The sequence below is a fragment of the Scaptodrosophila lebanonensis genome, unplaced genomic scaffold, assembly GCF_003285725.1.
Source record: "Scaptodrosophila lebanonensis strain 11010-0011.00,11010-0021.00 unplaced genomic scaffold, SlebRS2 tig00000053-arrow-pilon, whole genome shotgun sequence".
NCBI classification, from domain to species: Eukaryota; Metazoa; Arthropoda; class Insecta; order Diptera; family Drosophilidae; genus Scaptodrosophila; species Scaptodrosophila lebanonensis.
Genome location: NW_022060548.1, coordinates 1104836 through 1624425, shown reverse-complemented (window position 1 = coordinate 1624425; position 519590 = coordinate 1104836). Strand labels below are relative to the sequence as shown.

At 36.4% G+C, this 519590-nt stretch overlaps 11 protein-coding genes and 1 pseudogene across 16 annotated transcripts; 7 read left to right on the top strand and 5 right to left on the bottom strand.

The window, feature by feature from the left end:
* Nucleotides 1-51782: 51782 nt before the first annotated feature.
* LOC115624190 (pair-rule protein odd-paired) lies at nucleotides 51783-81022 on the top strand. Its single transcript, XM_030518788.1, has 4 exons — nucleotides 51783-52006; nucleotides 52124-52941; nucleotides 79186-79355; nucleotides 80243-81022. Exons 1-4 carry the CDS (start codon nucleotides 51783-51785, stop codon nucleotides 81020-81022), a joined length of 1992 nt encoding a protein of 663 aa, XP_030374648.1.
* Nucleotides 81023-93331: 12309 nt separating this feature from the next.
* Nucleotides 93332-97732, bottom strand: LOC115623644. Its single transcript, XM_030518089.1, has 2 exons — nucleotides 97667-97732; nucleotides 93332-97604 (listed from the first exon to the last, which is right to left on the bottom strand). Exons 1-2 carry the CDS (start codon nucleotides 97667-97669, stop codon nucleotides 93438-93440), a joined length of 4170 nt encoding a protein of 1389 aa, XP_030373949.1. The 5' UTR covers nucleotides 97670-97732; the 3' UTR covers nucleotides 93332-93437.
* A 39817-nt stretch (nucleotides 97733-137549) lies between these two features.
* On the top strand, nucleotides 137550-141241 carry LOC115624084 (replication factor C subunit 1). Its single transcript, XM_030518673.1, has 4 exons — nucleotides 137550-137684; nucleotides 137741-139146; nucleotides 139219-140076; nucleotides 140272-141241. The coding sequence occupies exons 1-4, from the start codon at nucleotides 137676-137678 to the stop codon at nucleotides 141062-141064; spliced, it is 3066 nt and encodes a 1021-aa protein (XP_030374533.1). The 5' UTR covers nucleotides 137550-137675; the 3' UTR covers nucleotides 141065-141241.
* A 255-nt stretch (nucleotides 141242-141496) lies between these two features.
* Nucleotides 141497-191122, top strand: LOC115624297 (FERM, ARHGEF and pleckstrin domain-containing protein 1). Of its 2 annotated transcripts, XM_030518920.1 has the most exons (13): nucleotides 141497-141635; nucleotides 153517-154717; nucleotides 168903-169135; nucleotides 169499-169720; nucleotides 169782-170025; nucleotides 170118-170278; nucleotides 170382-170456; nucleotides 172746-172852; nucleotides 173061-173176; nucleotides 173240-173498; nucleotides 187899-189143; nucleotides 189780-190254; nucleotides 190311-191122. In XM_030518920.1, exons 2-13 carry the CDS (start codon nucleotides 154445-154447, stop codon nucleotides 190381-190383), a joined length of 3483 nt encoding a protein of 1160 aa, XP_030374780.1. In that variant the 5' UTR covers nucleotides 141497-141635; nucleotides 153517-154444; the 3' UTR covers nucleotides 190384-191122. The 2 variants fall into 2 exon arrangements, with proteins under 2 accessions (XP_030374780.1, XP_030374782.1); XM_030518922.1 differs by lacking the exons at nucleotides 187899-189143; nucleotides 189780-190254; nucleotides 190311-191122 and adding exons at nucleotides 173787-174876; nucleotides 174988-185541.
* A 4172-nt stretch (nucleotides 191123-195294) lies between these two features.
* LOC115623371 (ubiquitin-conjugating enzyme E2-17 kDa) lies at nucleotides 195295-199823 on the bottom strand. The gene is made up of 3 exons (XM_030517662.1): nucleotides 199666-199823; nucleotides 196358-196643; nucleotides 195295-195954 (listed from the first exon to the last, which is right to left on the bottom strand). The coding sequence occupies exons 1-3, from the start codon at nucleotides 199707-199709 to the stop codon at nucleotides 195829-195831; spliced, it is 456 nt and encodes a 151-aa protein (XP_030373522.1). The 5' UTR covers nucleotides 199710-199823; the 3' UTR covers nucleotides 195295-195828.
* A 562-nt stretch (nucleotides 199824-200385) lies between these two features.
* On the top strand, nucleotides 200386-201042 carry LOC115624258 (annotated as a pseudogene).
* Nucleotides 201043-201131: 89 nt separating this feature from the next.
* On the bottom strand, nucleotides 201132-203760 carry LOC115623654 (protein takeout). Its single transcript, XM_030518109.1, has 3 exons — nucleotides 203595-203760; nucleotides 202014-202109; nucleotides 201132-201933 (listed from the first exon to the last, which is right to left on the bottom strand). Exons 2-3 carry the CDS (start codon nucleotides 202078-202080, stop codon nucleotides 201260-201262), a joined length of 741 nt encoding a protein of 246 aa, XP_030373969.1. The 5' UTR covers nucleotides 202081-202109; nucleotides 203595-203760; the 3' UTR covers nucleotides 201132-201259.
* Nucleotides 203761-206532: 2772 nt separating this feature from the next.
* On the bottom strand, nucleotides 206533-213449 carry LOC115624095 (protein takeout). The gene is made up of 7 exons (XM_030518684.1): nucleotides 213321-213449; nucleotides 212886-212977; nucleotides 210732-210850; nucleotides 210521-210642; nucleotides 207072-207205; nucleotides 206846-206998; nucleotides 206533-206775 (listed from the first exon to the last, which is right to left on the bottom strand). The coding sequence occupies exons 2-7, from the start codon at nucleotides 212953-212955 to the stop codon at nucleotides 206621-206623; spliced, it is 753 nt and encodes a 250-aa protein (XP_030374544.1). The 5' UTR covers nucleotides 212956-212977; nucleotides 213321-213449; the 3' UTR covers nucleotides 206533-206620.
* Nucleotides 213450-221548: 8099 nt separating this feature from the next.
* On the top strand, nucleotides 221549-226339 carry LOC115623940. The gene is made up of 4 exons (XM_030518502.1): nucleotides 221549-221780; nucleotides 224192-224301; nucleotides 225577-225997; nucleotides 226073-226339. Exons 1-4 carry the CDS (start codon nucleotides 221717-221719, stop codon nucleotides 226222-226224), a joined length of 747 nt encoding a protein of 248 aa, XP_030374362.1. The 5' UTR covers nucleotides 221549-221716; the 3' UTR covers nucleotides 226225-226339.
* Nucleotides 226340-228307: 1968 nt separating this feature from the next.
* LOC115624234 (maternal protein pumilio) lies at nucleotides 228308-421102 on the bottom strand. 3 transcript variants are annotated; one of them, XM_030518851.1, is made up of 7 exons: nucleotides 420331-421102; nucleotides 290201-290242; nucleotides 254093-254503; nucleotides 253077-253293; nucleotides 234804-236075; nucleotides 233793-233961; nucleotides 228308-233717 (listed from the first exon to the last, which is right to left on the bottom strand). In XM_030518851.1, exons 1-7 carry the CDS (start codon nucleotides 420472-420474, stop codon nucleotides 233180-233182), a joined length of 2793 nt encoding a protein of 930 aa, XP_030374711.1. In that variant the 5' UTR covers nucleotides 420475-421102; the 3' UTR covers nucleotides 228308-233179. The 3 variants fall into 3 exon arrangements, with proteins under 3 accessions (XP_030374711.1, XP_030374713.1, XP_030374712.1); XM_030518853.1 differs by lacking the exon at nucleotides 290201-290242 and adding an exon at nucleotides 388011-388022 and having other exon boundaries at nucleotides 420331-421101; XM_030518852.1 differs by lacking the exon at nucleotides 290201-290242 and having other exon boundaries at nucleotides 420331-421101.
* Nucleotides 349221-350032, top strand: LOC115624235. 3 transcript variants are annotated; one of them, XM_030518856.1, is made up of 4 exons: nucleotides 349221-349378; nucleotides 349434-349516; nucleotides 349582-349664; nucleotides 349734-350032. In XM_030518856.1, exons 1-4 carry the CDS (start codon nucleotides 349261-349263, stop codon nucleotides 349834-349836), a joined length of 387 nt encoding a protein of 128 aa, XP_030374716.1. In that variant the 5' UTR covers nucleotides 349221-349260; the 3' UTR covers nucleotides 349837-350032. The 3 variants fall into 3 exon arrangements, with proteins under 3 accessions (XP_030374716.1, XP_030374714.1, XP_030374715.1); XM_030518854.1 differs by having other exon boundaries at nucleotides 349574-349664; XM_030518855.1 differs by having other exon boundaries at nucleotides 349574-349664; nucleotides 349715-350032.
* A 38456-nt stretch (nucleotides 421103-459558) lies between the features above and the next one.
* On the top strand, nucleotides 459559-462376 carry LOC115623766. The gene is made up of 3 exons (XM_030518302.1): nucleotides 459559-459659; nucleotides 460924-461302; nucleotides 461519-462376. The coding sequence occupies exons 1-3, from the start codon at nucleotides 459559-459561 to the stop codon at nucleotides 462374-462376; spliced, it is 1338 nt and encodes a 445-aa protein (XP_030374162.1).
* Nucleotides 462377-519590: the final 57214 nt, after the last annotated feature.

Below are 519590 nucleotides of genomic sequence, written 5' to 3'. Positions count from 1 at the left end.
AATCAATTTTAAGTTAACTTAACTAGATAATTAGAATGTGTTAATAATAATGAAAATAATAAAAATTAAACAGAAATTGAAAGTCAGACTTTGTAAACCATTTTTTTTTGTTAACTGTTGATTAATGTTTTACGTTTAATTCACTTACAAAAAACGTCTTCAGTGTAATTAATAGTTTTCTAAAAATATTCTTCTTGAAAACGGGCTTCGCCTAATAATTGAAGAGCCATTAAAACAGTAGTAATAGTAGTTTGATGTGCAGTCCAGTCCATAAAGTACAAGTATATTGAAATAAAATACACTCGGTACGCGGCTACTGTGTGCAGCCGTAGGACTCGTAACATCCGAAATCATAGATAGCAGCACATCAAGATCAAGTTTATTATGGCAAAATAATTGCTAAAGCGCGCTGTGCGATGAGCATGCGGTGCAGAATTTACGATCCCAAATGGCTCCGAAAAGAGGAATATGATGGCAACAACCACAGCAGTTTGCGGCGGCGGCGCATGCGCAACCACAGCCCATCGGCTAGAGACAGCCAGGGAATCAGAGGCAGAGGCAGAGTCAGAGTCAGAGCCACAACCGCACGCTTTTTGCCACCCCCTAGGGGATCTGTTGGCTTCGACCGCTCGCTGTCGCCGCTGTGACAGAAGTGTTTTTTGGCATGTCAAATGGCCGTTGTGGCTGCGCACGCTTTTGTTGCTCAGCCGCCTACTGGCTGCTGCCTCCAACCTCCTCCCCGCTCCGATCACCTATCCAACCGTCTTTAATAACATTATGAAAACGCGTGTTTTACAGCTCATCAGCGGGTTGTACTCACCGTCGTTGTTGCGTTTTTTTTATTTTCCCCTTTTCTTGTTGTTGTTGCACATCGCTTGCATTTCCTCGTGCACTCTTGTCGCTTTCTATACCCTACACTCCGAGGGCGTTTTGCGTCAAGGTGTCGAATTGAATGTTCAGCTACTTTTTTTGATTTATTTATTATATTTTAATATATTTTTATGCCAACAAACAATGATGTTTAATTTTATAAAAAATGTCCTTGTTTTTCTGGTTTGCAAACCGTGTTTTTGATCATAATTTGATAAACAATTTTGGTTTTTTTAACAGTCTTCGAAGTCCGTTTCATTTTTCCAAAACCATAAAATAAAACTTGAGTTTACATTTCAGCTTCCTAACTTTTTCCACGGGAAAACTCCATTAATTCCGGCCTCAAGAAAAAATCGGGCATGCAGTTTATTTTGTAATCTTTTTGAGAATTTTGAGAAACCAAGTTTTAATTTAACGAAAAATGCAAATTCGTGCTAACATTCTGTGGTGTCCGTTCGATTTTTTAAAAACCATAAAATAAAATTAGAGTTTGCATTTCTAAATAGCTTTTTATGCTCCAATTTTTTCTTGGGAAAATATCTATAACTAAGGCTTAGAGAGAAAAACGGGAATTGCGAGAAACCAAGTTTGAAGGTAATTTAAAAGAAAATGCAAATTTTTTCAAACAAACTTTGGAAACCATTTCCTCTTCACAATTATAAAGTACAAGTATATCATATCTCTTTATTTATTTATTTTTATTATTTCTATATCTTTTTGGTGTTGGAATTTTCCAAAAATCTTGAAGGGAGTTCAATTTTAATAATACTTGTATATATGGATAATTATTGGTAATAAAAATACGAATTTTTTAGAAACTATTAAAGGAGAAAAAATAAATAAAATATAGGGATCAATGTTAAAGGGTATATCACAATTCAGCAGACTAGTTGGAATAGTTTTTCTGTTCTTTTTTTTTCTTTTGTGGTTCTGCCAGTTACAAGTCCAGTCCTCAGGTCCTCAAGTCCTCATGGCACGCCATCCTCAGCCGCAGTCGCAGCCGCAGTCGCAGTTGCAGCAACAGCCACAGTTAGAGGCTCGGTCGCTGCCCGGCTGGAGGTCGCTTGGGGGTCGTCGTCAGTGCGCCCTCCCATTGCGGCACCACGCAGCACGCGCGTCGCCTTCTGCGCAACCGCAACGTGAACAAAAGCCAGAAGCCAGTCAGCCAGTCAGGCAGTCAGCCAAGTTAGCCAGCGCGGTAGGCAGATGACTCTCAGAGCTACGTATATAATTTTCCAATATGCAAATGTGTTTGGTTTCAACAAAATGGCGCACTCTGAGTCGCACGTGGGCCGAGTCGCACAGACCAATCAAGTTGCGCCTCATTAAGGATCAGCCAAGTGCGAGACAATTATGGGCCCTGGCATTGCATGGATTTGCGAGCTAGCGAGCGAGCGAAGGACTAAACAAATTATTTGCACTAAATTAAATTTTAACTCGTGCTGGGCGCACTTTGAACGGCACACTCACACTCTCTAACCGCATTGTGGCCACAATGGGCCACCGCTTCACTCTGTGACATGTGGCATGGGGAAGGCTTTGGCATTGCCTTTGCGAGTAGAAGTGGGTATGGGCGGCCAGGCAGAGACTTTGATTTTGCAGCTGCCCAGGAGGTTCAGCCAAGGACGCGTGCTGAAACAAAAGCGCTTAAGAGCCTTTGACAAACAAGCAGAGCCTTCAAAGTTGTAGAGAAAGCAAATCAAACTTTTGGAGTCAACTGTACTCAAAGTTTTCAGCTAAGAAAGAAATAAAATTCGTTTTGCCTTTAAAGTGCTTTATAAGGAATTCAAATTCAAATTTTAATTTTTTCAAATTAAAATTTAACAAGCAGCCTTTCAAAAACACTTAAATAAAGTCGAAGAAATTTCTGGTAAATTTCTATTAATTGTGAGATCTTGTTGTGTAATGTTTGGTGGGATTGAGATTTCTGGAATCCATTTTAAAGGAGAGTTTTTCATATTATTGTAGGCAAACAAAGCAGTTGAACTTACCTTTGAATAATTCCGAAATATGCTTGAGTTAAAAGCAAAAACAAAACGAAACAGTTTCAAACAAAATCGAACTAGTGCGTGTCTTCAAAAGATGTTTTGGAGCCATCATGAGTCAAAGCTTGTTGTTGGCTAAAATTAAAGAGTTTAGGAGTGTGCATGTTTTTCCATACAACTTACCTTTTAGGAATTTTGAATGCAGATGCAGTGTCTACCATTCTATTTCTTTTCGGATTCCATACTGGGTATGTGGAAAATTAAGAGCAAAAACAAAACGAAAATTTTCCAACAAATTGGAACTAGTGTGCGACCTTTACAGATGTTATAGGCCCATAAGGAATCACAGTTCTTCCTTTGCTTGCACGCTGGAATGAAAGAGGGTTAGGAATAGGCCAGTTTTCCCATACAACTTACCTGTTAAGAATTTCTAATCAGGTCCAAGGGTCACCATTCCAACTCTTTTCGGGAAAACAAACTTTTAAGGGATCTTAAGTATCTGTTGATAAGTGAATGCTTTTAATGATCACAAAATAACTTACTAATACTTGTATTCAATTAGTTTATAACACGATGACAACGAAACAAAAAAGTTCTTCTTCCTTACAAGAGGCCAAGTAGAACGATATTTGGATTATCGTGAGTCATCAGACGAGTCACTGGCCCATTTATATCGAGAGCGTAATCGCAATCATCAAGTTGTGGTGAATCCCCACGCTTGGCCACTTTGAATGCGTCCTTTGGCTTCTTAATGCCAGTCTGCTTTCCATTCTTGACTGGTTTCACGGTTGCAGGCATTTTATTTTATAGTTTTTCAAAAGTTTTTAACAACATTTATTTTTTATTTTTAAAGATTTTGAGTTTCTGATATATACAAATTTTTGTTATATAATGTATAGCCTATTTGGTAGAATTTCAGGGATCCTAATTATTTTCAGACAGTAAATAAACATTTGATAAAAAATGAAAAAACTAAGATATTTAAAATAACAAATATGACTTATTTGTCAATACAGTTTACTAATTTTAAGTTATAATTTAAACTTTAACAAAATAAAGGAGCCGCAATAATAACTATACAGTAATGCCTATTAATGCCTCCGACACGTTGGGGGAGTTTTTCTTGCCATTTGGCCAGCTATGCCCCGATTCACAGCCATACAAGAACATTATAGACCTAATAGGCTAAACAAAAATAGTAAGTAGAAAAGGAAAAGTAATTCTACTTAACAGCTAATTAAGCATAAAGAGAAAGCGTAAAAGGAGTAAAAGGGAAATCTCCAACCCGGTGGGGGAAAATTTGAAAGTTATGCCCCGATTCACAGCCATATGTTGTCAGAGACATTATAGACCTACACCACTAAAAAAATAGATAGTAGAGGAGAAAAATTAATGTTACTTAGGAGCTAGCTAGTTGAAGTAAGGCAGAAAGAGAAAAGGAAACAAAAAGAGAAAAAGGAAAAATAAGGGGGGAAAAATTTGATTGCCAGTCCGGTAGACAATATACTTGTAGAAGCTATTGCCCTTAGTTATGAACTTTAGTTGCTGTTTTAAAATAGTAGAATAATTTAACATTCAATGCGAAGTCAGATTTTATGAGCCAGTAGTTGGAGTTGGTCTCAGACCAAGCCTTAATGGTTCAGTTGTTTTGGCTGCTTTTTTACCCACGGCCAGTCAGTCCATTAAAAACTTCATTATCCAAAAACGATTTACTTCACACACACAAACACACATACAAATATAGAAAAACATATACAAGTATGCAGAGGTACTTATATGCTCTATAAAAGCCATACTGGTGGGCCCCCTTTGAGAGCTGAAATGGCGCATGTTCTGTCCGACCAGAGAAACGTTCCATCATTCATCCAACATCAGCAGACATTGGACAAAGTGTTGATGATGGAAAGTGTCCCACTGTGCGCGGCCAGAAACAACAACAACAAAAAACAAAACAAAACATAACAGAACAGCACAGAGCAGAGCTCGAGAAAGGAAACCAACAACTTCTTTCTACAATAGACACCGCACGTAATCCATAAGAGGGGGCAGCTATTGTCCGACCAACAACAACACCAACACCAACAACAACAACAATAAACGCTAATAATGCTTTATCAATGTTACACTTTACAATCAAAAAATTGGAAATAAAAGAAATAAATATGGGAAAATAAAGAGCAGCAGGCACTGGAGGTTGTTTTGTGTGGTGCATGCCCCAAGAATTGAAGAAAACCTACATATATTCGATCTTCATTTGCGCCATGATTTATGATTGTTTCATTACCAGACCCATCTCCTTCTCTCTCTCTCTCTCTCTCTCGCTCTCGCTCTCGCACTTCACACCTGCAAAAAGCACAAAACAAAATGCAATCGATTGTATAGAAAATGTTGTAATCGATTTGAATGCGGAGTGAACAATTCGTTAAACAATTACAAAACAATGAGCGGAATTTGTTGCGTACAAATTTATTGCGCATTTCAATAATCATTTTTCTTTCGAATGGGATTACACATTTCTTATTCCTCTCCTATCGTTTAAAAATCATTATAAACACTTTGGAAGTTCATTAATTTGTTTGTATGAGCTTCATTAGCTGCGAAAGGAAAGGGCTTTCATTCAACATTCAACTCTAATCGAAGCGAGGAAGAACAGAGAGAAGGAGAAGAAGAAGGAAGAAGGGAGCGTTTCTTTACTTTAAAAACTAAGCTAAGAATGGGAGAAACTTTTTGAACGGGAACATTTCATTACTTTATAACCTGTCCTTAATTATTATAATTAAAAAGAAAGATTGTATAAAAAGAGAGATTATTATAATTACAAGAAAGTATTGCTTATAAATTAACTGCAAATTATGAAAGGGCATTGAATATACAATTATGTTCTATTAAAACATTAAGGATTAATCTAAGCGAAAAGAAAAGGAGGAAGGAGAATCTGAATAAAATAAGTTAGTTGAGGAGATAGTGGTCCAATTTGTTTATAAAAAAGTAGAAGAATGAGAGAAAACTGAATGAGATAAACTTTTTAAAAGGAAACATTTCATTACTTTATAAACTGTCCTTAATTATTATAATTAAAAAGAAAGATTGTATAATAAGAGAGATTATTAAAGCTACAAGAAAGTAAGAAAGATTGTATAATAAGAGAGATTATTATAATTACAAGAATGTATTGTTTATAAATTAACTGAAAATTATGAAAGGGCATTGAATATACCATTATGTTCTATGAAAACAAAGCAAAAACAAAAGAGAAAGAAGGAGAATCTGAATAAAATAAAATAAATAAGTTGAAGAGAAGAAAAGAAACTATTACAAACAAGCAAAACATTACTAAGGAGAAAGAAGAATGAGAGAAAACTGAATGAGATAAACTTTTTGAAATGCAACGTTTCATTACTTAATGAACTATCCTTAATTAATATAATTAAAAAGAAACATAGCCGTTGAATTTGTTTATAAATTAATTAATGAAAGGACATTAAAAATTCCATTATGTTCTATGAAAATATTTTAGTTAAATCAAAGCTAAAAGAAGAGAAAGACGGAGAATCTGAATAAAATAAAATAAATAAGTTGAGGAGAAGGAAAGAAACTATGCTCCATTATTTGTTATTAAAATAAAAGATAGTGGCTCAGCTCAAAAAGATAGCAGTTGAATTTTGTTATCAATTAATTACAAATACTCTATGAAAATATTTAGGTTAAATCGAAGTAAAGAGAAGAGAAGGAAGGAAAATCTGAAAAAAAACTAAATGAGTTGAGGAGAAGAAATAAAACCATGGTCCATTTTCGAAAGGCAGCTTATTTAGGCAGGCAGTTACTTTAGAAACTTTCCTTAATTATTATAATTAAAAAAAGATAGCAGTTGAATTTTGTTATAAATTAATTACAAATATTCTATGAAAATATTTAGGTTAAATCGAAGTAAAGAGAAGAGAAAGAAGGAAAATCTGAAAAAAAACTAAATGAGTTGAGGAGAAGAAATAAAACCATGGTCCGTTTTCGAAAGGCAGCTTATTTAGGCAGGCAGTTACTTTAGAAACTTTCCTTAATTATTATAATTAAAAAAAGATAGCAGTTGAATTTTGTTATAAATTAATAACACATATTCTATGAAAACATTTAGGTTAAATCGAAGTAAAGCGAAGAGAAAGAAGGAGAATCGGAAAAAAAAACTAAATGAGTTGAGGAAAAGAAGTGAAACAAAGCAGAAGAATGAGAGAAAACTAAATAAGAGAAAATTTCAATGCCAGCGTTTCATTACTTAATAAACTATTCATTATTAATATAATTAAAACGAAAATTACTACAAATAATGACAAGGGTTTTTTATAATTTGATGATATATGAAAACATTTTATCGAATCGAAGGTGAGAGAATAAGAAGAGAATCAGAGAAAAATTTAGTTATTTCTCTTTTAATAAATAAAACATTTTTTTTTTTTTAATAGCAGAGTGTATTTTATTTAAAACTGTCCATCATGGACAATCATTAAATTGGATAAAGATAAACTTCACAGTTTATTATTTCATTTAGTATGTGGCTGTAGTATCCGGCTAGTCCCTGGGGAGGTCCAGAGGATGGGTCCTGAGCAGCCTCCTGGTCCGTTCGCTGTTGTCCATCGAAGATAGTTGGCATAATTTTTTACACATTTTTTTTGTTATAAAAATACTACTTATGTAATGTTAAACTATAGTTTAAACTATATTATGACCTACAACTGACCCACAATGGCTAAAACTTATCCATTAGTTGAATCAAGTGGTTGTTATCTGCCATGATGGAGTTTTTCTTTAATAAATCATAGCGCAACTAACTGCAAAACTTTTGCCACATTTTGGCAAGAAGACTGAGAAAAGTGCCAAAACAAATTTTATGAAGAGATGGAACGACAAACACAGCAGCTGCTGCAGTGGCCATTTGGCCATTACTCAAGTCGAGGGCAACCAATAAAAATGCTGGAGAAATGGCCATAAAGGCGCAGCCAGGAGCTGGAGCTGGAGCTGGAGTTGGAGTTGAAGCCGGAGCCGGAGCCAAGGAAGCGGCAACGACTAATAAAACTTATGGGGGGAAAATTGATTTTGCGGTAGCCCCGAACAGTGCGACTCAGAGGGCAATAAATGTTTGTTCAAAATGCTAAATACAACTGAACGGGAACAGGAACGAACAGGAGTACGAACCAGGGAGAGGAGGGTGGGTTGTGGGGATTGGGGGGAGGAGGGAATTGCATGTTGAGAATGAGTTGGAGCGGTTATTGGAGTTGTGGTCCTGCGCAGTGGTCAGTTTGTTTGACAAAGTGAGAAATATGCACAGCAAACAGCAACAGCAACAGCAACAACAACAGGAGCACAGGCAACGCCCCAAAGAACAACAACAAGAATAACAGCAGAAACAATAAAGGAAAAACGCAACTGCAATGAGAGAGTAAAGGAAATATGATGACATATCGCGTCATAGTTCAAACGGCAGGGATTCCACTGATCAATTTTGTACACAGCAAGGCGCCATCTTTTTTCGGACCTTGCGTGGTTCTGGCCATCGATGAGACGATGACTATGCTCCTTTGGCTGCGACTGCACTCAGAAAAAAAGGGCAGCACTCAGCAATTTTTTCGGATGTCAAAGAATTCAATTCAATTATTTAATTATTATTTTTTTTATTATTTAAATGTAATTATTTAATTATCCAATTTCATAAACATTTGGAAAAACAGAAAAAAAGGGCAGCACTCAACAATTATTTCGGACGTCAAAGAATTCAATGCAATTATTTAATTATTATTTTATTAATTTTTAAATGTAATTATTTAATTATCCAATTTCATAAACATTTGGAAAAACAGAAAAAAAGGGCAGCACTCAGCAATTTTTTCGGATGTCAAAGAATTCAATTCAATTATTTAATTATTATTTTTATTATTATTTAAATGTAATTATTTAATTATCCAATTTCATAAACATTTGGAAAAACAGGAAAAAATGGCAGCACTCAACAATTTTTTCGGATGTCAAAGAATTCAATTCAATTATTTAATTATTATTTTTATTATTATTTAAATGTAATTATTTAATTATCCAATTTCATAAACATTTGGAAAAACAGAAAAAAGGGCAGCACTCAACAATTATTTCGGATGTCAAAGAATTCAATTCAATTATTTAATTATTATTTTTTTTTATTATTTAAATGTAATTATTTAATTATCTAATTTAATAAATATTGGGCGCGTTCAGCAGGTCGTAGCGATTTGTGATTTGTGATTTACGTTTGCCAATTGTGGATTCTGATGACCGCTTGTGACGATTGTTTTGTAAAAATATTGTGATTTTAGTGTTTTCTGACAAAAAGTCACAGTTACAGGTAAAAATGCAGCTTCAATGTGCTTTAAATAATTGGTCACATTAATCATGGACAACGGTTAATAAAGCGTAATCTTCTATAAAAACCAATAATTTCAGCTGATGAAAGCAAATATTATTATATATTTATTTATTTATTTATAGTTAACAAAGAACTGCTAACTTTGCAAGAAAAGAACAATATAAATATAAAATAATAAGAAAAAAAAAAGTTGATAAATATACAAAAGAATTCAAAATATTAAATAGTATAACTTAAAATGATATTCAACAAGTGAAACAAGTAGTAGAGTAAGAGATTAAGAATGTTAGAATATTAGTGATGACTCAGCCGAGGAATTACAATCATACAATCAAACATGAATTAATGAACCATTTAGGCAAGAAAAATGTTTATAAAATTTTATCATACTTGCAAGACATGACATTATTTATCTAATCTGATTGCAAAGCTTGATTCTGAAGATATTTTGAAAATAAAAACGTTTGTCGCTCAAAATGAACTCTAAAATCTCCACTTGCTTGAGAGCTGGCCTCACAGGTGGAACATTTGTTTGAACCCGACTATGTGGTCTGTTCGAGAGGAAATGTGCATTTTTTTTTAGAATTTTGAATATTTTTGAAAAGTATTTATTTATTTTTCAATATCCATTTTGTCCCCTTCAAAGTAATCTCCCTCAGATATAATGGCTTATGGCTCCCTGCGACTTTTTCCTATTCCCAAAACTGAAGATATCAATAAAAGTAAATTCTGCTTCAACCTGAAGAGAGGACAAGCACCCGCAGGAGAAGCAGGAGGCAAGGTCCTTGGAGAACACGCTAGACAGTAGACGCCTATCAAAGCCGCTGTTTTAGACTGTACTTCCCCTGCGATGCAAGCGCATTATTGCAGATACGGAGTCCAGATTTTGGGAGTGGTTTCAGAATAAAGTATTATCGCTTATCATCTCCAGATCAATCGCCTCAAGTGTAGATACAGCGATCCAGTGATAGTCCACAAAAACTGGTTGGCTAGGGCATTAAAAAGAAGGCAAATGTTTGACCTTCTACCCTAAAGATGCCATTTACATCACTCTCTTTAGAATAGTTTATCGTCTTTATATCATGATGTAACTCCGTTATTATTTTATATTCTTTCTTTTAAGAATTAAAAATAAAATTGTTGAATTAAAAATAATTCTTTTGAGAGTGTTATTCCCAAAAAATAGCAATATTTTAATATAGTTTAGTGTAGTTATTAATCCCTTTTTATACCCTGTACCCGTAGGGTAAAAAGGGTATATTAGGTTTGTGCAAAGTATGTAACATACAGAAGGAAGCATCTCCGACCCCATAAAGTATATATATTCTTGATCAGCATGACGAGAGAAATCGATCTAGACATGTCCGTCCGTCTGTCCGTCCGTCTGTCCGTCCGTTTGGATGAACGCGAGGATCTCAGAAACTATAAAAGCTAGAATAACCAAAGTTGGCATCCAGATTCTCCTAGGTCCGAGTAAGGACGAGTTTATTTTATTTTTTGTTTAGTGACTAGTGCATTAATTTATAGGAATTTTTCTCGTCTCAGTGGAAAATAATAAATAAGTAAATTTTAAAAAATGTAAAGTTTTCAAAAAAAGAGAAAAATTTATTTTCTACAAATAATTTTTATCTATCAGTATAAGACTGAATCGCCAACGTTTGGTTAAAACAAATCAGTGGAGGGTTCGCTTTGAGGTCCTTTTTGGCATTCTGTTTGTTTGTTTTTCTGGGTATTTACTTGAAGTTGAAGAACAAACCAAATAAAGTGAAATGAAAAATGAAATTTGAATTTTCTTTGGAAATGTATGACTAGAATTGTTCTCAGTGTGCCCATTTGCCTTTGCGTTGTGGTCAGTGGCGCATTTTTCTCGAGTGCGCCAAATCGTGGCTATAATTTTTTATTATTATGCATCCCAGTCAGTGAGCCGCCGCCCTGGGCTGCATTTGTGGCTTCTGTGTTGTTGGTGGCAGTCATCGTTTTATTTTCGAGAGAGGGCCCTGGCCTTTTGAGTAGCCATAAAAATAATTAATTGGCTTTTATGTGGCAGGAGCCGTTGAAATTTCACTGCGCGTTTATTTTTTTTCCAATGCAATTTCGCATTTTCTGCAAAAAATGGCGACCAGCTTTTGGTACGTTTAATTAGCATTATCAATTATTGCTCTATATGTGTGCTAATGTGTGTGTGTGTGTGTGTGTGTTTGTCTGCCATTATATCACTGTTTTGTGGTTGGTATGCAAAACTCATTTCCGTTTGCGGTGGCCATTTTAATTCTCTTGTGCTCTGCGCTTAGATGTGGCTATTTGTGTACACTTGAGCGCATGGGTTAATTAATTTTGTGGTCATTGTTATTGGAGGTAATCCAGCTAAGCTCCATAATTAGTTTGTGGGAGTGGGTGCGTTGCTCTTTCCACAAGCTTTCAGCGGCTTTTGTTCAGAACTCAAATCCGTTTATTTGAAAGCCTATTTAGACATTTGTGGCTCATTTATAGATTTTGAAAAGGATAGTGAGTCACAATCATCATTTCTGGAAAATAGACAAAATGGTAATAAATACGACAGAATCTACAAACAACAAAAAAATGTTTCCAAGTCGTTTATGTCTAATTATTGGCTCAAGTCTTTAAACGCTGCTGTGCTATAGTTTGCAAACTAATTAGGCAGATTCTGTTTTAAATTAATCTTAATCTAACCTCAAAATGTCATAAACTCATCAAGAAACTATTCTCTTATTCCAACATGTGTTGGAAAAACATTAAATATATCATTACCTCTAATTACTTGATCATTAGTTGGACTGTTTAGAAAACTTCCACTCATTCAAGTGAATAAACTACAAATATTACTGAAAGGTATGAATGGGGAATACTTTATTGGAAGCTTATACAAACTTTATTGTTTATGGATAATTTATGAGGTGATGGTTTCTTCAACCATTTAATTGTGATTTTTATGGTTAGAAAGGTTTCTTGCAGCATTTTCTTAAAAAATCACTTTTGTGCCACTCTTGGTTTTGGTATTTTTTCTCATTATTTATTATTTATCGTTTTCAACGTGCGCGCTTTTTTATACTGCGGCCATTATTAATATTTTTTCACTTATTATAACTCATTAATTTTGCGCTCATTTCTGCGGCTTCGCTCAGCACACTCATTTATTTTCTATTTCATTTCCATATAATTTTCTACACAGTTTATGGCATGAAATTTCTAGCCCGACAACAACGAGAAATGTTTCTGTAAAAGTTTCACACTGTGCTGCACTTTTCTGCGCATAAATTAATGGGAAAAATGGTAGAGTTAAGGAAGGAAGGTTGGAGCAACGTGCCACATGCCAGCCGGAGAAAGGGTTTCCGGCACGTTGGTGAAATGATTAAACATTAGGCAACATGGAATGAACAAACAAAACAAAAAAAAAAAACACAATTATAATGAAAGCCGAGGCGAAATTTCGTTGAGAAGAAGACCTCGAATGAGGAATGTTGGTGTTAAAATGAATTCTGGAGTGTCCGGGGAGCGTGCTTAAATGGAGGCAGTACCTGAATTAGAACTACTAATTAGAGCTGGAAACGATACGATTTAAAATGCACTTAATCAACTCTTTTTTATAAGGTGAAGAAACAATACATCGTTTTACAGAGTCGATGTTTTGTGGAACAAATTGTAGCCTTAGAAGTTAAGACTGTCGTCATTTTCTAAGCAGAAGGGATATTGATATCAGTTAGATTATTATTTATTTTTTTAAGATATATGAAGAGTTAATACACATATATAAATACATATAAAGCTTTGCTTCGATAAGCAATCGGAAACACTACAATATGCTTAATTTATAGCTCATAATTGACGATCAAACCAATTGGCATCGAATAATCAAAAAAAAAAAAAAAAAAAAAAAAAAAAAAAAAAAAAAAGAGATAAATAATGAAAAATAATTGAAAATAAAAAGTTAGGAAAAAGGAACATTTAATCTGGACACGGCTAATTACGGCTTAATTGTAGGCATTTAGTTTATTGACAAAAATACAGCAAATAAACTTGTTATATTCGATAAATCGACTACTTGTATATTGAATGTTAATCGTTTGTATTCTCGTTTTATACAAAATAGAACTCCCATCTCACGAAAGAATCTAAGACTAACCCTTTGATGGACACTTCTCTATCAGAGCCAACGGATCCCACATATTCACAAACCTCAAATGGTTTATAGGCGTTTTATAAATGATAGTTCTTAATTTTTTCCAATACATATGTATATTATAGATTGGACTAGGATTGGACTTCGTCAAGATCCGACTTAGTTAAGAAAAAAAAATGAAATGCCAGCCATTGCTTGAATAGTTTAGATCATATAATAGTTAGACTTCAAGATAATTCAAATACTTAAATAATCCAACTCTATTAAAGACCAACTCTATTAAAGACCAGTATACAAAAATCTCCTATAAAGCTGAATAAGAGTTTAAACTGAGCTGCTCCAGTATATCTCCTAATGCTTCCATTCTGAAGATCCATAAGTAAGTCGTTAGAAGACCAGAAGAGTCGAATTGGCAGAAATGAAAGAATCCAACGCCATTGTCGATGTTGAAGACTATCTATAATATCTAGACAGACTATCTATCTAGGACACGAGTTGGTATTGAGCTGGCGTTTTTCTATTCTAACGATACATGAAAGAATCCAAATTTTTGAAGAAGACCAACGACTAAAATCTTTATTTAAACAGAGTTCTCCTTTGGAATGAGAAACTGTGTTGCTTTATTTCCTAAAGCTTCTATTCTGAATATCAGACCGCAAATAATCCAGCTCGTTTGTTAACTTCGAAGACCATGCATATCTTAAAGGCCACAAGGACCTCCTGTGGAACAAGGATACGAGCTTGAATTGCGCTGCTCTATTTCCTATATTATCGCTTTCTAACATTTGACATTTGGCATTGATACTGGCAAGCAGTCGACTGAAACTAATGTCATCGCATTATACACAAAAACATCGACACAAGCATGCCTATATTTGTATTTATTGTTGTTTTTGTTTGGCTTCAAATGAAATCGCAGCGACAAGGCTTTTGTTTTTTCGCACTCAGACTTGGGACACAAAGATTTTGAGGGGGAACCACAAACAAACAAAAGCGCAGCAGCCCGCTGCACCACCGGTGGCTAGGCATTTTGTTTATTGAAATGTCATGCGTGAGGAACACAATGAGACCAATACTACTGTAGTATGTACATATGTACAACAACAACTACAACTCGTACTATTCGTACAACTAAAATGTTCAACTCGACGACGCGACGCCACATTTGTCGTTAAAAGTCTGCCTGCCTTTCGCTCTCGTTCTCTCTCTGGCGGACCTATAAGTGAACAATTGGCTTGCCTGTGGCTTTTTTGATTTGCATTTCCGCTTCATTAAATGCCACGTACAATTGTGCATTAAATATGTGTGTACATACATATGTATATAATACATTCGTACTTGGATTATTTGGTCTATACTTGTAGTTCTATTAAATTTGCGTCGGCTGGTTGCCATTTTTGGCGCGCTTTTTTCTCCCTTTATGCCCTAAAAGGGGCGTTGGTTTTGTTTTTCTTGTTGTTGTTATTGTTGTTGCTGTTAACTGCGCAGTTACGTTCCGTTAAATAGAGCATAGGGTGTTCGACTTCCATTCATAAATTTCAGCCTAACTCTAACGGCTGAACTTTTGTACATTTGGACGCCCGCTTACATATTTCCATTTCCAATCTCTGCGCGAGCGACATAAACTCATTAGAGTTCATTTTTTAATTTGTTTGAAAAGTAATTTACGATTGTGGCATTTGAAATTTCATTTCTAACAGCCGCAACTCATCTGCAAAAAAGAAATTAAATAAATGAGGCGCGGGCATGAGTTAAACATTGCTTTCTTATTTCTGGTGATTTCTAATTTAATTTATTTTAGGGAAATTGCTTTGAATTTTTAAGAGAATTTTTAAGTAGCTACGATTTTATATGCTAAGAATTACTCTCATTTTGGGGTTTGCTTTAACTATTTAGATATAAAACATTCCAAATTAGTAACTAAAATATTGATATAATTATAAATATGATTTATTAAAAATATCACGCATTGAAGTGATCGGAAAATTTAAGTTGTTTTTTTTTCTTGTAAAACGAATGACAATTAAAAAGAAATGACAACAGAAGACAACATTTAAGAACTGATTCAATTAAATAGTCTATAACTTTAACAACTAATATAACGAATGATAATTAAAAAGGAATGACAACAGAAGACAACATTTAAGAACTGATTCAATTAAATAGTAGTCTTTATAATTTTAATAATTTAAATTCGAACAAATATTTAATTGTTTTTGGCTGAAATTATATTAATATTTTATTTAATTTATAATTACTTTTATCGTTTTTTTATTTATATTACCTTGTGGCGCTTTATACCGATTTTCAAATGATAAATAAATATATTTATTTAAAACTCGATTTAATTCGATAAACTTAGAAAGCCAAGTTCAATCCGAAGAAGTCGGAAAAGGCCTTTGTATTTATTATACCGAATAAAGTACAAATTAAAAGGAATAACAAATTGTTAATCAAGCTGAAAAATATCAATAAATAAAGGAAATATATATTTATTTATAAAAATATCGAACTCGAAAAAATAAAAATGTGCTTTATAAAAAACATATAACTTAATTGGAAACATGTAAAAGTAGCATGTAAGGCAAAGAACTATAGGTTCATTAATTACATATATTAGAGATACACTGTGTCGGATTATAAACAATCCTTTTTATTGAGTAGATTTAGCTGAATTGTTCACAATCTCCTCAAATCGTTTTAACTCAATACCTAATTACTAATTGGTACAAATAATTTACAGTTTATTAATTTGATGCCAGTTGATTGTAGTAAAGAATTGTAGCCGATACTCAATTATTGTTACGTCATTCAAAAGCTCTTTAACCATCAATTTTTTTTCTGTCTGTCTCACTGACTGTTTGTCAGTATGAACACCAGTCTCTCAAGCTATAAAATAAAGTGCTTGTTTATGTTTTTATGCATAAAATTTCTCATTCCTCTCTAAAGTAAATAGAAATATACTTTTTAAATAATATGTTTTTGCTAAAGATACTTTGTAATTTTATAAAATTTGATTTGTATTTGTGACATATTTGAATTCTAGTTGCTAGGATTTGATATTTATTATTTTATTAGCATATAGGAAAGCATTTAAATGGTATATTTGAACTTTTTTCCCCAGGTTTGTTTCTCAGAAAGATTTCACAATTTCTTAAAACGATTCATCCTCAGTAAGTTCTTAGCTTGTGGCTTAAAACAAATGCGCTTCAGATACATTTGGAGTTTTTTAATTGTTTATTTGTGTATTTGTTCTGGCTACCCGCCTGCTTTTCAGCTCATTTCTCTTCATTATAAGCTGTAATAATTTTAATTAAATGCTGAACAAACAAAGGGCAAACAAAGAGATGTGTAAATGGAATACAAAATGAGTTGCAAACAAATTGCGCCTCAGAATTCAGCTCCAGCCGTGACAAATTACAAGGGAGCAACAACAACAACAACAACAACAACAACAATGTCAGCGATGAGCAATGATGACAGGCATCGGTGAACATTTTAAATGGGTACAACGATAATATCACAAAGAGTTACAAGGGACGAAAGCTGCAAAAATTTGCTGGCATTAGAACACACGCTGTGTCCCACTGTGCAATATGAATAAATGGGCGTGGGTGTCTCTTTCTCTCCAACTCTCTCCCTCTCTCCCTCTCCCACCTTTTTGGCGCGCTGTCTGCTTTGATTTCGTGGAACTTTTATTGCATAATTGTGAATGGGCAGGCCGGCTGAAATGTGCAGCCGCAAAGAAACAGCTGCCGTCTTGGCCAGGAACCACGAACCAGTGTTCCTGGACACTTCCGCACTTCCTCTTCGCACCTTAAAACAATGTAGCACGCGCGCTGCTGCTTTTTGGGACCACTTTAAAGCCCATCCAACTGTTTCACTTCCGTCCCTGCACTCCCAGTTTATTCGCACATGCGTGTACATATATGAACAGACAAATAATATATGTATGTATAAATAGCCTCTGTTGCTGTCACACAAACATGTCTATTAGTCTCGTCCTTAGCTCTAATATGTATGTACTTGACCTATACGGTCTCTTGTTGCTGCCCCCGCTGTCTTCTGTGCCTCATGCCGCGCTTTTCATTTCCGCCTCATCCTTGTCCACAACGGCAGCCCTTGAAGTTGAATCTCTGGTTATTGGGTTTTACGCCCGGATTTACATCTGTGCGCATTTCGTCTGGCCCTTCGACATTTGAGGCACAATTTAGGCGATTTGTTTTTCGTCCTTCTTCATTATTATTGTTATTCTGACTGACTGCTGGGTTTTGTTTTTCCCAGTATCGGTTTATTATGGGTTTGCCAAAGTCATTTTGCTGTGTTAACTGCATTAGCAGATGGATTTTTGTAACTGAATTGGCATGAGGTCATCAGATAATTTGCAAAAGGTAATTAATTAGTCACAGATAATGTTAGAGTCTCTCAAATGTTCAGCAATAATAATAGTGTGTTTTCAAAAATATTGTTCAATAATTGGTTCCAAGCTATTGAAGTCTCGAGGAAAAGTGATGAAGAGAGATTTGGCAAAAAAAAACAAACTGTCCTTTTCTTTGATTAAAAGGGTAAAGAAAAGACGTGATTTAAAAACATACAATTAAATAAAAGGAATGAATAACAGGTAGCAGTTGACAAAATAATAATTCGAAAACTAAGCAATGGATCTAGAATGTATAATAATGGATGAAGAAACTGAAATGAAGAATATTTCCCGCACTGCAGTTTTAAACAAAACAGAAAGGTACAGCGATGAATCTGCTTTAATATAATTGGCCAGAAGGTTCCCATCTGGCAGGATATTTGCTTCTGCAGTCTAACATTTAGCTGTTTTTTTATAAATCGCAGAGATTTACATTTAAAAGTGCCTAAAAAGTCGGCTTTTTAAAATTGCACAAGAACGTGAATAGGAAAACAATATTTCAGCCCGACTTAGCAACTGCTCGATCCTCTCTAGCTTTGTTCAAAGCTGATAATGTTAATGTTATTTTGCTAAGGAGATTTCCGACTTTCGAACAGCTAAACTTTAGAGATGAAGGACAATTATCTGAAACTATAACAAAAGAATGTGTGCAGAACTTAATAAAGACAGTTAAACAAAAAAATCTTATCTGAAACCATAACAAACTTAATAAAGACAGTTAAAGAAAAAAAGCTTTAAAAAAATGAGAATGATTTTTAGTAAATAGCAAATTAATATTGTAGAAAATATTTTTATGAAACAAAAGTTAACAACCAATATGTTTCTTTACGTTGCAGTCCTAAATAGTGATTTGAAGATTTTGGAATTAAAATAGTGTGCGGAAGAAACATGATGTGCTTTCGTTATTACAGCTCATTCGTATAATTTTATTTTATATTTTTAATCAACGAAATACTTAAATAGAGAGTTTATTGTTAGTAATCGAACTATCAATATTTATGTACATTTATTTGTAGCTATATTTATTTAAGTTTACTTTTAAACTAAAGATGGTGAAGTATAATTGTAAAGGTTGCGTTGGATAGATCCACCAGATTTTGTATGCTTCCTTAAGGCCTTAATACACTTTCTAACCAATACTATATAATGGTGGATTTGACTTATTTCATTCTACATCCTCCGCAACACTTTAAATATTATAAAAACATTTTTCGCATTTTTTGTATCAATTAATGATATTGATATAGAACAACATACTGAACATAAAAAGTCGGTTAAATTATAGTAAATTCTAATGTTATTCATAAACAAAAAATAATATTATTCATTTGACAAAAAGGTAAAATTTTGTATAAATAGTTATTTTTTCCTAAGGCAAGCACGACTTTATAAATTAAAGGAAATCCTAAGCTGCAACTTTTTCTTGCAGTTTTTATTCATGATTATTCGTATTTAAAATAGAATAACTATGAGCACAACATTTTTCACTCTATTACGTCTTCAATAGATGGCACATAAGCATTTACCCCCAAGCCAAGCCGAATCGTTGTGCCTCTTCAAAGACAAGTCAAGCATATAAGCACGGCCTACAAAAACCACTCGAAAAAACTCATTTTTGGGCATTAGAAAGGGGAAATTTTCACAGCAGTTCTACATATACGTAATATATTGACTCTCGACTCTGATAAAGCATGACTTTGCTTTGAAAACACAAATACTATGCTAAGTATACCATAGTGTGTAACGGCAAATGCCGACAATGGTTGCTCAAACATTCAAGTACACGCACTTCTAAACGCAATTATGATGAATACTTTTTTATAAGTCGAGTCAAGGAGACAGGGACAGGGGCAGGGGCAGGGACTGGATGTGAATGAAAAGAAAAGGTAATGGGCCCGTTATACAAAAGCAACACTTTTGTGTTTAGGGCGCACTTTTCACGCGCCCCAGGTGAAAAATGCATGACGACACAACAAGAATGCGGCTGCTCTCGCTCACACTTGCACACTCCCCTCTGACTGCATGTATAGCCGGCTCGCTCACTCCCACATACGCACGCAGCGGTTGCTTTTCAGCAAACGCCATTGGGGGTTTGACATTGTGCGTGTTGTGCCTGTGTGTGTGAGTGTGTGTGTGTGTGTGGCTTTCTATGCATTTTCCCTTTTAGCGCGCGATTTACCGACTTTATTAGTTTGTCTAATTGCTTTTGGCAACTATTATTACTGTGGTTGTTGTTGTTGTTGTCGTTGTTGGTTTGTTACCACCGTATAGTAAAAAGTATCACAGATGTCAGCTCTGTTTGCTTGGCGACCAAACAAGCAGCCAGCGAACAAACCAATGAACCAACCGACCGACCGACCAACTGGCTGACTGACCGACCCCTGGGGTTCTTCATTCGGGCTTGATTTGACTCTGTACTCTGTACTCTCTGACTTCTCAGTTCTGGGTGTGCGCGTTGCGACGCTACTATGTTTTACTTTTTAATAAATTCTGTTAAAGAAGGCGTGAAATTTCGCTGCGTCAGCGTTTCCCGTTACCCGCTGCGATTGCGCAACACAACCGCTTCCCCATACATGCATAGCATTTATTTTCATTTTATTAAATTTTAAATACATATTATTCAATTTATTTGCCAACAGCTGTAGCTTTGTGGCCTTCATAGGCCAAACGGTCGTCTGCAATTCTGCACTTTCGATAAAATGTTGCATACTTAAGAGCGTCGCTAATGCGTTCAAGTGCCCACAGCTTAGTATCTCCCATAGCTTTGCAGCTTTGTTTAATTTTGAGAATAGTTGCAAAATGTTTTAGTTTCTCTTTTTATGATTACGACATTAGATGTTGTTCTATTAATAAATACTTAACTTAAATCGGAGGATAATGATTCCATTCATTCGAAATATGTTCAGGAAAATGCTTGTATTTGTATTTGAATTCGGGCCTATTAATTTAAGGGAGGTTTCGAGAATTTGTGTCGTTTCCCATCATAATGGTAGCTTAAAAGCTGGTTGAACTTTCCTTATCAGTTAAGGAAAAATTGGATAAGGCATCTATTAATTCGTCGTCGAGAAATAAGGATACTATGATTTGAGTTTCTTAGTTCATTGTTTCTGTTGTTAAATTGAATAACAGATTCAATAAGATAGTTCTTTTATATTCAAAACCGATTATAAATTTATCTGGACTAGAGTTTGAACTTAAATTCTTTTTTGTGTTAAAAAAGTCATGCATAATAATGGAAGTTTAAGAAAGATTTAATCTTTTTCAGAATGTATAGTAGGCTGTCTAAATTTCTGAGTGATGATAAAATCAATTAATTTAGATAACTAAACAAATTGTCGATTTTATAATTAAACATGTTTAACCTTATAGAAGCTTTCTACAAATTAAATTTTAAAAAATACATTAAAACAAAAAATAAATAAAAGGAGATTAGTAAACAAAACAATGAATAAATCAATTAATTAAAATAATGAAACCGCTACTTCCACCATTGCTTCAAGGACCTCTATGACTTTTTTTTTGCTTTGTAAAGATTTTATTAATTATTATTATTACTTTGTTTTTGAATTACTGAAGTACTAATATTATGATTGCAAATTATTTAATTTTAGCTTCTATTTGCGACAGTAGAGATTAACATTTTGTAACTAGCGTAACTTTGTTTATTATTTTCATTCCTTTGATTATTCTTTGGTTTATCTAAATTCCATGCTATGATGAAAAAGTTGTAGTTTTTTCTTTTCCATTCTCCCACACATATTCGACCACATCTTTGGGGGTTTTTACGAGCACATTGTTCACATTTATGGCGTTCCATTTTAGTTTTCTTTTTTACCATTTACCTTTTAGTGCCTTGTACGTTATTTTGCGTTACGTTATTTATCATTTGGCTGTGTAATTTTTCATATGAGAACTTTCAGTGCCCATTTGTTGTGCCCTGGCGCTGTAAACACGCACGGAGTTCCCAGTACGAGTTGAGGCTTCGGCTTCAGCTTCAGCTTTAGTGTCTGCAGAAATATTTTGCTTTGGTTTTTGACATTTATTTCACGTACGATAGTATGCAGAGAGTGGGGAAAACAATAAAACCAAAGAAAAAGACGTGCGATATTATTAATTTTGCTTTATTTCTGGCGCATTCCATTCCTGACCAGACCCATTTCAGAGCCAATGCCAACAGCACGCAGGCTCAGACCCAGATACGGACCCAGAGCCAGTCGTTTGGGCTACGGTTTGGCCCACCTTTGCGTGCTTATTGGTTATAATTCAAAGCGCATTGCTCGCTCCGACCGGCGCACGTTGAAATAAATATAAATGTCAAAACTGAGTGGAGTTTTGCAGGCGAGTAAAACGTTGCACTTGGCCGGTCAAAAAAATATCGTAAATGAATCACTTTTCGACGATGATGTGCGTGCCCTTTTTTATGCGTGAGAGCGAAGCGGCTGTGCCGACGATATATGGAATGAGTGGGTGATTTCATCTCAGGATACTAGCTTGCATAATCTGGGCTAAAACACTGCTGGAAACTGCGACTCATTTTAATGGAATTATTACTTAAATTATTATCCAAAAGCTATTGCCGGAGATAGACTTGTATAATTAAAGTGATTAGGCCATTTCTTGGAAAAAAGGGGATAAGTCCATATTAATAGTGTTTAGTCTTAACTTAACTGCAACAACTTCATGGCATGTTGTAATGCTGCTCTCTAATCCAATACAAACCACTCCAATTCAATCAATCAATCAATCAGTGAATTCCAGCATTACACCTCTAAGTAGACATTTAAACATGACCTAAACATTTAAGCTGAATTTGGCTTTTCTTGAGTTCGGCGCTATACGGCGCCTGCTGCTTGGTAACAAAAAGTTCAATACAATCATAAATAATATAAACACCCGGTCCACAAAAACAACCGAAACCTCCTCTTTTTATTAATGACACAAAAGATTTAAGCGCAATGCACAACGGGTCACTTTTTATATGACCAAAACAAATTTTTTTCTTTTCGACTTGTATTAATGCAAGAAAAAGTAATCATGACGAAAACAGGAAAGAATCTTATTTTCAGCTCTGATGAATGCCAAATACCCTGCAGGATAGGTTTTCATACTTTTCAAACATTGTTTATGCACGCATGTATCAGATACATAATAAGCTTGCTATTTGAATATTATAATATTTTTAAAATATTTCTTAAAGCATTTTTGATTATAAAAGAAGTTTATTCCCAATATTCAGATAAATTGGAGAGTATCAGATACCTTACAAGCCCACTATTTGAATATAATAATATTTTTAATATATTTTTTAAAGCATTTTTGATTAAAAAAGAAGTTTGGAAATATTTTGTGTCTTATTTTGAATGACTGCCGAGTTTGTGAGGCGATAAACATTTTTTCTTATGGTTTTTCTATATAAAGAACTTAGAGTTTAAGCTCATGGTATTGCAAATATTTCAGAAATGTTTTTAACTTTCGTCAGGCGTTATTTGGATTTAACGATAACCTGTCAATGTTCGTTACTAAATCGCACATACACATACTATACTTACTACAATTTTTGATATGTCCAGTTCGATAAATTATTTGGTTCATATAGTTTTTAAAAACTTACTAACTAACTTTACAAAATCTATATTGAGAATATCATATATAATTTGCTATATGGCGAATAAAATTGATAATTGAATTGATAATACTTGGTTAAAACGAAATACCACCTGTGTAGGGTATAGAAACGCATTTATTCATTCATAAGAGGCTGGAGTAAAAACTGAACTAGCAGGCGGGCTAACCAAACGCACTTGATCGGTTTGAAGAGCTTCAAACGTCGATCGTGGATCGTCGATGGTCGATGGTCGATCGCAGAATGTGCAGCATCTTCGATCTTTATCGTTTTGGCCTGAGATGTTTGTCGTTGGCTTGTTGGTTGGATGGTCGCTCATACGATCGTTCCAGAGATGTTGAAAATTTTAAGCGCCATCATTTATTATGTAGGGCTGGTTGCTGTTACTGTTGTTGTTGTTGTTATTATTATTGTTGTTGCATTTATGCACAAATTTATGTGATTTTTATGCGTAGACATAATTATAAAAGCCGCGCGACGTTTCAGGTCTGGTAACTGACCCATCGGGCCAACTTCATTTGCTGTCCCATTCTTCGGACAGTGCTCCAATGCGCCGGCGCTCCAGCTACACCTCACAATGTCATAAATTATAAAATTTTATGCGTAAATTAATGACAACGTTTCGTATCTCTTGGCTCGTTCGTTTATTTGTTCGAGCGCCCTTTTTTTAATCATAACTTTTTGTCCCCCTCCCCCCTTCATTTTTGTTGTCGTCTTTCTCCCAGATTTTGTCGTGTCTTCAGACATTTGGAGTGTTATGGTAAGCTGGATTAGTTGCATTTTGAATTGGACAACTTAAGCCAGCCCTCTATTTTTTCGGTTTTCTTAATGATTGTCTCTTTCAGATTTGTTGTTATACATTTTTGTATATGCTAAATGAATTTCAAATCAGTCGTTTATATGCTTTGACATTATTAATGAAGTAGCTGGCTGGTTGTCATTAGTTACGTGCATAGATCTCTAATATCAAGATAAAAAGCTGTTGAGTTTATTAATAGTAACAGAAATTTTTTAGCTATGCTTGCAAATATTTCATACAAACATTTCACATATCATTCATTCACTCATTCATTCATTCAACCACGACAATAACCGCAAATCTGACAAAACACAAAACAGAAAGCCCGCAACAATTGCAATCAACAATCAACATGTGAAATGAAAACTTGAAATGAACAATTGCTTTTGATTAAACAAAAGAGGCAATGAGAGCAATATACATACTACTTACTATATGGTATATATGTTTGTACAACAAAATCAAATAAATTAGTCAAAATGAGGGTGGCCTTTTCATTATTTCTTTCTGTTGTTATTGTTGCAATTTGTTTCCTTGGTACTATTAGTGGCAACCATAAATATGCAAACTTTTCAAGTTGTGTTGAAAGTTAAGACGACTATCTAATACGCTAAACAAATTGCAAGCCAGTACAATACAAACATTTTATATCAATATTGAATTGGATTCATATACTCGTATATAGTATTTCCAACAAATGAATTTCTCAATTATTTCGATTTTGATTATTAGACACCGTGGTATTTTAGCAATAAATTCACAAACTTTAGCGACAGCAGCAGATGTAATTCAATCTTCAACAATCTCTGATACAACACTGATAGAAGCTTAAATCAATTCTAAACTCTTCTGTCCTCTTTTAACTTTTCTTTTCTTGTAGACCAACAATAAACTATTTTCCACTTATCTTGTCTAATATGAAACCTTTTTAAAGCGTATTTAAATGTGAGAAGTTTTCACAACAAATTTAGCGAGTAAGAGAGCCGCTGCCTCAAAAAATAACTATTTAAATCAAACAATATCAAAATAAATTAAGCATTTTTCTGTAAGAAATTCTGATTTACAAAAAATGTATACACGTTTGAAAAGTTTTTTGAAGGCACTATTCGCATGCTTTTCAGATCATATATATATATTTTTAATTTGAAATTATAACGATATATCATTAAATAGATAGATCATCTAACATCTAATCTATCATTAAATAAATTTATTCTATTTTATAATATTAACATTTAATATAAATCATAGTTGTCAAATATGTATGCACAGTAATGTTTGTTGATTTATTACATAAAATAAAATAAAATATTCTTTAACCTAGTTGGAGAAAATTTAATATCCAGTCGGAGAAGAGTGGTCAGAGATTTCCGCAGAGATATGTTGTATACAAGTATATATGTATATTTAATCTCCCTTTATATTCCTCTCTCTCTTCTAGTTTTATTAAAATTTAAATATTTTTCTCATAAGCTAAGTTGGAGAAAATTTAATATCCAGTCGGAGAAGAGTGGTCAGAGATTTCCGCAGAGATATGTTATATATATATTTAATCTCTTTCTTTCTCTTCCGCTATATCTTCTAGTTGTAATAATATTTACTTGTAAATATTTTTCTCATAAGTTCAGCATCTCTATTGAGTTTTCTTGTTTTGTAGAGCATTTCTATGCAGTTTGGAGTGCAAGAAATTGCAAGAATTTCGTATTCATAACGATATGAATAATTTGCTCATTATTGGGTTAAGTGGCATAATGTTGCTGGAGTTCAAGTGGTCTGTGCGAGCAATTTAAAAACAACAAACAGCAGCAACAACAACAACAACAACCAATAAGAAGAACTGCTTGCCACTTGGTTTACAAAAGCTGTGCCGCACAATTTGTCATCAGCTTTGGCCACCCAAGCCACTTAATCACACAAGTCGCCCTTGTCCGGAGTGGAAGGGAACGAAACGGAACGTCTATGGGATTCGCTATGCTGCATAAGTCTTGCTTTTTACCAACCCGTGTAGGAAAGGAATCGCAGAGTCTGGCCGCATCTATCAAGCGCGTGTCTATGCTTATGAGAGCATTTACATAAATATGTCTACAGTGTGTCTGTGTGTGTGAGTGTGTGCTTGCCTTCGCATGCTGTCCTATAATACGTCAATGACGACGGGTTGTCTCTGGATCGTTCTTTATTATTGTTATTATTATTATTGATTTTTTGTTCCTTTTTTGTTTCAAACATGACGTGCGAAGTTATACTCGTATTTGATGAATTAAAGCAATTTTCTCTATGGCTTAAATAAATACTATATTCGCTATTAATTTATTGTGCTGTTGTGGTTTATTTATGTTCACAGTGACGGCCCATTTGAGTGGCAGAGTTGCACAAAAATATAAAAAAACTTGCAATCAATTAAATTGAACCGCCATCGATATTCTTCTCTATATTTTAATTGTGTTTATTTCGAAATGTGGAATAATAGTATATGAATATAATTCTTGTGTTTGTTGAATAACTAGTTACTTTCTTAGTAACCTTTTTGTAACTTCTTGTGTTTGTATAATAATTAGTTATTTTCAAATAAAATATTGTAGTCATTCTTCAATTAAAGCATTCATTTCAATACAATTCCATTAAGCTTGAAATTATATTGCATTATGGACGTGATTAATATTGTATTTTCACAATAGAGATTTGATTTTGATATAAACGATATAATTTTCTTCCAAAATATTATTCAGAAAGATCCGAAGTCAGTTTTTTTTTGTTTCCCAATATACTTTTGCGTTTGCTTCAATATCAATTTTCCAACTTTTTAAAGACTTCAAAGCGATTTCGGCAAAGGTTGCAGGTGTACAGAAGATAACCCATTAATTCGATGTATCTTCTGTGTGAGAGGGATCATCCATATTTTGCGGTTGGTTTTCCGAAAGTCTTAACCTATTTTTTGGAAGAAACCGACTATCATTTGCTTGGAAGTGCTTTAACCGCGCATAATTGTCGATTATTCTGGTTCGTCTCGTAATATCTATACGGCGGATCTATATGGGATTCAAGTGTTGTCACATTCTGCATTGTATAAACGTTTTTTTTTTTAATTAATCGAAAGAAGCATTTTTTTAAACTATGTTCAACTTATCACATCCTCTTCATGCCTTGAAGTTCATGTATTGTTGCTCAAGGCTGCCCCTATCTCACGATATATCGTCGTCATAAGTCGATCTTGCAACATACCTTTGTGTATTCTACACTTAAAATATCCGCTTAGTAGAGACTGCGCGTTTTAGCAATAAGTTTTTTGAATGTTATTAACTACAATAAATATTTTCCATATATGGGCATATTTTTTATGGAACGGGCACTGTATATGGCCTGCAACTACATGGTCTGCAAGTTGTTATTGTTTTATTTGTTGTTGGAGTTGGCCTTCTTTTCAAGTTGGGCTATAAATTTTCACACGAAGGTGTCGCATTACAGACAAGCGTACAAGAAGCGACAAAGACGACGAACCGGGTTCTGGATGATGGGGCAGGCACACACGTTGCACACATACACACACACACATACACAGGCTTGTAGACCATGAAATGCTCAGGTAAGAGTAATTTGTCGCTCGTACAGACGTAGCGCCTGTGCTGTCCCTTATCTTGTCAGCATTTAGTTTTTAATGAGCCGAACTTGAGTTTTGTCACCCGTTCCTGGGCCATAAAAATTGGCTGGCAGCGGGTCTGGGAAATGTGGGCAGCACGGTAGTGGCAGCAATTAGATAAGAGAGTTGTAATTGATAGCTTAAGTGGCAGATAAATTGGCCGACAAGCGTGGCTTAATAAAGCTACTACTAAACGGCTGCAACTTAAACGGCCTGTCCGCCCCCCTTTAACGCTTCCAATTATAGCCACGAGGCAGAGGCAATAGCTGCCCGCCTCTTGTTTGTTCTTCTTTTGGCAACGAGCCTCCGCAACGAGCCTCCGCAACAATCATCCAACGAGTCTCCGCTTCAACATCAATCATGCAACACTGCTCCTTGCTTCTTGGTTCATTGCCTAAGGGCGTAGCAGCCTCGCGCTTGATTAATTAAGTTTAAAATATTGCCTACAATTTAACAGAGACAAGATGGAAAAAAATGGAAGGCATTCGACAAAAGGGCAAGCAAGCCTATAGACATCGATCCGTGGTCTTTTGCAGACTTCTCCGATCCCTTTTGGCCTTTTGGCCAAATTAATTAACAGGCATCACTTGTCTCGACTCTCTTGAGTGTTTGCCTTGCAGCTTGCTAGCATTTGAAAAATGTTTGTTTTTGTTTGCTGGCCAACAAATTTATCAAGAATTGTGTGAATTGAGAAACACCTGTTTCTTCTCTCCCCTTCAACCTTTCTTCTAATGCTCAACGCTTCGCTGGAGTTGTCTCTTATCCTCTTTATTGGGTAGGCGTTGCGCTTGTAATTCTGTTGTAATTGTTTTGCGCTGATAGAAATCAATTTTAAACAATACAAGTAATGTACAACAATAATATACTCGTACATACATACGTGTATTTTGAAAGACCGCTCATATTTGTAATCGTTAGCACTGGCTATTGTAAGAGATAGGCACTTCACAGAAAAGAATAAAAGCTGTAGAAGACAGCGACGTGTATTTTATTTTATTTCCATATCTAAAATCCAAATTAGGATTGGCTTGCAGACTGTAGATAGGAATATCTGCGTGTTGCTAGTGCTATTTAAACTAAAAATTGAGCAGGCTCGTCAAATGAAATTCATACTAAATGATTTTTTAAACGTTCAAAATGTTTGGGCCCTTTTGCAAGGAGGAAATTATACATTTTCAAACCCCCGATCTTGAATTTAAAAATGAATAGCTAGTACTAAATAGTGGAAGGACTTAAAACTTTTTAAATATAACAACAACATGAGATTGATAGAAGTTTAAGTATTCCTTTTATTAAATAAACCCTCGAGTTTCAATTTAAAAATTAATAGCTAGTACTAAATAGTGAAAGTACTTAAAACTTGTTAAATATAACAACAACTTCAGCTTGATATAATTCCTCAAATATTTAATTCATTCTTTTATTGAATAAGCCCTCGAGTCTCAATTTAACAATTAATAATAAAAATTCACTAAATAGTGAAAGGACTTACAACTTTTTAAATATAACAACAACTTCAGCTTGATATAATTACTCAAATATTTAATTATTTTTCTATTAAATGAATTTAAAATAGTACAAGACTACTATATAATAATTCTGATAAAAAAATATCAGCACTTCACTAATCAATCACTAACTAATCAATTTTGAAAATATTTGTTTTATTTCTCTTCCTTTTGTATTTTGGGACCGTTTTCTTATTTTTAGTATTTGTTATGCATAGTTTAAAGAATTTGTATACCCTCTTCTTAAAGGCTAAAAGAGGCTTTCAGTTTAGAGAAGAGAAACTTGGTGTGCCATGGTGATTATTCTTGCGATAAACTGAGTGAGTATAGGGTATATAATCCTATGCCGGACTTATATCATTTAATTTCAGCCTCAACACTTAGAATTGTAATTAAAGTTCGGTATACGGTTGATACGAAACCCAAATGCCTTTGAAGAAAGAATACCTCTTTAAAAAAATAATTTAGCTGCATTTATCCACATTTTAAAAAGTTCACTTTCTCGGATTGCGCCGACCTTATTTTCAAATTAACATTCAAAGTGTTTGGGATTGGAATTATTGTTTTCAATTTTATTTGAAATAGTTAATGATTTGTAAACTAGTAGTAACTAGTCAGTGAATGATCGTTAATCAAATGGCATAATACTTCGAGGGAGTTCTGGTACATTATCTTTCCCATATGGTGAGAGGTCTATTTGTCAAATAAATTATATTTTTATATTATTCTATTCTATTAAATAAAATCCTTCCCTAGCCAGTTAGAATATTTTCTCTAGGATATATAAATAATAGCAACTTTATATAATTTAATAATCATAATGCCTTTCTCTCTCACACAATTTAATTGCCTCGACCACAGTATCAAACGAGCTGTAAACCCCAAAATGTCGAACAATAAGGGGGAGGAAATTCTATTAGGATAGCATATGGCATTCAATGATTTTTATTATACTCACCCATTAGAGACGTATGCTGACTGTCTGACTACTAGAGAGAGGGGGGAACTCAGTCAATAAACGCCCCAAAAACAAGTCAACAAGTAAGGGCCAAATACCAAGTCGAAAACACCGACCGAGTCGTGGATAAACCCCAAATGCTTCGGAGCAGAGGCACAGAATCCGGCACTTATCGCGCACAATTCATACAAAAAGGCCACCCACTTAAGTGTGAACAACAACAAGAACAACATTGCAGACAAACAACAACAATTTACACCAATATACCATATAGCATATATATGTGTATATAAATCCACCCTCAATGGAAATTCCATGCCATGCAATGAATTGAAATTGATACACCCCCAAAATTTTAACGCAGCATTGAGAGAATCCACAGGGGAGCCACAGCAAACATATTCGCATGTCGTGTGGTTTGTTTAGTTGTTGTTGTTGTTGTTTGTTGCTGCCACTGTCACTGGCGAGGCCATGCCCCCCAACCATATGTTTGCGTAGGCAGCGACAACGCAATTGGTTGTCCTGAGCAACGCGTTGGCCTTTTAGCCGCCACCAAAGCACAGTGGGTTCTCCACTTAAAGCAAGTGTTAAAAAAAAGTTTCGCTCTCTACTACACAAAAACAATAAAAATTGTGAAAAGCCATATTGTAAGATTAGGTTTTAGAAAAATATCACTCTTAGAGATCTGCTCACTTATATTAAACATCAATTCGACCAAGTTCGTCACATAGACATCTGCACTTAGCAGTGCCTAAAATATAGTTTGATTCTAACTGAGGGTGATTTTGCTTTTCCTTGTCATTTTAGCAGTTTCTGTTGAAATAAATTTAACAAATTTTCGGTGTGCGTTCGTGTCTGGCAAGTTATAGGAGTCAAGAAAAGACGTTGAAGATCCAGATAGCATATTCTATCATTCATTTTATCATTGATGCGAATGATACCGTAAAGGATTTTTTTTTTGAAAGCTAAAAAAATACCAAAAAAAAAGTCAAAAAAATATTCAAAGGAATTAGTGTCTTGTTCTAAAAATTTAGTTTATAACTTAAGTTTAAAATTTAAATATTTAAGCGGAAATCCCAAATCCAATGTTCGTTGGAGTCAAGAAAATACGTTAAAGATCCAGATCGTATAGCAAAGGGATAAAAAGGAATTTTTTGGTAAAAATAAAAAAAATAAAAATTAAAAAAAAAATACAAAGGAACTATCGTTTTGTTCTAAAAATTTACTTTATTACTTAAATTTAAAGTTTATATTTAAGCGGAAATCCCCAATCAAATGTGCGTGTCTTTGTAGGCTTGATATTGGTTGATATTGTAGGGCGTACATTGGAAAAATTATGGAAAAACCCACAATCCTTATAATTTCTTTATAAAACTTGTAATTAAGAAATTAAGTAAGCAAATGTGAATTAATTTGATCATTTCAATAATGCACAAATATAAAAATGGACGTTTTTGATATTTTAAATGAAAATCACTGAGAGTATCTGCATTAATCACTACACTTTAATCAGCATTTAATTTTAAATTTTATGCTTTTCATTCTATTTGAAAGTTTCCATGTATAGTTAATTGCCTGTTAGAAACTCGTATTGGCCCCACTGTGCGCCAACGCCCCCAATACCGTCGCACAGAAGCGTCAAGCGACAAACGAATTACAGTGCAATGCAAACACGAATAAAAGTGGGCGGGGGCGAGCTTGTTCTTTTTCTTGTTGTTGTTGCTGCTGTTGCCAACGAAAAGGACTCCCTGCCTGGCCGACAATGTCGGCGCATCGTCATCATTGGTGGCGGCATATTTAAGCCGGCATCTTCGTCAGCTTAATTCAATCAAATTCATTTGGCGTTGGACCATGGGCCTCACGCCTTGATGCGAATGCGTCATCCGGCCGTATGCTCTACGGGAAATTTAATTACCTCACTCGCTTCCAGTCGATGTGGGCCGAAGGCGTGTTGCCGTGACGGCTGCCTTTTTAAAATCCAATAAAGTGTCGCACAATTAAGTGACACGGATATCCTGCGGGGGAGTTGGCGATGGTTTCGGCTTCGCTCATCTGTCGTTTGTTTTTCAGCTTAAACATTTTTCATTGACATCTCCGGCGAGTTGTGCTCAATTAGTTGTAATGCTGTTTTAATCAGAGGAAATTTAACTGACTGAGGGGGTTGGGTCCAGAAAAAATTAGTTAAGTTTCAGATGATAGCCGAGGGGGATGTTCTTGATATCGAACACAAGAGGGTTTTAATCGACACTACGTAGTTAGAGATTCTTTTTTTTACCTCATACCAAACAAGTATTGGTATGAGGTTTATTTCAATCGGATTGTTTTCTTTTAAATCATCAACTAATCAATTAATCTAGAGACAAATTTTTATTGGAATAACACAGTAGTTTGCTAAGAGCGAGCTCTTAAGTCGCATAAAAGTGTTTATACTTTAAACAATAAAGTTTTAGAAAATATAAATTATTTGTATAAAAATAGGAGATAAAAAGAGAGAGGTTTTATTATTTATTGTATAGTTCGGATGTAAAATTAAAAAAATTATCTGAACCAATCTTTTTTTTTTTGAAGTGAAAGTTCTTACTTCAGGGTTTTGTCGGCTCGAACGAACATAAAGATGAAACTTTAAACGTTTTGCTACTTTTTTGTTTCGTTATTTTCATTCATTTGGCTGTAAAAATTTATTTTCATCGTCCCCAGAGCTGCAAAATAGTTGATGTTGGCTGACGATCCTTTTCGATTTATTTTGCGATTTTCCCAAAACTAAAATCGAATAATCGTAAGGCAGAAGATAAGATTTTATATTATCAGCTGCAATTTCACGTAATACTTGTAGTTTGTAAATTTAGGTATGCATTTGACTTTATACGATTAATCGACACTCTAAAAATAAATCAATGTTTAACATCGATTAAATCGACTTCGAACCACAAAGTTTCATTTCAATCGCGTGTCTCCCTGACACATATTTTTTTAAAAAGCATTTTAAGGTTTGAAGAAAGTTTCTCTTCTGTAAGAATAGGAAAGTAAAACGCCTTAAATGTTTGTTTGTTTTCCCTAAGAGTTATGATAACACTTTATTTAAATAGAAGAGCAAACTATTTATTAGGATTATTAAAATGTTGCAATAGAACATTCAACTTATTAATAAAATAACTTTTTAATTTGATGCACCAATAAACCCCTTTAATTGCAAATTCCATTACAGAAAATCGTTTGTAAGTTCTCATTTAAAAGCTTACTCTTCGGCACGTTAACACCTTAAAGACCCTAGTATTTGTAGTTACTCTTCAAATAGGGCAAACGGGACCCTCGTTTACAATTTTTACTTCATTGCATAAATATTTATGCGCTTTTGAATGTGCTTCAAGTTTCGAAAATATTTTACAAAATACAATGGAAAATGCGGCAAAATGTGTCAATGGCGAGGCGAATTCAAAAGCCGTAACCCTCATTAGAGCAAAAATTGAGCAAGGAACGAGAACAGTGCTCGATTGAAGAGAGGATAACAATGGGTTCTTATCCTGGAACCGCCCCACTGCCCTCCGCCCCTTGCCCAGAGGTGCCCTTAGTGACAGGGCGTTTCGACTGACTGAACAATAACGGGCAAGACGGCAAGAGAGGTTGTTGGTGGTGCCGGTGCCGGTGGTGGTGGTGCTGGTGGTGCTGAGGGGTATACATAGTTCTAAGGTCCACAAGTCAAAGGTACATGAAGACGTTGATGCTGACATTTACTTTTGACTTTAATGCGCGAAATCTGATACTGAATGCCGGAAGTTGGACAATTGGCTGCAAGCGCTTAAATGGGGGCCCGCATCTTAGAATGAGACTCCTATTTTGAAGGCAGCGCGCAATTTGTACGTTAGGTGTGTAATTATTGTGGTGGTACCTCAAGGTACCTTTTGACTTTAGAAAAGCGCGCCAAGAACAACAGCAACAGCAACAGCCCTTGAATCGAAAATTTCAAAACGTTGCCGAAACTTTCTCACGCTTGACTTCTCTTTTGCATGTCCTGCTCGTTTACCTTTTGCCAACTTCCTGCTGCATGCTTCCTTCCTTATGCTGTAGCCTCGGGCCTTGCCGTTATGTTTTTAGTCAATAATTATAGGCTTTAGTCGAGCAAACAAAAACGATTGCCAAATCCAGCATCCAAGCCAAGGATTGTGCAGCTTTTCAGTCGCAAATGCGCAATTTGGCGCGTTCGTTGCACATTTTTATTTCTTATCGAGTGCTCTGCATAATTTTCATTGAAAAGTGTTCAAGTGGAAGTCGTTGGGCTTTTCTGCACAACTCTTGACGGCCTTGCCTCAAGGATTCGACTTTTAACACTTTCGTTGAAGTGTTTCAGTGAATGGAACTCATAGTAGTTGCACTATTCAAGCTATACTCGAGGACTCGAGACAGGCAGAGAGTAGCTCGCAACGAATTAGCCATTTATTTAGTGACATTTAGCTCTTTGAAGACAAACGAAAGCTTAAATGCTAAGCATGAAACGTGTTTTTATTACAAATGCTTGCATTTTGAAGGCAGATTCTATTAGAAATAATATCAATAGATGGGTTTTTAGAGAAGAAATATGTACTCCCTGATTGATGCAAAGTCTACCATCTTCCTCGCAATGCTAGGATTCATGTTGGGCCTATTTTAGAATTTTACTTCTTATTAACCAATAAAAAGTTCAAAACTAAATTTTCAACTTGTTTAAAGACGCCAATTTCGTATGTATTGTGAAGACGCAGCTAGCTAAGAGCGTCTATTCTGTTCAAGGTTCTTCAACAAGTTAGCATTGTGTTGATATGGAATTGATATACAACTTGCAAGATTTTTTAAAGACAAAAATTTAATTGAAAATACTGTTCAGTACTGACGATTTGTGTAGCTATGAATTTTTTTTTCTAATCTGCAATAAAGGTGCTTAGATGAAACACTTAGATTAAAGTAATAGATCACTAATCAAAAGCTTATTAAACAGATCGTAGCTGATTGTCTTAGCATTATCAGTAGAAGAATTGTGGATATTAATATTCATGATCATGAAACATCATTTTTATATTTTTAACTAAATAACTGATTAATATAGTATTCATAAACAACTAGAAAGTTTGCGTTTTAATGAGTCTTTTTTTCTGATCTGCAATAAAGGTGCTTAGATGAAATACTAAGATTGAAGTAATAGGCCTCTAATCAACAGGTTACTATAGTCTTAGCATTATCACCAGAAGAATTGTGTGTTTTATGATCATGAAACATCATTTCGATCTTTTTAACTAAATAACTGATTATTATAGTATTCATAAACAACTAGAGAGCTTGTATTTTAGATGAAAGTTTCTTTAAAAGTTTTTGTTTTAGAAAATTCACCCCCTAAAGTGGGTAATACTTTCAATATCTTTGCTTATCACACGAAAGTCGTTTTCGTACAAAAAGCTTTTATCTTTCGAAGAGTGACTGGAATGTAAAAGCAATTAAAGGTACTTCACCCAATTCTGTTTTTAAATCGTAGATTGGTTCCAGAAAAAGTCGTGCAAAAAAACATGTAATTTTGAATCGTGCAAAATGGAATAAAGTCGAGCAACCATATATACAATTATTAAGTTTCAAGCCGTGTTATATCGAAACCGTGTAAAAACAGTATTGGGTGTATTAGCATACCCAAGTCGTTTGCAACTGTTCCTGAATATTGAATCTTCTGTTCATGCAATGACCAACCGTCCAAAACATTATCCTAACGGTGAAGGACCTTTTCAAGTGATTCGTTTTATGGAATATTTCAATCTAAACATACACACACTATCGGACAACAGTCATCATTCATTCCAAGGCGAAAACAAAAACTGCTGAGCTCATCACACCTACAATTGCTGAACTGTAGAAACTATAGAAATAATATGCGTACCTGCTGCTGGCATTCTCCGTAGTTCGAGCTCGTGGTGTGCCCTGAAGTAGCGAGAAATCAATTTAATCCTATTTTAAAATCAAACACCGACTGTTTTTGCACACGCCCATGGAAAACAAAGGCTCAAAGAAGACTCAAAGGCTGGCAAATCCACAAAACTGTGTGTGCCTTCCTCTCATATGGATAAGTCAGCGCATTTAGCAAGTGCCGTTAAAACTTAATTAGTTGGATTTTCGAGAGACAGTGAGGCAGGCAGGAAGGCCAAGGCTAGCCTGTTGCCTGCCACCTACTGAGAGTGCCGCAGGATAAACGAGTGTGCCGAGACCTTTTCAGTTGCTGATAAGGCTGCTTGACCTGCGGCTGTCCAACGCTATTGTTGTTGCTGTTGTTGTTGTTGTCGTGATCTTTGTCAACAATTCCACGTGTTTACACTTGCCGCTGTTTTGTGGTTCCGGACCATGCATGTCTGTTGTTATTGTTGTTTTGTTTTTTCATCGCATATCAGCTATCTGGATAGTCTTGGATGCGGCATCAATGCGCTTTTCTTTATCTCAAAGCGCATATCTCTTGAAGATGCAGACACACGCCTCGGCCTCGACCACGGCCAGTTTAATTTCATTTTATTGATTACAAATTATGTCTGTGGATGGGAATATACAAAATATCAATGCGCTTGTCCGCCATATCAACATCAGTTATCTGTCTAACAATTTTATTAGCCAAATGTCCAGACGACTGCAGTTACCGGAGCGCCAGACCAAATGAATGACGCCGCCAACTCGCTTGGGCTTTTGAGGAACCCTTTTCGAACAACCCCTTCCAACTCGTTTCTGTTTTGTGTTCTGTTTCTGCATGTACACTGAGCGAAAACACGTCATCCTACTAGAAGAGTTGTGGATTCAAATGTGTCATTTTATGTTATTTCTATTAAATTAGAATTATTTATTGGTTCAACCAAGCATAGAGCGACTATATACATAATATCCCTTTAGTTCGTGCAGGCTGACTAACACTTATACAGTTAATAAATAAGATAGGTAGTTTATGGGCTTTGAGAAATATAAAACAATACTACTCGTCGATTTGTCGAAATCTTCCTCATCTATATATGTATGTATATCAAATAAAATAGAGCATATATCGACCTAAAGACATACAGTCTGATTAAAAGGTGTTGCCTGAAATATATTTAGCGAAATTATAAAGAATTAAAATCACTCATTATTTATTAATTAATCAATTGGCATAATGACGTTGATGCAATGCTGACATATATATTCAAATACAATACAAGCAAAGTTTCGTTAGACATCAAGGAAAATACGAGTTCGAGTCTCACACCAGTGATAATGATATTAGTTGCTTGTGTATAATTTAAAGTATTTAGGAAAACATACATTCCTTGAAAGTATTCCCTAGAATTCTTTGAAATAGCAATATTTTAGTTTTTTCATTCATTAGATTCAAGTTTAGTATAAATTGTAAATAAATAAAAATAATTAATACAATAACATTTTACATTCGCAGATATTCAGAATCTCATTTCAAGCAATAATTTACTTTCAGTTCCATTATCTAGCTTTAAGTACAGTACAATTTTACAATTTTATTTTCAAAACAGTTTTTCGAATATCATTCTTCTTTTCCAGCTTCAAATTTAGTGTACATTTTAAATAAATATTAATTTATTATCTTGTTCCAAATCATATTTTAAGCAATAAATAACTTAGAATTCCATTTTCTGCCATACAATTTGAGAATTTGAAATTATATCAAATTTTAGCGCCAATAATATTTAGTCGGTTCCATAATTTTTGAGTCCAAGCTGTTCGAAATCTTATTTTAAGTCCTAAATCACTTTCAGTTCCATATACTAACAAAAAATGTCATATTCATTTAAAATAAATATACAAATTTTAGTTTCAGTGATAGTTTTTTTCATATCCAAGTTCCAACTCTTTCTCAAATCTACTTTCAGCCCAAAAATTATTTCCAGTTCAATGTTGTAGATCCATAATTAGCATAGATTTCAGAAGAGCTTTATAAATAACACTCTCTTCGTTATTTCTCCCAAATAAAGGCTTTAAATGTTTTCTCTCAGTGTACCTTCGTGCAGTCTATTATGAAAAATTATCTGTCTGTTCTTTGTCGCGCTCACTTCGCTCGGACGCACTTCATAAGAGAACCTTTATGGGCCGTGGCTTGAATCTCGATCTTTATCTTCTGGCTTAGTTAACAATTATTAATTGATCATAACATTTATCATGTCGTCTATGCCTTTTGGCTGAACTGTGTTTAATACTACGAGTATAAGTATGTAAATTTTAGTGTCATGTTCTATGACATTTTCTTGTTTTTGTTTCATTAGTCCTCTTCCTCCGCTTTTTCGTGGGCTGGTCCAACGCCTTTTTCTTCCCCCATTCCCATCTTTCATATTTTTTAATGGCTCCCCACACCATTCCCATACTCGTATATGAGCTGAGATTTTGAGAGATAACTTTGTGTGTGGAGCCGCCAGATCAGAAACATGTTGTGTAATTTGAGAGAAAGCATAAAAAATAAATGAAACGTTTTCCGTGCGGAAATGAAAACCAACGTCTATTGTTAGAGATGAAAAAAAAGCTACGAATCAATATCCGCCTCATTCCAACTAAAAAATCAATTGTGCTTTCAGCACAGACTCCACCTTTCAATCCAACCTGCTGTCTGTCATAAATGTAATGCACACTGGCAGCAACGACTACAAGGATACACAGGACCGACTGTCAAGTCAAGAGCACGCGCTGACATGACGAACTAAAAACGAAATACAAAAAATGTCAAAGGTGCGCTGCAAACAGCTTCGAGCTGGCCACATAAATTGGCAATGAGCGTAGTGTACATTTTATTTGTATTGTTTTGTCCTTTTTTTTTGGCACGGACCGGTACCTTCGGTCCTTCGTGTCCTTTTGGGTCACTGAACACACCCGCAGCGAGCATGCAATTTGCCTTCAAGCCGAACAGCTGGTGGTCCCAGCGTTCTATTCGAAAAACTCACAGTCGTTCAGGTTGCTGTCCATATCTATGCCCGTGCCCGTGTCCATGACCATGTCCGTGTCAGTGTCCGAGTCCAGGTTCGTGTTGATGTCCTTGTAGGTGTTCAACTCAAATTAGTGGCTTATGCATTGTTTGCACTTCTCTGGCGTGAATCAAATAGTTTTGGTTTTGTCATTGAGGTCTTTGAATTGCAGCTGCACTGCTCTGCCACCATTCCCTTCCCCCTCTCCAAATACTGCAGAGTCGCGCTCATTAGTTATGATTTAGTGTGCGCATAAACAAAGTTATTAAATTTCCCCCATCTACGCTTCGCTAAACTACTAAATTGTCTGCCAGTCGCCGCTGCTGCTGTCTTCCCCAACTCCAACTACAACTGCAACTTCAACTGGAACTCCAACTCCAGCTCCAGCTCGAGCTCAAACCAGCGGCAAAAGTTGTTGCCATAAAAATTAAAACCATAAATTAAATGAGTATTTATTTACTACGTCGCTGCAATTTTTGCTCCAGACTAGCGTCGACAGCGACAGCGACGTCGGCAGCGACTGCGACAGCAAAAGCATGCAGAAATTTAATTAACGCTTCTGGGTCCATGTATCAGGACACAGCTGGGTGGCAGCCAGCCTGGCAGCCTGGCAGGATGGCAGGATGGAGTTGTCGCGGAGTCGGGGCATTTGTTGTATGGCCATAATTAACGATTAATTAAAAGCGCGGAAAGTTGCAACGTCCGTTGCCGGGGAAAATGAATTACGAAACAAATTTCAGAAATTTAGGCAAAAAGTTTCAAAAAACATTCAACCACATACTAGTACGATTTATTATAACTTTCCAAATCTTTATTTAGACATTAAAATAAATTCAAGTTTTAATATACATATACATATATTTGATAATGGCGGATATTCAGAGTATGAAGTGTGCTCTAATCAATGCAGTATAATTTGGGACCATAAATAACAAAATTTCGATATTTTTTACAAATTTTGATTTTACACACCTACTTGTATTATTCTGCCCAGCCGAAAATTAACGCTAAGTTATTTTTAATGGTTGGCAAAGCCGTTTATTATTGGTTTTGTCGCTGAAGTATTTTTATTTTGAAAACTAATTGATTTTTTGAGAATAATTAGAATACTTGAATATATGTGAGGCAAGCTTTTTTTGCAAAAAAAAAAAAATGTTCTGTCCAGCTGTGTAAATAAATCTTAATTAGTATAAGTAAAGCTCGATTTAACGACTGACTAGTGCTTTAACATATACACCTAATTCTGTTTTTACACGGTAGATTGGTTCCAGAAACAACCGTGTAAAAAAAGACATTGATCATATGCAATAAAAGGTGATTGGTTCCTTATCTCTTAAGAAATATACAGTCGACTCTCGTTAATTCGAAACTCGGGGGACTCTTAAAATATTACGAATTATCGAGAGCTTGAAATATCAAATGGTTCGAAATTTAGGAGAGAAAATAAATAAAACTTCGAATTATTAAGTGTTGATCAATTATTATTTATTAACTGATATTCTATAACAATGTCCAAAGAGTAATAGTAACTGAATGATAACTAAACAAACCAATTTGTGTGAAGTGTGTGTCAAATAGCCAAACTAATCTTAAAAAAAAAACAGTTACCGGGACGGATCTCGAGCGGTGATCATTAGATACGCAGAAGTCGATTTTTGGGTCTGCTTGGCGGTTTGAAGTGCGGCGCGATGGGCGGAGCTAGCACCTGCACGTTGATACAAGTTTGAACTTGTCGAAAAATGTACTTACATACAATCTTTCCGCCTCTTTCTCTATGCAACTTCGAATTGTCGAGTGCTGGACGCCGATGAGTTCGAATTAACGCGCCCTTCTGTTATATAGCAATGATTTTTTCTTTCGAATTACCAAGAATTGATTTAGTTCGAAATATATAGAGATTTTGTAGGGAATTCGTGATTCGTGAACTTTGAATTCTAGAGATGTTAGAATTATCGCAGGTTTAAATTAACGAGAGTCGACAGTATATGAAATTTTTAATATTCAAACCGTGTTACATCAAAATCGTGTAAAAAAGATCGTTTAAAAACAGAATTATGTGTACATAAGAAGCTCTGCTTGTTGCACTAGGAACTAATAACTAATAAATAAATAAATAAATAAGTAAATAAACAAATAATACATTTCAGTTGCAATGTACATACATATGTCAAATCTTTTTCTAATTCTCGAAGTGGTCCGAAAAATCATTTTCGGGAATGGCTTTTCTTCGAGTCGAAGTAAAAGAAGAGCCAGAAGTAAAAGCAGGCTAAAACTGTGCTTGTGATGCGTTTTGTTTTTGGCGAAATGGTTTCAAAGCACGAGAGCAGGTTTTTTGTTTTAATATTTATGTTGCGAATCGGCCTGCAGATTAGGCCACAACACCACAGTTGAAATTCATTTTTTTTTATATATATGAGACCACACAAGATTTTTTTTAAAATCATGTTTTAGGCGTTGATGTTAGCGCCCTGATTCGAACCGAGTCATACTCAGGAGCGAACTCACACTGTAGGATTCCTGTTAGTCGTGTTTTTGGAGCCCATTGAGATTTGTCTTGTACGAGGCAGAAAAGTTCTCTAAATATGGTGCTGACTGATCGATTAGAAATGACAACAGGATCAGTGCTGTGTCTAGTTGTCAAACGACAACGACTATTTTGGAGCTCCATTCTTTAATTTCTCTATCAAATCGTTCATCAGTTTCAGACAATTTTATGCCATTCATTCCTTCTGCAAAAATAAAAAGATTTGTCCCCGCTCCATTTAAGTATAATATTTGTACACAGTTTGTATTCAGAGGCTTCTTAGCTTTTAAGCTGAAATATAGGATATGCTTAAACAGTATGTCATTTAAAAATAAACGAATAACACACCATTTCCTCGAAAGATGCACCAAATATTTGTGCATTTCATATCCATTTATTGCCAGTTATTTAGACTGACCTTGCTCGAAAAATTCAAATTTCCCTTACAAAACAAAGGGAAACATGAAAAAAAGATGTAAAAATCATTGCTCAAGCCTTTACCAGAACTCTTGTAAAAAGCCAAGCCCCGGTTAAGTGAACGATGTAGGAGTATTTGAGTATTTACCGAGAAGTGGTCGACATAATTGGCCAAAAACACGCTGACAAAGAGTTAAGGGATGACCGAAAAGGCGCAACTACTACTAACCTAAGAGGCTGAGCATCGTTTCTGGGCAGGTAGGACAACGCCCACAAAACAACTTGACTTGCCACACAGCATTGAGGTGAATTAGTTAGTTGTTCCTGCGTCCTGCGTCCTGCGAGCTGCAAATAATTTACAAGCCGAGAACAACGAGCCAAAAACTGTTGTAAAAATGCCACAGTCCCAGACGATTCGAATGAAAAACTCCAGCATTCTGGGCTAACAGCTCATAAATCAGCAAACACACACACACACACACACACACACACTTATACAGCAACAACACACAGGACTAGCAGCGAAGGCAAAAGTGAAATAGGCCCGAGGACCAAGTTAACATTTTAGCGTAAGTCAAAATGCTGGACTCGAAGTCTTGACTTTGCTGCCGGAATCGCACAGGTAGATAGGATTTCTAGCAACAATTGTCCTAAAATTTCAAGGTTCTTAGTTAGCGAGGCAGGCATTCAATGGAAATGCTTTGCGGAAAAGGATGTGCGCACATTTTCCGCATCATTCTGCAGGACCTGACCCTCGCCTTCACCCTCGTCCTCACCTTGATGTTTATGGCATGTAAATATTTATGATTGACATGACCTTGTCACATGCACGACGTTTGGCTCTCACTCCCATCCAGCATCTAGCATCCTGCCTTCCCACTCTTCCATGCTGCTACTCGTGTCCTGTCACACTTTTTTATGATTCATTTGAAAAAAAAAGAGCGCAGAACCGTTTGGCCATTTACAGGAAAATCGCAGCCAATTTTATGGCGCGTAATTTCCAAATGTTTTTCCTGTCCTCCGAGCAAACGCTGTGCTGTCCTTTGGCCCGCCTAGAAAGTGGTTCCGGTTGCGGGGCCATAAAAAAATTGACTTTATAAGCGATGTTTGCTCACAGCCCACGTATTTTCATCGCGCCCCGATCACGCCCGCTCCTTTACAACCAGCTTAGTGGATATTGCGCATATTCACGCATAATATATCTTTGCGGGTTTCGCAATTGTTGCGAATTTCTGCAATTACAGGACCTTGCCGTACCTGCTGCCCAGATTGTGCAAGTTAAGGACAAGTCGAGTGGCATGAAGCGAGCCTTAAAGGCTCTAGTAGGTCCAATGAAAATAAACATGCAGTCGGCCCTATCAGATTTAAGTATGTATCTTAAAAAATTTTTTTAAATACAAGACCCCATTCGAGGCACGTGCTTTTCATCTGCAAAAATCCGGCCATCCAATAATAATAATCTGTGAAAAAAGTCTGCCAATCAAAACCGTAAATCCAGAAAAACTACAAATCTTTTTTCTTTTTTTATTTTTAATTATTAAATGTAAAACTTTAATTATACTGTTATTGTTTACAATAACTTAAATTAAACTTATTAATTATTTATACTTTATATAAATCTATTGGAAACTACAAGTCCGCACTTGGATTGTACTTTTCTAAAGATACCATTACTGTCTTACAAAACTGCATTGTTTTAAAATTAGAGCTTCCCCTTGCTGAGCATTAACTGGTTAAAAACTAAACGATATTAAATTTTAAACAAATTATAAAAAAATTAAAATTAACACAACATAAGCAGAACATTTCGAAATCTTCAACACATTTTCATTTACGTGTACTTTTTAAGCAAATGTATTCAAAAATAAATTAAAGGCAAATTTTTTTATGATTTGTTAAAGTTTTTAAAAACCCTAGAGATTCAAAGTGGGGCCCTTTTAAAAAAGCTTGTAGATTATTATCAACAGCTTTGGTGATTAAGAAATCTAAATTAATGTGGTTAATGGGCAGGTAATTAGATGAGCGATTAATGATTGCCGATTAAATGGTTATGATTACTGATTGGTAAAAAATATCACTACTGGCAGGTAAAAAAGAAATCGCAATTGAATTGAATCACAAACTTAATATGTAGACCATCCTTAATCTTCAGGCGACATGAGTTTATTTGATTATTTTTGAGTTTTCCCTTATCCCCACGCTATAGAATTTTTAATGTACATATTAGTGTATATAGAGAACTTAGTGATCCTGTGTGCTTCGCTACACCTAACACTTTCTTCACATTTTAAAATATAATATTCTTCTTGTGGACAAATCATCCTATTTTCTATTTAATAGTGCTGCCATAATATTCGACGCATTTTCTTTATAATCGAATGGGTGCAACCGATTTACCTTCAGCCTTCAGTAGTTTCGAAGGAGTAGATAGTAAATTAGTATTTTATCAGCCTTTTTAAAATTAAAATTTAATATCTTTTATTACCGGCAAACCCGAACACATTCGTTCAACACTTTAGAAACTAACTAACTCGACGCTCTTTCATTCTGAATTTTTTGATAGCCTTACTTTTAACATACATATCCACAACACATTGATGAAAGAACAATAACAAATTTCTGAAAAATACTAAGTACGCGATTAAAGTATTCAAACGTTGAATAATTGAGATACAAACTATCCTATCTTTTAAGTTAAGCCAAATACATGTGAAATTTGACTTAAATCGGTTCAGCAGTTTCGAAGTCTATTGAGAACAAACAGCGTGACACGAGATATTACATTATAGAGCGATTATTTATTTATTTATTATATTTGTCAACAAAAATTTACTGTCGACACTGGACAAATATATATAAAGATTACAAAAAAACCCTATAAACTAGGAAAGCCTAAGGAGAATTCTAAACAAATTACAATAGAAGTAGTAATAAACGTCTGTTTTAAAATTCATCCAAATCGGTAAGTTCTAAGAAAATTTATTAGTGAACCAGTTACATTCCACTAATACGCTTAGAAATTTCGGAAGTGGGTTCGCCCGCCTTCTTCTTCTTTTCCTTATGACATATTACTCTGAGTCGGAAGTTTGTTTGGTTATAGGGTACTTCACTCTCGGGTTATTCGACTGTCGCATTCTCTTTTGTTCCCAATTTATAATTATAATCCCATATAATAATAATTACTGCATTCCCCACATGAATCAGTAATCATTAGTGATTAACTAATCAAAACTAACTGGTGAATGCACCCAATACTTCAAAAGTAGAAGGAAAAAAATGCATTTTCTTTGTTTTTTATGTTTTACAGTTTCTAGTAAACAATATCGCTTTTGAAGTCACGTGCAAATTAGTTCGAAATTCGACACATTGTTGATGGAAATACTCCCACGCTTTCACACACACACACACAGTCGCTGGCACTCTCTTGCCCAGAGCGACACTTAAATCGAACCCCAGGCGCAAAGCCAAACCAAACCCAAGCCCAGACTTTTCCACATCCAGAGCTAACTAAGGACCGCCGGAGCACTGCTGTGCCGTCGCTGCTGTGATCGCGGCATGTGCCAAAGGCAATCCACCGACCAAACGACCAAACGACCAACCGACCAAACGACCAACCAACAGAGCGAGCCAACGCTTGTGTTCACTCATTCGTTTAGTAGTCAATGGCTTTGAGGGACACGCCCACCTTGTGGCATGCAAAACAGCAAGCGCCTAATAACTGTAAATTGGCAGAGAGTGCGCATTTGAAAATGGGGCCGCGAAAAGGGAAAATACTTGTACTTGTGAAGTGTGAGCTTTCTCTCTCCTGACAATCAAAGGCTATATTGCTGAGAAACTAAGAAGAAGAAAAACATAATTTATTTATTTCATCAACGAAAAAAACAGACGATGTAAAATAAAAATTCATAAAAAAGAAAAATTAAACTAAATAAAACGATAGAAACTATAGAGTTCCCTACAGTAAGAAAAACTTAATTTATTTATTTCATCAACAAAAAAAAGCAGACGATGTAAAATAAAAATTCATAAAAATGAAAATTTAAACTAAATAAAACTATAGAAACTATAGAGTTCCCTACAGTAAGAAAAACTTAATTTATTTATTTCATCAACAAAAAAAAGCAGACGGTGTAAGATAAAAATTCATAAAAAAGAAAAATTAAACTAAATAAAACTATAGAAACTATAGAAACTATAGAGTTCTCTAGAGTAAGAAAAACTTAATTTATTTATTTCATCAACAAAAAAAAGCAGACGATGTAAAATAAAAATTCATTAAAAAGAAAATTTTAACTAAATAAAACTATAGAAACTATAAAAATAAATAAAAATAAAAACTAAACTTTAAGCGAACTTAAGTTGGAAGCTCAGTAGAAAATGAATTGTGTTTTAAAGCGATTGTTATTTTTCTAAACATTTTCTCTTAACTGGAAAAATAAAGTATTTTTTTGTTTTTTTCTACGCCGAAAAACAAATGAAAATGCTTTTTAAAGAATCTCGACTTTGGAAGCTCAGAAGAAAACGAATTTTGATTAAAAACTCTAACAATTTATAACCTTCAGAAAATAAACTGTTTGCTTATTTACATTTTTTTATAGCTCTTATTTTCACAATCAAGTAATATTTCCAGACCCAGCTAGCCTGAAAATAAATATGCCCAAAAAAATTTAATTACCGTGGAGGGTAAGTCCGTGTTCCTATTTTAGATCATGTTTTAAAGAATACTTCTTTCCATTCAGGAATATATAAACATATTTTGGACCCAAGTTAGTAGTTACAATTTAATGCAAAATTGAATTATCCTGGGAAGTAAATTAGAAGATATTTTCTGTAGCCAAGAAAGCATCATCTCTGTCATAAAGTTCATAGGCACTGTTTCGAGTAAATCTTAGAAAGTTATTATACATAATTGTCAATATAGTTGCCAGTTTGTTAGAATTTAAAAAAAATAATCATCTCATAAATGTAATTTTTAGAGCCAATTTATGGCAAAGCATCATCTCTGCCATAAATTTTATAGTAAATCTTAGAAAGTTATTATAAATAATTATCAATATATTTGCCAGTTTGTTAGAATTTAAAAAAAATAATCATCTCATAAATGTAATTTTTAGAGCCAATTTAGGGGACATTTTTATCATATTTGCAAACGCTTCAGATTTAAGAAAGACGTTTAGTTTTCTATAAACTGTGCGTAGCTATTAATCTATAGTTGATGCTGTATTTAGTTATGATTACAATTGCTGGCTATTAATTTATTGTAGTAAAACTTTCGAGTAAATTGGAAGGTATCAAGAAACTTGTTTAGGGCACTTCTTCTGCAACCATACTCTGCCATCTTTCAATGCTGTCGGCATCCATTTTCACAATCCGAAACGTCGAGTGATCGTTGACTGAGAAACTCGCAGCTGGCTGTTCTTTCTTGTTGATGCTGCTGCTGCTGCTGTTGTTGTTGTTGTTGGTTTTGTCATTGCCCCCCATTTCCCAGTAGTATTGTTTGCGTGTATTTGTATCTGTGCGGTTGAGTATCTGCAAGTGCTTGCGGCTTTGCAACCTGCTGCGTCAAAGTAGCGCAATCTTTTCCCTTTGTTTATTTACGTTTTTACATTTCTAATTTGTTGTTTGCTGATGCTAGTGTGTGTTGTTGTTGTTGTTGCTGTTGTTGTTATTTTTTAAGGAAAATTCCCCAACAAGTTTATTGCAGTTTTGAGTTTTCAATTTTCAAGTGCTCGCCTCTCGACTACAAGTGCATTATTTATGGGCCTTGCCACAGACGAAAGCTCCTTCATACATATGTGCTATAAATTTCTGCTCGTTGCTCGCCAAAACTAGGCAGCGGGACGACTAGAACAAACGGACGGACAAACAAATGGACTAACAGATAGATAGACAGACAGACTGACGGACGGAAAGACAGCCGGAGAGGCAACTCATCAACCAACAGGGGCCCGTCATCATGCGGCGAAAGCTGTCCATTTGAAATGCCAGCGCACAGAACTTAGGGCTGTGCAAGCTCAAGTGGTAGTTCTTCAATGGAACTAGTTCTCTGGTGCTGCTCAGTATCAATTGCTGTTAAAAAAAATGGTTGGAAGATTTCTGGATTATTATGTAAATAAATATATTACTCAGTGCTGTCTGTTTGATTTTAAGGATCACGAAAAATATAAAAGCTAGAATAACACTTCTTGGAATTTATATTCTCCTAAACATTAAGCATTTCAAGCTTGTGTTTTCTTCCCCGTTGCACTACTCTATTTACATGCTATTAGTATTTCAGAAACTCCGAAATTTTTCAAAATTCGGTCTCAAATAATTGACAATACTTTCGGTAAGTGCTTATGTGATCTTAAAATTAAAATTTTGATTAAATAATGCACGATGCATTTAAAAAATAATAATAAAATTAAGGAAAAAAACTTCAACAAATCCAACTCAGATCCATTTTAAGGCGAAATAATGCGTCATAATAATGAACGTGTAGTCGACTTTATATGGCAACATTTTAATTTTCTAACCGTGTTAAATTAAAAATTAGGTGTATATGAATATAATTCAAAACTAGTACACATTTTTATGTAAAACTTAGAGTTCTCCTGCAAATAAATGGATATTCTGATCAATTTTATCCATTTCGGAATTGCTTTTTCTATACTCAGGAATTCGAAATGACTTTGAAATGAAGAAAATCTTCAAAATGTGTTTCAAAACGAGTTTTTCTGAAAATTTTAAAATAGATCCTTAAAATAGAAAGTTGATTTCTTCACTTATTTATATATTTTGCAAGAATTAAAGCGCGAGAATTAAAGACTAGAACGTCGGAACTTGTTCATTGAACTGGTTCCACACAGGTCAGTCGACTCTCGGCCCCTCCTCCGGCACTCATCACACATGCAATGTGGAGCAACGACTTCATTTCAAATGTCATTTGCTGCTTTGGCAAAAATATAAAAAAGTCCATTGCCTGGGAGGAGGGATTGAGGGGCACTTGTGTCGCAATGTTTTGTTTTTATGGTCGCGCCTCACAGTTGCCGCTGCACAGAATTCTATGCTTTCCAAAAATGGCACTGGCATTGGCGGCTTTTTAGTTCGTCCTGCTGCGGCGTTGTTTTGACATTTTAATAGCTTAACTGTTGGCTGTCATTTGTTGTTGCTGTTGTTGTTGTTGTTGGCAAACAAGTTGCGGTTTGATGGCCGCTCTTGACGTTTTATGTCACAATTTGCGCGATTTTTAATTGCAATTGAAGCTCTCTGAAATACTAAGCGAACGTTGACTGCTTAAAGCTTAAATTGTTAGTGAGAATGTGGCTTTGTTAAGCCGACAAAACCAGACAACTATGCTAGACTTGTACAGAAATGAGAATAAGGTGTCATTTTATTTTAAGACACATCTATTAATTAGCTTAGTACTATTATTTAACCAATGAATTTATTTCAAAACTAATACGGAGACTGATCGCTCAAATATCTAGCCCTGAGCTCATAGGAATCTTTTTAATATGCCAAATTTTTTGAGAATTATTTCTGAAAACATAACAATTTTCTAAATTTTAAAACGTTTTTACCCCAAAAGGTAGAAAAATATTATCGCTTTATTGAAAATAATACATATTATGCTAACTATTTATTGATTAATTATTAAAACAATTGCTTGTATAGAGTTTTTTTCCTATAATAGAGTTAATTTGTTATTTTGAACAATTTCTTCATATTCTCACAAAGTTTGTTTATTTAGTATTTCTTTATAATTTAAGAGAAAGCACCTTCTAAGTGATGTTTTTATAGGATACCAATATCATAATTTTTCCCCCACATCTACAAGTTGTTCTTTAATTAGTTACCCTGCCGGCAGCCTTCATCAAGTCAATGGATATTCATTTGATTAGCGGCAATTGATTGCAATTTAGCCGCACGAGCTTATGCTGCTCTACTTGTAGAGCATACATAATTGACTAGGCTCATTAATTGTCTGCTAAATATTTGCTTATTTAAAATGCCATAAATTAATAGCGCCAATCAACGGGCGCAACAGACAAAAAACAAACGAACCCATTCACTGCTAATGAAAATTTATGTCTTCATTGGCGAAACAAAGCGGTTTTTCATTTTTACTTAAATAAACAACGCATTGAGGAACGTGGCTAAAATCATTAAAATCAATAAAATAAACAACAAACGTAATTTGATAAAACTGACAGGTGCTAAATATTGGCCTAGCTGCGCAAAATAAACACCGATCCGTGTTGATTAAAACAAGATGGCGACGAGCAGCGACGCGCCAAGTGACAGTGATAAATTTTAAAATGATAAAAGCAAATAAGGCATGTAAACTTTTCTCTATGATGAACGATGGCGTTGAAAAATGTTTGTTTATTTTCGAAAGTTTTTGCTTCAAATGGCAAAAGTGCGCGCATGCAATGCAATTGGCTGTTGTCCCGAGCGCCAATGACAGCTTGAAGTGTGTTTGCGCAAGCGTGTAAGCCCAGTGAACAACAAAAACAAAATAACTACAACAACAACACCCACCCAGCTGCGAAACTCCAAACGCCAACGCCACCAGAGTGGGTGTTAAATATTGGACAGACAAACCAGTTTGTGTGTTTGCAGGCAACGTTTGCTAGAGTGCGATGGTCATATGAGCTGTCAGTGCGTTATAAATTCCAATTAGATTGTGCCTAGCATGCTGTACTGCTCTTACCTGGGCTAGTTAAATTGATGAGCAGCCATTTTCTATGCGCTATTTCGCTTACGCACACAACATTGCCACATCCAATTAAAACCTCGTTGGCTGAAGTTGAAATACACCACAGCTGTGCCGAACTCACCACACAGTCACTGCAGCCATCTCTCTTGCACGCATGCTGAGTGCGCACTGACGTTTCATTTTCCGTTTTGTCTCATCGCCATCTTTCACACACCAGCACACATTTGGTGGCCAGCGATCGTCACACACACACACACGTATACACATATAGACGCGAATGCACAGCGACGACCATCGCGCGCACACCACGACGTCGCAACCGCCGACCGAGCGTCAGCAGCATGCGAGTTAGAATTTCAGGAGTCCGCATTTCAGTCCTGCTGCGCATCTTGCAACGTCAAGTCTTGGTGTGCATGCTGTTCCGTCACTTAGCACGCGAGGTGCCCAACGCGTTCCCAAAATAAAAACATATAACTAATTGAAACCCAAACAATATTATAATAACTAAAATACAAGAGATACACAAATCTGTTGGTATTACGTGGGGCTTGAAAATTCTCTCTCTCTCTTAGGCTTAAACAATACTACGCGCGCGTCTAAAACACATAGTTAACATTAATAATAACAAAGTGCTAGTTCTAAGCTCAACAAGAGCTCCCTGCCCCCCCACAAAAATAAATGTGTACATATGTATGAAGTGCTGTGTGTTCCGCCATATCGATAAGATAATGGGCCAAAGCAACTAAAACATAGTGCCCCATTGAGTGTAAAGTTCTAAAGTACTGATACTGATACAGATACTAGTAGTTTCGAAACGAAATACGTTTAATTAAGAGTCAAAGAAGGAGGAGGAAAACCCAACCGGCAATATGATGATGAACGCCTTTATAGAGCCAACGCCTACGCAACATCATTTGGCCAGCTATGGATTGCGGATGTCGCCCAATACGACAACGGCGGCGACAACGACGGCCAATGGCCAACAGAATGATATGACTGGACAACAACAACAACAGCAACAACAGCAGCAGCAGCAACAGCAACAACAGCAGCAGCAACAGCAACAACAACAGCAGCAGCAGCAGCAACAACAGCAGCAGCAACAGCAACAACAACAGCATCTGGATGCCTCCGCCTTAATGTCGCTGAGCGGCAGCAGCGCCGTCGGCAGCGTCGGCATTAGCACCGATATGTCCTCGCCGAACGCCAGCGCCAGTGTGGCCGCTGCCGCCTATCAAAATTCCGGCTATGGACACTTTAACAGCTATGCCTCCAGAGATTTTCTGCTGGGACGACGCGGCGATGCGGCCACGGACTATGCCTCCAGCTCCAGCCAGCTGATGACCGGCTCAGGTGCCGATTCCATGCTCTTTTCCGGCTTTCCCGCTGCCCAAGCGGAGCTGAGCACCACCTTTGGCCAACATCCGTTCCATAGTCATCATCATGCGGCGGCGGCAGTGCATCATCAGCACCAGATGCGCATGGCCGACTATGCCACACACCCGTATGCCCAGCACCACACCAATTTTCCGTCGGCAGTGCACGCCCATCACCATGCCGCGGCAGCCCACCACCACACCCATCATGCGATGTCGGCGGCTGCAATGCATCCGGCAGGTGCGGGCGCCTTCCTGCGCTATATGCGCCATCAGCCGACGACAGCGGCGTCGAGCATCAAGCAGGAGATGCAGTGCCTCTGGATAGATCCCGATCAGCCGGGTCTGGTGGGCATGGGTGGTGGTGTTGGCGGGTCCAATGGTCGCAAGACATGCAACAAGATCTTCCATTCGATGCACGAAATAGTCACCCATCTGACGGTGGAGCATGTCGGTGGGCCGGAGTGTACCACACATGCCTGTTTCTGGATCGGCTGCTCTCGCAATGGCCGACCCTTCAAGGCCAAATATAAGTTGGTCAATCACATACGCGTCCATACGGGCGAGAAACCCTTTGCCTGCCCACATCCCGGCTGTGGAAAAGTCTTTGCCCGCAGCGAGAATCTCAAGATACACAAACGCACGCATACCGGTAAGTTACACTCCCGGAATACCTCTGGTATTCTAAAACTTTTACTCCAATCCATTGACCGAAAAAGAAGAAGAGCAAAGTTCTTCTTTTTGGAAAAGAACTCCACAATTCTCTCTACGGAGGAATGGTTTCCCAAGCTGTAATGTCAATTTAGGTTGGATTCGAAATATGCGAATTTTAAGACTGGTCCGGATTACTTTTCAAAGTATACGAATTCGTTGGTGATTTGAATGCTTAGATTTTGAAAGGCTTTCTAAATAAATCCCAAATAGTTCAAGGTTTTTAAATGAACGAGGAGTTCGAAAACAGACAGCTAAGACATTTAATCGCTGATTAAAGATTTATAATATTTACTAGAAGTTAGTGGACACTATGTATTAATATTCTATTAAGCAGTGTTCTTGTTTATGAAAATATAGAAGGAGTCTGAACGGTATTCGTTGAAATCGAAACAAATATTTAGAATGTGGAAAACAAAAACGTACTCGACTTTTTCTTTAAGTAATTTATAAATATTCGAATAAAAGAAAACTATTTTTTCTTGCTGTTGAAATTGAATTTCAATTCCATTTTTAATTTCACTAACGAATTGCTTTTAAGCTAGAAGTTTTAATTAAAGTAATTAAAGTATTTGATTGCTCTTTTCTTTTGTTTAACAAAATAAAGAGACATGGTTTTCTAAGCTGAACATTTAATTTCAAGTCAAGACATTTTAGAATCGCGTATTAAGAAGTTAGAAGGTTGAATTCCATAACTGATTCTGTTTAGAAATCACTTTTGAAAGCAATAAAAATAAATTTCAAATTTCATTTTGACGAAAATTAAATAATCTTTGAAATGTAAAAAAAGAACGTATGGCTTTCTAAGCTGAACATTAAGAAATTAGAAGGTTGAATTCCATAACTGATTCTGTTTAGAAATCGCTTTTGAAAGCAACAAAAATAAATTTCAAATCTATTCAAAAACAACACAAACAATTAAATAATCTTTGAAATGTAAAATAATTTCAAATGAATTCTTTTTGAGAGATGTTTACATTTCCAAACAAATTTGATAAGAATTATAGAGAACACACATTTCAAGAGCTGCACATTTTTTCTCTGCGTGTAGAGCCGTCATTGGCATCGTCCTCGAACATGCTTTTCAAACATTAGTGCGGGTTTAACCCGTTCCCCTAAATCCTGTGTGTGGGCGTGCGCCGTCGGCAATCCATAGCCGTCTGTGTATCTGCAGTCAGTGCACGCCTCTGGCTTTACCTGGCTTAGTGAGTTTTTCCCCGATAGTCGGTCTGTTTATGACACCAACACCAACACCAACAGCAACACCACCACCTGTATATTTTGTAAAGCCTTTGGGAGAAATCCTTTAAGCTGCACGGTGCGCAACAAATGATATTGTATTTGTCTGCAGAGATCAGAGAACAGCAGCTTGACTTCGACTTTTGCAGATTGAGATCTGAGCTCAAGTAGCTGACGAAATGAGCTGTTGACTTCAGAGCTGCAGATACAATCAGCTGGAAAAATAGATCCATTCGGTTGACTCTTATTTAAAGCAGACAATAATGCTTGACTCTATTATCTTTAATCTAGTATGTAGATGTATGATGTGCTTTGCTCATCTCATCTCACGTCCCATGTCCAGATCCATAAATTATTTATTTTCGTATTTTGCGGCACAATATCAACACGTTTGCATAAACTAAATCAAAAGTTAAATGTACCATGGCTGCCAGACAGCCATTCGGGCTAACGAGTGCCCAAAATATTTGCCAAACAACGCGCACACACACATTGGGAATGGGAATTGAAAACCACCCGGAATCAGAATCCTAGTCGCAGATTTTTACGATTTACCCCAATTTCGATTTCGTTTCGAGTGTTGCGCACGGAGCGAGCCATTTGGAAGTGGGCAGAAGTATTTCCGTACGATTACAAACGGAAGTTTTGACACGTGTCAACACACCATACACTCACACACACACACACACACACATGCACACATGTGCCCTAAATGTGTTTGTGTCAATGTAATAAAAACAAAAACAAAAGCAAACACCAGCCGAACAGTCAACGCTGATTGAATTTTGATTTATATGCGGCGTCGAGTGTTTGGGATCAAGTCAAGTGGTTTCTGGGGCGGGGAAAGGGCAGCCAGACAGACTGCTGGGCTACTTAGAGCTGAAGACAGACTGGAAACTCCTCTAGGAGGTTAAAGGCCCCGACTCTCTACACCCTCAACTCTGTTTAATCTTACATGCCTGGAGTGTGTGGAGAATGAGGCAGCGGGTTGAGAACTTAAAGAAAAATTTAAAAAATAGAATAAAAACTCGGGTGGAAAATTCCCGATTCACTCAACAATGAAAAAGATATATCTCCAAAACTTAGGCAATTAGTGCACTGCACATTGAAAACTGGAAATTCTTGAAATCAAATATGTGTAATATTTATTTATTTATTTATTTATTTATTTATTTATTTATTTATTTATTTAATGGGCTAACTTGAAACCTCTAGGAGGTTAAGGGCCCCGACTCTTTAGTGCACTGGACATTGAGAAAGTATTCTTGAAATCCAATATTTTAAATATTTATTTATTTATTTAATGAGCTAGCTTAAAGTTTGAAACTATAAGTTAACAGTGGCTTATAGCCTGGCTACCAGGGCCTTCAGCTATATTTGTTTGCATTTTACTTAAAATCATAGTATTTATATAATATATTAACAATTATTAACTATTATTACATTTATATTATTGACAGACGTTTATATGCATTTGCCTTAAATTTTGTTGCATAGTTTAGTTTTTTTTTAGGAAATTTATTATTCTTCTTAGGCTTTTTGCTGTAGGATATGAAAGGATTTGGATGGGATTATTTTCGGTTTAGTATTTTGTTCGCTGTTAGTGTGTAAGTGTTCAATGTATATCTGTTTGTTTGGTAAATATTTAACAATTTTTTTTATTAGAATCTGCATTACATTCTCCTTTAGTTGTGTAGATTTTTGTTTCCTTTTGGCTACCGTTTTATGACTCCTCTCGCATGAATGTCTTCTTTAAAATTAAAGCACTGTTCTATTACTTGGAAAACCGGCAACAATTTTCAAATCAAAATGAGAGTTATATTACAAATCATATGAAATTAATACCGATTTATCTATTGCTACAAAATCCTCTTCAAAAAACTATTGTATTTCTGCCAAAAAGGCGACAGAACTTCCATTCCGAATTGCAAATAATATACAAGTATATTTTTTGTAATGATCGTTGCTCAAAAGTCTCATTTCTCTCCCTGCTATTAATTTATTGTGCCCCCATCCTATGAAGGTCTTCCATCTTTCTAAATCACAATTGCATTGCAACAATTTTTGTTTTCTCCCAAAACTCATATTCGAAGTTGTAAAGCATTAAATTTATGCTTCAAGTAATACTTGATGCTCCAAAATCGTGTTCTTTTTCGTTGAAGCACCGATTTCTCACACACCACACACTCACATGGAATTACGAACAACTTTTAATAAAGTTGTGTAGCGGTTACTTCAAAAAAATATGCGTTGAAGAAAAGAAATCACTACAAGATAATTGTAATTTGTAGCCAATTTGAAACAACAACAACACAAAACCAAAAATCGACCAATCATAGCCCGAAAAAATTATGCCTCGTAATGTTTTGAACTCTTAGAAAAAGAATCAAAGAAGCCAAATTAGTCAAAGAGTGAGGCCAGCCTCTACATGAAGACGAAGCGGACAATATATACCCATTCCTAGATACATTATTGTTTCGATTTGTGCAACATGGCCGCCAACTTCAAATACGAATCAAACATTTTAATTACTTTTCAATGAATATGCAAAAAACAACACATCTTGTACGCTCTTTTGTGAGTATTTCAGTTATAAATTTCAAGCTCATTATATTTTTGGAATTTTTGCTTTTGATTTTTTCTTTATTTTCTTATTTTTTGTTCACCAATATGTTACCGGTTTTGAGCAGCGCGTGGAGCCACAATTTGTTCAAGCCTGACTTAAATCTATGGACAGTCTGCTGGTTTCTGCTCAGATTAGTTTTGATTCAGATTCAGATTATTCTGCACTATTTTTCACATTAGAAGCCAAACTTCTGCCACAAGAAAATTAATTCCAATATATATTGTACATGTTGTTGTTTTTTTTTTTGTTGTTTCTGATTTATATGGCCTTTCTTTTCTCTTTAGCGATATAGTGTATAGTACGTATAAATCAATGCCAGATCTGAGCTTAGCATCAACACTTCGGATAAACATTTATTTATTTATTTTATACAAACGTTTGTTTTTACGAGCTCAATTTTATTGCCCAAACGTTTCAGTTGGCGCTTTTTTCTGGACTTTTCAATAATATTTATTTGTGTCATATAATTTTTCGATTTGTTTGATTTGCTGCTTCGCGCATTTTATGTTTTTTCTGCTGCTAACTGTGAGATATTATATCGTACGGGTCTCGGTCAGACTAAGCTTTATAAATAGCCCGCTCTTACGAATGCTTCATAAAAGTTACTACATTTGGTAACTGATGGCCATGAAGGGCATAAACAGACCACAGTTATGGTGGGGTTAATAAAAACATTGAACAGCTGCTAGTTGGTTGTGATTATGGTGTGAAAGATTTGTTTGTTGTTGTGAATCCTTTCTAAATGAAAAGGCTAACATTTTCTACGATTCCCAACTTTGTCAGATTAGTTGTCAATTAAAAGTCTTTTTGTAGATAACTTCAATGAAATGTTGAAACAATGTAGAGTTTTGTTCTACATTTCTAAAAGTTATTATGAACTAGTTCAAGAGTATATTAAAGTGGTAATAGCTGGTACTTGAGATGGTGTGGCAGATTAGTAAGGCTATGGCTGTTAATGGATGAATCATGAATACTTTATAAATGAAAAGGAAAAAGCTTTTCTTTAACTTCCAATTTTGTCAGCTTAGTTGATAATTAAAAGTTATTTTGTAGACGACTTAAAAGAACCACAAAACAGTTGACAGCCATAAACAAGAGTGGACGAGTGGAGAGGTTTTCTTATTCGAAGCTGAACGAGATGGCCTAAAGCCGCCAGATGAGAGCCATAAACAGACATGGAATTTGTCAACTATATTATCATATCATATTTTTGCTCATTTCTCAAAGTTGTTGATCGAGTTACAAAGTTAATTTGATCATTGCTTTAAAATAAATGCTGGTCGTTTCAAAATCAAGCTTTAAAGCAATTTTTTTCTTTTTATTTCAAATTTGTTGTCAGACTTTTGTGTGAAAACTAACTAACTAGCCTTTTCCACAATTTTGAGCGCTCTTTTTAAATAATACTAACACAATTAAAATCAATTAAAATATCAGCAAAAACGCAAACAATTAAACCCATAAACAAACATCAAATGCAAAAACGAAACCAAATTCAAAGACAGCAACAAAAATGGCGCAAAAAACGCGCATTAGTTGGCAGAGTGCGAAAAAAAAGAAATAACAAAATAATAACATCGGCAGCTGCCAACATCGAGTCCCAGCCCCAGCCCCAGCCCCATCCACACCCACTATATAGTGTAGAGGGGGGGCCCGACTTTTGTCGGCCGAGAGGAGAGCACACCAATAATTGCTTTAAAATTGCGCCACTCGTTTTAATAAAGCAAACAAAAGCCAACACCAGCAACAACAAAAGAAAGCATAATGAAAATGTGAAAAACAACAGCGCCAGCAATAATAGCAACAACAACAACAACAAGAGCAACTCAATGCCAGGCGCCATTGACGCCAAAATGAAAGCCAAACCAAAAGCGTTGCAGGCAGGGCGTGGCGAGCATTATCCTTGCGTCTGTTTATTAAAAACTCTGAGGGCAGCAACAACAGCAACGCATAGACAGACAGAGCAACAACAGCAACAACAACAACAACAGCACTCACGCAATACAATCCACAAAATGGCGTTTATATTGCTGCTGTTGTTGTTGTTGCTTTTGTTGTTGCTGCTGTTGGGCATATTTTACGCATTTTGTTTGCTTTAATTTTAGCTTTTCACATTCACATTTTTTTGTACGCCTCGATTTTCTGTGTGGGCTTTAAAAAGTTTTGTATCTCTTTTTGCGGGGATTTGTGTGTTGGCCATAAAAATGTTTGCTAAATTGAATTAAAATATAGGTACACGCATATATATTTTTTGGACTGGCATCAAATAAAAAATAATGTTTATGTTTATTAAAAAGCAGCAGCGTATGGCGAAAAGTTGCCAAAAAATAATGTTGCTTTGCGGAAATTGTTTTAATTTATTTAAGATTTAATATTTCCAGAAGATCTAATGATAGCAAAATCTAGGTAGGGTATAAATTTGTTTTTTGTATGGTAAGGAAAGCTTTATTTAGATGGGCCACTTTTAGTTTTAACTTTATTTTGACTTACTTCATAAAATATTCGACGATTTTGTGTGAATAATATCTGACCAAAGTTTTTCTTTAGAGTTTTCTATATTTCCAACTATGAACGAATGAATGTTTATAGTTAATAGTTGATAATGGTTGCAAATTATTTTCTGGTCCAATCATAGCATAATTAAGAATACTATTTGCTATTGAATCATATTTCCCTTTATTTAGATGGGCCACTTTTAGTTTAAAATTTATTTTATATAACTCACAAAATATTCGATTGTGTGAGCATTATTTGCCTGTCTGAGCAAAGTTTTTCTTTAGAGTTTTCTATATTTCCAAATATGAACGAATGAATGTTTATAGTTAATAGTTCATAAAGGTTGCAATTATATTATGAGGTTACAATACTATTTAAATCATATTTCCTAAAGTATTCTTCTGAGCTTCAATTTTCAACAGTTCAACAACTCTTTTCACTACTATTTGTACTTTTATTTGATTATTCAAATAACTAAATACTATAAATAAAATTACAATTCCCACCAATGATTTATTAAGACTCTCCACCACATTCCTGGAATCTCAGATTATGTCCTTATGGCTCTGTCTGTCCCCTATAACCCCCTTTTTGGTTCTACACTTGTCACCCCACCTGCCTTTCCACAATCATTCCGAATGAATGCCAGAGTCCGGCGTCCAACCCACAAGATCAGCCACAGGCAGTGACGACGCTTGTCTGCCTTGTTGTTGTTGTTGTTGCAGATGGCCAGCCAGCCAGCCAGCCAGCCAGCCAGTCCAGGCATTTGGCTGCAACTCTTAACCCTGCAACGGCATTCAGAGTTGACACCTCCTGCGCAGCTTTTTGTTGAATGGCGTTTATCATTGTGTGCGGTTTTTACAACACCTTTTTCAACGTCTCCTTTTTCTGTTTTCTGTGGAGCTGGTCGGTTTCTCTGTGTGGCTTATACCACAAACAACTTTATTCATTAACACCTACAACATCCAATGTCCGCAGCATCAACTTGCCCCGCTCATTGTTGTTGTAGTTACAGTTGTTGTTGGTTGTTTGGTTGAAAAACTTTGCGGTTAGTTTGGCTGCTTTAGCTGGAGCTGGAGCTGGTTGTTAGTTTCAAATGCTGCGAAGCTCATTATGTTTATGCTGCTCACTTCATAATATTTTCTACTTTTTTCCCGCAGCTGCTCCTTCGGCGCACTTCCTGCTGCTAGGAGAGACGGGCAAGTGCAGCACTTTATTGTTGCTGCTCTTATAGTTGTTGTTGTGCAATTATGCTGGCACAAAGTTCAGGCACTCAACAGGGCGACCCTTGTAACCGTTGATTAGCTTGCTTTCATTTTAATAGTTGCCCCTCCCTCCCTCCCTCTCTCCATCCTCTCTTCTATTCTCTTCTCTTCTCTTCTCTTGACTTCACTTCATTTAATTGACTGCAAGCATTTAATGAGCATTTTATGAAGCTGTAATGAGCCTTTTGCTTGTTTAAGAACATTATTTCATAACAGCTTTATGCGCTTTAGCCACGTTTTGAAGCCAACAGTAGTGTTTTAATTGCCAGTTAATTGGCTGTTTTACATTGCAGCTTGGAAGGCATTTTTCCAGTGCTTCAGAAATCAGCTAAAATGTTCTGACTTCACTGATGCAATTTTTTAAAAAGTAACTCCTCTGTGAATTTTTAAAATAACGTTCTGCTTTTTTTGAAAAACATTATTAAAATATTGTGTGTATAACTAATATGTTTTATGTGTACATTGAAAACTGTTATCCGTTTCAATTTCAGTTTTAATTTGCAAAAATTTAAAACGATAGTTGTGTACTTTTTTGCAGCTTCTCAAGAATTGCCTTTCATTCTTTTCCATCTGGAGTAGCTCAAAGACTTAAACATTTCATATATAATTGACCGATAAATTGGATTTTACATGGTATTTTTCTTTAGTGGTTATAAAATAATACTACGTGTATGTTTACAAAAAACGTATTCTTAATTCCAATACTGTTCCATTTTCACTCAGCTTGTAAATGCTATAGAATCGATGTCATCGATGTTACTTGAAAAATATTTGTTTCTTTATTTTATCGATAATAGTTTTCATAACTTGCCCATCACTATTACATGCCCATAGAAATGGCGCTATTTCTGTTTAGGCGTATAATTATTTACATTTAAAACAACTACATACAATGTATGGAATATACGCAAAACAAGAATCAATAATTGTATTTATATACGCCGGAAGACTTACTTATATATGTATAATCTCTTTTATAAAGCTGATCAAAATAAATACTGCTTTTGGTACTCATGTTTTGACAATAATTTTGTTGACCATTCCTTGAAAGAAATGAGAAATGTGTTTTACTTAAAAAAAGAGAAAACTATAAAGCGGAAATGGGTCACTAAGTTATTGAATTGGAACATCCCAGAGTACATGTACGCATGCTTTAGAGTATGAAATCATTAAAGTAAGCTAAGATGAAGCCTTACTTGCCAAATAAATTATAAAAGGGATGTCATAATTGAGTCTTTATTTAAGCGAGAAAAAATTCTTGTTATTATTTTTGCTATTATTTTAATATTTATGTTTTCTACAAGGTTTAAATTTTAACATAATCTAAAAAAGTTAGAATAAAGCCTTTACTTGCTGAAGAATCTTTTATTTTGTTCATTTTACTCATTCCTTGTCGTACACTTTTATTTTGAGCAGCATTTAAAAAACATTCAAATAATAATGTTGATGAAATAATGATTATTCAAATTTGCTTTGCCAAAAGGGCGCCAACGAATCATTTTTCAATATGTATGTACGACTATATAGGAGTATATATATTTTTTACACATACTACATACGTTCGCACACATCACAAATCAAATGCTGCAAATGTCAATGATTGATGACTTTATTGCGGGTTCAACGATTTTCAAACAAACAACAATAAATATTTTTTTCCTGTTTCATTTTGTTTTTGGTCTCGTCTCCTGTCCCGAATATAAAATGTTGACTGTTGAAGTTGTTTACTTCTCAGAATTTGTTTTGCGCTTTGAAGAACAATGCAAAACAAAAACCTGCGATCTGTTCAAACTGATTACCTACACACACACACACACACACGAGTATTTGTTTGTACTTCACACACACACACACACACAGATACATACATATATAGCGTGTATCTACCTGCAGGAAGAACATGCAGGACCTTGTCGAAAGCATCGCTCTGGCTGTCATGCTGACTTTTTGCACCCTCGCTCTCTCGCTCGCTCCAGCTCTCTCCCCCTCTCTCTCGCTGCTATCCCTCCTGTCCTGTTACTGTTAACTGAAAATCAATTAGCTACGCTCGTTCGTGTAGGCATGAGGTCTGAATTTCCACAATAACAACAACAACAAGAGCACATTATGACAAATGCATTTTTAGCCGGAAAGTGCGAACCAGGCTTTTGGCATCATTCTTCACTTCTCCTTCAATTAGCTGACGAGTTCGGGTCCTCTCCGCCTCTCGTTTGCTCATGTTCGCATTCGATGCGCCTAATTAAACGTGCCGGAGTGACAATCTCTTAAACACAGCGTGTCCTGATGCCTGAAATGCGATTTCACGAGCGCACGATCATCATCACAAAGACTTGACAGCCAGTGGGTGGCTGCGACAAAGTTGCTTCATAATTCAAATTCCTCGGACATTGCAGCGCCAACAAGCCCATCAGATTTATGGCAAAAGTTTACACATATATAAAAATTTTATGTGCTGATGGTCAGGAAAGTTGAAATTTATTTCACTGACTGGCTGACCAAAACGCATTCAAAAGTAGGTTGCTATTTAAGGGCCAATAAAGTGCTGCATTGAAATGATAAATTAGTGAGCTGTAACTGTGTGGAAAATATGTGATAAGACATATTTATGGGAATACGTTTATTGTTACCACATGCCTAAAAGCTACTACTACTAATCGATGTTAATCGCAAGAATGTTTCAATAGCTTGAAATAGATTGAATTAGTAGAAGTTGCTGCCTTTATTCCGATAGCTAAATATATTTTTCTTAGTAATACACGCTGCCTGATTACAATTTTATTTTAAGTTTCATTCCTTGATTGGCTAGATTTCAGTATTTACTATAACTATATATACTTTTTTTTTAAGAGAGATGTTAAGTCTCTTCTTTTAATCGTATTTCTTTGTTTACAAAACTGATTTTCTGCATAATTGAATTTAGTTTTTTCCAAACGATCTTTCATCGTAATTTTCCCCCATTTATGGGTTGAATTTTTCAATGAAACGACTTAGAACAAACTATTTTATTTACATAGATGCAGAGAGAGAGAGAGATAGAGCGAGAGAGAACAAAATTAAGTCGCTTTCTTCTTAACTTTCAAAAATATTGAAGGAACAAATTTGTTTCCATAAAGAAGACTAAGCCCATGTTTTTTCAAACTTCTTCCCGAGAGCATAACACTGCTACTTCAGAAATGTTTCTTAAAGAGCACATTGTGTCAAAATTATAATTCATAATAATAAATATAAAGTTAATTTCTGGAGTGTCATTCACTAACTACCAACATTACTTTTCCTGCACTTCGTATACTCCTCGTTTACTTTCTCGCTCCAGCCATCCAAAGTGCTGTCCCTCATATGCATATTCATGAACAATCTACAAAACGCACCCATTATAATTAGTGCCACCCTTGAAAAGACTGAAATGCAAACAGCTTGCGCCATTGTCCAGATCCTGGATCTATAAAACGACCCTAGGGCTGTACGTTACGCTCACTCAAGCCCAAATTTGCCGCGCTTTCCACAGACACACAACTTTTAAGGGGCTGTACTCGGAGCAACAATAACAAGAACAGCAACAACAACAATGCAACACACTTTTTCAAACTATGCTACGCATTTTTTGAAAATGTCAAAACAATTGGCATTTGTGTTGGTGTATAAGTGTGTGTGTGTGTGTATGTGTGAGGCATTATAATTTCATTTACGGCATCAGAACCGGCAGGGGTTAGTTTTTTGGGTTAAAGGGTTGCTTTTTGTTGGCTATTAGCTAAGTAGCCATTTTGTTTAATAGATACAACATGCATATGAGTTGTTGTAAATGCATAATGATGAGCCAACTACAGTGGTAATCGATTAAAGATAAATGGGTAATATATATTACATCTCTCTATAGTCTCTTATATAAGACATATTTACCCAAAGTGAAGACTATTGCTGGTAGGGTCTAAGAATTGACACTCATTGCTGCTTCAAATGTGTGAGAAAGTTATTTATTTTGGTACGAATGTGATTGAAACAGTTTTAAATGTGGAAATCAAAATAGGTTTTGTTCCTCTTCCATTCAACTTATAGTTGGCATGGAAAACGTAAGCAATCATTTGAAACTGTTTAATTATTTATAACAATTATTATTTATTATTAGTGCACATTAATGTGAAGCCACTCAACGATTTGTTAAGATAAAAATTTGTTTTTAATTCCAATTGTTTTGCTGTACCTTGAAATTACATTTCCATGTTTCTATTTTGTTCTAATTCCAACGAAACATATGAAGTACTGTAAAAATGTTTGGCAATGAAATAAAATGTTTGAAGTTGCTGGGAATGTTGTGTTCGTTTGTCGTTTTCCATGTTGTCAGCTCGAAAATGAGGGAACATTTCTTTTAAGCAATTACCACTGTATGTACTTATAGAGCAAGCTGTTTCGAATGTCTCTCTCTCTGGTCTAACCCTTAATGCTTGCTTTTATTAGCTGTTGATGATTTCGCGCTGGTTGGTTGCCCAAAAATTGTTCGACGTTGCGTGGCCCTAAGCAGCTTATTGTGATGGACTCTCGTGTCGAGGGCAAGTTTTTGGCACGAAGGGTGCATCACGACTAGTTAATAAATGAGGCTTACGGCCATTGTTGCCACGGTTGCTTGTGGCGGTTATCTACAAAATATGAACATTTGATGAGTGTTAGCAGCTACCTTCTAATCGCACTTTTCCTCATAACCGAGCGCTTGGACACGCCCATTTGTTAGCTGTCAAAAGGCCGCACTAAATTAATTGAATTCCTGGCCAAAAATAGCTGCCAACCAACAAAAATAAATGGCAAAACAGGCAATATATATGCTAAGCGTAGCCACACGTAGCAAATTCCAAAGATTGCCTCAGATTCCAGGCTCCGCCAGAGAATCGTATAAAATAAAAAATTCAAAAAAAAAAAAAAAAAAAAAAAACACGCGAAATTTCAACGCATAAAGAACTGATCAGCAGCAGACAAACCATAAAATTAAACTGTCATCTTGCATATTTTTTATATGCACACATACGAGTATACGGACACACATCTTTATATAAAAAATAAAGAACTACGAGCCGCAGTCAGTTGAAGGCGAAACGTAAAAGGCAAAGGCAATGTTGCTGCTTTTCAAGAATTATGAAAGCAAGCCTGACTAATCCTCTAAATCGCAGCCTCCAGAATCCCAGAAACCCATGCCCCACTTGTATAAATTAGCTTATGGGAAAAACGAAATCATTATTCATATGGCAAAAATGTTAAACAGGCACCTACAAAATACAACAAATTCTGATGTGGAGGAATAGGTGGCCGGCCAGTCCGGTCAGTCCGGCAAACGAGTTCTTGTTCTCCGTTGGTCCGATCGTACAAAAATTCTTATAAAATATAATAATAAAAACATATCTGCAGCAACAACAAATTGTTGGTACATGCGTGTATGTGTGTGTGCTTGTCAAATCAGCTTAGGTTTTGCATTTGTTGCACACACAACAACAGCAACAACAACAACAGCAGCAACAACAATAACAGCAACAGTTTTTGACATTTGAACAACGGCGCGACTTAAAACGCGCGCAAAACGCGCGGCAAAGGCGACAACAAACGGGGTTCGTTGACAAATTTTTAACACACCAACGCCTTTGGCGAAAATGTTTCGTACAAAAAAACATATTTCAACGTATATTTTCATGTTGCTCTCAAGCTTATTTAAGCATAAAATTTGCTTGCTTAACCCAAATAGTCACAACAGGGCCGACGTGGACGCCGACGACAACGAGGAAGTTGGTGGCAATTTATTGTAAAAACATTGTCAAAGTAATTAGACATGCGCCTAAAACGCACAAAAAGTAACACACAACAAAGTTTGTATGACATGTGGCTGTCAAATGATTGGACTTGGGCAGGGAGCTAATATTACAGAAACGCCAACGCAATGGCTATGACTAATAGACGAAGAGACGGGCACAGTGGGTGAAACACTCAAAAATGCGGGCACAAATATAAACAAATTTGCATTTCACTTACGCACTAAATCAGTCATTTTATTTAGCCATTTATTTTCTATTTTCTTTCAAAGAAGATTCAATTCCATTTTCTACAAAACATTTGCAATTAAACATAAAGTGAAAATAAAAATTTTTTTTGAATGTAGGGAATTCATTTTAAAGTCATTTTCAAATAAACCAAATGCTATACACTGAATAAAAGAATAAATAAATAAATAAGTTGAGTATTTAGTAAAGCAATAAGATAATTGTTTTAAGACATTCATTTAAGAACAAATGGTTTTCACACAATTACAGATGAGACGATTATGGTATTAGAAATATTCTGGTTAGCAATACTATGCATATCTAAAGACATAAACGATTCACAAAGCTAGATATTATATACAAAATCTTAATTTTCAACAAACTTGTTATACATATTAATAACTAGAGCTTACAAGCCAAGTATCAGTTATCTAGTTTTGCTGGTGTAACATATTTTGAGGTTCATACAGACAGATAGTGATTTTAACCCATCACGTCCCCATTCTTTGCCTATTTCTTACATATGGAAGCACTTTTCCCAGCCAAAGCAAAATTTTAAATTTAATATTTTTTATTGCTTACTATCTAGAAATACCCGAAATATCAAATCGACAGCTTAAAATTGTTTCCATCCACTGTACTGAGGCGGCTGCTGTGCCGACGGCTTTTCGGAATCGGTAGCCCATAAGTCGCTGCTGAATAATATCTTGTGGTTTCCTTCTTCTCTTTTTTTATCTGTTTGTCGTTGCCAATCGCGTTTTTGGTGCTGCCCCGTTTTCTCAGCCTGCTCGAATTTCAAGCAATTTGCTCGCCTTTTTTGCACAACACTCGACGCACTCAACTGTTAAGTGCCCTCTTTTCTAAAGCAGCCTAGTACTGCTATGTTTCTGGAGAGGTGTTCGAGGTATTCGGAGAGGGCGTACGTTCGAGGCGTGTTAGTCGGCGAGATGTGATACTTTTTGGCTTTCGATGCTGCCGGGAGTAATGTGTTAGTTAGGAAACGGTTTGATTTCGTTGCAACATTAATGCAATTTTAGTTTGTGTTTTGATGTGTTCATTAAACAATTTTTGCGAAGCAGCACATGAATTAAGTTGCAAAAAAAATCCAAAAATAAAGAACAGACTCGAATTTCCAAGCAACAAATAAAGAACCACTTAGGAATTTACGCCTTCTGTTGTTTGGATAGATAGATAGCAATTCTTTTTAATTCTTTGTAATTTAAAATCTAAAATCTCTCAATAACTAGATAATTATAATGATTAATTTAAATGATATATTTAAAGTATGAATCCGATATTTTGTAGCTACTTGTATTTAAAATTCAGTTTCTTCAACAAATTCAACTCTAATGTAGGAAAGCCTTCGCTCTCTTCTGCCGAAAATATCTCGAATTCCATTCCTAAATATGGTTTATCGGCACAGCAAATCTTGTTAAAATTGACAACATTTAAACTTGAACAAGCTGGTTAAGATAAGATACAAACAATCGGCCCAAATGTCACATCAAATAAGCAACAACGACAATCTTGATGACATTTTAATTTCTCGCACACAACACACACACACACACACACAGATGTGTATGCTATAGAGGGGGATTTTCTACTTGAGGAAACACAAATATGCCAAAAAGGCATAACAAATAAACAGAAAGACAACAAGAGCTCCAGATAAGAGGGCTCAGATTAAGATCTTAAAGAGCGCTAAAAAGCAGAATCAGGCAGAACACATGAATAACCCACAGACTATATACATACTTGTATAGTATATTGAAGATATCTATCGAAGTCTACAAAGCAACACCTCCTCTTTGAGAAGCGTGGTTGTCGCCGTCAAAGTATCATCCTTTGTCGTTGCAGAGCCGCTCTACAAGATGTGTAACAACACTTTGTTTTTGTTTTTGTTTGCTTTGCTTTTTGCAAAATTCATTCATGAAGTACGAGTAAGAGTATCCCACATATCAGCTGCTGCTTTGCGAGCTCCTTTCCTGGGCTACCTGATCGATTTGTACGTACTTTCTGCCTAATCCTGCACAGTTACATTTTGTCTCTCCATACATACAAACGCCTTGTTTTGGACACAAACACACACACACACACACACACATACACACATGGGTACAGACAATAGGCTTAGTGTTACTTTTGCACGCTTATTGTCTCCGCTTCGTTTGTCATTTGAGTGCATTGTTTGTTTTCCATGTCTTGCGACGAGTCTTTAGTTTAGCAGCAATATTTAAGCAAATAAACTAAACACTGCGGAGCTACTCAATGAGAGACTTTCTCCGATTTAAAACGTCACTCGAACTATAGAAAATGTACAAGTATGATTGAAAGCAACTCAATTAACACAACAAAGTGTTTAAAATGTTTTGAAAACGTTGGAAACAACGATAAACTGCTTAGCTGTCAACATAAAGCTATACTATATTTTATCTATTAGGGATGATGACATTTTTAAATATCAGGACAAAGAATTTGTTTATTTGGACATTTTTCTAATGATTGGTTGAACATTTTGTTAAAGTGCGCTTCTTTGTTTTGGCGAATGATTGCATTTTATAAATAATAATTTTAATAAACAATAAATAATTTCATTTAATACACTAGAAAGTATTATAATAAAGTTTATAGAAAATATTTGTTATTTAATGCTGTAAAAGTTTTTGCTTATCAAAATTTTAAAAGAATAAAATCCATAAATATCTAGGCATATGTTTTTTGCTTTATTTTTGCCAGAAGGCCTAATTATTTATTGTTATAAGTCTACTAATATAACCAGCTATATTTTGTTATACAAAATAGGTGTATAGCTGCGAAATGCGAATCAATGGTTCCGACGCTTCTCTGCATATAAACAGCTGCTTTTATTATTTATTTTTATAAATTTGTTCTTATGTACCATTTTTCTTATATATTTGCTTTATTTGTAAAGCTTAGAGTTCTTTCTTCCTTGCTTAGCTTAGTAAATCTTTCAATAACAATTGATTTCTAAAGTAACTTCTTTGTACTGCATACAACAGCGGTTATCTAAATTGAATTTAAACCAATTTCTTGGCAATATTTTTGTATAAAAGAATCAAGTAAATCTTCGAAATAAAGTTGTTCACACTCCTAAAACTCTTCTTTTTTAATAACTTGTTATTTTGAGCTTAGAATCTTGTAATTGTATTAAACACATCACAATTCTGCCCACTCTGTTAGCTCAACTGTTAACTAACATCGCTTTAACAGTGCTGTTTTGCATATTAACGAAATGCGAATTTGTTCAACAAATTGGCTAATGCAGTTTGTCTAGCATACATTTTTAATGTTAAAACGCTAGTTAGTTAAGCACACACACCCATACACACACACGAACTCTAACATGGCAAGCTGTGGTGTTGAATTTTGTAGTCATCGTCGTCGACATCGTTGTCTGCCAAACTTTTGGCCCGAGAACTACTTGCATGTCATTTGAATGCATGCATAATGCAGCAGACAGAGAAACACGCATACATGTGCGTTATATATATGTGTTTGTAACTGCACACCTCGTATATACTTGTATATGTGTTTATGTACGATATGTTAAACTTGTCGAAAATTTGTACAAGAAGCTTGAAAAAAATATGTGTAGAAAGAAAAACTGGCAACCAGACAAACTAAACTTGTCGGTTATGTTTTCAGTTATTTATCTTGTTTTCTTGTGTGTTTGTGTCTGTGTGTGTGTGGCAATTGTACAGCGTTTGGCTGTTGCCTGTCATTGTTTTACTAATAGCTGCTCTTGTTGTTGTTGTTTAAATGTCCAACGCATTGTGTATACGCAATGGTGTGCTCGCCAATTGTGGGTTGGCAGCTTAAAGTAGAAAAACTGTTGTTGAGTTCTTTCTGGAATTAAAGACGCCAATCTGTAATTGAAGGGCCGCTCATTAGCATTAATGGAAAATTATTAGAGTAACCCCATAGCTGCAGTCAACTGTAAAATTCCTTTTGTTTCTGCCACGAATATAAACCGCAGTCGTCCGCACTCTGAGTGATGACTGACAGACAAACTGACCCCAATGTCAATTATTAACGTATCACTTGAGCTACCCAGATCAGAGCCCAAGAAGTTGGTGCAAACAAATAGCGTAAATTATGTGAGGCAACTACAACAACAACAACAATAGTGACAATAATAGCAACAACATTGCGAACTCCGAGGGTTGCGCTGGCTGAGAGGGGATTTTCGAGCAGGCAGGCATGCAAAAATCATAAATCATACGACAAACGATGCGCAATTCACTCAACGGCTTTCAAAACACACAAAACAAAACAAAGGACCCACAAAACTTGGGCTATCCTGTAGGTAACTTCATTTTAGGGGTGCAGCGCCCGCTCTCTCTCTCTCTCACTCTCTCTGCATCTGTATCTGTATCTGGTGTTGGTGATGATGAGGATTTAGTGTGATTGTGTTGCTGACAAGCGGCATTCATTACATTTAAATTATTATTTTATTATTATTATTATCGTGAGCGAGCCATTCCCATTTCCATTCTCGTCGCCGTCGTCGTCGTCGTCGTCGCTGTCGCATTCGGTTGCGTGTGCTATAAATATGGTCTATCAAATGCAGGCAAAAATGTTATAAATATTCAGGGCATTTGTGCATGTGTGGGAAATTGTAAAATTGGGTCGCAGACATCGTTGGAAATGTGAGAAGAGTCTGGCAGCCTCATAGAATGCAAATGCAACTGTCAGTTCCGTTTTCGACCATAGATGGTTCAAGGGTCTGTAACACAAAGGCATCTTAAAAATATTTAATTATTTCAGAGCATTAGCGTGGAGTTTTTAACAATAAACCTCAGCTTTTTTATCTATCTACTAAAAATCATAAACATTTTCAAATTATTTCAACTTTTTACAATTGTAATTCCTCAAAACATTCTTAAAACGTTGCGATGGAATACACCAACATTTTTCAGCACTCTTAATATAGATAGTATTTTGAGTCTAGACTTACAAGTTAGAGCTTTCAGATTCTAATTCAGCAAAACTTGTTTTTTTTTTTTCTTTTAAAGGCCTCAGTCCGCATCCTTGAATATTGAAGTATTTGTATTTTTTGAAGCCTCTAACCAACCTTTAAATTGCAAAGCACATTATATCTAAAAGAAAATGCACTAATATTATTACATAACTCAAGCCCCAAGATTTATAAATACATACAATTGATTTATATATATATAAGTGCATTGGATTATAGTCATATGGATTAATTAAAAAACTTTTATTCAGATAGTAATAAATTACTTTCAGAATTTTTTCACTTTGAAATTATTACGATAACCACCGAAAAGTTTTCAGAATGCATCTAAAATATAAAAAATATTAGTCCTGAGTTATCATCAACAGTGTTAGAATGCTCAAACCCTTACCTTAATTGAGTTATGCCTCCGAAATAAACGAACCCAATTAAAAGAGCTCAAGCTCGGCTCATGAAAATTCAATAAACCACGCGTGCCACTCATGTTTTTATCATTCACACATCCCTACACCTGCATCTGCATCTGCCCTGCAATCCCAAACAACAAACTCTGACTGAAAACTGCTTTGAATCAACAGACAGACCGAAAACACCTTCAACTATCCCTAAAAAAAAACAACAGCAACAAAATGTCAGCCCTTGGTGGCATTTGCAAAATTGCTCATTGCTAGGGGAAAATTGTCCATTGAAATGTAAACCGCCAGGAAATCGGGGTTTGGCTTTTTCCGGCTTTACCTTTCGCCGAAGAACAAAGCATGAAGCACTGGAAGAAGAAGCGGCAAAAAAATAAAATAGATACAATAGACAGAGGTTTGAAAATCCGACGAGTGTCAACAACCGTACAACGGCACGGCAGAGGAAGAGAGAGCGAGAGCGAGGGATAGGGAGAGAGGGATTAGGATGGGAGAGCCAGAGCCAGAGACAGTCAGTGAGTCAGTGTGTTTGGTTGTCAGGCAGAAAGAAGCTGCTGCTGTTTGTTATTGTATTGTTAGATAATAATAATCATATCGCATTGCATGTTGTTGACACATGAGTGATGATGATGCCGGCATTCTCTATACCTCCCTCCCTCTTCCTCTCGTTTCCTCTCTCATCTTCTCCCATCTCCCTCTTACTCACTTTACAATTTCTGGTCGTTATATAAGAAGTGCGCTTTGTTTGTACTTTAGGGGCGCACGGTTCGCAGCCTTAAGCAGCAATAAATATTTAGCAGGGCAATTATTTAGCAGCAATTAAAGCGCTCAACCGTATGCGCACCATGTTAACGCTAACAGTGCACTGTTAGGTGCAACGGAGTGCTGTTATCGCTAACACGGCTGCCAGCGTTGTCTGCTTGTGGCATTGTTAATTAATTGCCGTTTCGGCCATTTGTTCATTTGCATTTAATGTGCACATGCGTGAGCGGGCCACGTTATGCATTTATTTATTTTTAAAATTGAACACATTTCTTTGCTGTCCTTTTAGTTTGTTTGTTGTTTATTTATTTGCTGACTCAGCTCAATTAATCAGGCGAGTGACAATAATTTTTAATTTACTCGAAATGGTTGTAAAAGAGCTTCCTTTAAGAGGCGTTTCCAAACGATATTTACGAGTTTAACAGAATTCTTTTCAAATCCACTTAATTTATGCATGACGGAAAAAGTTGTTGCTTGAGATCAGTTATTTTTAGTTATTTTAGTAATCCCAACATTTTCCAATTCTGAATTCTTTACGCTCTAAATTGGAGCGCATTTTTGTTAGTAAAAATGTTTGATTGATTTTGTAACAGATTTTGTTATTCATTCACAAAATGTATTTTTTAAGTCGTAGTTTTCTTTTGTTTCTTTTGTTTTTTAGATTCCGCAACAGTGGAATTTCCTCGTTGAAGAACATATACAAACATTTTTATGTTTCATTTAAATTGCAATGAAGTTTTTTCAATCAATGCATGGTTTTTAAAAAAATTTGACTTCTGTTTAGTTCCCTAACTTTTCTCCAAAAAACATATTGTAGTTATAATCGCCTATTTACATTCACATTACGATTGCACGCGCATACTAGAAGGCATTTGGCAATCTGGGTTCGGTTTGCTCTACAATCAAGGCGCAAAATCACAGCAAAAACAACGCCCCAAAAACAACGCCCACATCAAATACACTCCAACCCCCTCCTAGTCCCATTCCCATTCCTCCTCCTCCTCCAAAACATACATACATCCAGAGAGTCATGTGTACATTACACATTTGCCATGTTTTGCCATCGAGTCGTGCCCAGCTCTCAGATCCAACCCAGATATCCAAGCTGCCTGTGCCCGCCGTTCCAAATATTTTTTGAGGCTATGCCGTTCGTAGTGTTGTTGTTGTTGTAGTTGGCGTTGTAGTCGTCGTCGTCGTCGTCGGCTTTTGCCCTTGTGCCTTGTGTTTTGGGGTTTTGTGCGGGCCGATTGTGTCTGCAAATGACAGCAGCTTTACGTTTTACAGTTACATAAAAGCAAAAACATGTGATACGTTATTGTATATGTAGGTATTTACGTATGTATGTCTGTTTGTATACACACAACTGAGTTCATTTCTATATACTATACTTGTATGTATTCAATGTTATATACAAGCAGTTTCTTGGCACGCAACCCACGCACCGACGCACAATGAAGAAGCAAAAACATTAACAGCAACCACCAAAATGGTTCCCCATACCCAATACTATGAAGGGTGGCTACACCAACAAACAAACACATCACCACCACAACCACCACCAGCACTAGAACCACTACCACCCAATAGAGCAACAACAGCCAAAATCCTTGCAGCTTTAACCGTTGTCGTCATAGATGTGTGTGTGTGTGTGTGCGTGTGCCTTGTTGTCTGTTCCATTCCACGCATTCCTCTTCTCATTCACAGCCACCTTAACATTACATTTCGTTTTTTGGCAACTCTGTGCCAAGAAGTATAGCGCGTAGGCTCCAGAAAATATGCAAAATTCAAACATTTACGGCCCATTTGAAAAGTTTGGGCTGGCACACAGTCTCTGCTATTTATAAACTGCCTGCTGCCGCCTTGCCGTTGCCATTGGATTTACTTTATTGAAATATTTAAATAAGTTTGTCGATTTGAACAGCCTAAATGGGATTACCAGAAACGTCGTTCCCATGCATACAAATATACTTATGTATGTATGTGTATGTGCCCACAGCTTAAGCGTTGCCTGCCTTATGGCGCAGTGCCCAAAAAAGGGTGCGTTTGTATGTGTGTCTCCGGTTGTGTGTGTGTGTTTGTTGGGGCGTTGGCGTTGACTGAAATTGACATTTTATAAATGGATTTTTTTCTTGCGATTTTCGTTACTTTCCTTTTGGCTTGGAAGCAGTGGTTGGTGGGGTAGGGGGGTTGCTGATTTTATTTTTATTTAAAATTTAAAGCAGCAACGCATTTTAAAAAGGCAATGAAAACAACAAAATGGCGCGCACATTTAAATGCTTATTTTTATTTTAATGTGCAGCTCTCGCGCTCTAAAATGTGAAAATTATGCGCTAACAGTGCGTTTTTTAGTGTGGACTGAAACCCCTTTCGGTTCTACTTCTCCATCTTATTATTTTTTTGTTGTTGTCACACGTGCCTACCTTTGGAAAAACACTCGCACTGTGTACTGTGTGCCGCGTCCTGCCCCCCTGCTGCGGTTAGACCACAAGGGCGGCGCAGAGAGCGCCACAGGAGACAATTCTGTGACTTCAGGCAGGCGGCAGGAAGGCAGGCAGGCAACCAAGAGAGATCATAAAATAAAAGGCATGCGATGCAGTCGCATTGATAAGAGTGATAGGCGTGCGAGCATTTAATATAAATAGTAGTGACAAAAAGCAGCTGCTGCCAAAATTTGACTAATTAGCGTTTAAGGTTTATATGGATTCGACACAAAAGTTTACAGTCCTCTCCAGACACTAAATTGTGCGGTGTAGATAATAACCAATACTTGATGGTATTAAATAATTAAGCAGAAATTCTAAGAGAAAGACTACAAATTGTCAGTTACATTTGTAGACAAATTTAATAGTTCTAGTTCAAGCTATGTGCTTGTGGCACTGTTAGTTAACAGTCAACTGTTAAAACATATGATCTGTTATTAATTATTAGGTTTCTGTTAATACAGTTTTTTTAAGTTTACTTTAATATTTGGATCATACAAGAGTGTATTTATATTTATTTAAAAAAAATGTTATATGTTTATATATAAAATATATAAACATGAAAGCGTATAAATGTACAGAATAAAATGATAAAATATAATATATATAAAATAATACAATAAAATGAAATATCTTATATAAAAAGTTTTTTAGAATAAATATAATATAGAAGAACTGAATAAAATACGTTAATAATGAAAATAAAATATTAATAATACCAAAATTTATAGCTAATACTTCTGTCCTACTTTCTGTCCTACTTTTGTCTTTTGTTAGTAAGAGACTAACAATATTTATTTGTTATTTATTAAATTGTATATAATTTGGACCATTTTACTTACTTACTAGGATATTTTATTTATTTATTAATTTTTTGTTTCATTTTATTTAGTATTTATTTAATCTTATGTAAGTTGAACTTACATAATTTCCATAACAAGTTTGCTTCTGTCGAATATCTGAGGCCGAATTTCCCAACACCAACAACTAAATTCAACCCCGTTTTCAATTTTAACGAACTGACCTTTCTCTCTCACTCTGGCGCCTGGTGTTATGCTTATTATATAAAAATTACAAACAAACAAAAGCATAACTGTGCGAGTATGTACAAATAAGCCGACACTTGACATTTAACCAAACTTTTGGAGTCCCAGATCGGTTACACTCTCATAATCGAGCGCATCCAAATGCATTCGTTCCGCTTGTTTGTCATTCAAAACTTATTCACGTGCACGGCGGCTTGTCAAAATAATTGAAGCGCGCGCACAATTTCATTGTAGTTGGCCCAAAACACCTAATATGTAGATTTCTATATTGTGTGGCTGTTAAATTTTGACAAATTAATAGAAAAAGCTGACCAGATAGTAAGTAAATCAAATAAAGCGACAGGCCACCACTCAAGACTTATTGTGCGCCTCAAATGAGGAAGGGGGAAGGGGGGAGGGGAAGGAGAGGGAGAGGGAGAGGTGAGTTATAAAGTTAATGCAAATGTGGACAGCTAATAAAGCACATAAATTAGTATTAAATTACAACTGGCAAAAGAAATCATTATAAAGCAAAAATAAAATGAAGAAAAGAAGAAACTGAAACTTGTTGAGCGCCAAACAGACACAACTCATAACTAAGTGTGTGTGTGTGTGGGTTTGTATATGAGTGTGTGTGTGTGCACTGCTGGACGCCTTTTACAGCGCACAAAGCCCATGACAGATAACAGCTTTTCAGCATTGCCTGCCCCTCCTGACAACTGCCTTCTGTCCACTGCCAACCATTTTTAAGCTCAAGGTGTGAAAATTTTCGATTATTGTCAAAACGACGCGACTTTTGCCTGAATACTCGTAATCCGGACAGTCGGCTGGAGTGGCACACACACACACACACACACATACATACATGCACATGTGTGGGTTGCCGTTGCCCCAACGAGGCAGCTTAGGCTGCAATTGTCATAAAGCGGACGCATAATGGCCGCTTAGCTTGTGCGTAAATGCCATGCTAAATGGATTTTCTCAAGTGTTTGATATATGTATGTATGTATGTTTCGAGAAAAAAAAAAACAGAAAAAAGAGCAACTGCATTCGTTGTTTGTGCATCTCAATGAAGTTTTATGTTCCGGTTATTGAAACTGATGGTCGATTTGGTTTGGTTTGGTTTGTTCAACACAATTGTGTAGGCGATTTGTTGATGGTCTCTCAAAGAGGTACCACATATGGAGGCCTTACAATAGCAGTTGACATTGCAGAGGAAGAACAACTATTTTATGGTGCAATAAGTGGTTTGCATTGCAATGTCATTCATTAGTTCTTCATCGTCAGAACAGAACATAAAATTGTCACACTATGAAAATACTCATAGTTTCTGAGTCTGATTTTTTACCGATTGATATGCCACTTTATTTTCAATACAATCGATAACTTTGCAGATTATTTATCGTTTGCAACCATAACTTTGCAAACATTTAAAGCTACTTTGTGGATATTAAATTATTAATTATTAAAGCAGTAACGTGCCTTTTAGCAGCAACCATACTGTACTACTATACGGTTTGTGCCTTTACTTAATGCACGCTAATGATCGATTGCAGGGCAGCTCAGTTATCGATTGCAGCCCTCGCCCTTAAGCTTTGTAGGGATCTCTCGTGAAATGTTGGCAAAATTAAATGTATTCCATAATACCTATGTACCATATATTACATTATTACATGTAAAGAGTTCGCTTCCAAGAACACGCTTCTTTCATTATTGCATTACTGATTCTTCTTTATACTTCTTATCGATAGGGCCCTGCAGCATTTCACTTCTGATTACATACTATAAGGTTAAATAAAAAATTACAGCTATAAATCATAAACACATTCACATTCTTCGAATTCATATTAATTGCTCCTGATTTAACTTATAATTATGGTTGTTGGTATTTCGTATTAAAGTCCAACCTAATCTAAGCCCTTCGGATTAGGTCAACTCTTTATCTCTCTCTTACGCTCAACAGATATCAGAATTGGTTCCCCACTCGCTCACTCGCCTATCGGTCAGTCTAGTTATGGTTAACAATCGAACAAATAATTTTCTAATAAGCCATAAAATATCACTTCTATCCCTTGCTGACTGCTCCAAACATATAACCTTTGCTGTTCGACCATCGAACCATAGGTGTTACACACTTCGCCCAATAATAGCTGTTAAGCATTTGACCTTTTTCCTCTTCTTCGCCAGCAGTTTACCCTTGCCTTGTGTACCTTTTTTGTGCCGAACTCGTCCGACAAAGGACAACGCACAGGTGAATTCTTTGTTGGGTGTCCAACACTCGATTGGCCAGCGACAGGGACAGGGAGAGCGCGAGCGTGCGAGAGAGAGAGGGAAAGGCTCGCCCCTCGGCGCTGTTGATTTCAAACAATGCAACTTGATCCCGCATAATTTATATGATTTTTCTCTATAAAAAAGTCGGACAGACACATGAGTTTTCCCACCTTTATTAAATTGTATTGACTGCTCGGTCTTGGGCTCCGTCTCTGGCTCGGGCTCGGGAGAAGGGGGATAACGAGCGAGTCTATAAAAATGTGCGGCAATAAATAGGCACCTTTTATTTTTGTTGTTATTGTTGTTGCTGTTGCATTATTATTTTTGGTTGGCGTATATTATTTATTTTATGTCAGGCACATAAATAATGTCATTTATTGCTCGGCCCGCTAAGAAGAACCAGCACTGACATTTTCTTTGCCAGTTTTTCTTTTATTTTCTTTTCCAGCTACCTCAACACAATGGAGTGTGAGAGTGTGTGTGTGTGTCTATGTGTGTGACACTCTTTACATTTCCACAACACCTTTAAGACACAATTCTTGAGTTGTCTTTGGCTCCACTAACTAACTTTTATTGTTGCTTTGCATATTTACAGGCGAGAAGCCCTTCAAGTGTGAGCACGAGGGCTGCGACAGACGCTTTGCCAACTCGTCGGACCGCAAAAAACATTCGCATGTGCACACCTCGGACAAGCCCTACAATTGTCGGATCAATGGCTGTGATAAGTCCTACACGCATCCCTCGTCTCTGCGCAAGCACATGAAGGTAAGTTGAGGTCTAAAAGGACGATGCTGATACTATTCATATTTATTCACCGATATAGGTAGGAAAGAAAGAAACGTTTTTTTCATTTTCAAAGTTTTTTATGCAACAATTGGAAATATAGTTAGCTAGTTATTGGTTGTTTTTCCTTTTTTGTAAGTAGACCAAAGTTGCCTTATCTAAAAAGTTGCAATTAAAAGTTCATTATTTTTAAATCTAATTAAGTATATCAATCGAAATATTTGCTTTAACTTAATTATTTAATCTTAAATAGTTAATATGTAATTATTTGTAAATGATTAGTTTCCGAATATGACGTAGTTTCCATCGTCAGCTGCTCTGTTTGTTCTCCACATTTCAATTCCATTTCATTCCTTATAATTTTGAGAGATCAAAAACCTTCGTAAACGGAACGATAAATTATCGATCGCTTTAATAGGTTAATGATAGTTAAATAAAAAGTTAGATTTCAATACTAATAAGTATTGAAATTATTCTCTGAGTGCAAAGATAAAAGGATATGCTAGTTTTCTGAGAGGAATGACGTATGTACATATAATAAACCAATATAATATAATAGTGAAAAAAACATATCTTAAATAAATCCATTAGAATTCGTTCCAATTTTTAATGCAAAAATACTTCAATACTTCAATCTGAGTGTAGAACATATTAAGCTTTATTAGAAGAGAGCAGCGCAACACTTTCCTGCCCATCTGTATTTATAAAATATATCACAAATATTTGAAAAATCCTTTAATCATAACAGCATTTAGCTATTTCTTATTTAGTCTATTTACAAGATATTAATTAGATATATGTTCTATATCTTCAAACTCACACACTAATGACGTCCCTGCTACTTGCCTTCTTCTTCTTCTTTTGAATAGGTGCATGGCAACATTGATGAAAAGTCACCATCGCATGGCTACGATAGTGAGGGCGAGGAGAGCTCCAGCTCCAGCATAGTGACTGGCGGAGCACAGACTCCGCCCTCGGCGCGTCTCACCGTAGATGGTTCGTTGTCCGGCGGCAGCGCGGGCAGCAGCAGCGGCGTCAGCAGCCTGAGCGGCGGCAGCGGCATCAAATCCTCACCACACTCGATCAAGTCGGAGCCAAATCCCATGCATAGCGTCCATCTGGGTGCGTCGAGCAGCGGCAGCAGCAGCACAGCGAGCAGCACATCGCATCTGCTGCAGCAGCATGGCGGTGGACAGCACGGACAGCAGCATCAGCAGCTGCATGCGAGCGGCATCTCAGGCAGTGTCGGCAGTGGCAGCAGCAATGCTCATCTCTCCTCGAAATCCTCACCCGCTTTGCAGTTAATGGCCTCCTCCGCGTATTTGCCGCCGCCCTTGGGACCTCCGCCCTCGCACCACCACCACCATCATCATCACGCTCAGGTGGCAGGTGCGGGCACAGCCGCAGTGGCGGCGGCGGCAGCCACAACGGGCAGCAATGCGGCAGCGGCCTCCATGCTGGCGGTCACTGCTGGCCATCACAATCATCACTTGCTCTATCATCCGGCCGCGCAGCATCATCCGCCCAGCGATTGGTATCATACAGCCGCCCCAGCCTCTGGTGCGGATGCGATGAATCCGCTGAACCATTTCGGACACCACCACCATCACCATCATTTGATGCATCCGGGCGCGGCGACTGCGTATTGAGATTGGGAGAACTGGTGGTCGGATGAGTTGGCTGCGCCGCCACCACCACCACCACCACCGCCGCCGCCCCCTCCTCCGTCGGCGCCTGTTGCGACTGCCGTAGGCTTCGGAGCCCCCAGCGAGGAGTCCACATCTATCGACTGGATCTGCTGCAATCGATTGCAGAATCTGGCGCTTGCCGCACATTGTGAAAACCAAATATTTCTGAAAGTTGAAGAAAACACTTTGAACTTTTTACCTGATAATTGAAAAATTGCTGTTATTAACTAAATATGAGAATAATATTGTATGTAAACCTTAAATCTACAAAACTATAACTTGCAACTTCAAATCGCAGCGAACAAGAGTTGAAAATACTTTAAAACAAATACTATTTAAACCTAAATTAGATATATATGTATGTACATATATGTACTACAAAATTGCCTAATTTTTTTCGCGCTATTTAAATGTTGCGTTAACTTAAATGTAGTTGTAGTTGCTTTTGTTTCAGCGGTGCAGATTGAATATAATTATTGTAAATTATGAAAACAAAATACTTTATACACACACCACACATAAATCTATATGTATATTTAATTATTAACTTTACTTGCATTAGTTCTAAGTATATTGACTATTTAACTTAAGATTTAGCGAATTTTTCCAGCTGCTTTTCATAGTACGAGAATTATGCGTAAAAAACAAAACAAACGATTTGATTAACAAAAGAAGAAAAAAAAAACACATTTTTAAAAAAATGAACTCACAAGCTTTCTAGTACAAAAGTTAAAAATACTAAAAAAAAACTATTGAAAACAAATTTGCGTCTATAAAGTAATACAAGAAAGGAAGAAGAAGAAACAGTTGGTTGAGCAATGTAACATAACAACCAGAAAGATGGAAGCTATATACGTACATACATTTTCGGCCTTAGATTTCTCAAGCTTAAGTACACGAAATAAAAAACGAAACAAAAACAAAACCACAAACACGAAGAATAAATTTATAAAACTATGCAAAAAACACAGTGGAAATTATTATACCTTTTTATTTGGAGGGAAATCGGAGCTGGCTTGGGACTGTTACAGAGTGCGAAAGAATGGCGAACCTTATCGCATTATCTCTTGCGCATAATAAAATGGTTCGGATCCTTATCTCTCACGTAATGTCATCATTTATGGAGAGCTTGTCGCACCACTTATGGCAGAAGAAATTTTACGACTTGATCGAAATTATACAAAAACCTTCTTAAAAATTAAAGATACAGTTTGCAAATTAACTCTACTTTAGATTCCATTGCTAATTCCTAAAAAGTATTCATTTCCATAAATATTCTTGTATTTTAAAATATTTCAACTTTTGTCTAATTTGTTATAAATATTCATCGCATTCTTTCTACAAGATGGTGAATGAAAAGAATATAATTATGAGAAAACTTAATTAAAACCAATGAATTCTAAATTCAATAATAAAATAAAATTTATATAAACAATATCCATACAAATTGGAATCACTCCTCTGTTAATATTTATATGTATATGAGATCCTCTTAGATTTCTTTATATATTATATATATATTTTTTTGTTTTGTTTTGCTTTTGTACTTATTTAAAAATATTGAGAAACTTGTGGTTCCACACTCTTTATATTTTTATTCGCTTCACTTATTCTTTAGTAGAAAAATATTTTCTTTTTTTTTGTTTCCTATCAACTTATTTGCAAGCTTAAATTTTTTTGAACAAACTATGGTAATAATTTTTAGAAAGCAATGAACAAAATCTGTTACATTTTTAAAAAATTGTGTTTTTTTTCGTCAACTAACCATAAAAAAATTCTAATGGGAAAATGTTCATTTGCGCTGTTTAGGAAACATTAATTTAAATTTATAAACTTTTTCTTTTAAATTTTGGATACCAATTAAATGTGTATATTTGATTTATTTTTGGTTCCATTTCATTTTGAACGAAATGAGTGCAATTTAACTTTAACATCTGTTGGCAAATATAGAAATAATAGGTCTTATTGATATTGGATTCAAAATTCTTAATCGATATACTTATACTAACGATGTCGAAGTTTTTGTGGAACGGGTGCGGAAAGTGTGCAAAATGTTTTTTCTGTCGCCAATTTCGGATGCAGTTTTTGGGTCGTATAGCCGAAAAAATGTTATCACGTTAGTTTTAATCAGAACTGGACTCATCCCTAAATTATGTGAGAGTATGGAAGTATACGCATAGTGTCTTCATTTCAATCATACATATTTATAAAACATTATAACAACAGAACAGGCTCGATCATGTGGGAGCCTCGTGCATTTTTCAACAATTGTAATATATATTTAAATTTTGGTGCGCATTTATAGGAAATCAGACTCGCTTAGCATTTAAAATACATAAGAGGTCGTTCATTATTAAGTCGATACCTATACCTTCTATAGAAATCAAGAGTAGTTCGTCCTTGGCTTCTTTGCTCATTCACTTTATACACCCACGTATTATTATGTTAGTTTTATAAGAGGCGATAAATTGATGTGAAGTGATAAATTTAAATGCAAATTAAATTGCAACTTTGATTTGTTAATTATGCGCTTTTATTCTTGAGCCACTTGACGAGCTCCGACATGAATATTTATGTCTGCGTATTTTGAAACTCTGTTAATTTGTTTTGATTGAACTTTTATGTGTCCAGCAGTGCGGGATTTATGCCTCGGAAATGTCTCAACCGCCACTGGCACGATGTTGGGGAGCAAGGCCGTTAAATTTTAATGGCAACTATTACAGGCTAAGCTGTTAATTAACATTTGCATAACAGGGGCTGTTAAAGCGCAGCTTTGTTTCATTTCAAAAGTGAAATTCCCAAAATATTTGTGCATTAACAAAAAACTTTAATTGGCAAACATTTTTTTGCGAAGTTGCGATTAAGTCAGTCGCCAATGGAAAAAATAGTATCGTACCTACAATTTTATCAACTTGCACGGTTGTTAGCTCTCCAATCTTGTGGCCTCACTGTGGTTGTTGTAAGCGAAAAAATTAAACGATTTATGTTTTTTTAATTAACCCAACAATTTGTTACGTGCGTCACACACACACACACGCACACTTACACGAAAAAAGCGGCAGCGATTCCAGCCCGGCAGGCAACCCACCAAAAGGCACCCGTCGCACAGTGGTTCGATAGTCGCACGAATTGTTTGAAATAAAAAAATCCTGTTTCTAATAATTGCATGACTATTGAGTATACTTTACCAGAATAAGATACGAATTTATGGATTGCTGCTTTAATGCACATAATATTTGTGTATGAAGTATAGTAACAAAGAATTATAAATATAAAACCAACACATTACAGGCCACGAAAAAATCTTTCTTAAAGCTTCATTAATTTGGTTGTCACCAACCCGTCCAAACCGATCCATTTCGATTTCATTAGTTATTAGGCTATAGTTTATTTTAGTTCAGTTGCACAAAAACGATCATTCAGTTGCTAAAATAATTTATTCAATTAATGCAATTTTTTTGTTTTTAATTTATGCAGAAACATAAAGATATCAATATTTAAAGTAGGGTGTTAAGACAGTGCCATCATATATTCTAAAATTATAAGTTATAGTCAAAATATTATTAATTTTAAATACAAATGATGGCCGAACCACTGTGCATTGCCAGCATCGACATCGTCGTCATCGCTCTTAGTGAAAAGGTAGCTCCCGCTCTATGGTTAGCTGTTAGGTGCGCTGTATGGGCATAACGAATTCATATTTTGATTTATTGAATAGAAATCGATTGGATTAATCTAAAGAAATTATTGTGGCTGGCTGCTGGCTCATAGAGCGACGCATAGCGGCTGTCTGAAATTTGCTGTGCCTGTTGGTTTGATGAACCCCCAGAGCCAAAGTCAAACTTGGTTGCCAGAGTGCGACTGCGACTGCGATTGCGAGTGTGTTGAATTGAAATTAAAGAAACAGGCAGAAAACAGTTGTGGCGTGCAATTAAATTCTTTTTTCTTCCTTTTTTTTGGTCAACTGATCAACCAAGACACGCAAGTGAGTTTGAAATGGAACAGGTTTTTGTTATCATGGCTCTTAATGGCTGAGTTTTTTCCTTCAGAAAGTGTGGGGGAAGAAGAGCTGAAGCTAGTTAGAGTAAGTTGTTGTTGCAAGCAGTTTTCCAAACTAATTTGTATGATTTTCAATTTCTCTTCAATAGATGATGTCTAGCCTCAAAAATGCAGAGTTTAAAAAAAATAATAAAATGAACAGTATATGCAAAGTAGTTTTATTTAGAAGAAAACTATTATATGGTGAAGCATGCAAATTGGTTAGAATTGAAACGACATTATTGACTATATCTTAACATTTTGTCGGAATCATGAGAAGTTTTCGGTTTTATCATGGTCTTGTACAAAAAATGTTCATCTTCTTTAGAGTTCTATTCCAAATCTTATCTGATGATCATTTATGAACATAAGTCTTTAAATTAAAATATTATTGTAATTTGATTAAATTTTTTAATAATATCCCTAGTGCTTCTATATAAAGCTAGTCATGAACTGTGTGTTTTTGTGGGTTGAGTCCATTTCTATTTGTTGAAGGAAGCGAAAGAGCTTATGGCCCAGCGTTGAAGATTTGTACTGGAATGATTTGATTTATATATTTTTGAATAAAAAATACGGATCGGACCCATCTCTGGTACAAAATTTGAAAAAAGCGAATTCAATCGTTAAAGTTACAGAACTTTTGAGATTGTAGGAGCAGCCAAGCTTGAGATTTCACACACAGTTTTTGAATGTCTTTAATACTTTAATAAACAATTCAAATTATCTTTTTTTTTTAAATTTATTTACAAGCTTGATTAAAATAGTATATATATCTAGTTCTATATATATTAGTTCTATATATATTAGCTTCTAGCTGTTCAATCTAGACTTATTCCTATAACTTGGGCTCTATTTATGCTAGTCATTAGCATAGATTGCTTTTATATTTTAATCCATGACTAAGGGCCATTAATCGAGCGCTACATAATTGTAAAATGCTGTTAATTTGCGTTGCAAAATTCAAACAAAGCTTCGATTTTTTCCCATGCCAGAGCAAACATAAAATAAAATTGGGGGAAAAAAACAAACTAAAATCACGCCACGACCACACAGCTATCAACAACAACAATAACAACAACTGCAAACGTCAACAACTGACAACAGTTGCGAATAATAACAACAACAACAAAATGGCCAAAACGAAATGTGGCAAGCAAAACTTGTTGACACAAGCCCCTCACACAACCTCACACAACCTCACACCCTCACACCCACGGTCGAATGCTCGGCCACTATTCTAGCGCGCTCTCGCTCGCTCCCACACAGCAACCACATTCACTTGGGTCGGCGGCACAATTTGAGCTTCAATGAGCGACTATTTGTTGCAATTTAAACTGAACGCGTTTATAAATTGACGACGGAAACTGCCGTCTAGTCGGGAGTCAGAGTCGCATTCGCATTCGCAGTCAGAGTCCGAGTCGAGAGTCGAGAGTGGTGGCCACTGGCGAGGCGACACGACGCGACGTCGACGTCGACGTCGATGTGGATGTGGACGCCGGCAGTGGCGTTTAAATTGAACACATCATGCGGCAACATTTTGCATTTGTTGTTGGACATTTGTTGCAGCGGTTTTTTAGTTGGCCATAAGTTAAATATGGCTTGGCGTTCAAATCAAATAAATTAATTTATGCTACTCTATTGGTTTATTTTAGTTTTGCGGTTCAATGTTTGTTTGCGGCTTCTGTGGTCAACAAATTTTCTGGTCGGTCGTTTTTAATTAACTTTGCGTAATTACGAATTGGTTGCCGGCACTAAATTTAAACATTTTCCCCAAATTAATACCAAACGCTATATTTGCGCAAGTTTTTATTTTTCTATTAACCGAAATTAGCATGGATTTTATCTTAATATATTATATTAAATTACCTTGGTTTTTCTTATCACCATCGATATATTGGTTGGGGTAGGGGTTTCCCTTTCTTGTTTTAAGACTGTATTATATTATTAATAGTAATATTAACAGTTTTAAATTTAAAACACAGTTACCAAATAATATCATCATCAATTATTTGGTTGGGGTAGGGGTTTTCTTGTCTAGTTTTAAGGCAGTATTATATTATTAACAGTAATATTAACAGGTTTAAGTTTAAAACATAGATATAAAATAATATCATCATCGATATATTAGTTGTATAGGGGTAATAGCCGTATTATATTATTAATAGTAATATTAATAGTTTTTAATAAAAAACAAAGATATAAAACAATATCACCATCGATATATTAGTTGTATATGGGTTTTCTTTTCTTGTTTTAAGGCAATATTATATTATTAATAGTAATCTTAACAGTTTTAAATGTAAAACATAGATATTAAATAATCGATATATTAGTTGTATAGGGGTAATAGCCGTATTATATTATTAAAAATAACATAAACAGTTTTAAATAAAAAACATGATATAAATTTTTTTATATTAATTAAAAAGTATTATAACGAATCAGAGCGCATACAAGTCGATCCCACGATTTCTCCCTTACATCTTGCCGCTGAACCCTTGCGCATCAATAAACAAATTGTTACCAGCTTCGATCCGCACAACAAGTCCACTTCAAATCTATAATAGCATCCTCGAAGAACTTAAAAAAAAAACAGAAAGTGCGGATGAAATTAAAAAACCACGCATCTTAACACTTCATTTGTTAAAGGGCCCACAAACAATGCAATTGACAGACAACCCGCACATGTGGCCCGATCTGCTCAGATCCGATCGACTCTACGCGCCCCGGCTCACCAGACCCATTGGCACCTCAGTCGACCTCAGACGCTGACGAACTCGCGCTTCACGCCAACACATCAACGCGAAATACTCTTAATGATTGCTTTTACACTTGGCTAATAGTTTTTTGATACAACATTTTATGGTTTGGCCAAATTACAATAGAGAGAACATTTTTTTTTGGTTGTGTTTTGTTTTGTTTTGTGTTCTTTTGGGCCACACGCACCACACCTTAATTACTTTTCGAAACTACAGCTAAATGATAAATTGATAAACCACCAGTCGCATGGCAGTCTACAAATCAATGGAGGGGCAGCAGGAGGAGGATGTGGCGGACGAGGGAAGGCGAAATTCAAAGACGCTTCCAAGATGTCTGGTGCGGCATATTGAGTTACGATGTCAGCGCAAGATCATTAAAATTACAGAACCACCACCTCCACCTCCACCACCACCATCGGCACCACCAGCACGACTATCTCAAGCAAATGCTGGCATTTTCCCAAGAAACCACAGATGGCGGGGCAGGCAGCCAAGGCGGGCTGTGGGGCATGCCTCGGCATGCGTACAAAACTTTGTAATTTTTCAATAAGACGGAGGGCCAAACTAAATTAGCTCAGCGAGCTGAGGCCTAAAAGCTGGAACGAGCGAGCGATCATGCAAATTTCACAGGAATGGCAATGCCAACAAAAACGATATTCATATGCAACAAATAATAATAATAAAATAAAAAGGTTCCACAGACAACAACAACAGTAACTACGCTTTTGCAGACCATACCCCAAAAGCAAGGCAAACGCCAAGCCAAAATAATCTGCTAATGCAAAGGCTGGTAGACTATTTAATGCTCTGCAATGGAAATAGAAAGAATAGAGAATAGTAGTTCTAAGTTTTAACTTTATTTAATAATATATTTGAACTTTCAGGAGGGAGTATCACAGACTCACATCCAGACAACATAGTATTATTTATTTATTTTCTGGAAAGGAATTGGAGTTTTTTATCAATTCTAACAATTTGTCATTTCATTTTTAGTATGTGAACAAAAATGTATAAGTTTTTTAACTCTATAGGAAAAAAGCTTGCCTGTTATAATATCGATCGATGGCAAGTTTCCAGAATTGAAATGCCAATAAAATTGTTTTTAATTAAGTGATCAGAGAAGGTAAAAGAATTAAGCCCAACAAATATTATTAATATTATAATTGGATTTGCGTAGAAATTTAAAAAATGTAAGAAAGAAAAAAATGTAAAGTCAATCGAATAATAAATAACACATTTGCCACACTAAAGTGACAGCTCTTCTTATCCCCCTTTTAAAGATCAACTTTGCATAAATTGAACCAAATTTTAGGCTTTACAGTTTACTATTTTATAGTTCAAAGGTTTAGTTTTGCAAAACTAATCAATAATAATCATGAATTAAACAATTATTTATTGAATAAATATTAAAATATTTTCCGCACAAATATTCCAGCTGTTCTTCCTCATTTGGAGTACAAAATTTACCCAAATTACAGTTTCTTAGCTCTAAATGTTTGAGCTGTGCCTCAATCAGTCTTTCAGAACTTACATAAATGAATGTAAAATATAATAAATGAATATAAAATTTGGATAGCTTTATTTTATTGCTCTAATCTATTTCTATATACGTGACATTCTTTACATCATAAGTATATGGTTATAACACAGTTGAATTGAATGATCATAAATATGCTTATAAAATGAAAGTAACTAACGTCTTGAAATAGTTATAATGCCCTTGATCGAGGGTGCTAGAGACCCAAAAGTTGCCTTGCCAGCAGCGTGTGACTTATGGCTGGTCCTGGTCTCTCAGACTTGGATTGCGACCGAGACACAGACTGAGAGACTGAGAGACTGAGACTTGGACGGCGTTTCGACTCCAACTCCGAAGACGACGACGACTGGTACTGGCATTGGCATTGGCGTTCGTGTGTCTCGTTTCGTTTGGTGGAGCCCGGGCCATGTGCAGACAGTTGTGAAATTATATTTGCGCCGCGTCATGAGTTCAGTTAAAGAATAAGAAAGAAAGAAATAAAAATGAAGACGACGACGAGGACGACGACGGCGACGGCGAAGAAGACTCTGCCGACACGCCATACGCCATTGTATTGCTCCGACGCAATGTATAGCCGATTTGTCAGAGCAGACGAATAGCTTAACTGCTGCCATGGAAGGGGGCGAGTGAGTGGAGCAGGTTGGTTGCAGGTTGCAAGCTGCCAGTTCACAGTTCCCTGTTGCCAGTTGCCAGTTGCAGGTTGCAGTTGTCCATTTTTGCTATTTTCGTAGTTCACTTTCATTCCGGGACCAAAGACCAGTCAGCGTCGTCATCGTGCTATTCAAACAAATGATTTACAAAATGTTAAATGAATTATGAATTTCGCATATGCGCGTTTGCAGTTTTCTGCAATTTTTCATATCGAGTCGTCGAGGAACTGCCAACTGGCAACTGAGCAACCTGCCTCGGACTCTGACTCTGACTCCGAGTTGGACTTGGACTTGGTGTTGGTGTTGGCTTTAATAAATTGGCGTGGGGTGCGCCTGCAGCCATAGCTGTTGTAGTTGTTAGCTATTTCTTTTTTATTGTACACCATATACTATACTATAGGTATCTATCTCCCTTTCCGTTTAGCTCTTTCTAGCTGATCGCCCATAGGCAGACAATGTCAAGTTGGCGTGCTGCTTAAGCAAATATAGCGCTGGGGTCCAAGCAAATATAATCAAGTCATATAAATTGAGTGCATTTTTCATAATAAATGAAGGGAATTGTCTAAATTATGCCGCGTGGTCAAATGGTCAGTGGGATGAAGCATATAGTAGAATTATACAAATATACCTATCTCTGCAACTCAGTACTCATAGGTGTGTCTGTGTGTGGGAAAATTCCTTGGCTGAGGATGTTTGTAGGTTGACATGCAAATTATTTGCACATAAATTTGAAAAGGTTTCAATTAAATCACCAAGAAAGTTCTTCAACTGTTCTTTGTTTCAATTTTAAGTACTTACTTAAAATTTTTTAAGCAAAATTTGCAATAGCTTTAAAGCTTTTAAATAAATTCTATGTATAAAATTCGAAAGCTGCATTATTGCTAAAGCCAATGAAAAGACATTGTTGCAGTTTTACTTTTGATCCTTTTTTGAGTGATCTTTGCGATAGTTTCAATACTTTTAATGTTATGTTATGTCTTTAAAAATTTGAAAATGTTTTAATCAACGGAATTTTCGCAGTAGTTTTATTTTAATTCTTATAAATATTCAATACACTTTTTGAGTACAGTAAGCAATAGTTTTAAGGGGAAACAGCGTATTACAAACCCATCAAAAACTTGCCCTGAATCCAATCAGCAACACGTTTCCACTGCAGATATCGTAAATTATAAACATATCTCTTCTCACTTCATTATAAAAACTAAAAAAAGTGGGCATACATTCAATGCAATTGGCAAAGCGCCCACTCTATAATACACACATAAGCATACATACTTGGGTGTAGCCAGCAACTGATTTAAAAGGGGTTATGAGAACTTAAATAAAAACTTTATTCAAAAAATGTTTGAAAAGTGAGAGGAATTAGTTAATTCAAAGTTGTAGAAAGCGAATTTTTTTATTTTTTTTATTTTTTTTATAAATGTAAAACTTTAATTATACTGTTATTATTTACAAACACTTAAATTAAACTTATAAAAAAATACAAATACAACTTAAACTAGGAGTTTGTAGAAAGCAAATAGATGGGCTTCTTTAGACATCTTCAATGCTTTAATGGCCAAAAAGTTATCGTATTTAGAGAGCCAGCATTTATATCTAGAAATGCTTCAGAGCTCTCACTAATTCTTAAAGGTTTATCTCTGTAGCAGACAGTTTGGTTTTTTTCTAAAATTTGCAGCAACTGTACTTTAGCCATAAGTCTAATCTGATCCAACGACTTCGGGTAGCCTAAATGGGGAGCCCGACAGAAACTTATCCAATGGTCTACTATACAGTGAAAACTCCCTTAACGGACACCTCTTTTATGCGGACACTCTCTTCGGCGGTCACTTTTTCTTAAATATTTGATCTGTGTATAAAGTATTTAAGAATCCCCTTAAGCGGACACTCCCCTTGGGAGGACAAAAGTTGGCTGACCATGAGTGTCTGGCCAACAGAGTTTTCACTGTACTTAATTTTGAGATAATAAAAGGTACCATGAAGCATTCTGAAAGGCCAGTAGTGGGCATCTAGTTGCATTGAAGGTAGAATGAAGTTTAACTTGTATCCATATTGTAACTTTATTTCAAGAACAAAAAACTACAAGGAGGGAATACTTATCAAACAAGACTATACAATTAATAGAGTGATAATTCAATTCTGTCCCCCGTTTCGCTGCGCCTATGCATATGTGTGCATCACTCGTGGTGTAAGATATGTTGATGTGCCTTAAAACAATATTTTCGCTCACTCTGCTCACAATTAGAAATGTTTAGTTAACAATTAAGTAGCATCGGGGAGGCAGCAAAATAAAATGCAACAACGAAAATGCACTTCAAGCTGCTTCTGGAAGGAGCGCAACATAATTTGTGGGCTTATGCTAAAGATGTTGCTACTGGATGCTATTGTTGTTCTTGTTGTTGTAGTTGTTGTTGCTGCTGCTGTTTGTAAACATGCTGCATATTTAGTATGTGTGAGGAAAATGAATGTGCAACACGGGCAGCCATTGTGGCAGCAACGCGCGTTGACGCCTGAAACACTAAAAAAAAATGTTAGAATTTTTGTTTTTGAATTACAAATTTTTTGTGCTGGCGAATTTCTCATTTTTTGTCGCTTACTGTTCATTACTTTTAATTAAATTTTGGATTTTTTAAGCTAACTGCAAGTAGCATTCATGCTTAAGAGTTTGCAGTTTCTAGGATTCTTAACTAAAAGCTAGAACACATTTTTGAGGAGTGCAGCATGTCTCTGGCACAGTAGCTGTGGCCAGCTAATTATTCTGGATAGGGCTTGGCTGCAATTTTGTCGAACCACTTGAGCGTACGCCTTCAACAAGACACTTAGACAGCAACACACACACCACATCGAACTCGCATACACTACACCTAGTTGCTGTTATTGTTGTTGTTGTTGTTGTAGGTACACTGTGCAGCTAGACACTAAAATTGATTTATGCATTGCGCATGGCCAGACTTGAAGGCGCTGCTCTGATGCCGCTGAAAGTTTCAAGTAGTTTCGGTTTCGACCATGCAACAGCAACAAAAATAAGAAGACGCACAACAACAACAACAACAAAGACAGCATCAATGCTGTTGCAGGCACCTTGCGACCTCATTCGTTGCGCTTTTAAATCATGTGGGGCTCGAACATAAATTCAAGCTGCATGGCAGCGGAGAGCAAACGCTTTTTGCAATTGACTTTTCTTTTCTTCTCTTTTTGTTGCTGTTGTTGTTGTTATTGTTGTTGTTGTGCCCATTGTCTTCTCGTCCTGTTGGGAAATCGTGTGCAATAAACAAATTATTATTAGTATGTGGCTGATGTTTATATATATATTTTGTTGTTGTTTTTGTTTTCGATCTTTGTAGTTGGTGAGCTGTATTCGTAATTGGTGAAGAATTTCAAGGCATGTCGTGTCACTTTCCAATCGATTGCAGTCCCTCCTGAAAGTCATGATTCAATTGTTTTAGCTGCTTGTTTAATTTCTGGCCAAACACCTTGGCTTCTTCATTGCGATCGCTTTCGGATTTTGGATTAGTCGGCCACTGGCAGCTATACGGTGGCGATTCCCGAAACCTCGATTCCCGTCTCAGCTCATCGTGCTTGTTAGTGTAGACTTTGACGCAAGCCCGCAAAGTACGCTCCGCCAACTGGTACACATATTCCCTATAATTGGTGGGCTCGGTCTCGTCGATTGGGTCGTCGGTGCCATCGCAGAGCAGCAGTTCGGATCGGTTCACCTCAGTGCGTCTATAGAATATTTCTAGAGGCACATAAGTCCGGCTTTTCAGTGGCTCCTCTTCGGATGGCACATATTTATATTTGGACACGTTCCGGGTCACCTTCGTTCCGTTTTTCTTGCCGGTTGTTAGGGCAGCAGCTGTCAGCTTGGCTTTTATCTGCTCCTCATCGTCGGATATGCTCAGGTCTAGCATGTCAGCATCAGAGTCTAGCATGACGGCGTAACCCTGGAAGTCCTCGGGTATATCCAATAGCGCCTCATCAGCATTAATGATGTTAAGACCCAATGCGTTTTTCGGCACAGTTTTCTCTTCTTTCGCTTGTTTGAGTGTTTCAACTGCTTCTGTTGTTTGAAACTCTTTCTTCGACAAGCTGCCAACTATTGGATCATTTGATGAAATTATCTTTTCTTCTGTAATAGCGAACAACTTGTTTACTTTCTTCTCAATTTCACAGTCCTTCTCCTCACAAGTGGGGTTTGCTTGATTCTTAGTTGATGCCAATTGGCTTCCACGCTTCTTGCCAGCTATAGAAGAAGCTGGAGTGATCTTGGCTTGTGTTGAGTCTTCGTCGTTTGAGTGATAATAATTGTCCTCATCAGAGTCTAGCTTCTCATTATAGCCCTGGTAGTCTTCATCTGCTCCTATAACTGCCTCTTCCGTATCATAGATGTCCTCATTTTTTGTTATCGTTTCTAAACGATCCTTCTTACTGGAAGCTTTTCTTACTTCCTTTGAAGACATTTGCATTCCTCTAGTAGAGTCTAAAACTGAACTTTTTAATTCAGAATCCATCTCACTCTCACTCCTCTTGGAACTAGAAAGTGCACAGCAAGAACAATTTCTTCGGTTCTTGGTTGTAGTTTGAATCCACTTCGGTCCACGTTTCTTTCCTTGAGAGTCGGAATCTAGCATGACAGTAAAACTCTGTAGCTCACTAAGTAGTTCCCTATCTGCATACAAGTTATAATCTTTTGCTGACATTGTTGGAGCCTTTTCCTTCTTTCCCTTTAGGGACTTTTCTTCAGCTTTCATACTCAACTCAGTCATTTTCTCATTGTGGGTCGAAGGCATTTTGTCATAGCTAGAGAAATTCGATCTGTTTGTTCCGCCTATACGGCGACACTTCTCGCAGAGTTTCTCGCTTCTTGAAGATCTTTCATGATATTGCATTGATTCCTTATCGTCTGAAAAACTCATGTCTAGTGAATCAGCATCAGCACCTAGTTTGAAAATCTGACCATGGTCTTGGTTCGTATTTTTCATCTTATCATTGGTGACATATTGATTTGCTGACAATCTTCCTGTCATTTCTTCTATATACACTTTATCGTTTAGTCTCTTCTCTAGCTCACTACCGTCATCATTGGCATTGGCTACCCTTTTTAAATTACACGCACAGATCTTTCGACTCTCAGCTATACTTTTATAATTCATGTCAACCCACTTGTCCCTGAGTTTCTTGGGTCTTGGCGAAGAAGAAGTTCCAGTAGAATTGTTTTTGCTTTTCTGAATTTTACTCTCAACTGCATCATAAAGGTTGTTATCTTGTGATGGGGTTTCAAAACGATCTTTCAAATTGTATCTCTCAAGCTCTTCTGTTTTGTGAGAATCTTTCTTTTCAGCCCTTTCTTTATATTCTTCTTTCTTCACTTTTGCAGGAGAGCCTTTTAATTTTATCTGTGGCTCATTTTCTCCCCCAATGAAACTGGTGGGCAATTTTTTAGAGCAAGAGCACCTTCTTTCGTGCTTCTTTGATTCTTTAGAAGACGATATACCAAGATCTGGAAGATTAGTTTCAGCATCTTGCATTACAGACCCTTTTGATTTATAACTCTGTAACTCGCTTTCTCCGTCAATAGAATGGCTGAGCACATCTCTCGAGCACGACGAATTTGATTGATCTTCGTTTGTAAATCTATGGGCTGGCTCTGAGCCTCGCTTTTTGCAAATTTTTAACGATGCAGAAGTCGAAAGATCAGTCTTTTGTATACAAGAACCCTGGTGGACGTCGGGTGTTTCCATTGTCGCCTCATCTTGAGAAGCTTTCTTCTCTAATCTGCCAACCTTATTTTTATTTGATGATAAGCGATTCGCTTCTCCCCACGCTTTTCTTCCATCTTTCAACTCTAAGGGAGACCTTTTCGTGTTCATCTCTTGCTCATTATTCTTACTGGACCTGTGACTATCAGTATAGTTGGATATTACTCCGTTTATTGTAGAGTTTGAGCACTTCTCGGTATTCCTGGCTCTTGAAGATGCTTTTAGAATATTCATCTGGTGCATCCGCTTTATGTTAATGGGGCTATTAGCGCTATCTTTATACGTTCTATGATGAATACACGAGCTATGGTGGCGAAAATATGTACCTTCGGGTGTGAAATGTGTGGAGTTGGACACATTCTTGCTCTCAGTAGAGCTGTAGCCGGTGCTGCTCGACCTCAGTTTATACCCAGAGCTGCTATCATACTTCTTATTGGGTTGGAACCCATCACTACCTGAAGCTGAAGCAGCTGTTTCTGAAAAATCACACGATTTCTCTTGATTTCGGGAAGCCTGGATGATCTTTTTGAATTCGGTAATAAAATTTGATTTCTTACATCTATGTCTGGGACACCTTTGAAATAATTTCTCCACATTTTTGGGTTTTTCTTCATTTGACTGTTCACGATCTTGGGCATCCGCAACCAAATCCTCCTTACAATCACACATTTGGGACTGGCTGCGACAATTTTGTAGGAATCTCTCCTTGATCAAGAGTTTTCCAGCTTCTTTCAAAGCGCGCTTCATTGCCATTTGGATTTTATGGCCTGATATTCCGTTGGAATCTTCCATTATGCATTCAGAGTCTTTAGCCATTAGTGCCAGCTGTTCCTGTATAATTGTATTATAGTTGACAATATTTTTAGTGGGCGATCTGGCTGCGCTCTCCGAAGTGTCTCCACGTTCATATTCCCCGGTATTTATACTACCACGAGGCCCCTTGATGTCCTCAGATTGGACTCCGCTGTTCAGATTCTCATTGGCATCCGGTTCTCCAAACTGACTGACCCAGCGTTCGGTACGTTTGGTACGCTTGTTGGCCTCGGAATCAGTTTTTAAGTTGGTCCTATATTGCATCGTGTTGGCATCCTCCAATGTCTTGTATTGATTCAGAAAGTTCTCGCAAATTTCTCTATATTTAAATACATCGGACGTCTTTTGGGCCGATGTGGGCGGGACTGTGCTTTGTGGGATCTTCTCAGTTAGTTGTTCCTTCGTTATGGGTCTGTTGGCATACTTTGCTTTTTCAGAGTTGCCCGAGGAAACACAACTGACACGCTTTCCATGATCCACGATGCTGTAGCAACGACTTTGCGCCTCTGCATTGTGAAAAAAGTTGCGCTTGGACACCTTTTCCTTGAGCTGCTTCGACGATTCTTTATTTTGCTCGGCAGCCTCATCCTGGGCCTTCAGAAATTGTGTGACACTCAAATCGGCACGCTTCCAGCAACTGCTGAGGCTCTTTTCATCAGAAGCAGTTGGATGAAGTGCGAGCGAGGAGCTGTTCTTTGAGGGACTAGTGTCCTGGAATTTATTTAATGGCTGCCTCTTTCGTTCACGCTCGTATGCAATGCGATCCCATTCCACGTACTCGCTGCCCGAATTGAAACCGAGTTCATCATCATCTGTGGTGATCTGCTCAGGACTTTCAGAAGGGTCGCTGTCGGTTCTAATTGTGGCCGACGGCTGTGCACTGAGACTGTTGCTACTTCCACTGGTGGGCCGACAGTCGACCAAATCCTTCGCCATGCCGCTATAAATAGTTCGATTCAACAGCGGCGGCACATCGCGACTCATGTGCTATGTTTGAAGACATTATAAATCGGTTAGTCTATTATAACTTACATTTAACATTAACTTACCATTCTCCTGAAATGCTTGATTCTTTTTTTTTTGTGTTTTTTTCCTACCAATTACCTATTTTGTATTGTATATGCTTTCTTGTATTATGAATTGAATAATATATGTATATATACATATGTCTGTATTTGGCTGCCTTAAAGCTATGACAACATCTTCATTGTAACTCTGTTGTCAAACATTTTCGGTTTTCCCCTATACCCAAACACTACCACCAAAACACTCTTGCCACATAAATTGAATCAGAATAATGACCTTTGCTTTCATCGGACTTATCAATCGCAGCCACATCAGCAACCATAAGTACTTGGCAGCCAAATGGGAGCCATGTGCATGGTCCAATTCAATTAGTTCGACCAAAAACGTAAAGCTGGTCCACAAGAACTTCAATTGCCCACACAACACGCCAGAAAGTGCAGTGCAGTGCAGTGCCAGTCCAGACCAGACCAGACCAGAAAAACCCCGAGGCCCATTAGTGTCACTTAGCAGCTAATTATGCTGCGCATAGAATTACTTTTTAATTTGTTGCAGCGCACGTACCAAAATAAATAAAAGTCGAAGAACAACGGCAACAAGAACACGAACACGAAAGCGAACGCATCTACAAAACTCTCAAGTGGCAGACAGAGTTTGGCAGCCAGCCTGGCATCTCAAAACTTAGATATGCCCGGGCTCCTTCTGTTCTTCCTCTGGTCTTCTGGTCTTCTGGTCTTTTGGCGCGTGCTAGGGGCGTTCACTTTAATTTTTGTTGCCTTCTGGACGGACCTCAGATTGGTGGCGAAATGGGCGTGAGTTCAAATGTAGTTGCATGCCCGGAGGGCGCTCTCGAAAATTATGTTGTAGCCAGCAGTCGGAGCTGGGTCAGACGCTTTCCAGTTGGCTTTAAGGTATAAAGCATTTATTTATATTGCAGGTGTTAAATCTGTACTGAAAACAAGCGTTAAAATGTCACTTTATATAAAAAAAACTAATAAAATCTGAATGTTGTTGAAACTGAACTTGGTACACCTAATTCTGTTTTTACACGATTTTTTTTCATTTTTTTTATTTATTTTTAAAAAATAAAAAGTTGCATATACAAGTATATTTCTTTAGGAGGAACTAATCACCTAATTCTTTTTTTACACGGTTGTTTCTGGAACCAATCTACCGTGTAAAAACAGAATTTCGTGTAGTTATTAAGTATATTAAGTTTGTACTATAGTATATAGTACTTTATTTCAACTCGAAAATTACTATAGCAAATATACTTGTTCAAGTTTTGCTTTAAATGTACTTTTTTTAATTCTATACTCGAAGGTGTAGGGGCTATTCTAGAAAAAATAAACGCAAAATATAATATTAGACAGAAGGAGACGTGGCAGATGCAACATGTACTTGTAGGTATAAAGGTATATATGATATACGAATCAATCTGTCATTTCATTTGTTGGTTCGAGAAATTTTTGCACCTTAGCAGCTAGGGGCCTCCAACTTCGTATATAGACTATTCTTATTCAAACGCATGAAAAGTTTATTACAAACCATATATATCCCTATTATTTTATATAGCTTTTTATGGATCGATATCTTAGGCTAATCGGATATTTATTTGTTTTCTATACTACCTAAGAATGTCAAATTCTGATATTTCATTAATTTAGGCTCACTTTATTATAGTACATTATTGGTGAAATAAGGTTTATAACCCGAAACAATTTGGCTTATGAAGATATCTTCGGGAAGTTTATTATTTTTGAGTTTTGTATAGAAAGTCTCCAAATTAGAGCTAGCCGAAGGGCAAATAATATTCCCCCACCGGGTCGGAGGCGTTAATTAGATATTATTATAATGTGATTAGATTTCTCCTTCTTAGGCTTTTCTAGCTTATAAGATGCTTTTTATAATTTTTATGAACTATTTCCTATGTCGACAGTCAATGTTTGTTGACATAAATAAATAAATAAAAAAAAAATAAAATAGAGTCTCATCAAAATCGGAGATAGCTTACAGATCATACAGCTGTTATAGAAATATACGTTTATTTGAGTAAAGGGTATTCAAAAGTCAAAATGAAACGACCCTAACGTTGCAATCGATGCAATTGGTTTTCTATCTATATATTTTTTATTTAAAATTGAAATCTAATTTTATGTATTTAATGAATTTATTCGTTCAAGACATTATTCTGTCCACTCAAGTCTTCGTATTTTTAGGAACCCCAACAAAAACAGCTTTAAAAGTGTTATTTATTGTTTTTTGTTTATTTATTTACAAAATTAAAAGGCATTTATAAATTACATTCAACTATGAGTGCAAGTATCTTAGTAACTATAGTACTCAGGTCTGGAGGTCACATTTTTCTATAAATATTAGAACAGTATTCGTACTATGTTAAGTGTACAAGTATAAGTACATGTTTAGTCTAGGATTTAGTAATCAGTTATCGGTGCGATAATACTTATAATACGATAATGTTTTGTATAGAGAATTCTGGTATTCTATTGTTATTTAAATAGGCGAAGGTGAGATACGGCTTGAGTTCCCTCAAAAGCTAGCTTCAATTTAAACATTTGCTTCGAGTTAATCGAACTTTATAGAAGGGTGCTTAAAATAGAGTTCAATTTTACTCTTCTCCTCACTTTTCCCAGCTTAGACGCCTAATCACAGCCCAATACATTGTAGCACCCAATACTTTTGATGTTGACGCCTTTGTGGCACGCTTCCGAACCATTGGCCGCCACTCCGCGGCAGTATCCATGTGTCAAGTGTTAATTAGACCGAACTAATTAAATATTTTACGCACATACTCGTACACACACACACATACAGTGGCACACAGCAACAGGCGACAGCCTATGGACAGTGGGACAGAAACTGGCAGCTCCAATCAAGCGACTCCAAAAGGGGCAAACACATTTATTAAAGTCGCTCAAAAGTTGAGCGCATAAATCGTTGAATGACATGCGACAAACGCAAGTTACATTCTGCGGTACGATTGATACGACATCGATGGATGATGGGTAATTAAAAATTGATCACGTTTAACAAAATGCTACCGAAACAATATATCACAAGAGTGTGTGGACGGTGTCCGGACAGGTTCGCTGACTACCCTGACTACACTGACTGACTGACTAACTGACTAACTGAGCGACATAATGTTGACAAAGTCACCAAATGTTGGCCAAAGTCAGGCGCTCCTGCAATCAATCGATTGATCACTGGAACATTGCTTGCCACATTAAGTCGAATGTGCCACAAAGTGAGTTACTTGGCGAGTTCCTCGCGCTCTCCTTCGGGGATCTCTTTGGCTCTTTGGCTCTGTCGGCGGCACAATGCTACGCTTTTTGCCTCACTCACTTCACTTCATCAATAATTCATTGCGGTTGGCGCGCTTGAGTGATCTATTCAAAGGCACTACAAGCCAATACCATCCATCCATCCATCCATCCATCCATCGATCGATCGTTCGTTCGATCGTACGATTGAGTGCGCGAGAAAAAAGATATTCCGCTTGTCAGCTCCAGCCAGCAGGCGCAAGTGTTTTTGCGCCAAAAATGTGTGCCATAAATATAATGATAAATTTATATGCTGCGGCTAGCTATACTACAAACACAATAACAACAATTACAATAATAACAATAACAACAATGCAACGCCAGATCATTCAATGCACATTTTGCTCTTCATCATTAGCCACAAAGTCGAGCTCTGAAACCGAGAGTGGCACAATTTTGTACCCTTACCTGAACAATGTTTCACGTTTTTGCGACAAAATGCTCAACAAAATAAGAATTTTGTACTTAGAAAAGTAATTACTGCGATTGGTTTTTAAATTATAGAAAAATTTATTCATTTAATTATAACATATAATTATAACATTAACATAAATATTGTAAAAACATATATTTTAAACATTAATATATAAAGTCATTTCAAAAACTATTTACCTAGTACATCAAACGGGTTGGCTGATTGTCTGACTAACTGATTGGTGATTGAAGCTATAAGTTTCAGACAAATTTATTTTAAAGCAATAACATCTCAACTCCAAATGACGAAAAACGTAAGTAAATTTTTAATATTTTCAGCGTTTATTGAAAACATTCTTGGGGGCTGATTTAATGGGTTTTGTTGTAAAAAGTTTCAAATTGTATTTCCTCTACACAAATACTATTTTTAACTAAAACTAATGAAATCAATAAGTTTCAAAATTTTAGAATATATTTTATTTTCTAAAAAATAAAATAGACCTAAATATACTAAAAGATTTTTCATATTCAACAAAAATATTATTACAAAACAGACCAACGAAAAAACATATTTGTAAAGCAAAATTGTCTAAAATTAAATACCTTAATAAATTACATTAAAAGCATATAAATTATATTTATAAAATATATAACAATTTTATTATATTGCTCTTATAAAAACATGTAGTTTTGTAAAGATAATTTTTAAAAGAATTATTTTCAATGCAAGTGAAATACTTTACTTTTATACACGTAAGCTCTAAATTGTCATTCAGGTATACTTATCTTGCTTTTAATAATTACTAGTGTTTTAACTATAAAAAGCTATACTACTTGTATATGTGTCTCAAAAGCAATTTTAAAGAGCATCCAATTATCGATGCAGTCCGCATACAAGATGTGCTCTCTTCTTGTTCTTTCTTCTTTGTATTTTTTGCACAATAAGTATATCAAGCACTCAATATGAAAGGGCCACTTGAGTTGTGCAGCACAAAGGCATTGGAGGGGTTTGTATTTAACTGATTGTTGTTCAGTTTTGATTGAAAACTGCCGCTAATTTTGACAAGACAGCAAAAATGTTATTAATGCTGGCAATGCGGTAGGTTGCTTGCCCATCTTCATGGGAAATGCACCGACTATGGGGGATGGGAAGGGGGGCAGTTGGGGGACTACCTGGTAGGACGGGCTCTGATTAAATTGCGGGGCTGGCAAAAGGGCAAACGCTTTTCCATCTGTTAAAGTTTTCTCTGTTAATGTTAAAGGTGTTGACAAACATAAAGTTCGTGTGAATACCAACACGCTGTGACAATTGTTTGACAACAGCAGCAACCATAGTACCAGCAACAGCAACAATAACAACAACAACAGCTATGGAAAGGTTGGCTTCAGTCTGCACGTCTCTATGTAATAATCCAAAAGCAAATGCGACCTGGCGCAATCATCGATAACACTTTGTAGTAGTTGTTGTTGCTGTTGTTGTTGTACTCGTAAAACGTGCACGCCGCGCGCGAATATTCAAAATATGCAAAATACCAAGCCAAAGGGGCAACAACAACAACAACAATAACAACAAAATAACATTCAACAACAGCAGCCGCTTCACAATCATCGCCTGGCATCGTCATCGCGGTTTTTTTTCCACCTCTTTGGCTTCACAGCCGCCTTATCGCCGATATTCAAAATGTTTGTTGCATATTTTTTCGAAATTCCTCGAATTTGCTTGGCCCATAGACACACACACACACACACACACATACACACAAAATTATGCCAAACAGCAATGCAGAAAAAATAACTAAATTCGCGCGATTTACGAATCATATTGACAGGCGCGACAAATCTTTTGACACGCAACAAGAAACAAACGCCGTTTCAATTGACAGAGATTTTTTTTCACAAATTTTAAATGTAAATTGTTGGCGGATTAGTCGACAATTGGGACCAGAGGCTAAGGAAATAAATGTGGGTCAAAAAAGGTAACATAAGTCTATTTTTTAATGGGTTTATTAAGCAGCGACGCGTTGTCAAATGCCAACTCAATATCAAGGCTGTCCCACCAATAAGATGTGAGGTAATGCCAGCATCTTGTAAACCAATTTCGTGAGTGTTTTTGTTTGCATTTAAATCAATTCTTTCAACTGGTAGAAAACACCTGGGAACAAACTGGTCCATCAAGGAACGCACCGCACCATTCCCCATAACTATTCCAGGGACTTTGGCGATTGCTTACACATTATGTTTCTCATTAATCCCATTATATATAATTTTAATTAGAATTGACTTTCTTTTTTTTTGGCAAAAAGTGTGCACGAAAATTTTGTTTAAAGTTTCATTAAATTAACAGTTAAAGAAACATTTTCAATTATTGAATAATTGGCACTTTATTGAAATGGGAACTTCCTCCGAAAGGTCCACAACGACCACAAAATTCAAAGTTCTTAATCTTACTTTGTTTTATCATATTTTTATAAGTAGTAAAAACTATAGTATTTCCAGTGTAGGGACTTTGGCGATTGCTAAGCATTCCGTTTCTCATCAATCACATTATATATAATTATATAATTAGAATGGACTTTCTTAGCAATCAATTATTATCTTTAGCAAAAAATGTGCACGAAAATGTTGTTTAAAGTTTCATTTCAATTAAAAGTTCTTAATCGTACTTTCCTTTATCATATTTTTATAGTAAATAATAGAAACAAAAATATAATATTTTGTTGGAAAAAATAATCATATGATCAACAGAAAAACTTCAACAATTCGGTTCCATTTTAAGGTAAAATAGTGCGCCATAATAATGAATGTGAAAACCACTTCTGAATGTGTCCTGTGCGAATACCTAAATAAGACTGAACTCCTAGTTTAAGCTGTATTTGTATTTTTCTATAAGTTTAATTTAGGTTGTTGTAAATAATAACAGTACAATTAAAGTTTTACATTTAAGAAAAAATGAAAGAACAACTTGTTTTTTTTTTGCAATTATCTTGGACATAAGAAATTTCCCAAAATAAAACTGAGCACCAATTCTAGGGCTAGTTAAGAATTAAGGCCCATGAACAAAAAAAATCATTTTCATTCGACTTTCTTTTCGCTTTAAATGTATACGACTGTTCCGTGCGACATCATAAAAATGTTCAAATGTTAAACAAAAATGTATTTTTCCATTATAAATAAGGTTTTCCTTGTCCTTTTTTTCTTTAATTAAATTTAATTTAATAATATATTTAAGCTACTCTATACACTTGCATAATGTTCATATCTCAGATGAAAAGATATTGTTCTAAACTATGTTGTTTATATTAAATTTGCTTTGGTCTTTTATTTTATTACTTTTATAAGGCAAAGTAAATAAATAAATATAAATTTGTAAATATAGGATTGTTTCCTGCCACAAGCGAGTCTCTGATCAGTTTATTTGCAGGCAACTTTGTTAAATAAGGAGCACCGTAGCTTTGTAGAGCACTAAACTGTTCCAAATGGTGTACGCCTCAATTGCAATGTTTGGCATTTTGCCCCACCAGCTGGCCAACTAGCTATTCAACACTCCCTCGCCAGTTAACAACTTCCAATTGCAGCATCGACTCTACTTACTTGCTGGTTTTGTGAAAATGTTTCGGGGCTTGCTCCCTTTCTGTACGGAATTGTGAGACTTGTTGTTGCAGTTGTTGTTCGAGAGAACAGCAAAGCATATTGATATCGTGCATATTGATCTTGTTTAGCGATAAGTCTGTCTATATATAAAAATATTTTCTTCTTTTGGCTTAAACCACTTCCATGGAAGTTGCTCACATAAAAAGCAAAAACAAAGGCCACTTCTGGCATTAGAGCGACGACCAACGAGCCAAGCTGCCAAACAGCCAACCAACCAGACATCCAGCCCGAAAGGTTGACCCTTGTGCCAGGCAAGCACAGGCTTGAAGGCTCCAGCCCGGCAAGTGGGGCAACAGTTTGGGGCACATGTGCCCGGCATTCTCACACGACGATGACGCTGCCGCTGCCGCTGCTGCTGCCACAGTCGAATGGTCGACCGGCCGGCCAAATGTCTGGCTGGTTGACTGGCCAGCTGTGGTCTAGGAAAACCGCAACTATAAATTTTATAATGGCACAAAGGGGTAAACAGTTTGGCTGACTGACTGCTAGTGATGACAAAAGCACTGATATTTGAAAGCGACAGTGACTTTTCATAGCCAGTTAAGTTCATTAAGCGGCTATAAGAGCATTTTTTATATCTTTGGTATTGAGTTTTCAAAAGCTATATATTTGGCGAACCGCATATTGTTCATTTCCCTTCCATCTGGGAATCTAGATGGGGAAAAATCAAAATTTTTGAAATCTTTTTACACCAAACTAGCCCCTGGTATCCAGTGAAGTAAATGTGTACTTTGTTGTCCACATATAAGTTCTGTGGAGAAGCGATAACATTCTAAGAACAAATACATACATTAGCTCGACAATGACAAGGAAGACAAAATAAATAGTATACTGAGATTATTTTCTATTTAAAAGCAAACTTAATTTGAAAACCAACCAGTCGGAACCAGCTATTTTATATTCTTATTGTAGAGTATATGGATGTTTCAACAATAAGTAAGGAACAAATAAGTTGCCAAATTAAGGGAAAAAACAAATAGCAACGAAATAATCAGCATTTTTCAAAAACATAGATCTTTATAATTAAATATTTTTGGTTGTATTTGTAAATTGGTTAAATTGTTCAGCATTAAATGATGGAGTAAGCAAAATTTATATTCCATAAAAAGTTAATTTTAATTAATACACTTGAATTTATCCATTTTCTTTGCAGCTTTCTATAGCTATGCAGTTATTAATATTATTGCCAAATATCAATTTCTTGGTAATATTTAAACAACGAGAGTGTATTTATGTATGCTGGTTAGATTGATTGAAAAAAAGCTTTACAAGTTCAACCTAAACATAGGAAGGCCACAAATATGAAGAATGTGGATAAGTTACTAACAAAAACCGTGATTTTAAATAAAGTACCTCTAATTCTAAACATAGGAAGACAACAAATATGAAGGATGTGGATATTATACCAACAGAAAAAGTGATTTTAAATAAAGTGCTTCTAATTCCAAACATTTAAGACAATATTTTAATTTAATCACATCTATTATTAGTGTCTCAAACGATTCAATTTAAATTTGTTTTAATTTCTTCTATAGAAAACCTTAATTAAAAATTAATTAATTCATAAAAGTTTCTTTCACATCGATTGGATTAAGATGATAAAGACATCGTTTTTGAACCATCTTCTCTGACTTGGTAAAGTTTAAACAAACATTGCTATTGCTTGTGACAATTTAACAAATATACTTACAATGCTCATGTGAATATTGCTCATCACTAATAGTTGTCTGCTTTTTGCCGATCGATTGAAGGTCTTTGTAGTTCTACGAATTAATATTCGTGTGATTTTTTATCGTTATTTGATTTCTGCTAAATATTCTTAGCCATGCTGCACATGTACTCGTACTCGAATTTATGCGACAATTTGTGGTTTGCGGAACTGAAATTTGTATCAAAAGTGCTAATAATTGTCGGGGCTTAGCATAAAGTTGGCCACTTTATGTGCCCAACTCGCAGATGGTGTGAGTCTCAACCTTTAACCCCTTTAATGAACATCATCAAAAATTCACACACACACACACACACTGTTGGGTCCCATAAAATTTGTTCCCATACTATACATAAGTACGGGTATATGTATACATACATAGTATGTGTATTTGCAGAATTAGCAAGAGTCGTAAAAAGGCAACACATAAAACGGCAAACAAGAGCTGCGTGTAATTATGCAAAACAAACATTTCAATATGCAGAGCGGGGCGGTAAAAATTAACTTATTAATTCTACATGGTGGAAGAATTTAAATTTCTGCGATTGGCTCCTCAATGAATTCATCCTCTCCTTTTCCTTTTCCTTTTCCCTTTCTATCTTGTTTTTGTTGCGACGTTTAGTTATTAATTTCATTCGTTCGTCGCACACACGGCGTATGTGGAATGTGGAGTGCTTTAATGACAGTTAGAAGGAGATGGCAGGAGTGGGAGTGGGTGTGGGAGAGAGCAGTATGGAGGAGCCAAGCCAAGCCACAGACCACAAACAGCAGCGCGTAATTTAATATTTCGTGGCGCCAGCAGCACCATAAAAAAACAGCCAACCTGGCAGCCTGGCAGCCTGGTCCGGTCCAGTCCAGTCCGGTCCGGTCCGGTCCTTCGACAAAACATCGAAAATGAAATGACTTAAGCTGCACCATTCATTATGACAACACGACGCATCGTTCGCTCCTTGGCTGTGTCCAGCCAGACGGAACGCGGGCGGGTCTCGGGCCTGGCTTGCATTTGATCCGCTGCTGGAACTTCAGCTTCTGCTGATGCCGATGCCGATGCTGCTCCTGCTCCTGCTTCATCTTCATCATCGACGGCAGCACATTTTGTGGCATCTCGCGGTGGCGATTCAAGCGAGCAGTAAAAATGTCTGCGCCAAACACAAATTTTGTGTTGAGATTGCGATCATTTCACTGATATCATCGCGTCGCATTCAGGCGTGTGCGCAAGCGCAACCAATGCCAGCAGCAGCAACAACAACAGCAAATCGTTGGCACAACGCGTGACGCAAAAATACCAATACTATACAACATTTGACTGCTGCCCACAAGTGACCCTTTCATGTCACAGGACACTGTCAGAAATGGCAAACGAAATTGCAATGAACTGCATCCCTTCTTTGCGCTTCACAAACTTATTTATTTAATTTTATTTATTTTATTACAGGTCTCTTCCTGCACTTCTCTCTGTGGCATTATTCGTTTTTTCTTTTTATTTAATTTATTAAATACTTTTTGTAGTATTTTTTAGTTAATTGTGAGCAATTACTTTTTGCAGCTGTCTTTCTTTTATTTAATGAATCGGCTTTCGTATTCACAAACTTATTAAAATAAATATTATTTATTTATTTATTTTATTTTATTTATTTATTTTATTTCAAGCTTCTCTCTGCACTTCTCCCTGCGGCATTATTTGTTTTTTCTTTTGATTTCATTTATTAAAAACATTTTGTAATATTTTTAGTTGATTGTAAGGAATTACTTTTTGCAACTATTTTCTTTTATTTAGTATTTTGGTTGAATAATGAATCGGCTTTCGAATTCACAAACTTATTAAAATAATAAATATTATTTATTTATTTTATTTCGGGTCTCTCTCTGCACTTCTACCAGTGGCATTTTTCGTTTTTTCTTTTTATTTAATTTATTAAAAGTTTGTTGTATTTTTAGTTGATTGTAAGGAATAACTTTTTGCAACTGTCTTTCTTTTATTTAACATTATTTTGGTTGAATAAGGCCCCAATGAGTCGGCTTTCGTATTCACAAACTTATTAAAATAAAAGTTTTTTTTATTTATTTATTTTATTTCGATTTTTCTTTTGATTTCATTTATTAAAAGTTTGTTGTAATTTTTGGTTGATTGTGAGAAATTACTTTTTGCAATTCTTTTCTTTTATTTAATATTACACGGTTTTTAGACGGTTTTGATTTAACACGGTTTGAAAATTAAAAATTTTATATATAATATAATAACATATAATCAACTTCTTTTTTTACACGGCAAACCAATCTACCGTGTAAAAACAGAATTAGGTGTATTTTGGTTGAATAATTTTTATACTTTATTTTACCATTTTTTTCTTTACATGAGCAAAATTTCTTTGAAATAGCATTAAATAGCATCCTTAAAAAATTCTAGCAGTGCATCATCAACATTCGCGTCCACAGATCAGCTGCATCAGTCTCTGGCATTATGTTCAATGAATGATATTTTATGCTTTATGCCTTACTTGCAAATCTGTGGGTCGTTTGTTTTTACTCAACTCCCCTCTTCTTTTTTTTTTGGTTTTTTTTTTTTTTTTTTTGTTACTACCGCAGTCATTGCTACCTTCCTTCTATAACGTAATGTGTACAAAATTGTGAACATGTGGGAACTTTTTGATTTTGTGCTTTATTATTATTTTATTTGTATTATTTATGTTGTTGCTCGTGGCCGACTTATGTGCCTGTGTAGAGTATAGTATATGCTGGTGGCAAAAAGTGCTGCAACCGACAACATCGACGACTGTATCGTTGTCTTGGAGTCAGAGCCTGGCACTCTGTGTTCTCTGTTCTCTGTTCTGTGCCTGTCTCTGTGCCTGTCTCTGTCTCTGTCTCTGTCCCTGTCCGTGTCCCTGTCCTGGCTTTTGGTGTTGTTATGTCGTACTCATTTCATTTTTGATTTATGCAGCGTACCCTTTCTAAATAATAAATAAAATATGAAATATGTCGTCGTTTCATTTCTTTTCCTTTTTCGTATTCGTATTTTCCTGTGTGTGGTTGAGTTCAACAAGCAACAGTTCCTCTGCCTGTTCAAGAACCGATATTTCAGGCTACAGTTCTGTTCACCTGAACGTCGAAAATTGTTGTTGAGGACGGACAAGTTACGGGGAAGCAGACACTTTGGTGTCGTTTTGTTAAATGTCCATCAAAATCATTTTTGTGTCTCAACAAAGTTCAAAATGTATACATCAAATGTTCGGTCCCGGGGCCAACTCATAAATTATATTTAGCAAAAAGACTGAGTCTGAGACTGGGACTGAGACTGAGACAGTCTTTTTGAAATTGAAAGTTCTCTGCTTCGAGATTGACAAGCAGACAACAGACTCTCTGCCTCGGTCCTTTGTGGGGGACTTGGGTCGCATTGGCGCTACTGAGCTGTCAAATTAGTCCTGCTTCATGGGGCACGATGAGGCAGTTGAGTCATCGACCTGCACTAAGCCTTATAAATAATTGAACTTGTGGAAGGGTGAGAACAAGTCACGATGAGAAGAAACCTGGGAGAAATCTTCACATTACTTCGAAGTAATAGGAAGTGCAAAGTGAGAGTTTTTGAAGAAAGGATCAACACTAAACCTATTTTAGGATGCTTTATAGAAGATTTTAATGTATGCATAAATTTTCAATATAAATACGGTTTATGATAAGAAGCTATCTCTATGAGCTTCTCTCAGTAAGTACTTTGAAACCTCCTTCTATTACCGGGCATGCCAATATTGCCATAACCATTAGAGACATCGACTATGTGGCTTCAGCAAGGCCGAAGGCTTTGTCTTTGATGGCCGGTAACTTGAGTCAGACTGCAGGCCCACATATTCCGCGTTCCAGCAGCAACTTGTTATAGCTTTCGGGGTTTATCGGGGACATGTGCTAATGACAACAAAATTACAGGCTACTCAAAGCGCAAAGTAACGCCCACATGGTTGTGACAGCGACATTGACAGTGATGGGAAGCGAGTAAGGAACTGAACTCTAAACCCAACGAGGGTTGCGAGACATGCAAAATCGGCGAAGCTAATCATAGAATGAAGCTGTCCGTATACTACGAGTAGCAGAGGAGAGACAGAAAAGAAAGAAAAAACTTTACGCACAATAAATTTTTCATTCGTTGTCATTAAATCATTTCAGTTCAGTGCAGAAAACGAAGTGGAAAAAATGGGAAAGAAAAACATAATGACAAGCAACACGCTGCAAATGTCAGGGCAGACAGGAAAACGGAAACGTATTGGCGCAGTCTTTGGCGCAATGGCGGCCAAAACGAAGGAGCCCAGCACGGCAAGAAAGTGTGGGGGAATGGCAAGAGATGGCAACAGAGCTGGAAAGATGGTACGTAAGAGACTTTCGTATGCTTTCTTTTTTTTTGGCTGCCAAGGCTATTATTTTACGGGCTCTGCTGTAAAAGTGACACATGCCTCTCTGCAACGGAAACGGATGTGGGTGTGGGTCCTGCGCCCTATCAAGTGTGTATGTGTGTGTGTGTGAATAAGCTTGGGAAGTTCAAGGAAGCTCGCAAATAGAGGAACTTGCCTTGGCTTGGCTTTATTAAAATGAGTCTGCATGTGAAGTCTGCGCTTAATGGGAAAAAAAATAGAAAATTAAAAAAAAAAAATAATAAGAATAGTAAATGAAAAATTGAATCTGTTGCCGAAAATAACTTACTCGTAAATTATGCATAACAGCATTTCATTAAAACTCATTTACCGCAACATGATAAATGTCAGGGGGAACATTCATATCAGAGCAAGGACCTCAAATCACTTGCAGCCGACTAGAGAGCTACAAATGTAATAATGGAAAATCCCAGACGCATGCTAGCATCGAGAGAGAGCACGCCCAGAACTCAAATGCAGGCCGCTCGGTGTAGAAAGTGACAGTCTTGGGCTGCACATTGTGTGTCCTGCACGTGTCCTGCAAACGCCGCCACACTTCATAAATTTTTCCTTGCCAAAGTCGGAATTGAAACGGCAACAACAGTTATGATTGCCAAAGTCAACGACAAGCGCCACCCACCCGGAAGCTAAGCCCCGCAAGAAACCGCAGCAGCATAGCTGAACTGAAGTAGCGGAAGATTTTCCACAAAAGGCAACTTGCCTGCCATCCTTCCTGTCCGTCCGCCCGCCCTCCCGCTCGCCTGCCTGCCTGCCTTCAATCTAACCATCCTGCCTACCCGAATGTTTGCTAAAAGCCTCAAACAAACAAACAAAGCGAGCCAAAGCAATGCACAGTGGTCTGGAAACGAAAAAATTCTGTTCAAATAATTCTTGCAATATATTTTTAAAATACTTATTACTTATACGATTAGAAATGTTACCACGTATTTATTTGAAGGTAACAACAAACAAACTTTCTGTTTATTATTTCCCTCACCTTTTATTTAAAATAGGAATCTACAAATGCAATACAAGGGCCCGTGGTTACGACATTGGGGCATTCCTGAGAGATGTTAATCTTCCCGTCGTATTCGGATATCGATTAAAAGCGTGAAGTACGTGTATATCTCGTACGAAACTGCAATTAAGATTTAAAACCATTAGATAGATGTGAGGAAAGTTTTGACAATCATCTACAACTAACAATAACAAAGCAGTGTTTAGACCGCACAACTTTTTCAGGCTGAATCTACTCTGAAGAAGGCAAAACGGTTCCATCGATTAGAAATGTTATAACCACGATTTGTTGGGGTTTCAAGAAATTATTATACTAATTATACTACAGTGAGTTGGACGGATTAGAAGAGAAATAAAAGGAGACTGGGTCGCTTTTGGCTAAGAAAAGACTGATCCCAAGAAATTCATCAGATCTGGAACCCAGGTTTTTTTTGCTATTCCCTAACTTGAAAACTTAGTCTAAAAGACAAGATAAACTAACTTTAAAATTGCTGTCAATTTCAAAATCCCAAAGACTACTACAATCTTTATTAAATAGCAGCAGCTCTGCCAACTAATGGAACATTTTTATTTTATCACCGTAATATAGAAATCGCACCACTATGCAAAATTTGCCACCCTTGGTTCGAGTGCTGAAATAGACACATTGTAGCTGTGTTGCTTCCTCAGATGGCTGGCTGGCTGGTTGGTTGAAAGTCTGAACGTCTGACTGTCTGGCTGGTTGTCTGGCTGGTTGTATGGCTGTCTGACTGTCTGGTTGGTTGTGCGGAGACGAGCGAAGCTGCCGTGTGCCACGCATGCCGCAATCAAATCATCTGCCAAGTTTATGATTTATTTAACTTTTTTAATTGACTTTTTCCGAGGCAGCCAACGGCAGCAGCAACCAGCACCGGCGCAGGACGAACAGCAACCAACCCCAATGGGTAGGAAGGATGTCAGCTCAGCTCACTCCTCGACAGAGGCTGCTGCGTGTGAAAGGATAATGGTAGGTCTTCAAACAAACAAACTTCACTTGCAGTCTTGGCAAACCGACTGACTGCCTAGCTCTGAAGTTTGTTTCTTCTTTACATTTTTTTATTTTTTTATAAACATATAAGTACTATATGTATGAACGTATTTATTTATTTAGCTTGCTCCGTGTAAGGAAATGCGTCATATGAACGGATATGAATGGTTGTGTGTGTGTTGCGGGTGTGTGCGCCGGCTTTTGTTGCAAATCCGGTTTAGTCTATTTATTTGAATGCCTATTTTTATGTTTATCCGGCCGTTGGCATTTTCATTTTCACCGCGTTCTTTTCCTCCTCTTTTCCTTCTGGGCTTAAAAATGCTTTTGATTTATGCCGCGGTAATTGCAGCGCAGCCCCATTGTGGATTTTGGGAGAGCCATCCATGGACGGGGGCAGAACGATATTGTCTCGTTAGCTGAGCACTTAGTAGAGTTACTTGAAAATGTCAGTATTTAGGAAACTGTGTGTGGATTAAAGGAGGCTTATTAAAGGACGCCATAAACTTTAAAGCAGCAAGCAGTAAGCCAGTAGAGGAACTCAAGCCAATCGACAACTAAAGTGGCAATTGGAAGAAGAAAAACTAACTAAACTGTAGCTGAATTACTGGAAATTGGATAATTGAAAAATTAATATATGAAGATATTTCAACAGGCTATTTGAAGGCTATGAAATGTGTAATTAAAGCAAAGGATGGCATTTCCAAATTACAAATTAATTACAAATAGAAATTAGAAAACAATACAAGTTTACTAACTAATTTAAGAAATATCCTTTGGCCGAATTATTTGAAAACATTGAACATGCTGGAAAGAAGCACAATTATTTTAAAAATTTTATGTTAATTATAATTATGTGCGAAATGAAGTCTCTAAGCTGAATGTTTCAATAACGTTAAATGTGATGTTTTTATTTATACTTTTTAACCACAAATCAGACCCCCAAGTATATCAAATATTCTTGATAAGTATAACAAATCGAATCGATATAGCCATGACCGCTCGTCTGTCTGTACGAACACAAGCGTTTTGAAAAGCAAAATAACTACAATAACCAAACTTTATATGCAGGTTCTCCTAGGACCGAGAAAGTACAAGTTTTTATGGCATAGAGTTGAGAGGAAAAATGTGAATCATATTTCAGCCAGAGCATAATTATTCTAATTTAAGCAACTGATAAAATCGAGCTTCAATTCCAAACTCTTACCATTTCGGAAATTCGTTAATTTTGTGAATTGGCTGTCAACTGTTCAAAAGTCTGGTTTAAGTTTTGTTCAATTTGTTATCAGAAAATATGGATTGAAAATAAACATTTAAAAAACGAATGAATTCTTTGAAAATCCTTACAACTCACAAAGAATATTCCAATAATTTTTAAGCTCAATGAACATCTCAAATGTTCCTTTCTCGTTTCAGTTTATTTGTAATCTTTACTAAAACAATTGCGCCACTAGCACTTTACAGCGCCTATGGAACCAATACAGTTGACAAAATGTCTTGACATTTAAACTGTAACTCCATTTACTCCAGAATGCAACACCATTGATAATCTTTGCAATCTAGTGATTTAAATGTGTAGCGCGGATTGTATTTAAGGCAGTCGTTGTTAGATTCATAGCAGAATCCCATTTTATTGCATCCTAAAAGTTATTTATTTTTTAATAAATTATGTTGGTTTCCCAAAATGGCTTTTGGCTTACTTTGTCCTAAAACGCCAATGAAGCAAGCGATGGAAACTAACAAAATAAACAAAAGTTGCAGTTTTGTGGCCATTTCGAACAACTCGTAGAACTGAAATCCAGCTGCAATTAAAAAAGTTTCGTTATAGAAAACTTCATCTAGCGTAGATAAACTGATATTAAAGTGTTCGATTATCTAAAACTCATGCTTATTTATTTACACAAAAACAAGAAATGAATGCTAAAGTCGAGGGAGTTCAACACTTAAATACCCTTCACCTCCCATAAAAAATAATTGTATTTTTTTTTATTTTAAATAAAATATAACATATTCAGTAAATACCTTTTCGGAAAATATATTTAAAGCCCTTGTTAAAATATTCAAATGATGAACCCAGTGTGACTAACTTTCCTCATACAATATTATGTATGCTGTTTTCTAAAAAACATTAATTGTTATACATTGTTTTGCAAGCCAGACAACCGGAATACTACAATTTATTACCAGGTGGGGAGTGTACATGAAAAATTAGTCTTACTTCATCAAAATTAGCTACACATTGTTAAGCTTTGACACTTATGTATAAAGCCAATTCTGTGCAACTATAATAAAGCTTTTTTATTATTTAAAAAAGTTTAAGTCAGCCATCAATGGCGCACAAATCAATTGAAAATCGCCTAAAATACGCAAAATTAAAAATCAAACCGTCCCTTGTAATTTAACCAAGCGTGAAACTTTCCAGGCTCGGCCACACACAAATTTAATATACTTCAATTTGGATACACAAATCTAAAAAATAAACACTATAGTTCTCCCGTAAACCCGTCAACAGCAAAGCTCCAAAAATAATTTTCACCATTTTCTCATTCCTTTCCACCCACCGATCCCATATCCCAGCCAACTCAGATCCCATCTCCCTAAAGTTACTTAAAAAAAATACAATTAATTGTAAAGTTTGCAAGAAAAATTTGCTAAAATTATTATTATTTAAAGTAAGCATTTAGTAGTCTAAACTCTACGACAACATTATATTGTAAATCTATAATCTTTTTATTTAAGATCTATTCTAGGTAAGACAATTATTAGATTTTATGATAATAATAATTATTATCTTTATATAGAATGCCAGGTATGTACTTGTATATTAAATACATCATTGAAGGCAAATCCATTTCCTAATCGAAATGATAAACAGAATAAATTGTCTAAAGCAAGTACAGGAGAATTCGTTGACAACTTTTTGAAGAAATATTCGATAATATATTATGAACACATTAAACACATTAAAACCGAAAAGTGAAATGAAAAGTATTTGAAAAGGTAAAAAAGAGTAACATATTTTTGAGTGAAGGTACTATAACTAACAAGTTCACATAGAGGTGTGCTTTCAAATAAGCAGCACTTTTTTGAAATGAAGGAGGAGGAATAGTAGTAGGCATTATTTCATTTTCCTTTTTATTTTAAATCCATTGGGCTTGATTGAAATGAGATTTCAGTCCAGAATTGAAGGATTTCATACATGGAATTTTTTTCTCATTATTATTATACAGATAAATAAACCTATATATTAGAAGAGTTGCCAAAAATGAATAAATTATAAGGAAATAAGCTTAAAGATCATTCAACGCAGATGTGGCAAATATTTAAAAAACATTAAATGAAATAAATTGTTCGAATTTAATGGCCTCTGGCCTGCCAATTGCCGGCACTGCCTTGTCAATATTGTCGGACAATTCATGCGCAGTACGTAAACATCCGTTGAAACTTTATTTTATGGCCGCCATTTTACGAACGCTTGTGTAAATACATTTCCGGCCAAAGGCAGCCAGAGGCAGCTGAAACGCAGCTTCAACGGACACTCGAGGAAGCGCAAAAAAAAAATGGCGACGTCAGGCGGACAGAGGGACGTAGAACGGCAGCAAGAAGTGGCAACAGCGAGGCATGAATTAAGTATGCACTGCAGAAATACAACAACGAATAAAAATTGGTAAAAATAAGAACTTTTAAAATAATAATGAAAATTGTGTACGCAATCAAAAGCATGAAATAAATGACAAAAGTTCTTTTTCAGATTTCTTTTTTCCTTCCTTCTTGGTTGCTGCAGAAAGGCAGCAATTTAAGCATTGTGCGGAAAGATGAATAAAGAGGGGCATAAGGACAGAGAGATGCTGAACATTTTAATGAAAAATCTTTGGCGACTTGCCTCATATACTCGTACTTACTATAATACACAAATAAATCGCAGACTGGGGCTGCGGTGCGTTTTTTTGACAAGCATGTGACCCAATTATGTGTACATATGTATGTATATATACATAAATATGTATAAATGAGGATGTACAAGTATATGCAATCAACATCAGAGAGGCAGCAGCGCACAAAGAGCTTCTAACACAAACAGCTTTTGTATCTTATGGATACAAAAATATAGCACAAAGCAAATGTCACTTCCACAATACTTGTACACGCGCAACAGTCGTTTTGATGGAAAATAAGTCATCGCATCGTCCTCGTCGTCATTCAGACATTCATTTTCTTATATTTTTTTCCCTCCCGTATTCCTTGGAAGCAACAATTTCAATTTCAATGCGCCTGACAGCAAACTCCCCCCGCACTAGTATCTTCGTGTAGTTGTGTAGTTTCGTTGGTAGCCAGGAGATACAAATCAGCGCCAAACGAGCGCTGATGTTGCCAACACCAACACCAACAACAACAACAACGATGGTGATGATGACGACGACAATCAAGGCAAACAAATGAGTTAATGTGCAGACAAAATTTGCCATTCATTGTCCTGCTACGCTTTTGTCTAACTTGCGTTCCTCCAGAGTCCTGTGCAAGTGGCCACAATTGAATAAATGAATGAACAAATAGGCGAATGAATAGCAAACCCCCCACCCCCTCCTCCACCCCCTCATAGCTAGTCCCATCCACACACTTTTTCAATACCGAATAGTTGGCGAAACGTGCACTCAAGTGGCGCCCCAGGATGGCCTATGTCGAATGTCGATGAGGAAGGAGGCGGCAGGATGCCGTTGAGAGGGGAGCAGTGGCAAGCAGGTGAATACACTCATTATATTCAATGCCAGGCCAGCGTTCGTTTTTTTTTTCCACTACCCAGCATATTGAATGTACACTCGCAGAAATAGTGCAGAGCCACATTATAAGATGTGTGAAGTATAAAGTTGTGTCAAAACAGCAGCGACAACTAAAGCGAACAGAAGAAGGATCCATCGAATCGACTCGTCATCTAATAAGGAATACATATACTTGATGAGTTCTGCCACGCCTCCTTCTATGTCTTACCCTCATTCACACTAAACTAGAGTAAGACTAACTAAAAATGTGTAACAAATTACAATCTGTGTAAAAACATATTTCGTCTTTAGATCTTCATGTAGGAAGAATGTAGATTATTAAAGAAGACTTGATAAAATATTTAAAATCTGAGCATGTTTAAGTATTTCTGAGAGCTTTAGTAAATTATATACCCACTTACTATATTCCCTTTATTTTGGCGTACAACAAAAATCTAAGCAAAAACATTCTTCAGAACAAGTTTAGTTTGGCACAACTTTATCCCTACTATGATATCCTTGATCTGTCTTTAGTTTTCTAATACAAAAATGCTTTTAATCATTTATTTGTCTTATAGATTTATATATAGTTGTATGAACTTTAAAATTAATAATATTTAACAAATTTTCTATTACAAATTTTAATTCATTTATACATAGTAAAATGTATAAAAGTGTTAGCTAAATTTAGGTAACAACTATGAATGTTACAATATTGCAACAAAAACAGAATAAAAAAGTTAATGAAAACTTAATTAAAACCCTGTTATATCTTGTTTAAGGTTTGTATCTTAAAAGACAGTTTTTTAATTATAAGGAACGGTTTAAAAATTTTTAAAATTGTGAATTTTTCAACATTTTATTTAAGGCACCGATCAGTGCTCCAAGGAGGCTCCCATTGTTGTAACGCCAATAATAGCCTTAATAACAATATTTAAAACCAAATAAATAGGAGTTCCTTATTTCAAGAATCAACAAGAGAGAACGCTACGTAGTTATAAGAAAATATTAAAAATTTGTTCTAATGCTAATGCTGATTCGGGCTTCTCTTACCCTTAAAAGCTTATCATACAAATAATAATTCTGTTGTAACTTCCATAGTTTTATGAAGCAATAAACAAACAAAGCATATAAACAAATGATATTTGCAAAAAAAATTGAAAATTATGTTAAGGAAATATTTTACTTGTGGGCTGCTTTGATATTATTATAACATGAAATTAATTATATTCTTTTTTCAATCGAATCTAATTTTGTTGCCCTGCTAAGCTGCTAAATCAAATTAGATGTTTAAGAAAATTCTTGACTTATGCTGATTTCAATTTGTCTTTCAAAAACAAATAAATTTTGAAACGATTTTGCTCAGTGTATATACGAATACATACAAAAATATGTGCATTTCGACGTAATTGCAAGAGTGTGTGTGTGTGTGTTTGTGTGTGTGAGTGTGTGTCCGACTTTGTCTGTAATTTGTGCTCTTTGTTTGTGTTAAGTATGCAAATAATTGCTTTATGTGTGTTTGTTGTCACCACCCCAGCAAACCATTGTGTCCACAATGGAATTATGATTACCCCGACCGACATGTGACATGTGCTTTGGCGATTTAACGAGCTTTCGACCATCTCTAATGGCCATTGTTGTTGACTTGGAACACATTGTTGGCCACTCCAGATTGTGGGGTTGTGTCCAACGTAATTGACCGTGACATGCATCTGAAGTATACGTCTATATAAATATATAGAAAACTTTGTTCTTATTCTAAGAAGGGATTGAATAAATTGGAAATGCAACTGAAATTGTTTACGAAAATTAAATTAAATGTCATTTCAAAGAACTCACAACTGTCTGTCCCAAAAGACGAATCTATTTATGCAAGATAAAATACATTTTGACATATTTTGAAGTACAATTTGGTCACATTGTAATTTTAATTGCAGTTATTATATTGGTATATATAGTATAGTGTATATATAAAGAATTGATTGATACAAAAAAACCTTGATTTTGCTCTAAGAAATTTATGGAAAGTGTACTCGTAAGTTTTGGTTAAAACTATTTTAAATGACCGATTTATCCGTACTCTGCTATATGCAAACGACTTTACCAGTAATAAACACGATTAGTACAAATTAACGCCTTAGATGTAATAATGAAAATATTTCGAATCTTTCGCACATCAGTCAGAACTCAATTGAATAAAACTGTTGTAGAACTTTAAGAGCCGATTTCGAAATTCTTAATACACAGAAGGGCTACTAATTGCCCTTTGGATTAAGTAAGAATAAAAAAGTTGCTAGTACAGATGAATATTTTCATATTAAATTGAATGTTCTACTATTTCATATTCAAATCAAATATAAACATCGTAAATTTTACCTAAAACTTATTCAATTAGTGATTTTAATATAAATAAAATTCCAAACAATGTGTAAAACTTCGTTATTAAAGTGTGTCATATTCAATTTAATGTTGAACCATATTAAATATTAATATGCACACACTTCAAAAAACAGATAGTTAAATTTACTATATTCCATAGTATATTATAATATTTTTCTCAACTTTAATTTGAAGTTTTTTATAGTCGATTCAAATATATATCGATGGTAAAAATAGTTAAATCTACGTGTAAATATTGAAACTTACGTGTTTTTTTTTTCAGAGTAAATAAAACTAAGGTTTGATGAAAGATTCATGAAGAAAGAATAAGCTTTTAGATTTCTTTCTTAGATTGCGAATAAACCTCCCCAAACGTGTCGCATAAGGGAGTTTTATTTTGTGATTTTTACAACTGGCAGCATTTGATTGCCAGAGATGTTCTCTTGCCCCCCGAAATATCCTAAAGAAAAGGCAAATGCTAACCCGTTACTTGACTTAATTTTAGAAATGTTATTTACATAAGTATTCTGGTCCCATAACCCTGAACTCGGAACTCTTGACGAGTACTCCCGCACTTTCTAACCAAACTGATAAGCTCAATTACAATTACAAAAGTCACTGAAATCAGCAAAGCTCCCACGTTCTACAAACAAAACACCAAATCAACAATTATAGAGCGTATTAAGAGTCCACCACTCCACCCTTAACAACCACAAGTTCGTTCCCTCACCGTCAATTGGAGACCCGGAAAACTCGACTAACTCTCATTATGCATGCAAGTCGCGTACATAAACACGTACAAACAAAGGCGACAGATAAAAGTTACCAAAACAGAATGAAGACAGCTTTCCTAAACAAAACAATTTACGTATAAATTAATTTACTTTCATTAATTAGTTGGGGGTATTAAGCCAGCGACGATGACGCCCATTGGGGTGACAGTGTGGAAAATTGAAATGTAAAAGTTGGTGAGGCTGAACAATTTGCATACAAAAAATACAAAACAATACACAATGCCTCGACACACTTTTCCTGCACTTTTGGCAATTAAATGGAAGGTCATGTGAAATTATACGGCAATTGTAGTCATTTAAAGTTTTCGTACAATTTAAACTGCATTTTGGTATAGAGGCAGAAACTAACATAAACTAGTCCTTTATCGTTGAACTGAAGAAATAAATTGCCAACTTTGGTGACTGCAGCTCCTTTACTTTCTGAGATCTACGCAGTCATACAGACAGACAGACAGACAGATGGACGAACGGACGAGCGAACGAACAAACAAGCATGGATGGGCAGTCGGGCTTGTCTCGTCATGCCCAACAGAAATATAACGTTTGAAAATGCACATAAATTAAAGACAAAGGAAAATATGTAGAGGTAGGGAGATGGTAATGCAAAGAGTAAACGAGAAGAAGTGTAGAATGCATAAAAACTGTAGGTGTCAGTTGGGAAAACACTTTAGTTGGCACTTTTGTTGGCTGGAATTTTAATAGAACACGCATAAATGTCAATGGCCATAGAGAGATGGCGGCTAATTTACAATTTCATTAAAATATTCCAATAACAAACGAAACGACGACCACTGATGTAAAAATGGCGCCAGAGTCGTCTCACAGACAACAGACAACAAACAACAAACAACAAATAAAATAAAGAAAGAAACAAAAAAAAAAAAAAAAACAAGAAAAGAACATTTATGGCCATCATGTTAAGAACATGGCCGCTCGCTGATTGTTAAATGGAAAATTCAATTCGTTCCTTTTCTCTGCTCCTGCAATTGTATCTGGCGCGAATAAAAACGAAAACGACTTTGATTACAGCTGGATTATATAGACGCCAGATCCGGCAATTAGAGGCAATTTTTAGGCGCTGCCATAAAAAAGAGAAACAAGCGGGAGGGGCGATGGCAGCGGAGGCGCCAACGGCGGCAACTTGTCGACACATTTGCAAAATGTGGCAAATTTTTCTCTTTATTGGCTGACGATAATGAAAAAATTTTAATGCCCTGGTGGCGAAAGTCAGGCACACATGTTGGCCAGCAATTTATTGCCATTTAATAGAAGCCATCAAAATATTTTCAGCTCAAGTGGCTAAGAAACTTTTTTGAGCAGCGTGGGCGCGCACGTTAATAACAAAAAGAAGCCAGTTTTCTTTTCTTCGAATATGTTGTTTTTTTAAGCAGCCATTATAATGCCTAATGATAAATATGTGGTAGGTATTCATGCCTCACTAAGCCTCACCCATTGTTGTACGCATAGTATAGTATATAGTATAGTATAGTATAGTATAGTATAGTATAGTATAGTATAGTATAGTAGTAGTATGTGAGGTCGTCAAAAGCGAAGCTCCCATAAATTAATTGCGTCTATTCAAAGTTTTGATGAGTGTGTGTGTGAAGCATTAAGCTGTTAACACTTTGCCTAATTTTTAACTGAAATTCCATTAGGCATGCAAATTTGTGAGGTTAAAGGCGATAATAAATAGCATTTATGGGGGAAAATGGAAATTTGACAGCATGTGGCAGCTACACAGCAGAAACTGAAGCCGATTCGATCAACACTAATCAGCAGTTATGGAGGCATGCATATGTTCAGGGATATTTGAAGTGTAATTATTTTTATGTTAGTGTCAAAGTTCACAAAATATAGTATACTAGCATCCTGCCCCTTCTTCGCACGGGTATTTTTACAAAAATTTTAAAAATTATACCTCTTATAACACACATACACCCTTCTTTTTGCTATGAGTTACTAAGAAGGAGTGAAATTTAGTTTGGATATTATTATTTTAATGATTTTTTGTTCGTTTTTAGATTTTTTTGTTATGTTTTGTTAAATTGATTTTCAGGAGCTCCGACCCGTGATAGGTCAACATACAGTAAAACATTGCTACTAATTCGGCTACTACTTGGGACTACCGGAAATTGAAGCCATATAAATGATCAAATGGGATCATCGGTGTCCTCGGTATCCTCGAGCTAATTGATCAGTTGCTGGCCCGTTGATAATAGTTGCTACACTTAAATTGTCCTGCAATTCCTTAAAAGGCAGCCTCGTTCCATTGCGCATGCTTGGAAGGCTTTAATTTCTCAAAAGCATGATTGAAATAATAATAACAATAATAATATAATATTGCCTTAATATTTAAAGTGACAATGTTTCGAGGATGATTATGAACTAACAGCATGCTATTCAGGAGTTTTTAAAAGTTTTTTTTTACACCTTTGGTTACATTATTGGCGTTTTAGTAAGGATTCCATTGTTTTTTGCAAATATAATATAACCGGCGATAGTGTACAGCTTCCCAACAGTGAAAGAATCCATTAAATCGGTCCAATAGATTTCGAGCCTTTTCATTCAAACAAACAAACAATCAAATATTTCCTCTTTTTAATATTAGTATAGATACTATTTTCGTATTTTCGACGGAAAATCCACTCCGTTTCAACAACTACTTTTCCGAGAGATTCTTCAGCTACGACCGAGTTGGATAAGAAATAGGGATGAAGGGTAGTCCTTTGTATGTATGTACATGTGTTGTGTAACCGACTAGTTTAATACACTTATTGTACCCAAAACTACAACTGTAACTTACGACTGCACTCCTTTCTTCTGACTTAACTTTTGCACTCACATATGAGTTTAAAAATTCCTTGGCTTCCATATTTTCAATCTTTTCGCGCTCTCCCTCTCTCTCTCTCTCTCTACTCCTGTCTGTCTTATATTTTAGCGGCTTAACACTTCTTCCGCGCCCTTCACACACACACACACACACAAACACTCAAAGTCACACACACATTAAAAAATATACCGCTAAAAAAGCAACGCGCTAAAATACACACAAGTTTATCTTTCATTAACGCTACTATTTCATAATTTTAAATTGGCCCGACCATTCCACAGATACAAAGAAAACAAATTTATATGCCAACAGCAACAACAACAACAACAAGTACAACAACAACAACAACAGCAACAGCGGAGACACAGAAATCGTGTAAGAGAAATGAAAAGTTTAAAACCTATAAAATTTTAAATTGATTGTTCAATTAATCTTAAGAAACTTGACAACACAGCGACGTGTGCTGGGGACCGATTCGAGCCGAGGCTGAAGTGCTTGGAGAGCTGCGGCGACAGTGGAGTCGGGAACGTAATGTACGGCCGCTTGTTGTACCCTCGTCGATGTCGGGCTTTAGTTCTATAGGTGGAAGAGGAAGCACCGCCAGACTATGCATCTGCAGCCCAATCAAGGCAAGGGGACAACAACAACAACAACATCAGCAACAGCAACGTCATCGTCGGCAGTTATGTCTTGGATGCCTAAATTATTATTGTCTTTGTTGTTTTAAAAGTTGGCCAACAGGGCAACAACACGTCTAGCTTTGCAATTATACAAGTAGTAGTTGGGAAATTGCTGGGAAAAGTGTGTGTTTTACAAAACAATAACAATGAAAGCATGTGTGAAAATAAACTGAAGTGATTTTTAAAATATTCATGTAAATTTTTCTACGAATCGTAGAAAAGAATATAAAATTATAGGTTTTAAAAGTAGTAAAATATTATTAAGATTACATTTTACCTAGAACCAGAACAGATGAAGACAGATTCCGAACGTTTCAACCTGTATTTATAGATTGTTTAATTAATAACCTAAGCCCGGCTTTACTTAATTTTTTGTACTTTTCCAAGTATAGAATCCGTCCATTTTTTTCTATTGTCATTTAATTTAAATCTGTCTATAATAAACATTTTATTTAAACTCAACTCCATATACTTTTTTAAGAATTTCATAAGAATTTCTTCATGCCATATTTCTTGCAACTAAATTGTTGAATTCAAAACACGATCATTCGATGGTTTTGACAAGAGCAGTGTGAATCCACAAAAGGCCGTTAATAGTGCAGCAGCAACAAACATAATAATCGGATCAAAACCCCTAAAACCAGTTACAGAAAAGAACACCAAAATGACAACAAAAGCACAATACCTTCGCGCCTCACCGCAGACAATGCAATAATATTTTTCATAATTTTTTGTAACCTTAAGTCAATTAATGTCTCATAATTTTCAACTCTAAGGAACAGTACCAAACGTTCTAGGCGGATCCCCAGCTAAAGCCAGAACCACGCACAGTGGATTGCATTTCCAATACAACCACACAAAAGTCCGTGCGGCTGAACAGCTCTAGTTGAAAATACACTGAAAGAACGAATATATCAATAACCATTTTATTGTGTTTGGTCGAAATGTGATGTCAAAAAAAAATATGTATATACAGAAAACATAAAGAAATTATATGGAAAAGTAATAATTAGAAAACATCTCCAAATCGAATGGCATTCCCTTTTTTTGTGGTCTTATCGGATCGATAGTTCACCTAATTCTGTTTTTACACTGTAGATTGGTTCCTAAAAAAGTCGTATAAGAAAACTGTGTACAAAAAAAGACATTGATCATAAATCGTGCTAAATGGAATAATATCGTGTAACCATATATAAAGTTTTTAATTTTCAAACCGTGTTAAATCAAAACCGTGTAAAAACAGAATTAGGTTTATTTGACTTAAATTTGTAAATGTCTTTTATGAAGCTGTATGTTTTAAATAGAAACTGTTTATAATGCGTGTATCTGCCTTGGGCCTTTATTAGTTCTGGAGAGCATTATGTGATGTTTTAAGAACTTTTAGAATTAAATTGTTAAGATATGATTAAGACATACATTTAAATATAATAATATATCGAAATAAAACCGTTCTGTAATAGGTACATAGGGAAGTTTTATGTCGGTTTTAGTATTGAAATAATAAATGTTTTACTTTTGTGAAGGACTCTATGAAGAATTAAATAAATAAAATATCATATTGTAATTTTTTTTCTATGTAGAATTCTAAGATCATCAAAGGCTTTTAAACAATATATTCGTGATAAATATGTAAAAAAAATCCAACTAAAACATATAATATTCTAAGGGAATATTCTTTTAATTTTAAAAGTATGCCATGAAATGTCGTTGTAATAAAAATAAATGTAGGTGATTGAAATTCGACCAATGAGCGAAATTATTGTGCAGCTTATCTGTTCGTCTGCCTGACGACTGCTTGAGTGTCGGAACAATTTTTTGGACTCCATTATAAGTAGCTAGTTGGGTAATCCGAACTACCGTGCAAGGTTCTGAAAAGCCAGCCAGCTGGGCAACTTGTCATAACCCTTTTAATTGCTAATAAGTATTTTGATCGTGGCATCTCGCTGGCGGCGACACTGATGACGACGACGACGATCGAAATCAAGAATCAACAAAAATCAAGTCAAGCTCATCTGCTGCAGCAGCCGGTAACGGGCAGCGATCTTTGGGGGAACGATCATAGGATCAACAGCAGTTGCCGACGCGTCGCGCGTCAAATGAAAACCGATCCGCATTCGATCCTTCGACTGCTCATGATTATGATGATGATGAGGATGATGATGAAGATGATGATGGGACAAAAGCGATGCAAGCGTCGCCGAAAACTGCCGCACGTTTAACGATCGATCCGCGATTGGAATGATGATCAACCGATCAGCTCGATCGTCAGCTAATTTCCATGTCTGAGTTTGAGTTTTGTTGGCCTGTCGCCCGTTTTGTTGTTGTTTTAACGGCGGCGGCATCATTAACATTTTCAAGATTTAATCATCAAACATGGCGCTCGGCTTTTCTCAGACTCTGTCTCATCAGTTGGTGGCGGTGGTGGTGGTGGTGCTGGTGGTGCTGCTTCTGCTGGTGGTAATGATGGCATGTTCTGCGCTTGTTTAGTTGCTTGTCGTACATGCGCTTTTATCGGCATTTAAAATATATCTATAGAAGACGCAGAGGTCGTGTTTGCTGCTGCGCATGCGCTCATGATTCTGAACCGATGCTGTTGATTATGATGATCCTGCTGCGGCACTTTCGTCAATTTTATGCATCATATTAGTTTAAGTTTCAATTTAAAGTTGTGGCCAACAGATATAAAAATAAGATTTGGGAGCAATAAAGCGCCGCACATGCACCACGCGGTCGCTTCAAAGAGGTACTACTCGAGAGGTAATCGAGACCGCCACTGCTGTCCTGTGCTGAGCAGTCCATAAATGTCAAAAGTTTTCGTATAAAATTAGACAAAATCATAATAATGGGAAGAGCACGGCCTAGCATTTACCTGTTGGGGGAACGATATGAAATCAGATACTGAAATATGTCAATACACAAAGCTGCACAGGCATATCAAAAAATAAAGATAGGCATAGATTTAAATACTTTTTAGGGGTTCTTTTAAGTTCATTTTATGCATTGAAAACAATATGTTTAAGAGTAAGTTAATCCAGCATATAAAAAATAAAGTTAGCCGTAAATTTAAATACTTTTTAGAAGTGGAAACGCCAAAGCTAGAAAAGGAAGTACATATTTAAGTATATAAGCTAAATTGATCTAGAAATAATTTCGGGCGTGAAGAACTGAAAATATGCATTTTAGATGCATACAGAATCTCTTTAATCAATTTTTCTATAGGACTTTCAAGCATTTGCCGTATTTGAGTTAATTAAACAAATTGTTAATCAATTCGAATATACTTGTATGTATATCGATATTTCATAGTCATTAATTAAGTGGAAAATATTTTAAAACTACGTTTAGACACGCAAACAATTCTCTTACCACAAACAATCGCGCCGAAACGTCTACTTCATCAGCCTACGTTCAATAAACTTCTTCGGTTCGTTTGTCTGCAGCAGAGAATTGGAAAGCCTACGGACCATTCTGCAGATATTTACCATTCTGCGATTTTCAAAAATGTATTAAGCAACCCCAGTTTAAAGAAATGTTAATGTTAATATTGTAGGATAAAAATACAAATAAATTTAAAAAAAAAATGGTTTTTCTGCCGCTGTTTTGACAATTCTCAGTTTCCTCTAGGATTGACTCAATAAGCCAATAATCTGCGCGTCTGACCATAGCTTAAGAAATGCTAACACCTTAAATAAATAAATATAAGTATGTACATATGTCTTAAAATCACTTTTTTAGAAGAGTATTTTTCGCCAAATGTGCATACAGCTAAACTATTCAACTAATCGTCATTTAAAATTATTAAAAGATTCTATTTGTAGGATTTCTTCAGCATTGGTTTGAGAATTTTCGGTATATGATGATGAAAAGTTTTATAACTATTGCCTAATATGGTGTCAAAATTGTTTATAAATTACACTATAACATACTATTATTACCACTATTATGTACAGATTTGTAACATGCATCATCATAGCTATAAAATTTTTATTTAAATTTCTTCAACTATTCAAAGCGATCGCTTGTTTTTTTCAATTGCAGGAATTTACATTAACATTCACCTTTCTACATTTCTATATATGTATATTTTTCCTTTCACATTTTATAATAGAGTAATGAAAGTTGTGTCTACTAAAGCCAACAAATATTATATAAGTAATAATCAAAAGTATTCCAAAAGAGTTGCTTGAAGTTCGGAAATCGTTAAGTGCTGACAACAAGTCATTGGCCAAGCCTGTGGCCAGCAATTTTATATTCATTCTCCTACTATATATCGAGTGATATTCCCACATTATGAACACATCGTCTTATCTAGCACATTCACTTTCCCATGATAAATCGCAAGCAGAGCGCCAAACACCAAGACAACTTAAAAGGTTAATTGCAACAGCACAGCACAGCACTCGATGTTTGAATTACTGGCAACAGACAGTGCCACAAAGATTGCATTAAAATATGCCACACACAAAGCTGCAAGACAGCGGACGGACAGCTGAAGTCGAACAACAAACTAAGCAACTAACAAGTTTGCCATACACAGCAAAAATTAATAATAATATATGCAATTTACAATTTTTAAACGACTTATATTTCATTAAAAACATGGCGCGCAATGAAGACGCCATGGATGTCCATGGATGGCTGGCTGGACATGGCCATATAGATTCAGAAATCCCTCCGAACCGCCTCCTAAGCTGTTTCAAAAACATGTTCAACAGTTAATAAAACAAATAATTGCAGCGTGTACGCAATAAAAACGAGGTTAAACGGCACTCCAAGTCGCAGTCCCAGTCCCAGTCCGGGTCCCAGGTCCCAGGTCCAGGTCTTGCTCTCCAGTTGGATGTGGATGTGGGCTGGGCAGCCGAGATTGGCAGGTAAATACAGGTATTGTTGTAGTTGTTGTTTCTGTTTTAGTTGGCGCTTGTGGCAGCCATTGAGAAAGTCAACAGCAGGCGGACTAGACAGACAGCAAATTCGAATCGAGCATGAAAGAGAGCAGACGTCGACTATCGGCTGTCGGCTGTCGGCTATGCTGACGCAACAACAACAGCAATAATAATTGCAGACATTCGACAGCCAGACGTGGACTGTGTAGCACTAATCATCAGCCGAGGGGGCCTGCCTACAAAGAAGAAGAAGCAGCAGCAGCAGCAGAAGAAGAAGCAGACCAAAGCAGCCAGTCTCGCCAATTGGAATTGCAAATGTGATGGCGACGAAGTCGAGGACGATGTGGAATGGAACGATGAAGCGCACATACGAAGTGCAGCGCCAGTCCCCCTCCCCCTCCACACAAGCAGCGTGCAGGGCAGAGTTGTCGAACTCAATATCACAATTATTATGTTGTAAACTAGTTGAAAAATTGTCAAAACATTTTTCAATTAAATTGATAGAAATGCATTTTTAAAAGCTACACAAATATGTTCAATACTCGTATTTTCTAAATGCGTGCAGAGCAGAGTTGTCGAACTCAATATCACAATTATTATATTGTAAACTAGTTGAAAAATTTTCAAAACATTTTTCAATTAAATTGATAGAAATGCATTTTTGAAAGCTACACAAATATTTTCAATACATACTCGCGTTTTCTAAATACTAAAATACATTATTTATTAAAAATGTATTTTTCTTTTAAAGAACAAGTTTTTTTTAAGAACAAACTTAAATCGATCTGTAAACTTAAACTGTAACTCACATACTACATATCCGTCATCAAAATACTTGAGGCATTTGCAAGATTTATTTGAGGAATATCCTTCTCACAGGCAGCAAAGATCGCTTCTGTCATATCAAGACTCTGTAATGGTTTCGCCGGTCGTGCTTATAAATTGTTGGACAGTTCTGAAATCAATATTATTCTAACAGAGTGACATAGGATATTATATTATATACATTAGTATTGATTAATGTGTGGCTACAATACTATATAAAGAATTTGAAAAATTGTCAAGGGTAAATATTTTACTGAATAATCTGTTAGTACTTATTTTAGCTTAATAATTCAGACATACGGTAAAGCGATGTATTTAACTACCGCATCAGCTTGCAACTCTAATTGCTGTGGATATAAATACAAATTTCAATTAAGAACTAATTCAACAATAAACTTAATGATATTTTCTTGATAGTTCATGATATTATTGAAAGTAAATACAGCGAAATAAAGAGGATTCCACTATTCGAATATTAGTTAGAGATTATGTGAAACGAAATAAGTCGATTCGAAATTTAAAGAAGTGAATTAAAATTTAATAGATTTGTCTAAGGATGTCCCATTACATTCTATTTAAATTAATATAACCCTTTAGCTAAGAGACACATGTATTTAAATAATTGTATTGTAAGCTTATTTGTACAGCCACAATACAGACTGTTTTATTTGACAGTTTTGAAGATAAACTAAATCTTAGATCGAGAAAAAATGGAGCTGGCAACACTGATTCTCGACGACAACGTCTTAGACACACACAGCGACAAAATGGTGGAGTCATGTCGACGCACAGGTTCATTCTCCCATAAATACGCGCAGCGGGTGTTAAATATTCTGTACGACTTCTGCAGATCTTTTGCTGCTCCTTCCACTCCCTGCTCATGGCCAGCTCCTTCCTCGCCTGGCCTGGCCTGGCCTGGTCTGGCCAGACAAACATATCGTACGAGCAAAACTTTGGCCCAAACGCCTTTGTTCATCAATTAAGCTGTCTGTCTGATGGTCTGCATGTCTGTCTGTATTTCTCGCTAGAGAGACTGTCCAGCGGTCCTCATCCTCCTTCTCCTCCTCCGCGTTCGTTCTTGCGTCTGTGCGCGCACACATGCTTAAGACAAACTTTGGCATCGGGGAACAACAGCAACAACAGCAACAACAGCATCAACAATGTCGCCTGCAAGAGGTGGAGACATTGGTAGTCAGAGACAGAGACACTCTGAGACAATCAGCCAGACTCCAGAGCTACACATGTTGTAAATTGTACGGCCAGAAATTGAAATATGGCGTTTCGGAGGCGGTCGGTAGGTCGTTCAGTTGGTCTGTTGGTCTCTTGGTTGGTTGCTTGGCTGCTTGGTTGGTCGTCGTCTCCTCTCGATTTAAATCAATGAAAATGGTCGCTGGAGGAAAAATACAAGCACGATGGCGTTGAGCAGGACAGGTAAAAGTAATTTAGTTGGAGCCGTCTTAAAGCTGACATATAAGGCATATTAGAGAAATATGGAGGAAAGGATAAACGCACGAAGCTTTGATGTCTTCAATGCCTTCTGAATTCTGCTTATTTATTTTTATTCTGGATAGTTTGTAGTGGAGCTGTAAAACCCTAAATAGTGATACCACTCAACTGTTAAGGACAAAACCATCGATACAATAGAAGTTAAAGCACTTTTTACATTTGTTCTGTGGTTAAAAAATGATCAAATATTAAAAATATATTTAGAAATATTTAATAAGTCAGGAACATTCTAAATTCGCAAATAAATTAGAGTTTTTACTTACATTTTGTGTCGAAAAATAGATCAGTTGCTTGGTTAAGACTTACTGTAATAATTATTAAGTAATAATATACTTTGAAGTTATATTTTAGATCTTTTTATTAATTCTTCAAATAGTACACCATGCTAATGGCTTCACTTAATCCAACAGCTCAATAAGATGGCCAGACACTATATAATTTTCATTAGAAAGCATTAATAGTTGCATCTGAATTATTGGCACAACATAACAGTGTCTACAATAGTATTTATTTTCCATTTGGTAAGTAATGAAGAAGACCACCAAATTTATTTATAGAACAGATATGTATAAACAGACTTATCTCTGAAAGTATGAAGACACACATGACTTGTTTTGTTAGTTCGATTGACACTTCTGATTACTTACTTATTGGCAAAAGTCCTCAAGCCCTTGGCTTCTGTTTTCGCGTTTTAACAAGAAAGATAGAAACCAAAGCCTTGTTTGAAAATAGAAAAAGATCTTAAAATGTATACTTTATTTCATTATTACCTTAAAAACATTCGGAACCTAGATCTGCCTTCTAAGGCTTCAGCCATCGTCATTGATATGTTGACATCAATAGCGAAAATTCACAAAATGTTCAGAACTTCAACTTATTGGGAGATATTAGAGAATTGATAAGTTTATTTCAGAAATGATAGACGTATTATTTTTGAATATGTATAGTATGTACAAAAGATGTTGTAATACATATAACTGCCCTTGCGGTTAAATATGCAATAAATGGTAGAGAAGCTCCCTGAAAAAAAAAACAGCTGGCAATTAGCATATGATGTGGTATTATCCCTAAGAAGGAAGCCGACATTTTTCACGGCAACACATGTCAGTCCGATCTAACAAATTAACATAAAACCAAATGCAAAAGTGTTTATAGTATGTAGATTTAATCAGCGAAAGCGACCGCGCAAAGGCAGAGATTAATCAGTTAAATAAACATAATAAAAGGCAAAGCCCACAACGCGACTTTTTGCGACATTTTGATAAATACCAAATCAAAATAATGCGTAAAAACAATTAATCACGATTAAAGTGGATGAGGGGCAGCATTACAACAAAGCCGAAAACGCAAATGCCGAGTTAATGAGGCTGGGGCCCGTCAAGGGCAGGGGTAGGCATAAAAATTTCACTTGTCGAGGATTAGTCGATTGGAATGAGGCGTTGATGATCGATAAATGCTAAAAGCAAACATGGAAGGCCACATGCCGAGCGAGAGGGGAGGTGGCTGAGCAGTCGAACAAGTGTTTGCAATCACACGCCATTTTCGAATTAGTGCAGGACTAAGTATAGTAAGTAGGTTTGGTGTTGGCCAGAGTAGTAGTGGACATAAAAATTTATCAAAAGTCATGCCAAAATGCTTAACACTTTGCCACATTAGCGTCAAATGGAACACGCCCCCCATAAACTTGCGGGCTAACTCTAATTTAATGCAAATGTAATAAATCCGCATAAATGCGATTTGGTAGCAGGCCCAAAGGGACCATCATCAGTACAGACTTACAACCCCCAAAACGATCCAAAGCTGCTTTCTATTTGTTCTTTGACTTTCGCGTTACGCATAATTTAAAGCCAAGCGTATGGCAAGCGCCGTAGAATCAACATTCCCTGATTTGACTTTTGGGCCAAACGTCATTTATATTCATAGTTAAATAAAAATGTGGGAACCACGGCATGTGGCTCTCGCACCAGCGAAGGGTGCCAGTGTTTTTGCTCGAAATTGTGGCCAACCCTTTTGCCATATACTACATACTATTTGACAGCGACTTTATATGCTTAAATCCTTCATCAATTTGATTATTATTATTGTTTCGCACTTGTTGCCCCCAGGAAAATGTCTGACTTCTGTGACTCTGTCACGAATATACACGTATCTATCAATAAATACGTCTCTCATGCAATCAATTCAAATGTGATGGGAGTGTGTTAAACAAACCAGTGATTTTTTTACCTTTCAACTTAAAATTAAACTTTACGGATATTTTTTAATATTTAAGAAAATGTTTCTTAAAAGGTGGGCTTAGAGAGTTTTTGCTCAAGTCTAAACCATTTCTCCTTCAACTGTGTAAAAGACCGATTCTGTCAAAATATATGTAATGCTTTGATATTTTATTATAACATCGAAATAATATTATTATACATACATCGAATGAAAGTAGTATAACAATTATAGTTAAGCAAACAAAAATCTTTTATTGCAGAGAATCAAAAGGTTGTCCTTAGGAAAAGATACATACTACATACGTTTTGGTAACTAAAATCCTGCCCAAGAAAATATTGAATATAACACCAACCAGAAACTATTTGCCTCAAAGTATTACTCAATATATACATACGTATACATATATTTTAAATAAGACATTTTCTACATTTTAACAAATTACTCTAAAATATTTCTACGATTAATTTTAAATACAATTTTTTATTATTAAGAATAATTAACTTAAATAGAGAAAAAGGTATCTTAAATTTGGAAATCACAGTTCAAATTTCAAGTTTTACGAAATATTATTTATTATTTTTTGAACCCTGTACAACTTCTGTGTATATTTTTCTAAATATTTAGGCAGATTGACTGAAACAGATATTGCTAAAGAAAAGATAGTTTATACCAAAAAATCGTATATTGTGCATTGATTTGAAAATGAAAATAATATTAAGTATCGTGAATCAAATCCATTTCAAAATTAACTTGATTAGCATTAGCAGTCGTTTTTAGAAAGAAGCTTTCTCCATAGTATTACTAGTTGTTGAATTTCTTTTTGTTGTAATTTAGACTGATTTTTAAAAATCTTAGAACATTTTTGTTTCATATTTAAATTACAATGATTTCCTGTCACGCTATTTTATATATTTCTTTTCTGTTCTGTCTTAAGACTTTGTTTCCATAGTTTGTTAAATTTGTTACACAAATGTTGCCGGCGTCTATAAAAAATAACTATGCTATGTCTCAGATTTTCATATTTCTAGGTATTACTCTCATGAAAAAACAAATATAAAATTCAATCAAGTAAATGGAACGGCAGTAATCACTCAACTTGCAACTATTTTACAAAAGCACAATGGGATTTTTTTATTTGTTCGCAGTTTTTGTATCCTGCACTCTGATGATTTTGTTTTTAAAATATCTTAAACGGTAATCAGGAGTATCCTTAAACTTTCAACCCCATACGCACAACTTGACACACTGTTTATTGTTTAATAATCAAAATCATAGTTAAGTAACGATGGCTGACCCCAAGGGCCATATTTAGGAGCTGTAAACACGTGCAACAAACCCACAAGCCGCAGAGTGGTGCGTGTGGTTGTGGGGGGCTGGCGATGATGACGACGACGATGACGTCGCACACGCCGCAATCCTTAATTGCGCGTGAAATCAGTGGATGGCCAATAAGGAAGGGGGTGGTAGAATGTTTGACGCCTTGTTAAAATGCAACTAAGCAGCTTGTGTGTCGCATTAACAAAACAGCGTTTAAAAAAAAACAAATGTAATGTTATACATTTATACTGGGGTGAATCTAAAGGCGTAGATGATGTGATTTGGTGGCAAATCAATTCAAATTGATGGATGATGGCTTAAATAACACGTCAAATAACATGAAACACAATATGCTTTTACACTTTACATTAATATGGGGGCAACAAATTGCTTTGGCACTGAATTTTAATCACACATATGTATATGAATGTAACAAGTGAACCGCAATATTTTCGAATGTACGTTTCTTGTTGGATTCCCGCCAACATTTGAAATATTTGTGGCATCTGAAAGCTGCTTGCTTTGCAACTCGAAACAGCTGTTTAGGGAATATGGGCTTTAAAACCGATACGATAACATAACTTCATTATGGGTAAGCTGTGTTTAGTTTTTATATTTTGTACAGCACTAGCCATGCAAATCGCGCTATATCACACATAAAAGCTGTTTGCTTTGCAACTGGCACCAGCTGTTTAGGATAATCAAATATTTTACTTCACAATAATAAAATTAATTCATACTGCTGTGCAATGAATAAAATACCGTCTTCATATTTTTTATTCTAAGCCACTTTAGAACTAAATCCAACAATTTTGAATGCGGATACGTTGGTGATGTTTCGGATTTGATTTAATTTCGTTACTATTGGAGCATGGGTTAAAAAAACGATAAGGTACCCTAATGAAGCTGTGTATAGTTTTTATGTATTTTATAGCACTAGTCTTTAAAGCGCGCTTTTGCACAATTCATGTATTTACTGGCGATGAAAATTAATTCAAATTGAGGACCTGACGCGCTTAAGTCAATAAATAAAATCATAAGTTTTTCACATATATACACAAATAAATGTTTGGTTTTTGCGCAAAGTTGGAACACTATCTGATTTTGAAATATGGGCTTTAAAACCGATACGATAACATAACTTCATTATGGGTAAGCTGTGTTTAGTTTTTATATTTTGTACAGCACTAGCCATGCAAATCGCGCTATATCACACATAAAAGCTGTTTGCTTTGCAACTGGCACCAGCTGTTTAGGATAATCAAATATTTTACTTCACAATAATAAAATTAATTCATACTGCTGTGCAATGAATAAAATACCGTCTTCATATTTTTTATTCTAAGCCACTTTAGAACTAAATCCAACAATTTTGAATGCGGATACGTTGGTGATGTTTCGGATTTGATTTAATTTCGTTACTATTGGAGCATGGGTTAAAAAAACGATAAGGTACCCTAATGAAGCTGTGTATAGTTTTTATGTATTTTATAGCACTAGTCTTTAAAGCGCGCTTTTGCACAATTCATGTATTTACTGGCGATGAAAATTAATTCAAATTGAGGACCTGACGCGCTTAAGTCAATAAATAAAATCATAAGTTTTTCACATATATACACAAATAAATGTTTGGTTTTTGCGCAAAGTTGGAACACTATCTGATTTTGAAATATGGGCTTTAAAACCGATACGATAACATAACTTCATTATGGGTAAGCTGTGTTTAGTTTTTATATTTTGTACAGCACTAGCCATGCAAATCGCGCTATATCACACATAAAAGCTGTTTGCTTTGCAACTGGCACCAGCTGTTTAGGATAATCAAATATTTTACTTCACAATAATAAAATTAATTCATACTGCTGTGCAATGAATAAAATACCGTCTTCATATTTTTTATTCTAAGCCACTTTAGAACTAAATCCAACAATTTTGAATGCGGATACGTTGGTGATGTTTCGGATTTGATTTAATTTCGTTACTATTGGAGCATGGGTTAAAAAAACGATAAGGTACCCTAATGAAGCTGTGTATAGTTTTTATGTATTTTATAGCACTAGTCTTTAAAGCGCGCTTTTGCACAATTCATGTATTTACTGGCGATGAAAATTAATTCAAATTGAGGACCTGACGCGCTTAAGTCAATAAATAAAATCATAAGTTTTTCACATATATACACAAATAAATGTTTGGTTTTTGCGCAAAGTTGGAACACTATCTGATTTTGAAATTGTATGGCAACCTTGCCGTTTGTCCGCCAAATTATTGCAACTTTTTGCGCAGGATTTGCGCAGTAGTTTGATAAAAGTAGCGATGCAGCGCGTAAGTAAACAATTATTTAATAAACATTACATTACTTAGCACTTCTCTTTGTTCAGGGCATTGACTCGTTTTTCAAGCGACTTCCCAGCAATAACAAAAAGAGCGACGAAGATGCAAGTCCGGCGCCAAAGAAGCGGAAAGCACGCGTTATTTCTAGTGATGAAGACGAAATAGCAGAGAGTCCCCAGGTTAATAAAACTGGAAAGGATCACAAGAAATTGCGCAGAGCTCTGGATGACACACCATCGCCCAACAAAGCGCCAACCAAGAAGCCGTCATTATCAAAGCTGAAAAATGCGGTGCCCACTAAAAGGGCACTCCAAAAGGTAGATCCTAGTGCCCTGTTTGGTGGTGAAACGAAGCGGATTGAAGCCCAAAAGCCGCCACGGCCTAAAGACAAGAGTATTATAGAGCTGGAAGATGAGGAAATCGATCAAAGCTTGATGGAAGTGGATTTGGATGAGAGCGTCAAGGCAGCAGAGTCGCATCAACAGCCGCCTGCAATAGAAATAAGCAAGTCACTATCGCCTCCGCCACCCATTAAGCGGGCCAAACGTGCCACTCCCAGCCCGGAGCCACCAAAAGCCAAGGCAGCAGGTCGCACACCCAAATCAGAGAAACCCAAGACGCCCAAAGCAAGGGCCCGAGCTTCCAATGGGCATGCTGACCTGGATACGAGCGTGCTGAGCGATGAGGAACGACACGAACGCAAACGCATGACAGCCGTGCTATATCAAAAGTATAAGAACCGTGCCAGTTGCCTTAATCCTGGCTGCAAGGAGATACCAAAAGGGACCCCCGATTGCCTTAAAGGCTACACGTTTCTCGTCACAGGCATACTAGAGTCCATGGAGCGGGGGGAGGCTGAGTCTGTTATCAAAGAATACGGTGGCCGTGTAATGACGGTGGTTGGCAAAAAACTTAATTATTTAGTCGTGGGCGAGGAAGCGGGTCCAAAGAAATTGGCGCAGGCAGATGAGTTCAATGTAACTGTGCTGAGTGAGGATGGGCTATTCGATTTGATACGCGAGCGCTCGGGTTTGACAAATGGCAGCAAGAATGGTGAAAAGTCGATCAAGAAGGAAAAGGAGGAGTCTAGCAACAAGCTCAAGGTTAAACAAGAAAAGAGCGAGTCAATGAAGAGTCCCAGGGACAAAAAAGATAAACAGAAAGAGCACAGCCCACCCAAAGCTGAGCTTAAAGTAAAGAAAGAAAAGCGAGATTCAAGCAAGAGTCCCAGAGTCCCGGACATTAAAGAGAAGCACAGCGACACACACATCTCACCCAAAAAGGAGCTTAAAGTGGAGCCTAAAAAAGACCCTCAACGCCTACCAAGCAATAATGCCACAAATGCGCAAACCACAGCTGACAAGCTGGCCGCCACAGCCTGGGTTGACAAATACAAACCGGCCTCGACTAAAGAGATTGTCGGACAAGCCGGAGCTGCTAGCAACGTAAATAAGTAAGTAGAGGCTTCGAACCCATCTAAGGGAATTTCAAATATTTATTTTGCATTTTCCTCCCTTCACAACAGACTCTTGAATTGGCTGACCAAATGGTATGTAAATCACGATGGCAAGAAGAAACTACAGCGTCCAAATCCTTGGGCAAAAAACGACGATGGAAGCTTTTACAAGGCTGCACTGCTGTCGGGTCCACCGGGCATTGGAAAAACAACCACGGCGACCCTAGTGTGCAAGGAACTCGGCTTCGATACAGTCGAATTCAATGCCTCCGATACGCGTAGCAAGAAACTGCTGAAAGAGGAAGTTTCCAGCTTGCTTTCGAACAAATCACTGTATGGTTTCGTGAATGGCAGATCGCAGGCTGTTTCCAAGAAACATGTGCTCCTCATGGACGAAGTGGATGGCATGGCTGGCAATGAGGATCGTGGTGGCATGCAGGAGCTAATAGCACTGATCAAGGATAGCTCAGTGCCCATTATTTGCATGTGTAATGATCGTAATCATCCGAAAATACGCTCCTTGGTCAACTATTGCTATGACCTGCGCTTCCAAAGACCACGCCTCGAACAGATCAAAGGACGCATTATGATGATTTGCTGTCGAGAACAAGTAAAGATGTCACCGGCTAAGGTGGAAGAGATCATTGCAGCCACCAACAACGATATTAGACAATCCATCAATCACATAGCGCTGCTCAGCGCTGGTGAGAAGCTGGACTTAATGTCAAAGTCGCAGCCCACCGACGACAAGATTGCTCAAAAGGATATTAAGCTCGGACCTTGGGATGTGGTGCGCAAGGTGTTCAGCGCCGAAGATCACAAGCATATGTCTTTATACGACAAGTGTGATCTCTTCTTTCACGATTACAGCATGGCGCCCTTATTTGTGCAGCAAAACTATCTACAAGTGACGCCCCAAGGCCCACGGTGAGTGATTAATTATAATTAAGGCAGCATTATAGATCAGTTTATATATTTATTGCATTTATTTTTTGAATAAAAATACTTACAAACGGGCGCTTCTTACTCATACAGAAGAGTTAACATTCAAGAATATTTATAAGTACTTCGTAGATAGAGGTTTATTTCTGGAACTGATTTGACTTCACACTCTATTCACAGCAAGGACATCTTATCGAAGGTTGCGGCAACTGCAGAAGCATTAAGTCTAGGCGATTTGGTAGATCGGTGTATTCGCGGCTCATCCGCCTGGAGCCTGTTGCCCACCCAGGCGGTCTTCAGCTCCCTGCTGCCTGGCGAATATATGTGCGGACACTTTACGGGCCAGATTAACTTCCCCGGCTGGCTGGGCAAAAATTCGAGGTCCAATAAACGTTCGCGTTTGGCCCAGGAACTGCACGATCACACACGCATCCGCACCTCCGGATCAAGGCAGTCGATGCGATTGGACTATGCGCCCTACCTGCTATCGAACATTGTGCGTCCTATGGCAACTTATGGACAGGAGGGTGTTGCGGCAGCATTGGATGTCATGAAGGACTATCACTTGCTGCGCGAGGACCTGGATTCGTTGATAGAATTGACGACCTGGCCGGGCAAAAAGTCACCCATGGATGCAGTGGATGGGCGTGTGAAGGCAGCACTCACGCGATCCTACAACAAGGAAGTCTTGGCCTATTCCTATTCTGTGCAGACTAACATTAAGAAAAAGCGCGCCGAGGCAGTTGCTGATGAAGAGGGGATGTTGGACATGGAGGGTGTCGACGAGGATGGCGGCACTGTTGGCGCTGTTGACTCTGATGATGAGGATAACGATGATTTGGAACTGGATGGCCTGATAAAGGCAAAAAAGAAACCACCCGCCAGCACTTCAAAGGCAAGCACTTCCAAAGCGAGCACATCCAAAAAGCCAAGTGCCGCAGCGAGCAAGCCAAAAGCCAAGGCAAAGAAATAAATATGTAAATGGCACTTATAGGGTATTAGTAACTAAACTATTATTGTACCCAGTAAAGTCAACTATTTTTTTTTTTGCATGTATGCCATAATCTACATTTGTATTATCTACATTCTCATTGTTTTTTTGCTTGCTTTAAATTCTATGCAGTACAAGAATAAAGCATGATTTCATGTTGAAATACTATTTGTTCACTGTATTTTTATGCTACGCACTTTGAAACTTTGTATGCCAATTTAAAATCTTGTTTAAACGGAAAACGACACTGCGTACTCGACAATTGGGTGCACTGTTTCTCTTTTTTAGGGTAGTACTTTGTTTTTGGCATTTTTTAGGGTCCGAGCATTTGAAAGATATCGATGCTTGAATGAGCAACGATACTTTGTATGTATCGAGAGAACAGCTGTCACTTGTCAAAAGGTAAAATGGCGTAGTCGCAAACGGTCGAGCTGACAGTCTAGTGGATTTTAAAATGCAATATAATTGCATTCCGAGCGCGTTAAAAAACATCAACCAATCGCAAAAATGTGCGCGCAACTCTGACGTACAATTTTGAATAAGCAAATTGTGTGTGCGTATTGTTTTTGTGTATTTAATTATTAATTACATGATGCTTTTCTGCATCATTTATCACGGGCAACTTTTTGCACAGTGTGTGTCCGTGTGAGCGCCCTTCTGCCAAGTGCGTGCGTGTGTGTGTATGTGTGCGTGTGTAAAGGGCGCAGTAGCAGCAGCGAGAAAACACCCAGTTTTATGTGCGCGTGTGTATGTGTGTGTATTATAAATTTTGCGTTATTCAATTAAATTGAAATTAATTGCTGTTCAAGCGCGTGAAGCGAATTTAACCAACGGGTTCTTCGTAAAAAGATAACGATAACGCAGCAGAAACAATAGCGGAGATTCCAAAAGGCACGCAAAATTCCAGCACACACCCAGCTCCCCCGCCCACGTACAACAGCAGCAAGTTTTGCCCGCGCACATCCCATACCAATACACAGGCAAGTGTAGACTTTGACAACAACAAACGGGGTGGCGCTCACGAGGCTGAGGTTGAGTAGGCCCGTGAAGCAGCAACCCTCACATTGTATTGCTGGTTCTAGTGCTGTTGCTGCTGCTGCTTTTGTTTTTGTTGCTGTTGTTGTGTTAGGCACAAGGACGTCTTGTATACACACACATATATACATGCGCAGCAGCAGCCTGTTTTGAATTTATCAAGCGAAAGCGCTGCTGAGCTTGTTAAAAGCAGCACGCTGGCTTACGCATCATCACCTTCACACCCATACATACTTATACCGTATAGTTACGACAATTACAGTTAGAAGCTTTGGTCTGTTTGTTGTTACTGTTGTCGCTGAGCACGTAAGGCAGAGTAAACATTTTTCTTTAATTTCCAAAACACTTGTCGCCCCTGTTTTCGCCTTGATTTATTTTTATGATATCCTACACAACATCCTTTTTTATACCCTTTGTTCGAAGCAACGTGATTACAAACCATATATCGGTTCATTACTAGAAATTAGCGCAAACTCAGTTGTATTATAACTTTTTCTATTCAATAATTTAGAATCTTATACTTACATATGTATGTATGTATCTTTATCAAAATGTATACCTATAGGTTTTTTTCTTACTCTGCAGTTTTATCAAGGAATGGCCATAGAAACGATTGCTGCAAAAAAGCTTATTATAGTTAAACGACTGTGGCAGAAAAAGCGGCGGGTGCAGGGTATACAAAAGTCAGGCTAACGCGACTTAAACGTTCTACTCGTTTTTATTTTCTGTATATCCTACGCAACACCCCTTCTTTTCTTCGTTTTTTTTTGGCAACACATGTTTACGTTTTATTTTCATTCATTTGATCGTATTTGTGCGTGTGCATGTGCTTGTGTGTGTTTTCCTTTCTCGCCTTACAGTTGCTGCTCTACTAACGGTCGTTGTTGTTGTCGCTGCTCTTATCGGTTTTACATTTTGATGCACAAATGGGTTAAATTCAGGTCATTGCATTCGTTTGAGTTGTGTCTTCTTCCTACGCTTTGAGCTCTTGCGTTTGCTTGTGAGTGTGTGTGCTTTGCGATTGTTGACTTTTCAATACTTTTTTCGATTTCATTTTGAATCAATGCTGTCAATTTTATGGCATTTGTAAAGGAAATCGAATTAAACGGCTCGCTGAAAATGATGAAAAGAACAAAAACGATAGAAATATGACGATGTAACTTAGCTATGCACTTTGTTTTTTAACAAAAGAAGCAGATACATACATATATGCATGTACATACATTATATAAGTAGGAAAGGATTTTTTACAGCCTTTAATAGAGCTTTATAGCCTTCAGAACTAGAATTGAATTCAGAACGAGAATTGTTCCTGTTAGAAAAAACATAGTCTTATTAGGACTGAAAAATCAACTAAATTACATGGAAAACCCTCAGTAGTGTTTATATCATCAAATAGCACATATTATTTTAATTATCTTGATGATAATGGCTATCAGATTATAATTATATAGAAAAGTGAGAGAACAAACGATTTTTGCATACAAAGTAGTACGAAATATTCCATATTTTTATACTACCATTCATAAACCTAAAATGTATTGTTTTTGAAATGCATATTTAACACTCAATACAAGTATACATATTTGCATTGATGAAGCCCTCTTTTTCAAATAACCTGATCCACTAAACTCAATGGAAAATTTTAAATTGCACCCCGTCCGTTCCGACGACAATAGATTGATATAATTAATGTATATACATATATCTTGAAGTATACGCCCATAAGCTTGAGTTCTCAATAGTCTACAACTTCAATAAAAATGTTTTTTAATAAATTATGGCAATTTATGTGCTTTAGATATAATAGTATCTGTGCAATACAGATTGCGGACTGCGCAAAACAATTTGCGTTGCTATAAAAAGCTGAAGTGGTCACCATCAACGCAATCGCATTGTAATGCGCTCTACGCCATGGCAACCTTGCCGCATGCAACTTGACTGACATCTCAACAAGCGCCACCTCCACTTGACCACTTAGTGAAAGGGCCGAGAACTGAGGGCTGGGGCTTGCGGTTTGGCCAGTACAGAATTGAACTCAAGTGTTGGTTGCTAGGCCACATACTACAGTATCGAATCAAATCTACACACACTGGGGCTGTAAAGAATTTGTCGTTCATAATGTTATGCCTATTAAAACGAAAATAGTAGTCTGCGCACAAATTTAGAACGAAAACCTGTTTGACATCCCATGTGGTATTAAAAAAAAAAAGCTTAGAATTAAACGAAAAGCTTTTTGATTGTCCACTCGACGAGGCATTTTAGTTGTCTACAGCAATTTTCAATTAGGCTACGGGCAAAACAATTTAAAAAGAAAAATCACAATCAATGAACGCACAACTTAAATACAACGACAGGCAGCCCTGCTTCTTCACTTCCCTTCCCTCTCGGTACGGTATGCCTCGTTGCTTTTAAAAAAGGCAACACAGAAAGCCAGCAAAGCGTATTGAGCGTGCAAATCTCGCTATATAATACAGATATGCTATATAAAGAAAAGCCAATAGTAACTTAATTTGTTTGGTCTCTGACGCTGTCAACATTGTTTGTATCTGTGAGATACTTTTGCTACAGCTTGCACAAGAACAGCAGCGATGACTACGACAACGATTACGATTCTGCGACTGTTCATAGAATGTTGACCCATTTCATGTGCACGATTAACTCGTTCTCTTTTTGGTCAACAAGCTAGCCAAGTTTCTAAGCCAACTGTCTGTCTGTGCTCATGCTTTTGTATATCCGTGTGTATAGTATATGTTTGAATGCTTTTTGGCAAGCCTTGCTGCGAGGGCTGCCTAGAAACTTTTTAAAAGAACACGTCCATTGCCAAAAGAGATTATCTCGCTTTTGAAAATGTGTTATATTTTAGGGAAATCCCGAAAAATCGCATTTACCGGCGGATACGGATGATTTTATATTTACTATGGATTTTTAAAAAGAATTAATAGTATAATGGAGCTTTATTCTAGAAATAGTTAATGGAGAAGGATAACTCTGATCAATGATTTATAGCCATAATTCCTTTGAATTAGGAAGTAATTGTAGGCATGTTAGGCATTCAATATCAATGCAAGCTGCTTATTAATTTGTTTATTTTTAAATTTTAATATTCAACAACTCGTCAATTTAGACTCGCTTGACATTTTCATATTTGCTGCTTTGCTCCGCTTTAATAAATAATTCCACATAATCGCGCAAAAATGTATTTCTAATACGCCCCATATACTGAAAAATATGGCGAAATAGATACAAAATTTATTAAAAGAATTTTGAAGACGGTTCGCGGCTTCAAATTATTTGCCAGCGATGATGTCAACCGGTTGAAAGGGTCCCAAAGCTATCGTGGAAAAAATTGGTTGTACCGCTTTTGTTGCTGACAAGCAAGTGTGTTGTGCGCTTATCGCACACATACATGCAACGAGCACACACATGCTGGAGCAAAACACATTCCAGTGATAACAAAATGCGCTTTGGGGCTGTTAGGGGAACTCCTACGTAGCTACGTACACTGGAAAAAATTAGTTAAAAACTATATTTATATGCCAAACAAAAGAGTCAATTTATAATAAATGTTTTCTCGTTTATTTCGAATGAATTCTCATATTCCAACTTCCATCAATTTATATTTTTAAGAAGCTTATTGTTTTTTATTTAAAAAAAAATCAGCTCATTTTTGAGAGTGTACTTTATATGGCATTGCCTCTTCTTCACCTAACTCTGTATCTATTTTTTGATGTATTGTCGGTGGCAGTTGTGCGCTATAAAACGGGGTGTAGTTGAATTGTTGTTGTTGCTGCTGTTGCTTCAAGCTTAATATTGAAAACAGCTATATAAAATATACAATCAAGCCATGTGAAAGGTGTGTGTGTGTGTGTGTGTGTGTGTGTAACTTGAACAGCAACAATTCCGCGTTTTATCTATCAATATTTTATCTCATATTGACAAGTTTTCTGCACTGTGATAAGAAAAAGAAAATTTGCTGCTGCCAACAGCAAAATATCTTTAGATATAGACATGAATGTAATGCTTGTTTGTTGGGAATGCAAATGCCAAAAGTTACATAAAAAATTTATATCTCTTTGTGTTCTACAACAAAGACAGCTGCTGAAGCAATAATTTACGTGCAGAACGCTATTCTGTGATAAGCGTGATAAGATAAGGAAACACACAATTCAGTGCAGCTGCTCTTTGAGTTCACACAATGCAAATAGAAACAAGAGAGAACGCTACAGTCGATCAAGCCCGACAGTGTAATACCCTGTACCCAGGTAAACTTCCGTCACTGAGTTATATGCGCCCATAGCAGCAGCATAAAGAGGAAGAAGAAGAGCGAACTTGTTGCTGCAGTTTGGGGGGGTTGTACTGGTGAGAATTTGTTTTGCTAATAACTTTTCTTAGAATTGACCGAATTTTATAAAATTTTAAACAACAGTAGATAATTGTATAGAAATTATGTGTGCAAAGTTTGGTTTAGGTAGCATTTGAAATGTGGACGCGGGGGAAGGGGGGGGGAAATTAAAAAAAAAAAAATAAACTCGTCCTTACTCGGACCTAGGAGAATCTGGATGCCAACTTTGGTTATTCTAGCTTTAATAGTTTCCGAGATCCTTGCGTTCATCCAGACGGACGGACAGACGGACGGACATGTCTAGATCGATTTCTCTCGTCATGCTGATCAAGAATATATATACTTTATGGGGTCGGAGATGCTTCCTTCTGTATGTTACATACTTTGCACAAACCTAATATACCCTTTTTACCCTACGGGTACAGGGTATAAAAACACATAAGCTAGTAATGGCCGAATGATTTAGGGAAGAGAGAAAAGTGTTTTTAATAAGTCATAGACATTGACCATGCAAAAAAAAAAAATATATATATATATATATATATAAAACGATTTTTCTATCGGTGTCTTAAATATTTGGTTATCTATGCTAACTCTTTGTTGCAAGCAAACTTAACGCTATGGTTTTTAAAATTAGTTTATTAGAAAAGCGATGAGACCACACCCAAGAATAGGGCCAAATGATGGAGCTATGTACATTTCTCTGATCTACACAGATAAATACCAGACCTCGAAATGAATTTGTAAATTATACATATATACTATATTTATATACATATGTATGTGTATCTGATAACAGAATTTTCATTAATCTATAAAAAGTTTAGTTGTACTTTAAAAATAAACTTTTACTTCATGTTTTTCACGTTTTCAAAGTGCATAGTGTAAATTAGGAAAATCGATAAAAAAAATATACTTATTGGTTACTGCTCCTCCTTTTAACTCTATACATTCTTCTTTCTCCAATGCTGGCCTGTATTTGTGTAGACGGAGAGAAACTAGCTTTACATGTTCCTCAACTCAAATTGTTGTCACTTGGCAGCGCAAGTTAGTTGCCCTCAAAGCTTTAATGTGCACTTCTATATGTATGTGTGAGTGATCGTTAGTGTCTGTTTGCACGTTCGACGACAACTGACAATACTGAAAACACTAATTGATTTTCCTACACACCGACTCAGACTCAAGTCGCGCTTGTATTTGTTTTCAAATGCGGCTTTTTATGCCGCACATCGCCCAGAGGTTGATTTTGTAACGTCATGATGAATATATTTGTAGTATTGTGTATGTATGTAGGTATTATTGTTTAGCTTTTTGAATGCGTGGTTTGTATTTGGCATTAGCAATAATTTGCAGTGAGTGACGTGTTTAAGGTGTGCTCGGCAAAATTTATCACTCAATACGATAATTCGTAATGCTGAGCTCAGGAATTGCAAGCCACTAGCAATGGTTTGAGGGTATAAAGAAAGGCTTTTGAGCTATTTTAAATATATTCGTACATTTTCATTTATATAAAATAAAAAGTAACAGCAATGTAAATTTTTTACAAAAACAGTGATTATTCATTGTTGAGGAATATTCCATAGTGATTAATATTTTATTTTGTTTTGTTCTATAAAAATATACAGTTAAAATGAGCTAGCAATTAAGCGATTCATCAATAAAATCTTTAATATTGTGAAATATTGGTCAATCATGAATTTTCTAACTTTTAATCACTAATTTTTCACTTACTATCTGAAGCATTGTTATTTATTTTATTTATTCACACATAATAAAACGTTGAATAATTTATATATCTCGAAGAGAAATCCCTACATTAAAAACAGCTTCCTCGCATTGAAGAAAAAAGCAAAATATCTCAATCTACTCAATTGAATGTATCTCATACATCTCAATTGAAGAGAAACTGAAACATCAGATTGCACCCAGAAAGCAAATTCTTGGGTGTGAACTCAGTTGATGAATCACTTTGGATTTAGAGGCACGGGTATGAATGTTTGAGTATTTTTTGTTTTCCAAAAAAAAGTCTAAGGAGGTGGTCTACTATATATAAATTGTTGATGGTTGTTTGCTTGGGCAGCAGCTAACGAAATTTCCAGTAGCTGCCACAGCAGCACCAGCGGCGGCAGTTGCATGTGGCACATCACATGTATGAGCCTTTTACTTATTATTGCTGTTGTTGTTGTTGTTGCCTTCTCAATGTGTGCGTTTGCGTGGGTTAAAAATAAAATGCCAGCCAAGTCAAAGCAAAACAAATTATAAAAGGATGCACTATAGTGCAGTGCCTGTCAGTCAGCCATACAGTCATTCCCTCAGTCCATCAGGTCCGGGGCCGGTTTGTTTGCGTTGGTGGAAGCGAGATGCATATCATTAATGCCAGCAATGCATTTCAAAGTCAACGGCAGTCGTTTCGAGTCTACCCCGGCATTGTGCCTTTATGCAGTTCATTAAAATTATATATTTAAAACCGACAGCGAACCGACAAATAACTCCCGACACTGCCCCGTACTTTATATGCTATACAGCACAGCATTTCTTCTCGTTATATGGCTGGGATGCTGGGCCGTTGTTTATCATTTCATTATGGTATATACAATTCACTTTATTATGTGCATTAAACAGAAAAGTTCACTCTTCGTCGGCTTCTGCATATAAAAGACCATAAAAAGCATATACAACAGCTGCATTTGCCCCTTGCCACATGTGGCAAAATTCGCCTTTGTGCTGCTTAGGGTATTCTCTTTCTTTAGGCGAATAAACTTTGTATTCTGCATGGAGTACATAAAGCAATAGCAAGTAAAGACATCTCATTATTTTCTTTTAATTTATTTGATGAACAATTCTGTATATAATTGTTTTGCAGTTTTTGATTTAAACAAAAAGACTAACGTTTAAATTAATTAAAAAAGCGTTCATTACTTCTGTTCCCTAGACACACTCTGTCAGGTCTGGCTGTACTGATTGACTTTATAGATGTTTAAAGAATCTGATCTAAAATATATTTCACACGTATTGCATATAAGAATTTCTTTTTAGTTATGCTATGTGAAGACTTCAGCACTGCTTTGCATTTTTATGGTGAGGTGCTTACCTTTGTTGAAATTTAATGTCTATTGCCTGATGTCCTGCCATACTTTTCGTTTATCAACTGCACTGCAAAATGAACTAAAGTTCAGACATAAGCTGCAAACATATCTATCGCATTATAGCATTTACAACCCACCCACTGCAACAAAGGTATTGCAGAGTCGCAGAAGCCAAGGCCATAAATAAAGAGATTACGCTGCCCACTTTCGTGGCACCATAACAACGCCCAAGTCTCGGCTGTCGTCGATGCAGATGTCGTTGTTGCAGCCTTGGCCGTTGGCTGCAGTTGTCCGTTAATCCTTAATGATATACCACATCAGAAGTGGCTGAGTTGCCGCAACGGTCCAACAAAAACAACAACAATATTAATGACGTTGACATGTTTAATAATTTGTTGACTAGCCAAAGATAACTTTAACCAACCATAAAGTCAAGTGCAGCTGCTGCACAGTGGGATATTTACTCAATCCATAAATCCAATAATATAGTCGGTATACCATTAATACTGATCAGTAAAGTATTGTAAATAAGTATTCTTAATACTACACCAATAGATTTAACGACGTGTTTAACTTTTTTCAATCCTATTTATTATTTATTAACTAAATACATACTTATTCTAAAAAGTATACAAAAATAATTATTTTTTAAAGTCCTATTTCCTTGCCTTCAAAGGGTTGGAGTTGTCTCTTATGTATTAATTATAGAAGTAGTATATTGAAAAATTCCGGCAATGTTGATGTTTTCGTTCTCATTAAAAATTTAGAGCCACACGTTTCTGTTTTCGAATCTAATCATATGACGGCCAAGCAATGTCTCAATGCCGACAAAAGATGGGATGCTTCAGTTACAAACGTTGGAGCTCCACCAAATAGTTCTTTTTCAAAACCTAACATTCAATTGTTTGAACAAACTTACTGTATTTTCATGTATTTGAGAAATGATTGCCATTTCAAATTAGTTCGCATAGAGCCAATGATTTTCACACTGTGCAAGTGGAACCATTTGCGAAATAGGTTGAAGTACCGCTTAGTCTTAGACGAGCAACCAACTTTGGTAGCTCCTGCCGCATACCAGGCCACAAGAGTGCCGCCAACTATGTCAACGTCAACGTTACTGCAACAACTGCTGTGGCAAATCTCAACTGTGCCCGCCCGGGTTGCAAGTTGCATGCTGCATGCTGCAAGCTACCGGGTTGCCATATGCGGCACAGCCGGCTGTCGCATGTTTTGCGTGCCATCAGAGCCAACTAAACTAAATGGCTGTTGATACACTCAGATGAAACTTTTATGCACACATCAAGCATAAAGTTTTCATTTTTATCCCGCTGGCTGCCAGTTGTCAAGTTGAACTGATTATGCTTCTTCGGGTGGTGCTTCCTCGGTGGAAGAAAGTTTCGTTATTATCCCATTGCCTGAGTAAAAACTTTAGTCAAGCAACTGGCAGTGTCTCTGGGTCGGAATTCATCAAACTTTTATTACTTTAGCATTTGACATAATTAAGTTTGCGCATGTTCTGTGTGACAGATAAGGGTAGACAGGCATCCTCCTCATTATTTATTAGACATGCAGAGCGGCTTACCTGCAATCAAATTTACAATTGCCGATGAAGCTTTAAAAAGCAACAAATCAAAAGGCCAAACAAGTGGGAAGGCTATAATATTTGGCTATGGAAATTATAGATGAGAGCGTGACAGATAAACTGACAAAAAAATTAACGATAAGAGGAGTTAAAATTGTGATTTTTTATTAAGGCTCAACTAAAACAAAGTGTAAGATAGTCATCGAAAGGCGCAAGCAATTCAAACTACATACTTGAAAACTGTTTTTAAATCAGTGTCAAGAACGTGTTAAGTTAATAAAAATACACATATTTAGCTTATGTTTTATTTACTTCTCTTTTCTATTAAGTGGAGCATCTACAATTGCTTCCACATAATAAAAACGAATGATAAAACCAAGGCTTCGAACTATGTATATCAAATCTTATGAGGTTTTGTTAACAATATTTATTTATTTCATTTAGTTGTTACAAAAAGTTATCTAAAATAAAATATGTATATTAAAACCACTCTCGCCCACGAGCCTATCTCTAAACGGCATGGCTTAGCCGGAATAGCTGAAACCAACTGTTACAAATTATATGAAAAAAAAACATTAAAAATGCATAAAAAATAAACTGGAAATGGGAGAAAGGGAAGCACGCAACTGAAATTGAAAATGAAAATTGATTGGCAACGACAACGAAAATTAGTGAAACACCTGTGAAAATAAATAAGCTTATCAAAGCGACCTAAAAAAGAGTTTGAAAAAGGGCGGCACACAAAGTGAGCGAAGAAAAATGGTAAACATTTAAAAGAAAAATAATAAAAAGTAAACATGAAAAGGTATAGCAAAAGGCAATGAGATAGGGTAGTGACAGTTGGAGGGAGGTGGTGTAGGGGAAAGCACCAAATCAAATGAGCTGCAGCTAATCAACTTTGACAGCTTTGAAAACCCGCTGGCGTCGACGTCCCACGTGAGCCTCAGCGCCCACGCAAATAGGGAGAGAAACCGGAAAGCCGAAGAGTTCGAAGTCAGACAACTCCATGGACAGCAAACACCGCACAGTGAGAAAAAATACCGAAGAATTCTCTTCTAAGATATTTAAATATTTACTTAAGAAGCAGGTAGCTAAAAATTGCCGATTCCAAAATGTTGTCAAATTATGTACTTCAGTATCGTTAGTTAAATCAGGATGAACATTCATATCACTCCGAAAATATTATTGTTATGGTTATATAAATATTATATTCTCAAGAGTCTTGGGAATATGCAGGCATACGATTTCGAAAAGGTTATATTTGAAAACAATTGTTCACTGTGCAACGTGTGGCATGCCAACCTACATAAGAAGTTTGGCGCCAATTATTGTGGGCAGCACGAAACAAATAAATATGAAAAATTATGATAAACACGCAGGCAAAAGCAAAATCTGTGAAGTAGTTTGTTGGTGGGGAAAAGTTAAGGTATGGAATATTTATGGCCTGCTCGTAAATTTGAATGCTAAAGAAGTCGACGTGGCTATGGATGTGACTGTTGGACGTGGCCGCTGTCAAAAACTTCAACGAACTTTGGCAACATCGCACCCGGGAGATTGAGATTCATATATACGGATGAATTTACATACATATGTATATACCATGGTCGACAACACACAGGATGCAAATGCGTGGCCTTTTGCTGAATGGGGCGTGAAATTTGCAAATTTATGTGCTCAACAGCAGGTTGTTCATTAGGCAGCAGAGATTTCGCTTAATTGACAGGCCCCATATGATTTGCCTTGCCGGCTATAATACAAGTATATAAACACTCGATCTGTGGGGACAACAACGTTCAATGACCGAAGCGGCTGGCAAATACATATGTATATAGTCATTCGGTCATTCAGTCAGTCAATTATTCAGTAAATGATCAAAGTCTGCGTATGATGATGACGACAGCCATGACGATGCCTCACTGCTACCGACTATATAACAATGGCGACTTTTATTATAACGACGAAACTGAAGGCCCGAGACTCGCGATTACCGACAGCTTCATTTGCCACAAGTTGCATAAGTCACGTTTTGGCATAAATTAGAAATGATTAGCATGCCCATAAAGTCAAGACATTGCGAGCATTATAAATTTACTTGTACTTGTCGCTTTTCGTACTCTGCTAATTGTGGGATTATTTCAGGCTTTGCTAGAATAGTTTCAAATAATAGTAAAAAATTTAACTTCTGAGCAGTCAAAACTTATTGTTATCTTAACGTGCTTAAAAATACTTCTAGCTTTTTAAACGTCTATACGCTTGTTTCCTCTATTTTTTCAAATCCAAGTAAATGTACATACTTGTATGGTATCTACATTAGCGCTAATTTGTAAACTAATAATTGTAGTTTTCATAACTCACTAACCAGTTCTTATATCTCTCCCCTTTGCAGAAAACAGCAAAATGATCCGAAACCCCAGAATAGCACAACAGAACTACGGCTACGAACAACGATGAAGAAATCGAGTCCACATGTGCGTTATAAATATTAATGGAGAGAAGGGGAAAAAATCTAACCAAATTTGATTGAGCAAACGACGATGCCAAACAGTTGATGTAGCAGCAGCCACAACACAGCCAAAAAAACGAAAAAAGCGAAAAAAGAGCCAAAAGAGCCAGCCAACTTAATTAGGCACTTCAATTATTACATGAACTGATGCCAATGTGAAACGAATGTGCTTAGCTCCGCAAGTTAGAGCTTCCAATTTTCTTTCTTTGGTTTTGGGAGCACAGACGAAACGAAATGAATTGAATTGAATTAATTGTGCCACACACAAACATACACAACCAACCACTTTACATTTCAATTAACTAGCAACGACGCCCACAACCGAACAAACAATTCGACCCCAGTACCATTCCAAGTCGTAGTATAAATGTAATGGATATATGTATAGCAGAAATTGCAGAAGACAAGACCTATATACACAATAGCAAACAAAAGAATTAGAATAGAAAAAAATTCAAAATTCAAGTTACACAACTTCTAAGTGCTCGACGCTGTTTATTCAAATTACGAGCGCAAAAATACAAAAAAGAAAATAAGGAGGTAGGGAGACAAAGTGGCAAAGTAAACATAAGAGCCATCAGAAGGAAAAATCAACGGTGCAATACAAACAGACAAGAACGGAACAGTAAAGGCTAAAAATAAAACTAAAGCTACAACAGCGCCCATACTTGTATATATAAAACATATATGCATGAGAAGTCTACAGGCGACAGATAATCGCAGAACATAGCAAGTTGGAGGAAAAGAAGTAGAGCAGGGAAGAGAGTGCTCCTAGGACATCGTTTGTCACAGCAAAATTCTTGTCTACAAAATGTCTTTGGCTGACATGGGCACAGCCTCACGTTCCGCTACCGGATCTGGCGGCGTCGGTGGTGGTGGCCATCACCACTACGATATGAGTAGTGGTGGTGGAGGAGGAGGCGGGGGCGGAGGCGGAGGCCTACCCGGCGGACGAATGACACATTCCCTGAGTACACCGTCAGGCGTCGATGGTACACCGTCAACGCCCCGTCATCGTGGCGGCAAAAAGCTGGCAGTTCGCATACAAATGTTGGACGATTCGGTGACGATGTTTCAAGTACAGGTAAGTTAAAAGAAAAAATATAATGTCCACTAATGTACACTACTTATAAAGCGGAGTGAGACTGTGCCTCATTTATTCTTACTCTTAGTCTTAAGAGGCATGAATCAGTCAAGAGATAATAAATATAACTGAAAATAGTTAAGAAATGAAGACAGCAAGATTTTTACAGAGTCTAAATCCTGTTTGTGTAAGCACGATGGGTTTCTTTAGTTCTGAATTTTTTATGTAAATAGATTTGAGAGTAGTCACCAAAAAATAAATGTCTAAATAAATGTTGACATCAACAAGTCATCCATTATACACAAATTTCTATCCCCCGCTCTAATGTTAGCCTTCTATCCCTCTCTCTCTCTTTCTCCCTTACTCTGTATACTTGAACTCTTGACAAGTATTTGCCTAATTCAGAGTAAGGGACATTCAAAATATGTGTGCCTAACTTTTTCCTTACAACTCATTTTTCCAATAGGAACTACCAAAAAAAGTTTTGAGGAAAGGGCACATTTATATTTATTCAGTCAGTATTGATACAGATCCTATGGTTTATAGGAAAAAGAGCGTTGACATCAGACCTCCTCACATCGCATATAAAAAAGTCTAATTAGAAATAAGCATGCATGGAGAATGGAAAAAAGTGTTGACATAAGACCAGCCCTTACTTTCCCGCAATCTCCATCTCGCGTACTCCGTACACTTAATCTCTTGGAATGTATTTGCCCTTTTTTTTGGCAACGATAGCCTCGCGAAAAATTGCAAACAGCATAAAAACTGCATAAATATTCAGAAACATTTTCACGTTTGCTGCCTTCTTCGGTCGCTGGCAATTCGCCTGACCGTAAACAGTGCGCGTAAAGTGAAAAATATGAAAAGCTACATTTAATTACATTAAAACGCGGAGTGCAGTGCAGTGCTTAAAAAAAGGGGAAAACCTAAATAATAATAAATAATAACAAAAAAATGTATAAAGATTTATACGACAATCCGTGGCAGTGCCGGCCATGAGAGAATCGGCAGCTATGCGGCCTTTCAAAGCAATGCAGTACAGTGGGCTTCAAAGGATAATGGCTAGATCAAGAAATGTAGTAAATAAGTAGATGTTTCAAAAGTGAGTGAATAAAATAGTGAACGAAATGCGCAATTCGCATCAAACAAAGTTTTAAACGAATTGCATTCAAGTTTAATTGCAATTCTGTTGATAGTAGAAATATAACAAATGATATACAAAGATTACAAACATGTAGTAGTTGTTGAGTTCGCGAAAAATATTCTGAAATATACGAAAAATGTTTAAGAGTTATAAGGAAAGTAATGTTTATATAAACATTATTTCTTCATGTAACTTGTAAATACGTATTTGGAGATTTTGGCCCACTGTCTGTTTGCAGACGAAGTTCTGCTTGCATTTGGCAAGTGGCCAAAAATGTGTTCTCTGGGCATAACTAACAGAAGGAAAAAAGAACAACAGCTTCTGCAACTGCCACACCTCTTATTGTTGTTCTTGTTTGGCAACAGACGGGCCGACAAATCAACAAATTTGTAGTCCAGACTGAGTTGAGTTCCTTTTAAGACAAGCCAGCGCCCAAAAAGAGTCTAGGCACAAATGCCGTTTTTATTTGTTGTTCCTTTTGGGCTGGTCGAGCATGTTGGCCGATTCAGATGTTTGTCGATGATGCGCTCCAAAAATAAAACATTTCCCTCATCGAGAAAAGTGCAGCAAGTGCTTGCTAGTTTTGCTTGCTCGGCATAGTTTGGTGGAAGTTGTTGAAGTACTGAGGTTCATTTGAGGTCTACGAACTGCCAGTCGGCAAATGTAAGCACATATGAGTACATATATGTACAGTGAACGAAAAATTAACAAATCCCATCAACAGTTAACAAATACGACATAATGGAAAATAAGGCAACTCCCAGCTACCTTTAAGACAAAGAAAATTACATACAACAGAGAGGAGTATCAAGATAATTCATTCGAGAGCGAACAGAAAAGAATAATTGTACAAAAAATATATATTTTATAAAACTTAATTACGATTCTCTAGTTTCAATTGTTGCCGAATCCGATAAACTGAAGCATAAAGAGGCATAAAGCAGATGAATTTTTTTCAGATATGGGAATTAGGAAATTGGGTATTCAAATAATTTGACCGTCTATTTTCGCAGTGTAGTTGCGAGTACATGTGTGTTAGACTTCTGTTTATTGCAACTTTGTGCTGTTTTTTCTGGTTTTACCATTGACCACAAATCGCATTAATATAGCAGAGAGACTAAATGCCCTGACATCCTGACTTGCAGCCTTGTTTTCTGCCACTTTGCGTTGTTAATGGCATTTTGTGTAGCTAGCTGTTGTTTTGCTTTTGCTGGCACTTCCTCCCTTCCAGCCTGTTAGCCTGCCTGCCTATTTCCTGTACAAACAGTCAGCCATTAGCAGTTCATGCAGATGCTTGAAGCGCGCTAGAAAAAGGCTTAGACGGTTTTTAGTTGAAGTGCCGACCAGCCACCAGAGTCGACGTCTCATATTCGCCTACTCTACGCGTTCCCCCGCCGTCCTTCCCCTGCATCTCCTAATTCTCCTCTCCTTGCTTGCCAAATACTTGCAAACACATTTCAAAGGCTTCAACAGGCAACAGCTTAGCACACAAAATGGAATTGTTGTTGGCTGCTACGTGTTCACAACAAAATGGCTGCCATTGTTGCCATTGTTCCTGTTGTTGTTGTTGTTGTTGGTTGGGCGGCTTTTTGAACTATCCACTTGAGCAATGGTTTGTTGTACTATGTGCATATTGTGTATGGCTGTGTTTCTGCAACTTTAAAGTGGCTCGCAAACTATTGCACATGGATTCCGAAATAGTTGCAAGCTGCTTTAAACTAGCATATTAAATATTGACCACAACTACTCGCAGGACAGTGTTGTCGACTATAACGTGGACAAGATCAACTTAATTTTGTGCGTGAGTATTGTATTTACATATGTATATCAGATAATTGCACTTAACTGTACTCCACAAATCAGGGCTCCATTCCTGACTAGGAAGTGTGTAAAATAATAAAAAAAAAAACCTGATTTACATTTTATGAAATCCATATCCTTTGTTTTTTAAGTGTGTCTTTAAAAACTAAACTATTTTTAATGCAAAACTGTAGAACTAAAAATAAACAGTACGTGTATTCTTTCTTTATTTATTCCAATGGAGTATGTATTAGTATTTGTAAACCAACTTAATAACCTGCGAGCAAGATATCATGCTTCGTTTCCCTAGTTGATAAAAGATTATAATTCGTGGAATTAAATAAATAACGATTTTAAGTATTTAATGACGTATTTTAATGACGAGATTATAGAGAACACACATTATAGCAGTCCCACTTCATAGCGTCCGGTTTTATCGTTACATTCTTATATTACAAGTATTCTGTTGAATTAAGTTGGACTGTGCTTGAAATAGGATTTTTGATATTATTTCAAGTTTTAATTGAATTAAAGAGTCATGACTAAACGCCATATTTTCCATTTTAAAATATAAAATTTTACGCAATAGGTAAGAAATTTTATTGCCCACCTAAAACATTATCGTAAAAGTTTAGAATTCCTTTTGTCAGTAATGTACAAAATTCAAAATTGTTCTCAAAAATGGGTGTAAAAGGGCAGAAGCCCGAAGAACTTGACTTGACAACAGCACTGTTTCGCCTTCGCCACTCTCTCTGTCTTTCTCTCTCTCTCTCTTTCTCTTGACTACACTTTGGCACCGTTTCGTGACAGCACCATAGTCCGAGAAACGACATTGTTAAAAATTCAAGCACGTAACATTTTTTACTAGGTATGTAAAACCAAACAGACAAACACACGCACAAATCTTAGCCATATAAGGTAGAGTCCGGCAATAACAACGGCAAGTGCGACATAACATGTCGTATACGTAATATATATATTGCCATATCTTGCTGTACAATATGTTGGTTCAATTTTTACAAACAAATAGCCTGAGCCGGCACCTAACCACCACCCTCTTGCAATGTTCATAACCAACCGCAATTGCTTCTATTGGTATGTAGGCATGTGTGTGACTATGTATGTGAGTGTGTGTGCAATAATGTCAGTGGTTGAGGCAGCTTTTTGTGGTCGCTCGTAACTAAGCGAGTTTTGGCCAAATGCAACAACGCGCAGCTCTCTAAAAGTTACTGCAATATTAATGAAGGGTTCTAATGGCATGTAGGCTATATGAGTCAGAAATGTAGAGGCAAGGGATGAGTATACGAGTATGTCGTCTTTATAAAAGGGCAGAGGGCAAACAATGACCATGAACGATGGCGCTATGACTATACGTGTATAAGTATTTGGTAACCATATATTACTTGCTAAGTGGCTTCTGCGGCTGAGAGTTTCAAGCAAAATCCATGTGAACAGAAGCTTCTCGGTGTTTAGTTCTTCCATTTAAAGTTACAGCACTATAAAGAACTTTTCGCGGAACAGAACATAAGGAAAGGAACATAAGAAAGGAAGCTTCATTCCTCCATAAAACTATGTTCGAAGAATTTTTTGGCCTACTTGAATAAATAGTCATAGTTAGAATGCATACCGTTGTTTACGTATTATAACGAAATGTGGTTTCAACAGACATACATACATATAGAATAGTGAACACTCAAATGCATTAACTCTGCACTTTTGAGCGCTCATGTTCCATGCACCCCCTTTCCATTCCATTGGAATGTGGTAGAACACTGCCAAAATTCATAAATTTCCCTTACACACGGAAAAAAGGCAAAATATGTATTTCAACACATCTTATGCTCATGCTACATATCCATATCTTGCATATCCATCATATGCGACAGAACATTAAACTATGCGCAACCACAACGCAAAAGTTGTGCCATACTTGTACATGTCTCCAAATGTTGCGCATGGAATTGCATAAATTTCTAAATAAGATTACAAAAAGATATAAAGCGGATCTTTACGTTACAGTTTAAGCTTTAATAACTGTACAGGTATTTCTGATCAGTTTTTTATAAATATTCGTAAATTTTAAATGTACATATGTATAATTCGGAATAATTCAGGATTGGTATGACGAGACAAGTCTTTATTGACTTTCAACTTTGGTTTGTCTGAAGGCAAGGATATCAGATAGGATTTCCTAATTAAACTCCGTAAATTTGATTTATTTTCCTTAATCAGAGCAAGAGAGAATGCTACAGGCGAGCAAGCCTGAGAGTTTGTGGGTTTGTGTTGCCTGTATATGAATACACTTTATTGACTCTTTAAATGTTGTTTTTGTAATAATTGAATTCAAATGAACTGAAGCTAAGTATGGCATTACTTTTTATACCCTGTACCCGTAGGGTAAAAAGGGTATATTAGGTTTGTGCAAAGTATGTAACATACAGAAGGAAGCATCTCCGACCCCATAAAGTATATATATTCTTGATCAGCATGACGAGAGAAATCGATCTAGACATGTCCGTCTGTCCGTCTGGATGAACGCAAGGATCTCAGAAACTATAAAAGCTAGAATAACCAAAGTTGGCATCCAGATTCTCCTAGGTCCGAGTAAGGACGAGTTTATGTTTTTTTTTTTAATTTTCCCCCCCCTTCCCCCGCTACAGAATTTCGTCAATAGCGTCCACATTTCAAATGCTACCTAAACCAAACTTTGCACACATAATTCATATATAATTGTCTACTGTTGTATAAAATTTTATTAAATTCGGTCAATTTTAAGAAAAGTTATTAGCAAAACAAATCCTCGCCAGTACAACCCCCCCAAACTACAGCAACAAGTTCGCTCTTCTTCTTCCTCTTTTTGCTGCTGCTATGGGCGCATATAACTCAGTGACGGAAGTTTATCTGGGTACAGGGTATTACATTGTCGGGCTTGGTCGACTGTAGCGTTCTCTCTTGTTATCAATAGGTTTCACTATATTCAGCGATTATATCATTTATAAATGTCTTATAATCGTTATCACTTATATTTGTCAGCAGAATTTCATTAGAGCAATTATTAATCTTTGTAGCGCCTCCTGATGTTCTAACAACTCCATAGATACACATCTCGGGATTATTCAAGCACTTACTAGCAAATCCACTGCCACTGTCTCCTTTGCAGATTTCAGTTCCTTTTGGGCTTTTGACACAAAAATGCTCATCATGAGATATCGTTTTGCAACTGTTGTGCACTTGAACTTCTGCTCGCTCCAGAGACGATTCATTACCCCTAGAAACGGTCGCTATCTCCCCTTTCATTTGATCTGAAATAGTGGCGTTGAAATCCCATGGCAGGCAAATGATTTTCACGCCATCACTGATGGTAAATGATTTACTTAGTTTAACAATAGCAAGGTCATATTTGTGATTATTGGAATGTCTGCTTGCGTAATTATACAGTCTGTAAAACATAGGAGTATATTAAAAATGTTATATAGTTTCAATTGAATAGAATAGCGTTTTTCATACTCATGCGGGATGATTTTGTCTACATATCTTCCCTCCGTTGCCGTTACATCGCCACTTACTATGGCTGGAAGCAAGAATAACTGCGATTCATGTATCGTTTTATCATCTTCGTCATAAAAACAATGCGCCGCTGTTATTACCAAATCGAGGGTAATTAATGTCCCCCCGCATATATAGCTTGTTCTTGTGTGCTCTTTCATATAAATACCCATATACCAAGCTACAAACTTGGGTGAGGTTTTGTGGCCACCTATGGAGAATGTGGTCATGTTCCTTATTTGTTCGCCACATTCAAGCACACACGTTTTAGCTATGTCGGATGGTAGGCCAATCCATGACCCATTTGAAAGGCATTGTGCACTTGGCAATGATTTCACATGCCTATAACCGGGGACGCAACTGAAATGCACTTGGGTCCCTGGGAAAAGGTCTTCTGTACAATGTATTCCTTTTATCCCCCTATAGGTCGGCCGCATGCAATTTGGTTTTAATGATCTATACTTGTTAATTTCCTTGCTACTACATACTTCTGAAATGAATACTTTTCTGTGTACACAACAATTAAATGCAATTAAACAATTACTCACTTAGACATGATGGCACGTTATAGGGATCCTTCCATTTCTTATTAATGCATACATTTTTGCGGACTTCCGTAGATAATTTACTTCCTTGCTTGCATGAAAATAATATAGTTGCGTCATTGATCGGGGGCGAAATGATTCTACAAGTAGCTTTTCGTTTTTCAATATATTCGCACTTCCGGAGGATTGGATGGTTTTTCGGTAGTGGACAGCCATTAGTGCCATTTGTGTTGGGATCATAATTTTGATCAATTATGGGCTCTGGGGTGGTGACAAATGATATATTATAAGGAGCACATGTCAGCAGGCTGTGGCGCCAAATTCCACTATATAGGCATACATTCCACTCCTGACCAAATAGGGTGCCGGACGAGTCCAAGCATTCGAAGCGTACCGGCATATTGGGCAACACATAGTTTGTTGTATTCGTTTGATAATATGGTGTAGCGTTGCTGAAACGCAATCCCTTATCCAGAGGCTCCCAGCATCTGGCAATTTTAATATTGGAGTTTTTCCCAATCATACAGACACTCGATAGCTCATCAGCACCATCAATGCAATCGGGTCGGTTATCGCAAAGAAGATCCTCGCTAATGCACCGTCCGTTGGGACATTGAAAATGATCTAACCCTTCACAATCCTCCATACAAACTTCCAAGGATTCATCGCGTCCGTTGATGCAGTCGTGATAGCCATTGCATATCTTATCCCATTCAATGCAATTATCTGGCAGGCACTCAAACATATTATTGCCAGTGCAACTCCCCTTAAATATAGATTCATATTCGTCTATATTTTCTATACCACACAAGTATGGCGATTCATCTGAACCGTCATTGCATTCCGTCACATTGTTGCATCTTTGCTCTGTTTTAACATAACCGCCATAGGCACATTGAAAACTGTTGTCTTTTTTGAATTGCGGATTTATAACGCAGTTCACATACTGCTCATCACTTTTATCTTTGCAATCTTCTCTTCCATCGCAAAGCTTTTGATATTTTATACATTCGCCACTATCCACGCATTTATGCATGTCATTGCATTCATAATCGTCCTCAAGTCCAGATGATATGCTCACTAAATATAACAAACCAATCCACAACAAATGCCACAGCATGTTTCTATCCGATATTTGTACACTTTCACTTATCTACAAACATTACTGCACAAGCCGTAAGTCGCGAATGAACGCGTTTCTTTTAAACGACTGAGTACAGATTCTAGTATATATGTACTTATATACTCGTAATCATACTTATGATTGCGATATAAGTTACTTGAATGGAATTGTGCGCTAACAAGCTGGTCGGTTTGAATATTCCTTAAATAACACAGCTCAAATGTATTGACTTAGAGCGTTACCAGGCTGTGGTTCCAGAAACTCTTCGCTCAAGGTAGCTTGTAGCTTACATAGAGATTTCTCTAATCATGCTGATTAGGAAAATATTTAGTTTACACTTTATGGGATCGGAAAGGCTTCCTTCTCTGTCTTACAGAAACCTAATATGTATACCCTTATTAAACGTCGGGTACAACGTATAAAAACGCATTAGAAACGCTCACAAATCGCGTGCCCATTTGGCAGCCTTAAAAAAAAAATTGTGTTGCAACTTCTGCCGAAATATTTACGGTACGGGGCAGATACAGATGCCATCGCTGCATACTACAGATACGCGTTGTTGGCCTGAGTGGCTGCGAAGGGAAATGGGATGGCGGGATATCATGGCGGCCCACTTTGAAGTGCCGCTAATAAATTTGCTGGCGTTGCACTAAAGTGTTGGTGCTTTCTTGTTGTTGGTTCTCCACATCGCCATGGCACAATTTTTTTGAACTCGTTTATTTTGACGCCGCAAAATTATTTTTATTATTATCGTACTTTTATCCACACAATGCCTTTGTTGTAGACATTTTTTTAAAACTCTTATCTCGTGGGCAGGAAGGCATCAACGGAAGTAAGCGAAATTATAGCGATAATGTGTAAATATACATAGAATTTTTGAAACCAACTAATTGCCATACATATATTTTGGCTTGGTGTAACGCACATATCAAGATACAAATCCTAACTTTTTCACTAGTTTTGTTGTATACTTTGTGGATGTGTGTGTGGGACGAGGGCGTAGCTGCCCGCATTAACTTTTTGCAAAAGTTTGACAATTTATAGTATTGCATTGCACTGGTGGCTGTTCCAATATGGCACGACAATGCAAACACAAATACCAAAGTCAAATAAGGTGTGCGAGCTTTTTTAATAGTGTTGTGAAAAGTGGAACTAGTTAATAAATTTGATTTTCTAAATTGGATGGATTTCTTCATTTGATTCACCATTAACTTTGCATACTTAATTATAATTCGAAAGCTGCATGTTTTCCAAACATGTTTAAATATGTAATCTTTATATTCACAAAACTATCTTAGAAATATCTTTGTTACTGTACATTCTTGTAGTTTGTAGCTCTTTTAGTCTCCTTTGCATGGACCTTAAGTATTATAAATTATGTATTTAAAGTAACCCTTTAAGAACCGTCAATTATGTTTATTACATATATTTTGAAAAATAAAAATGGAATGTGCCTTAGTTGTATTTATAAATTAAACAATATTTTAATATATGTTTAATATTCGCAAAAGAGGAAACCAAATAATTAACAATAACAAATATATATTTTAATAATAATATTGTCATCTCATTATACATAAAACTTTCAAAACTATCAAATTAATTTAATTTATAGAAATATTATAATAGTTTTCAACCTTCCCATTTCCTTTGGTCTTTTGAACCAGATTTGAATCTAATCACGGTATTGGTCAAATCCTAAATAGCTAACACAGCTTCTTTCCTTAAATAAACGTACATACTTGTATGCCTTGTTAAAACAAACCTGTTCTTTATTGTTGGGAAAACCTTTTAATACATTTAATATAATACTTTAGTTCAATGTAGCCCATTTTCTGATATGTTGAGCCATAAATGGACCATTTAATAAAATAAATAAATAATAAAATACTATAGTTCAATACGAGTTACATTTAACGAGCACCATTTAACATAATGTAAAGTCCACCGTTGCCTACATTTTGGGAATAACAATTTGCTACGCTCACATTACACACGTTAGTAAATAGAAGGGAGTATATTTTCCACAAACATCATCTGACATCCAATTTTTGATATTGATGATTGCCAACATATTGTTCAAATCAAGGACTACAATAGATATTCGAGTGCACAGAGCAGCTTCAATTTTCTTATTAAATTTACTCTGAAAAGGTGTCCGAATCTAAGAATTTATATCAATCTTACAAAGAAAATTGATTCAGAGCAGCCAGTCCCACAGCTCTATTATGTTGTGTTACTCGTATGTCTTTGTCGAGTGCGTGTTGGAAATGAACAAAAGCCATGTGCCAAAGACAAATAGAGCGTATGGGGTGGAGTAGACACCTGCAGGCTGCTGGTAGGGAAGCGCTTCCACTATATTGGGCCAGAGAAATCCCCAATGAATACTGCCAGCTGCCAGAGTTGCCAGCATTTGCAGTTCGAGGACGACAAATTGAACAAGCGGCGGCAATTGTTTGCCAACTTTTAGAGCCAAACAAAAAGCGCCTGTCTGCAAATGTGGCTATATGTGGGTATATGGGAGTATATGTAGGATGTGTGTGGCAGATCATGTATTTGTGGCTTGTTTGCATTGAAGAGCTTCCTGCCGCTTTACCATTTCCGTTTCCCGTTTTTAGTTGCTCAGCAGAAGCTGCAAGCAAAGTTAATTGGTAGTTTGTAGAAAATCTAAATTGGTTTAGTGAATTGGCCCCAAAAACAAAGGGCCAAGCAGAAGTTACTACTTTCGGTAGGCAGTAGTCAAAATGTCAAAGCTTGGGTGTGGCTTCTTTGCCGGGGCCATTGTGCCGAGGACTTGCTGCAGTCGAAAAACTAGAGGAGGCCGACCCGACCCGACCCGCTGCCCTGCTTCGTCGTCATCGGAGTCATCGTTCCTGACAAACAATAAAGGCTGCAGTGCTGTGGCAACCTCTTGGGGGCGCCGTGCACTCGCATTCATCTTCTTTTTTTTTGTGTCCCCGGAGAGTGAGTTTCAGTTGTTTTGGCAAATTAAATTAAATATGCCTTAGCTATTGTCGACGCCTTGCAACTCGTGTAAATTTCATTTTAGTTGGCAATTAGTTGCGAGGATTCTTTTTTATTTGATTTATATTTGCATCTATCCTTTACTCCTGCATTGCACTTAAACACCACCACCGAAATGCAGATACGTTATGTAATGCATGGATGATATATAGAGTAGGATAAAAAGTAGATTTAGCTGCAATCTGTTTAAATTTTAGACAAAGAAGTGTGTGTGTATGAAATGCTGATAAAACAATCGTCATCATGTGTTTAATAAAAGCTTGAGCTTTGAAAAACAATTTTATGGAAAAATATGTATATAACAAGTCGAACTGATTTTATAAATTCCCTGCAAACACATTTTTAGAAAGAACATATGGTACATATACTATGGAACCCCTTTACCAAAGAGAAAACTAATCCACGAAAAAAAAATTAAATTACTCTGAAAAAGTTCCACTGCGTCTGCTGTTGCGATTATTTTTGTTCGGAAACAGCTGAAAACATCCCTATTCCCTTTCACACTTTTGTAACTCTTTTTGCGTTTACCACTAAAACAGAAACTTTTCCGCAAGCGAAACAAGATGAGAAAACCATTCGTAAACTTGCTAACGCAATATTGTTGTAATTTTGTTGTTGTTGCCGCGCATTGTCGTCATAAAAAATGCATCAACTTCCTTTGTGGGAAAGCAAGCGAATACAATGTTTATAATTTTTCGTGTGGTCGCTTTTGGTGAGCTCGTATTTCAATTGTAAAACGACGATTCTGCATTACCTTAAACTACGTATACGCCCTGTATTTAGTGTACGAGTATATATGCAGACGGGTTGAATTTGTAATCAAGCGTTTATTAAATGCAAATATTGGCAACCTTTATCTACATATAATAAATAAATAAATATATATCACTATGAGCGCTTTACCCCTAGGGAAACGCCCATTTTGGTTGTTTGATTTATGCCCATAAGCCACAGAACATTTTACATTGTGGCTTTTGTGTTTTTGGCAATGTTTGCCATTTTCTATGGCGCGTTAAATATTCAAAATCAACATTTGTTGTTCACACATTGCCAAGAAGACACGTAATCTGTAGAGCCTTAATGAGATTTTAGCATGCCAGAAGGCGAGAAGTATGTTGTTTTTGCACAAAAAGTGTTGCCTAGTTTTGGGGACCAAGCACTTCCTTTGATTAACAGCCCAGTAAGGCGGCAGGTTAGTCTGCCCGCCATGTTAATTTGATTGAACAAGACACGAATCGAAGCAATACGAGCTGCTAACACTTTTCACGCATTTCCATATACGACCAACATCTTTTCATTTGGCTAATGCCAACCAAGCCTGTGAGCAAGGATGTGGCAGCTGTGGTGGGTTTTCTCTGTCCATACGATTATATTGTGTAGAAACTTGCAGGCTTCTTCTCTTCCGCTTTTGCTCTCTGTGTGTTTTCGGTTTCTGATATGGCTTATGTTAATGGCTTTGGCACATGACAGTGGCCTAGAGAGCCTCGCATGAGTGTTTGCCTATTAGTGAAATTAATTTCGAGTTTGATGTGCTGCTGTGTTTCAAGGACACGTGTGTGAAGAACTTAATGAGCCATAAATGAGCTGCGTTGCTTTATGCTGAAACACTAAGCCATTTAGTGTGTTCTGAGCTTTTAGGGCACGGTCGCTGAATAATATTGTGGCAACGTTCTGCGATGGTAGTAGCTTGCTAAGGTGCAGCATCTGTGAAGTATTAAATCATTTTATGGGAAACAATATACTGTATATTTGAATTTGGAGAATGAAAATACATTAATGAATTGATAAAGTATGCTTATTTGATAAACATTTTCTTAAAAGGTCACTTTAAGAAACAGATTTATACGCCATCAGAGTGCAAATAGGGAGAGTTTTTGGCGCCTGCAATAGAAAATTCGAAGTGCAATGGAAGAAACATTTCGGGAAAATTTATAACTAAATATTAATTGAAAAGCCGTCTCTTGAAATCAGTTTGAGTAAGTTATTAAAACGATTTGTATAAAATCCAGGCCGATTGTGATCCTAAAGTCCTTTAGGCAGGATACAGTGCTGATAGTTCTAATAATTAAATAAATATGAGGCTAAGTATTTGATAATTACACTTAACAAATTACTGATTACTATTTATTTTCACTTAGAGGCTATTTCAAGCCTCTGGCTTAATTTCGAGGACATACTTATGTACGAGAATGTACAATGTTGAATTGCAAGCCCGTTCCAGTATGTAAATTACTTCAGCCTTCCATCAATTTAATTTGGCATTAATCCAAAGTTTAATTAAAAGCCCACTACCCCACTAATTTAGTTCATTTGGCTGCTTAAGCTTAGCGCCACATAAATCACGACCATTTGACAGCGAATGCAGTTTGAGCGTTGAGCTTGGCTGCTCATTTGCTTACACAGTTTTGACACGCTACCTACTGCCTGATGTAGCGGCCATTAGGCTTTATTAAAAATTCCTTTGGGGAGCGTTAAATAAAATATGTGTAGGTATACTACTAGTATATATGTGTATTTTTAAGTATATATATATATTTTTTTTTTTGCAATGTGCAAGCCATTTACGCCGACTGTCCAAGCGCTGGAGTGCTCCCTCTTCGTTGGCAGCTCGCTCGATTTGGCAGTTGGCAAATAGTCGACCTACTTTTTATATAACTTAATTGCTGACAACCTAGCTAAGCTAACAACAACATATACAAGAGTGCTGCGGCGCCGGCTTGGGCGAGGCGACAACTCAATTGAAATTTATTTAAATGCAATCAGACGCAGCCCACAATCCACAGTCCACTTTCTGGCATTTAGTTTTGTATACGAAATTGCATGGTAGATTAGTTTTAAACGAGCTGAACGAGCGAGCTGTGTCTGACCTTTTGGAAGAATGCACAACATTTCAATTGCAATCGTGCGTGAAGTTTCTGGATCATGCAAGCATTCGCTCACGCATATAGAAATATGCATATATCACAGATACTTATAGAGCTCACTCTTTACGTTCAATTGCAGGCCAAAGCTTTGGGTCGCGTGCTATTCGAACAAGTGTGTCGTCAACTAAATCTGCTGGAAGCAGATTATTTTGGCCTGGAATATCAGGAGGTGTCCACACATACCAAATACTGGCTGGATCTGGAGAAGCCCATGAATCGTCAGGTGGGCCTATCGCTCATTGATCCAATGCTCCGATTTTGCATCAAGTTCTACACGCCTGATCCATCACAGCTCGAGGAGGAGTATACCAGGTAATTGGTTAAAAATTAAAATCCTTTCAACCAGGGAGTTAAATGAAAACTAATTTAATGGCAGTAATTCTTTGATGTTCAGGTACAGCCAACAGATTTGCGACGAATGCACCTTCGAATCATATCCGTGCAATCGATTAACTCAACCACAGCAACTCTTTTTGTAGATTAACGACTTCGATATTGCGAATTGCTGTGTTAACGTATTTCATTTAGATCTGTAGAAATTATAGATTTTACAAGATAGTCATTAATTTTCTAATAACTGGAATAATTTACATTGTATTTCAATCTTCGTTTTATTGGTTGAAAATGTCTGATAATTGGAATGTCTAATTTTGATGTATTTGAATTATCGTTTAGGTATCTCTTCTGCTTGCAAATCAAACGGGATCTGGCCACCGGCAGCTTGCAGTGCAACGACAATACAGCGGCATTGATGGCCAGCTACATTGTGCAGGCATCGTGCGGCGACTTTGTGCCCGAGGATTATCCAGATCATACATATTTATCCTCTTATCGCTTTGTGCCGCATCAGGACGCGGCCATGCAACGCAAAATAATGGAGAACCATAAGAAGCATGTGTAAGTGAAGTGCCATTTATTTTATTTTTTTAAAATCTTTATCGTTACCCTTCTATTGCAGCGGCCAATCACCGGCGGAGGCTGATCTAAATCTGCTTGAGACAGCACGCCGATGTGAGTTGTACGGCATGAAGATGCATCCGGCCAAGGATGTGGAAGGTGTACCTCTAAATTTAGCTGTGGCTCATATGGGCATCACTGTCTTCCAAAACATCACGCGCATTAATACGTTTTCCTGGGCCAAAATACGAAAAATATCATTTAAACGCAAACGTTTTCTGGTCAAACTACATCCGGAGGGCTATGTAAGTTAGCGTCCATTGGTCTACACTTTTGCTTGCCTTACTTTTTGCTTCAACTTTTCCAATAAACATAATTTATTTGTTGTTGTTTTCAGGGCTATTACAAGGATACTGTTGAGTTTTTCTTTGAAGGCCGCAACGAGTGCAAAAACTTTTGGAAGAAATGCGTTGAGAATCATGGCTTCTTCCGTTGCACAGTCGTGCAGAACACGCCTCGTCGCAAAACCCGAGTTCTCTCCCGCGGTAGCTCATTCCGGTATGTGTGTTTTATTGGATGCGTATGCGTCCGTTTATTTGTGGGTGTTGGGTCGCTCAGGTGTACTTTGACTTTATGCTCAACTTTTCTATTTCCTTTACAGCTACAGCGGCAAAACTCAAAAGCAGATTATTGAATTCGTGCGCGAGAATTATGTAAAACGTCAGACCTTCCAAAGGTAAGTCGGTCAATGATAACGCTGGCCAAAAGCAGCAGCAGCTCCAATGTTAACTATTGAGCAATAAATGCTAATGCTTTAATTAAAATGCTACCGATGTTGGTGTTACATTTATGTTTTACATACATATTCTATATTTTTTTTATTGTTTTTTTTTTTTTTTTTTTTATCAGAGAATAGAAAAACTTTTATAATAAGTGAAAAAATATTAAAAATTATACTACATACTTATCATTTCCCTGAATGTTTACCTATTTAAATTTTTATATTCTATTCATACAGTGACTTTTTAAGTGGACAAAATTAATCGTCTCTATTCTCTGCTCAATATTTGTACATTTTATACAATTTTTGTCAGTAATTTTAAAATATACTTCACTTTTCTTTATTTATTCCAATTTATACTTAACGCTTTCATTTTATAGCCAACTACTGAGCTTTATCCCTTTCCCTAAAGAAAAATTAATAAATAAATAAAATATATTTATTTATACTACTAAATAAGCAAATAAATAAATGTAAAAATTTTATGCTTTCATATAAACTTTATGCTCTAAAAACATTAAAACTCTTGTCAATTGTCAGACAAGAACAAAAAACTCATCAGCCTACATTACGAAATCATCAACGTGCTCATAAACCGACTCGTTTATTCGTTCTTTTCAACACTTTAATTCAATTTAAGAATGTTTTCATTTTTCAAAATCAATTAAACTCTTATTTCCCCACCAATCCAATTAAATCCCCATTCCCATATAAATGAACAAAAATAGTAAGAAAACTTGGCCGAAATGTTGCGCAAAGTCAACCAAAAAGCGTAACGCGCTTTAGAAAAGAAAAGAGGATTAAAACTAAAAACCCAATTGGTGTTCAGAACAAAAACAAAAGCACAGTAAAAACCTTTAAACAAGAAGAAAACATTTCAAAAAATTTAACAATATTATGAATACGAAAATGTACAGAAGAAACTAACGCTTGTAAAATTCTCATTCATAAGTTATGTTTTTGGTTTTTATACTTTTGATCGAACCTTTCCAATGTGTGCGTGTGTAATGAACCTACAACCACCAATAATTTAGACAAACCAGTAATATTAATTTGTAATTACAATTGGCAATCATTTATACTATGTACATGTAAAGCAATAGTATTCTAATTTCATTGAATTGGCCTTCCATCACTCATTATTACTCAGCGCTTATTAAACCCAATACCAATACTGAAACGCATTCACTATTACTTACTGATCCCCAATGCGCTCTCATTAGTACTCATCATCAACTGTCATCGCTGTTCATAGTGTGTTGTATATGTAGTCTAATGGTAGAACCAAAGTATCTATTACTTACATTTGATTGTATGTATGTACCTATTATAGAGTATGTCTGCCCGTCGTTGTCATTTGTTGTTAACCTGTTGTTGTTGCACCTAAGAAGAGCAAATGTACACCGATTTAATTAGCTAATTAGCTGCTTTTCCCGTAATTTGTGTTTTTGATTAGACTGTACACGAAAAACAAAACAAAAAATAATAATAATAAAATGTAAGTCAGCGTGACGTCACAATTTCTCCTCCTAAATGTGTAGTAATTAGTCGTGCCATTCTAACCTAATCTAACATAACCATATAGTCTAGTCTATGCTCTATTTATTAAATTAACAATGCCTAATATTTTAAATAACTATAAAACTCTAAAGATACGTCATCTGTTGTGTTGTTTTGTAGCAATGTAGTTGCTTTAGTAATGGCCACTTCTAAAATAACCATGTGGGGTTAGAGCGAGACTATATAGTATAACAGTCTTGCTGTTGGATAACTTGTGTTTTGATGGGAAATTTTTGATTTGAAAGGAGATTGAAAATCCGTATTTATAGCGTCATTTATCTTAAAAGAGATGTTATTGTTATCTGTGGGGATCTTATTTCTCCTCTTTAGCTTAGCGCTTAGAAGGGACTCAAAAGTCTGTAGTAAAAATGATTGTCTGTCTAATTTTAGTTTATTTACTCTAGAAAATTCGAATTAATTAAATTATATTGTACAAATATATATTATATTTGTGAAAACCTTTATCATTTTGAACGTTACGAAAAACCCCATGAACATTTTCGATAGTCGATGCAAATCTCTCAGCTTGAAAGCTAACCCAAAACTCCTTAACTGAAATGTGCTCTAAACAAGAAGAACTCTAAACTAGAACAATACAATTTCTAAAATTAAAAACAAAAACTAAAGCTTACTGAGCATGACAAATAAAAATGTGGTATCCTCTTGTCTTTTCTTTTGCTGCAGGTCTCAGTCATTCCGGCAAGGGCCACTGAATGCTAGTAGCCGAAGTCAGTCGCATACGTATGTGAATTCCAGCATTTCAGCCAATCCCCTACTCCCAATTGACACTGGTTTGTATTTTATTTTTAATTGTTGATTGTATTTATTAATTTTTGTTAATAATTTTGCATTGTTGAGGCAGAGTTTTGCGTTTTAAGAGCGGCCAATTTTGTTTGTTCCGGGTTAGTTAGTGGAATGTGTAGATCAAAAAAATTTTTTTTTTTTTTATAATATACCATAATTGTTTTGATTAATTTGGTTTTTTGTTGCTCATCATAGCGGCATGGGACTATCACAATCGATGCAAGGACTCGATGACCCCTTCTCTGACGAAGAAGGCAGCGGATACCTTGGATCGCCGACGCGACAATCCTACCGACCACACGCGTTCTCAAGTAAGTCACACAAACAAATCACCTCTTCCTTTAAATAACAATTTATGATTTATTCGCCCTAAGGTCACAGCAGCCCAGGTGGAGATTTATCAGACGAAGAACTATGCAGCGGAATCGCCAACCTCGGCGGAGGAAGCGGCATGCTCGGTGGAACGTCAACACCACTCGGCAGCGGCTATGGACCAAATGAATTTGAACCGCTCGCTTTCACCACAGGGTCCGCAATCTTGGACTTCACCCAGCCACAGCAACAGCAACAGCCAGCAACAACAGCTGCGCGCTCAAGATCAGGCTCGTGCGCATCAAGGAGATCACAATTTAGGTGCGTATTAAATGATATTTATGATTTGCATTACTCATGTCTTCAAGCTTAAGTTATTATTATCTTAGTTTAATTTAGATAATAGTTCTATAATTTTATATACTTACTTATTTTTTACAGTTATCCTAGCTAAGTTTTATGCAATTTTATTGCAAAATTGCGCATGACATATTGAGTTTCGTTCGTTTTCGGTTCGTTTGGTTTCGTTTCACTGTAGTGAACATATCTCTGTGTCCTAACGTGTTCCGTTTGTTCATACTCTACCCAAAAACGCGTGTTCACCTCTAGGTCTGAGCCACTTGTCCCACTTGTACAGCAGCAACACGCCTCGTCGAGTCTCAGTGGGATCCCAAGCGTTTGTCCCTGCGTCGCCGCAGCAGCTCAACAGCATCAACACCCACAACACTATCACCACCAGCACAGTGGGTCTTTCGGTGGATCTCAGCAGCTCCATGGAATTGGATCAGGAGGAGTTGGAGCAGGTGGAATTGGAGGATATGGGGGAGGAGGAGGAATTAGTCGAGGAGGAAGCGGATTCGGACTTGACAGCATCTACCATCAATCGGGAGACTACAGCACTGGCAGTCTCGGGGGCAGCATTGGCGTCGGCCAGTGCCCATCGTCCGCCGCTTCGGTCACAGGAGTCCCAATCGCAAACTGTCACGCCAGTCCATTATAGCAGTACCAATTATTCGATGTCTAAACAGTGCATGCTTAATAACGCCAACGCCAACTCAACTGAAACAGAGACAGATAACATTATCTATAGCGACATAAACGATATTGGCCACTACAAATACCCTGACTATCCCAGTTCCAAAATGGAGCACAAGATCTCTAATAGTGAACATCTTAATCTTAATGAGCGCAACGATATCTATGCGACGGTCAATCGCAAGGCCAAGTCGAAGACTCGTGAAAAACACTTCAGTGACGAGTTTATAGATCAGTCTATTTTGCAATATACACGAGCCAAACAGCTGGGCCTGATGCCTCAGCAACCGCCAATGTTACAACAGCCAAGCACTTCGGCATATGCTGCGGCTCAGGAGCGTAGCTACAACAGCCTTAACTATCAGTACCACAACGATTTGAATCATCCGTCGGAGTCGTCTTCATCGTCATACTTTGGTACCGGTTTTGGTACCAAGCGGTATGCTACCACCGAACGCGTCAAGCTGGCGCAGTCTGAAAACTATTTGACACCCTCGTTGGACTCGCAAAGCTCGGCCTCGGGTATTGGGGGCGCCACCACACAGCCTCGTGGTAGACTCACACACTCTTTGCCACGTAACTCAGAGTTATCGGGTGTCGACTCAGTCGACTCGTATGACAGCCACTACATTACACACCATTCTATTGGCAATTTGCTGCCAGCATCGGGTGCTTCGGGTATTCAGCCAGGTGCGTATCGGCGATACCGCGAGGAAGATGCCAAGCCGAGCAGCAGTGCTGAGCAGTTGCGCAGTGCTGTTGACTCGCCCTTGGATCGTTTCAAAACGTCGTCCGAAAAGCTTGAGTATGAAATGTCCTCGGGAAATTTGTACTCAACCGCACAGTTTGTGAAACCGGATGAGGCTGCTGCCCACTATATGGATGATGATGACGACGAAGATGCAGAGGGATTGGAGGAGAACATCTATGATCAAGTTGAGCGCGAGTCCTGGCTAAAAAGTAGCTCGTGCAAAGATCTATATGAGCGCTTCACCACGTTCTATGAGCGCGAGCAGTCGAAGCCCATGACTGCATTCGATAAAGAGTTTCTCTCCTCCAATCGCATCGACTCGCCAATCACACGTTATGACGATTCGAGGCACTCGATGTATTTCACTAAAAATCATTCCATTGATGCGCATCAAGACTTTTCACCGCTGCCACACAGCAAAGTGTATTCGTCCAGTTACCCGGGTAGCACCTACAATACCCAAGAGCACCGACGCAATTATGGACAACACATCGATTTTACAGGATCACAGGACGATATTTCACAAGACAGTTACGAGTTGCTTGAGAAGTACGACATTGACTTCTTTAGTGGGCGGCGTCGTTCCGAGGATCATATGCGCTCGTGTTCCTTAGACTCTGGCAATTATATACCTAGCGATGATGAGTCTGTGTCTGAGCAACCAAAATATAGATCTGCTATAGATGTCAAATCAAAATCAGCTGCTGACATTATGAATGAAATTTGGGATGCTGAAGATCCGCGCTATTTGCCTCGTGAGAAACTGAGTGTTAAATCAGATGGTAATTTTTACAAGAAAATCCAAGAAGCTCTGACTCGAACTTCCAGTCAGGAGAGTCAAAGTGAGATGTTCGAGACAAAAATTTCACGCAGTTCGGACTCTAGCAAAAAATCCCGGGACAGTCTCTATCACACCGATAGTAAAAAATCACGTGAGACTACGAAAAGCAAGACATCGGTGGCTTCTAGCCAGGACTCAAAGGAGTCATTGGTCGGAGATTGCTTTGGCCGTAACTATGAAATGCCTACAACTACTGGAAAAAAGGTTAAGCAATTTACTAAGAAAGATCTGTACGAAATGTTTCCACTGTCGAGTCAAGATTCAAAGAGTGACTATTACGATGCGGTAGAAGCAGCTGCTGAGGCCGAAAGTTTGTACACAAGGCCAAAGGTTAAGAGCCACGATTGTCTTTTGTCCGATACGCACAGCTCGACGGCAAATAGCTCGTTTTATGACAGCCGCGACACTTATTCCACATTTCCAAGTAATAAAACTCATAAGACATCTAAGGTGCATTCGATTAGTCTTCAAAATGTTGAAATCGAACGCAATGCCAAGTCTTTTGGTAGTAAATCTCCAGAATCGGTATCACAACCGACTTCAGGTAAACGTTGCAAAGAGAAGGACATACAAACGACTGACTCCATCGATCAGACGGCGCCCATTAAAAAGAGCAACTCTCAGTCGTGTAAAATATCGGCTTTTAGACGACGTTCAGACAGCGAAAATATATTCAGTTTCGATCAGGACCGTATTGAATGCATACAGAACTACACAAAACAGTGGGACGACAAGAAAGATGAAAAAACCAAGCAAAGTCCCGAATATCCGCTGACACCCGAACTCATTTCCGAATTCGAGAAACAGCAAGTACGCGTGGCACACCAGAAGATAACACGCAAAGAGGAGCTAATGGCCAAGACCCACTTTGAAGAATACAATCCAATAATGGTGCCAACAAACTATACACATGCCACAGTTGAGCGCACTAAGAGTGATCCCAACTCTTTAGCGAATCGCGCACGATTGGGCAGTAATTCGAGACGTCATGTTCTTATGCATCAAAAATCAATAGATCTTACTCCAGCTGACTCGAGTGATGAAGATTACATCTATAAACAAATACCGAGTGCTCCGCCCCTGTGTAAAGCTCATGGCAATTTCGAAATACCCAAATGCTATGATGGTACTTCTGCATCTCAAGTAGACAAGACAGGCTTTGAACTACCTAAGAGCTTTTATCGGGACTATGAGCGACGATTTACCAAAGTACTTAAGGAGGACATACCATATGTGCTGCACAAAAGACACATTATGAATGGTACAGCACCGTCGCCTAGCGAGAAGAAATATACCAAGCCCAAATCTCCAAAGTCACCGAAGTCACCAAAATCTCCAAAATCGCCAAAATCACCCAAAACTGACAAATCACCAAAGTTGGAAGCAAATTCCATACCTGGTCCTGCTGATTTCTTACCCGATATACTAGACAGCTTGTTACCAGCAGAGACAAAAGAGTTTCTCTTTACTCAGAACATTGATTTATCTAAAGTTGATCCAATTACATTGGAAATTGATAAAACCATACCAACCATACAACTGTCATCACCTAAACGTGACATTACCAAACAAATGGATCCATCGATATTGGAAAAGCTTAACAAGAAGCTCAGCCAGATCGAAAGCGATTCCGCAACAAGTTCGCGTACTGAAAGTATGCATCAGCAAAAACTGGAACAGAAACAAATGGAACTAATACAGAGCCTGCGAAAAGAGTTGCAAGCGAATGCTCGAAAAGCAAATAAACCGCGCGTTATTCCAAAGACTAAGTCGTCTGGGAAGTCGAAAAAGGGTAAGACTCGTATAACATCGTTTTCATCCGATGATGAAAGCTTGGACTCTGACGATGTTTTTGGCTCGGCTGAGGCAATACCAGATCGTTTAGAATTTTCGCCGCCACAGTCTCGTAAAGAGATTGAGCCAATTTTACGTATTGAACAAAGCCGTCTGATCTCAGCTACCTGGGGACGCGGTCAGACTATGAGCTCTACAGAAATCGAAGGCTCGCCGCCACAGTGCCGTCGATTGGCCGATTTGGAGAGCCGCTATCACACACAAAAGCTTGATCCGCAATATGGAAATGCTATGCGTCGCATATCCGAGCGTTCAATCTCAATACCGTCTTCAGAAGATGAGCCTCACGTGCCTATACGCCGAATGGATGAGTGCACAAATGACTATCAACGCAACGAGAATATACCGTCGCCCATACTAGAGCATGCGGAGTTCTTCCGTAGCAACGATGATATCTACGAAACATGCCATGAGGAGAAAATTACCGGATCTGATATTGACTACACGTTAAAGAAACAAACGGCCACCGCATCACCACGTACTGAGCTGGCAAAGTCTAAAGTTAAACTCATTGAGGAAATTATTGACTCATCGATTGTCATGCGCTCTAAAGGTCATGCACCTATACTCTTTGCACATGCGCGTCTTAATTTATCTGAAGGATCCGTATCATTGCAACGTCAAAAAGCCACCCAGGAATCTCCAACTACGGAACGACGTACCAAAAGTCTTGATACTCCGGTCATATCACTGCATCGGCTACCTCCTATGAATGCCTTTTCATCTAAAGATGACACGGTTGGTTTTGAGGAGGAAGCCGAGATTTTGGAAGAGAAATCTCTCGAACGCGAGGCAGAAGCTATACAACAAGATGACGACACTGCTGACAGTGTACACTCTTGCGCAGGATCAATACCTACACAGGGAACTTACAATAAAACTGGCAAGGACTCTGTACTCAGCGCTGTAACCATTGATAGTGAGGAGCTTCAGTTGCTGGATCAACTTAAATACATCGAAAAAATAGCACTACAGGGCGTAAAAATTAAGGATAAGAAGAGGTCAAAAATGAAGCTCAAGAGTGGTGATCATCTTATTTTGAATATACCCAAGTATCGTTTCACTGACTGGTCACCTTATAGTTCGGCTAACAGCTCTCGAAAGACATCGCCGGGTGTTTCGCGAGCCAGCAGCATCGAAAGCACCGGGAAAGGAAAACTTAAGACTTCGGAGCCATATAAGGGTAAACCAACGTCCCGAAGCCGTCCTGAATCGCGACGGACCAGCGCTGACGATATCAAAGCTGGAAGAGATGGCCGGGGCAGCAAGAAATCAAGTCCTAAGGAACGACCCCGTTCTATTGAAATGCGTCGATTGAGTAAGGATAAAAGCAAGTCACAAGAAGAAACTGAAGCGGATGTGGCAAAGCGCAAGGAACGTCAGCAAAAGCTTTACGAATCGGCTATGAAGCAAACCATAACAATGCTAAGCCCTGTGAAAGACACGCTACCAGCTTTTCCGGCACCCGAGGACAAAATATTAGTTAAAACGGATGGAGATAAGATAATCATTGAAACAGAATTTAAATCAAAAGCTGAGGATCATGTGTTGATTGCCAAGGCACCACGTAAACTTGATACTTCACTAGTAAAGTTTAGCCGTAGCTTTGACGAATGTCGCAGTCCAGATAAGCTTGACAAGGCCAATCGAAGCTTTGAAGACCGTAACAAATCGTTTGAAGATTCTGAGAAATCCGACGTACCCGAAGATATGGTAATTAAATCGCCAAAGAAAATAGCAAAATCGCAAGAAATTAAACAAAAAATCGAGGGCAATGTTGTGCTACACAAGAAAATTGACGGCAAATCGAATAGTCTAGAAAAGCCTGCCGAACATCACTATCTTGGCACGGACGTCAAGGCACGCAGCTTAGATGAAAAGAAGCAAGTGTCCACGGACGCAAAAAAAGTCGAGGAAAAGACTGTTACACGCAGTGCCATTGGTGATCGACGTATGTTCGCACACCAATTCAACGTTCAAGAAGATATTGACATGCAGGCCGTCATCTCAGAGCGTCGTTCGTTGGAAATTTTGAAACGTTCGTTGCCATCGGAAGATACACGAGATAGTGAGTGTTCCTATAGTCGAAAACCATCAACAGCCGAAAGTTTGGACTCGTTTGTTTCAGTTGATGACAGTCATTCACCAGCGAGTAAATCACCAGTGCCACCACCAGAAGGATACCAACACCGTGTACCAACTATTGAATGTGAGGAGCCATCTATCGAAGAGGATGAAAACTCATCAGAACGTCGACACTTAAAAGTAGGCCGCCACGACACAAACCGTCTGAGTTTGGATCGTAGTCGTAGTGATGAAACGGGATCTTGGATAACTGTAGAATGTGATGAATTTATTGGCTCGGACACATCGGACAACGAACCGCGCACATTGGAACCTGATCGTAATGTGCTCGAAACGCAGGCTACCCTCGAAGATGCTGTCCCTTTAGAGTACTCTAATTGTGCAACGCCAACCTCAGACCTCAATATCTTAGTGACACCTCCCAGTGCTAGTCCAATGATTGAAAAATCCGTACTAGAAACTTTTGAGAAATATACATCAGATAGTAAGAAAAAGTACAGCCTAGAGAAGCAAAGCGACAAATCGAAGAGCTCAGACTCATGGACTAGTGGGGAAAAGGATAGCAGTCCACAGCGCCAACAGGACTGGAGTCTTTCGGTAAGCGGCGGAAAAGAAAAGAGTTCAGTTGATGAGGAATCTAGTGTTAGTTGCTCTATAGCACGCCCTCTAGGCATTTCTCAAGATTTTGGAAATGAAGAGGAGAAAAAATGCTTGGAACTAAAACAACGCATGCTGAAGCTAGAGGTGGATGCTAATGCCGAGAGAGATACTGATGCTACACCCACTGGCTCAAATGAAACAACGCCCACAAACGAGCCTAAAATAATTATTAAGAAACCGACAACACCAACTCTGGAGAAACAGAGTCCCATTGATTTGGGAATTAGCACGGAATCTTATCTAGATCCCATAGAGGAGCGCATAGCAAAAATACTGCAACGACCGGAGGACAGCGAGTCTAGCTCTGGTGGTTCACGTAAGCCACCTAGAATTGAAAAACCTGCACGTGCTCATGCAGGCAAAAAACTGGCAGTTGCAAAAGCCGACGCCGGCAAATCAGGCAGCGACCGAAGTTCCCAAGAATCAAAATCTAGTTTTGACTCAAAAGGTTCATTGAGCGTTGAATCACGTGGCTCATTCGAAACAGAAAGTAGTTCTGGCTCTATGGGTGCGGCACAACGCCGAGGGGAGCTTGCTCAAAAAGAGCAGCAAAGCACTTGGAAGGCGTTCCCTATCGAGAGTTCCAATAGCTCTAGCACAGATGATCCTTGGCATCATGTGGAGACAGACGGCTACGAAAGGTACGATGCCAATAATCCATTGCGTGATTCCTCCGACAGCGATGTCAAAGAGGTTTCGCCCGATGAACAAAAGGAAAGTGATGCCAGTTACCAAGATGATTTAAATGACTTTCCTACTACATTTGGATATCCGGCAATGACTAGCACTTTGACCGGTATAGGTGTCAATCCCACAGACATTATTGGCTACAGCACTGGTTTCACCTTGGGTCGAACATTGTCACGTATTTCAGAGCGTAGCACAGCATCGGAAAAGTCTAGCATGGAAGATGATGTAAGCAAAGCATCAACGCACTCGGTGAGCATGCGCGACGAGTCAGTGGGGTCAACCGATCATCAGCCCAGCTTGAGCTCGGACTCTCGCAGCAATAATCTAGCCTACATATCTGATGCCGATCGCCGTACATCGGCTGAAATGCCGGAAATTCCTTGCGATTCCGCCACAGGTGATCGTCTGTCCAGCATTGGAAGCTTTAATGACCCTAAGTCACCTACGGTTGTCACGGGACGCTTTTCTGTTACACACGTAGATGAACAGAATCCGGATGATGTCGATCGCCACACATTAATGTGTTTATCAAACGCAGGCAGTCAGGATTCAGAAGACTGGCCCCTGCCTGAAATACCATTTGATCATGTGCCAGTCAAACCAGTTGAATCTATTTACGGAATGCCTGATCTTGACAAGCCCGTTCCAAAGTCTTTCTGCTGGAAAGCGAGTATGTCATTCCAGTCGCAGGACTCTGTTGACTGGCCTTCACCACCGCCAAGCGCCGTTGCAGCACCAATCATTGTGGAAAGCATCGAAACATACTACGCCAGTGAAGTGCAAAACGCCGATAAGGTTATGTTAGATTCATTTACAGCATCGGATCATTCACAAATGGATGACAAGTTATCACACGATGAGTATCCAATAAGCCCTCCAGATGTAGCCAAGGTACTGCCTTATGAGGACACTGCATATCTTATGTCTTCAGCCTTTGAGGACAAAGATTTTGGCAGCGAAGAATTCCAACCGGACACAGCCACATGTCTAAGCTCCACTTTAAGTGCTGCCTCTTGCTTATCTTCATCTTTTAACGTTAGCTGTACTTCGTCTTCGTCGCCGAAAACTCAGAAAACAGCCATTCGTGCATTGCGCAAGAGCTCCAGTCCCGAGTCTGTTATCATTTCACAGCCCACGCGATCGCCGGCGCCACGTAGTCCACTATCCGAAGATGAGATGTTTTCCAACGATGATGTCTTTATGCCCGGCACCATTAAAGTGCAACTTTCTCCAGATGAAACCCGTACAAACGAATATTTGCGGAAACTTTCGCGGGGGTCTAATAATTCGGACACCTCCATCGATGACATACTTTCTGGTAGTACCTACATGGATGATCAGACAACAGTACGTCGCAACTACGAGGCCCGCCTAAGCACGGGCTCTTGCAAAAAATGCAGTCATTCAAGCCATTCCGAGGAAGAAACTAGTTCCATAGGCACCGATCTAGATGGTACCGTTCGCATGGGCCTGCAGCAAAAGAAATGCACTCACAGCTCACATTCAGAAGACACAAGCATTGGGCTTAGCATTTCCGAATGGTCGACGGGTACAAATACAGTTCGCCAGTATGCTAATCTGTCTGGATCGGACAGTCTCTCTGCGGTCTCAACGCACTCTTGCGCTAAGAGTGAAAAATCGAATCACACTAAGTCGAGCATAAGCTCCATTAACAAATCAGCAGAAAGTTTGAATGAACAAAGCGGCAGCTACTCGAACAAGTTTAGCGGTGATAATGGCTCCTCCGACGGCTTGCGCTATGACATACTCTCCAACTCGGAAACGGATAAATTGTCCGAAACAACTTCAGCCACGCGCAGCGATGACACAACGCTGACTTTGACAGAGATGGCGCATACTATTACAGAATGGTCTACATCGAGCAGTCGCACGCTAGTTGGTGTTGCCCCTGGCGATGTTCAAGCGGGGTCTGCGCTGGAGCAACGTGGGCAGCGCTGTGGTTACATCGAGTATGTGCCGCTGAAACAGCCACGCGTTGGCCAAAAGAAGTCGCCCAGCGAAGAGAAGCGCTGCTCGTTGCCACAAATTCATCGCCGTAGCGGCAGCAATGGTAATCAAAGTCGAACTAGTCTCGAGGATCTCGAACAGCGTACGTCACCGCCGAAGGGCACGCCGGCGGCTATACTTGGCGGTAATGGTCCCGAGACTAGTGCGGCAGCGCGCAAGCGTCGTTCACTGGAAATGATGTCGAAGCTTTATCAGAGTCAGGAGATATGTTCGGAGAGTGAGTCGCCATTCGTGGAGCGTTTGTATGCTCCAAGCGAAAAACTAACTGAACGCTACCAGAGTCAAGAATTTGTGCCGCTCCACACGACTGCAGCGGGAGGCAGCATCAGCAGCTCGACAACAACAACCACACAGATACAAACGCAGCAATCACAGCAGACACGTCAAAAGGGACGCGCACCACAACCGCCGGCCAAGCCGAAAGCAGTCCAACCTCCAACTAAGCCCAAGCCTGCGGTTACGCGACCCATTATGCAAGCACTGCTCAATAAAATGAAGCAACCAGGACTAGCAGAGCAGGCAGCAGCCGCCGCAGAAGCCGAAGAAGCAGCAGCCGCAGCCACAGCCGTTGTCAAGGCTGCAAAAGTGCCACCGCCGGTGCCTAGTATACCACCCATTTTATCACCCAGCGATCTTCCCGGCGACGTAGGCGCACTGCCAGAGAAACCACTAGCAAAGCATCACAGCTACGATGATAAGACGTTGTCCAAAACCCAAATACGTGAGTTTAAAACAACCAGCAAGCAGCTTAGACAATCTAGTTCATTTCACGAGCACATGCTGTCCAAATCTCAACAATCTTCGGTAGATTCCACGTCCATGCAGCTGCCGATGCGAATTGACGAAGAGAAGGACAGTTCCTCTATCGGCGGTGGAGGCCATTCAGCATCTTCGGCTACCACCACCACAACAAATACGCTGAATAGTGAGAGCACCGAAACCAATAACTCTCCAATGATGCCACAACGGGCTGAAAAGCTTATACGTTGTTCGCCGTATTACTCTAGTAGCCTGAGCTCAGAGTCGCCACCCAATCAGTTGATGCAGAAGCCACCACGAAAGAGTTCACTGACAGCGCGTGGAAGTACAGCCTGCAGCGGTGGCGTGGCTGGTGGCGTAAGTAGCGGTGGCAGCACCACAACAACCACCATTAAGAGTCCACCCAGTGGTAATGACACGGACAGTTCGCTGGATGTACGAGCACAGGATCCAAAGCTTCGTAGTCGTGGCTATCGCAAGAAGCGCCAAATACCCACCAAACGCATTCGGGCCAATATCAGCGCCGCCTTCGCCGAACAATGCGAAAGCTCCGAATGCTCCGAGGGCTACCTACCTGAAATGGACTCGGGCAGTTCCGAGTATTCGTATCGACCCGAAGATCAATATCTTGAGTTCGACGAAGAACTGGAGCAAGAGGAAACAGACGAATACGATGATTATCCACAATACAGTGGTGCTGCTTCGTACAGCGGCAGTGGTGGCGGGAAATTTGAAAGCCTCGATATGAGCGACAATGTGGATGAAATGGGCTTTCCACGCTACGATCGTCTGGGTCACATCACCAAGCCCATGTATCAGACCCAGCCGACTCCCGGCCAGCAGCAAATCGCGAGTGGCTCTCGAGTCGCTGCAGTGTCCAAGCCAGCACCCGCTAATCATCCGATGCCACCAGCCAGTGGACAGCCAGTAAAGCCAGCTCGCACCAAGAAGCGCCAGTTGAAGCGCGAGGACTCTATGGCGGGCACATCAACAATGGGGTCGGGTGGTAGTGCACAGCAGCCATATCATGGTCGCAGCTATTGCAATCCCGAGGAGAGTGAGTATGAGTCGAGAGGCGGTGGCTTGTCCGATGAGTTGGCCAATTCCAGCGAAGATAGTGGCAGTGGATTTACACGAAACGCAATGGTTGCAGCGAGTGGTACAGGAACCATAAGACGTGTTGCCGCCCGTGCCCCGCAACCGCTGCCCCAGCAGCAGGTACAGGAACTACCCTATCCCGATTTTCTGTCCGATTACGAGACGGAACCAATTGAATACGAACGCTATGCCTGCGGGCTGGACATACGCGTTGATCCGCCTCCCAAGTTCCACGACTCTGATGATCTCAGCGATCAGTAAGTCTGGCAACATGGCAGTTGCTTCCAATTGCATTTTCCACGCTTTTCAGTTGCCTTGTTAACTTGAAAAACATTTTTTAGAATGACTACCACTTTTACACGATCCAACTAACCAACTTATTTATAATTGAGACTGATTTACGACAACAACAACAACAACAAAAATGAATATACGAGTATAACAAACTCTCTCGTGCTGCAACCAAAATAAAAAGCGGAAACAAATAAACGACAAAAATGAAAAGTCGAAAGCAAAGTTAACTTTTTTCTCTGCTTCTTCAGCACACAGCAAGTTAAAAACGAATGAAAGAATAAATATAATTAAATCATTTAATTGAAAACATTTCGAAGAAATGAAAAATGGAATCAAATTGTAAGCATTTTAATCAAATATTGCGACTTATTAAATACAAATCAAATGCATGAATACGCACATAGAAAAATTTAAACAACACGATATGTCAGTTGGATAATGCCGTAGGTTGAGTTGCGTCAACGCGCGTTTTAAGAACATATACATACTACTTATATAGAAAGTTATTTAACATCCAATATGTATGTGAATCAAGAGCAACTTTCACGACAAAGAAGAAAAGTTAAACAAAAGTTGAGAACATTTTAATGCACTGTTTAATCATCGAATAATTAAATAAATATTTACTTGTTATTTAGCTAATACACGGAAAACCTAATGCAGGCGCAAAGTTTTAAATTTAAAACTCATTATTAAATTATAAAATACATTTAATAATTATTAAACGTTATACGCGAATGCGAATATTAAAAAAAAATGAAACATAACTAAATTTAAATTATATCCAAAGGTCTACTTGATCAGTATTAGTTGTGTGCAGATTATCTAAACTAAGTTGTAGCGAGCAGTGTCAACAATTGTTAATGGTATGCCAAGTTTATATTTCTAGTATAAGGAATCGTTTAATCATCTTAAATCCCATAAATCTTCCAGGCTTTTGAGTAAACAAAGCCTTAACCCTAGAGTTGTGGATCAAATTATTTTCCATCATAGCCAAATGATCTCTTTTTAGGCAGACAAACAGACACCCTCTCAGTAATAGAAGAAGGCATTTATTTCTTCATGAATCTCGAAAACTTTCGAACATATATTTTATAGTATAGTTACAATGTATGTTATATTAGTTTTTAATTTTATGGCTACTTTTTTTAGAGTACTTAAGATTATTATTCAACCAAGGTAAAAACATACAAAGAACAAGTTGTATTAGCTTTAGTTCTAGTACATATGTAAATGTGCCAAAATCGACAAACACTAACAAATATACACATACCTATATATATATATATATATATATATATATATACACCTATTAAAAATTGGAAATCTATCAACAACAAACAAGAAAAGGAACAGCATATTAAATGCATATATTGAATTAAATGAATGAATGAAACGTAAATGTCAAAGCTAGATACCCTGTTAAGTTTTAAAGCATATGAAGCATATTATTGTATGTATTTAAGTTGATGAAAATGGAGAAAATATTTAAGTGTTGTTAGGTTTATGGAAAGGCCAGGAGGTTAGATAAGCAGGTGAACTAATGTAGGTGCAAATTATAGGCAGAAAGTCGTACAATAATTTCACAAATTGCCGGATCAAAAGTATTTGAATCAAAATTTGTATTATTTACATACATATTGGTATACATACAAAAATACTTGTTTTATCTAAAACTAGTACAAATTACTACTAGTACTAATTGGTTGTTGTCTGTGCTACATTTATAAACAAATTGTGTGACAAAATTGCCGGAATTTAAAAATGTTTTCTACTTATCAAAATTTTAGTTAGGTTGATTTCTTCAAAAGCTATTGGGCAATCAATTGATTTATATTAATGCATGTTTTTCCACAATTCCGTTAACGTTCCGGAAATGCAAGAGAATATGTATTAAAAATGAGAACTAGTCAATAATTTAAAAAAATTCCTTCGAGTGCAAATGTTTGTTTCGATTTTGGAAGTTTAAAAATATATATATATTTGAATAGCAAACTAAAACTTAGCTGAATTTTAGACAAGTAAGTCGTCAGAAAAAAACAAAGAAAACCAAATTGTGTGCAAACCTATTAACATTGCATTATTAACACTTATATAACACCTTTAATTTGGAAATCTTTTTAAAAACAATTACACATAATTCAAAATATATTAAAAAAGCATTATACAAATGAATTAAAGAAACAAACATACACACAACAAGCAAGCGATTAAATTATATAGAGAGGAAACTAAATAAAATTTCATTAATCAGAAAAAGAAAAGAGCGCCAATGTGTTTCAATGGGGTCCTTTCTAATATTTAAATACATTTATATAATTTTCATCATCATCACATGTATTATTTTTCAACAATTGTTATTCAATTAATATTTTTAATGAATACTAAAGTTGTCTTCTTATATTATTTAATCATTTAAGAATTAAGTTCGTGTACATAATAAATCTTATATATTTCATTCAATATATATATATAATTTAATCAATGAATACTTGAGTTATCTTCATATGCTATTTGCATTTTAAAATTTTCGTATTTATTTATAATGCATTTATTTTAAAGATTAGTTAATTAGTATATTCTATTAAGTTTTCAAGTATCACTTATTATTTAACTTTTTTTATAGATGTTTATTATGGCATTAATGGCAATATGTCGCTGGATAGGCGGGGGGAAATAGCCACGCCTCCAAACCGTTACGATCTTACCTTGAGCTCGGACAAATCCTCGTCATTGCCGCGCTCGGAAGCAGGCACGTATGACGTCATTCAGGCAGAGATACAGCATGCCAAGCGACAAGAGTTGGCCACAGGCGTGGCCACTGCCCACAATGGCCACAATGGCAACTCGACGGTGACGCACGACATCGAGGCGGAGGTGAAGAAACGCAAATGGCCAACCGAGAAGTCATATTTTCTGGCCAAAGAGCTGCTAATGACGGAGCGCACGTACAAAAAGGACTTGGACGTGCTCAATCGCGCCTTCCGCCAGCAGTTGAGTCTAGACGATGTGGAGCAGCTGCAGCCGCTGTTCGAAATGCTCGACTCGCTCGTCCAGCACCACAACATCTTTCTGCGTGACATCGAGCATCGGATGGTGCTGTGGGAGGGTCGTGGCACCCACGACACCCATCGCATCGGCGATGTAATGATGAAGAATATGGCCGCGTTGCCTATTTACGATGAGTACGTGCAGTCGCATGTGGACATTCTGCATTGTCTGAATGAGATGTACGAGTCGGATAATCGCTTCCAGCAGCTTTACAAGGAGTTTGAGCAGCAAAAGGTCTGCTATCTGCCCATTGGCGAGCTGCTGCTGAAGCCACTGAATCGTCTGCTGCACTATCAGCTGCTGCTCGAGCGTCTGTGCGACTATTACGCGGGGGAGCATGTCGACTATGGGGAGTGCCAGGCTGTCCACGACATCCTTCTGCGTACCACCAAGAAAATACGCGAACAGCTGCCCGAATCGGCGAATTTCGTAGAGCTGTGCGAGCTGCAGCGCGACATCAGTGGCTTCGATCAGCTGGTGATGCCACAGCGGCGGCTCATCCGCCAGGGTTGCCTTCTGAAGCATTCCAAGCGCGGCCTCCAGCAACGCATGTTTTTCCTCTTCTCTGACATCCTGCTGTATGGCTCCAAATCGCCAATCGATCAAAGTTTCCGCATTTTGGGCCATGTCCCAGTTCGCTCACTTCTCACGGAGAATGCCGAGCATAACACCTTCTCCATTTTTGGTGGAAAGTGCGCCATTACGGTGAGTGCTGGCACCACCGCCGAAAAGACACTCTGGCTGGCTGAACTATCCAAAGCGGCTGCGGACATTAAGAACAAGCCTCCCACCCAGCTACCCACCACGCTGAAGAACTGCAGTGAGTATCTCTTCAATATAGCAAGATATCAAAGATAGTGGTTTTATGTCTACAATATATTATTTTAACTTTAACTTTTTGGCTGGCAAGAAAAGCACGCTGCAAGGCCTTGTAAGCATGCCATTCCTAGAATTCCAATTTCAAACCAAATAGTCGCTCAGTCCCGGTATCATCTACTCTTTACGTATCTAACTGATTGATACAGTATTGAAAAAATTACATTAAACTGGTTAGCTAGCTGGTAACAAAATTGTATTCAATCCTTGGTCTTCGTCAACAGACTTTTTGTTAAGTTGTTAAGTCTTAAACAGCAATTGCTTTGCAGTCGAGTTGTAAAAGGAATCCGAAAGAGTCATCAAGGGGATATGCATGCTCTTCTCTTCTTTGTATTTCTATCTCAAATTCAATAACATTACTTAAACGGGTATACAAGAAATGGAAATAGGGTATATCCCAGATAAAAATGATGTTAATATGTTGTTAAATTATTAACCAGTTAATCCATTACCGACGGAGCACACATATCCTAATTAAAGCAGTGTGGGAAATGTGAAGAGGTTTTGATACCATTTATATCCCGTTTCCGTCCCATCATTGTAATGTTCTCTTTTTAATATGGTTAATATTTTTCTGCAGGCTCCTCCGAAGAGGGTCTCGATCTGCTGGGCCTGAGCAACGGCAACACCAGCCTGACGCTGCAGCAGGCGACGAATGGGGGTGGCCCTCTGTCGCCACAGCAGGCCGCAGCCCTGCAGAACAAGACGCAACCCTCGCGCAGCAACACCGCTCTCCACGTCTGCTGGCATCGTGGCGCAACCGTCGGTTTGGGCGATCATCTCATCGCGGCCGAGCATCAGCTCTCCGGTTATCTTCTGCGTAAATTCAAGAATAGCTCCGGCTGGCAAAAGCTGTGGGTTGTCTTCACATCTTTCTGCTTGTACTTTTATAAGAGCTATCAGGACGAATTCGCACTGGCCAGTCTGCCACTGCTGGGTTATACGGTGGGTCCGCCGGGACATCAGGATGCGGTGCAGAAGGAGTTCGTCTTCAAGCTGTCCTTCAAGAATCACGTTTACTTTTTCCGGGCGGAGAGCGCTCACACATACAACAGGTGAGTGGCTAAGGTTTTCCACTGATCTCTCACTAAATGTGGACTTATTTTCACAGATGGCTGGAGGTCCTGCGTAGCACCACACAGACGCAGGATTTTAAAAATTTGCACAGCAATGCTTGTAATTAAAAATGCCTTCCCAAAATTTCAACTTCCTGTGCAATTCCATGATGTTCGTCCTGTTGGTGACGGTGTGGTTGGGACCGATATAGAGATGCCTTCTAGTATTTACTATTTTATACAAAACCAGCGACTTTTATCTACACCACAAAAAATTCCCTTTTAAATACTTATATACACTTTATATACATATACTTTACTATATAGTACTTTACACGCGTACGTATTTTCGTCTTCATATACATACATATGTATACATACTTCACATGCGAGTATGTATTGTCCAGTTTACATATTTTAGTTTCCATGTAAATAACTTGTATCTTGTCTGTTTTATCCTTTCTTGCATTTTGTTCATTTCGCCACTCCGCGTTCTATTGGCGCGCTGTGTTTTGAGCCATTGTGTATCTTTATATGGTTAAATGTTAGCATTAGATTTTCTTAATTCATTAATTATTATATTCGAATTGTGCGTGTCAAATCTATATATGCAATATATTTTAACCAAAATTGGATAAATCAAATAAAAACTAATAAACGTTATCTATAAAAAAGAAAAGAGAAGTAAACACGCATCGTCAGCAACACTCGACGTGCTCAGTTTTTCAATTTCATTTTTTTTACATAAAATTTATCAAATAAATTATGCAATTATATACCGCTCTTAATATAAAATACATAAAGTAAGCATAAGTCATTAACTTTAATAGACTTTAATTAACAAATTAATAAATTCTTAACAAATATATGCATTTTTAAGTCGTTATTTGTGGGTAAAATACTGATGAAGAAAGCAGGCAACTGGAGGGAAATGTTTCCGGTTTGGAAGAAATTTGACACAAAAGTATAGAACTATGTATTATACTCGAGTGCATTTTGGTTTATGTATCATGAGAATTTGACGAAATTCTTCAACGGAGAGAGAGGGCAAAGATAAAAATATATATAAAATTCTCGTATTGCCTGGGAATGAGGAAAGCCTAAATAACAAGTTTGGTCAATGTGGGCTAAGCTGTTTCCGAAATCCGTTCTGTTCCTGTATCAATTTCTCTCGGCATACTTATAAAGAATACTACATATATTTATACTTTATGGGATCGAATATGCTTTCTTCTCCCTGTTACTTACTTTGCACAATCACAACATGACCTTTTCACCCTTCTAGTACAGAGTATAAAAACAATTCTAAAAGATACAAGTTGTAATGGTTTCATATGTGGATCAGCCATTGCTCATTTTCTGGTTAATTATAGAATCTGTTTTTTCAGAATGGTAATTTTTATAGCCTGTACCCAAAGGGTGAAAGGCTATACTAGTTTTGTGCGCATGTATGTAACACACAGAAGGAGGCGTGGCAGACCCCACAAAGTATATATATTCTTGATCAGGATGAGAAGACGAGTCGATATAGCCATGTCCGTCTGTCTGTATGAGCGCAAGGATCTCAGTAAGTACAAGAGCTAGGATAACCAAAATTGGTATCAAGGTTCCTATAAGCCCTAGGCAGATCGAGTTTGTTTATTTTTTCTGATACACCCCCCCACTCCCCCGCAATTCGTGTTTTTTCTTATAACTTCCGTAATTCTCGGAATTTTAAAATCAATTTTGGTAGGTACATCCAGTTAGTACTATTGTGTCCGTGTGCCAAATTTCATCATGATAGGTCAATTCTGAAGAAAGTTATAGCCATAAGTAAAATCGCTGCTCATGCGCTGCCTGCAGCTCTGTCGGCAGCGCTGCCCGCAGCTGTTGCTGTTGTTGCTGCTTTGGTTCAACTTTGTGCTGCATACATACACGCATATAAACACGCATAGGTACGTGATGTAAATGTATGCTGTTTAAACTGAACATAAACATGTATTCTAATTTAATTTAATTAATTATTTTAATTAATTAATTCATTCATTTTTTTTTTAAATTAAATTTTTTTAAATATTTTTTTTTAATTTTCCTTTTTGTGGAGAGTACAGGCTATTTTACTGTCGGGCTTGCTCGACTGTAGCGTTCTATCTTGTTAAAAATTAATTTTTAAAATTTTTGTAATTTAATACAATTTATAAATTTGTCAAAAGATCTTCCTGAATTGGCGGTTATTGAAAAAATGTGTATTGTAATGACTATGTAGTTTTATCAGTTAAATCTTATTCAATATATATAACACTTTTTAGTTATCTTCAGAATATCTGCCCCTCACATGGCAGGGGCCAAGCTTGCCGGAGATTTCCATTTTTAAGGTGTAATACAGTCTCTAACTACACTTGGATGTGCATCGAGGCATAGCGGGCTGAATGGCAAATAAAATTCCCTCAATGAATCATTAGATATTTATGCAATTTGTTTCCCTATTTAGGATTTATAGTTCATAAGACTTGGGAAACAGCATTTAAACGAATCAGACGTTAACGTATTCTCCAGCATCGACAACATTAAAACAAGTAAAAAAGCTAAAGTCGGGTGTCCCGACTTTGAAATACTCTGTACATATGTTTACAATAATTATAGAAAATAAAAAAATTAAGAAAATAAAAAAAAAAATTTGATCGATTTTACCTCTCTCGGTATTCGAACTCACGTAAAGGGTGTATAATTGCACATTTACATAGCAATTGCGTCTGTGTGAGTGTATGTATGCCTATGCGCATCTATTCGTGTCTGTGTAAGCATTTTCGCAGTCAACCAAACAGCAACATCAACAACAGCCGCGGGCAGCGCTTGAGCAGCGCTGCAGCAGCGCTGCATCAGCAAATATATTTATGGCTATAACTTCTTGTTAAATCGGTCTATCATAATGAAATTTGGCATACGGACACATAATAACCAACTGGGGGTATTTCCAAAATTTTAGTTCGAAATTCCAAGAATTACGGGAGTTACGATTTGCGGGGTAGAGGGGGGAGGGAGGGGAATTCCAAAATATACATTTTCTGCGTATTCACATAAGGCACCTGGGACTAAAATTTGGTGTTCCTAGGTCTTATAGTCTCCGAGATATAAGCGATTATACGAATGGAAAATCGGGAAAACCCCCATAGAGGGGAAGTGGGGGGGAAAATCAAAAAAAATAAAACAAACTCGTATAGAATACACACATAACGCATCTTTGTGCAAAATTTGGTGTCTCTATCTCTTATAGTCTCTGAGATCCAGGTGTTCATACGGCCGGACAGACGGACAGACAGGGCTAGATCGACTCGCCTCGTCATGCTGATCAAGAATATATATACTATGTGGGGTCTGCCACGCCTCCTTCTGCCTGTTACATTTTTCAGCTCCCGCAAACCTAATATACTCTTGTACATTTCATGTACAGAGTATAATAACCATAGAAAGTCAAAAATCAGAATTGCAGCTAACAATTGAAATGAAATGAAAAATGCGTAGATGTACACTTTTTACGTTTATTGATACTTGAAATCTTATGAATAATAATATTTTAATTACAATAAGTTTTATTTTGAAATTCCACATAATTTAAATTTAATCTTAGTTGTTTACTTTTCTTGAGATGGTTTTTGTCTGTTTGAATTAATTCAAACTCTAGGGGATTGCAATCGTGTTAATAATAATAAAGTATGTTGTTTTTTTTTGATAAATAATAACAATGCTGCTAAAGCGGCGTTCAGTTAAAAAGATGCGCACAATTTCTGTCTGCAGTCAAATATTTATGTTCTCGTATAGTATTAGTTAAAAATATTAAGTTAAATTGTAATATACGCGCGTGCTCAGAGCATCAACATCGAGTGCCAAAGCAAAAGGAACAGAGAATTGGGGGTCTGTTGCAAATGAAACTAAATAAACAAAGAATTGTAAACTTAAACTAAATAATAGAGTGCTGCGGCCGAAACCCAATCGAACCAAATAGCGTAGCAGTGGCAGTAGGAGTTGGATTTATTTATTCTTTTTTGTTTTGATTGCAGTGCAACGACTTGTGGTGTCTAGTGTCATTGGGATTGTTGTGCTGTGATAGTTGGTGTGCCAGAGGGTGTGGTGACTTCGCGATGCATGCAGCTTTAACATAAACCTCATCTACTAACCAATAATTAATATAGAATCGTACCTTAAAAGCCTGGGCTAAGTTTTTATTTTTGTTTTTATACAGTGAAATCTGTTCTGCCGAGAAAAGCTGTTCACAGTTATGGCTATAATGAAAATTGTGAATTCGATTCAATTTCGATGTTTTTATAATCCGTCACAAATTGCGGGATTTTCAAAATAACCATAAAAGCTTTTCCAATCGTGACAGATTTTGAATTTCTTTGTGTAAATTGAAAATTTTAAATTTCACAATTTTCGATTTCGCTTTTTAATTCGGACAGCTTTCATTGCACTGTAGAAAACAAGTAGCGATCATATCATATAGTGTATATTCATGACCTAGTTTAAAAAGCTAACAACTAACATTTAATTTCAAATTCTAATAGTTTCACAATTTTGTAGCGCATTTTTGTTTTTAAACTTTAGCCAATAAACACATCAATCATCGAACATGAAAGTTAGATCTTCAATGTTTTTGTGTATAGGAGGAGGGACTCACATAAAATGTTGTGTGACAATGACATATGAATATCGCATGATATTGTTTGTTCACTTGAAACTAAGGCGGGTTTAATTGGTTAATTGTTTTTATATTCTAGGCAGTTTGGTTGTTCTTCGACTCATTGCAAAACAAAAGATAACAAAAAATGTTGAAACGATTCAAGATTATGGCGCAGAGTTAACATTTTGATATTGGTTACTATCTTCAATTTGTTGTTGTTGTTGCTGTTAATTTCATTGTTAAAAGTTGCGTGCTAACATGATTTATTTTTGTGTTTTTCGAGTATTTTGTTGCAACGACAAAACGACAACTACATTGTTAGTTAAGTTTTAGATTGTATTTTTGTTTAACAATTTTTTAAAATGAAACTATTTTTGCAACTGTTTGATGTTTTTTTGTTTAATAATTATTTTTATTATTATGATTTTTATTTTTATTATTATTAATTTTGCTTTTTACTGCTACTATTTGCATACTAATATGTAACATTTCTGGATGTAATTTTATATGTTGCACAAGAGCGGCAGAGCCAAATCTATCTGTTCCTGCTTTAGTGTTTACGATATATAAAATATACTATATGCCGAAAGTAGAAACTGCCTGATGTGTATGTATGTGTTTGTGTCTGTGCGTGTATGATAGTTGGAGAATGTGTGTGTGAGTCTGTGTGCCAGTTGACTTTTTGTTACAATTTCATAGCATAATTATCATTATAAATATATTGAAATATTTAATTTAAAATTGTTTATGTTATTGCATGTGTTTGTGGTTTTTATTGCTGCTGCTGCTGTTGTTGCTGCCGCTGCCGCTACTGTTGTTGTAGTTTGTTGCTTTAACTGCACGCTACGCTTAATGTATTTGTGGTTGCTGTTGTTGCCGCTGCTACTGTTATTGTTGCTCCTACCATAGGCGCATGGCTAATCGATGAAACTTTGCTCCACGCAGGCTTTCACACGTTTCTCATACTCGCGACGATTCTCTTTATATAGCTGTGCAGCGTTGGAGTTAGCCGGTGAGTTGGGATTGGGATCGCTCAGCAGTGACTGTGAAAATAAAGACAATTTTTACATAGCAATTATAGTTTGAAACAATGAGGGACTGACATGGGGTAAGCACTAAAATATATAATAAGAACATTTTATTTATAGTTGCGTCCGTTATTATGCATTCTAGAGTACGTTCTTAATGTACAATAGACATAAGCAATACACATTACTTTTATAACTTGAAGTATTCAAAAAGAAAAAAATGTTAAGAAAAGAGAGTTTTATTTTATGAATCTTTTAGGGATTTAAGAACTCGGTCCAATAAAAGAATTGTTCTTAACAATTGATTAACAACTGGTATTCAATAGTGAGTGTTTACTTCCTAATAAAAAAGTAAGTCGTTTTCATTTTGTTGCCAAAAGTTTATATATTTCGTGCTTGGAAATAGAATTAGGCTCACCTGTATGGATGTTAAAATTGCGGACACATCGTATGTGGGACTCCAGCGATTTTGCAATATATCCAAACATATGCCACCATCTGCATAGACATTTGGATGAAATACTTTCGATACAAATCGAACTGTTGGCGGTTTATTTGGATACTCTTCCGTAAATTCTATTGTTAATTTAAAGGTGCCATCCTCAAATGGTGTATCGTGTGGACCAAAAATCACAGCATTCCATATCATAATATTATTATCTGTTGGCGCACCAGACACACCCGTTGGTGGATCTTCCTGAAGTCTGTGAATAGACAATAACACAACAATTTTATTGCGCAAATATTTTTACTGTCAATGTTTAAATACGTGACAAAAATGGAACGCAGCTGTGAACACTAAATACATAAGTACATACATATTTATCGGTCTTTTGCTGAACAAACGTACTGTCTATTATATATTAGCAGAGCAATCGGCAATAGGAACAAAAGTTCCGTATATTTTATATAAACAGAGCAATCGGCAATAGGAACAAAGATATTGTACATCAAACGAAATTTAAAAGCTAATTCAATTGTCAGACTGCACATAAATAAATAAGCCACATCTGACTAATATTTAAAATATATTCCGGTTTTTTCATAGCTGCTAGTAATTGTTTTTGTTGATGACGCAGATTCTGCTACGATTTCATTTGTTTACAGTCGCCAGCGCTTTGTGCATATCTTTGTTGTTTACATGCTAGGTATGTAAGTCTTTGCTACGTTTCGCATTTATTTTGGTGAGTTCATTAAGCGGTGTATGCCATCATATGACCAATTTATTTATTTAAATATTAAAATAATAATTATGCGCAAATGCAGAGTTATTCTCAGATTCGACACCAAGGCATTTGTTTTGTTTAAAGGAGTGGAGAAATTTGAGAACACTCATATACGAGTATATGTATATACATATGACAAAAACTGAAGTGTAAAAATAATTTTAGATGATTTAATACTTAAAAGAAAAAAGTAACATGAATATATTACTATTTCTCAAACAAAATAATAAGTAAAATTCCTAATACACTCTGGACACTAGACTAAATTGTGCGATAGTTGGAGCCTGCGAGTAGGTAAATGACATAAAACAGGCTTAAATTCGTCTCACTTCGCAATTATATTAATTGAGAAACTGCAAAATATATATTTACACCTACAACTATTACGTCGGATGTGTTTATATTTAATATGTATTTCCCTTGCCAATTGGTTTGTACACAATATCTCCTTTTGTGCAAACAGCGCAGTTTACCGACACACTTCAGATGTGAGAGCAGAAATTTTGGATAAAATGACGATGCTGTTGACCTCTCGCCAAATAATAAAAAGCATCCCATTGCGTGGCTGTTCGAAACGTCGTATAATATGGACATACATATTGCAATAAAGTTAAATTTAAGCTGGCACAAGATGTTGGAACACAACTAAATTGTCAAAATATATCCATATGAACATAGTTTCTATACTTCTGGGAAACACATAAATAATTAAATTATAATACTCAAGCAAATTTTATTTCAATAAGAATGCTCCTCTTTCTAAATCTTATTGACGCATACAAATTTTGTAATTAATGACTTTTGGTAAAACAAACAAGTAAAAATATAACAGAAATTCATTCAAAAAGTTTCTAGGCTTAAATGCATGTAAATAGAAAAGGTAAATGATTTTTGTCAATTATTGACTAACTGTAGCGACACAATAGATTGTATTGTTTATTTATGGGTTTCATATGGAAATACTAAAGTTTTTTCCTCATAGTAAAGTCTGCATATATAAATGTATACATATACATATCTATGTAGTAAATACTATGTGGCCTATATGCGATAGAAAATAAATCATTAGCATATTGACGTTTTCTTTATTTTTCTTTTTTGGGCGGCAAACAAAGCGGCGCCACCTTTTTCACCTTTCTACCAATACACTAGCCACTGGCTTATTATGAGTCAAGCGTAGCGTCGCGTCTCTTCGAATAAGCAAAATCAATCGATGTAGGTCAACATATGTGCAACAGCTAAACAGAATTCTAGCCGCGCCCTTCAACCTGTGCCTTCGGCTACATCGATACAAATAAAATCATCGATTAAACAACAACAGCAACTAATAATACCGCTATGTGCATGTGGTGTGTGTAAAAAAAAACTAAAAATAATACGAATTACGATGGTTTGATACATCAAGCTAATAAACGTTTTTATTTGCACAGGTGCAAGATGGCGGCGATTATTTGGTAGGTAGGAAGGTCGCCAGCCTCCTCCTGCAGCGTATGCATTCATGCAGAAACTAGGATTTGCGGTTTGACAGACGCAGCCTTGACATTTGACTGCATTCATAAACAGGAAGCGATGCGCGTCCTTAAGGGTGCCACTCCAACTTCCAATAGGAGTTTCCGGCTGCCAATTGCTTTTCTAATTATCACGTAATTTTATGATGAAATTTTGTGTGCGAAATGAAATTGTTTTAATACGTTTATTGGCACTTCGATGATGAAACTCTGCTGCCAGACAAGACGTTGCCTTTGCTCTTTGTTGTTGTGGTTGTTGTCGCCGATGCTGTCATTTTTGTTGTTGTTGAGAAGTATGAGTCAACAAGGTTAAATGTGCGCACGTCATGCGACACAGTATCATGGCAAAAAATTTTTTTCGAGAATAATTTAAACTAAAAAAAGTAAAATATAAATTTCAGCTGGTTTTTAGTTAGCAAATTGGCAGCACTGTTCGACACACACACATATACACATACGCAAAGAGCGTTTTATGATATTTACGCAAATTATAGTCGGTGCTGCTGTTGCTGTTGTTGTTGATGTTTTGTCTGCGACGCAATTGCAAAAACGCCAACATTCGCCGTGTTTTTGTGTACTGTTTTGTTTAATTGCAAATTGTGTCTTACGTTTTTCGTTTTCTCAGATTTATTTTCCATTTTTGCCTTTTGCTTTGCCATTTACACACACACATGTATGTACATATATCAAAGTCAAGTGTCAAAGACACACGTCTCTGCTGCTGCCTATTGTAGCAATTGTTTTTGTAGCACAAAATAAAAAGCAGCGAAAAAATCAACATTCACACACACATATTTATATATATATCCACATGTATATTTTATACTGTAGCACAAACACATACACATGCACATATTTTGGCTGCGCAAACTTTTCCACGGCACACAAGCATATACATTGGTACATACATTTGTAAGTATGTATGTACGTATGAAACTCTTATGTATTAGGCAGGTTTCACCACGACGACGACTTTTCCTATTTCTTCTTACCTTTTAAAATCTCTCATAAGACGCCTACGTGCAGGTGTTGACATTATTTATAGTGTAACGCAGTTTATAATTTTATTTTATAATTGTTATTTTACTTTGCAACGCCGCTGCTTGCCTTAATTTTGCTTGTCGAAAACTGTAATTAATTGAGGGCACCGAGCAGTAGAGCTAAGAAGTGTTCGATGCTGCCATATATCGATAGAGTCGATAGGCTGTTCGATGATGCCAGACCCTAAGATGCCAGTGTTGGACAGTGTGCGCTCAGCTGTTTCTGCTTTGCAGAGGGGCGCTGCATTCGAACAAAGAACATAATAAAAAAACACGTAAGGTATATTTATATCATACATTAATGAAATTATTTATAGTGTGATTAAGTATTACTATATTAAAACAAATTTATTAAATAACTATTTATCGGTACTGCCGAACAATTACAAAAGATGGCCAGCACGTGTTAAGAACTGATATGGCAGCGCTAAATTCGAGAACCTGAACCATTTTAAAAATCCAACTGTAGGTAAAGTAAAAGAGGCCTATTCTTAATAAATAAAATGTCTGAAACTGATCTTATTTTAAGCTTACAAATCCTAAAAATGAATTTAGCAAAATTATAATAATTTATTCCAGTTGCTGCCTAGTTTGAGTTGTCTTTGTGTAATTTTTTTTAATGGACGAAGCAGGCATTCTTATTCAACTCCTATTGTGTTGTTGAGGCTTTAGACAAATAATAAATTTTATAGTTTACACAAGTATATCGCATAAATTTAAAGGCCTATTCATATTGTGAAGTTGGTTGCTTAGGCATCATATTCGTAAATAAGAGAAAAGGGAAAGCAAAAATGCCGTTCATAAAATTGGAAACCGTTGATAAGAAGATTTTTGAAGTGGATGTGGAAATTGTTAAGTGTTCCACATTCATTAAGGAGCTGTTGGATGTTTGCGATAACACCGACAATAAGCCGCTCGCCTTGCAAAAGGTACACTCAGAAACTTTAGAAAAGATTTTGGAGTGGGCCACGCATCACAAGGACGATGAGCAGTCTGCAGGAAGCAGCTCTCACGAGAAACGCACAGATGATATATCACCATGGGATGCAGAACTTATGAATATTAGTCACAACCAGCTATTCAAAATCATGATGGCAGCCAATTTTTTGAACATCAACGGCCTGTTCCAGTTAACTTGCAAAACATTGGCCAACGTAATTAAAGGAAAGACAGCCGAGCAAATCCGGGAAACTTTTCAAATCGAGAATGATTTCTCTGCGGAAGAACGGGAGCAAATCCGAAAAGAGGAGGAATGGTGTGGTAGTAATTAAAAAGAACAATGTTAGAGGATTGGAAAATGAAATAATAAATAAATGTATAATATAGTAATGCGTGTTTTCTTTTAATCTAATCTGGAGTTCGAATTCTGTAAGAAAGCGCAATGTTCACAAAAAAAATTTAATAGAGCTTTCGCTGGCTTTAGTTTTAGGTCAATTATATTTATACAATAGTTAAATAAGTGCTACATATTAGAACGAAATTAGGTTTATCACAAGCATTTCTATACTTTTTTGCTCAACCTTAAACATAAGACCTCTCAGCCGCATTACAGAGGAAACAGCTCATTGTAGGTGAAATTCTCCAAGATCTTGGTGGTAATCGCAAGGAATTTGCTCTCCAGGGCCCGGGCAATGGGTGCAATCACCTCGTTGGTGAACAGCTCAAAGTTCTGGTTAACGGTGTCGTTGATGACATCGCCTAGCACCTTGTCGCCATTAAAGAGATTATCTAGACGCAAGCGGCCCTTGCCAGTACGAATCTTCAAGGCGAACTCCTTCACATGCAGATAGTCGATGTCATTGATATTCTTCACATCGTACAGAATGCGCACATAGGCCACAAAGTTCGTGAAATTGCCGACAAAGGGTCCATTGCCGCGAATCGGTAGTGCCAAAATGTTGCCATTAATTTCGTAGAGACCCTCGCCGCGAAGGTTGGGCAACAAAAGCTCGAAATCAAAGCGTGTGTTGGCGGTTGAGGCGCGCATTTTTGTGATCTCGAAATTGGAGGCACCGTAGATATTCAGCTTCTTGGCCTTAACCGTTATGCCGGTTGTGCCGCCCTCAAGAATATTGAGATCGCCTATGTAGAGGGGCTCCATTGCCGGCACATTTATATCCTTGATGCCATCGGCAAGATAAGGTCGCAGATTGTGGACGCTGTTCTTCAAACACTTCGACAACTCAGGATCGTTGCGATGACAGACCTTGATGTAATCGGCTGATAGATAGAGAATTTAATTAATATTCTGACATTATAGCAAGCACTCTCCTAAATATCCAGAAGTTCTGAAAACTTACGCATATTGCCAGCAGAGGCAGCTCCAACGAACAGCAGCAGGGCAACAAAAACCAAATTCGATTGCATTTTGTAGTATGTACTTGTATAGGAAAAATCTATAAATATAAACAATGGAAGAAAACAAAACAAACAATTAGCAAGACCCAGACAAGATCTCAACTGCACGCCGCCGTATCCGTATAAGTTACATGATCAACAGTTTGGACAACTAGTCCCGTCATCAAATCACAATCCGACGAATGACGTAGAATCGAAAATTGTTAACTATCCTCAAGTGTCCGACTACTATAATTATGGCCAACTATTTATTACACTGTGCGACACAAACACAGTTAATAAGTGGGTGTAGTCTATTTTCAATTTGCATTCTCAAAACACTACCGCACTCGCTTACTCGATTATGGTTATTCGAATAATTGATGAGTGCTTTTGCTGGGTAATGATAGATAATGGGTGGACTCTTTATGAGTGGCTGCCGATCGAAATTACCGAGTTTGTCAAACAGCTAATTATATGCAGTTCTGTGTTGAGGCAGTCGAAATGCGACAATACAAGTAGTATGGTATAAGGGGTCAAGTTTGCAGACGGGAAGACATAAAACTAATTCTTTAATGGTTACTGCTTTTTTGAAATTACGGTTTTCTCAATTCCTTTTTGTAATACTACTCTAACAAATTGAGAATTTGTAGAATATTATATTCGATTTTTTTTTATTCTAAGAAATATATTCAAATATAAATATAAGTGATCCTTCTGTTTAAAAACTAGAGGTTTATACAAATTCTTTTCTTCAAGAATATATTTAAATATATATATATATATATATATATATATATATATATATATATATATATATATATATATATATATATATATATATATATATTTTTTTTTTTTTTTTTTTTTTTTTTAAGAAAGTTAGGAAACAAAGAATTTATCATAATATAATGTTTTACGAATATGTATTAACTTTTTAAGCTGCAACTATATTTTAACTTCGGTCGCTTGAATAAAATGTATATTCAAAAAAATCTGTAAAATCAAGTGGTTTCATATTTATATTTTATGTAAATATGATTTCCAAGCTTAAGAAGAATTTATAAAATTCTAATTTGAGTTTTAAAACTAACTAACTGCTTTTAAGAAGTAAACTTCATATAAATCACTTTTAGAGCCTTTCCCGTTTATTTTATAAGCACATTTGATAAACTTTGAAAATCTACGAAGAAATTGTCGAATGACTTCTTCTAAAAACAAACTTTTGATTTTATTTTACTTTCTTCTTGAGAATAGCAAAGCAATTATTTATAATGGCTTCTGCAAAAAGTAATTTGCCGTATTGTAATTAATGAAGAAATTAATAGGAATATATTCATATATTTTTTAGATATTTCAAACCGATCGCTTTATGCTCTTTTTCACAAAAGTGTTCACGTTAAAAAACTCAGGTAGTTTTTTTTGTCATTGTCATTACAGTTTTCGCATATTTAACGACTTTTTAACGTCTGGTATTCTAGTAGCTCGTCAAGGATATGCAATACTCGTTAGAAAATCACAAAAATGTAAAATGTAAAACTCACACAGGTGTTATTAGTTTTAAGTGCGTGTAAACTGCGGTTTTTCTTTTCGGCAAATCTGTTTGCTCTTGAGTTTTTTAAATATTTTATTTTGGGGGCCGTTGGACGTTCTAAGCCGTTTCGTACCGAGTTTTCTGTCGTGTGTTTAACTGACCGTCGAACAAATCGCACTGAATGAAAAACGGTTGAGACCGTGCTGGTTTTATAGCAAAAATTACGATTCGATTTACATGAGTAGCAACAACAACAGCAACAGCAATAGCAACTACCAAACAGAAAACACAAACTTGGCAACGTAGAACCCCAGACAAGTTGACAACGTTTGGAGAATAAGTGAGAGCGAGTGCGCCTCAGATATTCTAATAACAATAATAATGATCGCATTAACACACACACACAATCGCAGTCAGAAGCCGCCCAGCAAAATGTATCTATCAGATGCTCACCGTATGCAAAGCTGTGACAATTGTGTATCTGAATTGCCAACGGAAGCTGTTTTCTTCGCTGGAAAATAACAAAAAGCCCAAAACAGAGCGACGTCAACGATTCTCGCCTTTGACTCTTCAAAGGGTCCCGTGTCGCAACATTTGCGCATCTCATCTAATGAGCTTTGATCGTCTTTTAAGTTTTTGTTTAACGGCTTCTGTTCTATGTTTTGTTTTATTTTAGTTTTTTTCCTAGCATTTAGCATTTGCCTTATCATGTTGTTGCTGTAGTTGTTGGCGTGCAGCGCGCAATTAGAGGAATCTTCTCCTCGTGCAGTCTTCGCTTCGCTATTGACAATCTGTTGAGTTTACTTCGAATTTGCATGCCATGCAATGCCTCAGCGCATTTTGCGCCTGTAACTAAGATTTGCCTTTTTTTCTTAAATATAATTTGACTTACGACTACTTAGCTTGACTTGACTCGACTTTAGATGCTGCGAGTTAAGGCCGCAAGTTATGTGCCCTCACCGCACAAAATTGTAATTGAAGGTCTCCATAAAAGGAACAGAATTTGGAATCACATCAGAATGAATTCTGTTCGTGTTTCATTTTTATTTTTGTAAAGTACCCGATTGCCATTTCTCTGAAAAGTTAGCTTTGTTTAAGGTTCCAAATGATTTGCGTTGAAATAAATATAATAGTGCTTGGAATCTCATCAGATTAAATGTAGAATAGATGACGAAGTCTCCGATTTCAGTTTTCTTTTCTTCTTTAAAAACTCAGCTTTTTTCTAAGATGCACATAATTTGCCTTCTAGTCAATGGATTCATAAGTAATTAAAAAATTGAACCCTTAAATTTGTCATCAATACTCGATAAAAAATCAATTTATATGCTTTGTTCTTTGAATTAATTTTTGCCAACTGCAGATGATTGAATTGTGCAAAAAGCTAATCCGAAAAGTGACCCTAAAAGCAGAATATTAAAGACAGGAATATTTAAAGCCTTTATACGAGTATAAAACAATTATGAATATCATTTGAAAACTTCTTCTTCTTCTTTCACTGTATCTAAGTGAAAACTCTCTTGGCCGGACACTAACAGTTCGCCAATTTTAGTGTCCAGATAAAAGAGGTGTCCATTAAGGGAGTTTTCACCGTATTTCGTTCAAGATTTGATTTTAACAATAAGTTATTAGTTTTCAAATTGCTATACTTAATAGGTATCTTAATTTTGGTATTCAACTCCAAAAATAATTAAAATAGGCAAGCAACATGAGAAACCCAATTGTACGAAAACTCTTTTTAGTCGGCATAGGTTAAGCTATCTTTTATGTTGCCGATACAAATAGATTACCGAATTGGTAGAGGTAATTAATCAGTGACTGTTTGAGGATCTATCATTAATGCTAATACATTTAATATTGAAATGTGCCTTTTTTTCGATTCATTTTTTATCATAAGCAATAGTTGGAGCTGGATGTCAAATCTCGAAATACCCTTCGGCTGTTTCCCCTAAGTGTAGTCTTATTCCGATTTCAGTTTTTGCAAGGCTATGACACGGTTCACTGCAGCTATCAGCGATGTTCATATACGAGCGTGTGTGTGTGTGTGTGTGTGTGAGTGTGTGGGTGAGTGCTTGGGAACCCTTATGACTTGGGGTGGTGGGTGGGCTGTTGCTGTTGTTGTTGCAAATTGTCAGCAGACACGCAATGTGGGTCAAGTGTTCGACGATATTATAGACATTGCTTGGCAGGCACTTGTAAGAGCATTATCTGAGAGCTTCCGATTATTCCAACTGCAGCCTTGATGGAAGGGCTGGGCGTTCCCTTTAAAACGTTGCCATTCTTGTTTATATCACAGTTCTCTCCGCATTTCCATTCATGCCACACAAAATTCTTTACTGAAATTTGCATGTGAGCCCAATTGACGTGCGTCTAATAATAACCTTGACACAACAGCTAATCAATTTATAATGAAATTTGTTAAGCTTGGCTAATATGGGTGGCATAACACATTCACCGGATATTGTCAAATAATAACAGTATTATTTTAAGCTGACAAAAGGAAACTTGTCACGATAATACGAGTATGCCTCTGTATAATCATACTATATATTAAAATAGCTATGTACTTTTACAAAACTGAAACAATGCGGAATTAGAATAATAATAATTTTCGTTGAAATTGAAGAATCTATAGGGAGAAATTGTAATAAGTAGGTTTTATACTGTACTAACGGATATGAAAATGACATACGAGTATTTTTGTTCTTCTCTGAAACATGAATGCTATATACTTTTTAATATTGTTATGTGTCTCCTCGGCACTTCTAAAGTGACAGTCCTAAACTGACCATTGACAGACAGACATTGAAATATTTCCTCATTGTTACATGCCTTCTCTTCTTCCTCTACATAAGCTGCAGATATTTATTTATTAAGTCTATTCCAATCTCCAAAATGATCCATCTAAGCTCTCATACTTTGCAAGTCCAGGTCACAGATAAAACTCACGCTGTATGATCTACTTGTATTTTTTATTTAGCTTCAACATTGAGATTGTGCAATAAATTAAACTTAAAACTCTAAGCGCCTGGCTGTTGCTCAATTCAAATTGATCCATTCCTCCAGAGGAATCTTGGCAAACAGACGATCCATAAAGTTTCGAATAACGATCGTCAGTTTGGTGCGCAGCGCCGGTTTCATTTCCTTGAGCAGCTCCTGAGAGTTGGAGTTGATGAAGAGATTGAGGGCGGCTTCTACAAATTAAAAAAAAAAAAAACATTCATTGTAAAATACGCAAAGATCAGGAAAGAATTACAAACTTACGTATAACCGAATTGCCCTGAGCAATATTATCAACGCCCATCTGTATGTCCTTGACATTGAAGTCCATTTTCACGGAATCAGTGGTCAGGTAGGTGCGTCCATCGGCGCCCTCATTGGCATTGGCCTTAAAGTAGATCTTCGCCTTGACGCCCTCTATCAATTGATGAATGAATAGAAATGTTAGTCTGTGGCATCAAGAGTGAATATTTGTCAATCATCGACATACCGTACTCGCCCCAATAGTCGCCAGCGCCCGAGGCCTTCACCAAGATCAGCACACCTGTCGAGCGGTATTGAGCCTTGACGCGTATACGCGGTATCTCGCAAGTCAGTTGGAACTGTAGAGAATCCAAGTCGGAGCTGCATGGCGAAAGAAAATGAAAAATGAAAACTTAAAAATGAAATTCATGCTCAACCCATGCTCGTACTCAAACAAAAAAATGCAATTTCATAGACAAGTAGCATGAAAACAAGAAACAAATTACATTTTGCGTTTTTCAATGTCGCAAATGTTGCATCTTCTGGCAGCAGCAGCAGCAGCAGCAACAATAGCAACAACAACAACAGCAACTACTACTGCAGTCTGCAGCTGACCTTGCTATGATTGTGTTTCGACAGTTGCAGCAACAAATCAGCATTTTCTTATGGTCTATGGTCAATAAATGTTGAATCGAATCGCCCGATATGTTGCACAGTTGCAGGCCTTGAGAGCCTCAGTCGCGCTTAGGCAACTCGTCGAATTTTGGCCAAAAGTTACAACAAAACTGGGCAGATATATAAATCAGTACACTCGGAAAAATAGCAACTCTTTCTTTGTATTTGTACATTTCATGAAAATGTCTGATTAAAGTTAAGCACTTGAGCAGTAAATCAGCTATTTGCGAAGACTTAAAATATTATAGGAGAGCTTCTGTTGAAAGCTTAATAATTAAGCAGTTGATCAAGGCCTACGAATATCAATTTCTACTCATCTCTTTTATTTACATTAATAAATGAATTTAATTGTTGGTTCCACACATTTTGTCGTTGAGTGTTCAATGCAAAGCCTTATCAAAGATTATGCAATACTTGTCTCTGACCGTGCCAAAAGCAACAAACGTTACGCGTTTTGGCCACGCCAAATAATCACCAAAAACAACTAGACTTAACTTTCCGGTATTCAGAACAACAACAGCAACAACTGCAGCCACCGATAGAGCGGCAGGTCGTTAGAACCATTTACATATGTACATATATACATACGAGTATGTATTTGTATATGTATACGTCTACAACTACAGCCAAATCGACGAACGACTGCAACTGCAACTGCAACGACTGACGAGTCTGGCCAAGCGGATGACCAAGAAACGTGAACGCTTGAAAAATGTGTGTCAACGAGATTTCTATGTCAAGCATTAGGGGGCTTTATGGCGGGTCTCGAATTTTGGCCTTAGCCAGCAGCCAAACAAACCTATAGAAGCGCCGCATGATAATGAATTTCGATAAAATCCTATAAAAAATATTTCAGATTTTCACTGATTCCTCTACTAATTGGGTTCTGTAATAGTAAATAATATTATGTTTAAAAAACAGCAATATTCAATAAATATATTCAAATACATTGTAAATTGAACATAAATCCAAAATTATCCAATCAATAGGTACAATCATAAATTATTTCTTTTATGTACTAAATATTCAAAGTTATTAAAAAAGGTAATTGGGGGGAGGTCTTACTATATTGCAATTTATATGAAATACGAAACTGGAAACCATAAATATTTCCAGCAATAAACTATTGAGCTATTGCATCTGAGGGGTTACACGAACATACAGTTACCAAGAGCAGATATTACCAAGAATATATGTACTCAGTGGGACTCCCTTGGTAATCAAGAATTTCATGATTATAGCGTTTCCCTCGAAGCAATCAACTTCATTACAAGTATAAATATACCACAAACAAGTATGTAAGCGTTACTCCTTAAATGGCTTAATCAATAATTGATAATTACCCAATTAATTATCTGGTACCAAGAAGAGCGCTCCCACCCAATTTCCTGGTAGAAACTTTAACCCACTCATCAGTTTTTCCACCTAAGTCCAACCAACTGTGGACCAAAGCCACAAGACGCGGCTGTGTTTGTTGCTTTTAGATTAATTGATAATTGGGGTAAGTACGTTACATAAAACCAGAAAATGTAAATGTTTGTTCGAAAAAATAATGTTCAATGCAAATCCATTGATTTATAAACTTGCAGTTCCCCCAAGGATAGGAGAGGGGGTGTGAAGTGGTAGGTAGGGGGTCTTGTAATAACCACAATTGACACTGCATTGGCTAATATCTGCGATTCTAAGTAGCTGGCTACACACAATAACTTTGTCGTAATAGAAAAAATTGTTTTAATTAAATTGAAATAGAATCGCGTGCCAAGTAAATGCGCACCCGCAGCCACATAAGTGTCAGCAGCTAGCCAGCTGACTGAATAACTTGGCTAAGTTATGCGAACTGGGTGTTGGAAAATATTTATTTAGGCACACATAGGCATTGCGAGGGTTTGCAGCACAGCCGACCCATATTTATCACATACTATATACTACTTGGAATGTACATACGAGTAATTATACAATTAGATATAGTTGCTGTCTTTGATTTCTTTGCAATGGCAGATCCCAGAAATAACTCGTAGGAAGGTGTTGAAAGTTTGAGGAAATGCGTCCCTTTTCAAATGAGATACACGGCAAGTGGCCTCAAATTTTCGGGCCTCGGAAAATATTGAGAAATATTAATTAGGCTCGGCTTGGTTATTAAAAACGAAATCCGCCTTAAAATGTTGACAATGAAAAGTGAAGCCATTTTTTCCAGCTAGTTTTTCCAAATCTTTTCAAAACAACACACCCGTTGATTGCAACGGGATTAGAAATTAAAACATAGTTTTGGTATTTACTTTACAATTTTGCTAGCCAGGTATAAAAATGTTTATAAAATGGAAATTTGTCACGATTTAGCACTAAATGAAAGGTAAATATTAAATCACAATATATATTTATAATAATGCTTGAAGGAGTTTGGAAAATTTGAATATTATCATGAAATAATTAACTTTCTACGGCAAGTTGAGATATTGCATATCGCTAAGCTGGACCGAACCAAGCTACTGGATCACCAAATATTACGTTTTATTTATCATACAAGTAGCTGGCCCTTTGGCAAATGAAATCCCCCCACCGGGTCGGATACATTATTAGTTACATTATTATTTTTGTAATTTCTATATTCTTTTTATTCTTATTTATTTAGTTTAGGTTTTCTATTGTATTGGATGCTTTGTTTGTCGATAAAACAAATGCAATAAATTAAAAAAAATGTATACTTTTTGGAAAAATGAAGCTTCATAATATATGTATTTAATTAGGACGGTTTCTGTTTCGGAATACGATCACATTTGTAGCAGTTGATTTGCCTTAGTTTTTAAATTTGTAAAAATAAGAAACTTTTCTGAGTTGCTTTGTACTTATAATTGAAATTGAATTCAATAAATGTACACCTGACCAATTCGATCGAAATGTAACTTTTAAGTATCTTATGAGCTGCAGTTGTTTCGCTATCTTTGCAGCTTATGGATTTTGAATGAATATTTATGTTGATTTAAATCATATTATGAAGTAAAATTTCGTTATGGCTTCACTTACCGCACATTGGTGACTGTTATGTTGCTTACACCATAGGCCTGAATGTTTCGGAAGAGGGCTCGATAGCCATCTGGTCCGTTGCCCAGCACAATGCCAATCTCGTCTATGATAACCGGCTCGATCTGTATAATTGGAATGAAATTTATCAGTCGCTTTAGATGTGACTCCACAGCTAGACATGCTGTAGACAAAAGTTTGTTTTTCTGGTCACCTCATAGATATCCAATTCGGGCACACCCTTTTGTAGATAATGCACCAATTTGTTGCCGGACTCACGTAGACATTCATTGATTATGTTCTCATCTCGGGGACATTGCTGCAGATAGTAGGCTGTAATGGGTAAGAGGAGCAGATACATTGCTTACAATCGATTGCAATATAAAATAGATATGTATACAAGTATGTATTGCCCCCATGCATTCCAGGAATTTCAACAGTCAGACATTTTAATAGTCTCTCTCTCTCTCTCTCTCTCTGTCTTGTAGTTGCATTTGAATTTTCATTAAGTAAACAAATGCATTTTTGCAAGCAATGCTTTCTAATAAGCCAACTACATGTACTATACTATTTTGTCTTCTGTTCCCACAACTTGTTTTTTGTTTATTGCTGAAAAACTGAAGTTGTTGGCATTAATGGCTGCGCTCGATGCGTGCGCACAGTTCAAGTTCACGAGCTATGCCTTAAACCTGAACAATCTGAACAATAACAAAAGCAACAGCAGCAGCTTGAAGGCAACCTCTCGAGATCGCAACAACGGATAGACAATTCATGTGCATGTGCAGCATGCTTCGACGATGAGTATCTGCGATTATTCACATTATACTCATTATACGATTGAGCAACGAAAGTGATGGGAAGTTGTTGTTGTTGTTGTTGTAATTATAGTTTGAACAATGGCTGGCGTTTATTGTGGTAGGAGTATGTTGACGACCTTTACAATTGGCTGCAACTTTTCCTGAAAGGCCAATTAGAGCGAACGATTTAATTGAATCGGAAATGGTCAGAGTGTCAAAAATTAACTCAAACTTTGTTTTGTTTCTTTTTATGAACTTGTTTGGAATGGGAAAAGGCACCTTTAAAATGAAATTATAATAACAATCTTTCTATATTCCGTATCTACAAGTATATTTCATTCAAATGACGAGCTACCACTCCAATATAAAGAAAGCCGAGTATGCATGTATTTAATACTTCAAGAGCTCGAATTTTCTTAAATGCATCACTTTTGTAAGAAATCTTGTGTCTTTTATCTTTCCAGCTCTTATCGTGTGAGACAAATTACCCATTAGCTTATAAGACTATTTAATATATGCAAGTATAGAGATTATTCCTTCTACTTGTATTTTTCAATTAAGTCATTAAAAAGCTTACTTTTCTGTGAGACGAAATGAATGATTAATTTTTGATTTTTATATTGTATTTAATTTTATCCCACACTCTTGGCTAGTCGAATGGCCATTTTTCCCCATTTAGGTAAATATTTCCTGCTTGGATTTAATTGGTCATTTTATATTGGTCGACTAAAGGTATAGGCAGACAACAAAATTTGCCGAATTTCACAAAAATATAACAAACAAAAATTTTAATGTTTCTGCTACGAAAACTTTTTAGAAATCAATTTTCTAATTCTTCTTAAAATATCAGAAATTTTGGCAATTTTAATCGTGGTTTAATAGAATAAATAATAAATAAAGAAAATTATAATCTTATCCCCTAAAGACACAAACTGTGTTACTAAGTCTATAAAAGTCTTTTATTTTAATTAGTTATTGAAATGTTGGCTTGAAAATCGCTGGCAATAGCAAACATGTACTTGAGTTCAAATTCTGTGGCGGGTGGATATATTTGAGAGCCACGATCATCTGTAAATACAAGTATTTCAAAGTTGGCAGCCATTACTATTTGTTTAGCTTATCAGCAGAAAGAATAATGTGTTGCCAAATAATTGCTTTTAATTGCAAAATCAAGCAAGTTCGCGCAGTTCAAGGCTTTAATTCTAAATTATGAGCTGAAAGGAGGGCTGAAAAATAAAAACTGGAGAGATGTTCAGATAGCTTCCCGGAATAGTAAGTTGTAAAGTTCTTTATTTTTAGCTTTTATGTAATTCTACAGTCATAAAGTTTGAGCGGCTGTTGCGAGTCACGTCCTCCGGCAATTAAGCCAAAGAGAGCGCCACTTAAGCCACGTTTGAGGCAGACGTGATCCGCCATTTGATGGCCAAATGGCTTGTGGTTCGCAGAGGGCTTGGTAGGCCCTTAAAGGCTAATTGCCTGCTGCTAGAAAGTGCATGTCCGGTTGTTGATTTGCGCAATTCATAGAAAGCGGGCAATATTATTTGTGTTTTCGATTTTGGCAGTTCACTTACGTTGTTGTTGTTGGGCCCAAATGGCGCCCACAGTTGACAAAACTAAGACGATGGCGAATTTGTTGCACATAGCGGCTGAGTTGGGTCGTCTGCTTTGAAAGTAAAAGTATAAATGGTCGATTAGACGACGTCGACGTCAGTGGCAAATAGTTTCGTAATTTATTAGCACGTTCGCATATGTTAATTTTTTGTATTTTTTATATTTGTTAGTTTGCTCTTCGTTCACTTGAATGACGCTCGTTGTACAATATTTCAATATTTTACGAGTGAAAGCGAAAACTGTTGAAGAATTCTACACCAACACCAACACGAGTAGACGCGACACAAACGCACGCGATTGAAAAATTTCACTTTGAGCACATAATTCTTGGCATTTGTTTGCTAACTGGGTCAACAACGGCACCAGCCCAGAGAGCAAGGCAATGAGCTGCTTACTTTTTTGTTGTTGTTGTTGTTGTTGTCTTTATTTGTTCTGGTGCGCAAAGAATAAAACACACAGTGCTTTCTTGACTTTCTTTCGGACTGTCTGCCGGTCCGGTCTTGTACTCGTACGTCCAACTTTCACGCGACTTCAGCGAGGAATGAGCCAACATTGCGTTGGACCACTGCGTTTTAACCAAAAAGTTGCGTCGTGTTCGGCCCAAAGAAGAAGAAATGCCATCATGCCAGGCAAAGGAAAGCTTAAAGCAAAGTGTGAAATAAGCGAGCAGAGTGCAGTCAAAACAACCAAACAACAACAGGGCACGAACAAAAGAAATGCATGTCGATGCGAGCACAGACCCTACGACCACACCCACCCACAAAACGGAGGCGCAGGCATCCGGAGGCTAGTTAAGGCTACAAGGTTAAGTTCATGCCGTGCGCTTAGCGGTCTTTGACTTTCCAGCTACAGCTCAAGCCCCACTCATTATCTGGCATTAACATAATGAGCGATGCAATTTTAGCCACGCCCTGCCTCCTCCCTCCTCCATCAACCCTCTTCCCATACACACTCATGGGATCATCATTAAGAGTATCAGCAGTTGTGGAAGATGCCGCTTCCGGTGCGGCTTGTGGTGGCGTATTGATAAGCGAGCAATGAAAGAGAAACCGCTGTGAGTAATCGCCAAGATTTAGGGCATCATATTCTTTTCAATTAAAATATGTTTCATGCTTTAATATACTATTATCTTCTAAACAAACGAGTTTATCTCTAACTACTACTTACTCTTATTTTACTTAAATAAATTCATTTTGTCAAACACACTGCTCATTTATTTTTGTCTAGATGTGTTTTTAAATATAATCGAAATGTAGTTATGAGCTTTAGCAATTGTCCAAATAAATATAAATAAATATAATCACTTTTATCAACGAGCGATTTATGATTTTATCTTCATTTGCTAGAATTTGCCAAATTGTTAGTACGAAATATTATAAAAAATAAATACCAACCAAATTTTCATTTATCTTAGAAAATATAATTAACTAGTATTAATAATTGCGTGTTCTCTCTTGATTCTTTGGATATGTGATGAGTTATGAGTGGATACGAGATTAATATTATTGTTTTGGTTATTTCTATAGGCTTTGTTCTTCTTTACTTTTATCTAGTATAAGCTATGTATTGTTTTGATTTTTTTTCACATCGACAGCTCTGTTTGTCGATAAAAAAAATAAAAGACTAATAAATACGACCTTTGTTGCATTTGATATTTGTTTTAAAAAGAATAAATATTAATCTCAAAGCAGAAGCTTTGCATGATCTAGAAGGGATCGATATTTTAATATATATCGAATATTATGAATATTATTAAAAAAATGAGGGTATTTAAAATAATTATTTCAAATTTGGTGCATATCGATAAATATATGCCAATGTTATTTAATTAAATTCCAAAATAAACAAATTTAGTCTGATTCAAAAAAGTCTCATTTGTGGATATTTTTGAATATCATAAAAACAAAGTTTACTCCAAACTTGTAAAATTTAGTTAAGCCGATCATATCTTCCTATAATATCATATTAAAGAAACCTATTATGACTTTCGAAAAGGGTTCAATTATTGATATATATTCACATTTCATTAACAATAAATGCTTGAACGATTGTTAGTTACTATTTTCAATACATACTTAAGTTCACTTGCTATTACGGTATAAACTATTTTGAGTGCCAAACGGCTGTGTACTGTTCAACATTTGCATAAAGTGTTTGCGTGTCCTTTCTCTGTAATGTCGCTTGCAGGACTTGGCCTAAATAATGGCGTCAACTCGACACAGCTTGAATAATTGGCTGTGCCTAAAGGTCAATGTTATGGCTTAAAGAAGTATTTAAAGGACTGTAAGAAGTAACTTTAGGTTTTTGAAGGCGAAACTAAAATCAATACAATTAGAACTCAATTATAGCAGACTTGGTTTCTGTTCAATGAACTGCAAATGTTCTTTGTAATATGGCTCTAATGTATCTGTGTCTGTATGGTCTCTCATCAAAGGCCCAATTGTTCGACACCCAACAATGGATAACAAAATGCATGCAAATGTGCTGCATGTTTCTGCGTATACTATATGTACTTTATGCCCATCAACTTTAAGAATCGAAATCAAACAGAAATTTATTGAACTTTGCAATTCACGCCACAATTCAAGGAAACGTGTGTGGCATTTCAAACGTAAACATTGATTTCATTGATTTACAAATTTATAAATAAACTAATAAGACACAATTTTATTGCATACTTTGAGGATGGGCTTTAAACAAATCTTTGAAACTCACCACAATTTTCACCATTCCTGACAAGCGAAGTGGGGAGAAGTGCATTTCAAATAATATTAATATTATTAATATTGCTTAGGAAACTTAGCAAATAGTTCGAAATAGGCTTAATAATATTATTTTCTAATATAATTACTGCAAACATAAACAAAATTGGAATTTAAAATAAATTGTATATAAATAAAAAAAATACACTCTCAATCTGGTATTGTTTTTCAGTAAAGCCGAGCATTTAAGAGTAAATGAAAATTAAACTAATTAAACAAATTTTCTTTTATAAGAAGGGTAATTGTATGGATGAAGGTCCTTTTTTATATTCTAATTTCAGATTTCGACGCTAAAATTTACCAAAATTCTGTTCGTCAGTTCAGAATGCAGGGATCTTCAATTTTTATTCTTGCGTATATTAAACAATATATATACTTTTAGGCTGAGCTTTCCCCATCGTGTCAGAGATATACAAGTATATATATTTTTTTACATTCTCTAATCGCAAACGTCATAGGTATTAATTTGATAAATTAATTAGATATGATTAATTTGGTTTGTGAGGCTTTTACGTCATAAAGCCATGATCATGAGAGCCATGATCGAAAAGAGGTCATATTAAGATAATAGTAAATTAAATTTACTGAAAATAATTTCAACTATATGTAGTTTATGAGGTAGGTTAGGTTTTTGTAGGTTAAATGTGAAAAGTTGCTGTGGAATGAGAGTCACATTATAACTGATTTCTTTCGCAAACCCCCCAACAGCTAAGCCTTGCAAGTTTTCTTAATTTTTTATTTACACTTTTTTATGCCTCCTGCCTCATTGCCTGGGTGCCTGAGTCAAGGTCGAGGTGATTGGCGCAGGCTTCGGCTTCCACACCTGTTCCTCGGCTTACAGGCTCGTTATAGCTTGGCTGATTGAGGAACTGAGTGACTGACTGGCTGATGCTGACCTTGCCTGTGCATATTTATAATTAAGTGCCTGCATTGATTGGGTCAGCAGGTTTATGTTGTTTTTATTATCAAAAGCGAGAGGCTGAGCCTGTATTCTGGTTCTGAGTCGTCGTCGTCATCGTCATCGGCGGCAGATCTTTATGGCACATATTTGGACATCGTTCAGCTTAATTGTGCTGATCGTGAACTGTGTGGCGCTTTCAATGCCTGTGCCACTAACCCAGCCCGGAGTCGAGAGCCATGCGCAAATCTGGAGGGAGAAACAGGTTCCAGCAAGTCGGGTTGAAAGTGAAACTATGGCTCGATGTGATAATTAAATGTCAACTAGAATTTTAGTCTGTTGATTATCAGGAAGAAGAACGCATAACGTGTTTGCTAACCACAAATTTATGGCTTAAATATAAAGTTTTGCCAGTTGTACGAGTTCTGCTTTATTTTCGGCATTCTGTATAATTATCTTTCTAATTATTTATCCAAGCGAATCTTTGCACTTTTAAGTACTGTGGTTTGTCGTTACAGCAATTAGACGGTCTGTGTTTGTGAATTATGGCTTTGGCCAGAACGTTAACGAATTGCGCATTTGCCTGCCAAGTTCTGGGAATACCAGAAACAACTCTGATGGCCATACCTAAATATGCTTATACATACATACTTATAGTATGAATATATATACCGCAAGCACTTAAACCTTGCTCAATAATAACAAAAGCTAACTAATTATTCGAAGAACAATAAGTACGGAATAGAGAACCAACGGCCAACAAAACAACTTTAAACAAAAAGCCTAACTAAGTTTTCCTGTACGTTGCCCAAGTCTTGTCGCACACACATTTCTCATCATTGTCATCATTTGTGTGTGCCTTACTATATACAAGTATTGTACATTGTTCGACTATCTCGTACTCGTCTACACTACCAATTCCTCCCATTTGTCGTGTGTGCCGGTCGTGTCAACAAGCTCTGTAGAATCGACAGGCTTTTGTGACAAGCATTTGTGTGTGGTACGTGCTCGGAGCTCACTTTTGTAAATAGTTTAAGAGCATCGCCGTGAATTCTCTCTTGTGGTTTCAGCAGATCTTTGGCCCAGCGATGGGGTTTTTTCCCTCAATTTTATGAATTCCAAATAAAAGTGGCGCGATGAAGAGGGGCATTAAGATTAAATTAGGTATTCATTAATCAACTTTTAATTTGCCGAGTAAGTTAGTCTGAATTGATATTCATATTTAGTTCATACTAATCAAATATGTACCAATAATATTCCATCTTACACCTTTCAGTGAAGGGCATACAAATACTTTCTCTCTATGTATAATTTCAATTCAAAACTGTACTGGCTGTCTCTGTCTGGTACTAGTATTCGCCTCTTGGTCTACTAATGCTACTGTACACTTAAAACTTGCTGGAAAGTAATTTTAAATTACCTAAATCGATTCGCCTCATGACACGACATTGCCGAGCTAATCTCGAAGCGATTATTGCTGAAATTCTAATGGCCCTTTGTGATTTACATCGTTTTCCGCCGTTTAATGACTTTCTAATATTTCTGTTTTTGCGCAGTGCATTCGCAAAATCATGCATATCTTATTGGCAAACGCCCCCCTTATGCAACAATTCGAAAGATATTAAATATTGTTATTTACTCAACCATAAATAATGCCGCAATAAAATATTCAGCCGATCTTTGACACACTCACATTCAGCGCCCAGTGCGCCATAATAAGCGGCAATTGGGCCTAGTCGAGTGATTTAGCAAAGTCGGCTAGTATTTATATTATACTTGTAGATAGATATAGTACATAATAGATTTTGATCGATAATTGCGCCATTTTCTCTGGATGAACTGTTGAATGTGCTTAGTCAGTTTAATTATCCGGCACGTGTGTAAATATATATTAAATAATAAAAAGCAATTAACGTTTTTATGTAGAAAATGTTGTAACACGAGTAAGGAATATGGCATTACACGATTGACCGCTAGTGGGTCATTCTAATAGTTCTAATAGTCATTCAATAGTTAATACGATCAATAGTTCCATATGATAGCAACTGACTGAGGCTGATATCATTTATACAAGTATGTACTTGTGTGTATATCCTTTGAAAATTTATTCTACGAGTGATTTCTTGAGTAAATGCTATAATTCGAGTACTGGTTTATATGTTTAGCCATTTCTTCACTCGATTTCACCGAATTGCCAAAGGACCCAACTCGAAAGTATTTTTATTCCAACTACTGTTCTCCATTTAAATAAACCAATTATGGCAATTCAAAATTCAAAAAGTCACAAAACCAAAAAGGTAAAGTGGGAAGTTGGAAATGAAATTCGTTTTTAAAGATTTCCAGTTTTTAAGCCATTAATATAAATTATGGTGATCTATAGATGGCCACTAGAGATTATCAAGGCAATAGCTTTTTGAATCAAAACATCCACAGATCGTTCCTTATGATTAAATGGTGTGCAAATAATTTGCACACCGATTTGTCAAATTTAGGTAATCACTAACGATTCGTACTACTTTCGTTCTATTTATATAAAAGAAAATGCTTTGCTTATTTTTAAAATGGAACTATTTGTCTGACTAACGAAAACAATTCAAAAGCATTAAAATTGAAATTGCATAGCAATTTTAAGCAATGATGGCCCTAATTATAATTAAATACATATTGCGACTGCCTTAAGAAAGAAAAGAAGCTTTCTGCTCATAAAAAGGCGAAAATATTAACAAGTCTTGCTATCAATATTGGCTTTAAACTCCTATTAATCATTATTAATGATTGAAACTGGTCAAAAATACTTCAAAAACTGAACAGTCATTCATAAAGTAAAGTAAAATTGTGGTCTCAGAACAAACATTTTACTTTAAAATTGGGCAATAATAATGGATATAATTTTGAATTGGAAGTTAAAAACCTCGAAGCACTCCTACTGGTTTTTCAAGTCATCTTTGAATCAAATTCAAATTACGAGTGGTTGATGAGAAACACACTCATAAATATATATTTGAAGCTCCGTTAGAGAATCCATTATTATCTCAAAGGTTTTTGTAATATTTCGCAATGCTCAGCAAGCATGTCAATTAATTTATCAACCAATTAATTTCAGCGGCTAATTATGTTTTTTATGTGGTCGCGAATAAAAGCTGAAATAGAAGCTAAATAATATTTGCTGTGGCTATTGATTCACAGCCAAAACAATGCCGTCAAAATCTTAACTACCTGATGATGACTTTGGCACAGAAACGGCGACGCACCGCACGAGACTGAACCCCAACTGGCCCTGAGGAGAGCCGAACTCGCGTGCTTTTGTGGTCGAAACAAAATAATGGTGGTGCTGGGTCTGACGCCTCTTTGCGATTGTGGCTCGACTAGGGAATGATCGAACACCTGTTTGGGAGAAGGTTAAGGGACAACTTTTTACAAGGTTCCTACACGTCAATATGTCTAGTTATATATATAATGCAGAAAATGGTGCAGCATGAAATCGAATTGAGATCTATGAATAATATTAATTGCATTTTTATATCATTTAATAAAGTCAATGGAAAATCAGTGTAACAAAACTAATTCCAACTTAAAATGAAAAATGTTAAATAAAAAAGCCTCCTCTTCCTGAAGCCAAATGCGTAATAGAAAGTAACTAGAAGAGGGAATTAGATTAATTGAGGAAAAAGAAGGGGAATCTCCAATCTGTGGAGGACAAATCAAGATAAAATTTAAATACTCATATTCAAAAAAGTAGAGTTGCAAACCAATTGCTTACAACAAACTGCCGATATTTAACTACGATAACAAAAACAATTTGTTTCTTTGTAATAAAATTAATCTCGCATAATTTCAAATTAAGGCAAATTGTTTCCAACGGCGATAAACGAATTTTCAAAATTATTTTCTCAAAATATAAAGAAGAATTTCTTTAAAAAATCGAAAGCAGCAACTTTTTGTGTAATATATCTAATATTCTTTTAGTTCAAGCTTATGTGAAATACATAAGTTATTTATTTAAAATTGTAATCTAATTAAAGGCATAATTAGTATTAGGTCATTTAATAATCATTGTGCAACCAATATTTTTAAAGTGATATTGTAAAATAAATACAAATTGTCGGAGTTTTTAAGAACTAAAATAATTTAATAATTTTGAAATTGATATTTTTGTAGAATACCATCAACCTTATAAAATGGAAACATTTATTATACGTACTATTTAGCTTTTGTTATAACTATAAGCTGGCACCATTCGAGAACACATCTTGAAACTTTATCTAAAACGCCAATATTTGAAGAACATTTGTGTATTTCATAGTTCTTCGATTGTAAATAAAATCAACAAATATTTTTTGAGTTAGGAACTCTCTCAAGCCAGCCAGAATTGAGAATTGACAACGTTACAAACTAAAAAATCTCGAAGTATGTATTTCGAATAGTTGCTTAAAACTTGACCTTATTGGGAATACTTTTAAAAATAGTACCAAAAGCAGAAAGAACTCACAAGGCCTCCAAAATTCTGAAGAGCGGCCAGTCAAGAACTTGCGCATATGAGTGCTTTGGCTAAAACATTAAAACTTGCGAGTAATTGTGCACCTTTTGCCGCTTTTATGCGCATCGTAAAGCCAAGAAATTAACGTTTAATTCTACAAGTTAGCGGCGTAGCAATAATTTACAGTCCATTGCAAAAGTTTAAAGGCTTAATTATGTTTTTTGGGACACCGAAAACAAAGCGAGCTCACAAAAGTAAACAGAAGTGCTGAGCCCCGAAACTATCAGAGACTGAGACTCCGAGACTTTTGGACTGTCAGTCACTTAAGGCAGTCGGTGGTTCGGTGGTTTAGTCACCTGTCTAGCCTATAGTCGCTGCTGCTGCTAGCGCTGACGTCGGCGTCGAGATACGAAGCCTCAAGCCGCGCTTTAAATCTGCGCCATCCGTGCAACTCGTTCGCAGTTTTCGTTCTCGGTTTCGTGTTGTTAGACGTACGGAAAAGTTTTTATTCGTGCGGCAAGCGGAAGCAATCATTGTTGTTGTTGCTGTGTATTAAGTGTTAATTTTAATACAAAAGGTGATACTCAATTGGCGATCATTTGGAATCGATTTTTGAACCAAATTGTTTACCCGAAAATTTCCAACAAAAGCAAAATGTTTAAAGTCTTTTGCTTTGTCGCTCTCATGCAAACGGCATTGATCGCACAGGCCGCGGCGCGTAAGTGTAAAAGAACCCTAAGCTTAAATGTTATTCAATATTTAATTAATTGCTGTGGCGAGTAAACAATTGCAGAAATCTAAGCTTCCTCTATTTAAGCAGATAGTGTCAATATCCGCAGTTGATATTTGAAATGAGACGACACACTGCTAAATAAGATGGAATGGGAATTATCTTTGTTAATATTATTCTAATACTTGAACAGCTGAATGATGATAGGGATAAGTGTTTATTCCAATACAATTTTGACAACAAAACAGTAATGAAAACGGCTTAGCTTTGAAACGATTGAACAAAGAATATTCATAATAGAAAGTAATGCTTAAATTATTACATCTCGTATAATCTACATATTTATCATTACACACTAACTAATGAACGTTGTGTAATAATAAACATATTTTTGAGGTGCTTCGACTATTCCTATGGCAGCTATAAGTACAAGTATGTTAGAGTCCATCCATTTGAAATAAAAGCTGGACTAAAAGGCTCATAAAAAGAGGCACAAAATGCATTCCGATCTATCAGCTGATACAAAGCTTAGTTATACTATATATATAATATATGGTCGTTGTCCAGTTGTTTCCTTTAATAATTGAAAATCTATTAATACTGTCATTCAAATGAGTTTCTTGGAAAAGTCCTTCTATTCTATAAGTTATATTTAATTTCAATTTGATTTCATTATTTTGTCCAAGTGGGTGAACAGCGTCTATAATTTCATTGCAAGTTAGAATGCAATAATGTTTTCAATAAATTAATCCAAAATCCTCAACTATCTATAATTCAAGAACTTCCTATTAAGCGTGACGGGGATGGATGAAATTTGTTTTCTTTGCTCGAATAGAGTTTACGTTTTCGTTAACAATTAAAAAGAAAAGCTCTTATCTTTAATCTAGATACTTCCAATTAAGCGTAATTTCGTTAACAAGTTTGAGGGGAAAAAACTATTAAATCTTATTGGCATTCTTGAATAAAAAATGCTGCCTCAGGATTCATCGGTCTAAGAATATATCTTTCTTTGTTACGTGTTCATTTAAATTCTGGTTTCATAGATTAGTTGCGCTATCCAGCTATATTTTTTAGATAGTTATCTAAATTTTACGCTAATTGCAATTTTTCTTAGTTATTGCTCATCATTGGTTGTTTTTTTTTTTTATAATAAATATGCTTAATTAATGATGTTTATGAACAAATTTGTACTTTAGTCCCAGATTAGTAATGAAGTTTGTCTAAGGTATTAGACGTTATTATATCAGGTTTCGAAACAGTCAACACATTTGTTGTTTTGATGGAAATAAAGTGCATTCCGACTACCTCAACTGTACTCTTTGTGGGCTATGATTAAAATCAATTCCTACACACCCGATAATTAGCAACTTGCTATAACAATTAACAGTTGTGGGGGGGGGAGGTCCGGTCTAATTAGATGGATGTCATGTGCAGGCAAAGTACAATTCACCTGAGCTCGGTTCAAGAACTAAACTTACCGTGCATTGCAAATTTACGATTGATCCGCTCAGGCAACTAATTGGATTTTTAAACTAAAAGCCACCATTCCGAATGCATTCGCAAGCGTCTGTTTTTCGTCGTCTGCTAATTAGATGCATAAGTTTTATGCAAATTTCTCCAAAACTATCAATGCAAATGCGTTAATTTGTTGAGGCGACACAGTTTATGGAGCGACACTGCAAATGAAATCAATATTCGAGAGCCTGAGGCTCTTCCGCATCTATCGAGTACTGGCGGGAATGGAGCAGATCGAAAAATGCAGATTATAAACCAAATCCATATATAATGAGTCGTTGTTTCTTTTTTCTTCTTCATTTTTTTGGTTTAGTTTCTTGCCGTTGAAGGCGACCTTCAACTTGAATTTGTTGTTGTCATTGTTATTGTGGCTGTTGTTGTTGTTGCTGCTGCTTAAATGCATCAGCTCTAATGATATTTTGATGATGCTAATGGAAAGATACACACATACTTGTACACACTCGTATGTATATAGATCTGTGTATGTGTGCTTTGTTATATAATGGACTGTGAAGCGATCTTAATAACAATGGCAAGAATTTATGTTAGTCATGCATCGCACAGAATTGTCGAAATATGTGAAGGTAATGGTGGCGGCGTCCAGTTCTTGGACCCTGCCGGCATTGCAACTGTAAGCGCCCGACCTTGTGCTTCCCTCAAGGTCGGGGCTGAGTCGTGATCGAAAAAGTTGTCATACCTCTGTGCGACTGCTGTGGCAAATGCTTGTTGTTGTCTTTCAAGTCGTTGAACTTTACAACAATTAACATAATTTCGATTTCTCGTTCAGCTTCAGCGTCTCATTTGTCTGAGTCGTAAAGCGTATGGATTTTAGATTCGTTTATCGCAGTCAATTAAATGCGCTCTTTTACTTATTTACTTCACAGCCGAATATATCCGACAATGTCGTCGCGATGATCCCAAGCTCGTGGAATGCTTCATGAAGTCTCTGGAGCATCTGAAGCCCTATCTGGCCAAAGGCATACCCGAAATACAGGTGAGCTGACACCCCGACTATTTGTACGACTGTTTACCTTTGCTTTTAGCACTTGCTGACCTTTACACTTGCAATTTTAAAGTGTCTGGTTGAAAAGTCTCTTTTTTGTGAGCAAATAAAATGTGTATTTGCTTCGCTCAAAAGCGTTGCGAGCGAGTTGCGAATCGAAAAAGTGAAAGAAAAAAGTAGTCTCACTAAGGCAGTGGGCTAGCGATGGATCCATGAATTGCGTAATACCCCCGGGCGATGAGTGCAGCTGTTTGTTTTGTTTTCCTCTTATTGTCTCTGTTGTTATTGTTGTTATTTTTGTTTTTGTCGTCGTTGTTGGCTTCGTTGGCTTTTACCAAAACGAGCTCTCGAAATGTCCACAATGGAAAATTGTGCGGAAATCGCGCGACGCCGAATGCAATTTTTTACAACCTCAGACAAAACCAAATTAACGACAGCCACAAATTTCAAATAATAAGAAAAACAACGTACACTGAAAATAATATACATACTATGCCATACCAGATATTAGATAAATAAGTGGGTGCCGGGCTATGTATAAGAAGTCTTCGATAAGTGCCAAATTATGGCCGCTTATTCCGAATAAATTAGTGTCTTTGCATGTAATAATCATACTTTTGGATAACAATTTCCGATTGGTTTCAAACCTTATGCACATTATGTGTTGATAAAGATGATCGACTTTTAATTAAATTTTGCCTGTTAATAAGCTGGTCGATTATCGATTAAGTGAATAACCCAGAGCTAGAAAGATTCTTTGTGTGTGTATGTATTATTTACATTTTCAAATAATGTTTTTCATTAAAAGTTATATAACGGTTCAGCGTTTCTAAACTTTCAGATCAACAGATAAAGTATTAACATTTTAGAACTTTTGAAAAAAAAGTTTAAAATGGCCACTAAAATATTACAACTAACAATTAAGACGCCAATTACTAAAAATTAGAAAACCGGAAGCCAGTCAAGAAATGTCCTTTAAATGATTGTTGTAACTCCTTTACTCATGAATAAACATTGATTTAAGGTTATTCAAATCGAGCTCAAAACACACATACAACATATCATTCTTCAGTCAGTCTTCTTTATCCAGGAAGAATCATTTATCTGAAAATCCTTCGAAATAGCCAGCGCTGTAAAGTTTTGCAATGCAGATCTTTTTTCAAAAAATTTAAATACTTACCATTGTTAGCTTACAAGTTTAAACAATTTTAAGCAATTAACTTAATCCGATTGTGTAATTAATAACGCATTTCATTCTCTTCGCAGCTGAACTCCGTGGAGCCTTTCAAAATGGACTCGCTGGCATTGCAGCTTACGGATGGTCCGCAGGGCTATAAAATAACACTGAAGAATATTGAAGCTTTTGGCGCCAGCAATTTCCAGGTGAAGTCCATGACACTGAGCGAGAACGGTGAGCCCTTCAAGGCGCGCATTATAATGCCAAAACTGAAGATCGAGGCCAAGTATACGAGCTCGGGTGTGCTGCTGATTATACCCGCCTCTGGTGGCGGCGATTTCCATGCCATGTTCGAGGAGGTTACGGCCGATCTGACGGGCAAGGTATCGACACATCCCGGCAAGAATGGCCCCGGCACCTATTTGCACATTGACTCCCTCAGTCTGGTGCTGGATGTGAAAAAGGTCGAGATGAGCATTTCGCGCGCCTTCAACAACAACCGTGTATTGCGTAAGTCATCGATTGCTGGCTATATGTCAAGCAGTATTATCTGAGTTATATACTCACATTGAATTCCACTTGCAGTCGAGGCCACAAATCTGTTCCTGCGCGAGAATTCGATGGTGGTGCTGGAGGCTATGCAGGCACAGCTCCAGAAGAAACTGGCGAGCGAGTTTGGCAAACTGGCCAATCAATTGCTGAAGAATGTTCCTACCGAGCAGTTCTACGAGAATTAATCGTGTATTCTAAATTTATGTAAGCATAGGATTCCTTATTTAAATTGTAAAATACTCGTTTACGTTTTGTAGCATATAAGCGCAAAAAAAATTAATATCTTCCTAATGATCTGCATATAATCTGTTTATTGGGGGGAGCATAAGAAATGCCATTATTACAAACCAGTCCAATCTGGTTCTGTCCCACTAGACCCCTAGCTCGGGTAACAGGCAATCAAAGAATAGCAGCAAGCAAACAATTGTTAGTTATGGCACTTAATATGGCCGCTGAAAGCAGGCTGCGCTTTTGTTGTAGTTCGGCTGGCAGCTTAACAGTGGATGGCTCTTAAATTCTGCCCCAGAAAGTATGCTGCGTTTTCGCTGTTACTCGCTTGGCGTCTTAACAGTGTGGCTTAACAGTTGACGTTTCTACCTAACAGTGCTGCTTTGTCATTTTAACAGTGCTGTTTCGCACCCTAACAGTGCTGCTTTGCCATTTTAACAGTATTGCTCGCCATTTTCAGAGTGTTGCTCCGCCATTTGAAAAATGGACGCTACTAAAAAGTCGACCCCTACAAGCATACCATGTTGTATTGTATACATTCGATTTATTGTTAATTTTTGTTTTTGTTTTTTTTATTAAATGTATGTAGAAGTATTTAGTTTTACAATTTGTTATTATGTTTAGTTATTTCCACTTTTATATGCTCATACGTGTAGCTAAGAATTCAATTTCTTTATTATTCGCAATGTTCTGTGCATTCTTTGTATTTTATTTTATTTTATTTTTTAAATTGAAGACAAGTTTCTTGTTTGCTGTTAATTGTGTGGCATAACGCGGGAAATTGTTTTTATATATGTATGTTTTATTTTTGGTTTGTTTTTGTTTAATGCAATGCCGGGTATTGGTCTTGAGTGCCTCAACTTTATACAGTTTAGTTTGGTTTAGTGGGAAAATATTGCCAATTAATCATAAATCAGAACTCAACTGAACAGAGAAATTTTAGCTTTTAGCTTTCTTTTAATTGTGTTTTTGTTTTTTAGCTAACATAAAAAAAAACTGTTGACAATATGTTGTGACGTTGTCTGGTTATATGCTATATACATTTATATATAGATCTATGTATATATTTTGCAGTTGCTAGTCCTTCCTTTCCTTGTTACTTTTATTATTATATGCTTCTTTTTTTTAGCTATTACGAAGTTTGTTTCTACACAATTGGTAATATCAAGTAAAAATCTAAATTGTTATACATTTCTACATGTTTTTGGGGAAAAATTCTACTACTCGAAGTACTGTGTTGTGTGGCTATGCTTACTACAATAATTTGGGACTTTAGTTGGTATGATGATACTTGATAGTATGTACGGGTATTGGTTGTTTTTTCTTTTAGCTTTTAAAAATTTACGGCCTGGTAAAAGTTTTGCTTGCCATGGCTTACATACATATAAAAAAATATGTCCGTTGACTTAGTGTGGCTCTTATAAAACGTTTTGTTTTTTGTTTTTTTATATTATATTTGACAGCTAGCCTGATCATTAATATCAGCACCTGCTTCATCATTATCGTCGATATATATATTTATATATATATATATGTAAAAATGCACTTATATAAAATGTCGGGCCATAAAATACCGCCACAAACTTTCTTTCTTTCAATATTCTTCTTTGCTGCAATTTTGGGGGAATCGGGCTTGGGTATATCTATATATAGTATGTATATATATGATGTGTATACTTTATGAAAATTTGGTTGCTTGCCGTTTTAATATCAATTTTGATTTTAGTTTTGTTCTACTCCTTCTTGTTGTTGTGTTAGTTGTTGTCATCGCAGCCTTCCGTTTGAAGCCAATTGGTAATTTATTTGAAACTGAAAAAACGTCAAGATTCAAGTATGTGTGTATATTTAAATGTTTGTCTGTTGGTATGCCTGTGTGTGTGTCTGTTTGAATGTCGGTTTGAATGTCTGTTTGTTTGTTTGTAGATCTAGTGGTCTGCCTATTTATAGATCTGTTTTCGTGTTTTGTTTGTCGGTATGCCTGTTTGCACGTCAATTTGTTTGTATGTTTCCAATTTGTGGAAGTAAAACATAACAGCCTCATTGTTTTTTCTTCTACATAATAAACTTTTTTTTATTATTTGTTTCACAAAGAAATTAGCATTAAATATAGTTTTGTATAATAAACATAAGAGTTGTATTTTTAAAATTAGAAGTTAATGCATAAAGTTGTTTTGCCTTTTAAATAAAATGCGTCAATTTAATTCTTACGTTGTGCCAATTGCGCGCTCTTTACAAAACTAAGGGTCGCCTGTGTATGTGTAGGTGAGTGTGTAATGTTTGTTTGTATGTGCGTGTGTGTGTGTGTGTGTGGGATTAAAAAATATAATTTCATTATCCGTTTATAACTGCGTATGTATATATATTTATATATTTATAATTTATAATATAGTGTTTACTTGAAGTCTGCTCTAGCCTTTTGCTTGTCTCGCTCGCTTAGAATTCTGCATCTCTTTACAACAAATTACAAATTTCATTTTCAAATATTTCATTAGTATGCTTAGCTTAAAATTTTTTCAAAAAATTTTACAAACTTCTGCTGTAAAAAACTTGTGTAGTTATAAATAACTATAAATAGTTTTGAATAGCATTTAAATTTTTATGTGTAGCTGTGTGTATATTTTGTGTTTTTTTTTACAAATCAATTGGCAAAGAAAATGTACAATTTACTTGCTTTTTGTTTTTATTTAGCCGTTTTTTTTTTTTGTTTTTTTGGCAACGTTTAAAATGTTGCACGTTTCGCTTAAGCCTTGCGATTTACAAAAAACTTCTCTTACAATTTGTTGGCTATTGTTTTATTTTATTCGATTTATTATGCTACAAAAATGTTTCACACGTTTACATGCAGTTTATTTCTTCTGTTTAAGGTTTAAGTTTAGGCGTTACATTGTTTACAATTGGGGTTTGCTTTAATTATAGTTTTACGTTTTAAGTGTTTTACATGGGCGTGCAAAAATGTTTATTGTAAAAACTACCAAAACGCCATTATAGGCGCCAGCTACAGCTTTATTTATAAGTATATATGCATATATACCTTCTATTTCTAGGCCGGCTGTGCAGCTCGAAGAGACCTCGCTTTAGATACAATATATGCATGCTTGACGTGTACAATTTACATATACATATGCATATACATATACATGCATGCGGGTGTGTTTGTGTGTCTCTATATATATATATATATATATGTATATATGTATTTAAAAACGTTGCTTCACATACAATTTAAGTTTAGTACATATCTGCTTTTAATATTAGATTTAAGTTCCGCTTACAACTAATAACTACACCTAACAAATTTATGTTTACGTACGTGTGTGTGTGTATTGGTTTGTGTATGTGTGTGTGTGTGTGTGTGTTGGTGTAATAATTTAGGCGCATAGGCCTGCTATTCTTTTCTAATCTTCCACTCAACTACAAAGCATTTCTAGTCGCAATTGTAGAGCTCTTGAGAATCGTTAAATACAAAGTTTTTTCTTTATGATTTATAATTTAATAAAAATTAAAATTATCAGTGCATTGCGCTCTACAGACAGGCAGTTAGTTATGTAATTTAACAACTAAACAAATACCAAAGGAAATACCAAAACAATACATATACATATATTTATATCTGTTTAATACCAAAAATAAGCTGCTGGCGCGATGCTTGAAATGCGCTCAGTTTTGTATAGAGTGTGGGGTGGAGGGTGGAGGGAGGAGGGCAATTTGTACAACAAAATAATATAAAATAAAAATATTACATATGTTCTGATTATTTACAAAACACGACAACAACAATGACGACGACGACGACGACGCTAATAGCACGACAACGAAATTTTACGAGTTTACAAAAATATGCGCTTAATCAAATTTACAATTTTTCGTTTCGTGTTCGTTTTGTTTTTTATTTTGCTTTCTCACAAATCGTTTTTATTTTCTTCGGCGAAACCGACAAAAAAGTCTAAATTCGTTTTCGAGTTTCTTTTTTTAGATTTTGCTTTTCATTATTAGTTTTTTTTTTTAGTTTTCTTGGAATAAGGCGTCGCGAAATAGGCTAAAAATGTGTATAAAAAATGTACAAAATTGTTCGTATTCATTACTTTTTACAGTTTTACATACAATGCGTTATTTGCTTTTGTTTTTCTTCTCATGGCGGAGGCTTCAATTTACAGGTGCTGAGAAATGGAGTGCAGGGTTGGGCGGGGGTTAAAACAATGTTTATACACTTACTGGGTTAAGGGTTAATAGCCACTATGTTGAGTGCATTTCAAACTGCGCAACGGGCAGTCAATGTAAAATGTACATACAAATAATAATCATTTATTTATATATTCGTATTTAAAAAATATGTTTCAAAGAGAGAGGCTAGTTGGGCAACTGCTGTAGCAAGCAGTGCGGCGCAGTGTAGACTCGCACTGCTTCACAGTTTGAGAGCCACAGCACGCAAAACAAAACAGAATTTTTAACAAAGTCGACTTGAATTTCAAAATTAAAATTAACATAACATTTAAAGGTGGGCTAAGATTGACTGTTGCATGTAAATAACAAGACTATTGCAGACCAAATAATAATTACAATTTACAAGCATTGTTAAAAATTAAAGTGGAATTTGAAATTTGGAACAGTATCGGTTTGGTTTTATTCTTGAAATATCGATATATACTTAGTTACTTGTGGTTACAATTTGTTGTTGTTTTTTAATATTTATATGTATTGTTAATTAATCAATCAACTTCGCAAAATGCATTAAAAATCATTTAAATAAACAGAAATTACAACTTAGGGGCTAAACAAAAATTAGTTATCCAACGAACGCCACACAACAAAAATAAAAAAATAATAAAAAAAATAGTATATAAATACAGGCGTTTATGCTTATATGTTGTTGTATGTGTATGTGTGTGTGGTTTGTGTACATGAGTTAATTGGCTTAAAACAAACAATTTACAAAATACATTCCGTGTATATATATACTATATATGTATATCTAATTAATTTGCTTCATCGATCAATGCAAGCTTTGTATGTGTGGGTGTGTGTGTGTGTGTGTGTGTGTGTGGTTGTGGAAGTGTGAGTCTTGTTTTCGTTTTTCATAAATCTTTTTACACGCAATTTACATAAAAAGTTCAATTAAAATTAATGAGAATTATACATAACAGTTAAATTTTACAGGTGCACAAAAATTCGGAAAAGAAATATTACATGGATTCAGTTATTCAGATTTTTGTGTTTGGGGTTATCTTCTAGTTGGTTTTATTGAATCCTTCTTTTGTTTTTGTTTTGTACAAATTTTTTACATAGCGCTTAAAAGCAACGTGAAATATTGTGAAGCAACTTTTGAAGAGTCGTTGAATGAACGTGTTTGTTTGTGTGTGTGTTTCTTTTTCTTTTTTCTTTAATTAGCTGTGTGTGGTGTGTTGTTGTCTGTTTGTCTGTCTGTTTGGCTGTCTGTCTGTCTGTTTGGTTTTTGTTTGTTTTGGGGGCTTGCTCTACTTGCTATGCTTGCCCTAATGTTGGCTAATTAGCCATTTCTTGTAATTTTATTTGCATTTATTTGTATTTTTTATTTTTTGTTTAAACGTTAAGCTACATACTACACTTTAATGTTTGCTTTTATTATGGTGTGAATTGTGTTTGCGTCTCGCTTGCATTTAGTTGAGTCACAGTTCTGCAGACTGCAACTTTAGATCATCATTAGCAACGTTTTCGGCCAGCATTCAACATCCTCTTAAACCCCTTTGTTGACACAACTCCACTCGCTCTCTTCAATATTACAGTCAAAACGTTGGCTCTCTGGCGCAAAATATTATCATTTACAAATACATAGGGTTTCTTCATTTGTTTGTTTTTCTTTAGCTATATATGTATGTATGTATCAGTAATTTACAGAAAGTCACACGAACAGAATGAAAACAGTACGCAGACCATGTTTCTGGGTTGTTCTTTTGACAATATTATACATTTTATATAGTTTTGACGTCGACAATCATTAAAATCTATACAGACTTGCAAATAATTATTTTAGGTTTTTATACAAATAATAATATAATAATAGAATATAACTATGTATGTATATGCGAGCGCGCCCATAAATGCGCAAATTTTTTACAATTTTATGCCGAAGTTGTTGTTGTTGTTGTTTCTAGTTTCAATCCATTTTGTTGGTTGTTTTTGTTTGTTCGTGTAAAAATACAATTTATACAAGCGAACTGCTTGCCGAGTTGCGCTTGCCCACACATCAAGCAGTGCAGCAGCAATACGTTTACTTTAGACAGCACAGTTTGAGAGTCATCGACTAAATAAATGAAGCGACTCTTCATTTTTTGTTTTCGATTTTCGATTTTTCTTTTGTTTTTGTTTGTTTCTTTATGCGATTCATTTTAAAAATGTTGCTTTATGTATGGGTGTGTGTGTGATTTAGCGCACTTTACAAAAGCATTTTGCATCAAGTGTTTGGGGGGCATTGGGTGTTACATTTAAATATACAATTTTTCGACTACCTCCTTAAACAGGTTAATTCGAAACGTTCTTTCTTATATAAAGACGACTAACTAAAAAGCAGGCTCTCTCACTTTCGCATGAATGTTGCTGTGATTTTTGTCGCTATCGCTATGTATGTGTGTGTATCTGTCTGTATAAATAAATTACATTACAATTATGCATAGGTATAGGTATATATATATATATAATATTTATAGTATTTATAGTATGCTGCTTTCCTCCTTTTTGGATGCTAGGCGCTATTTCTTGCTTTTCTTTTTAGGTTGTTCTTCTTCATCCTCCTTTTTATAGGTTTTGCTTTCTTCGTTTCTTTTGCATTTGCCTTGTTGCCAGAGTTGCTTCTTACTAAAAAACTAAAATTCGATAAAAGTCTGATCTGCACTGCTTTGCTCTATTTTTGTTTTTGCTTTTATTTTTATCGATAGGCATTTACAAGACGCCATTAGCAGTGGTTGGGGGTCCGATGGGACCCAAATTGCTGTTCACCGCTGCGACCACCGATGAGGAGGATTCGGAGACGGCTGGCGATGTGGGCTCGGCCATCAAGACAGAGTTGCCGTTCTCGCACGATGAGGCAATGGGGGAGGAGTTGCCAATGCTGTTGGTGGTTGTGGTTGTGGCCGTGCCCAAAACCGTAGTGCCGGCCAAGCAGGCATTCACCAAACTGCCACTCGACGATGAGGGAGCGACGGCCGCGGCAATCGAACTGGTGGTGACGACTGCACCACCAGTTGCCGAGGTGGCGGCGCTTGCTGCACCACTTGTGGCCGCAAGGGGCGTGGTTATCTTCATGTAGTACTTCTCCAGCTTGGCATTGATGTGCTTGCCATACGTGTACTTCCGCAAGGCGGCCATATGGGGGCGTATCTTGGTCATAAGCTTCTTCAGCTGCGTCGGCTCCGACACATCGATCATCTTCTGCACCACATAGTTGGCGTATTGGTCCTTCATCATCACATGCAAGGCGCTGCAAAGGAGTTATTTTTTTAATTTCCAAAATTAATTTCGAATTGTAAGGGTTGTGGCTGATGGCGAGACTTACTTGTCGTTGAACGTGCAGACCTCATCGATGAGGCCCGTGCGCTCACCACGGGTGGCGTGAGTCACGCACTTCTCCACCACATTCGAGGCGAACTTGTGCTGCGAGAGAACCAACACCTTGCCACGCACACTGTTGATCAATATGGACTTATCCTCCTGTTTGCCATGCTCTGCAAAATGAAGGGAACAATTAGGGATTATAATAATGCTAGAAACCCGATTTCTTCGATTATTCTGAATCTTTAGAACACTTTTAACTCTAATCAGTAAACTAAAATTACTAATGCAATTTGCAATTTAAAAATTAATAAATTAATTAAAAATGTGCGCCTTGACTCACTGATTAGGGATATATATGAATTTTGTCCTTAAACCTTATGAAACAGACAACATTTCAATTGAATTTGATCAAAAATATAAAACTCGAAGAATAATCATTATTTTATAAGTTTTATTTTTTTGCTCGGCAATAATGATTATGGGTTAATTTTTAAAGTAATACTCAAAATTAATCATTAAATTGTGAGCGAATTAATAAAATTAAAAAAATAATCATTATTTCGTAATTTGTTTAATAACACTTATAATGATTACAGTCCCTGAAAATTAGGCAGAGTGGTGTAAACATTTTAAGGGCATTCTGTTAATCAACACTTTAAATATTGAAACGAAAAAATATGTAAAAATCAGAATAAAATGGAAAACATCTGTTAATCAACACTTTAAATATTGAAATAAATAATAAAGAATATATTCAAAACCGAATAAAATGGAAACCATCTGCATCCCTCAACAGACCCATTTGTAAATCTACAACTACATTTAAAGCTTACTAAATTTGTAAATCGTTTGAATACACAAGCTAATATCCTTTAAAGACAACTGAATATACAGGAAGCTTTGTGCTACCCAAATAATTGAGGAATGTTTGATCATTTGTTATACTTGTAGATAAGGCAAGGATTCAAGCACTACTTTACTGATAGTTGCCCAGTTAATCCTTAAAACTCACCCAGGACATGCTGAATCACATAGTTGCCGTATTGATCCTGTATCAGTTGCTCGGTGTGCTCATGCAGCTCATCGAGAATGGGAGACGTTTGCTCCGCAGTGCAATGCTCGAGAATGCGCTGAATGACTCGACAGCCATAGGGATGTGTGCTCAATGAGTAGACCTGACCCTTGAAGGCATTGATGATGAATTGGAGTGCGACTGGATCTACGCATTCGATGCACTTCTGCACCACATGGTTGCCATTCTGATCCTTGACACACTTCAACACATGTCCGTCCAATTCGTGGACAATCTCCTGCTGCTGTTCCGGGGAGATGCTCTCCAGTGCCTTCTGAATGACACGACAGCCATACATCTGCAGAGCGAGCTGCAAAACATGCCCCTTGACCTGCATGCCCAGCGTATTCTTTTGCTCGGGTGTGCCAAACTCGAAGAACTTCTGGATGACATAGTTGCCAAACACATCGGTCATAAGGCTGTAGGCAGCGCCCAAAATCTCACTAAACACCATTTGCTTCTCGGCGGCGGTGGCCCGTTCCAGCTTCTGTTGAATGAAACGCGATCCGTGCTGGTCCTGCGAGAACTCGACAATGTGGTTCGTCAAGTCGCGCAACTGCAGATTCGGGTAGCGCTGATTCCTGAAATCCTCGAGGAGACGCGACCGGCCCGGCTGTGGGGCGCCTCCAGTGGCGGCCGCAGCCACTGCAGCTGCCGCCACCTGACGCGAAGTCGCAGCTGCGGCGGCAGCAGCTGCTGCAGCGACGGCCGCAGCCGCCGGTGTGGTTCCCGGTATGGCCAAATGATTGGAGAAGAGCGAGCTATTCGATCCAAACATGTTGTTGGCCGCTGCAGCCACCGCGGCTTGAGCGGCGGCAGCGCTGGCGGGCAGACCGACAGCGGTCATCTGTTGGCGCTGGCGAGATTCGGCGCCCGGCGCCCGATTCGTGGTCATCAGGCATGACTGTGGTGGCGGTGGCGTGAGCGGCGCTCCAATGGGACTGGCCGAAGCAGCCGAAGCCGCAGCAGCTGCAGCAGCGGCGGCAGCGCCCAAAGCCCCGTACGCGGCATTATTGGTCATGGCGCCCGGCCATTTGGCGCGTGCAGCGGCTGCGGCGGCGGCTGCAGCCGCCTGAGCCACCGAGCTGTTCACCACATTGGCGGCCGCCACACTGCTGCTGGTGTAGTCCATTGCTGAGGGACTGAAGGCGGAGGTGGTGCGATCGAAGGAGTCACGACGACCCGTCAACGAGTTGGTATTCAGCGCAAGGCCTGCAATTGAGAAGAAGAAGAAATCGGAGGTCAATTAAAGGTTTCGCCTTTTCGCTTTTATTTGCCATCGCAGTCTTAAACTAAATAGCGATTTTATAGTTTCCCCATCAAATGAAATCAGCCAACAGTGGCAGCCACTGCCGCCATATTCCTTAATTAATAGTGGCGCGCATACTCTGATAGCTCGGATTTTGATTGCTCGTAAATTTAATTGCCCCCTCGTGGGTGACGCGTCACTTAACGGCCACAACAGTAGAGGAAGGCACACCAGCCGCTCTGAGTCCGAATTCCAAATTTGAAGTTTGTAGCAAGGCAGGAGGCAGGAAGAAACTGCCAATAGTGTCTCTGCCTGAACGTGTCCTGTTGGAATCGGGACTATAGCATAGGAGGGCAGAGAAGCTATTCAAACCCCTTACCCTTACTCCCAAAGACCCTACGTGGCTGGGTTAAATGACATAAGTAGGGCTTAACTTAGAGCTAGAGTTAAAGAATACACCTAATACTGTTTTTACACGGCCGTTTTTACACTTTACAATTAAAAATTTAATATATGGATGGTTACACGACATTTAGAAAGATTTAAATATTTTACACGATTTTGATATAACACGGTTTGAAAATTAAAAATTGCATATATATTTCTTTTGAGATAAGGAACCAATCACCTATTTTTGCATATGATCAGTTTCTTTTTTTTACACGGTTGTTTCTGAAATCAATCTACCGTGTAAAAACAGAATTAGGCGTATTGTGTCGCTCGAGTTTTCTCTCTCTCTCTCTTCCGCTTTTCAGAAGACAATTGTTGTTAAGAATAAAGGGGGGCTAGTTTTTACCAAATCTAACAATTCTTATTAAGAACTGCTACCTAACTGACATTTTTTTAAGTTTTCACTAAAGGTCCTTCGACACCTCACTAAACACCAAACTTTATGAATAATACAGAATTCTATCTAAGGAATGTACAAAAATTATAACAGAACTTTGTCTTCTTGCTTTTAGTTAAGAACTGAAGAAATGTTTTAGTTTCTAAGAAAGTCAAATGTTGCCTTTCGTGGTTTCCTTCAGTGCAAAGAACTTATCATTATAGTTCCTGTTTTAAAATTTGGGACGTAAATTCAAATTTCGAAAATACATATATTCATCAAATAACGCCCTCTACCACCTCTTCCACGTTTCTCTTTCTCTACGCTTCCTTACTCTTTCTCTCTGACTATAAAAGAGTGAGTACTCTTCCTCCTTTTCTCTATCGTTCACATTTTTGTCTAAAATAAAACTTTAGTTTTAATTTCAGTTTTTATTGTGCGAAAAAATGAAACGTAATTTTTAATAATGAAATGCAAGCTTTACGTCTAACCATCCTTTTCTTGAGGACTACATTTCTTCGAGCCACTTTTATTAAAATGAAAAGTTGCCTTTAGGAAGATTCGAATTCGGGTAGAGAGATGGGTTTTAACTACTGGAAATGGGGTTGTCTGCCATCAAGGCGATAAATGTGCATGCTTACAATAAGCAAAAGGCCCCCTTGTCCTTGCTCTTTCACGTTATGGGTGGAACCTAGTCCTTTTGCCACTTGGGACTCGATTCCAGCATATGTTTAGTGTCGCCTTGCAGGCATAATGTCGCCATTAACGACGCACATATGCGTTCACAGTTCAGCTTCAGTTACTGTGATGTCCCCATCCCAGCCCACACACACGCACACACACACTCTCTCTCGAGCCAGTCACATTATACAGAAATCAAAGCTGTGTCACAGCAGCTCCAGTCTCCAAGGATATGTTAAAGGCTACACAGAGCATGTAATGCTGAGCTGAAGCTCAAGAGCTGCAACGAGGACGCATCGGGCACAACGTCTGAGGAAATAAGTGGAAATAATAACAACAATAAGAAGCGGCAGAGGAAGAAGAAGACGCAGCAGTAACATGAGCGTTGCTTTGATTGATGTTGTAATATGTCACTGGCATTTGATTTGCTGCGTATGGCCGAGCCTCAAGTGAAAGCGAACACGCAGGCTGAAGGGCAGAATAGAGAAGGGAGCGGAGGGGACTGAGGATAGAGCAGGGAAGACGAGAAAGATTTATAACAAGTTGTTGTGCAATGAGCTGGAAAAAGGAAGCAGAGACATCACACTGATGGCGAATAAGCAAAAGTTTGCCGACGCCTGAAATTATGCAGCACTTTTTTTTTGCTACACCCAATAACTTATTTACTTAATTGGTAAATAATTGAAGAACAATGCAACAACAGGAAAACCAAAAACTTGCATTCACTTTTTTGGTGCATCGACTGCTGCAAATTTACATAGTATCAGTGTATGTGTGTGTGTGTGTGTGTGTGACACGCAACTTTGTTATGTGCAGCATATGGCGGCACATTAACCCAAACAAGCCGTTTGGGTAACTCGTAACTCGTAACTCGGCAACGCTGCAAAATTAATTGCAAAATGTATAAAGCAAGCGCCAGGGCGTGAAATATCCCATAAAAAGGGTGTGTGTACACTGTACAGTGTATGTGTGTGTTTGTGTGCTTGTGTGCGTTGCACAAAACAAGCATATTAGGTTACTCAGGCAGCTGGCTAATGCATGTGGGTGTTAAGGCAAAAGGTCGTTAGAGCTTACAAGTGGGCGTGTCATTTTTTAAATGTGTGTGTGTGTGCATGTTTAAAGAGTATTCCAATAACGACTTGTTGTGCAAGCATTTTCCATTTATAAATTAATTATGCTTTTTTGTCGAAATGAGAAATGTGTGGGCAGAGCATTGAAAAGCTGAATTGAACGAACGATTTCTCTACATACTTATAAATGAATGTCAACACATTTAAAATAAAAGTTAAATACGCATTTTTAAATTAAATAAGGAACATAAATGATTTACTCTTAAATAATATATATTTTGTTGTGGATGTGAAGGCAGCTGAGTTTTAAATGAAATGGATCATGACTATAAGAACGAGAGCAATAACTACATTAAAGTTGTAATTAAATTAAATTAACAATTAAAGGAATTACATTGAACTGATTATGCGATGACTAGCGTAATAACTTCGAAGTAATCTGGTACTTGTAACGCTAGGATAGGTTAATAAAAATGCTTTGTTCCTTTGTATCTAATACCTTGCTCGAATGGCTTGAGATTATTGCAGGAAAAAAGCTTCTCATTTAATTCCCTGACAACCAGAGTTCCCATGACTACAAATTGGAATGCTGGCTTTAATGAAATTGATTGATGCAAGGCATAGCCTGTGTTTTAGAGCAATAATTGTCAGTCACATTAGAACCCTCTAGTGGTTGAACTAACTTAATAAGTTTAAAAATGGGTTCCTTGAATTAATATGGACTGCTGCTGACAAAGTAAAGCCGAACTTAAATGGCCAAAACGTTGCTTACAGCTGAAAATTCCACTCACACTTGTTCTGACAAATGCAGTGGAGGAAACATTTAATTGCAAGCACACCAAAAAGAGAGAGAGAGAGAGAGAGAGAGAGGGGGAGGAAAAATAAAGTAGCAACAAGGCGGCTGTAAATGGAAATGGAAATGCAACATAATGAAAATGCAATGCTTAATAAATGACAACAACAATTTGCCAGACAGAGGACTAGACAGGCCGAAATGGTGAGGAGGAGGAAGAAGGCGCTGCTGCTGATGACGACAGCTACAACAATAATAACGCCGACGATGAAGTTGGAGAAGCGATGCTAAAAAAGTTTTTAATTTTTGCATTTAAATTGCAACTAATTTGGAGCGTCAGAGACGGCGACGGCGACGGGGACGGGGACGGGGAAGGGGCGACGACGACGAAAACGAGACGCGACTAAATTTCATTTCAAATGCAGCCAAAAGCAGAAAAACAGCTGCTGGCTGCTGACTGTAGTTACTGACTTGGTTAATGGCTGGCAGGTGGGTGGTGGACGGGGGATTCTATTTTTGGTAGTACCCGTACATCTACGAGTGTGCACAACAACAAACCATTTGAGTCAATGAAAGTGTTGGAGCGACCGGGCGGGCGGGATTGGATCACTGAATGTCTATGGCTGTTTATTTTATTTGCTCGACTTTGTTGTTGTTGCCGTTGCATTTTCCATCGCCATAGCCATAGCTTGTTCTTGTGTTTGTCGTTGTTGTTGTTGTTGTTGCGCAATTTAAAAGAGAATTATTCATGCAATTTGTGTCGAGACAGTTGTAGCTCTGGCTGTGGGGAAGGTGGGGTAGTGGCTGAAAGGGGAAAGCGGAAGTATCGCTAGCGGTAACGGTAACGGTGACGGTCTAGAACTCCCAACACTGCCGTTATAATTGTCGAGTCGGTGTTTACTGAATGGTTGGGAATGGTTGGCATATTGTCGGCTAAAAAGTGCTGTGCAAATGCTGTGGAATATATGTTTTGTGCGGTTGAGAATACCATCATTACGTTCCTTCAGAGAGCCTGATTTTCATATTAAAATATATGATTTCCTAACATCTAAGTTGGACATTTTTGAATTTTGGCTTTGTCCATTGCCTTGTTAATGAAGTTTGTCTGATAAAGAAGTCATCGCTTTATAGTTTTGTATTTTCTTTAGTAAGTCCTTTTCAATCATGATGCATCGATTGTGCGGGTAGGTTCTGACCACAATATTTCCATTTATATTTAACGAATGTTAATAAGACCTAAGAGTGAGAAACTTCTCAGTTTTGGCAAAACAAGCTGCAGAAGTACGAAGACAGCTAATAAAAAGAAAAAATACCGAATTTTTAATTTTTTTAAAAATTATTTTAGTGTTTAAAATGAGTTTCAGTCATAAATAAATGCTTTTCACCTACAATTTTAAACGGATGCCCTGAAAATCCATGAAGGAATATTTTCATAAAATATAAAGACCTTTTATTTAAAAAAATCATAAAAAAATATTCGGTAGTTTGGCGTGAGGTCTGAAAGGGTTAATGGAAGTTTGTCTGTTCGATGTGTTCTTTAGTAAGCCCTTTTCAATGTATAACACTATGTATAAATTTATTTTTTCTGTGTCAACAAATACTTATAAATAGCTATTTCTGATAATAATATTTTTAGACTTACAGTATTCATAAGCCTATGTACATTTCTCTTTCTGCCTTTTAAACAATATTTAGTCTGATTAGAATTTCTGGGGATTTAGTTGTTATTCAAAAGTATGCAGTCTGAACGTGCCTTAAAGCCAACTTGGCTGCTTTCTATTGTATATGTTTGAATTAATGTGAGAGCGAGAGAGAGAGAGAGAGAGGGAAGTGTGGAGGGCGACGGTAAATGCAGTTAGGATGTTGAACGAGTCCATAAGGTGGCAATGGGTAGCCCCGCTTGTCGTGGCTGTTGACGACGACACTTTGCCAAATGAACACATGTGGGTAGCCAGCCAGGGACCGAGGGCAGGAGAGCCCGAGAGAGAGCGACAATGAGTGTATTGGTTGGTGGGAGTGGCAGAGGGACATTCTGACTGTCTGTCTGTCTTAGTGTCTGTCTGTCTTAGTGTCTGCCTGTCGCTGTGTGTGCGTTCTGTTGTTCAGTGTGTGTGCAGTGGCATTAAAAAGACGCCACGTTTATTGCAGACGACATTTTGTGGTTTATGCACACGTACGACAAATGACATTGGAGCGAGCGGAATGCGACAAGACTATGAGGCGAAGGACGAGGGGCGGACAGGGGGAGGGAGGTGCCCGTGCCATTCGAGCTTAATGTAATGATTTTATGAATTATAAATGCACACACGTGCACATTATGCACACGCACACCCACACACTTCTACAGTTGCTGTGTGTGTGTGCTCGTATGTTTGTCTATAGCTCGCCTACATACACATAGACAGACAGACGACGTGCGCTTCTGCAAATAGTGTAGCTAGGCGTGTGTCGAAACAAAAAAGTGAAAACGCATTAAAATGTGCGCACACACACTCACACACTCTCACCTATGCGTGTGCGGCGGAAGCCATCTGATGCCAGCAACTTTTGTGACCTGAAACTATTGTGCAAAGCTCTTGGCAAGTTTGTAAGCGCACTTAAGTAGGCTATGGAAACGGCGTTTAATTTTCTGCCCACACACCTGCCAAAAAAAATATAATTAGTGCTGCGCGCATTCGTAGCAGGGAACATATTTAAGAGCAACCTAAAATACATCAAGTTTTAAGTAAAATGTGAATAGTTGATTATCACATAACGAATAAGCAGGGCTATTTAAAAGAGTCATGAAAGGGGACTTTTTACATCTTCTATTGCCTTCCTAAAATGCTTTCTTGGATATTTTATTCAAATTATTTTAAAGCCTCTATCAGCCTCTATCAGCTTGCGGATGGCGTTGGCTGAGGAAACTGGCAGAAGCAAAAAAGATTTTACCCATATTTAAGATACCAAACCAGTTTATGAAAGCAAGTTCAGCCCTACCCATGAAAAGAAGGGTAAGGGAACTCATAAGAATTATATCTTTGAAGTCTTCTTTATATGGCTTAAAAAAAAAAATAACAATAAACAATTGTATACACCTAAAATTTTTTAAACAGTCTTTTTCTTTTCTTCTAATTAAACACGGTTTCAAAATTAAACATATTTTATATTTTATTTTACATTTTAAATAACATATAGTATGATCAATGTCTTTTTTACACGACTTTTTCTGGAATCAACCTACCGTGTAAAAACAGCATTAGGTGTATTTTGTTCTTTTTCGGACGAAATTCATTTAGAAATTGTCAAGTGTATGCTTTTTCTAGGTGTGGAATCATTTTATATGTTTCTTCAAATAATTGAATGAATTGAGTAAGAAATTTGGTCTGCAATGGACAAGAACTGTGAGGTTAAAATCTTAAGAGTTTGTTCAATTTATTCATGGCGCTGCAGAAATCTTCGTTAAAAGGAAACCGGCTTGCACTCCGGATTATATTTTGATAAACCATTTCATTAAGTGGAGGAGTAGCCGCCTTTTATAAATAAAGTTGTCTCGCTCGCATTTAAATGAATATTTTTATTATTAATCACACTCGATTCATAAAATTTACTTCAGTTTGAAGTTTCTTGAATGAAATCGTTAAACAAAATCCTTTACTTTCCAATATTTGAGTCAAGAAAAAAAATTAAAAAAGTATTGCATTTTTATACCCTGTACCCAAAGGGTACAAGGGTATATTAGTTTAGTGCGAGTGCACATGGAACACACAGAAGGAGGCTTGGTAGACCCCACAAAGTATATATATTCTTGATCAGCATGACAAGCCGAGTCGATATAGCCATGTCCGTCTGTCCGTCTGTCCGTCTGTCCGTCTGTCTGTCCGTCTGTCTGTCTGTCTGTATGAACGCAAGGATCTCCGAAAGTATAAGAGCTAGAATAACCAAACTTGGTATACAGATTCTCCTGAGACCGAGAAAGGACGAGTTTGTTCATTTTTTCTGATCCACCCCCCCACTCCCCCCCTATTAACGATTTTCTATAACTCCCGTAATTCTTGGAATTTTGAACTAAAATTTGGTAGTCACATTAGGTTAGTAATTATATAACCGTATACCAAGTCTCATTATGATAGAATGATCGGAAAGAAAGTTATAGCCATATAACCAGGCTCAATGCACACATACATACATATGTACAAGTACACAAACACGCATAGACACGATTCTGATGTAATTGTAAATGTATGTATGCATGCATGGAATATTTTATATTTAATTTAGTTAATTAATTAAATTAATTTAGTTAATTAATTTAATTTATTTAATTACTTTTTTGTGGGGTGGTACAGGGTATTTAAGAGTTGAGCCTGCTCGACTTTAGCATTCCTTTCTTGTTTTAAATTGCAAAAGGAAATGAAATGCCTGAGATTGTTTGCTAACTGAAAATTTTTCGAGCCAGGTATCGCGTCAGCAGAACAACAACAACAACAACAACAACAAGAGCACCAACAAGAGCAACAACAGCTACAAGAATATCTCGACACATGACAACAATGTGCAGCAAAAGCAATTGACATTTTACAGAATAAACGAATTCATTTGCACAAAAGCCGCCGTGCAACAATGTCGTCGGTAGTCATCGTCGTTGTCGTTGTCTGCAGCAGCATCAACAACGGTGGCAACAACAACAGTAACAACAACAGTATTAACAACAACGGTGGCAACAACAAGAGAGTGCAGCTCATGTAAAGTGGTTTTTGGTTTTGTGGGGTTGCATTTGCGGCATCGGCCTTGCCTGGCTTGAGGGCGTCGTCGCCTCTGCGCTTTCACTTTTTGCGCGTCCCCATCAGCAGCAGCAACAACAACAACAACAACAACTACAACATCTGCAACGGCAACAAACGGCAGCATCGGTAATGCAATCACATGTTGCCAACATGTGAAAGGTGTGCATAATAATCTGCTATCGGTAGCAGCTTCGCTCCTGCCAACCTCCTCCTACGTAGCCCTGCCGCATTTCTACTCCTGTGCCCGGTGCCTGGTCTCAACAGGCTCTTGCCTTGGCATATGCCTCAATGGTCTGGCTTTGCTTTTGGGCTGCAAAGTCAAGCTGTGTGCGTGGCCACCATCCCCTCCTCTCCTCTCGTCCTGCTGCTGTAGCTGATGTCAGAAGCAGGAGCAGGAGCAGCAGTGGGTCGCAGCAATCGTCGTTGCTTTCCTTGTCATTGTGTGCGCATTAACGTTTGTAATTGCAGCTTGTCTGGCAGCCAGACACACGCACACACCTACGCCTTCTTGGGTAGCTGGGGGGTTAATGTGGCAGTCAGACACACCCCAAGTTGCAGTTGCAGTTGCAGCCACTTAAAACAATATAATCTCCATTAAAATGCCTCTTTGACATTGTACTCCCATCATACACTTCAATTGCTGCGCTGACAAAGTTAAATAAGTTGGTAGAATGGCAAAGCACAAATGTATATCCCTATATTAAATACTTATCTATTAAGTAGATATAGAACTTTTATTTTAAAAACAATTTGTAAGGGCAGTTACTTAAGTTTTAATTAAAATTAAGATTATAAAAGAATTGTAGCAGAACTATTGTAAAATAAGGAAGAAAAAAATGAAGAATTGTAGAATTAAAAAGGAGAACTGTAAGAGATAAACTGTTAAAAATGAAGTGTTGAAGATAAAATGTAAAAGAAGAATTGAAAACTTACAGAAGAATTGTGGCAGAAGAATGGTAAGCGAAAAAATTAAAATAGAAGAATTGTAAGAGAAAAATGCCAACTCAAAAAGTATTCAATATAAATTGAAAAATAATAATTAGAAAATAATTTTGAATAAATATGTAAATAAAAAGACGAAAGCATGATCTACCTATGGTATACTTGTATTCAAGATTAATGTTATTTAATTATATTGTATTTAAGTGTTCAATTAAGGGAGCTGGATTGACATTTATGGAATATTTAAATACGTTTTAAACAGCAACTATTTCCAATACTGGGAATTTTTATTAATTATAACTTGCATTTTAACTCTTCGTTTTCAAAGAAATTTCGATCCAGATTAACTTCAACTACTTAGAAATCTTGGTATTCAACAAATCCTTCGCTTAATTATGAGACTTATTTAAAATGTTAGTTGACGACTGGTAGATAAATCTCTAATATTGCTAATAGGAAAAGATTTTACCAAAAACGGAACAGCACAGCTCTGAGTACCATTTACGTGTACAAATGCAAGTTATTAATTTTTTTCTAGATAGTACTTTATTTATTCTCTTACAAGAAGTAGCAACTTTTCCTTTCAACTGCAACTTTAATATCCCATTGAAATGCAAATTTCAGATATGCAATCAATTCCGAATTCCTCAATATTGCAAACATCAAAGCAATATAGTAAAAACAAGAAATATGTACAGTATTTATTTGCATACTTCGACTTGTAGGGGAGATGGTGTTGCTTTTCACTTCTAATGTGTATTGAGGCTTGTGCTAAAGTGAAGCCGACTTCTAGTCTCCTGTCGTTTGACTTCTGTCTTCGTCCTTCGATTGCACTTTATAATGAGCTCTTGGGGCTGTTGCATCGCCGTTTGTTGCTTGTAAATGAGAATGATAACTGATGGACTGACAGGCAGGTAGTCCGGCAGGAGGACACACACACACAGACATAGCACGTTGCCAGTCATGTACCCCTGCCTGGTAACTAACCTAAACCAACAGCAACTGTCGGGCTGCCTCTGGCCAGGCCGGACCAGAAAATGTGCTCATAAGCCGTGCCCTGTGCCATGTGAGAAGCAAAAGCCAGCAATGTCGTTCATTTTCCACCTTAGTGGGGCTGTCGGTTCAAGTTGTTTTTAATGCTAATTGCAATTGAGGCTCGGCCCAATGGCTGTTTCCATGTTGTTCTTATGGCTTTGCTTAGCCGCTGAGAATTTGAGTCGATTTGGGTTTGTTTGGCAGCAGCAGAGCGTCAAATGCAGGTTAGACGACACTAAATGTCTATAGCATAACGGTCTGTGTCTCTAATTAAAATGTAAGCAACTTAGGCGACATAGGTACGCAAGCAACTCTCGCCTTAAATTGTGGCATTGATTAGTATATTCGACCAGTTCTAGGATTTTGTTTGAGCAATATTTTGCTGTGGATAAACAAGAATTTTCACAAAACAAAAAAAACCGACTTCAAACTAAACAAAACAAATGAACAGGCACTAAAAATGAAAAATTAATTTTTAAAAAAATAAACTCGTCCTTTCTCGGACCTAGGAGAATCTGGATGCCAACTTTGGTTATTCTAGCTTTTACAGTTTCTGAGATCCTTGCGTTCATCCAGACGGACAGACGGACGGACATGTCTAGATCGATTTCTCTCGTCATGCTGATCAAGAATATATATACTTTATGGGGTCGGAGATGCTTCCTTCTGCATGTTACATATTTTGCACAAACCTAATATACCCTTTTTACCCTACGGGTACAGGGTATGAAAATGCTGTTTTCTCATGGAACTGTCAGAACTGGACTTAATTTAAATTGGACCATTCGGGCATGCTAGTCGAGTGCACCGAGGTCAAAAACACTACTAAAAAAAGAAATAAAAAAATCAAACGAATTGATAACCTCCTCTCTTTTTTTGAAGTAGATTAAAAATAGCTCAAATTAAAGGCAAAGATATTATAGTGTTTCAATTTTTCGTAACTTTAGCTTTTTTTCAGTCTAAATTATGAAATACCCATCAACCTACACGCACCGATTTCTGTGCCACTTTAATCAGCGGCTACGTAACGAGCATTACCTAAGCATGTCAATAGTGGCGTTGTTGTCGGAGAGCCTAGGCCCCTGCTCGATGGTGCACTTAATTGATTTTTTGCCAATTAAACTGCACGACTGACGACCTGGCTGATTGACGAACTGACTGTTTGAGTGCGTGGGTCTGCATTCTGTGCAGTTGTCATGCCAAAAACTGTCGAGCCTGTTAGAAGGTTGAGTGCCCCGCCTTCTCCTTCTCCTCTACCAAATCTCTGATTTGTTATGCCACATCGCCCCCACACTACTTGACACGTGCATGGGCAATGGTTTTTAAAGTCACGTTTGCAATTTGCAGCCGCCATGGCTGTTTAAATTAATTTTTCCTCATTTACGCTTCTTTTTTTCGCCTTTAAATTTTGTTTTTAATGCAAAATGCTGATGAAAACAATTATTGTAAAATGAAAATGTAATCACTCATATGTCATGAAAAGCGCGTGGTTGCGTTTTTTTTTACGTGGATGATGGCTCAAAAAACTTCATTAAATTGCCATATGAAGTGAAATTAATTAACGAAATAATATGCTCGACTATGGCGATGTGGCAATATGGCTGAACAATATGCTGTTATGTAATGTTGCGTCAGTCGTTAACCGCCATTTTATTTGCTCGGCACAATGGCGACTCTGCCGAAGTCTTTCGCCAACACCCCCTTCCCCCCTCCCCCTTCCCAATGTTGATGCTGCGCTGCGGTCAACAGACCATCAACCATCAACCAGCGACGACCAGCGGCCATGAGCAGACATCAGCCAACATCAGGAGGAGGACGACATCAGCGGCCAGGCCAGTGCCAGGCGCATTAATGAGCCGACACAGACACGCGAGAGCTTTTTATGGGCCAGCCAGTTCGTCCATTTGGCCAAATTGATTTTTCTTATTGTTAATATAGTTGTTGCATCTCTGCCTGCCTGCCAGACCTGATCTGGCTTTGACTGTCAGTTTGACATTATTAATATTAAAAGACAATAATACGAAGACAGGCTGCACTTTAAACTAGAAAATGCAACCATTCCAAAAAGTAATTCCAGTATTTATTCTTTGGTTATATAGATTTTCAGATAGAGGGATTAAAGGGTGTCCTTGCATTATATTTTTAAACAGAGATTAAAAGTGGCTACTTAATCTCTCCACTACTATATGTACATGTATATGATGTAAACCTGAAATGAACATCAATCGAAAATCGCAACATCGATGCAGCGATGTATCGAAAAACTTAACATCGAAACATAGATTTTTCATAACACATTTGTAATATAAAACAAGCGATGGAAGCTAACGACGAGCGGTATCAAGCGGTATTATGCCCTTTGGGGTTATGGGGTATAAAGAGAAGCTAGGAGCGTATATTTGCATTCATTTTAAAATGTTTAATTCAAATATATGTGTTATATTAATAAGTCTAATATTTAAAATGCATATTGCTAAAGAACTGCTAAGACACCATTTCAAAGTAAGTTGTTATTCCCAACATGTACATACACGCACATGTTAATTCGATTGCATAAAAATTTGCAAGATTTTTAATCACTTTTAATCTTTATTTAACATGTATCCTGGACAGTTATTAAATTTCACAATAACTTTGAAATTTCAATCAGTTCTTTAGCACTTTTCTTGATACAAGCCATATCACAGTTTAATTACTTTTGTGTATTTGCTGGGATTTCCCTGCTTAGGAATGCCCGCAACATCGATATTTTTATAAAAATCGATCGAAACCTCCAATCGAAAACAATCGCTTACGTAAAAATCGATACATCGATGTATCGATGCATATTTACATCACTACTACACATTGCTATTGGAAAGTAATATCGCAAACGTTCACATAATTAATAATTATATTAATTAGCTACAATCGAAATGAAGCTACTGCGAGTAACGAATATGCATGCATTCTGGTAATGGTTTCCATGTCGCGCACACATGTAAGAGTATTAAAACATTTTGTAAGCGTTGGTTTAATTTTGTAAGCTCCATCGTAGTTGTGCGGGGGTTGGGACTATATTTAAGTTGAAGCTCTCTTTCCCCATTTGGCGCATTTAACGCGCATTACTTCGACGCTTACAGCCGCAACCATAACAGCAATTTGCCAGAGCTGAGCTGAACTGAGCGCGCTTATGTTTCGCTCAACTTTGTGTGAGCATTAAATTTCTTATTTTCATAAGCGCAGACACACATACATACACACACATATACACACACATACACACACACACACACACACATGCATGTGCAAGACAGCAGGGCAGGGGAGGCGGCACGCACATCCGGCGTTGGAGGAAAAACTTTGTTTTTAATGCAAATATGGCAACTTAAATTACAGACGCCTGCCCTTTCAAAAATGCTCGCACAAACAGCCAGCAAAGGGGTTGGAGTGGTGGCAAAAACTATTTGCAGTGTAGTAGTAGCAACAAAATTATAACTTTTCATTGCCCGGAGCTGAGCTGAGCTAAGCTGCAATGCACTGCACTGTGCTGCCAACATGCAATGTGAGGGGCACGCTTCAAATGTTCGGCAGCTCGATAATAGAAAATGCCAATGGGGGTCGGCGGTTGTCGTTTTTGGAAAGGGTACTGGGCAGCAGCTGGCTGGTGAGGCGGCGAGTATAAATAAATATATATATAGTTTTATATGAGGGGTGTAAACTTAACTCTTCTGCGCGCCTGACGTTATTAATTATAATTTGAAATTCTATAAATTTTGCAACAATTGTTGTTGGCAATAACAAGAATAATAACAAATAACACACAACTCCCAGCAGCAGTAGCAGCATTAGCAGCAGCAGCTAAGCTTGCAACGTGCCACCACACTAGAGCAAGGGGGGAGCGAGCTGCGGATCTTGGAAAGCTCATGTTGCCAACTCTATTGTTGTTGCGCACAAAACTCGGCAAAACTAAAACACTTCAGCACATACGAGTGCACTACGTAATGTATATGTGTGTGTGTATGTGCGTGTGTGCCAGTTGTTGTAATATGAAGTGTTGTTGTTGTTGTTATTATTATTGTTGCAGTTGCTGCTGTTGGCGCCACCCGCCACTTTCAAAATTGCATGAGTCAGTTGCTCGCTCGCATGGTTTCGAAAATATATATAGTCTCGTATACTTGTATATGTATTTTTGTATTTTGAAAAGAGAGTCATTCAGTACGCTTGTTGATGTTGCTGCTAGTGTTGCTGCTTTTGTTGTTGTTGTTGTTGTTGTTGCAGCTGTGGCAGTGGCAATAATAACATTTTGCGTGCTTGCATGCAATTGTTGTTCCTATTATTATTGTTGTTAGTTTTCTGCAACGATTTTGCGCCACATTAGAAATTTATGAAAAGTAAAGGGGAAAAGAAGAATTTACACACAAACATTTGGTTCTCATGACTAATATTACAGTTTGCAAAAGTTTCAAATGGCATGAGATTTAAGAATCAAGTTTATTTATTTATTTTTTTTTTTTTTTGTAATTCCATTTGGTATAAGATAGAACCATTTAAAATTAATTCGAAAATGTGTCGAAAAATTGACTGCCATGTTTATTTGAATGTGAATAACATTTTGAATAGAATAATGGTTGGGCAAATAGTGTTTTTTTATTTCGCACAGCTCTCGTTTCTTGTAAAATATTATAAGCGTTTGTGTTTTGTTCTTGGGTCTCCTTTTTTATATATCCTTGTGCTGCTTCTACGTAGAACCCGTTGAATCATCGACATCGTTGGAAACTACCTTCTTTAGGGAGGATACTACCTTTCTACTAAAGTGTTATCACTCGGTGCTTCATATATATTACGAAAAGGTCGTCTTTAAAATACTTACGTTGGTTTGTTTTTTAAATCTAACAATTTATTCATCAATTATTCTTGGCCTGTAAGAAGTGTCTATATTGACAGGAATAGTTTATTAGTCTAGCTATAAGGATACTTTTTTCTGTTATGATTTCCCTCCAAAAAAAGTGAAATTTTGGAGCACTTGAGGAATTTTTATTGGCAAATGATATGCTAATATCATCACTTTGCGTAAAAAAAAAAATTGAACAAAAATTGAAGGATGCAAAATACCTATAACTTGTTGATAATATCGAACATCTTAATATGTCTCATATATGGCAAATATTTTGTCATACAGATTTATCCGCTTGATGGGAAATGTAAACTTTATGAAAATACCAAAATATAATGGGTAGGAAATTTTAAATTGCAAAAACTTTAAAATTTTTATTATGGGTTTCTTTTTTTTAAAGAAATTGGGGAAGTTGTAATAAAGTTCTTAATAAAGACTTAGATCTTATAGGTTATGTTGCAATGGCTGGCGCGTAGCCATTCGTTTATTTCTTAAACGTCTGTTGTGTTGACCTTCTAAGTTAGTAGTTAATTTTTTTTTATTCAAATTTTCGTCCAGATTTTTATGATTGAACATATCGCTGTACTGCACTTGATTTAAAGACTTTGTTTTTCAAATTTTGCAATATTTATAATTTATAAAATGTACTATTTTTTTCAAGAGTTATAATTTCATTTGAATTCAGTTTATACTTGCATCATAAATCGAATATTGTGCGCAGTTCTATCAAATATTGAAATAATATTTCAAAATATTAATCCACTATGCTAATATTTCTGATCTGAATGCAAATGTGTTTCGCGCACATTGCGCCCCAACGGACCAGAATAGAAATTAAATTAAAATAGATGCAATTTAAATTATAAATGGCATTAGAAATCATTTACAACTATCCATGGATATATGTACACATATTCGAACATCCTCCCAGGCTGGGGGATGCTAGGGGTGGTCCCTGGGTGCCTGGTTAGCGTCAGAGTTAGACATGCGTCAAGTGAAAGTCTATCTGGGGCGTTATAATAATTATAATAACAATACCATTCGCTATTGTTTTCAAGGCAACAATTTGCTGCTGTTATTTCTGTTTTTGCTGCTGTGTTGTTGTTGTTGTACTTGAAGCTATGTGAAAATTGCTGTTTATATGCCATAAATACGCAATTATTGTCTGTGTAATCGTTGGGAGCAGTAGCCAAATTTTGTAAGCACAGCGATTATGAAATGAAAATGTGGCCCGTTCATATCGTATGATGATGGTGATGGCAACAACAACAACAGCAACAGCGACGACATGAAGCTTACAAAATGTTGAGCACCGTGTTTAATGGGATTTGGTTAGCAAAGAGATTAACAATATGGTTGTAATTGTGTGTGAGTGCAACGACGGCTACAACGACGACGACGACGCTGACAACGAAGAAGATGACAACTAACAAGGCTTTAGCAGCAGATATTCGCGTTAATTTATACATGAGACAGAGACAATATGGCCTTAACTTACAGTGGTTGGCAGTTTGTACATAAACTATTGCTTTAGGTTCACAACTCATTTACAATGTCTTCCGACCATAATACACATAATATGTATAACTAACAGTTGTATGACAATAATGCACTATTTATATAGATTACAACCTATTTTATGAGCATGTAAGTACCCTAGACGGCATAATTAAATAATTAATTAATAATTAAATAATAATAATTACAAATGTCCCAAATATGTATAGGAAATCATACAAATATTTTATTTGAATCAATAAGTAAATATATTGCCATAACCCATAAACTAGTCGCACAATTTAAGGGCAACTAAGTGTATACTGAGTTTTCTGGAATCTTTAAGGAAAAATCACGTTTCCTTTAAATCCAGCATCTCTCGTAAAGCTCTTCTAGAATCTTATTTTATATTGATTTTTGCAAAGCTATTATGCCATCTAGGAGTATTGGTATATTGAAAGCATTTCTCTTCACTTACCTCCGACACTGGAACCATTCTGCTGTGAGTAGAGATTCTGTTGTGCCGTCTGTGGCTGTGGCGGATAGAGTTGTGGCCCCTGTGGTGGTGGTGGACCGGCGCGTGCCGCGCCCGGAGGCACAGCCAACACCGGTGCTGGGCTAACAAGGCGCATTGGTGTGCCGGTCCGTGGTCCCATTACAAGCGAGCCGCTCTGATCGAAGAAGGCCGGTATGACCTTTTGTGTGATCATGGCACGCATGATTTTTTTTTTTTTTTGGTTTACAATTTGCATATTTGTTTTGTACAGGGTTAAGGTATTTTGCGGTATATTTGATATATATTTGTTTTGTGTGTTCGATTATTTATGTTGGTTATGATGTAGTTATGTAGGAAAAAGAAAAGAAGAGAGAGAAAAATACAACGTTTTAGGTATTCGGTGGTATATTGGCGTTATTTTGCAAATGTTTATATACAGTAGCATGTCTTCTTTTTTATGTGTATAGATTTTATTTGAATGTAGGCGGCAGCATGTACAATGTCTAAAAGACAACTCGTTGTGAATTTTACAGATAGTCCAGAGTCTTGCGTGAGATTGTTGATATTAATATTATTGAATAATATTTGTACATCGTAGAGTAAATAGTTGTTTGTCTGATATATAGTAAAGCAGCAAATATATAGTATTAAATAACTTTAATTTAAATGTATTTAAATAAATGTCTTTGCTTGAAATATCAACAATCCCACCAATCCTTCCAATTCCTCTCCTCTTCTTCCTTTGCCAATTGGTCTAGTCTATGTGCAGTGAATGTACACAGTTTTCTTGTTTTCTTATGTTACATGTAAAATACACAGCCAAAGCTTTATTTATTTTTTATTTTTTGTTCATTTTGTACAGCCTTATGTATGCTTTGAGTATGTACAACAGGAATTGTCCCATCGTCCACTCACAAGTGTGCAACAATTGCATAATTCGCTCTCCCACCCACACACACATCCCCACACACACACACACACACACATTGCCAACTTACCTGGTACGATTGATTTTCGGCGCCCTGTTGTGACGGTGTTAAGGGTCGTCGTGGCTGTGTGCCCTGCTGTGGTATCAGATTACCCGGATACATGCCCCATGGCGCCACCCCGTAGTAGGGTGGCATTTGTGCCGCGGCTATCATGCCCAGATACGGAGCGGCCTCCTGTCCCGGATTAATGACATACGACGTGGCCTGTTGCGCCGCATACGCGGCATTCTGTTGGGCGGTCAGAAATTGATGTGAGGCGGCGGCCATTTGCATTTGTTGTTGTGGCTGCATCGTCCCATTTGGTGCACCGGGCGGGACAGCACTGGCTGCCGAGGTGGCCGCCGCAGCTGCAGCCGCAGCGGCAGCAGCAGCATTTGTGGCAGCGGCCGCAAGACCGGGATTCTGTGAGCGGAAAAGTTGCTGTGACGCGAAAGAGAAGAAGAAATTATATAAAAATTAATATGCATTGACTATTCTTGCTGGTTATTGTATAAATATTTATTGTCAAACTGTTGTAAAGTACGGCTTATATTTGCTGCATTTATAAAAGCAACGAATATTTCATTATCAATCATTCGAAGAGAGTGTCGGGTTGGGGGAACCCATAGAATATCTGCGTGTACACATATTCCCCACAAAGGATTTCTACATAAAAGATTTCTACGAAAAATATGGAACTAATACATCCTTTTACTCCTTGTGTACCACAGTACATACATATATAAAGTATGAGGAAAATGTGTATAACGTCAAAACAACATAAACTTCATCTGCATTTTGCTTAAACGAGTCTACAACTGATGTTTTGTATAGATACTACATACTACCTTTTGATATCTAGGCGTTCATACAGACAAACATAATAGTAGTTCTATTTATTATGTCTCATTTCTGCTTTTTGGCATTTGGCACTTGGCACACACACATAGTATCCAATTAACGTATTATAATTTAATGAGATAAACGAGCCCTGCCTGAAATAGCTATTAATATTCCGACTGATGTTTTTCTTTGTCTTTGCTTAGAGCTCCTGAAGTCAAGTGAAAATCACAGTCCGCACCTCTCGTCTGCCCCACCTCGCCAGCAATTTTGTCAACGCACATTTGTCAGTCGACTTTTGCCAATTTGTCTTCTGCTGGTTGTCTAGGCATAAAATCTGGCACGTAATAAGACAAACATAGATATCAGGTATCCATCATAACTCAGCTTGCTTATGTAAAGTGATAGCTACGCTCTTGTTGTTGTTGTTGTTGTTCTAGCGCTTGCACAACACGAGTGTAAGACGAATGGACATACATACATACATAGACATATGATAAAGTGTTTTCAATTGGAAAATTAAATCAAATCCAATCAAATCAACATACAAACTCATACAAAATACAACACATACCAGTGGAGTGTGTGTGTGTGTGTGTGTGTGTGCCTAGCAGCAACGTATTTACACACACAGAGAGAACACACATATGCACGCATATGCGAAAGGAAAAACACGGCGTAAGGGAACGCATGAATGAATGAATTTTTTTCAACACTCGGCAGCCTCGATAGCTCGACCTGAGCGCCGCCTTCCTCCCCCCATCAGCACCGTCAGCCATCAGCCATCAGACGCATCAGTGGTTGCGTTGGTTGGCAACGCGATAGCAACTGCCACAGCTTGCCAGTGTTGCCACATCACATTGCCAGTGGCAACGCAAGGAAGCAAGCATGGATGCTGTTTTGTTTTTATGTGTTGTACACACACGAAGTATGTGCATGTGTGTGTGTGTGTCTAGGTGTGTTGTTCTGTTGCCGTTTGTTGCTTGCAAGCGTGTTGTAAATTACAAAAAAAAAAAAAAAAAAAAAAAAATTAAGTGGAAAAGTGTTTTATCATCGAGGGTAGTTTAAAGTTTCAACAAAAAGCAAAAAGTTTAAGCTTATTCACAATTAGGATCATTCAGTAGTTTGTTTTTAGAATTGCTGCTATTTACATCGCAATAGCTCGACCTAATAGTATACTTGTAGTATCAATATTTCAACAATTCTACATAAAATTCAAAGCAAATCCTAAACAAGTAAAATATACTTTTGAAATCAAGTTTGAAATGTTGGTGATTTAAAGTCTAAACAAAAAGCAGAAAGTATAAACACTTATGTATTCGTTTTGGTTCATAACTTCCTAGTTATCCTTCATTCAGTAGTTTGTTTTTAGAATTCCTACCATTCACATCGCAATATACTTTCAAATGTATATAGTATTAATATTTCAACATTTCTATATCAAATTCAAAGCAAATCCTATACAAGTAAAATATACTTTTGGCATCGAGTTTGAATTGTTTATTTAACCACTTGAGGCTAGTAATCCAGAAATCAACGATCGACGATGTTGTCATTATTTTTGGTCAATGATTCCAATTGACAAAGTATGTCATCACATTGAAAAACGATGTTAGATTGTTAGATATCTGCTAGAGCAGCCTATTTTGACAATTAATTGTGTTTTAGAATGATTTATTGAACCACCTTCGTGTTGAGTGTGTATTGCGAAATTTTGAACCGTTTCAGAGCAAGCAAGAAAACAATTAAAGACATACACAAAATTGGGAAAAATGACTGCAATTGAAATGTTTAGAAATTTGATTGGAATTCTTATATCTAAGCAAGTCGAATTGCTTAGATATAAAACGGGTTTTAAAAGACAGGAAATTGGTTGCACAATTTAAAGTCTTCAGAACACTTTTTTTTGTAAAAACAATTACAAAATTTTTGTTCGATTAATTTTACTTAAATAGTAATTTTGTGCGTTATTGCGATAGCCATTGGGAGGGCTCTCGACCTTACACACCTTCAACACACATACTACTAATATGACTTGAGTTCAAAATATTTTGTATAGATATATAACAAATACTACAAGTATAATTTAAAGTTACAGTAGTTACTTAGAAAAAGCGTTCGTTTACAAAAATGTAATATTTATTTCGGACACTCAGACAAATCCCTTTTGGCCGGTTTTTGTTTATAAATATTTTTTGGAATGTTTTCTCGAAACAACTGCAAATTCAAGCGACAGATGAAAAAGTGTAAACAATGTTTGAACTAATAACTAAAAACACTCCTTGAGCACACAACTAGAAATGTTTTCTACTCCAAAAGAGTATGGAAATTTGAAAAGCTCAATAGCAAAACGTTAAAGTAGAGGAGTATAGTAGACTAGCCATGTAACATTGTGGCTTCTCCATTATGCATCTTCATTTATATTATTGCTGTTTGATTGAAAAAATTTGTAACAGGCTGAAAATTGCAGAAATTGCAGCCACAAATGTGCCAACATTTGAATTACAGCAATAAATGTTAACAATGCTCGTACTTCTTCTACATTACAGGGGAATTTTTTTGTATTCCCTTGGCAACAAAGTCCGCCAGCAAGCAAATGTTTACACGGAAATTGAAGTGAAACAAAACGTAGCCCCAAAAATAAAAGAATACAATTTGAACAAATAACAACAACAGCAACAACAAGAGAGAACGCTACAGTCGAGCAAGCCCGACAGTGTAATACCCTGTACCCAGGTAAACTTCCGCCACTGAGTTATATGCGCCCAAAGCAGCAAAAAGAGGAAGAAGAAGAGCGAACTTGTTGCTGCAGTTTGGGGGAGTTGTACTGGCGAGAATTTGTTTCGCTAATAACTTTTCTTAGAATTGACCGAATAGAATAAAATTTTGAACAACAGTAGACAATTATATAGAAATTATGTTTGCAAAGTTTGGTTTAGGTAGCATTTGAAATGTGGACGCTATTGACGAAATTCTGTAGCGGGGGAAGGGGGGGGGAAATTCAAAAAAATAAAATAAACTCGTCCTTTCTCGGACCTAGGAGAATCTGGATGCCAACTTTGGTTATTCTAGCTTTTATAGTTTCTGAGATCCTCGCGTTCATCCAGACGGACAGACGGACAGACGGACGGACGGACGGACATGTCTAGATCGATTTCTCTCGTCATGCTGATTCAGAATATATATACTTTATGGGGTCGGAGATGCTTCCTTCTGTATGTTACATACTTTGCACAAACCTAATATACCCTTTTTACCCTACGGGTACAGGGTATAAAAAGAGAAACGAAGACACCGCCGGCCTTTGCAGGCAGGCGGACGGGCGGGGCGGCAATTTCAAGTCAAACAAGAACAATAATAAGAGTGTTGCCTCAGTTGGCAGGCATGTGAAATATATTCGGGCAAGGAAATCAATGTGAATTATTGATGAATGGCGCAGAACAAATAAACGAGTACAGTAAGAAAAAAAGGAGGAAATAAACATAAAAAGAAGAGAGTAGCACAGCTAAAAGGCGCAGCAACAAAGAGTGCAAGTAAAATAATAATAATAACAGCACGCAACAAATACAAACACACACGAGCGCGAATAAATTCACACACTTGGGTGAAACTTTGGCAAAGTGCAAAACACAATAAAAGCAAATATCATGCATTTTTTTCCTTTTTTTTTGGTTTGTTTTAGGTGTGTGTGTGTGTGTGTGCGGGCTTTCAACATATGCCAAAAATTACACTTGTATGTGTTATGTGGCGCGCTTCTGCGCCTTTGTGTATGCAGCATAAAATAATAATCAGAAACCAAATAAGCGCTGAAATCGGAGCCAACGCAACCTGATTCCCTTCCCACATCCCCCATCACCCATCTCATGCGTTTCTACTTGACTTGCGCGTTGCTATGGCGGATTATTAAAACGAAATTGAAAACAGCAGCGGCAGGAGCAGCAACAACAACACATCAGGAGAAAAATTATGTAATTTCACGCCCGTAAAGTATGCAATGCTTTGATTTAGTCGCCTAACCAACGCCAACCAAGTGGGAGGAGACTGTTGCCTGCTACTTATACTATACTTGTACAACGCGGATGACGTAAGTGCGACGTCGAAACTCACACCACACTTTCCTATAACTTTGCGTACAATTTTCACTGACTGCTAAGTTTTTATGAGTGTCGTCGGCAACAAATCCACGCACAATAGAACATATAAGCATTTTTAGTGTTACAGTAAATATTTCCAATATATAACAATTTACTTTTTTTTGAGCGCTTGTAAGCACATTTGGTAATTATAAAGTGCTTCTACTAAAGGGATTTGTTTTGATTGGTTTATAAAAATTTATTTTTAAGAGCTACAGTCTGTTCAGACGTTCAAATAATTTGCACACAAACTCGTGCAAAAAAAGCTGCAAAGCTGTGTTGACGCCAAAAGCTGATATAAGTTAAATTCACATTATTTCCTCATGGCCGGGAGAATATTACATGCATGTAATTGAAATGTAACAGATATCGATGTATTGAAATTGTATCGATTGTGTGTACACATCTAGTATAAGCTCATGATTAGAATAAAAATTGTTTCCGACTTAGTTAGATCAGCAGCCAATCGGGCTTTTTATTTGCGAGATTTTCGATCCGCATCTGATTTAAGAAGTAGCGGAATCAACCTGCTAAATAAATTTCAGCCAAATAAACACAAAAGGAAAACTGTAATAGCCTTTCAAAATAAAGTGATATTCAATCTGAAAACTTCACAATTGTTGGCGTGCAAATAATTTTCCTGTGTGACCATCACTTCCGATTGTCTGCTAGTTTCTCTAATGCAGTGTGTACTGTCTAATATTTTTCGACGCTGTGTTTGTAATGAGTTTTGTTCTGCTTTAACGACAGCTGACAGCCACAGTCACAGTAGCGCGCAACAGCTGTTTGGCGTGTAAAATTATGACCTAGAAAATGGCAATGACGAAGGCGACGACTACGCGCTGCTGTTGGCGCCGAACAGTGTGACCAGCAGGCTTCATTGATTTTCTTAAAGTTGCCAACCGCCGACATTTGTTTCTGGTGACAAACTGACCCTCTTGCTTGCCACCCGAGCCGCACCACCCTCTGCCACTCAGCCCCCAGGCTTTGCGCACAATGGCTTCTTTTATGTGCTCACATCACATGCCTTTAATGACACTATAATTTTGATATCCACACGCATACAGACACACACACACACAAACACAAACACATACATAGACACTTTTAGTGATTTATGCAAATGGCCAGCGAGCAGCTTTTGAAAAATTTACGAGCCACAACAGCATGCATCACACAAGGGGGGCGAGCATACGGAGACCGACTTTACATGTACATAAGCAAACATATATCTTTTCCTCTAAGCATTATATGTGCCATCTAAAAACCTTTTTCTGAGCTATGCAAACAAACACACACACACACACTCTCACGAACACACACTCTATACGCTTGCCAAGTGCTGACAAATTTGCAGCTGCTTGCATTATTCAGCGCATTTTCCCTTTATGGCTTTTCGGTTTTATGGCTTTTCAGTAATGTTTAATGTGCTGCCGGCCTCAGCATAAAGTGTTGTAGTTATGGCCGGTAATAGCTGTAGGGGCCTATTCAAATGTGATTAAAATTTGTAAAGAAATAGGTGTTTGCAACAAATTTTGGCTTGGAAAAGCCAATGATGATAAGTTAAAATGTATGTGACTGGGAAGCGCTTGAACAAAAAAATCAAACACAAAAGAATCAATTTCTAAAGAGTTTATAGCCAGGTACATAAAATACTGATTTATGATTTGTAATAAACTTGCTCTGCAGTTTGACAAGACACTTCTACATTCGAAGTTGGATATCCTTAGCTGTTATGGTTGAAAAGTTCTTGAGGTTCATACAGTCGAACAGACGGATAGGATTATATGTATAAGTATCAATAATAAGGGCCCTACTACCACTCCTCCTGCTGTCTGTTACATGCATATTATTAATTAACAAAATGTAAAACGTAAGTAAAGTTTTTGAAAAGCTTTTCAATTCAAGTGTAACAAATAAATAATCCAAAAAGAGTTGAACAGTTTTTTACAAATATTTTTTTAGTTGCAAATTTATTAAAAGTTGCTCATTAGTTTTTGAGTTTCTCTTCTCCTTTTCAGCTAATTTTCCATTGACGTCGGTTTTTGTTTTTCGTGCCAACTCGCTACGACTTGTGTGGCTGTCAATTACAAGCCCATCACCATTAACTGACACATACAACTTTAAAGTTGAACAACAACGTGCAAGTTTAAGGCCAAATGCATGGCGACCGCATTTCTCTAATAACCGACTGCAACAAACTACTTGAAACCTCGAAAGCAATGCAACTGCGAAATAAACAAACTTGCTAGCTTGCTGCACAAAATTGGCGCATTAATTAGGCCAACAACAACAACAAAAACAAAAACAACTTTAACTCTATGAGCAAAAATCAAGTGCAGACACCACCCGAGGACGCCCCAGAGTTGCTGCTCTGTTGCCGATTTTTCCTGCTCTGGTTTACTTTAGAAGCGCCACACACATACACATTTTCAGACACATATTTATGTATGTATGTGTGTGTGTTTCTGTGTGTGCGTGTCAATCATCGCAACAAGTTTCTCGCCATTTCATTTGCCACAGAGCAGCAACAATAATAAACTGGAAATGCGGCAAGGCAAGGCAAAGCACAGAAAAATAAACAAACAAACAAACAAATGAAAATGAAAATTATGGAAAATGTCTCTGCACACGCGCTTTTTGTGTGCAATTTTGCATGCTTATAATTTTCCCAAGCAAACCGGCAATCTCCATCACGCTTACTAGAGCTATGCACGTGATAGACTCCCAGTTTGCAGATATTTCACGATCATAAAGAAAATCAACCGCCATACCAGCACAGATATAGCCACCGCCTGTATGTTTGTATCTTTAAGGACAGACGTCAATCATTCAAAAGATTGGTTTCGATCTTTTTCTAGGTTTCAAATTTATTAAGATATGTTTGTACTTGTATTTGCTTGTCAAAATTAAGTGTGGAGTAATGCAATACTATATACTCAAGCAGTTGCTAAGTAGGTGCCATGTTTATAAAAACAACTTTCCGCCATGAGCCGCAAACTATTTACCAATTGGTTTCAATATCAAATTATATTCTATATTAAACTATATAAAATATTAATCTAATCTCGCCATATTATGTCTGTCAGAAGCAATCTAGCCATCACTGAGAAGAATGGAATTATAGTGATCTCTTGTTTATAGGTAGCTAAGAACATAGATAGGACTTTTGCAAAAAGCGTTCCTGTATTAATACTGTGAGCTTATGGAATTAAAAAAAAAAAAGATTTGCTTCAAAAACGAATTAAATGTCCATTAGTCATCGTCTAAGCAAAGGAAGTGAATATATATTTTAATTAGACAAAGTAGCATCAGTTCCGCGTCTCTTTTAAGTGTTTGGCTCTATATAGATATTTTAAAGTGCAGCTTATTTTGTAAAAACAATTGCTTTAAACAACTTGCGGTCGCCATAATTTTCGTAAAAATTTCTTCGACTCTATGAATTGTGAATAACATATAATTCGTGTCGCAAATTTTTTTGTAGTCGTGCAAACTTCTCGCGAAGTCACGCACACCTCTAATGCATACATACACATATACATACATATAGGTGTATGTACATTTAAATATATACATTATATGCCGGTATATATAGCTTCCTGTAATCTCCCCGTTCCCACAATGTTATCCATTGCTGCCAGCCAGCCGGCAGTTTTATTTCATTTCATTTCATTTGCACATTACACACTTATACTTCGTTCTCCCTGTTTCTCTGCACTTTACCTGCGTTTCGTCGTGCCCGACGCGTTCTTAATAAGCTCCCAGGAGTACAATTTTCAGCGCTCGACTCGGCTAATGGAAATTATAGCTGATGTCATACACAAGGGAGCAGCAACAGGGAGGAACAGAAGGCTGGCAAGCCACCAAAGTGAAATGCCAGAGTGAAAGTGAATGGAGTAGCGAGAGCAACTCACCTATAGAGCCCCTGAAACCTCACCGAACCCCATGATCCCACGCCATTCCAGAGAAGTTCCCTGACTTCCTTTTCCACTGTTTTTTTTTTCTTTTCGTTTCGTTTGTTACTTGTTGCAAGTGGGTCGCATTTCCAACTAACTAACTTTGTTCTTTTTACGTTTTCGTTGTTTCTGTGCTTTCGCTTGAGTGGATTAGTTAGTTTTTGTTGTTATTGTTGTTGTTGTTGCTATTATTGTGAGTGCGCAAACCCACCGCTAGTTGATTTATAATTACAGCACAGCGGGGGAAGGAAAAAAAAAAACAGAACACAAAATTCATTCGGAGCTATAGTCAAACTGCCGCCATTGTTACCTCTTTGAGTGCAGAGGGGAGGAGTCGAGTCCAAAGTTTCAAGTGGCCCCAAAGTTGTGTGTGGAACTTGATTTGCGGCATTGTTGTGCGTTATTGACATAGTTGGTATACATATAGTATATGAGAGCAGGGCACTGAACAGACTATCAGCATGTAATATAGTTTTAACGCTCACTTGCAAAGTGTAAGGTGAAGTATGTAATTATGCTGAGTGGTGTTCTGCAGAGCCATTAAATGGTTCATATCGGTGATTAATACCGATAGATGTAGAGTTCCTTTAGAAGGTTTTAATACTGAATAAAAAAATTATGTTTGTGAAATGGGTTGATGCCTTAAATTTAGTCATAGAGCCTTTTCCAAGTAAGATGGAGTTGGTTTCATTTGGAAAAGTATAATTTGGGTTTTCCTGAAAGGCTCTGATTAGCATATACAAATGTGGCTACTTTTGTGTTAAAACCATTAATAAATCGTATTAAAAGCATTAAGCAACTGCTCATGAATATCTTTAATATTTTTGTTAATATTTAAGCAGTCTTTTGTTTAGACCATTAGCGTAAAAGCTTGCAATTATTGAATACATATATCTGGCAAATATTACAACAATATTAAAGAAAGTTCTAAGGCACAACTGAGAAAGGCGTTTAAAAATCATATCTAAAAGGTTTTAAGTGTTCTGCCTTTGAACAGAATCTAATGCTGTAAGTTAAAAATAAAGTATCACTAGTCACTGGGATATCAGTAGAAAGCAGCTATGCAACTAAGATTCCATCTACTGTATAACATTTATGGTAGCTGCATGTTTTGACTCTCATTTTCTCCATTCATGTCTTTTTTATTTGAAATTAAACACTAATATTATATTAATATTTGATATTAAATTTTTGATGGCGTTTAATAAAGAGAAACTAGCGCAAAAATCCAGCCTTGATAAGCGTCCCTAACGCAGTTTCGCTGACCAGCTCCCGAAATCCGTAGTCCAGTAACCAGAAGTTAATTTCATTGAATTTATGTGCAGTAGAATCACCAGAAAAATATCGAGGCAGCTGTTGCAGACACACACAAGCATGTGGTGCAAGTATACATACATATATATGTGCATACATACATATGTGTGTAATGCTGGCATAAAGAATTACAGTTTTGTCTGCTGTCAGATTTCACATAAAAATAGTTGTAAAAGTTTTTATGCTTCTGCTGTTTGCTTTGCAGACTGCCATCAAGTTATGAAATATGCGGCAAAGTTGCAAAGTTGCAAGAAGCTTTAAGAAGACCCCTTCGCTGTGTTGTTGTTGTTGTCTACATTTAGGCGCCATACGTGCCGCTCAAATTACGAGTAACGAGCGAAATTAAAAAGCAATAACCAACAAAGCCGACAATAACGCAAACATGAAACGAAGCCGTTCGCCACCAATGAAAAGAGAAGCCGAAAACTCAAATTAAAGAAAGCGCCAACAAAATCCGTGCCATATAAGTGTTGGAGTGTATGTGTGAGTGGGCGTGTGTGTGTGTGTGTATTTTGGACAACGCCTAACAGTAGGCATCAAAAGCACACGCGTGGGGTCATTAAGTAATTCGGCTTAATGGTCAGGCGAGCAGAGCATTGCCTGCAGTCCTCCCATTCTATTTCTTCAAGCCCCGCCCCACCTTCCCCGCTTCCAACCAACTCGTACCGCTTGTTAGCTCCGGTCTAATGAGTCGCGTTGCGTGTTGTAGGGCCACAGAAAAGTGCGCTAATGTTTGTTTGTGGCATTAATTTTGTTTACAAGTCGTTCTTGCCGCTCTGACCATTGCTACAGTTTTTGTTGTTGTTATTATTATTATTATACACTACAAAAAAAAAAAAAAAATTAAAAAGAAAATAAATCTTAGATACGGTAGATATTTCTCTAGAAATAGAATAAAGACTTAATTTTTAAGAGTCTTTTTTACAAGCAGAAAAATGTTGTACTTTTAAAATCCCATTATAAGCAAGGATTTTTTTTTACATACACCAACTATATCCCTATGCGAATTGGGGATACAGCCCAACCCTAAATCCGAATTGTTGCGTCGCTTTATAATCATGGGTTAAGCATGGGCTCGTCAATTCACACCTGAGACGAAGGGACAGTTGAAATCGTTGGATCGACTCTAAAGAAAGCGCGGGCAGGCAAGGTCATGGCCTCATCTGTTTTATGTTTTTGTTGTTAAGTCGAGTTCTTCGATAGTGCAGTACCAGTTCCAGTCTTTTAATATTGAAATAAAATAATTATTTAAAAGAAATCGTCTTTGGTATTAGATCATGTTTCTTGGTTGTTCCTCCTCTCTCTTTTCTAAAATACTTTAAAATAATTACCATATTATTATCTCTGCTATTATATTTGGGTGTTTGTAGGAAGAACAACAAATCAATTTTTCCATTTTGTTGAATAAAATGTATTCGTTGCATTGCCAGAAGAAAATTGAGCAACATTTTTTGTGCAAGTGTATGCGAGTAGATCTGCTTTTCAGTGTGGGTGTTTTTAAGGCCTTTAATTGTCGCCATGCGTTCCAAACAAATAGTTGACTAAGGCAACAAACTTGGAATGGCCGCAGCTGCATGTCACTCATTAAAGGGACTTCGAGAGGGAAGGGTAGACGGGGGATTGGCAAGACGTTTGTGTGGGTGTTGCCTGATAAGACATATTCAATTTACGTTTTTGTTTTTACTGCGCCTTAGCGTTAGGTACAAAATATTTGCACTGCACTTGTGTGCGTGGCTTTCGTCCTTCCTTGAGTTATTTTATTTGATTTTTTTTTCTGTTTCTTCAGCATAGTTGCCGAAGACTTGGTGTCAATGCTCCTATCTATAGAGAGACGGGTATGTTGATGAGCAGCTGCTACTGCTGCAGTGTAATGGAAGACGGAGAGGGCGCCAGAGAAGGGGGTGGGGGGTACTTTGCTAGTAAAGTACACTTAATTGATTGCTTTGCAACTTGAACGATGGATGGATGGATGGATGGACGGGCGAACGGTTGGGCAGACTTAAGGCTTTAGAGTTGGCGGGGTAATTGATATTTAATTAAAGCGCAGTTCAAGTAGATTGCCCAGGCATGGCAATTAAACAAGTGGCTAGCAGGGGGATGAGAGCAGGTGGAGATGGGCCCTTAAAAGCGCCCGAGTGGCTCACAAGCAAGCAATATTTACAAATGTATATGAGTGTGTTTTTGTGTGTGTGTCTGTGTGCACTTTACGTTAAAATAAATTAAGACAAATAGCAAATTTGTGTTTAGCAGGCAAGCAGATAATGCTTGAGCCCAACAATTCTGCGATTCTCAAATTTCAAATGGGAATTTGTAACAACGGTAAATGCGAACATTAATACCTTAATTAAAACTTAATTACTAACACACACATGAGAGGTTCAAGCACAATAGCTTTAAATACGTATTAGGAATGTACACTCTATTGCAAGAGTGTGTTGTGCATTAATTTAAATTTTTTTGCATTTAATTCAAGAAAAGGCCAAGACCAAAAAGTACATTTGTAGTTTAAACAAATTTCAAATATAATTAAAAACATTTTTAAAGACTACTTTTAAGCTATTATAGGCAACTTAACTTCAATTCACTCGTGGGAAAATTTGCATTCGTTCATCTGGCCAGCTAGGCTTTCGATATTCGATTTCGATATTTATTGAGTTTTAATTCATGGGATTGTTTTTTATTCTCATTTCCACATTCCTTACATTAATTAAACAATTTCATTTCATTTAATTTCAGAGCTTAAGAAGCTCAAAAAATGAATGACGAGCGCTTCGATTATAGTTTAAGCAGCCATACCCAACAAAAGTTCGGGATATATACATTTTATTCACGAAATTACGCGATATCCTTTTTACACTCGTATTTGTCGCTCACATTTGTGCGCGTACTTAATTAATGACGCCATCGAAGAGAAGTGTACAAATATAGGCACGGACTGAGTTCGAGACGATAACGGGGCATTAAGTAAATATGACCTTAATTTGTGTGGCGTTAAATATATAGTTGATATATGGTAGGACATGGGCTAAAGGAGTTTTGTGCGCGTAAGCGAGAGCCCAAACAAAACCAAAGCCACATCATTTACATGAACCAGACATTTAAATAAAATATGGCCAGTGCAGAAGGAACGCGGCAGGCAACAATAAAAGTGCCAGCAATGCTGCCGCAGGACGCGACCAAAAGCACGATAAGCGCAATGCCGAGCTGCTCGTTCTCGTTCTTTTTCTGGACGACTCGGCCTCGGCCTCAGCCTCAGCGTCGGCTTGGGTTCAAAGGACGCTGCAAATTACGCCAAACAAATTGTTTGACTTGTGCGAAAAAGGAGACAAAAGGCAATTGTGATGCTGGCACTGTTCGTTACTCGCACATAAAAATGTTAAAATGAAGCCATAAATGCGCAATCACGAAAATTAGTAAGTGGGCGACCGAAAGGCCATCCTCCAAGGGTGCTGCTGATGCCGATAGGGGTAGGAGCTAACGGCATTAATGTGAGAGTTACGCGCGCAATTTTGGGTGATAAGCGCAGGAACAAATTGTTGGCAATGCCAGGACGTTAAGGGGAACGAACAGTGGAGCCTTGAAAGAGTGAACAAGCAATTAAATCCTGTTCCATTTTAGAGGTTCGCTGCACTTTTAAAATAAGAAAATAGTTGTAAAGTGGCAAAATTTAGTGCAAATTGTTTGCTAAGGGGTATATAATTTTACAAAGCATATATTAAAATGCTTAAATCGAAATAAGCAAATAGAGTTATGAAAACAGTTGATTCCTTTTTTTAAATAAAGTAAACATCTTTTATATAAGTAACCAGGTGAGCCAATTTCGAGTAACTACCATTTTATATATATGTACGTATATAATTATATAAAAAGAAATAAACAAATCGAATATTTTCCATATCGAGTATTCCCTGTGTGGGGCAATTAGAAAAGTTTTGCCAAATCTGTCCATAACAATATAAAAGGACTGTGGGATTGGGGCTTGGATTCTATTGCTGCTTAAGCCTAAGTAGTGTGCTTATTTATGAATTTTTTAGCATTGCATATATTTATAGATGTTGCGCATACGCAGCGTGTTGCCGCCAGTCAGAGTTTAAGAGCATAAACCAACTGAGAGCCGAGCCGCAGTGGGCAACAAGGCCACAAAAACTTCATGGACGCACGCCAATTTAATTGCCTTGAAAATTCTTGCCAGACTTGTCGCTGCAGCAGGCGGTGGTGCTGGTCGTGGTGGTGGAGGCTGTGGTGGTGGTGGTGGTAGGCGACCCGACCTCTCTAGAGCATTTGGCTCGTTTTGAATTTCATAACAAATTGCTGTAAATTGATGCTGCTGTGCCGCCTCGACAGCGCCAATTTGTATGGCAAATGAAAAGCCATTGTGTCTTACAAACAACCAACTGAGGTGGCAACACCAAAGGGGAAACGGGGGAGAGGAGTAAGTTGGCGACCAGTGCGAAGGAAAAGTTTAACTGCTGCGCGCCGGAAAACCGCCCATTAAAACTATTTGCCGTAACAAACAAGTCACAGACTCGAAGAAGCGCGAGCTGCAGAAAAACTTGCCGAAAGCTCGTGCACAATCGCACAACCACAGACACAGACACACACACACACACACGCAAAAATACAAACATGCAAACACACATTCACACTTGGCTACACTGAGAGAAGGATTTTCACTTTCTTGAATTGAAAATTATAATATTCTGGCTCGTTGCCATTTTCCTAAAAGTGAAAATGGAAATTAAAAGTGAAAATAAAAATGAGCACAGTTTTGACTTTGCAGCCAATTATTTATAAAATAATAATAAGAATAAATATAACTAATGTGTAGTTGCCTTTATCCGATTGCGAGACCAGAAAAGATATGCTTAGATATTATCTTTTGTATATTTTTTTATTGTTGCTAGCTATTGGCAGTTTTTAAAATAAATACATTTTTATACAAAATTTCTATAACTTGTTGACAAGAAATTATTTAAGAAGTCAGCTAATTTTGTTATTGGAATATTTAGTTGATTTGAAATAGTTTCAAACTATGACGTTTTTTCACAGCTGATTTTCTATTTAATTTCTATATAAATTTAATAACTATTAACAATCATATTTTTTCCAAGTGTATAGTTGTCTTTTTTTGCAGAGCAAGACATGGAAAAAAAAGTGCAAAACTTGTTCGCCAAGATTTGCTTGTGTGTGTGTGAGTGTGTGCGTGTGTGTAGTGTGTGTGTGTGTGCGTGTTGGCGTGTGTGAGAGCATCAGTCACACACCCACAGATTTGCCGGAGAAGAGCAAGCGAGCAAATAAAACGAAGAAAGGAAAAAATCACGGCGAAAAGTTTTATTGTCTGACAAGCGTTTGCTGCTGCATACTTTTGGGCGCAAAAACTCTTCCCTCTATGCTTAACGTTAGCTCAAGAAGGACTTGTATTAAAACTATTTGCACAACTATTAGAAAGTCAATTAGTTTTTGCCAAGCCGCATACAACTTTCCCTCACTCTCCCTGTCTCCCTCCCTCCCACTAACTGTCCCGCTCTCTCTCTCTCTCTCTCTCTCTCACAGTATAGCTATGCATAGCATACTTTTTGGGGCCGGCAAGTTCGATTTGTTTCTGCCATTTTTGTTGGCATTGTCTCCACTCTTTGCTTAAATAACTTGAATTGCTTTTAAAGTGCCGTTGTTACTATCACTTGTTTTTGTTGTTATTGTTTTGTCTGCCGTGCCGGTGTGTGTGTGGCAAAAAGTTTTCGAGCGACTGCATTCTTCCCTGCGTGCTTTATTTGGTCTGTCTAGCCGCCATTGTCCATTGATTGAATTAACTTTGCTTGCTGGCCATCTACAAAATGACGCACGTAATTTCAATTAAAAACCCATGCCATGCCTTTTTGTGCACATCACACTTGAACATTTGCCAGAGCGCACCTGCAGAAAAATATATGTACATATATCCCTATATATATAGTATATGTATATATATATATATATATTGACGGTGATATGGTAGCCGCAGCTGCGACGTCAGCCACGTCAACAAATCACGCGGTTTTCAGCGACAACGCTTCGACATTTGGTTTCACAGTTGGGCTCGTCCGATTTTGTGTCCGCATATATCCAGTTTGATGGTTTGGCAAATTGTGCTGACAGCATTTCAACAGCATTTCACTTAGATAACAGCAACAACAGTGACAAGAGTACCATCAACAGCTGCAACAACTATGCAGGTGCATGTGCATTTGCTCATTTGTGGCCGCAACAGCAACAGCAACTGCACAAACATAACTTCATTTAATAATTTATTTTTAATTTCATGTGGCAGCGTATTTCGCAGAGACTCGACAAACTGCCTGGAAACTGAATTAAATTAAAGGGAGGAGAAACTGAAAGGACAACTCATTTGCAAGAATAATGCGAATGCATAGGAATTACATTGGGGGAATTCTGTTTTGAGTGGGTTGCATAAGAAATATAAACTGAAAGGATAATTGAAAATCAAAAGCTTACTAATGAAAGCAATGTTGAAGGTATTGGAAATCAGTACAACGTAGATTTTGAAAATATTTTCCTAAATGAAAGCATTGTTGAAGACTACAACAATTTTGTCTCACATCAAATCAGAGCTATAGACTCACTTTTTTGCAATTTCCAGCAAATTCACAATTTCTCTGATTTATGGGTCCTACTTAAATATATTTTAAATTTGAAAAAGGATTGAGACTTTTTATCCATTGACAGTCCACATTTGTACACTTAATTAAGAATTGTAATTGTAAAGAATTTTAATTGCAGTTGCAATCCAACAGTAATTAGAAAACCCATTTAATTCTGCAATCAATCCTACAAATTGATGCAGTGCTAATAAGTATTTGAAATATCCCTGTCGTCGCAATTAGTTGTCAACTTATTTGTCCCATTCACACCATTTTATATTTACGTGTCGGCGCATCTTCACATATAAGTTTCCAATTAGTTGCTTGATTAGTTTTTCAAATTAGCACAAATTATTAATTGGAATGCCGGTGTAGAAAAAGACACCTTGTCATTCCGTCATTCGGTCAATTTGTCATTTGGTCATTCAGTCAGGCAGACGGTCAGACGGTCCAGCTCGATTTGATAAGTCAACTGTTTGTCAAGCACTTGCCCGATTAACGGTTCATTCCTCCAACACTTTATTAAGTTTTGTGTGCACACTAATTGCCAGTAAATGAGTTGCTATTTGCAAATTAAATAAAACACGTATCGAAGGAGCGAGCAAAACTGTCAAACTGCCAAAAGAGTCGTACGTGCGGCTGTCATTTGATTGACTTAATGGCAAAATGGCAAATTGACTAACTTACTCATTGAGTGAATGACATGTGGGGTGTGTGTCTGTGTGTATTTACGCTTTGCCTGTCTCTACGGTTTATGGTTGACGGTTTTAGTTTTGAGCTTTCCCATTGGCTTCGCTTCGACCAAATTAATTTGCATAGTCATGTGGCGAGTTGTTTGAATTTGCTATAAAAAATATATACGTGTATATACACATATAGCCGTAAAAGGAAGCAAGTTGGTCAGCTTTCAGTAGTTGATAAAAATCTGCTGTCAGCTTTAAAAAGCTAACGACAAGGACACACACACACAATGCATTGCAAGGCGGCAACACTGTAGTGCAAAATAAACAGCAGGAGGAAAATGCGCAAGAAAAATCGATAGCCTGATTTTCATCAGCAAACAAACAAAAGGAAAAAAGAAACACAAATATACACACACCCACCTAAACACAACCGACAAATGACACACACAAGTTCTGCTTCCGTACTGCGTCTTTCGTTCGTTCGTTAGAGTGTGCGCGCACGCCCACAAAAGTAGGCAACATTTTCTCGCTGGCGCCCATGTAAATTTTTAATGTTCAGCATTTTGTGTCTTAGTGCACAGCTAGCTGTTTGTAGAAGCGTGTGTGCATGAATGTGGTGTGTGTGTGTGTCTGTGCCATTAAAAGAGCGTCTAGTACATAATAAGTGCCCTGCCATGCAGAGCAGCAGCAGGCAGTCGACGAGACCATGAGACAGGCATGTGACTGCGTCCGCCGCGTGCCATTTGGTCGTTTTGTCTCCGTCATTTAGCAAAGCGGGGGAGGGGTTGCCGGAATTCATTTGAGGGCCTGGGCACGAACTCTCCACATATGTGTGTGTACAATATGGCAAAACTGCATGATTGCAGAAATAAAAACAAGAACAAGAGACAAGGCAATGAAATTAGACTACACATGTGTCTGTGTGTGTGAGTTTGTGTTTACTTGAATGTGTTTCTTTAATGGTTTCTGACAGTAATATGCATAATATGACTTGGGTTGGAACTACACCATGACTGACCACCACAAGTGTTTGTGTGTGAGTCACTTCTGAGTGTATGAGGAGGGCGTAAAGCCAAAGTCAATGAACGCCGTAAAACCTATTAATCATGATTTATTAAGCAATTGATTCAATTCAAGTCATTCAGTGCTAGAAGGAGTTTAAAATGAAAGGGTGGTAGAAGAACATGAATATTTAAAATTTAGGGAGCGAATAAAAATATGTGCATTTCGCTTCATTATTAAATCATAACACACACACATAGCATAGAGATATATGTACGTATGAACAAGCAGCTTTTCTTTTAGCTTTAAATACGAAATTTATAAGCAATTAGAGTTAAAGTAGTATAGGCTTAAAAAAGGATAGGCTTAGGAATCATCCGAGATTTTATACTTCATCATTTGGATAGCACACTTTCTATGTGATTGTCTGGCACTTTTTAGAAAACGAACATAGTTTCCGATAGTAGATTTGTTTCAAGCCTGCTATACATTTGAATTGAATAGTATTCAATTTAATAAGTATGTTATTGTACCTTAGTAGATAGCTCTTGTGGTTATTTATTTATTTTTGAATTGCTAGCTTAAAGCAAGATTCTGGATTCTGATAATTTAAAAAGGCTCGGGAACAAAGCTCGTAAGTGTAAAATGGATGAAAAATATGAGATTCTTTAAAAAAATCACTGCCATTCATTCTACAGTTTATATTTCTGAATATAAAACAGTTGAAGTTTTCAAATATTCAAGTCCGCATAGTTTATAGTGCGAGGAGCACTAAAGCACTGAAGGCATCCATTTATTTAAAAGTAAAAGCTAAAGAGCTACTATGTTTGGCTGTTCAGTTTTTCTCTTTCAAATTCTGAACTACTTATGAGATAAGGTTTCACTATTGCATGGTTTTTAGAACGATTCTTGCCCTTATCGGTTCGGGTATAGAAATGCATTATTGGGTAGGCTTTATTACTAATGTTTCTATTTATTTATTTGTATTTATTTATATTTATTATTATTTATTTATATTTATTTTATATTTATGCTTCGTTTTCCGCAGCTTAAAACAATTTCTGTGAAATTGTTTGAAAACTTTGCCCCGCCAACGAGCGCAATCAAGTGAAACAAATCGTTTGACTAAATTCCAGTAAGTCCTCATGAATAAAAAAAAGGACCTTGCGCCATTAAATCAAATGCAGGCATACCACCAGCCAATTATGCTAACTAAATGCCAAACCCACCCACTCGGCCCTCCCTCATCAAACAATGTCGCTCCCACTAGTAAATACTTAAACACGCACTTCTAATAAAAAAAAAAATAAATACGTACTGAGAAAAAATAAGAAATAATAGCAAGGCGTTCGGGCCAAAATAAATAAATTGTTAAAGTATGCACAACTCTCACCTCTCAGTGTGTGTGTGTGTGTGTGTGTGTAAATTTCCATAAATCAGATTTCATTCACTTTGGCGACGACTGGGATTTTTTTCCTCTGGTATATGTTGTTTGTGGAAAAGTTTTGCGTGACAAAAATCAACTAATGTGGTTAATAAAAATCAAACGAGAAGTAGCTGAGAAGTAGCAAAGTTTTTGGCTGATTTGTGGGGCAGCTGGTGGGAAAAGGGAAGGGGAAGAGGAAGGGGAAGAGGAAGGGGAAGAGGGAGGGGGACGGTGGACGAAGTTTATGAAAAGTTAAACTGAAGTTAACTTGCTGGCAAGTTCGTTGGCTTCGGGGGGTAAACATGTAAATCATTTTCAACAGGGCGCAAATTTTGCCACCAACCATGGGCATGGACAAGGACAATGCAAAATAACAACAACAACAACAGCAGCGAGCTGGACTCCAACAACAACAACCACTGCTGCTACAAATGAAGAGAAGCGCAACAACAACTGCCGTGTTTCTATACTTCGTGCATATTTATGTGTACTCGTATACAGTTTCTTTTTTTTCCACCGACACGCTGCTCAAAATTTATGCAAATGTGTCTTGCTTGCTTATTGTTGTTGTTGTTGTTGCTGCTGGCAGTCGCACTTGCGGCATAATGTCGCACAATTGTCGTTGATATTTTCACCTGCTTTGCCAGAGACTACCTTTTATTTTGTTATTTGGCATATGGCTGCCTTTTGAAGCAGTGCCTTCCTTTTTCCTCTTTCCCCCATCACCTTCTACTTTTTCCCGTTTTTATTAACAGTGGCAAGTGTTGGGCCATTAAATTCTTTTAAATATTTCCCTGAGGCGGCAGCAACCAGCCCTGACAATGATAAACTGTCGGCAAAGACACCTTCCACTAAAAGTTCTCCCCCTTTGTCGTGGTTGAATAGTTTTTCAACGCCTCTGTAGCAATACCTTTACCACAAAATATGAGTATATCTAAGTATATATGCATTTATAAGAAGTCTATATAGACATATTTATAGTTTAGAGGCGGGTGTGTTTCCACTGATTTATGTGCCCATTTGATACGTATTTGACATTAATGAGAACGTAGTTAGCGTTTGAAATTGTTTTGTGCGCCGATATCGTGACAGCTAATCAATAACTATTGAAGGCGTTCAGTTTATGTGGCAGGTAAAATAGAGAGATTATTTATGAGTGAGGCTTGTGGGGGGTTTTTGTCTTTTGTCCCTAATTGCAGCGGTGGTTTGGTTTTCGAATCGATTAATGTGGCGGCGGCAGTGTGATTGCCACCTAAACAACCAATAATTCATGAAACGTGTTTTTGTTTTTTTTTTTTTTTATGAGCAAACAAAGTGACGTTCGGAATAAAGTTGTGTTTCTCTCTTTTTCTTTGTAAATAATAAATAATAATAAATACATAAATTCGAATGTGGGAATTTATAGTCTGATTTACTGATTTAGTTTTCAGAGCCATAATTAATGCTATCGTTACTCGAAAGATTGCCAATATTTTCTATAGCTTTTTATCATTATCTAGCCATCTTCTGAAACATGTCATATACTAAGAAATGCATCCAAATACTATCTAGAGACGCATAGACGTATAGCATGTGTGGCAACATTATACTAAATAGAAGCGCAAAACTACTCCCCCTAAATCAACTCGCAACTTCGCTTACTCGGACAACACAAAACGACGTGAAATTATGACCAGTGCCATGTCGTAAACATTTATTTCCTGTGCGACACATACACACACACGCACATACACACAGCCGCCCAATATGGCGACCAAAAGCGTTTTAGTTGCCATTTTTATGTCGCCAGAACACGCACGATGTGAGGCGAACACGACCGCCTGCTATTTAATTTATAAATGCCGGCAACAACAACACAACAAAAAAACACATACATACAAGTGTGTACATATGTGAGCATGTACTCATATACTATATAATACCATGTATTGTATAATAAAAGGAATGTATATTTTTTTACTGCGCCACTTTCTACTCTGCCTACAATTTGCGGGACCATTTTAGAATTTAAAAAAAATGTTGCATGCGAAAAACCAACAAGATAAAAAAAAAGAGGCATGGCATTTATTTTTAAATGGCATATGATGGAATTTTCATGTTTTTCACACATACACACACATATAAAGTGCATTTTGTATGTAGGCGTACTTTATAAATTTGACATTGCCAGGCTTTTTTTTTTGGAAAAATATTTTGCTGTTCAGATGCTGTGTTGTGCGCAGTTCTTTAAAAGCGCCGACAATCCTGTTCAGACAGTTTTCATTTACCATCAAAAGAGAAATGGGGGACATACAACACACAATTGTAGAGCGCTCGCAACTTTAAGCAACGACCGTACTTACAACATTTTGTAGCATATAGTTTAAAGAATACAAATGGTCTGAACCAGCACTTACCTAGAAAGAGAAGAGAAGAAAAACAGAATATTAGTATTGAGTTTAATGTACTTTAAAACTATTCATTAATTTAGCTTCATAAATCGAAGGGCCTATCAAGTGAAGAGGAAAAACATTAAAAAATCTTTTTAATAATTTTGCACAAATTTAATCAAAAGGGAGCTTTTTGTCATATTTTCATTTGTTGCTTGCATATATTGGTTTAATTGGCTTACAAATTGTATTAATACATTCTAATAAATATTTTCAAATGAATTTTATTGAACTAATTAATTAATTATCGATTTAAAAAAAGTAAAAGTCGATACAAAAATGCGAACAGGCGATCTCATATATATTTTTTTTATTTGCCAAAACAGCTTACGATACTCTTATTATGCAAAGTATTTTTAATTTCCTTTCTTTCTCGTTACCTTATAGTCAGTTGTATACTATTTATCTAGATTCGACTTTTCTAAGTGAGAATCTGACAAATATTAGTCGCTGCTAAGAGACTTATAACTGGCAGTTGGCACAGCATCTATTTAATAAATTAAAAAACAATTTGCTTTAGATTCAATAATTCGATCATTGTCTTAGCTCTAAAAACAGTGGCGACTAAAACTTTCAGCTGCCTTTTTTGATCACCTCGAGCTATAGCTAAGACTATAGCTCTGCTCAAAAGCCGTTTAAGCTGCACACACGCAGCCACAGGGAGGAAGAAGGTGCCACAAACACACACAAAAACCCACACATTGCAACAAATTGCCACAAATTGTGCCACAAAACAAATTGCACACAACATTTTGTGCAGCGAGGCAAGGCAGGCAAGCCAAAGCAGCCATTAGAGGCAACTTTGTTGCAAGTTTTTGGCCGGCTTGTTGCATGCTGCAGAGCAAGTGCGAAACAAAGGCACGCAAAAGGAGCTTGACACCTTGCGGCAACAACCAAAACAACAACAACAACAAGAAGAGCAACAACAACAATTGTTGGGTTGCGACCTCAGTCTGCACTTGACGCTTTCCATATTTCAACGCTGCTGACAACTAAGTGGCAACTAAACGCGCAGCTGCAAAGAGGGGCGTGACCCGAGGACGCATTTATTTTGCAAATAATATCACATATTTCATGCGTTAAACTTTTGACGTTCAAAGTAAGTTTAATTCGCACATAGACTCGCTGCCACAACATAAAAGAAGGCAACAGCTACTACGACATTACTCATACGCCGCATGTGCCGTTGCGCATAGAAATTGCTTTAATTAATGCCGCCGCACTGTGAAATCGGTGGATAATTTGAAATGTTTACTTTTTAAGTGTGTGCTGATGACGACGCTGATGATTTTTTAAATGATAATTTGCCTCACTTGTTACTCGTAGTTTTGTAATAATTTGCCATAAAAATGAGCGCGCCATGAAATCGAGTCAACGAACCGACAAAAGTTTTCATTTGTTGTTTTTTTTTGTACTGTTTGTTGTTGTTATTGCTGTTTGTTGTTGGTTGGTGCAACTTTCATTTGAAAGTAGGAAATGTTAACTATTTATTGTTAATTATTTTTAATATTTTTTTACACAATTATCGCGCATAATTTGATTTGCGTTGCCTGCCTTCTTTTTTTGCATGCAATTGTTTTGGGTTTCTTGAATGTTTACGCTTGCTGGCTTTGAGAGTTAATTCAACAATTGAAGGCGAGCCGAGTTGCATGAACTATGGTTGAACAGTTTGTGATTAAGAAGTGTACTCGTATGTGGATTGAACTATTTTGTAGGCTAGCCTAGTTTATTTTATTTGTGTGCTTCCCTTCCCCCGCCACAGAACTTGGCCAATACTGTGCATATTTCTAAAGACGCATTAACTAAATTGTTAAAATATGCAAGATAAATGCTTCTAGCGTTTAATTCAAAGCTATTGCTCCATTCTCAATGTAACAGGATGGCGATGTTCGCATATTCCAGTTGACATATGTCAAGACTTTCATCTGAATAAACGTATGTCTTCTTAACTAAAACATAGTCGTGGTTCTTCTTTTCTTTATATTCGTCGTGGTCTCTTTTATTATATTTTTCTTTTCTCTTTGATGCCTAAGATTCTTATTCTGGAGAAATGTGTTGTGTAAAGACAATTTATAGTATTGCAAAAATATAAGCTCATTGTATTATTTGAATGGCCAGCAATGTTTGAATGCTTGAGGTTGTACGGAATTTTCCCAGAAAGGTTAATCAGATCTTGTTCAGAATCTTATGCTGGCCATTAAAAGGTTTCAAGCTGTCATATAAAATTAAAATGTTGATTTATTTACTCTTCATATATTTTTCTAAATGTAAGTCAAGCTCATTTAGACGACATGATATGATTTTTTTATGCAATTTTTATAATTTGCACTTTCTAAATTTTTAAACTAAAAGCTATACAATTTTTAACTTTAACACAAACTGGCACTAGTCATAATGGAAAAGCTTTGCAACTATTTGTCAATAATAGAGGCCACAAATTTATTATTACCAAATAAATTGTCCAATGCAGAGGCTGTGAAGCGGAAAATGGACCGGCTCTGCATATACGTGTATCTGAAGAAATAGTGTTCGACACTCATACAAAATGGATGAGAGTAAATCAAAATTAGTGCAGATAAATATTTTACACCTGCCAAATTTTAATGCAATCGGGCCACAATTTTCGACCGTGGGTGGCACGAAACCCGCCCATCATTGTTGTTTTATGGTAAAATGCAATTTATGGTAAATGTAAAATGAGCTCGTGTGTCAAAATAAATTTGAAATTAGTTGAGTCGTGGCCGCTAAATGCGATGCGCACAAAAGTTGAAAGTTCATTAGCAAAATGGATATTGTGTTGGCATGTGACGCGGCGGAGCGACTAATGCAATCAATTTTATTGCTAATAATTAAATATTTTATGAGAATTTAATGCGCGCGTCTTTTTTACACAGAAATATCTGTCTATATATTCATATATAGCGATGTATACAATAGATAATGTAATTTAATTGCAATTTATGTAAACAAAGGCGAACCACAGCAGCACGAATTAGAAAAGAGAAAACAATGCTGTGTGCTGGGAGAGAGGGTATTATTTTTCTCCACCAATGTTAATTAAATGTAACACATAATGGTAAATTAAAATTTGCATATTGTTGCTGTTATTGTTATTGCGATAACAATTGCTTTTGCTGCCAAATATAAATTTGCATAAATTGATGGCCAGCGGGTCCGACAATATTGATTTGTCAGTAGAGGACAGCACAGCAGTTGTTTATCCTGCAGATTGTATTTGTTTCAGTATCTATCGACCTTGCGTCGTGTATATCTATATGTCTAGACTTTAATTAAAATTCAAGCGTTGCTGCAATCCTGTTCATGATTTTGATCAACAACATAATGTAGCTGATGTTTCGAATCCTGCAGCTAAACAGCTGCAAAAATGAAAATTTCAATTAAGCAGCGACAGGCAAGCGGGTGTGGGACTGACTGCCTTCTCTCACATATCACATCTATGTATATATCGGTTCAAAATAGCTGCAAGCTGTCATTGTAATGCTCATACAGCCTCCAACAACAACAGCACCATAAAAGCAACAAACCTCACATACATACATAGTATACAGATAGTTGTGTATATCCATTATTTGTACGTACATATATCAGTCGCCTGATGCTTTGGCATATTGACAAGCGCATAATTAACACTATTATCAAAACACACACAAAGACGTGCATACACAGAGAGAAAAATAAATGTGATCACCAATGTGTCATTGTTTGGTAAAAGCTTAATTGCTTTAATTACTTGAATTACTTTAATTGCTAATTGGTTTAAAAGTTAAGAAGGTTGGTTCACAAATTAAGAAGGTTCAAATCAATGAAAACACCAGCGGCTACTTTCTTAAATCAATTTCCTTCCTTATTTTGAAAAAAAAAAACACCAGCTTTTGAGGATTTAAAAAGCATTAAGCAAAACAGATATGTTTTCCCAGTTTCTGGCCATATTTTCTTTTGCGAATTCCAGCCTAGCTTTTTCTTTAGCCTGCATTATATTTACAATTCGTTTTAGAAGCCTGTAAACAGTCGAACAATAAACTGAAACATCAAGTGCTTGAATGTCCGACCAGTTATTTTTTCTTTTCCTTTCTCCAGAATTTTTGTTCCCCACAGTCTTTCGAAGCTTTCAAAAATTGCAGGATTACATGATGGTTTCGACTAAGTTTCCTGGCAAAGTTCTATAGTTTGTCACGTAAACCAAATTCTCTTGCTCTTTTGGAATTAATAAATGATAAATAAATGAAATAATCTTCATGCTGCTGTAATTTTTTTCAAGTAATTATTTCTTTCGGTGTATGTATTTATATACATGCCGTTATTGCGGCCAACATATTTTGATCTGGCCATTAAACTTTTGTTGCTTCTACGCGTTGGTCGATGTTTCAACAAACTGGCCACAAACATAAGTTTTGATTACGTGCAGCTGTCCTCGTCTGTTTGTCTGGCCCCCTCTTGCCAACCACTTCCTTCATATGTAAGCCGACCACAGCGTTGTATCTGTTTCCCATATGTATGGGTGTGTTTGTGTGGTTGTGCGTGCATACTTTATATTAGTGTTGATTGCATTGCATAATCCATGGCTACAAATTATTATTGCTGGATGGCAGAGCAAGAACAACTATCGCCCGACGCCGGCACTTGAGTGTCCGACCTGTATTAGGATATTGACAGTTTAATTAGCAGGAAAACACGCACTGCCAAGTCACAAATAGATGCGATTCGTGATTCAGCGGCCTATTGAAGCAATGCCTTTAATAGCTTGATGTTGAAAAATGCTAGAAATCTGGCAGACTGAAAATAAAATGCACAGATACTTCTAATAGTCCAAAACAATTGGGAAATACAACTAATTTATATATGGGTATATATCAGAGTAATCTAGAGGTTGACCAGAATAGCATACTGACTATTATAGGGAATAACGTTTAATACTTTCTCTGGCTATAGAAAGCATTTACTGAGAAAATTGTCATAAGTTTTGTGTCTGTCTGCTGCTATAAGGTTATTTCATTTTGAATTCATACTTATTTAATTTTAAAAATTGTTCTCTCCTTTCTTCTCAACTTAAAGCAACTTAAAATTCCAGGCCATGGTCAAATGAACATTCATAAATTATGCTGCTATTGAGAGTGAAAAAAACCGGCAATTGAAGAAATGAAATGAAAAATTCAAGAGCAGAAAGTGCTGCATTAAGTGAGAACATTTTGTAAAGCGTTGGCAAATTGGAAGTGGACGGCAGTGGCAAGCCAGCAAGTACCGAAAAACAGGAAAAAAATTAAAGGTATGAAAGGAAAAAAGCAACGACAAGCTGTGTACAGCCACACATAAGTCCACTTAATTAGCGCAGCGCACACACACATACATGCATGCGTGTATGTGAGGATTATACAACTACTTATGCACATTAAGTGCAGCCGTAGCAGCAAAAAGCGAAACCGCAAATCAAGAGTACGAACAAAAGCCAAGAAAGTGGCGCACACAGAAAGGGCAGGCAAGGAGCGAGCGAGACAAAAAACTGGGTCAACTGCGTTAAATTTTTGTGCCATTGTTCATTGTTGCGACACACACATACAAGCAAGCGCCAGAATTTCGCTTTAATGTCATTTGCATTCGTTTTCTTTTCCTGTTTTTTTCTATAGCATACCAATGTGGGCAGCTGTTTTGCATGTGTGTGTGTGTGTGTGTGTGTGTGTGTGCGGCTCACAATTTATTCCTTCCTTTACTTGATTTAATTGTGCATAAATATTTTGCCACTGCTGTCGCTCGTGCATGTAAATTAGGCTGACTACTGAATTGTCCGTACAGGACGACACGGACGCGCCAAGCCGATTGTTGCCTTACTTATGCAAGTCCAGATGGAGTAAGCGAGAGGGGAGAGGGCCAAGCAAACGACATGTGTAAGTGTATCTCTTATGGGTGTGTGCGTGTATGTGTATGTGTGATTGTCCTGAAAATTGATTGATTGATGCGCCGTTCAATGACGATTGTACTTTTAGTCCAGATTTTAGCACACGACTAAAAAACAAATAAAGGCAAATGACACAAGGAAGCTTAAGCTAACATTTGTTTTTCATTTTACATTTCTAATTAATTGCTACCTTATAGCTGCTACTGATGATGCTATTAAAACGTATGGGGGGTTGGGTTGCTCTTTTCAGTCTTAAGATGGCATTTAGCAGCACAAACAGTTTGGCTTAACATTTATGAACATTTGTATTAACATATTAAAGAGCAGTACTATTAGCATTAACATATTAACATATTTAAAAGCATTTTATGGAATACAGTCATCCTCAATTATGTCTTTATTTGCCAGCAGCTCGAGCTAATCTGGGTGGCTATCTGGCGGGTATGTCTGCTCTTATCATTAGCAGCTCCAGAAAAAAAGCGATGCTTTAAAACGCCAGCAATATCGATTTATGGTAACTAATATCTATTTTGATAGTTTTTAAACCAGCATGGTTCATTCCGCATATCCTAACACGCTCTTCATTTAATAAACCCGTGCCACGTAGCATTTCTTACTATAATTCCCCCATCAATCCGAAGGAGTTTTTTAGACCTAATTGTAATATGATTAGATTTGTCCTATTTGGGCTTTCTTTTAGCTTATAAGACAGTTTGTCGACATAAAGTACAAATATAAAGCGTAATAAAAAAATAAAGAATAATACAAAAATAAAGTATAAAAAAAGAATAATAAGAAAAAGAATACAGATAAAAAAATAAACTTAACAATTTTGGCATATTGTTAGATTGCAATACGTGCTTAGAAATCAAAAAAAAAAAAAAATCAGACCTAAAATTTTCAGAATAAACAAAATTCTTCACACATTGTTTATGCTTTGGATTTCTATGGAATTTTATTTTCTTCCATCAACAAGTTTTAGTTGAAACTAGTTGCTTTAAGTCGCTATATATTTAAACCTTCCCGTTGAAAATGGTTGGAAAATTGTAATTTGAACATTTTCTCCGCATTCCCCCACTACTGAGTAATTGCATTTATTTTCGAATTTGAATTTTAGGGCAGACATTCCTAGTTGAAAATTGTGCAATTTAACGCTTTTGGGAATTTCGAAAAATGTACATTAACTCTGCTCTGCACGGCGGACAAATAACACATTCGATCGACTATCAAATTAAATGCATTGACAAATTGCACAAATTAGTCGTAAAAATACGCAAATAAACTGAAAATGTAACGCCAGCAAAGGCAACAACAACAAAAACAACACAGACAGTGACAATAACAACAACTGGAAATTTAGCACACATTTTGGAGCAGCATCAAAAGCTGCACAAAATTGCAAATGCATTTTAATTGCAGTTTGGCAATGCAACAATGAACGAATGAACACGAGCGCATTTGCATCTGCATCTGCATTTGCGTTTGCCAATTCCAGAGTTGAAATGACTTCAGGAGGAGAGGGGAGGGGGCGTGGGAAAAGGACAAACCTAGGCCAGGCCAAGCGCCATGTCAGCGACGACAAAACAAATTAAAACTAGTAACTATTGTAAAAATGAAATCGCATTTAATGACAAAAACATGCAATTTGCACATTTCCCCCACTGCCTATGTACGAGTGAGAGGAAGAAGGACCTTTTAGTTAAGAGTGCTTGGGGGTAGGTTCCATAATAGAGTACAAACAACAGCTGCGGGTTCAGGACACTGAAATGTTTATGCTAGAAATGCGCATTAACCGAATTTAAATGCCAAATGCGCGTGAATTTAGAGCAGCCCCGAAAGGGTGTGGACTGATTGCAGGGAGGTGGGAGGAGGGAGGAATAAGGTGTGAGGGAAGCCTGCCTGCCTGCAAAACTAACGAGCAACATTGTTTGATGATGACAATGATTAGATGCGATAATGCAAATGAGTGGAGCGCCTAGCTGGCAGGACCAATGCGCGAGCAGACGGAACTAGGGCCCAGCTATAGAATGCAGACACAAACACATACGTAGTTGTATTCATGCAGGCAGCAGACAAAGCCAAACGGGTTTGCAGCGAACTGCCACGAAAAATTTGCATGCCAATGATACATGGAGCGCAAATGGCGGCAACAACAAAAACAACAGTCGCACAACCGACCGACCGACAAGAAGAAGCCACAACTAGAGATGAGATCGAGGGCGTGACTGAACGTGACTTGACAATGCCAAATCCAATTAAATGCCTATTTAGGTAAATAGAAGATCTTAAGCATCTTATAATCTCACTTATCCCTTTAGTATATACCCCTACAACAACATTACTGACTGAATTCCTACAGTATATTCGCATATATATGCATATATAGTATACTAGCTTATCCGGCTTTAAGCTTTGCGACGTCATATCTTTCCCAATACCTCTTTCGTTTTTAGAGTTTCGATTAGATCATTGATTATAGTTGAGTAGTCGTCCACCTTTCTTCGTCTGTACAAAGGATATCCATCGCGTCCTGTTTGTGTTTCTTGGATCAGAATAGTCAAAGCGAGTCCCTTTCTTTATCCGTTTCTATGGCTCTAGAGTCCAGTGATTCGCGCTCATTGGAATTTTCAGCTGCTCTTTTTTCGCCTATCTTGATTTTGTGTTTTTTTTTTTTTACCAATAGATGCTTTTTTGGTGGGATTTGCAGTCGATTTTTCAATATTATTTATTTTTAAAAGTGACTGTCAAACAAATGAAAATGAGGAGAAAGGCAGAAAGAAGCAGAAAGGCGGCTGAAATCGGCACGAAACTTCACGAGTGCACCCAGGAGACTATTTTGAATATTGGCACTGCATTTGATCAAAATCGGCTAAGCAATTTCAGAGTCTCCAAGGAATATACATATATACATACATACTTCCATATATATATATATATATATATACATGCCATGGAAGGAGGTAGGTAGGAGGGTAGAGATGAGAGGAAGTAGAGAAGAGAGAATAGATGAGAGAGAGAGAGATAGAGAGATAGAGAGAGAGAGAGAGAGAGAGAGAGAGAGAGAGAGAGAGAGAGATAGAGAGAGAGAGAGAGAGATAAGGAGATGAGAGAGAGAGAGATCGAGAGAGAGAGAGAGAGAGAGAGATAGAGATATATAGATATATGGTATATGTATATAGATATATATATATATATATTATATATATATATATATATATATATATATATATATGTATACATACATATAGATATATAGATAGATAGAAAGATAGATGTACTTCCTATTTCTAAATCACGCCACTAGCCCTTCTCCAGCGATAACAACAATTACGACCAGTCGGCTGGCAGGCTGTCTGGCTTGCTGGCAGTTTTTCAAACACCACATACACAGAAATATATGGGAGGGAGCGCTGTGACATAGCCAGGGACATGGCACGACTATATATACGAGTATGGGTGTTTATAATGCATATGCAGGGGGCGCTGTGTGCATAGTGGGCGTGTCAGATGGGGGCGTTAACAGCAACGGCGACGGCGACGTTGATGACGTGTGGTTGTCATTAGAGCTGCTGGACGAATGTTGATGACATTGTTGTTGCCGTTGTAGTAGCTGCTCCCCATGTTGTTGTTGTTATTTCTGTTCTTCCTGTTGTTTTGCAAGTTGTGCCAACAACACAAATGACGACCAACAAAATGGCGACCGCACTGACCAAAATGCTTGCTGCTCTCCCAAGGCACACACAAATGGGGAAAGTGCGGCAATGAGTTGTAGTTGTTGTTGTTGCTGTTTTTGCTGTAGTTGTTATTGTTGTTGTTGTTGTTGTTGTTATGAATGACCACCACCCGGTGCGCTTTATTAGGCGTTGATTTTGTGTCAACCCCAAGTGACTAAATATGTTAGCTATCTTTTGCTATTGTTGTTGCTACTTTTGTTGTTGTTGCCCCCCAACCACATGCTTTAATTTTAGGTTAGCATTGGAAATTATGCGCGCAGCCTTTCGCGAAATATGCAATTTCTCATATTTTCATAGCTTGCTGTTCAGCTCTGTAGCTTGTAGGTACATGGAGGCATGGTTGTCGTTATTGTTATTGTTGTTGCATGCCCGAAGTGGGCGTGTCAGAGCAATTTTCTATAGATGGAATGAGAAGTGCATTCTAACATATAGCATAGTAGTAATTTATTAGCTCTGGGGGAATGGCTGTTGAGTGAGCAGTGAACTAGAAAAAGGAAAAATAATTACTTATGAATCACAGCGACTCTCACGTAAAGTGCATTTCGAGAAGTTGCAATCTGCAATTCTGTAAGAAAGTGTGTGCAGGTGTTCTTAGGAGACTGCACTTAAAATATATTTTTGTTAAAAAAAAAGAAGCAAGACAATGAGTGTTCATTTGGCAGCAAAATCATAAAACTATCATTATACGATTAGTTCCTCAGCAGAGCTTTAAACTATTTTGCAAACATGTTTGCTTAAAAGAAATGCAGTGGAATGAAAAATGCGCCAGGTTTTCGTTACTGAGTTTGATCAAAATAATTACAAGTTGCAAATTCCCAAAAATAATTGGACCATTGCAGATTTTGGTGTCAAAATTGGTTAGAGATCCACTAAGGGCAGTAACTTCTTTCCAAGACACAATGAAAGTTAATCGGAATTGAAACCATTTACAAACAACGTACTTTAAATATCTGGGAGTATTGTTAAGCCCTTAAAGGAATTCCAAACTCAACGAGGAATTCGAAACTCAATTCCTGGCTCAACGAGCTGGCCGGACTCCCACAATGTGCGTTTGTTCCTGAGCAGGCATGCTCGCAGCATGATTGAAGGTTTATTAAGGCTATCATAAAGTTTAATAATTGTCCAACCCAGTACATTTCCTAAATAAAGATTGAAGATTTTAAAAAAAGTACTTTGCCTTAAAAATTCCTCCTTGAAATTTACAAATCTGCCACATTCTACTGCCAAAGTCATTTCAAATTACTGCTACTAGTAATTTACAATTCTAGGTAAGCTGTTTCGACAATTTTCTATTTCTGCCCTGCCTGCCTGCCTGCCTGTCTGCCTTCCAAATGACTTTACATTTGAGCCCAAAGCCCTTTCATCAGCTCACATTGCAAATCCTTGCAGCCTATTTCCGAGCTCTGTGGCATATGTGAAATAAAACGAGAGAGAGAAAAAAATCTGCATCAACATCCGTAATGACATTTTGATGACATATTCTTTTCTCTTTTTATTGTGTTTTCGTTTTTTGTTTGGTTTGTTGAGGCATTTTGCCAATGGAATAACAACAACAGCAACAACAACAACAACAATAGCAACAAAATGCATTTCTATGCAAATGACAATGCCGAACGAAATAGCTGATGTTTCCTGCATATTTTGCATACCTATTCGAAATCACATCGTAACTTGATTTCGATTCGTCCTGCAGAATACAAAATAAAAACAAAACAAATACAATGCATAGATATATAGTAGATAGAGTTGTATATGTATGTAGAAGACTGCTATCTAAATGTTACATAACATTATTATTTCATTTCTGGCCAAGTGTTGGCAAAGCCATCATCGACTCATTCAACCCTTTGACATCGATTCGGGATTAAGGGGGAGCCGAGCAACCCCTTTCGGTCTGCCTGACTAGCAAGCTCAATTAGCATTGCAATTACAGTTTGTGGGGCAGGGCGGCGAGTCCTCTTGCTCACAGAGTCTAAATAGATTGCCTAATTTCATTCAATTTCTGTCAAATGCAAAAGGCATCCGGAACAAACAAAATGCAAAGTCACAAACACCATTGAGAACACAACTCGGAGTCGACCCCTGCTGTGCAAACCCCACCTTTCAGCACCTCCCCCACCACCACTTGTCTAATGACTGATTTTCAAAGCTATTAAATGACAGCAGGCGAGCGACGAACGCTGGCGGCGGCGGCGTTGGCCAAAAATGTTTTATGCATTTTGTGGGCTGCAGTCGTTGGTAGAAAAGGGCGGAGGGGGGCGTTGGGCAAAAAGTGAGTTATCATCCAAGCACTTTTCTAATTACAATGGGGACGCGTTCGACTGAAATACTGGGGGAGCTTGGCTCGGCTTGGCTTGGCTGGCGGTATCGAGTGCTTGCCAGGCATTGCAACTGTTGTTGACGGCTTGCTGTTGACTGACTGTTGCATTTCAGTAGCCTTGAGCTGCAGCAGGGCTGAGCAGCAGTAGCAGCATTAGGCCAACGACGAAAACAGTAACAACATGGACGGAAACAACAACAACAGCAGACGGCAACAGACCAACAACAACATTAGCCAGTGGAAATTTCCCCAGTTGAGTCAAACATCAGCCAGCAGGCTGTTTTTGCCTACACTGAGAGCAATTTGTTATGCATTTTAAACCAGACTTTTCCCTATTCTTTCCACTACAAGCATAGTTGTGTGCACTGCACAGTGGCCGAAAAAGCAAAAGTTGGGGCATAAAACCAAAATGAAAATTTTTTAAATATAGCAAAAATATCTTAGTATTTTGATAGGATATAGAACAATGGGATAGGTTATTTATATTTGTTCACATGTATTGTTAAGGTGCTAGACCTGTATGCACGGATTCAATGTTTATATTAAACACAGAAGATGAAAAAAATAAAACCAAAAAGAAAAATTTTTAAATATAGAAAAAATATCTGAGTACTTTGATAGAATATAGACAAAGGGATAAAAATACAAATGTCAATATTTTTGTGCAACCCTGGTATTTTTGCGTAGCCCTTAAAGTCAAATGATTTCAAGCTTCATTAATTGGAAATTATTGTGTTGCTACTGAAATTGCTTTTTTCATTCAATTTTAAACCATTTGTCTTTGTTAATAAATGTTTCTTTACAATGAGAACTCCGATAAAGGTACGCTGATTTTTAAGTGTATTAAGATCAATGTTTGGGTTATGCATTGGCTTGTAACTAAGAAGCAATAGATGAGGCAAAGAAATTGAAGAAACTTCTCAGCTTTCGTTACATAATCCTGAAACTGCATTTGTTACGCTGAAATGTAAAGTTATAACAAAGGAACCTTTTGCTGTCCTGCAAGTTTAATTCAATTTGGGGAATTTTTTTCTAATTCACTTAATTTTTGAATGCTTTCAGTGTAGGGTTGTTGTTGTTGTTGTTGCTATTGCGACTGCTACTGCTATTGTTGATGCAACTTTAAATTGCTTTGCTAGCGTAGGTTTTTCTCCTGACAATGCAGATTGCTGGCATAGCTCTGGCACTAGTTCTCTGTCCTGCTGTGTATCCTGTGGGAAATGCGCCAACGCACTGATTGCACTTTGCTTCAAATTTCACAGAGCAGTGAGGATGACAAGAGCGATGACGATGACGCTGATGCTGACGATGAGGGGGCTGACTGCCTCCTGAACCTAAAATGTCTGCCTCTCAGTGCGTAATGCATTTTCATTGCCTTTTGGCCGTGAATCGCCAGGGAATGTAGATGAGTAACAGAGATATACGAGTTAGTGTGTGTGTGTGTGTGTCGTGATAAAGTGCAGACATTTGACAAATTAACTGCTCGCCACACCAGCCCTCCCCACCACTCACTCCCCAGTCAATCGTATGTTTGTCTGGCTGTCAATCGAGACTGCAATCGGCCTAAGCTGCTGATTGATTTATTAAGAGTCCGCATTGCGCAAACCGAGTGCCCGCCCAGGTGTTACGAGTAGTAGTATAGTAGACCTATCTTTAAGTATGAAGAGCAACACTTAACTAAATTAAAACCAATAATATGCATAGTTGTCGATGGTGGTAGTAAACGAAATAAAAAACATTATTTATTCTTACTTGATTCTGACTCAAAGCAACCGAAAGCACGTCATCACTTACCTGCAAATGAAGGAGAGAAAGAGAAGAGGTTAGAGGGAATGAGCAACTAAGTCCAGTAGCAGTAAATTATATTTAATTATATAACCGGCAATTGCGTTGTGGCATAAGCAAAAATATGTATATGTAGTGGCATGTGGCATGAGAAAATCGAAATAAAACAGTGCATAAAAGTGAGAAAAACAAATGTATGAAGAGTGCGAGCAGCTGCCACAAAGTGCCAAACAAAGCGTCTGGCATGTATTTTGATTTAATTTTGTCGCTGCTGTTCGACAACCGGAGGAGTATGTTAACAAAAAGAAGCACTTTGTTACCAAAGAGCACGCTGCCTTTTACAGAACCCTCTTAACATTAGAAAGCATATAATCATATATTTGATCCACAAAGGTACAAGTATAAGAACAGTATAAGATATGCCAAGTTGTGTGCCTCTAGCTGTTATAATGTAAAAGATAACGATGTACATACAGACAGACAAATGGGGGGTTTCACAAAGTCTATATCACTAAGCTTCATTATGCTGATCATATAAATACTTTCAAATACTTCCTATTGTTTATTAAAATTAAACATAAAGCATTTACATTTATGTCTGTTTATTAACTAAACAATGTCTTTTTGGCTTTCTACTGCATGCAAATCACTTATCGCATACCCTCCTGCTTCATTGGTACAGGCCATTAGAATGTCGTGGCAGCCGAGGACATGTGCTTCCTCTTTGTGACACGCCTCTTTTGTGTCGCTCTGGCGGCAGAGGAAATAATAATACAGAAATAGCAACAGCAGTAACAACAGAGTCGGGCACACAAAGAAAAATAATGTAACAGCGAGGAAAAAATAAAGAAATTGTAGCATAGCAGCAGGCGCTCAAATTGTATTTAGCCATAAAATGCACGCACACAATCACACGCACACGCACACCCACGCACACCCACGCACACATACCACCCGCCTGGCGAACTATTGAAATTGTTTTGTAAGCAAGAACAGCAGTTTAGGTGAAAGGAAAGGAAAGCAAGGAGGGGGCGGAGGAGGAGGAGGAGAACGTCGTGGGCGACACAAAACACTTGCTGCCACATAAGGTCATAATTTCGACACTAATACTAAGCCACAAAGCTGTTCCCCAAAATGAGGGCCGTCATTTAGGACTAGTGCGGCTCTACGACCTTGCCACTTACAACATAATGTCGAAAGCTGAAGTTGGCCCAAGCAGCGAGCAGCAATGAGTGGAAGAAAAGAAAGTCGTCGCACAAATTACAGCTGCAACTTTCGACACATGTCAAATGTGTGGTTAGTGGGCAACAAACACATACACACACCAACACCCATACATACGCATAAAACAGAGTCGCTTGATAAAGTAAGTGCGGACAGCGTCTGTTTTGGTCGAGTTAAAGGAATTGTGGGCAAAGAGTTAGGCGTGCAGTGCCTGCCAAATGTTTGCACACTTTGCACACCTGCGCTCACACAAACCCACACACACACACACACAAACACACGAATTTCAATAAAAAGCTTTGTCACTGTACGGACCACCGGAAGAAGTTGAGGATGAAAAGTGCCCTACACAGTGTAGCAAGAGTCGAGAACAAAATGCCTTGCAAGTCGTAACACGGCACGAACCTCAATAAAAATCAACAGTTTATGCGTCGCCTGTCCTTGAGTGGCACAGCAGCCGCCGGCCAGTAACAACAACAACAACACAACAACAGCATGCTCGACATGAGCAAAATGTCATTTCTGCAAACAGCAGGCCAACCCCCACAAATACAGTAAACACTCTGAAAACAAGCAATAACGCTGAATTCAAAACATTCTCAATACAATGCGATCTTCCAGAATCGCACTTCAAAATAAATATGTTGTTCATTTGATTTCCTTTACAGGTCTGAACACTATTTACCTGCCTTTGCTTTGTATAGGGCTTAACATTATTTGCAATTTTGTGCTTTTACTCTTGGCAGCCTTCACTGTACTTAGAGCCAAGGCTGCACTAAACTTTTAGCTCCACGCTTTTCTCACTCCCTCTCCCTCTTTCTTGTTATCCCAGTCCCGCTCTCTCTCTCTCTCTTTCTCTGTCTGTTGAATATCCCCTGCTGCCGCTCATGCTAAATGTATTGCCATCTATTTGCATTTTCTATTTATTTCTTTATCCTTTGGCAAGCTGGAGAATCGGCGGCACTTGTGTCAGCCGCCATTAGTGGCACGTTCCTGCTTTCAGAAAACGGTGCCCCACCCCCGCTCGCTTGTCTGTCTTCTTGTTTAGCTTGTTGTATCCAATGTCCTGTGTGTCCTGTATGTCCCGTGTCTCTTGTATATTCCACTTTGCCACTCATATTTTATTAAGTAGCAAAGTTGACAAGGGATTTGCTCGCTCTTGCTCTCGCCCTTCCTTCCAGCGGCCATTGCCGAAAAAAGGACACACAGCGCCTGTCATTTTCTAAAGTAAATATTGGTAATTTTTATTGAGGATTTTGGTTGATTTTATTTTGAGCATATGGATTATCCCAGCGCGCCCGAAACAAAAAGGGGGACGCTCAACTAAAAGACATCAAATAAGTTTGCTTTCGCCTGAGAATCGCAGCTGGACAGAGCTCACATAAAAGTTTCGGTTTTTGGGCAAAAAAGTTTCGTCGGCGTATTTATTTTGCACAAATTAAGGACATTTATTTTGAAACTTGAACTTGAACCCAAATCAGGCATACAAGCACTAAGCAAAAGTGATTGGAATGGTGGCAAAAATTACAACACCCAACAACAACAAAAAAAAGGAAGCAAAAAGAGAATGAAGTAAATATTAAAAAAGTTCTAGAGAAGTCGCCGTCGTTAGCGTCTAAGCCGACCCTTGGTTGCTAAACAAAATTATGGGCGCCAAAGTAAATTTGTTCGAAATGCAACAGACCGTAAGAGACAACATCACCGATAACAACCAACAAACAAGAACAACAACAGCAACAACAACTGTATTGCCCACGGCTGTGTGCGTTTACAGCTGTTGCTAACAAGAATTACTCGCACCAGCTTCTTAGTTTGTGCCCCAATCCATGCACACGGATACATATGTAAGTGCTAATAATGCATGGCCAGCGAATCAGCTTAAGGGTGTGTCTTCCAAATCGAAATCGTTGAATAATTGTGCCTTAAGCAAACACTTTGGAGTACCCTGAATTAAAGTGTCTATAAAATTAAAAGTCACTCTAAGACTGAAGAAGTGCCAATCACAAAGAATTTATCCACAAATCTCTTGTGTAAAATATATAAATTCATTTAATATATTTCATATTTGATTAAAAAATGTTGTAAACAGATTTAGATATGTCCTATTCATATTCGACTAGCTTAAGCTGCCATATTGGTAGCAGAATACTGGTTTAATAATTTGTAAAAAAATGTTGTTATATAAAGAAAAAATAAAAAACAATTTTATTATACCATTTAGATGATTTGAAAACATTGGATTAATAAACCAAAGTTTAAAAGAGTTAGAAAGAGAAATTTCCTTTAAAACGTTGTACTATGGAGGGGTTTTAAGAAAGTTTTAAAAGTGTTGACAAGAGCTACTTAGTTAGTGTAGGTTTTGTAAGCATGCTTCGATATGAAAATATATCTCAAGAAGCCTACTTTCTCGCTAGTTAAAAAAATTTTAAAGCGCCTAACGTTTCTTTAAAAGCAAATTAAAATTTGTATCAACCGTTTTTTTTTTTTTTTGTTTTTATTTTTAATAAAAACTTAAATTTTACTGTTATTATTTAGAACAACTTAAATTAAACTAGTAGAAAAATACAAATAAAGCTTAAACTAGGAATTTAGTGTTATTTAATTATTTATTTCATTTAATTATTAATTATTTATAAGTGTATATCGCTTGTTTGAGGAATGTATTTTTATAACAGGTGATACTTCTATCGTTTATTTATTTTATTTATATTTGCTGCAAGTTCCATTAAAAACATTTAGGGTGTTGCCTGCTTCTGAGCGTCTTCAGCTAAGCACTTTCTCTAGTGCCTGTTATTATATTTACAATCAATTTGTGAGAATAGCTATTAATAACGCCATACAAGTGTTTTCTACGTCGTGCAACATACTTACATTTCAATCTGAGTTCTTTCCATATTGATGATCCCATGAATTCTCTATGTGCGACTCAAGATATTAACTCATCATTTATAAATGTCTAATGGCAGCAGCATTGGCGGCACACATCATTTAACTCGGCACCTGTCAAAATACCTTTCAATTCCAATCAGCGGCTAATAGCTTTCAAGCCGAATTGCCGAGGGCCGACATAGCCGACAGCTATGTAAAGCAGAGCCATAGCTATCCACGTTGGTATTTACTTTGCCATATATTTACAAATTGTTATAAAATATTATGCTGCCAAATAATGTGAATCAGAAATGGAATGCTAAACGAGCCTTGAAAATGGGCGAAGCAATTTAAAGCGGGCCTCTTAAAAGCGAGGCCTACAAGCGAAGAAGGAAGCAAGCATTTCAGAGTGTCGAATAAGTAAGTGTGTATGTGAGTATGCGTGTGTGTGTGTGTGTGCGTGTGCTGTTAAATATGCATGCGAGACGACAGCATAAGTTTATATGCATATGTGCGTGTGATGCCTCAGGGAATTTGAAGGCGCGTTTTCATTGACAGACAAGAGGAAACGCAGACGCATAACTATGAGGGCGAAATGCGAAATATGCGCAGGAAGCAGCAACAGCAGCAGCAGCAGCCTCAGCAGTAGAAAATGTAAAAATTGTATGCATGAATATTTAAAATGCAGCCAACTTGAGCGGCATTTTTCCCTCTTTTCATTTGCTTCAATCCCCTCCCTCCTCTTTCAGAGAAAATGGCACAAAATATTCATTTCAATTCCGTTTCACATTTCGTTCCATTGCTTTTTATGCTTGTATTAATTTTACATTTTTATTCCTATATATTACTGGTATTTCCTTGTTCTGCGTTTCGCATATATGTATGTGTTTTGTTTTTATTTTATTCGAAAATTGCAACGAAAGTTAACCCTCTGCACGCATTTAATTTTGGGGGACCATTAATTATTTATTTATGTATTCAAGTAGCGTTTGATTTCCTATTGGAGTCTTTATAATAAGAAACGTAGCATACTTTCGTGGGCACAGTAGCATTTTCATAAAAATTTTGGCTGATTTCTTGGCTCAATGGCATTAGATTGCCATAAATAGGCCAATAGCTGTAGCCAAGTCCCATTTGGCAAGCCCAACTAGGCAAACACACACACATCTGACACCCACACAAAAAGCACAATGGCGGCAACTGTAACAGACAATCGTCGCCGCCATTTTACAAGTGGAAAATCGGCTTCCGGACATGCTGCATGCAATGCCGGAAACTGCGCGCCAAGGCAGACAAACGGACAGCTAACAACAACTGACTGCCTGCCTGACTGACTGACATACAGCCAGACCCACAGAGAGAGAGAGAGAGAGAGAGAGAGAGAGAGAGAGAGAAAGAGGAACGACGAGGCAGGCACAACCAAAAACAACAACAAAGCAACCTGCTGCCTGAAGTAGCGCCTGAACGCGCCTGCATTTGAAACGAATTTAATTTTCTACTTTTGGGATTTGGCTCCATTCTTGGTATAACTTTTGCGATGCTACCAAGCTACCAGAGCAGAGCCATTGGCGTCATCATCAGATGATGAAGAAGAAAAAAGAAAGCAGACGCTGCGTTTTTCTTATTTTGCGAGAAACGTAGTGGTGGAGGGCGTGGGCGTAGCGGCAGAGCACATCCAGACGCAGACAAACAAACAGAAACAAACCGCCTGCGGCTGACGTTATTTTTTCTGTATATTTTTATTTGACTTTTTCGAGAATTCAAAAATTCAAAATAGTGGAAACTTTTGATAATTACATTTGGCGCTGTTGCTTTGGCAGCCGCAGTTTGTGACATGCAAAGAAGCTAAAGCCAAATCCAGCACTCAAGAAGGACGAGACGGACAAAAAATACCTAGCGTTGTGCCAAAGCCACTTAAACTGTCAATTTTTTTCGTTGCGCCTGACATTTTTTTACACTAATTTCTTTTTTCTCTCACATCCTTGCGCCGTTACTGGCGTTGTTACTTGCTGTTGCTAGAGCCACTGCACGCTCCTTCTATTGCTACTTCAAATGTAAATTGCCGGAATTGATGCAGACCGTCATTCCCATTCCCCCCTCTCCCTCCAACTCACACACACTTCAGTTTAGACTTCAACAACATCGCATCTCTTCAGCTTGCTCTTCACGTCTGCTCTACTAGTCTACAAATTCATTTCGTTTTCCAGCATTGCCACGTTTTGTGCTTTTTGCATAAAACATAAATGTGTGTATCTGTGTGTGGGGTTTCTGGGGTTTCTGGCAGGCAATACACACAATTTATACACACAGCAGATAACTCCTGGAGGCATCGTCATCATCGACATCGCCCTCATCGTTCTCAGCCTCGTCGTCATCTTCGCCTTTTACCAACATAAACTAATTTGTAATGAGGTTTCTGTGGTGGCTGCTACTTTTACGTGGCATCGCGGTTTTATGTAAATATTACAGACTTACACACACACACACACAGCAAACATACACATTTATACATTTTGTAGTTAAGGAGGTATGCTCGCTATGCCATGCGCCTTTTGAGTTGCGCAAAAGCACATAATTGTTGACTGGGTGCGGTGCCTAAAGCTGTGCTAAGCTTATTAATGGGCAGACGAATGAAAGGAGCGAAAGGCTCGGAATAACAACAAAAACAACAAAAACAGCAACAGCAGAGCAATGTGTTGAGGCACTTTTGATGTTGGCACGCCGCAAAGCATGCAGCAATTTTATTCATTTGCGATATGCCAACCCTCCCATAAAATCGACAGCGGGAGACCTAACCAAAAACGTCAATCAATCAAATAAAATATGTTACAGACACACTACTTTGTCATAAATGCTAAGGCTACGGGCTCAGCTAGGAAGAAAATAATGTACACCAAATGCTCTTGAAATGAAAAAAAAAACTACGTTATCTTAATTTAAAAAACAAAAAGACATTTCTTATTATTATATATGAAAACTCTTAAAGATGCACTTTTTGATTATTTGAAATATTTTCAAAATGTCTGTGGCATTATAAAGGTCAACCTTAAAATGGAGAATTTATTGATATTTTACAATATAACATGAAATTAAAGAAAAATCATGTAGAAAGAAAGAACGAAAAAACTAAAAATTAAAATTTGTTCATTACAATTATAAATATTTTCTGTTAGTTTATAACAAACATGACAAAATACATACAAATAAATAAAGTCATATTGCATTTAATTCGTTACTTTAAATGAAAACAAATTAAATGAATTGTATAATAAAATCGAAATACTACTAAAAATGTTCATTCCCTTTGTTCATACGATATATGGCTTTCGTAATTAAGTTGAAGGTCTTTACAAACATTTTTACAACGTTGTTGCTGTTGGTTTTCTGCGATTTCTATACAGGTTTCTTAATATTATTGCTTATACATGTTCGAAACTTTCCATTGCTATTTGTTTTCAAAAATTGTTCTGTCTGTTTCGTGTTTCTTATTTCATTCTTTTTAAGGTTGCATTTACACATAATTACAACGGCAATTATACTTTTTTTTCTACTTTTCGAAAGACTTCCCTATTTAATAATTCACTCACTGAAATATTTCTCGTTTCTTCGGTACAAAATGATTCTTTATATTACAATAGGTCTTACCGTTCACTTATTTATTTCACTTACTATCTTAACCTTCGACGTTTTTAGTTTTTATTTGTATGTGTATGTGTGTGTGTGTATGGGTGTTAGTTGGCCGTTTTGTAATATCCGGCTTAGAATGTAGTATGCAGGAATTGATTAAAATGACTTTAAATATCATATATATATGCACATATTTATATTGAGGGTAAGCTTAAAGAAAAGCACATACACACACAAGCACCAACACTAACACACACACACAGTTAATTGCTTTTTGCTGCAAAGTATGCTATGTTGTAATTGCTTCCTTGGCAGGGTCGAATGACAAAAGAACTGGCTTTTGTCTAGGCAACATTTTAGGTTTTGTAAAGAAAAGAACCAACTCATATGAGGCAGAGAAATTGAAAAGCTTAAGGCTGGCCTAGGGTTGCCACCACTGCTGCAGAAGACGCAAGCAAGCTGGCAGGCAGCGCATGAATGGAATGATATGAATGACAAAGTGTGTAGGCATGAAGCAGTTATTATTAAGAATTTAATACCTGCGTCTGACAGCTGAATGAAAAGCAGGCGGCAGCTCCCAGACACAAAAGTGATAAGCAAGAAAGGATCAAGGAATTGTGATTGCGTTTTAGGTCGGAATATTGGACTATCTATCTACCTATCTGATGCTGATGGTGATGGTGGCTTGGCATAACAAATGACAAAAGCTAAAGCTGTCAGGCAGACAGACAGACAGACATACTCAACTTAACAAACTAACGTTACCTGAACAACGATAACAAAAAGCCGATAAGCCGCACAGACCGAAATTCAGGTCAGAATATGCTGAACAATTAAACTTTTGGTGAACGACGAACGACAACGAATAATGAAACGCATGGAAATTATGAAAATAAATACATACATATGTACATGAATACAACTATGATAAGCAAAACGAAAGAGAGAGAGGGCGGGAGACAAACGTTAAACGGTGGCTGACGCACGACAGCAAACGACAACAATGATGACGACAAAGATGACGACAAAGACACGGCCACAATGCTGGCCACAAAAGAGTAAACAGCTGGTGGTAGAAGGAGTACCTCGAATAGTAGTGGACGCCTGGCCATTGTTGTTCACAACAACAGCCGCTACATTTCACATGGCTCATTTTCTATGGCCAAAAAGGGCAGAGATATATATTCAACATTATTCCTTATACCCCGCCGGTTTTTTTTTGTCTTCGCTGTCTTCAACTGCTATTTATGTGCATAAAATATTTCATATATAAAATATGGCAAATGTCATTTAACATGACAGCTTGATGATAATAATAATACAAGGAAGAACAACCACAACAATGGCCAAGACGACAAAAGCATAAACAGGGAAGTGCAAAGTGTATGAAAGAAAAAGTCGAAAGGCAAAAGGATAAAACGAAAACAGTTGACAGCTATTTTATACGGAAAAAAAATTAAAATAAAATAGAATCAAAGAATCAACAGCAAAGACAACATGACAGTCACAACAACAATAAAACGCATCATGGACATTAAATTTATTAAATATTTGAATTTAAAGTTGCAGTTATTGTTCAGTCAAAATAAAAAATAAATAAAATAATATTTGGTTTTGCCCAGAGCATCTAAAATTCTATAAAAGGTAATGCATATAACATTTAAATAATAATATGCAATAATTATCAAAAAGGTAAGGAATAATCGTGAAGTATTTTTTATAATTGGTTTGCTTATATATCGAGAGCAGAATGATTGCCGCCACTTCCAGAGGCATATTTAGAAACGTAAATAATAATAGAAGATCTTTTGTATACAATTTTCCTAAAAGAATCTTAATATTCACAAGTGGAATATAGTCTGTTAAGAGGTCAAAAATGTAGAATTTATCCTTTTTTTATATTTTTGTTGTGCTAAGAGAAATGAAATACATTGGATTCTAAAGATATACTTTTGGGCTGAATGGTTTGAAAATAACGGAAATATATAACCATAGGCTTCATTATGTATATTGTAAACATGCCAATCCATTATAAAATTTGCTTAATACGTTTACACTGGCTTGGCTAGAACTTCAATGAGTAAAACCTCTTACACACACACACACATACACACACGCATATGCCCAGTTGGCTAACTGGAAAAGTCGACTTTGGCCATGTAATGTAATGATTTTTAGCCTTGTCGCTCAGTTGAGCGCCGAGATATAAGCCTAACTAGCGAGTCGCTGCGCACCTAGACCACAAAAGCACATTTAGTGTAAACCGACTCGACCGCAAAGCAATTGAAATGCGTGCACACACACACACACACACCCACATATATATAACTACACTCCAGAGTTGTCGTTCAGGGTCCCGTTGCTGGCCAACGCGTGTCCGCTGCCTCTGTGGTGGCCCTGGAAAGCTAGCAACTGGCAGCTAGCTAGTGTTGCATACATCCAGGCGCGTTCAGTGGTCGGCTGACCGAGCATTCGCCTCATCGTTTGTTTGCAGTCTCTTACTCCACATACATGTGTATATATATAGTATGTACTTGTAGTAATAAGTGTGAGTGTGTGTGTGGAGCTCTGAAATAAACGTCAGCTTCAGGTAGCAACAGCGGTTGCCACTGATGCTGCAGCAGCCGGAAATGTGGTTACATAATCTCTGTATCCGCTTGCTAGACTCACACACACACATAGAAGCGCTCATCCATGCAGCAGCTCATATGCACTTTGAAAATCAACTGAGAGAAATTCGGTTTTCAAATAAAAAAAATCTTGTTAAATATTTTTTGTAAAAATCTCAAGCATTAAGTCATTAAATGCCATCTGTCTAATGCTGGACTCTGTTTATGCAAACATAACTTGATAAAGGATTCTAAGAAACTTCACAAACGTGTAAATATTTAAACAAATTTTGAAATAGGAAATCTACTGAGCCTCTGCTTTAACTCTTAAAGACTTCACTCAAAAAATTGTAAGTATTTTTGCTGACTCCTTTGAAAATGACAAAATATTTTGCTCAGTGTTTTAAAACCCACAGTTGGATGGATAGGCTGGCTGGGCACCCAATTTTGTGGTGCCTTTCGCATAGGAATTGCAATTTTTCGTGTTGCCTGCAAATTGGCAACATGTTGAGTGATGTATGTGTGTGTGTGTGTGTGTGCCTGGGTCTGCTCACAAAAAGTGCAGCATACTTCTTGGCACATTATTAATTTTTGCTGTTATTTCAACACGCCAGTGACTCGTGCTCCTGTGAAGTTCAGTTCTGCAATTCTGCAGTGTTATGCCGTGTTATGTTGTGTTGGATAGCAATGCACAGAGCTTTATTAAGATTTTTGCCATATTTTGAGGCAGTGGGGCTTTTAATGGAAATTGCAAATGTGCTGCACGAAGCCCGCAATTTGTGTGAATATTTAAATATGTATGAGTGTGTGGCCAAATTGAATTGGAATGACGAAATATTTGACTGCACAAAAACTGAACCGCTGTCGATGGTATTTTCATTTTTGGTGTTGTTGTAGGTGTTTGTTGTTGTTGTTGCTGGCGACTGCTGGCGACTGCTGCAGGCGTGGCATCTGTTGTCTGTACGTATGCACATGTGTGTGTGTGTGTGTGTGTAATTTTATGCGTATTTGTGAGTGCGTCGTAACGCGGAAGTTCAGCTTCCACAAAAAAAAATGTATTTATAAATATTGAAGTCCATTTTTAGAAGAGTCCATTTTTTTTTAATAAACAAGCTATCTATTGTGAGAGCTTAAGCTAGAACTAGGAAACGGAAATTAAAATGGACAAAGTATTCTTGGAAATAGCATTCATGCATGCATAATTAAAGCCTTAAGACACTTAGAGATCCAAGCTATTGTCATGGCCTCCGATATATAAAGAGAAGAAAAAAGAAACTGCTGTTGGCAATTTCCCCAACAATAAACACATGCTGTGACATTCCTGAACACAGAAGAGATGACTATATAATGTTTGCCTTCAGCTCAGCACGAAATGCTGCCCCTCGTATACTTATCCCTCCCCTAGAAGAAGACTCCGATGAAGCATACCTTTTAATATAAAGATATGAAACGTTAGAAATCACAAGTCAAGCTATTAAAGCAAAGTCTTCAGGCTGCCACATAACCAAAAATTTCATTGTGTGCCAAAAACAAGCCGAAAAGCAGTAAGATTAAAGAGACAAGCAAACAGACACGCAAACACACGCACACACATGCGCCAATCACACATTTTACGTGTGTGTGTGTGTTGAAGAGAAAAACTTGCACACAGACGCTCACATCCGCTTTTACAATGAAAAACCGCAATGAAATTTCCGGAAGTTGTGCATAAAATGGGCTATGCATACGGAAATCATCAACTCAATGGTTGAACAAACATAGAAGAGAGCGAGCAAGCGAGCGAGTTGGCGGCGGCCTGCTTTCTGGTTGGGCCTTTGGAGCCTCAGGAGGGAGGCGGCTCTGGTTAGCGTCTGCCTGACACAAGCAAAGCGTCAGCAACTGACCAGAATGTGTAGCAGTAGAGCTTCTATATGATGAGCTAATAAAACCTTAAGGGCATTATATGGAAATGTTTTAGGTTTCAAATGGTCTCTGTTTATAAGAAAAGGCAATAAAATCTGCGGCTTACTATAATGAAATAATTTATAAATTTCTTTTCTTAATCTTATGTAGGAACTACGAAATATAATTATATTTTAAAGCATTTTGCCGAAGTCGTATAAATTGAAAATTATAAGTTGTTAAAATTTAAGAAAACATTTTCAATAGTATTTATTTACTTTTAAATAAATAATTTGAATTCATTATTTTTTATTTATTATTTTTTAATTATTTTTTTTGTATTTTTTATTACTTATTTTTTATATCTTTTATATTTATTTAATTTATTATTACATTTATTAATTGTTTATACAAAATTGAAAATAGTAATTTCATTAAATTATTGTTCATATTTATTTGTATTTATTTCTTTTAATTAGCGGTTTAGCTTTTCTTATAAAATATTTTTATTATTATTTTAAATGTATTTTTTGTTAGTTTTTTGGTCAAAAAAATATATATATATATTTTACTAATTTATAATTTGCATTTATTAACTTTATTCATTTCCTTTTTAATTTGTATTTATTAACTTTGTTAATTGTTTAATATTTTTTAAATTTTTTTTTATTAATTTTATTTATTGCAAATATTCTTATTTATTTATTTTTCAACAATAATATTTAATTTTTTAAAAATGTTATTAATATATTTTATTGTTTCATTTAGTTTAAACAGTACTCTTGAAAATATTTGCATGGCCGTTCGTATTTCAAGAAGTTCGACTGTACATTCATGTCATTCCAATCCACAGCAAATATGTACCCATACATATATATATATATATATAGTATGTTGTGTAGGAACAATAGCGTTGGCGGGGCGACGACAGCCCACACATGAAGTGAGTTTTATGTCGAAGGATAACGCGGGCGTTGCTGCTTTTGTTGGAGCCTTTGCTCTGCCGTTGTTTGTTGCAGTTCAGTGCCAAAAACAATGCGACGGGTTGCCAACTTCCGCTGGACACACACAGACAAACATACATACATACATTGGCTTGCTCTATAGCTGTTGATTATGATGATGATGACCTTCAATGCTGCTGCTGCTGCTGCTGCTACTGCTGTTGGGGCTGCTACTGGGCTGCTGCTACTGCTACATGAATGAATGCGCAAACTGAATGCAAAAGCGAGCTTGCTCAGTTGACCAGAAACCAGAGCAGACCAGACGATGGTTGGTTTGGTCATTTGTTCGGGGCCGCTAGCAACGCTTATAAAATATTGGCAAACGCGTTTATATGTATTTATTGTTTCAAAAAGTATTGCAATTGTGTGTGTGTGGGGGGGATGTTAAAGACTCCTCCTGTACACTCATGACTCATTTCATTCGAAAAGCGGGCTTTATTTTACCCATTGCTGTTCATTTGACGGCAAATATTTAACATTTCCGTTATGATGATTGGATTCAGCAACAGTAACGGCATCAGAGGAGTAAGGACGGAAATTTGTGCTTTCTGTTTGCATATGAAACAGCGAAATGAAATATTTAGACAATGATAATGCTCAGCTTAATATCTGGATGAGCATAATAATGGAGAGTGACCAGCAGTTTGGTCTACAATTATAACAGCAAACAATGCTTGAAAGCTGGCTAAGTTTTAAGCGGTTCAGTGGTTATTGTTGCTCTTGCTGTTGCTGTTGCTGTTGTTACTGATATTGGATAGTGGACGTTTTGTCTACTATAATGCGCTTTAGTTGAGCGTCCATGTTCATGGATTAGGAGCTGCTAGGCAACTGCCCGAACCATCTGACTGACTGACCCATGAAACTAAATTGAATCCATCTGCGAGTATGCCTGCACGCATGTGTGAGTTTGTATGTAAATGTAAATGTTGCTGGTTGCCAGGGGCTTAGGTTGCGGTACTTGCTGAGTGAAGTATGAGCTGTGCACAAATCGCAGGATGAAACTGTTGGCAACCGTTACTCACTCATAGAAAGCACAGCAGTATGAGCGGGTAATAAAGGACATCTTTAAAAACTATTGAAACTCTGCACACTTGGTTATAAAATATGCAATTATAGGTACAGCTGCTGTCTGAATAACCAATAGTTTTCGTATATTGCAGTATTAATTTTATCAGAATTAAAATTATATTAAATTAATTAAAATGTGTAAAGGAAATGTACTTCAAGCATATATACTTGAAGCATTTTTTTTTTTTTTTTTTGCAAATTCTATTTTCAGTTGAGTTAATATTCTTTAGAGACTTCCTCACAAGAGTGGTGTAGTTGCATGAGTCTCTAGTTGCTTCGACTTCTTCTTCCTCAGAAAAGCAGGAGGCTCTAAGATATTTTGAACTCAGGTGAAATGGCTGCGAAACACATCGTCTATACGACCCGCGTGATACTTTCAGGAAACGACTTATCACAGAGCTAATGTTTTGGGGAGTATACATTTCAATTTGGAAGATCTTCCAACTCCCAGTATTTACAAACATCATGAATTGTATTTATTAGTAACGTAGTATTCTGACTAATCACATGATTAGATTTTCAGCGACTAACAACCATCCAACATAACGTTGTGGCTCGCAAGATATTTTATATGAGCGCCCCTGAGGAGTTAGAAAAATATCTGGACTTCTAAGCAAATTAATCGGTTAATGTCAATTAAACAGACTAACTATTTAATTTAATTCAATTTCAAGATTTTGATCAATTTAATTGGATATTTAATTCTTATATTTAATTATTTTGCATAATTAATTAACAAAATGTAAGGTTGGAAATTGATTTTTCAGACCCCTATTTAATTTAATTCAATTTTAAGATTTTGATCAATTTAATTGGATATTTAATTCTTATATTTAATTATTTTGCATAATTAATTAACAAAATGTAAGGTTGGAAATTGATTTTTCAGACCCCAGCATACTTCAAACGTGTATGAAATGTTTTCTAGAATAGGATGCAAAATTGTATTTTATTTAAGTAATTAATGAACGAATAATATTAGATGTTTACAGTGGCTTCAAAATACGCAACTAAACTGCTGTCTTTGGAGACAGATATGCAGCTATAGAGGCACTGTTTTGTAAAACGTTTAATAACTCAAGCATATAAATTAATTTTTATCTCTTTTGCAGCAACTTTCCCATGAAACATGCCCTGGAACATTTTGTAAAACAAAGCAGGACAGACAGGAGCCTCACTTCACTGCACCTCACCTCAATGGCTGAGCCCCGAGGGCAGGCGGCAGCACAAAACATATTTTACATAATTTCAAAGTTAAACTTGATAAACAATTTCATTCGTAGACGCTTAAGCAACAACAACAACAACAAGAACAACAGCAGCAGTAGAAGCAAAATGTAATAAAAAGAATTTCGCTTTCATGTTGGTGCTGCCAAGGGATTTTTCTTTGCTTCCACAATTCATTCATTTCTTGTCTTATTTTTGTTTTTTTTTGCTTTTGCTTTACTTTACTTTATTTTTGCTGCTTACATGACACGCTCGCTTGTTCATTGCTATTGTTGTTGTTGTCGCTTTAAAAACTTTTTGCCACTTTACAAGCACATAAACATGACACAACAAAGGTGCGGCAGTAGCGGTTGCGATTCCCCTTCTCCTCCTTTTTCTGTATTATCATCATCAACATCTTGGTCGTCGTATAACCCGCAGCAGCGACCAAAAAGTATGCAATGGTCTTTGGTCGTGCCTTCGCAGGGGACGGGGGGTCTGGGCCTGGCGCGTTTAGAGAGTTGTTAGCAGTTAACAGCACACGCTTTTGTTCCAAAATTTCAATCAAAAACAATTTCGAGGGCCCAGCGCCAATTCAGAGAGACAGAGAGAGGGAGAGATTTGGTAAATGAAGCACAAAAGCGGCTTACAAGCAGAACATGAGGCAAACAATGTTGACTCCTCAAGTTCTGTAAAATAGTTAGGCAAGGCTTACTGAAATTAAAATATATGATCATATACGGGTAGCCTTACGCTGAGAATTCCAGTAACATACAAGATTGACTTACACGCTGCCTACATTTGGGCACCGCATTGCAACAAGTTAGAGTTACAGTTCTTAGCCTTAAGCTCCACATAACTTTTGTTGCCCGACTCCACACACCCACACACACACACACAAATTGAAGTTTTCGCAAAATGCACAAAGGAGAAAATATGCTTAAACAACAACCCATGCAAGTCAAGTAACGAAACGTTTCACTTTCGGCATCAAAGGAAATTCTGTTTCAAAATAAAGATGAGTTCATGTTTTGCTCACAGCCTTGAAATTCCATGAAAATAAGAGTAGTATTAAGGTTGTGTTGATTTTAATTTTGGGCCTTACGATGGTTTGTGAGATGAACTGGTTTAAATGCGCAATTTTGAAATAAACTCTATTTTTAAATATTTGCAACCATGTTCAAAAATGTTAGACTATATGCTAGACTTAAGTTTAAATAACTTGAAGTACTTAAGACTTTGAACTGATAATAAACGGCAAGTAAAACCAATGTACGATTGCTAGAACATAAAAAAAACCCAGTTGACTATTAAAGAAAGCGAGAAGTGATAAGAATGTAATGTAAGTTTATGAGCTTATGGACTTAAGGAATAAAATCAGTTTACAATTTAAATGCAATAAACAAAAATGCGTTATTAATTCGAACCTCCTACAGCATAACAATTTGTTGCCTGCTTGTCTAAATATACTAGTTTTCTAGTTTTTAGTCAAATTGCAATAATTGGAATATAATTTCTTTAATAGTTATATTGGATCTAGTCGCAGATCCCTTCTAATCGCGTTTGATTCTGTGTGGCTTTAGGTCGAAGCGAAATGTAGAAACAAGGCTTTATAAATTTAGTATAAGAGAATTTTCCTCCCTTTTTTTAGTAAACAAATTTTAAACTGAACTATGCAAATATTTATGTAAAAACTCGTAGTAACCAAATACGGTTCACAGAATACATATTTGAAACAATATTTTTGCCGAACTGGCTAAAAAATCTTCCCCCACCGGCTCTGAGATTCCACATTTTTTTTTTCTCCCTTTTTTTTGTTTTTAAGCTTCTTCTCTCTGTTAAGCTTTACTTTTTTATACCGGTAGACTATTGACGCCTCTGACCACACTTGGCTGTGAGACGGGGCACAGCAGCCGAAGGGCAAATAATATACCCAAAACGGGTCGGAGGCGTTAATTAGATATTATTGTAATTTGATTAGATTTCTCCAACATAGGTTTTTCTAGCTTATACGAAGCTTTTTATAACTTTTATATATTTTGCTCCCATCTCGACAGTCAATGTTTGTTGACATAAATAAATAAATAAAATATAAGAAATGATCTAATCTTTTTTTTATATGTGTAATATTCTCTCCTGCTTCATCTCCAGCATTTCTATTGCCTTTAGAGCACTGTGCTTCATGTTTTACTACAATCTGCTGCAGGAAATTATTGAAGCCTGATTGTACTGCTGGGTGCATCCAGTAACTACATATGTGTGTGTCTCTATCGTGTAAACAAAATTTACACCACTTGGGGAAGAGCAAAGTTTTTTACATAATTGGAAATATGAAACAGAGGCAACCTCATGGAAGCTGTTGCTGCTGCTGCTGCTGCTGTTGAGTCCAAAACAACAATGCAAACGAGCCTTTAATAATGATTTGTACTTTAAGCTTCATTTGGCCGGCGATGATGGCGCACAAAAGGTGGAGCTGGAGGTGGAGGTGGGGCAGGGAGTTTGTAGGTTCGGTCCAGCAGCCATGTGAAGTTGAAGTGCAGTGTAAATGTCTTGACTTTTGTGTTTGTTGAGCCCTTAAGCGCTTTTTGCGCTACTCTCTCGCTCCCTCTCTCTCTCTCTCTCTCTCTCTCTTTCGTTTGGCAGAATTTGGTGCCCATAACATGCAAAAGTTATTTGCAATGTTGGACGATGGGGATGTGTCCTTTATATGTGCGTATGCCACCAGGAATGTCCATCGTGTGCATTAATGAAATGCAGCTGCTACTGAAGTAAAAATTTCACAGTTGCTTGACCGCCGCACACAGACAGATTTTTAATTAATGAAAAATGTTATGGGCCTGTGGTATTCCACAAAATTTCGAAAAATGTGATAGTTACAAGAGCACACATCTACCCTCAAACACAAACACCACATCTTAATTGCACAATTACGCACAGCTCCAGGAATAAATTAGCTATTTAAATTAAAGCACTCAAATGGCCTGCCCCTTTTTCTCACTTCATCCTCAGGCCAACAAGTTTGGGGCACGCCCGCATAAGAACTTCACTAATTACGTAATAATCTCATTACATTTAAAAATACATTTACAACAGCATTTATACCTGCCCCGAAGCCTAAATGGTTATAAGGCGCCTAAAAGCAGACAACAGTCAGTCATTTATTCATGCATTCAATGCGCAGAGCAGCGTTGCGAATACAACCAACCACAGCAACAAAAACAACAACAGCAACAACAACAAGCATGCCGGAAGCGTTGATAAATGATGGGCCACCCGCCATTTTGTGTGAAGAAATAAATCTAAACATTACGCAAAAATAGCAAGACGGAAGCAAGTAAGTGGGTGGTGAGAAGGATGGAAGGAAGACAGGCAGGCAGGAAGGAAGAACGGAAAGCGTAGCGCACACAGAACAGAAGAACACTAAAAACTGTCAAAATTGCTCAGCTTATGAATATGAAATGCTCAGCCGGCAAATTAAAGCTTGACAAAAGTTTTGCGGCTACCCTGCCATGAATTGTTAGCAGCAACTACAGCAACAAGAACAACAACAAGAAAAACAATGGAAACCTGGGTCTTCCATCCATCCATCCATCTCATCCGGAGCTTTGCTGCCACACTGTCATTGCCTTGTATAATGAGTAAAATGTCACAAGTTGACGCAAGTAAATATTTAAATGTCAGATTTCTATATGGCTGGCAAAATTACACACCACGCCCACACCCCTCACCCCCCTCGTCCAGCACTTCATCCGCCACAACCACTACGTAAAAAAGGAACAAAGACCGACACCGAGACTGCGACTGCGACTTACGAGAGACCGAAACACAGAGACAAACAGACAGACGGACGGACAGACAGACAGTCGACAAAATATGTCTCATAATTCGGCTGGCAGGCAAAGAGCAGGAAATTCATTCTAAACTGTTTGCGGGGGGGCGCCTACTCGCTGCTGCTTCTGCCAGCTGGATCTGTTGTAACTGTAAAATCTGCCGCCTGTGCGCCCCAAGATATGCGGGCTTCGAAACTTGAAAGAAAATTGTATCTGCCCCCCGATTCTCCGCAAAGCTGGCTAGACAGATAGAAGGACAAACATGTTCGTACACGTCGCATATATGCAAAATATGCTCGACCGCCGTTTGACATTTACAAATGACAAACATTTGACAAACAAAGTGTTTTTAGGCAAGACTTACGAGGGGGTGGGGTGGTTTGGTGTGCCATTTGTGTCTATTTGAGAAGCAAGCTCAGAGTTCATTGCGCACCGGAAAACATAAAGCATATTAAAAATTTGCCAAAGTCCTTAAATGTGCGTGCGTCTGTGTGCGTGTGTGTGTGCATTGTAAAAAGGCCAATAATTAAATAGATATAAAGCATGTTAAGAGGCTTAGGGCAATGTAAGCTCTATGAGTGGAAAATATTATAGGCAGAAAATGTTGGGGCAATTAAATGCAGATAAGACATATATTTTCTGATTGACAGGACTGCATTGACAATTTCGAGAGGAATGTGTAGAAGAAGGGCAGGGAGAAAGCACAAGAATTTGACTTATTTAGCTGACATTTTAATTGGAACAAAGTGCCTTTTAGCAGCGGCTCTGCATTTAAATTTAAACACAAACAGTTTTAGTTAAATTTTATTTCAAATATGTTCTCAGTGTTCTTAGTAAACGGATTATTGTTTGAGAGGCCTTTATTTATCTTTATTTATTTATTTTTTTTTTTTAATTGTGCTGTTTGCACTTAAATCTAAGTAGTATGTAACTGTACAAACTTCTTTCATCTCCATTTCTATTTTGATAGGTCTAATAACGTATCTGACTCTACTCTCTGCTGTGAATCGGGGCATAGCTGGCCGTTTGGCAAATAAAATTCCCCCACCGTGTCGAATTCGTTATTAGATATTTTTGTCATTTTTTTATACATTATATACAAAGTATATATTTTATTTTTATTTTATTTTCTTATTTCTTTTACATCGACTGCATTGTTTTTCGATGAAATAAATAAATAAAAATAAATAAATAAATAAAAATAAATAAATGAATAAAAAATACAACTTATTTATGTCATCTTTTCAAATTACTATAGAATATAAAATATACTTGAGGATTATGATGGGATTTAAACATGTCACCTCGTGGGCAGATCCTGAGGGTGCAGAAACTTTTCGACGTCCTTTGAAATAATTAACATGTTTGTTTGTTTTTTTTATTCACTTGGAAATGGGGTCAGTAAGCGACAATGTCGCCTCTTTTTAAGTTACGGTTCAGATAAGCTAGAAGCATTGCACTTAAGGCATTCATTTCACTTAAAGGCCCAGCAATTAAGAATGTGCGGCAGTTGGTAATAGCAGCAACAACAACAACTTGTCTTCAGGACACACCTGCAGCTAGAAACTCAACCTGCCACAATCTATTTGTATGCCCCACTAACAAGCTGTGGTCATTATTCCTAATAAAGAACAACAACAGAAGAGAGAAAGAGAAAGGAGCGCGTGTAGGTGCGGCGGTTAGTAGATTGTTCATATAGGCATGGATGGCATTTCTGTGCTGCACGCACACGCACTTAAATGAGCGCGCGCACACACACACAAACAAACACACAGAGAGACACTAGAGGCTAGGCTCGTAAGTCTTGCAGGCTAAGTCCGAAGCTTAAATTTACCTCTGAAGCAACAGCAATAACAACAATACTGGTATAAATAATAAAAATAATAAAAATAAACAAAAACAAACACAAACACACACACAAAGAAGAAGACAAGCAAAGAACGTTGTGTAAATATTTTGCTTTAATAGAATAAAACGATGATGAGGAGGCGTACAGAAAAAGAAGGAGGAGCTAACGTCCAAAATTATTTACTATTTCCCCCCACGTCCTCCCACCCATGCAAGGCACAACCATCCCGTAGTCTACTTTTTCACCTTTCCCAGCTTGTTAGCACGGACCGCGCCGCTGGCCAAAACACTTAAATTAATAAAGTAAATAATAAGAATTACGTTGCAGGCCAACAGTAAGTAGGCCGAAAAAAACCAACACAAGCCGAGCACAAACTGAAGGACTAATGGGTAGGGGAAGGGGAGGGGGATGGGGAGGGAAAAAGTTGCCTCAGTTGTTTAACTTTGGCTGGCCAGGTGGGCCAAGTAAGTTGAAAGTAAATTAAACGTCATTTATGTGGCTTAAAATTTGTTACAACGCTGAAGACGACGACGACGACGCGCCCATTTTTTACGCTATTTTATTTTCACTTTCCTTCCTTGTTGTATCTCTAGAAAGAAAATGTTCTGCACCTTTAACTTATTTCGCCCTATTCTTCTCTTCTGCTGGCTGCCACTGCCTTTTTGATTAATTTATGGCCACTGGGTGTCGCCCAGCAATAGGAGCACCAACGGCAACAGCAGCAGCCAATCCATGGTCCTCATCTACGTCCTTGCTGTGCTCAGTAATCACATTGCGGTAGTTAGCGACGCCTAATCCTGCTCAATATGGCTCAGCTGTCGTGGCTCTTTAGTGCTTCGGTGCTTTCTGTTTCACTGTTTCACTGTTGGATGGCTGGCCGACTGGCCGACTGGCCACGTGCTCTCACAGCTCCGACTGAGAGGAGGTTAAGCGTATTTGTGGCTTAGTGTGCAAAGCTTTTGATTGAATTGGAAAATAATTATGCTCTTGCGGCCACTCTGCTGTCGCACACAGAGGACGCTTTCGAAACTGCGAGTAGATGGCACCACTTTATTCAAATGGACGAGGCTTAGGCGACTAAAGACCGCCGCCACTAACTGTTGGACTAGTTTGCGGTCTCACAAGCCAAAGCATTTTCAACAAACTATGTTGCAGTTTTATTTGTGTATCATGGCTTAAGCTTAATAAAAGAAAAGGGGTAATTATATTAAATATAAAACCTGGGTCTATGATTGTTTGTAATGCAAATAAATTTGCTTAGAAATGTTTATTGAATAATTATGCTTAAGCAAATTTTTGTTATTTTCCATTAAATATTTTGATCGACTTTAACCAAAAACGAATTTTTAAACATTATACATAAAATTCTGTTTTTACACGTTAGATTGGTTTCTAAAAACCTCGTGTCCAAAAAAAAAAAAACCGTGTAAAAAAAAACATTGATTATGTGCAAAATAAATCGTGCTAAATGGAATAAAGTCGTGCAACCATATATAAAATTTTTAATTTTCACACCGTGTACAAATAGAATTAGGTGTACTCCCACTTTGAATTTGTTTAAACAAATTAAAGGAGCTCTTAGATAAACTATATCAAAAACTTCTGGGAACAATTACCAATTGAAACAGCAACTTCGACCTTTAGAACAGATACCAGGACTGGAAATCAGGATAGACAGATTATTGTGCATATAAACAGCTATTTTTCGGTATATGGAACAGCGAACCAGACCACGGTACAATCAGGCAAGAGTAGAACTGGACTCTCGAATCAGGCCAGACAGACTTTGCAATTTTATTTGTCCTTCCACCAATTTTGTTCAGTCTGCGTCACACCAAAAACTTGACATTAATTTCTGATGTTACACCAGTCTAAAAATATTTATTTTATCGAACCCAACCCAACCCAACCGAATTAAATATTAACTTACGCTTGACATGCGGCCTAAGATATTATTTCCAACAATTGTGTGAGCACTTACCTAGAAAGAGAAAAGGCAAAAATAGATACAAATTCAATTTCAATTTAATTAAATGTACAACATAAGTATGAAAGGAAACACAGGCAGATGATTTGCAAATGAATACAAGCGATACACCCCAGCTCACAAAAATGGGTGTATAATAGGGAAGAAGGCGAGGCCCGCCCTGCTTGTCAACTTGTAGCAAAATCATTGAAATAAATTGCTTTTCTTTGCCTAATTTAAAGGCCTACTTAAAAATCCATTAAAAATTTGCATAAATCTATAAAAAGATATAAAAATAAAATAAGAATGGGTACCATAGAAAAGAGTAGGCAACAAAAATAATAATAATAACAACAACAGCAACAATGATGATGACGACGATGACGCTGCCGACAACAGAGGCTCATGAAATTGACAAGAAGCTGTCATTAATTTGCATCAAATCAATTTCTCTCTGCTTTTTTGCTCCATTCCCGTATGACGACGATATCTCTGACAGCTGGGGTCTGAGCTGGGAGCTGGCTCCCAAGAACGGCGAGGGAACAGCAAAATGTAAATTTGCTTGGCTTTAAAGGGTCCTCCCTCACTCACTCCCTCGCTCCCCTACACCCGCGCTGATGCTGTTGTTGGCTGACTTGACAAGGCATATGTGACGAGAGACAAGAGAGAGCAACAAGATGAAAATTGCTAAAATATTATTACAAGTAATAGGCATAAGGAGGAGAGCATATTTGAGTAAGATTCTGTGTGTCTCTCTGTGTGTGTGTTTTGTGCCTATGAAGAGTGTTTGGTGGCACATATACAGCGGACAGCAGCCGCATGTGCATATGTGTTTGTTTGTGGCTTCAACAAAAGGGTGTTTGGCACACAAGTGTTGAAATTGATGCTTACACTGGCCAGCAAATTTAAAGTTAATATTTGGTTTAGAAACATATTTCATTTAAAGCAAAGTTTCTAATTTATTAAATTTATTTAGCAAGAAACATGTTTGCGCTCCTGTTCTTTTCCCTTTTTTTTTTGTAAATTATTAAATTAAAAAGATCATAAAATTTGGCAGTGCTGATATAGATATTTGTATATGCAAAAATGTTCGGATTTTCTTATTGTTCCGAACTTGCTACAGCCTTAATTTTTAAGTCCAACTTAAAGGACCTAACGAACCTTGGCTAGCCAATGAGTAGTGAAAGAGTCTAATCTAATTACCTTAAAGACTGAACGGTGCAGACGTAATTGTCAGTAAATATTATGGGAGGAAGAGAATTTATGCAGAGCCATTTTTTTTTATAAGTTTTAAATTAGTTTTATGAATTAACGAGCACATTTTATCTCCCATGTCTAACAAATAAAGTTTAAATTTAAGATAATGTTCATTTATTAACTAATTAAGAGTAGCGATAAAGAAATGGTGTATTCGAGTGGCATCTATTTATATACAAGTACTTTTGATTTCAACACCTACCCCGCAGTCCTTTTATTTTCTTAAAATTTGTCAACCGAAGTTGTTTCTTTAAGGCAAACAAAATATATATATTTCAATAATGGGTATTTCAAGAAAAGCAAGGCACACTCTTAGTTTTTGTAGTACATTTTCGCTCTGTGTAGTATTGCTTCCATGTGTGGCAATAAACGTGTGTGTGTGTTTCGCCATCATGATGACGTCTCGTTCAATTTGTATAGCATATCAATAGGCGTATCAATATTGTCGCACCGCCTGCTACTGCTGTTGCCAGAGAGCTCAGCGGAGGGCACATGTTGTGTGCGGTTTACTCGTTCACACAGCACGCAAACGTGCCGAAAATACATTAAAAGTTATACAAGACTGGGTCGGCCTGGGCTGGCTGGCAGTCGCTTGTCCTGTCAAAAGCCTTGCCACGCGGCCTGCTGTCAAATGAGCAACAGCAACAGCAGCAGCAGCAGCAGCAGCAGCAGCTCCTCAGTGGCGGCAACGTTTTCTATACAAACAAATTGCCGAGTACGCGACATGAAAGCTAAAATTGATTGATGTTGTGCTTGCCAGCCAGCTAGCAGCCTGCTAGCCTTCCAGCGTACCAGCAGCAAGCGGAGCAGCTGCTGGCTGCAAAAGTGTTGCCATTGCCATTTCGTTGCCTACTTTTAGGCCGTTGTCTGGCTGTACGCCATTTTGTTATGGCTCATAAGTTTATGCATGACATGTTAGGCTGAAGAAAAACTTATTTCTCATTTCGACACCCCGAGAGTGAGGCTAATGCGATTATGAGTGCTTATTGTTGTGGAATTAAAAGTATTTGGCACAAAAGAGAAACAAAGAGTGTTGCTTGTCTGCTTTTAGGCTGACGCCCAACATAGACACATCGATGCGAAATTGTTGTTTTATGGCTGTCGCTTTTTAAATTGAATTTAATTGAGTGTGCCGGCACGTACACGTCCTGGTGTGGAGAGACAACAAGGCGTAAGAAGCGAATTGAGGGCAGGAATTGTTTGGTTGATAATGCCATGCTAGGCAGATATACATTGCTATATGTGCGGACTGTCATAGTTTGCAAAAAGGCTATAAAAATTGAAAGCAATATTGGCGAATGATTTGGTATCATTAATGGTATAATTCAGATCGAAGTTCTATTTGTTGGCGAAAGTATACATAGCTCCAGTAGCAAGCTATAGATGTTTTAGTTATGAACCGCTTATGAATCGGTTACGAATCGGTTACGTAGCGCAATTCTTTGAAAGACAAAGGTGGCTGTATGTAAGCATTTCTTGAATCGGTTATGAAACGGTTATAAATCGGTTATGAAACGGTTTTAAATCGGTTATGAAACGGTTATGCTTCAGTTAAAAAATTGGTTCAACTGTGTGGTTGAAGTGCAGCAAATGCTGCAAATATAGTAATATACAATCTTCAGCCGGTTTTTTTTCTTCCATTTAAGCAATCATCTCTATGAAGGAAAGCTGTTAGTATAGTAGTATAATAAATAATAAGGTTTTCCATCCCACAAATCTTAAGCAATTTTCCACAAGACAAAACAACTGAGAAACTAACCAACATATCGTGCCGACATTGCAACAGCTGTCATCCTAACCGTTTCTGCATCGTTAGGATAATTGAAAATCTGTCAACACTCTTATTAGAGCGTAAAAATTGTCAGTTCACGCGCACACACACACACACACACACACACACATACAGAGAGACACTGAACTATATTTGCACTCGCACGCATCACTCATACGCCACACTGCATGTTCAACATGCCATTTGACCAAAAGACGTAGTCGTTTGGTCGCCGCCCGACACTTTTTCCTACTCTGCTGCTGTTCGAAGAATGTCATAATTTTTACCAACCAAATTATTATTGCTTGAATAAAGCGCAGAACACTATTTGCAGCTGTGTCCAATTGTTGGGTCGCATATTTGGCAAACTATTCCGCTGGCACATTATTTATAACACTCGAGAAGCCGTCGGACGATGTCGTTGTCATAGTCGTCGCCGTCCTGGCTATTTATTGAAATCTTTTGGTCAGTTGCATATTTGCACCCATTTCTGTCCAATTAAAGCGCAACACAAACCTTAAACGTCATTTGCTTCTCGTGCGCACAAAATAGGTCTAATTATAAACAAAACTTGTTCATAATAGACATTCATTTGCGATTCTGCTGAAAAACCAATTTAAATATAGTAACTGTAAATTAAAACTGAAAGCAAACAGAAATAATCGTGAGCCGCAAACATTTTTAGAACAAACAAATTTGCAACCAAACCAACAAGCTAATAAAATAGCAAAAGCATTCAAGTAAATAAGCTTATAATTAATATTGGAGCTTCGTTCGACTAACAATTAGCCAAACAAAATTAAAGCCAAATGACAAGTTCTTTTAATTCTTGTTTGATAAAGTTATTGAAGGGACTGATGTGAGCTTAAATTGTTTGTTTGTTTGTTTGTTTTCTTATGCTAAGCAAGTTGTAAATATTTACCAAAATGTATATTTATATAGTTGATAATATGTTTGCATATTTTAATTATGAACTTTATTTTGATATCATCATTCATAAGTGTGTATATTAGAATACAAAATCATTTTTAATAACTCAGCTTTACATTGTACCGTATCGGTTGAATGATATCTGATCGTCGCTAATTCCAATTTTATTACATTAACCATGCCTAATTTTTCCACATCAATACATCTTTTAGCCAGAATAAAATGGAAGTTAAGGGAACATATGTCAACGTTTTTAATAACAAATGATTTATTGAAGATTGTTTTTAAATCCTGCACCACCTGTCCGTCAATTTTTTTTGACAAAATAGGGATACTGCTTCGACTATCAGAAGATGACATACTCAGATGCTTTATCGATAACGATTATATAGAAGCAGAGTAAAAAATTCTATGAAAACTACATTAAAGCCGTTGCTGCTTAAAATGAACGAATTTTCGTCAAAGAGAAGGCGGCAATGGAATGCATTTGCCGAGCCCTTGAAAATGTTCATCTTCACTTTTATTTTACTTTATTTGAAATTCTAGTACTATTTTATTTTAAGAGATAGTTGTTTCCTTTTAATTTAAACGCTTTTAAATTTAACGCTGAAATTTTTATTGAATCACTCTCTGCTATCTTGAAAGGCAGCACTTCTATATTGAGTCATAACAGTAATTAATGCTAGCTTTGTATGATCGCTTTTTTTTAAGAGTCATCAATATTTTGGCAGCAACCCCAATCGGGAAAGCTCTACAAATGGTATAAAAAAGACCATGGCAGAAATATATACTATACATATATAAAATGAAAAAAAAAAATGCAACCAACCGACAACATTGCTTTCAAAATTCGCGCGCGAAAATAACAAATTTCTGTTTTATGTTTTGCGATATGCCGTGAAAAAAAACCGCAAAGCATGCAACATTTATTTTTAATGTCAAAACATTTCTTTTATGTGCGTTAGCAATGAAAAAACATGCACGATTCTCTGCCGGCACATACTCATACAATAACATAAATTTTTACGCGTTTAGAATATCAATTTCGAAAGATGCGATTTGGTCATAAATGCCAAACACCAACAACAACAATAAATTCATGGCATATTTTTAGGCATATGGCCGTTTGGCGCGTGAGAAATTTCTGCACTGTTCCCTCTACATATGGATATGGATATGGATATGGATATAATATGTAATACTTATATAAATAAATGTGAAAAAAAAATTGCATCCAGCTTTTGTGACATGTTTTTGCGGTTGCGCAGGTTTTTTTTTTATTTTAGTTTAAATATGCATTGTTTTTGTTGGAAATGTGGACATGTTGTGTGCTGCGGTTTGTTGTTTGTAAATTAAATTATGCGGTTTTATGCCACGAATTTATAGCGTAGCCAGCAGCAGTAGCAGCAAATGCAAAACTAATGAAAACCGGGCGCATTATCCCCCTCCACAGTAGAGTTGTTGGGGCACAAATATATTTTGAATTGGGAGAAATTAAGTGGAAAATATTATAAATTGCTACAAATGTAATTTACACAAATAAATACAAAATATATATATTTCTATATTTTGAAAAATAATTATTGATGCAATTTTCGTAATTTATTCATCGTTCATTTGGCAATACTAGCAGTACTTAATGTTGCTTAATTTCATTTTGTTTACACCTTATTGCGAGCTATAATATGCGAGGGAATGGTATTTTAAATAAGTTTAATTAATTCAATTGTGAAACATATTATAGAATAATTTCTTAGTTATATTCATTGTTAAAACGGTATGTAAGGTGCTTTCTTAAGAAAACAGGAATTTATTTAGCACTGGGGTTCGGTGCAAAATTGTCAGAAATGGCTCAGAGTTCAACATTTGAAAGTCAACAGGAAAAGAAAAAAATCGAAAGTGAATAATTTCCACAATTCCAAGTAAATTATTGTTCGATAATTTGTTGCAGCACATAGATACTGGTGATGAAGAAAGTTCCCTTGAAGTTTCTCATATTGTGAAGAGCAAGGTTTAAAAGCAAGTCAAGTAGGAATTATATGAAAAGGCACAAACAGAGAGAAAAGATAAGAATCATGTGAGAATCTTGAGTGTAAAGTTAAGTTAAAGAGTCTGGTTAAGAAAGTCAAAGGGAGCGTTGCAATCGCTTATTGCTATTATGGCTAAGCCCCTCCCACATAATTCTCATTTAAAATTAAGAGCTTTGATACAAAACTTGAATAACTACATATAAAAATATATATATATTTTTTTTTAACTTCAGTTTTTTAAAATCAATCAATCAATCAAAAATCTTTTTAATATTCTCTGCTGAGGTCATTTTTACAGCGTTGCGCCTGCGAGCGTGCTACACTTTTTGTAAACTGACTCCAAAATGGTAGCTACCCTGAAACTATCCTAATTAAACAACAAATATAAGTATAAGTTAGCAGGAGGGGTGTCCTTTCACTTTGAGAACTTACAATTTGCCGCTCTAAGTAGCCGGCGAGCACATCGAGAAGAAACTGTCGTATGCACTTGGTTGCCTGCCTCTTAGTATTTCTTGTTGCTATCGTCAGGCGCTCTTGTTTCTATTTTACGGCCGTCGCTTTACAACAAAGCAATTTCCGCAGGACCCAGCAGGCAGGCAGCAGGCAGCAAGGCAGTACTCTGGTACTCAAAGGCGCGTTGGCTGCTGGAAAAGTTTTGCATGCAGCGCATGGCGCCGGCACTTAAAAAATGCACAAAGTGCTTTGTCGACCAGCACCCTTTCCATTCCCCTCCACATTCCACCACCAGCCACCATCCACCTTCCTGGGGGCATGGCAATGAAGTGCAAATTGCAGCGTAAAGTGTATGCCACGCCCTGCGCCTTCAACTTTTAACATTGCTTTCGCGTTGCCTTCGACGCCTCTTGCTTATTCGTCACATAAAAATTTTTGTCCTCACCAAACGGAAGTCATTGCCGGCATCTGGTGTGGGTGTTCGTATGCGTGTGAGTGGAAATGTGTGTGTGTGTGTGGTGGCACTTGTCGCTTTTTATGTACATTTTTTCTTCTTCTTTTTTAGTTTGGCAAACTTTTTCGTTTTCCACACGTTCTTCCACAGCCATCCGCCCACCTCCAGCCACTTGAGAACGCCTGTTTAGTTTTAATTGTTTCGAGTTTCGCGCGTTTACTTCATTTACTATTTTTTTCTTTTTTCCTTTCTTTGTTTTCCTGTTGTGCACCAGTAACGGTTTTATGTGGCGCAATTTGTTTGTGCGCTTAGCGCCATGACAATAACGAGCAACGGGCGCCTTAAAGTATGCAGCCCATAAATGCAAAAGTTGCAGCTCCTAGAGGGCAAATGAAGGGGAGGCCTTTTGTAAGGCAAGGGAACAGGAAATTCACAACTTTTTCAGAGTACTTTCAGTTCAGTTTGTTAGATTAATTGTGCTATTTAATTATCTTATTTATTTGTATTTAAAAGCTGAAACTAATGTATTTTTTTTTAGTTTTTGGAGGGATCTTTTTGTTTTTTTAAACCCTAATATAAATTTATTAGTTTTGGAAAAAAATTTGTAATTATTGTTTTTAAATTAAATAATCGTTTCCTCGTTTTATTTATTTATTTCAATATTCATTGAATATACAATGGGTTATCAATTTTTACAGTTCTTGAAGAATTTCATTCAATTTGCCAAAATATTTTAAAATGTTATCTCTAAAAAGCAGACTATTTATTTATACTTTTAACTTATTGCCTTTTGTTATAGCTTTTGGAAAGAACTTTTTTTTTTTATATGTAACTATAGTATTAGGATCTATTTATCATTCCCATTTTATTATTTATTTGTTAGAATGTTTATTTATATTATTGCATTAACAAATTAGTAGTTTTTCTTTGAGTTTTATTGAGGGATTTAATTCAATTTATTTTATTAAGTTTCAAATTAAATTGTATTTTTTTTTTTTTATTTGAATATCTGTTAATTTTCTTTTACTATTTAAGTTTTTACACAGTTTGTTGGAAATTTTTTGTTTATTTGTTTATTTTCATAATTGTACATGCTTATATGAATATGTTTTTGAATAATTATGATACACATTTTTTTTTGCTTCGTTGGCATTTTGTGAATACTACGGTAATGGTTATGTTTTTCGACCTCCACCCAAAAGCTTCAGCTCACCCAATTCGCCTGTCACTTGATAATAAATAAATGTTGCAATTATCGCATTAATTACACAAACGACTGCACCAGCAGACAAGCAGATACAGAAGTGTACAAACAAATAAACGCAATGACAAATATCAAAACCAATACGTGTTCGAGTATGTCGCCCAACAATGCCACCAACAAATGCCATTTTGAAAAAAATGCCGAGGAAAGCAAAAATTATGATCGTCTGTGAATTTCGACAGTGCTGAACAAAAAAAAAAAAAACACAGCCCATGCGAAATCTGCCGCAAAATTTGCCAATATAATAAGAGCGATATAAAAAATAATGTGTTCTTCTCCCCTTGTTTCTGTTTGTGCATTTTTATCTCTCGTTGCGGTTGTGTTTAATAATTTTTATAACTGTTTGTGCACGTATGAATGCGAAATGTAAAGCAAATATTTATGTTGCATAAATATTGTACACTACTATATGCATGTTAAATATTGTAGATTATATTTTAAAATGCTGGCATTGTCATGCATTTTACATGGCCTCTTGTTTCTGTTGCTGTTGCTGTTCCTGTTAGTGTTGTTGTTGCTGATATGGATATGGCCTGTGGTTGAACCTCTGGCAATTAATGGTGCCCCAAATGTTTACGTATATAAATTTTATATGACATGTAGTACTATATATCAACATTCATGGATTGTGTATTATCAGTGAAGTAGACTTTAAACAGACGACACTTTTTCACGACAAAAATATGGGGGTCTTAGGATGGGAAATGAAATGAAGTTAGAGCGTAAATTTGCTGCAAAAGGTTAAGTTGTAATATTTTGTCACCTTGTGCGCAGACAGCAAGATTGAGGCAAAAGGTGCGCATAATTTAGCAAACAATACAAAAAGAAAAGTAAACCAAAGGTAGACGAGACGACGGAGACGAGCCACGCGCTGTAATGTATGCTATACACTATTACCATAACAAACATGCACACACACACCACACATGGCTGCATATACAAGCGTATGTGTGTGTATGTACATATGCAAACGATGACAGCGCTGAGAAAAAAAAATATTGTAGCGCCGGAAGTCACTTTAACGATGCGCGAGTAAGTAATAACAACGGAAAAAGGGCAAAATACATAGAACAAAAATTGTGCAAAAAGAAAATTGTGCAGAAACAGTCAAAATGGCGCACATTTGTCCTGCCTCACGTGTATGTATGTGTGTGTGTGTGTGCGTAAGTGTATGTGAGCTGTTAACGCGCGCAATGAGACAAGCTAGACATATACACGAGTATATGTAGGTAAGTAAGTACCCACAGGTCTACACAAAGAAAAATAACTTCCATTTCACAAAATCTAGACGGTTCAAAAAAATTATCCTACTTTCAATGAATTTTCAAACTATCATGGCAAGTATACGATATAGATTAATTTGGATGAACGAAGGATTCATTATTATAGGGCACTATAAAAAGTCGAGAGAGACGAGATTTGGCTAAGATATCTTTAAACAAAAAACTGCTTCTGCAGCGATCGTTTGTATGACACCGTTTTTATAAGACTTCAGATTATTGTGAGGCATTATAAGAAGCTTATAATCAACAGATATAATATATCTTCTGAAACAAAAATGTGATTATATTTAAGAGAGATTTTTATGTCGATTGTTCCTATGGCAGCTATATGAAATAATGAGGCTATGTAAAGCCTTTAATAAACTTTTTCTACTTTTGGAGTTGTACCAAGTTGTCCCTATGGCAGATAAATGAAATAATGAGGCTATATAATGTTTTTAATAAGCTTTCTCAACTTTTGGATAGAGCAAGTCTATATACCAAGTTGCGTGTCCCTAGCTGTTATAGTTCAATAGTTATCGAGGATATCGGGCGGACAGGCAGACAGGTCTATATCTAGGGGATTTGCGATGTTGTACCTACAATATGGCGTTTGGCACGTCGCCTTCTTCCTCTTATATATGCTTGGCGTTTAGACTTTCTATTAACAAACATAAAATTTACAAAGTTCGATAAAAAAGAAATACAAACAATATACTTGTAGAACTGTTATCGTTTTTCAAATAAGTAGAATTGGAAAATTGGAATTGGAATAATTTGATTTATTAAATAATCAATTCTGAAGGTATGCCAAGAAAACTGACAGTTAAAACTTTATATATATATTTGAAAAGCTCTCTAAAATGTACGACTAATTTTTTTGAATTTCTAAAAACAAAATGGTTAGTTTTCTTCACTATTTTGTTGAAGTGTATTTACATATAAAAACAAACATGTGTGTGCGTTCTATGTCATGTCTTTGGGTAGCTGCTACATTTGTGCAAACAGACAGACAGACGGACGGACGAACTAACAGAAACAACATCATGTTCACACACACACACACTCACATATGTGCATAGTCAGCGTATGCAATGCTTCGCAGACCCAAGTCAAGCAACAGCAGTCGCTGAGATCTGAGATTTTCGTTTTGGTAAAATTTTTTTTCTTCTCGTTTTCGGCAAAGCACATGGTGGGGGGAAAGGCAGTGTGTTTCTCTGTCTGTGTGTGGATTTGTGTACATAGCTGGCTGACGCACCTCAGACTGACGCCATCATTTCTAGTTTGTTTTTACTTTTGCTGAAAGGGGGATTTTTGTTGCTGACCATCGTCATCGCCATTGCCATCTCCATGGTCGTCATCCGCATCCGCATTCGCATCCTCACCGTCAACCCCATCGCTGGTTTGTTTGCACACACGCTTGGTAAACAAGGTCCGGCGGCAATGGTTGTCTGCAGCCCCTGCTGTCTGCCTGCATGCATGCTGAGTTAGCGCAAAACGCCACTGTCCCCCTCCCCCCACTCACTCACACACACACACACATATTGTAGAGGATTGTGGGGTAGATGTGGACAGCAAACCGACGGTTATTGTCGTGCGACAAAACAAAGGAAATGAATCCACAAACGTCCGTTCCGGACGGACTGCATTTTCAATTGCCCAGCAACAGCGCCTTATTTACATAAATATCGGCCATAAGCTTTAAGTTAAATTACTTCTTTCATGTAAATACATAATATTCAGCCTTTTGTGCATGTACCTGAATAATATGCAGATTTAAATTATTTCCTTTTCAATACAAATAAATCAGTTTAATGTTTACTGTAGTGACGTTTGTGGCTTTTTAAAATCCAATTGATTTTTATTTAATGCTTGATTTGTGATTAAGGGGCTATGTGTTAATTCCAATGAAAAGGAACTGAGTGACAAATATTAGAAAGTAGACTGATGAAATATAAATTTGCATCTGGAAAATGATTTAAAATAAATCCAGAATTGCTGTCTGAACAAGAAGCAAGGTAAGGCTACCGGAGAGATAAGACCTTTGAGCAATAAGCTTGGATTTTCTGTTGTTTTAATTTATTTTTGATCATAAAAAACTGTTTAATCTTTACTACTTAACAACTAAGCAATAGAGGAACTTTTATTTCTATGACTTATATAATTTTTTGTGTCTTTTCTTATAGAACATTCTATGTATTTAGCTTTGATTTTTCTCCTCTTTGCTGCTCTTCTCCAACTCTCCACTCAGTTAGTCAGTCGTCAAGTGAAATTATGAGTTGTTGAGCAGACAACTGAAAATGATGATGATGACGTTGATGACGCTTAGCTGACTACCCAGGACTCGCCTCCTCTCGCAGCGTCAACGCCTGAATATTTTGCCTGTCTTGGGTGCGTTTTGCATTTAGCTGCAGGTTGTTGTTAGTGCGTTGGCTTTTCTCTGTCTGGCAGTCATAGTCATCATCGTCATCGTCGAGAGCACGGCGTCACAACAATAACAATAAATGCCAGAGCTGCTTTTATTGTTGTTGCGCCATAGGACATGGCAGTCATATGCATACATATACTCGTTCGCATACCTACCTATGAGCGTAGTTGTAGCAACATCAACACAATAAAAGTAGCAGCAACAATGCAAGAGGCAGCTAGTTGCAGAGTAGCTAGGACCTAGGTCCTAGTTTCAATTGCCAGTCAGTCAGCGTGTGCGCGGCCAGAAATGAGAAAATATGACAAGCAGACATGCAGAAAACAGTAACAAATGTTGCCTGACTCTGGCAGGTAGACAAAAAGGACCATACGGAGCTGCTGCCTAGACGTGCAGATAAATGGCAAACATAGCAGAATGCACACACACACACGCACACAAACGCACACGCACAACAGTGATGAAGAAAAATGTACAGCTTATGAAATGAACGAATGAATGAATGAATGAACGAGTGAAGAAGAAAATGCATTGAGCTAAGACAATGCAAGGCGAAGTTATTCTGGCGAAGAAAAGAGCTGCCATACCCCATCATGTGGCACCCAGAAAGGGGCAATAATAACAGCCAGTCAACCGTGTTGTCTCACACACACTTCACTTCACATCACTTCCACTCTAACTAGTTGCGAGGTGTGAAAGGCCTTGATGGCCATACGTGAGCGAATGGTTGCTGCTTGTGTTGCATGCTTAAAGGCGTTCAAGCAATTAGACAAACTTACGGCGTCTAGTGAAGCAACGATTAAAATTTGGTATTTTAAATTCTTTCATCTTTTTTAAGATCTGTCCCTAGTTGGAGAACTATTAGGTTTTGGGATAGCTTCAAAATTTCAATCAACCATCATGACATTGGTTGATATCTGACTATTGTGGCTTATTATTGTGCCATTTGTATTTCAAATATATTTATTATTCCGATTATTATATATTTATTTAAAACATTGCTTATTATATTTTGTATATTTTTCAATCATTTCATTATTTTTATAATATTTTTTTACATTCCTTTTTATTTCTATAATTTTATACATACTATATTGTTTTTTATTTTATTATATTTATCATACGAGTATTCATGTTAATTTTGTTACTTATTTTAATTTATTTAATTTTTATTTATAATTATTATTATTATTATATTATTATTGTGTCAATTGTTTTTGATTTCTTCAAATATATTTATTATTTTGATTATTATATATTTATTTAAAACTTTCCCTATTATATTTTTTTTATATTTTTCAATAATTTCTTTATTTTTATATTATTTATTTTTATTTCTCTTGATATTCCTTATTATTTTTATAATTTTAAATTATATTATTTTTTATTTTATTATATTTATTATTCGAGTTTTCATTTTAATTGTGTTATTTATTTTAATTGATTTGATTTTTTATTTACATAATTCTAACTTAAAATTGTGAACTAACAACTTAACATATTGTATTTATTATTATTTCCACTCATTTTTATATTTATTTTTAATTTCATGTTTTTTTTAATTTTATTTAGTTTCATAGACTTTAGACAAGACTTACAGTTGTTTTTGTTTAATTTACTTTTATTCGTGGAAATGCGATTTTTGTATTTTCAAAAATGTTGGGCAGTTATGCAAATAATTAGCTTCATTTGATAAAAAACGATCTATCTAATAGCTATACAATACATATGCATTATATATAGCAGCGATACCCAGTCAACCCACATTCCTTCGATCCATATGGTGTATATCTGACTATTTATATAGAGTATGTACATCATTTTTGAAGATATACTTGTACATGTACTTGTATATTCAACTTCAATGCCAGCAAAGGCAAAGAGTTATGATAGAGCGGAAATTGCCGTTTTCTTCTCAGTTTTTTGTTTTTTCTTTGCTTTGCTACTTTTTCAACGGCTGCTCGTTCATTTTCTTGGTACGTATTCGTATACAACAAACGAACAGAACGGAAATGAAATCAAAATGCAAAATGGCACGTTTATCAGCTGCCTCTGCCCCAGCCCCTGCCGCTTGCCGGCTGCCTGGCTGCCTGACTGCTGTCTGGCTCTTTGCCTGCTGCTTACATGCTTGCTAGCTTACTTGTTTTAAAAATAGATACAAATATCAGCGTGAATGAATGGAGTGCGGTGGAGTGGGGTGGGGGAGTTGGTGTTTGCCACAAAAGGCAAGGCAGCAAGCACTTTGCACATAAGCGCCATTTAAGCCGCACTCAATTAGAAATAAAAGCACAAAGCTAGCTGGCTGGCTGACTGGCTGGAGAACGAGCTGCGACATGTGCAAATGAAATTAGATTTTTAGTTTAGTTCGTGCCATTTAATTCAATTCACTGGCCAAAAGTGTAAAAAGCCAAGCGTCGGCGACTATTCAAAAGCAATGAACTTCGTTGGCTAGATGGGTAGCTTTCTAGCTGGGTAGTTGGATAGCTGGCTGGCTGGTTGTCGGTCGGTTTGTTGGCCATGCCCGAAAGCACAGACAACAGCAAGCACAGCACAGCACAGCACACAGTAAACCGCAAAGCAGTCTGATAGTCAAAAGCAACTACTCGCCTACTCCTGTTCCATGCGAGCTCTTTACACCCACAGCAGCTGCCGAAGCAGCAACCACAAAAAGTGCCGTGCAGCAAGCAAACGGCAATCGAGATAGAGCCGAAGGGGACAGTGGCAGGTGGTGCCCGGTTCTGGGTCTGGGTCTGGCTTGTAGTTGGCCCGAAATGAATCGTTTTGGCGGTTGTCATGTGGCCAACTCAGCAGCTACTATAAAGGCGACCTGAAGCTGGGGCGCTGGCATTGCGGCTAGGTTTTAAAATTTGTTTGCGGTTTTCGCCGCTCGTCGCAATAGAAAAAAAGGAAGAAGAAATAGTAGGAAGCCTTTTTTAAATTTACAAACCAACGAAATGACAATGCTCTCTAATTTCATGTAAATAAATAAATATATTTACGGCCAAGGCCAAACATAAAACGGAATCGCAAAATAATCAGCTAACTACTTTTTAGTTAATAAACTGGTGTCTACAAGTAATCATCAAAATAATGAACCATCACCAGTGCAGTGTAATTTTCATTAAGAAGTCTAGTATTTGGTAAAACATTGAAATGTCAATGGTTTGTTTTATGGGTAAAAGGTTTTCAACACTGGTCTACTCAAGTCAATCGGTTCACTAATGACAAAGTTATTCAATATCTACATACCGACATAAAAGATGGTGCACCCTGTATATATAAAAAAAAATCCATATATTTAGGCATCGATGTTGTGAAAACTAATTGATCGAATATTGAAGAATTGATCGAATACAAGAAACATTTGAAGATTTCAAATTGTCTTCTCATCATCTTTCAAGTTTGAAAGAACAATGAAAGGCACTTTAATTAATTCGTTTAATAATCTCAAATAAAGATTACAAAAGAACTAAATAATTTGCACTGTTTGGCGTGCCAATAATGCTCATAGAACCTAGAACCAACAATTGTTTTATGCAAATAATTGCCACAGCTTTAAAATGAGACTATTCTTGAGGGTCTTTAAACCGTATATCTAATCTAAGATGCCCCGATTTGAAAAAAGGGCATTACAAACAGTGCATTGCATTGCAAACCTTTTATGCCTTGGCAAATGTTTGCGGTTATTTTGGGAACACAAGCGGGCGGGGAGAGGGGGGGTGAAAAATGTACGCCAAACAGAGGCGAGTGGCGGACTGGCTGACTGGCTGGCTGGCAGGGTCAGGTCACGCAACCACAGCCATAATTCGCACTGAATGCTCAAAATGGGAAAATGGAAACATGGCGGCGACATCCAAAGTCCAGAGGCCAGAGTCTAGACATTGCCATTTCCTGTTGACGTGCTGTTGCTGTGCGCGGCGACTCGCCAATCGCGACTTGTTGTCAACAGTCAAGGTTGGCGAACAACTACAACAACAACAATAACAACAAATACTCATCAGCTCAATCATAATCATCTTCATCATCATCAGTGGCAGCAGCAGCAGAAACGAGTTGTACACTTAATTTGCTTTGCTGTCCTTTTCCACCGCCATTTGCATATTTGTGCAGCTTATTGCCAAATATCTCGCGCTTTTGATATTTTTCTGGAATTTTTTATAAATTCTATTTGACGCATTTTGCAAGCAATTTTATTTTCATACATCTTTCTCTTCTCCTTCGTTTTTTTTAGCTAACACACTTAGTTCTTTGTTTAAAAGGATTAAAACCGCATGGCATGCATAAACAAAATACAAACACACACATACACACAACGAGTGCTTTGCTCGGCTCTGGCTTTTTTGTCGACTAGTATTTTATTTATGCATGCATGTCGCTCCTTGTTGTTGTGGTTGTTGTATGGTTTGTTATTTTTAGTTTCTACACACACACACACACATGGAGCTAGACAAACAATTTACACACACACACACACACACACATGAGTGCATTTCACCCCCCCCAGCAGCTATTTTATGAAGTGTCAATGATATGGGGATTTAATCGATATTATTTTGTTGTTTTTGTTGTTTAGGGGCATGGGGGCGACGGGGAAGGTTGACATATGTGTGCGTATAATGCTCATTGAAATGTATACCACAGTGATATGCGGTGTGGTTTTCTGGCTCTTGTTAAAGCACATACGATTGTAATATGCGCTCACAACATTGTGCTCAAATATTTTGCTTTTGTCTTATTGTTTGGCAATTTGCATGCGAAACGAAAAATATATATTAAAAACAAAAAAATAAGCAACCACACAGCACCTTTCATAACTGCACATTTTCGCAAATTTTACGCTCATCAAATATGCGCAAATATTGCACGAAAAACTCGTTGAGCTTATGCATATAATACACAACAACAACATTCGGAATCAGTCGCCAAACAAACCCCTCGAATGCACAACACAGGCAGGCACACAGGCATGGATTTCCAGCGAATGCATTTTGTTGACATTAAAATCCAATTTCAGTTACATTTGATCTGTGAATGCTGCGTGAACGTGGTGTGGTGTGGTGTGGTGCTGTGTGTGTTGTTTGTGCTTCTGTGCACACTCGCACCTAAAAGTAGGCAATGTCGCATAAATATCACGCATACGCCATGCGTGTAAAGCACTTTGTTTACAGCAAACAAGACAATATGTTGCTGCAGTGCAAAAAAAAAAACCCAAGCCAGTTAAGAGGACACTGAGAGTGCAGAAAAGAGCACAGAACTTAACGAATCAAAGTATTTAAAGATGAAGAATGTGTCTTATTTATTATTTAAATTAATATGCCTTAAATGCTTTAAAAATTTCGTTGCTTTTAATTATTTAAATTGTTGTTTCTTTGTATGCAATGAATATTTTTGAATGCATTCATGTTTTGCATTTTTAGTATCAGAATTTCAGAATGAATTTTTTCCTTTGAATTTTTGATCACTTTATTTGTTGAAATGGTGCCTAACTTTAAATTTCCAGTTCCCTTTCAATGCAAATAAATTTTTTTTATATTTTTCTGTTTAACGGCAAGTCCAGCTTTTGGAGACACTTCAATATTTTAGAAAATAAAAAATACAATTGAACTTTTATTCAGGTTTGCCTCAAAAATCTTTAAAGCGAAGTATCCTTAATTTGAAATTTGTGAATATTGTTTGTTAGGAATTCATTTTGTTACGTTTTTACACATGACATTTATTATGATTTTTTGAAATATATTTGATTATTATGTTAATAAAATGATTAGATATTAATATATTCTCATATAATAAATTTTCTTTGAAACAAAAATGTTTTAATTTTTTTTTAAGTGCAGAAATCAATCATATTATATTTTAATATTATTTTTATTAAATTATTTACTAATAATATATTGTTGAAGAATAAATTTGCTTTGAGAATCGTTAAAATGAAAATATTTAAATTTTTTTGTAAATGCAGAAATTGATCATGTTATATTTGAATATTATGTTTATTACATTATTAGATTTTAAATATATTTCCTTTTAATTTATTAAAGCGTTGTTTCATTTAAGGGCTTCAAAATGTTTTTTTATGGATTTTTAAAAGTGAATTTCAACGGAATGTGTAAACGTGGCAAAAGCAGCTTTAAACGAGCAACGTGATTCATTTTCTTACATTTCCAACGATATCTTTGAATACCTTTTCATATTGTTTACAGCACAGCATCGGAGGCAACAAACAAACACTGCACATTCAATCTGAACTTCCTCCAGCTTCCTCCCCGCTCCCTCGTCCTCCCCGCATGTGTTTGCAGCAGCTACCATGGGCGTATTATTCGTATTGTATAGCGGCGTGTTGCCGTGTGTGGTTAATTCATCACTCATTCACATCGGAGTCTGCATAAAGTCCAACCGACTGTTGACAAGGGTCGTTCAATCTCTGTGTGGTGTGAACAACAACACACACCCAGAAGTATACCTTAGGTATACTTCACGTATGGTACACGCATGCAATATGTAGGTATATAATTTTTATTGGCAATTTTGCAATGTTTACAAATTTGCACGGTTTGCTGCTGTGTTGTCGTCTGTCAGAGTCAGAAGCCGAGTGAAAACAAATTCAATTGCAAATTGAATTTTTATTGAATGTTCTTTGTGGCACAGAGGGTGCACGGCTAGCAGGAGGGGGAAGGGGAGCGGGTGGGCAGTTACCACACACACACTACTCGGCTGTTTAGTTGCTGTTTGTTTTGATGTCGTTGGCTGCTCCTTCACATGGGAAGTTGCACTGTCGCCGCTTCCTGCCGCCAAAGTCAATAGCAGGAAATTCAATTTCAACTTGCCCGGCCAGCCAAAAGCCAAAGCCAGAGCCAGAGCCAAAGCCAAACTACTCTTCATCTGGAGTAGAAAACTAAAGTCTGCTTTTAGGTGGCTAGGCATGCACGTCAAGGAAGAAAAAAATAAAAATAATCCAACGTACGTTTTCTTGCATATTTTATTTTTTCTATTCTATTGCTAGCCACTGGGATGTGGGTGAGTTTTTATTTGACATGCGTCGGGAAATTGGGTTCGGCCATTTCTCAGTACCTACAAATTTAAGGCGCTATTTAAGGTATATTTCAGGGCCAGGCTGTTGAGGGAACTCTGGCTAGTGAGTTTGTAATTCAGTCTGTCGGCCAGTTTTTCAGCCTTCTTTGCATATGCATTCATTTACTTGCTGATTCTGTCCATCATAAAAACGTCACAATTCTGTAATGTGCATGCTTTTTCCGCCTTTTTTCTCTTTATTCTCCGTCTCTTATCTGGGTGTAAGCGCGCTTTTGTTTTTCCACTCTATATACATATATATTTTTTATCGCTACAGGAAATGTTATAGAAATGTCGTGCGTCGCTCGCCGCACTTATCAAAAGACAAAAGGCCAATCAGTGCAGAGGCCCAATCGGAATAACTGACTGTTGACTGCTGACTGCTGACACACTTGCGTCGGATTTTTGAGTGACTGGCATGCTGGCATGCAGGCAGGCGGGCAAACTAACGAGTACATATTGTGTTTTGTTATAATTGAAAATGAACAGAGATTGCTATATGAGGAGCTATGTAGGAGCTCTACTTCTGATAGCATACTTCCTCCCATAAATGTATTAAGTTGCTACTTAGCTGTGTGCTCGAAATGTGTATCGCTTGCATGAAGTTGGAGAATGCGTTTTGTTCAGAAATCAACTTACCTAAAAAGGAAAGAGAGATAACATTCATTAGTTTTGTGGTAATTGGAAAATAATCGAACAGTAGAACTTAATTTAGAAATTTTGTATAGTAGGATCATAGAACTTTCGGACTAATTCGAAATGAACAGATTTGTTGCACACTTCATAAAGAAAATGTAGCCAGCAAATGGACACCCCAATAGTGGTACTCAAGCGCAATCAGCTGGGCGTGGTTTTATGTTGTAATTGCGTTTAAAGGCATGATGAAAAATAATTAAAAGCAATGACAGCTTCGCTTTCTCTCGAGATGAATGGGGCGGGGGGAGACATGATGACGGCGATGCTGGGAGGCTGGCCAAAGAGGAGCCGCACACAAATCCCCAAACACGTCGCTCACATTTCAATTTACGCATGAAAATGTCATTTCCGACAACGGAGCCATGGAGGAAGGAAGGGCAACAGGCAGGGCACAATTTGCATGCAGGAATGTTAAAGAAGAAAAGAAGAAGAATTTGCTCTTCTGCCTGCTGACGACGACTGACTTAGATATGCTTTTCGCCTGTCTGTCCTCCGCGGCGTCTCTTGGTCTTCTGTCTCTGCGCCAAAAGTGTAATAAAATTAAGAATTCCAAGCTGCCGTGACAAATTTTTTCATTCTCATACGGCAATGAATGAATGAATAAATGAGTGTCTCTGTGTCTGTGTCTGTGTGTATGGAGTATGGACTGAACGAATGAGCGAATGAGTGAGGCATTACTGACAGCTACGCGCGCTGACAACACCAACAACACAGCCAGAGCCAGAGCCAGGGTGGGGGTGTAACAAGAGCGACGAGGGGTGGACGCTGAGTGGCAATTTTGCGCGAGAGCTGGAACAAAATCTTATAGTTGGGCGAGTATATTAAGCCATAAAATTAGTGTGCACGCGTGTGCCGCCTTCTGTGAGTTGCAGAAGGGCGGAGGGAGTGGGCGTATTACCACCTCCTCTGTTGACTGTCCTACGTGCACGGCATTGGCCAATGAGGCTGGGACTGCCACTAAGGGAGAGGTAGAGTGGGTGGAAATTTGTTTATTCTTGATGTATTGCATAATTAGCGGCAAAGGGCGCAAGAGACACACCACAAGACACGCTGCAGCGAAGAAAAGAAGCAGACTGCTTATAAACTAAACTATGCGCAGCATCGTCCCCCAGCTCAGCAATTAGAGATGGGCGCGTGATATTGTCGTGAGCAGACAAATGTTGTGAAGACTGATACTTTTATTAGCTGCTATAATTTATTTAACTAAGAAATTAGTTTGGCTTTTCAATGTGGGAATTGATCAATTTTTGCGTGGAAATTTTAAGAAAAATATAAACAAACATTTCTTTGAATACTTGTCATGTCAAAATAACTTCGAACCATATTTAAATAACCAGGTTGGCTTAAATGCTAAAATCCTTTCTCATACCTAGAATCTATCTATGCATCGATACATATATCTACTCGCACATAATTATCCATCTATGTATAAATCTATCTATGAATATATATCTTTATATTTACATATCTATTTATCTCAAAGGGTATCCATCATTTTATCTAATAATCAGTCCAATTGTGAGCCATATTTTTAATTAAGCTTAGGAGATGATAGTTATTTTGGAGTCATAATGAAGGGCTTTTATTTTGGGAAGTTCTTTTTGAAAATCCAGTTCTCAACATAGCCATGAATTTCATTTTATAACTTAACTTTTTTATTATTCAAAAAACAGAGCAAATTATTACATAACTCAGATCTTTACATGCTCTTTCATTTACATTCCATTCATTACATTTAAATGTTCATATCCCGCTAATATCGTGCATAAATTATAAATACTTGCATTTGGTTGAACATTTTTTTCTGAACATATTTCCATCTCTAGAGCCAAGCAACTACTTATTGCTGAAGCACAAGCACATCAAAAGATCATGGCTGACAAACTGACAGTTAGCCAGGGTTAATGATAAATATCTGAGCAGCAAAGCAGTCAAAGGCATAACCACCACCACCACCACCATCACCACACTGCAAATGAGGGAGGAGGTGGAAGGAGTAGGACGAAAGCAAAGCATCCAGTCAAAATCAACAAATTAGTATGCAAAGGACATGCTGCAAGCTGATGTTGTTTTCGTTGTTGTTGTAAAATTATGAGATGTTGATGATGTGCCTCGATGCTGATGCTTATGCTGATGACGTTGACGACGATGATGGCGACTGCTTCTAAATAAATGAGATTTTTATCATAATCACAAAATTATTAGCACTGCTTATGAATATTTTTATCAAAGCGCATATTAGAGAGAGAGGGAGAAGAGTGGCGACACAAGCAACCTCGACTCACTGTTTCCCTTCACTGAGCCATAAATAAAGTGACAGCCAAGGGCTAGCTTAGGGTTCATCATCTCTAGCCAGCCGGGGAGCCAGCCTGCCAGGCAGCCAGCCAGCATATGCGGGCTTTTTGGGCAGTGATTTACGTCGGCAGTTGCCACACATTATTTGATATATGCCTCGCATTACGCAATAGACTACAGAACTATAACCACACTAACAACAACAGCAGCAATGCGGTCCGATGTTTTTTTTTTTGTTTTTTTTTTTTTGTATCACATTGTAGGGAAAGAGCAGCGGCGCTCAAAGCCCGAACACAGCACAGCCCACACAACATTTGTCAATTTAAATGAGCCATAAACACTTTTCGCCAATTTTTATGATTAATTAAGTGTCTACATTAATTGCAGTCGAACATGAAAAAGCGGCAACAACACTTTGTCCTCTCCGCTGTTGCTGTTGTGGTTATAGTTGTAGTTGTAATCGTGGCCCCAACAATTTTCTGCCAAAGAGCCAAAAGTGGAAAGCAGAACAAATTGCAAAGCAATCGACGGCAATGCAGGCAGCAAATCAGACACACTACCTATGTATATATCCAACAGTTGCAGATAGTCAACACACATATCCATACTATATATAGCCTAAATGTGTTTATGTGTGTGTGTGCATATATGTTGCTATCTGCAGATATGAGTAGCTGCACAGTATACCCATGCGTAATACCTTTATGCGTAATGACTTCAGCAGAGATCCAATGAATGGTTCCATCGACTAACAAGTAAGCGAAATAAACTTCAAAATAATGCCGACTTTGCGATGCTCTGCCGAAAGCTATAAGCAGCTCAATGATGAAAAACATAGTATTTTAATAATGACCAAATTATAAATTGTTACAAGAAAATGACAAGGATTTAACTTTAATAAAATAATAATAATAATAAAATAATAAAAAATAATAGTAATACAATAAAATAAATAAATAAAATAGATAAATAAAATAAAATAAATAAATAAATACAATAAATAAATAAATTAAAATAAATAAATTAATAAAATAAATCTGTAAATTGTGGAAAAACTAAATAACAGAAAATATAAGTATATACATACAAATAAAAATACAATAAACAAATTTTAAAGTACGAATAAATATTAATATAATACCTAAACGCCAATAAAAATAGCAATAAACGAAAATTAAAATTTTAAATAATTTTTTCCAAACAATATTTACCAAAAAAAAAAGTTTATACACAAAAATTTTTAAAAAGATAATACAAATGTAAAAAATTGCAATCAAAAATACAAGAGGTTGGTAGGTAGAATATTTTATTCTCCACTATTTAAAACAATAAAACCAATATAATAACTTGAATCTCTTGGGTGTGGCCAAGTTTTTCCCAATCTTCCTCTTCTTCAAAGAATGTGACCAGCAATGCCAGACAACAAAATACCAAAACGAATATGAGCTGCTTATTTTATTTTTTGCAGCGACAATTAAAATAATTTTCTAAATACAGTTTAAATAAATAATTTAATGCAAATAGTTTTTTTTCAAATTCCAATTTTCTAATTATTCGTTTTTCATAAAACTAACAATAATTTGGTTGTTCAATAAAATCTATGAAGAGTTTTTAGTTGGCGCAAATAGTTGGTGAAATAGTTTGAAAGATCAGCATCGAATCTTTATCTAAATTTTAATTGTAGCCATTTTCATTTTGCTGATTTGACCTCAACTTTATAAAAGTCTTGCATAGTACTTCGTACAGTTGGTTGAGCTAAAAATAAAGTAATTACTCCAATGTTCACACAAGTTAGTTTAAATAAATGACATTGGTAGTATATTCGTACATGTAAATAAATAGAGTTATTTTTCTTTCAACTGTATTAAAAATTCCTTTTTCACAATGTGCGTCCGCAATGTGTTTTGCAACAACATCCCAAAAAGTAACGACACTCTCTTCGGCCATACTTTTTGTTTTTGGAAGTTCACAAACCCATTGGACTGTGGAAACTGTTGGCCAGGTAGACGAGATATGCACACGCATACATATAAACACACACAGACACGCACACAATTTAGCTTGTTTTTGGCTGTTGGTTGGAGTGCCAGAAACTTTTTAGAGCTTTATCTTTTTCAGGTGGCCTTTGACTCCATAAGTCGGCGTGTAGTTGCAGTTACTTTTTGTTGATTTTTTGCATCTCACTCTCGGCACAGAGCATATAATTGGCAAATTTGGCTGTCTGCCAAATGATTACTCAATTGCATTAACAATTTGAACACACTCTCCCCCTCTCTCACTCTCTCTCTCTCTCTCTCTTGAGCAATAGCAGCAATTGGGCTTTAAGGCGGTTTGCTTTTGCCTCAGAAAAAACATTGTACAAAAAAGTAATAAGACCTTACGGACCGGATCGGACCGTACCTCTTCTCTTGGGCGTTCGACTTAATTAACTGTCTAAATGTCTGCAAGAATAAAAACAACAACAGCAACAACGGCGATAAATCAAAAATTTTATGCGGCCACGTTCAAAGCATATTAATAGGTGCTGGCCAGTACGAGCAGCGCAATGTTGTACAAATTGAAAGCAACATTTGTTATGTGAAGACCTAATGAAATAAAACAGAAAATAATGCCATATAGAACAATAAATAAACATGACAGATGAACAGAGACAAGCACACGTACATACAAACAGTCAAAACATATAGACAGCGGCAAGAACACAAATAAAAATGAGAGAGATAAAAATTACGCCAAATAAATAAAAATGTTATTAACTGAAAGTGTAATACACATACATATATATATGTACATAATGGAACGTGATCGTTATCATCATCTTAGTAATTATCATCAGAGCACGCACACAACATAAAGACAGGCGACTCGCCGCAATGAAATATTTTTATTTTATAACACTGGCACTAGAAGCACAACGGGGCAGGACGACGAATGAGGCAAAAAAAAAAAAATGATATTAAGTTTCATGAATACGACTACGAAACAGTTATATAGCAATTACATTTTAAAACGGATATTTAATTGCTCGGAAAAGTGTTTGCTTTCGTGCAGAAGGAGGGAGGAAGATACTTTCTCTGAAGCTCTGAAATCAAAGCGGAAACACTTTAAAGCCAGCAATAGTTTAGTCAACTAATAAGCTCTAGCCTTGTTTCCTCTTCTAAATTCAAGTACCCAGACATTAAGTCTAGGGTCATGGTCATGAGTCTTTTAATTCTTCATTATCGAAGAGTCTTCAAAATGATTTGTTCATGAAATTAACGCAGTATTTAATGAGCCCATCATGTAAATAATTTAAAGTGTTCAGTCTAATTACAATCACGAAAGTGTTGTTTGTTCGAGTTCCTCTCACAGACGCGAACAAAGTTGAGTTCGAAGAGCCATTTAAGCGCCCACAAATAAATTGTGCATAATTTATCTTTCAGCAGCATTTGTTTTAACATAAATAAATACAATTGCCGTAGAACATTAAAAGCTCAATAAAACCACTATTTCGAACAACAAAAACATTTATTTCTATCGTTCATTCCTTGCGCCGCCATTAACCCCCTAATGATGCGCATTTAATTCTGGCCTCTGGATAGAGTGTATGATGATGATTTTTCTTTTTAGAAATTATTTTCAGTACGCTTTATAGCACTCGTATGTACAAAATGTTGTTTCGGTTGAATATTCAGCCATAAAGGGGAAAAAAAAACCATAGCAAAAATCAATAACCACCGAACTATTTCCTTCTTTTGGTGGAGCGCGCAAATTACAAAAAATTAAACAGTAATTAACTTGAAATTATGCATACAGTTCGGAGCAACATAAACAAATAAGCGCTAATAATTGTGCATTAGCAAACAAAACAAATATGCGGAGGTTAAATTATGATTGAACGACGCGGGCTTAAAACTGTTTACGTGTGAATTTTAATTTATATGTTGCAGAATTTTTGTTTTTGTTTGTCATTTGCTTTAATAGCAACTATTTACAGCATGGAAATGCGTTCATTTTTTTTTTTTTTTTTTTGAGGCTTAAAGTTTGAAATAAAATAAAATAGAAAACTAAACGTTACTTGTGCCAAGAAAAGAGTGACAGAAGCATATAAGTAAAAAGAAAGATGAAAAAGGTAGAAAGAACAAGATAGAACGCTACAGTCGAGCAAGCCCGACAGTAAAATAGCCTGTACTCTCTACAAAAAAAGAAAAATTAAAAAAAAAAAATTTAAAAAAAAAATTAAATTATTAAAAAAAATTAATGAATTAATTAATTAAATTAAATTAGAATATATGTTTATGTTTAGTTTTAACAGCATACATTTACATCACGTACCTATGCGTGTTTATATGCGTGTATGTATGCAGCACAAAGTTGAACCAAAGCAGCAACAACAACAACAGCTGCGGGCAGCGCTGCCGACAGAGCTGCAGGCAGCGCATGAGCAGCGATTTTACTTATGGCTATAACTTTCTTCAGAATTGACCTATCATGATGAAATTTGGCACACGGATACAATAGTACTAACTGGATGTACCTACCAAAATTGATTTCAAAATTCCGAGAATTACGGAAGTTATAAGAAAAAACACGAATTGCGGGGGAGTGGGGGGGTGCATCGAAAAAAAACTCAAACTCGTACTTTCTCGGTCTTAGGAGAATATGGAAACCAAGTTTGGTTATTCTAGCTCTTATACTTTCTGAGATCCTTGCGTTCATACGGACAGACGGACAGACGGACAGACGGACAGACGGACAGACGGACGGACGGACAAGGCTATATCGACTCGGCTTCTCATCCTGATCAAGAATATATATACTTTGTGGGGTCTGCCACGCCTCCTTCTGTGTGTTACATACATGCGCACAAAACTAGTATAGCCTTTCACCCTTTGGGTACAGGCTATAAAAAGGCTAGATTAGCTGGATTTCAGCAAACTTTAAAAAATTGCCATAATACCTAAATTCTGGGCTGTAAATATGAAGGAAAGGAAATCCCAAAAAAGTGTTGAACAGTTGAAATAAATAGAAGAGACAAGTGGAAGAAATATGTGGAAGAACACCAATACAAATAGAAAATATGTTTATAACTCTTTAAAGCCATTTTTAACTCAACATTTTTGACTCTGTTGTTGGATGCTCTAAAATTTTTAAGGGTAGTTCTTAAAACAACAAAAAAAAAACGATTTTTAAACACAAGCTAAAAACGGTTAAAGTTTTAAATTAACAAATAAACAACGTATTGATAAAAAGCTTTTTTAAGTTTCTGATCAAGACACATACAAGTATGTTCAATTTTCAAAATAAATACCATATAATGTTATATACATATTTCTATTTGCATAGCTCAGAAATAATGACGCCAAGCTAATTGAAAAATTTACAGAAATCTAGAAAGCTGGTTGGTGTTCTCTACTTTTTCCTGATACATTTCTCTTGAACTTTTTTTTTTTAATATGTAAGAAGTGGACAAACAATTCTATGATTATATAGGTTTACAGCTTCAAGGTAGAAATTCCATTTCAGATCTGTCTAACAAAATATCGCAAAGTACAGCATGTAGGCAGGTAGCCTTATCTTGTTTAACTGTTTTGTTAGATAAGAGAGCGAGCGTGTATTTCAGGCTGATTTATGCATGGCGTCATTGGTTAGTTGGTGCAAACAGATTGCACAATTGTTTTGTGCAAGCCACAAAAATATTTCATATTTAATTTTTAATTGGACATAATTAACGCGCCATATGTTACTGCTGTTGCCTGTCACTAACCACAAAGGAGAGCAGCCAAAGTGGCAATAACTTGTGGTTTCTCTCTGTCTCTCTCTCTCTCTCTCTCTTACACTGTTTGGCTTATTGTCCGTCTCTCACATAAATAATTGAAACATTTATTGCAGTCATATGCAATTTGTTGCTGCTAATTATAATAGAGCAGTTGTTGCTGCCCTCGTTAGACCGCACCGCCCCGCTCCGCCCATTCGACCATTTGTTGGCCCATAACGTAATCATAATTGTCATAAATTATAAGAGCCAAATGCTAATGCTATTGCTATTCCTGCTTAAGCCAAAATACACAACAAATTTCGCTGCATTCTACACAACATTTTCTTTCTGCAGCTGCTTGTGTCTTCCCCAAACAGCATCCCTTTAGTTTGCCTCCCAGAGATCTCGAGTCTTAGCGAGTACCTTTGCCAAAAGATTTATTATTCATAATTGTTTATGACTTTGTTGTTGTTGTTGTTGTTATGCACCTATATAATGCGCATTTTTGCATATCTATTAAAACGCGCGCACATTAATTGCATATTTATAGGCAACTGGCCAAAAGAAAAATTTTGCACTCGTTAGTGGGTGGCCTCCACTTATAACTTGCGAGCGGTTTTGGTTTCTTTCCGATCTTAACGATCTCTCCTCTCTCTCTCTAGAATTATTTTTGTGAAGCTAAAAGCATGTAAAAGGCATGTAAATAGTAGAAAAGTATATGAAATGTGTGTTTTGTAAGTTCCAGCATGTGAAATGTATTGAGAAGGCAAACAAAGAAGCAACAAATATAATTTGTTGTTTGTTTCGAGCAAATTCTATAAACATTGCCTGGTGATTTCATTTTAATTCTACCTATATTTGCACCGATGAAGTAGAAAAGCTCTTATTAAAAGTAAATTAAATTAGAATTTTAACTTACTATTAAAACAGCATATGAGTTATGAGCGTTAAACGTTTAAAAGAATTTTTCTTTACACTTGTACTCAATAGATTTAAGAACGAGCAACATTTTTGAATGTATTTCTAATGGTACATATTCGAACAATCAGAAATTAGTTTTCAGGCAGACTCTAGCTCAATTTTTACTTGTTTTCATTTATAAATACTTAGGTTGTTTGCAATAAAAAAGAGCATGCCACAACAAATTTAAATATTTTTGAATCAATGAGAAGGACTTGTATCTACTTGTTATTTTTTGATAGATTTTTAAATGATTCAGAAGAATTACGGTTCATTACAGGGTATTTTTATACCCTGTACCCAAAGGGTAAAAAGGGTATATTAGGTTTGTACAAAGTATGTAACAGGTAGGAGGAAGCATCTCCGGACCCATAAAGCATATATATTCTTGATCGACATGACGAGAGAAATCGATCTAGACATTTCCGTCCGTCCGTCCGTCTGTCCGTCCGTCCGTCTGGATGAACGCCTGGATTTCGAAAACGGTTGATCAAACTTGGTATGCAGACGCTCCTAGTAGATTAGTATCTATACGAGTTTATTTTGTTTTTATAGCCTGTACCCAAAGGGTGAAAGGCTATACTAGTTTTGTGCGCATGTATGTAACACACAGAAGGAGGCGTGGCAGACCCCACAAAGTATATATATTCTTGATCAGGATGAGAAGACGAGTCGATATAGCCATGTCCGCCTGTCCGTCTGACCGTCTGTCCGTCTGTCTGTATGAGCGCAAGGATCTCAGTAAGTACAAGAGCTAGGATAACCAAAATTGGTATCAAGGTTCCTATAAGCCCTAGGCAGAACGAGTTTGTTTATTTTTTCTGATACACCCCCCCCCCCCACTCCCCCGCAATTCGTATTTTTTCTTATAACTTCCGTAATTCTCGGAATTTAAAAATCAATTTTGGTAGGTATCCAGTTAGTACTAATGTGTCCGTGTGCCAAATTTCATCATGATAGGTCAATTCTGAAGAAAGTTATAGCCATAAGTAAAATCGCTGCTCATGCGCTGCCTGCAGCTCTGTCGGCAGCGCTGCCCGCAGCTGTTGTTGTTGTTGCTGCTTTTGTTCAACTTTGTGCTGCATACATACACGCATATAAACACGCATAGGTACGTGATGTAAATGTATGCTGTTTAAACTGAACATAAACATGTATTCTAATTTAATTTAATTAATTATTTTAATTAATTAATTCATTCATTTTTTTTAATAATTTAATTTTTTTAAAATTTTTTTTTTTTTTAATTTTTCCTTTTTGTGGAGAGTACAGGCTATTTTACTGTCGGGCTTGCTCGACTGTAGCGTTCTATCTTGTTATTGATTTTGTCTCTTGTTTTTTTACATTAATGATCAATTGTTGTCTTTAAAAGAGCTAGAAAGTGACGAAGCAATTGATTGGATGATTCAGTTCTAATCTCAACATATCTTTCTTAATCACACATGAAAGGCACAGATATTTTTATATTAAACCGACACGGTGCACAACACGTATTATTTCACTTTATAAGAGTATAAGTAGAACTAATACTAACGACTCGAAAAGCTTCAGACAATATTTGAAAATTGTTGTAGATTCCTTAATTGACTGCAAGGTTTTATCTTCTTAACTACCTAGCAGCTAAATTGATTAGCAACTGGTAAAAAATAGCAGCTATGTGGCTCTTAAGTTTGAACAATGCCAGGACACTTATGGTGACTTATGGCAAAGACAATTCAAGCGACAAATTGCTTACACACTCACACACACACACGGACACTGACACACACCTGCTCTGCTACCAGACAATAAACAAAACAAAGACCAGCATATGGTATCCAAAGCAACTGAAAAGTCAAATATCTGTCGTCATATGCATGCTGTGATGATGTGCAGGCATTGTCTGTAGTGTCTGTAAAAACCAGCAACAAGTGGCAGACAGAACTTGGCAGCAGCCGACCACTTGGCAACGTAACTGAAGCGCATACAAAATGCTAATTAATGCGATTATGTGGCCATTTTAATGTTAAACAATTGTTTAGCGATTAGTCAGAGTCAACAGATTGTGAGAATTTTTGAAAAAAGAAAAGAAAAAAAAAAAACGAACAACAGGGGCGTTTAAATATTTGACACATGTCTTGTAATAACTAACAAAGTGTGACCCGATGTGGGGGTATTAGAGAGCGGCCGGACGGACTGACTGAACTAGCCAAAAGAAAAAACAAATACGTATTTAAACAATGCCAAATGATTAATTGTTACAGCAGAAGAATATTTGGCGGAAAATTTGCGGCAATTGAAAGCACAAAAATAAAATATACGCTCTTTCGCTTTCATTATACCCTGTACCCAAAGGGTACAAGGGTATATTAGTTTTGTGCGAGTGCACATGGAACACACAGAAGGAGGCTTGGTAGACCCCACAAAGTATATATATTCTTGATCAGCATGACAAGCCGAGTCGATATAGCCATGTCCGTCTGTCCGTCTGTCTGTCCGTCTGTCAGTCTGTCCGTCTGTCCGTCTGTCTGTCTGTCTGTATGAACGCAAGGATCTCCGAAAGTATAAGAGCTAGAATAACCAAACTTGGTATACAGATTCTCCTGAGACCGAGAAAGGACGAGTTTGTTAATTTTTTCTGATCCGCCCCCCCACTCCCCCCCTATTACTGATTTTCTATAACTCCCGTAATTCTTGGAATTTTGAGCTAAAATTTGGTAGTCACATTAGGTTAGTAATTATATATCCGTATACCAAGTTTCATTATGATAAAATGATCGGAAAGAAAGTTATAGCCATATAACCAGGCCCAATGCACACATACATACATATGTACGAGTACACAAACACGCATAAGGCACGATTCTGATGTAAATGTAAATGTATGTATGCATGCATGGAATATTTTATATTTAATTAGTTAATATTTAGTTAATTAATTAAATTAATTTAGTTAATTAATTTAATTTAATTAATTAATTAATTAAATTACTTTTTTGTGGGGTGGTACAGGGTATTTAAGAGTTGAGCCTGCTCGACTTTAGCATTCCTTTCTTGTTTTTTAGTACAATATTTTAGAAATATAATAATTTTTAGTTTATTATTTACTTTTTAATATAGTTTTTTTATTTTATTATTAAAATTATTTTAGTTATTTATTTAGTGTGTATTTTTTTGTATAAAATTTAAATTGTCTTTTTATGTATTTTTGAAAACTAAATTTAACTTTAATTAAGTAATTTGTTCTTCATTTAATTTTAATTCATTTCATCTTTAGTACAATATTTTAAAAATATAATAAATTTAGTTTATTATTTACTTTTTAATATCGTGTTTTACTTTATTAAAATTATTTTAGTTATTTTTGTACTGAGAAATTATCTTTTTTTTTATGAATTTAAATTATCTTTTAAAAATTTTTCAAAACTAAATTTAACATTAGTTAAGTAATTTATTCTTCATTTTATTTTAATTTACCATTAATTTTCTTTTTTTTTTGATTTACTGTCTATATTTATATTTTTTAGAAATATGTACGCTAATTTTATATGTTTTATGGCATTCGTAAAATAATTCGTAGTTAATTTTAATACTTAAACAAATTGTGTTCAAGAATTAATTCCTTATCTAAATTAACCCTTTAAATTGACCTTAAAGTAACTGTGTACGGTTTGACAAGCACTGAAGCGTTGGCAAGTACTTGAAAATGGAAAAAATCCCATCACACTGATGTTACGCACATTTACACCTGCAGACATACTATACACCCTCTCACACACCCTCACACACACCCTCACACACACCCTCACACACACAGACACACACAACCGTTAAACTACCGCAGTGCATGGCAAACTCTATGGGGCCATAATGTTTTTGCTGATAAGCGCGTCGACGTCATTGCTGCCAACGCCATGCCAGGACGCATTAGCGCCAACAATCTACACAAAACCTCACACTCTGGCACACACACACGTCTCACTCCTTTTCACCGGATGGCTGGCTGGCTGTCTACGGCAAAAATCTGTTCAAAACCAGAGACCAAGCCTACATATCTCTAAAGCAGACACAGACACACACACACACGCTCCTAACTGACTGACACTGACTAGGGAAGTAGGTAGCCGGCTAAACTGACAGCTATAGAGACATTAATGTGACGAGGGTTTAAGGGGTTTGGGTTGCACGCGCCCGCTTGTAAAGACATGGCGAAAAAAAAAATAAGTAGCAGCAAAATTACATCAGCAGCTCAAAAAGAAGAGATAGGGAAGACAAAAAAAAAAAAAAGAGAGAAGGCGCTGAAATCTGTGCACCCTAGAGGAATGCGAGCATTCTCTGAAGCACTTCTTCACGTTCACGTATCTTTGGGGGCTACTTTAAGGCAAGCCATATGTGACGCATTTGATTTATAGTCGTCGTCAAGATCCAGCAGCTTATACTATTTATTAAACAAATAGCGTCTACTACTGCCAAGCAAACATTATCATTGCTACCCCCTTTGTTATTTTTGCTAATTGCAGCTGTTTGCCGTAAACAGACAGATAATGTACCGCCGCATTGTTTGGAAAACCTTATGCATATGAAAAGAAAATCAAGATTAGAATGTTTACTGAAGATAATTATAAAAATCTGTACAGATAGCAGAAATTACAAATGTAAAGCCAACGTTAAAGCAATTGATTAACATACTAAAATAAGCTCATATTCGACTATCTATAGAAATTATAAAAATAAAAGCTATTAATTAAAAGCAAAGATTCATCCTTCACACCAAAGGCAATAAGTTGCACCACACAATTTTTGAATATGTTTATTAAAAGTTTACCAATATCTATAGAAATTATAAAAATAAAAGCTATTAATTAAAAGCAAAGATTCATCCCTCACACCAAAGGCAATAAGTTGCACCACACAATTTTTGAATATGTTTATTAAAAGTTTACCAATATCTATAGAAATTATTAAAATAAAAGCAATTAATTAAAAACAAAGATTCTTCCTTCAAACCAAAGGTAATAAGTTGCACCACAGAATTTTTGAATATGTTTATTAAAAGTTTACCAATATCTATAGAAATTATTAAAATAAAAGCTATTAATTAAAAGCAAAGATTCTTCCTTCAAACCAAAGGCAATAAGTTGCACCACAGAATTTTTGAATATGTTTATTAAAAGTTTACCAACATCTATAGAAATTATGAAAATAAAAGTTGTTAATTAAAAGCAAAGATTCTTCCTTCAACCAACCAAAGGCAATAAGTAGCACCACAGAATTTTTGAATATGTTTATTAAAAGTTTACCAATTGATTTACAAACTTAATTTTTAAATCTTTATGCTTACGAACAGCCTTTTTCGCAAGCTCTATCTTTATTCAGATCGTTATATGCAACAAAAGCCGAGTTCAATGAGCATATGGAATTCGTTGAAAACAAATATTGAATTAATTAAATTAAATATTTAACACAATAATTTGTTAATTGCATGTATTACACTGCAAGTGACATTTCTACGAAATTTCAAATGATTATCTTCCCTAAAAGCCGAGTTCAATGAGAACAGTTGGCAGTTATGCAAAGACTTTAAATTCACGCTTTCGAAGCAAATGTCATGAATGTTATAAGTTCTAGAACAAATAATGAAGGAAATGAAAGGAAAGTATGGACAATTTGCATTTTTCTGATAAAGGCTTCTTAGCATAATGTTATTGGCGTAATTTTAATCGAATGCCAAATTATTATTTCTTTGTTACACCTCACTAAGTTGAACAGCATTCATAAAATTATTATTGGCATAAATAGTATAACATCATTTTAAAATTTTTGTTTTGCTGCAAGTTCTATTCTCTATATAGTCTATCAAAGAACAGTTTTTCTTTTCAATTCTAAATAAATAAACACATACCAGCTCTTGTGTATAGAGAGTATATAAATTTGCATTTCTTAAAAGCTTTTGTATTCCTGTCTATTAAATAAATATATATATTATTATATTACACACCATTTAAATGTTGCAATTACTTTATGAGGCATACTTGTACGAAGCTAATTAGTTTGATAAAAGTGTTTGCTCGGCAATTAGTTCTGGCATTGTCCCATGTAAGTACTTGGCAAGATAAAGCCGGTATATACTATAGAGGTCATAATGTGCAGTAAAAGCAGAAACACTAACGTCTGCTGCCGAACCCAAGATATGACTTTCAGTCGAAGGCAGTTTATTGATGGCTGCGCCTCTCAGTCTTCAGACGCGGCGGCACGGCATTATCATTTTGGCCGACACTCTCTTCATTTCACGCTTTTACACGACAATACAATAAAATTAACGTTTGCTGTTTCTTATATTTTTTCCTATTTCTTGTTGTTGCCGACATTTCACCACATATATGTATATTTATGCCATATAGTGTGTTTAAACATATGTGAGTGTGTGCTTGCCTTTCAACCGCACGACAATTTTATATTTTTGAAAGCGTTTGAGCTAAATTATTGACTTGGGTTTGACAAAGGTAAACAACAATAACAAAAACGACAACGGCAATTGTCAATTGTCATTGATAAAAGTTGAACATTGAGTCAATAATTGATTTGTAGCTGGCCGGAAGATGCGTTCGATTGGTAAATACTCGCCCGTACTGCCTTAGTGAACTGACAATGGCAATCAATCGACATTTAGTGCAGCATTTTTTTTTTTGTAATTGAAAGCTTTGTTGAAGCATTGATGTTTAAGGACTTCCCCATGCCGAACCCATATCGAGGTACACACATGCCTTATCATTTCCACATATATAGAGTAGAAAATAGGTGAAGTAGAACAAATCTGATAAGTTCAGTGAGGAAGCAAGAAACTAACTGTATTTAAGAAGATGATTTCTATAACTATTTCCTCCCTTTGCTATTTCATTTATTTATTTAAGGTAACTAAAAACTATACCTGTGGTCAAAATATATTGCTACTCGACTCATTCTATAGTTTAATATTAAGTTTAGTCCAAAACATCCAATATTAAGTTAAACATTTTAAGAGTTAGACACATAATTTAGAATACGGATAAAGTGTGTTTATTAAAACTTAAGTTTGAAAAAATAAAATCAAACAAATATCAATTATATAGACGTGTTTAGTCTAGGCAGAATGATCAGATTAACGGAGTGATCGCCTTTATTTTATTTCCTGAAATGTTATTTAGAATATACTCTACTGCTCTACACCTTGTACTTTAGATCTCAGTTTGTCATGCTAACCATTTCTTTATAGTTCCTATATATTGACATTTGAGAAATTTATTCGCCAATTTTTCGCTTTCTGACCAAATTGAAATGATAACAGTCGACGCCTGTTGTTGTGGTTGCACCCTCAAACAGGGTTGTCTCTTTTATGGCTATTGGGTTATTATCGTTGAGATAATAACGTGGATATTGTGGATGATTTTCTTGGGTGAGTTATACATGGAGCCAGCTTCTTATGGAATTATTTGAGCGTTATTCAACAGACTTTATTGTCATATTCTATGCGTTGTTTTACGGACTCGTTTATATACTTGGCGGTATATTCTTGCTGTGTGCTATCTATAAGGTATCTATAGATGTACATATAATCAAATAATATAATTGATGTTTTTCTGTTGTTTAGCACAAAAGGAATTTAATGATAGTATCCATGTTAATAACTGCGTTGTATTGCGTAACACTGGTGGCGACTCTTTTGGGCATACCTTGGAGTTGTGAGTGATCTGTGATTTATATATGAATATTTAAACATATTTTAATCAAGCATTTCTGTTCCATTACAGCATTCCACTTTTATTTTCTTCTCGTACAGTATTCCTACTATCTGAAATTCTTTGCATCGCCACCAGAGCAGCCAGCAAAGCCGGCACCAAAGCCAAGGATTGAAGAGATCAGACAAATTTTTTAAAACGCTGGAGAAAAGTCAATAATAATACTGCCTGGAAACAACCACATGACAATCTATTTAATGTCCAGATCCAGCAATGTAACCCAATAAGCAAGCCCAGAGACTTATATAATGAGCTTTTAAATTATTTGTGGATAGATTTGCTTCAATAAAGTAGTATTCTTTCTCAGTAAACATTCATTCAAATATCCGAAATTTGAAGATTGGAATATATATGCGTTTGCTCGTAATTTATTGATACTACAAGCAGGCACATTTTAAATGTATGGGACCGGCAGAATTTCTTCCGAAATGCATGAATTTTAAAAGGATAGTTTTTAAGAACCCATGCAATGATTATTGATTATTGAAGCAAAAAGCCTAAAGTTCAGCAAAGAAGTGATTATTTTAGAACATCATACAAATATGAAGCTCAGGAAATGTTTTAATTTGTTTCTTTTTTGTTGACTGATTTCAAATGTTTGGGTCCGTCTTTAATAACATGTCTTTGAACTATAGAGGGATTTCTGCTTCTGAAGAAAATGGTATTTAAAATTGATAAATGTTATTAGCCGAACAACATTTCGTGCAACACACAAGAAGTTTTCCTACGAAATCAGCAGCAGCTCTATCATAAATAATTCAATTTTACATTATACTTTTGGGCTATGCACCCTTAGCAAAAGGAGAACAACCCACAAAGTTCACACAGTTGCGCTTCACTACACAAATATATTAAATTTCGATTTCTCATGCAAGCAGCCGTGGGACAGACAGACAGACACGACAGACCCACACATTGACTGACTGACTGACGAAGAGAAGGATAGACCGGGAGACAAGAGCAACCGAACCCGAGACCGTGAGCACGTGCGCTAACCTTTGACATATGAGCAGCGGCGCTGGCAATGTTGAGGGCGGTAGAAATGCTGAAACCATCAAACATATTTTATGTATCAAGGATACGCGAGACCCAAACGAACCCACACACGCAGTAAAATCGCCGCCCAAATAAAGTACAGAGAAGGAGTGAGACGAGGGGAAAAAAATATAAAAATATAAAAAACACGTTTCCGAAATAAGTCCACGAGGGGGCAAAAAAAAAAAAAAGAACCCAAACCAAACAGGCAACAAGAAATCACGTTAGAGAACTCGTCGTGGTTCTCATCGTCTCATCCTGTAACGTGTCAGGCTGAAACCACAAAACGAGGCGCAGACAACGGGACAGACACCAACACTGACAAACATAAAAAAACACCCACACACCCAGTCACACAGGCACACAGGCACACAACTCTAGGAGCATATCCACGCTTGTTGTAGTCGTAGCCTGGCGCTGTGGCCAAACAAGAAGACACGCCCTCTCTGGGGAAATCAAAACAGATCAAAATGTCATCTTTAAGAGCTTAAATTTGTATAAAATTGCCAATCGTAAACCTAAAAAGCGCGACACACTCGCACAACAAAGGTGCCTTCTTAGTCTTACAGTGTCTGCCATTTTGCTTGGGAATGTCGCATCTTGCATGTCACATGTCGGTCGCTTGGGTTATGATATCAAAATATAAACACTTGGTTTAGTTTTATAGTGGGTTATAGCTCAGCTGAATGGAGGGTAAAGAGCAAAAGCAGGAGCCGCGCCAGCACTAGCACCAGCAGATAGATGACAAGTCAGTCATAAACATTTGAATGACAATTTCAAGTTGAAGATTTTTCTTTTGCGAAAGTGTCGAGAGTTCTTCGTTTTATATATCCACAATATTTGTCTGTGCATGTGTGTGTCTGGCTTAGGATTTTAGGTTAAAGAACTTTGACTTGGGTTAGGTTAGTTTAGTTGTGCTGTTTAGGAGTGAAAGGTTAGCACGATTTCAAAGCCCAGATATTTAGCATAAAAAACTTTTGTTGTTCTTTATTTATGCTTGTTTAATATATCTACTATAATAAACGCTATTTATGCCAGTTAAATGTATCTGCTTATAATACTATAAGAAACAATTCGTTTTTTGAAAACCTATGCTAATATTACTAACTTATGAAGTTGTTGAAAAAAATAAACTCTAATGAACACATAATGATCTATAGAAATAACAGTTATATTTACAAGTTATATTTATTTATTTATTTCTCCCAGCTTTGAATTTACTTTTAGGTTTTATTTTGTGTTTTTCGATGGAAGCCTCTAAGAAGTTTGGTCAGCATGTTAGAGGTGGTGAATTATCGATAGCCCGCACCATGAATAGTCAACGATAGATTTCAGAAAACCATCGATAGTCAATGATAGTTTAAAAAAAAACAATCGATAGTTTTCGATAGTAAGCTGATTTAAGCAAATATGTTTAAAAATATTTACAAATATAGGTTTAAATAAAATCGAAAACTAAAATTCAACAAGAAATGTTATATTTCGTTGTTGTTTATGAAGAAAATATGGATTCTTACACAGAATTATAAACATATTTTGATATAAGCCATGGGTTCTTATTTTAAAAGAGCAACAAATTAATATATTCCATTGCTTCAACGAACAAGCGTTCGGTTTTAATTTGATGGACTGACAGGACTATCCGCGCCTGGGTGAAAGCTTTTTAAATAGTCTTATAAATTTGAGATGATTCCGTTCGTCTTTTTCGCAGCTTGGTAAGATTTTTATCATCCGACACCTTAAAGTTTTTTTAAGTTTCGGTACATTTTTGTACTGTTCTCTTTTTAATTTATGGTACTCACATTCAGAAAAATTAAACATTAATGCTTTAACATTAAAAAAAATCTTAATTTAAAGTTAATAGATCAATTTAAACAATCAATTCATTTTTACACATACATATACTTGTATATTATAACAAATATTAATAAATTATTTTACAAAGTTGATATAGCTTCCAAGACAAACTATCTAACTATCGATAGTGCACGGCTGTTCGATAGTGCCGATACTGCCATCGATAGTTCTCCAGCTCTACAACGTGTAATTCAAAATCTAGCCTCCCTTAGAATGAGATGCTAGTTACGCCCATGACTATAAATCGAATATTTCTATTTATGTTTTAGTTTCTGGTTGTCCAAATGAAATACAAAACTTGTCAAACAGTTTCATGTTTATTAAAGAGATATTCCCCGCACTACAAAAAATACAAAGCTAATTTCATATTTTTCCATGTTCTTTTCGATTAAATCAACTGCTCTTTGATTCACTTCTTCAACCACAAATCTCTCAAGCGGCTAATATATTTTGACACCTTTTGATCAATAGCCTGCCTCAAACTAAACCGTCCACTCCATTTCAAGTAAGGTAAGGAGTGCAAGAAACTCGTATTGAAAAATTAAAAAAGCGAAACTAAGCTCAACTGAGACTGAATTGAATGCATTTGAGCGTCGATGCAAAACCTTTTAGGGGGCTATAAAAAGCAGTTCAACGGTTCATTCAATTTGACTGTCACAGACCGACAAAAGGGGAGGAAGAGAAGGAGCAAGAGCAGGAGGAGAAGAAACAAAAAAAAAAAAAACACAAAACTCAATACTTGGTTGACGCTCAATAAAAGAGGAGACAACTTCATTTTCAAAATAGCTCACGCCCACCAGGCCATATATGAAAGTATATATGTATGTATGTTTGTATGTGTGTGTGTGTATAGATGGATAGATGTGAGATGAAAAAGAGAAATTCAAAACCAGACAACGAAAAACGACGACGACTCAACAAACACAAAGTAAATAGATGTGAATGACGACTGACCAAACGGACGAACCAACGACTTTATCTGAATTGAATGAGTGAAATTCTATATCCCCAATAATACATGTATACACATACACACATAACTACATACTCGTCTATATGTATGTATTTGGAAAAATCCATTTAGCATATGAGAATAAACATGCTGCTTGGAAAGCAGCCCTGTTTCTGCAGCGTGTTCTTCTTCTTCAAATTTTTTCTTTTCTGCTGCTGATGCTATTATAATTGTTTGTATTGTTGTTGTTGTTGATTTAAAAGCGTTGATAATAAAAATTGCAAACTGAAACACTCCCGCCGCTGCTATTCAGAGTTCACATAGATAGGATAAAAGGCTAAATGCAAATGCTTTGATTTGCACGGAAAAGCCAGGCCAGAGAAGGCCAGAGAAGGCCAGAGACTCGACAATGATAACGAGCTGTTGAACTAATCAAGCGAAGGTCTCTTCTCATCTGGCTGTCGGTCTGTCGGCCTGTCGCATGAGGGTGACAAAACCTAATAAAATTTAATTAAACTCAATCAAAATCCATTTAAGGAACACACGCACGCACACAGACAGGCAGACAGACGGACAGACGGACGGACAGACTCAGACGTCGTTCATATTCATATGCATATAAATATTGCCGTTGAATTGTAGAGTACCAGGGGGCGGGGGCTACTTGTGGGTGCCACTTAGATTGTCTGCCGGTTGGTCGGTTGGTCGTTCAGTTCCATTCAGTCATATAACGAGTGCTCTGCTCACTAATTGAATTTCAACCGAGTTGTCGTTGTTGTTGTTGTCGTTGTTGTTGTTGTCGTTGTTGTTGTTGTCGTTGTTGTTGTTGTCGTTGTTGTTGTTGTCGTTGTTGTTGTTGTCGTTGTTCTTGCCATGGACAGGAAATGATGTCATTTGCTTCAACGAACATTTTCACAATTTTCTCGAGTTCTTAAGCCCAAAAAACTATTTGCAAATATAAATAATTTCTATTTATTTATTTAGAAGACTTGTAATTTACAAATTTCTCAACGAACATTTTCACAAAAAAACACCTTGTTGTTGAATGTATGGCATAAAAAAATATATAAAAAAAAAGTTTTTAAAATAAAAAAAAAACAAAAATTATAAAATTTAAATAAAAATAAAAAAATAAAAACATAAATTTTTAAAAAAAAAATTTTAAATATAAAAAAAATAGTTCCACTGCTTGGCAATTAATATTTATATTTTACTGATTCCCTATATTTATACTTCTCGGAAATAAACCGAGATAAATCAAGATTAGTGCCAAATCAAGAAAGAACTACGCTAGAAGGTAAACTGGGGAACAACTTTTTTCTCTCTTTCTGTTTCCCTTACATTTTCAGAATCATCAGTAACTGCCGTAGATCTCTTAACGGAATAGCTCAACAGGTCATATGGGTATCAGGACAAAGAAATATTGGTCCGATCAGTGTCCGGAAGGCAGACTAAGAAGCATCCCTTTCACGATTTCGGTAGAACCTATAGAGTTAAGGAATAGGAGCAAACTTTTTTTCATTTATCATTGCTTTGGGGTAATTTAGGAAACTAAATGATCTCTAAGAAACACCGCAAAAGAAGATTGTGGAATCCCAATGAATGTGGGCATTTCAAGCAATTTTGGAACAAAAGAATCGATGTTTCCTAGTTATGTACTATTAAGTTCCACATATCATATCAATTATTAGATGTGATCAAAATAAAATTCCAATAAAACTTAGCTGAAAATGAAAACTGCATACACTTAATTAGTTATTTAACCCAAACCACAAGCTTTATTTGAAAATAACTGATATACATTAAATTTAATTTAATAATGATGAATAATAATGAAATATCAAGTCTCTAAGCGTTGTCTTTGCTTGCACATTTCCTTCACATGCAAAACATGAATGTCTCCGCAGTAAATAATTGAAAAGTGGAATACTTGTATATTTAGATAGGAATTGCGAGATCCTCGGTCTACCTGTTGCTGTTGTTGTCGGATGACAGGTAATTGAAAGTCTGATTGACCTCAGCTTATCAACAAAACATTCAATTAAAATTGACAATTGTTGTACCCCCTCCCCTTTAGCACACAATGGGAATGGGAATTAAATGATGAGGCTGTGTAGAGATGAAGAGCTGAGCTAAATAACGACGTCAAACAAAAGGCTTAGCCCACATGTGCCGATGCCACAACAACAACAACAAGGGAAAGAACATCAGTTAAAGGTCTGCTGTCATGTTCTACTTATGTTGTTTTTGTCCGCCAGCTCTGTATGCTTAATTTAATTTATCCTCCTCAACAACGAAGCTGTTTGTTGTTAACAAGAGCGCATACACACATACACTGGTCGGCACAATTATTTTGACGAACTGTACTCACGACTATCGGTGCTGGTTGTTTTTAGTTTCAAGGAATAACGGTACAATTTTCATACGGGATATAGAGTTCATAGCAACAACAATATGTAGGCAAAATATTTTGTCTATTACTCTTCACACCTTCTTTCTACAAATGACAATGTGAGTTGACTGCGGATTCAGGCACGGCATAAGTATTTTGACCAAATCTTTGTCGCCGTTTTCGCGCACGTTTTGTCAAGTGATACTAAAATAACTTTGCTGTAACCATTTTTGTTGACCTTTCAACATTAAATTCATTCAAATTTGATTGAAAAGTTATAAATACAATGGGAAAAACAGCAGAATTAAATTATGTTGTTAGAGCCTCAATAGTGGCGAAGTTTAATGCCGGCGTAAAACCAAAAGACATTGCAAATGAATATAATTTGTCGCGGCAAACAGTCCACTATCAAATTAACAAATATAAGACCCACAATGACGTCAAAAACTTGCCTAGTTCAGGTGCTAACCGCAAAACAACACCCATTGAAGATCGAGTCCTATTGCGGGAATTTAAAAAAAATATTCATTTAAATCCGCAAGCTGCTGCAGATCAATGGAATAAGTCGACCAAGACTCCAATCAGTGAGCGTACTGTTCGGCGACGCCTAAAAGAAGAAGATTTTAAGACATACAAAGCGAAGGACATACCTTACATATCAAAGGTGAACAAGCTCAAAAGATTGGCTTTTGCAAAGGAGCATCTGCATAAGCCAAAAGAGTTTTGGAGAAGCGTTCTATGGACAGATGAAAGCTCCTTTGAATATAATTCATCAAAAACAAAGATTTTTGTAAGGCTCCCACAGTTTCAAAGACAAAAAAATATCCCCGTATGTCAAAAAGTGAGCCATGGCGGAGGCTCAGTCATGTTCTGGGGATGCATTGCGTACAATGGGTTAGGTGATTTCGTTCCCATCATCGGCTCAATTAACCAGCAACAATATTTGAGTACCCTTAACGAAAACGCATTCCCTTCCGGTGACAGGCTGATTGGAGAATCATTTATCCTGCAACAGGATAACGCCCCATGCCACAAAAGCAAAATGATAAGAGCATTTTTAACCGATGTTGGTGTTACTACTCTGGATTGGCCACCACAAAGTCCGGACTTAAACGTTATTGAGAATGTGTGGTCTCTTGTAAAACGTAAAAGAAATGCGTCTTTGCATAAAACCGAAGAAGAAACTATTTCCGAAGTCACTTCTCTTTGGAAAGAGATACCATTAGAGGTCCTTCAAAATTTAGTGGACTCAGTTACAAGACGTCTTCAAAAAGTTATCGAAGCCAAAGGCGGGTATACATTTTATTAATCTACCATCAATTTCTTATGTTTTGTTTAGTATTAAGCTTTGTTTTTTTTGTTTATATCCATTGTCAAAATACTTATGCCAACCCATGAAAATTACCTTGATTTATAATTTTAAAAGTTCTTATAAAAATATATCCTTTGAATTATTTTTAAGTTTGTAATACCAATATGGAATTGAGAAAAAAAGTTTCCTTTGATATCTTAAACCAATAACCAGTTATTGACAAAAATGTATGATTTTCTTCTCGTCAAAATAATTGTGCCGACCAGTGTATTCACAATTGAGTGTGGAGTGTAGAGTCGGTTCGGGGGTAAAAAAAAGGGTCAATTTGTTTGCTAGGTGGGGTCAGCAAAATCAAAACTGTGCGCTTTGCGTTGCGTTGATGGAAACGCTTTCAAATGGTGCCAATGCCTGCTCCTCATTGGCACTTATGTGCGTCCGGCCGATCGACCATAGGACCGACCATATGGCAAATTGAAATATAAGTATAAATGTGTGATGCCCTCATGGAGCCACGAGAGCCTCTCAAATTGAATTTGATGATGGCAGCTACTTTTAACTTAGGTGGCTGTGACTGTGTCCCTCCCTCTCTCTCTCTCTGTCTGTCTGGGCGTCTATTATGGAGGTGTGTGAAACTTTATGTCTGTTTGTCATAAAATTAAGTGAAAAATTTTTTATTAGCTCTCATATATGCTTTAATGCTGCACATATACATACATGCTATGTATGTATATAAATATTGTGTTCCATAACAATAACTTATGCTCACAAATAAATTGTAGGTAAAGTCTTCAGTATCATATATAGAACTATATGGCCTCTATATATATTCGAACTGAGCACTTTCAAAAACAATGTGTAAATTGCTTTCCATTTCCACACAGAAACAACGAGAAAACGAGAGCTCGAAAACATTTCTGTATGCCGCATGCCGCATTATAAAAATTTAGTAAAGAAAAAAAAAAAAATTCCAAATTAAAAATACATTTTTACCTCAGCACATTTTCCACTGCTGCTGCTGCCGCTGCCGACGCCGGCGACACCGCCGCTGCGCAGGTGTGTAGCGTTTTATTTTTAAACAGACGCCTAGAGGTGAGAAAGGCGCAGAGATGAGGAAGCGAACAGCGTCGTGTGCAGCACCCGCCGATTCTTTTTAATGCTCTTTCCTAGCAAGATCCCATAAAATTTGTCATAAAGTTTGGCGAAGCGAATATTAAGACCAGACGGAGCTTTAGAAGTAGGCAGCAATACATATATACAAGCATACAGATGTATTTGCTTGAATAGAGAATTGAATGAAAGCCACAGAGCTAAAGTATTCCGCTATCAAGCATTGATTTGTAAAACGAATACAAATGACATTTATAGACACGATACCTACAATAGAATTAGCTCTTGAAAAATTGTGTGTATCGATGCTTTTTTGGTTAGAATTTGAAAAATAAATATTGCGCATAACCTAATTCCCCTTTAATTCTATTGAAACGGGAAAAGCAATTGCGAATAACGATACAAATTAAATCTAAATAAATAAACAAACGCGATACATTTCGAAAAGTATCGAGTAATTTTTGAAAAACTTTGTGCATCGATGCCTTTTTGGTTGGAATTTGAAAACTAAATGTGCATAGTGACCTTTAATTCTAAAGAATTCGTACTATTGAGACGGAAAAACCAATTGTAAATACCGATACAAATTAAATAAAAATACAAAAATAAATAAACGATACATTACGAAAAGTATCGAGTAAGTATGAAAAACTGTGTATATCGAAGCATTTCAATTTTGTAAACTTGACCAAGCATTGACGATAAACACAAACATAAATAACTTTCAGAAAAACTGTGTGTATCGATGCTTTTTTAAATAAACAAGCAAAATGGCCCAAAGTTTTGGAAAGCGCATGCTTCAATTCTTCAATATTATAAAACAGAAACGTCAGGCTTACCAAGCATTGAATTTAAATGATTGATGCAACGACAGATTTGGAAAAGTATCGAGTAACTCTTGAAATAGTTGCCTTCATATTTTAAAGAGCGTGCCTGCTTCACAAATCAAAATAGCGTTGCTTTAAAACACAAAAAAAATGTTTAGTGATCGATAATTTTCAAAAGCTGTGTGTATCGATGCCTTTTTGAATGGAATTTTTGATAATGTTAATTAAGAAATAAAAATGGCCCGGAAAGCGTTATGTTACAAATTTTAGACACTAACAAAATAGTTTAGAGGGTTTGTGTTGAGAAGTTACATTTGAAAAACTGTATGTATCGATGCCGCTTTGATTGGAACTTCTGATAATGTGAGTCGTCAGTTTTTATAAGAAATATGGCCTTTACTGTTGATTCAAAAGCCAAGATAGGTAGTATTTTATTTTTTGTTGTTTAGGACAAAGAAAATTAATAATATCTATAGACAATGTCTTGATTGTTGATAGCATTGAAATTTCCATCTAATTTGAAGTACTACAAACAAAACGTGTTGGTCATTGTGGTTAGGAAAATTATAAAATTCGGTCAAAATTAAAGCATACTTTTTTTCTGAATTTCGTAAGCATTTCTTAAACTAATTTGAAAATTGTAAACAATTTTTAAGAAATTATTAAACATATTTTAACAAAGTTCTGCATCATAACAACATTTTGAAATCTGCGAAATAAAATCTAAATTGAGGGTATTTCAATATCGAAAGGCAATAAATTTACATTCTTGATATAATTCTTACTTTTTTTTCTGCATTATTTTTCGGCTCGCTGACTGTTCAGTGAGTAATTAACAACAAAATAAATGAAAAAGAATATTAGAAGAGAAAGCATGGCACCGGCGGCGTTTTAAGGCAGCGGCAGCAACAACTTAGAACCGACCGTCATTTCACTTAAGTAGACATTAATTATATGGGGTGTACGAAATGAACTGCGGAATACAACTATGTGTGTGTGAGTGTGTGTGTGTTTGAAAAACAGAAACACACAAAACAGAACTGAACTGAACACATGCCGCAATAATCATAATAATTATAAATATGTATTATTGCTGCATACAGTAAACTAAATATAGCTCAAGGTGTTTTGCTCGCTCGTCCGTGTTCTCGAAAGCTTTGGTTACCTGAGAATTTTCAGCTCAATATACTTTTCTTTTCCATTTTCCTTGCTGTTTTCGTGTGTTTTACTTCGCTAAACATTTACTTTTGCGTTTTAAAGTGCGTCGTCGCTGCATTTAGATAATTGTTTATAATTGAAAAATAATGAGCAACTTATATACAAACATTTTAAATAATTCAATTTGTGGAGATTTCGAAAACTTAGAGGAGGCTCTAACAATTTGGAATTTTTGGAAAATAACATGGGGTCAGTGCTAATTAGATTATATTTTAATGCTTCAATATTTTCGAATTGTTTCAACAATCTTACGCGTTGACTGAAACCAGCTGCTTCCCCCAAATGGGGAGCAAATGGTGGGGTTTTCAAATATTGATTTGTTGTGTCAACTTAATTCTGTTGAGTATTTCAAGAGGTCTGGTCTAGCTGTCATAGACGACCACTAATTATGATATTTTTTCCAAATCGCCTGTCACTTGGCAGCTATTTTTGAAAGAAAGTGCACGGAGAAAATAAAATTGATTGGCAGTTTTGAAAACGATTTTAATGTATTTCGACGCACGTTGCTAATATCTTAGAAGATATTTAAGATTTTTAAATTAAAATAATAAATGGATTTTCTTTTCTCTAACAACATCACGAGTGCAATAAAAAATCTTTTATTTCTTAAAAAAAAGAGGACCAATCCAAAGTTATCGAATTGGATCGGACTCTACGGGAGCTCTCAGTTGCGATTTAAAACCGCTTATGACATAGGAATTATAAACCAGGAGTTAAGAAGAAACATAAATGTTGGTTAATTTGAAGAAAGCATCCATTTCTCAGATAATATTTGTATTTAGAAGAAGATGGAACTCATTGTAACTTAATTTTACGGAGAATATCCAAGTCGTGCTTGAACATTAACGATGGGGGTTTTGGATTTTTTGGAAACTCAAATGGACTCTCAAATAATATTTGTATTTAAAACGTAATGCCACTACTTTGAACAAATATTTAAAGACAGCATCCATGACGTATTTAAAATAGAACGATCAAGTGTTTTGCAGTTTTTCAGAAACTTCTATCAATTCTACGACAATGTTTTCTTTTAGAACATAGAAAATAAAATATTTGACTATTTGATTTAAATGGAATAGAATGGACTAGAAACAGCATGGTAGAAACCGTGGATATATGGTCAGCATGGACACCTGCCTTTTCGAATTAATCGACAAGAAGTAGCCGTGTTCGATATATCGTAGGTTCTGTTTAAATTCTACAAAATAAAAAAACAAAACTAGTGGAGGCTTTGGGTTCAGGCTATAAAAAACTCGGTTGATAAATGAAAAACTTTTATCAATTTTTTTTTAGAAAGCATCCTAGTTTTATCCTTGAAGAGTTGAGTTTTCTGTAACTTTAACTGCTTCCAGCGGACTTCCTCTCCTAACTTATAACTCTAATAATATCATCTTACGGTCTTGTTTAAACACCCGTGCTGCCATTGTTGCGCAATCACGTCCATGAAACTTACCTGTAAAGAGATAAGAGAAGAAAACACACACATTAGTTATTAAAATTACAGAAAATGCAGAGAAGCGTGTCGAAATTCTTTCGTTTAGTTCAACAACAAGCAAAATAAGCAATAAAAATGAGAAATTTATGATGAATTTAGTAAGAAACTAACAACAGCAACAACAACAGCAGTTTGGCTGCCTGTTGCTGCCTCCGTGCTACTCTTTACAATTTATGGCTGTAAAGAAATTTTATTGCGTGCGTTTCTTTTTATTGTTGTTTAGGGGAAGAAGCTAGAAATATGCGTATATTTGCTGTTGGTTGTTGCTCTTGTGGATTGCCATCAGTTGGATTGCGCAAGCTCTTGTTTTTGATGAGGAAATTCATAATATTTAAAAACTTGCGAGAAAAAATTTTCCACTCAACGGCAAAGACAACTTGTCGCTCATTTCTAATTAGGTTTGGACGAACGGAAGGCCTCCTTCCTTTCGAGACAATCTTTTATTGCAATTTAATCAAAAACCAAATTCGATGAAAGTGTCAAAATTAATGCGACCACGTCACATGCATAATATATCAGAGGGAACCGGGGACAACAACAACAAATGACAGCCGACAGCGGCTTAAGTCCTCAAACACTGATGACAACTGCCTTAACAGGCAGGCAGACACACTACCAACTGACTGGCTCAGGCCAGAAAGGGATATTAAAATAAATAATGCGCCTGGGCGGTGGCGGTGGCGGTGACGGTGCCAAAAAGGATAAGATATAAAGAAAAAAACAACAACAACACCAAGAGCAATATCAAGCTATCCAGTGCATATATTTTTTAATCAAAATTCTCTTAAATAATTAAAATGCAAATTGTGCGAGCATAAAATAACAACAGCAACAACAGTAGAGGCTACAAACGTTGACAGTAGCAGCCGCAACGCACGCAAGGATGATGACAACAACAACAGCAACAACAACAACAAAGCAACAGAGGACAACAGAGCAAAGCAGCAGCAGCAGCCCTTGATGATGAGGACGTAGCCACTGCCGCTGCCACTGACACTGAGGACGAGTGTGAGAATGATGATGAGGACCACGACGAAGCGCTTGTCCTGCCGCTCGTCCTGCTGTCGTCCGTCCGCTCCTGCTGGATGCCAGCAAACACGACGACTTTGACAGTTCTTTGTGGTATTTTCAACGCTCTGACTGACAACAGCGGGGCGACAACACTTTGGCACTTGAAGGAGGGCGAGCAGGCAGGCAAGCCGGCACAGCAAGGATGTGCAGAGAAGGATGAGGCCGGCCGTGGAGGCTGCTGTGACAACCGGCAACAAAGCCTTTAAAGTGTTAACAATGAAGCGGCCACAGCTGAGACAACGAGTATGACAACAACACCAGCAATAACAAGAAACGTTTGCGAATACAGAGAACACTCGATTTAAGGAATTCGAGCATTAATCGTATTTGTTCAACACACATATTCGTGAAAGAAAAAAAGAATGTAATTATTTCTTGTTTTATTTTTATAAAGGTGTTTTGAAAATTGTTTTTACCTTTTTAAAAATATTTTCATTTTATAAAAATAAATTCTTTTTGTTACTTTTAACGAAAAAATAAGAATACCATTTTAAGTTGTTTTATTTTTAAGGTGTTTTAAAAATTTATTTTTACCTTTTTAAAATATTTTTATTTTATAAAAAATGTTATTTTATAAAAATAATTTTTTGTTGCTTTTAACGAAAAAAATAAGAATACAATTATTTTTGGTATTATTTTTATAAAGGTGTTTTGAAAATTTATTTTTACATTTTTAAAAATATTCTTATTTTACAAAAATAAAAACTTTTTCGTTGCTTTTAACGACAAAAATAAGGATACAATTATAACTTGTTTTATTTTTATAAAGGTGTTTTGAAAATTTGTTTTTACCTTTTTAAAAATATATTTTTTTATTAAGACTTTTATTTTATAAAAACTTTTATTTTATAAAAATAATTACTTTTTAGTTGCTTTTAACGAAAAAAGAGGAATACAATTATTTGTTTTATTTTTAAATACGTGTTTTAAAAATTGTTTTTTTTTTTTTTGTAATATATGTAAGATTTATTAGGTTTATAAATCGTTTAATAAAGTATATCGAGTATTTGACAAACAATAAGAATAGTATTATATAATAACATAAGACTTAAAAATATGTTTAGACGCCGACTTTCGCAACTTCTGACCAACTTTAGTGACTGCTGTACAACTTTACTACTGACGACTGAATGCCACGACTGCTGCTTACGACTGTTGAAAAACGACTATCCCACGACTTCTTCTTAATTACACCTTCGCCTGATCGGGGGTGCCAACTGATGATAATGGCACAAGGATGCCACTTTACACTCGGCCATCCTGCTCATCATCTGTCTCAGATGATTCTCCAGCTTCATCGTCTTCGTCTTGACCCATGTAACGCCACAGTTTCATAGAATCAGTACAAGTTGAAGTCTGATTCGGGCCCTGGACCTCTGCAACTTTCTTCACGTCGAACCTTCCATTACGTTTTATTTTGGTAACCTCGTATGGCCCGATATATTTCGGAGCCAGCTTTTTACCATTTACAAACTGTGTTACTTTAATGGCTACTAAGTCTGCTAATTGGTAACCACTATGCTTACGTCGCTTTTTGTCAAAATTCTTCTTGTAGCAACTTTGAGCTTTTTCAATCTGTACTCTGGCATCAGCTCTGATTTGGTTGCGTTCATCCTGCAAGCCTTCCAGTAGCTCGTCCTGAAGAATTTTCACCACTTCCAGATCAGATTCATTACGCATTTTGACGCCGAACATAATTTCAAACGGAGTGTACTTCGTAGATGAGTGGACATGTGTATTAATAGATCGTTGCACCTGTGATGTATATTTATACCATTTTGACGGCTCGGCTGCAGACATTTTTGACAAAACAGACAGAATAACTCGGTTGACTCTCTCTATCTGCCCATTTCCTCTTGGGATCCCTGTAGTAGTCTCGATGTGCTCTATTTTGTGTTCCTCACAAAAATCTTTAAACTGCTTCGATATAAATGCTGCTCCTTTGTCGCTGATAATACGCCGTGGATTCCCAAAGATAGCTACCCACGAGCTGATATGTTTAACAACTTCTTGCGCATCGGTAGACTTTGTTGGATACAACCATGTGTATTTTGAAAACCCGTCAACAGCAGCGAATATGTATTTGTACTTCTTTGCAGTCAGGTCCAATGATCCCAAATGATCTACATGGAGTGTACTCAGCGGCTGATCTTCTTTGTCGATACAATGCAAAAAATCATCTTGTTTACCCAGCTTTCTGTTATGTGTTATACACTCAATGCAATTCGCGATAAATTCCACAACTTTTTTCTCTAAGTGTGCTATAAAATAGTCCTGCTGAATGTGATGCATGGTTTTCTTCACACCCATATGACCAAAGTTATGAGCATTCCTGATAACTTCTTTTTCCATGCATTTCGGTACGGCTAGCAAATCAATACCATCTACTTGTTTATAAATCAGCTGATTTCTGACCTTGTAGTTTGCGTATGGTTTCAGTTTTAAAATTTCTGCAACTGCAACTAAGGTTTCATCTTTGCGTTGGGCCTTTAAAAATTGTGCCTGAACTTCTGTGCTTACGATCATGACTGGGAATCGACTGAGGCTGTCGACATGCTTCATCCTTATACCAGCGCGATGTTCTATGGTATACGTAAAATCTTGCAGATACATTAACCACTGCACTACTTCTCTGGGAATTTCTTTTTTCGTTGATGTCATCTTAAACGCTGCGCAATCAGTAACGAGAACAAATTCAATGCCCATTAAATAATGTCGTAGCTTTTTTGTTGCTAAATATGCTGCTTTCACTTCCAAAAAATAGCTATGCAACTTTTCTTCTTGAGGTGTCGTTTTTTTACTCCAGTACAGAATAGGATGCCACTTGCCATCATGCTGCTGGAGAAGAGTAGCACCAAACCCATCTTTTGACGCATCAACATGTAACTGTGTTGCCGCATTCTGCATAAATATCTTCAATACTGGTTCATTCGTCAAAGCATTCTTTAATTGTTCTATCGCCTGTACATGTAACCCTTCAATTTTGAATTCGGCTTCTTTTCTCAACAATTGTGTCAACGGTCTGGCTAGTAATGCATAATCTTTAACGAACTTTCGAAAATACCCCGTTAGTCCAAGAAAGGCCTGTACTCCCCGTATGTTTTTGGGAAGAGGAAAATTCTTCACAGCTTTTACCTTTTCTTGACCTGGCCAAACACGTCCGTTTTCTACTTCATGACCCAGAAAATTTATTTTCTTCTTTAAGAACTGACACTTGGCCCATTTTATATCAAGCCCATACATTTCTGCCTGCTTCAGTACAATTCGCATATTTTCCAAACATTGACCAGCTGAATCTCCGAAAATAACTATGTCGTCAACATACATCTCCATTATGCCTTTGTTAATCAATGTTTGAAATATGTAATTAACGTATCGTACGAACACTGCTGGGGAGTTGCAAAATCCAAAGGGTGCCCTATTAAATTCATACAACCCTTCCTTGGTAACAAACGCTGTATACTTTCGACTTTGCTCCTCTACCTGCACATGAAAAAAGCCATTTCGCAAATCCATAACAGTAAAATATTTCGCATTTTGCATCTTCTCGAGTACTTCTTCGACAACTGGTACTGGGAACCTATCCTTAAGTACGAGGGTATTCAGCTTACGATAGTCCACACATAATCGGTAGGTCCTATCTTTCTTTTTGGCCAACACCACCTTGCTTGCAACGTTTGACGACGACTCTCTGATAATGCCACAGTGAAGCCATTCATCCACCTGTTTTCGTACAAATTCACGTTCTGTTGTAGACAATCGGCTTGGACTTTCGCGAAAAGCGATGCTTGGAACATTCGGTATGATGGTCATTTTTATTGGGCATTCTACTGCATTGTCCACCGGCTTGTAATTGGCGATCATTTGTTTGACTGGTTCGGCATACTGGGATTCAACATTTAAATCGATCTCGCTTGCTGGACTTACCACGTTAAAAACATTCAACTCAGACTGCTCATCATCAGCTTTTGTTTGCGCCTGTACGAACGTGTAACCATTGGAATTTAGTGTGACAGTAAACTTCTGTAAAAAGTCATAGCCAACAATTATTTCAACTTTTAGACTTGCATCTGGTACAACAAGAAATGTATGATTTGTCACAAAACCATCGACCTCAACTGTTTCTGTAAATTCACCCAACACGACAGTGGCAATATTGCCTAAGCCAAACAGTTTAGTAAAATTCTTTTGCAACTTTTGGTCACCGAAAATGTTTTCATATTTTTGTTTTCGCATAAGTGAAACATCCGCGCCAGTGTCAATCAAACACGATACAACTGCTTTCCCGATTTTTATTTCTTTAACGCGATTTTCCTTTAATACAATGTTAACGCTTTGTTTGCTTGCCACGCACTGCTTCGCTATGTGACCGACACCGTTACACTTAAAACATTTTGTTTCTCGTTTACATTCTGCCCGCTTATGTTCTGTTGAACCGCAATTGTAGCAATGCTGCTGTTGTTGTTGTTTGTCTCCTACTTTATCAACGTTTTCGCGACGTTTGTTATGCGAACTGCTCTTTGCCACTAATTCAGTAAGCTCATACCGACTTCGAAGTTCTTTGTACGTGGGCGCACTGTACAACGGAAATTTTAGATCGTCACGCACGTCTAAGCCATCAACTATATAATTTATAACCGACTGATCTTCAACTTGTCCAAGTGATGCTATTTTTCGCATCTGGAGCACATAATCATGAAAATTTTCCGACACACGCTTTTTCCGCTTTTGCAACATTTTATGTACTTCGGCACTGCTCAGCTGTTTATCAAATTCTTCTATTAAGGCTGCACATAACATTTCATAATTTGATACAGTAATAGTTTCCACAAATAATTTGGCCGTGCCAACCATTTTATTTCTTGCATTCACATACTTTTGTTTTTCACTTAATTCGTATGCCTCGGCGTTTTCGTCGAAATTATTTACCCACTGCTTAACTGGTATAGCTATGCCATCGAAATCAGGGACTACTTTTGCAAAGCTTTCCACCGACACACTGTTCTTGTTTGGGTTAGAATCGTTCTTTTCACTCAGCATTTTAATTAAAATTGACAAATCGTGGTTTTGTATACATGTGTGTGTCTCCTCAGAATACATTCTTTTCTCGGTATTTTCAACTGCGCAATTATCATGTAGTTCGACGTTCGCACCTTTTTCTTTTATTCCTGCCGTTGTGCCTTGTTCGCACTTGTATATATTTATCTCTTTTTCGCACGTATGATTTACACTTTGTTCATCATTTACCACTGCTCTGCTTTCCTCTACCATTTCAAACGTTAGATCGAGATCGTCTACACTTTGTGATGTCTTTCCATTTTCCATGCGCGCCACCGGCAACAGATTTTTCTTGCTTGGTGCGCCATTTTTATTTTTTCTGCTTGAGCGTATCATTTTTAAGCACTGCAACTTTTAGATGTATTATTTCAACTGACTGCGTATGAAAATTTATGCGGCTGAGCCCTTATGTAAGAATCATTTTTTATGAATGCTTCACTTAAAAACTTTGAACTGTTCTGAATATTTGTCCGGCTGCTCGACACGGTTGAGCCCCCATGTAAGATTTATTAGGTTTATAAATCGTTTAATAAAGTATATCGAGTATTTGACAAACAATAAGAATAGTATTATATAATAACATAAGACTTAAAAATATGTTTAGACGCCGACTTTCGCAACTTCTGACCAACTTTAGTGACTGCTGTACAACTTTACTACTGACGACTGAATGCCACGACTGCTGCTTACGACTGTTGAAAAACGACTATCCCACGACTTCTTCTTAATTACACCTTCGCCTGATCGGGGGTGCCAACTGATGATAATGGCACAAGGATGCCACTTTACATATATGTATTTTATAAAAATAAATACTTTTTTGTTGAACCAGGTTTCTTTTAACGATTGCACATCGCGACACTGCGCCCTTTCTATATCCCGCTGCGCCACCCAAGTAACCGAGCCGGCCAGGCAATCGAGACCCGTCCAGGCGACACACACGTGTTAAATGCATGGCACGAGCTTTGCATACGCAAAAAGGGTTCGAAAAGGATTGGCACGCGTGTGTGCGTGTGTTTGTACATATACGTGTGTATTTGTTGTGCTTTCTGTTCATTAAGCTGCTTATTATGTTTGTACTTAAAAATTCATATGCGACCATAACAACAACAATAATAACAGCACACACACACTACAGAATACGTAAGCAGGGAAGAAATTAGTGTGCGTGTCCTTAAAAGGCCGACTTATTAGCATACTTAAGGGTGCAATGCATCATTAACGCAAGAAGCAGCATTAACTGCCTGCTAGGAAATTGAACGAGAACGAGAAAGAGAAAGCAAAAGCAGCTGAGCAAGCACAGATCGTAAATTTAACAAGATGCTCTGGTTGTTGTAGTTGTTGTAGTTATTAATTTATTGCATATTTGGCACATGGTTAAAAGCATGAAGACAACCCCCAAACAACAGTTGTAAACATAAAATGCAATTAAGCATACGCCACGTTGTACGAGCGAACGAACGAACAGCCCAGAAATGCTGTCGATGGTTGATATGTGACCGAACGAACGGCCTCGTTGAACAACATTTTTGCTTATTTTCTTTTTATAAATATTAAATGAGCATAGTTTAATCATCATAGAGGTGCTGATAAGATAAACACAATTACAAATTAATGGGGGTCAGCAGCAGCAGTTGTGTAATAGACCTAAAAATGATTATGTGTTCGGGTTAATGATGATGCTGACTGAAGGCATGCTGTTGCCAAAGATTCTGCTTTCCACATTTGTGGGTTATAAAAAAAAGTGGACTATCTTGTTTGCCAAACTGAGCAAACAATGGGTAAGAAATTTGGCAAAATATAAGCCATTAAATAAATTTGTAATATAATAATACATTGATAGGTCAAAATATGTTCAAATCTTTATCAAAATCTATGCAATGATTTGCATTGAAATCGAATTTTAATTAATTTGCAAAATGAAAATCTATTTATTGTATAAGTTTCATTTAGTTAAATAAAGCAGAACAACTGATTAATAGTTATTTAGAAGCACTATTCTATTGGAGAATTTTCACATTAAAAATGGAATTTCCATAATTTGACTTTTCCGGAAAACTCATTTATTGAGCAACTTTGTTGCAAGCTGAAAAGCATTAAGTACCTAAGCAGTTTAAAGCAGTGTACTGCTGTGCTAGTTGAAACTAAAACTTTGTACTTCTCTTGCTCGTATTGTTTTGCATTTCTTTGGAATTTCTAACTCTTCAGCTTGATGAGAAACTTTCTGTTTCTTTGCAAACTCCGTGTGTCACTCAAATTTTGTCTGTTATATAAATATATTTACATATCACATGCACTTATATGTGCGTACTTCTTGTTTTTTACCACAATTGTAGGAAGTTCGAGTAAGCATGTTGCTTAAACATTTATTGAGCAACAATAGTTGCAAGTGACACAATAGAACTTCAAGCAGTTTGCATCTGTTTTTTAGATCCTTGGAGAAAAGAAATCAGATTATAGAGAAGCTCTTCTCTTCTTCTCAACCACTGGAAATTAGAGTAGCAACTTATTCGATAAAAACATCCGCAAGAATGGAAATGTTTCTTTATTTTGCAAACAAAAAGACGGCAATAGTCCATGTAGTGGCGAAAAAACGAGCAGCGTTTGTCAGCACACTACACTAATACTGCAGCTAATTTTTAGCTTTTCATTGGCATTTATGTAACACACTTCTGCCTTGAGTCGAAATCGAGGCTTTTATTATCCCGTTTTATCTTACCCTTCTAGAAGCCTTATCGAAATAATAATAATAATAATTCATCGATGGAAAAAGGTCGCATTTAAATATTCACACCAATCACTATTAACACCCCATACTTTTTGCTTCATCCATCATCATTCCACCCACTCAAGCATCTGAAGCATTCCTTCAGCTACCCTACAGCTGTTGAACAATTTTCCAGTCATTGACCAACTGGCCAACTGCAATGCTTGCTCAGTAGCCGCATCAATGGCGGCGGCCCGCCTTCAATTTAACAATAAATAAAGCGTATAAAAGAATTACAGCAACAAAAGAGACGACTGATGGTGGAGTCTGTAAATATGCGGAGGAGTAGAGTAGCTTGCCTTTCAGTAAAGGCGGCAGACAATAATAATAACAATAATAACAACAAAAAATCATGAAAAACAAAGAAGGAGAAAATTTATGAACGCAATAATGTTAATGTGCACCGACGAGGTTCATAACTGAGGCGTAAAGGCAAAGTGCAGCTCAGACTCTGGCCGGGCAGGAGTAGAAGGAGTAGAGTAGAGCTGCTGCCTAGACAGAAGGACATGAATGCCAATGCAGACACGTAGACAACAAACATACACCCGCATAGTCATTACCAGACTCTGGCCAGGCAACGAACAGGTTTCCTCATCAGCCCCAGTCCTGCTACCTGCCGCTGCTTCTGTCTGCAACTCTTCAAGTTTATTTAAGCGAAAATGTAATTTTATGCTTTTTAATTGAGCGAATATGCGTGTAACATGTGGCCCAAGCGCGCGCGACAACAACAACAACAACACCAACAAGGGCTGCTGACAGCAGATGAAGTGCCAGTCAGGCAGTCAGTGAGACAGTTGGTGGGTGTAAGTCTATTTCACTGAGAGAAATTATGCAACTAAATACAACTAATTAGGCTTTCAATTCAAGTTTTTCGTTTTTAAAGAAGCAACCACTTCGGCAGGAAAGATAAAAGATTTTAATTTGAGATTTCTTTCATAAGCAGTTCTCGGTGCGAGCTGCTTGTTGAAGTTCGAGTTAGCATGTTGCTTAAACATTTAGTAAGCAATAATTGTTGCAAATCTGTCAACTGTTGGGTGTCTATTGTATGTCAAGCACTGACAAAACAGAATTCGAGATTTGTATTTCAAAGTTTTCAAGTGATTGGCCCAGTCTTAAAACCCAGATAATTGATTTATTTATAAATTATTGATATATGATTGAGATGAAAGCAGAACAGCATTGTAATCTGAGAATTAAGCATGTTGCTCAAACATTTGTTGAGCAACAATAGTTGCAAATCTGTGAACTGTTGGATGTGTCTTGGATTTCAAGCAGTGCAGGGAAGACAAAAGATCGAAGAGAATTCGAGATTTTTAGTTCAAAGTTTTCAACTGATTGGCCAAGTTTTGAATAACAGATAATTGATATAATTAAAAATGTATGATATATGATTGACATATTATTGATATATGATTGGTATATGATTGATATGTGATTGATATAGGATTGATATATGATTGAGATGAAAGCAGAACAGCATTGTAATCTGAGAATTGTTGTCAGTGTAGAAAACTGTGAGTGCTGATGAGTTTGGTGATTGATGTATGATTGAGATGGCAAAAGAACAGAATTGTAACCTAGAGAGTGTGCTTTTCTCTCAGTGTGAAAAACTTTGCGTGTATGTGTGGGCACGTTGATGAGTTTGCGCCGCATTCAGGCGTAATAATGAAAACAAAGTAAGCCTGCCCTGCCTGTGTGTTAGGGTCGCCAGAGTCTTGACTTGACGCACTTTCTCATTCCCATTGCATTCCTCGCTAACGCGTTTGTCTCTCCCAGTCTCCCTGTCTCCTAGTCTATCCTCTTTATCTGTTTTTCTGTGCAGTGCTGTCTGCATTAACTAGTTTAGGTGTTGAAGTGACAGAGCAAGTGTTATAAAGATGATGACAGCGACGACACTTCTTAAAGCAACCAATTGGCAGCTGGACGTCGTCATCCCCTTTCAACACAGCTGCCCAGACGGGACGGGACGACCAGCGACGACGTCGCGACGCTAATGCAAAATAAACGCGGCGGCGATCAAATACAGACTTTGTCTGTGGAGCAGCTTTCACCGGAAAGGGGCAGGGGTAGGGGGGGAGGGGAACAGGCGCGAATGAAAAGCAATAAAAACGCAACATTATTAATCATCATCAATCACTGTCATCTATCAAAACGCGACGTTGCTGCCAACACCAACAACAACACCAACAGCGAACCATTTCCATTACCAAGAACAGTGTTGCTATCCCTTCTGCCCAGTTTTAGTGGCGATTCCTATGCCTTTTGTTCTCAATCTCGTTCCCTACATTAAAGCCTCTAGTTGTTGTTGCCTTTCTTTCTACCTTGAAAGCAGCCCTTCGCCAAAGCCAAGTTAAACGATAGACAACAACAGAGCAGACGCCTGCCTGACTTCATGGCCAGAAGGCCGCTTCCCGGCATCTTCATTGTCGTCTCAACGTCTGCGTTTGCCAGCCAGCTCTGTTTTGATAGACAGGCGCATAGCCAGAAGAGAGACAGAACACGGGAGATGGGTAGCGCAGAGTTGAGGAGGTGACGAGGCGCCTCTGGAAAAAGCTGCAAAGCCAACAACAAACTAAGCAGAAAGTTGCAGCAACAGCTCAAGAGGCTGGTTGCATGCAGTCTCAGAAAAACGAACTCCTTGGCAGTTGAAGGACTATTAGCAGCTCAGCTGTTCACAATTAGCTTTAAAAATAATAATAACGTAAGCAAGTTAAAAGATAATTATAAACATTAATTAAACATTGGCTAATGAGGTCTTTAATAACGAGTATATATGGATATACGAATTATATACCCGATGTCTACTATTTCAATTCATGTTTAGAAAAAGGGCTTGACCAGAACCACCACATAAGGATGAAAAGCTTCTATTCTTCAATTAACTCTTCAATTCATCTGACTTTATCTTTTTTTTATCAAAAATATTTAAAATCAAAATTGGACAACGAAAATAGCAGCAAAATTTACTTAAGTCTTTCAGTATTAGTTTCTTATAATAATCGTCTTAGCTAAGACTTTATTTATTCATGGAATTAAATTTGCACAAAATTTGTTTTGCACACTAATTTTAAAAATTAAAAGCACTTTTTATATAGTTTTCCTATATCTTTATTTCAATAATTAGTTATATTATTAAATTTTGTAAGTTTAAGACTTTTCATTAACACTCTCTTGAAGGTTGTCTTTTCAATTAATAGAAGGTTTAAATATGAATAACATCTTGATCGTGTTTGAATGTTCTACTAAAAATAAAGAATTGATATTCAATTGAATTAAAAAAATTAAATAAATAAAATCTCATAATAATATTTCATAACAAATATTGTAGCTAACTATTTGTATATTTCTATCTCTTATATATTTTATGTTGATTTAAAGAAATTATATTAATGGGTGACCAAAAGATAAAAGCAGTTTCTTAGTCAAAAAGAAAGTTTCGTAAATACATTATTTTATTTATTTACAGATCAAGCCGTTTTCCACATGTCTTTCTTCTTTAATAGTTTGCTGTTGTCTTCTGTCTTTATCTGCGGAGCTTACAGTCTAAATTTTAAATAATCTCTATTGAAAAACAGCTACAATGTTTTAAAGGTAAGGGCTTTCAAAAGTGCTCCAATTAATCGTGAATTAATAAAAGGTCGAACGTAAACTATGTTTTAGAAAGGTTACACACTCCTAATTGGAAAGCTAGAAAGCCTGCTCCGATACTAATACACAATTTATGCGAAAGGTGTGCAAAAGATCTAAAATATTAAGCCTTAAACAAAACGCTGGAATGAAAGTTTCGCAGCAAGACGACAACAATAACCTGAGCATGCAACTGAACTGCGGTTCAATGAACCCATTGAATGAAAGAAAGCAAGCTGACAAGCGCGAAGAAAGGCTCAGAAGAATCTAAAAATACAGACAGCTGCTATGATATCATATGGAAATTGTATAAATAAGTCCACATTAACATACTTGTATGTATGTTTGTTTGTTTGTTGGCTTGTGCGATAATCACAAGTTGAAGCTCGTGCCCAGCTGTCTCACAGTCTGTCCGGCTGTCTGATTTCTTGTAGGCGCGTCTTCAACTTGGCATAGATTACATCATGACGGCGACCTTTTATAAACATATGCTTCCTTGTATTCTTTTTTCTCCTCTCTTTGCACATTTAAATTTATGAACTTTTTTTAAAGTGTTGTTTTTCGTGTCTGCTGTTTGTTGTTGTGAGCAAAAGCAGAGTGAATTTAATTAACAAACTGTACGCGCTCGAGCTCGCCAGCCCCATCGCCATCGCCATCGTGTGCAGTCAGCGACTTTGGAGCAACTTCTTGGCTCAAGACTTCTTATAAACTTTGCGGCACTTTGCCACCACTTTGCCGCCACTCCAATTTACCTCGGCACCTACCACCTGCCCCTCCCTCCCCGCTCTGGGGCCTGCTCTTTGGCGTTGTCTTCGTCTTTTAGTCTGTTGTGAGTGCTTCAAAAGCAATTGACATACAAAAACAAAATACAAAAAAAAAAAATAACGAAGCAGCCCAGAACATTGAGTGTCGTGCTACCTGCCCCCAGATGGCCGCCAAGCCTAGCTTTATACGTCGCTGCTACCTACTCCAAATCCCTAAAACCCAAACCATGGTCTGCCCCCTTCCGCCTCTTCGTTTGTATATCTTTCTCATGCGCCATTGTTTCGTTTGCGAGAATTTACAGTTGCTGCATTTTAGGCGCCATGTAAAAAGTTTATTAAACTTTACTTACTCCACCATCTCTCTCTCTCTCTCTCTCTCCCTCTATCTCTCTCTGTCGCTGGCTACCTTTCGCCTTGAAAAGTTTTTGGCTGCACAAGTAGCTGCAATATTGATTGTGTCTACCTATCGACTCCCACTACTTGCCAGATGTGCATGCCAGGCTAAATCCACCCACCCATCCACATCCCCACCGACCGACCAGGCGACGAACCGAGCCACATTCACATGTCAACGTCAGTCACCCATTTATGCACTGAGAAAAATGTTGATGAACATGAATTTTATACTCTTCATTCTTCTAGTTGAAAATTCGTTCAACAATGGTCTATGTTTTCAAACACAATTTCAATATTTGACTTCAAATTCCACAGGACACCCCTTAAGCTTTAGAATAAGCTGGTCTCATGCATATATCCAAAGTATTTTCTATTATTATCATTATCATCATTATCTTTAACAAATGTTTTTTTTTAATATTCTATAAAAAAGAGTTTCTTTAAATAATTGCCAATTAAGATAATCAATCAAATTTACAGCTCAACTCGTTTACAAAGGAAAGTGTAAGAAAACGCCAGATATGTGTGCGTCAGAACATTGTTTATAAAACTGTTAAACGATTTTTTGAAGAAATTCGGTTCTATTATTCGATCTTAACAAATTAAATATGATTTTCTGAGCTACAGATGGGTAGTAAAATGAAAATGCTAACAAAAACGTCAGATATTTATGCTTCAGAAGCTGAGTAGATATTTTTGGCAAAGTAGAAAAACGGCATTTTAGAAAGTTTTAATTAAAAAAATAATAAAATAACAAATATATTTAAGGCAGCAATCTTACGATAGAATGGTTGCGATATTTAAAACTGTATCTATTTCTTTAATATTTTTGAACTTTGAAAACCAAATAGTTTCTACAGAACTTTTGAAATACAAGTTATTTCTTTAAAAAAGTCAGATATTTCTGCGTCGGTACGGCTTTTATTTTTAAAACTGTTACAATTTATTTACTGAAAGTAACAATCCATATGTTTGAGCTTAGAAAGTGAGAAAGTTTCAAGCAAAGAAGACAGCGCTTTTTTGAACTGTTGACTCGAATTTTTAATAAAAGATTTTTACTCGTATGTGCCCATATTTAAATTGAAATATATTGCATTGAAATTGCATTTTCACAGACTAATTTGCATTTTAACTCCTTTTTTAATCATTTAGTTCTCAGTGTAGCTCTTTTGACAGCTTACAACTTTTCAACGCCTTTTTTGTGTTGTGGGGAGAAAAGTATTTGGTAATTGCCCCAAAACGTTGTCGTTGTTGGCAGTCAAAATTCTTGTTTTTGTTAGCTCTGTTTGTTGCCTATATCAATGTCATCATCTTGTTCTTCTTATTTGTTGGGCGTTGCTCTTGCGAACTTTCAATGAGTTTGTCAAACAAATTGACGGATCATTGACACTTTCCAACTTTTGCCTTAGACTCTACTCGACTCGACTCTCTTATGCTCGAACAGAGCAGTCAGTCTCAGTTGCAGCACAAAGCCCCATAAATTAACACTTGACGCAGACTTACTGAATATGCATTAGCAAGCTCATGAAAGAAACAGAAAAAAATAAAGACGCCACACGCGCTCGGAAGTAATCAAGTGGTGTGCATAATTCTATGGTCAAGCGCCTCAAAGTTTCAACAAATTATCACCACAGAAATGCTTGTCGCAATGATCAAATTAGAATTTAAAACCAATTTTTAAGTATCGTGAGTCACTGCTGATGCTAAATATTTAAAGCACAAGCGAACGCTGCCTTTAGAGGTCAAGGTCGGAAAGACGACGACGCGTGCCTTTCGAGGAAATAGAAGCGGGGGGAGGCGAGCATTCAAGCTACAACCAATTTTTGCATTGCAAATGTTTGGGGGGGAGAGGAAATTTTTAGCTCGGTTTTATTTTTGGCATAATTATGAGTGCGCCAACTTGAAAAAAAAATTCATATAATTTGCGCTAATTATGTGGGCGGTGCTTTGGTGCGCAAATTACCGCAAAATGTTGGCAAAGTGTTGGCGCGTAAATGGTAGTCAGGAAAAAGTGGGCTACAAAGTGGGGGCGAACTGTGTGTAAGGGTTGGAAAAACCGCTGGGGTGGGGCTGAAGCTCGTTACTATGGAAATGTCACCAGCACTTTGGAGTTTCCCGGGGTTTCTAATTATTAAGTTGGATTTGCCTTTAAGCTACAAGTATAAATAGAAAAGCTTAGGTGTTGCCTTCTTGGTCGACATTAAAATGCAAAACCGATTCATATACTGGCCTAATTAATCAATACATGAATTTATTAATCTCTGTTTGTTGAAGATGTTATTTTGATAATATTATCTTTTTGTCTTAAATATTTCGATAGTTATTTCGATGATATTTCTATATTTTATTAAATGTCTATCTATACTTTGTTGAAGAAGCTGTTTTGATACATTAATAACTAATAAGTAATAATAACAAACTAAAAATATATAAGTTAAGAACTTTAAGAAGCTTTAAAATTTTATTATACTAAATGGATTCGTTAATTCGGAGGGGAAATCATTTTTACAGATAGCTTAAAAAATTGGTCGAAACAATTACTATTTTTTTTAAAGATTTTTTTTCGATAACATATCGATCCTTTTATGATTGCCTTTACTTAATCAATATATTTATTATTTCTATATCTTATTAATCTATCATTGTTAAATATATTATTTCGATATTTTAAATGTCCAATTTTTGAAGCTGCGTTTATACTTAATCTATGGGTTAACTATTTCGATACCGATCAATTAAACTACTCAATTGAAAATTGAATTTCGATAAATTGAATTCTCAATAGCTTACATTTTTTGGTATACAATCCCAAAGGGATCTATTGTAATTTTCCATATCTACTCTTTTTTTTCGTATCTTGAACTTTCAAAACCTTGTCGATTAACATTTTTTCGATCAAATATAAAATATCAGAAAATACCGAAAGATCGAAGACTGCAATAAAAGGCTAATAGAAACTGGAAATTAATGCAATTTTCTTAAGCTTTCTGTGGCCACATAGCAATAATTTTCATGAATATTTGTTAGAAATACTTTTCATTGCTCATTTTCTCTACAATGCTCTTTAATTAGCTGAAATTTGAATTTTTTTTTGCGCATTCAAGCTTTTTATTAGTCACTTGTTTTGCCGCCCATTTCTTCGGCTACTTTCATTGTGCAGCCTCAACAAACTTGACTCTAAATTTGCATAGCAATCCAAACAAGCGAAACAAAAATGAAATACAAGTGAAGAAAACGATGTAAAACGCAAGCCAAAAAAAAAAAAAAAAAAAAACCATGCCAGGTAAGCCGCAAACAACAACAAAACAACAAAAAACGGCCAGCCACATTATTAACCCACTTTTTCCTGTCAAGCCGCCGTCAAATCCGCTTACATAGCCTAGTCCACAATTTTCTATATGTGCATTGCACAAATAATGATTTCTTTAATAAACATATATACGGGTATAAATAAAAATTGTCTGCTGATGCCTCATCATCCGCATCATCAGTATCAGCCTCATCTCTTTAGTATTTTTATAATACTTGTATCTATAGTCCAGAAAACTGTCAAATAAAAGTGTAGACTGTCTGTCAAATGACTGACTGGCTGACTGGCTGGCTGGCTGTAAAGTTTCCGAATCATCCTCATCAGCCAACACAAGCCACTAACTTATGACTTAGTCTATACTAACTACCAACAACAACAACAAGTTGTTTTGTTGTCTTTTTGGTATTTTTAATAATCGCCCACGAGACGACCGCAATTTTCGACGACTATGACAAAGCACCGGAGAGCAGAGAAGGAAAGAGAGAGCGTCTCGTTGTATCGCATCGCGTCATAGAGACAAATAGGCGGCCAACATTTTGGTGGTACCTGGTGAAAATTCCAAGCGGTGGAAAATGCATGGTAATGAGCGGCGTTTATTTTCGTAGTGTGTCGGCGGCGTCGTCGCGTGTAAATATTTCGCACTTGCCCGTTGACAGCAGCGAAGGCGACGATGCCCGTTGATAAATTTACTTTTTAGACCGCCTTTGTCATATTATATTCTAGACCAATGAACGGGTTAAGGGGGGTGGTCGGGGGTCCTCCTTCTCCATTTGTTGTTATACTTATATATTTTGAGGCGACTTTGGCACTTGTCAAATGGTTATTAGTGGGTTTAAACGAGAAGAGAGCAACAGAAAACAAAAAACAAAACATGATAATAAATGATGAACAGCGCTGGGTTGTTTGTTTAGCAAAGCTAGGTATATTATACATACTCGCATATATATATATAGATATGTATACACAAATCGAAGTCACCCGGTGTGAGGCATTAACGCTGCTGTGTCAGTTTATGACACGCAGATGTCAGAAGATGATGCTAACTGAGTATGGCCGAAGAATTCTGCGAATCAATTTATTACCTTCTTTTCAATGAAGGCCTTTGATTTTTGTCTAAGTAGGTCACATGCAAATGAATGGAACTTAATGGGTTAAGCAACCTCCTTTTTTATTGTCGTAGAAATAATGGATAGATGAGGTCTCAGATAAAGTTCCAGCTAAGGGGATACTTATCAGCTGCTGCAGAACGTGTTAGTTTTTAATATTTTTTTGGTTAATATTTTTTAGAAGATTTGCTGGGCCTTCTAGTATTCAAATCATCTATTAAATGTGGATATTATTTCCAGATTTTGGAGAATAATGAGTTGCCAATGGTATAAGAAGTTTTAAGCAATAAAACGTATTTGCCAAATTGCTAAAAAAATAATAAATTATTTAAATTATTAAATTAAAAAGTTGACAATTTGCCTGTTTAATAATAAGAGAAGCTATTACGAATCTTGTGATATTAAGTGCCCGAAGAATGAAAATATATGCTGCGTCTTCCTAACCTACTGATTCAAAGCATAAAATATTTTAGTATTGGTTAGTTGTGAATCAAAAGTAAATTGTTAATAGAGAATTGCTTTTCAATTCACATTGATTTCGATTTGATTTGCCGATAACAAGTCCGATAAAATCTTTAAATGCAACCCAGAACATGACGATGCACTGCATTTCAAAAATAAGCACATGGATTCAGGACCAGTTGCAGCTACAGAGCCGCGAAGGATTTATCTTTAACAGCTTCAGTCGATATTCGCCAGACTTTTCCAGGTTCATCATATATAGGATTTAACCAATTATGATTATGTTATAAATGTTAAAAGAGGATGCATTTGCCTAACCATGATCGCGGAAGTTTCTTTCTTTTTCACATCAGAACTAATTAAGCTTATTTGCAATTTGTAGCTTATTTCTGAAAGCAGAGAAATTACAGCTACAGGAGGCAGATAAGAAGCAGTAATTTCAAGTTGGTTTTCTTCTCGGCTTTTACTCGAAGCCCGCTTGCAAGTCAGCAGCGCATTGACCTGAAAAGGAAATCTGCAACAATTTGCGTTCATTCTGCAACTTCTGCTGTTGGTGCTGCCGCGCTGCGCTGCGCTGTTGGTCGTAATCAGTGTCAGAGTCGAGATACTGTCAACTGGCCAGAAAGCTAGCTGGCTGGCTGGATGGCCGGCCGGGCCGCATTTGACTGGCAGTTTCAATTTGCACTAACTCTCTGCGCAATGCTTAAAAAATAATACAAACAACACAGCAACAGCAATAACAGCAACAACAATAACAAACGACTACAAGTAAAAAACAATTTATACAAAGGCGCTGCGCAAAAAGACAAACCCCAAGTGACGCCTTTCTTTAGGTATTAGGGTCAAAAGCGTTAAACCAAAACAGAATAAAAACGAAACAGGTAACAAACAACAGCAACACCAACACCAACAACAATCCGCACAACATCAAAGGAGAGCTCACAGATTTCGCTGCATGCGGAGACCAGAAACCGCAACAACTACAACAAGAATACGGAGCCAAGCGGCTTACAACAAACAGTGTAGAACGAACGGAACGGAACGACGCTACAGCTGCAGAGCTTTAGAGTTTGGTTCTGTGTAACGGTAAAGTGGCCAGAGGTGGCGAATGCCGGCCAAGAATCAGGTCAACGCAAAATGTGCAACGCCATACGAAGTTACGGCTAAGCGAAAATAATTGGCTAAAATGCTTCAACCGTTGCACAGTGGCACAAAATTAGAATGCCACCGAGATATTTCAATTAGTTGTTGGCTGCAAGTTGAAGACTTGCTTTCGATTCAAGCTGACGATTTTATAGTAATCGAAAGTTGGAGGGAAATAGAGATATTTCAATTGTATATTAAATATTTAAGTTGAAGATTTGGTTTCAATTGAAGCTGAAGATTTTTTATTTTTCAAAATATGTAATAGAACAGAGATATTGCAATTATCTGTTGCTCACAAATTGTAGACTTTGTTTCAATTGAAGCTAAAGTTAGTTATCAAACGATGAAAAAGAGCAGAGATATTTCAAAGATTTGTTGCCCACAAGATAAAGACTTGCTTTCGGTTTAAGATAAAGATTTTATACTAATCGAAAGTACAAAAATAAAATTGAGATTTTTCAATTGTTTGTTGCAATTTCAAGACTTGGTTTCAATTAAAGACGAGAATTTTGTTGTCGTCAAATTTTAATTATTTAAATATTTATATTTAAATTTTTTCTTGCCAAAAAGTTAAAGACTGGATTTCATTTTAAGCTGATCAAAAGCTCAAAAATTAAAAGAGATAAGTCAAATATTTGTTGCCCACAAGTTGCAGACTTGGTTTTAAATAAAGAGTCTTGGTTTCAGTTAAAGCTCTTTAAAAAATCTTAGGTAATGAACAAATTCTGAAGTTTATTACCACAAAAGATGTACTTAAAGTTTTACTGAAAATGAAAGAATAATATGTGGAAACTTGAATTGCAAATAGTTGCTCAAATCATATTCAGAAGAAAATATTTAAGTAGTTATCGACTATTTCATTCCAATATTTTAATTCAAAAAAAAACCTGTTGAAAGTATTGTAGTTCAAAATAAAGCCCTTTTCAACCATAATTTCAAAGTGAATCTTACAAAGACGAATAACAAGCAAAACTAAATGTATTTAAAACTGAAATTATATTACATTTACAGCCGCACGCCACCCACTGTCTGTTGGTTTTGTGGCTGCTGCTGTTCTGCGCTGTGCAGCTTAAATGAAAAGAAAGTTGAGAAGAATAAACGGCAAAGGTGAAGCAAAGCGCAGCATGAAAATAAAAACAAACGAACAAGTTGCACACTTTGTCTTGCGCAGGGCAGACTGACTAGCACAATAATAATAATAATAAAGTAAATAAAAATAATAGTGAAAAAAATTAGCCAAGAAATTTACAAGCTGGCGAGAACGTCAAGAACGAGAATCAGAGAAGCAAATAACCAGTCGAGCACTTCTTCTTCAAGCTATTACCGTTATGTTGACCGCCATACTTAACGGTACTATTGTGGCGGCCGCGACGGCGACGGCGACAGCGGATCTTGAAGATTCTTTGTGGCCGCAAAGAGGCGCGTCACGTCGCCATTCAACCGGTTTGGTTTCATATTGTTGGCCGCTTCTTCTTCTTCTTCTTCCAGCCAGCAAACAGCAACAACAAACAGCATTGACACTCATTGACTGATTGACAACCGGTTTGTCATTAGTTTGTTGTGTGGCCCGTTTTACTGTTGCCAATAATATTCACACGTTTTCCATTCTTTCCCCATCTGTGCAGCTTTCTAAGAACCTTTTCTCTACATATATAGTATACTATACTTGTATGTATCTGTAGGAATCTGTACAGAACTACTAATGACTGCCACATGTCTGTTGAATTTATGCAATTGGCACACAAGCACGGCTAGTTTTATAGATCTGCTAAATAGATATACATACGATGCCAAAAACTAGTTGACCAAATGCTTGACCAAGTTCTTAATCGTTTGCCATTCGAATGGAGAAGCTCCGTTTCATTAAAATGCACATAATCAGGTATTATCGAGCATTAAAACCTTTAAGCATGTTTAATTTAAAACACTTTCATTAATTTGCTTAAATTATACAATACATACTATAAACAAATGGTATATATTCTGCAGTTATTTTATCAGCGAGATAAAAACTCATGCTGTATCTTCCGTTCGCCGCATTTACATACGATATGAGTATATAGTGTGTTCGACCGGAAATTGGCCAACAAGCACACAAAACAACTAACTTGGTCAAGTTGTTGTTATGTTTAGTTTCATTTGGTTTTATTCAAGCTTCATTTTGTGGTGTTCACTTTAAACCGAAAAAACCAACGTTTAATAAATTGCTCGAAATTTGTAATCAACACAAAACCCGTAACCAAAATGTTGCTAATTAAATATTATTGGAAATAAATTCCCAACGAAGTGTGCCAAAAATAATACTTCCTACACTTTTATCGGCCTAACAGAATATTCAATTATCAGATTGAAATCCAATTTTAAAATTGTGCTTACTTTCTGTTATGCAATCAAAAAGCATTCATCAAAGCAAACTTAAATTCAGTTGAGAATTGAAAAATGTTGCTTTAAAGCGTTCAACTGATGGGAATTTAGTTGCAAATCAAATAAAGCGCTAAAGTAAATAAATATTTGAACTTCTTGCATTCTAAGGATATATAGAAGCTCAAATAAAATACATTTGATAAAATATTTCCATTTGACTTTCCTGTTCATTCAATTGAAATAAAAAGTTGTAAATAATACATAGCTTTGCAATTTCAGAACTATGTAAAGATGTCTTTTAATTGGCGTAAAATAAAATTTAAGCTTTAAAAATTGGTTAAAAATTTCAATTTGTTTTAATTGCTTTCTATAAATACTTTCAAACTGAAACTTATACAACTAATTGAATAATCTTTTGAATTTGTTTTTAAAAAAATAATTTAATTGAATTTAAAAAGACAAATATTTAGATTTAAATTGGTTGCTGTTTCATATTTCAACTACTTTTTTCAACTTTTTGATTCAATCTCTTATTTCAACTTCTTTTATTGAAACATTTAAAAATGATTTTAAATCTCATTGAAATTATGGTAAAGGGTAATAAATTGTTTCCATTTTTCTGTTTATTGAACTTTTTTTATTGTTAGAGAGAATTGTCTAGAGAATTTGTCAATTTTATTTCAAAACTATTGTTAAATTCCTTGCAATTTACGAAAATTTTCGACTCTCAAACTTTTTTAATGTTTTCCAATTTTCATTACTGCAATTTCTAATTTCGCAATTTTTTAAAAATTTAATTCAATTTTAGTTTATATGCAGCAGCAAATCTATTTAATAGTTTGCGTCCTACAAAACAAGCAGTAATTCGATTTTAGAGGCAATCAAAGTAATAAAAATCTGTTTTTTCAAATTTTTTATCCCATTTTTTTTTTTTTGTCGAGGGTTACTATATTTTTCAATTTAAATTTTACTCAATTTATGATTAGAGTTTTTTTTTTTTTAGTATTTTAAATATCTCTAAATTTTTCTTTAAATAAATCGAACATAAAGTAATCTAAAATACATTACAATTACTTAAAATAGATTGCCAAATGTCAATTACATTTCAATTGAATAGTTCATGGATGTCATGCACAGATGTTCAAATTGCTTTCAATTAGTTTTAGCTTTCTTCAACTTAATTAAGCGTTCGAGCATCCCTGCCATCAATTTAAATTCTTTCACTACACAATACACAAGGTATTTCAGTTATGGCACTAAATTGCTTTCAATCCTCATTTAATGCTCATAAGTATTTACGGAAATAACTATTGATTTCAGATTTATGCATAATTCCAATTGAAATCAATGCAATATTATGCAACTACTGTTTCATTTGATGTCTATTGTTTTCAGGTTGTGCGCATTTTTTCTGCCTTTCTTTGTATCTCTTTTTTATCACATTTTTATGGTGTTTATGTTCTCGATAATATTCAATCGTTATTATTCTCGTCTAACTTGCTACAAATGAAGAGTTTTTTTTTTTATTAACGGCCAGACTGAAAGGTGACTCGACTAGACTAGTTAGTTAGTTAGTTGGACAGCTCGCTAGCTGGCTGTTTGTTTTTTCATTCAATCTGGCTTGTGCGTTCATTTTTATGACCACTCTAGTGGACTCCTAGACTGACGCCGGGGGCTTATATAATTCACCAGCCGACGATGACAGCAAGCATTGCGTTTTATGGCATTACCAATTTGCATATTGATGAAATTTTAGAACGCACAAAGGAGTTATGGGACACATACTAGCTCTTAACTGGTTGCTAACACGACAATGAAAAATTGAATGTTTCACAATTGTGGTTTGCCTTTTTTGAAGTGGACCCTCCCGATTATTTTTAATTAATTAGCACCGAGCATTTACCTAATTAGTTTGCACGCTTCCGTCGTCTCAGCATTTCATTGCAATACAAATACCCCCTCCCCCTCCCTCCACCATTCAATTGTTGTACCATTTTAAATGAAATTGAAAATGTCCAATTTTGATATTCAACTTAATTTGCGCGCATTCCGATTGAATGTTATAAATATATCATCATTTAGATTTGATGCGGTCTGATCTTTTGTCGTCTCTTCTTTATTGTGCGATATCTGTTTATATTTATTGCTTTTTGGTTGCTCGCGTCACATTCTTCTTCTTTCAAAACAAATGTTGTCAGACCCGTTCTCCAAAATTGAATTAGCAACTTGTTTTATGTTGTGCTCTGTGCTGTTCACAACAGCAATCCTTCAAACTTAAAGCCGCCATCGGGTTGAACTGCCACTTTTGGTTAAGACACTACGATGCTGGGCATTAAGTCGATGCCATCGCTGGTATTTGTTATGCTAATTTTTGGACCTAGGCCTAAAAAAAACTTCTGCCGTTGCGCCACTGCTTTCGGATGCGTTTGACAGCCAGCCTTTCCCGTGTTCGGTGTGCGACTAATTCGGCTTCTTATCTAAACGACTGAAGGTTTTTGGCATTTATAAATAAATTTAAGTTGAAACTTGAGGTGGTTAGCCGAGCTGATTCGAATTCTTTAAGAGCTAGACTGCATTGGTGGAGTTGTCGTTCAAAATGAAACTTTACTTAACATTGAGGATGTTGTATTGTTTATGAAACCAATCTTATAGTCTGAATGGAAAGTGATTGTGAATTTTGAAAAAGTTAACTGCTCTACTAGAACAAAGCTTTCTTCGATTTTCGCGTACTTTCATTTTCGAATAATGCCTAAGTTGTCTGACGCTGCCATAAAGGAACTTCCATGAGTCCCATGTGGACATTTTATTTAATTATTTTTTTTTTTTTTTTGTATTCGTCTTGTAATCATCTCCAATAATGTCCGCTTTTTGAAGAAAATCTGGAGCCCCAGAGGCGGATCGCCTTCTGCTTCTAGCAGCTTTACAAGATTTTTCGTAGGCAACATTTAAGGTTCGGGTAGTTGCTTCAGAATCGTAAGACATACGGCTTTCTTTCTTTTTTATGGTCAGACAAGCAAATAATTTGCCAAATTTCGCTCTAGTAGCCTTATTAGTTAACCGCTTTGCTTTTAGGTTTAGCTTTTTAAATAACAATCTAAATAGCTCGGTGATTAAATGTTCCTTCAATAGTTCCAACAATATTTACAAATCGCAGCATTCTTTGGCTGATTTAGTTTTCCGAAAGCGTTCTCTACTGTACAAACAAACAGCAAAGCCGCGCCAACAACTACAACTCAGGCAAACGACCAACGATGACCAATCTAATAAATTACGTATTTAATGTTTAAAATTTTTGCTAAAATTAATTCAGCACCAATTCCAAAATAGCGCCCACAGTTCTGTTGATGGCAATAATGATAATATTGTTGATGATCAACAGCGACTAGGGATGACTAAGATAGTCAGTCAGTGTAGAAGAAGAGGAAGCAGGCAAAGTGAAATGGCTCGCATATCTATATAATTGTTGTTGATTTGAGAAAATACTTCGGGCATGGTTGCTAATAAATTCTTAAACAATTTATGACATGTTTTATGAGCATTTTTATATGTGTATGAGTCGCGTTGTTGTCAAATGCGATAAGTTTCGAAACTATTAACATTTTCTCATGGGAATTGGGAAACTACAAACACTTTTATGGCAATTCAAGTGCAGAAGGAATTAAGTTGGAGAAATTAAGTAGCAGCAGGTAATTCTTTTGCTTATAATGGGCTGCCAAAGTTAAACTAAACACAGAGTTCACGCCACTAAATTAAAATGCCATTTACGTATGTGTTCTAAACAGATTCGGAAGCGAAATCCAATTGCTTTAGTTGCTTGATGGCTAGCTGGCTCTGACGCACGCACACATTGAGGTGCGAATGATTTGTTTGGCGCAAGCAGAAATCCACAAAATTCTTATATAATACCATCGATTTGTTACGTCATCGACACATCTCCCCGAATAAGGAGGAGGGAACAACATGCATGCATACATACTCTTGTTTATCGCATTGTTTTTGTTTGTTTACACGAGGCTTACGTACATTGTCACCTACCTGCAAAGATATAGAAAAGAAGAAACAATAGTTAGACAAAGGCAATTCAAGATTTTTTTGCATATATAAGTAGTAGCGTATATAAATATCGTTAGAAACTAAACCAAAGATTTCCATCAGTTGCAACAAAAGACACAAGATTTATGGCGATAAAAAACGCGCACATGGCGCGTGCAAAATCGCTAGCGTGTTGACAGCTGATAAAAGCGCACAAGAGCGTGCAAAGAGAGGGAAAGGGAGTGGGAGAGAGAGAGAAAGAGAGTCCGAACAAGTTGTTTGAAAACGCACAATGCCCAAATGGCCAATAATAATAGCAAGAAGAAGCAGCGAGCATATAAATCAAAGAGAACCGCCGCTCGCCCGTTCATGTCCAAAACAAAGGCCCGAAAAACTTGTCAGCTACATAAACCGGGTCAAAAATAATGTCGAGCACGCAATGCGCCAAGTTGAATGTCATTTTCGTCAACTCATAAATATTTACGCAGCAGCCCTGGTGAGTAAGTGTGTGTGTGTGTTCTTCTTCTGCTTTTGATTATGTATTTTTTTGCTTTTGTTTTATGCCCTTAAACGAACTGAAAATTGCCGCGCGCGTTTCGTTTGCGGTTTGGTTTTTTTCTTCTTTACTTTTTTTTTTGTTGCAGAGCGGCGTGTTATTAAAAAATTCATGGCTTGTAAAATGCAGAAAATCCAGAGAGCAAACGACAACATTTAAAATGCCTATAAAATGCATGGACTGGCCGGCCGGCCGGAGGGGAGCGGAGGGTTAGGGGCGCAGGCGGTAAAAAGTGGTCAGGCTGGCGAGGCAAGCAGACGAAGACAGTGCGCTGAATTGACCTGTAAAGCGGCTTAAACATGCTCTGCTCCAATTGCCCAGTGGCCTTTTGACCACAACAGCAGCGCCACTGCAGGGCTGAGCGGCTGAGCAGCCCAATCGCCAATTTGTCCCAACAATAAAGGGCGAACCCCTCTCCCGACACACAAAAAGGGTAACGGATTAATAATTGAACAAACAAAAGAGCAATTATAAACACACACAATGAAGCAGTTCTTATTATTTTATTAATTTAATTTTTGAATTATATTTATTTAATTATATTATTTAATCATATTTATCTAATTATATTTATTTAATTATTTTTATTTAATTATATTTATTTAACTATATTTATTAAATTAAATTTATATAATTTTAATTATTTGGTTGGTTTACATTTTATTAAATTTTGTTTTATTTACTTAATAAATTTTAACTTTTTAAAAAATTTTATTTTATTTTTTAAATGTATTTTCTCTTTAGTCAAATGTTATTTTATTTATTAAATGTATTTTTTCTTTAGTCAAATGTTATTTTATTTATTAAATGTATTTTCTCTTTAGTCAAATTTTATATACAATTTTAATTATTTAATTGGTTTACATTTTATTAAATTTTGTTTTATTTATTTAATAAATTTTAACTTTTTATAAAATTTTATTTTATTTTTTAAATGTATTTTCTCTTTATATCCTTTTGCATTATATTAGCAGTTAAACAAAAAAAATTTATAAATAAAATGGTTAAGTATTATAAATTATGTTAATTCATTCAATTATTAAACAACATTTTTTAGTACATTTCATATCGTTTTCACAGGTTTTACAGATTTCTTTTATTATTATATTTTTTGTATTCTGTATTTTGGCATATTTGAAATTTTTAATGAATTTTTGTAAAATAATATATTTTTTTTATATTTATGAATTTTTGTAAAATAAATTTTTTTTTATTTTATGAATTTTTTAAAAATTATATTTTTTTATTGCTTGAATTCTTGTAGAATTATTATTTTTATTTTTAATTTTTTTAATTTTTGAATTGTTTTACATTTTATAATACTTATTAATAAGTCTCCATTTATTATATGTACTTATATTAATTGATTATTTTGAAATTATATTTGTGATGTATGCATTTTTATTGTGTGTGTGTGTGTGTTTATGTGTTTTCTGTGGAAATATTAAAGGGGTAAAGGCATTTAAATGAAACATTAAATATGTTTCTAAACGTGAATTAAAGAAAACTCTTTTTCGTTTTGTTATTTTGATTTTTTTTCGTTTCTCTGGGGTCTGCCAAATTTGGTCACCCGGATGATCCCGTAATCCGCCATTTATGTAGCGCCTGCGTTTGACGTGCCGCACTCAAAAATATCATTTACATATTCGGACGCATCCGCATCAGCGTCCGATATTATTGTATTGTTGTATTTGTTGTATTTGTTGTTGCGCTGTGCTGTATGCGTGCGTGCTTGGAAAATACATGAAAAGCTTTTACATTTTTTATGCATGTCGTTTGACCGTAGCACCAAACCAATGGAACAGAGTACTCCCACAAACCCATCCCCCCACTCCCTTGTTGCAAACCAATCCTTTTATATATCTACATGTATCTACATATATAAATTCTGTGTGTGAGTGTGTGTGTGTGTGTGTGAGAGTCGGCATCCGCCGCGCACGTTTTTATTTATTTATGTCACCCACGCCTCACCACTTTCAATGCAGCTTTGCGCATCCTCTCCCACACTCCTCTCCCCTCCCAGAAAAAGTGCCCACCCCTGCCCATTTGTTAATCCCTTTTCAATTCAGCCCTGCAACATGGCCTTTGATTTTTGGAATCAGCTGCGTTGTTGTTGTTGTTGTTGCTGTTGTGCTGTTGATGTTGCTGTTGTCGCAAATTAAATTTAATTTCATGTTGCAACTTTCGATTTTTTGTGTTTCCGGTCACGCCTTTCATTTGCAATATCATATTAACATTTTATTTATATCCGTTCAGCCTTGTGCCACGGCCAAAAGATAAATCCTTTGCAAAAGCACACAAAAATGCGTTTAAAAATATTTATTAAATTCATTTAGCTCGCCAACTTCAAACGAAAGGGTGGTAGTTAGATATTTTATGGGGCAGGGACGGGGACGGGGACAGGGACAGGGACAGGGACAGGGGCGAGTTGTGGCTTTGGGTTTGGTGCACCCTTTCCTTTGAATCGTTTGCTGGCCCATTTCTTTTTTCTGCTGCGCCTTTGGCAATTTTTGGTTTTTGGTTCGTTTACGCGCCACAAAGATATTTGTGATTTTTTATTTTTTTGAAAACAAAAACGTTTTTCGGCACATCTGTGCGCGTTTTTGTTTATATTTTAATTACGTTTCTTTGCGGTTGATTTATGTTTATGAAAAGCTTCGTAATTTGTTTGCCGAGGCCTGCAAGCTGTGTGGAGTGTGTGTGGGTGGTTGGGTGGTTGGGTGGTGATGAGCTAATGTTTTTGTTTATAAACTGCTTTAATAGACCAACTAAACAGCTCGTTGTTGTTGTTGTTATTATTGCTGCCATTGTAGGTCTTTCTCAGCGTTGGCCTTGCTAGAACTGGCTGTTCTCTAAAGGCAATTAAGTGGGTTAAATCGTTCGAGCACTATATTTATTGCTTTGAATAAATGCTGTCCGATCGGACACTCGAATTGAAAATGTTTAGTTATTTTAGAAAGCAATTAAGGGGCTTCTTCTGACGCAGAGCATCAATACTAATGTCAGTTTAGTGACTTGCAAGACTCAGGATAGGATAGGTCTATAATAAAATGGCTCTTCTTCTTTTTGTAATAGATGGAGCTATGAAAGCTGAAGCATACTTGGGGAGAAGACTTGATTGCTATACAGGAAATTATCACAATATGCACCTACTTGGCGAGTCAGATCATAGAAATCAGATCGGAAATAGATTTGCTTGCATTGCATATATTTCAAAACATATTATTTGTTATTATATTTGAAGAGTTCTATAATGTATAATAATAGACAACAAACATTCCCATTCGTGACAGTTTAGGGTCGGAACTATAGTATTTCCAAAAGAGGTAGAATGTGTAAAGATCATGAGACAGTAGCAAACCTCTGCTAAAGTTAGATATCAATAGACATTTTGATAGTACCGATAGATTATACTGATTAAAACTAAAGGGTTATACCTCATCATTATCACTAAATTTAACAAACTTAACACACACATTATTAGTTCAATTTGATCTCTACATTAGTCTTAATCTAGTGATTGAATAAAGAAGCTTTAACTAGCGTAACTTTTCTGATGATAAGTTAAAGGTTTTTGGATTTTCATCGACCAACTCGAGCTTAGTTAAGAAGTAAATAAGCTGATTACTAATAATATTTAACTCTTTAAAATTTTAATCAATTTAATGGCTTTCAAATGTGTGCTTTTATTTGGCTTTTTGTTGTGTAAGTTGATATTTTCATTAATAATACATTTCTTTGCGTAAATTGATATTTTCATTAACTTTTAGAATTTATATATTTTGCTTGCATATGTTTGCAAATGAAATGCATTTTTTTTTATTTGTTTAATTTTCTATTTTTTCTGCAATCTTATTTATTATTTTGTTTAAAATTTATTTTCAACTTCAACAGCTAACCCGTGTCGAACTAGATACCTTTCCAATATCTGTAGCCGAATTCCAAAACTGCAATGCGTGTAATGATAAATTGCCTTGCGCGCTACCTCCTTCTCGCTCGCGCCCTGTGCTGCTGTCTCTTTCTTTTGTGTTGCCGATGTATCTATGGCAGCAGGCACTATCTGCTGCTGCAGCAAACTATTGTATTTTGTATCTGTATCTATAACACTGTGGCAGTAGCTCATGGCAAGGCAAGGCAAGGCATGGCATGGCATGGCATGGATATAGAAAAATCTATGAACATCGAAAACTTTTGTTGCTGCTGTTGTTGTTATTTCAACTTGTCAGTTTGTGCGCAAAGACCATCAATTTACTTAGTTTTATTATCTACACACACACACACACATACACACAGAGCCAGGCACACACACACACACACACACTGGCTATGGCTCGCGCGCTTTTGTTTACGCTTTTTGCTGCACGCAATGCATAAAAAATTGTTCTTTTTTTTTGACTGCCATTTTATGCAAGTGTCGTCCAATCGCAACCACCCAACCACCCCACCACCCCACACCCTTGCCACTATCACCCTATCAACCAGCTAGTTGCTAAAAACAATGGCGAACTGCGAGTGTAACAAAAAGAAGAGGGAAAAAAAAGTATCTTGACACTTCATCGTTAGCCAAAAAGTAGCGTAGCGCAGCTAAACAAAAGACTGGCGGTACGGAAAGGTGGAAAAAGGTGCGGCCGGTGGGGGGAGGTAGTTGGCAAGAAGAAGAGTAGTCAGCGCGTCAGGGCACAACGTGTCACGACGCGACGGCATAGAGAAGCAGCTAGCAGCCTTGCAACAACAAGAGCAACAACATTTTTGCGCTTGGCGCTAAATTCCCTTGACAGCTATAAAATTGCATTTTACAGTAGCTAGAGGAAAATAAAAAGGAGTAGTAGTATGTGTACGAATGTTTGTGCTTGTTAGTATGTATGTTTAGAGTATTTTCTAATAAATAGTTATCGCCAAAGCAGCCCCCTTCCCCCATCAGCAGCAATATTGATATTCCCTTGAGCGGCGCGTGCACAGAAAATTGAAGAAATAGTCGTTGCTCGGATGCAGGGGAGGGGCGTCGTTGTGAGGGGGGATGTTGCTTACGAAAAATAAAAAAAAGACAGCAAAAGTGCGACATCATTATATAAATTGTGTGGCCAGCCCAAGATCTAACACAGGCATCATATGTTTTGGATATCTATTCAAGCAGAAGAGGAGCACAGCACAGCAGAAGGGGGTAAGGGGGGGAGGGGTCTTGAAGTGATTTCACACACATGTTTCACATCCATCCATACATGGGTATTGGATATGTATGTATATATGTCTGTGTCAACAACATGACCACAAAATCTTGCTGCTGCAGCCTCACACAGCTGTCTAAGTTTTGTGGCAGACGAGAAAAGCAAAAACAATAAGGGCTGAGCTGGGCTGGCCTGGCCTGGGCTGGGGGTAGGAGGCTTCGGGCAGCTGTGGAAATGATGCTACGCTCTTGTATTTCCAGCCATTAGTCAAAGAGCCTCGAAGTGCTTGTCCTTCGGTTTGCTGCCTGCTGGTGCTGTTGTTATTCTTACTGTTGTTCTTGTTAAGGTTACTGAGTAAACCAAGAGCACGTGACAATAACATTAAAGGATAAATTTATATGCAATTATTATTTTCATTTTGATTTAAATTCAATCAGAATGTAAATATTATTTTGTTAGTGCATTATTTAATTTTTCTTCTTTTTTGTACTTTTTTATTTAATTTAATTTTTTTTAATTTATTTATATTTTATGCCACTTTTATTTTTGTTTGTCATTTTATATTCATTTCCATTTTATTTTCAGTTTATCTGATTAAAATTATTATTGCTTAATTGATTATTTAATTTCTGAATATTTTTTTTTATTAAACTTCTTATAATGCTAAATGTTTAATAATTTAAATGGTATTTAATTTTGTTAATATTAAATTTCATTTAATTTTAAATTTGATTTTTTAATATATTATATATTATTTTTTATTACTTTTTTGATTGTAGTTTATTTTATTTTAAATTAAATTTACTTTATTATTACATTTTTATAATTCGTGTTATTTTATAACAAAATTTTATTTTTATATTATAATAAATTTTTTATTAAAGTGTTATTTAATTTCTTAATTAAGTTTTTTTAGTTTATTGTTTATTGATTTTTTGTCTTGTTCATTTCTATTTAATTTGATTTGTTCTCAATTTGATGTTTATATTTAATGTTATATTTTAAGATTCTATTATTTTTTTAAATTAAATTAAATTTCACATTTCTGCTAAAATTTTTTAATTTCTAAGTGAGTAAGACTGGACCGTGCTTTTAAATTGCTGAAAAGACTCTTCTCTGGTTACCATTTCTCCTAATTTGTTTATGTCTGTTTTCTCGGTTTTTTTTGGGCACAAATGGAATTAAGTTAAAACACTCGTACAATCTATAAAAATTCCTATTTTTTCTAAGGAGTACTTAAGATACTATCAAGATCATTGACCGCTTGCCGATGGCATCGCAATTTGTTAAGCATATAACAAATTCTTCCCATGTAATGCCACCAACATACAATTTTTCCACTTACAATCTCAGCAAGAAGGGGTTTTAGAAATCAACCCTTTGCTACCGCGCTGATAAAACCGCTTTGTGGCTCTATGGCGAACAGGCGTATCCAGAGGGGAGAAAAAACAATTTCAAAACTTAAAGCAAGTGAATTTTTATGACACTCTCAGGTTTTGTCACATGTTGACAGAAACGCCCCTGGAATATGCCAGCAAGCCAGCCTGCCTCGGGCTGATAGCGTCAGACGGAAGGACAGAAGGACCGGGCAGCCAGCACGTGTGCCTTCAACGTGTGTTGCCGATAAGGGCGAGGGAGCTTCATGTTTGGCGTATGTTTTTGTAAGGCTTCCACCATGGGTGGGGCAGGGGACTGCTCTCAGTTTACACGCCTGTCAGGAGCATTCCATTTCGATATGCATAAACTTCAAAGTGCTGGCTGATCGTTGAGCTGGCTATGATGCGGTTTGATGACTACTTGATTGGGATTTTATAAGCACTGAGGCGGCGGCGTTTGACTCGCAATTTGACGTGCATCAATAGTCTAGGGACAACCAAGTACTACTTGTACTTGCCTGACAAAGCTCTATCAAAAGTTCAGAGGCTTAGAGCATTGTTAGTTTGTTAAGCTGTGAAAATTGAAAGTGATTTGTGATTGCTGACTAGTATTAGTAGCAGAACAAATGTTGCTTCTTTGAATAAATCGGTAAGAACTAGTATTTTTTGCCAAAACTATACTTCAGAAGTTATAGGTTGTTTGTATAATATCCCTATCCAAAATTGGACTATTATCACACAAGGTTTCTTCCAATTTCTCAGATTTTTTAAATATTTTTCAAAAATGTATGTATTACTATAAATTTTATACAGTTGCTATATTAGTTTCTGTTTACTTCGGCGATAATCAGAGTTATGCTGCTTCCTAAATATTCGTCCATTTGCATTAATTATTGCAAACTTATGCTCCATTAGCCAAGTCGGCAAAAAGTTCAGAATGCAGCTCAACTTGAGTTACAATTTTTGCAAAACAAATGTTCGCAGAATTTGCCGCCGCCCCTTCCCAAAACTATAAACTAATGCTGTCCTATCCATTCCCTTTCATATCGCTTAATAGTTTGCTAAACGCAAAGTTTTTGCTCATTTCGTGTATTTTTAAATTGAAAAAGCAAAATTCTTGGCCTCGGCACACGATTATGAATGGGCGGGTTTCCGGGGCATTGAAGGCGAACTAAAGCCGAGTGGCGGACTGACTGCTGCAAAGGAGCAGGATCAGATAATTTGCTTAAATAATTTGTTAGCCAAAACTCATGAAATTGCTGGGCATCAAGAGTGCGGGCGACGCCGTGTTTTTTTGGGAAATTAAAATGTTTGTCAGTGGGTGGAAATTTAAATATAGTTGCTCCCCCATGCTGGGCTTACAAAAGGCCAAACAAAACCAGTATTATCTGAAAGAGCAGCAATGAACGAGTCGGTTCCTCCATTAACCCCAGCATCTGCTCCTTAAATAAGTCCCAGTGCAGTTTAGATGAAGAAATTAGACATTTTAGACATCTTTAATGTCAAATATTTATCTTTTTTTGTTCACTTGATAACTCTCCAGCTACATGGAATCTGTTAAAATAATTCCTTTTTTTTCAAATAATTGCAATGATAGTTTCTCTCTAATTTAGAAATAAGAAGCCAAAGAAATGGAGAAGCATTTTTTGATCAGGCAAATCGAAAATTGTCCTTTATTATTGCATTATGCTCTGGGCTAGTATTTCGTATTATGAGGTGGAATATATGTATATGACCAATATACTGATTCCAGTATATCTTGGATTGGATGTAAATGTAAATATTTTAAAAGAAATACTTAATTCCAAAATGAATATATTATAGGAGTACCCTTAATTAGTAAGAGATTGTTGAAACACGATCAGGAGAAGCGATCTAATTTATAAATTTAATAATTTTCCTTCTTAGGACAGATCTTAAATAAAGAGTAAGGATTTTAAAAATATAAAATAAATAAAAATAAAAAATAAAATCATAAAAATAAATAAGTAAATAAATTTTAATATCCATAATTCTAATTCACATATATATATGATAAGGAATTTACCAGAATTTAAGAAAATAGTTAATTCCAAATGGAAAATATTGTGGGAATAGTTTAATTAGTAACCACTAGATATACTGATTCTTAGTAAAGGAGGAGGTACGAGAGAGGGATTCAGAGAGAGAGAGAGAAAATTTTGAAAGATCTTTAAATAATAAATAATGCAATAATTTTAATAATAAATAATTTTAATATCGACATATTTGATATTTCGTAAATTTGTTGAAACGGTGGCGATTTTTAAAGAAATACCTAAAAATTCCCTCATTATCTGAACGTATTTTAATTGTGTGGCTATGTGTGTGTGTGGGTGTGTGTGTGGGTGCAAGCGAATTTTGCAAGTTGACTTCATTTGTGTCACTCGCTGTGAGAATCGCAGCGGAATGCAACTCGTTGGCTGCGGCAACAAAGCAACAACAAATGAGGAAATGAATTTTGTGAAATGCAGCGAGCGAGTTTAGAATTGCAACTCTGTGTGGAAGTTGCAAGCTCCACACGCAATTTGTGAAAAGTAGGTTAAATGTGTAATGATATGAGGCTGAAGCTGAAGCTGCTGCTGATGATGATGTTGTTGTTGCTGGTTCTGTTGTTGCCTCTGCTGCTGCTGCTGCTGTGGTTGACAGTGTGGCACGTTTGACTGCATATGAAAAGAGCCGCCGTCCAACTGTGGCACGTAGAATGAAATTCTTTTGCTAGCCATTCAGACGACAACAACAATAACAGCGGCAGCAGCAGCAGCAGCAGCAATAAATAATTGCAACGTCACACAGCGGGAGGCAGAGAGCGAGACATGGAATAGCGATGCATTGTTATTTTGCTTTTCGGGTGAAAGTTGGCTTGGCTCAACTACAACAATAACAGCAACAGCAACAACAACAACAATCAACAAATAATGCAATGAAATTTGATTTTCATAATAAGAGTTTCAGTTTCTGTTTCTGCGTTTGTGCTTAGGAAATAATTATTACAATTTCACTGAAGTGACGTGTGACATACTTTTGGGCGCCTTTGTCGCGCTCACGACGACTATACTCGCATGTGTATCTCTGTATCTGTATCTATGCACGAGTATGTCTGTCTGTCCATCTATCTGTGTGTCTGTGTGTGTATCTGTGGCATTACTTACTTTAATTGTTCTTACGTGACAACGTTGTGGGCACGCAGCTTTCGCTGGAAGCGACGACGACGCGACGCATTAAAACATTCAAAACATTTTTGGCGGCCTCAAAGCAAATTACAGAGTTTGTGGCACACACGATAGTACAGTTAGAATCCAGTTATGTGGCAGGGGTATGTTAATTTCTGAAGTGGCGGGCACGTTTCGGGCATATGTATCTGTCAGCTAGTTCCCAGAAGTGGCTTTTTTGTAACGCACCTTCCATCCATCCATCCGATAATTTTATTCAAAGACAATTAGCTCCGTTCGTAAAGCAATTCAGAGACACGTTTTGAATGCGATTTTCTAAGAAAGCTATACAACTATATTTAAAGTGCGTCTCCAGTTGTCCAGGCAACATGTATCTATCAGTTACTTTTATGATGCTGCTTTATATCCTTGTAGGATTGTAAACTTTATATGCTCTCGTAGAATAGTTGTGTGTGTTAGTGTTATGGCAACTGCGAGTATCCTTCAGAGTTGTGGCCATTTGCCTTTGGCGCTAACACCAATTAGTCACATGTATCTGTCAGTTACTTCGCTAACCTGCTTAGCAACCAGAGGCGCACTTTTTGCACATGTATCTGTCGGATACTCTCGCAGCTGGCACATTTCAAAAATGTGTTCGGGGGCTGACCTTTGAGCTGCTGCGTTCAACCGTCGACTTGGACTAGTTGTTGTAGGCACATGTACTCGTATCTGTAAGATACTTTTGACAGCCACACGCATCCACACACCCACACACTCAACACCACCAGCATCTCCACTCTACATAGTCGCACACACACACACACACACACTTCACAGTCGGACCACATGTCTTTGCCTTTTGGCCACAATCGCTGCCTTCTTCTGCCTCTCAGACAGCAACCAACATCAAGCTTGCTCCCAACTCCAACAACTCCAACAGCAGCAACAACAAGAACGTAGCAACCAACCTCAACATCATTCAAATAGCTAACAAATTGCACTGTCGAATGCAATATTTTTGCTTTTAGCCATAATACCCTTTACATATGCTACGACAGGCAGCATTTTAGCAGCAGCGCGCACCTGCAGCGCCTTCAATCCCCTATCCCCTACCCCCATCCCCAACCCCGTTGCATCCGCACATAATTCTGCCTGGCTGTCTATACATCTTTTGTGTGCGTGTGTGCAAAAGGAAGAGATCTTTGAGCTTGAGAGCAGCGCATTTTGCCATTTGACAGTGGAGCAAAACACAATGTTCACCGGGTAATTATTAAAAGGGTTCGATGAAAGATAACCACAATTGGTTTTTAGAAAAGCAAAATGGAATATTTTTAGTAATACATATTATATAACATTTTATGATCTAAAATATGCTGCAATTAATTAAAGATTTCTTTAGTTATTTGCTTTTTATTACCTTTTCTTTTTATTTTTTTAATTTTGAAATTATTTTTTGTGACATGTTTGTTATAGTTTTATTTTCTTTTTTTTTAGATAAATTTTTATTTTTTGTATTTTTTAGATATATTTTTATTTTCCTTTCTTTTTTATTATTTATATTCTGAAATATGTTAAATAAAAATTAATTTTTAACATATTAAAAATATAAATAATAAAAAAGAAAAATATATTAAAACTAAATTTATAAATTAAACAAAAAAAAAAACATTATCTAAAAAAAATATATAAATATTACATGCCACGAAAAATAATTTTAAAATTAAAAAAATCTTTTTCAAATTGATGTAAACTTTTTATAGCTTATCTACAGATAAATAAAGAATGATAGATACACACTATAGTATATAGTTCTATTAAGTCTGAGTGACATAATTTAATAATATAATCAGCTATTGCCTATAAGCCTTCACCAATCTTTTAGTTTGGTTTATTTGGAAATACATTATTAGTTTGTTTTTTTTTTTTGCAAATTTGTTGATTGATCCCATAGTGGCAGGCACATCTTCTAAGTAAGTTGCAGCAGTCGCATGCAATGCAGCATGCAACCAACCGCAGCTACAAATGCAAGTGAGCAGACACATGAATAGGTAGCTATTGGAGAGATGGGGCGGGGGGAAGATGACGAGGTAGAAGAGGCGGCAGCTTGTTAGCATGAAATGTGTCTGCCTGAGAACGCAGGCATCCAGGCAGGCAGTCGGCCAGCCAGCCAGCCAAGGTCTGGGCGTAGAGAGATACCAAAGATGCCAGAGTGATAAATCCTTGCGGCTTTTTATTTCCATTGCAAGGCGACCACGAAGAAGACGACGATGTCGTTGTGTGGGTGTGACATGCTCTCTATATTCCCCCCTTCTCCTGCTCCTGCTCCATAGCACTCGATGCTCTCTAACGCACCCATCGCGCATTGCATTACAAGCGTAATAATTCTTACTGACAGCACGCTCGCTTTGCTCGCAATCTTCGCCACCTTCTCCACCTCTCCCTCGGCCTGATGTTGGCTCCTTTCGAGCGACTTCTGCTACTTCTGCTCTGCGGCGTTGCTAAGCGTTGTGTGCTTTTAGGCGGCATGGCAAAGACATCATCAGGCATGGGCAAGGCAGTGCAAGGCATACTTGTATTTATTCAGGGCCCGCTCTTTACTCGAAATCTAAGTAAACGTAGAGACCATAAGAGCTCGTCGGCGGCAAATGTATTAAATTTCCAGTTAGCGCCCAATTAAAGCAAAGTTTCATTTCATTTTCATTTGTATCCTTTTTCATTTTGTCGACCACCAACCCAGCAACCCAGCAACCAACTAACCCACCCATCTCTGCAGACCATCACTGATGATATACCGAAAATTTACGCCTCGTTAATTTCAATTTAAGTGCAGACAATTTTAAAAAAATATAAAGAGCGGGTGGGGGCTTGGGAAGGGCACAGAAGCAGGCAAAGGACGAACAAAAAAAATAAAAGAAACAAAATAATAAACTTCGCGCAAAGCTTTCAACTCAAAAGCGCAAATTAACGCCTTCTATCTTGCTCTACACTGCACACTCCCTATTTATTTCTGTCTCTCTTTCTCACAGCAACTCACACACACACACACACACACACACATGCAATGATGTCGATGTATGTATGTGTATGTGACGGCGGCATAAAAATGTATTTTATCGCTGGGCAGGAAACAGTTTTGCGGAAATAGGAAATGTTGCAGCTACTTTATTGTGGCCATGTTGCTGACACATTCGGTGCTTTCCCACTCTCTCCCTCTCTCCCTCTCTCTCTCTCTCTCTCTCTCTCTCTCTCTCCTTCTCACTCTTTCCCTCTCGCTTTGCCACAATTTAGTCGCCTGGATTTGCCAGCAATGTGCCCCTTCTATATACACGTATTTGCCTATTTCACTAATTAAAGTAATGGAAGAAGAAATATTTGTAGTTATTTATGTCATATCCTGCGACTTGCCAGGCAACTCTGCTCTCTCCCCGATAATCAGATGCATTAGCAGGCCAGGTGGTGAGTTGTGGTTCGAGCAGTCATTTAACACGGCTGGCTTACTAGGTAATTGTGTTGGTTTTAATGCCTGGCTTGTGTTCTTGGTACCATTTTTATTATAAAGCAGCAGTGGCTCCTGTTCCCTGTTTCCTGTCCCCAACTCAACTCAACGATAAACAGGAGTCGTCGTAGGTGGCGCAGCAGTTGGGTATCTGGGTCGAGTGTGTGAATGTTAAACAGTGGAGCGTTCGTTGAACTATATAATATGTGTATTATGTGCAAAGAGGAAGCGAGGTGGTGTTCGTGAAAGGCTTAAGTTAGGGTGTTAGAACAGCACGTTTAAGAAACGAAAACTATTCGATACTCGTCTGTAGGCTTTAATCGTTACGAGTTAATACGCCACACAAGTTAAAGATAAATGAGAATTGAATTATTCATTTATATTTAAATTTGAAAGACGGCCGTTTTATGTTGAAAGTTTCATAATTGTTAGCAGGGAGTGCGCCTGTGTTGAAATAATATACATTTATTTTGCGGCATAAACTGGTGTACAACCCACTTAAACAATCAACCAATAATTGGAAAAGACAGCAAATTATTGCGTCAGACTGCCATGTCTATAATGTTTCGTCACGGATTGTTGATCATACTATATAATACATATGTATGTACAGGTATATGTAAAATATGCAGAGGAGCCGTGGTGGCAAGGGTTAGACGCAAATATGATGAGCTAGTGAAGAAGAGGAAGATAAGATCTGCATAGATCTGATAGTAGTTAATTGTCAACTATCGTAATAAGCAGTTACTAGTCAACGGCCGTTCAAGTCATCAGTCGTCAACGGTCGTCCTAAGCAGTTAGTCGGCAACGGTTTTCCTAAGCAGGTAGTCTTCAACTTCATAAGGAATCAGTCTTCAACGGTCGTTCTAAGCAGTTCATCATCGTTCATCAACGATCATCATAAGTCATCTGTTGTCAACGGTCGTCCTAAGCAGTTAGTCGGCAACGGTCAGCAGTCGTCAACGGTCGTTCTAGGCAGTTAGTCGGCAACGGTCGTCCTAATCAGTCAGTCATCAACGGTCGTCCTAAGCAGATAGCCATCAACGGCCGTTCTGAGCAATCAGTCATCAACGGTCGTTCTTAGTCTCAGAGAATTCGAGATCAAGAGTCAGTCAGTCGTGAGTAGTCGGTCCTGAGTAGTAAGTCGTGAGCAGTCATCGCCAAGCCGTATCCGCCGCCGTCGATTCTTACTCGTCATATATTCACAATTTAGCTTGTTTCGGATATTACTTAAACTTATGTTTATTTAATTCGTTATTAAAAAGCAATATTACATTGAAATATAACATTTACAAACAACTTTAACATAATTTATTTTCCGATAACCTGCCAACAATTGAAATAAATTTCGATATGATCTGAAATATTTCAACCTATTTGATAACCCAAGTAAGAGCCTTTTTCTAAAACACATTAAGGCGGCGTTCAGCGAGCACACCTCGAGTCCATTTAGAAAACTTCAAATTACTTTAATTGCCCCACAATGTAATTGATAATGGCTTTTAAGGGTTTGTCCACTAATTACCATATACGGCTACTTATGAATCACAAACAAAACAACAACAACAATGACAACAGAAACAACAACAACAACAGCACAATCATTATAATAATTGTGGGGCAGGCAGGCAAGATACAGACGAGTGCGCAATGGCGAGCACGAAAATGTGCCTCACAGTGCACTCAACTCTGTGATGCCCAAATAATCATCATAATAATAAAGCACATGCCACGCCCCCCGCCCCCACAACCTATCACAAATCAACAGCAACAATAACAACAGAGAAACCCTCTCAAATAACGAATCGAGAGACAAATTATGCGCCACAGCAATGGAGAAAAAAATATATCCAAAAAGGAAAACCGGTTGCTACCAAATTGTTTATTGTCATCAAATGCCAGAAGAAGAAAAAAATGAAAAATGTAAAAAGTATATAATAGTAATAATAACGATAATAAAATGTGAAGAAGAAATGTATTTCAAGTGGCGACAATTGACTTACTGACTTGTAGCTCTTGGCTCTGATTTCCTACAACGTTCTGCTGCCTTTTGCCTTCTGGGGCCACACACGCTCAACATTCAAATTACACACATGGCCAGAACTTCGGCTTTAAGCCAAAGCTGACAGACTGAGTGGCTGGCTTTACATACGTTTGCAGTATGTTTAAAGCCCGGCCGGTCTCATTGGTCTCTTCAGCGGGTCATTGACATGTCGTTGTAGACCCGAAAAAAAAAATTCAGCCAAAACTTTTGTTATTTGAGACATCGACGCTGACGACGACGACAACAACAACAACGAATGGCAGCCACGCTATGTGGAAATATAGGGAGAGAGAGTATCCGACAAAAGTCAAGACTGAAATTTTGTGTGTCGACAACAATTCTACTCGTTGTCGATTTTTCTGGCTTTGCTGCCGTTTATTAGAAAACGTATATACATATATATTTTTCTTTCAAATTTCTTCAATTTCTTGGCCATTTGTTGGCTGAGCGGGCGTTCGTCTGCTGCTGCCCATTTATGTTTATTGGTTTTTCTTTTGATATCTGCGCCAAGTTCGTTCCGTTACGTTCCGTTCAGATCCGATCTGTTCAGATACTTATTTGCCATTTTAGCTGTCGCTTTGCGTGTTACACTTCATTGATGTGGGTGGCAGAGGAGCTGCTAAATGGTTTATGAATTCGCTTTTTCAAACGAACATTTTATTGCTTATTTTTAGCGAGCTTCTATATGCTCGTATGTACATATATGCACAGTCAGGTGAATCAGAATCGGAATCGGAATCAGGGAAAAAGGTGTCACAAAGAAATCGCTTCAAGGTCAGCAAATTATGATTTTCTGCTAATAATAAATGTGAGATAAGTTAAGAGTGTGAAAATTATCAGCTGCATAGAATAATACTTTTTTGTTGTTGTTTTTTTTTTTTTCTTTCTTTAAATATATTTTAATTTATAGGTAGCTGCAAAAATGCTGTCACCTGTTGGGCAATTAATGATTATTTAATAATTAAATAATCAGATACTTGAGTGGAGAAGTAAATTATTAATGTTGGTTTCTTAAGTGTTTTGGCAATAGGTGCCGCTGGATTTTCAAAGAACTTAGACAATATACATACATATGTTATCGTGTGATATTATGATGAGTTTTTAATATATTATTATTAAGAAAAAGAGTGCTCACCAGAACTTGCAGCTACTACTTAGCCCAAAACAGCAGGGTTTTTGTTGATATGGAAACAGGCTTTATTGCAAATTTCGAATAGGCTTTATTGTGATTAAATCGTTTGAATAATATGACTAACCTCAATAAAGTTTTTTGAATAAAATATAAGAAATAGAATTGCTAGATTCTCTCACAATTTTAATTATCTTGTAGTTCTTCATAAAGGACATATTGGAGATTAGATTGCACTACAAGAAATTGTACTTCAGATAGATGCAGACTATCTAGAAGCTTATTTGCTTTGATTTGGTTGGTGAGTCTGAATCTAAGAGATACGCTAACAGACTATTCGAGTACATTACTGACTACAATGTAATCAGTAAACAATGCCTTCAATCAGAATTATATAATTTTATTCCACTAATAAAAGGAAGTACTTATGTTAGAAAACTAGGTAGCTACATAATTCTAGATGTTAGCCATTAATTTTACATTCTATAACTATAGCTTGTGTCTTACAGAAATGGAGAAAGGGAAGACCAAAAAGGAAAGCCAACCAAATTTCGTTTTCTATCGTTACAACAAACTTTGATTGTTTTCGATTTTACACAATTAGTGTTCTTGAATGTTTTAAAGCATTTAATAAAGAAAATAATGAGAAGGTAGAATAGTTTCAAAGAAGTAAGGGATTGCATTGATATATATTTAAATTGAAGTGCAAGGCCATCTTTAAGGGGATTATATTAACGTATTGTCTATCGTACTACTTATATAGATAGATATATCTGGCTATATCCATAACTTTTAGTTACTCTCTTCAATTTTCGCAACTAAATGTATTTTCTAAAAATTCGTTTTCTTTTATGAATGCATTTTTTGTAAACAGCAACTATTTGCCGATCATTTAGCGCTGCAAATAAGTAGTTAAACACGTGCGTGACAATTTGTTTGAAAAAAAAAGAACACTCTCACAAAAAAGAAGCAAAACCAGCCATTATACAAAATATATTCGGCAATAGGAGAGAACAGAAAAAATAGGGGGGAGGAACAAATAGACAGCATTGAAATTTTCCGCACATTTGAGCAGAAAATTATCGATTTTACAAACATGCATACATATAGTAGGATGAAAAGCAAAGGGCAGACATATTCGGGGGAAAATAGAGGAGGAGAAGGGGGAGGAAAAGGGCCAACATTTGATGAAAAAGCAACAGAGAGGCGGGCGGAAGGGTGGACAGGCGGACAGGCAGATAGATGCAAAAATGCGGCCCAACATCACATCAAGTGTTTATACTCGTATTCCGAACAAATGCGCGCAGCAACGGCAGCATATTTTTCGTTGATGTTGCACTGATGTGGAGGAGGAAGGGGAGGAAGAGGAGGAGTTGGGGGGCAAGGGGCTAAATGGGGAAAGGGTGACCGGCGCTACTTTGCTTACTTTTCATTCAAAATATTTTGATGTGTGTACTTTACGGTTTGACTTGCGCGGGAATGGAATTTGCCGCCTAGTAGGTAGTTGTTGTTCTAGTTGCTGTTTTTGTTGTTGTTGTTGTTGGCCGGGAATTTCAACGACGCGTTTTTCGTGTGTGTACTCGCATGTGTGTGTGTGTGTGTGCGTCTGTGTTGCGGTTCAATAAACTGGCGCGTGAATTTCTATTTTCTTTCCTGCAACATGCGCCTCTTCCTTTTTTCTTCAATTTTTTTTGTTGGCTTCCACCGTTTTATTTAATGTTCAACATGTTTTACAATATAGCATAAAACGCAACAACAACAACAAGCACATACTATATATGTATGTACATATATATGTATGTAGACAGACAAGAGCATTGCGCGCGAAAATAATAAAAGTGGCATTTTCAACCCAAAAGCAGCAGCAAGACTTTGTCGAGTGTTGCAGAGGTGTGTGTGTGTGTGTCTGTGTGTGGGAGAGAGGAGTGGGGAGGGCGGAAGGGGCAGAGGTTGGTTGTGCCTCGTTTTATGTGTCAAACAGGCTGCCAAACTGAAGTGCTTTAGAGGGAGCGATGACGAAACGAACGACCTCTTCGGTTCCCATTGGTATTTGAATTTCTCTCCCTCAGCTTTTATGTGTTCTTTGATGGGCATGGAGAGTAGAGTAGCGCTAAAGCCAGGCTAGGGAATATGTATTTTTTTTTCTTGCTGCTGTCGTTGATGTTGTTGTTGTTGTTGTTAAGGTGTAAATGTTTCTATATCTCGAGGGCCATGGGAAGTTGTTAGTTGCACTCCATGAACTGTTTAAATTGTTGCCTAGAAAGTCTGAAGCAAATGTGTCAAAAAATGTCAATCAGTGTGGGAAGTTAAAGATGAAAGCTAATGAGCCACCAGCTGAGTGTTAAGTGTGGAAAGTGTAGTGAAAAAGCGAAAAATTGTCGTCAAAAGCTGTGATTATGCATATAAATAAAACAAAACATTTTAGAGAAGAGAAAATTTCAATTAAAGTTAGTAAAAAAGTGTCTGAAAAAATATTTAAGACATTTAAAACATTTACAACTTTAATTCAATTTCAATCTATTGCAAAAATTCTTAGTTAGAATAATTTTACTTCAGAATCAGAATAAATGAAAGTAAACATGAGTTGCCTAACGATTAGTGGAGACTGCATACCAAGTTTGGTTCATGTGGTCTGAGGCGTTTCCAAAATACAGGCGTTCATACAGACAAACGGACTGTAAAAGGGACAGGCATACTGATTAAGAATATATATACTCTGTGGGATTAGGAATATAGGGTTTTCTTTGATTTCTTGGAGAGTGCGAGTCTGTTATAGAAACGTAAGCTTCAATTTACTTTGGCAGCAATAACTTATAAAAATTTGTAATCTCACAATTTTTACTGAGCGCTTTCTTTGAACTCCCATTTAAGTAATGACTAACTAATATTTATAGAATATTTCTTTCATATATGGTGGGCATCTACAACCTGTTTTAGTTTAGCGAAAATTATATCATCAGACTCGCAGTCGAGTTCTGCCAAATTTCCATGAAATTTCAATTAAATTTAAGGCTCTTCTGTTCCAACTGTTCGAACTAAAAACTATCAATAACTTGCGTCACTACACTACTATTCAATCGAATTTGGCTCTTAAATTAGCATTTCAGTTTCGCAAAATGGCAACTTGCTGGTCCATGTCTATATGTTTGTATTGGTATAGATTTTTTTCTGATTCTATTCAACATTTCGGAGTGCATTGAACACACCCATGAGATGGCTTCAACTTTAAACACATTTCATTCATGTTCCAACAATCTCTTGCCATTTCCTTTAGCACTTTGCATTCCCCTTCCTCTTTCTCTCCCTCTGCCTTTCACCCATGAATTTGGCTTCGACCTTTTAGGCAGCTAATTTGCTGTCATTTTGCTTTCCACGCCTAGGCGGCAGCAGCTTTAGTTCCTTCCATCCATCCGTCCATTCGCCCGCTCATCCATACATTATTTATCGATCAAAATTCAATTTGTGCCGCTTTTTGTCAACGCTTATTGTGTGGATGCTGGCGATGCTCCTCTGTTCCTCCTCGGCTGCTCAACTGCCGTTAAAGCAGACGACGAGACGACAAAAAATTAAGTTTAATTGAAAAAGTTTGCTACACACTTTGTTTGGCGCTGACGCTTTTCTCAGCTCATTTTTTGCGCGTGTTAAATTTCCACTGCAGCTCAATTTATATATATATTTGTCTACTTCTGCTGCTTAGTCTTTTTTGACTTACGTGTGACCTCTAGCGGTTTTTAATTAACCTAATTTGTGCATCTCCCGCTCCCACGAAGGCAACAACAGAGACAAAGACTTGAGTCTGAGACAAAGAATCATCAACTGCTGCTGTGTTGGCCCAAAGTTTTGTTTAATTCTTTATTTCTTCCGCTTCTTTTGGCCATAATTAGCGCACAGCTTGTGTTTGTCACACGCCACCATCACAATCTCGTCTAGATATCTTTTCTATCTTTCTTGCCAATAACTTGTGAATGATTCATGAAACCTTGAAAACATCGCATAGCATCGCATCGCATCGTGTCGCATAAAAAGCGATTTCATTTAGCCATGAAGAGTGCGTTTAATGCAAAAATATTCTAAACCAAAGTGTTTAAATTGAAATTCTTTGCAGAGGAAGGTAATTTTTTTCGTCTGATATTCCAGAAGTTGGAAATGAAGTTGACATTGTGAGATATGGATGATTTCCCATCACACTCTTCCGATTAGAATTGCACTTATTTAAAGATCTCTTTAAATCCTATAATCACAATTTTGAATTATATGTCGTCTGATATTTCAGAAGTTGGAAATGAAATTGACATAACATGTAAGATATGATTAATTTTTCATCATATTCTACTATTAGAATTCAAAAATCTTAATCGAATTTAAAATAAAAACTAAGAACTTTAATTATTTTATAGTTATGTTAATATTAAAAGCTAATTTCAACTCATAATCTGTATTATTTGTGTTCTCTCTGTAATAAGTTTTAATTTTAATCTTTAATCTCGAAGAGAATAATCATTCTATTCGGATGAGAAGCGTTTCTGTAATCGGGACACCATAATTTTTTTGGTCACCTCTGTAATCTGGTACACTCTTATTATTTCGGGAACTTGCCTTGATTTCTTTACAAATCCGAAATGTTTAAATCTGCTTCTATGCCTTAAAATACAAATATGAAATATTCAGAAAAAATAGTTGTTTCCAAAATCTTTCGTTTTTGTTTTATTCACATTAGCTTTCAAAGTATATGCCTATCCGGTATAAAAACAGTAAGTAAAAGCAGTTCTCTCTCCATTTTAAAATGTTTCAATTTTTATTTATCAATTTTAAGGCTACATTTCTTTTCTATAGAATATATAGACGCTAAAGTGATTTCAACCAGCACGGTGCGATTTGAAATTCACTTTTGGAGTTTGTTTCAAAACCCTAATCACTGCTCTATTCTTGGTAATCAAAAATATTACAATTCTCACATTCTACTGAGTCGCTGAGCTTCCTACTTGAGTCGAGTTGGTGGCTGGTGAGGGGGGTGATGGTGGAAAAGCTTAGATATCTTGCACTCTCTAGCATTTATTGCTAATGTTTGCATCACTTAGCGTCAAGTTGTCGTCTTCGTGGTCATGGTGTTAGCTCTTGACTATTCGATGCTGCACTTCAAAAACTTCAGACTGCTCTTCTGCCAACTGTGTCTCGATAACTTATGCTCTTTTGACAGTCTGGCCTGCTGATGGACTGGGGACTGGGACTATCAATATGCCAGAGTAGCATGCCACTTGAATTTTCTTCTGCTGTTTTTCTTTTTACAACGAAAATTGTGTTTGAGCAGAAAACTTTGAAGCTGCAAAACTTTGCTTACATTCTGTGTTGTGTTGTGTTGTGTTGTGTGTATTTGACTCTTCCTCTCCTTATCCTTTTCTCTCAGTGTGTGTGTGTTTTGTAATTGAGTAGATAATCAAGTTAGTAGCTGCATACTTCCGACTTTTCAGCCATGTACCAGAAACAAACTGCATATAGAAAAGCTTCAAACTTGGCAACCAACTTTAAAAACTGCCAATAACCATGTTAGTCATCCTTATATGTATGTACAGTTTTAAGGATATACATAGGTAGCTATATACATATATCCATTTCAGAGCCAGACAATTGGCAGCACATGTTGATAGCATTATCAGCCACAGCCACGGAATTGTCTTTCAATTTGTGCAGCATATAAAAATCCAGATTGCAGCACGTGACATCGCAGCCGAGAGCAGGGTGTGGATGGGAAAGGGAAGGTTTGGTCCGTTTGTAATTAAACAAGTTTGATTTTGCCAACGTTGACAGAAAATTAATTAAAAAATTGGAAAGTGCAAAACTAAACTATAATGAGAGCATCTGGCGCATCTGGCACAGAAAGCAACTAAACTGCAAGTTGCAATGACGGCGATTTTCAACATTCAGTTAAGTTCATTACGCCACGTTTAAGGCGTGCAAGGATGGAGTGAGAGAGAGGGAGGGGGAGGTGCTGGGAGGACTCAGGTGTGTCGACAGCGCACATTTTACCAAAAGCATTTGATTGGATTTGCAGTGAATTCTCGAATTAGTTGAGGGCTTTGTTAACCATTATAAGCTGAGCAATGGCATAATAAAGTGGCGGCGTAACTGGGGCGTGACTTCATTTAGCCCCAAGATGAACTTTTGAGTAACAAGACCTACTTCCCGTTTCCCCAAATCGAAATAAACTAATGAGTATTGTTGGAAGCAAATTAGACTATAACTGTAAGCGCAAATCCTTCAGCTCCAACAGGCAGAACAGAAATTATCATCCTTTTCGGCTGTTATACCTAAATTATATGAAAGTTTCCACTTGCCGCAGTCTTTCTTCCTTTTCTAAAAGGCTCTGGTTAATCCATCTTCCCCCACCCTGTGAGAGATTCCTTTATTTCATTTAGTTTTATTTTTCATTAATTAATTGGCTTTTAATTTGAAGTATTTGCTCAGGTCTATGAATCCGACTACAATTGGTTGGAGTCGGAGGTTGAAATAAAAGTAGAAATAATAATAATAATAATAATAATAGTAGAAGAAATAATAATTAAAATGAAATAAAAATAATAAAAAAAAGGTTAAGTTTATGAACCCAAAATATACGTTTCTTCCAAAGAAGTGAAATTCCAATATCGAGATATTAATATTTAATGTTAGAGTTCTACTTAAATAAAAGTTATTTAACTAGTTTTTAATAAAAGTGAAAAGTGTGCAGTTCACACAAAATCAAGACGAATCCTCAAAGTTAAACATCTAGTGCTCCACTTTTCACGCCTGCCCGCTCTTCATTAAAAATAAAATAAAATAAGAGATCTGCATCCGCAATGGAAAATTTGCGGGCTTAGCAAATAGCTCACAAGTGCATTAAATTTCACTCGAAGCCAAATGGGGAAACCGAGTCAAAGCGACTAATGTGGAGGAGAGCTTGTTTATATTTTCTTCACGTGGCTGCCTTCCTGCCTGAGCAATAGAAATCTGCTCGTTAAAGCCAAGTTTTCCCTCCACACACACACACACACACAAACACACGCACACACACACATCTAATTTGCTACAGTTTTCACCGCATCTAACAGCAAATTCTTTAGCCGCACACATTTTTCCACGCATTAAAAATTCATAAAACAACCAACAACTAGCCGCATAGAAGTTGGGGAAAACTGAAGAAGCAGCACACATGAACATAAATATTAAAAATAAATTAGAGCTACCTGTGGTGGTTTTTATTAACTTTTAATTTATGAAAAGTGCAAGAAGCAGCTGCACATAACAAAAAGGGGAACCGAAGCCAAGACACACATAAAAATTGCAATATAAGCGGAAAAATGAAGAAATCACACAAGCGAGCGATAAAAGAAAAAAAAAATGCTCACAAAAGTATAAAATAAAGGAAGAGCGGGAAATGGCGGGATTACACACATACACACACACACATACACATAATTGAAATTATGTTTGAATTTTGCAATTTGCAATGCAAGCGAAGCAAAAAAAAATTAAAGAAGACAACATGGAATTAAAGGTTATGGTTGCAGAGACACAACAAATGATTGTCTCATCTGGGCAGGCGGGCAGAGGGGGTAATGGAGGTCGCTTGAACTATTCGTAAATCAAAGCTAAGCAGACTGCAACACACACACATACACACGCATGCACACGCATGCACACAAGGGGCGTGGCAGAGTGTTAACTCTATGATTACGTGAGCAATATCATTAGCATTGAGATGATCAAGTTGGAAGCCAGGGTTGCATGGATGGCGAGTTGGACAATTTCATAGAAAGTTGCGTCGTTTAATTCATATGCAAGCTACAAAGCAACCAGCAACAACAACAATAACAGCAACAACAACTACTTTGAAAAACGCATTTCCGCAAGCCAAATAAAAACAAACGCCAGCTAGAAAGAAACACATACGAATGCGAAGAAGTGAAGAGATACACTGAAACAAAGAATGTTTTTTTTAAATAAATTAGGTAATTGTTGAATAAAGTTACTTTTATTTATTTTACTTTTAATTATTTATTTATTAATTGTTTTCTTATTTATTATTTATTTTAAGAAATTTTTTGAATTTACTCATGTTTCTTTTTAATTATTTAGTAAATTTTTCTATTGATTTATTTTTTTTTTATTAATGTTTTAAATTTCTGTATTACATATTTTTTAATTAATATTTTTAGTATTTTATTTTTTAATTAATTTAATTTTTTTATCGACTTATTTATACTATTATTTATACTATTTTATAAAAATTGTAATAACTTATTTTATTTTTATTTTTAAATTTATTATAAGTTTAATAATTTATTTTTTGATTAATATTTCAAATTACTGATTTAAATTTGTAGTTAATTTGTTTTATTTTTAGTAATTTTTATTATTTTATTAATTAAACTTTATTTTTTAATTTATGACATTTTGAAATTAAAATGGTATTTATTTATTAATTATTATTTTTATTAATCAATTTATTTGAATTTTTTATTAATTCTTTACATTTTTTTATCAATTCATTAAATTTTGTTTATTAATATATTACATTTATGATTAATGTATTGAATTTTTATTAATTACATTGTATAAGCCGAATTTTCTCAGTGTAGCGAGCTAGCCACACTCTTGACAGTCAAGCAGAACTGGCAAACTAGTCGACAAGTGGCCTTCTTGGAGTGTTGTTTGCTCCACCACTCAAGAGAGCAGCCGCAGCAAAGCAAAGCAGGCGCCGTCGGGGGCAGAGCAGAAGGAGAGAGGGTGGGAGGGATGGTGAGAGGGAGGATGCGTTCAGTTGCATCGCCTTGAGCGTCATGAGACAATTTGTAGAACACATTTAAATGTGCCGAGGACCTCAAACGTTGATGTGAAAAGCGCAGCTAAAACTTATTTAAGGCCACACAGACCGAGAAGGCAGAAGGCAGAGGCAGAGAAACAAACCAACAAACCAACGAACCGACCGACCAGCAGAAGGCAGCGGAAAGACAGACAAGACATTTTTTAATGACATTTAGAAAATGTGCAGCAGTAGATATAAAAAAAAAAATTGAAAAAAAACTTACTCAAGGGCTGAGGCTCATAAGCAAGCTGTAGATAGTTTTAGAAATGGCTTGCGGCAATCTTGTCATTCAAGCGCTTTTCACTGTTTAACTTGCGACTTGAAGTTGAAGTCTGTTGCAACAACAACAACAAACACACTGGCAGCTGATAGACAGAGAGAAGCCAGTGGCAAGTCAGCCAAGCTGACACTTGTAGGCGGCAAGGCAAAGCCAGCTGTTGCCTCAACTGGCGGTTGGCGGCTGGCGCGAGATAATGTGTTGAAATAGGGAAGAAGGCAGAAGGCAGAAAAGTTTTGAAGCTCCATGGGTTACCAACCACGGAGTAGTTAGATAAGTTAAGCTTTCGCAGAACAATTCAAATTCGTGCGTTTGCAAAATCAAATTGTTTGAAAGAATTCGTAATTTAGCGCAATTATTTGTTTATTTATTATTCTTGTTGTAGTCAAAATAGAATTCTCTAAAATAATTATGAGCATTATAAAGAATTACGAACAGAATTATTTAGGTTTGTATTTAATTTCAAAAACATATAGTTTGTCAATTTTTTGTGCAATATTTCACAGCAAAAGCTGTTGAAATAATTACCAGAGAACCGACGTTGCCGATGCATCAAAGCAACCCTGTCTTGTTTTCGATAAGTGGCAAGCGAATTGCTACTTGCAGTGTATCGATAGACCATTTGACAGCTACGAGAATTCTCTGATAGCGTTCTTACGATATAATTTCGGGCGCCTTTAACTCTTTCTTTCCTTCTCTGATACTCCGATCTATGGCAGAACTAGTAGGTGCGAAAGAATGTCCCTTTGGATTTAGCAAGGTCAGCCCAAAAGGTGGACCTTTTTTTCTATTTCCATGGCTCTTGACGGGCAGCCAACTGATACAGCCCATGGCTTCGTTGGGTCAAGATCCTATCCGAAACATATACTATTCTGTACATATTCCTTTTATTATTCCACTATTATTCTCAAAAGAACTTCTACCTTGTTTTCTAACATAAGAGAAACTTATTAAGAAATGTAAAACTTTATTCTTCAAGTCTTATCGATAAATCCTATCTATAATCGATTATTTGGAACAATTTGCCTCGAAATGAGGAACAGATCACCAGTACGGAGAAATGATTTAAAGACAAAGGCGAACAATTGAAAACAGTTGCAAACTGGACAAGTAAATATAAATATTTACCAATATATTTAAAAGTAATACCCATTTTATGTAGCTATTTGCAGAGTTTTGATTTATTTATTTCCAATGTGTACTTTTAGCAAAAGCTTAATTCTGTCACAACTCTGAAATTGAAGCGTTCATTTGGTTCAATATCGCTTTGTTTGTCAGCTTTCTCAGGGCTATTTAATTACTAGCTACTACTGTCAGTTAGTTCACATAACATATCCATCTGCAATCTATATCCATGTCCCATATCCATGGCAACAAGCTGCCAGTCTTTGGAACTGATGGACAGAGAGACACACAGCATCTAACAATTCAAAATCAATGTAAAGTGCATGGCATGCCGCAACAGAATCGGCAGAGGACCACTAAAGTATCGATGTCAAGTCAAATCGTAACAAATGTCACACACACAAAGGCACACACACACGCTGACACACACAAATACACATACACTCACATATATATGTATGTAGTTCTCAGGTTCATGCGTCAACGTCAGCCTCAGTCGTGTTCGTTGCATTGTAATCTGAGAAGTGTATGAAGTAGTCACAAATGGTTGCTTCCCACAACGTATACGTAATATGTGCATTTGTGTGTGTGTGTGTGTGTGAGTGGCATGCAAAACTGTAGAGTAAAGCAAAAGTGCAAATAGGCATGGCTTAATGGGGTGAGGTGCGAAAGGGGTAAGCGGGAGGGATTGGTAGCCCTTTACAAACACTTAAGAAATTATAAACATTCATTATTCAAGTCTGCTAATATAACCAGCATTACAAGCGCGCGCTCTCTCTCTCTTACACACACATATATATATGTATGCTATCTTCATCTCTGTCTCACCTGACCTGCTCTTGGCAGGTGGCAAAGGAAGTGCAACGTGCGCCAGAAACTAGCGATACATAATGCTATTAATGTGGCTTTGTTTCAGCTTAATGAGCTGAGCTATGGATAGATTAAATGTGTGTGTGTGTGTGTGTGTGTGTACGACATGTGCATGTTTTGGTTTGTATTTGTGTGTGTATGTGTGTTACTCTGGCTTTGTGCCATCCACAAAATTCAACAAGAACCTAAAACTTTGCCTCGTTGCTCTTCTTAAGCAGCATTTGGCTTCAAATGCATTTTTCCAAGCGCATAAATCACTCAATTGGAAAATACACACACACACACACACACACACACATTTGTGTTGTGTATCTGTGTGTTTGTGTTGCGACTTGTTGCAGTTGTTGCTTCACTGCCTACCCCACAACCAAAGCATAATTCATATGCTGCTCAAGCCAGGCCATAAATTTGTGGCTGACTCGCTGTCTTTCTGTCTTTCCTTCTTGCCACCAAATCGCTGCCTCTTCCTTCCTTTCCTTCCTTCCCCCTCTTTCTTACTCCTCCTTATACACACACACTCACACACATACTCGAGCACATTAATTAGGCGCGCAACAGCGGAACAGCATACAACCCAAAAGATATAGAGCTGCAGATACATAGCTACAGTATTTGTTCTACTGTATAGCAAGTATAGCAAAAATAATTAAAGCGTGGAAAAAACGTGGCTTACTTCTAAAGATAAGCAAAAGGAAGCAACTACAAGGAAACAAATTTTTATAAACCTTATATATAGCAACTAATTGATTACTTCTAAATGTGAAAAGGAATTGAGAACTACTTTTATTACAATTTTCTATTACTGTGGAAAAGCTGAAATAACTTCGCAATTTTTTCATAGCCTGTTCTACGAAAAGTGTGATTGGAAGTTAAAAATAACAGCAGTCGCATTGGAGTTCAATAAGAAGGTTTGTTATTTTTAGCAAATATTTGGTATTAAAATAAAACCATATATTTGCATTGAATAGAGTTGACTCTTTAAAGCTTGCGAAACATTTTTCAAAGACACCAAATAGTTATTCTTTCATTTCACATTTTGAATAACGTCAGTTAAATTTTTTTTACTTATCTTGTAATTACTTTATAAATGTATTATTTTCTCATCAATTGATTAATTTTTTTAATGCAGTTCAATGATAAAATATAAATACTTTTTTTATAATGTATTCAGTTTATATAATCGTATATTTATGTTTTTTATTTTTCAATTGTACTATCCATTATAAGTTGTTCTATTAATTGATTAAATTTTTCTGTATTTTAATATTTTTTTACATTTAAAATTTTATATTATTCTTTTTTTTTTCATTTATTATTATTTTTGAATAAATTGTTTATTTTTCTTTTCATATTTTATTTATTTATTATATTAAACTTCTATTTATTTTTTTGTATTTTTTTAATGTACTCTTTAAATTGTTAATGTTTGTTTTTAATTTTTAATTTTATTTTTATTTTTAATATACATATTTTTCTAAATCTATGTCTTTCATTTTTTAGATAATAATTTTTTATAACTTATATTTTATTTACTTTTCCCTGTTTCTATTAAATTACCTACAATTTATTTTTTTATTGGAATTTATTATTGTTTTCATTTCTATTTAAAATTAATTTTTTCCATTGTTTGTATCTTTTATTTTATGAAATTTAAGGTTTTAATTCCCACAAAAAACTCAGCTCATTTTGGTTAATTTGGAATGGAATTTAAACATATTAATTAAATAAAAAATAGTTGACTTAGGGATATATAATTTTCAATTTTGTTAATTGTAATCAAAACTTTTAACAATTTTAAGTGTGTATTACGATTTTTATTTGCAGTTAGTAACTTCCCTTCAACGACCACAACTTACTGTAGTTAATCACACACACACATACACACACACTCGTATGGGTAGACTAGTTAGGTCATCTTTATGACTACAAATAGCAATCCTTCTCTAATAAGAGTGCCGGCTGCGCAATCCACAGAGTCCCGAACCGCCGCCAAACAAAAATGACTAATGTGAGCTCATTAGTCTTGTGGAAGCGGCCGGCTGGTCAGGTTGGCCACGTTGGCCACGTTGGCCAGGTTGGCGATGTTGGCAATCAGAAGGTAAGCAGCAATGCAGGCAACAGGCTATTTAAAAGTAGGGACGGACCGAGGGCTGAACGCGAAAGAGATCACAACACAAGAGGTATGTTCAGTTCAGGACTGGATCACAAATCGACGCAGTTGTGATGGAGGTGGAGGAGGTGGAGGAGGTGGAGGAGGAGGAGGAGGAGGAGGATGGTGGGCGAGTCGATGCGGCCAAGCGAGTGAGCTAAGCTTAGCGAGCTATGCAAAGCAACTGAAATTATAGGAGCATGAGAGAGCTAAAGGGATTTGCAAAAACACACACACACACACAGACTCAGAAGCACAAAATATAATCAATCAAATTGTCAATCAATCAATGAGCACACGAGCACTAGACAAGTCGAAACGAAAAAAACAAACATCGGAAAAAATAAATAAAACACAATCAATGTGAAAATGTTTGAAAACAAAATTGAAATGGACAACAAAATTGTGGCAGCCGCAGCATTAACAACAACAAATAATAGTAGTAATAGAAAATAAAAGGAGTTGCATAGAAAATAAAACGCTTATATAAGTAACAGCAACAACAATGAACGGAAATAATTACAGTTAGCATGGGGTGTGTTTTTTTCTTTCTTGGTCATTGAGTATGGGGGAGGGAGTGGGTTTCCAGCAATTTGTCACAAAACAAATATCATTCGGGGGGTATATTTGTTGAAATAGAATTTTGTTTGCAGTTACGTTTAAATGGAAAGTGAGATTAGTTGTTGGGGTCAGACATAAAACGGTTTAGAGCCAAATTGTTGGTGCAAATAATACGCTGAGCTCATTGGAACCATAGAACAATCATCATAGTTGATGAAAATTGAATAAAAGTGATGAGTAAATGAGAACAGAATTTGATGAACTACTTTTATTTGGGGAATAATCGAAGATAAATTTCTGTAGTGATGGAAAGTTGGAGCAGTATTAAAAGGCATATATTTTTCTTGAATAGCAAAATAAAATAAAAAAGTACTGTAAATATACTTTACTTTCAAGACATTATTGAGCAGAAAGAGAGCTTTATCGAATCTACTAAGCCCATGAAACAATCTCTCGTATCTTTCAGTAGCAATTAGTTAGATCACCCTATAAGTTTTAAGTTAAGAAAAAGACTTCGATTGCCAATAAGTTTTCTCTTTTATGATGTTTTATAATGTTATGTTTTAAAGATACCTCTGCTGATATTTCAATGATGTATTAAAATATTATACCAGCTCTGATGTAGGAAATCGTTTTCATAAAAATATATAACTTTTTATTCCAATTATTTTGCATATGAGAACATTTCCTATCTAAAACTCTTTTGAGGCGATTTTGAGTCACATCTCAGGTAATGTTTTGTCATTCAATCTATAGCGCTTCATTAAGCTCATTTTTATTGAAAATTTTAAATTTACGCCCAAACAAACCATGATATTTTCGACATTTGAATATGAATTTAGAAATTTTTGTGATTTTGGCTGTACTGTTCTAAGAAATATCTTTCTACTGCACTTCTTTCTTCAATATTCTTTATTCCTGACTGCAAATAGGAACCGTAAGCCACATAACAGTTTAAATTAAATTGAAAAATTAAAGTTTTTGGAGGCTCGAATATTTCAAAAATATTTCTCAATGTCACAGATAGCTCAAAAGAGGAATGAATTCGGCAAATAGATGACTGTTTCAATGATTTCTATTGTAATTCTAATCTTTAGAGACTCGAATACAACAATATTGTTTTGAAAAACCCTAAAAAAAAAAGCTGCGCGCCTTTAAACTTTTTTTTTTAAAAAAAAAAAAAAAAAGCCCCAAATAAATATATAAGAACAGTAGTTCATATAACAGCAGTTTCTCAGAAAAACTTGAGGTGTCAAAATTTTGAAATCCGAGTGATGAGCACAAACACAGTAAGCCTGAGTGTTCAGTGAAATTTCTGCGAATGCCATCAAATATTTTTATGTATCACCATAATCTAGCATTTAAAAAACTTCCGGTCCTTCAGAGTTCACAAAGAAGAAAGGGTTTGGGTTCGGTTCGGTCAGTCGTTATCAGCCAAAAAGCTGACTCAAACCAAAACCACAGGCATATGCATATTTCTAGGGGGGCTTTGTTCACTGATTAGTCATATCAGAATATATGTTCTGTGGACTAGTATTTGATGGCACTTACAATATGCTCCTTCAGCTCTTTGGTCCGGATTGGTCCCAGCCATTGATGTAATCCAATGTAACGTTTTTGTACCATTTTTAGGGCGGGGGCGCCTTGTGCATATGGTCCGCCCAATAGGGCGCTGGCAGTTTCAAGAACCACCATTTTGTCGTTATCGCTTATTTTGCTGGCGGCTGTATTTCTTTTAGAAATGTTCTATATCTGGGCTTGCCAGCAGCAGTTTCTCGGCTGAGCTGGCCTGGGCAGCGATAAAAACGGCAGCAACAGCAGCAGCAGCAGCGACAACTGTTTAGTTATATACTCGTATATGAGCGATATCGGACTTGGTTTTATTTTCACTTAAATGTGGTTTTTTACACAAAACATTTGTGAGGGCACTTGGTTTCTTTCTTTCTTATTTTCAAACTACTTCTTTATAGCAAAAACTTCTTTGTTGACTCACATACGCAATTATTTATGCGCACAAGAATTGTTTTCAATCAAAATTTTTGAACCCACTACTCCGTACCGGCTGGTGTTGTTGTTGTTGGCGGTGCAGAATTTGCACAATGTGTGTTAATCCATGAGCGGTTCAGATATTATCCGCCCGCCTTTAATCCACATAGATGGATGATGATGTGCCGAAGAAATGCGTTAAGTGCAATTTTTTATTTTTATTTTTTTTATTTTTCAATTTTTATTGCAGTTTACACAAACACACACACATATGTATGAGAGAAAGCAATCCGCGGAATCAATTAAAAGACACGCACGACAAATTCAAGTATCGCTGATATATCTGTTGTTGTTGATGTTGTGTTGTTGTTGTTATTGGTTGGATATTATTGTGGAATAAAAACACAACTCAATCAACTCTCTACTGACACTTTCTTCTTCTACAAATAGGCACTAAATGAGATTTTCAAATCAAAATTTTTGCAAAATTTTGAACTTGATTGTACTAAGAACTTGCTTTCTATTGCACTTCGGGCTTAAATATTTATGTATTTTTTTTTTTCTTTTTTGGTATAAATAACAATTGCAAATAGCCGAAAAAAGTAATAGCGACAATGAACGATATGGGATTTATTTATTTATCTTTCAGTTTGGCTTCAAGAATTGCACGCAAAACAGAACACGACGACAACAGTACGATGACGACAACGCGAACGCAAATGATGAACGAACTACAGTGTTCAAAGTTCCATCGCGAACTGATTTCAAAAATCAACGAGCTCCCCCATCAGAAACGAGAACGAACCAAACGTACGACGAACATAGGCGAGCCAAGCACGACGAGTTGTAAACGAACCAGCAACGAAAACGAGCATGCGACGCCACGTAGAAGAGAATCTTCAATTCAATTTGGAGAGTGTGGAGAGTGCAAAAAAACACTTGTTGTTGATGTGAGACTGTGGCGGGCAGCAACACATGTTGGCCATCTAATTTTATAAGAGAGAAAAGGCAAGAGAGAGGGAGTGCAAGAGCGAAGGCACACCCCAACAACATAAACTGAAATGTGGCCCAGAGAGCGTGCGGCGGCGTTAACTGTTGCACGCTATAATGTTGTGTAGACTTCGCTGGTTATGTTAATTCTCTTATACAAGCGATACGGTGGTGCTAATGCATTACCAACAGCTTGTAAAGACATAAAACATTATGTTAAGTCGCTGCTGCTTTTTGTGTCAAGTGCTTAACAGTGAGTGCTCTCATACTCACACCCACTTCTACATAATTCGAAGAATCGCACTGTTAATGCAGTTACATACATATGTTAAAGGAAAACACACTTTGGCGCAATTCTTTAAGACTTAAGTCACTTAAAAAATGGTAAAATATAAAGCCTAAATTGTAGGAATTTCGAAACATTCAAGATTTTAATGATAGTTATTTAAATGAATATAAATAAATTATTTTGGTAATTGTAAACTAAGTACCGAAATAATTATTATTATATTAATTGTAAGCAAAATAATTTAAAATACATTTCATTTATTCAGTTTATTTTATTTGTCGTTGGTCAATTAATTTAATAAGCTCTTTATTTTGTAGCTTATTAATTTATTTATTTATTATTTATTCACTTATTAATTAATTACAAGAGAAAAACTTTTTATATTTTAAACATTTTTTGTTTAATTACGGAAGGAATATAATATTTGTTTTACGAAATGAAAATTAAAAATATTATTGATTTTTTGAGATAAACTTTTTGAATTTTAAACATATTTTTATAAATTACTGAAAGAATATAGTATTTCTTTTACGAAATAAAAATTCAAAATTTTATATTATTTAGAATTTCCCGCCAGTTAGGTGTTCTGTCACATTTTGAGAAAGAGTTTAAAATTGTATTTCTTTAGGAACTCCTTCGAGAAATGCTTTATTAGATTAGTCTGGGAACCTTCTCGGAAGTTCGCTAAACCGTCATTCGAGACAACTTTTTGCGGCAAGAAGTAGCTAATTGGAAGGAACTTGAAGAGGATCTTGAGCTGCTCGCTATAGTATTGGTTTTCTTCCAGAACTTCCTTTAATTCTATTTTATTTTATGGTTTCTAATGTGGAATACCAAAACTGAATAAAGCTGATCAGTATGATGCGGTCAATAAACGATACATTTCCAAGCTTATCTCAAATTAGGAACATAGGAACTGTTTTATTTATTTATTTTCAAAATCTTTCTGTTTTTCAAAATAAACTAAAAGTAATATAATTAAATGTAGCTCTTATAAGACTCAAAAAAATTGGCCTTTTCAAAGAAAAGCTAAATTTAATATTTGTTTATATACTTAACTATTTATAGTTTTCAGAAATGCTTTTCCCAAGCCCTACCTTCCAAATACAAAATAAAAATTTACTTTTCTGGCTACTTTTTTTGTCTTTTCTTTCTTCAACCAAAAGCGAAGAAAGGGCTTAGTTCCACTTTCGGTTCTCAGTCCGTTTACATGACGTATGCATTAAGTTGTTGTTACATAAGCTGCCCAAAAAGAAAGAGTGCATACGCTTAGCAAAAAGCCATAAAGCGTACATTCACGTATGTATACTGGGTAGTAGACGAAGCCGCTCCATTAATAATACCAAATTGGATGTCGACAAGTTGCGTTGTAACCAATTTAATGGGCATAGCCAAAGATTAAGCAACCATGCCGGGTTTGTTGACTTCTTCAACAAAGTGTGACTAAACAAATTAAGCTGAGAACTCTACGCACTCGAAGAGCAGCGCGAAGGGCAGGCAACCTTAGCGAGAGAGTGAGAGAGGAGAGAAAAGAAAAGAAGCTTTGAGCTAGCGATGGGTTTACGGCCACGAATCGCACTTTTCAAATCACGTACGCAATAAAAGCAACCAATTTTTATTTACAATTTTCAAATGACACAATTGTGCATGCAAATTGTTTGCTTTTGTGACCTTAGCTACAATTTTTCCCTTTTTCGATAAATTTGCAACATCGAACGAAGGTATGTATGGCTATAGTCTGTTATAACAGACCGATCGTACATATTCTTTAAAATATTATTTTAAAAAATAAATAAAGCCACAATAGTAAAATATAAATAATAATATATAATATAATATAAATAATAATATATAATATAACAGAAATAATAGCATACACATACATATCTTGGCGGAATGTTTGAAAACCAATAACAAGTGAGGTTATATACGACACATGTGAAGGTTATGGAAAGTGCAACAACTGAATAACATACGCTTATTGCGGCCAAAAGCTTGTGAAAGCTAATGGAATATGGAAGCCATGCGATTCGAAAACAGTGAAATTAGCGCTACGGCTTAAAACCGAACGATTTCAAAGAAAATACAACCATGCACTTAGTGCATATCCCGAGTTCCGAGTACCCTGTCTCGAAGGCTAAAAAGTTTATATATTCTTAATCAGCATATCGAGACGAATCGATATAGCAATGCTCCCTCTCCCTCCCATTAATAATGTTCACATTACATTCCAATTATTAGCGAAATAATTTCCTTCCAGTACTACGCCCACAAAACTGAAGCTTGCTCTTCTTCACCTTTTTATACCCTGTACCCGTAGGGTAAAAAGAAGGAAGCATCTCCGACCCCATAAAGTATATATATTCTGTATCAGCATGACGATAGAAATCGATCTAGACATGTCCGTCCGTCCGTCTGTCCGTCTGGATGAACGCAAGGATATCAGAAACTGTAAAAGCTAGAATAACCAAAGTTGGGATCCAGATTCTCCTAGGTCCGAGAAAGGACGAGTTTATTTTCGGGCTTGCTCGACTGTAGCGTTCTCTCTTGTTGCTTCTGCTATTGATGCATTTAACTTGGGCTTGCTTGAGTGTAACATTCTCTATTGTTTATTTGATATTTGTTAACGTTTCTACAATCCTTATTAACGAATACAATAAAAGATCTTTTAGGTGCTTCTTATTAGCGTTAAATTAATGTTTTCTCGTACGTGTTTCTTTTTTTTTTGTGCTCCCTTCAATTACGCACACAACACACGAATAAAGGCAGATCGTCCCCATGCCCATCTCTACTTCCAACTGTTTAACGTCAAAATATACGAGTCGAGCAAATTACAAATTAAGTAAATCAGCAACAACAAAAGCTACAACATGTTGTAAGCGCAGCTAATCGCTAGCCAGCCAGCCAATAGGCTCGAGAGTGTGAAAAAAGAGAGGGAGGTGCGAGAGAGAAATGATAAGCGGCCGATTTCATGCACGAACATTGAAAGCGCGACCAAACCAATCATCGTGTTTTAAACTGGAAAATTATCTATGTGTGTGTGTGTGTTTGTTGTAAAACATAATGGAAAATCGCCAGCATCATCATCATTATCGTCATTATTATCAGCATAACAATGATGCAGAAAGATGGTCCGAGTCCAAGTCAAGTCAAGCAACCAACTAACTTATACGACTAGCGACGAGTTCGTTCACTCACTACTTCTAACGGTAAATAGCAAAAACATGCCACGAAGCATCCAACTGAACGCAAAGAACGCTCAACAAGTTTCTTCTACAAGCAGGCAGGGGTGGATGGGGCGGTAGAGGGAGATAGTAGTAGGACGGTTGGAAGCCACTAAGCAACAGTGTAGAATGCAAAGAAATGTGGCAGAAAGATGAGAGGAAGGAAGCGCAAGCCGACAACAAAAACAATGCACCAACATTTAGAGATGGTAGAAGCAAAGCAAATGAAGTCGTGTTTAAGGCGAGTAATTTATGGAAATTATATACATTATTGAACTTGAAATGAAAACCAGAAATGGGGAAAATTCAAATTTGGAAGCGATCTCTGAAAGAATGGAACTTAAAAACTTATCAGCGCTCAGCTTATTTATATGTGGTATCTTTCTATGTTTCATTTCTACCATCTCCTTAATTTTCATTTTTATTTTCAATTGTCTCGATTGTTAAAGAAACATATCAAGCTATTAATAAAACTAACTAAATGATCGCGTAAGAACTGTGTGATTAAAAAACTGTAAAGTATTGTAAAATGTGCTCTCTATGTTCCACCCCTGATAATAACTCCAAAGTGGTCGCCGTTGCTGTTGTTGTTGCTGTTGCTGTTGTTACTACTACTCTTGTGCAGTAATTAAACGCTGGTTTCTGTTGTTGTTGTTATTGCCAGTATTGCTCACGTGTTCCGTTTTTAGTACACAAGTTCAATGCACGCCGCTCAAAACATATGCATGAGAAATTAGCACAAAGCAGCTCATAACAAGCAGCCGGCGCTGCCGCTTTATGCAAACCAACAACACCAAAAGAGCAACAGCAAGCGAAAGAGAGAGAGGCAGAGAGGGACAGAGAGGATGTGCGCCCGCGCGCCATGACAATGACATTCAAAAGAACTGTAAGTCAAGCTTAGACGAAGCAGCAAACATACTACTACTCGCTCAATCTTAAAGCGAGGCAGCGGGCAACAACAGCAACAAACAGCATTCATATTCCAGTCAAACTACTTGGAGTTCGTTCACCGCACAACGTTCGTGCGTTCGTTCGTTCGTTTGTTCGTTGGTTCGTTTGTTCGTTCGTTCTGGCCGCGTTTGTTGACTCTCGACTTAAGCTGTGCTCATTTCAAATGTAAATTTGTTGTCTTACCCTGAAGAGGTGGAGAGGGAGAGCCTTGGCCTAAAATTTTGCCACGACCTGCCTAACTGCACAAAACATTTAAGACTGCAGCAACAGCTAGCAGCAGCAGGTCTACCTTTCTTGCTATTATTGTTGTTCTTGTGCTCGTTGCAGTCGCTGCTCAGATGTTAATCTTTGCGATACGCAGCCAGTCGGCCGAAGCTGCAGCGGCATTTGAATGGTAGCTCGTTAGCAGAGAGCCCGCTTACATGTGCCGCCGCAAGGCTCTCCTCCATTCGACCCTCCCAGCTGCACTGAGAAAATGATGGCTATCTGACTTAAATTCGAGCAGAATTTAGATAATTAATCCACTGGAGTGGATACACAGAATCTTGGCTTGAACACGAATGTTTTTTTTTTTTTCACTACAAACGGAATTAACTTTTCTTGTTTATTATTAGACTGTTTGATATTTCTAGAAAATGTAAATTGAAATATTTATTAAATCATCATTACCGACAATTAAAAAAAAACGATATTTAAATGGTCAAAATCAAATAAGGCTAAATACACATATATAATAAAATAATAAATAAATATCAATAAATAAATAACAAAAAATAAATAACAATAAATAAAAAATAATAAATTAATAATAATAAATAAATAGTAATTAATAAATAATAATAAATAAATACAAAATAAATAAATAAATAAATAATAATAACAAATTGATATTAAAAATAAAAAGTAATTAAATAATCATTAATCAATACCAGGTATTTAAGCTTTCATTATAATAATAATCACAAATAAATTAACAATAAATATTAATTATTAAGCAGTTATTAATATTGTTTGTTAATAATAATCATTTCATATAAATATTCATTATTATATTATAAATCATAACTTATTAATAGTTAATTAAATAGTCATAACAAAAGTATCATTTAACTAGTAAATGTCAAATGAATTGAATAATTCATAATTAAATAATCATTTATAAAAAATACTTCATTAATCAATTAACTGAGCAATACGTTGAAAAATTTGTATACATATTTATTGTTGCATTAAAACATCAAATCGCAAAGAAATCTGAAAATATCTTCATACTCCACTTTAAAGTGTTAATTGCGAAACTTTTCTTAGAGTGTTTTGTTGCCTTTGTTGTTGTTTCGTCGTCTTAGCTTGTTTTACACGCAGGTCCGTCCGCCCGTCCGTCCGTTCCGTTCTGTTCTGTTCCTTGCTACGACCCGAACCGGCCCGACCCGTCCCAAACGACCCAGCAATTAGTGAACGGGTCGGACCGCCCACCCGCCTAGCACGTACTCTCGTATAAAACGTTGTAGACGAAGAAATTAATTGAAATTAGTAAGTATTTGCCAATTATTTACAATTTGTTGGCTGTCGCTGATTTTAGCGTTTATTTTAATTATGCGGCTATAAATTCCAAATGGGTTGTACACTCATCGCACTGTTTGTCAACCAGTTTCTAAAGTAATTAAAATCCATTTGCATTGCCTAAGTGCTTATCGATAGCTAACGATAACGATAACTGCTGCCATGCACTCTCTCGCCTGTGCATGTGTGAACTTGAAATTCAATTTTTTGCACCGCACTCGCAATTTACATTTTCAATGCAATTGAACAGCACTTAGCGCAACAGCAGTACAGGAGCAGGCAACAACAATTACCACACAGCTTCAGGCCTTAAGGGGCCAGTTGAAGTCAATGGATGAGACGTGAATGCGCGACAAGCACATCATTTTTTCCATAAAACATGATTTGATGTGAATAGATAAAAAAAAATTAAATATATAGATACGGGCTGAAAAAAGCAGCGGAAATATGCAGGTTGTTCAGTGGTGCTGGAAATGGATCGGAATTTTAAACTATTTAATTTATTAACAAGTTGCAAATATTTACTATTTATTTATTTGTGGCATTTCAAAGCTATTTCAAATTATTATAATTAAATCATTGAAAAAACGAAATTAAATTACAAAAGTAGAAAAAAATAGTTTATCACAAAAGAAGTAAGCAAACAATTAAAAAAAAGAAAACATAAACCAAAAATTTATTAAAAGATATTTACAAATATAAAAAAATATATACAAAAATAAAAATATATACAAAAATAAAAAATATATACAAATCAAAAAAAAATTAAATAAAATACTGAAATATATAAATAAAATGTTGTATATAATGTTAAACATAATGCAAATTGCCGAAGACAGTATGGATTGCTTATAATATTTAGATTATAGTTATTTTTTTATTTTTTTTAAATTTTTTTAATAGATGGTTTATAATCTGTCCGATTGGACAAATTACAATGGGAGAAATTGGCATTATATATATATTGAAATCTTTTACAACAAAAAACATTTTCAAAAAATAATGATCTGGGATCATTAGAATTCATATAATATGGTTAGTTGTGGTATAGTAGTAGTTTCTTATTTTAATAAGGAATTCTAAACTTGTAGTGGTAAAATATTTTAGAAATACGAAGAACTGAAACCCAATTCAAGCGTCAAGAAGTGCAAATTTTCATTGCAGAGAGTGATCGTTTTCTCAGACTCTGAATCATAAATTCCATCACTTCTTGAAGCGTGATCGTATACGATTTCCAACTACAATTTTGCTTTAGAGTTCTGCTTATTTAAAAAGGTCGAAAGGCCTCTTCACATAATATCGGCGTACCTCTAGATAGTTACATATCTTGGACATTTACTATTCACACTCTGTTAATAAATGACCTCCCATCTATCTCCTCACTGACCTACTATCTCTATTGTTTTTAGTCTCTTTATTGTTCATAATATTTAAATTAAATTTAAAAATTGGATAGAATGAATGGAATATTCAATCAACCAATCCACCTACAGCTCAGTCAACCAATTAATTCAAACATTCATTCGTTCACTCAATAAGCTAGTGAGGAAAATACATAAAAATAGAAGTGGCAAAAATTAATTAAAAATCAATTTGATTTCGATTGTTCGAATGCTCTATCGTGAACCCTCGAACCCAGCCGCTGCCTGCCCCTCCGCATCCATCACAATGGTGCCAAGCACTATTTGTGTCTTTCCGAGAGTACCCGTACGGTCCCATTCGAGCTGTGGCTCTAGTGGAATCGTTGAAAGTTAATTGACATTTGTACAATGTTTGACATTCTCGCACTGTTGGCCACTGGGCCAGCCACGGTCTAGGGAGCTATTCATATACGACTATCTACCGAGGGTTAGGGGTATGGGTATGAGTATGAGTAGGGCTACATGCATTTTGTTCTCATTTTTTCCATCATTTTGTATTTATTATTTATCATTTTTCAATTATGGCAGCAGTGCATGTATTTTTTTGTGCTTCAACTGCTGTTGATTTTGTTGTCATCTTGTGAAGGGTTTGTGCAAAATATTTTTAATTGAATTATGTGCAAGAAAAATAAATGTTGCATGTAGAATATTCCATTCCATTTCAGCCGTCAACACGATGGCCTGATATTTATTTATGAACGAGGGTCGATGTTGAGAAAATTAGTTCTATATCTAAATGAACATCCATCCAGCAGTAAAAGCTAATGGTTAAGGAAGCAATGACATTGCTTTCAGCCGACAATTTGCATTCAAACTAGAAAGCTCTTATCTAATAGTTATTTGTGTTTATAATAAATACTTTTTATAGGCAAGTTTATTTATTTTTTACAATGAAATGCAATTTAAATTGAAACACTATATGATGAAATGAAGCAACGAAATGCTATTGAGTGAAAAATGGAACACCATTCAATCAAATATATCAATCGAATGCAATAGTGCAATAGTAAATAGAAAATGATTTGATGAAATGCGACAAACGAAATACCTTAGAGAGGAAAATGAAACACTATTCGATGGAATAGAACACTTGAAACTGAAACACCGTGTGATGGATAGGTAAAAAACGAAAGCAGAGGGAAATAGAACACCATCCGCTGTAAATGTTACAATCGAAATGCTTTTATGTGGGAAATGCAACATCATTCGATGAAATGCCATATATATTATATTTTTTTATGCAATTCAAAAAACCAACTAAAACAAAATATTTGTAATTCTTTGATCAAAATATTGGTCACTACCTGTTCGATCAGGAAAGAATTGCCTCTAAGAAATAAAGAATCTATGGAGTAACATTATGAAAACACTTTGCTGCATATTATCTGTCTACATTCCACATAACTCAATTTTCAACCGCAAAAACACTAATTAATTGATAAGCAACTGTATTTCAGCATTAATGGATAAAATGTATGTAATTAATCGATCGTTTGGGAAAATTGTAATTGTGTTAATTGTATTTGGGTTAAGGAAAACAATTCCTACATTACACAAGTAAATAACATTAGTTTTAAATAAAATATATGTATATATTTAGTGAAAGATATTGTGATATAAAAAAAGTTTTGTTCAAATTGATTTTTAAAATAAAACAAATATCTCTTTAAAAGGCAATTTTGTTCACATTGAGTTTCGAATAGGAGAGAGTTAAGTTAGATTGAAACATTTTCTAATACACCGGTAGTATTTGTTACAACTCATTGTTTTGCTGATATATTATAATCACTTTCACATAAAAAATCAATTCAATTAAAGAAACAACGAGTCGAGATTTCCATAAAGTGATGATATATAGTATATTGGAATGCTGTTTTTATTCAGCAGCCCTCGCTTTTGTAATTGCATTAAATTCAACAAAAAGAAATAAAAATGTGCAGTTAAAACAAAATGCGAAATTAAATTAGTAAAACGAATTAAAAATAAAATTGATTACACGGCCAGTGACGGGAGCTTAAATATCAACATATATGCATATATATATATATATATATATATATATATATATATATATATATATATATCTTCTCGTTATATCGCTTGTCTGTCACAGACACATCCAATCCAATGGCGACGACGCATTCCCGTTGTTGCCAAAACACGTTAAAATCGCAATGCCAAATGGACTACAAATATTGTATACGAGTATGCAAGCTGGAAGGCAGCCAAGCTGGCCAAACAACAATGTAAGCGAAATGAATGTCAAAGCTAAAGCAACAACAACAACAGCAGCAATAGCGCTAAAGGCACGACAATATGACAATGAAAATTTGCAATGAAAAACCTTTTCTGCTTCAATTAAATTAAATTGACACAAACAGAGAGAATTGAAAGGAAAAAATGTGTCAACAGCGCGTTAAGAATTTAAAACGACAACGACCATAGGGACAACACACAAGCCTTAAATAAAGCCGGCCAGGGTTGCCACGGCTTTCTATGCTATTGATCGTGTGCTGCATAAATCGCAAATGTAATTAATTTGAAATGGTTGAACATTCACGCACAATTGTGCATTTAACTTAAACGTTTAAGTCGCATTGTTCGATGGCTTCACAATTATTTGGCTAGAAAACAAGTACAGTCATGCACTTTCGCCACCAAGTACAATAATGTACAATTCACATAACAATTAAGGATGAAGAGCGCATTGTTTAGTCGAACAATTTACAGGTGTAACTGAAATTTTGTGTATAAACGTGAAAGAATTCAGTTTCGGGAGTTTTTCATAAAAAAAAAAAAAAACTTTCGATAAAAACTCACAAAAACTCACGATAGGTGAAATATTTGACGAGTGCATATGCATTTGTTTTTTTTTTTTTGGAGATTTGCAAAAGAAAACATATCGATATAACGGACGACAGATTAAATAGCGAATTGAAGGCTATGCATTGTTTATGACTTTCTGTCTACATTTCTGACGGATCTTTTTTGACGAACGAAATATTTTTACGATAAAGAAATCATGCCATGCCTGGTTTAAGTTCTACATTTAAAACTAACTTTTGTGACTTGCATTTAGGATGATCGTTATACCTGCAGACAGGTTTGATTTTATTTAACGACAAACAATGGGATGGCCCCAAAATATTTTAAATAAGTATGTTTCTAAATCAAATTACACCAACTGGTAAATTTTATAGTCAGACAAATAGGCTCATCAATTGGTAAATTATATAGTCAGAAATTTTCTTCATTTGAAAACTCACATTTAATATCTGTTCTGCAACTAATGACAAAATGTTCACGTACCTGTAAAGATAAAAAGAAGAAAATTAGTTAAACAAGCCAAGCAATATGTTTATATTTAATTCTACTGTATATTTGTGATCTCTAGTCTCCCAAATAGGTTAAGGAACTTGTACCAGAAAAGAGTGAGGAGAGCGGTAAAAACTTAAATCGATTCATCAGACTCCAACTGTAGGAGAAAATGTAGCATATCGTATCGGCTTTTAAAGGTGGTTAAATGCTTAAAACTATGCAATCTAATTCGAATACGACATTGACTATGCCTTTAAAGCAAACATGTAAGCTTACATCGATATACAGAATAGACAATTAATTGAAACAACGTTTTCCTTCCCATATTCCCCTCAATCATCACACTGTAGAAGCCGTTTGACATCATCCAGTAATACACTCTGTAGATGCGTATACAAATTCTCGCTCACTTATGCCTCATTTAACAAAATTAAAAGTAAACATACCGAAAACGTTAAGCGAGTGTCTGGCACGTAAAGGAAAAGAACAAAAATTATACAACCTTAAAAAAGAGAAAAAACAAAATTGCAAATTTAATCAGAAAACGTGCCGCAAAATTGTCGAGGCGCAAAGTATGCAACGTAAAAATTATAGAATGTACGAGTACCAAGGAAAAGTGAAACCAGAGAGAAAGAGAGATAAAGAGGCGGAGAAATGCGCACGCAAACAAACAAAAAGCGTGTAAAAGTAAAAGTGAAGTTGAAGCTGTAGGTGCGATGATTATCATTACGATAATGACGTGGGAAGATAATAATGCAGGTATGGACTTGACAAAGGTTATATCCCAGACGTAAATAAGACAGAGAAAAAGAAGGAAAAAATGTGCACTTCTGAACGTTTAATTAAAAAAAAAAAACATTGAACAAAATTTAAAAAAGACGGGAAAAATAAGAAAGAAAAACTCCTAGCTTTGCATACTTTTAGGCGTTATGCACAGAGCGGTTAAATTCCGAAACTCGAAAACTTGCCTGGAATTTTCACCGAATATTTCCGTGTTAATTAGAAACGGCGCATCCTGCCGGCAGCAGCAGCAGCAATGGGAGACAAAGCGACCGCGCCTAAAACTATGCAAATTTGCTGCAAAATTTTGTGCGTGCCATCTCCTTCCCCACCTCTCTCCCTCCCCCTCATCACCCACTCTTTTTCGCTATCTTGCTTTTTGAAGTGTGTGCATATTTCTATTTTATTAGCAGCAAACAGCAAAAAGGCTGATGTCATGATGTGCCCAGACAGCCCAATGAGCCATGCGACCGACCGTGTGCCGAGCGGCGTCAAATAAACCGCACACACACACAGACAAACACACACACACATAGACACAAGTATACATAAACACATCTATAGATGAGTGACCCAAACGTGCGGTACTTGCTGTCTATCTCTTTCTCTAACCAACTCCCAACCCAGCTCCAGCCCCTCCTTTGGGCAAACACGTGCGTCGTTAGAGGCGCAAAAAGGGGTTAATGTATGTGCATATAGTATATACATATGTATGGGTGTATGGTTGTATGTGTGTGTGTTTATATGGTCGCTGACATTTGTAAACATTGAGCATTAGAAGCTGTTGGTTCCCAGAATACACAGTGGGCTCAAATATGGTTCAAAAATATGTCGATTAACTGATTTAAATCGATTTGGAAACCATCGAACTGGCTAAGCATTTACGGACCTCTCATAACTCCGCTTAGTCTTAAGTTTCCATTATCATTTAAGCCCCAAACTTCCAGTACAATTATAGGGTTCTTGACCAACAACGCTTGCCAAGAAAATCGTAAAGAACATCTGAGCCAACGTCTTGAAACATTAGTTATTAGAAAATGAGAGATTTCATCTAAACCCCCAATGGATTTTGAAATACTTGACTTCTTAAAATTGTCATAAAAATCTCTATTAGGATTTGTAATAGTTTCTTTATCTGAATAGACGTTCTTAGACGATATAATGAACTACAACTACATTGAAATAAAACATTATTTTGCAACAATTTGGTAAACAACAAGATTTCTTCAAAAAACTTTACATTATAAACAATTTAACATTTATTTAAGAAAAATATAAAACTAACAACTATTTTTAAGCCATTTTTTGATAAAGCTATCTAAGTATTCGTTTATTTTTGCAAAGTCTATCGGTTGAAAAGTAATATTTTGTCCATACAGACTTTAAACTCCAACTTTACCTCATTTGGGGGTGAAATTTTTCATTTTAAGAAAAAACTACACAATTTCAAAGTCAATATTTTCCACATTTTCCCCCACTTGTGGTAACAATTGTCTAGTTTTTCTTTCACAATAATGAACATTAAATTCATTGCTTTTAAAACACACACTGATCCAAAATTGTCGCTAAATTAATGCTTAAATTCTTCACAAAAGCTTATTAGGTCAAAAAAAAGGAGGATACTTGTGTAAAAATTTAAGCTCTTCAGAGTATACTTTTTTTTACTTTTGCAGAAAAGACAGCGTTAAAGTGTTATATTTCTATTTAAAAGCTTCAAATTTTAAAATGAATTTCAACTCAATTTACTTTGTAGTTCTGTTACTCTTTCTATTTGTATTATGAAAGACTTTCAACCAGTGTGCCGGCTACGGAAGGTTTTTGGCATGCGCTTTTGAATATATCATGCTTCATTAGCACAGAAGGCAAAGGCTGCAGCGAACCCGTCTGTTTTGCAGGCAGTAGAACGAGGCCTTGGGAGCAACAAATGCCAACACATGTTCGACTACGTGGCAATAAGCGCAAGTGTCGCAAATTTGTCAACAACATCGCGGCAGTTTCCACACTTTTCATTTTTACTCGTGTTTTTTTGTACATTTTGCAACTTGGTGTTAAATTTTTCACTTTACAAATTGCCAAAGATGAAGAGCCGAGACACGTTTGTAAGTAAGTGAGTCAGAGGTTGGAGGGATGAGGAGGATGGATGGATGCTGCATAAGGATGTATACGGCATGACATCAACAGCTCACTGTCTAAACATTGACGTAGCGCCAATGTGCCAAAGAGAGAAGTATAAGTAAACCAACAGACTCTGAAGTATTTCCCCAACTTTAATAACTTTAAGCAGCTACGGTCAATTTAATTTTCATGGCGCAAGCAGAAAAAAAAAAGAAAAAGAAAACAGTGAAAGGACAGTAAGTAAACGCCAAAGGGCTAAAATATAAACACACATCTAGTTGGGATGCCGACAATCGCACAAGCTGTGCGACAATTTGAGCATATGGCCGTTGGGCAGGGAGGACAAAAAACCGACCAGAGTACGAATAAGTATGGTCGAGTAGAGTAGAGTGGAGTGGAGTAGAGTGGGCAGCAAAAAAGTGGGAAGGAAAACTTGATTATAAAGCGATGACTTCACACTTTGCAGCAGCATTACCAGGAGGAGGAGGAGGAGGAAGAGACGGGCGAGGACATATAATTTTCTTCTCTGGCGGCACAAAAAGGATAGCCTGGCCAGGCCAGGCCGGGCTGAGCCGAGCCGAGCCGAGCATGGCAAGGACATTGTGCAAAGAGAGGTGTGTGCACAACACAGTAATTTAATACTTTTCTAATATGTAACCCTCGTGCTCCGAGTTTGCTCCGCTCGTCTCGTTCTGTGTATGTGAGTTCTTCAAAAGAATTTTAATAGAATTGGTAAACTGAGACGGGTTTGTGTGTTGGTGTGTGTGTGTTCATGTTCATGATTAGAAGCCTAAAAGTAGGCAATGAAATTTGTAAAATGTACCTTCAGCTCCATACATAACATTCATGCATAGTTTACGTTCTAGGTCAGTCGTCAATAGGCATTGTAAGTAGAAATTTCCGGTAGGTAAGGATGTTAAGAAGTAGGCAGAAATAGAAGTGTACTGCAAATAGGGAAAATGCTGGAGCTTTGCACATATCTTGAGTTCCACGTTAATCTCATAAATTAAGTCTCTATAAAGTTAGCCCATTCGTCCGCTTTCATTCCACTTTCAATGAATTGGGGAAATCTTCCAATAGTTATATAAAATTTTGAAAGCAGATATGGAAAGGATCATTTAAAACCCATCAGTAATAAATACCTAATAAAATCTATAAGTTGAAAACTAATATTTTGTCTATACACTCTTTAAGCTCAAACTTTACCCCATTAATGAGTAGAATTTTCTAATTTAAGAGTACACAATTTCGAAGTCAATCGGTGGAAAAGCGACATTGCATACAAATATACTCTTCCCCAAATTTTCCCTCATTTGTGGTAAGAATTTTCTAGTTTTGGTGAGAGTTTTGTCATAATATTGCATGCAGATTTAAGCTTTTTTTTAAGAAAAATTGCCTAACATTCATTAAAAGGGTTTCGCTCCTAAGGGGTATTACGAACTGATTTATTTGTTAAAATCTTATAAATACATTAACGATAGGTTACGAAAGGTTAGAGTGTGATGCCATGTCGTCATGACCACCAAGTATATGTGCAATGAACTTAACTATTTTTACAATCTGCCTGGGATTTATCTGTAAAGCCTTATTCATATAATGCTTAATAGCTTAGTGGTCAGACTGTCAAATAATTTGACCACAAAATTATCGATTGTCACAAATTCATTTTTAAAAACAACCATAATTAAAAACATATTTTTAATGCACACTCTGCCTAATGTTACCCTTTTTCCCATAAAAAGGAACATCGAATTTCTGGCGAGATCAGCTTCACATCCGAAACGGATGAGTTTTTAGATCCGCTTTAGATCATGTGCTTACTGTTTCAATGGCGAATTAGCTGCCTAAATATCAATTAAGGACTCTTTGAGAGCCAATCGTATGTTCGAAGAACAAGTGAAGCTATACTGGAGGTAAGTATTTCTTTAAGCGTGATTTAAATGTTATTTAGTTCAAAGGTAAGCAATTCTCTCTTTTTTTGTCAAGCGTATAAGCTCATTTCTACATGCCAGCTCGTATCTTTAGCCATTTTCGCATCTTGTAACATGGTAATATATATTGCCACCTAATGGCTGAACTATTAGTTCATTGAGCACCCCGTAGTATTCACACAACATTACAACCACACCATACCACATTCCCAATGTACTTAATGTCTCTAAGGCTAGTTGCTTGCCACCGCCACCGCCACCTCCACCGCCACCCGCTTTACTACTGTTCGCATGCCTGGAAGAGGAAGGAAACGTGTCACAGCAACGAACAACGGCGACAATTTGCCAAAAAATAGGAAAATAAGCAAAGCTAAAAATAAAGTCATGTTTAATGGCGCACAAAACACACCGTAAAAATGGGTATAAGGCGAGAAGCTCTGCTCTGCTCTGCTCTGAAAACCAAACCAAAACACGGCAACCCTAAAAGAGCTGAATGCAAAGTTATTTGATTAAGTCACTTACAAGCATCTTGCTAGCTGGCTGGCTGGCTGGTTTGTTGCTTGCTTGCTTGGTTGGAGCAAGGCATGGCAAGTAATGCCACTCAGGGAGCGCATGTAATATTGACATATTGAACAAACGTGCCAGCCACCAAAGCAGGCAGCCAAAGTAAAATTGGCGAAAAAACGCAAGTGCAACGAAAAATGCGCACAAAGCTCGGCACAACAGAGAAGCCGTGACTGCACTGCACTGCACTGCATACCCCTTTCGGTCTACAGTTTGAGCACAGACTGTAAGGACTTAAAGGACTAAATTCATATTAAAAGTACGCGGAGACATGACATCGGCAAAAGCCAAGAGCAGACGACTCCAACGTCGTCGTCGTCGTCGCCGCCACACACCACAGCAGCCAACGTTAGTGCAAAATTCTAAAATATATTACCGCCCAGCACCAACAACAACAACAACATCAGCATCGGTCGAGGCACAAGAACAGCCACAGCCGCCATAGACGTGGAGCACAAGCACGAGGATGCACGTAGACAGAGGAGGACGATGCGATGTTGGTGGTCGCTCCCATGTAGCGCCGCTAAGGCACAGTGGTTCGCAACTCTCTTAAGAAAATAACACGAAAAATAAATTGAAAAAACACTTTGAAGAGTTCTAAATATCATTGAAGTAATATAGGACCAGCTTTTCTTAAAGGTTTTAAGAAATATAGTTAATTCGAGGAATGCGAAAGTAATTGGAAGGTTTGCAGATATTATTGAAATAACATTGAACCACCTTTTTTAGAGCATTTAGGAAATATGTATCATCAAAGGAATAAAAAAACAATTTAATGGTTTGGAAATGTTATTGGAAAAATATTTTCCCACCTAGACTTGCAACTTTTATTATCCAAGAAATAAGAAACCAATTTGAAAGTTTGCAGATATTATCGAAATAATATTGGGCCACCTATTCTAAGAGTATTTAGAGAACTTAAGCTGCTTCGATGTATGATCCTAGAACTAAAATAATAATTTTAAGGTTTTAATTTTAAGGAAATTATTGTAATAATATTGGAACCAGCGACGTTTTAGAAGATTTGTAGATTTAAGACTGCTTTAATGACTTATTCCTTGGATAACTTGGCTTTTCATGTTGCAATAAAATGATCTGAAGATCGATTTTTTTTTAAATCTTATTCTTTAATTATCAACAAGCTGATGATAATAAAATAATAAAAATAAAAGAATCCTTTCTGAACAGATCCGATTGCAATACTCTTTAAATATTCCATCAAATCTAATTTATTGACAGCTTCAAATGATTCTGAAAACCATCAACTCAAACTTGCTTTATATCGAAATTCTAGAACTCTCTCCCTTTATGTGGAAGCCGCAGAGCGGCTTTTTTCCTATTTTGTTGCTAAAGAGCCTTATAAGTTATTTCCTCTTTGGGTTGCCAGGCAACAGGTTTTCGATCGCTTTTAAATCATTGCAATCAGCTTGGAGCCCTAGTTTTAGTTCATAAGGCAATAGGAAGAGGATCAATTGGCTTTAGAGAGAACAAAATAGTTCGCTTAACATAAGGTTCTAACAAACAACTGGTAGATTTAAAGCAATGGAGCACAAAACAGCTTAAAACAGCAAAGGGAAAGCTGAGGGGGTATTACCAGCACTTCCATCTATGAGTATGATTATACAAAATGAAATAGTTAATAACTCTTTAAAGGCTGCGGAGCCCAACAAATTAGGCAAATCAACAGGAATCTTTTTTAAGAAGAGCCGACCTAGGATAACGAATTTCTTTCTATGTGTAATTAATTTTAAAAAATAGTAAAGTATTTAGGAAAACTTTAGGCTATTATGGAGAAATATTAAGACACTTCTGTACTATTATTCAGAAAATCACTGAGAGCCACTGTAGTTTGGTGTAAATAAACATAATAGAGCAGTCCGTTGAATTTCAGGAAAATAATTGACCGATCCAAGCCACTGTATTACAAGGATTCTCTGTCGCCCCACGTAGCCATGAACGGTCGGTCTCTGTTCGGTCGCTTCAAGTAACGAACATCGCGTCGCGTCGAGACACATTTTCTAATAATGTTTCAGCGTCACGTATTAATGCGTTTGTTTGTATCTTCATTTTACCCGCTGGCATTTTAATGTATTTATTTTTTCTGCTACCCAACTGCGTGTTCCTGTCCAAAGGGTCCAATGGTCTGGCGGAGCAGGCTGGGAGCAGGGAGGGTAGGGCAAGACAAGGGGGGGAAGAGCAGCAGCATCTAGTTGAAAACTCTAGGGGTGTTGGTATTTGTGTATGCGACACACTCGCTCGGATAATAATGAAGTATGTTTACGTGTAAACTCTATCTAATATGTATGCTAAAAGCTTCGACGAGAGCGCATTGGCTGGGGTGGTTGGGGGAGGGGGGGCATCCCCCTTTTTTTTCTATTATATATTTGGTGTTGCATGCCAACGGGCGCACAGGTTGTGTGGGGAGCGAAAAGTTCAAATTAATTAGTCTTTGTAGCGAAATTAAGTGCTAGTTGTGGGCCGAAGAAGACAATGGATGTGGCAGGAGATTGTTTAACAGAGGAAACGGTAATCCAAAAATTGTTGGTATCATCTCATCATATTTCAAGAACAATTTCCATTTCCATGATTCCATTCTATGCTTTATAGTAATCGAAAATTCTATCTATTTGTTAATGATTTATTATTCGTAATGAGTATTGGTTTTGCAAATTGTGGATGTACCCTTATGTTTGTAGCCGCGAATGTGAGTGAGCTGCTTAAAATATTATGCAGTTGGTTGCTGCACTTTTCACTTCCCAGAGTATTATCCTCAATTCATTTTAATTCACTTTTAAGCGCTTCAGCTGTCTCTTTTAAAGCCTACTTGCAGGCGCGCTAATGCCAGAACACAAAGCCATGCACACACATTAATTCACTTTACGCGAAGGGCACTTGGCACTATTAACCCCTCTCCCGCCCGCTCTACATTCCGTAACTCCTTCACGCCCAAATATAGCAACACACACACACGGAGAGAGGAGGCAACCGTTCGGGCAACGTGGAAAAATTCATCAAGCGCAAAATAACATTGCATACTTTATGGCGCATTATGAAAACACACGCGCGCGAGTCGAAATTTTTTTCTATGGCATTTCGGTGGAGGAGGAGATATTTGCGCGCTACATTTACACACAGAAACGTTTTAGAAAATGCGCACAACAACATGACAACCCTGCACGCACACACACACACATCTGCCTACTAGAGTAAGATAGAGAGAGAGTGAGAAGAAAACAGCCAGCACACGCACACTTAAAACTATTAAAAACATGGAATATGCGAGCTGGCAGTTTAAGGCTCTTCCCCAAGCCCCCGCTCCCTCACCTCCCTATCCCTACCCCCATCCCTGTCGCACTCACTCACACACTGAAAACCGATGCGAGTTATGTAGATAGCGTCACTGATGATGATGATGATGAGCGACGCCAGACCACAACAATGAGAGTGTGAGAACAGGAACTAGAACTGGAGGAAGAGCTGGCAGACATTTTGTATAAACACAGCAACAGCAGCAGCAGCAGCAGCAGCAGCAACAACAACAGTAATGGCGACAGCTATGGCGCCGCCTGCTGACGTCAGCACTCCCGCTGCCTGCTGTGCTCTCCAAGTTGAATTTCTGCTGCTGCTCTAGCTGGCGGCCCTTTTGTCATATTTTGCCATATGGCAACGTAATGATAATAAACTCCTAAAAATATACAACCCAGCAACCAAGCTGGAGGATGACGACGACGACGACGAAATAGCAATTGAGCAACAGTTGAGAAACACATTTCCACTTGGAGAAAACAAATCGATGCTTCTTTTATCGAGTATTTAATTGCAAAGGTCTTTCGACTTATAATACTGGATTAATTTTTTTTCTACAATTGATTAGTCTTTTTAGTAATTCAGTCCCCTTGCTTTTAGTTTCTTACATATTTCGTTGTTATGGTTGTACTTGTAAACCGCACACTCCTTTCTTTGTATTCCTTCTTTTCTTTCTTCAGTTCTAGATCTCTTTTACGAAATCCCCATTTATCCTCCAACCACTATTCACAATCACAATTTTCTCTTTACTATATGACTCTGTTAAGATCTGTATTTCCATGGCAATCTTTCCTTTTCTCATTATGATTTATCTCTCTTCTTATTATCTCTGGTTATCCATTTTATTATCTCTCTTCAACTTTCTTTCTCTCTGACATCTTGTTTCTCTGGCCATTTCGTCTGCATTATCTTCATCTCTCTCCATATTTTTGTTTCATTTTCTTTATTAGACTCTTTTTCTCATCCTTTTATTTGATGTCTCTCCCCATCCCATTTAATCTCATTTTTTCTCTCTCTATATCTCTCTCAGCTTTTTTTTTTTGCTCTCCTATATCATCTCTATTGATTTATTTTTCTTCTTTTTATCATCTCTATCCATTTTATTATCTCTCTTCTATTTTCTTTTTCTCTGATATCTTGTTTCCCCTGTCTGTTTTCTCTTTATTATCTTAATTTCTCTCAATCTTCCTCTTTCCATATTTCTCATTCTTTTATTTTATGTCTGTCTCTCATTTTTCCTATTCAATTTAGGCACATCTCTCTTTCTGTCTACGTTTCTTTTATTCTTCTCTCACTTTCTATACATCTTCCCCGTCTTATATCTTTCTGACTAAAAACTTGATACTCTTTCCCCTGCATAAATGTGTGGCTATGCTACTTCCTCTACAGATATCATATCTTTCTTCTCTCCATTAATGCGCTTTGTTTCTCTTAGTGTGTTGGCATGCAGGAATGGCAGTGTAAGTAGGACTTTGGTTCAGGTCAGGCCACAAGTGTCGTCACTTTGTCGACAGCGTTGGCATTGCTGCTGCCTCCAAGGAGAATGTCAACTTTGTCTTATCGCCGCCATGGATGAAGACAACTGTGGAACGTGTACGGCTATGGATGTTGCTGTCGCTGCTGCTCATATTTTCTTTCAATTTGTGGCTGACGTTGCATCTGCAACGAGCAAGCAAAAGCAAACCACAGGCAGCTACATTTCTCATGCTCAGAGTCAGGGTTGCAAATAGACGTACCGCCACATTTTATTTAAATTATTAACAAGAAGCCGGAGCAGCAAATGCGTGCACACACAAATGAAATTAAAAATGTTGAGCAAATCACATTGCTGGCTGGATGGCTGGGGAGCTAGCTGGACATTTTCCTCCACACTTCAATGCCCAATAACAAGGCAACGAATTAGGCGCACGGCTGCTCTGACATCACCATCGTCTCATCTCATTGCCATTGCATACCCCCAGGCGTTATATGTAATTGCATTTTTTAGTTTTAATGGAGCGTACGGAACGCTGCCCCGTACAACATTCCAGGTCCAAAGTCCCGTCCCGTCTCCTCCCGTCCGCTACACTCAGTCGCTCACTTGCTGCGAATGTAATTAATTTGTAACGTTTGATGACAAACTTAATGGCCACGGGAGGATGGGGGCCATTGCAGCGGCACGAGAAATAGCTAGACGCTCTGGGGTATATAGAGACGTATATCAAGTAGCCGCGCTGACGTCTGGTACGTATGACTGTGCGGCTTCGCTCTTAATAGATTTGTAATTGCATTTTATATGATTTAACAAAATTGTATACAATTACAGTCAGCTTTCAGGCACAGTGACAGTGAAACAAAAAATACCCCACAAAAATTGTGCGAGCGATGCAAATCAGTTGGAACTGTGGAGAATTAAATATGTAAGCTTTAGCTGGACATCCTAAAGGGTTACAATTCTTGCTATGGCTTTTAATCTTTCTTCTTTGCTTAAAATTAATCTCATTTTCTTTATATATCTCTTAAGGATTACAGTGCCTCTTACACACTCATCTTTTTTACACCTCTGCTTCTGTAGATATATCTGTCAAAAGGGTATGAATGTTTTAAGTCCTTTCCTCTCTTTTTCTCTGACTTTTTAATAATCCCTTTCTTCTTCTTTATTATATCTTTCTTCGTTTTCGAGTAACTTCTCCTGCTTTTTTATCGTCCGCTCTGGTTCTGTATGCATTGCACTTCGTTTATGTAATATATATCTACTTATTATTCATATCCATTATTTATATTTAGATTTCTATCCACACAATAACTTTGTCTTCTCTTTCATCACAGATCTGCGTCTTTATTCATATACGTATCTCGTTTTTTTTTTTTCATCTATAGCTCTTTCTCTCTATTTCTCTGCCTATTTCTCCCCTGATATCACACATTTATCGTTGGAATTCTTCCTTTAATTTTAGCTATTTATTTCATAATTTCTTTAAACTACACAAGTCTTATATATTTTCATTTTTTCCTCTCTCTTTCTCTCTCTCTCTCTACTTTATTCAATTTTATTTGTTAACTATGTATTTACAACTAAAACGTTCCACTTTTCTTTTCTCAATTTACTTTCGATCTATTTACTATTCTCACGTGTTCTTTAGTTTTCAAAAGTAGTATTTGTTTCTATCTTTTTTTGCTTTATTCGACTTAATTTTTTACATTTATCGCAATGAGTCATTGTTGCCAGTTTGCCCTTTTTCTATTTTTCTTCACCCTTGATTTTGTTCTCTATTTGTTAGAGTTATTTTCAATACTGCTTAGAGATGGTTTGCATTTTTTTTATATGCTGCACTTTTCCTTCAACCTCTGTTTTCCATTTGCAGCTTGACAATTTCCTGTGTTTGCCGAAAATTGTTTATTGACACTCGAAAATCAAAAAACTACCTGGTGGAACAAACATGCAAATTTTAATTGCAAACAACACTTCTAATTCGGCAACTACACAACTAGCCATTTACCGATGCCGGTTGTTTAAAGAATAAAAAAAAGAAGGGAAGATAAAACTAAACGAAATGTTGTGCCACACTATCAAATGCTACTCTACGTGCCTCTATTTCAAAAACTGTCTGCCTGCCCGATAACAATTTGTAAAAACAACACTAGACTTGAACTTTAAGTAAACAACAAGCGAACAAACTACATAAATGAGTTTGCTAAAAACTCGCCAGATGACCAAATAACCAACGAACCAACCAACTGAGGACAACACCAATTTCATCTATGTTGGGACGACACTAGAAGTTGTCGACCCGCAGAGCCCCACACACACACAAAAAAAAAAGAAGCAAGAACCTCAACACGGTGTGAATGACACGGCACGGCAACGAAGGCAGGCAACAACACTCAGCTGTCCAGACGTTACTTTCCGTTCCGTACCGTGCCCGATGATGTCCAGTTGTCTCCAACCATGTTCTCACATTCAAGTGCTGGGTCTGTGACTCTGACTCGGACTGTCCAGTGGATTGTTCTATTCGTACTTTAATGCTGTGACACTTGTAGCCGCAGTAACCAACACGCTGCTCATGATATCAAAAAAACTTTGCCGCCGGGGTGTGAATCTCGACTATACGGAGAGGGAATGAAAGACATGTGTGTGACAACTTGATGCCGCATAAAATGCTGGGGAACTAGCTAAAAACATACTTATAGACACACACACACACACACACATACAAAGAGAGTGAGGTACAATAAAAAAAGAAAAAGAAATACTAATAGTCATGCATTGTGAGTGACAAATCAAGGGGCAAGAGCAAAAGCTTAGAACTGGTTTCACTCCTCACTCAAGGCTCCAATTAATGTGACTATTTTCACGCCATTGTAGTATTTCGATTGATGAGCTCCTCCTCCTCCTCCTCTATTATTCCCTACCTATCATAAAACTCAACTCTACAAATTACGGACAGCCGCCAAACACTTCTTATCACATACTTGAAGATCTAAGCCAGCGCGACTTTCCCACTGCTGGTCGTCATTAAAAATTATCATAAAGTTAGGGGGGAACTGCGAACAGCAAATAATAATATTGTTGCTCATTATTTATCGGTTCAACTCATCTCTAATGTGACTTTGTTGCCGCGCTGCGCCCATCCTATCATCACCATTTGAGCAGCAGACTGGAAAATGTGCGACAGGCGACGATGGCACTAACAACAAATGTCTCATCAGCGTCAATTTGATCAACAAAGGCAACAACAGCGGCTCTAATGGGTTAACATTAACTCATTGTTGCCACTTTTTAGCATTTTAGCATATTTTACACGTGCTTCCTCAAATGCCACAAATAAAGTCACAAACTATTTTACACACTGCATTACTCCTAGATGGAAGGCTGAACGAGTCTTGCACCCAATTATTATCTTAAAAAACGCGGCAAATTGACGCAATCCTGAGAGTCTCTGAACAGGTTTTAGTCGTTGCTAGCACCAATCAATGAATTAGAGCCGTCTCTTCGCAATTTATACAAATATGCTAATTTCCTTAGAATTCATTCTATGCATTGGGAGTGCTTGTCATTGTCTTTTTAACGTTAATTGCATTGCATTTTATTGAAATGTTTTTTTTTTTTTTAACACGGCACTTACCACTTGCCAAAAAAAAAATTAGTAAAAACAAATGATACTTTATAATACAACCTGACTAATACCTGAAGGAATGTTTAATTATAAAATAATACAAAAGACTTTAAACTACAATTTGAGAAATATGAGAGCAAGCCGACAATGAAATACCCTGTACCCAACAAGAAAGAAATGGGCGGAGTATCGAAATAAAAATAAAAAATAAAAAATAAAAATAAGTAAAAATTAAAAAAATTAAATAAAAAATAAAATAAATAATAATAAAAAAAATGATAAAAATAAAAAACTAATAAAAAAAATGAAAAAATAATAATAAAAATAAAAAATAATAATAAAACCAACAAAAAAATAATGAAAAAACTTTTTTAAATAAAAAAAATAAAAAATAAATATAAAAAAATAAAAAACAAATATAAAAAAATAAAAAATAAATATAAAAAATAAAAAATAAATATAAAAAAATAAAAAAAATTAAAGAAAACAAGTAAAACCTAAAGTCGAGTGTCCCGACTTTGAAATACTCTGTACATATGTTTACAATAATTATAGAAAAAAAAATTAAGAAAATAAAAAAAATTCAATGATCGATTTTACCTTTCTCGGTATTCGAACTCACATAAAGGGTGTATAATTGCACATTTACATAGCAATTGCGTCTGTGTGAGTGTATGTATGCCTATGCGCATCTATTCGTGTCTGTGTAAGCATTTTCGCAGTCAACCAAACAGCAACATCAACAACAGCCGCGGGCAGCGCTTGAGCAGCGCTGCAGCAGCAAATATATTTATGGCTATAACTTCTCGTTAAATCGGTGAAACTTGGTGTACGGACATATAATAACCAACTGGGGGTATTTGCAAAATTTTAGTTCGAAATTCCAAGAATTACGGGAGTTACGATTTGCGGGGTAGAGGGGGGAAGGGAAATTCCAAAATATACATTTTCTGCGTATTCACATAAGGCATCTGGGACTAAAATTTGGTGTTCCTAGGTCTTATAGTCTTCGAGATATAGGCGATTATACGAATGGAAAATCGGGAAAACCCCCATAGGGGGGAAGTGGGGGGAAAATCAAAAAAATAAAACAAACTCGTATAGAATACACACATAACGCATCTTTGTGCAAAATTTGGTGTCTCTATCTCTTATAGTCTCTGAGATCCAGGTGTTCATACGGACGGACAGACGGACAGACTAACAGACGGACAGACAGACAGACAGGGCTAGATCGACTCGTCTCGTCATGCTGATCAAGAATATATATACTTTGTGGGGTCTGCCACGCCTCCTTCTGCCTGTTACATTTTTCAGCTCCCGCAAACCTAATATACTCTTGTACATTTCATGTACATACGTAAATAAACTTATCTATACAGTGCCTAGGAACGTGAATACCCAGTTTAATCATTTTGCTCTTGTAGAAGATCCTTGCGAACATTTCTCAATCGACTCACGAATATATATACTTTGGGGTGTGATAAGCCTCTATGCTGCATTTTGTGGGTAATAATTCGGTAATAACTTTTCTTAGAAATTATCTATTTCGAATAATAATAATTGTTTCAATCACAAGGTTTACCTTATGTAGCTTTCGTATTGTATTTACAAAACTTTGTGTCAGGGGAAGGAGGGAAGAAATCAGGGGAATTAAGTTAAGTAGTATTGCCTAGGGATTAGGGGAGTCTACATACCAAATTTGTTCATAGTAGAGTCAGCTATTTTTATATCCAGACAGACAGCTAGAAGCTGGACATGATTTGATCGATTTCTCTCGTCATGATGATTACAAATATTTTCACTGTAGGGAGCCCGTTACATAATTTGCACAAATCTAATTATCAAGTTTGGGATAAAATGTTGGCCTTCACATATCATTGCTCGGGAGCTAATTATAAAAGAAATCTCGGTCAGTTTCCTACTCTCAGCAGTCAAAGGCAATTATTCTAATTCCTATCCCCGTTCCATCAGTAATCCGTCTTCTTAGAAGTTTCGCATTAATACTTTTCTTTTCATTTTACCAATTTCATGGTGAAAATGAAAAATAGATAATCTTTAAAAAAGGATATCTGTAAAGACCCCGGTTTCTCAAAGTTACTAAAAGTGAATGAATTTTTCGTTTAAAAATAACAAAATAATAATTTTTTTCAGTCACTGATACTTTCTGGGGACAGAAAGTATAATAGATTTCAATGATTATGCGATGATGGTGGTCCCCACATCTGTATCCGTTTTTTTGCACATTTTGCTGACGTCATGCTTTCACACTGACCGCCATCGTCATTACACCACCGGGGAACAGCGAAAATGTTATGCCCACACTTTAGCGGCGCCACGGGGGTTACAACATCCAGTGTCCATAAGAGACATTCTACATTCCATGTTGACCAGCATTAATGGCCATTAACACGTCGCTATCAACAGCGGATTTATTTATAGACATTTTTATTGATTTACATAAATTTTCTATAGTCAAATTATTAATTTAATTAATCAAATTCACATTAGCAGCGGACGCCGGCTGGGCAATCAAAAAGGAAGGGCTCACAAAAGCCCTCCGGTCATTAAAAAAGGCGCAACAAAACAAACAGACAAAATGCGAGACAAGCGATTATTTCGACTACTACTAGTCCATGACTATACTATACTTCACTCGTATGGATGTTTGTGTTCGACTTTAACGATTTCGTTCAATGAACTTTGATAGCCGACTTACAACAAAGGCGGCAAAAATATGGTATGTATGGGCAAAAAAAAAATAAAACAAAACAAAAATGGAAGGAAATTAAAGTGTGCTATTAATAAATGATGATTAGGATGTTAATCATATTAATAGTTTGTTGTTGGTGCGTTGATGAGGCGCCTAATGAGCCACCACCAAATGAGCCAACTATTGGTTGTTCTTCTGTTAGCCATCGAATGTTTTCCTCAACTTGTTGCATGCAACACGGACAACATTCTTGGTGGCAGCCATACGTGGAAATTGCGCCACTTTTTCGATTCGCTATTCGCTACTTGTGGAAAGTTTTTTTTTTTATCGTTTTGGCCAGGGATATAGAAAGTCAACTGGGCTTGCATTGCATGCCAAGACGAGCGACGAGCAGACGATGAGGCACAAACTTGGCCATTGACCCAAAAAACTAAAAAAGAAAACTTGAGGCGCATGGAAAAACCAGATCTTCTTTTTCTGCTTTGGCCAACAGGCAGCAAAAGGCAAATCTCGTTACTGACATTTAGAGCTCAACTGCAAAATTGCGACAGCAAACACACACACACACACCTATGGTCATGTGTATATATACAAGCATCTATAAAAAGTTTGACTAAAAAGGAGTATATATTATAGGACATGACTTTTTTCTACTTTTTAAATTTTAATACATTAAAAAAAAAAACGCTTTTGTTTTTACGTAAAATAAATTTTTGTGATTTTTAAATTCTATTTAAATTTTATTTATATTATAATTTAGAATCTTTTGAAAAATCCAATTTTTTAGAAAAATTTGAAACTAAATTAGCTAGTTTATAGCAAAATAGCATAACACATATTCAAGTATATAAGTTAGTATATAAATACCGTTAAGACAAATTTATATATATCGTATATATATACAAGTATTAAGCTATATCGATGTTGGGTCGATTCATTTGTGAGATAAACTGTGTTAAGTTTGGATTTCAATAAGAGAAAAATTTGGTATAATTTCACCACCAAATCTGAGAGAAACAAAACATAATGGTTTCAATCTACTAATTAATGTCCAATCGGAATGAAGTAGACTCATTTCTGGTACTTAAACGGAACTATTCAAAGCTTGGTGTAGCAACTCCAATGTTGTCCATGGCAGAACTAACAGCCAGGATGCGCATTTGATTGGACTGAATTCTGATATTTTCTGTCTAAATTTTGGCCCTTTGGCGATTGCTAAGAAGAGACCAAAATTGGCTAATAAAAAAAGTTACATATAATGAAATAAAAATAAAAATGTGTGTTTAAAAAAAGTGTAAATAAAAACAATTAAATAAAAATGTGCATATATAAAAATTAAAATAACAAATGTATATAAAAAATACAAACATTTATAATAAAAAAAAAGAATTGAAAATAAAAATGTGTATATAAAAAATACAAACATTTAAAAAAAAAGTTAACTCTTTAACTAATTTTCTTAATTTTTACAGCTCATTCAAAATTACAACCAAGACCAAGAAACTATATTTCGTCATTACAGTTTTGTGATGTAGGCTCTTAAGAAAGGGTTTCTCAAAAGAAACGAACTTTTAATGAAAGAATAAAACATTTCTTTATAAAGAAGTGTCACTGTATATTCAAACAGAGACATGTGTGTGTGTGCATGTAAGCCTGCGCACTGAGATAATGTCTTTGCATGTTTGGCGTTGCAAATCTCAGCGGGCCGAACGAGCGGCCGCACCGAACCAGGAAGTTGCAGTTCCAAGCACTTTTCAAAGATGGGGGCAGAGCAAGAGAGGCGGACAGGCGGACAAACATTCTGCAGAACTGCAACCATTTGTGTGCGCTTTTCCACAATTTCCACAACGTGCCTTGTTCTATTTTTCTTTTTTAGCTGTCTGTTGCACTTTTTCAGAAGACAACACAAGTTGAATTTATTGTTATCGATTCTAATTATTCAAGTGGCCGTGTAGTAGAGTTTTTCCACATTTTTTCAGCTCCTTTCCCGTTTGTGTGTCCGCCACAGAGTTTTCCATGAAACTGGCACAGCTTGTGCAAAAGTTAAGCCATGCAAATTGTTTACTAACCAAACATAAGCTCGGCAAAGAAGTGCTTGCAATTTCCCAGCATATTTTTGTTGAAAAATATACGGTGTCGAAAAATGGAAATGAGGCTAAAAAGTGATGGCTGCTAGGGTAGACACAATTTGATCAAAAACGTGAACAAGTTCGTAGCCTCATCACAAAAAATGTTTAATGAATGCTAATGCTAAAAAATGTATAATAATAAAAAAATTGTTGGTATTAAGTTTCATTTTTGCACCGATTTTTCATATGTCATACATGATATAGTCACTGATTTTGACAATAATTTAGAGGCACTATTCAAAACACATAGATACCGCAGTTTCTTAAGATAGTTTCGTGCATAAGATAAAATTTATACAACTAAGACTAAATTTTGGCACCGATCGTTCCTATGGCAACTATAAAAATAATGTGTCTAAGACAAGATAAGACAAGTCTACATACTAAGTGTGGTGGATCTACTTATTATAGTTCAAAAGCTATCGATGTTCATACAGACGGATGGATGGACAGACGCGCGGGCATACTCGTTTCTAAGTCAACGCGTATGTTCCCATTGTTGTATGATACTCTTCAAAACATACATCCACCACATTTCTTAAACTTATCTTTACAAACAAAAAGCCCCTAGGACCGATATATAAAAAATTAATTCTATATATGGTTTGTAATAAACATGCTCTACATTTCAATAAGACAAGCCTACAAACTAAGTTTGTTATCTCCAGCTGTGATGGTTTCAAAGTTATCGGTGTTCATACACTCGAACAAAAGCACGGACTGACGAACGGACAGGTCTTTAGCGAGTCGTCTTGTCATGCTGAAATACATATATGTTTGTACCTAAAACATGAGGTTTTACACGCCTTCTACTACCTGTTACATGCATTGGGCGAGAAAACTTTCTTTTATACCCTTTCACGCTTCGAATTATTAATCTGGAGGCACACAAATGTTGCATTTTCAAATGCAATACAGTTTGTAACAAGTGTTGCGAGCACAGGTTCAACGAATTCGAATCGTATAATGCGTTTAACCAACACATAAATAGCCATAACGGTGCCATGACGATCACGACTAACGACGACGATGACGGCTTCTAATGACAACTAATAAGTGAGCTTACATGGGTCGTAAGACGCATTTGCTCAATGAAGAATATATGTACATATGTACGGACAATTAGAGATACAAATACGTGTGTCGTTGATGATGATAAAGAAGAAGAAGTAGAAGAAGGAATAAAGAACAACTGGCTGCACGGTGGCCGGACAATTGTTGCTGCCGGATATGACATAGAGAATGAAAGAAACCGCCGCACTACAAAAAGCAACAATAAATTGCGGTAGCGGTAACCTCAGGAAGCCATAGGAAGCGCTAGAAGAGCAAACCAACACACACACACACATGCATATGTATATGTATGTACATGACATCATCGACAATTAAACAGAATTCTTAAGAATTGTGCGCCCTGAGTGGACCTGGACTTGGGCGCTTTCACGACTGCAATTAAAGGTGAGTAGGGAAAAAGAGAGAAATAGTTAAATAGGCATAAACAGCACAAACAATTATAATAGCCAACAATGCTGGGTGGCTAGTGACTGATCAGTGCAATGACCGAGCCGTAACTGATGCCAGCGTCCAGACCTAGAGCCAGACCGAGACCGCGACCGAGACTCGACGGCGTTGATGACGATGCGCAATAATAGTGTTTAAAATCATAGTACTGAAGAAAATGTGTAAAATAAACAAACAACAATTAAAATTAAAACTCAACGGGCGCGAATGCGTAACGAAATTGTTCCACAAAGTAAGGAAGTGAGAGCGTAGAGAGCGATAGAAAGATAGAGAGAGAGATAGAGTGAAAACAATGATCGCAACATTTTATGCATTTGCTTGTGGATGAGGGTGATGATGATTTTGCAAAATAAAACAAAACAATGCCAGAGTGGCCAAAACAAAGCAAGGCACAACAAACACAATACTATTCAGAACGAAAAAAAAAATAGAATAAAACTCGAAGAGAAATGCACGTGATGCGTCGTCGTTGCATACCACAAGACAATGACCCTGCAAGCGTTGTCAACATGTGGCTGAAGCACAGACACAAACCAAACCGACTCTACAGCAACATACTTATGAGACGAAAACATTGGGAGTTGAAGAAAAGAGAGCAAAAGCTCTTCCATATTTATTACACAAACAACAAAGAAGTTGCAATACGAAGATGAATGTAATATAAAATGAAATCATTGACGGTTTACTGTGGATTGTATTATCAGCACGCAATAAAAATGTCTTAGTTATACAGGTTTTAAGATATGAGTTTTAGTTTCAATAAAACACACTATGTCACTAACAAGTTTTCCGGTAATTGATAACGATATTTCAAAACCTATATGCATTTATTTTAAATAGTTTTAAGTTATAGTAGGATACCACATATTTTAAATCTCGTTATTCTAAGACTCAAAACTAAATAAGCAATTAAAGTGTGTTCCTTGTTTTAATGACATCAATAATTTATTGTTTGTTTGCTTTAAGCAATATTTATTTGTCGCTATTGTTTGTAACTAACTCGTTCCTTATTAATGCTAAAATACTGTTTATGTAAAACAATGTTCAATTCTTTGCATCTTTCGATCACAGGCATGTTTAGCAACATGTTGTTAAATGGCGTAAAATGTTGCCAAGCCAGTGTTTATGTCTGCCTTTGTTGCTGCTGTGAAGCAAGTTGTTGTTGCACATGCGTGTGAAACTGCGTCACACAATCACTGGTCGACCGACCGACCGGCCACAATGTTAAGGTCAGGGTTTGTGTCAGTCACTGAACACATCGTGATCTTCACAGCATGTTGCTTGGCCGGCTGGTTTGTTGTTGCTTCGCAGACAGTTCGTATCAACGATACATGCAACGTTGTTGCCAGAGGCACAAATACGGCTCAGTTCAAAAGGTAACGTGTATGAGTGTTTGGCTCTGTGCCTGGGTGTATGTTGGTCGATAAGGAAACTGAGCAGTTTACTGCAGATCAGCAAAATACGGAAACTTGGCAACAAGCACAAGAAGCGCAGCTGCAATAAAACCACTTTAAAAAGGTCAAAAAAGACGCAGACGTAGTCGAAACTTCAAATGAAGCTAGAGTCCGAACTCTACACTCAGAAAAACTTACACCCATTATTACATAATGATTTTACCGATCTCTCTATTCTGTAACGAGTTTGTTTTGAAATAATATTTTACATTATTTTGGTTTACAATTTTTGCCTTTTTTTACATAAATGTATTTAAAATGTACAAAACAAAATATCATTAATAGATACAATTAAATTAACAAATTTTAAGTAATTAAAAAAATAAAGTAATACAATTTAAAAAAAATATATTTATTTTTTTAGAAAAATGTATTTGGAAAAATAAATCTTATAAAATTAAGTAAATAAATAAAACACAAATTTAATTAAATATTAAAAAATAGATTAAAAATATTATTTTTGTATATTGTATTTGAAATTTAAAAAACAAAATAGAACATTTAAATAAAATTATTCTTTAAATAAAAACGAGAATAAAATTTAAAGATATAATAAAATTATAAAAAAAATACTGCTTTAGAAATGAAATAGAATTTAAAAAAAATAAATAAATAAAAACAAATGTAATTATATTAAAAACTAGAGTAATAAAATTTAAAAATAAAATTTAAAAAAAAAAAACAAAGCAAGAAAAATGATCAAAATTATTTAAATATAATAAAAAAAAACAATTTTGGTTTTAAATTTAAGTGTAGAGTAACACGCCCGAGAAAAGGCCACAACTCTCCGAGCTGGTCAGTCACTCAATAGCACTTTTCAACACGATTATCTGCAAATTTTCTAGCAGCAGCAACCAACCAGGCTGACTCTTTTCAACATGTTTCCATTTTATGGCAACAGAACGTCTAAAGCCTCAGTCATATCGTACAAATGCAACAAGCAGCAGCAGCAACAACAAAAACCACAACAACAACAACAGCAACAGCATTAAAATGAACAGTCGCAACAGTAAGAGCAACTTCAACTTCCAAGCCCCTCCCCATCTATCCAGCTTTTACCAAACATCGGCAGCGCCAGCAAACTAATAATCATGACTTGTTAATCTTTTCGCTGTTTCTTCGCACTCGCTACTACTGCCTCTCTTGTTCCCTCCTCCTACTGACAACTTATCTCCCCTTGTTGGCTCGTTCTTTTTCCAAGCGGACATCATGCTATGGCGATTGCACATTAAGCCGCTTGGCCAGCCAGCAAAACAAAAAACAAACAAAGTGGGAGGCGAAAAGAAAGAAAGAATTGCTTGGATTTAACGGTTGATGGTGTTACTATTTATTCGACTTTTTAAAGTTGACGGTTGTTTGGCATTTCTCATCATCTGCATCATCTTTATCATCATCATCATCCAGATGAATCATTACTATAATGGACACATAATACGGTGGCAGCCACAACCAATTTTAGAACAAAGGGAGAAAAGCCATTGAACAGCGGAGCTCTTAGTATTGAATTTCGATTGCTATTTTCGCGTAAAGAATAAAACTGTGGGTTAAAACTACGGAAACCCAAATGTAATTAATACTTTAAATGCTGAAATGCATAAAATTAAATTCATGATTAACTTTTGTTTGATCCCTTAAAATAGAGATTTAAACTAAAACAAGTTAGCAATTAAATGTGTTTCTAAAAATGTTCTTAGTCTTATATTTGCAATAGATATGCAAGCCCACATTAAACGTAAGCTAACTTTGACGTTCAGTTTCGCATGGAGGTAGAGGGTAGAGTAATACTATCGATTCCATACACGTAGGTTGATTACTAAAGAACATAACTACCTCAAGAATTCGACCTTGATAGTTTAACTGCGTTTTGGTTAAGTGCCAAAAATTCCTCAGCTAAGACGTGCGCGTAAATAATTCTGTTTTTTGATGCTTTTCCAAGCCACTGAAGCGCAAGTCTTCGTCGTCTAGGTGTCAACAGCACAATAGTGAGGAGATGCCAGGTAGGGGAAGGGGAGAGCGGTTGGGTAATAAGCTAGAAGAAGAAGAGGGCAAGTAGTGGAGAATGTTGAGAGACAGGCATTGTTTTTGATACTGCAAGGTTGCTGGTGCTTGTCGTTGGTTTTTGGCAGGCAGGCAAGTAAACTGGGAAGGAAACGAAAAAAAGAAACCACAACAACAGTGAAGTAGAGAAAATGTTTTCCAAGGATAACCACAAAATAAAGCAACAACTTTAAGAATGTTATAGCATGCGTCTATCTTGAGGTACGGGTGGTGGTGGTGGTGGTGGTGATCAGGTGGTGACACCCGCCCACTACATTGCACCACAATGTGGGTGGAAATGCAACGCATTTATAGAGGACGCGGAGGGGAAATGTGCTCTCACATGAAGCGCTTAAACGTTTTATGAGTTGCCGCTGGCACGGCTCTCATAATGAAAGTTTACGCCTTCTGGTGTAAATGCGTGAAGTAAACTTTTAAAGGTGACACAAAAAGTGGTTAAGAAATTTTTGTGGGATTGGCAGAAAGCGAGCGTAAATACAAAGAAGACTTTTATGAGGGTTTCGGGAAGTAAACGAAGTAGAAGTTACTTCGAGTCCGATAGCATATATATAGAGATACTATCTTATACTATTAACAAGATAAATAACAATGATTGTAAACTCACGTTTATTACAATTTTTAACAATTTATATATACTTCGTTGAAACCTTTCTTAAGCCTCGTGAATACGGGCCTCTTTAATGTCAAGCTTTCAAACTAGCTTGGAATAGCTTTAATAATTGCCCAACCTAGGACAGATCTTAAATAAAGAATAAAGATTTAAAACACCAAAAAAACAACATTAAAATTTTAAACTCTAGACTACACGGAGAAAAAAGTATGGATAATTCAGAAATTCTTATTACAGTTATAAACAACTGAAACAAGATTGTTTAACAATTGAGGTTTTAAAATTGCTTAAACGAAAATATGATTAATACCAATTACACTTTTAAACAATACTTGTTTGCTCTCCTCTCTCCTTTTGAGGCTGTTTTATTTTTTAGATTATTATTATTATTATCTCTAAATAGATTTTAAAGTCGCTTTTGGGAATGTCGGCTCTTGAAATAAAATTGTCCAAAGTTAATTTGGACAATGAAGAGATAGGAAGGAATCGACAACAAAAAAAAAAAAATCAGCATACAACTCGTCGTGAAATTGAAAATCAAATCTGATAATATAAACTACTATTCATTTATTTATTTATTTTTCAAATGTAAATGCAACAAATACATAATATGTGCATAAATAAAAAGCTTTTATTCTTCCATTCTAACCATTAAAAGTCAGTCAGCAGCCAACAGCAATCATTATACCCTGTACCCAAAGGGTACAAGGGTATATTAGTTTTGTGCGAGTGCACATGGAACACACAGAAGGAGGCTTGGTAGACCCCACAAAGTATATATATTCTTGATCAGCATGACAAGCCGAGTCGATATAGCCATGTCCGTCTGTCCGTCTGTCTGTCCGTCTGTCTGTCTGTATGAACGCAAGGTATAAGTATAAGAGCTAGAATAACCAAACTTGGTATACAGATTCTCCTGAGCCCGAGAAAGGACGAGTTTGTTCATTTTTTCTGATCCACCCCCCCCCACTCCCCCCCCCCCCCCTATTAACGATTTTCTATAACTCCCGTAATTCTTGGAATTTCGAACTAATTTGGTAGTCACATTAAGTTAGTAATTATATATCCGTATACCAAGTTTCATTATGATAGAATGATCGGAAAGAAAGTTATAGCCATATAACCAGGCCCAATGCACACATACATACATATGTACAAGTACACAAACACGCTTAAGCACGATTCTGATGTAAATGTAAATGTATCTATGCATGCATGGAATATTTTATATTTAACTTAGTTAATTAATTAAATTAAATTAATTAATTAAATTAAATTAAATTAAATTAATTAATTAATTTAATTAAATTAATTTAATTACTTTTTTGTGGGGTGGTACAGGGTATTTAAGAGTTGAGCCTGCTCGACTTTAGCATTCCTTTCTTGTTTTAGTTATAAAACAGTATACTTGCTTTTCAAAATAAATATTTTTAACTCCTAACAGATTTTATTAGATTTTCTTTTTACACTTTTTGGAAAGAGTTAACGAATTCAATTTGTTAAAATTGTAAACAAATTCGAAAATAATATAATTTATTATATTATATCATTTAATTTCCAAACAAATAAAAACACATCATTGTTTTTCGCTGGACTGTTCAAATTTCTGTATATTTGATTCCTGAATATTCATATTTCTGTAAATTAGATTCCTGTACACGGGCTCTTTGGAAGAGCTAAAGCACATGCCAACCACACATTTAAACTTTTTTAAATTTCTCTAAAAGGACATACAACCCTACTTACACCCCTACACGCTTTGCTGCCCGTACGACAGAGTGCCTGCCGCTCAGGCCGGAATGTCCGCCCACTTATTGCTGACCTTTCTTTTGACAAATTGATTTCTGCTTTTTCTGTATTCTCACTCTCTCTCTCTCTCTCTCTCTCTCTCTCTCCCTCACTCTCTGTCTCTTTCTCTGTTTCTCTACATTTTGGCTCAGTCAAGGTCTTCACTTTTATGGCATCTATCGCTGGACAAAGAGCTTGTGCGTAAATAATAAATAAATAAATAAAAAAAAAAAAAGCACTGGCGAAAAGTTTGAAATGAAATTGAAAACGTTACGCATGCGTTTTCAATGGCTTTTCATGTGTACTTTGTGAATGGCTTGTGTCGAAGTTTTTTAAGTGTATGATGGATATATGGGTATATATGTGTGTGCTGGCCCCCGCTTTCAAACATATCGAATAACACAAAGATAAAATTGATGCTGCGCGTCAAAATGGCAGCGACGAGTTCAACGGCAAGATGGCAGGATGAAAGGAAGGAAGTAAGGAAGAGTTAATGGAAATTGCATTTGTGCAACTTTTTTTTGCACCATGGATGCATGGATGGATGGATGGTTGTGTGCCACACACATGAAGCTGACCAATTGCAGCCTCATTCCACACACTCCACCTCGTCAGCAACGCTTTTGCTTCACTGTTCACTGAACTGCACATCGCAATGCACGAAATTTGATCTTTTGTGAAATGGCAGTAGAGTGGCAGCGCAGTTGTTTGTTTGTTTGTTTGTTGACTGTTGCCAAGTTTGTCGGGCGAGGCAATAAAAGTAGCAGGCACGCATATAAAATTGTCATAAGTTATGAGCTGTTTAAAGCGCGCGCACGCCCGGATAAGGAAAATCGGTGGAAGCAACTGCAATGCAAGGATAATGCATTCATATCAGGACACATAGACACACACACACAGAGACCAGACCAACAGCACCATTGCAGCAGAAAGTACAACAATAATAAAAACAACAACAACACCAAATACATCATTATGAAGCTTTTGCCAGCAATTGTCGTCGAACTCTTCCTTCTCCTGCAACTTCAACTGCCGTCCAGCAATCTCGCAGCGCCCGGCAGCAGCAGCGGCGAACGGTAAGAACGGCAATAGTCAGTTTCTCATAAATAAGGACCATAAATTTTCATACAGTGCAGCTTCAATATAACAAATTCAAAAGTTACCTGGACGCCAAAATGGTGAACATTTGTGAAATCCGTTTGTTTTTCCCCATTCTGTCTTCAATTTAGAAAAATTAGTATTTGGATTATAAAAACATTCAATTCAAGTTCACTTGGCCTTTTCAACTCTCCCATGCGATTCTATATTCAATTCTCTTGGGCAGCTCCGTTCAGAAGGTTGCTCTTTAATTTGTTAAAATTTTCAATTCAAATTTTCCATCTTCTTACTAAGTCGACACTCCCAATTCGACATCATTTTACAGCTCTCTCCAGCTCTCTCTTTAAATTGATTTAAAACTTAGTTAAGGTAAATGTTTACTCTTCAAGCGTCTGCAGTTCGGTTTGAAATTTTATTTTCTTTAATTGTGTTGTTGAATCAAATTAAAAAAAAAAAAACAATTTTCGCGATTTCACTCTTTTTATCCTCATTTCTGGTTACTTTTCCCTAATTTTGAATTTTATTTCGGGTTTCCTTTCTTCTCTTTTCTGATTTGGCTGCCATTATTTCCATAATTCCACCTTTTAATTCACTTTCACAAATGCAAAGAATAATTAAACGTTTTGAAAAATTATATTCAATTATTTTAGAAAAAAATGAAATAAAAAAAGTAATTAAAATAAATATAAAACATAAATAAAAAAATATAATTAAAAAAAATATAATTAAAAAAATAAATAAAAAATATAAAATATAAAAAAATACAAAATATAAATAAAATAAAAAATATACATAAAATAAAAAATATAAATATTAAAAAAATATATAAATAAAATTAAAAAAATATAAATAAAATAAAAATAAAAAAAATTAAAATATAAATGAAATTAAATATGAAAATAACTAAAATTTATCAAATATAAAATAAAATCGATCCAAAAATAAGTAAAATTAATGAAATAAATAAAATTAATGAAACAAATAAAACAAAATCGCTCCAAAAATGTGAGAAACCGCTTTAACAGAGAATAAGGCAAAAGCAACCGGCATCGTTGTCAGAAACCAATAGATACTTATTCTAAAGAAGTAGTGGAATATACTGGAAGTTATGAAAATATTCTCAAATTATTTACTGTTAATAAATAATGTTTTCTCAATGTAAAGATGTGTGATGCACATTCTTAATTTGAATTCATTTTAGAGCATTCGAACTGTATGTTATCTCGTATTTTGTTCCCGCAGCGTGCACATCAAGGTGCATATGCCGGAAGTTATGCGCCAGCATACGCATTTCCACAAGGTCTACAAGCACCAACCCCAACCCGTACACGTCTATCCACCTCCACCGATGGTAGTGAAGAAATTGCCGGAGGGGAAGCCGCATGTGTCGCTCCTTGGTTATACAACAACAGCCAGCGGTAATTCTCCTGGTGGCATGGCGCCCACCATTATGCAGCTCATGAACACGCAGCAGGGCATGAGGATGGAGGGAATGGGACTAGGGATGGGGCAGGAGATGGGCAGGGAAATGGCAGCTGAACAGCCCTTGCAGACGCCCAACTATGGACCAGCACTGTTCGATAATCTCAGCCAGTTGGATGGGCAGCCACAGTCAAAGGATGTGGAGCAGGAAATGTTGTTGTTGCAGCCGACTGCAGCAACTACAACAACAACTACAACATTGGCCAAGTTGCTGGGCAATCGACAGCAGAAGCAACAGCAATCCGAGGCTGGCAATTCCTCATCGAAGCAGCTGTTGCAACAAATCTTTACTCCGAATATTATGGCCGCCATTTTGGCAGCACAACAACAACAACAACAACACCAACAACAACAGCAGCAACCGCAACAGCATAGCAGCAACTACAATGAGGATGAGGATGATGCGGATACACTTTTTGGTCACAGCATTGGCGCCGGGACCGGTTTGGAGAACGATTCGCAACTTAATGGCGATTTCTTGGCTGCCCTGCAACGCGAGTATTTGGAAAAATATGGGGGCCCACAAATCTACAATCGACACAAGCGCAAGAAATATGGAAGACAGGGCATTGGTGAGGGTCAGTTGCCGAACCGATTGAGATCTCAGCATAGACCAGCTGCGCAGCATTATAGCAAGAACTATCTCTATGATATCGATGATGAGCAATCCGATGATTATGCAACGCCCTATCAAAACCCTTATAGCAATCAGCAGCCATCATCTTTTCCAGATAACGACTACGAAACTGGAGATGATCAGCATTTTGGCGCTGTTGACAGTTATACGGCAGATAATGCCATGGCCTTTAGTGGTCAGGATAATCTGATAAGTGCTCTGCCTACTGTCGATGATTTTCTGGAGGATGCCAGTACTACAAGTATGGGACTGCCATCGGAACCACTCTATGCCAATATGTACGATGCCTATGTCTCGGCAGATGAAGAGCAAAGGCATAAAAACTTGCCAAACATGTGGCAATCGTCCACAAGAGTAACTGGGGGAATGCCCTCATCATCCTATATGCAACAACACCTAGTAAACAGACCCACAACAATGTCTGGCACAGACACGGGTGGGGGGCGTCCACGTCCTAGAAAACCAGCGAAAATGCTGCGCTATAGAACCGGCAGTAATGCTAAATTGCGATATGTTCAGACAGCACCTAGAAAGAAGCGCAAAAATCGCATCACAATCAAAAGACATCGCATATAAAAGTATGTTTAAGGGAAAGGCTTTAAAGCAATAGTTCAGTTCTGTAACCTCAATGGTTGCAAATTAGACTCGAACTACTTTTAGCACTCACTTTCAAAACAGTTTAATATCTTATAAACATTTCTCATCTGAATGACTCTTAATAACTGTTCAGAATGCATGTTAATTTTAAGATTTAGTACAATAAAGTTAAGATTTAAGTTGAAGGTTCAACTGATATATTTAAACTATTTTATTTTTAAATAGTTGATAAAATATCAGGACTAAGAATCGCCATAGTGTCGATGCATGGTCTTTTCGCGAAAAAAATAATTAATTCTTTTTAGATATATAATTTAGTTAACAGTTGTTTTTTTTTAATAATGAAGTGAACAGTCTTGCATTGTGTCGCCATGAAGCAAAGACCTAAGCGAAGTTATATTTGAACAATTTCATATATATATTTTTTTAGCGACTATTGCTCTTATGACTTTATTTTGAAAAGAGTTCACACCGACCACCCCTTTATAAGCAGCTTGATCTTGGTCGATCGATCCGGATAATATAAATATATTTTCTTACTATAAATAGTTTATTCCATGACGCAACAGATTCGTTAATTTCAATACATACCGCTTATAATAATTAATAAAGTTGTTCAGTTACATTTGCAAGCACTCACCTGAAATAAAGGAAAGAGAAAAAGTATTAAGTACAAGTGTTAATATGTATATTTTAAATAAACTACATTTCTTTATATTATTTTTAATTATTTATTATTTACTATGAGTAGAAAAAACTTTTCTAATAACAAAAATGACAACTTGCTAAAAAGTTATTTTAAAAAGTATTTCCGTAATAAAAGGTTAAAATTATAATGTGTTTTGAACTCCGTTTTCTTTCTAAGCAATGCAGATACATTGATTATAAAGAAGAAGAACCTATTGTAAAATGGATCCAGGAAAACCTAGTGGAAATAGGGTGAATAATAGATATGCAAAAATTGGCGTTTTTACACATTTAAAAAAGTAGTCGTTCGAATTGTTCAATTATCTACATAATTCACAAAATTAAAATATTTATAACACTTAATATAAAATCTGTGGAGGCATCATAGTATATAATATTCGTACATTGAAAAGTTATGTAAACAACATCACATCAGATCGATATTAACCTAAGTAGAGGAGTTGACACTACATTTTTTCCGCTTGAAATACGTTTCGTTCGTCAGATTCCCCAGCGAATAATTGATTTATTAATTAAAAGGTTGGCAACACCGCAACAATTCATTCGCCGCTGTTCAGTTGTCCTTCATGTCCACTTTGTTTGTTGTACTATCAGCCACCCCGAACTCCACCCCCATCGAGCACAACAATTATTTAGTCCATTATATGAGCACACAAAGCCAAACCAAATGACTGCAACCGTTCTCCAAAGCAAATAAAGAATACAATTAAATATGTAGACCGACCCGACCCTACCCGACCCATACATGTGCATAATACATAGTCATAGAGAGAGAGAGGGGGAGAGAGAGAGAGAGGGGGGAGTGTGAGGGAATCACACAATCACATAGTCGACCAAATAATAAGTAGAAATGCTAATAAAATTCAATTAAAGGCCACAAAATTACAATAAAAGTGGCAAGCCAACTAACTCTAGACTGTCTTCACTTCCACTCCCCCTCCTCCCCCTCCAAAGGATGCCTTAGTAGTGTTGCCATCCGACCCACTGAGGGCGGTAAGGTGGCTGCAGCAGCACATGAAAAGTCAAAATTAACGACTCATTTGGGCAAATTGAAGCCATAAACTACAAGGCAGCGCACTCCAAGCCAACAACAACAACAACAGCAGCAGCAGAGGAAACAAAAAGCAAATCAAGCAGCAACCCTCTTCCTCTTCCACTCGCACACACACACACACCCGCACAGCAGCCGACATTTGGCAACCCTGAACTGGCGTCAGTTTTCATAGCAATGGCAGCCAAAATATAAATTACGCAAAATTCCAAGTGAGTGACGACGACCCCCGCATTTTCCCAGCTCCCGGCCTACACATTTGTTGTTCACATCCTGATTTTGTTTTTGGCGCAAATTTTTATTTTATTTTAGTGTGCAATAAAAATGTGACACCAAGTGACAGTAAGACAGCAAGACAGCAAGACAATCAGCCAGCGAGCTGCTTGATGACAATCCTGCCCAGCAGGCCTGACTGCCTGCCTCCCTGCCTGCCTGCCAGCGTGCTTCGTTATGTAAAACATTACTGCATACTTTTGGGCGAAATTAAAAGCGTGCAAGATTTGCCATGTGATGGGCATGGGGCGTGGCCCCAGCATCAGCTTTTATTATAGTGCGTAGGCGTCGTTGTCACAACAAGAGCTCGTGGTGCACGAGGGGGTTAAGAAGTGGCTGGGCTGGGCTGGGCTTAGCCGTCGTTGGGGGCATATAAAGTGTTGATGTATCAGCCATATGACATTTATTGTTTAGACGATGTCTGTTTCGTGGTTAGGCCAAGATCCTTGACTGTTGGACTGGTGGGTGGGCGTTTATTATGGCCAACAGATGGCGTCATCTTGTCAGAACGGGGCGGACAGAGTAGAACGAGTAACAACATGGCTGGCTTGCTTGTGGCAACAAGTGGCAAGTGGGCCAATAAATGTTGTACGTAGCTCGCCTGCCTCGCTGCCTGGCGGTTTTGTGATTTATAGAGGTTTCTGTGGCGCTAATAGAAATGTATTTACGATTTAACGTTTAAGCATAATAAACATTGATCAAATGGCGTTTATATTGTACACATACTATATGTATATAGCATATACATATGGGATAGAAAGATGCTGGCAAATATAAGTCAATAAAATGTACGATTTGTTTGGCAAAGTGTTTGTATAACATACGGCCCAAGATTGTAGATAAATAAATTTAATGACACAATTATCGCGCTCTTACACTAATGCTTACACTAAGGGAGAATTTTTCATTTTCGTAATATTTTATTACTTTCTTACGACAAGTGGTATTTTTTCATAGATAATAGATAATGATTTCCTAAGACCCGTTTCTGAACTGAGATTATTATATTTTAATTGTGATAGCTTGGAGGGAGTTTAAAAGTGTAAAGCATTACATAAATGTAAAACTCTAGAGAGATAATTGATGACTTTTTACTATTTTTTATACAGCGATTTTCATGTTATAATGAGTTATCTAAAAAGCAATTGTGATGTTTCAATCACTTAAATGATTTATTCATAGCTAAGCTTATAGATGTCTGTTAAAAACATTATTTTATAGATCACTTGCGAATAATTAAAACTCTACTACTACCTATTACTGAAATGATTCCTAGAGTTGAAAACTATATTTGAGAAACATTTAGAAAACATATTTAAAAGAGTTCCATCAGCTATAACTGAAATTTCTTAGTCATATAGTAGATGAGTAATAAATATTTATTATATATTATATCCCAAGAATTTAGAGCTATACATTTCTAAAGAAAACTCAATTTTTTCTTTTCTCATATCGCGACTTTCTGAAAAAAAATTTCCATAACTTCAGAAAAGAGGATTAGAATGTGTTGCCAACAGGTATTCTGAAATCAAATCAACTGTTTAAATCTATTGGTAGTATAGAAATATAGAATGAGATTGTTAAAATTTCAATGCAGAATCGTTTTTCGATCCTTTTTAGCTTTATGAAGAGTTCAAATTTGTGTTAATAAATTCCTTATTAAAAGAATGTAATGCTTTTAGAAGCTGTTTGAAATCTAAAAAATCTGTAAAAATTATACTAATAATTCGCAAAATACATATTTTCCCATTACTTGTATATCCAAATTATATTTCAGTTTCAAAGAGAAGTGTTTCATTTTGAAAAGAAACGTTTAAAGAAAAGCTTTTATGCCATAAAAATCCACCTAGCCACCCACTTCATAGCAGAAACAACAGGACACAATGCCAGCAATTTCCGGTTTTCTATGTATAGCGCAAGTGACATAAAAGCCTAGCAATATTCTGCAGCAATAGTCCCACAATTCTGAACACAACAAAACCCCCTCCCCCTACGAACGGCCCATGCACATAGGAGTACAAATAAACTTTATAAGCCTAATAAAAGTTTTTATGTCTCTCTGCATGTTTGTTGTTGGTGTGTGCGGCAGAAGCAGACGATGTCAAAATGAATGAAAAAATAATTTCATTTTTGTTGCAAGAACACAAAATTAATTTTCCAGTTCAACAGCATCACATAAACCGCTCACTTCTCTTCTCAGCCTATACAGAACACAACCTTCAATCAGCAGCGGTTTCGGTTCGTCTTCGTGGCGATTCGTTTCCGTTTCCGTTGGCGTTGCCCAACAAGGAATAAATATATCATTAACACGCATTAAACCGGGACGCTGGCCTGCAATTTTGCCATCCAATGCGAATCATTTGTCATGCTCCATCGTAGCAGTGGGGGGCGGAGGTGTGGTCCGAACTCGGGCATTGCGACGCCATTTGCAATTCGCTCTATTAGCTTCATTCGAGTGGTCCAAGTGGCCATGTTGTGCTAATTTTCACGCGCTACTCTCTCGAGAGGGGTGGCTGGCTGGCATGCAGGATAAATGACTAGAAATTGTTTGCTGGTTGGCATAAAAATGCAACGCCACACAATTCATTAATTAAATTAATTTGTGGCACTTAAATGCTTGCAAGGCAATGAGTATGATTGTTCCTAGACAGGCGGGGTGAGGTTGAGGGGGAGTAGGGTTATGTTCGCTGCACTAGACAAGCAGCAAAGTCATCATCAACTCCACAACCGAGTCATTAGTTATGTGTGTTTTGCTCCCATTTTACTTCTTTTTTTTTTTGGGTCATCATGTTCATCAATTCCCTAGTGAGAGGGGAGGGAGAGACACCGCAATTTAAATCGCATGTGCGTTCTCGAAAATAAATAGTAGCAAGTAGGGTGTGGCCTTCAACTACACCACAAATGGGTTAAGTGTTCGCCCTCCATGTGTGTGGAACGATAACACAGCGTATTAACATTTGTTGGCCAAAAGGTGTTGAAAGCCTTTAAATGACGCATTGGTTAGCAGACGGGAAAGCGTATAGCACTCAACTGAATAGCACAGCACCGAGCTGGCATTTACAGTACAATTTGCGGGTAGGTGTGTGTGTGTGTGTGTGCGTTGATCCACTCTTTAATTGCTTGTCATCAGCTCTTCACACTGTTATGGCAGGTTTAATGAGTCAGCTTAAATATATGGTGGACATCTGCGAGGGACTTAACTTTATCAAGCAACAACAATGTAACACAATTATTTAGGTCTGAGTAGATCATAGAATTATAAGAAATGTTAACTTGCCTCGAAGCTACTTGAGGTCCGCATTATTGTTCATCCAGATTATATTAACTAATTGATTTTTAATTATTACTTTGAATTATTGATAATTTATTTATACATTTATTTTCCAAAATTATTGATTTATTTTCGTATTCAAATTTAATTAGTTTAAATTGTTATCTTCAAACATAATACATGTACACTTTTTCTTTATAGATTTAAATAATATTTTATTCATTTTAATAATAAACTAATTTTAAAAATTTTGAAAAATATTCACTATTTTAAAAATATGCAATATTTTGAAAATAATCAATATTTTATTTTTTTATTCATTAACTCTTAATAGTATTATTAAGGTATTAAAGATTTAAATAATAATATTTGATTTATTTTAATATTAATAATATTTGATTTATTTTAATATTAATCTAATTAAAAAATTTTGAATAATATTCAGTATTTTGAACATGTTCAAAATTTTGAAAATATTTAATATATATATTTTTTTATTCAAAACCTCTTATTAGTATTATTAAGGTGTTAAAGATTATTATTTGGTGGTCTGTATGTATTTATTTTTAAATATGTTTAACTTATTATAGTATTAAGCTAATTGTTTTTTAATTTAAGTATATGTTTTTTTTTTTGATGTTTTCAACAATGATTTCTCAGTTTTATTTTCCATTACTTTATCTTTGTAACAATTTCTCTCTATGGCGAGAACTTTGTTTTATCGAAGTGAATAAATTCCAATAAAAAAAAATTTAAAATTCTTTGTAATAACATAAGTGCACTCCAAATGTTCAAAACAATTTGCATATCCGGATCGTCTAAATAATAACTTATTTACTGCAAAGCCATTTCAGTGAAGGTGTGTTTGTGGCTTCGCACAGCTCGTCAAGCGATGGTTGATTAGCGGACCACATTTGCATTCCCACTAGCCCCTTAAGAATATAAAAAAAACAACGCACGCCCCAGTAAATGTCGTCATGCAATAACCACAGACCAACTAAGCAACCAACCAACTATCGCAACCAGCTGAGAGTCCAGTCGAGTCGGGTCGAGTCGAGTCCAGTTACTACTAACCAACCAATTTAATTAAAATTAAAAGTCCAACAAGTACGAGCAAGCAAATACTCGGGGGTATCACCAATGTATTACAAATGCTAATTAAATGCTGCTAGAACTGGGCCAAACAGACCAACTTGCTAATCATATCCACACCCACACACACACTCACATTATGTACATACATAATGTATGTATATGGTTGAGGGCGATGGTCTCAAGTGCATTGTAAAAAATTACAAATTCATGCGTTTATTTGCGGCAATTAAGCGAAATTACATTTTTGTGTCAACCCTGAACCACCGCCACACCCCTCCTCACACACACACACACATACATGCATGTGCAGAAGTGTGTGAATGTTTGTGATATGGCCTGCTGCCAGTGACAACCGTCGTCATGACTTTGATAATTGCAGTGCCAACGACGACTGCAACAACAACAGCAGCAACCACAGCAGCCACATGGTGGCGAAAATGCAATGACATTTCATAACTTTTTGACATGACGCGCTTCGCAGTAATGTGCGCTACTTAGAAATAAATTTCTGCTGGCATTTTTAACAATTAAAACACAAATGAGTGCATCAACAGCAGTAGCAGCAGCCGGCAAGCTGATGATGAGATTTCTGCTCCGGCGGCGGCAACGACGCCGGCTGCTTGCCCGGAAAACAAAATGCATGCGTATATGCAAGCACTGAGAGAAATAAATGTTAATTAAGGACGGCAGTGCAAAAGATAAGCAGGAAAGTTAATTTATAAAACAATAAAACAATAATATAATTAATAACAATTTAAAAATAAATAAAATTATGAAAAACAAATTAAACATAATGAAACAGCTAAAAAATAAAATTAAAAAATTATTTAAAAAAATATATAAACAAAAACTATAAGCAAAAAATATTAAAAAAAAAAATATTGAAAAAAAAATTTTAAATTATAAAACTATAAACAAAAATTGTAAAACTATAAAAAAAATTATAAACTATAACCAAAAATATAAAAAAAAATTTAAAAAAGAAATGTACACAATAAAAAATTTTAATAGTAATAACAAAAAAAAAACAAAACAAAATTAAAAAAACAACATTTAACAAGTTATATATATATAAAAAAAGATAAAATTATGTTTAAAAATACAAAATCAAAAGGAATATATAAAATCAAAAGAAATATATAAAATTAAAATAAAGGTAGAAAACTAAAGGAAATATATAAGATTAAGATACACAAAATAAAGAAAAAGAAATATAAAATAAATGAATGTCAAAAAGTTTGAAGTTCGCACTGAACGTAAAGTAAAAGGTAATGCCTTTGGAAGCAGTGCATCAAAAATAAAGTTCATATGTTTATACTCTGAAATGTACAAGAGTATATTAGGTTTGCGGGAGCTGAAAAATGTTACAGGCAGAAGGAGGCGTGGCAGACCCCACAAAGTATATATATTATTGATCAGCGTGACAAGACGAGTCGATCTAGCCCTGTCTGTCTGTCTGTCCGTCTGTCCGTCCGTATGAACACCTGGATCTCAGAGACTATAAGAGATAGAGACACCAAATTTTGCACAAAGATGCGTTATGTGTGTATTCTATACGAGTTTGTTTTATTTTTTTGATTTTCCCCCCCACTTCCCCCCTATGGGGGTTTTCCCGATTTTCCATTCGTATAATCGCCTATATCTCGGAGACCATAAGACCTAGGAACACCAAATTTTAGTCCAAGGTGCCTTGTGTGAATACGCAGAAAATGTATATTTTGGAATTTCCCTCCCCCCCCCCCCCCTGTCCGTATGCCAAGTTTCACTATGATAGACCGATTTACCAAGAAGTTATAGCCATAAATATATTTGCTGCTGCAGCGCTGCTCAACCGCTGCCCGCGGCTGTTGTTGATGTTGCTGTTTGGTTGACTGCGAAAATGCTTACACAGACACGAATAGATGCGCATAGGCATACATACACTCACACAGACGCAATTGCTATGTAAATGTGCAATTATACACCCCTTACGTGAGTTCGAATACCGAGAAAGGTAAAATCGATCAAATTTTTTTAAATTTTCTTTTTTTTTTCTAGTAAATTTTTTTAATTAGTAAACATATGTACAGAGTATTTCAAAGTCGGGACACCCGACTTTAGCTTTTTTACTTGTTTATTTATAAAGTTGTTCGTTTAATTATTTAAGATATTATATAATCTTAGTGGATAGTTAGTACCATGATTGAATTATATCGTTATTTTTTGTGGTGCACCCACAACAAACAAAATAAAATGCGTGCAACGGAATGCGTCAGTTAGTTGATTCATTCGTTGGTTGGTTTTGGCATTTCTGTGATTATCCACAGCCGTCAGGCATTCCTTGATAGCCTGGATGCATTGTTCTTGTTACTGGTTCGTTGAATGTTTGGTCGTTTGGTCGGTCGGTCTGTCGCTCGGTTGGTCGGTTGGACAGCTGTGATTACAACTTTTCTGTTTATGTTCCGTAATTGTGTGCCATGGTTTTGTCGGTTTTTGACAGTTATGATGAAGAAAAATGTGTTGTGCATTATTCTCTCAGCAGCGTGTGTTATATAGTATGTTGTTCACATGCGTATATACTGGTGTGTATGTCTGTGTGCGTGTGCGTGTGTGTGTGTGCCTGATGTATTACAAACGCTCAACACCATGATTGTTCATTGCAGTCGGTTTGCTTGGCTGCATATTGTGGCAAAAGCCACTTTAAGTATGACAGCATTATTTAAAATATACCGCCGACGAACACATCCTTGCAAATAACGCAGCTAAAACAAATAACAGTTTTAGAAGCGTTTATGAACTACAAGAAAACTCCCATATTTCAGGCCCCCAAGTATGCAGTTTTTCTGGGAATTTTTCTGAGAGTATCCAAAAAAAAAGTTTGAATCAGATGAAAATAGTAAATTTGTCATACAAACGTTGGAGCCTGTTTTCCCCTCTTTGGAGCTCGAATTTTCCAAAATCCCTTCTTATCGCCAGCCTGTTAATATTCAAAATATTGTCACAACTCTGATTAAATCGGGTTGCAATAATCTGCTCCTAATTCAAAACCACTTATCAGTTAAACTCATCATTTAATAATAATCATTTAATACTATTAATCTTTGCAGACATTCACACATGGCTTGGATGAGTAATGAAAGTTCATATTTAGCGGCGAGAAGAAATTAAATCTAGTTTTCCAAATGATTACCAATTCTTTTGGCGTGAGATGAGTTTTAGATTGAGTGACAGAGCGTCAGTGGTATTTTGTGCCAAAAATATTAATAGCACAAAAGAAAGTTTCATGTCAATCTCAAGCAAATTCGGAAATTCAGTTTGAAAACCACAATTTCCCCAAAACCAACCCAAAAGCACAGAGCCTTTTTATGAGTCCCCGAGACATTGTCAATAAATTTCAACATATCATAACCGACGCTTGACCTATGGACGCAATGAGAAACGGACCCAACCCTACTTTTCGATGAACAGCCTTGATATATTGCTTACGCAAAATGGCTGCCAGAAATGTGGAAATTCTGTATGTGTCTCTGCACAAGAGAAATAGTGTAAAGTAAAACTGGCAACAAATAGTTAGCGAACGTATATAATGTGAACATAACTTTCTCTACATCTGTGTATTTCTATATGTAAAGCTTATACTTTGACAAAGGTATAACAACAAAAGAGTATGCAGGAAGGACATGGCAGCGACGCCTGCCTCTATTCGAGTGTCCATATATCACAATAAAGAGAGTATTTTCTTTCTACTTTCTTTTTCCCTTTTGTCCACAACTTTTTACACACAGGCCACTTGTCCTTGAGAGCAAACACGCATACACACACACACGGGCTGAGAGATGAGAATAGTTTTTTGTAATATGAAGAAAGAATTGAAAATATGTAAAAGAAATATTCTATATGTACGCGCGTATTCTCATAAATGAACTTTGTGTTGTTTGTGCGCGCACAAGTTTTTTAATAGCCCTACAGTTTGACAAGAACTGTGTCAAGTGCATGCAATATCCTTTCGCAAACTGGACCGCACTGGACTGGCGCTAGTCGATTTAAATGTTTAAGCTGCAGTTACGGGACGAGAATTTCAACAGTTTTTTATTGCGCCTACAGACAACAATCCAAATGAACTTCATCAGAGCAAAAGTAAACTCCGCTAATTATAACGGTTGAATAAAAAACATATACGTATATGTATGTAGGTCTATACTATGTTTCGAAAGACTAAACCGAACTGCCAGCGTTTGACCAACAGGCTGCGAAGCACGAACTGGAGCTGAAATGGTCGGGCACTCTCTGAGTTCGCTTATGCAGCAAGATTTATTGAAAAAATTTATGTAAAAATTATTACAAGTGTAAGCTTCAAAGATGTACTTAAATAATTTCTCCCTTAGAATTTCTGTACGCGTCACCTTTGTAGCTTAAATTTGTAGCATATTTGAGTTAATAAAGTAATTGTGCTTTTCCACACTTAATTAAGTTATTTATTCTGTTGATTTTTAATGTCTGTTTTATCTTAAATTAATTTGTAAATTAGTCTATGGTTAAATAATATAAAGTACATTATATACTTGTAGTTCATGAGTTGAGTTGAAATTGAGTTCACAAGTTTTTAAAATTAAAATATCGTTTTCAGGTGTAAAATGCAGATCAGGACAGCAAATGTTCGCCAAAAAATCTACCAAAGTCAAAACTAATTAATTTTGAATACGATTGAGTGATGTAGGCAATTCAACCATCAAAATGTGTTATTCATTATGAAAATATATAATGACGAAATGGCAATAAGGTTAAGAACCTCATCTTAAGTCTATAAAGCTATTATTTACATGAAAGCTATTTAATTTGAATATTTCTAGTGCAATCTACAAGCTTCATTATGCTTTGAAGGCCAATATATAAATATAATGAAGATAGAAAATATATAGATATTCTTACAATTTCAAAAAGATTATTATTTTTCAAGTATTTATCATTCATCATTATTCAAAAGTATTTATCATTTTAAAATTTAATTATAAAATATATTTTTCCATCTTCTGAGTGCCAATTTTTATTTATTATAGTAATACTGCCTCAATTGGGATAGTTTGGCTACCCTTTTCCCTGGATAATAGAGTTCGTGAGCTATTAATTACTAAAGGCATAGTGTAGTCGTATAAACCAACTAAACAACTGCTGGCAAACTTTCCCGTGCCCGCAAAAGTATGCTGTGCATTTTGTAAAAGTCTGCAACTGAGTGAGTATCTCACTAATTTTTCCCCTTTTTTTGGGTTTATCAACACTTCCGCACGACGGTGCGCATTCAAAAGCATCAAAATTTACGCTGAGCAAATGTAACACACACACATACGCATTGCAGCAGACGCATCCGCGCAGGCTGTGCTGCTACTTTGCAGGACATTGTTTGGGCTTTGATAACACATATACACACATACACACACATGCACATATATAGTAAATGCATTGTCATTACTGCTATGAAAATTGCGCATGGCATGGCTTTGTGTTTGACTATGCAGCAGCGGTAAGGCAGGCGACAGCCAGGGAACAATCCTTCTCTCACACACAGGCACACACTAGGATAAAGGTTGCCTGTGGATGTGAGTGTGAGTGTGTGTACGTGTGTAGTTTTTGCAGTCCCAGCAAACACAGAAGCAGTCAAAACTATTTTTCGCTTGGCATTTCAAGCATTTTATGGTTTTATTTCGACAAAAATTCGCAGCAGCAACTTCAACACGGGCAGATACGTTGCATGCCACGGCACATACATACATATATAGTATATGTACATATGGCTCTACTGACTGTCGGGTGTTAATTCATTGTCATGTCCTTTTCATTACGCATACGCTGCATTCGCCTGCGGCATCGGCACAGCCAGTTTGATGGCCGACAACTGCCTCTTCTTGGCCATACAGCAATGCCACACAGCTTTGCATATGTCTGTCTGTGTCTGGTGTTCCAACATATTGAAATATTTGCAACCAACTCGTGTCCGTCAATGCCAAAGCAATCTATACTTAGAACCGGCTCATGGTATTTGTTTCTAATCGAATAAGGCTTATTTATATAAAGTAAAAACAATTTAAAAACAAATTTAAAAAAAAAAAAACGTAGAAAAACACTCTAAAAATAAATTTTAAAAAATAATAATATAACAAAAAATAATATAAAAAATAATAAAAATAAATTGTAATATAAAAATAATAATATTTTATTATTATAATTAAAATAATAAAGCAAACAAAAAATATTTAAAAAACAATACTAATAAACAATATAAAATAATAATAATAGCCAAGACAATATAATAATAAGAAATAAATAAGAAAAAACCAAATAATAATTAAAGAATTAATAATAGAAAATAATGCAAAAATACTACTTTAATTGAAAATTATTGAATAGAGTATGTATTTAAAAATAATATTAATAAAGTATTTTAAGACACTTAATTTAAAAAATAATAGAATTGCTCAAAATAAAATATTGTCAACAAAATTAAAACAATTTTAAAAAAAATTATAAAAGTGAAAAAAGGAAAATTAAGTGTTGAGTAATTAAGAAATTGAGTATAAAAGCTAGACCTGGAAATGTTTTTGTACATAAGTATTTCACCAAAACTTTGCTTTATTAAACACACATGTACTTAGTATGTGTGTGCATGTATTGAACTATTCTCGATAACCTTTTGAACATTTTATGCTTCGTCTTATCTTGGCTAAACAATCTTCAATTAAAAATAACTTGCTGCCCATTTTCCCGCATTTCTGCCCAACGATACGAACACAAAACAAATAATAAAACCGACCACACGAAATGAAATTAAAATGAAAAGCAAATTACACTTTTACAGGCAAAAACAAATAAACAAATAAGTGGAAGGCCCAACAACATTTTGTGCTCGCCACTTAGCCACTGTTGCAAGATAAGCCAGAAGGAGGAGCGAGCGTCTGTGCAGCCGTAGCGTCCATTCCACTTAACCCATTACTGCCAGTCAACTCCCCCAACTGCCTCCCCTCCCTCCTTCTGGTTGCCGTTTTTATGCCTGCTTGTTGTCATTAATATTTCATGCAGCCACTTGCCTAAGCCCAAAACAGCAGCGCAGCCAACCACCAGCCATTCAGCCAGCAACAATGTTCTCCCCTTTTCACCATTCCAGGCAAAAATTAAAATCAGATTAAAGTAACGCTAATTTATGCGACCGCACGGTGACACAACAAAGTGTGCTAGAAAGGGTGTGCCAACAGGGGAAGGGGGGTAGGAAGAGAGATATAGAAGCGTTGGCGTTTGTGTGCAACGGCGTGTAAAAGTATCAAAAATTAAACTTTCTAGGCGGTAGTCAACATCACGTTTAGCGTCCACAACAACAACAGCAAAATGGGAACACAGAACGAACAGGGACTCCTCTGACTGCCTCCCTATCTCCAATCCCCCCCTCAACGACTTCGACCAAAGTTAAAGCGGGTAAATTTCTGTGCGGTATTTATAATTGCATAAGAAGAAAGTTGCAGGAACAGCTCGACAAGCATGGCCGCAGTGTCAGACGCTCTAAAGCCTCGAGTTGTCGCCTTGCCTTTGTGTCTTCTTTAGTTGGTTTTATTCTGGTCTGGTCTTGTCCTGTTTCTACTCCAACTATTATTGTTGTCTGCTTGTGCTGCTCGTCTGGTCTGGTCTGGTCTGGTCGGGTCGGGTCTGGTCGGGTCTGGTCTGGCTTGGTTTTAGTTGCAGCGCAGATTTTCGCGACAATTGGTTGTTGCGGTTCCTGTTGATATTGTTGTTGTTTTTGCAGCTACTGCTGTTTCAACTGTCCGAGATGTCTGCCAAGGATTACCGACGCCTAATGCCGTATAAGCAGCAAATCTCAACTATCGCTGACAGTTTTCGGTTAAGGCATGATAATTGCTTTTGCACGTTGGAGTTAAATCTTCTAGTGTCACTTGTCAAGCAATTTGGGTTCAAGTAACCATAAGATCAACAAATTAAACATATCTTGAGGATTACGAATACGAAAAGGTATTTTACAGATTTCCTACTTCAGATACTTAGAAATATGCGTCAGAAGCATAAGGGTCTGATGAATGATACACCAGATGTAGATACGTGAGATGTCAGCATGCCAGATATGTACACGTCAGATGTATAAACGTCAAAAGTATATGCGTCAGATTTATAACCATTATATGTATATATTTCTCAGATATATTCACATTATAAGTATAAACATCAAATCCATAACAGTCAGATATATGAACGTCAGACGAATACACTTTAAATGTAAACTCGTCAGATGTATACTCGTCAGATGCATACTCGTCAAATGTATTCTCGTCAGATGCATACATTTCAAACTTATAAGCTTTAGATTTGTACGCTTCAGTTTACCAAAATATCAGATCTACAGATCTACACGTCAGATGAATAAGTTAGATGTAAAATCCTAATAGATATATGCGTCAGATGCGTATTAGGAACACACATACACACACACACACACACTTCACCAACGCTTGTCAATTTAAAGATATTCAATCATTTTTCTTGAGTTTTCTCGAATTTTCCGACAATAGTTTTGCCCGCATTGAGAAGATGTACCTTTTTATTTTTAAACTAATAAAACTCCTCTTCCTCTCTTCTGTTTTTGCAAATAGTGTGTCTGCTGAGCAAACCTTTTGTCCTTTTATGTTCAATAATCGAAGGTATTCTGGGTTTCCTGTCGCTCAGTTTCAATGCAAAACCAAATGACATTTCGTCAGACAATGTTTATTTTCACCCCACCCACTTATAAGCCACCACTTTAATACCAAAATCATGTTTGGCAACTTATCCCAAAAGGCGCCAGAACGGACACCTAGCAACCGAATTGGACTAAGCAATAAAAGGCATTGGCAAACAAGCCATAGACAGGCAAACATTAGGTTTGTGAGACTCCCAGACCAATACAGCGAAGGCATGTCGCATGCAAATAGTCGAAAATCAAACCAAACATTTGCACAAATGTCAATAAACAACATGAAGCAGCCAGCCAGCAATAACCCAGGCCACAATTTTCATAAATTTTCACAAGTGAAAACTCAATTTGGTAAGTAACAGCAGCATCACAGACGCAGACACCAACAACATAGACAATAGTGAGTGGGTTAGTCAGTTGTCAGCCAAACTAAAAGCTATCGGTAACAAAACCGAGGGAAGTGGAATGTTCTCTAATCGAATTAATTCGACTGTAGTATGCCCTTGAATAAATACTATATATGGAGCCTAATGCTTCCTTTTACAGATATGGCGGTGATAACTTGGATTTGAAAGAAACTAAATTTGCCTAAACATTGGATGAATCGTTACGTTTCTAACCGATCTTCAAGAATAACACGTTCATACAGACAAACAACTGTTCAAATTTTAATATGCTTAGATATTGACGTCTTTAGATCCAGTAGTCTCTAAAAACAAAGCATTCTTAAAGAGCAACTGGATCCTCCCCCTTTTCTTTTCAGCTTCTGGTTGCACTACTTAATGCAGAACGAAAGTGCCCTGTTATTTGTAATGTAGGGCACACTATCTATGGATATATACATCTGATTCTCATTTTCTCCCTCTGTCTCTCTCATTTGCTGTGGAATTGTCTGCATTACTTTCCCCATTCAATTCTAAAATGTTTTTAGCCTTTTACACAGTGGACAAAAATTTTGTTCATTGCTAAGCCACAAAATGTTGTTTTCCCTGAAAGTCTCACTGTTCTGTCCTTGCATTATCTGCTCTTGTTGCTGTAGTTGTCGTCGTCTGGCTGGGCAACACATTGTAAACAATTCAATTTAATTAAGAGTTTTGCCCACTTCCACGTACATACATACTCGTATATCGTTGTGGCGAGTATAAGCACACATTTCAGGACAAAGCAGCTCAACAATCTAAGGGACAAACAGTACTGGCGGTGGGGGAAAGGGGTATTGAAAAAAGTGACATCCATCACCAAAAAAATAGAAAAAGTTTCTTGAAATGACTGTCGTCTGGTGCTTGGCCATTAGTCTGGACTTTACAATATATTTTCTTATTTAATTGAGCACATTGTTGTTGTAATTGCTATTGTCGTCATCAAACCCTTTGCTGTTGATTTTGTCATCATCATGGTGCAGAAAATCTGCTAGACAGAAATTTATCCCTTCTAGTCCTGTCTACTATGCGATAGATATGTATGTGTGTGGGGGTATTACGTTCAACTTGAAATTTATGCGCTTGTGATTTTTAGCTTAGTTGTCATTTCGTTGCCTCTCTGAACTCTGTGTGGGCAGTAGAAGCAGTTTTGGCCACTTTTAATAGCCATAAACAAATAATGCAAATGTTTGCAGTTTGCCAACTTGAATTTAGTGGTTGTCTTTGGCACAATGTCATGGATAATTTGTGTGGCCTGCATGTGCATAATGTCTTCGGTAGTTGCTAGTCAACAGTTAGGATGAGATTCTATTCTAGTATAGCACATATGTGATGTTTGCCAATATTTTATATTGGCTCTTAATCTTTTTTGCAACACAAAGCACATTTGTTGGGCGACAAGAAAATTGTAAACAAATCTGAGGAGGCAGTAGTAGTTGGCAGGCATTTAAACTATAGCATTAAGTGATGATAAAAGCAATACTTGTGTAGCACTAATGCCCCATAAATAGAATGAACAAATAAGCGGCGAAAAATAAAATGTAACTCTCTCTCTGATTTAGTAGAACCTACCTTTCTTACAATTTTGGGCGAACTACCTTGTATACTTTTCGAAATTTTTGCGTTCATACAGACAGACTTTAGTGCAAACTGTCGAACAAATAGGAAATAAGAACAAACAAAAAAGTATGTTTGAACTCTCTGCTTTATCTGAATTCTTCTATTGCACTGATCACCCTATGTACGGTCATTTATCAGTTTAAAACTAATTATGAAACATTACTCAATTGGATTTAGATATTAACACTTGAACACTGTAAAAAAAAAAACGGCAGATAAAGTTTATGATTAAGGATTATGTTAGTTTCTATCCTCTAATTAAGCAAAGTACTTTTGTTTTAGAACAATTTATGCTTTTCAACTGTAAATTGCGTCAAATAATCTCGCCTTCCATTAAGAGTCCATTGAAAATTTGAGTCGTTTATATTCACTTCATTTTTCATTCCCTTTTTAATTTAGTTTGCAAGATTTTTAATTAGTTGGCCATTCCAACAAATAATATAAAACATGTAGATTAAAAATTTATTATATAACCACAAAATCAATAGGAAAAATCTTAAGGCTACTTGTTACATGTGCATGTACAATGCAATGATTTTCACTTAAAGGATGAAACAGAACGGCTAAGAAATGCAATTTATTGAAAATCTCACTTTAACATTTACAACTTAAAACAAAGATATGCAAATATATAAAATGAAATGAGCCTTTGCTACTCGAGTATCCGTTCGAATATCTCGCAAATAATGAAAATTTCATATAAAATGCCAATGTAAATAGTCAAAGAGCAGGCAGCAACGAATCTCTACTCTGTCTATCTGACTGCCTTCCTGTGTGCGTGTGGTATGTATAATAAATTTTCCGACAAGTAAATTGGTATAAATCCCAAACAATTATTTACTGTAAATTTATATTGTTTATTAAAAGTAAAGCAATGTTTTACACACACACACACACATAGAGACACATGCCAGAGAGAATGGAAGCAAATACATTCACACAGCTGGGACCAACCCAAATGTTTCCCTGTTAGGTGGTTGCTTCTTTGGGTGTTAACTCGATTGTTGTATGTATGTGTGCGTGTGTATGTGTGTGCGTGTATGTGAAAAACAAATATAACACTTTGCACTTGAGTGGGTGGCATAGACCCCCAAATACACAATACACATTTGGCACTTTACTCTTAAGCAAAAACATATAGTACTAGAGGGAGTGAGAAGTCTTGAAGTAGAATTTGTTGTGGATGCTTAAATGATTTTAAAATGCCACTCGAGTTCGGCTAGACACATGTGTGTTTTAAAGTGGCTTGGGAGCAGAGGCAGCAACAGCGGCAGCGGCAGCCAAGAATATCAAGTGGTTTCCGGATTCATAACAATTAATTGGCTCCACATTTGCACATTTGTAATGTGGTGCAGCAATAAGCTGGCACAGGAGTAAGTACAAGTTTTGCGAACACATCTAACCCACAAAATCCTCACAGCTTGCCTTCAAAGTGTATTGCCATTTCAGTGAAATATTTATTTCGAGTATCTATGTATCTATTTATAAGTAGCATGGATGGGAATGCTATAATTGAGAAGAGTACTCAACTTATGTTTCAACCACACTCAATTAGGATGGTAATTCAATTAGAAAAGGAAGCAATGTTATTAAATCGATGGGTACCTGTGTGAATGAGAATGAGATAAGATACGCCCAATTATATATTCTAAATGATAAACTTATCTGCGTCGCAATATTTCCAACATAACATTTTAAAATATACATAAATGCAGATTCGATTGAAATAATGTTAACTCGAAGAATTCCAAAAGTTCCCACTAACCTTGTGACTAAACATACCCTGGAATATAGCGAAAATATTTGTGATTTATTCGACTTTTAATAATTTCGTGGAACGAAATTTCAATTTCTTCCAATCTGATCATAATTGGGGACTTACTCAGAATCAGAGGCTTGTGGCTAAATTCCTTTCTAATCACTTTTTAATTATTCAGTCATTTAAATAACTTTGAGTAACCAAACACTAACACTAAACTCATTTCTATTCTATTCTCCTTTCTTTCCAAGCACAGATATAATTTTTCAGCCATCTAAGATTCATCTTTCTTATCTTAAATCTAGTTTACAAAACACAGAAAGATATAGATAATAAGACGTAGACATAAAGCATCTAGAGACTTTGTAAAACTAACTCTATAGTTAATTAAAATTTTGAATTTAATTTTGGCGAAAGCAAATAATTTAAATTGTTTCATTTCTTTCTTAATATTTGATTAGAAACACGTCATATTGCCATTTAAAGACATAGTATTTCTATCGCTCCTTCTGATAATATCAATTACAAAATATAAATCGTTTGCATGTTTTAAAATCCATTTAACAAATAACTGCAGGTCATAAAAATGTTATAGTCATTTTCTTAAGCACATTGAATCATTGCTCTTCAGCATTTCGCCTCCTCGCCACAAAAACCGACCGTGCAATACAATAACATATTGTAGAATTTTATTGCAAAAATCTTTTATGATTACAATTTGCTGTAATTGTAATGCCTTAAGCGCATTTGCTCTGCCATAGCATGTGTCTGTGTGTGTTTTCCTCTCATTTTATTGTTAAGCTGCCGCTTGACTGGGTTCTACCTGAAACACACACACATATATACGTACATATGTTGTTATTCAAATTGCTGCAAGAGTGTAAAAGTTTTTACATGTAAACACAAAATATGTGATAGATACCAATGTGTTGTGTGGGTTTTGTTTTAGATGTTGTTGTCTTTTTTCATAATTAAAGTTTGCCTGCTAATAGGTTTCTTGATTATTTTTGGTGATATGCTGAAGCATAAATTTTATTGCAAATTTAATTGGCTATGTTGTGGCTAAGAGAATTTTTGAACAAACTTTGTCTCCGCGCTCTACTATAACTCTCGTGGTCTTGGCTTTAAAAGCTTTTACTAATTGCAACCTATAGCTTTTTATCACTTCATAGCTACACCACATCAGCCACTCACACATACTCCTCCTACTATGGATAAATCACTTACAGGCTGCATTTTAATTGAGTTTTGAGTTGCCTTTTCACTTTTCTGCTGGCCACCACTGAATGCCAGCGACTGTTCGGATCAGTTTGAGCAACGCTTTAGCATATACACAATAAAAAATATCCAAAAAATAAAATAAACTCGTCCTTTCTCGGACCTAGGAGAATCTGGATACCAACTTTGGTTATTCTAGCTTTTATAGTTTCTGAGATCCTTGCGTTCATCCAGACGGACGGACGGACAAGTCTAGATCGATTTCTCTCATCATGCTGATTCAGAATATATATACTTTATGGGGTCGGAGGCGCTTCCTTCTGTATGTTACATACTTTGCACAAACCTAATATACCCTTTCTACTCTACGGATACAGGGTATAAAAAGCGATGGCTGTATAACTCGTTAAGGAGAAACACTTGCAAAAGCTTCTTTTGTGTGTCAGATTCCACTATTTGGTTCTGCTCTCTTATGAAACAAATGCCGCCCTAACCCAAGAATTGCTCAAAAAATGTTGCAAGAAATCGGCGGGGACATAAGGTAGCTCTAACCAAAGATGCTGCAGCTCCAGAAAACGTTCAACGGATCATTCGTATTGAAACTAAATGAGGAGCATCGTTTCATTAATTTAAAGAACAATTTGTCCATCTTTTAGTAAACAATTTAAAATACTTGAATAAACATAACGAATAAACATAAACACAAATAGTTTTTCTTACGTACACCTCTGGGCATTTCTCTCCCGGGATTTGCTTTGAAATTCATGAATAACTCTTCTACTTTCCTTGAAATGTCTGTATTTTATTCATATTCCAATATACTTTTATTGTTCCTTACACTTTACATTCTTTTGTGATTCGCATGTTCTGTTATTTTGTTAATTTTCTCGATGTCCCTTGCCTGCCTTTTAATTCGTTGCTTCTTGGTCTAATTTCTGCATCTTTTTTCACTTTTTTACTGGTTTCTTCTGCTAGTCTTCATCTAATTTTTTTTTCATTACTTATTTCTTATACTATCATTCTCTGTTGTTTTCGCTTCACTTTATTCATCCTCCTGCGGACCTTTTCATTTCCTTTTTGACTTAGCTAGCAGTTGTGTTCATTTTCTTTAAGTATTTATGAATTTCTTTTTAATAAACGTGCTTTTTAATTCAATTTGTCTGCTCTTCTTCTAATTTCTCCTTCTTTTCTTGTTTGTTTCATTTGTTTTCTGCCTTTAAAGACCAACTAAAAATTCAATTTTCAATTTTTTCAGCTATTTCCTCCATACAGTACATAAAACCTATGGCTAGTTGAACTTTCATAGCACGCACAGCAAGCAAGCGCTCCCCTCTCGCGAAGGAAGGGTGCGGGACTTTATATGTGTATATGTGTGTGTAAATCGCACATAGTGCTAGAAAATCGATTGGAATAGTTTTGAATAGTAAATAAAGCGACAATTCTGGGTGTAACAAAACCCACCCGCCTTTCAATACAAACTTGGCATAAAAACAAAAAATAAATGAAGGAAAATGTTGAACAAAAAACACACACACACACAGAAATTCAGTTATGGACTCCTCCCAGAGGAAGGAACGTACTGACGGTTGCAAGCACAAAGCGACGAACTATTGCAACTTTCAAATGCAAACACCAAATGCCATCAATGTTGCACTTACATACTACCCTCACACCCCCAATCATTCTCTCTCTTTCCCTCTCGGCTCCACTGATCCTTAACAGTGTCGTTCTGTCAGTCAGTCAGCCAGTCTGACAGTTAAGGCCAGTCCAAGTCCAAATGCCGGCGTTGAAGCTACCGCTTGCACCATCCCCCCTCTCCCTATATAGTGTCGTCTATTATTTATGCATCAATGGCTGCTATGACGACATGCGCTAAATTGATACACTGAACACACCCATACACAGATACATTGATACACTTAAAAAAAAATTTAAGATCTTAGAATTATAAATTTAAAAATTAAAAAAATATATATATATAAAAATAATAAAAAAATATGTAAAAAAAATTATAATAATAAATATATAAAAAAATAATAAAAAATATATATAAAGAATATACTTGTATATATATATAAAAAAAAAATTTTTTTTAAATAAAAAAAAAATTAGAATAAAATTATTTTTTAAATTATTAAGTAGTAAAATATAAAAATTAAAACTACAAAAATATAAAAAAACATAAAAATACACAAATCCATAAAAAAATACACAAATTTATAAAAATATATAAAAGAAAAGAAAAAAATGTTATACTAAAAATATTATAGAAAATAATTTTAATAAAATGTTAATAACAAAAAATAGTTTGCAATATAAATTTTTTAAGAAGAAAAAATCATCTTCTCTAAGCTATTCTGGATTGATCCAACTTACATTTATATTCAAAAAATTACAAAAGTGTTGGCTTCTTTATGAGAGTGTTTAACAATGTAGTATCTATATCGACAAATGTTTTATAAAAAAAAATATAAAAAACACAATTTCCCTAAGTGTATACATACACATACAGAGAGCAGAGCGAGCACAATGGCGCCATCGAATTCTGTTGCGACACATGCAACGAAACCCACGCGACGCGCCAGGTAAATAAAAACTAAAAAAATATTGGCAAAAAATTGAAAAAACGAAAAGGAAAAACTCCAATGCCGCTGGTGCCTGCGCATACACCCATGGGCTTTTTTGTTGTTGTCTAGTCAAGGGGGTGGTCGCGGGGGCGGGGCGCCCTGTTGAGTAAATTGCTCGGCATATACGAACAAACCACAAAACTAAATAGAAATTTCTTTTGCCTTTGTCTGCGTTGAGTGGCTGCTGCCGTTCTCGATGTCGACGTCGATGCCACGCTCATAAAAATTGCAAACAAAAAGAAAGCCGGCGACGCCGTCGACGATACTAGAGCTGCAACAACAACAACAGAGAGCGGCAGCAGCAACAACGAAAACAACAACAACAAAGTTAAGCTTTGGAGTCGGAGTCGAGTCATTGAGCCAATTGAGTAAATTGTTTTATTGAAAGATTTTTGTCGTCGTTGTTGTCCTTGTTGCTATTGTTGTTGGCACAAGCTAGATATTTTAGCTGCGTTATATTTTTTCCACTATTGCTAGTTGACATTTATGCATTTTTGATGATTTTGAAAGCTTTTGTATTGCGCGGGAGTTGCATTTCTAGGTCTGACATGAGAGTGAAGGGATAACGTATAAAACGCGTGCTTTGAAGTAAAAACCAATAACAAAACAGGGTAATGAAGGCGAAGAACTGTTGAATAAGAACTGCATTGCATTCAATAGTAAGTATTTATTGAATAGTTTCGCAATCAGCTTAGTATTACTATTGCTTTCTTAAGGTTAATTAACAATTCTTTTTCTCGTCCTTCATAACGTTTAAATGATGTTTCTGATAAATTATTCTATAAATTTATTCAGTGGGCGCTAAAAGTCTACATACGCACGCTTTTGTTAAGGAAGAAATATTTTTATAAGGTCTTAAGTTTATGATTTTTCGTTTTCTTCCATAAAAATAGGTAAGCTACGAAACTGCATCATTAATTTTTAATAAATACCTTTGGTCAGGTACCAAAATATTGGGTCGTTTGTAGACTTTTGGCGCCCACTGTATGTGAAAGTTCAGTTAAAGAAAACGAAAATAAATTAACTAAGCAAATGGAGTTAAGGAAGCGTGAAGGGAAGCCAGAAGAGCATATACAAGTATGGTACCATGCAAGGGTATGTTCAGAAACGAGAAGAACTTGCAATTTCTGACCAGAGTAAGAAAAGAGAACCAAAGGCTAAGACGTTATACTAATTTGGTGCGATAAACACCGAGAAATAGGCGTGGCAGAACCCATCATTAATTTTCTTATTTATTTTATTTAAGTGCATTTATTTCTTGAAAAAAAATGTACTTTTTTTTTCTTATTCTTTATTCTTTATTTAAGATCTGTCCTAAGGAGGACAATTATTGAGTTATATGGTAGCATTGGATTTGTTTAATCGTGCATTCTGTCATAATTAAAACATTTATTTATTTATTTTTTTGTAAAGGCATCTTTCAATAATATGCCTTGCTTAAATAGTCGTTTATTTTAACACGTACATGCATTTAATTTTATAAATTAGGTTTTTTTTTTTTTCTTTAACTCACTAATCTGCAATTTGAAGCGGATTTATGTATGCATATGAGTGCCTGCTCCAACCGCATATGTACAGTACATTATTTTCATATTCGAACTCACGCCCTTGGCAACTACCAATGCCGAAGCATAACTCAGAAGCGCTTAAGACTGCCAAAAGCACAGCTGCGTCGTCACTCACACACGACCACAAAGCAGTCGAGTCGCTGCATAAAAGCTAAGCAAATCATCCACAATGAAGTTATGGAGCATGGAAAATAAAAGAAAAACTGACGTGCCGGCAAATGAAGTCAATAAAACGCAACGGGTTTCAGTAGCAAATGCCTAAATGTAGACAGCTTCCGACTCTGACACTCACACTACCATGCATGCACACATACATACATATGCTCATGTGTGTAAGCGAATAAATGTGAAGCTGTGGCTATCAAAGTCGGATCACAGGCTAAACCTTACCACAAGCAATTGATACAATGTGCCACAAAGGAAGGAGTGTGAGAAAGGAAGCCAGACAGCAGACGCCTGAATTTATGCAACACACACACACACACACCCACACCCACACATACCTACAGCAGAGTAGTATATAAGAGTGCATTCATAGTAGTGTAGAAGCAGCAGCTGCTGCCTAAATACAATTCGTTTATGGCTCTGTTCTGATTTTGAGCAGCACAAGCAACAAGCAACGCACACACACACACCCACAACTGCCTGCGGCACAACAGTCTGCACACACATACACACACACGCATACATACATACATATAAACAGGTTGGCTGTACTATTTTGCTTTTGGTTATTGGTTAGACACCCGCTCAGACATTTTGTAAATGTAATTTTTATGCAATTTAACGAGCGCTTTGGGTGCTGTTAGTCATGTGAGCCAAAAACACGAACCAGAGTGCACTTTTATTTTACATTTTCCAGTTTAGATTTTCATTTTTTCATTTCTCATTTGCCACTCTCTTCTTTTCTTTTCGTTCCGTTTCAGTTTATTTAGTTAAGGGCAGTGCATTGAACTATTTTGCCTTTGCCACAAACTTTAAAGTGAACTTTAGTGGACGCACAATTTAGTTTTAGTTCGGACCCCATCAATAACCGACAGCGACAAGCACTCAACACTCAGCTGTCAAAAACCCGCACCCACACACACACAATCACACACACGGACACTCACTCGTCGAGGAGGGGGTTGTGGAGCAGGAGGAAGAAAAAAGAGACCCCAGTCGATTTTTGTCGCATCAAGTGCACACACACACTTCACAAATCAATAAAAACGTCGCTTGCAAAAAGCAGCCAACATTTTTTTTTGTATTTTCCATTTCTTTTTGTAGTTTTCACTACCCTTTTGGGAAACGACCCCAACCCCAACCCCAACATGCAATGCAGCATCAAATATTTTGTCATTAGCTTTGGCACCCCTTTGTCAGATCGTAGGAGGAGAAGAAGGAGAGCGAGGAGGAGGGGGATCATTCTCTCATAAATTGAATACTGAAGCGTCGACACTACACTTGATGAAAAAGTGAAATTAAATCTCAAATGAGTGTCAAATTAAAGCAGAATTAATTGAAGAATTGCATTTGATTTTTTGAAAAATCTGCAATCGAACAATTATTATTATTATTATTTTAACAAATTAAGTTAAAAAAAATTTCGTATTTGAAAATTTAATTGAAATTTTGCACTCGACAGCAAATATAGAAAATTTGTTATTTATGAAGAGTTGTTGTCGATCAATTTCGAAAGTATTTAAGCATCAATATTGTTGTGTGGACTCATGAAAATTAAAGGCGAATAATTCAGATTTTGAGTCTGCTGAGTGCTGCCGAGTAAAAAATCCCTATATTCGAGAATTTATTTGAAATTTTGACAGCAAATATTGAACAGACTATTATTTATGAAAATTCGTTATCGATCAATTTCGAAAGTATTTAAGCATCAATACGGACTCAAGAAAATTAGAGGCGCATAATTCAGATTTTGAGTCTGCTAAGTGCTGGAGAGTAGCACAATAGCTCTTCTTCCTCTTCATTACAGCTTCTGGGAGCATTTAATAGGCGCAATAGCTTGACAACATATTCATGTATGGCTTAAAAAGTGGGCACTGGAACGGAGGCACAGATCCAGGACTCAAGCAAGCATAAAAGTTGCCTGAATACTGCGAATCTTTCAATAGCATGTATTTGGCATAGGAGGAGAGACTTTTAAGCTATTAACGACTACGAAAGAGCGTATTAACGTTTTTGGGGAGAGCCACTGGCTGTCGGATTAGTTATCAATGCAACGTTAAATTCATTAAAATTTCCTTTTAATTGGGAAGTATTTTTCTTTAAAAATTATCATTTGAATTTACGAGACATGAATGCTACTTTTCTCTCAGTGTATTTGCTGTGAAACTACAAAAACTGCATCTGTGGAAATGTGCAGAGGCGCACAAATTTGTTGTTTCCATTGATGTGGGAGCACAGCGCACGCCACAAAAGCCAATTTCGAAAACGTTCCGAAACCCGACGCGTCACATCCCACATCCCACAACTCACTCCACACACACACACACACACACACACACACACACACACCCAACAATCCACGCCAGACACCCGCAAACGCTGACAACTGTCACACACAGTCAGAGGTAGATGGTGTGTGCAGGCGGCTGTTGGCATAGGAATTGTGCTCCTCTAACAACAACAAACAGAAGTGGGTCTACAACCAACGAACCAACCATCCGCCTCATTGCCTGTCCCTCTACTGCCATCTCTCTGTCAGCTCGCAACTTCGTCACCACAGCTCCACAATTCGCACACAATGGGATCAATTATTTTGCTAGTGTGTTGTGCAATCATGCTTGGGTTGTTATTCCTAAAAGCGCGTTTAAAAAAAAAACAACAACGACATTGTTGTTTATGGGATTAGCGGATAGCACGTTTTGAAAAAATTCGGTGATAAAAAAAACAGATGGAATTGAGACTGATTCTCGTTATAGTTATTGAAATAAATGGCTGTTGCAAAAATAATGAAAATATTTTTTATTAATATTATTACACTGCTTTCAAATAAAAACCCGTTGGTGTCGATCTAGCAAGTCTCATTTGAGAGTGTTTATATATAAGTATGTATATATATGGTATTTGACATGGTATGTAACAAGAACATAGTTTCAGATTTCAATCGAAAAAGAAATTGTGAAATACACCTAATTTCAAAATGCGATTTGGGAATAATTTTTCAATAAAAAACTTCTTTCCTGAAGCTAGTGTTTTAAATTATTTTTATTTAAACAAATTTCGACTCTACAAATTTTGCACAAATGTGAAAACAGAGTATGCAGTTTTTCTTTGAATTTCCCTGAGAGTTAATCAGATGAAAATTGTAGATTTTTCATACAAACGTTGGAGCCTGTTTCCCCCCTTTGGAGCTCGAATTTTCCAAATCTTATCGCCAATCCACGCTATGAAAGGATACTTGAGTCCAAATTTCAGCTTTCTAGCTCTTACCGTTTGGGCTGTGCGTTAAACAGCAATCAATCAGTCAGACAGTGAGGACTAACTGCTTTATATATATAGAGATGAGTGGAATTATGGAAAATGTAATGTCACCCAATTTAAATTAAGCTTTTATTTAATTTTAATTTTCCACAATTAAATAATTTTTATTACGTTTAGAAATCCACAAGTGGCAAGCTGCGATTCTATTTAGAATTCATTTGTAACTTTTTGGATTGCACACGAATATTTAAATACCCCAAGGCCTGTTAATAGACTTTTACTTAGTATTTTATATATATTTATGTATATATAGATGGCTATTTTCATTTCGCACTGTCATTATTTTCCAGTGATTGTTCTTTATACACAACTATGCTGAGCTATTTCCTGGAACTCATATTCCTCACGTACCCTTGGGATAACTTCCATAATGAGCTTAGCCAGCATACTGCAATGTTCTTTTTGTAAGGATACGCATATTCAATATCCGCACATGTCATCTTTTACGGCCAAATATGTAAGTACCATGTTGTTGTGTGTTTGTACAAGTATGTTCAGTTCTTTTATTTTTTGGCCACACGTCACCCAAATTATGGCACACACAGTTCCACACAAACGGCACAAACACCCATGAGCCATGCAAGCATTACAAGTTGCTTATGGCCTCTGGCTGTGGCTCTGGTGCTGGTGCTGGTTCTGGCGATGACGTTGACGCTGACTCTCGACGACTCTGACCACAGAGCCTCATCTTGTTCATTAAGTGAAAATCCGCTGCAGACATATTCGGCCATTTCCTTTACCGATTTCCCTGCCCGTCGCCGGCCTGTTCGCTTCATGCACCTGTTTGACTTTTGCCAATAATACGCATAGCTAAAATCTAATTAAAATGATTTTCGTTTTTTCGTGTTTACCGTCGTCGACGACGACGTCGAATGCTTTTTAGTTTCATTTTTGCCGCCACGAGCATTTTCACAGAAATATTTCTTCGAATGACATTACGTGTGTCTAATTAGTTGCTGATCTTTTTTCTTTCACATTTTCTTGTCGTTTGCTTTTTCTCGAGTAAAATTTGGGAATCTTTCTTTCAAATTTTAATATTTGATTTGTGTCGTCCATAGAGTGGAAAATGTCGCCCATTCGAGTCGAGCGTTTGCTCATTTTGACAATGTGTTAATAAATTTTGATGGCTCAAGGTCGCTTTCTATACATTGTTAGAATCGCTGACTACTGCACGATTGCAGTTTTAATTGTGAACGGATATATAGCTACAAGTCTACATGTCTCTCTTATTTATTTATTGACTATGCTGAGTAAACAGACAAATTTGTATTAATATATGAGCTGCTTCATCCTGCCATTCTTATTTATCATCTTTGTTTATACTTAACAGTTTGATTTTAAAAATAAAGAAAAAGATAGTATGTCTCTCTTATTTATTTATTGACTATGTTGAGTAAATAGACAAATTTGTATTAATATACAAGTATGAGTTGCTTCATCCTGCCATTTATATTAATCATCTTTGTTTATACTTAACAGTTTGATTTTATAAAGATAGAAAAAGCTACTAAATAATCGGATAAGGACAGTTAAATTCTCTAAGAATTCAAAACTATACAAGAAACAAGTTATAAACAATATGTAAGGTTGTCGCTGACAGTAAACATGCAACAGTGAAAATATTAATATATTGTCAAAGATCTTAAAACATAGAATTATTAATTAATTTCCAAGCTAAGAAAACAAACGTTGAACAATAATTGCACTATCTTCAAACGGTTTTTGTGCCACTTTTCGGTTTAGAAATAAATATCGCTTTGAAATGAAGCCTGGTTATGCCATTGATTTTATATTCAACAACATTTGTACACATTTTATCTAATGATGCGGTAACTAATTGTGAAAAGTTAATGAGTGTGGCAATCATGCAAATTATCTTTAGAAAATTTATTTATGCTGCATACGTGAGCTTGTCTGTTGTGGCCCACAGGCACTCAAGCTGATTAGCTTTATACTACCGATAAATTTAAATAAATGCGCTTCAATGAATCTGCCTCGATTTCATTTCGTGCAACTATTGAAATTTATAAATTGTATCGTTGCATAATTTATCACGCCTCAATATCACCTGCGACATGCAGCACAAAGGTGGCAGTCGCACAAATGTCATTTCAACATTTGCGTTGAAAATTCATTAAAATAATTTTAATAAACAACAGCACTGCAGGCAGCAGGCAGCAGTCAGCAGGCAACAGCCTCGACAAATACTTGTCAAGCGTGCAAAATGTAATGCATAATTGATAGCAAACACAAATCAATCAATCACGAAATGTCAGGGTAAATGCAAAAGGAGCCCGAACACACAATTGAAGGAGCAGCACAACGGCAAACGTTGAAATGACTAAGGACGAAAGGACGACAGGGAGATTAAGTGAAAGTTGAGTCAACAACATTAACGACCTAATCGTTTCACAATCTCAATTTCCTGGCCAATTGTAATTATAACAATAACAATTAAAATAGAGAAATGTTGTTTATTGTTTGTGGTTTTATTGCATTTCTCATTGTTTTATAATTTATTTATACATTTATTTTATATTATTTGATTTTATATATATATCTTAATTTTTATTCATACATTTTTTAAATTTTATTTAATTTTAGATTATTTGATTTTATATTTTAATCTTAAATTTTTATTCATGCATTTAAAAAAAAAAAATTTTTTTTTATTTAATTTTTTATGTTATAATACTTTTTATTTTTATATTTTTATTCTTTTATGTTATTTTACTTGTACTTTTATAATATATTTATATTCGTTTTATTTTAATTGAGTTGGTTTTATTTGAATATTCTTTATTGTATTTTTTGTATTATTATTATTTTTATTTTATTTTGTTTTATTTATCAATTTTTTTACAAATAAGTTTGATTTTTTTTTATCTGCTCATTCTTTTCATTTCAGGGTTTTTTTCAATTAGCATTTTTGCTGATGAATATTTCCTTTTTAACCTTTTTAATTATATTTTCGCTCAGCAAAGAGAGGTTTACCACATAAATATGCGTACAATTCTGCTACATCGCCATTCATTTTCTGGTCTCTAGGCACCTTCAAAAGTTGCTGTCACTTTAACACAATATATATTATTTTTTACATTCAATCATTATAACTGGGGGATCAGTCCACCCAGCCCAGCCCAATATTCAATTATTTTTATTATTTTTTGTGTCATTCGATTCTGTCAATTTGCGCTCTGCCGCATCATTGTACATCAATAAAAATTGCCTTGAAATACCACCGGGATTGCTGTGCGGTTATTTATGAAAAGGCCGCACACAACACAACAAGAGCGATGCAAAAAAATGTGTTACATATTTTAAAAAATGAATAACTCTTAATAGCAACAACAAAACAACACACCATAGGTCGTTTGCGTAATTTAATAAATGTAATAAAATTTTATATGCAAGCGGCAAGTTGAAAAATCGCATTACAATATAATTAATGGATATTCAATAATAATCATCTGCAAGCTTCGATGCGCATTAACGCAACAAAAAGAAAATAAAAGCAACAAGAGTATGTCTCTGTGAGGCACAAAAATGATTTTTAAATATCGACGGCAGAGCCAAACGACGCGTCGCGATAAAAAAAAATTGTGAAATGGATAAAACGATCAGGCTGATGAATCGAAGTTAATTCACACAATTACAATGGGCTGCTTTGGAAAATACAATGGTCTTTATATTTTTGTGGGGGAAACAGTGGACTAGGGACATAAGCTCTGACATTTTAAATTAGCGAAATTTGTAAAACAAGAAATTAATTTAAAAAATTCATTTAATCCTCCATTAACATGACGTCTACTAACTGGGAACATGTGTGAACCAGGATGCTAATTGGTTGTTTTTATAGCTTTATTAGCCTTGATACAACTCCTTTGTTATAAATATACTGAAATAAATGAATGTTGATGACGAATGGTAACATGGCCCATGGCCAAGCCTAGGAGGATGAGTTTGATTCAAATTCTGAGGAGGAATAGAATAGAGTTCAACTTATAGCTTTCTATATCTATTTGTGTGGATATGTATAGCGGCGATAATCGATGTATTTTCGTTTCCCTTATATTTAGAATAATTTCCTCAAGCGTTTCCTCAATGTCACAAATAAGAACTGACATTTTAAATTAGCGAAATTTGTAAAACAAGAAATTAATTTAAAAAATTCATTTAATCCTCCATTAACATGACGTCTACTAACTGGGAACATGTGTGAACCAGGATGCTAATTGGTTGTTTTTATAGCTTTATTAGCCTTGATACAACTCCTTTGTTATAAATATACTGAAATAAATGAATGTTGATGACGAATGGTAACATGGCCCATGGCCAAGCCTAGGAGGATGAGTTTGATTCAAATTCTGAGGAGGAATAGAATAGAGTTCAACTTATAGCTTTCTATATCTATTTGTGTGGATATGTATAGCGGCGATAATCGATGTATTTTCGTTTCCCTTATATTTAGAATAATTTCCTCAAGCGGAAGAAGATGACTATAATAGGAAGGAGGAATAGAATAGAGTTCATCTTATAGATTCAGATATCTACTTATATGGATATGTACGTGAACTGTGTAACAGGACAATATAATTATTTTAATTATAATTATAATTAATTAACATTTTAAGAAATCTGGTGGAAGAAATATTGAAATAAAACTTTTATATGGGCTCAGGCAATAGAGGCTAGTAATGTCCTATTAAAGTTCCTAGAAACCAACTGTCTAGGTAGCTCCGATCCTGTCAAACTTCAAATGCATCGCATTTACTTGAAGAGCAATCGAGAGCTAAATACATGAAATATATGTTTAAAGATTTACATGTTCCTGTTAAAAATAACTCAATATTATAAATTCGTCTTGCAATAAGTGCTAGTTACATATCATTGTAATGATTATTTCTTTTGTTTCAATAATATTTAAAGTTTCCATATAAACTTTCTACTTAAGAAAGCTTTATACACTTTTAAAACAGAACAACATTGGATATTGTATTACAAATTTAGGGCTTTATTCAATTATTAAATGCTCTAAATTTGTATAATTTTTTTTATATTTTCCCATTCCTATTTTAAATGTAAAATATATTTTTTGTTTTGTAAATACAATTTAATATCTCAATAAAAAATATTTATTTATTTAAATTTTTACTCCAAAAAAAAAAAAAAAAAAAAAAAAAAAAAAAAAAAAAAAAAAAAAAAAGACACGTCATGATGTCGAAATGAAAAAATACAAAAACCTTCAGAGTTAATTAAATAACAACCAATATGAGGCGAAAAATATGTGCAAATTTTATGCACTTGCGTCATTCAATTTATTAATTATGTGTGTTGCTTCGCTTTTTCGCCCGCTTTTTAATGAACTCGACTATAGTTTTTTCAACGACCTTAACAACAAATGGTTAAACGATTATTTTTAATCGAACGACTAAGGAGAGGGAGAATCCAGAAAGGCAGAAACTCCCCTGAATTACCTGCCCTATTGTATTAATTCAGGTAATTAAAGCGTAAAATTGAAAACAAAAGCGGGCAGACACTTGAGCTGATAGGCGTGAATGTGGGCGTGGCATTTCAAGCTTCTTTGGCTCGCAGTCACTCAACCGAGCGCCAAAGCTGCCGAAAATCTTGTGAAAACTTAGACTAAACTTTGCCCCAACAACAGCAGTTGGGAAAAGGGCTGGGGAAATGTGTTACGTGCTAAGAAAACCGCACGCATTTAAAAGCCAGCTAAAGATGCCGGGAATATCCCGGGTATGAAAAGGACAGCAAATAACAGAACTGAATGAAGCCAACCAGTGAACGATTGAAACAGACAAACAATTGGACTGAACAGCCAGACAAGCGTTACAATAATGAGCTGTAAGCACAAGTTTATACGAAAGGATTAACAACAATAGGCGGTAGGTAGCCAGTTGTAGTTGGCAGTCGTCGTCGGCGTCAGCCTGCTTTCCCTCACTCCACTCCCCAGTCACTGTTTTTCTCTCATTTGACGTGTGTGCTCGACGGGAGGTCAGAGATTTTGGTTCTGGCAGACCCTCACAAAAGATTAAGATATTATCGACAGCAGTTAAGGATGGGGGGCACACGAGCCCATCAAATGCCACGCAACATGAAAGGATCTGGGAGCTTACACACTCGTTGGCTTTTTCCAGAGCTTGGCGGTGTGAGTTGAAGTTGATGAGTTCCTGATAATACTCAAGATTCGGAAAACTATTGAGCTATTAGCCATTATGGCGAACATCTGATAAAAGAATTAAGGATTGTCAATCTACTGCAACAAGAAATATATTCACAGTTTTCTAGTCGTGCTTATAGGATTTGCTTATTATACATATAAAGACCCTAAGCTTGAAAGTAATTTGAAAATTTGAGCCAAAACTGCACACTTCAAAATATATGATGTTTTCCTAGATCAAAAATCCCGTGAAAGCTTTGTATAGCCGCAGAATTCTGGATATTACAGCACATTGAAATATTTAAACAATATATTTAAATAAACAAGTGTCGCATATGAACTAGAGTCTACATACAAAATTTGGTTGCTGTTGGTTGATCCGTTTCTAAAATATAGGCGTTCATACAGACAGACGCGAGGTGGCAATATACAGGAGTTTTGGGATGTTATGTGGCAGCTGCAAACGAGCAGTGCTTTAGGAGCTTTAGATCGAGAATAAAATGAATTTATGAGGTCCTTCTGTCCGCAAAAAAACTATACAGAAACCTAATATAATATATATGTTTTAGCCTTCGAGTACATAGTACATATACGAAGCTGGATCAAGAAAATTTCGCAACAAATTGAATTTATTCGTTTATACAAAAATCACATTTGTTGTCTCTGCATAAGCTACTAAGAGTATAAGTATTTCAGAAGTTATATCTTTCAAATCAATAGAACAGCCAAAAAACATGTTGTCCTTATTCACATAAGCCTTCATTTTCCCAACCATCTCAAAGTATCATCAGCTCTCCAAATGTTTGCTCCCCTTTACCCTAAGCTCGAAACCCAGCTTAAAAATGCATGAAACCCAATCAAGCAGCTAAAATGTATGTCGACTTGCTTTGTCAACGGGTTAAACAGCATGGGCTATTAGGCACAAACAAGGTCGACAACCAGCCAACAGTAGGAGTAACAAAAAGACAACAGTTTTGGGCAAACAACTTCATTAAATGCAAGCCGACTCTACGAGACAGAAAAAAAATAAATATCCCAGCAACAGCGTATTACAACAAATAGCAAATAGAAATGCGCACACCAAATCCGCACAAATACAAATACAAATATACACACAAACATACCTACACCTACATATAATGGTCCTGTCGCAAGCGAAACCACAACAAAAGACTTAAATGGCAGCTTATGGCTTTTAAAATAAGCACAAGACAATGATGATTCAAAAGAAGATGATGATGATTCAGAAGAAGATGATGATGATATTGCTGCTGATGATGTAGAGCCAGTTGAATGGCACACAAGGACAACAGACAAAAGCGCTGACTGCCAAACTTAAGAGTTCGTCTCATACAAAAATAAATATGCACTCCTACAAAAAATATAGTACGATTATAATTTGATTTAGGGCAATCTATTTAATAAGCACATTAAAGACTATGAGAGAGTAGGAATTCATTCCAAATATGGATAATGCAATTATTCTAGAAATTCGATTTCAGATTATTTTCTAAAGAATTCTTAACTTTATTAATATGGACTATAATTAAATTGTTTGTAAATATATTTGCGCCAAATCTGCTGCGCAATTAAAAATAGAAACATTTCAAAAGAATAATAAGTTATTTAAAACTTAAAATCTTCAACTTATAAACTTAAATCATTCTCAAGATCATGTTTCAACGATTTGTATACTTCACAACAAAACAGAAGTTCACATTGTTACATTGTTCAAGGTTATACAGATATTATGCGCTCAGTGTATACAGGAATTCATAGAGGGTTATTGGAAGCATTCAGCAGTGCATGCAAAACATGGCTTATATATATATGCGAGTATTTATGTGTGTGTATGTGTTTTCATGCCTGACGAGAAACTTTATTCATAAATGCGGAAACGGATGTTTATTTGATGAGTTTTCTAAGCGTTAAGGCAGTTAGTATTGTTGCTGCTGGTTTGTATGTTCTGGGCAGCCATTTTGTTTACGCAGCACGCCAAAATGTTTGGCATAGTTTAAATAACTCACGCATACTCGTATGTATGTATGTACTTCTAAGTATATGTATTTGACTTGCTTTTGTGCGAATAAGTTTTTCAATTATATGAACATAAAGCATACGCCATGTGTGCGCATTTGTGTTGATCACGTTTAAAGCCAGGTGTATGGCTCACCTGTCAACGGCAATACAACAACAGCTAAGGCTTATTAAATGACCAACTTTAAACTAAAAGCAGCAAGTTGGACATTGTAGGTGGATGGGGGTAAGAACAGCAAACTTTAACAAATCCAATTTTGCAATTGAAAGAAACACATTTCGCGCTTTCTCTGCCTCTCTGCCTTTCTCTCTCTCTCTCTCTCTCTCGCCATTGAGAAAAGTTTTTAATAGTGGAAAGCGCAACAGCGCAAGGCTTGCCTTTGCTCTGCTTGACTGCCATAAAAGTTTTGCACGCTCATGTTGCAGCAGCATCTTCTGCCACTTAAGTGTGGCACAAACAACAAACTTATAAGCCAACAACAACACAACAGCAAAGTCAGTCAGCAGACACACACACACACACGCATACATATAGAGGCAGAGTCAGTAAGCCGAAAGATATTGCTCTGTGAAAGTTGTACATTTGCAGTGGCAGTAAAAGTTTTTAATAATAACCGCAATACAAGAATATAAACATTTATATTACTGCTTCATAATGCGCACACTGTGCGTATGAGCAATGTGGTAAAGCACACTCACACACACACAGACACAGTTATACAATCACATGTGCGCGTTATGTGTTTTACTTTGAGCTTTCGACTACTTATGCGACCCAGAATCAAAAGGCTGAAGGTTAAGTATGTTTGTAGATGATGCCGGTTGTGTTCCTCTTTCTACTCAATTTTTGCGCAGCAGGTGCAAGAGCTATAAACTTTTGCCAACACCGGCATTAAAATTTAAAGTCTGCCTATATCCCCCCACACTTAATGGCGAATCAATAAATTCGGCACGATGTGAATTGATAGCGAAGTAAATTAATGTGTGCAGCACTTAAAAAGCTCCACGAAACAACATCCGGGGACATAATTACTTTGATTAATCAAACAATTAAATTACGTTTTGTGAAATGCTCATTAATTAGCAGTCGCTTTTTAGAAAATATGTAATAAGTAAAATATATTAATAATAATAATAAAGTAAGAAAATTTAAAAAGTTAGAAAAAAATATAAATTTGAATAATAATATGCAATAAATAAATAAATTATTAAAAATTTAAGAAGTGAAAAATAAATAATAAAAAAATATATTTAAAATGTAATAAAATAATGAAGTACAATAACAAACAAAATAAAGTTACCAAAATAGTAGACATATAACAAACAAAAAAATAATAATAAAAGCAAAATCGAAAAAAAAGTAAAATCAAAAAAATAATTAAAACAATGAAAAAAATTAAACAAATAATAATCATAATAAAATAATAATAATAATAAATAAATAACTGAAATGAAATAATAATAAAAAAAATATAAAAAAAACAGTCACAGGTAAATAATTCTACATGAATTCACAGCTGACAGGAAAAACAGCAATCTAATAGGAAACTTTTTTTGCGCTTGCAATTGTTTTTATTATTATTTTCTTTTCTTCATTTTTTGTGATTACCAAATTCTCAATAAAGTAAACATTAAACATTATATATAACAGGATATTCTCCCTCCATTCAATAGCTATGATACATTTTGCACACATTTCGCTGAAACCCATCCGGAAACCCCATTTCCACAGTACAGTTACTGCAATTTGAATTGGCGCTTAAAATAAAGTTAGTTAATGACACCAAGGCAACTGACAACTGTCTCTGATTTACCTGTGAAGCATATAGATTTCGAATGTTTCTACTTCTCAGCTTTCTTTTCCTTCGCTATCTCCATCAAACATAATGGCAACTCAATTAAGCAAAGCACCGCTGCGGAGCCCATCGACGAGTCCTCTACAATTTCCATTTCCATTCATTCATTCATTCACTCATTCACTCATTCACTCATTCACTTACCTACGCCTTCGTTCGCCCACTCGTCGAGTAAATGCGCATTCTACACAACTGCTTCAACTTGGTTTGCCGTTTCCTGTTTCCTACACGCCACACTAAGCGGCACTTCCTTCGAGAACCACAACAATAACAACAACAACAACCACATAGCCAACAACAATAAAAGCGCATCGAAAAAAGAAAGCATAGAAATAAAATTAAAATTGCACAAAATGTAGACGACAAACGCCAACACAAAAGCCGGAAATGATAGAAAATGTTTTAATGTTGCCTATAGAGGAGGGCCGGGGAGGGTAGGGGAGGGGAGGGGAGGGGAGGGGAGGGGAGGGGAGGGGAGGGGAGGGGAGGGGAGTGGAGAGCATAGGGAAGACGTTAAAGCAGTAAGGTGGCAACTAAAAGCAGTCTGGCAGCCCAAGCTGGAGCGTGTTATTAAATGTGCAGCGGCGGTTGGGGATCCTGAACAGACATTCGTATTGAGGCTATAGACGACAATTTGATTGATTGTTAAGCAGTCGTCACGGAAAGTGCAGACGATTTTCTTTCTATATTTTATTCTTCCATTTTTTCTTTCGTGCGCTTCGAAAATATATAGTATATAGTGGATAGTAGTTAGAGTGGATGATGAGGGAATGTGCTTGTCGTGGAGTGGCAGTGGTGGAAAATAAATCCTGAGTAGCAGAAGTGTTTTAGTCGTAATTGTTTAGGATATGAAGAAAGAGAGCTTTAGACTGTCTCCACTTTTTTTTTTTTTTTTGTTTTTTAATTATACATATCTGTGGGGCATTGGCGTATTTTTTATGAAAAGCTCTGGTCACTTGAAGTACTATATATTTTAAATACAGTAGCAGAAGTGTTTTAGTTATGAAGAAAGAAGAAGATTTGAAGAAAGACAGGTTTAGACTCTCCCACTACTTTTTTTTTACAATTAGACATATTTTTGGGGCTGCTCTGGTTATCAAGTTATCATTTTTGGATGTCTTATTGTCGGTTTAACTACTATATATTTTAAATACGGTAGCAGAAGTGTTTAGTTATAATTGTTAAGGTTATGAAAAAGAAACCTAAAGACTCTCCCGCAATTTTTTTTTTTTAATTAGACATATCTTTGGGGTATTGGCGTATTTTTTTGATACAAAGCTCTGATCAGTGGAGCTACTATATATTCTAAATACAGTAGCAAAAGTGTTTTAGTTATGAAGAAGAAGATATGAAGAAAGAGAGCTTTAGACTCTCCCACTACTTTTTTTAAAATTAGACATATTTTTTTGGAAATCTTATTGGACAGTTGAGCTACTATATATTTTAAATACGGTAGCAGAAGAATTTAGTTATAATTGTTAAGGGTGTGAGAAAGAAACCTTAACCCACCACTTTTTTTTTAAATTAGACATACTTTTGGGGCTGCTGGTTATAAAGTTATCATTTTTGGAAGTCTTATATGTCAGTTGAACTAATATTCAATTTAAATACATAATACGTTCAAGAGCTTTAGACTCTCCTTTCTCTACTTTCTTTACAATTAGACATATTTGAAGCTGCTCCGTTTACTAAGTTACCTTTTATTCAAAGAATTATTGTAACTACAGAATACGTTTAATTTTTGCGAATTCGATTCGATTAACGATTCAACTAAGGAAATTGCATTTTCCGCAATATTGGCGATTCAACAGCAGATCCGTTTATATCCTAAAACAAATTTAGATGACTTTCTAGTGAAACTGAAATTATCTACAGCTATTGATAGCATAATCCAATCTATTGCCTGCAATACATTGTTACATACAAAGGTCATCTGGACTTTTGTGCTTCTTCGGTCACATTACATTATCCAAAGAAGCCCCGAAATATAAATCAAATATGTAATCAATACATTACGCCGCACTTCATTAAATGGCATAACACAGCGATTGCTAGACGCTTCGTATTCGATTGAGTTGAACGTCCCATATTTGCCCAATATGCCAGTCAGCCAGTCAGTCAGTTAGTCAGTCAGTCAGTAGTAGCAGAAATCATAATGAAAATGAAATAAAATCCGATGGCAGGGGACACACGCACATATAAATACACTTGACAGCTGTAGCAAAAGAACAAACAAAACAGAAGTGAGTGGAAAAACTCCCCTGCTTGCTTGTTGTCCTTGCCGTCGTCCTCATCGTCGTTGCTTGCGCTTGATGGCGTCGGTTCGATTACAATTTGCTATTTCGAAGAAGTGCCACCAACCACTGCTATGACTCCTAAAACAATTCCGTGACTCCCCAGAACATTTCCTTGAGCGACAGGGCAGAGCAGAACTGGGCAGGGCAGGGCAGGGCAGGAGAGGCAACGCTTTTGTTCCCGCATTGCTTTTTGCTTTATTTGCCACTCAATTGAATTTTTAATCGTTTCTTCATTTAAGTTTCTGGTTTTTTTTCTGCTTTTTTCATCTCCCCCTGCCCCTCCCGCATTTCACTTTCATTGTATTTGAGAACATCTTGAGCTGTTTCCTTATCGGTAACTGACGACCAACCGACCATCCGACCAATGTTTGTTGCTTCTCCCTCGACATCCTGTCGATTCATTTCTCCTCTTCCCTGCTCTGCTCTACTCTGCTCTGCTCTACTCTCCTCTGCTCTGCTCTACTCTCCTCTGCTCTGTGCGTTTGGCTCGACCACTTGACTGTCATTGTTTACATTTACAAATTGTTCGCTTGTCCGCAAATTGCAGCGCGTTGTCCTTTCGCCCAGGAGGAAGGCAGAGCATACCATGACAGAACGCTGGTGGCCTCCTCTACTGGGCATATCTTTGCATCTTTGCCTGGTATTCTTCCCTATATTTTTTCTTTTCTTGCCTTTTTTTTAGTCGCCCGCTCGCTTTCATTTTCTTTAGTTGCTCTGCTCTGCTTTGCTTTACTTGTTGTTTTCTTTTTGGGTAAAACGTCGCCTGAGGCTTGGCAAAATGTTGTAACAAAAGCAAATGTCGCTTTTCCTGTTTGCCTTTGCTGCTTCTGCTGCTGCTGTCTCGGAACTCTCAGCTGCATCCTTCGTACTTCTCTCCTCTTTGCGTTTTTTCCAATGTGTTTCTTGGTTTTTTAATCATTTAGCTGCTTGTGGTTTTTCACTGGCTCTTTGTTTATATTTGTCTCCCTTCGGGTGGCTTCTGCGGCGCCTGCCACTCTCGGCAACTTTCTGTTGATTTATCATGATTTTATTTGGCTACTGGACCCACAAAAACCCACACTTTATCCTTATTCCTTCTATCCTTATCATAACATTTGATTCGACTTGTATGGTTTGTGCATTTGGTTATTTCTTTTCATTCAAACATTTCTTTTTTGTTAGTCTGTGGATAATATTGGAACGCGATTAGGTAATACAAGTAGGAAAGACCACGTTCCATGCAGAGAAGGGAAGTTATAATTTTAAAAAATTGTATAGACTTCATATACTCGTATTTATTGAAACGCTTGAGGGAATTTAATGTTTCACATATTGCCATAAAATTTCAAAATATTAGACTTTCCTTTTCTATATATGAAAACATACCTCTGACACTTATAAAATAAAACTTATAAGAAATCTAAAACAAACTTGATTTACATGAACAATTGAAGCATGCTACCACTTTGTTTGGTTGCTCTAGCTTCTATAGTCTCGACAAACAAGACGGACAGACAGACGAACAAAATAAACAGGAAATTAAGGCTGATTAGCTGCTAAGGCGATTTAATGGGTACATTATTTTAGATCTACAGTGGCAGACATTTCGAGAAAAGATTTAGAAGTCCAAAAACATTTCTACGATTCTTTAATACAGTCCAGAGATGATGGAGGATAAAGAAAACATGTGAATTGAATATTTGCTTCTTAATCTAACCAATACTGAATACAGCAATATCTTTTTCGGATTTGCGCAGAATATAAAAATGCGTTTTCTTTCACATTTGTAAGAGCTGGACATCCCTAAATTGTTAATTTTTCACATTAAATATATGTTTACTATTTATTTTTTATTATTCTCCTATTATACTCCACTATTTACTTAAATATAATTAAAATAGCCTTCCGTGAAAGTCCACCTCATAACCTCCTTAAATTAATCCACTTTACTTGCAATCTGAATGCCAATCTCTTCAACTTCAATGTCAATTGTCGTTGAAAAAAGGGGGCAGCAAAATATGTCGTGTCATGGCCTTCGCACATGGATCAATTGAAAGTTAGAAATTTGTACATCGACCGACTTACTCACTGAATGACTAACTGGCAATACAAGGATAATGTCAATTCCCTCCCTACTTTTTTTTTCATTTGCTGCGTACTGTGCGACAATAGTTGAAAACGAAAGCGCTATTTATTATGCTTGTGGCAACCAGACAGGCAACTTCATATATGAATGTAGGTGTGAATATATATGGATATGTCCTGACACGGACCATGTTATGGTATTTGAGATGAAAATGAGAAAAGTCTACAAAAACGAGAATAAGAGCACAAAAAGAGGTCGCAGTACATTTAAGAGTATGAAGAGAAAGAGCGGGCAAAGGCCACACAACTTCCAAGTCTACACAAATTGTAGAGTTTATCTGTTGAATCATGCGAGGACTGCCATAATTTGCAAGTTGATTTAGTCTAACAACTTCCAATTAAATTTTGCCGAAACATATAAGGGAGTAGCATAGGAAATTATAACATTGTATAAATTGTCTAAGGTCTCCAATTATTGCTACTCGCTGACCTGCAAAGTGTATTTTTAAACACGTTACGTCATGCCGAATGACAACACCCGGCATATATGTGAAGCTCTTATAAACCGCGCCTTTGGCTCAACAGCTAATGCGCATGTGCTCGGCAAGTAGGGGTAGAGTCTACACGGTTTGGAGACTTTAGACTGTTGCTTGGCAGAAAGTTGAACGCGTTTATCAAGGCAATTGCAACAAGTTGCTCAAAAGGCCGACACCCCACAATCCCCACATCTCAACTGAGTTACCCCCCCCCCCCCCCTCCCCCACACCACTCATCCCAACTCCTTGCCACCCTCCCAGCCATCGATTCCCTCATCAGTTGCATACCGACCATGACAAATACAAATACAGACAGAACCACAGGAGCCCACGCCCGCAACCATATGACGTAAGTAGCTGTTCTGTAGCCATTGCCATTGCACTTAATTGCATAATTGCTTAGTCAGATGGAAAATTTGCCAAAAAGACAGTTAATTTGCGGCAGTTAGGTGTGTGTATAGTAAGAGAGAGAGGGAGAGAGAGGTCAGTCTAGGCAATAGACAACAAATCAATAGAAACAACAAAGGCCACCAAAGTCTTGGCTGTAAACCAAACACGACTTAAATAACTAATAGAGGACCCCACATGCCCAAGTCTAAAGTGTCAGTTGTTATTGTTGTTGTCCTTGTAGCGCTCCTGCATCGGCATAGCAAATAGAAAATTTAATTCAATTAATTATGTTTTCACTTAGCAGCTGCCTGATAGCCTACCAGCCTGCCAGCCCGCCCGGCGTCCATTCCTTGTTCTTCTCCGGCATTGTGCATTGGAAATTAAATTAAGTTGAGTTGCACTAAGAAACACATACACACACACGTACTTACACGCACGTACGCCGCACAGTGGGCAAGTTTGTTGATCCGATTAGAAATATAAACCTCTTCCCAATACATGACATTTAAAAAACTTCACTTTCTATAGCAGGTTTCTAAGCCGAAGTGTAATAATCATCTTTCAACATATTATTCTAACAACAACAAACGAATGTTTTAACAATCCTATATAAATTATTATTACTTGATTTTTTGGCAGGCACGTCATGTGATAGTTTGAAAACTTCTGCACCGATTTTGAAACGGCGGCAATCGTATGCCGAACAGGTGCTGGTTAATGTTTAATATTAATGTTTCCGGTTCCATTCCGATTTAACTGAATTTGTTGAACTAAATTTATTACTCATCGCGCCGTTATGTTGTATTTTATTTTAAAATTTAAGAAACTCTCTGCCCTGCGTCTGCTTGTTGTCAACATGGGGTTGTAGAAATGATCAGAGAAGGATTACAGAATGTTTAATGAAGGCTTTTAAACTTTTAGAATTGAAGATTTTGTTACCATACAGCTTCTGGTCCTTCTACTCTGCACTTACTCGAATTTACTTTAAGCACCAAGCTCTTCAAATGTTATTTCCCTCTTTTGTTAGAAAGCCATGCTTACAATCGAATATAGAAATTCTGGCTATTGTTTCGATCAGCACAAAATCAAAAATAAACAAATAAGTTGAATGTAATGGCCCAGCAGGAGACGAACTCGTTTTATTCACGGCTAACTTCCTATTTGTTTTTTTTTTTTTTTTGTTTACCCTAGAGTAAGGATATTCTTCACTGTACAACAGCTGCTAAAGAGTGTGTGCGTTTTTGTGTATGCCTTGGGCTGACGCTGCACTGTAATCACATTTTATGTGCTGTAAATCATATTACGCATACGCCCCATTCGGTTCGCCCAGATTGAAAATATGCTTATGATGGGCCCGAATGTCCGTTCGCTCTGATACTGTTCAGTTACTTGTCTGCCTGTCTGCCAGCTTGATTGTTGTTTAATTTAATAATGTATGCATGAGTGTAAAAAGGCAAAAAAAAAAAAAAAAAAAAAAAGGATAATTGTTGCATACTTCTGGGCAACGCAAGTGTACTTAACTGTTTCTGGATTGTGGTGCGATATGGTGGGGGAAGAGGTCGAACTCAAAGCAACAACTCACCTGCAAGAGAAAAGAAAAAGAGAAAAATATGATAATTTTATAATTAGTTTCTTTGCTTTGTTTCATTTAATACATTAAACAATTATAAACTGCATTAGCCGCTACACATACTATATGTATGTATCCTACTGTTGTAGGATTCTCCCCCGCCCCTCCAGTGGGCAGCTAAAAAATAGAATGCTTTAGAGGAAGTTGAAAAATCACAGCGCAAATTTGCAAAGATCCACAATGGAGCTGCGCCGGAAGCGTTTGCGGGCCGTGTGAATAAGTGAAAAACATAGCGCAACGAGCCGGAAAGCAAATAAAATGCAAAATATAAGGATAAACGCTGACGAAAATAAAAAATACGAGACTCGGAGAGAAAGAGGGAGAGGGAGAGAGAGGCAAGGAGCAGCGAAAAAATACGCCAACTACATTACAACAAGTAGCGCAGGTTAAATGTGCTAGCAACAACAACAACAACTACAACATTGAAAACCATAGCCAGCAGAGCAACGGCAACAGGACATGCTACACAAATTTTCATGTTCTACATGAATTGGGCGTGCAGCGAAAAAGGACCAGCCAACAGCAACAATATACAACCACAACAACAACATCAACAACAAAACTAAGAAGACAAACACCCTACAGCAGCAGCAACAACAACGCCAAAATCTACATGCAAAAGCGTGCAACATACAGACAGCAGCAACAGGGCGCTAACAAGCAAACAGACCAGCCAGAAAGAGGATGAGGAGTACGCGCAGAGTGCTGGGAAGTAGCAAGCGAGAATGGTCACGGCTTTGTACTGTTATTTTCCAAACGACTGAGAATTATTAAAGGGCATTATTGCAGCTTCATGAAGCACACCCGAACACAGAGAGCCAGCGATATAGCTGGAGGGGGACTTGAAGATGGAGAGGAGAAGAAAACATTAAGTGTGAGGCTCTGGCTGGGTCTAGTCTGCACTGCTCAAAGGCAACTGCATTAAATGGCGTTCATTGCTGCAACAACAACAACAACAGCAACAACAGTAGCAAGTGAGCAATGGCCAAATCAACTTGCATCAAAAGCGCTCAACTAGTTTGTCCAAAAGCCAGAAAATTAGTGTGCACAATGCCAGCAAATTAGCCATGGCTGTTGAAGTGCCTCCTGATGAGCACACTGAGCTGACAATTTTGGAGTAAAGCATGGCCTATGCGCAAAGCTGTCGGCCTGACAAGCTCTGAACGCATTATGCCAACAAAGACATACTACCTACATATATAGTATATGTATTAACGTATTGCACCACTTGGCGATATTTCAGAAATTAACGCCACTAATTTGTGCTGAAAACGAGTAGCTGGGAAGTCGAATGACAGAAACTTTAACGCAAATATGAAAATACAATTTGGTCAAGATATTTAAAAAAAACTAAAATAAAATAAAATAAAAATAAATTTAATAATAATTTAATTTAATAAATAAATTAATTACATAAATAAATTAGGAATATAAATAAAATAAATTAAATAAATAAAAAATTAAATAAATAAATAAAATTAATAAATAAATAAACAAAATTAAATAAATAAACAAAATTAATTAAATAAACAAAATTAAATAAATAAATTAAATACATTAATTCTGTTTTTACACCGTAGATTGGTTCCCGAAAAAACCGTGTAAAAAATCATCAAAAAATCATATGTAATTGGTTGCTTATCTCTATTAAAATCAGTGAAAAAACAAGGATTTATGTTTATTTTATTAAATCAACTGTGTGTATTTTTATTTCTTTATTTTGTGTTATTTTGAATCGTGCTAAATATAATAGATATGTAACAATATATAAAATTGTTAGTTTTCAAACCGTGTTAAATCGAAACCGTGTAAAAACAGAATTAGGTGTAAAATAAATAAATAACATACCTTTAAGAAAAATTAAAAAAACAAATAAATAGAAAATAATAATAAAAATAAAAAATAAATAAAATAAACAAAAAATAGTACAAAAATTTAAAAACATTAAAAAATACAAATATGAAAAAAATATAATTAAAAAAAAAATAACTTGAAAGTAATGTAAAAATAACAATTATCGGAAAGATAATTAAAAATTATCAAATAATGAAAATGATATCAAATAAGTATTCCATAGGAGAAAATAATCTCTAGCCAAAAGATTTAAAATAAAATAAAATACCCTACAAATACTTAAAAATATAAAATATAATGTTAAAAAAATAAATATACCCATAACACATATCCGTAAAATAAAAATACTCTAATTGCCACATTTTATTAACATAATTATTTTAAATAAAAAAACATTAAAAATATAGTGCTTTCGGATAGCAGTGTTTTTAAATAAAAGCTCAATCTTTAGAAATATTTGTTAGAAATAGAATTTAATTATCTTCTTTTGAAAATGGATTTTTACCCATTAAATATTATACACGAAGGCTGAAGAATGGATAAGCATGGGTACTAGTTTTCTTGGCTGTTCATTAGAATTTAAAACAGCAGTTGTTCCAACACTCCCTCATACTTCCAGTTGCAATGCATAATTTGGCAGCACATTTTGTAAAAGTTATGTCAAAACTTGCTACATAGGCCTCATAAAAATGCAATGCTTAAAAATTTGTGCATACTCATATGACTTTGCCGCCATCTTTTTGTAACCCAACTTGAAATTAAAAACACAAACAGCGAGCCAAAAGTTTATGAGCAGAGGACGCGACACGATCTGGGCGAGTCGACTTGACTCGACTCGACTATGAGTACGAACGAGCGGTTCTTGCTGCATAAAGTTTCAAGTTTTGCATTTCATAAATGAAACATGTGCATAATATTAAGGCATGTAAACAACAAGCAGCCAACCGGCAAACTAAAGAAGAAACGGCAAACAGAGAAGAAGTATGAGTAGAGTAAGGTAAGAGAAACAAGGTGATAGAGACGAGCTAGTGACTTGCCAAAAGGATGCGATCCTGAGTTGAAATTCAAAAGTCGTACCACACACGCAAAATATATTCATAAATGTATTTATTGTTTATCAAACTTAATTTAATTGCAAATTATATATCAACATTTTAAAAGCTTTTGCCAGACGCAAAGGCAATTAATTTTTATTCCAATTTATTTACTTTTTTTTTACAGGCAAACTTTGTAGCAAAAGCCTTTACCGTTCAAAGTTGTTCGCAAATTTCAATTTCAAAACACACACACACACACATGAAGCACTTGAACATTAGTGTAAAAGATATATATATGTACATATATGTATAAACAAGGTACAGAAGGGTCGGTCAGGTCAGCAAGTTGTGCGAAATACGAGTGTAGCTGAATTTATCATATTTTGAAAAGGTTTCGTTTTGCAGTGCGTTGAAACTTTCGTGGACATGATTGGGGCTCTGATTTTGAAAGGTTTGTCTTGTTGCTCTCCCGCACAACTTTTGCTTCGCACAGTAATATTATTAATAATAATAATAATAATGTACTAGTATGTGAGGGGTCAGAGCTTGTTGTTGCTTCTGCCCATGTTAATAGAAATTCTGTTTGGCTGCAGCAGCAGAGTTACAAATTGAGTTAGCTGCGCAGAGTAGTGGCTTCCATAATGTTGCTTCGCATGCTGTGAATTCTAATTAAATGTATAACGTACTCGTATTTGTTTGTCGAGTAAAAGGGGAACTTGCAAATTTAAGTTTATTATAAAATATCTATTATTCACCGCGCAATTGTTGACTGCAGTTAGGAAAGCATATAAATTAACTTTTAACCAATAGGTAATAGACTTACTAGCCTAATAAATCGGGACTAACCAATTTTAATACGTGAGTATACAAATATCAAAGCAGGGCTCGCATTCTGCCCAATGGGTACGGAGTTTGCGTCTCCAATTCAACATTTGCTCACTGCTCACATTTTACTCATGGGTAAGGGCTGCTCAGTTTGCTCACTTTGCTCAGTGGACCTATTTAGAATTTACTCTAGAAGTGCTCATTTAGAAGTGCTGCTCACTTGCTCACATTGATAAGCGCCGCTCATTTGCTTACATTCTGCTGTGAGCTGCTCACATTCTGCTCATGGGTAAGGGCTGCTCACTTGCTCACATTTTACTCATGAGTAAGGGCTGCCCACTTGCTCACTTTGCTCAGTGGTCCTATTCTACTCATTTATATGTGCTGCTCACTTGCTCACATGGGTAAGGGCTGCTCATTTTGTTCAGTGCTCACATTCTGCTCGTGGGTAAAGGCTGCTCACTTGCTCACTCTGTTCAGTGCTCACATTCTGCTTATTAGTAAGGGCTGCTCACTTTGCCCAATGCTCCTATTCTACTCATTTGTTGCTTGGTCGTTGCTCACTTGCTCGCATGGGTAAGGGCTACTCACTTGCGCTCACATCCTGCTCAGAGAGCTGCTCACTTTGTGTAGGCCTCACCAAAGGCTCACAAGCAGCTCATTTCAAAATTTGCTCACATTTATTTGCCCACGAGTTGCTTGTGTACATGAGCATATCCCATTAACTGCGCAATTTCTGCGACCTCTGCCTTGCATACGCGCCTTGAACAAATATAGTTGCGAAACTATCCAAAGCATTTATCCATTTAATAGTTTGCCATTTAAATGTCATATCTGTGCATGAGTCTGTTAATTAAATCCTTTATCACAATATAATACCTGGTGTCTATATCAACCAAACGCAGGCGTTTCAATTCAACAATAACAGCAAACTGTCAACTGTGAGCGAACCGTTAAAAAAATACAGAGGACATGAAGGATGGCGGATGGCGTAGAACTTTAAGCAAACTTGCAAAGATAAACTCGTAGCAGGCAGAAATAAAAGAAAACATCAAAAAGTGAGTAAAGCAGTCAGTATTGCCAACATCATGAAAAAGGTAACGAAGACAACTCCTCAATGATAGCTGGCAATGTTAACTACATTCAGCAACAAGGAAGCTTCTGTTTGCCTGTCTGCCTGCTTGCCTGCCTGTGTGCCTTCGCCACAAGTGAGAGAACAAAGAATATCAAAGTTAAATTAAATTGTAGTTTGTATGGGCACAAACTTTATCTTATGGCGCACGGTTGAATGCAGAACACGACTGCATAACACAGCAGGTAGAACCATTTATTAGAAGTTCTTTTCTGTTCCCAACTGGCCAAAAACATAGCTCCAATATTATCATATTTTCAAGAGCGTTTCAATCTTCAGAATTTACGAAAATGCATGCTTTACTTTATACACACCACCATATAATTAAAAGCTCCAAATTACTGGCTGCCATAAATTCAATTAATGCCAGTAAATATAGACAAACAGTGGCATTTTATACACTCGACGAGTTCACGAATACCAATTAATATATTGAAAGAATTTTCGCATTAATTTCACACACACACACACCGCGCACAACAACCACGAAATAAGTAAATAAAGTTTGTGCAGCCTCGCAAAGAATGAATTGAAGCTCATTAAAAACGCATGAAAAGAAAATACACAACTTCTTCTTGTTGCTATTGCTGTTGTTGCTGTCAACGACTACAACACACAATGGTAGAAAAGTTTGCCATCAAATCTCAAAGTTGAAAATCGCGAAAAACTTGTACAGGCAGCAGGCAGCAGCCAGCCGCAAGACGCAACGAGCCCACAACAACAACAACATCAAAAACAACATTCAAAATCAAGGTGAATTTTAATGAAAAACATAATTATAATTCATGCAGATTTGGCAGTCCGCGACATCCCGAGTTCCCAAGACCTTCCCAGCACGCCAGCCAAAAATTTCATATTATTATTTCGTGAGCTGTTGTCGTTGCTACTTTTCATAGTTTTCATGTTATGTTGGCTTGTTGTCAGTGGAATTAAAATGTAATTATGTCGTAAAGCAGTACCGGTAGCGGTAGCAACAGAGGCAGCAGCCGAAGCAGCATCATCAGCATTGCACATAACGTAGCATACTTTTTGGGGCAGGTGCAAAGTTGAACTTCAGACTACTGTGCACCGGCATTTTCGTTTAGTTTAATAAACTTCTAGACTGCTCTGTGTTCATTACGTTTTATTATGACAATCTGCGGATGCTGCTACGCTACTGCTACTGCTACTGGCAGTTGAACAAACACTAAAAATATAAAGTTGGCAGACAAACCGCAGCAGGAAATGTTGTTGGGACTTGCCAAACAGAAGTTTTAGATAAACGAATTCCAATTGTATGAGTAGAAATTAAATAAATGCCCATCTAAGTATCCAAGTTAAGCAAACAATGATTATATTATATAAATTAGAATATTAGAATTTGTGTTTCTGAAATTGCAATTTTCATGCAATTCTTGCGACATTCTTTCTTTCGTAATAATACTTAAAATTTGACAAATTTTTCGACTTATATTATCAATTCAGATTTTGTGTTAATAAATATAAACTTATTTTAATCAAATTATTATTATTATTTTTTTAATATAGAAACAAGTTAAAAACAAATTTCAAGAAACTAATAATAATAAAATGAATACAAGTAATAATAAATTAAATACAAATAAAAATAGAATGAATACAAATAATAATAAAAAAAATACAAATAATAATAAAATGAATACAAATAATAATAAATGTTTACAAATAATAATAACATTAATACAAATAATAAAATGAATTCAAATAATAATAAAATAAATACATGTAGTAATAAATTGAATATAAATAAAAATAAAATGAAAGCAAAAATTAATAAATGATTAGAAATAATAATAAAATGAATATAAATAATACAAAATATTAAAATACTTAAAATAATCTAAATAATCAAAAATATAATTAATCGAATAATAAAGACAACATAAAATATAAAATTAAATAATAATAGAAACAATAAAAACTAATAATAAGTAAAGCAAAAAATAATAATAAATAAATTAAAAACGGCGACCAAAAATATAAATTAAATTAAAGGCAATGGTTGTTATGTTAAATTAATAGAATTATTTAATTTAATGTTATACTTTTATTTTATTTTATTTTATTGTTAAAAGAAACTTCGTAGACTCTTTTTTTATTACTGAAATACTTAACTATAAACACTAATTTGTCATTTAAAAACCTCAGTTTAAAATTTATTTCTGCAATGCGTACGAATTCTTTAAACACGACGTAGTCGAGTCATATCCAGCGATTTGGAAATAATAATTAAATAATATTTATTGATCAAAAATTAATATGTTGTAATATTGATTCCACATTTATGATTTGAATTAATTACTATCCTAATCAAAGAGATATTCACTTTTGGTCAATTATTGCAACACTCTTTCCAAAATTAATTCAACAACATATTGCTGAATGTATGGTTACAGCATACTACAGTCAATCATTCACGACCCTCAACATTTGTGCATTTGATTTTGATTTTGTTTTATAATTTGGCGCGCTTGTTGTGCATTTTGCACAAAAGCGCAAATTGACGAGCTTTGTGTATAAATATTGTTAGGCGTTTTCATTTTTCCTCTTTGATTTACAATTTTTATTCATACACATAACGTTACGCTCCATTGAGGCGTGAAAAGATGTTGCAATATTTATTCATTTGTGTTACACAGCCAACTTTTTTCTTCTTGGATTGGTTTGTTAATTGAGCTGCAGCTAGCGTCGATTCGTTGCTCATTGTTGGTGCATTTTTAATTTATTTTTCATATGCTTTATGTAAAAGATTGTAATTAAAAATGCGGTTGGTGGGTTGGCGCGTTGCTGGTTACTGTCGCAACACTTACATAATGCAACACAGAAAAAAAAAAAACACCCACAAAAACTGACCAATTTCAAGGCTTTTAATTAATTAAGTGCACATTGTCATTTCGCATTGTGCAGACAAAATACTGTAGAGAGTGAATGAATGAATGAATGAATGAATGGCCTAAAGCTTGCGCTCATTAAACTGGGTGGGGAGGGAGGTTGTGGTGGGTGAAACGGCACTTACATAATGCGAGTGCTTTGCTAATTTATGCATTGAACTCAAGTTTGCATAATTAGGCTGTAAATAAATGCCACATTTTAGTGCTTGGCATCATTAAAAAAAAAAGGCAAAGAAAAGAAAGGCACATGCGTGTTAAAAAGTGTTTGCATTCACATTTGCGTTTGTGTAGAAAATTTCTATTGCCTGCTTTTAGGCTGAATCCCTTGAATGACATGGCATGCCATTCAGGACAATACGCTCATTAAACGACATATACAAATAGTCTACACCTCTGTCCTTCCTCCAGCCTTCTCTTGCGACACTCATTGCCATTCATTCGATGCATTCGTTAGGCCAAGTTTTGTGGCATCTTTCAACTTTTGGCCTCGTCTCTTTTTCCTCAACTTGGTTTTTATGTGTCGCTCGCTGCCTTTTGTGCGCTACCCTTTTCATAATGACTACAAGAGTGCTACGCACACTTCTTCAAATGACAGCAGCCTGAATGACTGGCTGGGTGGGTGTGTGAGTGCAGGACTGAGTGAATGATGAGTGGGCCGTTGAGTGCATGACTTGCTTGCTTGGCGGCCTTTTCCTTCTTTTGGCCTGTAGCAGCCACAAATGTTTTGACGTCAGTCCGTCAATCTTAGTTGGAGAGGGGCGGACAGAGAATAGCTGTCATTTGGTTTTCTCATTGTGTGTGTGCGTGCAGTTTTTTGATAGACGTTTGTCAATCCATATTATGTACAGGCTTTCATTCTAGCTCTTCCTTTGTTTCTGGCCGCCCGCCTGCCACTTCTCACAGTTTTCTCCACTGTCTTTATTTTCATTCTTATATCCTTTGTTTTTCGTACATATGACACTAATTGGGCAAAATGTCATCGGTATTCTTGTAGGGCCTACGCATGCACATGCACAATACAATGGGTGTCACGAAATGCATATGAGAAGTGCATGTTTCGACCCATTATTTGGAAAAGATATTATGCTAGATTTTGATCAAAAAAATGTTTACAGAAAAGAGCTTAAATTTATAAATTTAAAAGGAATTTAATATAAAATTATTAAGTTTAAAACATTAATTCAAAATTTATAATACAAAATATATAAATAAATAAAAAAAACTAATACATTTTTTAAACATAAAAATAATAAATATTATTTGAAAATAAGTTTCATTAATTTTTTTTATTATTTTAGAAAACAAACAAACAAAATTATTTTAACAAAAATGATATATACAAAAATTATCCGTAAAAAATTAATCTAATATCAAATTAATATTAATACAAAAATAAAAGTAAAATACAAAAATAAAATTACGATACAAAAATAAAATTACAATACAAAAAAAAATAACAATATAAAAATAAAATCCAAAAAAAATTATAAGAAAATGAAATAAAAACAAAATAAAATGAATAATCAAATTTCAAAATTTTAAATTAAATTTGTTTTTTTTTCGTATATCGAGCAATTTAACTTTAAATTCCTTCAAAATTATAATCAATAAAATATAGCTGAATAATATATAAAAAGAAATATGTAATTTTAAACCAATAAATAAAAAAGCCTATTTTTTTAAATTAAGCCCACAATATCTAATGAAATAGGGTTTAATATTTAACAAAACAATTCCTATTCCTTTTAAGCATTATACAAGTATAAAGACATTATTTTCTTCCATTTTTTTAAGTGAATATTAACAATGTTTCTATATTTATCATAAATATAGCAAGGGTATATCATAATTCTCTAAAAAAATTAAATCTAAGTCAAATGCAAATAAAGTTACAATTATTTTACAATATGTTAAAATTAAATGATATAAAAATGGAAAAAAATTACTACAAAAACTCTGGTATCCCTGTTTAACACTTCTCAATTGTTTTTTCATTTCTTTCAGTCAAATTTCGAGCTTGTTTTTATTTTATAAGCGCATCAGTAAATACATAGATCACAATCGCTAATAGTTTAACGCTATAAAATTGATGACAACACATCAATTTTTATTTCACAGCCAAGACAAACCAATAAAAACCATTAAATATTATTTTTGTAGCACATAAAAAATGACTTAGCTATAGCACACAGCAATTTATTAGAACAAAGCAACAGCAGCAACAGCAGAAACAACAACAACAACAATAACCTACATACTAACTCAGCTAAATGTAGCGTAAAGACCACCATTCATACACCCACTAGACAACAACAACAACCCACACACACACACAGCTGTGCATACAAAAGGAGAGATAAAAACCGAATGCAATAGACTTGAATCGAATCAAATCGACTCGACTCCAGTCGACTTCACTATCCCCATGCAAAGGCTCACAAATTTGCCGATAGTTTGCGTGTCACATGCGAATGAACCCCGAACGGTGAACATAAAAAACGAATTTATATATACGGGTACGGACGGATATAAGGAAATATATTTAAATTGCACGCGCGACACCAAAGTGCAAAAGGGGTGGTGGTGGTGGTTTTGGGAGGGGTTGGGGTTCAGGGGCCAGTCGCTATCACAGACGGCCATTAAAGTGCACTGAGTTGGAATACATGCATAGGTAGCAGCAAACTGTTTGCCAAATGTAGCTGAACCTGTCTCCCCCACTGACTGACTGACTGACTGACTGACTGATTGAATGACTGACTAACTGCCTCCCCAACTGACTGACTGACTGGCGTTGACTGAGCCCCATTGGCGTTGAAATCTACGATAGCTGTCGCCAGTTGTAATTGTTGTTGCTATTGTTGTTGTGTTGTTGTTGCTGTTGTTTATACGCCCATTTTCCGTTAAAAATAAACGACACCATTTGGCAACTCTAGCTCTGACGTTGATTGCTGGCGCCAGTATTAATTATTTAAAATACAAAAAGAAGCCAATTGCCAACACTGGCTGCCATTTTCCAGTGCACAAAAGTATGCAATTAGTGTTTAGGGTTTTTGTCAGATCTATACAAACGTACATACTTGCATATACATATATAGCCACCAGCTAATGCCGATTAGTTGCATTGTCTGCTTCCAACGAAATTGCCTTAATTTCATATACAACGTGACAAATTACTTTTATAATTGTGGGGGAATCAAATGACAAAGCCATGTGAGCAAATTGTTGGGAATTCTGCAAAAGTACAGTTGCGCACATTAGATGTCAAATTAGTGTTGACAGGACTTGATTGCAATGAACGAATGCGATTGCCTTGAACTAATTTGACATTTTTGTTTAAATTTAAGAAATTTGCAATTTTTCTTTTTTGCAGTTATAGTCCAGATCTGCCATCTGCCAAACTGCCTTTCAAAAAAGTAGCTTAATATCGTAATATACATTTTCTTAAATAAAAAACGATTCTTGCGTGTTGTACAACGAAATATTTTGGAGTTCCTATACCCTCCAACAAGTTCGTTTTCATTTAGCCCAATTGTTATGGAAAAGTAAAACTTTTATGACGTTTGTAAGTAATCCTTAATGGTTAATTCTTATTTGATTTATATCAAGTCTCTATATTGTTCGAAATGTCATTATTTCCACAGCTTTTTAATATGTGTACTCTTGTTGTCAAATTAAATGCATGTTCACAGTAGGGGTCCATACTTTTGGGCATAAAGTTACCATTTTACTGCCTGTGACATGGTTTTACAAAAGTAAATTCAATCATCTTTCATAAATTCTGTAATGCTCAAGTTTTAAATAATCCCTGACATATGTATTAGCTTTATACAAAGTCTCTATATTATTCAGTCTCTTTTTAATTTCCCAAACTTTATATTATGGGTAACTTGGTGTCATTAGTTGTAAATGATTTTAAAACATTAGATTTCAGGCACTTTGAACTTAATTGTTAATTTCTTATTACGAGTCCAGAATATAAGGTAGTGCGATATGACAGAAGCAGCTGACTGGATTGCCAAAGTTGCTGCATAAATTCTCATCGCACTACAAATATTAGAAAGTTATACGGACTATTTTTTAAGTCTCGCATTATGCTATTAGTGGCAAAAGTTTATTTGCGACAGAATCCCACAATCGAGCTAATATTATAATAATACATCATTATGTTCATAATATATTATGTATTAAGAAATTGATTAAAGACAGTAATGTATATACTTTTTCCAACTCCCATCACATATTGAACTAAAAGCTTTTTGAAATATGCATGAAATATTCTTAACGGCTTCTATAATATTCAATGTTTAATCTCTTATCTTCAAAAAAAAAAAAAAACGCACAGCATTATTCACATTATTGATGGATTAGAATAAAGTGTAAGTTTTTATATTTTTGAACAAATTTTAGCAACCCTTTCAACATATTTGCCCAAGCTGGGAACCTTAAAGTATTTACTTGCTCCACACAATGCAATGTTTAATAGCAATTCCGCCCAAATAGTTTTTATACACATGAGCACATTCCTCAACACACACACAAACACACATACACACACTGCTGTCAACTTTTTTTTATCAGCTGGAATGCGGGTGTGTGTGTGTGTGTGTGGTTAGCTACTTTTGCTCCGCTTCTCCATAAAATTCAATGAAAAA

Bases quoted from the DNA above. Each gene is read 5' to 3' on its own strand.
- LOC115624190 (XM_030518788.1), top strand. From the start codon at position 51,783: ATGATGATGAACGCCTTTATAGAGCCAACGCCTACGCAACATCATTTG. The intron at 52,007-52,123 runs GCAGCAGCAACA...GCCGAACGCCAG, and splicing joins CAGCAGCAGCAGCAACAACA to CGCCAGTGTGGCCGCTGCCG. The intron at 79,356-80,242 runs GTAAGTTGAGGT...TCTTTTGAATAG, and splicing joins CTCTGCGCAAGCACATGAAG to GTGCATGGCAACATTGATGA.
- LOC115624084 (XM_030518673.1), top strand. The intron at 139,147-139,218 runs GTAAGTAGAGGC...CCTTCACAACAG, and splicing joins GCTGCTAGCAACGTAAATAA to ACTCTTGAATTGGCTGACCA. The intron at 140,077-140,271 runs GTGAGTGATTAA...CTCTATTCACAG, and splicing joins GTGACGCCCCAAGGCCCACG to CAAGGACATCTTATCGAAGG.
- LOC115624297 (XM_030518922.1), top strand. From the start codon at position 154,445: ATGTCTTTGGCTGACATGGGCACAGCCTCACGTTCCGCTACCGGATCT. The intron at 169,721-169,781 runs GTAAGTGAAGTG...CTTCTATTGCAG, and splicing joins GAGAACCATAAGAAGCATGT to CGGCCAATCACCGGCGGAGG. The intron at 173,177-173,239 runs GTAAGTCACACA...ATTCGCCCTAAG, and splicing joins CCGACCACACGCGTTCTCAA to GTCACAGCAGCCCAGGTGGA.
- LOC115623371 (XM_030517662.1), bottom strand. From the start codon at position 199,709: ATGTCAACACCTGCACGTAGGCGTCTTATGAGAGATTTTAAAAG. The intron at 196,644-199,665 runs GTAAGAAGAAAT...GTCTATTCACAG, and splicing joins CTTATGAGAGATTTTAAAAG to ACTTCAGGAAGATCCACCAA. The intron at 195,955-196,357 runs GTGAGCCTAATT...TTATTTTCACAG, and splicing joins CAATTTTAACATCCATACAG to TCACTGCTGAGCGATCCCAA.
- LOC115623654 (XM_030518109.1), bottom strand. From the start codon at position 202,080: ATGCAATCGAATTTGGTTTTTGTTGCCCTGCTGCTGTTCGTTGGAGCT. The intron at 201,934-202,013 runs GTAAGTTTTCAG...TCTATCTATCAG, and splicing joins TGCCTCTGCTGGCAATATGC to CCGATTACATCAAGGTCTGT.
- LOC115624095 (XM_030518684.1), bottom strand. From the start codon at position 212,955: ATGTGCAACAAATTCGCCATCGTCTTAGTTTTGTCAACTGTGGGCGCC. The intron at 207,206-210,520 runs GTAAGTGAAGCC...TTCGCCATGCAG, and splicing joins ATAACAGTCACCAATGTGCG to CTCCGACTTGGATTCTCTAC. The intron at 206,999-207,071 runs GTATGTCGATGA...ATCAATTGATAG, and splicing joins CGACTATTGGGGCGAGTACG to AGGGCGTCAAGGCGAAGATC.
- LOC115623940 (XM_030518502.1), top strand. From the start codon at position 221,717: ATGTTTAAAGTCTTTTGCTTTGTCGCTCTCATGCAAACGGCATTGATC. The intron at 221,781-224,191 runs GTAAGTGTAAAA...TTTACTTCACAG, and splicing joins GATCGCACAGGCCGCGGCGC to CCGAATATATCCGACAATGT. The intron at 225,998-226,072 runs GTAAGTCATCGA...TTCCACTTGCAG, and splicing joins CAACAACAACCGTGTATTGC to TCGAGGCCACAAATCTGTTC.
- LOC115624235 (XM_030518854.1), top strand. From the start codon at position 349,261: ATGATAACAGTCGACGCCTGTTGTTGTGGTTGCACCCTCAAACAGGGT. The intron at 349,379-349,433 runs GTGAGTTATACA...GTTATTCAACAG, and splicing joins ATTGTGGATGATTTTCTTGG to ACTTTATTGTCATATTCTAT. The intron at 349,517-349,573 runs GTATCTATAGAT...TCTGTTGTTTAG, and splicing joins TGCTGTGTGCTATCTATAAG to CACAAAAGGAATTTAATGAT.
- LOC115624234 (XM_030518851.1), bottom strand. From the start codon at position 420,474: ATGGTGGTTCTTGAAACTGCCAGCGCCCTATTGGGCGGACCATATGCA. The intron at 253,294-254,092 runs GTAAGTTGGCAA...ATCACACAAAAG, and splicing joins CCGAAAATCAATCGTACCAG to GTCATACCGGCCTTCTTCGA. The intron at 233,718-233,792 runs GTAAGTCTCGCC...ACTCCTTTGCAG, and splicing joins GTCTGCACGTTCAACGACAA to CGCCTTGCATGTGATGATGA.
- LOC115623766 (XM_030518302.1), top strand. From the start codon at position 459,559: ATGAAGCTTTTGCCAGCAATTGTCGTCGAACTCTTCCTTCTCCTGCAA. The intron at 459,660-460,923 runs GTAAGAACGGCA...TTGTTCCCGCAG, and splicing joins GGCAGCAGCAGCGGCGAACG to CGTGCACATCAAGGTGCATA. The intron at 461,303-461,518 runs GTGGAGCAGGAA...CAACAACAACAG, and splicing joins GGCAGCCACAGTCAAAGGAT to CAGCAACCGCAACAGCATAG.